At 44.8% G+C, this 455633-nt stretch overlaps 4 protein-coding genes across 4 annotated transcripts; all 4 read left to right on the top strand.

The window, feature by feature from the left end:
- Window positions 1-29868: 29868 nt before the first annotated feature.
- On the top strand, window positions 29869-374661 carry DNER (delta/notch like EGF repeat containing). The gene is given in 15 exon segments (XM_073565181.1): window positions 29869-29995; window positions 29997-30125; window positions 204756-205037; window positions 222207-222301; window positions 226509-226675; window positions 230644-230789; window positions 273318-273471; window positions 273562-273675; window positions 274239-274463; window positions 313685-313807; window positions 364844-364957; window positions 365656-365769; window positions 369877-370008; window positions 370530-370776; window positions 373654-374661. Coding segments are annotated over 15 exon segments (2265 nt in total). The 5' UTR covers window positions 29869-29884; the 3' UTR covers window positions 373766-374661.
- Window positions 46316-46903, top strand: LOC141078553 (histone H2A type 1-like). Its single transcript, XM_073565172.1, has one exon. It carries the CDS (start codon window positions 46416-46418, stop codon window positions 46806-46808), a length of 393 nt encoding a protein of 130 aa, XP_073421273.1. The 5' UTR covers window positions 46316-46415; the 3' UTR covers window positions 46809-46903.
- Window positions 46835-47424, top strand: LOC141078552 (histone H2A type 1-like). The gene has a single exon (XM_073565171.1). The coding sequence runs from the start codon at window positions 46880-46882 to the stop codon at window positions 47342-47344; it is 465 nt and encodes a 154-aa protein (XP_073421272.1). The 5' UTR covers window positions 46835-46879; the 3' UTR covers window positions 47345-47424.
- Window positions 102535-109116, top strand: LOC141078550 (uncharacterized; the record flags this gene model as incomplete). Its single annotated transcript, XM_073565169.1, has 1 exon — window positions 102535-109116. A coding segment is annotated over one exon (1002 nt), but the record flags the coding sequence as incomplete, so codon positions are not given.
- Window positions 374662-455633: the final 80972 nt, after the last annotated feature.

The following is a 455633-nucleotide window of genomic DNA, read 5'->3' as shown; positions in this document are numbered from 1 at the left end:
TATATACACTGCACAGCACCACTTGTCCTGTCCTATATATGTGTAATTATCAGTATCTGTATTAGGGCTCATACTCAACTGCGAGAAAAACATTCTGACCAACGTTAATCTATGAGTCCCCACTCATCTGCAATTTTTTTCTCATATCAGATTGGCACTGCAAGCGTGAGAACTTTCTCGCACTCGCGGTGAAGTCAGTCAGGTGAAAGGAGTTCATTAGATATGGACTCAGCTCAACTTTTTTGTCACGTCACCGCGAGTCACTGAACTGCGCAAGCAACCCTCAGCTGTCAGCTTTAGCAAGGTTGGTTACCAAGAATAGAGGGGTCCCTGTGCCTTTTTTTTATTATTTAAATAAATTTAAAAAAACGGCGTGGGGTCCCCCCATTTCTGATAATGAGCCAAGCTAAAGCAGACAGCTACGGGCTGATATTCTTAGGTTGGTAAAGGGCCATAAATATTGTCCCACCCAGAGTAAAAATAGCAGCTCACAACTACCAATTCTTGGGCTTTGCTCGGCTCTTACTACTTGCCCTGTGGCGATGGCAAGTGGAGTTCATATTTGTACGGTTAATATCACCTTTGTATTGTTCGGTGACATCAAGCCCACAGCTTTGTAATGGAGAGGTGTCTATAAGACACCTCTCCATTACTAATCCTATAGTTGTATTGTAAATAAATAAACACACATCCAGAATAAAGTAATTTATTTGGAATAAAAAACACACTTTTACTTTTTTATTTAAAAATAACAAACACAGTTATACTCACCTAGCGCACAATCCAATGTAGCCATGGTCTCCTGTAAAAGAACAAAAATAAAAAAGAACCATATTCCTGACCTCTCTGTCGTTCTGTCCCATGCCATAATCCATGTCTGGGGATAAACAGTTTTCAACCTGAATGGTGCCACGGTGCGACCATCCAGTCTGAGAACCACTGAGAAATGAGCTGCTGCAAGTGTGAAAGTGACTTGCGGTGAGATCACCGCTAGCACCGTTCAGGGGCCCAGCTGGGGACACAGCCTTAGTGACCTGTGGTAACCTCGATGACATCACCGCTAGTCACTAAGGCTGAACTCTTAGCAGCTCATTCCTTAGTGGTTCTCAGCATGGACGGTGATGACCTTGATGAGATCACGACTAGCACTGTGAGAAAAAGTATCACTGTGCAGCTCTGATCTAATTGGAGTCACCGCAGTTCAGGTACTTGGCTAGTCACTGAGGCGAGCTCTTAGCAGCTCATTCCACAGTGATACTAATGTTACCGCTCATAAGAGCAGCCGGTGTTTTTTCATGCAGATGACACCGCGAGAAACACCAGATGTTCAGGGGCCGAACCCGAACAGTAAAACAGACTTCCAGGTGAAGTCCATGTTTGTAGTCCTTTTGGGTTCGCCCATCTCTACTTGTGTTATCTTTGTCTAATATTTAAATTTGTTTGGTGATTTTAAACATTTGTCTGACAAACATGCACAAGAATAGGAAATCAGGAAGGGGGCAAACACTTTTTCACACCATTGTATATCTATCTACAAGTGCTTCTCACAAAATTAGAATATCATCAAAAAGTTAATTTATTTCAGTTCTTCAATACAAAAAGTTAAACTCATTATATAGAGTCATTATAGACAGAGTGATCTATTTCAAGTGTTTATTTCTGTTAATGTTGATGATTATGGCTTACAGCCAATGAAACCCCAAAAGTCATTATCTCAGTAAATTAGAATACTTTATAACACCAGCTTGAAAAATGATTTTAAAATCCAAAATGTTGGTCTACTGAAATGTATGTTCAGTAAATGCACTCAATACTTGGTCGGGGCTCCTTTTGCATCAATTACTGCATCAATGTGACGTGGCATGGAGGCGATTAGCTTATGGCACTGCTGAGGAGTTATGAAAGCCCAGGTTGCCTTGATAGCAGCCTTCATCTCGTCTGCATTGTTGGGTCTGGTGTCTCTCATCTTCCTCTTGATAATACCCCATAGATTCTCTATGGGGTTAAGGTCATGCGAGTCTGCTGGTCAATCAAGCACAGTGATACTGTTGTTTTTAAACCAGGTATTGGTACTTTTGGCAGTGTGGACAGATGGCAAGTCCTGCTGGAGAATTAAATATCCATCTCCAAAAAGCTTGTCGGCAGAGGGAAGTATGAAGTCATGCATCTGACATGGCTCCCCAAACCATCACTGATTGTGGAAACTTCACACTAGACCTCAAGCAGCTTGGATTGTGTGCTTCTGCACTCTTCCTCCAGACTCTGGGACCTTGATTTCCAAATTAAATGCAAAATTTAATTTCATCTGAAAACAGCACCTTGGACCACAGAGCAACAGTCCAGTTCTTTTTCTCCTTGGCCCAGGTAAGACTCTTTTGAAGTTGTCTATTGGTCATGAGTGGCTTGTCACAAGGAGTCCGACACTTGTAGCCCATGACCTGGACACGTCTGTGTGTGGTGGCTCTTGATGCAATGACTCCAGCAGCAGTCTACTCCTTGTGAATCTCTCTTACATTTTTGAATGGCCTTTTCTTAATCCTTTCAAGGCTGTGGTTATCCCGGTTGCTTGTGCACCTTTTTATACCACACTTTTTCCTTTCACTCAACATTCTGTTAATATACTTGGATACAGCACTCTGAACAGCCCGCTTCTTTAGCAATGACCTTTTGTGACTTACCCTCCTTGTGGAATGAGTCAATGACTGCCTTCTGGACTTCTGTCAAGTCAGCAGTCTTCCCCAAGATTGTGGAGCTACTGAAACAGACTAAGGCTGATTTCACAATAGCGTTATTTTGCGCAGCGCATCGTGCGCGTTCATGCGTCATGCGTACCAATGTTTAACATGGCGTGCGCATGGTCTTGCGTTTGCATGCGTTCGTATGCGTTTTCGTGCGCATGCGTTTTTTCAAGGTGTGCGCCTAAGCATGCCAGGCGCAACCTGTTGCATTTTTGGGTCCGCCGAAAGGCGTAAAAAAACGGATGCACATGGATTGCGACAAAATAACGCATTACAGTCTATGGGAATGCAAGCGTGCGCATGGACATGCGTTCATCTGCGTTTTCATGCGTATGCGTTTTTGGCGTAAAAATGTGTAGACACTGGTTTTAACCCCTAGAGAAAGAATGCGCTAAAAAACACACGCATGCAAAAACGCATGATGCGTTTTTTGCATGCGTTTCTATTGCGCACGATGCACTGCGCAAAAAAACGCTAAGGTGAAATTAGCCTAAGGGACCTTTTTAAACGCTTAGGAAGCCTTTGCAGGTGTTTATTGCTAATTATTCTAATTTACTGAGATAATGACTTTTGGGCTTTTATTGGCTTTAAGCCATAATCATCAACATTAACAGAAAAAAAACACTTGAAATAGATCACTCTGTGTGTAATGACTCTATATAATATATGAGTTTCACTTTTTGTATTGAAGAACTGAAATAAATTAACTTTTTGATGATATTCTAATTTAGTGAGAAGCACCTGTATACACTGCACAGTACCACTTCTCCTGTCCTGTATACTGTGTGTAAATCTCAGCATCTGTATCATTCGGTATATATACACAGGGACGCCATCAGGACATTACTGCCCCTACTGGCATAGGGAGCCCGGCGTGCAGGATGCTGCCGCTTCAGTAATTGATTGTGCGTCCTCAAACACACGTTCAGTTAACACCCGCCAGTCAATCACAGGCAGACAGGTGACATCAGAGCACACATTACCGGCATGTGACAAAACGTCGGTCCACGCCATAGATGAATCCTAGCAGAGGACACCGCTGGACCTCGGCCAGGTAAGGAGAAACTTTTTTTTTTTTGTAAAGCCGCACTATGGAGTGCATTATACTATGAGGTGCATTATACTACTATGGAGTGCATTACTCCACTATGGAGCTGTATTATACTGCTATGGGGGTGCATTACACTACTATGAGGCTGCATTACACTACTATGAGGCTGCATTATACTACTATGGAGGTGCATTATACTACTATGGAGGTGCATTATACTACTATGGGGTGCATTATAATACTATGGGGTGCATTATACTACTATGTGGCTGTATTATACTACTAGAGGCCTGTGCCATACTGCTAGGGGGCTGCATTACGAGAGGCTGCTGATAAGTCTTTGGCTTTACCTAGAAAGAAACGAGATTGGAAGATGAAACTTTACATTTATTCCACATACTCTCCACTGATGTCAACACACTTCTCAGAACGGTTTTCCAAGTTCTGTAAGCCTTGCAAAAGAAGGATTTCAGTTGTGCCTCAAACCAGGAATCCGTATCAGCCATGGCATCAGAAATGGTGTGAAATTTTGTACCCTTGTGGTGTTTCATCAGATTTGGAAATAGATTATAGTCAGAGGGAGCAAGATCTGGTGAATAAGGTGGGTGGTCAACCAGTTGGAAGCCCAGCTCCACCAGTTTTGCCTTGGTCGCATGTGCAGTGTGAGCGGAGACATTGTCTTGCAGGAACAAGATTTTTTTGGACAGCTTGCCGCGCCTTTTGGCCTTCAGAGCTACCTTCAATTGGTCCAGAAGTTCATTGCAATACCTTGCATTGATCCTGGAACCCTTTTGAAGGCAGTCCACTAGCAGCACACCCTCCTTATCCCAGAACACAGACGCCATCACCTTAGTGGCTGATTTTTGCACGCTGAACTTCTTTGGACGAGGAGAACCACTGTGCCCCCACTCTTTTGACTGCTACTTGGTTTCAGGGTCATACAAATAAATCCAGGTCTCGTCCATACTGACCAGTCGATCCAGGAAGTTCTTATCAATCTGGAAATGCTGACAAATGGACCAGGAAGTTTTCACTCACATGCTTTTCTGATCTGTTGTCAAACATTTGGGGACCCACTTTGCAGATAGCTTCTTCATGTCCAAATGTTCAAGGATAATTGCACAAGCACATTCACGGGAAATCACCATGATGTCTGTTATTGCTTTAGCTGAAATTCGCCGATTCTACAGTATGAGGTTGTGCACAGCATCGACGATCTCCGGAATAATCACCACTCTCGGTCGTCCAGGATGTTCCTCAGCGTTGGTGCTGAAGTGGCCTGTTTTAAATTTGGCAACCCAGTTCTTAACTGTAGAATATGAAGGACATTGATCCCCCAATGTCTGCGACATATCTCCATGAATATCCTTCGCAGACTTTCCTTGCAGAAACAAGAACTTTATCACTCCTCTGCTCTCATTTGCTGTGAATATTGCATTAGACTCTGCCATTTTATTTTCCCGCGTGCGTAGAACACTGTTGCCATAAGCTAAAAACACAAAATTTTGAAAACATATATTAGACACATAAGGCTTTCATGTGATATACATTCGTTACCATAGAAACAAAAAAGATCACAAAGCCAAAGACTTATAAGCAGCCCCTCGTATACTAAGATGGGGGTGCATTGTACTGCTATGGGACTGCATTATACTGCTATTGGGCTGCATTATACACTATGGGGCTGCATTATACTACTATGGGGTGCATTATACTGTTATGTGGGTGCATTATATTACAATGGGGCTGCATTATACACTATGGGGCTGCATTATACTGTTATGTGGGTGCATTATATTACTATGGGGCTGCATTATACTACTATGGGGGTACATTATACCGCTATGGTGGTGCACTATACTGCTATGGGGCTGCATTATACACTATGGGGCTGCATTATACTACTATGGGGTGCATTATACTGTTATGTGGGTGCATTATATTACTATAGGGGGTTCATTATACTGCTATAGTGCTGCATTTTATTGCTATGAGGGTGCATATTATCTTTGCGGATACTGTTTTCAGTGTTGGGGAGGAGATACTGTGCTGGGTGACACATTTTTTCTTTATCCGGCATAGTGTAGAGGTTGGGGAATGTGTTCTAGATCAGTGGTCCCCAACCTTTTTTGCACCAGGGACCGGTTTCAAGCAAGACCATTCGTCCATGGCCCGGCAGGGCGGGGATGGAGGTATGGCAGGGGCGGGGCTTTGGTCATAAGGGGGTGGGGCTATTGACACGGTTGTAGTGTAGCAGTGCATACTTATAATTAAATAACATTTATAATGTGACTCAACTCACCATAGGTTTTGAATGAGTGCTCCATCACCCCCTTCTCTCCATCATTGCCTTCACCCCATCACTCCCTTCTCCCCATCATTGCCTTCACCCCATCACTGCCATCTCTCCATCATTGCCTTCACCCCATCACTGCCATCTCTCCATCATTGCCTTCTCCCCATCACTCCCCTCTCCCCATCAATGCCTTCACCCCATCACTGCCATCTCTCCATCATTGCCTTCACCCCATCACTCCCCTCTCCCCATCATTGCCTTCACCCCATCACTGCCATCTCTCCATCATTGCCTTCACCCCATCACTCCCCTCTCCCCATCATTGCCTTCACCCCATCACTGCCATCTCTCCATCATTGCCTTCACCCCATCACTCCCCTCTCCCCATCATTGCCTTCACCCCATCACTCCCTTCTCCCCATCATTGCCTTCACCCCATCACTGCCATCTCTCCATCATTGCCTTCACCCCATCACTCCCCTCTCCCCATCATTGCCTTCACCCCATCACTGCCATCTCTCCATCATTGCCTTCACCCCATCACTCCCCTCTCCCCATCATTGCCTTCACCCCATCACTCCCTTCTCCCCATCATTGCCTTCACCCCATCACTCCCCTCTCCCCATCATTGCCTTCACCCCATCACTCCCCTCTCCCCATCATTGCCTTCACCCCATCACTCCCTTCTCCCCATCATTGCCTTCACCCCATCACTGCCATCTCTCCATCATTGCCTTCACCCCATCACTCCCCTCTCCCCATCATTGCCTGCACCCCATCACTGCCATCTCTCCATCACTCCCCTCATGGTCTTCTCCTCATGTCCCCATCTCCTCCAGGGCCAGGCTACACAAACACACACACACACACACACACACACACACACACACATACATACACACACATTTTACATACACACACAGACACCACCTCTCTCCTCTCACCTGCCCGCCGCCCGCGCTTCCTCGCTCTGACACAGCGGTCGCGCTCTCCTCTCTGTGTCAGTCAGAGACAGGAAGCGCGGGCGGCGGGCAGGAAGCAGGACGGGTCCTTGCAGCTCCGCTCCTGCTATTCCCTCTTGCAGGCAGCGGAGCTGCTTGGATCGCTCCCTGGCCGCCGCTAAGAACTGCTGCGCGCCGCCCCAGCCCCCGCTACGCCACTGACCGCCCCTGGCTCCCCTTGTGTCCGCGGACCGGCAAGGGCACTGCAGCGGCCCGGTGCTGGGCCGCGGACCGGCGGTTGGGGACCCCTGTTCTAGATAACTGTGTTATTTTCTGCAGAGACGAGTCCTGGCTGGAAGAAGTGATGGTGGTGTGCACTAGGTGAAGATGAAAGCGAAGATGAAGGACTTCAACTAGAGACGTCACTGGTGAGTCAGTATGTTACCTGCAGGGTCGGTCTGGCCTGGCGGGGCATCGGGGAAATCCCTGGTGGGCCCTTGGCAGTGGAAAGAAGGAGAGGAGGAGAAAAAGAAGAAAAAAAAAAGTCTGTGGTTTTTAGGGACGTGGGCCCTTTAAAATTGCAAAAATAGAACCAGGGGTGCACACACGCGGCGTTCATTACCCGAACCGCGGTGTCGCACTTCCCAATCATATCTGTCAAGTATTCGCCCGTCATCACCAGTGTATGACGTCAGTGTCATGCGCCGCATACGATGGGCACATATCAGCCGCCAGCCTCTGCTAGGTCGGTGGCCATTTTACTATGTGCACGCCGGACCTGCACAGGAGGAGGAGGACGCCACCTGGGGCTGGGTGCGTAGGAAGGTAAGAGGAATCTTTTTTTCTCTCGCTCTCTCTCACTCTGTCTCTTTCTCTCCATGAAGTCAGGATAAGGGGCCAGGATGGATATATGGGGCAGGAAAAAAGGACCAGGGTGGATATAAGGGGGGCGGCAGGATGGATATATGGGCAGGAGGAAAAAAGGACCAGGATGGATATAAGGGGGCGGCAGAATGGATATATGGGTGGCAGGACAAAAGACCAGGATGCATATATATGAGGGGCCAGGATGCAGGTATATGGGCGACCAGGATGGATATATGGTAGAGCCAGGATATATCAATGGGGGCACGGCAGGATGGATTTGTGGGAGGGGGGACAGGACAATGGAAAAGGATGCATATGTATGGTGGGACAGGATGCAGATATATGGGGGAGATAGTATGCATATATATGGGGGGCAGGACAAGGATGGATATATATGAGGGAGCCAGGATGCATATATATGGGGTCCAGGATGGATATATGGTAGAGCCAAGATGCATAAATATGGGGGTGGCAGGACAAGGGACCAGGATGCATATATATGGGGGGGGGGCAGAATGGATATCTATGGGGGAGCCAGGATGAATATATATGGGGGGCCAGGATAACTATGTGATGGAACCAGGATGCATATATAGTGGGTACATAAAGTATTCAGACCCCTTTACATTTTTTTGTTTTATTGTAGTCATTTGGTAAATTCAAAAAAGTTCATTTTTTTTCTCATTAATGTATACTCTGCACCCCATCTTAACTGAAAAAACCCCAGAAAAGTAGGAATTTTTGTAAATTTATTAAAAAAGAAAAACTGAAATATCACATGGTCATAAGTATTCAGACCCTTTGCTCAGACACTCATATTTAAGAGATGGTTCTACTCCTTCATTGGAGTCTAGCTATGTTTAATTATACTAATAGGACTTGATTTGCAAAGGCAAACACCTGTCTATATAAGACCTCACAGCTCACATGTCAGACATATTACATGCATGTCAGACCAAATAAGAATCATGAGGTCTAAGGAACTGGCCAAGGAGCTCAGAGACGGAATTGTGGCAAGGCATAGATTTGGCTAAGGTTACAAAAGAATTTCTGCAGTACTCAAGGCTCCTAAGAGCACAGTGGCCTCCATAATCCTTCTTAAATAGAAGAAGTTTGGGACCACCAGAATTCTTCCTAGACCTGGCCGTCCAGCCATACTGAGCAATCGTGGGAGAAGAACCTTGGTGAGAGAGGTAAAGAAGAACTACAAGATCACTGTGGCCGAGCTCCACAGATGCAGTAGGGAGATGGGAGAAAGCTCCACAAAGTCAACTATCACTGCAGCCCTCCACTTGTCGGGCCTTTATGGCAGAGTGGCCCCACAGAAGCCTCTGCTCAGTGCAAGACATATGAAAGCCCGCATAGTTTGCTAAAAAACTCATGAATGACTCCCATATATGTGACTATGAGAAATAAGATTCTTTTGTCTGATGAGGTGAAGATAGAACTTTTTGGTGATAATTCTAAGCGGTATGTGTGGAGAAAACCAGGCACTGCTCATCACCTGCCCAATACAATCCCAACAGTGAAACATGGTGGTGGCAGCGTCATGCTATGGGGGTGTTTCTCAGCTGTGGGGACAGGACAACTTGTTGCAATTGAAGGAAACATGAATGCGATCAAGTAGAATCATAGAATCATAGAATCATAGAGTTGGAAGGGACCTCCTGGGCCATCTGGTCCAACCCCCTGCTCAAAGCAGGATTCGCTAAATCATCCCAGACATATCTGTCCAGCCTCTGTTTGAAGACTTACAGAGACGTACAGAGATGTCCTGGATGAAAACCTCTTCCAGAGTGCTCTGGACCTCAGACTTGGCCGAAGGTTCACCTTCCAACAAGACAATGACCCTAAGCACACAGGTAAAATAACAAATGAGTGGCTTCAAAACAACTCTGTGACCATTGATGACTGGCCCAGCCAGAGCCCTGAACTAAACCCAATTAAGCATCTCTGGAGAGACCTGAAAATGGCTGTCCACCATTGTTCCCCATCCAACCTGACAGAACTGGAGAGGATCTGCAAGGAAGAATGGCAGAGGATCCCCAAATCCAGGTGTGAAAAACTTGTTGCATCATTCCCAAGAAGATTCATAGCTGTACTAGCTCAAAAGGGTGCTTCTACTCAATACTGAGCAAAGGGTCTGAATACTTATGGCCATGTGATATTTCAGTTTTTCTTTTTTAATAAATTTGCAAAAATTTCTACATTTCTGTTTTTTTCAGTCAAGATGGGGTGCAGAGTGTACATTAATGAGAAAAAAAATGAACTTTTTTAAATGTGCCTAATGGCTGCAATGAAACAAAGAGTGAACAATTTAAAGGAGTCTGAATACTTTCCGTACCCACTGCATAAGTGGGACCAGGATGGATATATTGGGGGAAGCCAGGATGGATCTATGGGGGAGGCCAGGACAAAGGACCAGGATGGATATATGGGGGTCCAGGAGAGATATATGGGGGGGCAGGACAAGGGACACATGGGGGCCAGTATGGATAGCTGGGGGACAGGATGGATATCTGGTGGTCAGGCTGGGGCATATTATAAAATAAAGGGGGCCAGTCTGGGTGAGATTATTAAATAAAGGGGGCCAGGATGAGGGACTTAATTACTGTTTGGGGGCCAGAATGAGGAATATGCTATATTTGTTTATTGTGACAAGTGGGGAGCATAATTTCTTTAGGGTCCAATTAGGGACATTATTACTACTGTAATACAATTTACTTTTTAGGAAACTGTTTTCCATGGAGGGAACAAAAGGGGGGGTCCTGTGACTGTCCAGGGTGGCACTACGTCTCTTGTTTTCTTCATCTGACGTAGTGTAGAAGTCAGGGAAAAAGTGGAGAAAGTGCTCTGGAAGTGATCAGCTATTAATGACTGTGTGTTATTTTTTGCAGAGATGAGTCCTGGCTGGAAGAAGTGATGGCGGTCTGTGCTCGCTGAAGAAGAAAAGTGAAGAGAAAGGACTTCAACTAGAGATGTCACCGGTGAGTTAGTGTATTACATGTACACTATATACTGTGTACAGAGTTCCTCTGTATAATGTCACTGATGATCACTGTATTACATGAACACTGACACTATATACAGAGCTCCTGTGTATAATGTCACCAGTGATCACTGTATTACCTGTACACTGACAGTATATACAGAGCTCTTGTGTATAATGTCACTGGTGGTAATAGTGTTGTTAGTATTGTGGTTTGTATTCATGATCAAAATTGTAGTATTCAGTCACTATGTGATGTTTATATGTGGTCTGGTCATGGTGTGGTGGTATTTATCCCCTATATGTGGTATTATTCGGTCACTATGAGGTGGTAAGTTGTGGTCTGGTCACGGTATGGCAGTATTTATCCCCTATATGTGGTATTATTTGGTCACTATGTGGTGGAATGTGTAGTCTAGTTATGGTGTGGGGGTATTTCTCCTTGTATGTGGTATTATTTGGTGCCTATATGCTGGTAATATGTAGTATTATTCGGTCACTATGTGATCTGTTCATGGTGTGGTGGTATTTCTTCCCTGCATGGGGTATTATTGGTCTTGGTATAGTGGATTGTTTTGTATATGGCAGTCATCTGTTCTCTCTTATATGAATTAAGAGAAGATTCTTTATTTCTGAGATTAGATACTTGGATCACAGCATCAGAGTTGCAACAGGGATTCTCCTGTGAAAAAAGTAATCACCTCTCCACAGGATTAGTGTTAACATATTGATTGGTGGTGGTGGGAGGGTCTTGACTACTGGGATACAGTCGGCACAATGTGAAATTTTTATCCCCATTAGACTGGAGGAGTATGTCCAACTTGACCACTGATCCATTCATTCACTCTGTGGCTGCGAGCACTGCTCTTGTTTTTTTCTGGAAGCCCCAAAGAGAATTAATGGAGCTGCGGTCAGACATCTGAACTGCTGCTGCATTTTAAAATGGGGATAAGTGTCCTGTCATGGATAAAACTTCCCCATTCTTCCGATTGGTGCAGTTTCAAATGGTCGGACCTAAGCAATCACCTATCCTGTGGAGCCAATGGATCGGTAATAACTTGTTTTAGCCATGGAACCTTTAGAGGGCTTATATACAGCATTCTATAATGCTGCAGATAAGCCCCGATACGACCTGAAAGATAAGAAAAATAAGTTTTATTATACTCACCTGGGGTGGGGTTGGTTTGGTGTGTTCCGGTCCAATGGGCGTCGCAGGTCTGGGTCCGGCGCCTCCCATGTTCTTGCGCCGCTGCCCTCCTGCTTGTTTCATAGCTCCCCGACATCGCGCTCCTGCGCTGGCGTACTTCTCTGCCCTGTTGAGGGCATAGCAAAGTGCTGCAGTGTGCAGGCGCCGGGAAAGGTCAGAGAGACCCAGCACCAGCGCACTGCAGGAATCTGCTCTGCAAGCAGGAGGGCGAAGTCACAAGAAGATGTGAGGCATCGGACCTGGACCTGCGACACCCATCGGACTGGACCGCAGAGGACCGCCCCCCCGGATGAGTATAATAAAACTTATTTTTCTTATCTTTCTGGTTGGATCGGGGACTTATCTACGGTATTATAGAATGCTGTAGATAAGCCCTGAAAGGCGGTGGCCACATCTTATATCAGCCAAAACAGGTGAAGGTTCACTTTAATGTAAAATACTGGAATTGTACATCCCAGTTATGGGGGCGCATAGTAGATGTGCAGGAGCCCCCTGTGTACAGTTGATGCTCCACTATAATGGGGATAACGACTTACAGATATTTGCATATAGCTGCAGGGGGGGACCCTAAACTCCATTCTCCTGGTGAGCCCCAGACACCCTAGTCCGACCCTGGTTACCTGTACACTGACACTATAAATTGTATAATATATACAGAACTCCTATGTATAATGTAACTGAGGATCACTGTATGTACACTGTACACAGAGTTCCTGTGTATATTGTCACCAGTGATCAGTGTATTACCTGTACACCGACACCATATACAGAGCTCCTGTGTGTGTCACTTGTGATCACTGTATATTACCTGTACACCAACACTATGCACTGTACACTATATACAGAGCTTCTGTGCATAATATCACTGGTGATCTCTGTATTACCTGTACACTGACACTATACTGTATACAGAGCTCCTGTTTATAATGTCACTGGTGATCATTGTATTACCTGTACACTATACACTATATACAGAGCTCCTGTGTATAATGTCACTGGTGATCTCTGTATTACCCGCACACTGACACTATATACAGAGCTCCTGTATATAATGTCACCGGTGATCACTGTATTACTTATACACTGACACTATATACAGAGCTCCTGTGTATAATGTCACCGGTGATCACTGTTTTATCTGCCCACAGATACTATATACAGAGCTCCTGTGTATAATGTTACTGGTGATCTCTGTATTACCTGTACACTTATATACAGAGCTCATGTGTATAATGTCACTGGTGATCACTGTATTACGTGTACACTATCACTGTACACTGTGTACTATATACAGAGCTCCTGTGTATAATGACATTCATGGTAAAATTATTATTATTTTTTTTAATGATCACTATTGTAGTATTCGGTCTCTATATGGTTGTAATATGTGGTCCGGCCATGGCGTGGCCGTATTTGTCCCTTGTATTTGATGTACAATACAAAATAATATTGTGGTACCGTGTTAGCCAGAAAAATCGATGTAAATAATTATGTCCCAAAAAAATGAGAAAAGTATTAAAGGAGTGATATCTTTATTGGCTAACCAGAGAGATTTTATTTGCAAGCTTTCAGGGCTCAGAAGGCCCCTTCTTCAGGCTATATTACAAGTTAATTATTGAGAAGAGATGGCAACATTTAAATAGGAATCAAATTAAGGTTTAAAATCCCCATACCCAACACAAATCAGGACTATAAGCTCATGGACTCTTTTTCATGCACATACTCCAATGTGGTGTACATGATACAATGTACAAGATGCAATGAAGGGACATACATCTGGGAAACTAAAGAAAAACTACGAACGAGGATGAATCTGCATAGACATATGATAAAAAATGAGCTGGACCCACCTGTAGAAATATACTCCTCTAGACCTGGACACAGTATGGCAGATCTAAAAGACCTAATATTGAAAGGTCATTTTAATAGTGAAATAATAAAAGAAAGAATAATAATGAAATAATAAAAAAATAATTATTATAATGAAATAATAATGAAAGAAAAATATGGGAGTTCAAATTTATAAATATGTTTCAATCTCTAACAATAGGACTCAATTTAACACCTGGATTCATGACTCATTACATGGACACAATTCACACCTCCACAAGAAGGTCTTCGGATGTCTAATAGAACACTTCCAGTTCACAGCTCTATAAGAAGGTCTTCAGATGTCTACTAGAACACTTCCACCTTATCTGCATGTATAGCAAAAACCTTATTTCATTTCCTTGGCCTATCTCAAGCAAGCATCACCTCATGTCTTTGTGTAATTCCTATTTAAATGTTGCCATCTCTTCTCAGTAATTCACTTGTAATGCAAGCCTGATGAAAGGGCCTTCTGAGCCCTGAAAGCTTGCAAATATAATCACTCTGGTTAGCCAATGAAGGTATCACTCCTTTAATACTTTTCTAATTTTTTCGGAACATAAGTATTTACATTCCTTGTATGTAATATTATTCTGTAACTATGTGGTGGTAATATGTGGACTAGCCATGGTGTGGTGGTATTTCTTCCTTGTTTGTGGTATTATTCGGTAACTATGTGATAATGTGATCTGGTCTTTTGGTGGTGCTATTTGTCCCATGAATGTGGTATTATCGGTCACTACATGGTGGTAATATGTGGTCTGGCCATGGTGTGGTGGTATTTGTCCCTTGTATGTGGTATTATAGGTCACTACGTGGTGGTAATATGTGGTCTGGTCATGGTGTGGTGGTATTTGTCCCTTGTATGTGGTATTATAGGTCACAACATGATGGTAATATGTGGTCCGGCCATGGTGTCGCGGTATTTGTCCCTTGTATGTGGTATTATAGGTCACAACATGATGGTAATATGTGGTCTGGCCATGGTGTCGCGGTATTTGTGCCTTGTATGTGGTATTATTCGGTCACTATGTGATGGTAATATGTGGTCTGGTCACAGTGTGACAGTATTTGCCCCTTGTATGTGGTATTATTGTTCATTTTAAAACATGTATGTGACACATTCCCTTAAAGAAGCATAAATAAAAATATACCTAAAAAAGAGTATTGGATATTTTAGCAAATATTTAATAGGTTAGAGTAGAGTAGGGCTCTGCCAGAAGAGTCTACCTTGTCGTGCTGGTGGCTTTAAAAATATCTTTTAGCCAAAACATAACCTGCCGGCTATATGTGTGATCTGGTTTTAGATGGGAACTGTTCATGTGTGATTGGTGAGGACGTGGTGCAGATGTGCAGTTTTTCTTTCAGTGGGTGGTGGACTGTGGAAAGTTCAAGGGTTGAAGGTGGAGCTGGGGGGGAGACTCAAGGGGGCTCTAAAATTTTGCCAGTATGGGGCCCCAAATTCCTGGTGGCAGCCCTGTATATACACTGCACAGTACCACTTTTCCTGTCCTGTATACTGGGTGTTTGCTCAGTATCTGTATTATTCTGTATATATATATACTGCACAGCACCACTTCTCCTATCCTGTATATTGGGGGTACTTCTCAGTATCTGTATTATTCTATATATTCACTGCTTCAATGAGGGAAGGGTGTTTTAGTAGAACAACTTGTATGCTTTGGGTCACTGTCTTGCTGCATGATCCACATCCTCTTGACACTGTGGTACAGTCACAGAGTCAGATGCCATGACATTTTCCTTTACAATTTGCTGGTAGAATTAAAAATGCATTATTTCAGCAATAATGGTAAGATGTATTGACCGAAATGCAGCAAAACAGGCCCAAATTTTGATATTCCCACCATAGTGTTTTGCAGATGTTGTGAGGTTTGTGTTCTAATGCGGTGTTTTTCTCCCTCGAAATGTAACATTAAGACCATTTATGCCAAAATGCTCTATTTTAGTCTCATCCATTCACAAAATATTATTCTAATAGCCTCCTGGCTTGTCCAGATGATTTTTAACAACCTGCGGATGGGCAGCAATGTTCTGTTTGGAGAGCAATGGCTGTCTCCTTGCAATCCTGCTATGCACACCATTGTTGCTCAGTGTCTTCATGCTTGTGGATTCATAAACATTAGCTAATGTGAGAGAGGCCTTTAGGTGCTTAGAGGTTACCTTGGGATCCTTTGTGACCTTGCGGACTATTATACGCCTTGTCTTGAAGTGATCTTTATTGGTAAACTACTCCTGGGGAAGTTAATAATGGTCTTGAATTTCCTCTGTTTGTACACAATCTAGTGTTATATGAACTCCTAAAGGAAAGGTGCCGCAATGTTATGTAATTTGCAAAAAAAGAGTGAGTAACAAAACATGTTGTTTCAGCAAATGTTGTGCTAACTAGGATTTATGGTTTGTTTGTAATAATGTTTTAATGTAGCCACTGGGCGCTGCCATCTTGATTTGCAGATCTGTGGAGGACTCATACAGTCTGCAAATATGGCCGTCCCTGGACATAGAAGACTGCGGTCGGCTCCCGACCCCACCATGCAGCCTCATTAGCAGTGAACTGGGCACGCCCCTGTGGGCTGCACCATTCACTGCTGTAGGTGTGGCTGGGCGCCATTTTACTGTAGCCCAGTGCTGTCTGCTGAGCTCCACTTTCTGCACTGTGCTTCCTGCTCCAGCTCCACTGTCCTCCTGCTCTGTCTCTGCCTCCTCACTCACTCACAGCCCCAGTGATCTCTGGTAATCTGACACCTTTGCTTTTATGAGAGCTATGGCTGTCTGAGGACATTGACATATACAGCCCATAGTCTAGTGTATAATTGGGGGGAGGCTGGAAGTTTCACCAGTGTGGGCATATCTGTAATACTGTCTCCTGTGATACTGCCTGCTTAGCTGTGTATCTAATCCTCTCCTGTGTGATAGTCTGCTGAGCCGTGTATCTAATCCTCTCCTGTGTGATACTGACTGCTGAACCGTGTATCTAATCCTCTCCTGTGTGATACTGTCTGCTAAGCCGTGTATCTAATCCTATCCTGTGTGATACTGACTGCTGAGCCGTGTATCTAATCCTATCCTGTGTGATACTGACTGCAGAGCCGTGTAGCTAATCCTATTCTGTGTGATACTGACTGCAGAGCCGTGTACCTAATCCTCTCCTGTGTGATACTGTCTGCTGAGCCGTGTATCTAATCCTCTCCTGTGTGATAGTCTGCTGAGCCGTGTATCTAATCCTCTCCTGTGTGATACTGACGTGATACTGACTGCTGAACCATGTATCTAATCCTCTCCTGTGTGATACTGTCTGCTGAGCCGTGTATCTATTCCTATCCTGTGTGACACTGACTGCTGAGCCGTGTATCTAATCCTCTCCTGTGTGATACTGACTGCTGAACCGTGTATCTAATCCTCTCCTGTGTGATACTGTCTGCTGAGCCGTGTATCTAATCCTCTCCTGTGTGATAGTCTGCTGAGCCGTGTATCTAATCCTCTCCTGTGTGATATTGTCTGCTGAGCCGTGTATCTATTCCTATCCTGTGTGACACTGACTGCTGAGCCGTGTATCTAATCCTATCCTGTGTGATACTGTCTGCTGAGCCGTGTATTTAATTCTCTGCCGTGTGATACTGCTCTCCTGAAATACTCTGTGCTGCTGTCACCCTGCTGGTTTTATGTGTGATCTACATGGTGGTATTGTGTGTGAAGTATATGGCGGTATTATTTGTGATCTGCTAAAAGGAGACCCTTTCTAGGGTGGTTCTGGCTGAGCACCTGCACACGGGTCAGGGGTAATAGGTGCAGTCAGGGGAGGGCTGGTGAGGCAGCTGAAGAGAGGGGTCTCATTTTTATTGTTACTGTATGGCTCCATTCCCCCCCAGCCTGCTTCCCAGCGTCACCCCGGACTGCGCCTGTCGCCTCGCTTTCACACATCGCCAGGACAGAATCTGAGGAGGGGAATGGGGTCTTTGCATGCAAAGTCTGGATCAGAACAGGCCATCAATCAGCAGAAATGTTTCCTGGATTTCTGTGCTGCTGTCACCCTGCTCCTCACCCATATATCTCTCTCTGTGCCCCCCATAGACCAGCGCACTGCTCTCCTGGAATACTCTGTGCTGCTGTCACTCTGCTCCCTCTACCATATATCTCTCTCTGTGCCCCCCATAGACCAGCACACTGCTCTCCTGAAATACTCTGCTGCTGTCACCCTGCTCCCAGAATCCTTGCTGCCTGCCATCCTCGAAGATCCCATTCCTCTCCTCAGATCCTGTCCTGGCGATGTGTGAAAGTGAGGCGACAGGGGCCTGATATATGGTGGAAGAAGCAGGGTGACAGCAGCACAGAGTATTTCAGGAGAGCAGTGTGCTGGTCTGTGGGGGGGCGCCCTGTTCGGTGCCAGGGATCGTACATAGAGTGCTGTGTTTTATACACATGGATGGACCGTCTTCTTGTCTGCTCCACAGAAATCCAGGAAACATTTCTGATGATTGGTGACCTGTTCTGATCCAGACTTTACATGCAAAGACAGTCAGTAACTTTGCAGGCCCCATCAAAATGGCTGCTCACTGTGTTCCTATATGTCATCCTCTCTTTTCCCTTAGCAAGCACCCAGTAGGGGAGGAGAGGAGTGACACCACACCCATGTCAGCAGATTCCGCCCATTCAGTGTCCATTTTAGGGCATGATCAAAATCAAATATCATGGACACTATGCCCATAATTACTGCAGGGCAGTAATGTGAGCTAGTTGTACAGTACACTAGGTTTTTGTGCCAAATTTCAGTATCTGCTCCCCCTAGTGTTAACAAGTGGAAATGCCAAACTTTTTAAAATTATTTTTCATATTTTACAAAATTAAAAACAAATGATAATATTTTTTAAGAAAATGTAAACATTAATTCTTTACATTTTTTCAATTGCTGAAAAGTTTTTTTTGGAATGGCACTTTCCCTTTAAGAGATGGTTTCGTAATCTTTTCCACCTGATGCGTATCAAAAACTCTTCTTCTTAAGGCCTCAGAAATCTCCTTGATTCATGCCATGATACACTTCCAAAAACATCTATTGTGAAGATCAGACTTTAACAGATTTCTGTTCTTTAAAGAAAACAGGTTGTCCACTCACACCTGATTATTATCCCATTGATTAACACAAGATAATTTGAAGATGAAATTTGTCAATCGATGGCATCCCATTGATTGACAAGTTTCACATTTAAATTATCTGCTAATCCTAAATATTCACATACAATGCCACTCGCAGACATGTGATATTGCATACCGTAATTTTCCTAATTAAAAAAAATGACTAATATTTTTGATTCACTTATTTTACTTTTCACCACTAACATAACTAATATAAGTTCACTGACCCTATTAATATATTCACCGTCCGCCATCCTAATCTGTTCTCTCTTGGTCCGCTCTGGTCGTCTTCTGCAGGTTGTGATCTGCCGGCTTGCTCCAGTGTTGGCTGGGTGAGTCGGGGAGTCACAAATTAATGTCAGTCGATGAGAGCCAGAAACAAGGCCAGAACTACAGTAGGCTCTTAGAGACTTACATTAAGAGCTTGTGACAGTAACCTCTGACTTTCCCGTCAGTCAGAATTTGCGGTCACAAGATGGTGGATCAGGACCAAAGTGGTGCTGGGAAGAGTTGAAGACGGCGGCTGGTAAGTATATTACTAGAGTCATGTAACTTACATTAGTAGCACCACTCCAGTGCTGGAAAAAAAATCTCTGGAGTGTTACTTTAACCCCTTCACCCCCAAGAGTGGTTTGCACGTTCATGACCGGGCCAATTTTTACAATTCTGACCACTGTACCTTTATGAGGTCATAACTCTGGAACGCTTCTATGGATCCCGGTGATTCTGACATAGTTTTCTCGTGACATATTGTACTTCATGTTAGTGATAAAATTTCATTCAAATAACTTGCGTTTATTTGTGAAAAAAACGGAAATTTGGCAAAAATTTTGAAAATTTCGCAATTTTCCAACTTTGAATTTTTATGCCCTTAAATCACAGAGATACGGCACACAAAAAACTTGATAACTAACATTTCCCACATGTTTACTTTACATCAGCACAATTTTGGAACCAACATTTTTTTTTGTTAGGAAGTTATAAGGGTTAAAAGTTGACCAGCGATTTCTCATTTTTACAACACCATTTTATTTTTAGGACCACATCACATTTGAAGCCACTTTGAGGGGTCTATATAATAGAAAATACCCAAAAGTGACACCATTCTAAAAACTGCACCCCTTAAGGTGCTCAAAACCACATTCAAGAAGTTTATTAACCCTTTAGGTGCGTCACAGGAATTTTTTTGAATATTTAAAAAAAAATGAACATCTAACTTTTTTTCACAAAAAAAATACTTCAGGTTCAATTTTTTTATTTTACCAAGGGTAACAGGAGAAATTGGACTGCAAAAGTTATTGTGCAATTTGTCCTGAGTACGCTGATACCTGATTTGTGGGGGGGAACGACTGTTTCGGCGCATGGCAGAGCTCAGAATGGAAGGAGCGCCGTTTGACTTTTTCAATGCAAAATTGGCTGGAATTCAGATCGGACGCCATGTCACGTTTGGAGAGTCCCTGATGTACCTAAACAGTGGAAACCCCCTACAAGTGACCCCATTTTGGAAACTAGACCCCCCAAGGAACTTATCTAGATATGTGGTGAGAACTTTGAACCCACAAGGGCTTTACAGAAGTTTATAACGTACAGCGGTACAATTAAAAAATCATATTTTTTCCACAAAAATGATCTTTTCACCCCAATTTTTATTTTCCCAAGGGTAACAGGACCCTAAAAGTTATTGTGCAATTTGTCCTGAGTATGCTAATACCCCACATGTGGGGGTAAACCACTATTTGGGCGCATGGCAGAGCTCGGAAGGGAAGCAGCGCCATTTGACGTTTTTGGCTGGAATTGAGATCGGACATCATGTCGCGATTGGAAAACCCCTGATGTACCAAAACAGTGGAAACCCCCCACAAATGACACCATTTTGGAAACTAGACCCCCTAAGGAACTTATCTAGATGTGTGGTGAGAACTTTGAACCCCCAAGGGCTTCACAGAAGTTTATAACATAAAGCCGTACAATTAAAAAATCATATTTTTTCCACAAAAATAATCTTTTCACCCTCAATTCTTATTTTTCCAAGGGTAACAGCACCCTAAAAGTTATTGTGCAATTTGTCCTGAGTACGCTGATACCCCACATGTGGGGGTAAACCACTATTTGGGCGCATGGCAGAGCTCGGAAGGGAAGCAGCGCCATTTGACGTTTTTGGCTGGAATTGAGATCGGGCACCATGTCGCGATTGGAAAACCCCTGATGTACCTAAACAGTGGAAACCCCCCACAAATGACACCATTTTGGAAACTAGACCCCCTAAGGAACTTATCTAGATGTGTGGTGAGCACTTTGAACCCCCCAGTGCTTCACAGAAGTTTATAACGCCCGGGCGTGAAAATAAAAAATTCGTATTTTTTCCACAAACATGATCTTTTAGTCACCATTTTTTTTATTTTCCCAAGGGTAACAGGAGAAATTGGACCCCAAAAGTTGTTGTCCAATTTGTCCTGAGTATGCTGATACCCCATATGTGGGAGAAAACTACTGTATGGGCACACGTCTGGGATCGGAAGGGAAGTAGTGACGTTTTGGAATGCAGACATTGATGGAATGGTCTGCGGGTGTCATGTTGCCTTTGGAGAGCCCCTAATGTACCTAAACAGTGGAAACTCCCCACAAATGACCCCATTTTGAAAACTAGTCCCCCTAAGGAACTTATCTAGATGTGAGGTGAGCACTTTGAACCCCCAAGGGCTTCACAGAAGTTTATAATGCCAGGGCATGAAAATAAAAAAATCATATTTTTTCCACAAACATGATCAATTATTCCCCAATTTTTTTATTTTCCCAAGGGTAACAGGAGAAATTGGACCCCAAAAGTTGTTGTCCAATTTGTCCTGAGTAAGCTGACACCCCATATGTGGGAGAAAACTACTGTATGGACACACGTCAGGGCTCGGAAGGGAAGTAGTGACGTTTTGGAATGCAGACATTGATGGAATGGTCTGCGGGTGTCATGTTGTCTTTGGAGAGCCCCTAATGTACCTAAACAGTGGAAACACCCATAAATGACCCCATTTTGGAAACGAGAACCCCTAAGGAACTTATCTAGATGTGTGGTGAGCACTTTGAACCCCCAAGTGCTTCACAGAAGTTTATAACGCTCGGACGTGAAAATAAAAAAATCATTTTTTTCCACAAAAATGATATTTTTGCCCCCAATTTTTTATTTTCCTAAGGGTAACAGGAGAAATTGGACCCCAAAAATTGTTTTGCAATTTGTCCTGAGTAGGCTGATACCCTACATGTGGGGGTAAAACACTGTTTGGGCGCATGGCAGAGCTTGGAAGGGAAGGAGCACCATATGACTTTTTCAACTCAGAATTGGCTGGAATTGAGATCAGACGCAATGTTGCATTTGGAGAGCCCCTGATGTGCCCAAACAGTGGAAACCCCCAATTCTAACTCCAACCCGAACCCCAACACACCCCTAACCCTAATCTCAGCCCTAACCCAAGCCCTAGCCCTAGCCCTAGCCCTAGCCCTAACCCTAGCCCTAACCCTAACCCTAGCCCTAACCCTAGGCCTAACCCTAGCCCTAATGGAAAAATGGAAATAAATACATTTTTTTAATTTTATTATTTTTCCCTAACTAAGGGGGTGATAACGGGGGGGTTTGATTTACTATTTATGGCGGTTTTTATTTTTGGCAGCTGTCGCACGCTAAAAGACGCTTTTTATTGTAAAAATAGTTTTTGCATCACCACATATTGAGAGCTATAATTTTTCCGTATTTTGACCCACCGAGTCATGTGAGGTCTTATTTTTTGCGGGACGAGTTGACGTTTTTATTGGTATCATTTTCGGGCACGTGACATTTTTTGATCGCTTTTTATTCCGATTTATGGGACGCAGAATGAACAAAAACCAGCGTTTCATGAATTTCTTTTGGGGGAGTGCGTTTACACCGCTCCGCGTGTGGTAAAATTGATAAAGCGGTTTTATTCTTCGGGTCAGTACGGTTACAGCGATACCTCATTTAGGTCGTTTTTTTATGTTTTGTCGGTTTTATGCAATGAAAACTATTTTATATAAAAAATAATTATTTTTGCATCGCTTTATTCTGCGAGCTATAACTTTTTTATTTTTTCGCTGATGATGCTGTGTGGCAGCTCATTTTTTGTGGGACAAGATGAAGTTTTCAGCGGTACCATGGATATTTATATGCGTCTTTTTGATCGCGCGTTATTACACTTTTTGTTTGGCGGTATGATAATAAATCATTATTTTTTGCTTCGTTTTTTATTTTTAATTTTTTAGGGGTTCGCTAAAGGGGTTAACTAATGGGACAGTTTTATAGGGCGGGTCGTTACGGACGCGGCGATACCTAATATGTGTACTTTTATTGTTTTGGTTTTTTTTTATTTTCAAAAAATGAATTTATTGGGGAATATTTTTTTTTTTTTTTACTAATTTATTTGGCGATTTTTTTAAAATTATTTTTACACTTTTTTTTAATTTTTTTTGTACTTTATTACATAGTCCCAGGTGGGACATCACTGTCCTGTGACAGATCGCTGATCTGTCACATCACAGATCACTGTGACAGATCAGCAATCTGTCACAGGCAGTGCACAAGGCTTCCTCATGCCTGCGCTTTGCAGGCACTGAGGAAGCCAGCTTCCTCCAGGCCCCCGAAGGCCCCCGTCACCATCTTGGATCCGGGGGCCTGGAGGAAAGGAGTCCCCCGCAGCAGCGCTGCACATTGCGCTGCCGTGGGGGGCTCAGGGAAGCACGGAGGGAGCCCCCTCCCTGCCGATGCTTCCCTTTAACTCCCGGTACACCGCGATCATGTTTGATCGCGGTGTGCAAGGGGTTAACGTGTCAGGGGCGGTCCGTGACCGCCCCTGACACATAGTGCCGGGTGTCAGCTGTGATAATCAGCTGACACCCGGCCGCGATCAGCGGCGCTCACCACGTGGGCGCCGCTGATCGCGCTAGACGTACTATCCCGTCCATGGGCATAGGGGCCCGGGTCCCATGGACGGGATAGTACGTCTGATGTCAGAAGGGGTTAATCAACCAGTACATGAGCTAGGGGCACCCTTGGTGTGGCAAAACTTTTAATTGCAACTTCCTACTTACTTGTTTCCCTCTTCCTTCCCTCTTCGATTGACAGCTCTGTTTTTCTAGCCATAGAAGGGCAGAAATAGATGGAAACAAGTAGGAGGGAAGGTGCACTTAAAAAATTAGCAACACCACGGTTGCATCGAGCACCTGTACTTGGCTTAAACAGTAATTTTGTGCTGACAGAGTCCCTTTAACCCCTTCGCGCCGTAGCCCTTTTTCGTTTTTGCGTTTCTGTTTTTCGCTCCCCTTCTTCCCAGAGCCATAACTTTTTTATTTTTCCATCAATATGGCCATGTGAGGGCTTGTTTTTTTGTGGAACCAGTTGTACTTTTGAACAATACCATTGGTTTTATCATGTAGTGTACTCGAAAATGGGCTAAAAATTCCTAGTTTGGTCAAATTGCAAAAAAAACTGCAATGCCACAACAGTTTTTTCGATTTTTTTTTTACCATATTCACCAAATGCTGAAACTGACCTGCCATTATGATTCTTCAGGTTATTATGAGTTCAAAAATGCCAAACATGTCTAGGTTCTTTTTTATCTAAGTGGTGAAAAAAAATTCCAAAGTTTGTTAACAAAAATTGCGCCATTTTCCGATACCCATAGCGCTTCCATTTTTCGGGATCTGGGACTGGGTGAGGGCCATTGATCAGTGATTCTCAATCTGGAAGGTCGCATCTTCAAGGTTGAAAACTATTTACATGGATTACGGCATGGGACAGAACGTCGGACAGGTGAGGGATATTGTTTTTTATTTTTGTTTTATTACAGGAGACGAGGGCTTCAATGGACTGGGCATTAGGCGAGCATAACTATGTTTGCTATTTTTAAATAAAAATGGAAAAGTGTGTTTTGTTTTAATTTCATATTAAAAGACTTTATTCTGTATTTTTATTTACAATATAACTATAGGATTAGTAATGGATATGCCTCTTATAGATGCTCCTCCATTACTAAGCCGTGGGCTTCATGCGACCAGACAATAGAAAGATGATATCAACCCTACAGATATGAACCCCACTTACCACTGCCAGAGGGCAAGTGGGAAGCACTGGGCAAAGCGCCAGAATCGGTAAATCTAATAGATGTGCATTTTCTGAGTGGCTGCAGGCAGCTATTTTTAGGCTTGGGGGGGCAATATCAATGGTCCCTTACCAGCTTGAGAATACCAGCCCCACCAGCTGTCTGCTTTAGCAAGGCTGGTTGTCAAAAATGGGGGGATCCCACACAGTTTAAAAAAAAATATTGATTTAAATAGTTAAAAATACAGCGTGGGAACCCCTCTGTTCTTGTTATCCAGCTTTGCTGAAGCTGACAGCTGAGGGTAACAGCCTGCATTTATCAGTTTTGCCTGGTTGGTTATCAAAAATACAGGAGAACCCACGCCTTTTTTATTTATTTATTTAGAGCACAGGCGCCAGATGCTTTCTCTGTTATTAGCGACAGCATGCGTAGGCTGATGGGAGCAGTAGTCCCATCAGCTGCCTGCTCTCGCTGTTATGAGCGGCAGCAGCTGTAGGCTGATGGGAGTAGTAGTCCCATCAGCGACATGCTCTCGCTGTTGAATATAACTCTCATCATTCTCCCCTGCTAGCACTGATCTCAGCGCGAGCAGGGGAGAATGATTAAAGTGGTCTTCAGCACCCAGAGCTGGGGAACAGTACCGCTGCTTCCCAGGTGCCAGCACATGTGGTACTGATGTGGCACACGCTTGCCACAAGTATTACACACACAGACAGTGATTTCTCCGATACTGTTTTTTCCGGTACCGGAAATATCAGGACGTGTGAAAGAATCCTTATATAGTAAGTGATGGGCTATGTTCATAAGGAGCTTTGGAGAATTTTGTTTTTACTCAATCCACTCCAAAATCCTCCTACAAAACCACTATGAAAGACTCTTCCTATTCATTTCTAAGGAAAATACACTTTGCTTATCATATGAGGAGTTTTTTGAGCATTATTTTTTTCCTGAAGAAGTTTTGTAAAACGCCTGGTGGGAAAGAAAAAGTGCATATCATTCCTTTGATGCAAGTCCTGATGACATGTGCTCCAAATTTGGCACCGTATAGACTAAAGGCTGCAAAGAAAATCTTCATGAAGAAAAACGGTTTGAAACCACTTCAGAAAAAGAAAATAAAACTCCTCCAACCAGGGCCGGACTGGCCATCTGGCAATTCTGGTCATGGGCTGCCTTGTCTGCTACGTTGTTAACAGAATCGGTGTTCTCAAGACCTCCATACTGTTAAGAGTTGTGACAGAGCACAAAGTCGCTGACTCCGTCACTTACCCCAGCAGGCCACAGGTATCATTACAAATATTGGTCTAGTAGTAAAACTTGCTTTTCTCCATCCAGCGTATTATTAGTTATATATCTCATCTGGTGCTTGGGACGGAAACACCATGGGCCTGTGTGAATCAAATGCCAGGGCTGAATTTCAGCCCCAGTCCATACCAGCCTCCAACAAACAACCCCCCCCCCCCAAAAAAAAAGGAGTGTTTTCTAAAGTGGTTTCTGCTTGAAAAATTAATTTTTGAATTACTCAAATATTCCATGTGAACACAACCTTATAATCCCCCAAAAAAGTGAATCTTGCTGGCTTGAGAGCGATTGTGCAGGTAGCACCACCACTTCTGTCTTGGGATAATGCCTTTGTGGACCATGCGGTGTAGCGGTATCCCCAGCTGAGGACATGTGTGCATGACACCCACATGTACAGTCATATGTTAAAGTTTGGGCACCCCTATTAATGTTAACCTTTTTTCTTTATAACAATTTTGGTTTTTGCAACAGCTATTTCAGTTTCATATATCTAATAACTGATGGACTCAGTTATATTTCTGGATTCAAATGAGGTTTATTGTACTAACAGAAAATGTGCAATCTGCATTTAAACAAAATTTGACCGGTGCAAAAGTATGGGCACCTCAACATAAAAGTGACATTAATATTTCGTAGATCCTCCTTTTGCAAAAATAACAGCCTCTAGTCGCTTCCTGTAGCTATTAATGAGTTCCTGGATCCTGGATGAAGGTATTTGTGACCATTCCTGTTTACAAAACAATTCCAGTTCAGTTAAGTTTGATGGTCGCCGAGCATGGACAGCCCGCTTCAAATCATCCCACAGATGTTCAATGATATTCAGGTCTGGGGACTGGGATGGCCATTCCAGAACATTGTAATTGTTCCTCTGCATGAATGCCTGAGTAGATTTGGAGCGGTGCTTTGGATCATTGTATTGCTGAAATATCCATCCCCTGCATAACTTCAACTTCGTCACTGATTCTTGCACATTATTGTCAAGAATCTGCTGATACTGAGTTGAATCCATGCGACCCTCAACTTTAACAAGATTCCCGGTGCCGGCATTGGCCACACAGCCCCAAAGCATGATGGATCCTCCACCAAATTTTACTGTGGGTAGCAAGTGTTTTTCTTGGAATGCTGTGTTTTTTAGCCTCCATGCATAACGCCTTTTTGTATGACCAAACAACTCAATCTTTGTTTCATCAGTCCACAGGACCTTCTTCCAAAATGTAACTGGCTTGTCCAAATGTGCTTTTGCATACCTCAGGCAACTCTGTTTGTGGCGTGCTTGCAGAAACGGCTTCTTTCGCATCACTCTCCCATACAGCTTCTCCTTGTGCAAAGTGCGCTGTATTGTTGACCGATGCACAGTGACACCATCTGCAGCAAGATGATGCTGCAGGTCTTTGGAGGTGGTCTGTGGATTGTCCTTGACTGTTCTCACCATTCTTCTTCTCTGCCTTTCTGATATTTTTCTTGGCCTGCCACTTCTGGGGTTAACAAGAACTGTACCTGTGTTCTTCCATTTCCTTACTATGTTCCTCACAGTGGAAACTGACAGGTTAAATCTCTGAGACAACTTTTTGTATCCTTCCCCTGAAAAGCTATGTTGAATAATCTTTGTTTTCAGATCATTTGAGAGTTGTTTTGAGGAGCCCATGATGCCACTCTTCATAGGAGAATCAAATAGGAGAACTACTTGCAAGTGGCCACCTTAAATACCTTTTCTCATGATTTGATACACCTGGCTATGAAGTTCAAAGCTCAATGAGGTTACAAAACCAATTTAGTGCTTCAGGAAGTCAGTAAAAAGTAGTTAGGAGTGTTCAAATCAAGAAAATGATAAGGGTGCCCATACTTTTGCACCGGTCAAATTTTGTTTAAATGCAGATTGCACATTTTCTGTTAGTACAATAAACCTCAATTGAATCCAGAAATATAACTGAGTCCATCAGTTATTAGATATATGAAACTGAAATAGCCGTTGCAAAAACCAAAATTGTTCTAAAGAAAAAAGGTTAACATTAATAGGGGTGCCCAAACTTTAACATATAACTGTATAAAAGCTACAGCCCCCATTTATTATTACTTTGCGCATGTTTGAGTTTTTAGTGTTTTGTGTTTTTTTCTGTTTGTGCTATATTTAGCTTTCCATTTGTACCTTTTTTTAAGTTTACTTTATATACCTCCCTGTTTTTTTTTTTAGTTTGCCACTGTTTAGGGTTTCTAGATGTTCTTGCCTTTTTCATTATTTGCAACTTTTCAAAAAGTTGCTAAATTTGTCTGAAATGTACTCCATCCCTGCTACACAAGTGGTTTTATGTACCTCAGGAGATTTTGTGTCATTTTGTGAAAAGTACCACTTTTTGCACTAATAGGTTACGAAAAAGCCTAAAGGGAACAGACGATTCACACCAAGCCACTGGCAGTCACCAAACCATGGGCAGCCACAATCCACATGCAGCCACCAAACCTTGGACAGCCACCACACCATGGGCAGCCACAATCCATAGGCTGCCACCAGAGCATGGGCAGCATAAATCTGAGCCGGGCTGCAGGATTGCTTCCAGGTATATTCTCGGAAACGCTCCAGCATTGCAGCAAGAATATAGTTTGTGAAGATGACCGGGGACTGTAGGGAGCCATGTGGCTGCTCCGGTGCGGCCCCAGCCGCCTCTCACCACACGGCTCCCGATGACTGACAGGCCTCTCCCTATGTACCCGCCGGGGCATTGCGGTCAGACGTACCTGGAGTCAGACTCGTAGTCGTGCTGCCCGTTGTTTCGGCAGCATGAATTGTCTCACAAGTTCCCCTTAAAGCTCAACAATAAAGGCCATTTTTGATTTTACACTGAATTCATGAACCACGTGCACCATTTTTGAAGAATTTGAAGCAAACGTGGCAATGAAAACCGTTAAACAAGAAAAGTGACTAAAACCCACAACTGATGAATCAGGGCCATAGGTTATGTTCGGGTGTGACTTCTACATAGAATGGACACCACCACGCCGTGTCGGTCCTCTCCCAGCTGGGGTCTGAAGGTTATTGGCAGGGGTGGTGTTGACTTCTGCCTCATCTCACTGGGCAGAGATCAGGATGAACATGGCCTCAGAGACAAAAAAAAAAGGGTGCTGTCCAAAGCAACCAATCAGGTCACAGCATGTATTTTTTTCTAAGTAGGTTACACCATGAGAGCTGTCATCTGATTGGTTGCTATTTGCTTAGCCTACTTGTGGCTATCATGAGGTATAATAACACTGCGCCCATTACGTGTGGTACAGAGCGACCATCCCCACATTCTCTCCGCCCGCCGCCCCCGTTACTGGCCCGCGCCCGCCCCCCTCAGCGCCCCTCCCTTCCCCACTCTCCATCCTGTCAGTCAGCGGGTTGTTATGGTAACAGGAGCCGGCTGGTTGCAGCTCAGTGATCGCAGCATCCAGAGCCGGGAGCGGGTACCAGGAGCCGCGGACACTTCCCGGAGAGCAGCGGAACCAGCAGCCGCCCGTCCCCATGCCTCCCCCGTGCTCTCCCGCTCGTCTCCCCAAGCTTTTCTTTCTTCTTGTCTCCGGTCTTCTCCTGGTCTCTTCGGATCTCCCCGGGGAGCCGTGCGGGGGAGAAGCGTGCGACACTCAGGTAATGGTCGTGCGATAGCTGGAGGGATGGAGAGGAGAGTCCTGTGTGATTGCATGGAACATGGCCGGGCACATGGAGGCGAGACAGCTCCACGAGTCCACACACAGTGTGGGGAGACACGGGGGGAGAAACGAGCGTCGTGTCTGCAGGTCACAGGACAATGTAACGTGGGCGACAGGCAGCGACCTGCCCTGTGTCCTGCGTGTGCCCCAGCTCTCTATAGCTTATCTGTCCATAGCCAGTCATTGATCTCATATCTAGCATCGATGTATCTATCCATTCTTTTATCTATATTCTATCTATCTATAGATCTATCTATCTAGCTATAGATCTATCTATCTATCTATCTATAGATCTATCTATCTATATTCTATCTATCTATCCATTCATTTATCTCAAGTCTATCTATAACTCTATCCTTCCATGTGTACATCCCTTGGTCTCTATCGCTATCTATCTATCTATCTATCTATCTATCTATCATCTTATCTATTCATATCCATTTCTTCATTCCATTCATTGATCTCATATCTAGCACCATTTATCCATTCTTTTATCTATATTCTATCTATCCATCTGTGCGTCTTATTGTCTATTTATAATCTATCCAGTCATTCATTCATATCACTTACCCATTCATTCATCTCAAGTCTATCTATAACTCTATCCTTCCATGTGTACAACCCTGCATCCCTTTGTTTCTCTATCTATCTATCTATCTATCTATCTATCTATCTATGTATCTATCTATCATTTTATCCATTCATATCCATTCATTCATTCATTGATCACATATCTAGCATCAATTTATCTATCCATTCTTTTATCTATCTATCTATCTATCTATCTATCTATCTATCTATCTATCTATCCCATATCTGTCTATATTAATCTGTGATCTATAGAAAGTCAGTGCACCTCTGCCGTTCTTGTGTGCCGGTCACATGGTTTCCATAGGTTGAAGTTGTGACATTGGGTATAATATATGACATTCAGACGATGGTACTTCTCTTCCATTGGGACTGCTGATATTTTCGGTGTAGATGACGTGTACCTCACCTTAGATCATATATCTGTATATATATTTTTGTGTGTAGGACTGTACGGGTTAACATTTCGGCTGGGAGATTGTATCTTTGTGGCACATCACTTTCTATCTATCCGGGCTGTAAAGATGTGTATTGATTTGTAATCTGATATATTGGGATGTATAAATATATATATGGGCTGATGTCACCGTGCAGGTTGCGGTCTCATTTCGCTGAGGTGCGTGTTGAGTCAGCGCTGGTTGTCGTTTCGCCTGTTAATAATGCATTGTTTGCACTGGGGTCGGTGCCAATGCTGAAAATACCAGTCACAAGAACAGTTATTTCGTCACGTGGGTGAGATGTGTGAATGAACGGCTTAGTCATACACCTGTGATTGAATCGCGCCAACTACATCACGGGTCACGTGTCGTTGTTAGCAGATTATTTTAATGGAATTATATAGGTCGTTAGATTATATTATCATTCTCCCTTGGAGACCTGAGTAAATGGTTTTCTGCTAGAATCAATGGGATTTTATATATAGCAGGATGGAGCTTCCTTCCATTATCTGAAGCCAGAAAGCTCGGTCATGGCTCACACGGTATTAGGAGATTGATATGGGGCTTATGTTGGATCCTTACAGCATGCCATAAGATGAGCATTAATATATGGCTTGTCATCATACAGTATATAGGAACCATATGTAACATGGAAGAAGTACTGGGATCAAACCTAAAGGGTCCCCTGCCCTTCACGTTCAGTGAGGGGTAAACATGTGCCCTGCGCTCCCATCCATTGTGATGCTTGTATGGGTGCACAGGCCTCATTGGATAAAAGGGGCTCCACAACAAGAATCAGTAGGGTGCTGGGTATTTTAATGATCCCTGTGCTTTTAGACTTAATCTCATTAAATAGTTAATAAATAGACATTCTGCAAATCAGTTTATTTAAAATGTATGTTGCCTGACCCCTCCCGCACACAAAACTGTCTCTCTTCCTTTTATAAAGCTTGATGTTCAATGACTGTTGTCAGGTTTAATCCCAGAAGGAGTGCAAGGAAGGTGCGTGCGAGGGTAGACAGGAACAGAGAGACATGGACTCTGCTTATGGCAGGCATGCCACAGATGTGGGCCCTTAGTATGGACAGGCAAGCTGAGTTACAGTGGCAGGAGCAATGCATGCTGTGAAGTGATGGGAAAGGAAGTTCCAGCACATACAGTGCTGACAGAATGCTCATAAAGTGTCAACGTCAAGATACAGTTTATGAGTATCAGGAAAGTTGTTGGATTGGTATATGCGCCAAAAGCAGTTTTACCTTGTGGAGATGATGGCAGGAAGTCCTTGAATTTCTGCAAGTTTTGAATTACAGAAGGACAAGTAACGCTTTAAATATCTGTCTTCACTTTATTCCTTATTTTCAGTGCGATTGTCGTTACATTATCCAGTAACCAGTGCTGAATCCTCAGGCTTAAGAGCACATAAGGCTCATGCGGACTGAGGACAGCCATTCATCTTCTCGGCCGTGACGCTCTGATAGGGAACACATTGTTATATTTTGAACCTACCGAAATGTTCTTACAGTACAAAATGTCAACACAAAGTACATGAGTATGTCATAAAATGACTCCATTTGGTAATGACTTAGATATGCATGTACAAGACCATTTTCTGAAGCAATGATCCCGGCGATAAAACAATCCAAATTAGCCCTCCACCAGGAGGAGGAAAACCGGGGCTCTAGTGCCAACGATTGGTGCTGGCTACCCCATAGGTGACTGTTCCACCGCATAGCATACCCTGACAAGGGGCAAGGATCCTTACACTACTGTATGCTGATGGGTGATCTCAGTTTAGCTAAAATAGTAAACCATGTGGCATGGCATGTAAAGGGTTAAACACTGGCTTCTAAGCAGTCCCAATGGGTGACCCATAGAGTCAGCTATCCTTCTCCAGAGGAATGCTAATTTGCATAGATTCGGATTTCTCCTCCGCGGGTTTGATGTAGTATATGACTGTAGAAATCAAGGATCTCAAGTTTTTGGTCATTCTCTTGGAAACCAAAGAATGTTATTGAACCGAAGGCCATTGCCCATGAGGGATCCTGAGGAACCCTGCTGGAAACCGATGTCTGGTTGAGCATCAAGTTTGTGGCAGGTCATAACTCATAACAGCCAAAAGGGCTATACGACTGACTAAAGACACTTGTCATGAAGGGGTGAATGATTCTGAGACGGCAGTAGTCTGTAAGAAAAGAGTCATTTTGTGTTGAACTGTTTACATCATCCGTTTGATTGTTTCTCTTGGAAACAGCAGAACGTTTGTAAATTTGGTGAATAAACCTAATTTACATTAAGGTTTAAATAATTTCAATTTCAGTTGTAGATAACGTGAACTCATTGATAACTACACTCCTCGACATTGAAATTGCAATACCAAGAAGGAAAGGTCATGGAGTTATGGAAATCACAGGATGGATAGATATGGTAATGATATGCTAATGGTGAAATAATGGAAACCAATTCAAAACTCATTATTGAGTATGAGCACCCCACAAAATCCTCACATTTGATCGTCTTGGCTGCTGTCACTGAGGTTATTAATGGTTTTCTGAGGAATGTTCTTCAACCTGAATGTACTTGGGCTCATTATACTGTATGGAGCAATGTATGGGCCCATTACTCTGTATGGAGCATTATATGGGGCCAATATGCTGTATGGAATATTATATGAGGCCCATTATACTGTATGAAGCATTATATGGGGCCAATATGCTGTATGGAATATTATATGGGGCCCATTATACAGTATGGAGCATTATATGGGGCCCATTATACTGTATAGAGCAGTATATGGGGCCCATTATACTGTATGGAGCATTATCTGGGGCCCACTATACTGTATGGAACAATATGTGGGGCCCATTATTCTGTATGGAGCAAAATATGTAGCCCATAATTCTGTATGCTGCAATAAATGGGGGCCATTATACTGTATGGATCAATATGTGGTGCCTATTATTCTGTATGGAACAATATATGGGGCCCATTATACTCTATGGGGCAATATACGGGATCCATAATACTGCATGGATCTGCCGATTTCTGAACTATTGTATAATTTACAATAGATATCACTCATGTAATGTAAGAAGTAAGTGAAATCTTTTGCATTGGCCTTGTACTCTACCTATATTTCTTATCTGTGTATCATGAATCGTGGTATGTATTAAAGGGATCACTGAGAGTCTTTCGCCCGGGGCCCACGAAAACCTGAAGCAGGCCCTGGCAACAGTGGAGTACATGGCTTTATATCAAGGAACGACTAGAAGGACAACATGTCATCAATATGCTACTGTAACAATATAAAGTAACGAGTAATGGGGAGAGAATACAATAGAAAAGTACAAGAAAAGAAAAAAGGAAGAGAGAGACGGTTCAAGAATAAGAAGTAGTAGTGGGCCTGTATTGTAGCCTTATAAAATCAAGGCTTGGGTTGTGACTTGTGGATGAACGGATGTGATGTTTGGTGACCAGATTTTAGTAAATTTGCTGCGAGTAGTTTTTTAATTAAAACCCCATCCAGTCTGGATTTTTACTCTGAAATAGGACAAGGGTTTCTTCCACCGTCTACTTAGCCGCAGAAAATTTATAGCGTGTCACATTTTCCTTGTCGAGGAGTGGATCCATTACTACTCCAAGCTGTTGGTGCATCTGGATCCACTGCATGGGGAAAAGAGCAGCACCTGTATATTGGACCAGAATCAGTAGGGCTAGGACTACCTTACCCAAAACCACAACCCCTCACCTCCCAAAAAAACATTCATTTTGCTCTCATTTAGGCTCAGAAAATATGGCCAAAAATTGACATTGCGCTTTTTTTCAACACAAATTAAAAACTCACAGAAAAAATGCCACATGCGCTATCGGCGTGCCACACAAGTGTTACAGGCGTTTTTGGTCTCGCAACCAGTGCTACCGTATAGCCCGAGCCTAAATCTCCTCAATTATTATTAAGAGGCAGAAAAATTCAATGAGATTTGCAAGTGAGCAGCATAATATTGGGATAGTCCTTGATCAGGAGGTAAAGGAAGTTTTCAAAATTGTTCCACTTTTCTTTCCTTAATTAACCCTTCCTTCCTTTCCTGTAAAATTTTGAAAATTCAATAAAAATTAATAAAAAAAAAAGAAAAAATTTCCACTAAGTCAATGGAAATGGCTGAAAGCAAAATATCCTGATAGTAATGACCATCATAATGGGCTCTCACTGATTTCATTGCGTTTTGTATAATATTGAACAAATTTGTTTTGTTGTTCAACTAAAGACAGATTGTGGCACTTCAGACATGTACAGTTAGGTCCATATATATTTGGACAGAGACAACATTTTTCTAATTTTGGTTCTAGACATTACCACAATGAATTTTAGACAAAACAATTCAGATGCAGTTGAAGTTCAGACTTTCAGCTTTCATTTGAGGGTATCCACATTAAAATTGGATGAAGGGTTTAGGAGTTTCAGCTCCTTAACATGTGCCACCCTGTTTTTAAAGGGACCAAAAGTAATTGGACAGATTAAATAATTGTAAATAAAATGTTCATTTCTAGTACTTGGTTGAAAACCCTTTGTTGGCAATGACTGCCTGAAGTCTTGAACTCATGGACATCACCAGACGCTGTGTTTCCTCCTTTTTGATGCTCTGCCAGGCCTTCACTGCGGTGGTTTTCAGTTGCTGTTTGTTTGTGGGCCTTTCTGTCTGAAGTTTAGTCTTTAACAAGTGAAATGCATGCTCAATTGGGTTGAGATCAGGTGACTGACTTGGCCATTCAAGAATATTCCACTTCTTTGCTTTAATAAACTCCTGGGTTGCTTTGGCTTTATGTTTTGGGTCATTGTCCATCTGAAGTATGAAACGACAACCAATCAGTTTGGCTGCATTTGGCTGGATCTGAGCACACAGTATGGCTCTGAATACCTCAGAATTCATTTGGCTGCTTCTGTCCTGTGTCACATCATCAATAAACACTAGTGACCCAGTGCCACTGGCAGCCATGCATGCCCAAGCCATCACACTGCCTCCGCCGTGTTTTACAGATGATGTGGTATGCTTTGGATCATGAGCTGTACCAAGCCTTCGCCATACTTTTCTCTTTCCATCATTCTGGTAGAGGTTGATCTTGGTTTCATCTGTCCAAAGAATGTTCTTCCAGAACTGTGCTGGCTTTTTTAGATGTTTTTTAGCAAAGTCCAGTCTAGCCTTTTGATTCTTGATGCTTATGAGTGGCTTGCACCGTGCAGTGAACCCTCTGTATTTACTTTCATGCAGTCTTCTCTTTATGGTAGATTTGGATATTGATACGCCTACCTCCTGGAGAGTGTTGTTCACTTGGTTGGCTGTTGTGAAGGGGTTTCTCTTCACCATGGAGATTATTCTGCGATTATCCACCACTGTTGTCTTCCGTGGGCGTCCAGGTCTTTTTGCATTGATGAGATCACCAGTGCTTTCTTTCTTTCTCATGATGTACCAAACTGTCAATGGTGGGACGGCTTTTATGCTATGTTTGATCAAATACAGTATTACTAAGAACTCTGTATGATTTAAATGCACTTTTGCTTTTTACTTATTTAATTATAGCAGGGTTTTTTTCATTTTGTCTTTTGTAGGTTTTGTATGCTTTTTGGCCATGTGAACATGCATTTATATGCTGCATGTGTACCAACTCAAACCAAGCTCAATTTTTGTGTTTTTTCTTTGTATTTTTTCATTCTGTGCAAGCTGGGGTGTGGCCTCCCACTCCTGAGCTGGAAATTGTATTTAAAGGCTTCCTCTGACTGGTGTCCGGTGGTTGGGACCCGGTCCTTGTCTGCCCTTATTCACACAGACGTCAACTTTGACACATGATAAGGTTATTAATACTAGACGGTGTAGGACCGCCCCGACCACAGAGTCACCTTGTCGATGGTGGGACGGCTTTTATGCTATGTTTGATCAACTACAGTATTACTAAGAACTCTGTATGATTTAAATGCACTTTTGCTTTTTACTTATTTAATTATAGCAGGGTTTTTTTCATTTTGTCTTTTGTAGGTTTTGTATGCTTTTTGGCCATGTGAACATGCATTTATATGCTGCATGTGTACCAACTCAAACCAAGCTCAATTTTTGTGTTTTTTCTTTGTATTTTTTCATTCTGTGCAAGCTGGGGTGTGGCCTCCCACTCCTGAGCTGGAAATTGTATTTAAAGGCTTCCTCTGACTGGTGTCCGGTGGTTGGGACCCGGTCCTTGTCTGCCCTTATTCACACAGACGTCAACTTTGACACATGATAAGGTTATTAATACTAGACGGTGTACGACCGCCCCGACCACAGAGTCACCTTGTCGATGGTGGGACGGCTTTTATGCTATGTTTGATCAACTACAGTATTACTAAGAACTCTGTATGATTTAAATGCACTTTTGCTTTTTACTTATTTTATTATAGCAGGGTTTTTTTCATTTTGTCTTTTGTAGGTTTTGTATGCGTTTTGGCCATGTGAACATGCATTTATATGCTTATTTACTCATAAATCATGGTCTCTTTGGAGCAAACTCTAGATAACAACCTTTAGAGTATGTGCACACGTTGCGGATTTGCTGCGGATCCACAAGTGATTTACAGTACAATGTTATTCTATGTGCACATGCTGCGGAAAAATCCTTGCGGAAACGCAGCAGTTTTTTTTTTCGCAGCATGTCAATTCTTTGTGCAGATTCCGCAGCGTTTTTACACCCATTCCATTATAGGAATCCGCAGGTGTAAAAACTCAGGCCAAATATGCACAAAATCCGCAATAAATCTGCAGGAAATCCGCATAAAAAACGCACGGATTTTGACCTGTGGACACTGCCAAGAGATGCAGATTCCACGCAGAAAATTCCGCACAGCAATCCGAAACGTGTGCTCATACCCTTATTATTCTGGCTTCACACAAGTGGTTTGGTTTTGTGTGCAAAATCTTTATTTCGATTAGTGCTTTTCATCCCCTTTTCCATCAGTTTTTTTTATGCCGTATGTCCATTTTTACCAACAGCAGGGTTTTTTCCTGGACTTATTAGCTTGAACGGGCAATTTTGGACTGCAAATTCTATCAAAATGAGGCATGTCTTTTGTTATTGCAGACAATTGGTTTACAAGAAAATGGTCACGAGAACAGCACCCTAGACTATAATGGGTACATAGCACGAACTGGAAGTTTATGCCCATATTCAAAGTAAACAAAGTTTCTCAGATATTGGGGGTACCGAAATAATACATAATCCTATAATTACCACTAAGTCATAGATAATAAAGCACGAAGAATTCATTTTACAAATAATATAACCAGTTTATTAATAAACAATTTAAACACAATAACAAAAGATAAAAAAAACCCACATAAAACCTGATAAAAGGAAAAAAGGGCAGTGCTGTCAAATGTATAAACAGCATGAAAATACACAAAAAAGTCAGACAATATAACAAATCAACAGCAACATGAAATATTTATGGCAACCTTATTTGGTATTGGTATAACCAGTCCCTGAATATATACTACACCAATGCTACAAGAAAATAACCATATCACTGACATGTAGTAACGAACCAGGCAAAAAGACCTCCAGTATTGGTTTCCTTACTATTAAAATATCACATGACTAGAAGCTATAGCCACCATGTGCCATCATGCAAAGAGTACCAGACCGTCCAGTACCCCGACCCATGTTTCGCACACTGCTTCGTCAGGGGTTGCCATATGTATTTTATATTTTCCTTTTATTGGGTTTTATGGTTTTTTATGGCTTTTGTCTTTTGTAATTGTGTTTAAATTATTTATAAATAAAGTGGTTATATTATGTGTAAATCGAATTCTATATAATTATATACATGCTGTATCCTTAACCCCTTCCCCAGATAAAACCTTAGCTTGTAGATCAGCATCTAGGCCTCCTGTGGTGTCACAAGTAAAAAGGACATTATACTGTATGCCGATTGTGTAAGAGGAACTTAGGGTGTACATAAGGGGCTCAGAAATGAACCATGGGTCACATTACCTTTTTTATTTGGTTTTAAGGACAAAGTGATGGTGAATCACAAAACTACAATTTCATGAGATGAATACTAAACACATGACAGAACGTGTCAGTCACTTAGCTTGTGAATGGAAGGGAACCATTTGGCTTATTGAGGCGAAAGAAATAACGAAGAGAAAACATTTTGTAAGCGAAGAAAACATTTTGTAAGCGAAGAAATTTCTAGGATAGTCAAAGGTTGTGGTCTTTGTATGTGAAAAGCCTATTAAACAGCTGCCTGTCGCATAGCTTCTTGTGAATGCACCCATACAGGAACATCAGTACCAGGGGCATGACTTTGTGCATTACCCTCATAGTGTGACATTACTTTATGCATTACATGTACACTGTGACATCACTATCTGCTTTATCCCTGTATGGTATATATATATATATATATATATATATTGCAAGATCAGTACATATGACACATTGTTCTAAAATGTCATAAACATCTGATTGCTTTGCTGGGAGCCCAACAGTCACTGAAAACGAGGTTATGGGCCATGTGTTCATATTCGCTACTTTTTAAACGTCAGTCGAAAAAAACAAGCAGCGAATGCTTTTCTAAGCCATATAATAATAATAATAATAATCTTTATTTTTATATAGCGCTAACATATTCCGCAGCGCTTTACAGTTTGCACACATTATCATCGCTGTCCCCGATGGGGCTCACAATCTAAGTTCCCTATCAGTATGTCTTTGGAATGTGGGAGGAAACTGGAGTACCCGGAGGAAACCCACACATACACGGGGAGAACATACAAACTCCTTGCAGATGTTGTCCTTGGTGGGATCATTTCGTTGTGGCCTTGTACAGCTTTCAATTAAATATCTGTCAGGTATGATAGTGCCATAAATAGGTTTTCGGAAAACCCCTGATCCCAAGCGCAAACTGAGCTTTCCTCCACCTTCGGGGGTCAAGCAACTGAGTCTCCACTGCTGCTCTCCTTGTTTTTTGGGGGTTTTTTTTGCAGCGCTGACATCACAATTTGACAGCACAAAATACATTTTTAGTGCAAGTTGCAACCCAACCCTGGGGCATTTAGCGCAGGAAATGTCCCCTCTTTGTTCCTTCAGGATCACATGTGGTTTTGTAGGGACAGGTGAATCTATCGGAGCTTCCTTCTATCAGCGCGTCACTTATCTGGATACTTTCTTATTGAGCCCCTGCTATGTGCAGCGAGATTCGGAGAACGGAGGTCATTGCAGTTACGGTAACTTCGATGCGATTCCCTTTATCGCGCACTCACGTTTCATTACAAATCTGACAGTGATGTTGCCACTTTCCTGAAAAAAAAAAGTGCCGAGATAGAGCAGCTTCTATCCATGTGCGTTATAGTGCTGCCTGCTAGAGATACATCAGCTATATATTTTTCAGTATCAGTTCAAAGGATTTACAGGTTTTACAATGATCAGAAATGTGCCATTTGATGGAAGCATAAATCTATAAAGATATACATAGCTTTTATTTTCAAGGATGTTTGTTTATTAGACTAAAAAAAGCATAATACCCATTAAAAGTATAAATTTATTCATAAAAAATAAAATTTCCAATTTGGGAAATGTTAATCCTTATTAATAAGATAATTTTTAAGGGCGTTATGTTTTTGTAAGTCCACTTTGATATACCCGTAACCCACCTAATTTTTGTTAGTAAGATGTTCATTTATTACTTTTTTTTTTACTTGTTTTACCTATTGGTTTAGAGAACATATTTGATATGGGTTCGTGTTCACCTTCTGGTTTTGGAACATGTTCGGGTGTGTGGAAGAGTGAAGAAGGGGGCAAGCACTCCAGTTCTGCCATCAGTGTACGCAGATGAGCTGTGTCTGAGGGATGTGAGCACTGATCTGTGTACGAGCAATGGCAGGTAGTGTTACTCGCTACCCTCACCTCCTGCGATTGACCAGCTGCACGGGTTTAATCCGCGAAGGGCAATACAGCGATGAACTTTAACCAGTTTTATTCACAGAACCTTAGTGTGAGATTCAGGGGAGATGAAAGGATGATGATGAGGAAGAATATAGAGGGTAGAGGTAACACGAGAATCTTCTCTTCAGTCCTGATGCACGTGCTGCCAAGATGGCACTGGCCACAAGAAAGGATGTGAGGAAACAAAATAGGAGGAGTTGCAGAGAGAAAGAGGCATTATGGGGAATTGCAGCTTCGGAACTTGAACGCATATGGCCAGTAGATGGCAGCCAAGGACAAGAAGCACTGTAACCATCATATCTATGTATGAGAATGAATGAAGTAAGCCATGTAACATTAGCCAAACGTCCCTGTAGTGGCTGAAAGCCTTTGCACGATTAGCTGAACAACACAATTACCGAGACGGTAGTAGATACACGAAGTGCTACACACCCTAAAACATTTACAAAAATAGACATGGGTGTATAAAAAATGTATAAGCAATCTGTGCATCAAACGTGATCAATTTTATCTTCATTATGTGAGCACACAAGCAGGTACGGACTGGGGCTGAAATTCAGCCCTGGCATTTGAAATCACACAGGCCCATGTTGTCCTCGTCCCCATGAACCAGATGGGATATATTACTAATATTACCCTGGATGGAGGAAAGGAATATATTCTACAAGACCAATATTTCTAATGATACCTGTGGCCTGCTGGGGTAAGTGATGGAGTCAGCCACTTTGTGCTCCATCTCAACTCTTAACAGTATGGGTGTCTTGAGAACACTGATTCTGTTAAGAACGTAGCAGCCAAGCGGCCCATTACCAGACAGGCCCTTCTGGCATTTGCCAGAAATTGCCAGATGGCCAGTCCGGCCCTGCACACAAGAAAAGCCACACCAAAAAACCTGGATCCTTTTATCCAAAAACATACTCCTTAGGAAGCTACCATGAGTGACAATACACTGGGAGCTTCTGCTCTCTCCCATTTGTCATGTACCCGTTTTTGACTATGTCTATCAATCAGGTTGTCTATTTTTTGGGTGGATCCTTGGTACCTTTGAAGGTTTGGTGTGATTTATTGATAATAAGTTCAGGCCATTTCACAAGGCTTTTGGCTGCAGGTATTTCCTATTTGTAGTCATACTTTATTTTGTAGCATTTTTGTATTCTAACATTTATGCATCTTCTGAACTTAGTTGCTTTAAATCCTGGTATCCTTATTATTCGTTTGATTTTCTCCAAACATTTCTTGCCTGGGTTCTTGGCATGAAGATTGTAGATGCATATCTGCTCTTTTTGGGGTAGGAGGCAGTAAAAGTAGCAATGCTTATCATGGCTGCTAGCCTCCCCTTGGTTTACTGTTAAGTGTTTTTATCTTGTTTTCTGTGTGTGACTCGTCTTGTTCGAATATGTATTAAAAATATAATTTGCCATTTATAATGTTGCATACTGTCTATTTTTTCACACAGGCTAATATCTAGAATGTAGTTTCTTACATTTTTCTTCTAAATGTGCAATCGGCCATATAAATTGGATCGAGATGCTCGCAATGCACAGACTGGAGGCGGCTCTCCCAACCCGAACATGACAGCTTCATATTTTACTATGCATCTATCCCGCTTGGGTCAGGACTAGTCCAAGCACTGCGATCCTATCACAGTCCGATTTATGTGGCCGACTGACTGTGCTCTAAGTTGTAGTTAATGGTCCTCCTCTTTCTGATGACCAGTGAGGCTTTTATATAGGAACCTGTACAGGAATTAAAGGGACTCTGTCACCAGGTTATTGCCACCTAAGCCTCAGAACAGCATAATGTAGATTCCAGTAATGCGACACTTACTGGGCTGTTCGCTGTAATTTTTTTTTTCCATAAAACTACTGTTTTATTAGCAGGAGATTACCACTAGAGGGTTAATAAACCTGCTCCAATGTAGTCTTCTATATTACTGAGCTCAATATAACCCCTCCCTCACCACTGATTGGCATCTTTCTGCCTATGCACAGTGTACAAAATAAAGCTGTCAATTAGAGGTGTGGGCGTGGTTACACAGGGCTCAGCATTCAGAGAACTGGTAGACCTGCAGCAGGTAAATCAGTAATTTTATCAAAGTAAGCGATACATCACTGGAATCGGAGTCTCTGTCCCTAGATCATGCTGCTCTCAGGCGGGGTAGTAAAAACCTGGTGACAGATTCCCTTTAACTGTCTGCACTGTATGGGGTGAGTGCCTTCCCTCGGGGGTACTCATTCATTTTACCTTTAAATAACTTAATGTTCAATGCTAAGAAAAGTTAAAAAAAAAAAAAAAAAAAAGATGGAAAAATTAGACTCAAGGTGGTAACCGAAAAACTAGAGTACTTAGGCCGCTGGAAAAAAGGCACTGGATGTGGTGCAATGGATGGAAAAGTGAGTTTTTTCCATCCATGGAGGTAACTAATTGCAGGTTTCAGATACACTGAACTTATACACATACAGTGCAAATCCTACAGAGGAGAATGTGGAGCGCGGGCTGAAAGCGCTAATCTGTGGCTGGACATCCTTAGCGGGTTTGACAAATCAGCCATAATTATTCCATTGCCTTTTCTTTCTTCTATTTCTTGCAGAAAAAAATCCTGCCGGCTTTAGTGAAACAATGACAATTTTGTTACACTGCAGACGACGGCGTTGTGTTCCTGCCCTGGGAACTATCGTGTGTGAAGCATTGTTAGCTGTGTGACATTACCAAGGATGACTGCAGTGCCACCTCTTTCATGCGGCTACTGGCGACTACTACCGAGACCGTAATAGATACACTGAGTACTGCACACCCTATACCAAATGTCCCAGACTCAAAGAAACAGTTCTGAATTCTTGGCAGATTGCCACACAACACATCTGACCTGTAAACTCCGGGTCCGGGAGGATCAAGAGGAACATAGATGTATAAAGTAGGGTCACTGTCATATCTGTGTGGGCACTTTTGGGTCCGACCCACCTACGGTATGTAGACAGTAATATCAGTAACTGCGCTCTGCTTTGCTATTTGATACTGCAGTACTTTAGCTAAAAAGATGGTGTTAAACTTTAGGTGAATGAACCCATTAATTTTGACAGGACTGGCTTACTCTCCACTAAGGCCAGATGTTTGGGGAAAAGAAGGGTTGGACTTGGACATGTTGACTTTTAGCATGCCTGATCGTTTTATTGTAAAGGGAGGTAAGGGAACAGAGGGGTCTGGTAGTAGCTGAGTGTCTTTTCACTGTTAAGATCGCAGTGGAGGAATCTTGCTAACAGCGAAATAAAATGTCTAGCTAGCGTTATCCCGCGTAGGAAAAACTGTCCAGTACTGAAGTAGTTAATGCTATTGTGATAGCAAATTCTGCTGACCTTGATCATTATCTATAGGAGGCCAGGTTGAGCCTATTTATGGAGCTTCGGCTTTATGAGAAGCTGCCCGGTACAGTTAGGTTTCAGTCTCAGATGTGCAAGATGAAAGGCTCCAGACTTGAGGATCTTACACGGGTAGCTGGGGAGCGGAGTACAGTGCACCTCCCCTGGAGATGGGGGATACCGCTGCCTTCTATCCGTGTCAGTGTAGTACAGACATAAAGACTTGATTATACCCTTTCTTTTAAGTCAACTCCAGCGAGGCCTAGAGAAGCAAACTAGCGAGCTCCTGGTATTATTTGCCAAGGCTGATGTTAATTTCACATTTCTTAATCCAGGACCTAGGCCAGCGGCGGGCACAGCTCAGGTATAGACATGGCATCTTTGTTTGGCCTAGACTAGAGAAGTCATAAGCCCCGTCTGATGCTTTATTATCTGTCCACGTTTACTGATGATGTCGCGAATGCTCCTCTTTCAGTCTCTGTCTTTCTCATATCCCCTTTCTCCTTCTCTCGCTTCTTCCCCGGCCTCTATTTTTCTTATTGATTGAATGTCTTCCTCCCACTGTCTCACTCTCTGACATATCTGCTACAAAGCTGCTCCCACCTCCACTTCTTCTCATCTATCGGTCACTTTATCATCTTCTAGCTACAGAGTGTCTACTGGATCATCCATATGTGACTAAAGTCGACATTGCACATAATGTTTTCCATCATTCGGTACATCCAGTAATGAGTTTTCGTAACGATAATTGGTGTATCCTTATTAAATGAAAAGAGCTGCAGAACATGGAGCTGAAATAATTATTCATCCTTTATACACATATTTCGGTACATTTTGGCTCCCAGCTGAGCTTTCCTTATGTGTGAGTTTGAAGCTAAAACATTTAAAGAGAAAGGAAAAAGGAGCAATAACCATTATAGCTGCAGAAACCAGTGTGCTTTTCTGTTACTCTATGTGTGTATGGAAACTTTGGACCAGTCACGAGCAGGATCAGTTCTGTTGGTTCCAAGGCTATGGTCACTGAGGTTTTGCATTGTCCAGGTACAAATTTTGAAGTTCCTGTAATGTTCGGTAACTAATACTGGGCCTTGTAACAGGAGCCAGTCCAATCATCATCAGTAACTGTGATAGAAGTTTGTGCAAACTCCTGTGGGATGACTTATGTAATAACATCATACAAGAAGTTCAGGTGCCTGTGAGTCATCAAAGCCTGATCCATAATGTTACTGTGCTATAAGTCCCAGTGTGTTGGATCTGATATCTAGTAATATAAGCAATAAGAACAAGTATGCGATTGAAAAACTTCTTTAATGGAACACTCGGGAAACTTTTTTTGGCAAATTGGACATAGTTAATGTTGATTTTCAATACTTGATTGAACTTTACAGACACTTAGTATGAAGTTTTCATGTGCTGATCAAAAAAAAATCTTGATTGAGTTACTGTAGAAAATACACTACATGGATAAAAGTATTAGGACACCCCTCATAAAGGGTTTTTCCTTTCAAAGATTATTACTCCATACACTAAAGGAGACAAAATCAAATGATCTGGTGATTATGTAAAGGTTGCAGCAGTGATATTTATAACATCGACAGTACAGCAGCCAATCATTAAGCTCAGGGGCGCTGCTGATGTAGACCCCACGAGCTGCTGAGCTCAGTGACTGGCGGCAGCGTTGTCAACCCGATGACAACACCTGCATCCTGTACATAATCACTGGAGTAGTGGTGAGAGACCGCACTGGACTTCGGCAAAAGTGAGTTAAAGCTCCAAATGTTTGTTGTTGTTTTTTGTTCTTGATCCATGGAAGCAATATTTTCTTAAAATATTATCACCCAGATTCTTCTCGGTTTCTGCTTGTTATCAGCGGTCACCACCATGTCTGGACGCGGCAAACAAGGAGGGAAGGTCCGCGCTAAAGCCAAGACTCGCTCATCCCGGGCAGGACTGCAGTTCCCGGTCGGCCGTGTGCACAGGCTTCTCCGCAAGGGTAACTACGCGGAGCGGGTGGGCGCCGGCGCTCCGGTCTATCTGGCCGCTGTGCTGGAGTATCTGACCGCTGAGATCCTGGAATTGGCCGGTAATGCGGCCCGGGACAATAAGAAGACCCGCATCATCCCCCGACACCTGCAGCTGGCCGTGCGCAATGACGAGGAGCTGAACAGGCTGCTGGGTGGGGTGACCATCGCCCAGGGGGGCGTCCTGCCCAACATCCAGGCCGTGCTGCTGCCCAAGAAGACCGAGAGCAGCAAGTCCGGCAAGCGCAAGTGAGCGCTGCCGCCGATCCCATCTACACAACCGGTAATGATATTATTATTTATGAAAAATATGATATCATTTTTATGTTATTATCTAATAATAATATCACCCAGATTTTTTTTTTCTGTTTCTTCTTCTTATCAGCGATCACCACCATGTCTGGACGCGGCAAACAAGGAGGGAAGGTCCGCGCTAAAGCCAAGACCCGCTCATCCCGGGCAGGACTGCAGTTCCCGGTTGGCCGTGTGCACAGGCTTCTCCGCAAGGGCAACTACTCCGAGAGGGTGGGCGCCGGCGCTCCGGTCTATCTGGCTGCTGTGCTGGAGTATCTGACCGCTGAGATCCTGGAATTGACCGGTAATGCCGCCCGAGACAACAAGAAGACCCGCATCATCCCCCGACACCTGCAGCTGGCCGTGCGCAATGACGAGGAGCTGAACAGGCTGCTGGGTGGGGTGACCATCGCCCAGGGGGGCGTCCTGCCCAACATCCAGGCCGTGCTGCTGCCCAAGAAGACCGAGAGCAGCAAGTCCAGCAAGAGCAAGTGAGCGCTGCCGCCGATCCCACCTACACAACCGTAAATATATTTATATAAATAAACCGTATATATATTATAGCCCAAGAAGACCGAGAGCAGCAAGTCCGGCAAGAGCAAGTGAGCGCTGCCGCCGATCCCACCTACACAACCGTAAATATATTTATATATATAAACCGTATATATATTTATATATATACATATATATATATTTATATATATAAACCGTAAATATATTTATATATATATATATAATTATATATATATTTTATTCAAAAAATCATTTATATCATATGGGTTGTCAGGATAGAGAAGAGAATACAATTAACCTCCGAAGCCTTAGAGAGTGCGGCCCTGGCGCTTGAGCGCGTACACCACGTCCATGGCGGTGACGGTCTTTCTCTTGGCGTGCTCGGTGTAGGTGACGGCGTCACGGATCACGTTCTCCAGGAAGACTTTCAGGACGCCGCGGGTCTCCTCATAGATGAGGCCGGAGATGCGCTTCACTCCTCCCCTGCGAGCGAGACGGCGCATTGATACCATCAATACCATTGATCCGAATTTACTTCATAAGAAAATGGTAGCTCTTGGAGTCCCTCTCAACTTATGCTTGTGGATTTATAACTTCCTGACAGCCAGGATACAGAGTGTAAAAGTTGGACCATTCACTTCGGACACCTTGGTCACAAACATCGGGGCACCTCAGGGGTGTGTTTTGTCCCCGTTACTGTTTTCTCTCTATACGAATGATTGCATCTCTTCAGCAGACTCAGTAAAAATCTTGAAATTTGCCGATGATATGACACTGATTGGTCTCATCAGGGGAAATGCTGAAGACTTGTATCGGAGTGAGGTGGAAAGAATATGTGACTGGTGTAAAGCCAATAATCTTGTACTCAACACTAAAAAAACTGCTGAGATGGTTGTGGATTTTAGGAAAGATCAACATGAGATACTTCCAATCTACATCCATGACGAAGTGGTTCTTAGGGTCACAGAGACCAAATTCCTTGGTGTTATCATCTCTCATGATCTTAAATGGGGGAAAAACGTGGATGCTGTTATAAGAAAAGCACAACAGAGGATGTTCTTCCTGCGTCAGCTGAAAAGATATGGTTTGTCTAAGAATCTGCTGATCTTATTCTTTAATGCTGTCATCAGATCTGTGATTTGTTCCTCTCTGATAGTCTGGTATGGGGGAGCCACTGCGCATGACAAACTCCGCTTACAAAGGACTTTCAGAACAGCAGAGAGAATTATAGGCTCCCCCCTGCCTAAAATCCAGGATCTTTATGATAAGAGTATTCGATCCCACGCATTGAAAATTTCATCCGATCCCTCTCACCCGGGACACTCCTCCAACTACTCCCTTCAGGACGTCGCTTCAGAGTCCCCAAATGCAGTACCAACCGCCATATGAACAGCTTCTATCCACTCTCTGTTCAACAATTAAATCGTCATGTGTAGACTATATACTGTATCTGTCTTGTTAGATGTTACTTGTTGTATCTGTTGTTATATATTATGTTGCCTCTTTGCCACAAAGAATTCCTTGTATATATGTAATATGTACTTGGCGATAATAAATTTGATTGATTGATTGATTGATTGATTAAAGCAAACAACTCATTTAATCATTGAATTCCACTTTTTTTTTATCTAGTCCCATTACTATAGACAAAAATCCAGCTCCTCGTCACACAGTCTGCATCTACAAACATTAGTGAAAGAATCAATTGTTCTAAAGAACTCATACAATTCCGGTAAGAGCCACCATTGTCCCAAGTCAGTTCATGAAATTTCTTCCCTCTTAAATATCCACGATCAACTATGAATGGTATTATTGAAAAGTGGAAGCAATAAGAAAGCATAGCAACCAGGGCTGTGGAGACGGTAAGCCAAGCCTCCGAATCCAAACCTCTTCTGTCACATCAGTACAAAAACTGTGCTTGAGAGCCTCATTGCATGAATTTCCATGGCTGAACAGCTGCATGCAAGCCTTATATCACCAAGCACAAGGCTAAGCGTGAGATGGAGTAGTGTAAAGCAGCCAACAATGACCACTGGAGCATTGTAGACGTATTCTGTAGAGTGACGAATCGCACTTCTTTGTTTGGCATCTGACGGGCGAGTCTGTGTTTGGTGAATACCGGGAGACCGTTACTTCATTGACTACACTTTGCCAACTGTAAAGTTTGGTGCAGGAGGACTTACGCTATGGGGGTGTTTTTCAGAGGTTAGTCTAAGCCCCTTTGTTCGAACTAAGGGAATTCTTAATGCTTAAGCATACAAGACATTTTAGACAACTGTGTGCTTCCAAATTTGTGCATATAGTGTAATGTGGCGGTGCATATAGTGTAATGTGGAGGTGCATATAGTGTAATATGGAGGAGCATATAGTGTAATGTGGAGGAGCATATGGTGTAATGTGGCGGTGCATATAGTGTAATGTGGTGGTGCATATAGTGTAATGTGAAGGTGCATATAGTGTAATGTGGAGGTGCATATAGTGTAATGTGGCGTGCATATAGTGTAATGTGGAGGAGCGTATGGTGTAATGTGGCGGTGTATATAATGTAATGTGGCGGTGCATATAGTGTAATGTGGCGGTGCATATAGTGTAATGTGGCGTGCATATAGTGTAATGTGGAGGTGCATATGGTGTAATGTGGCGGTGCATATAGTGTAATGTGGAGGTGCATATAGTGTAATGTGGCGGTGCATATAGTGTAATGTGGCGGTGCATATAGTGTAATGTGGATGTAGGTAGGTGTGCCGACTGGGGGGGTGGTCCTCTTACCGCCGCGAACAGACTGGGACAGAGACTGAAGTGCATCCAACAGGTCCTCTTTATTGGCCGTCCTCTCGACGACCGCAGCACCACACAGCTGCCGCACAACGAGCTCCGCACACAGGCCCGGGTACCTTTCCCTTTCTTCGGTCTTCCTGAATGACGTCTCTTGCGGCTCTTTCACTGTGGCTGCCCTAGGCCTACCACTACAGCGCTTCACCCGTCCGAGTCCGTCCGTCTCTGATACCTCCAGGGCTCTCTCTGTCCTACGGCTCTCCTGTCAGGGCCACCCCCCTGACTGTCTCTCTCACCAGTCCTTCCTGGATCTTCTTGTCCTGCCTCTCCCTCCAGTCTTCTTCACTCCCGAGCTCCTCTCCCTGGACTCACCTTTTGGAACTCTCTTCTATCGCTTATATATCCCCTCCCTGGGAATTCCCCTCTAGAGCTCCTGTAACCCAGCCCCACATGACTTTGCAGTTTCTTGCCATAAGCTGATGTTAAGCCCTGCTCTCACTGCTCCCTGCTCCCATCTTATGGCCAAACTGCAGTACTACACCTTCCTCCATTTGTGCTGTCCTTGGTCTCCCCCTATTGGAAAAAACCCTGTACTACAATATCCTTCTCCTCTGTCTAGGTGTCTCCCACCTTCATATAAAGTAGTCCATGTCCAGCACCTTGTACATTAACCCTTCCTGCTGCAGACAGGTCCATAGGTCGGTCCACTTCCCCTACATGGAGGTTCATATATTAATGTGGAGGTGCACTTAGTGTAATGTGGAGGTGCACATAGTGTAATGTGGAGGTGCACATAGTGTAATGTGCAGGTGCACATAGTGTAATGTGGAGGTGCGCATAGTGTAATGTGGAGGTGCACATAGTGTAATGTGAAGGTGCATATAGTGTAATGTGGAGGTTCATATGGTGTAATGTGGAGATGCATATAGTGTAATGTGGATGTTCATATATTAATATGGAGGTGCATATAGTGTAATGTGGAGGTGCATATAGTGTAATGTAGAGGTGCATATAGTGTAATGTGGAGTTGAAAATAGTTTAATATGGAGGTGCATATAGTGTAATGTGGAGGTGCATATAGTGTAGTGTGGAGGTGCATATAGTGTAGTGTGGAGGTGCATATAGTGTAATGTGGAGATGCATAATAATAATCTTTATTTATATAGCGCCAACATATTCCGCAGCACTTTACTGTTTAACAGTTTCAAAACACAAGTCATATGTAACATTGTTAACAAAACAATAATTAAAGCAAAATAAGATGACCCTGCTTGTGAGAGCTTACAATCTATGCTTATGGGCATCACGGTGGCTCAGCGGTCCTGGATTCGAATCCCACCAAGGACAACATCTGCAAGGAGTTTGTATGTTCTCCCCGTGTTTGCGTGGGTTTCCTCCAGGCACTCCGGTTTCCTCCCACACTCCAAAGACATACTGATAGAGAATTTAGATTGTGAGCCCCATCGGGGACAGTGACGAATAAATGTGTGCAAACTGTAAAGCGCTGCGGAATATGTTAGCGCTATATAAAAATAAAGATTATTATTATTAGGTGAGGGAGATGCAGAGTACAGGTGAGTAGTTACAATGATGTATATACAATGATGGTCCGGCCATCTTGAGGGAGTGAGGGATAGATGGAGATAGTGAATGGGCTACACAAGCACACTTAGACATAAAATGACTTTGATTAGTGAATGTGATAGGCCGCTCTTAACAAATGCATTTTGAGGGAGCGCCTAAAACTGTGCAAATTGTGGATAGTCCTAATTTCTTGGGGTAGAGCATTCCATAGGATTGGCGCAGCTCTGGAGAAATCTTGGAGTCGGGAGTGGGAGGTGCGGATTAGTGCAGAGGTTAGTCGAAAGTCGTTTGCAGAGCGCAGCGGTCAGTTAGGCCGGTAGAAATGAGGGAGGATATGTAGGGGGGTACTGCACTGTGGAGAGCTTTGTGGGTGAGAACAAGTACCTTGAATTGGATCCTATAATGAATGGGCAGCCAGTGTAACAATTGGCAAAGAGCGTCCGAGTACCGATTAGCCAGATGGATGATCCTGGCCACTGCATTAAGTATGGACTGGAGAGGGGAAAGTCGAGTAACGGGGAGGCCAATTAAAAGAGCGTTGCAGTGGTCCGGGCGGGAGTGGATCAATGCGACAGTGAGGGTTTTTGTTGTTTCCATGGTGAGAAAAGGGCGGATTCTGCAGTTGCGGGCAAGAGATTATATATGGGATGTGAAGGAGAGGTTGGTGTCAAACATAACACCCAGACAGCGCGCCTGCAGCTGCGGTGTTATTATGGTGCAACCCATGGAGAGGGAAATGTCAGATTTAGGGAGGTTAGTAGATGGCGGGAGCAGAAGAAGTTCAATTTGTGAGAGGTTAAGTTTCAGATAGAGAACGGACATGATGTTGGAGACTGCGGACAGACAGTCACTGGCGTTCTTAGTACCGCGGGGGTAAGGTCGGGGGATGACGTATATAGTTGTGTGTCATCAGCATAAAGATGGTAGTGAAAGCCAAATCTGCTGATGGTCTGTTAAATTGGGGCCGTGTAGAGAGAGAAGAGAAAGGGGCCAAGGACTGAGCTCTGAGGTACCCCGACAGCGAGAGGAAGAGGAGATGATGTGGAGCCAGCGAACAAAACACTGAAGGAGCAGTCAGAAAGAAGGAAGAGAACCAGGAGAGAGCGGTGTCTTTAATGCCTTGTGACTGGAGCCTAGAGAGTAGGAGACAGTGGTCAACAGTGTCGAAAGCTGCAGAAAGGTCGAGAAGAATGAGCAGAGAGTGGTCATCGTTACATATTCTTGTCAGAAGGTCGTTGGCTGTTATGAATGGGTCACCGAGGAGGAAAAAACCTAAACATGCTAAGCCCAGAAAAACCAGAGGGGTTGGTAACTATGCAGATTGCAGATCCATGATCCTAACCACACAACTAGCAGCAGCCGTGGAGCGTGCCTAAGATGAACCTAGATGCCTCGTCACGGCCGGAGGACTAAATAAGCCTAAAGCAAGAAAAGGGAAAACTAACTGCCCCAGAGCAGACCCCAAAGGAATAGACAGCCCCCACACATGTATTGACGGTGAAACAAGATGAAAACACAAACACAGGTAGGAAAATAGGCTGAGCAAACGATGGGGCCCAAACTAACTAGAAAGGAGAGGAAAGGAAAGACACTGTCTGCAATCTGCCCAAAACCCTACAAAATAATGTCCAACACTTCTGATAACAAAATTAACCCTGAAGTCACTAGACTTCTCCCACTATATCAGCACTCTGAAATATTCTGAGACAGAGCAAAAAGAGGCCAATCTAATAAGGGACAAAAAGCAAATTGGCAAATACAGACAAATAAGAGTGGAAATTCAGCACAGCCCCAGTCGGGGCTGGCTGACCACACAAAAAACTGAATAGAACAACAAAATCAAGTGTGAACATTAGCAGAGAAACTTAGCTTGAGCTGACTGGAACAGAGCTGAGAACCAAGACCTGACAAGCAGAAGGAATCATCAGCACCAGAGTAGGGCGTCGGCTGTCTTAAATCCAATCTGAGATTCCTGAGGTCCAATCGTCATCCTCATTATCAGGTGGCAAATCTCTACTGATTAAATCAGCCTCACTACCTCCTGTTACCACCAGAGGGAGCCTGACTGGTAGACCAGAAAATGAACTCACAACAGTTGGCCACTTTGATGAGTGCAGTTTCAGTCGAATGTAGGGGACGGAAGCCGGACTGTGAAGGATCTAGGAGGGAGTGAGTGGAGCGGTAACGGGTAAGGCGGGAGTAGACTAGGTGCTCCAAAAGTTTAGAGGTGACGGGGAAATTGGAGACTGGTCTGTAGTTGTTTGTGCAGGATGGGTCGAGAGCGGATTTCTTTAGAAAAGGAGTAACGATAGAGTGTTTGAAGGAGGATGGGAAAATGCCAGAGGAGAAGGAGAGAATAAAGCTTGTATTTAGGTGAGTTGTGACGACTGGAGAGAGAGACTGGAGGAGATGGGAGGGAATGGGGTCAGTAGTGCATGTAGTCGGACGAGAAGAAGAGAGGAATAGATAAAAAGACAGCGCATCAGACAGTGGTGAAAAAAAGCCTTACATTTTATTCTGCCTCCTGTGGTGACGTTTCGGTCCGAAGACCTTTTTCAAGCTGGTTTTGACGTGGGCCTTTACAAATCTGTCTTAAAGACTTTGACGCTTATAGGGTGCGGTTTAACTTTTTGTTTTTTTGTGCTATCAGAGAAGAAGAGAGGAATATGAAGACTTCTTCTTCTGTGATAGGATCAAATGTGGAAAGTGAGCCAGGGGAAGTGCAGGTAGGGATGGGAGCCTCAGCACTTGGTGGTTGGAAGCGGATTTCCTGATGGATATTATCTATTTTCTTTATAAAGTGGGAGGCCAGGTCATCCGCACAAATGTCTGTGATAGGGGCTTGTGCTTTTGGCCTGAGAAAGGAGTGAAAGGTGTCAAAAAGTTTCTTGGGGTTGTTGGCTAGTGAGGAGATCAGGGTGGTGAAGTAGGTCTGTTTGGCGAGGTGAAGGGCAGAGTTATAGATTCTTAGCATAAATTTGAAGTGGATGAAGTTTTCTGGTGTGCGGGTGTTTCTCCATCGGCGTTCAGCACTCATAGAGCATCACTGGAGATGTCGAGTTTGTGATGTGAACCAGGGCTGTTTTACTCTGTGTTTGGAAGTTCTGAGGGTGAGGGGTGCTACTTGGTCAAGGGTGCTTCTAAGAGTGTTGCTGTAGTGATGAACAGCCAGATCAGGACAGGAAAAAGGGGAAATTGGGGACGGGGAACATTGTAGGGTGTCTGAAAGTGTCTGAGGGTTAATGGCATGTAGATTTCTGAATGTGTGATAGGTAGGAGTGTGCTGGGGTGGGCGAGGATTTGTGAGCGTGAAGGAGAAAATGATGTGGTCAGAGAGGGGAAGTGGTGAGTTATTTAGGTAAGAGATTGAGCAGAGCTGGACAAAGACCAGGTCAAGGGTGTTACCGTCTTTGTGGTTCTCAGAGGTTGACAGCTGTGAGAGGCCAAGAGAAGTGGTTAGTGATAGAAGCTGGGATGCAGATGTGGAAGTGGGGCTGTTAATGGGGATGGTGAAGTCTCCCAGGATAAGGGTTGGTAGTTCTGAGGACATGAAGTGTGGCAGCCAGGCTGAGAAGTGGTCAAGAAAGTGGGTGGGTGAGCGTCGGGGCCGGTATATGACCGCTACTCTGAGGGGGAGGGGACAGGAGAGCCTGATGATGTGGACCTCAAAAGAAGGGAATGAGAGTGATGGAACTGGGTGATGACCTGGAAAGTGCATTGTGGGGACAGGAGTATGCTGACTCCACCACCAGGTCTGTTTGTGGATCTCGGGGAATGGGTGAATTGTAAGCCACCATGGGAAATGGCAGCAGGGGAGACGGTGTCAGAATCCTGAATCCAGGTTTTAGTGAGGGCAGGAAAGGAAGCTTGTTACATACAGACCGTGGATTCCAGAGGGCACAATTGAAAGAGGGAGATGAGGGAGTGCAAGTAATATTAATAAGATTATTATGGTTTTGATATGGGGTAGGGTAGGGGTTCAAGTTGGGGGATTGTGGACCGGGGTTGGGGAGATGTCCCCTGAAGTCAGTAGGAACTTAAAGAGCAAGTAGTTCTTTGAAATGTAAGAAGTTTTTTTGTGCGATGTGTTTGGGCAAGATGGGCTGAGGTTTTTCAGGAAGGTGAGAAGTGCATGGGAACTGTACATGGGAGATTAAGTATAGAGGGGCTGATGTGTATGAGTGGTGATGGAGAGGCGATGGGGCGGTGAATGTGGATGGCAAGGGAACACAGGAGGATAGAAATAAGGCACATGGTTAAAAGGGAGATCAAAGTGTGAATTACCTGACTAACTGTCATGGAGTGTCTTTTGCTGGATGCTTAGCTAATGCGATGCTTTGCTAGATGCATGCGACCCCACACATGCGTGCACCCCTTAGAATGATTCTAAATTTATATACCCCACTACAGGGCCAGGAGAGAGGGATTGTGGGAGCTGCTTAGTTATAAATTAGCAACAGCTGCTCAACACATCCTTTTGTGCAAAAGATGATCAAAGACGCAGTCCTGATTCCATCTCTATGCTATAGCACCTCTGCTGAGATAACATCTTACAGAGATCCCCCCCATGGATATACAACAGTAAGTACTGAGAACAATGTAAGGGTACCATTACACCTAGCGATGCACCAGCGATCCCGACCAGCGATATGACGCGGTCAGGATCGCTGGTGCATCGCTAGGTGGTTGCTAGTGAGCTGCCACACAGGCAGATCTCACTAGCGACATCGCTGGGGACGGGGATCGCTACTTACCTGTCAGACGCGGCGATCCTGCGTCCTCCCGCCCGGCTCCACGCGTCGCTCGCCGGCGCCACAGGAAGCGTCGCAGGAAGTGGCCCACGAGAAATGGTCCAGGAGCTTCTCGCGCGATCAGCGATAACCAGCGGGGGAGCCGGTCGGAGGTAAGTATCACATGCAGCGATATCGCTAGCAATATCGCTGCAACGTCACAAAATCGGTGACTTTACAGCGATATTGCTAGCGATATCGCAGTGTGTAACGGGGGCTTAACAGATGAATTATAGCAAAGAAGATGAATGACATGATTACCATTCACACTGTTTGCTAACATTGAATGGAGTGAAATACATGCAGGGTGGTTCAAATCAGAAGTTGAATGACATGAATACCTGCGTGAAGAGAGAAGGTGGATGTTAATTCCTTGTCATGGAGTAACTGTCTTTTGCTGGAGGCTTAGTTATGCGATGCTTTGCTATATGTGTGCGACCCCACACATGCGTGCACCCCTATGCATATAGAGTAATGTGGAGGTGCATATAGTGTAATGTGGAGGTGCATATAGTGAAATGTGGAGGTGCATATAGTGTAATGTGGAGATGCATATAGTGTAATGTGGAGATGCATATAGTGTATCAGTCTCTGGTCACAATAGATAGTACACCCCTGTACCGCCTGTATTTAATGGGTTCTTGCTTTGGATCTTTCATCACACTTACCACTGAGAGAGGCGTACTATTGGAAGCCTATTAGTTTGCATTTTGTAGCTGTTTCTTTCTCTGTGAAATGTCTGTAAGAGTAATTGCACATGACTTATTTTTAATTACAATCTAATGGAAATGGCAATTTAACTAAATCCAGGCGGGAGTCTGAGATGTTACACATCTCCTTGGAATAAGTGTTTTGGGGCTGTCTCTGATTAGTTGTGACAGTGCCGCAGAGTGAAGAGATGTAATTTCCCACCTGTTTTGTGAAAATCTCTCCGATAACACAATGAGGATTATTTTAAACACTGAGCTTTATTCTCTGACTTCATGCACAGAACAGATCTTCATTCTTGGAATATATAAATATGTCACATACGTGAGTAGTTTTCCTTCATTGTAGAGATCGGAATTACTGGAGCTGCTTATTATTTAAGTGTATTGGGGGTATTAATCTTTAGATATACAAAATAGCTGCATCATATTCTGCAAGACCTTACGATTCAGAAGGTACATGTACTTGTGAGTCAACCGGGCACAGGGAGAAGAGTAATGCCATTATGTTGTCTCCCATACTGGTCTGTGCCCCGTACATTGGCCCTTGGTATTTGGTAGTTCCCCCCCTCATTTTTTGTGCCCTCTGCCCCTGGCTTCAGTAAAGTGCAACTCATATCAGTGATGAGCACAGGAGGATCCATTGTCGTTGGCGAAACAGTGTTTTCTCTGTCTCCATGTTTGTAGGAGAGTGGTGTCAGTGTGGCTTCACTACATAGTGGTACTCTGTTTTCAGTCACTAAGTTTTGAGAAAGGTTGTATATTTAAAGGGTGTTCTCATGTTTACAGGTTATCCCCCATCCACAGGGAATCATTGGGGCTCTCACTGGTGTGGCGCCCACCAATCCCAAGAATCAGGGCTCCCAGCTGAGTAGAGCGTAGGTCGATCATACGCACTACTACTCCATTCTTTCTTAATGGGAGTGCCGGAGTTTGCAGAGCGCAACACTATGCTGATCTTTTGGTTCTCCTATTAGAATGAATGGAGCGCCTGTGCGCATGATTGACCTCTCCATTCAACCGGGAGCCCTGGTTATTGGGATTGGTAGGTGCAACAGCGGGTGGGCCCCCAATGATCCCCTGAGGGTAGGTGATAACTCTTCAGAGCCCTGGTTCTCAGGATTGACGGAGGCCATGACTGTCCCAGTGATCAGGAAGTCATCCCCTCATTCTTTGGATTGGAGGTAAATTTCAAACTTGAGAACGCCCATTTAAAGGGATTTTCTGGAATTGTCAGAAATTAGTCTTAAAGGGTAAGAATAGGTCATCAATTTATGGGTGGTCTATACAAACCACCTCCACCATTCAGTTGTTCTCAGCATCGGTGGTGGGTGGATGAAAACAGTTGCGGAGCTGAACAGAAACTTTCTGGACTTTGTTCTGATGAGTGTGGAAGGAAAATTTGTTGTAAAAATGAAAGATTCATTTAACTTAGAAGAATTTCTGGTGCCATGGTTTATATTATGTGTAATCAGCACAGAACATTTTCCATGTGGGTGTTAAATGCAGCAATAATTCAGATCCTGTCTTACTTGTTTACTAAGGATCCTTTTGTGTAATTTTGATTAAATCTCAGAAAGCGTTCATTGCTATAAATATGCCAAAGCTGGAGACATGTAAAAGGCAGCTGATTTACAGGACTGTATGCGTTTGCAGTCGAGTAACTACACTTCTAAAATTATGATCATAGCCGAGGTTAAAAATCTTCTATTGTAATAGATTATTAGCGGAAGAGAAATGAGCCAAGAATACATGCCTATACCACATCATGTCAGACGTCTCTCCCCTGTGATCCAAGTCAAATGCAGATTTCAACCGTTTCCGGCAGCAATATGAGCAAAGTGAAGGCACAGAGTGAGATATGACGCTAATTCATTGCTCAAAAGATGAGCGCAGGTGAGCCATGGATAGCAAATGTTAGGCTGGTTTCACACTTGCGTTTTTTTGCGCTGCTTTTTAGCGCAAAAAAACGCATGCGTTTTTCCCCTATACTTTAACATGGGTGCGCATATGTGCTCTTACATATGCGAACGTACGCGTTTTTTTGCAGTGTGCGCTCGGGCGCACAAAATGCATCCTGTTGCATTTTTTGTGCGTCCGACTTGCCGCCAAAAAACGCATGCGCACGCAATGCGTTTTTTTGCAGCAAAACACCCATTAAAGTCTATGGGTGCGCATACGTGCGCATTGCAATGCGCACGTATGTGCAAAAAACGCATGCGTTTTTTAAAAAAAAAAATGCACCAAAACCCGCAAAAAAACGCTCACAAACGCATGATGCTTTTTTTCATGCGTTTGTGTGCGCAAAAGCGCGCAGCAGAAAAGCGCAAGTGTGAAAGTAGCCTTACCCCAGATAGTACATACAGTATGTCATTGATGGCAGCCAAGGAAAGTATTAGACTAAGCAGAGTTATTTACAGCCTGATGAGACGCATCTGTTACAAGTACAGCAAAGAGTTGTAGGGGAAGTGAACAAGGGGAGGAAACAAATTGGAAATGGGCAAATGCATTATTTAAAGAAGATTTCCACTCAAATACACTTTTATGGCGATGCAATCTGCAACCATGTAGGCAGTTAGTTTAATGGTGTGTGCACACGTTGCAGATTCTGCTGCGGAATTTTCCGCTCGGATTTGTCCAAATCCGCAGGTAAAACCGCAGGTCAAAAGACCTGCGGTTTATCTGCGGATTAGCCTGCGGTTTTCCCCTGCGGTTTGACACCTGTCATGGAGCAGGCGCCAAACCGCTGCGGAATCCGCACAAAGAAGTGACATGCTGCAGATTTAAAACCGCAGCAAATCCGCGCGGAAAATTCCACAAGGTGTGCTCTGCGGTTTTCATTTTCCATTGCTTTTGATGGTACTGTACACTGCAGCAGAAACCACAACGTGTGCACACACCCTTACAGTTCTGCAAACATCTCCAGTCCAGCCAGGATTTCAATACAACCTGGAGTCTCATATCCCGATAGACCTGATTCATTATTGTATTAGCGCCTGGTTTTTTTTGTCAACTTTTTGATGTTTTGTTCCTTTTTCTTTTGTTTTGCACCAAACTCAGTCTTCCATTTGCCCTTTTTAAAGTCTATTTTATATATCTTTACCTGCATTTTTTTTTAGTTTACCACTGTGGGCGAGGTTTAGGTTTTTCCAGACGTTTTCACCTGATTCATCTTTTGCAACTTTTCAAATAGTCACAAAATGCACTCCAGTAACCCCCTGGAATTGCAATTTGTTTTTGTTTGTTTTTTTGCGCAGTTTTGTAAAACATGAAGTTTGATGATAAAAAATGACTTAAAACAAAAAAGCAAAACACAAATGATGAATTGGGCCATTGCCTTTAAGCGGCGGCTTAACGGGAGTCCAATGAGCCACGGTGCAAAATTTGGACCTGGCGCCCCCCACATGTTGGTCATATGTATGGACCCTTGTTGCACACTCTCCCCGATTATGGAGTTATGTCCCACATCTTGGGCTCCTACCTGGTATACCGTATATATGTTCCCCATCCTAGTGTATATGTCCCTCATCCTGGCCCTACCTAGTGTATATATATATATATGTCCTGTTATATATGTAAGGGAGGGACAGGACTGTAGTCGTGTGACCTAAACAATTGCCATATCCATGTCCAGTCCTTCCCCTACAGGAAAATATACTCACCTCTTCTGCATACCTGCATCTCCAGAATCAGCTTCCTCTGGGCACTTCCCAGGCAATGTTCCCTCTCTCAGGCGACCCCCATCAATGGAGACACAGTCCAAATTAACTTTAACACTTTCTTTACTGAGTACTTCACACGCTACATCCACAGTTGGTACATGATGACATTTGCTTGTTTCCTCATCTTTCCCATTCTGGCTGTCACTTCTGTGCAGTACACGCCCGGACTGCACCGTCCTAGACAGCTCCCCAGTTCCTTCCTGGCCTGACCTCGCCATGATGACAATTCCTTCTGCCTGTTTCGCCCCAGACTCGAAATCAGCCACCAGGTTTGGTTGCCTCTGGTAAAGCATCTGGCCCGCCTGTACTGAACTCGTCGAAGCTCCAGCTCCCTTCACTTCAGCTGTCCAGCCGACTCCTGCCCTAAAAGCATCGGCCCAGGCGACAAGTTACCACATCCTTCCATTTCTGTTTTATTTCTGAGGTTTTTTTTTAATTCTGTGGAAGCATGGTTGAAAAGCAATGTCTGACTTTCATTTGTTCATTTTCTTAGATTTTTTATTTATTATTACCTTTGTCAGATTCAAGTTATTTCTGTGACCATTGTGGGTTTTTCTATCATTAAACGAGGGGTACCAACAATTTTGACCACGTGTGTATATAGACCCCATTCTGGTGTATATGTCCCATATACCAGGATGGGTCTAAGGTAAATAGACCCCATCCTGGCATATATGTCCCCCATTCTACAGCTGTTCTTTAGTGCACAGGGAAAAAAATGTTTCCATGTGTGTATAAGAACAAAGCTGCTAATGAAGACATTGGTCACCGGTGCTTGCTGTCCCTACGCATTTCACGGAGAGATGAGGCTGAGCACGTGATCAGGGTGTCCAACGCTGCCCGGGCTTAATGTCCAACGTATACAAAGGGCAAAATACACAGTGATGGCTTTGAAATAGAAAAGTACAGATGCTTTTTGCACATTGGCTGTCCTGTATCACACCTGCATCCTTCCATCGGAGATACATGTTGGGAAATCCTCCACAATGAATACCTACAACAGAAAGCTGACATGTAATTTGAACTGAACCCGAGACTACATTAGATATTTTATCACTAGTTAGCCACGTCGGGTCAGATTTATGAAAATTGTCCATGGCAACCAATCACAGCGCAGCTTTCATTTTTTAAGCGCATTATAAGAAATAAAAGCTGTGATATAATTGGTTGATACTGTAATGTGTATAAACCCTTGTCTGAAAGGTCCCTTGTCTGGGAAGGTTTGCATGTGGTTCCACCGTCAGCTTTTTAAAGTCTGTCATATTCAGCAGTTCATGCGGGTTCCTTCCCTCATAGCTGAAAGCTAGTACTTTATGCAAACCAAGCACTCCTGAGTAATTGACAGTTTGCACCATTATCACAGACACTGCTAGAGGAGCCAGCTTTGGATCTGCAGCATCAGAGGAGCGATATGGCGAGCTTCAAGGACAGTTTGCAAGCTCCATATCAATCAACTTGTAAGCGAGCACTCATTGCTGAGAAGACTGGCCACCACTGACAGACTCCAGAGGTGGCCTGTAACCTTGGCAATGAACAGTAGATAGTAAAATTAAGCTCACCCACCTCCGTATTTTTGAGCGCAGAGAGGATTTAAATATATATATTTCAGAAATTGCTTGTCTTTATAGCACTTTGCAATTTTACACATTTAGGATGATGAGAAAACCCCTTTAAATAGTCCGCTAACATTTCACTATGTAATCAAGTTTCGCATATGGACCAGAAGAGCTGCTGTTGTCTATGCTGAACTTGACCATGGGCACCCACTTTTTGGCCTTCGCAAGGTCAGATTTCATATTGCATAGAAAAGCAACACAGACTTTCCTGTACAGGATAGATTCTGCTGCGGAAATCGCTTGAAAAACCTTTGAAAAAATGTGCAAAAGAATCAACATAAGCAATTCTATGTAATAAAAAGGTTCTCTGTGCATATGCTCAAGCTTTTCAACGTCTTTTAGCCACTTTAGGTTTAAAAAACGCCTAAGGCTAAGTGCGGATTTTCCTCCTGCGGATTTTTCCACGTAGATTTGAAGAAATCCGCAGGTCAAATGACCTGCATTTTTCCTGCGGATTTCTTCCTGTTTTTGTGCGGTTTTCTTGCGTTTTTTGTGCGGTTTTCCACTGCGGTTTTCCCCCTGCGGATTTGGAGAATGGAGCAGGTGGAAAACCGCACAAAAGAAGTGACATGCTGCATTTTTTGTACCGCACAAAAACCACGCGGAATTGATTTACATTGTACCGTAAATCACTTTGCGGATCCGCAGCGTTTCTGCACGATAAAATCCGCTGCGGATCCACAGGAAAAATGTATTAACATGACATTTTCTGCTTTGAAGAAGATTCTCTGTACTCTACAATGCAAGTCAATGAGAAAGCTCAGAAGACGCTGTGGAGACACGAGGGTCAGTGGGTGCTCTCGTCCGCTGGCCCGGCTGTCTTTAGAAAAACCACATGGACCAGGGTTCATCCCACTGAACGCCTATACTCCTTTACTGTAGGCAGAATACTACTCAGGGTGAGGGTAAAACAGTGTTGCAATACTTTATTGACCCACCAGCAGAAAATAACATATCGTTCAGTCCCAGCAAGTACACAAGATTATGCAAATTACAGAGTCTCACCCGTCCGCTGGCTGGCCAGGATTAGAGCAGCTGCGACTTCAGGGCTTCCAGTGGCACCCTGCTTTTAGCGGGCACCCACATACAGGAGGTAACGACAAGTTTTTGGAAGCTGACAGTGCATTGATGTACTTGGCCAGGTGACCTGATTGTCCCAACCTTTCTTCTGCGAATGTCTCCATGGGGCCAGGGGACAGGATGGTCCCAACCTGGCTTCTCCGAACATCTGCATCGGGCCTAGTGACCGTATGGACCCAACTAGGCTTCTCCGAACATCTGCATGAGGCCAGGTGACTGGATGGTCCAAACCTGGATTTCTGAATGTCTCTATGGATTCAGTGATGGTCAATGGATCAGATCTGTATTCCTCCAGCTAGGGTCTCTTAAGCTGGCATCTGGTAGAATCTCAAATCTGTATCCCTCTTGATGGAGCTATGTTGTCCTGGCTGCTGTTCTGTAGAGTCTCTCTGCAGAAGGATAAAGGTCTATTTTCATACCCACATCTGTCCTTCAATCATCATCCACAGGTCAGGAGGAAGGTGGGATTAGATCAACTCTCAATGTCTGAGTATTCAATCATTCTGCATAGTTTGTCCTTCACTATTTACAGGTCAACAAGCTACATGAACTTATACAATGGGTAATCAACATATTAGCAAACATCGATTTCTCAATGACCCTGCGTCCCTGTCCTCCAAGGATAGCAACACAATAAGCAATTCAATAGTCAACATTTAGGCTCATACAATCGCTGTGTGCACGTAGCCCCTGACTGTGGAGCAGCTTACATCAGAGCCTTCCACAAGACATATACTGTAATTCAGAAAATACCCTAGACATAAAGTTTTGAAATAAGACTGAAGAAATGTGAACTGCAACTAATTCATTCCTCAACTAAGGACTATCACAGCATTTAAATGTTAGTAGTGAAAGTAGGAAGAAACTTTCCTACATTCACACACAATGGTTTAAAAGCAAATATGTCAGTAGGTTTTTGACATGTAATCTGACAGCAGCATTAAGAAAGGATAGAGATCCTGATTCCAGCGATGTATCACTTAGTTTACTTGGTGCCACAGTTGTGATAGTCACAGTTTTCTCTGTTGCTGATCTAGCAGAGCTCAGAATGCTGAGTCATGTGTAACCTCACCCATGCTACTGGCTGGCAGCTTTCTGTGTGTATTGTATAATGACAGGTGACAGAAAGCTGCTAATCAGTGCTGGGGGTGCAGTTGTGTAGTAATCGCAGGTACACGGGATGCAGTGACAGCACAGGAGACGGGATGAACTTTAAGATGTAACTTTTATATAAATATAGATGCCTATAGGGGCTATCTCGAGCAACCAAACAAGCTAACAGCAGTTATCCTCGCAGGGATCAAAACAAGAATACACTGGTGATACAAGCACGACTAACCCAGCAAAGACCGGTCACTATAGGGCCGTAGTATTGCCGACTACGGGTCTAGAACGTTAACTACAATGTCAGTTATCCTCCCCGACGTCCGGCAGACCGATGGTCGATGATGCTTCGGCGTATCAGCCGCTGGGCCCAGCCGACGAGGATTTGGCGGAGACTTCGGGCGATCCTACGCCCCGGCGAAGTTGGGGCACAGCAGGCCCCTGAAGAGTTCCTCTGCGTCGCACCTCCCGGCGGAGGTGGGATGGCGTTGCCCGGGGTCCGGACGGCGTAGGCCACAGCTGAGCTGCGGGGGCCGCAGGCGGCAGCACACAGGCAGCAACTGCGGCTTCAAGAATACACTGGTGATACAAGCATGACTAACCCAGCTGGGCCCAGCCGACGAGGATTTGGCGGAGACTTTGGGCGTCCCTACGCCCCGGTGAAGTGGGGGCACAGCAGGCCCCTGAAGAGATCCTCTGTGTCGCACCTCCCGGCGGAGGTGGGACGGCGTTGCCCTGGGTCCGGACGGCGTAGGCCGCAGCCGCGGGCCGGAGCCGAGCTGCGGGTGCCACAAGCGGCAGCAGACAGCCGCAACTGCGGGCTGGAGTGAAGCGGCGGTGGCCGCTGGCGGCAGCGGATGGGCCGCACCCGTGAGCTGGAGTTGGGCGGCGGCTGCTGCGGGTGGGAGTGGACGGACTGCACCTGCGGGGTGGAGTTGGGCATCGGCTGCCGCGGGCGGGCCACACCCACGGTGTGGAGATGGGCGGCGGCTGCACTGGCGGAAGCAGATGGGCCGCACCCGTGGGGTGGAGTCGGGCAGTGGCGGGCGCGGGCGGCAGCGTAAGGCCACACCCATGGGGCGGAGCCAGGCGGTGTCTCTCCGTTGGACGGCTTGGTGCCGTCTCCCTTCTGTTAGCGGTGAGTGTTATGAATGAGTCACCGGAGGAGGAAAAAACAAAAATACAAGCTAAGTCCATAAAACCAGAGAGGTTGGTAGCTAGCAGATTGCAGACCCCTGATCCTATTCACAACAACTAACAGTAGCCGTGGAGTGTTCCTACGGTGGTCCTAGACACCTCGTCACAGCCGGAGAACTAAATAAGCCTAAAGAAAGAAAAGGGGAAATCTAAACTGCCCCAGAGCAGACCCCAAAGCAATAGACAGCCCCCAACATGTATTGACGGTGAAAACAGATGAAAACACAAACACAGACAGAAAGACAGGCAGAGCAAATGATGGGGCCCAACTAACTATATAGGTAAGGACAGAAAAGATGCTGGCTGCAATCCGCAAAAGCCCTACCAAAAATGTCCCAACACGTCTGATAGGAAAAACGGCCCTGAAGTCACTAGACTTCACAATCCCTATATCAGCACTCCGATATATTCTGAAGACAGAGCAAAAGAGAATTAACCGATCAGGGACAAAAATGGAAATTCAGCAAAGCCCCAGCCGAGGCTGGCTAAACGCAAAACTAAGCAAATCAGACAAAATCTCATGGAACAATAACAGAGCAAAAACTTAGCTTTAGAAGACAGGAACTGAACTGGAGGCCAGAGCTCAGAGCAGAGAAATCACCAGCGACCCTACAGGGCGTCGGCTGCCTTATATCCACTCAGAGATTCCGGATGTCCAATCACAATCCACCTGTTCAGGTGACAGGTTTCTCCCATCCAAATCAGTTTCACCACCTCCTTTCACCAGCAGAGGGAGTTCATCGGACATCAAAGGTGAACGAGAAAATGAGCTCATAACAGTACCTCCCCCTTGAGGAGGGGTCACCAAACCCTCATCCATGCCACCAGGCCGATCAGGATGGGCCCGATGAAAAGCACGAACCAATCTTTCGGCATGAATATCGGATGCAGAGACCCAAGAATTATCCTCCTGGCCATAACCCTTCCACTTAACCAAATACTGGAGTGTCCGTCTAGCCAGACGAGAATCCAGTATCTTCTCAACCTCATATTCCAAATTACCTTGAACCAATACAGGGTCAGGAGGTGCCACCAGAGGAACTACTGGCTCAACAAACCTCTTCAACAGAGACTTATGAAACACGTTATGGATCTTAAATGTAACAGGAAGAGCCAATCGAAAAGAGACCAGATTAAGAATCTCCAAAATCTTGTAAGGTCCAATAAATCTAGGTTTAAACTTTGGAGAAGCCACCTTCATAGAGATATTCTTTGATGACAACCAAACCATATCACCCACCTTAAACCGGGGACCAATGGTCCTATGCCTGTTGGAAAACCGCTGGGCCTTTTCCTGGGAGAGAGACAACTTATCCACCACTTGGTCCCAAATCTGGTGCATACTCTCCACCACAGTGTCAACACCTGGGCAGGCAGAAGACTTCACCTGCCCTGAAGAGAATCGAGGATGAAACCCAAAGTTACAAAAAAAAGGTGACATCAAAATGGCAGAACTAGCTCTATTATTTAAAGCAAATTCGGCCAAGGGCAAAAATGAGACCCAATCATCCTGATCAGCAGAGATAAAACATCTCAAATAAGACTCCAAAGTCTGGTTTGTTCTCTCCGTCTGCCCATTGGTCTGAGGGTGAAACGCAGAGGAGAAGGACAACTGAATTCCCAGCTTGGAAGAAAAAGTCCTCCAAAATCTAGAGACAAACTGAACTCCTCTGTCAGACACAATGTTCTCAGGAATCCCATGCAAGCGAACCACCTGTTGCAAAAACAAGGGCACCAACTCGGAGGAAGATGGCAACTTAGGGAGTGGTTCAAAATGGACCATCTTAGAGAATCTATCACAAATCACCCAGATAACAGTCATTCTCTGAGAGACAGGCATATCAGAAATAAAATCCATTGAAATATGGGTCCATGGCCTCCTGGGCACCGGCAAAGGCATCAACAACCCACTAGAGCGAGAACAAGGTTTAGACCGGGAGCAAGTCCCACAGGACTGCACAAAATTCCTGACATCACTAGATAAGGCGGGCCACCAAAAAGACCGACTCACCAAATCTCTAGTACTAAAAATACCTGGATGACCAGCCAATGCGGAGCAATGAACTTCAGACATTACTCTCTTCCTCCACTGGTCAGGAACATACAATTTTCCAATGGGACAACGCTCAGGTTTGTCCTCCTGAAACTCTTCCAGAGCACGTCTCAAATCGGGCGAGATGGCAGAAAGAACTACCCCCTCACCTAAGATGGTAGCAGGCTTGGTCACAATAGGAGAATCAGCAAAGAAACTCCTAGAGAGGGCGTCTGCCTTGACATTCTTAGTGCCCGGAAGAAAAGAGACCACAAAATCAAAATGTGTGAAAAACAAGGCCCACCTAGCCTGTCTAGGATTCAAGCGTTTGGCTGACTCAAGGTAAATCAAATTCTTGTGGTCAGTAAGGACCATGACTTGATGTTTAGCTCCCTCCAACCAATGTCTCCACTCCTCAAATGCCCATTTCATGGCTAACAGTTCCCGATTCCCCACATCATAGTTGCGTTCGGATGGGGAGAACTTTCAGGAAAAGAAAGCACAGGGATTCATTTTAGATGTTACCGGATCTTTTTGGGACAAAACAGCTCCTGCACCAATCTCAGAAGCGTCCACCTCTACCTGAAACGGGAGTGAGACATCAGGTTGCCGCAAAACCGGAGCAGAAGTGAACCTCCTCTTCAGCTCCTGAAAGGAAGAAACAGCCACTGGAGACCAATTCAGCACATCAGCACCCTTCTTAGTCAAATCAGTCAATGGTTTGGCAATACCAGAAAAATTAGCTATAAATTTACGATAAAAATTAGCAAAACCCAAAAACTTCTGGAGGGCCTTCAAAGAAGTGGGCTGAACCCAATCATAAATGGCCTGTACCTTGGCGGGGCCATTTCAATAGTTGACGGAGACAAAATAAATTCCAAAAATGAAATCCTCTGTACACCAAAAAGGCATTTCGATCCCTTAACATACAGGGAATTCTCCCTCAAAATCCGGAACACTGACCGAACATGTTCCACATGAGAGTCCCAATCCCTGGAAAAGATCAAAATATCATCCAGATAGATGATCAAAAATGTATCCACAAAGTCCCGGAAAATATCATTCATGAAGCACTAGAAGACAGAAGGGACATTAGTGAGCCCAAAAGGCATCACCAGGTACTCAAAATGTCCCTCCGGATTATTAAACGCCGTCTTCCATTCATCCCCATGCTTAATGCGAATAAGATTATACGCCCCCCTGAGGTCAAGCTTGGTAAACCAGCAAGCACCTTTAACTCTGGAGAATAGATCAGATATCAGGGGTAACGGATACTGATATTTAACAGTAATTTTGTTGAGGGAACGATAGCTAATACAAGGCCTTAATGAACCATGTTTCTTGGCCACGAAAAAAAAAACCCAGCACCCAAGGTTGAAGAGGATGGTCTAATATGACCCTTCTCCAACGACTCCTTAATATAAGATCGCATAGCCTCGTGCTCGGGTACAGATAAATTGAAAAGTCGACCCTTGGGAAATTTACACCGAGGGCTCAACTCAATTTCACAGTCATAACTCCTATGAGGAGGCAAAGACGCAGACTTATTCTCACTAAATACATCATAAAAATCAGCCAAATAGTCAGGAACATCATGCGACTGGGGAGAGGTGGAGAAAACAGGAGCGTCACTAAGAGCACACCGACAACCCCAACTCACCACAGACACAGATTTCCAATCCAAAACTGGATTATGGATTTGCAACCAGGGAAATCCCAGAACAATGGTATCATGCAAATTATGCAACACCAAAAATCTGCAGTTTTCTTGATGGTCTGGGGTGACCCACATTACCACCTGGGTCCAAAACTGAGGTTTATTCTTCGCCAAAGGAGTAGCATCAATACCCCTCAAAGAGATAGGCGTCCGCAGAGGTGTCATAGGAAACCAACAACGTTTAGCAAAATCCAAGTCCATCAGGTTCAGAGCCGCTCCTGAATCCACAAAAGCCTTAGCGGAAAATGTGGACAGGGAGCAGATCAGAGTAATTGCCAGAAGAAACTTAGGTTGAACACCACCCACAGCAAATGTGTGTGCAAAAGGTTTCTCTCGTTTAGGGCAGACAGAAATAATATGAGAGGCATCTCCACAGAAAAAACACAGCTTATTACGCCTTTTGAACTCCTGACGTTGCGCCCTAGACAAAACTCTATCACATTGCATAGGTTCAGACATTTGTTCAACATGTGGCAACATTTCTCGTGTAATTTTACGTTCACGTAAACGCTGATCAACCTGAATGGCTAATGACATAGAATCGTCAAGACCAGAGGGAACAGGAAATCCCACCATAGTATCTTTTACGGTTTCTGACAAACCATTCCAAAAGAGAGCTGCCAAGGCACCATCATTCCAGGTAGTAAGGACCGCCCACTTTTGGAATTTTTGACAGTATGACTCTGCAGAATCCTGACCCTGGCTCAATGCCAACAGGGCTTTCTCAGCTTGATCAATAGCATTAGGTTCATCATACAACAATCCCAAGGCTTGAAAAGAGATGACAATTTTAACCTGCTGCGCAGAGCTCCCCGTTGAGTTAGGCTTCAAGGCAAGAAATAATTTACAATTATTCTTAAAATTAAAAAATTTAGACCGATCCCCAAAAAACACATCAGGAGTAGGAATCTTTGGTTCAGCAGCATGTGAATGAGCAAGATAGGCGGAAATTCCCCGCACTTCAGCAGCGAGCTGCTCCAAACGATCAGACAATTGCTTAATCTCCATTAAGAAAAAAAAAATCTTCCTACGGCCCCAGAGAAAAAGAGGAAAAAATATACATAAAAAAAAAATTCTGACACTTTTTTTTTTTTTTTTATACAATTCTTTCCTGCTATTGAGTACCCTAGAATCTGCGGGATGGCTGGTGATTCTGTTATGAATGAGTCACCGGAGGAGGAGAAAACAAAAATACAAGCTAAGTCCAGAAAACCAGAGAGGTTGGTAGCTAGCGGATTGCAGACCCCTGATCCTATTCACAACAACTAACAGTAGCCGTGGAGTGTTCCTACGGTGGTCCTAGACACCTCGTCACAGCCGGAGAACTAAATAAGCCTAAAGAAAGAAAAGGGGAAATCTAAACTGCCCCAGAGCAGACCCCAAAGCAATAGACAGCCCCCAACATGTATTGACAGTGAAAACAGATGAAAACACAAACACAGACAGAAAGACAGGCAGAGCAAACGATGGGGCCCAACTAACTAGATAGGAAAGGACAGAAAAGATGCTGGCTGTAATCCGCAAAAACCCTACCAAAAATGTCCCAACACGTCTGACAGGAAAAACGGCCCTGAAGTCACTAGACTTCAAAATCCCTATATCAGCACTCCGATATATTCTGAAGACAGAGCAAAAGAGAATTAACCGATCAGGGACAAAAATGGAAATTCAGCAAAGCCCCAGCCGAGGCTGGCTGAACACAAAACTAAGCAAATCAGACAAAATCTCATGGAACAATAACAGAGCAAAAACTTAGCTTTAGAAGACAGGAACTGAACTGGAGGCCAGAGCTCAGAGCAGAGAAATCACCAGCAACCCTACAGGGCGTCGGCTGCCTTATATCCACTCAGAGATTCCGAATGTCCAATCGCAATCCACCTGTTCAGGTGACAGGTTTCTCCCATCCAAATCAGTTTCACCACTTCCTTTCACCAGCAGAGAGAGTTCATTGGACATCAAAGGTGAACGAGAAAATGTGCTCATAACAGGTGAGTCTCCCTTCAGTCTCACCCGTCGCTGCTCTGCTCTCCTTGCTCTGATTCTGTCTCTCGCTCTGGCTCTCTGGCGCCCTCTAGCTTCCTCACTTCTCTCCTGCTGCGTCGACTCACTCCTGCTGGTGTCCTCAGCCCCTTTTATAGTAGCTCCTCCCCCAACCTTTCTAGAAGTGTCTGCGGTCCATCCCGCAATTGTGTCCCCCGGAAACAGTCTCCCTAGGAACCTTGGTGACGGCCTCCTTGGTTCCGGCACGGTTACACAGCGGGGACTCCTCCTCCTACAGTTGGACCAGAAGGCACAAGAAACCTAGTCCTATAGTGATAACCTCCTGTTGATAAATCATTGATCGTATTGAAACAGTAAAACACAGCCCAGCATGTGACATATTGCTGTAATCAGTGTTTCTTCTACTACATCATGGTGCTCTCAGTTGCAGAAATTATGCTTAGAGGCTAGTTCAGGGGTCTCAAACTCAGATGGGTATAGGGGCTTTTTTTTTCCCCTCAATTGTCCACATACAGTAATATTGTCTTACAATTAGCACCATATATTAATTCTGGCAAACATCTTGTAGTAATGTGCCCCCCACACTGGTCTACATCTTGTAGTAATGCCCCATCCTGGTTCTCTTTTTGTAGTAATGTCCATATCCTGGTCCCCATCTTGTAGTAAAGCGCCATCTTGGTATTCATCTTGTAGTAATGTCCACATCATGGTCTTCATCTTGTAGTAAGATCCTCCATCCTGGCTCTCATCTTGTAGTAAAGTCCCCCATCCTGGTCCCCTTCTTGTAGTAATGTCCCCATACGTGTCACAGTCTTGTAGTAATGTCCTCATCTCAGTGGCGTAGCGTGGGGGGGCGGGGGGGCGGGCCGCCCCAGGCGGCACGTGTGTGGGGGCGGCGCGGCAGCAGCAATTCAATTCCTCTCCTCTGACTGTGGGAGAACAGCGCAGACTCTGCGGAGGCACAGTGCAGGCGCTTTCTACCTTCTATCTACGCCACTGCCTTGCTGGACTCGGACTCGGATCCCTGGCAGCTTTCCGCTCCTGAGCCGGTGCTGGGCGGAGGTGTTGGCCGCTCGGGGCTGGTTGTTCGGTTGGAGCTGCCCGAAGAACACGTGGCGTGTGGCTGAGGTGACGCAGGAGGAGCGGATCCCGGGACACAGGAGCCGGTGAGTGAGGGGGACGGCGGGAAGCGCTGCCCAGCCTGCCCGTGATGTCTGTGAGGGGAGGGAGACACCGCGGTATGTGATTGCCCATTGAATTTCATTCCATCATGTAATGTTATGCTGCTGGGGGCATCTAGGTAATTACTCCCTCTCCCCCATTTACTAATGCTAAAGTTGAGGCTCCCTAATCCTTGGAGTTGGATTGCCTACATCTTCATATAGCTGATATTATGCAAAAGAGTTGGGCTCTGTAGGGAGAGGACATGGGGGGCTGTGCAGGGGAGGACATGGGGGGGCGCTGTGCAGAGGAGGATATGGGGGGGCTCTGTAGGGAGAGGACATGGGGGGCTGTGCAGAGGAGGACATGGGGGGGCTCTGTAGGGGGAGGACATGGGGGGCTGTGCAGGGGAGGACATGAGGGGCTCTGTAGGGGGAGGACATGGGGGGCTGTGCAGGGGAGGACATGGGGGGGCGCTGTGCAGAGGAGGATATGGGGGGCTCTGTAGGGAGAGGACATGGGAGGCTGTGCAGAGGAGGACATGGGGGGCTCTGTAGGGGGAGGACATGGGGGGCTGTGCAGGGGAGGACATGGGGGGGCGCTGTGCAGAGGAGGATATGGGGGGGGCTGTGCAGAGGAGGACATGGGGGGGCTCTGTAGGGAGAGGACATGGGGGACTGTGCAGGGGGGTACATCGGGAGGCTGTGTAGGGGAGGACATGGGAGGCTGTGCTGGGGGTTACATGGGGAGGCTGTGTAGGGGAGGACATGGGGGGCTGTAAGAAGATGAAAGTCTAGAAATTTAGAAATAATAACAGCAGAGTTAGTAGTAGACTAAAAATTAGATCTTTGAGTGTAGTGTGGGCTCTTCGGATTCTTCCGGATTATCAACGACCAAAGGGGCGGCAAATTTTTCGACCGCCCCGGGCGCCACAAACAGTTGCTACGCCACTGCCTCATCTAGTATTAATGTCCACCATCCTGGACCTCTTCTTGTATTATTAGCTCATCCTGGTCCTCATCTTGTAGTAATGTCCCCCATTCTGGTATCCTTCTAGTAGTAATGCCCCTTCATGGTCCCCTTCTTGTAGCAATGTACCCATTTTGTAGTAATGTCCATTCTTGTAATAATGCCCCATCCTAGTGCCCTTGTTGTAGTAATGCCCCATACTAGTCCCCTTCTTGTAGTAATGTGACCTTGTCTTCATCTTGTAATGCTGCCCCATTCTGGCCCCCCTATTGTAGTTATGCCCCCATATTGTGGGTATGTCCCCATTCAGATCCCCATATTGCAGTTATGTCCCCATCCAAGTTTACACATTGTAGTAATGCTCCAAACCAGGTCTCCATATTGTAGTTATGTCCCCATCCAGGTCCCCATATTGTAGTTATGTCCTCACACTGTAGTTATGTCCCCATGTACAGCAAGCAGCCCAGTAAGGAACACATCCCTGGAATCAGGATCTCTGCACATACATCATGCTGCTCTCAGATTACTGTAGGTGGCGCGGTGATAGATTCCCTCTAATATATATCAGTATGCAGTAGCGCCCTCTCCTGTCAGCTGCAGGTAAGCTGTGTGTTCTCTATTACAACTACATTTGTGCAGAGGATTTTGTACAGGAAAAAAGGAGATCTGACCTTGAAATGGTGCAACTGTAATGTTATGTGACGTCTGATGACTCAAGCCGCACATGTTTCTTAGGATGTCGTGTCTGTATAGCAGACCGTTCTGGATAATGAAATAGGACTATTCAGTGTGTTCTGGGCAGTGAATTTGCCTTGCAATATTTCAGCCTAGTGGTCATTTACTGATTATATGCAGATCTGCTGCAGGATTCATTATCTAGCGCCTGTACTATTAAATATTTAGGACCGTATATGTTTCAGTGATTCTTCACAACTTGCTGAGTTGTCAGTACAGAGCTGGGTTGGGGCTGGAAAATATGTGACTTTAATTTTCTACAAGCGTTACACGGACCCTGCAGTGTTCTCTACAGTCTGCAAAATCTGGACTTATATCACATTTTATTAGTGAAAAAAATCACACGCCCTGGATGTAGAAGTGCCTTAATAAGCTGTTTATATGTGTAATAATGTATGACGCTTCATTTGTAGTGAATATTATGGAGCCGCTGCAGCCGTATACACGGGTAACTTGCTTGCGAGTCAGCGCGGGCTGCTACAGTGCATTTTTAGATTTTATTGCTTTTTGCTGCCAAAGTTGGCACAAGATGTGGATTCTCATACAGCTAGTATCGCTTCTGGTTTGCATATCCATTAGGGTATGTACATGCGGCGCCTTTTATTTACATGGGGTGAACCCTCTGAGTTTTTCAAAAGGAAGACTTTTTTTCTTCTGAAGTCTTTTCTTGTGTTTTTGGTTGTTTCATGAGTGCTGGTTCGGCAATTTTACCACCCAATATGTAGTAGCTGTAATAATAAAATTAGTAAATACATCCAATTACATTTTAGTTATGATTCGCTATGTCACTTACCCCATGAACAGGGCATTGCAGAAGCTAAGGTATCCATGGTTATGACCACTCATATAGTGACAGCTAGCTGTTAGGGTATGTGCACACGATCAGGAATGGCTCAGTGTCACTGGCAGGTCACTTGCGTTTTTGATGCGTTTTTTTCATTGCATGTGGTTTTCTTGTCACTTGAAATAAAGCTTATTGAAAGTTGGCTTCAGGGGAGGAAAAAAAGTGATTTCCTGTTTGCAGATATATAAATGCTGCAAGTTGGACATCCGCAGCGTCCAGCTGTTACAGCATAGTGGATGGGATTTCAAGAAATCCCATGCCCACTATGCGTGCATGGACACCCGTGAAGACAGACATGCGGCGCGTCTTTCCAGTCCGCAGCATGTCAATTTATGTAGCAGAGACGCTCAGTCTCCGATGCGTAAATTACCCATTCATTATCATTAGATAACCGCATGATCTTCCTAGTTACATGCGTATTAAATGCGGGAACGCAGCTTACTACGCATGTGTGCTAATTTAAATAGCGGTGAATCTTGTGACACAGCCAGAAGTACATGACACAGGAAGTGGAGGAAAGCACAGAGAAGGTCCCCTCCTTTTTTAATAAATAAATAATTTAAAAAATTAGTGTGGGGTCCCCCTATATTTGTTAACCAGCCAGAGTAAAGCAGACTACTGGGTCTGGTATTTCAGGCTGGTAAGGATCCAATATCCATGAACCTTACCAGCCTGATAATACCAGGCCGCAGCAGTCTACTTACCTTGGATAGTTAGCAAAAATAGTGGGATCCCCTCAAAAAAAAATTATGTGGAGTCCCCCTATTTTTGTTAACCAGCCAAAGAAAAAGCAGACAGCTGTGGCCTGGTATTCTCAGGCTGACAAGGCCCATAGATTTTGGCCCTCACCAGCCTAAAAATAGCAGCCCGCAGTCACCCCACAATTGGCACATCCAAAAATGCGCCAATTTTGGCACTTTACCCGACTCTTCCCACTTGCCCTCTAGCGGTGGCAAGTGGGGTTCATATTTGTAGGGTTGAGGTCGTCACCTTTCTATTCTCCAGTGACATCAAGCCCACGGCTTAGTAATAGAGAAGCGTCTATAAGACACCTATCCATTACTATTCCTATAGTTACATCGTAAATAAAGACACAGCCAGAATAAGGTCTTTTAATTGAAATAATGACACAGACTCCTTTAATAGATCTTGATTAAACCATACTTACTCCATTGCCTATTCCACCAACGTCGTCTCCTGGCAAAGAATTAAAATAAAAAAGCAACAATATCCTTACCTGCCCGCCGAGAAGATATACACACTGTCCCACGATGAGTCCGGTGATCATCTTCAAGTTCTGCTACATCTGGATGCCTTTTGCTGAACAGTGGCATTATGCCACCACTCAGCCTGACATCCAGACACAGCGGAGCTTGAAGATGATCACCGGAGATAACTCGATCCCCGGCGGTCACCTGCACTGCAGTTCTCACGGTCAGCTGATCGTGAGAACTTGGCTAGTGACCGGAGATAACCCCATCCCCGTCGGTCATGTGCATTGCAGTTCTCGCTGTTAACTGATCGATCGCGAGAACTGCAGTGTATGCGAACTTCCAGCTGAAACAAGGTGCGTCATTGTTTAAATTAGTACACAGGCATAGTAAACTGCGTTCCCGCACTTAATACGCATGTGACTAGAAAGATAATGCGGTTTTACCGCATCTAATGATAGTGAATGGGTAATTTACGCAGCAGAGACTGAGCGGCTCCGTTAGATAAATTGACATGCTGTGTTCTGGAAAGACGCGCCACATGTGCGTCTCCTCAAGAAAGCCGGAGGCGTCTGTGCACGTATAGTGGGCATGGGATTTTGTGGGCATGGGACGCTACAGAGGTACGGAGCGTCCAACCCACAGTGTTTTCTGACCGTGGGAACATACCCTTAGTGTAATATTATTATTACACCTATGACATATTGGGATAGGATCTTGGTGATGGGAACACCCCTTTAACCACCTTGCATCTTTTGAAATGGTTAAAGACGCTTAAAAGCCTGAACATATGCACAGCACGTCATTTTTACCTGAAAATGCAAATGTTTACTCTTTTTAAGGGTTTTCTGAGCGCTTTTTCAAGTTCATTTCAGAATAAACCTGTCTAAAAAATAGTGTACTCACAGTATATTCGCTTGTTCTGGATGTCCTTGCAGACTCTTTTCCAGCCATTTACACGTTTTCATGTTTGGGAGTTTACAAAATTTCCTTTTGATGTTTGCAGTGGCACGATGCAACAGATGCCATGAAGCATATTGAGGCCTATTGATCAGTAATGTCTAGCTCTTAGACAGTGCAGACTTACACTAGACAGTCTCAAAGTGTGCCACATTTATAATGGTGGTTCATGCCGTGTAATAATTCTCACTACTTTTTAGATTAATTACTTTGGGAAAGGAAAGTGCGCCACAATTCTGTTGCAATAAACCATACCCATGTACAGTGATGAAAAACCCCTTGTCGGAAAAGTCACAGAAAGTGTCTGAAATAGTTTATATATCTGGTGCAAGTTATGAAAGACAGTTTTTTGGGGGCATAAACTGTTACCAGATTTCTGGCGCATTTTGCTTAATAAATCTCTTTTATTGTATTTTCTTTCTAATCTGTTTTTTTTATTTTCCATTTCTGTTTTTTTATCATCTTTTTTTTTTCCATTTTCCAGTATTTTGAATAAAACATTTTCACTTTCTAGACAACCTCTTTAGATTAGGTGTTGAGGGGAATCATTTTCTCAGGTCCATCAGCTTGTGCTGCTGATGATAAGAAGCTCAGATGTTACTCTCCCCTTCTCCAGCGGCACCTCTCCACCACTGCTACGGTCTTTGTTGACAAGCTACATCTGTGATCTTGTTAGGAACGGCGGAACGCACTAAATAACAATAAATAATAAAGTGCGTTTGTGGCGCCCCTGAGGCTCAGTCGCCACAGAGGTACTGCACCTCCTCCTGAGGTGTGGTATCCCACCATCCAGGTAAGGTGGAGACTCCTGACCACGCTCCAACACCTGCACCCCACACCACAAAGTAGTGTAGCAAAGCACCTTTGGCGGCTCCCTGCTTGGAGTATAGCAAAGCACCCATTGGTGGCTCCCTGCTTGGAACACGAAACGGTGGGTGGAGTTAGATTACATTACAAGGAGCGGGAAGGGTTTAAGTCAGTCGGTCAGTTGGTTCGAGAGTTGGAGAGAAGAAGATCCCTGGAGAGAGGGATAGATGGATGGAAGTTCTGCAGCAGATCCCAGTGACCTGGGTCTGCTGGTACGGGGAAGGAAGAAGGAGAGCAACATAGACTGAAAGCCTGACTCTCCATAGAAAGAAAGATTAGTATGGAACGTGAGGAGTAAAAGGGAACAGAGGACGTGGGTTAGAAGAGAACCCTTCCTAGAAGTTCCAAGTGCAAGGCCGGGGCCCGGTCCCCGAAGTTGTATGGATACTAATGGTCCTGCAACAGACACCGGAGGAATAGAAGTAGTGACCACTTTATTCCCACACAAGACTTGGGGGCACAACAGCAACTGGATAGTGAGCCGTGACTTTGTAGCGAGAAGTCCCCGAAGCAGGCTACAGCTGTCTGCCGTACAAGTAGAGTTCATAAGAACATCGGAGAGGAGGAACTCCAGTGTAACTCAGTACTAGGAGTATTTCATTTAAAGGCGCTATAAGAGGAGGCGTTCAGAAAGGCACATTTTGGCGGAGTGTTGGAAAGGAGTATTCCATCTGGCCTGGAGGTTGACTGAGTCCCTGACCCGGAGGACACGGCACGGAGGCAGGCACCTGTTTGTACAACAGACTGTGAGTAAAGCTTTGGAGCTACATACCCTGGTGTCCTCCACTTATTCCTGCGCCAATCTGCACAGCACTGCTACATCCCTTGCGCCTGACACTACACCATCTACGTGTCACTTCGCCTACTCTGCCCTGGGACTACAGCCCTGCCTGTGGAGGGCTATAACATCACTGCTGCACCACACCATCTGTCCCAGAGGATCTGTCTGCAGCGCCGACTTACATCTTCATTGCCGAAAACCACAGGTGGCTTCACAAATTACACATTGACACTGAACATTTACAATGGGCGCCCAGGGCCACGGTCCGGGTTCCAGCTACCATGACATCTCCCATTGAGGACCATCGGGCCCGGTACCGAGTACCCCACTGCCCTGGGTGTGAGGGCGACCCATTTTTGGAGTCACGAACAGGATGACGAGACCCGACGCCATCGGGTTCTGTGTGCCTAAGACTTAAAAGTTTTGGAAATGTGCAGAAGACCCAATTTAATAGACTGTGAGATGAATGTTAAAAATGGCCGCTGGCGCAGTGAAGAAGGGCGTGAAAACCTGGGTGGTCCTAAGAAAAGAGCACGAACTGTACTGGGCCTCCCCTGTCTGAACTTCTATGCGACAGCAACATGGCCCACCACCCAAGGGGTTCGTATACTGGCTTGGTATGGAGGAGTAGGAAAGAGACGCCGCCCCCAGAAGGAGGAGTGGAAGCCAGTGGCAGGAAAAGAACCCAGGAAGGAGGGAAAATGCCAGAACGCCATATTGGAAGGAGAAGAAAGGAGGCCTGAAGAGCGAAGGGAGGTTGAGCTGAATCTCCCAGGCGCAGCAACTGAAGGCTCCGACCTGGCTTCCACAATGAACCGCCGGCAGCTGGAGGAGGAAATAGCCCAGCTGACAACCCGTCTGCGACTGAGGCAGGAGGCCTTATGGAAGTTGAGCGGGCAGCACGCCCAGGAGGGGCCTACACCACCGGCACCCCCAGACCCGGTACTTTCACTGACGGTACCTGCCACCGCTGCACCGGACTATCCTCAAGCAGCGCAAGTTTATACCTCCACGCTGTCTATACGGCTGGTTGTGGCCTGTCCGGAAGAGTCACCGGAGACCCTGGGAGCTGAAGCCGTGCTCCCACCTGGACCTGATGCGGCTGCGCAGGTCCCACCGGAGGTCCCTGCGGACCCGGAGCCACCATCTGCTCCACCACCGCCGCCACCCGGACGAGCCACTCCTGTGGACATCCCTGCAGCTGCCCACCGTCTCAGGCCTGCACCGGAACACCGCCAGGAGGCCCCAGGTACGTTTGCTGTCCCTGCACCTGGGAAGGCCCTGGGGTGTACGCCCGTGGCAGCGTCAGGACAGGTCGTGCTGGACCTTGACTGGGACGCTGGACCCTGGGGGGGGGAACACCCCCTCAGTGGTGATCACCCCTGCAAAAGTACCCCAGGCAGCAATCCACCCAGCTGCCACCACCTCGACCTATGTCAATCCGTCTGCAGGAAGAAGATGTCAAGAAATTCTTCCGTGGAAGCAGCAGCCAAGAAAACCAGCTTCCAGTACCCCAGGAGGGGACCCCCAATAAAGAAACATTCCATTGACTCTCGTTACCCAGGAGGGTATTTGCACCATTGTGCCTTATTTGTTTATCATGGTTCTTTTTCTGTTTTCCAGTTTTCTTGCCCAGTTGCATTGGCAGCATATTTTCATAATTGAACTGTGGAGATCATGAACACTGAGTGATCCGGACTGTGTTTGTAAATAGTTTGCACCTCTTTAGGTGCCCTTTCTTGGTTTTACATAGACCTTTTGAAGATAAAGACTACCTCACCTGGAGCATAGCTCCAATCAACGGACACTGCAAGAGATCCCGGCTGGGAGCGGTGTCCAGCACTTACTTCAAATCAAAAACTTCAATAATTCTTGTATTTGATAATGTGTCTTATGAAAGTATTAATAGATAGAAAACAGCTTTTATGAAGAATGTAGTTAGTCACAGTAACTTTTATAGGAATGTTTTAATAAAGAGATGAGAAATGAGAATAAAGATTTGAAAGATGTAGGCGATGAACCAGGCATCAGCGGTTATCACTCAAGGTTAATGATGGAAAGAAGATATGAAGAAGTGTGTTGATGCAGAATACTTGATGAGGTAGTGAGTTATAGCCAAAAGCACTTTTCGAATTAGGACTTTAGATAGTTAATTAAGAATTGTTTGCAACGTTCAAGAATGATTGCCTCTCATATTGAGAAGATTAGATAAGAACTGTTAGCAATATAAAAATTTGTATGTTCCTGTATTTGTCAACTTTGTTTCCTTGCAGCCCGCGGACGTGCTGTGTTTAACGGGGGGGGGTGTGGCGCCCCTGAGGCTCAGTCGCCACAGAGGTACTGCACCTCCTTCTGAAGTGTGGTATCCCACCATCCAGGTAAGGTGGAGACTCCTGACCACGCTCCAACACCTGCACACCACACCACAAAGTAGTGTAGCAAAGCACCTTCGGCGGCTCCCTGCTTGGAGTATAGCAAAGCACCCATTGTTGGCTCCCTGCTTGGAACACGAAACATGTTGGGAAGTGGGTGGAGTTAGATTACATTACAAGGAGCGGGAAGAGTTTAAGTCAGTCGGTCAGTTGGTTCGAGAGTTGGAGAGAAGAAGCTTCCTGGAGAGAGGGATAGACGGATGGAAGTGCTGCAGCAGATCCCAGTGACCTGGGTCTGCTGGCACGGGAAAGGAAGAATGAGAGCAACATAGACTGAAAGCCTGAGTCTCCATAGAAAGAAAGATTAGTACGGAACGTGAGGAGTAAAACGGAACAGAGGACGTGGGTTAGAAAAGAACCCTTCCTAGAAGTTCCAAGTGCAAGGCCGGGGCCCGGTCCCAGAGGTTGTATGGATACTAATGGTCCTGCAGCAGACACCGGAGGAATAGAAGTAGTGACCACTTTATTCCCACACAAGACTTGGGGGCACAACAGCAACTGGATAGTGAACCGGGACTTAGTAGCGAGAAGTCCCCGAAGCAGGCTACAGCTGTCTGCCGTACAAGTAGAGTTCATAAGAAGATCGGACAGGAGGAACTCCAGTGTAAGTCAGTACTAGGAGTACTTCATTTAAAGGCGCTATAAGAGGAGGCGTTCAGAAAGGCACATGTTGGAGTGTTGGAAAGGAGTATTCCATCTGGCCTGGAGGTTGACTGAGTCCCTGACCCGGAGGACACGGCACGAAGGCAGGCACCTGTTTGTATAACAGACTGTGATGAAAGCTTTGGAACTACATGCCCTGGTGTCCTCCACTTATTCCTGTGCCAATCTGCCCAGCACTGTTACATCCCTTGCGCCTGACACTACACCATCTACGTGTCACTTCGCCTACTCTGCCCTGTGACTACAGCCCTGCCTGTGGAGGGCTATAACATCACTGCTGCACCACACCATCTGTCCCAGAGGATCTGTCTGCAGCGTTGGCTTACATCTTCATTGCCGAACACCACAGGTGGCTTCACAAATTACACATTGACACTGAACATTTACAATGGGCGCCCAGGGCCACGGGCCGGGTTCCAGCAACCGTGACATCTCCCATTGAGGACCATCGGGCCCGGTACCGAGTACCCCACTGCCCTGGGTGTGAGGGCGATCCATTTTTGGAGTCACGAACAGGATGACGAGACCCGACGCCATCGGGTTCTGTGTGCCTAAGACTTAAAAGTTTTGGAAATGTGCAGAAGACCCAATTTAATAGACTGTGAGATGAATGTTAAAAATGGCCACTGGCGCAGTGAAGAAGGGTGTGATAACCTGGGTGGTCCTAAGAAAAGAGCACGAACTGTACTGGGCCTCCCCTGTCTGAACTTCTATGCGACAGCAACATGGCCCACCCCCCAAGGGGTTCGTATACTGGCTTGGTATGGAGGAGTAGGAAAGAGACGCCGCCCCCAGAAGGAGGAGTGGAAGCCAGTGGCAGGAAAAGAACCCAGGAAGGAGGGAGAATGCCAGAACGCCATATTGGAAGGAGAAGAAAGGAGGCCTGAAGAGCGAAGGGAGGTTGAGCTGAATCTCCCAGGCGCAGCAACTGAAGGCTCCAACCTGGCTTCCACAATGAACCGCCGGCAGCTGGAGGAGGAAATAGCCCAGCTGACAACCCGTCTGCGACTGAGGCAGGAGGCCTTACGGAAGTTGAGCGGGCAGCACGCCCAGGAGGGGCCTACACCACCGGCACCCCCAGACCCGGTACTTTCACTGACGGTACCTGCCACCGCTGCACCGGACTATCCTCAGGCAGCGCAAGTTTATACCTCCACGCTGTCTATACGGCTGGTTGCGGCCTGTCCGGAAGAGTCACCGGAGACCCCGGGAGCTGAAGCCGTGCTCCCGCCTGGACCTGATGCGGCTGCGCAGGTCCCACCGGAGGTCCCTGCGGACCCGGAGCCACCATCTGCTCCACCACCGCCGCCACCCGGACGAGCCACTCCTGTGGACATCCCTGCAGCTGCCCACCGTCTCAGGCCTGCACCGGAACACCACCAGGAGGCCCCAGGTACGTTTGCTGTCCCTGCACCTGGGAAGGCCCTGGGGTGTACGCCCGTGGCAGCGTCAGGACAGGTCGTGCTGGACCTTGTCTGGGACCGGGACGCTGGACCCTGGAGGGGGAACACCCCCTCAGTGGTGATCACCCCTGCAAAAGTACCCCAGGCAGCAATCCACCCAGCTGCCACCACCTCGTCCTATGTCAATCCGTCTGCAGGAAGAAGATGTCAAGAAATTCTTCCGTGGAAGCAGCAGCCAAGAAAACCAGCTTCCAGTACCCCAGGAGGGGACCCCCAATAAAGAAACATTCCATTGACTCTCGTTACCCAGGAGGGTATTTGCACCGTTGTGCCTTATTTGTTTATCATGGTTCTTTTTCTGTTTTCCAGTTTTCTTGCCCAGTTGCATTGGCAGCATATTTTCATAATTGAACTGTGGAGATCATGAACACTGAGTGATCCGGACTGTGTTTGTAAATAGTTTGCACCTCTTTAGGTGCCCTTTCTTGGTTTTACATAGACCTTTTGAAGATAAAGACTGCCTCACCTGGAGCATAGCTCCAATCAACGGACACTGCAAGAGATCCCGGCTGGGAGCGGTGTCCAGCACTTACAAGAATTATTGAAGTTTTTGATTTGAAGTATTTGATAATGTGTCTTATGAAAGTATTAATAGATAGAAAACAGCTTTTATGAAGAATGTAGTTAGTCACAGTAACTTTTATAGGAATGTTTTAATAAAGAGATGAGAAATGAGAATAAAGATTTGAAAGATGTAGGCGATGAACCAGGCATCAGCGGTTATCACTCAAGGTTAATGATGGAAAGTAGAAGATATGAAGAAGTGTGTTGATGCAGAATACTTGAAGAGGTAGTGAGTTATAGCCAAAAGCACTTTTCGAATTAGGACTTTAGATAGTTAATTAAGAATTGTTTGCAACGTTCAAGAATGATTGCCTCTCATATTGAGAAGATTAGATAAGAACTGTTAGCAATATAAAAATTTGTATGTTCCTGTATTTGTCAACTTTGTTTCCTTGCAGCCCGCGGACGTGCTGTGTTTAACGGGGGGGGTGTGGCGCCCCTGAGGCTCAGTCGCCACAGAGGTACTGCACCTCCTTCTGAAGTGTGGTATCCCACCATCCAGGTAAGGTGGAGACTCCTGACCACGCTCCAACACCTGCACACCACACCACAAAGTAGTGTAGCAAAGCACCTTCGGCGGCTCCCTGCTTGGAGTATAGCAAAGCACCCATTGTTGGCTCCCTGCTTGGAACACGAAACATGTTGGGAAGTGGGTGGAGTTAGATTACATTACAAGGAGCGGGAAGAGTTTAAGTCAGTCGGTCAGTTGGTTCGAGAGTTGGAGAGAAGAAGATTCCTGGAGAGAGGGATAGATGGATGGAAGTGCTGCAGCAGATCCCAGTGACCTGGGTCTGCTGGCACGGGAAAGGAAGAAGGAGAGCAACATAGACTGAAAGCCTGAGTCTCCATAGAAAGAAAGATTAGTACGGAACGTGAGGAGTAAAACGGAACAGAGGACGTGGGTTAGAAAAGAACCCTTCCTAGAAGTTCCAAGTGCAAGGCCGGGGCCTGGTCCCAGAGGTTGTATGGATACTAATGGTCCTGCAGCAGACACCGGAGGAATAGAAGTAGTGACCACTTTATTCCCACACAAGACTTGGGGGCACAACAGCAACTGGATAGTGAACCGGGACTTAGTAGCGAGAAGTCCCCGAAGCAGGCTACAGCTGTCTGCCGTACAAGTAGAGTTCATAAGAAGATCGGACAGGAGGAACTCCAGTGTAAGTCAGTACTAGGAGTACTTCATTTAAAGGCGCTATAAGAGGAGGCGTTCAGAAAGGCACATGTTGGCGGAGTGTTGGAAAGGAGTATTCCATCTGGCCTGGAGGTTGACTGAGTCCCTGACCCGGAGGACACGGCACGGAGGCAGGCACCTGTTTGTATAACAGACTGTGAGGAAAGCTTTGGAACTACATGCCCTGGTGTCCTCCACTTATTCCTGTGCCAATCTGCCCAGCACTGCTACATCCCTTGCGCCTGACACTACACCATCTACGTGTCACTTCGCCTACTCTGCCCTGTGACTACAGCCCTGCCTGTGGAGGGCTATAACATCACTGCTGCACCACACCATCTGTCCCAGAGGATCTGTCTGCAGCGTTGGCTTACTTCTTCATTGCCGAACACCACAGGTGGCGTCACGACTTACACATTGACACTGAACATTTACAATGGGCGCCCAGGGCCACGGGCCGGGTTCCAGCTACCGTGACATCTCCCATTGAGGACCATCGGGCCCGGTACCGAGTACCCCACTGCCCTGGGTGTGAGGGCGACCCACGTTCACCTCTCGGGGTCCACCATGCAGTAGGTGTTACACCGCTGCTAGGTAATGACAGACAAGCAATATGGCGGTATAATGCGCACGGGTTAGACTTCACCCGAAGTGTGCAAAGCGGGCTCTGTTCACACACAGAGGCACCGCAACATAAACATACGAAAATGCTGAGCCTGTTAGTGTCACAGACCACAGGAAAATGCACACATGGTATCAGGTCACAGGAGCAGGACCCAAGGCAGAGGAGCTGCGTCCGTCTAGACCTACCGTGTGTGCGGCGTCGCTACCGCGGACGCCAAGGAGGGCTGCAACTGCAGCGCGGCGTAGGGCACGGCCGCTAGTCGACAAGGCTAAGAAGCAGGCGCAATGTCGGACGCTAGAGCAGAGGTGCGGTGTGCACAGTGGCCTAAGGCTTGCCACTGACTGGCGCTGACTACTGCACTAATTCCCTATCCACATGCGCAATATCAGAGGGAAGCGGTTTCAAATGAGTCAGTCACCATTCACATATTTAGATTGAAAAGTCTATACTAGCGCATGGCCGAACGGTCATGCGCGCTTTTTATAGCCATCTCCGAGATGAACCAATGAGATCTGGGCAGGACCTGGGCACATGACTCCCGATCTCCAATGGGAGATCGTCTCGTGAGCATGCCCAGTAGGAGCACAGAGGAACTTAGTCTCTGGAGTGGTCTGCTGCAAAGTAATCTTCTCTGCAGTAGATAGACAGCAGGAGAGCGCAGGATGTGAGGCTCTGGATTCCTGCAGAGCAGACGCAGAAACCAGACGCCTAACAGATCTCATCACTACAGTACACTTGACAACTGAAGACAATCTCTGGACTCATCGGCTCGAGCTGTTTACATCAGCGTCAACACTGAGACCAGTGATTGGCTGCAGTGATCACGTGCACTGCAGCCTGTCAACAAAGACTGGCACAGGGGAGGAGAAGTAACGCTAAGTTTGGTATTTCACATGCGTATAAGTTGACGGATCTAAAAAATACATTTTCAGAAAAAAACCTCATTAATTTACTGTAGTTTTTTCTAGTTTTTCTGTCTGTGCAAGTAAATGCGTCAGCTCCATACACTTGAATGGGGCTGGATATCGTTTCTGTGAAAAACTAATGTTCAGGGCTCCGATACTGTATATCCAAAATAACAGGATTGGGGAGGGCCCTGTGAGTCAGACCCTCACGACTGATCAACTAATGGCACATTTTAGCAATTTACCATAATCGTAAATATTTTTCTTTACTTGGGTCACTTTATTTGATTTGACAGAAACTTCAATTTTTCAAACTGCCCAACCTTGTAAGCCTGGTGCCTGCACCATCTCATTGCAAGCACTGTCCTAGCGGCGGATGTCACAATGATGTATCCCATGCGTCTACCTCTCATCTTGTGCTGGCATCTAATGAGCTGGGAGATGGTTTCAGACAATGAAATAAGCATCTGAAGAATGTACTAATCTTCTATATAAAAAAAAAATAAATGAGTGTCCTGTGGTGAAAATATGCAATGTATCACACCAGAACCCCCTCCGGAGCCGCGCATGTAATGAAAATGAACTGCTGTTTTTACACGTCTCTGACAAATAGATGAACATATGTCATGTGGGAGCCATGGTAGACCAGCACAGGGATATAGATGATAAATTAGTAATGGCCTTCACACTGCCTATGTGGATTATCCTGCCAAGAACTGTAGACATATCTCATGTGGCATATACCGACGGTTCAGGCAAGAATCCAGTGATAATCTTACTGGAAATAATGGTGCAAATTGGGTCACGGGTACCAGCGAGATTCCACAGGGTCAGTGCTGGGCATTATCATTAAAGTGTATGCTATACATAGTTTTTGATGCCAATTACATTTATATATCTGTGTACTATATATGCAGAGTTTGAGGCACCTCTGTTACAAAAACAGGTTTTTGTCATGTAAAGAAAACACATACCAAAAAGAATTTCGGAACTTTTTCCACCCTTAATGTTACCCATAATCTGTACAATTCAATTAAAAAACAAACTGAATTTTTTTTCAGGTTCAAAAAGAAGAAAATAGAGCTAAAATAATGTGGTTGCATAAATATGCACAGCCTTAAACTAATACTTTGTTGAAGTATTCTTTGTATTTATGACAGCATTCAGTGTTCTTGGGTAGGAGTCTATCAGCATAGCACATCTAGAATTGGCAATCTTTGCTTTGTTCCAAATCTGTCAGATTGCAAGGGCAAATTCTGTGTACAGCACCCGATTCAGGTCACCCAAAGATTTTCAATTGGATTCAGTTCTAGGATCTGGCTGGGCCATTCCAAAACTTTGATCTTCTGATGAAGCCATTCTTTTGTTGATTCGGAAGTATGCTTAGGGTCGTTGTCCTGATGAAATGTGAAGCTGCTCTTCATCTTCAGTTTTTAGCAGACGCCTGAAGGTGTTGCAAAATTGACTGATGTTTGGAACTGCTCATAATTCATTCCCCCTGGACTAAAGCCTCCATCATGCTTCACTGTGGATAAGGTGTTCTGAAATTATGGCCCAAAAGTTCAACTTTGATCTTATCAAACCAAAAATATGTTTTCCAAGTTGGTTTTGGTAAACTTGGTATATGTTTTGGAAAACATAGCCTGGTTTGGATGTTTTTCTTTGTATAAAACAGGGTTTTTGTCTTGCCATCTTACCCCACAAGCCAGAAATCTGAAGTGTACCGGAGATTGTTGTCACATGTAGTACTTGCCTGATGTTCCTGCACCTTCACTAATGTTGCTATAGGCATCTTGGCAGCCTCTTGAACCAGTTTTCTTCTTGTCTTTTCATCAATTTTTGAGGGTCATCCCTTCTAGGCAATGTCAATGTTGTGCCAAATTTAAGCCACTTCTTGATGATCGTCTTCACAGTGTTCCATAGTATAGCTAATACATTGGAAATGTTTTTGTACCCTTTTCCTGACTGCTAAATTTCAACAATGAGGTCCCTTTGCTGTGTTGTAAGCTGCTTACAGTCCGTGGCATTTGCAGTAAAATGTCAGGAAAATCCTACTACAACAGCTACACTTTACATGGTGTTAATCAGAATCACTGTAAATGATGGCAGTAGGGTACTGACCACTATTTAGCATACATTTAAAAGCGATCGGCTAATTCTGAACACAACCACATCCCCACGACCGGCTCCTTCTTTGTTGCTTACACTTGTTCCACCTTCTTTGACCTTCTCCATGCATTCATACACACTTCTTCGACGTGAAACACTTTCTCCATACTGTGCACAAAGTGTTCAATAAATATCGGCACCATATACTCCCTCAGACCATAAAAAAAAAAAATCGCTGCATGCTGCTGTTCTAAAGTGGGGCAGTCATTGTTTCTTGCACCGCAGTCACAATTGAGCTGACGTAACATGTTCAAATTTGCACAGCAGATAGCAATCAACAGAAGGTTTAATAGAATCAGAGTGCGGAATTTTTTTGACTCACACGTATATAGGTATATATTTAAATGCTGGAAAAAGAAATCTATGTACCTGCTATAAATAACTGCCCCCTTATACTTCATATTTAGTGAAATGACACATAGCCTCAGGCTATTAACATCACCTTCAGAGAGAGAGAACTATCCGGTAGTAATGGTGTCTGTACGGGTTGGGAGGGGTTGGAGGAGCTAAAATTTTCTGACAGTTTCCCGCTAGGATTAATTGCTTTACCGTGTCAGTTCCAATAGAAAGTAAATGAAAGCGGATGTGTAAATTATTTAGATTTGATGGGATGTTGTAAGTGAGACATATTGTCACGGGGATATCACTTGTTGTCATGGACTGATTTTTTTTTCCCCCCTTCAAAGCCATGTAATTTTACTTATTGCTTTAACCCCTTCACCCCCAAGGGTGGTTTGCACGTTCATGACCGGGCCAATTTTTACAATTCTGACCACTGTACCTTTATGAGGTCATAACTCTCGAACGCTTCCATGGATCCCGGTGATTCTGACATTGTTTTCTCGTGACATATTGTACTTCATGTTAGTGGTAAAATTTCATTCAAATAACTTGCGTTTATTTGTGAGAAAAACGGAAATTTGGCGAAAATTTTGAAAATTTCGCAATTTTCCAACTTTGAATTTTTATGCCCTTAAATCACAGAGATAAGGCACACAAAAAACTTGATAACTAACATTTCCCACATGTTTACTTTACATCAGCACAATTTTGGAACCAAAATTTTTTTTTGTTAGGAAGTTATAAGGGTTAAAAGTTGACCAGCGATTTCTCATTTTTACAACACCATTTTATTTTTAGGACCACATCACATTTGAAGCCACTTTGAGGGGTCTATATGATAGAAAATACACAAAAGTGACACCATTTTAAAAACTGCACCCCTTAAGGTGCTCAAAACCACATTCAAGAAGTTTATTAACCCTTTAGGTGCGTCACAGGAATTTTTTTGAATATTTAAAAAAAAATGAACATCTAACTTTTTTTCATAAAAAAAATACTTCAGGTTCAATTTTTTTTATTTTACCAAGGGTAACAGGAGAAATTGAACTGCAAAAGTTATTGTGCAATTTGTCCTGAGTACGCAGATACCTGATATGTGGGGGGGAACGACTGTTTCGGCGCATGGCAGAGCTCAGAATGGAAGGAGCGCCGTTTGACTTTTTCAATGCAAAATTGGCTGGAATTCAGATTGGACGCCATGTCACGTTTGGAGAGTCCCTGATGTACCTAAACAGTGGAAACCCCCTACAAGTGACCCCATTTTGGAAACTAGACCCCCCAAGGAACTTATCTAGATATGTGGTGAGAACTTTGAACCCACAAGGGCTTTACAGAAGTTTATAACGTACAGCGGTACAATTAAAAAATCATATTTTTTCCACAAAAATGATCTTTTCACCCCAATTTTTATTTTCCCAAGGGTAACAGGACCCTAAAAGTTATTGTGCAATTTGTCCTGAGTACGCTGATACCCCACATGTGGGGGTAAACCACTATTTGGGCGCATGGCAGAGCTCGGAAGGGAAGCAGCGCCATTTGACGTTTTTGGCTGGAATTGAGATCGGACACCATGTCGCGTTTGGAAAACCCCTGATGTACCAAAACAGTGGAAACCCCCCACAAATGACACCATTTTGGAAACTAGACCCCCTAAGGAACTTATCTAGATGTGTGGTGAGAACTTTGAACCCCCATGGGCTTCACAGAAGTTTATAACATAAAGCCATACAATTAAAAAATCATTTTTTAAACAAAAATGATCTTTTCACCCTCAATTCTTATTTTTCCAAGGGTAACAGGACCCTAAAAGTTATTGTGCAATTTGTCCTGAGTACGCTGATACCCCACATGTGGGGGTAAACCACTATTTGGGCGCATGGCAGAGCTCGGAAGGGAAGCAGCGCCATTTGACGTTTTTGGCTGGAATTGAGATCGGACACCATGTCGCGTTTGGAAAACCCCTGATGTACCAAAACAGTGGAAACCCCCCACAAATGACACCATTTTGGAAACTAGACACCCTAAGGAACTTATCTAGATGTGTGGTGAGAACTTTGAACCCCCATGGGCTTCACAGAAGTTTATAACATAAAGCCATACAATTAAAAAATCATATTTTTTCCACAAAAATGATCTTTTCACCCTCAATTCTTATTTTTCCAAGGGTAACAGGACCCTAAAAGTTATTGTGCAATTTGTCCTGAGTACGCTGATACCCCACATGTGGGGGTAAACCACTATTTGGGGGCATGGCAGAGCTCGGAAGGGAAGCAGCGCCATTTGACGTTTTTGGCTGGAATTGAGATCGGACACCATGTCGCGTTTGGAAAACTCCTGATGTACCAAAACAGTGGAACCCCCCACAAATGACACCATTTTGGAAACTAGACCCCCTAAGGAACTTATCTAGATGTGTGGTGAGCACTTTGACCCCCCCAGTGCTTCACAGAAGTTTACAACGCCCGGGCGTGAAAATAAAAAATTCGTATTTTTTCCACAAACATGATTTTTTAGTCACCATTTTTTTATTTTCCCAAGGGTACCAGGAGAAATTGGACCCCAAAAGTTGTTGTCCAATTTGTCCTGAGTATGCTGATACCCCATATGTGGGAGAAAACTACTGTATGGGCACACGTCGGGGCTCGGAAGGGAAGTAGTGACGTTTTGGAATGCAGACTTTGATGGAATGGTCTGCGGGTGTGATATTGCCTTTGGAGAGCCCCTAATGTACCTAAACAGTGGAAACCCCCCACAAATGACACCATTTTGTAAACTAGACCCCCCAAGGAACTTATCTAGATGTGTGGTGAGCACTTTGACCCCCCCAGTGCTTCACAGAAGTTTACAACGCCCGGGCGTGAAAATAAAAAATTCGTATTTTTTCCACAAACATGATCTTTTAGTCACCATTTTTTTATTTTCCCAAGGGTACCAGGAGAAATTGGACCCCAAAAGTTGTTTTCCAATTTGTCCTGAGTACGCTGCTACCCCATATGTGGGAGAAAACTACTGTATGGGCACACGTCAGGGCTCGGAAGGGAAGTAGTGACGTTTTGGAATGCAGACTTTGATGGAATGGTCTGCGGGTGTCATGTTGCCTTTGGAGAGCCCCTAATGTACCTAAACAGTGGAAACCCCCCACAAATGACACCATTTTGTAAACTAGACCCCCCAAGGAACTTATCTAGATGTGTGGTGAGCACTTTGACCCCCCCAGTGCTTCACAGAAGTTTACAACGCCCGGGCGTGAAAATAAAAAATTCGTATTTTTTCCACAAACATGATCTTTTAGTCACCATTTTTTTTATTTTCCCAAGGGTACCAGGAGAAATTGGACCCCAAAAGTTGTTTTCCAATTTGTCCTGAGTACGCTGCTACCCCATATGTGGGAGAAAACTACTGTATGGGCACACGTCAGGGCTCGGAAGGGAAGTAGTGACGTTTTGGAATGCAGACTTTGATGGAATGGTCTGCGGGTGTCATGTTGCCTTTGGAGAGCCCCTAATGTACCTAAACAGTGGAAACCCCCCACAAATGACACCATTTTGTAAACTAGACCCCCCAAGGAACTTATCTAGATGTGTGGTGAGCACTTTGACCCCCCCAGTGCTTCACAGAAGTTTACAACGCCCGGGCGTGAAAATAAAAAATTCGTATTTTTTCCACAAACATGATCTTTTAGTCACCATTTTTTTTATTTTCCCAAGGGTACCAGGAGAAATTGGACCCCAAAAGTTGTTGTCCAATTTGTCCTGAGTACGCTGACACCCCATATGTGGGAGAAAACTACTGTATGGACACACGTCGGGGCTCGGAAGGGAAGCAGTGACGTTTTGGAACGCAGACTTTGATGGAATGGTCTGCGGTTGTCATGTGCGTTTGGAGAGCCCCTGATGTACCTAAACTATTGAAACTCCCCACAAGTGACCCCATTTTGGACACTAGACCCCCCACGGAACTTATCTAGATGTGTGGTGAGCACTTTGAACCCCCAAGTGCTTCACAGAAGTTTATAACACTCGGACGTGAAAATAAAAAAATCATTTTTTTTCCACAAAAATGATATTTTTGCCCCCAATTTTTTATTTTCCTAAGGGTAACAGGAGAAATTGGACCCCAAAAATTGTTTTGCAATTTGTCCTGAGTAGGCTGAAACCCTACATGAGGGGGTAAAACACTGTTTGGGCGCATAGCAGAGCTTGGAAGGGAAGGAGCACCATTTGACTTTTTCAACTCAGAATTGGCTGGAATTGAGATCAGACGCCATGTTGCATTTGGAGAGCCCCTGATGTGCCCAAACAGTGGAAACCCCCAATTCTAACTCCAACCCGAACCCCAACACGCCCCTAACCCTAGCCCTAACCCTAGCCCTAACCCTAGCCCTAACCCTAGCCCTAGCCCTAACCCTAACCCTAGCCCTAACCCTAACCCTAGCCCTAACCCTAACCTAACCCTACCCCAACACACCCCTAGCCCTAACCCTAGCCCTAACCCTAATGGAAAAATGGAAATAAATACATTTTTTTTATTTTATTATTTTTCCCTAACTAAAGGGGTGATAACGGGGGGTTTGATTTACTATTTATGGCGGTTTTTATGTTTGGCGGCTGTCGCACGCTAAAAGACGCTTTTTATTGTAAAAATAGTTTTTGCATCACCACATATTGAGAGCTATAATTTTTCCGTATTTTGACCCACCGAGTCATGTGAGGTCTTATTTTTTGCGGGACGAGTTGACGTTTTTATTGGTACCATTTTCGGGCACGTGAAATTTTTTGATCGCTTTTTATTCCGATTTTTGGGACGCAGAATGAACAAAAACCAGCGTTTCATGAATTTCTTTTGGGGGGGGTGCGTTTACACCGTTCCGCGTGCGGTAAAATTGATAAAGCGCTTTTATTCTTCGGGTCAGTACGGTTACAGCGATACCTCATTTAGGTCGTTTTTTATGTTTTTGTCGGTTTTATGCAATGAAAACTATTTTATATAAAAAATAATTATTTTTGCATCGCTTTATTCTGCGAGTTATAACTTTTTTATTTTTTCACTGATGATGCTGTGAGGCAGCTCGTTTTTTGCGGGACAAGATGACGTTTTCAGCGGTACCATGGATATTTATATGCGTCTTTTTGATCTCGCGTTATTGCACTTTTTGTTTGGCGGTATGATAATAAATCATTATTTTTTGCTTCGTTTTTTATTTTTATTTTTTAAGGGGTTCGCTAAAGGGGTTAACTAATGGGACAGTTTTATAGGGCAGGTCGTTACGGACGCGGCGATACCTAATATGTGTACATTTATTGTTTTTTTTTTTTATTATTTTAAAAAAATGAATTTATTGGGGAATATTTTTTTTTTTTTTACTAATTTATTTGGCGATTTTTTTAAATTTATTTTTACACTTTTTTTTAAATTTTTTTTTACTTTATTACATAGTCCCAGGTGGGACATCACTGTCCTGTGACAGATCGCTGATCTGTCACATCACAGATCACTGTGACAGATCAGCAATCTGTCACAGGCAGTGCACAAGGCTTCCTCATGCCTGCGCTTTGCAGGCACTGAGGAAGCCAGCTTCCCCAGGCCCCCGAAGGCCCCCGTCGCCATCTTGGATTCGGGGGCCTGGAGGATAGGAGTCCCCCGCAGCAGCGCTGCACATTGCGCTGCCGTGGGGGGCTCAGGGAAGCACGGAGGGAGCCCCCTCCCTGCCGATGCTTCCCTTTAACTCCCGGTACACCGCGATCGCGTTTGATCGCGGTGTGCAAGGGGTTAATGTGTCGGGGGCGGTCCGTGACCGCCCCTGACACATTGTGCCGGGTGTCAGCTGTGATAATCAGCTGACACCCGGCCGCGATCAGCGGCGCTCACCACGTGGGCGCCGCTGATCGCGGTAGACGTACTATCCCGTCCCCGGTCATACGGGCCCGGGTACCGTGGACGGGATAGTACGTCTCATGTCAGGAAGGGGTTAATGTTTCAGAAATAAAAATTAAACTTTTTTTTAAGGATGATTAAAGTCTACCTTACTTTTCACACTACAGCCCCTGCTCAGACTAAGGGTATGTGCACACGCTGCAGATTCTGCTGCGTTGTACAGTACCTTTATTTCCTATGGAAATAAAAAAAAGCTGTGCACATGCTGCGGATTTTTCCGGGCGGTTTTGCTGCGGTTTACAATCCGCAGCATGTCAATTGTTTGGTGCAGAAACGCTGCGGTTTTACACCTCATCCATTATGAGGTGTAAAACCGCAGGGCAAAACCGCAGAAAAAACGCAGATAATCCGCAGATAAACCGCAGAAAAACCGCAGCACTTTGTCCTGCGGATTTCCTGCGGTTTTCTCTACAAAATCCGCAGAGACTAAAAACTACGTGTGCACATAGCCTTATGCATGTGCGTGGTGACAACTAACACTTTCTTACTAACCTGGCACATGTATACTAGCAAAAAGCACGATACAGAAGAGAGCGAGTGTGACTGCTGATCACACTGTACATGGTTTTATTTGCTAGTTTGTTGTTTGCTACCATGGAGACACATAAGTCTGCATAGGAGCAGTAGAAAGCAAACCAACAAGATGTTAATTAGGTGTCACGAATGGGTCACATCCTCCTGGGAGATCTGTATATAGAAGATTACTACGTATTATGAATTGCAGATTTTCCTTTTAGCCTGTGTGTTTGTGTTTCATATTAAATGGAAATTGTTTAATTTGGTACTGAAGAGGTTAACGACTCTTTCTATGTGAGTTAGAAACTTGCAGCGCTATCTCGCATCTGTTCCTGACCCAGTAATTTCCTCACCCTATAAAATCTGGCCAGACCTTCTCTTCCTTGCCAGTGCAGAAAAGGATTTCCAGTTTGTCAAGGAGTGCTTCCGGCTGATTCATTAATTACTCCGAATATTTAAAGGAATATCCAGTTTATTATTAGACATAAAAACACAACGCGTTTCGGCTATACATAAAATTAGCCTTCATCAGCTAATTTTATGTATAGCCGAAACGCGTTGTGTTTTTATGTCTAATATTAAACTGGATATTCCTTTAAATATTCGAAGTAATTAATGAATCAGCCGGAAGCGCTCCTTGACAAACTGGAAATCCTTTTCTGCATTCTCTGATGATTCTCCTACAAGGTAGTTCGTTCCACCTGTTTTGAGCTGCATTCCAGCAGATCCAGACGATTACTCCAGTACCCAAACACAGGGTTATACGCTGAGCAACAAGACACCAAAAAGGTGAGAAGAATTTTTTATTTCTATCTGAAATATTTAAAACTCTGCACTTCGATCTGCACCCCTGTTCTTTTTCTGGATATTCCTTGAAATACTCGGAGTAATTAATGAATCAGCCGGAAGCGCTCCTTGACAAACTGGAAATCTTTCTCTGTCTTCCTTGCCAGTGAAATTTTTCCTTCCTAGCTCCTTGGAGTCGCTGTGCTGAGTTGGAGATCATTGTTGCTGCTGGAGATTGTTACATGCTGTTTTTGAGTGTATGCTTTACTCATTGTCCTATTCCCATTTAGTTTGTACATTCTTACCTTTCCTTATATACCTCTCTAGCTTTGGTGAGTATTCTGTGTGATAGTTGCTTTTTGTTTATCCCTGTTTAATTACATTTGTATACACCAGCATATCAGTCCCTGACCCCCTTGGGGGAGGGGACAGCTTAGGGAGTAAAAGGAGAACAGAAAGGCTGGGGCCCAAAACTCCTCCCCTTCAAAGGTACCTTTGGGAGCAGGGATAGTTAGGGTCCCATTTCTTGGGATGATTCAGGGCCACTTCACCGAATCATGTACGGTCACTGGCTCTCCTGGGGCTCTGTTGTGAGTTCATTTTCCCCTTCACCGTCGATGTCTGATGAACTCCCTCTTCTGGTGAAGGAAGGTAGTGAGGCTGATTACCAAACACCTGATCTGGTAGATGATGACTGGGTAACAGGAAATTCTGACTGGATATAAGGCAGCTGACGCCCTTCTGAGTCGCTGGTGATTTCTCTGCTGGATTCTTGGAGACCAGTCTGATTCCTGCTTCCCAGAGATAAGTTTTTGCTCTGCTATTGAACTTATTAGTTTTGTTTTGTTTACCTTGTTTTTTGGAGTTCAGCCATCCCCGGTCGGGGGTATGCTGAGTTCCATTTTTGTTTCTGATCAGTTTGTCTCTTTGCTCTGTCTTCAGAATTTAACTGAGTGCTGATATAGTCTTTTTGAAGTCCTAGCGACTTCAGGGCCTGTTTTTCCTATCAGACGGTTGGGAAATTTTTTGGTAGGGCTTTTTGCGGATTGCAGACAGCAGCTTTTCTGTCCTGTCATTTTTAGTTAGCTTGGGCCCCATCGTTTGCTCAGCCTATCTTTCTATCTGTGTTAGTGTTTTCATCTTGCTTCACCGTCATTATATGTTGGGGGCTGCCTATTGCTTTGGGGTCTGCTCTGGGGCAGTTTAGATTTCCCCTTTCTTTCTTTAGGCCTATTTAGTTCTCCGGCTGTGATCGAGGGGTCTAGGGCATCGTAGGAACCCCCCACGGCTACTGTTAGTTGTTGTGGATAGGATCAGGGGTCTGCAATCCGATAGCTACCAACCTCTCCGGTTTTCTGGACTTAGCTTGTATTTTTGTTTTTTCCTCCTTCGGTGACTCATTCATAACAGGGCTCACATCACATTGTTATATTACGCAATCCCTGTGGTCAATAAGAGCTGGCTGAACTCTCCCCGCCTTCAGACGGATCACATACATCAGCAGCTCTCTCTTCTTCCGGATGTATGGGATTTGCCCAAAGGCGGGGAGAGTGAAGTGGCCGCTTGTTGGCCACATGGACGGCGTTGCAATGTGACACGATCCTCTGAAGAGCCAGCGCCAACATCGGTGGAACGGTCATGGCACTGGTGGTGAGTATAAGTGTTACTATTTTACAACGGTGAAAGATAGGGAGTGATAAATTGTCCGAGTATTGGCTAACTCCTTTAAATGCATTGCACAATAAAAATGGTTGCATGGTTGTACATTTAAAGGGAACCTATCACCAGGTTTATACTGCCACATATAACGGCTGAATAACGTAGTGACAGCGTGAAATCACTTATTTTGCAACATGTAGTAGTTTTAATAAAATCACAGTTTATCTCCTGCATCCATTGCAACTGTGGGCTGGAGACCACCCTGTCATGTGCAAGCTGTGTGGAGCTAATGTGTATCCCTGCCCCTCACCACTGTCAGCTAAGTGAGGCCGTACAGGCCATAGAAGGGAGGACGTCATGACAGGGTTGAGGGGACTATAGGAAGGGTGACATGTAAGGGGTTTTGGGAAGGAAGGGGTTAAAAGGTTTTGGGAAATAGCAAGGGGACGAGGCTTCGGAGTGGTAGGAGGGGTCATGAGGGGGGGAGGTAAGGGGGAGCTATAAGAGGACATCGCCATCTTAGTGGGGCAACCATTTTAGGTGCCCCATCACAGTAGGAACAAGCTGTAATCCTACCTGAAAGTATGGACGTTGAAGCAATCCTTCAGCAGTTGAGAGCGTCTGCGAGCACCAGGGGTGCAGGATGGCTGCAGGCTTCCCTACAAGGCCTGTTGCAGGAAGGGGGGGATCATCCATCCTCAGAGCCAGAGCGATGGGCAACGGCCTCGGAGAGCCAGGCCTCCGGAGCGCCTCAGCCCCGAGGTAACCCCCCGGGTTTGGCGCCGTGTTAGGAGCCCCTCCGGGGACCCTTCAGCTGGTGTCATGAGCCGCAGGCCTAGGGCTCGGGGACCAAGAGCTGGGAGGAATCCTGTGTCGAGGCGGGACATGCATCGGGGGGAGGTGTCGGCTTCCCCCTCTACATTTGCGTCTATGGCCGCTGGGGAACTGGGAGCAGGTGCGGCTGGTGCCCAGCCAGGAACGGGCCCAGCTCGGCTGAATCATCAGGGAGCCCGGGGGCCGGTTTCCACGGCGCCTTCACCCGGGAGCAGGAGAGGTGGATCCGCCCACACAGCAGCTGCGCTCAGGGACGGGAGCGCAGAGTCAGCAGGACCACCCAGCGTGCACACTGCTGCACGGCTGAACGAGGGGACTCCTGCGGTTCAGGCTTCACAGCGCAGAGCGGCTGGTGAGTGGCAGAGTGATACACCCGCCCACCATATGACTGCTGCTGCTAGGAATCAGAGTGACATGCAGAGAGATATGCCTGTGTGGGACAGGGCAGGGGGGGAGGGTGGGGGTGCTGTATATCAGAGGGGTTTTTTGCATGACAGGGGGGATGCTGCAGCTGGGAGGGGGGCGTTAGTTGACATGGCTCCTGGATAGCACACTACACCCCCTGCGCTGTCAGGGGGCCAAGACACATCACGGCAGCGTATGCCCACGGTGGACACAGCGGTCAGTCCCGGCTGGCTGTATGGAGCTCCAGCAGAAGCTATCCCAAGGAGCAGGAGAACATCAAGCACGGACCAAGGACGTCAGGATCCCGGATTGGCGGCCGCTGGGAACACAGCACCCAGGCAGCTAGGTGAGAGGAACTTCGTAACTTACTTGCAGCCGTCATTAGCCTCTGATGTTAATGCGCGTGGGGAATCGTTTGCGGGGGGGTTAGTGCCGGCATGGGGATGTTTTTCCAAGGTCTGAGAGAATTGGTTAGGTCATGGGATGCGGGGAGAGGTCAGGAGGAGCCGTCACCGCTGTCAGCCTGGTTAGGGCCAACAAGGGACAGTGGATTACTGGAGAATAGCGTGTCACTGGGTCCGTTATCGGGGAAGAATGGGCCGCCGGGTTCGTTAAACACATTACCAAGCACAGCGACAAGGGAAGTATTGGTGGGGGACGATTCGGTGGGAAGAGGAACTACTGGCGAAGGGGGTGAGAAAGAGAAAGATGACGCTGTGTGCTTAGATGACGCAGCGAAAGGTGAAGTGTACGTTTGTTTTGAAGGGCCTTTGGGGGCACATTTGAAACAAGAGGTTAGGGAAAAAATATGGAGGGGGGAGTACGTGGAAATTTTTTCGTTGCTCCCACTGGATCGCTTTAATTTAGACAGGGTTCGGAGGGATGACTCAAAAAAAGAGGATGAAGAAAAAAGGAGGTTTTGGCTCATCCCCCGAACATTTTCAAATTGGTTACAGGCATTCGCTATACTAGCTAGTGTGATTGGGGAGAAATCACCGGAGAATTGTTCACCCCTCTTTTGTTATATGGACGCCATCGGGGAGGCTTATATAGTGTATGGGGGTCAGGGTTGGCTTAGGTACAATGAACAATTCCAACAGCGGAAAGCAGTTAGACCTAGTATCCGCTGGGACCATAAGGATATAGCACTGTGGATGAGAGTAACGGCTCCTGTCAGATCAGGGCAGAGATCACAACTTTTTTCCGGGAGCACCGGGGGTTCGGGGCAGTCAGGACACTCGGTGGCATTGCAGAAGGGACTGTGCTTCTCCTTTAACGATGGCGCATGTAAATTCGGGACAAAGTGTAAGTTCAAACATGAATGTTCTTCATGTGGAGGCAGTCATGGGGCGACAAAATGCTTTAGGGGAGGAAAACAAAGCGGGTCTGACGGAGTTGAAAAAAGGGGTGACTCCAGTACGCTTGTCAGAGATGGATCGTTATCTAAATAAGTACCCGGATAAGGAAGCGGCGGTCTTGTTGCGTGATGGATTTAGGGACGGGTTTCGGATCCCCTTTGTTGACGTTGAGGTGAAGCTGTCAACCAAGAATTTAAAGTCGGCCAGAGACTTCCCTGAAGTGGTCACGGAAAAATTGAATAAAGAGGTGGCTTTAGGTAGAATGGCTGGGCCGTTTGAATCCCTGCCAGTAAATAATCTGAGAGTTTCACCATTGGGAGTAGTGCCTAAAAAAGAGCCTAACAAATTCAGGTTGATACATCACCTCTCATTCCCAAAGGGTTTGTCGGTTAACGATGGGATTGACCCGCAAATGTGTTCAGTTTCGTACACATCATTTGATTTGGCATTGACCTGGGTCAGGGAGTGCGGCCAGGGAGCTCAGTTGGCAAAGACGGACATTGAAGCTGCTTTTCGCCTGCTACCAGTTCACCCGGACAGCATGCATTTGTTGGGGTGTTTTTGGAATGGGGGGTTTTACGTCGATCTTTGTTTGCCAATAGGGTGTTCGTTGTCATGTGCGTATTTTGAAACGTTTAGCACATTTTTGGAATGGGCGGTTAGGGAAGTGTCTGGGCTTAACTCCTGTATTCATTACTTGGATGACTTTTTGTTTATGGGTTCAGCGCAGTCGATTGCTTGTTTGGTTTTGCTTCACACTATGGAGAGCGTGGCCAAAAAATTTGGTGTCCCGCTGGTGGCAGAGAAAACGGTGGGCCCGGTCACGTCACTAAGTTTCTTGGGTATAGAGATTGATTCCGTTGCAATGGAATGTAGGATCCCAGAGGATAAAGTTTTGGATATGAGGGCTACGGTAAACCGGATATGTGGTTTGAAAAAGGCAACGAAGAGAGAGGTTCAATCACTACTCGGCAAGCTTAATTTTGCTTCTCGGATTATGCCGATGGGGAGAGCCTTTTGCAGGAGGCTTTCTTTAGCTACAGTTGGGATTACATCGCCGTCGCATTTTGTACTGCTAAAAAGGAGTTGAAAGGCGACCTGAGAGTCTGGGCGCTTTTCTTGGAATCTTACAACGGGAAGTCGATCTGGATTGCGCCAGTGGTGTCGGCTGAATCACTTGGCATGCTTATTTCAACCGGTGATCGAGGTTTTTGCATGTTCTTTCGCGGTATGTGGTTGGTGGAACGGTGGCCATCGGAGTTGTTGGCAAATCAGGTAGTGTGGGAGGTTTTTCCGGTAGTGGTGGCTCTATCACTATGGGGAGAGTTGGTACGTGATAGGAAAATTTGTTTTAATTGCGAGTCTTTGGGAGCAGTAAAAACCTTAAATTCATTGTCATCCTCCGATCAAATCGTGGTAAAAGTTTTGCAGCACTTGGTGGGGGTAGGTCTGAGTTTCAACCTCTGGGTTACAGCTGAGATCCAGCCTAAAGGACAGTACCCTATTCTGGAAGCTCTTTTTTGTTCACAGTGGGATCAATTTCAGGAGCTGGCACCTCAAGCGGAACCCAGGGGGTTGGCGTGCATGGAGGAATTATGGAACCTTCTGTCAGGGCAGTAAGAGAACTGTTTTCCAGGTCGTTGGCAGCGGGAACATGGTCTCACTATTCCAAAACTTGGTGTGTTTGGAAGGATTGGAAGCTGAAGTTAAGCGGGGGCTTGGAGGAGGAGAACAAGTTGCTATTGTTATTGGGTCATAGTTGGGAATCAGGTTGGTCGGTTCCGAAGCTTAATAATTTTTTGTCAGGATTGGCTTTTGGCTTTAAGTTTAGGGGGTTGCGGGATTTAACTAAGTCATTTTTGGTTTTGCAAGCAGTGAAGGGTTGGAGAAGAAATTGGAGGATTTCGGACAAGAGACGTCCGGTATCCTATGAGGTACTGTTAATTTTAGGCGAGCACTTGAGAGAAGTATGTGCATCGCCGGGGGAGGTTATTCTGTTTAAATTGGCCTTTTCTTTGGCATTCTTTGGGGCCTTTCGGTTGGGGGAATTGGTCAGCCCTTCCCGTTTTAAAAAAGGGGGGCTGCTTAGACAGGATGTGGACGTGTTTGGGGATCGGTTAGAAATAATTCTGCATTCTTCTAAGACGGATAGGGGTGGTAGGGGTTGTAAGCTGGTGCTTTTTGAGGTGAGCGGGTCCCCATTATGCCCTGTGAGTTGCATGAGGAATTTTGGAGCAGGAAGGGGATCGATTACGGACCCGTTGTTAGTTCATGAAGATGGCTCATTCCTATCTCGTTTTCCATTTGTAACAATATTCAGGCGGTGTTTGGAAATAGGGGGCATCTCAGCAAGGGAGTACAGTGGTCATTCATTTTGGATTGGGGCGGCTACGGAGGCCGCAAGGAAGGGACTGGGGGAGGACATGGTAAGGAGGATTGGTCGTTGGGAATTGGTGAGGTTTCGGTCATATGTACGCCCTAATTTGGTCTAGTGTTTGTCCGCAAGGTCTACTTAATGTGGTTATGGTGTTTTGTTTTCTTATTTGTTTCAGAGTCGGGACAACTGCTCGTGTGGATCATGGGTCATTCTTTTGTATTCTGGGCAGCGTTGAGAGCTGACGTTGGTCCGGATGGGAGACAGCTTGGTGTGCCAAGGACTTTGGCAATCTTGAGGTGGATCGGTAAACGCGGTATGGTGTGGAAGCAACTATTACCTGAATTTCATAGGTTCGTTTGCCTAGATCGGTCTCCGGATGTGCTGCTGATCCATTTAGGGGGGAATGATTTGGGAAAGCGACAATGTAGGGATTATTGGAGGAAGGATGGGATCCATCTGAATGCGATCGGACTGGATTTATGGTGTTTGGCAATTCAAGAGGGCATCGAGAAAGGTTTAGCAGTGTGGCGGGACACAAATGTTTGAGGGGTCAAAACATTTGTGTTGGTGGCGTGGCGGGAGTGGTCCTGGAGGTTGGTGGTGCCAGGAAATGGCGGTTTGGGGGGGCAGGATCTGTAAGGTCCTGGACTCCCCCTTGGGCGGATTAATGTGGAACGGAACATAATGGTCACATCGAGGAGCAGAAGTGGAAATACGCGGGTATTTCGGGCGGATATTGTCCGGTTGAGTCTATTGGCGTCTCTGAGCTGGTGCTTAGCGGCTAGAGGCAGGACTCATCCTGGGGACAAGGTTTATGGGGTCATTGACCTGTGGCAATTACAATTCTTGGGCCTCGAGGACCGCCCCTCCTTTGGGAACATTGTTTTGTAAATGTTTTGTTAAATGTTAATAAAAGGCTGCTGTGGCCAATTTATCCAATAAAGGTGTGCGAGTCATCATTTATTGGGTCGGCAATCTTAAAGTAGATGGGGAAGGAATCTATAGGAATCGCGAATACCCATTGTCATGTTTCTGTGCACAGTTTTGAGAAAAAGCTGTTAATTAATGAGGGCAGGACGGGGAAAGCCCCAGCTTATGACTACCAGTTTTAGGCTTGCGCTACACATAATAAGGGAACTCACACAATCCAAAATAGTGATAATAATCCCCCTAAGGACACAGAATGATTCCAGCAATATGTATTAAAATCATGATTTATAACAAAAATTATAAAAAGATGACAATACAAGACCACAAACAGGGTGGGAATAAGCCTCCAAAAGGGGATGTGCAAAATAAGGCAGGGTCCTCTACCGGTTAATAGTTAAAAGGAAAAAAGGGATGTACATACCGCACATATGGGGGCATCACAGCATGACAGTTAACAAAGTTTATATTTGAAAGGGCTAATAAATGCTTTTAGTGCAAAAAAATAACTAATCACCATTTATGAACTGGCTGTCATGCAGGTGCACAGTGCTATCCTTGCAAGATTACTAGATATATTACACATTTATATAGTGCAGTACATATACCAATGGATAAGAAAAGGATTACATCACCTTAAATGAACAATGATCAGAAGAGAACCAGGGGAGGACCAGGACAGCTGCACATACCCAAACCTCCATAATAAAGGAAGAACTAGACCGTGCAAACAACTGCTCCCACCTCGATGGCCACTTTCCGCATGATCATGCAGTCATTCTCCTGCCGCGGGAGACCGTAGCTCCATCTGTGCCGCAGCCCCACCACTTCTGCACCATCTAGCCGTATCCTTAGGAATCAGATCTTTACTGCTAGAGAGGGCAGCATAAACTTGGTGACAGATTCCCTTTAGCGTAATTCTATGGGGCTGATTCATCAAAGCTTTTTTACGCCAGAAAACTGGTGGAAAATGTTGTAAATTAGCAAAAGTTTACTACTTTGAGCATTTTTACTCCAGTTTAAATCCTTTTGCGGAGCTGGGGAGGAGGCGGAACGGGGCTTGGTAATGACCGCCCATCCAGTTCATCAAAAATGCCAGCATTTTGTACAGAAGAAACCCTACTCTCGTCTCTGACTGGCATGGCATTTTTGGCGTGACCCCTGGAGGCCCACATCACTCCGAAGATAGGCTGAATTCATTAAGTGGTGTTCGCCTGATGGCGCCTTGTACTCTAGCAAGACTGGCGTAGAGCCATTGTGCAGGAGGCTAGTATTAAGTAATCTGCCGCTATGAATTTAAGAAATATAGGAGTAAATAAAAAATTTACTTCTAGAAAGTAGTATGAAAATAAATGATAGAATAATATTTAGTGAGAAAGAGTGCCACGCGAGACAAGATAGAACAAAAAAAGCCTATACCAAAAGAGGAGACACAAGTGCAGGAGAGAAGGCTATAATCACATTGTTTATCGCCATCGCTTTCTCCATGGGGAGCATTGCTGGAAGACTCTTGTAAAGGTTCAATGGCAGAATGGTACATACAGCCCTCAAGAGAACATATAAGTCTTCATCGCTTCGTGTTAGGATTGTGGCGTGCAGCAGGACATAAATTGTATAAAAAGATTTCATGGAGCTCAACCAAAAAATACACCGTTCTGGTTCTGTGTCAGGTTCTCCCTGGTTTCTAAGTGCTGCCTTTTTAAGCTGGTTCCAAGAACCTCTATACGGCCTGTGATCTATGGGCTTCAGTACAAGCATTTATTACAAGTGGTCACAACCTCATCTCAAGAGCCACTGAAAAATATTCAGCTTTTTGTGAAAATGAAATTTATGAAGAGGGGTTGCAGCCAGTTCAAAGCTGATCTGAGAGGATCCAAAAGTTAGGGGGCCCATATACAATAGATACCAGTCTACCGAATGGTGGAAGTGACGATTGTCTGCCTGGCACCCATCTCTATGACTTCTCCATACACAAGAGTCCTCGTTCACCTTTATGGTGTGACTCCTGGTGGTGCCTTATCTCGTCAACAGCAAAGGAATTGTCAAATCGGACAAATGTCGGATCTTTATCTCCCCTGTCATCTGTTGGGGTCTGTCGACCTCTAGACCCACACAGCTCAAAAATAAATGGTCTATTATAAGGTGGGATAACCTCTCTAAGCAATGATGTTATAGGATTATGTTTTAATCTTTGCAAGTGTGCTAGATTGTAAGGGAAGTACCTCTTGCTGACAGATGTCTACCGATTCCCTGAACATATTCAGAAGTTACAGTGCGTATCCTGAGCACAGTAGATTTTCTTTTTTCGGCAGGTTATTTTTGTCTCAGCTGCAGGGAGTGATGATACATTCTAGTACTTGTACTGTCTCTGAGTGTCTATTACTATCACCATGTACCTTGCCGGATCCTCTAATTGCATGGGCTCTTAACATCTTTCACTTTTTAATATGACTAGTAAAATCGAAATGTTGAACTCTATGATGGATTTGGGGGGTATATCTGCTACGTAGAGTGGTATTCAACTTTTATTGACTAAAGCTGAGCAAGAGGGGTTCAGGTACAGGGAGTGTTGTGAAGTGCTAGCAGTGATCATATGCAGTTGGCTGCTAGGGCCAACATGCGCCTGTTACTCCGGGCAGTGGATTGCCATAGAACCTTTTCGGACGAGTCCGGCTATTGGCCTGGGAACCTCAAAATGGAATTCAGGGCCTTTGGGTGCACTAAGGCTGCGGTGCTGTAGGTAAAATGGACTCAGACTTGCAGAGGTGGAAGGTAATGGAATCCGGGTGCACTGCATTTGGGGGAGAAGAATTCCTAGTGCTAGAGGAGTCAGCAAAAGGGATGATCTACCCAGACCGAGAACTGGGACTAAAGTTATGTCTGGTGTCATGATCCAGGTTTGATCTAACAGTTTTAAATGCACAAGTGAACTTTTTTTCCTTTGGCTGTGTGCCAAAGTGTGGTGTTTGCCCCCGGTGGCCATTATGATTATTACACTGTGGTGTCATTTGTTCTAAGTTGCCCCGGTGGTGGTGAGCGGTATTGCACTCTAGTACCTTAGTTTGTGCACGTAATTATAATGCAGGTGTGAATGCTCTATAAAAGAGTGTCAGGTGTATCAATCACTGTTGGTGATAGTCATTCACAAGGAAGCCTGGGTGAAAGATGGAGCTGAACAAGAGTCCTGGGCAGCCCAGCCAGAGGGGACGAGTGGCAGCTATGGAGTCTGCAAGGAGTGCTGGCATGGATTGGTGGAGTCCAACGATGGGGTCTGCAGGAAGGGCTGGCATGGCGTGGTGGAGTCGCAGTTTATGGTGTCAGCAGGAAGTGCTTGCATGGCTTGGTGGAGTGGCGACTATGGTGAGAGTTGCACTCAGCATGCTGGACTTGGTTGCTGAAAGCTGGACTCAAGCATGCTGGACTTATTGGCAGAAAAGTTGGACTTAAGCATGCTGGACTTTTTGGCAGAAGCTGGACTCATCTTTTGGACTCTCTTTACTGGGCAGCTGCAACTGGTGGTGGACTCTGCTCCAAGGCTGCACTATGGTGATGGGTCCTGTTATGGTGATGGATCCGGTTGAAGGAGAAAATGCACGCAGGTGGTGGGCTCTGTTGCGGGGAGCATAAGCAACAGAGCAAAGCTAAGTGGTGTCCCCCTGTATTGTCATTTTTCCTTATGTGTGTTTAGTGCAGTGGTGGGATTAGTTTCCGCACCGACCAATTCCCTAGTGAGGGTTTAGGTGCAAGGCGAGTCAGGGTTTTGAGTTTCCTGTGCGTCGTCCGGTGCGGAACCGGCATAGGGAACGTTAGGAGTGCAAGGACACTGGCTCAAGGGAGTGCAGGAGGTCTCCACATCCCCATTCCCTATCGCAGGGCCACCGTTATTATTGTTACCCAGGTTTCCCCTTTATTGTTTAAATTTGCCTTACTGGAGGCGGGGTTTCCAGACTTACGTGTATTACCTAAATTCGCCTATTGGAGGCGTTGTATCCAGCTGCACGTGTTATTATTTAAATTTGCCCAACTGGAGGCGGTGTATCCAGGGTCACGTGTGTCATATGGTTTCGCCTTGCGGTACTCGCTGCGTCCATCCACGCGTTGACTGTGACATCTGGTACCTGTGGGAAAGACTGTAACTCGTTGTGCCCTATCCTACATGGTTCATTATAATGACTATAAACTGCTCAGTAAAAGTTTGACTGTTATAAAATATTTGGTGTACCCTGGATTTGGTGGAGTGGAGCTTCTGGAAGATGAAAGCCTGGAGCCAGTGGAGGCCTATATTCCACAAGTAAGTGTGATGCACCCCACTCACAGCAGCACACCGGGACTGTAGGGTGCCAGAGCGTGCAGAAGCAGCAGTTCGCCCGCAAAACCTCGCTCAGGCACCTTACATTCCCAGGGCACTAAGTAAGCCCCAGTGAAGCTTCAACAGGCCATTTTTCTTTATACTGTACCTACTAGAAAAGTATTTGTCACGGAGTGACCAGTCCTCTGTGCCGTGACCCGTAGCACGGCACTAAATCCAGGACAAACAAGGGGAATACCGGGGAGACAGTTACAACGGTGGGTCCCTGCAATAGGGAACGGGGACGTGGAAACCTCCTGCACTCCCCTGAGGCAGTGTCCCTGAACACTCCTAACGTTCCCTATACAGGCTCCTCACCTGTCGCCGAGCAGGATACCTCAATCCCTAACTCGCCCTGCTCCTAACCCTTACTAGTGAACTGGATGGTGCAGATACTAATTCCACAGCTGTACTAATACACACAAGAAAAATACAACAAAACAGGGAAAACACACAACTTAGCTTTGCTCTGCTGCAATTGCTTCATGCAACAGAGTGCGGCACCCGGATACAGCTTCCACCTCAATAGCTGATAATCCCAAGCTCTGGCTGAGCTGCAAGGAACTCCTCTCAATAGCTCCTTTCTCCACTAAAGTTGGTTGGGAATGAACAATATCACCAACAGTGATTGAGAACACCTGATACTCCTTTATAGGTAGGAGCCAGGGTATTCACACCTGCTTGGTAATTTACATGTAATAGCCCCACGGCCACCGGGGGCAAAACCATAACTAAAGCAACTACAGTGTAATAACCCCAGCGGCCACCGGGGGCAAAACTAACCTTAAGCCAAAGGCTTTAAGGAAAAAAAAAGGTTATCTGTGCTAAATCTGTCACAATCCAACATGGATCGTGACAGTATTGCTGGAGTGACCCTTTCAATCAGCGGATTGTCCAGGGTGCAGAGAGTTAATTCTTCACTCATCTGATGTTGATGGTCTATCGCAAGAGCGATCAATTAATTTTGGAGTCGCAAAATGCCCCTTTAATAGTAGAATAAAAGCTGTATCACTAGGTCGTAGCTTGAAGTAGCTTTTTCCCTTTTAGTATTCCGTGTGGCTAAACTCCATCTTGTAACCTTCTAAAGCCTGGTGACCTGGCTTCATCGATTTGATATTTAACATTTCATTGCTTATTATAGTTTGCTTTGTTCCTGTAATGTTTCTGATTTATTTTAACCTATGAAAGATTGACCTTAAACTGTACCAGTCCTTTTACACAAAAATTGTAGAAGACCTTGGTCTTGTTCCCCTGCTTCCCCGCAACCAGGTAAAACTGCTTTTGGTGTACACGCCAGTTTTATATGTTCAGAAACCGTCCCAATTCTTATCTTCTGTAACTTGACATACAGTGGGGCAAAAAAGTATTTAGTCAGTCAGCAATAGTGCAAGTTCCACCACTTAAAAAGATGAGAGGCGTCTGTAATTTACATCATAGGTAGACCTCAACTATGGGAGACAAACTGAGAAAAAAAAAAATCCAGAAAATCACATTGTCTGTTTTTTTTTTCATTTTATTTGCATATTATGGTGGAAAATAAGTATTTGGTCAGAAACAAAATTTCATCTCAATACTTTGTGATATATCCTTTGTTGGCAATGACAGAGGTCAAACGTTTTCTGTAAGTCTTCACAAGGTTGCCACACACTGTTGTTGGTATGTTGGCCCATTCCTCCATGCAGATCTCCTCTAGAGCAGTGATGTTTTTGGCTTTTCGCTTGGCAACACGGACTTTCAACTCCCTCCAAAGGTTTTCTATAGGGTTGAGATCTGGAGACTGGCTAGGCCACTCCAGGACCTTGAAATGCTTCTTACGAAGCCACTCCTTCGTTGCCCTGGCAGTGTGCTTTGGATCATTGTCATGTTGAAAGACCCAGCCACGTTTCATCTTCAATGCCCTTGCTGATGGAAGGAGGTTTGCACTCAAAATCTCACGATACATGGCCCCATTCATTCTTTCATGTACCCGGATCAGTCGTCCTGGCCCCTTTGCAGAGAAACAGCCCCAAAGCATGATGTTTCCACCACCATGCTTTACAGTAGGTATGGTGTTTGATGGATGCAACTCAGTATTCTTTTTCCTCCAAACACGACAAGTTGTGTTTCTACCAAACAGTTCCAGTTTGGTTTCATCAGACCATAGGACATTCTCCCAAAACTCCTCTGGATCATCCAAATGCTCTCTAGCAAACTTCAGACGGGCCCGGACATGTACAGGCTTAAGCAGTGGGACACGTCTGGCACTGCAGGATCTGAGTCCATGGTGGCGTAGTGTGTTACTTATGGTAGGCCTTGTTACATTGGTCCCAGCTCTCTGCAGTTCATTCACTAGGTCCCCCCGCGTGGTTCTGGGATTTTTGCTCACCGTTCTTGTGATCATTCTGACCCCACGGGGTGGGATTTTGCGTGGAGCACCAGATCGAGGGAGATTATCAGTGGTCTTGTATGTCTTCCATTTTCTAATTATTGCTCCCACAGTTGATTTCTTCACTCCAAGCTGGTTGGCTATTGCAGATTCAGTCTTCCCAGCCTGGTGCAGGGCTACAATTTTGTTTCTGGTGTCCTTTGACAGCTCTTTGGTCTTCACCATAGTGGAGTTTGGAGTCAGACTGTTTGAGGGTGTGCACAGGTGTCTTTTTATACTGATAACAAGTTTAAACAGGTGCCATTACTACAGGTAATGAGTGGAGGAAAGAGGAGACTCTTAAAGAAGAAGTTACAGGTCTGTGAGAGCCAGAAATCTTGATTGCTTGTTTCTGACCAAATACTTATTTTCGTCGTTTTCGACCATAATATGCAAATAAAATGAAAAAAAAACAGACAATGTGATTTTCTGGATTTTTTTTTCTCAGTTTGTCTCCCATAGTTGAGGTCTACCTATGATGTAAATTACAGACGCCTCTCATCTTTTTAAGTGGTGGAACTTGCACTATTGCTGACTGACTAAATACTTTTTTGCCCCACTGTATAATCTTTTAGTTTATTGGTTCCCTTTCATTGGTATCTTGCCAGCACTATATTCACTGGATCTTCCTTCCCTTCAATTCCCATCAGCACTACTCCAGCCATTGTCCAATGACTTTCAGTGCACATACCACTTTAAAATGCCCACAAAATCTACCAATTCTCATTTTCTGTAACTCGCCGTCCATTCTCTTTTAGTGTTTTTTTTTTGCTTTATCAGCATTCTACCAGCATTATAGGCGCCAGAACTTCAATTCTCTCACTCCTCAGTATGCATTTTCCTTGCAATTGTGAATTAATTGTCTACCCTAATTTGAAAAGAGAGAAAATTGAAAAGAGAGAAAAAAAAACCCAAATCTTCCTTTCTATAATCCTCCATGTTTCTGCTTAAAGGGAACCTATCACTAGTTTTGTCATATATCAACTAAAACCATCACCTTATTCAGAGTCTGTGCTGCATTCCATAAATGGTTATATAACACACTGAATCCCCCTATATAACCCCCAAAAACCTTTAGAAGTTCTCTTGCGCTATCCTGATGGTCCGGTCTGATAGGCATCCTTTCTCTGCTCTCTATCCCTCATCCTGGCTGCTGGACGCCGTTCTCCTACTTTAATTAACGTGGATGATGCCTCCTGCATCATCCACATAGCTGGGCGAAATCCCACGTCTGCGTATTATGATCTGCCCTACTGCGGGCAGAGCAGAAAATGTCAGTGCGCGTGCACCCGGCACACATCTTTCCGGCTCATGTACCATAACTATTTTGCCGCCATTGCACTGCCCATGTGCACTGATGTTTTTGGCTCTGCCCGCAGTAAGGCAGAGTATAGTGCGGTGCGAGCTGGCAATTTCTCTGCGTGGGATTTCGCCCGGCTATGTGTATGACACAGGAGGCGTCATCAACGTCAATCACAGCAGTAGGAAGGCAAGCAGCAGCCGGGAGGAGGGGTAGAGAGCCCAGAATTGACGCCTCTCGGACCGGACCGACAGGACTAACATTCAGCTCAGGAGAACTTTAAAAGGTTTTTGAGGTGTATAAAGGGTGGGAGACTGGAGGTTATATATCCATTTATGGAATGTAGCACAGCCGTTAAATAAGGTGCTACATAAGTTTGGACACCCTGCATGGTTAGTGTCTAGAAGCACACCCTTTTGAAAGTATCACAGTTTGTAAATGCTTTTTGTAGTCAGCCAAAAGTCTTTCAATTCTTGATTGAGGTATTTTCATCTATTCTTCCTTGGAAAATTCTTCTAGTTCCTGGATCATCTTGCATTCCCGGCAATTTTGTTGTCCAGTCACAGATTTTCAATGATGTTCAAATCAGGGACTGTGAGGTCCATTGTAAAACCTTAAGTTGCGCCTTTTGAGGTCGTCTATTGTGGATTTTGACATGTGTTTAGGATCATTATCCATTTGTATAAGCCATCCTCTTTTCAGCTTCAGCTTTTTTACAGATGGTGTTATGTTTGCATCAAGAATTTGTTGAAATTTCTTTGAATCCATTCTTCCCTCTACACTTGAAATGTTCCCTGTGCCATTGGCCGCAACACAACCCCAAAGCATCATTGATCCACCCCATACATATTGGTTGCCAATATGTTCTTTTCCTGAAATTCTGTGCCCTTATTTTGTGGAACACGCCGCTCCCTTGCATCCCAACTTTCTGCTTACTGGGAGGTGGTCCTCCCTTGATTGATGGTTTAAACCAGCGGCCATTGTCGCAACACTAGCCCAAGCTTTGTACTCTCAGGTGCTCCAATCTGAGGCATTGGAGGAGTACAGGCTTACTGAAGCTGGCCAGACCCAGCGATACGGACAGTTTAAGAGCAGGACTTGCAAGCTCTACAGCACAGAGCTTGCAAGTGCTGCACACTGCACACTGCTTAGGAAACCAAAGATCCCGCCCCGCAATGTGTTTTGATGTATTCACACTTCAGGGCTGGGAATCTGGCGCCTGCGCTCCAAGCAGGTGAGAGAGCATTACATCATCGCCTGATGTAAGTTCCCGGGCAGTGCGCACGGCGCATGCCCGAGAACTGTTGGCAGAGCGCAGGCGCCGGGCAGGTAATACGAACACAGGAGGCGGCGCACAGACGCAAGAGGGAGATGATTGACGGCTCGGAGGCAGTTGACACAGGGGGAGAAAACATACCTCCAGGACAAAATAGAGGTATGGCGGGGAATTTATAAAAGTCAGTGTTTCAGCGTTACTAGGGATCAGAAACATAAGAGCCACCTTCACAGAATGCAGCCTTAGTGCTGCTGAAGGTGGCTCTATTACTTAAAAACGCCCGAAGGGGGGGTGACAGGTTGCCTTTAACATCTTCCTATCTCCAGGAATTTGTGTCCTGTGTGTGCGGCAGTGTTCGGACACTCTGTTCGTAACCTCATATTCCTGTAGAACAAGGCAGACAGATAATATGATGGACGCGTTTCCTCAATCAATCTTCTTCATAATCTGAGAGATCGCTGTAGTCCCTTAACAGGTGTCACTAATTGCAACCACTTGTCAAAATGACATTGTCGGCTTTGTTCAAAGATATCAGCGCTTTCTCCACTGGGTAATAAATACATCTGCTGCCACGTGCTGCCGCTATCTCCAGCACACAGGTATGTATGAAAGTGAATAGAATAAATTCTGCACTGAACTAGGACAGTAACCATCCCGCCTGCTCCCACGTCTCACACTTCTTCCGGATATGTACAATGGCTTTGTTGCATATTGTTTTACCATTCGTCCTATTTCTTTGCTCTCTATGTGGAGCACTGTCAGATCATAAGAGACTCGAATGCTCCTGCTAACATTTAATGGGTCACAAACCACTATCTTCTCTGCTGCATCAGAATAATTACTGTGAATGAGCCAGAGACAGGAGAGAAGGACTCACAGAATTAATTGGACGATATAATGGTTATACCTAATAACAGACATGCTTGACCAGCGTTTCTACTCTATTTAAGTCCCCAGAAACACACAACTTGATCTTCAGTTAATGGAGCAATTATTAATATTAGGGGCCGTCAAGATAATACGGGTGGCCCCGGCAAAATAAATTCTGTTGTCTTTTGGTCTGGACCAGTTTTTAGTTTTACGCTCATGAGTTTTGTAATTGTAGTCAATTAGTTTCCTCTTTATTTTTCTCAAATTTTTCGGTCTTAAGAACATACCGTACTTCTTATTTCTCCTGAGGGCTCCCAGAAAAAGGGGAAACTTCCTAAAGTAGCTCGGAAATCTCCTGTGCTCTGTGAAATATTCCCAAATCCTCCTAGAAAGCCGCTCTTACCAAAGGGACCAAGAAGAAGCATGAACCGTTTGTCTCCAGGAAGGGCTTGTCTGAAAATTAGCAAATGCAGTGACATGTAAAAGTTTGGCCACCCCTGGTCAAGGCTACTGTTACTGTGAACAGTTAAGCAACTTGAAGATGAAAAATCTCTAAGAGGCCTAAAGTTAAAGATGACACATTTCCTTTGTATTTTAAGCAAAGATAATTATACATTTTCATCTTTTACATTTTAAAAATTACAAAAAAGAAAATGGACCAATGCAGAAGTTTGGGCACCCTGCATTATTATTATTACTACCTAGTAGCACACTCTTTTGCAAGTATCACAGGTGGTAAACACTTTTTTGCAGCTAGGCAAGAGTCTTTCAATTCTTATTTGAAAAATTTTCATCCATTCTTGGAAAATTTCCAGTTCTGTGAGATTCCTGGGTTGTTTTGCATGCACTGCTATTTTGAGGTATAGCAAAAGATTTTCTATGATGTTCAGATCAGGAGACTGTGAGGGCCATTGCAAAACCTTCAGCTTCTGCCTTTTGAAGTTCTGTATATACTCGAGTATAAGCCGACCTGAGTACAAGCCGACCCCCTAATTTTGCCACAAAAAATGGGAAAACTTATTGACTCGAGTATAAGCCTAGGGTGGAAAATGCAACAGCTACTGGTAAATTTAAAAAATAAAAATAGATACCAATAAAAGTAAAATTAATTGAGACATCAGTATGTTAAATGTTTTTGAATATCCATATTGAATCAGGAGCCCCACATAATGCTCCATACAGTTCATGATAGCCCCATAAGATGCTCCATAGAATAATATGCCCCATATGCTGCTCCATAAAGGTTATGGCCCCATAAGATGTTCCATAGATTATGCCCCATAAGATGCTCCATAGAATAGGCCCCATATGCTGCCCCCATAAGATGCTCCATAGATTATTCCCCCATATGCTGCCCCCATAAGATGCTCCATAGATTATTCCCATATGCTGCCCCTATAAGATGCTCCATAGATTATACCCCTATATGCTGCCCCCATAAGATGCTCCATAGATTATGCCCCTATATGCTGCCCCTATAAGATGCCCCATAGATTATACCCCTATATGCTGCCCCCATAAGATGCTCCATAGATTATGCCCCCATATGATGCTCCATAGATTATGCCCCTATATGCTGCCCCCATAAGATGCTCCATACATTATGCCCCTATATGCTGCCCCCATAAGATGCTCCATACATTATGCCCCCATATGCTGCTGCTGCATTTTAAAAAAAAAAATGACATACTCACCTCTCCGTCGCTGGGACCAGGTGCCGGTGTCACTGCTGGCACCTGAGATATTCACCTGTCCCCCGGTCCATCGCTGTTTGCTGCTGTCTGGCATGTCATCTGTCAGTGACGTTCAGACTGCAGTGGGCGCGGAGCACACTAACTACGTCACCATGCCCTCTGCTGTCTGAACGTCACTGACAGATGACGTGCCAGACAGCAGCAAGCAGCGATGGACCTGGACAGGTGAGTATCGCTATACTTACCCGTCCTGGCACGATCTCTGCAGCCCCCAGCTTCTCTGCGATCTCCCTTCCTGCCTTCAGCGGTCACGTGGTACCATTCATTACACTCATGAATATGAAAGCAGCAATAATGTAATAAAATTAAGTATATATTTTTCTGTACCAAAGAATCGTAGTTCTTGTGCAGTTTTCAGGAGTCTTAGTGTTTGAAATTGTTCTGTTAGGGTATGTGCACACTTTGGGGATTCTGCTGCGGATCTGCAGCAGATTCTGCTGCGTTGTTCAGTAACATTAAAGTCAATGTAAAGCAAAAAACACAGTGCATATGCTGTGGATTTTTCCGCGTGGATTATCTGCGGATTGAAATCCGCAGCATGTCAATTCTTTGTGCGAAATCCTCAGTGGGTTGACACCTGCTCCATTTTAGAAATCGTGCGGTGGCTTCCATCCTTCCAGCCACACTGGTACATGGACTAGGGGCTCAGCAGAAGGTACCGGAAACCAACCGCTGCCGCCAGTAGACGGACCACCATTATTTCCAGGACCTATGTGGACAAGCGTCGTGTCAGCTGTTGGTGCCATCACCGCTTCACAACACCCACGGCCTGAGGATCATCGGATAGGATAAGTTAACCCCACAAGAACTGTCCCTACTCTCTTCACTGATCTTTAACCCTACCCACAAATTCACCATTGAACTGTTTTATACCCTGTTTAACCCTTTATCTCCCTGCGTGGAGTATCCCACTGTTGATTAAAACTCAGTTAACCCTTACTCTGTTTCCTGTCTGTTACTGCATCCAACAACCTGCTCACAGTAACACACAACAGGAGACTTTGGGTCAATAGATTCGGTTTTACTGTACAGTTCAGTTACATTCGGTTGCGGCATATAGTGTGGAGCAGAGCCTGCTACGGTTGATGAACCCATAAATCAGTGCATTTCAAGGTCCTGCTGCTAGTAGGCCCGAACTGTCCCCAACTCAACAACTTCTGTTGGCACTAGGGTCTCCCTGTCCGCCAACCCATCTTTCCTGAGGACCGCCAAAATTTCCTCTTGCTCTTTCCTGACCGGCCTCTTGCGCTTAGGAAAGAATGAGACATGAAATCCAATGTCTCTTCCGGGCTATAGTCCCCAGAACATCCAGGGATCTACACTAGACTCTTGGTGTGCCCTCCTGCTGTTTGGCAGCTTGGTACTGTTAGGGTCCATCGCAGCTTGCACATAACCTCTACTTGTACCTTGCAATAACTCTGTCTGAGACTAACTGAACTCTACTCCCCCTAGCAGGATGTGCTATTTTATCTAGATATAACCCCTTCCCAGTATGTGGGCTATTCCCAAACCATTTACCTGTTTCTTAACCTTGCATGTACTAAATATATCCCTACAGCCTTCCACTGGTTCCCCTATGGACAACCCTCCCCAATCCCCAGGGATGGCCTTGAGGTAAACCTCCGGGAAACTGAGACACAAACCGGCCATAAGGAAAAAGATACATTTTTATATAAAACATGTAACTATACTATACTTCTATACAATATAGCTCTCTCTTGCCACTGGGTCTTCTTGAGCACTGCTCATGCTCTTACAACAGTACTGCAGCCAATCAGTGAGCTCAGTAGCTCTGCCAAAGTAGACAGCACAAGCCGTTCAGAGCCGCTGACCTCACTGTTGGGCTGTAGTGCTGTCGACGTGACGTCAGCGCTGCAGACAGTAGCAGACACTGGGAGCAGCGACGGAGTGTCATCCCTGTACCTGGAGACTAATTACTCATACGAGTCACTGAAATCTCTAGCATGACTGACCATGATAGTGGCCGCTGTGATAATTGATCATAACATAAAGCGAATGCAGATATCTGTGAGCTGCAGCTGACCAGGATGTCATTGTCCAGAATGAGTAATGGTGCTGTTGCCTGCTGCTTGCCTTACATCTGTTACATCAGAGACTTGTACACATCTATCTCATGGTGGACAGAATTCGTACAAGGTCACTCAGATACAAGGAAGCCTACTCCCATCATCCTCGTCCACGAAGATCAATGTGTCGGGAACACTTCCTTCCCTCCTGCTTTTTTACTATAACTATACAACTATGTTGGAAACCGATTTACCTTGATAATTACCATTGTACACTTTTATAATTAATGTTTTCAAAGCAATGGGTTTATCTGGTGCCAAGCAAGTGCAAAATGTGAATGTGTTTTATAGTACCATCCATAAAGAGAAAACTAATAATAATGGTAATTATATATGTTGGTGTAATGTGTGTTTTATAGAAATAGATTAAATGTTGCCACACGTCTGGGCAGAACATAAAACAGATTAGTTATCAGTGTCGTCACTGTAATGTTGATATAATTACCATTCTTTACATATAATTAATAGTATCAGACCGATATAAAAAAAATTACCATAGAGGAAGTTGAATACAGGCAGTGAATATTTAAGATTGTACCCATTCGGTTGTTACTCTCTGCTCTGTTGACTGGGAACAAGAGAAATGCATGTTTTTCTAAATATGTAAATGAGCTGTTAAGATCCTCCCCAAGAATCTGCTTTCAGAGATTATTTTAAATGAAATAGGGAGTTACCAATGTGATTCATGTAATGACTGACAGACTGCCTTCCTGATCTCACTTCAGAGCTTGAGTGTGGCTCTAAAAAACACAGGACGATAGAGCAGAGCTTTGTCTCACATTTGCACCTGCAATTCTCTCATAGTCCTTCAGTTTCAATCTCACAGATAGCCAGTACATAGCAAAGCTGACAGTAGTGTGAGAAGAGAGCTGCAGCTGTAAATGTGTTTGTAATAAGACAAAGCTAAACTCTGCTGTACTGTGTTAGTTATAATCAGGCACAAGTCATTAGACCGGACAGCCATATGAGAGGACAAATGCAGCTGCAAATGTGTTTGTAATGAGACAAAGTTCAACTGTACTACTCCATCCTCACACTGCCTGTGATATGGAAACTGAAGAAGTGTTGTAGTCAGGTACATCAGAGCTGACATCAGTATGAGATTACAACTGTGTATGTGTTTGTAACGAGACAAAGCTCAGCTCTGCTGCACTGTGTTAGTTTTAATTCCACACAGCTCTGCAGTGAGCTCAGGAGCACAGTCTGTTAATCATGACACCCCTCAATTTGGAAGCAGTGGCAGATTCTTGGGGAAATCTGTGTCCAGCCCATAAATCTTAACGGCTCATTTACACATGAAGAAAAATATGGATTTCTCTGGAATAAAACATTGGATCACGAATATTAAAAATGATGTTATTCAGCTTTCTATGACCTGCAGGTGAATATAGACGGCTTAGGAGGGTTGATCCCACTAACAGATTCCTTTTAATGTATAAGTTGATAGCAGCAATGATTTTTAAACTGGTACATTAATAATATTGTACAAGCACCAGGAACCATAATTCTAACAGCGAGGCTTTAAGTAGATGGAAACAAAAAATCGTCCATGATCGGAACAATGTTTATTCCAGTGGTTTTGTAGAGTTCTGCAGAAGCTTTGTGTTTGATTGATAGCCAGATTTTATTTCAGCCTCGCACCAATGGATTTATGTCAACATCATGATCATCACAACAGTGACTAGCGACCCAAACATACTTTTTACCTTGTCCTTTAAGTTTTGAGATGAATGTTGTTTGAAATGCCGTCCTGCATGGTGTTTATTGCTCTGCACCTTTGTGTTGGCTGTATGCAAATGATTGTACCATTGAGAAAGTGCTGATCTACTTACTGCTCAAGCAAGCGTAGGTGTAAAGCACAAGGGTCCAGAACAACGTGAGCAGCGGAATAATGTGCACTTAGGATTCAACCTTCATTCAAAATGTACTCATATTCCTTTTAGCAATCAACTTTAACCTGTTCCCAACCTAATACATACATAACATATCCAGTGATAAAGTATACAGTGCTCTGAATAATTGAGTACACCCTCTTTGAAAAAGAAGATATTAATCAATATCTCACTGAATATAAGACCAATTTCCAAAATTTGGACAAGACTGAGTTTCATAGAACATTTTTGAACCTATAACATGAAGGTAAGGTTAATAATAATTCATTATAAAATCTTCAGTTTTACTCAATTAGTTGATGCAAATATGAATACACCCCACATCCAAAACTACTACAACCAGCATTTTGTACGACCTCCATGGTTTTTATGGGCACCAACATGTCTTCTAGGCATGGAATGAACAAGTTGGCAACATATTGTAGCATCTCTCTTTTTCCATTCTTCAAGGACGACCTCTTACAGCCTGGACGCTAGATGTAGCTTGTCTCTTTAGAATTCCCCTTAAGTGTTCGATTGGATTCAAATGTTTTGCACTGCAATTTTGGCACATGTTGGCTGATTTTGAGTAGTGTACTATTTGTAGAGGGTTGTATAAAAAGAGTCTATATCACAGATAAATGTGACACAGCGTAGTTTTTTTTGGATACATATTGAGCCAGAATTCTGTAGCATTTAGTTGGATAGGTCCAGTGACGTCTGATGGGCCCCGGTGCAAGATTTGGACCAGGGCCCCCCCCATCCTTATATATATCCTGGCCGCATCCTGGTGTAGGTATCATCCAATCTGCTATATGTCCCTTATACTGAGCCCCATTCTAGTATATGTCCCCTGTTCTGCCGCTGTTCTTTAATGTATACAAGAAACTAAACCATTAAACTCACAAGGGGCAAAGTCATGGGCTCCATAAAAGAAGTATAATGCTCTCCCCATAGTTATCCATGTAGTATATTGCACAGCCTATAGTCATCCATAAAGTATTATGCACCCCATAGTTATTCATAAAGGATAATGCATTCCATAGTTATCCATAAAGTATAATATTCTCCCATAGTCTTCTACAGTTGTGGCCAAAAGTATTATCTTCATTTAATTTGTCTTAAATGAAAAAAACACAAAAAGAATTGTCCTAAAGCCAAATTGGATATAATTCCACACCAAACATAAAAAAGAGGGTGGACAAAAGTATTGGCACTGTTCGAAAAATCATGTGATGCTTCTCTAATTTGTGTAACTAACAGCACCTGTAACTTACCTGTGGCACCTAACAGGTGTTGGCAATAACTAAATCACACTTGCAGCCAGTTGACATGGATTAAAGTTGACTCAACCTCTGTCCTGTGTCCTTGTGTATACCACATTGAGCATGGAGAAAAGAAAAAAGACCAAAGAACTGTCTGAGGACTTGAGAAACCAAATTGTGAGGAAGCATGAGCAACCTCAAGGCTACAAGTCCATCTCCAAAGACCTGAATGTTCCTGTGTCTACCGTGCGCAGTGTCATCAAGAAGTTTAATCCCATGGCACTGTGGCTAACCTCCCTAGATGTGGGTGGAACAGAAAAATTGACAAGAGATTTCAACGCAAGATTGTGTGGATATTGAATAAAGAACCTCGACTAACATCCAAACAAGTTCAAGCTGCCCTGCAGTCCGAGGGTACAACAGTGTCAACCCGTACTATCCGTCGGCGCCTGAATGAAAAGGGACTGTATGGTAGGAGACCCAGGAAGACCTCACTTCTTACCCCGAGACATAAAAAAGCCAGGCTGGAGTTTGCCAAAACTTACCTGAAAAAGCCTAAAACGTTTTGGAAGAATGTTCTCTGGTCAGATGAGACAAAAGTTGAGCTTTTTGGTCAAAGGCATCAACATAGAGTTTACAGGAGAAAAAAAGAGGCATTCAAAGAAAAGAACACGGTCCCTACAGTCAAACATGGCGGAGGTTCCCTGATGTTTTGGGGTTGCTTTGCTGCCTCTGGCACTGGACTGCTTGACCGTGTGCATGGCATTATGAAGTCTGTTTGCAACATAATGTAGGGCCCAGTGTGAGAAAGCTGGGTCTCCCTCAGAGGTCATGGGTCTTCCAGCAGGACAATGACCCAAAACACACTTCAAAAAGCACTAGAAAATGGTTTGAGAGAAAGCACTGGAGACTTCTAAGGTGGCCAGCAATGAGTCCAGACCTGAATCCCATAGAACACCTGTGGAGAGATCTAAAAATGGCAGTTTGGAGAAGGCACCCTTCAAATATCAGGGACCTGGAGCAGTTTGCCAAAGAAGAATGGTCTAAAATTCCAGCAGAGCATTGTAAGAAACTCATTGATGGTTACCGGAAGCGGATGGTCGCAGCTATTTTGGCTAAAGGTTGTGCAACCAAGTATTAGGCTGAGGGTGCCTATACTTTTGTCTGGCCCATTTTTGGAGTTTTGTGTGAAATGATCAATGTTTTGCTTTTTGCTTCATTCTCTTTTGTGTTTTTTCATTTAAGACAAATTAAATGAAGATAATAATACCAAAGAATTTGTGATTGCAATCATTTTCAGGAAGAAACTGAGTATTATCTGACAGAATTGCAGGGGTGTCAATACTTTTGGCCACAACTGTATATAGTATAATGCACCCCATAGTCATCCATAAAGGATAATGCATCCCCTAGTAATTCATAAAGTACAATGCACAGCCCATAGTCATCCATAAAGTATTATGCACCCCATAGTTATTCATAAAGGATAATGCATCCCATAGTCATCCATAAAGTATAATATTCCCCCATAGTCTTCTATATAGTATAATGCACCTCATAGTCATCGATAAAGTGTAATGCACCCCAAAGTCATCCATAAAATATAATGCACCCCAGAATCTCCATAAAGTATAATGCACCCCCATAGTTATCCATAAAGTATAATGCACCCCCATAGTCATCCTTAAAGTATAATGCACCCCTATAGTCATCCATGTACTAGTATGGCCACTGAATTTTTAATCAAATACCTTCCCTTGCGTCCTCTTGTGAAGCCGGCAGCTGAGTTTCGCATGCGGCAGGAGCGTATGACGTCACTGCTATGTGCCCCATCACATGCACGCCGACGTAAACTGCTGGCCTTTGATTGGCTGGCATCGTGCATTGTCGCGTACATACCAGACAGGTCTGTGCGCCGCAATACACTTCAACAGGATGTGCATCTGAGTTTCTGCTGGAGTTGGCTGCTGGGTCCAGTTGCAGCAGCGACTACCATGACCATGGTCTTTACTCCCCTGGATAGGTCTTGTAAAGTACCCACTCAAAATAATCATGCTTACCTGAGGCTTTCTGAAAATATCTGCCTAGTACTATTATTTTATTAGAGGCAACAGAATATAAGTATAGAACATTTTAATTAATTTTACTTTTAAATTTTTCGAAGCCTGTGTATAAATTGTTTTGTAGTATTAAGTGCACAGGGAGATTGTAATTTGTAACCAGCCCTGACTGTAGCAGGTAAAGAGCAGATAAAGGAAATATGACTTTGGTTTCAGCATAACAAAGATAAGTTAAAGAGCACCTTGGATGTGGCACCTTGGGATTGCAACTGGTCTGGCGCTGACTGTGGTGAGGTACAGAGTTTAGTGTATCTGCCCATTCCTGACCTAGGGGCTTCTCTAGGAAGTTTGGACTTCATTAGTTGAATTACCATGTCATGATCCTCAGATAATTATTAGTTGAATTGCTACAGTCATATGTTAAAGTTTGGGCACCCCTATTAATGTTAACCTTTTTTCTTTATAACAATTTTGGTTTTTTGCAACAGCTATTTCAGTTTCATATATCTAATAACTCATGGACTCAGTTATATTTCTGGATTCAAATGAGGGTTATTGTACTAACAGAATATGTGCAATCAGCATTTAAACAAAATTTGACCGGTGCAAAAGTATGGGCACCCTTATCATTTTCTTGATTTGAACACTCCTAACTACTTTTTACTGACTTCCTGAAGCACTAAATTGGTTTTATTACCTCATTGAGCTTTGAACTTCACAGCCAGGTGTATCAAATCATGAGAAAAGGTATTTAAGGTGGCCACTTGCTAGTCGTTCTCCTATTTGATTCTCCTATGAAGAGTGGCATCATGGGCTCCTCAAAACAACTCTCAAATGATCTGAAAACAAAGATTATTTAACATAGCTTTTCAGGGGAAGGATACAAAAAGTTGTCTCAGATATTTAACCTGTCAGTTTCCACTGTGAGGAACATAGTTAGGAAATGGAAGAACACAGGTACAGTTCTTGTTAAGCCCAGAAGTGGCAGGCCAAGAAAAATATCAGAAAGGCAGAGAAGAAGAATGGTGAGAACAGTCAAGGACAATCCACAGACCACCTCCAAAGACCTGCAGCATCATCTTGCTGCAGATGGTGTCACTGTGCATCGGTCAACAATACAGCACACTTTGCACAAGGAGAAGCTGTATGGGAGAGTGATGCGAAAGAAGCCGTTTCTGCAAGCATGCCACAAACAGAGTCGCCTGAGGTATGCAAAAGCACATTTGGACAAGCCAGTTACATTTTGGAAGAAGGTCCTGTGGACTGATGAAACAAAGATTGAGTTGTTTGGTCATACAAAAAGGCGTTAAGCACGGAGGCTAAAAAACACAGCATTCCAAGAAAAACACTTGCTACCCACAGTAAAATTTGGTGGAGGTTCAATCATGCTTTGGGGCTGTGTGGCCAATGTTGGCACCGGGAATCTTGTTAAAGTTGAGGGTCGCATGGATTCAACTCAGTATCAGCAGATTCTTGACAATAATGTGCAAGAATCAGTGACGAAGTTGAAGTTACGCAGGGGATGGATATTTCAACAAGACAATGATCCAAAACACCGCTCCAAATCTACTCAGGCATTCATGCAGAGGAACAATTACAATGTTCTGGAATGGCCATCCCAGTCCCCAGACCTGAATATCATTGAACATCTGTGGGATGATTTGAAGCGGGCTGTCCATGCTCAACGACCATCAAACTTAACTGACCTGGAATTGTTTTGCAAACAGGAATGGTCACAAATACCTTCATCCAGGATCCAGGAACTCATTAATAGCTACAGGAAGCGACTAGAGGCTGTTATTTTTGCAAAAGGAGGATCTACGAAATATTAATGTCACTTTTATGTTGAGGTGCCCATACTTTTGCACCGGTCAAATTTTGATAAAATGCAGATTGCACATTTTCTGTTAGTACAATAAACCTCATTTGAATCCAGAAATATAACTGAGTCCATCAGTTATTAGATATATGAAACTGAAATAGCTGTTGCAAAAAACAAAATTGTTATAAAGAAAAAAGGTTATCATTAATAGGGGTGCCCAAACTTTAACATATGACTGTATATCTTGATCCTCAAGGATGTCATAACTGAAAATTCCTCATGTGTCCGAAACAAAAATTTAACTGGGAGGAACAAGTTCAGGTGAAAATGGAGACATAGTTAATTTCCAGGCCAATGGTCAAACCTAGTATGATAAATAGTATGGAAACAAATCCAACTGGCGGAGGAGGAGATCGACTAGGAGTATCAATGTTGTTGACGACCCTGTGTAAAGACTAGATGGAAAAAGAAGTTGGTATACTCGCCCCTGATCCTCAAGTCTTGTGTCTTCCAAATCTACTTTAATCTGCCTCCATGAAACTCTTCCCCCAATTTGAGGGGGGGGGTTACAAAAGTGAATACCTAAACAGGATGGACACAACGTTATGTGAATTGAGCATTACCAAACATTTAATGTACATCCCTCAATATTGAAATTGCAACACTGAGAAGGAAGTCATGGAATTATGGAAATCACAGGATAGATAGACAAAGTAGTGATAGGCAAATGATGAAAAAATGGAAACAGAATGTTACACCGCTCCGTCATACTCACCCGGCCTCCGCTCCCACGCCGTAGCCGGCCTCCGCTCCCACGCCGCAGCCTCTCTCCACCCGACGGCCACGGCGGTCACCTCTGACGGGTTCGCGGCCGACGCCATCCCTGCATGCAATGCGCATGCGCCATAGGCCACGGCCGCACCTCCCTGCTGCTTCTTGTGCTCCGGCTGTGCCCTGACCCGGAAGCACCTTCGTACCAATGGCAGACCAGATGGGGCTATATCAGGCCGCTTCCCCCTGAGGGAGGCGCCTGATCGTTGTGTTACCTTGCACACTGGGCCCTGCTTCCTCCTGTTCTCTCTACAGTCTCTCGGTGCCGTCCTCAGTGTTTCCTGCAGCAGCCTCGCAGCCTGTCTTCCGTGTTCGCTAACAGTTATTCTCAGTCCTGCTCCAGTGTTCCCGTTTCCTCCGTCTCCTGCCTCCGGTGTTCCTGATCCATCCTGCTCCAGTCCTGCCGTCCTACTCCAGTCCTGCCTCCGGTGTTCCTGTTCCAGTCCTGCCGTCCTACTCCAGTCCTGCCTCCGGTGTTACTGATCCATCCTGCTCCAGTCCTGCCGTCCTACTCCAGTCCTGCCTCCGGTGTTCCAACTCTGTCCTGTCATCTACACTTCAGTTCCTCCATGTTCCAGTCTATAGTCTTACTCCATTCCTTTCTCCTGTGTGCCAGCCCTGTTCTGTCATCTACACTTCAGTCCCACTGTCCTACTCCAGTCCATCCTGAGCCGCCCCCCTCAGTACCGGCTACCGTGGTACTCGAACCCCTGGGCCTGCTCCTAATGGTCCCTGTATAGGGGTCGGTTCCACCTGGCAGCTCGCCCGGGGCCCCTAGGTGCCACGGTCCAGAGGGTCCACTCCTGTAGATTCCGGCTCCTGACCACCCACGCTAACACAGAATTTTCCATATATCTTAATTTATTAAGTATTATGAGCGCCACATGTAAAAATCCCCACACTTACATACAGTAGCTTGGCTGCTATCAATGAGGTTATTAATGATTGTTTGAGGACTGTTCTGCCATGCTGAATGTACTTGGACAAATCATGAGGACCTTGTGAGTAAAGCCATGAAAAGGTCTTCACAAGGGAATGTAACACCAGTCCGACTCCCAGGATTATGGCGTAAGCTGCCTTGATGTACAGTGGCCTCTAGACCTGATTTCAGGTACAATACCAGCTAAACGTTACAATGAATAGGTCATTAAACCAATGGTATAGCTATTTCTCCAAAGTGTCCCAGGAGCCATTTTTCAACACGACAACATCAGGCCGCATGTTGCTCATGCGATTGGGAGCAACCTGTGTGTCTTATTTGTGCCTCTACTGCTCATTGTATTTTCAGACTTGTCTCCCGCTGAGCACATTTGAAACGTGATTGGTTGGCAATTGCAAAGGGAGCTGTCAGCAGTGGATCTTGATGAGTTCCATGTCCAAGTGCTTTCAGTCCTGCAGAACATTAATCAGACAACCATTACTAACCTCATTGATAGGAGCCAAGGTGTGTAAGTGTGGGGATTTCTGCATGTGGAGCTCATACTCGATGCTGAATAAATCGAGATGTTTTGAAAGTATTGTTTCCATTTTATATCATTTGCACATCATTATGTCTATACATCCTGTGATTTTGATAATTACATAACTTTTCCTTCTTGGTGTTGCAATTTCATTGTGGAGAATTAAATAGTAACACGCTAGTTCCCACGAGTCTGGTGCTGATACTTTGCTATTCCTCATTCTAGCCGAAGCTGTACGGCTGCCAGACCTCATCATTATATGTGATTTTCTTTATTTAACAATTGTAAATTGACTTTTCTGTGTTGGGATACAAAGTACTAAAAATCATCATCTGTTCCTGTATATTTGTCCATAGCAGTGACTGAGCCACAGCTAATATCCCTGCTCTATGGGGTTACAAAATCTGAAAAAAAAAATCTTATCTCTCATTACCTTTGTACAGACAAGACAGTTATTGGAGTTTTTAGCAATAACTCATTTTAATTTCTGCACAACGGCTGGCGAGATGCAGCTAGACATATTTCATAGCGCGTTTCATCTACGCTCTCGATGTACTATCAAGGCCGTGAGCACAGTTCATATAAACCATCAAAATTACAAATTGTTTTCATATTGTGTTAAGATTTTAACTTAAAAGACATTAAATAAATATTGACCAGATTATTAGGCAGTAGTTCCAATTTTTATACCGTTTTTTATGTTATCATCCAGATGGGCATTAATCTTGTTTTTGATCCGCTGTGTTAAATTTGCCCAGCAATCGGTATTGGACAATTCACCCCTTGTGGAAACGCCTGTTGTGTTGTGGATTTCTTGCTCATCTGCAGTGGAAAATCCACAGCAGAAAATTTCTATGTGCTAATTTACACTAATGGTGGTGGTGCAGTGTCTTCTTGTCCTGAAAAAGGCTCATACTCACATGCGAGAAACTCGGCCGAGTCTCGCACGTCAATACTCAGCACTGCCGCCGGCACTCGGATCGGAGCATCCAGCTGCATAGAAATACATGCAGCCGCACACTCCAGTCCGAGTGTCGGTGGCAGTGCCGGGTATTGACGTGCGAGACTCATCCGAGTTTCTTGCATGTGAGTATGAGCCCTAAAACACATATTAGCGTCTTATTGGCATTTTCAATTGTTCAATTGACCAGATATAAAGCAGCCAATATAAAAGTAACCACTGAGGGGCTGTACAGAGGTAAAGGAGGAGCATGGTGATTTACTTAATAGCTGTCTACAAATATCTCAAGGGCTGTCACATTGTAGAAGGATCATCTTTATTCTCATTTGCACAAGGAAAGACTAGAAGCAATGGGATGAAACTGAATGGGAGGAGACACAGATTAGATATTAGAAAAAACTTTTTGACAGTTAGAGTGATCAATGAGTGGAACAAGCTGCCACGAGAAGTGGTGAGTTCTCCTTCAATGGATGTCTTCAAACAGAGGCTGGACAGACATCTGACTGGGATGATTTAGCGAATCCTGCTTTGAGCAGGGGGTTGGACCAGATGGCCCAGGAGGTCCCTTCCCACTCTACGATTCTATGATTCTATTTGGGACCATCGGTGCCGACTTGATGATGGATCCAGGGAAAGCGAGTACATTGCGTTTTTTTTTGTTTTGATTTTTTTTTTTAATATAGCTAACTGCAGCCAGGGGAGAAATCTAATTGAACGGTAACATCCCCTTTAATTATATGCTTATGTTGGATATTTGGAGCACGGTATCAGAAAAACAAAACACTACACTACCTGTACATGCAGAGGTGTATCTAAGTATTCCAGCACCAGGGGCAAGAATACAGTTTGGCGCCCCCTCATCTCAAAGCACATAAGTGATTTGCACACTTAGTCATGTGCTGACGAGCTGCCCGTCCTCATTCAATGTTCAGTAAAAAACTGAGAGCAGTAGGAATAAAAGCTAGTTATGACGTTACCATAAGGGCTCATACTCACTTGTGAGAGACACGCACAATTCTCGTGCGAGTCTCTCACATGAAAACCTGGCACTGCCGCCGGCCCTGGGACCGGAGCGTGCGGCTACATGTATTTCTATGCAGCCACATGCTCCGGTCCCAGTGCTGGCGGCTGTGCCAGGTTTTCATGCGAGAGACTCGCACGAGAATCGTGCGAGTCTCTCACAAGTGAGCATGAGCCCTAAGTATAAAAATCGCATATGAATGAAATGGCTGGAACTAGCAAGCAGAGCAGAATACTGTCAATGAGTATATTACATGCTTTTGGGATTAGCATGCTACATTACTTCATCTAATAATGAAAGGGCGTGTCCAGGTTTGAGATGAAAGTCTGCAGTCACTCTAGTTGACAGCAAGCTTCTGAATTCTCAAAGCGCATGCACCGCATGCATTTAGGATTTTCCCTTGCCGGTGGTAAGAGTGGACGGTCATGTGAGCACAAGTATGCAATTTGTATACTTCCTGCTGCATTCCAACTAGACATATCCGGTCTTGGTCAATTAATTCTCATTGAGTGGCCACGGATGTCTAGTTGGCACATGACTGCATGAATGCAAATTTGCATACTTGCAGTTTTGTGACCTCTCACTGCCGGCACCAGAGAATCCTGACAGTAAGGAGATACTGGGAGTTGTTGCTATCAGTCTTCATCAGGCTGCAGACGATACAGGAACCACAGTGCTGATGAGGATTAGTCAGTATCACAAAAAACATTTACATCCAGGTACTTTACAGATGATGTCTCTGATTTGAGGAATTGTCTTTCTTTTCTTCATTTGTGCATATGCTATAATGACTTTTCAAAGCCACAGTTTGTCTCTGTAGACTTCCATTTTCTCTGGTCTTCTGCAGCACATCCCCACACGATACCCTTAAAAATAGCAGTGTCATTATAATGCTCCTAAATAAAAGTGTCTGCCCTATGCTGAGCCACTGAATAACTAATTGCACCTATCTATACTCCTTGCCCAAAATATGACTCACACCCTGTCCCTCTTATGGTATATGCCCTCCACTCTGCCTCCCTCCTTTCCATAGTGGGCACCCTTTTCACTCTGTGTCCCCCCTATAGGGCCAAGTCTCTACACTGTGCACCCTCATCACATTACATCCACTTGGTATACTGTCCCCTCCTGCCTGTGCCCTTATATTCTCCGCCCCGTGCTACCACCCTCGCACTACTCCATCTTTATTCTGTGCCCACTCACACTTTTGTCCCCCACACTGTCTCCTCTCACCATTCCTGTCAATAGTCTCTTCACACATTCCCCCTCCCTCCTCATACTGTTTCCTCTCACATCCCCCTGCTAACCATACTGTCTCCTCACATATATACCCCCTCACTCTCCATGCTGCCTTCTCACACTACTCACTTACTCACTGGCTCCACATACTTTGTCGGCACCCATCTCATCCCCTTCGCTCCTTAAACTGAGTCCGCACCCATCTCAGCACTCACCATACTGTATCTGCTCCCATCGCCTCACTTGCTTCCCATTCTCTGTCCACATATATTCCTTCCTCACTCTTCATACTCTGTCAGCACCCATCCCCCCACTCTCCATACTATGTCTGCACCCATGCTCCCTTATACATGCCCAAAATCTCCCATTTTGCTCCTCATACTGTGTTATCAGTTTATTCCCGCTTCCCCCTCCCCATATTGTGTCTCCACCCATCCCTGCCTCGTTTCCCAAACTGTATCCTCAAATCTTATTTCTTCTCCCCCCCAAACTGTGTCCTCAAATCTTATTTCTTTTCCTATCCCTGTGTCCTCAAATCTCTTTTCTTATCACCCCAAACTGTGTCCTTAAATTTTCTTTCTTCTTTTCTTCTCCCCCCTTTACAATAAATCTTTGGTGTCTTCAGCACTGGAGCACTTACCACCATTGTTGTATGTGCCTCTGACGTCACCAGCATAATCACATGACTCGATCACGCTGCTGGCATCGCCCTGACCCAGCGGTCAGGGCTTCAATGTACTGGGAGCTGGCGTGCTGCACCTTCTCTGAGTCAGCTGTCAGTTTGACAGCCGGCTCGGAGAATGGCCGATTCTCAGTCTGGGTGTCAGCAAAATGCAGCTGCTGGGGAGACACCTTGGACCGCCACATCAAGAGGCCCAACTACACCCCCTGCGGCAGATGCCCTGCTTGCCTTCCCTCTATATTTGCCTCTGTGTACATGTATAGCCGTAAGTGATGTACGGGGAATGCTATGATACGTTGATAAACCTTTTAAATGATTCAAGTGTCTAACAGAACTGCTGAATGCAGCATTGAGGTATCTGACATGTAATTAATCAATGCAGTGAAAAAAAGAGGTAATGAGACAAGGCTGGGCATATTGTCTTTCCACTATAATCATAGAGCTTGTTTTCAAAAAACGAGTTGCAGGTTCAAAAAGTGGCCACATAAACCTTCCAGTTATTGACAGCTTCTCGATTGGTAGGATTGATTTGGCATCAGACTGTGGGTAATAAATGACAAGCAACTAAAGGTCTAATTTATAACAACTGAAATGTGCTTTTAGAATAATATAAGGACTGCTGAGATGGTCAACTCTTCTTCATATTCATTATTGGAATGTGATTGCTCTGTTTCCTGAAATTTTGTTCCTTTAACATATGTTGGTCACTTGTATCATATGTGAGTGAATCTCCTGAAATTAGTTTTGCTCAGATTCGCTCAAAAGTGCCTCGATTGGTGTGAAAAGATGTTTATTTTTCTCTGAAGTCGCTACAGACCCTAAAGTTTAATGGAGGAAATGGTTAAAAAATAATTCACCCATCTATACTTGCCTGTCCTGTGTCCTCACCTGTCCTAAGACCTCACCTCTTCTACATCCTCACTTGTCCTTAGTCCATCACAGTTTCACTATCCTCTGCTTGGGTCATCAGCTTTTCTGATGCTGAGGCCAGTAATTGGACCCCTCATGTGCCCCGAAACACCGGGAGAGAATAGTTGTAAGCCTAAAACAGGTGAGTATAATGTGTCTTATTATTTTTACTATGTCCAGGCCCACAAAAAAATACAGAAAAATGCTGACCAGCTGGTCAAATCAGACAAGATGATTTTCTGGATTTGTTTTCTCATTCTGACTCTCATAGTTGTGGTCTACCTATGATGTCAATTACAGGCTACTCTCATCTTTTTAAGTGGGAGAACTTGCACAATTGGTGGCTGACTAAATACTTTTTTTCCCCATTGTATATTGCATCTAATTATGACTATTTCTGTAGAATTGTGAAAGTAGTTACACCTCCCCAGAAGCCTTTTTTTTGTAGCTAGGCAATTCACACTGTAATCTCGGGGTGTTCTAGTTTGGTGAGCCAGTTCACGTGCACATATGATTTTTTGGTTGTAAATGTAGCAGATGCAGCAAGAAGCTGACCTCCATTTTCTTTGTAAAATATGGGTAGGTATGGATATGGGGTTAGAATGGCCCCCAACTATTTACAATATGTTTAACCAGGTTGCCACAAGCCCTCCCCAAGAAGCCCCGGCATCAGTGAGGTCCGCCTGGCACTGACGCCGGCTCTGATTGTTGCCCTTTTTCTCTATTCTTTTGTGATTGTGCTGGGTCGCCCGTGTCCTAGCAGAGCAGGTGCAGCCAGTTCCTCTCTATTTACTCTGCTGTCGGCACGACATGAGGTGTCCGACATGACGGAGCGTCCCTGCCTGCAGATCTCCATTGTACAATACAGAGAATACTCTGTTTCTGTGGTAACTGCTTTGTCAGCGATGTCTGTGTCTCGAAAGATCTGGACGCTCTCCACTAACCAGACAAAGGCAGCTTAATTTTTCAGCGTTTTTACAGCTTACAGTCTCAGCAGTAACGAGGCATGGCAACAACAATGATCTAGCTGCAAATATATATTCACAAGAAGGGAAGTGGATGCTGCTCATGATTTTTGATATTTTTTTTTGGCTCAAATCCTTTATTTCAATCCCATCAATTACGACATCATTTCTTCCAAACCTCACTAGTTTTCATTCCAGACCGTAAACAAGTCTCAGATGAAATGCAGTCTGCCTGTGCTTATCCCGGCGCGGTAATGCAATCATGTCAACGCCGCTGACATCAGAGCGGCTCCAGATTTATATTTCCGGAGGTGCCCCCGCTATATTTACTCTCTGGTTCCCAAACAAATTACACTCAACCTGCTTAAAATATAAATGGAAATCAACCGGCCAAGGTCAGATGAACCTAATGGGAGCCCTCCTGAAGAAGAACAAGATGGCGTGGGATCCAGTCTCCCATTGATCCTATTGTTTTCCTCAACAGTAGGAACCTGTTAAACAAAGCAATTAAAGGGTATGTGTAAAAAACATGTTTTTCAGGCATATTCCACCTAAAAATAAAACACTTAAGAAATGCTTAAGAGGATGAAAATATGCATTGCAATGTCAAAAACGACTTGCTGTGCTTAGGTTCCATCTTTTGTAAATTCTTTTAACCACTTCTGGCTTTGATTGCTGTGAAGCCCGCTAAAAGAAATGACCTCACCATTATTCAGGCGGCTTACTTTTGTCTTATACAGCTAGGTCCAGGAATATTTGGACAGTGACTGAATCTTTGTGATTTCAGCTCTACAGGCCACTATTTTTTAGTTAAAATTAACAGCTGAGATACAATTGAAGTGTAGACGTTCAGATTTAATTAAAGGGGTTGAACCAAAATATCCTAAGAGACGTTTAGGAATTGCAGCCATTTTTGTACAAAATTTCATTTCAGGGGCTCAAAAGTAATTGGACAGATTAACTTTATCATAAATAAAATGTTCATTATTAACACTTAGTAGAGAATCCTTTGCAGGCAATGACTGGCTAAAAAAAAAAAACCTCAAAAATTGAGCTTGGTTTGAGTTGGTATACATGCAGCATATAAATGCATGTTCACATGTCCGAAAAGCATACAAAACCTACAAAAGACAAAATGAAAAAAACCCCTGCTATAATTAAATAAGTAAAAAGCAAAAGTTTAATTATAATTTAATTATAGCAGGGTTTTTTTCATTTTGTCTTCTGGCAAATGCCAGAAGGGCCTGTCTGGTCGTGGGCTGCCTTATCTGCTACGTTGTTAGCACAATCGGTGTTCTCAAGATGCCAATACTGTTAAGAGTTGTGACGGAGCACAAAGTAGCTGACTCTGTCACTTACCCCAGCAGGCCACGGGTAACTTTAGAAATATTGGTCTTGCAGTAAATCTTGCTTTCCTTCATCCAGGGTAATATTAGTAATATATCCCATCTGGAGCTTGGGGACGGGTACAACATGGACCTGTGTGATTTCAAATGCCAAGACTGAATTTCAGTCCCAGGAAAAAACACTGTGTGCACGACTGTAGTGGTGCCAAGTTAGGTTCCCAAACCATATGTGATAAAATGAAAACCTGGCACTCAATTTAATGCTTAGTGAGTAGATTTATTGCAGTACCAGAAAACGTTTCGGTCGATATTGACCTTCATCAGTTACTACAGTGTGAAAAGAATAAACAAAACAAATAAAGTATATACAATGATCACGGAAAATGCAATCTGGTCTTAGTGAAACATATAATATAATACATGTAATGCAAATACAGAGACCAAAAAATATTCTTAAGTGCTCAGAATGAAAGAGAAAAGGATAAGACATACCGTGCTAGTATGATTGATTATAGTTTAAAGGAGGGCGCTTATTATGAGTTTCACTGGAAAGCCTTAAAAAGAAATGATTGGCGCTGTTAAGGTATATATGTAAAACTCAGTTGAATACTATTATAGTTTGGTACATACCGAAAAATCAGAGTGCTGCTGTAATGCAGAATAGTCTGTAAGATAAATGTCATATTAGTCAGCGGTAAGGTATGCTGTATGTGCAGATGGTGGATAGCGCTATGCATGGAGAGATAGTTACCTTAATGGATGGAATTTCAGTCCCAGTCCGTACCTGGTCACATCTTCATAACCACTAGTGACCCAGTGTCATTGAAAGCCATGCACACCCATGTCATCACACTGCCTCCGCCATGTGTTATAGAGGATGTGCTGTGCTTTGGATCATGAGCCGTGCCAAGCCTTCTCCATACTCTCTTCTTCCCATCATTCTGGTACAGGTTGATCTTAGTTTCATCTGTCTAAAGAATGCTTTTCCAGAACTGGGCAGCTTCTTTATATGTTTTTTAGCAACGACTTTTCTATTTTTAAGGCTGATTAATGGTTTGCCCCTTGTGATGTACCCTCTGTGTTTGCCCTCATGAAGTCTTCCCTTTATGGTAGATTTAGATACTGAAACACTACATTATGGAGAGTGTTATTCCCTCGGGTGGATGTCGTTAAGGGACTTTTTGCAAAAGACTTCAAAGAAGACTTTTCAGGAAAAATTTTTGAAGAGAACCAGTGTGCACGTACCCTAAGGTTATCACTACCTTTTGCTCCTCTAGGTAAGTGCTAGTGTAGACGGCCGTAGTTTCGGTCCAAGTGCAAAACGTAAAAATTTGGCTTTCCTATACTGTTGACAAAACAGTAAGCAGATGTGCTTTGAGGAAATACAGGCAAAAAACACTTGTTTGGCCGCTGTCTGGTGAATTAGGGTCTATGAAAACTTTTACATGTGTATCGGAAGCTTGTTCTATTTCTGTGAAGTAGTGGCCTCCGTCTGGCGAATTGGTGAATACGGAAGCATGTACATGTGATACACCAGGAGTTTTTTCCCAGTGTACACATAGAACGTAGGGCACGGTTGTGTCTTGAAGGATTGGAATACTTTAGTAAAGGAAATTGAATGCCCAATGATCAATATTGGATCTGACTGATAGTAAGGATTAATTCAGAGATATAATTGACCTCTACTTTGCCCTCACCAAAAAGTCAATTTGACCATTTAGGATTGGATTGTGAGCTGAGACAGGGATGGAGAGGACAACTCCTGTTCCTATACTTTCTATTGCTTTCTCTCATTGGATTACACTGATAGAGGAAGGAGAATGGACGACTTCTATCACTCAGCCATTTCTGACTGAGCGCAGTAATTGGAGGGTCTGATTGATTCCAGTACCATTGGGAAAGCTTTAAAATTATGCATTAAATAAGCCTGTCTCCAAAATCTATACATACACATGCCATCCAGAATATCCAATTCTGCACATTTCCAGCTCTAAAACAAAAGCCAAGAACAGACTTGTATTGGCTGATTTACGAAACAAAGGACCAGTGTAAAGGATCACTCTCATTTTACCTAGTTTCCAGTTTCAAAACCTCTAAGTTTGGAGACTGACAATTATTTGGTTTTCACAAACTTTACTTCTTCAGAGTTTTAAAATCTTTTTCTAAGGTTTCTGAAGTACAATTGTTAGCATTTCAGAAGTTTTTATGCATTAAATGTATGTAAAGACTTAATATTTACAGTGTTGTCCCTTATATTTCAAGAGTTCTGCCCTTCTCCCTGGCAGCTGGATATCAGTTTCTGGGCCAAATCCTGACTGATGACAACACATTCTTATCTAATTGATGCTTGGAGTTTATCACAATTTCTGTAATTTTGTTTGTTTATCCACTTTTTGAGAATGCACCTAAAATGTCATTGTTTTGTTCACCTAGCCACTTAATTATTACTTTTGCCTTGTGACATGATGCTCCCATGCTGGTCAGATCATTGTCCAGCCCCCAAATGCTCCTGTATCGTTGGGAGAAGTTGGCTTTAGATGCCATTCTTTATTCATGGCAGTGATTGAAAGCAATATTACTGTGACTCCCCTGGATAAAAAACAACCCCACACATGAATTGTCTCAGGATGCTTTACTGTTGGCATGACACAAGACTCATCGTAGCGCTGACCTTTTGATCTTCGGACAATCATTGTTCCAGATGTCCTAAACCATATAGAAATTGGACTGCAGAGGACTGGAGTAAAGTTATTTTCTCTGAGGCCCCCTCAGGCTATGTGGGACATCTGGAAGAGGTAACCGCAAACTTGAGTCCTGTGTGATGACCTCTCATATGTGGGTTTACTTTTCATTTAGGGTAAAGGACTCACTCACAATTTTGCTTTTAATCACTGCCATGAGTAAAGAATGGAATCTAAACATCTTTCAAGAGTAACTTCTCCCAACGATCCAGGAGCAATTTTAGCGATGAACAATGCCTTTTCCAACGTGATGGAGCATCATGTTACAAGGTAAAACTGATATCTAAGTGGCTCAGTGAAGAAAACAATAATATTTTTGTTCCATGGCCAGGGAACTCCCCAGATCACAATCTCATTGAGAACCTGCAGTAAATCCTCAAAAAGAAGATGGACAAACTGACACCCAAAAATTGTGATAAATTGCACTCACTGATTAGGCCAGGTTCACATTGCGTTTAACCAGCCCGTTCAATGCATAGCATTGAAGGGCTGGTTAAAAGGTATAGCATAACGCGATCACGTTATGCTATACCCGCTAGCGCTGATGATTCATCAGCTCTAGCGGTGACGGAGCCTCAGACGCTGCAGCCCGCGTCCGAGGCTCCATCACTGAATGACGGCGCATCGTGAACGCGTGCCGCTTTACGGCATGCGTCGCAATGCGCCCAACAATGGAGGGCAATGGCAGCGTTAACGGACTGCGTTACACCGCGTTATGCCGCAGTGTAACACAGTCTGTCTAACGGACTGCCTAAACGTAATGTGAACCAAGCCTTAGACAAGAATTGGTTGTCAACGCTCAGTACTTGGCCCAGAAGCTGATATCCAGCTGCCCGGAAGAATTACAGAAGTCTTGAAAAGTAAGGGATAACACTGTAAATATTGAGTTTTTGCAGAAGACTCCCATAGAATCATAGAATGGTAGCGTTAGAAAGGACCTCCTGGGTCTGAAGATCTGTTGTAAACTCTTCTTAAATTCCTACCAATCTGGTCTTGTGCCTATGATGAACCTGCTTCCCAAACATTCACTCTACTCTGACTGTTTGTCTGTCTATAGACCTTTTCTCTTCCACCTTTTTTTCTTTCTTTTCCTTTATTACCTCACTTGACCACTCTCCTCCTTGAATTCTAAAACAATCATAATTCCTATTTTAGAACCACAATGTTTCTCAACCCCATTTAGATCCAGAATGAGGTAGTCATATCTCCTTTTCTTTATATTTCATGTAGTGGTCATATACTGCGCTCCCATTAACTTTAAACATTGCACCTTTTTCAGCCTTTCTGGCTAAGGACTGTCACAATGGTTATTAGCTTTCAATCTAATGTGCATTGGAGTATCTCAATTATTACATAATATGCAAACCAAAGACTGAAGCCGCACTCTGTAGACTCTATGATTCATGGAAACATTGAATATATGAAATGTAAATTGCATTACTGCTATAAAGAATATACTTAAAAATGAACATGCTTAGTGCACAAAGTGGCCAATTCATGTGAGCCCACCAGCCACGACAAGGTGACCTTTCTCTGGTAAGACCCTAAACCTTACATTTATCAAACATGCCTCTTAGGCTAATAACCTACAAATTTAAGGGCCAGGTAGAATCCAGCACTAAATAAAAACAATCGTAGACTTGATGGGAGGAGGAGTGCTCAGCCAAATATGAGACCGTCATACCAAGCACGGATGTTGGGGTAAATACGGATAGGGAATGTAAGATTACAACATGAGCAATCCTTTGGTTTTCATGGGAGATGAGGTGCTTGACAGCAATTTATTTGCCTCTACATATTGAGATCACATGCACCATCAGTCAGACCAAGCCTGTATGTATACGGGGGAACGGGATCAGAAGGATTAGCAGTTGACCAAATGTGTATTCGGCTAAGGTGCATGACCAGCATTGTGGGTGCATTGTTATAAAGGCTATATTAGGAAACTAGAGTGGTCTGTTGTTCATTTATTTCAGTTTTTTATTTGTCCATGAGAGCTTCTTTAAGCCTGCGAGGAAACAGTGCAGCCCGGTGTCTATATGTGCACGTATATCGCCATTGATCGTGTGTTACTTGGTTCCCCTTCTATGTGTATTCTTGTATTGATGGGTTCCTTCAGACACCAATTAGAAAGACACTGGCCTGTATTTATTAGGCCCCAACCGGCATATATCATGCTCCTAATTAAACCAAAGACAATTCTGTTGGAGCAACCTTCTTTTTATACCTTTTTTTTTCTTTTCAGATCTAATTTGCGATGTTTTACTGTCTAGTTATAGTATCAATGTTTTTAAGGATTAACTCAAAGTTTACAGACATTTTGTCATTTTACCGTTACTGCTTTCTGCACAATCCTTCTCCCAATTATATGAGTCAAGTAATTTCTGCAGAGCTGAAAACAAACAAATCGCACTTTTCGGGTAAATTGCTTCTTCTTTTTGGAAACTGAGAAGCGGGTTGAGGCTTTTATTGTAGTATTTCTATGAAGTCCCCTTGTGAAGGTCACACTATTTGCCTGTGTGTTTGGCTGTGTACTTCCCTTGCATTGTAATGCACACACTGATGAAGGGACCTGACAAGCTCTCAATCGCTCCATCTCTCCTGCGATCATTATCCGCCATCATGTTATTTCCCGTCCCTTCTAAAGCAAAATGAAGACCTGCCAATCCCAAAAATTGATATGTGTGAGGGCAGCATTTACACCTGGCATTAACATCTGCACTTCAGTTTTTTCTTTAGAGTATTATATGTGAAGCCAGCAAACCTCAGTGAGACCTTCAGACATCACTTATGTTCTGTAACCACTGGTATCTGCACACCTTATTTAGGTCCTGTCTGTGTACACCCTCACTATTACACTTGTTCCCTGCTCACCGTATGACAAAAAAGGCAAAAATAAAAAAAATTTGGTCAATGCACTGGCTATCCTAATCAGATGGCCATCCTTACAGCATAACACCTGACCCTCAGAAAAATTGGTTATTGGTTATTGTGGCGCCCCTGAGGCTCGGTCGCCACAGAGGTTATGCATCTCCTCCTGAGGTGTGGTGCCTCACCATCCAGGTAAGTTGGAGGCTCCTGACCACGCTCCAACATCTGCATCCCACACAACACAGTAGTTCAGCAAAGCCACATTGCGGCTCCCTGCTTGGAGTGTAGCAGAGCACCTTTGGTGGCTCCCTGCTTGGAACATGAAACGTGCTGGGAGGCGGGTGGAGTTAGAATACATAAAAGAGCGGGAAGGTTTAGGATTACAAGTCAGTCAGTGAGAGGGAGTCACTGAGAGAGGAGTGAGGAGAGAAGATCCCTGGGAGAGGGATGGAGGAAGGAGGTGCTGCAGCAGACCTCAGTGACCTGGGTCTGCTGGCACGGGAAAGGAAATAAGGAGAAAGACATTGAACTGAAACCTGATCTTCCATGAGAAGGAGAGACTAGTACGGAACAAAGGAGTAAAAGGGAACAGAGGACGTGGGTTAGAGGAGAACCCTGCCTAGAAGTTCTAAGTGCAAGGCCGGGGCCCGGTCCCCGAGGTTGTATGGATGCTAATGGTCCTGCAGCAGACACCGGTGGAGTAGTGGGCTGTAAATGCACTACTCCCATCAAAGACTTGGGGGCACAACAGCAACTTGGATAGTGAGTCGGGACTCAGGATTAAGGAGTCCCCGAAGCAGGCTACAGCTGTCTGCCGTACAAGTAGAGTTCTTGGGAACATCTGTCAGGAGGCACTCCAGTGTAACTCAGTACTGGGAGTACTTCACACTTAAAGGCGCTATAAGAGGAGATGTTCAGAAAGGTACATGTTGGCGGAGCGTTGGAAGAGAGCATTCCATCTGACCTGGAGGTTGATTGAGCCTCTGACCCGGAGAACACAGTACGGAGGCAGGCACCCGTGTGTACTACAGACTGTGAGTAAAGCTTTGGAACTACAAGCCCTGGTGTCCTCCATTGATTCTTGCGCCAACACACCCAGCACTGCTACATCTGGGTACCAGCTACTACACCGCTTGTGCCTCTCCTCTACCCCTACATCTACACTGCCCTGGGGCTACAGCTTCACCTGTGGGGAGCTTCACCAACTTGGCTGCAACACACCATCAGCCCCAGAGGATCTGCACGCAGCATCGGCTTAACATCTCACTTGCCGAACACCACAGGTGGCGTCACGAACTATTCCATTAACTATATTCCACCATTCGATCTTCCTCTGTTAATTGGGCGCCCAGGGCCATGGACCGGGTCACCACTGCTGTGACACATCCCGCCGACACCGGCCCGGTACCGAGTACCCCACGGCCCTGGGAGGGCGACCCATTGTCACCAAGGAAAATTTCTGTGTGTGTGAAATATAGCGTGGCATTACTGCAGGGTGCACAAGTAGGTTACCCAAACCAAAGAGCAATAATGAATATAACTTGGCACTCAACTTATACCGTTCATGAAAATAGAAAAGAATTTTATTTGTGCTGTCTGCAAAATGTTTCAGCCTACATGGCCTTCATCAGTCCGACTGCTTTAAATAGTTTGGTAAAGAGATAATGAGGTAAGTAATGTGTCAACTCCTGTTGTAAGGACTGTAATGGTGGGCTATCCAGCTCCCTGTCCAGGCAAAATTCTTTTATTTTTGATCAGGGTGCCTGTATAATTGGCCCTTGTGAGGCTATTGCGTGAAATAAGGATTGTTGTCCGGCTTGCTGCTATGTCAGAGTTCTCTCTGCTCGCTTGTTTTACATGAGTGTGTCAATACAGCAGGTCCTAATGAGGCACTGGTGGTTAGTAGAAGTGGGCATAGGTCCGGACGCAGTTTCCACTGCTTGTCACATAGAAAATTACTAGTCCTTGATACCGAACATTCATCATGCATGGAGCTGAAGAGCCTGTCAGCAATTAGTGCAGCGTTCACCATGTCCGCATTGTCTTCTAATTACCCCCTTGAATACCCATTTATGTGCATATTCATGGCTTACTGTATACATGTACTCTACACTGTGAACTACTGTAGGGGTTCACTCTCTCTGGCAGAGGTTGAGGTAGGCGCAGGCAGCAAGCTCGAATATCAAAAAATAATTTTTTGTAGTCCATAAACTTCCAGGGTAAATAAAACAAACAGCCTTTCTCCAGCATAAAGATAAGGAAAGGAAAACAGAACAGTTCCTATGAAATACCGTAATTAGCTCACCCGTTAAGTTAAGCGTTCAAAAGTCTCTCAAGTCCTGTGAAAGATTAGCACCAAGAGATCTCTTTACCTCGTTCTCACAGACCACCCTGGGGTAGCTCAGCTGCCTTTTAAATGAGCTGCAAAGCCCATATTGGAGGCATGGAATGACCAGTCCCATCCAGTTATTCTGGTCGCTCCTGAAACCTAGACCAAAAAATCCAGGTCCATTAAAACCACTCTAAGCACTATTTTGCTGGAGTCTTCTCTCCGGGATTCACATCACTAAGACCAACCACCTCAGTGACACATACATTGCATCCAGGACCTGTCCAGCTGCATCCTTACACTACATATAGTCATATTTTTCACCTTTTGCACTTAGATAATTCTCCTGTTTATGCAGCATGGCATTGGTAAAGGCGATTTCGAGGATCACAACATTGATGACCCATCTTTAGGCCATCAATGTTTCATTAGATTAGTAGGAGACCACTTCGATCCGCTGTTTGAAGGGTCCATGGTGCTCAACCTTGGGAGAGGACATCATTATCAGATCCATTGAGGTTTTGCTATTGGAGCCCCATCTAATTAGTTGTTTGAAGAGGCCAAAGCGCTGCAGGCCCTTTAAACAGATAATCATGTGAAGTGCCAAGAGTTGGACGGTCACCGATCTGAAATTGATGGCCTATTATAATGGCCCTTCCACATGGGCCAATAATCAGCAAATTATCATTCATAAGAGCGCTTGTTCCTGATCATTAGCTGCTGTAAAGCCATCACTGATCAGCCAGTGAACGAGCATGATGATCATTTGTAATCTGATTGGACTGTTCATTAGGACCATTGTGTGATAGTTATCAGCAGCACATCCTCCCTGTGTAAACTGCGGATGCCCTGCAGACAGTATGTATTATGTATGGGGAAAGAATGATTGTAGCAATGATTATTCTGTCCCCATACAGCTTTTTTTGGTTCATGTAAACAGGCCTTTAAAAGAGCACCAATTAATTTGTATATAGCCTTTCAAAGCTCAATATAAGCAGATATCTGCCCATGTATATGGAAACCACAGGTAGGCCATCAAAAATAAAATTAACCTTTAAGTGCCAGGGTGTAATGTTCTTTGTCTAAAGACAGAGCACCGGGGTAGGCTCCTTTTGCAGTTAGTTCTCACTAGGTGTTTTGTTCTGCAGCAAAACCTGCTCTCTTGGCAGGAAAGAAGCTGCAGAAAAAAGGAGGTTTTGCTTGTTTTTTTCTTGCGGTTTTTGTTACTGTGTTTTTTGTGCGCTTTTTTCCTGCGTTTTAGTCATGATACATTTGTCTCTTGTGAATGCTGATAACGTTTAGTGCAAAAAAAAAAATCTTGTTCTATTTATGGCAGTTTCATACGTCAGGGGCTCCGGTACGTGCAGCGACAGTTTTTTCAAGTACCGGAGACACTGACACATGTAGACCCATTCTAATGAATGGGTCTATTGAGATGTCAGCGGGTTTTCACGGGCTGTGTGTCCGTGTGCAAAACACGGAGACATGTCCGTTTTAACACGGACACATGGCCTGCAACACGTGCTGCACACGGAGACCTATTCACACAGTCCTCCGTGCTCATGGACGGCTATCAGGAAGAAGCGGCTACTGTAAGCGCTGTTCCCGGCGGAGCAGGAGAGCAGAATTACAGCCGCGGTCAGCACCAGCCGCCGGGAACAGCGCTTACTGTAGCGCTTCTTCCCGTGGCGCCATCCGTGTGGTCCTGATATGGAACATGTGCGGCACACGGTTTCCACATGTGTGCCACACAGAGGTACCACGTGTCCACACGGACACAGATATCTCCGGTACCGGTTTTTCCGGTACTGGAATTATCTGGACGTGTGAAACCGCCCTTAATCAGGTTTTGTTACAAAAAACACTGCAAAACCTGATACCTGCATTTTTTGGTGCGGATTTTCAGCGTTTTTTCACCACCCATTACTTTCAATGGGTGAAAAATGCTGAAAAAAAGGCTGAAAGAAGTGACATGCTCTATTGTGCACAAAAACTTATGTGGCGCCCCTGAGGCTCAGTCGCCACAGAGGTACTGCACCTCCTCCTGAGGTGTGGTGCCTCACCATCCAGGTAAGTTGGAGGCTCCTGACCACGCTCCAACATCTGCATCCCACACAACACAGTAGTTCAGCAAAGCCACATTGCGGCTCCCTGCTTGGAGTGTAGCAGAGCACCTTTGGTGGCTCCCTGCTTGGAACATGAAACGTGCTGGGAGGCGGGTGGAGTTAGAATATATTAAAGAGCGGGAAGGGTTAGGATTACAGGTCAGTCAGTCGGAGAGTCACTCAGAGAGGAGTGAGGAGAGAAGATCCCTGGGAGAGGGATGGAGGAAGGAGGTGCTGCAGCAGACCTCAGTGACCTGGGTCTGCTGGCATGGGAAAGGAAAGAAGGAGAAAGACATTGAACTGAAACCTGATCTTCCATGAGAAGGAGAGACTAGTACGGAACGAAGGAGTAAAATGGAACAGAGGACGTGGGTTAGAGGAGAACCCTGCCTAGAAGTTCTAAGCGCAGGGCTGGGGCCCGGTCCCCGAGGTTGTATGGATGCTAATGGTCCTGCAGCAGACACCGGAGGAGTAGTGGGCTGTAAATGCACTACTCCCATCTAAGACTTGGGGGCACAACAGCAACTTGGATAGTCAGACGGGACTCAGGAGTAAGGAGTCCCCGAAGCAGACTACAGCTGTCTGCCGTACAAGTAGAGTTCTTGGGAACATCTTTCAGGAGGCACTGCAGTGTAACTCAGTACTGGGAGTACTTCACACTTAAAGGCGCTATAAGAGGAGACGTTCAGAAAGGTACATGTTGGCGGAGCGTTGGAAGGGAGCATTCCATCTGACCTGGAGGTTGATTCAGCCTCTGACCCGGAGGACACAGTACGGAGGCAGGCACCTGTGTGTACTACAGACTGTGAGTAAAGCTTTGGAACTACAAGCCCTGGTGTCCTCCATTGATTCTTGCGCCAACACACCCAGCACTGCTTCATCTGGGTACCAGCTACTACACCGCTTGTGCCTCTCCTCTACCCCTACATCTACACTGCCCTGGGGCTACAGCTTCACCTGTGGGGAGCTTCACCATCTTGTCTGCAACACACCACCAGCCCTAGAGGATCTGCACGCAGCATCGGCTCAACATCTCACTTGCCGAACACCACAGGTGGCGTCACGAACTATTCCATTAACTACATTCCACCATTCGATCTTCCCCTGTTAATTGGGCGCCCAGGGCCATAGACCGGGTCACCGCTTCTGTGACACATCCCGCCGACACCGGCCCGTTACCGAGTACCCCACGTCCCTGGGAGGGCGACCTGTTGTGAGTTCATTTTCCCCTCCGTCACTGAGGCCTGGTGAACTCCCTATTCTAGTGAAGGAAGGTAGTGAGCCTGATTATCAGGCACCTGGGACTAATGAAGACGATTGGCTGAGTGGAGTCACTGACTGGATTTAAGACAGCCTACGCCCTTTCTGCCCTGCGGGTGATTTCTCTGTGGACTCTTGGACACCAGTCTGATTCCTGCTCTCCTAAAGCTAAGTTTTCTGTTTTGCCTTTTTGCATCTAAGATTTGTTTTTGTTTTTCTTGCTTTTTGGATTCTGCCACTCCCTGCTGGAGTGTGCAGTGTTCCTAGAGCTCTGTCTTCTGAAAGTACCTGAGTGCTGATTTAGTTTTTGAAGCTTAGTTGCTTCAGGGCCATTTTTATATCAGCTTGTTGGCTTTTGTCTCTGTTAGGGTTTTGGCAGATTGCAGACAGCAGCCTTCCTATCCGTTCCTATCTAGGTAGTTTTTGGGCCCCGTCTTTGCTCAGCCTGTCTTTCTGTCTGTGTAAGTGTTTTCATCTTGCTTCACCGTCATTATATGTGGGGGGCTGCCTATTGCTTGGGGGTCTGCTCTGGGGCAGTTAGATTTCCCCTTTCCTTCTTTAGGCCTATGTATCTCTCCGGCTGTGATCGAGGGGTCTAGGTCATCGTAGGAAGCCCCCACGGCTACTGCTAGTTGTGTTGATAGGTTCAGGGGTCTGCAATCTGATAGTTGCCAACTTCTCTGGTTTTCAGGACTAGCTAGCATTTCTGTTTTTGCCTCCTACGGTGACTCAATCATAACAGAATCACCTGCCTAACCGCAGATCTTGGGGTACTCAATAGCAGGAAAGAATTGTGTTTAAAAAAAAAAAAAAAAAAGGTGTGTGTATATTCTTCCCTCTATATCTCTGAGGCCGTAGGGGGAATTTTTTTTTTCTCTCAATGGAGATAAAGCAAGTGTCTGATCGTGTGGAGCAGCTCGCTGCTGAAGTGCGAGGAATTTCTGCCTATCTTGCTCGTTCACATGCTGTTGAACCAAAGATCCCCACACCTGATGTATTTTTTGGGATCGATCTAAATTTTTGAGTTTCAAAAATAATTGTAAATTATTTTTTGCTTTGAAGCCTAACTCGTCAGGGAGCCCCGCACAGCAGGTTAAAATTGTCATCTCTTTGCTGCGCGGCGATCCCCAGGATTGGGCGTTTTCTTTGAATCCAGATGACCCTATTCTGACTAATGTGAACGCATTTTTTCAAGCCTTGGGGTTGCTGTACGACGAACCTAATGCTATTGATCAGGCTGAAAAGACCCTGTTAGCATTGAACCAGGGTCGAGAATCTGCAGAGTTGTACTGTCAAAAGTTCCGAAAGTGGGCGGTCCTTACTACCTGGAATGATAGTGCCTTGGCTGCTCTCTTTCGGAAGGGTTTGTCAGAAGCCGTAAAAGATACTATGGTGGGATTTCCTGTTCCCTCTGGTCTGGACGATTCTATGTCTTTAGCCATTCAGGTTGATCGGCGTTTACGTGAACGCAGGATTACACGAGAGGTGTTGCCACCGGTTGAACAGACGTCTGAACCTATGCAATGTGATAGAGTTTTGTCTAAGGCGCAACGTCAGGAATTCAGAAGGCGTAATAAGCTGTGTTTTTTCTGTGGAGATGCCTCACATGTTATTTCTGTTTGTCCTAAACGTGAGAAACGCTTTGCACACACGTTTTCTGTTGGTGGGGTTCAGCCTAAGTTTCTTTTGGCGATTACTCTGATCTGTTCCCTGTCCACATTTTCCGCCAAGGCTTTTGTGGATTCGGGAGCAGCGCTAAACCTAATGGACTTGGATTTTGCTAAATGTTGTGGATTTCCGTTGACACCTCTGCAGATGCCTATCCCTTTGAGGGGGATTGATGCTACCCCTCTGGCTAAAAATAAACCTCAGTTTTGGACCCAGTTGGTCACCCCAGACCACCAAGAAAATTTCAGATTTTTGGTGTTGCATGGTCTGCATGATGCCGTTGTTCTGGGGTTTCCCTGGTTGCAGATTCATAATCCAGTTTTGGATTGGAAGTCTGTGTCTGTGGTGAGTTGGGGTTGCCGGTGTACCTTTAGTGAGGCTCCGGTTTTTTCCACCTCTCCTCAGTCGCATGAGGTTCCTGACTACTATGATGTATTTAGTGAGAATGAGTCTGCATCCTTGCCTCCTCATAGGAGTTATGACTGTGCAATTGAACTAAACCCGGGGTGTAAATTTCCTAAGGGTCGGCTCTTCAATTTATCTGTACCCGAGCACGAGGCTATGCGGTCCTATATTAAGGAGGCGTTGGAGCAGGGTCATATTAGACCATCCTCTTCACCCTTAGGTGCCTGTTTTTTTTTTTGTGGCCAAGAAGGATGGTTCTTTAAGGCCTTGTATTGATTATCGTGCCCTCAATAAAATTACTATTAAATATCAGTATCCGTTACCCCTGATTTCGGATCTATTCTCTAGAGTCAGAGGTGCTTGCTGGTTTACCAAGCTTGACCTCAGGGGGGCGTATAATCTTATCCGCATTAAGCAGGGGGATGAATGGAAGACGGCGTTTAATACTCCGGAGGGACATTTTGAGTACCTGGTGATGCCTTTTGGGCTCACTAATGCCCCTTCTGTCTTCCAGTGCTTCATGAACGATATTTTCCGAGACTTTGTCGATAAATTTTTGATTATCTATCTGGATGATATTTTGATCTTCTCCAAGGATGGGGATTCTCATGTGGAACATATTCGGACTGTGTTCCGGATCTTGAGAGAGAATTCTCTGTATGTCAAAGGATCAAAATGCCTTTTTGGAGTACAGAGAATTTCTTTTTTGGGATTTATTTTGTCTCCGTCAACTATTGAAATGGACCCGGCCAAGGAACAGGCCATTTATGATTGGGTTCAGCCCACTTCTTTGAAGGCCCTCCAGAAGTTTTTGGGTTTTGCTAATTTTTATCGGAAATTTATAGCAACATTTTCTAGTATTGCCAAACCATTGACTGACCTGACCAGGAAGGGTGCAGATGTGTTGAATTGGTCTCCGGAGGCGGTTGCTTCCTTTCCAAGCTGAAGCGTAGATTTACCTCCGCCCCGGTTCTGCGGCAACCTGATGTCTCACTCCCGTTCCAGGTAGAGGTGGATGCTTCTGAGATTGGTGCAGGAGCGGTGTTGTCCCAAAAGGATCCGGTAACATCTAAAATGAATCCCTGTGCTTTCTTTTCCCGTAAGTTCTCTTCATCTGAACGTAACTATAATGTGGGGAATCGGGAACTGTTGGCCATGAAATGGGCATTTGAGGAGTGGAGACATTGGTTGGAGGGAGCCAAACATCAAGTTGTGGTCCTCACTGACCACAAAAATTTGATTTACCTAGAGTCGGCTAAACGCTTGAACCCTAGACAGGCTAGGTGGGCCTTGTTTTTTACACGTTTTGATTTTGTGGTCTCTTTCCTTCCTGGAACTAAGAATGTCAAGGCTGACGCCCTCTCTAGGAGTTTCTTTGCTGATTCTCCTGTGGTGACCAAGCCTGCCACCATCTTAGGCGAAGGGGTAGTTCTTTCTGCCATCTCGCCCGATTTGAGACTTGCTCTGCAAGAGTTCCAGGAGGACAAACCTGAGCGTTGCCCCAGTGGAAAGTTGTATGTTCCTGACCAGTGGAAGAAGAGAGTGATATCTGAAGTTCATTGCTCTGCATTGGCTGGTCATCCAGGTATTTTTGGTACTAGAGATCTGGTGAGTCGCTCTTTTTGGTGGCCCACCTTGTCTCATGATGTCAGGAATTTTGTGCAGTCCTGTGGGACTTGCTCCCGGTCTAAATCTTGTTCTCGCTCTAGTGGGTTGTTGATGCCTTTGCCGGTCCCCAGGAGGCCATGGACCTATATTTCAATAGATTTCATTTCTGATATGCCGGTCTCTCAAAGAATGACTGTTATTTGGGTGATTTGTGATAGGTTCTCTAAGATGGTTCATCTTGTACCACTCCCTAAGTTGCCATCTTCCTCTGAGTTGGTGCCTCTGTTTTTGCAACAGGTGGTTCGCTTGCACGGAATTCCCGAGAACATTGTATCTGACAGAGGAGTTCAATTTGTGTCTAAATTTTGGAGGACGTTCTGTTCCAAGTTGGGAATTCAGTTGTCCTTCTCCTCTGCTTTTCACCCTCAGACCAATGGGCAGACAGAGAGAACAAACCAGACCTTGGAGTCGTATTTGAGATGTTTTATTTCCGCTGATCAGGATGATTGGGTTTCATTTTTGCCCTTGGCCGAATTTGCTTTAAATAATAGAGCTAGTTCTGCCACTTTGATGTCACCTTTTTTTTGTAACTTTGGTTTTCACCCTCGATTTTCTTTAGGGCAGGTGGAGCCTTCTGCCTGCCCAGGTGTTGACACTGTGGTGGAGAGAATGCACCAGATCTGGGACCAAGTGGTGGATAAGTTATCTCTCTCCCAGTAAAAGGCCCAGCAGTTTTCCAATCGACATAGGACCATTGGTCCCCAGTTTAAGATTGGTGATATGGTGTGGTTATCATCAAAAAATATTGCTATGAAGGTGGCTTCTCCTAAGTTTAAGCCTAGATTTATTGGACCTTACAAGATTTTGGAGATTATTAATCCGGTCTCTTTTCGTTTGGCTCTTCCTGTCACATTTAAGATCCATAATGTGTTCCATAAGTCCTTGTTGAAGAGGTTTGTTGAGCCAGTTGTGCCTGAGGTGGCATCTCCGGACCCTGTATTGGTTGAAGGTAACCTGGAATATGAGGTAGAGAAAATTCTGGATTCCCGTCTGGCTAGACGGAGACTCCAGTATTTGGATAAGTGGAAGGGTTATGGTCAGGAGGATAATTCCTGGGTCTCTGCCTCTGATATTCATGCCAAAAGATTGGTGCGTGCCTTTCATCGGGCTCACCCTGATCGCCCTGGTAGCGTTGTTGGGGGTTCGGTGACCCCTCCTCAAGGGGGGGGGTACTGTTGTGAGTTCATTTTCCCCTCCGTCACTGAGGCCTGGTGAACTCCCTATTCTAGTGAAGGAAGGTAGTGAGCCTGATTATCAGGCACCTGGGACTAATGAAGACGATTGGCTGAGTGGAGTCACTGACTGGATTTAAGGGAGCCTACGCCCTTTCTGCCCTGCGGGTGATTTCTCTGTGGACTCTTGGACACCAGTCTAATTCCTGCTCTCCTAAAGCTAAGTTTTCTGTTTTGCCTTTTTGCATCTAAGATTTGTTTTTGTTTTTCTTGCTTTTTGGATTCTGCCACTCCCTGCTGGAGTGTGCAGTGTTCCTAGAGCTCTGTCTTCTGAATGTACCTGAGTGCTGATTTAGTTTTTGAAGCTTAGTTGCTTCAGGGCCATTTTTATATCAGCTTGTTGGCTTTTGTCTCTGTTAGGGTTTTGGCAGATTGCAGACAGCAGCCTTCCTATCCGTTCCTATCTAGGTAGTTTTTGGGCCCCGTCTTTGCTCAGCCTGTCTTTCTGTCTGTGTAAGTGTTTTCATCTTGCTTCACCGTCATTATATGTGGGGGGCTGCCTATTGCTTGGGGGTCTGCTCTGGGGCAGTTAGATTTCCCCTTTCCTTCTTTAGGCCTATGTATCTCTCCGGCTGTGATCGAGGGGTCTAGGTCATCGTAGGAACCCCCCACGGCTACTGCTAGTTGTGTTGATAGGTTCAGGGGTCTGCAATCTGATAGTTGCCAACTTCTCTGGTTTTTAGGACTAGCTAGCATTTCTGTTTTTGCCTCCTACGGTGACTCAATCATAACAGCGACCCACATGCAAACCACAAAATAGTGAGGACAAAAAAAAATAAGCTGTGAGCATGAGATTTCTGAAATCTCATAGACTTTGCTGGTACGGTAAAAAGCAGCTAAGAATTTGCATTAAAAAATGCATTAAAAAAAGCACGCTGAAAAGACGCCTAGTGTGAACATAGCCTTTCCTTGTATGAGAAAGAGAGGGGTATGGCTGATCTCTGGGGACACAAGAATTTGGTGCAAAATACGTAACAAACTGCATAAAAATTTTATTTTATGCAGTTAATAAAATGAATGATTTAATCCACAAAAAACAATGGCTGACAATATTCAGGCCTCCTTTTCTCTTGGGGCATTAGGCACTTGCATTGCTTTTAAGGTAAACCAGGCCTGAATTATCTAACACAGGCCTGGTGTTGATTTTGTAGATACCGTTGCTGCTTATAATACCCTTTTTATTGAACAGGATGACATTTTTCCATTACGACCCAGCAATATTCAGAATTATAGTGTTCACTCCTGGCTCAAATGTCCAAATTAAAGAATGGGTAGAGAAATCTTGTCTGGTTTCTAGGAAGGAGCATGGAAAATTGTGTCTCGAGCACCCTTGGTAATGGCAGAATAATTGGTTACCTCTCCTTCAAGGCAGTAGGCGTCTCTCTTGTCACAGACTCATCAAGTATTTACTAGTTTCTGCTTTTAAAGAGTCGGGTTGTAAAACTGAAAAAAAAGACGTAAAAGTTTTTAGGTCTTATGATTTACATTTTTATTATGTTCCTCTCGGAGCTGTTATTTTATTCTGGCATTGTAGATTACCTCCTTACAGACTCTATAACATAAGGAATGTCAACAATGCAAAGTGATATCTAAAGCGTTCCGCCTTTGTTACCAGTGTTTGATCAGCAAATGATCCCCGAAACCCAGTGGAGTCGGAATATAATGTGAGTATTGAGGATTTTTGTATCTGTGTAGTGAGGCATTTTATCTCCCTGTGTCAGAGATTTTCTTAAATCATACTTACTCTTTTGGGTAAAATATAGTGATTTTCACCTGCTCTTTAAACAGGGACACCTACAAAGTCGGGGGCCATACATGACTTATACCAATACAGAAATTATTAGTAGGGTAACAGGGACATCAGCCAACATGGCACTATTATATGAGCATTGTCTGGCAATCATGTGTATATATTGTGGTGGTATTGGATGGATTGCAGATTGCCCTTTATTGGGCATTACATGGCCATTTTAATGTAGACAGAATTATCTGAACACCGTATGATAGTTTTGTGTTAGAAGTGTCTAGCTGTATTATATGCACATTGTGTGGGACTTTATTTAGGGATAATATGGCTATGCTTTTTAATCAATTCATGGTTGTAGCCCTTACTGGTTGTAACGCTGGTGGGTATGAACCCACTGCACCACGGTTACCCTGAAGGAGCGTGAGTAAGTGTCTACCGGGTATTCACTAGAACCTCTGTTGGTGAGGATAGGCTGGGCCACCTGCAAACACCAAGTACCACTCCAGAGCAGTCCCCAGGACTGCAGCAGCTGACTGGAAGGTCAGAGACTCAGGTACGGGATACAGGTGGGCGAGAGAAAAGCGAGGTCAGACAGTCCGAGAGCAAGCAGCATACGTTCAATAAAGGTAGCCGAGGTCAGAAGCAAAGAGCTCAGAATAAGCAATAAGCAAGCTGTATCAATACTAGGAGAGATAGAACAAATATCCACACAAGGGAGCTGGAGACAAGCTACTAAGAATCTAAGTTCAGGCGAGGAGTAGAGGGTGGATTCTTCTGATATATCACCTGCTGGTAGGTGATAGGCCGGGAAATCGCATGACTGCAGGATAGGTTGGATACAAATTCCTGCATGGTTCGTCCGCAACCTCACTATGACTGACAACCATCTGAGCTAGGAGATAGCACAAGGCAGCTCAGAGAGATGGTCAGGTACTGGACAGAGCCAAGTGAAACACGCGGTGAGTGGGGCGGCGCTTAGAAGGTGTGCGAGTCTCTAGTGTAACACTGGTATTTTGTAAAGGATAGCATAATCATGTTTCCGAGGATCAAGTGATGTTTTCATGCTCTGGTTATCCTCATCTGTGCCGAGCTTGATATGTATGGCTCTCCACTACAGACACCAGATATCCACATCAAGGGCAAGATCCAAGAACCAGACCTTCCCAAAAACTTATCTGTAATAGATTCCCTTATAAAGGTACATCATATTTTGGCCGTATGATAGTTATTGTAAACTTTTTATATAAAATTTAGCTTAAAGAGAAACTGTCAATAAAATCAACCCTCCTGAGCGGTCTGTATGGGCAAGCAGGTCATAAAAAGTTGAATAAAATTTTATCTTGATATTACCTTATTCCAGAGAAATACAATCTTAATTTGTAAATGATCTGTTAAGATCTACAAGCCAGACATAGATCTCACTGAAAATCTGCCTCCCTGATATTATAAAAAGAGGCGTGAGACATGTAATGACTGACAATCTGCTCTCCGGATCTACATGTCTCACACTGGTATCACTCCCTTTTATTTATAATAATCTCGGGATTCTCAGGGAGATCTGGGTCCTGCCCATAGATCTTAACAGACCATTTACATAAAAATATTGATTTCTCTGGAATAAAACCGCAGATGACAGATATAAAATTTATTTTAACTTATTAACTTTCTGTGACCTGCATGCCAAAGAAGACTTTGGAGGGTTGATCCTAATGACAGATTCTTTTTAACTGCTTTCAATTATTTTTAAATGGAGCCTCATGTTTCTTCAGTATTACTACTTTCCCTAGATCTTCCCCTTTGTTCTGCCACCCAGAAGTATCTATTATTTGGATGGCATCTTGGGAGCCATGTCTGTTAGGCTGGTTTCACATTTGCGTTTTTTAGCGCTGGAAAAAAACGCATACGTGCGCATGCGATTTTTCCCCTATATTTAACATGGGTGCGCATACCTGCACGCTTGTAAGCGCATGTATGCGATTTTCATGCGCTGCGTTTTTTTGGGGTGTGCGTTGGTATTTTCCAGACGCAGCATGTTGCATTTTTTGGCCCTGGAAAAAAATCGCATGCGCACGTATGCGCACGTTTTGCGCTAAAAATGGCCATTATAGCCTATGGATGCGCATACGTGCGCACTGGCATGCGCAGGTATGCGTTTTTTTAGCGCTGCGTTTTTTGGGTGGTGTCCACTTTTTATCCTAGTTAGAATCTTCTAAAGTCAAAAAAAAAAAGTCTATATAAAGGAGGTGCCTGCCAAAACTCTGCCACTACTACACTGACAGATTGAAGAGCAGACAGTCAACCAAGAACCCATTATATCAGCGAAGAATGTGAGTATATTACATTATATGCCTGTCCTTTTAAATTATGTATGTACTAATGATTTTTATTATTTTTACATGCAGTATGTCTTCAGAATCCGAGTATTCCCCATCGCGGCAGGAATTGGCGCAAGCAGACCGTGAGGTGATTATTTTCGTGCATCTGGTAAGTATATCTGCTGCTTCTCCAAATCTCTTACGTTTTTTTCAACTTTCTTAAGACATCGTCATCATCATCTGCGGACGGGACTAGTGAGGGCGAAGAGCAGGAGCAGCGAAGCCAAGTCCCGGTGGTGATACGGAATGTAAGTATCAAATGATTTGTAATGTTCTTTATTTTTTATCTTCTATTTTTACTCTTTTTTTTGTTTCTTTTTTTGTAACTTTTTATTCAATTTAAATTTGATTATTCTAATGAATGTGTTTTGTCTAGGTTCCACAACGGGATGAAGACGTCTACCTGGATAATGAGCAGCTCATCAGCCTGGTCCAGGAGCGTTCGCCGTTGTGGGACAGCCGTGACCGGCTGTACAAGGACAATGTGGTGACCCGGCGGCTATGGAATGAGGTGGCCGCAGCGTTGATGGATGGCTGGGACAGCGCCACAGCATCCTCCAAAAAGGCGTTTAGTGAGTATTTCCCTGCTCTGTATTGTGCCGCAGTGACTGTTGTCCTTGACGGCACTGTTGGGTTTCGTGCTAGGCGTATTCTAGCAGGAAACCCAACAGTGTCATCGGGGTCTACAGTGACTGCTTTGAGTATTGTATTGCTACATTGTGCCGCAGTGACTGTTGTCCTTGACGGCACTGTTGGGTTTCGTGCTAGGTGTATTCTAGCAGGAAACCCAACAGTGTCATCGGGGTCTACAGTGACTGCTTTGAGTATTGTATTGCTACATTGTGCCGCAGTGACTGTTGTCCTTGACGGCACTGTTGGGTTTCGTGCTAGGCGTATTCTAGCAGGAAACCCAACAGTGTCATCGGGGTCTACAGTGACTGCTTTGAGTATTGTATTGCTACATTGTGCCGCAGTGACTGTTGTCCTTGACGGCACTGTTGGGTTTCGTGCTAGGCGTATTCTAGCAGGAAACCCAACAGTGTCATCGGGGTCTACAGTGACTGCTTTGAGTATTGTATTGCTACATTGTGCCGCAGTGACTGTTGTCCTTGACGGCACTGTTGGGTTTCGTGCTAGGTGTATTCTAGCAGGAAACCCAACAGTGTCATCGGGGTCTACAGTGACTGCTTTGAGTATTGTATTGCTACATTGTGCCGCAGTGACTGTTGTCCTTGACGGCACTGTTGGGTTTCGTGCTAGGTGTATTCTAGCAGGAAACCCAACAGTGTCATCGGGGTCTACAGTGACTGCTTTGAGTATTGTATTGCTACATTGTGCCGCAGTGACTGTTGTCCTTGACGGCACTGTTTTTTTTTATCAACAGTGGACAAAGTCCGAACACGTTGGCGTTCGATCAAGGACCGCTTCAACAGTGATGTTCGTGCTGAGGGCCAGGTTCGCAGTGGATCTGCGTCAAGGACCAGAACTAGATACCGTCACTATTACGCGTTGCAATTCCTAAGACCGGTCCTTGCCACAAGATCGTAAGTATTATACATTTTGGGTTTTTATTTTTATTAATCTGTGTTTTTCTAATCCACAGCTGATGCTTCTTGTAAAGGCATGGTAGTAATGATTTTCCTTTCTTCCACAGCACCTGGAGCAGCACCCTGCAACCTGGCCCTGGAGCGGTCCTTCCTCGGACGTCCTTTGACCCGTCCCAGCCATCCGACAGCCAGGAAGCACCTTGCAGGTCAACCACACACACAGCTGGTGACCAGGAAGCTGGGCCATCAGGTGTTCCCCTGTCTCAGGTCTCTGCCACTGGTTATGCGGGCACTACCCGCCAGCGGCAGAGGGCCTTGGACAGGAATGTCTTGCCCGAGTTTATGCATTTGAGCGAGACATTTAATTCCAGCCTCAAGTCACTGTCCGACAGAGTTGAAAGCGGTTTTGCACTCATGGAACGTGGTTTTAACCACTTTGAATACCGCTTCAATTCTGTAGAACAGCGCCTTGACCGTCTGGAGGCCGACCTCAACAGACCAACACACCATTTTTTTAGTAAGATTGAAAAGGGCATGGCGGAACACCTTAGTCCTGATCAACAGCTGAATGTGCTGCAGGCCTGCAACAATGCTTTCTTGCAGGCTATGCAGCATAATCGGTACGGTCAGCAGTCAGTGGTGTCCTTTCCACCTGTGCCACCATTGACTCGCTTCACCTCACTACCTACTTGTGCTGCATACCACTGCACGGACACCTCTATTCAAAGCCAGGACACCCACCGTTACACCACCACAAGTCTGAGTGCAGCTGGTCACTTCACCGACACCACCATGGCAAGCGCTGCTCCTGTCTGGAGCACCACCGCCAATCCCATGCATGCGTGGAGCTCAGCCACCACTAGGCAAACATGGAACAGCCCTGCCGCTACAACAACATGTAGTAGCCCTGCCACCACCACTCTGCAAACCTGGACCATCACTGCCGCCACCAGTCCTCCTGCAAGGACGAGCACTGACAACGAAGAGCAGCAGCAGCCACCTCAGCAGCAGCAGCCACCTCAGCAGCAGCCACCTCAGCAGCAGCCGCCACCTCAGCAGCAGCAGCAACCACCTCAGCAGCAGCCACCTCAGCAGCAGCCGCCACCTCAGCAGCAGCAGCCACCTCAGCAGCAGCCGCCACCTCAGCAGCAGCAGCCGCCACCTCAGCAGCAGCAGCCATACCAGCAGACGGGGGACCTACATTCCATATTTGCCGCTAGTTCAAGGCGAAATCAATCAAGGCGGGCATTGGGCCAAAGTCGGTCCAGGCACACAAGCCTACGGCGACATGCCATTACAACTAATGTACCTGAACAGATTTCCTCTCCTACAAGTGTTCCTAGTTTAATTCCCTTAACTGGACTACCTTCCCCCACAAGTTTTGTTGCCCCTTCCCCTCAAACACCGTCTTCAACTGCAAGTGTTGCATATTCCCTGCACACCCCCAAATTGAAACCATCTGCCCCCAAACGCCGTAAAAAATAATTTTTAGGTTTATTTTTGTGTTAAAAAATAAATTTACATTTGTGGTTCACCATTACTAAGTTTCATTAATGTTGTTTGCGCCGCTCACACACACTGATGGGTAAATACATGTTAAAAACCAACCCAAGGCCTAGTATAGTCATATGTGAAATAACATGGACTAGTATAGTCATTCCAAGGCCTAGTGTAATAACTCTAGTTTTACCAACTAGAATCTGGTTTCATGAAAAACAAACTGTTGAAACTTGTCTAAAAAATAAGTTTCTTTCTAGTTTCACCAGTTTGTTTTTTGTGAAACAAGATGCTAGTTGTTAAAAATCGAGTTATTACAGTAGGCCTTGGTATGACTATACTAGGCCGTGGTATTTCACATATTACTATACTACTAGCCCCAAGGCCTACTATACTCATATTTGAAATACCACGGCCTAGTATAGTCATTCCAAGGCCTAGTGTAATAACTCTAGTTTTACCAACTAGAATCTGGTTTCATGAAAAACAAACTGTTGAAACTTGTCAAGTTTCACCCGTTTGTTTTTTGTGAAACAAGATCCTAGTTGGTAAAAATCGAGTAGGCCTTGTTATGACTATACTAGGCCGTGGTATTTCACATATGACTATACTAGTAGGCCCAAGGCCTACTATACTCATATTTGAAATACCACGGACTAGTATAGTCATTCCAAGGCCTAGTGTAATAACTTGTAAGTTGGAATGGAGCAGATTACATTCATCCACTCAATGCTGACTTGTATTCCCCATGGACTTTCATTGGGGTTGGGTTTTGAGGGTTGTGTTTTGAGAAAATCACATACTTTGTTTTCAACTAGTTGCACAACTTTCTTTTGAAAAAAAATGGTTTCCTGATTCATGGCCTGCAGCTTTGCTCGTTCCAATATATTTCACGCAGACTAGCAATGCTGCATTTTAACTCATATGTGTATTTACCTGCCCAGGTGTGTGAACATCAAAAAATTCAGTTATACATGGGAAGTTTTTTATTAAATTGGAGCTTAAAAAATATAGTGCACTCAGTAATGGTATCAAATAAGGTTTTTTATTACCATAAACAAACAAAAACATTACACCATTTCATCTTGCCAGTGCACCCGTCCTACATCAGAAATAAAGTAGGCCGCAAATTGGTCCCTCATTTGGCCAACTTCAACGGATGACCTGAGAGTGTGCTGAGTGAATTCAGGCAATGGGTTAGGAGCATCATCGTCCAGTTCAAAGGTCGGGTGCTCTTTAGCCATCACAAAGTTATGTAGAACCACACAGGCCTTCACCACCTCATCGACTGTTTCAAGTTTAAGATTAATGGCCGTGCCCAGAATTCGCCATCTGGAAACAAGAATCCCAAAAGCACACTCGACAGTTCTTCTGGCCCTGGTCAGCCTGTAATTAAATATTTTTTTGGTGTGGTCCAAGTCCCGGCTGGAGTAGGGTTTCAGTAAGTTTCCGCACATTTGAAAAGCCTCATCGCCAACCATTACAAAGGGCAGTGGCGGAGCTTCGGTGTGAGGAAGAGGCCGTGGCATAGGGAAATTAAATTGGTTGCCATACAACCTCCGGCCCATGTCTGAGTTTTTAAAAGCCTGTGAGTCATTACCACGGCCAAATGCTCCAATGTCCACTGCTACAAACATACATCGGCATCCGCAATCGCAATGAGTACTATTGAAAAGTACTTTTTGTAATTATAGTACTCAGATCCCGTTCTTTGGGGTTTGATGATCCGTATGTGTTTACCATCAACAGCTCCCAAACAGTTGGGAAAATTGCATACTGTCCAGAATTTGTCAGCAATTTCCATCCACTTTTCAGCGGTGGGCAGGGGCATAAATTCTGGGCAAAGAACATTCCAGAGAGCCCGGCAGGTGTCAGCAACAATTCCAGACAAGGTAGAGATTCCAATACGGTACTGGAAGTGTAGTGAAGATAGGGTTTCTCCAGTCGCCAGGAATCTGTGAACAGACAAAGAAGTAAAATTAATATTTATGTATATTATTTTAAAAAACTATAAAATAAAATATTAGTACATTCACGAAAACTAATTACCCAAGGTTTTGAATACTAAATTTAAAAAAAAACCATCAGACCGCACCCCTTGGTTTTTAAAACATACCGTAATGTCACCAGTAGCCGTTCCTCAGGAGGAATCGCACGACGGAGCTGTGTGTCCTGTCTCCGGATGGATTGTTGGACACGAGCAAGCAAATCCAAGAAACTTTCGTGGGACATCCGGATATAATCTGTAAATTTCTCCGGGTTTGCCTGTAGCTCGCTGTAGAGGGTGTGGTATGCCCCACGGCTCTCCCGGAGTTCAACAATCGGATGTATCCACATACGCCGCCGTCTTCGCTGCCTCTCTCTCTTCCTTTGTTCATGGCAAGCAACTGCATACGCCTGAGCCATCGCGATGTCCAAATCCAAGTTGAAGTGAAAACTCTTCCAGCGCAGATCCATGGTCACGAGAAGAATCAAGCAAATGTGAAGAATACTGTAGACAGGGTCTATATATATTAACATACCACACCCACAATGAAGTCCCATTGGTCTTGTGTGTTGTTGAATGGTTGTTTTTTCTTTTTTGTGGGGTTTTTCCAAAATCTGTAAAAAAACGCAAACGCACAAAAAACGCATACAAACGCGCAAAAACGCTGCGTTTTTTTCCTGCATGCGCATTAAAATGCTGGAAAAAAACGCAGCGTTTGTATGCATTTGTATGCGTTTTTTTAATGCGTTTTTTTGCGGGAAAAACGCGCTGCAAAAAAAAGCAAGTGTGAAACTAGCCTTAGGAAGTTTGGCAAATGATATATTAAATACCCATTGTCAATGATGGTGCATTCAGAGGACATTTATCAATGATAGTGCATTTAATACCAACCAATTTAACATTATAAGGGTATTTTAGAGATCATAGCCTAGAGTGCACCCATTTCCTGATGAAGTCATTAGTTAGGTACATGAGAGTAGCCAAGGTCTTCATCCATTCTCTGTAAGTTAGTAACACTTAGAGCACTTTTGGCAATGTTCATTAGATGGATCTTGTAAATGTCCATTTCATGACAGGTGCTCTAGAAAAGAAGATCGTCCCAGAAATGTAATTTTGCCTTGTGTAAATGCCAGTTTTTTCCTTAAACTGGCGTAATTTTGTTCCCGTGCCTCCGTATTCCTCATATATGGCCCCATTTTCATTGTAATTGTAAACCTAGTATTTTTATTCAACTTTGATTCAAACTATTGTGTGTTGTCATCTTCTTGAGGACCCCGCTCAGTTGGATAAGACATATATATACAGTGTATATATATATATATATATATATATATATCTATATATGTGTGTGTGTATGCACTTTAATATGAAACAAAAACAAAGAATAACAAAAATAAAAACGTATAATGGTAGCGCTGCCAATTAAGAACACATACAGCTAAAGTGTCAGAAACACTGTGGGGATGATTCCTCAAGACTATTGTAGCCCACATCCACGCTATGCCAGTTTTTCTAGAGTACAAGTGGTGATACAGACAAGGCGTGCACTCTGTGGATATGAGGTAGGTGCAAGCTGAACCTGGAACTTAGTCCAGACGGTCTTCCAGTGAAGAGAAAACAGCTGCACTCTGGGAAATTTTGATTTTCAATGCAAAAAAATTTATTGAAGACACCACAGGGACCTCAACGCACTATTCCCCTGTGGTGTCTTCAATACAATTTTTTGCATTGAAAATCAAAATTTCCCAGAGTGCAGCTGTTTTCTCTCCACTTGCTAGAGTGCAAGGCACCAAATTCATTAAAAGGCACATGACACTTAATGGATTCAGTGCATATTGATATTCAGTGGCATGTGCCTCCGAGTGCCGTGCCAAAGATGCTTTGCCAGTCAGGCACTTGAGCAACATTTCTGCCATACAAAATGATGGTAGTTTTGATGAGTTGAATGAGTGGAGTTGACCATGCCCTGTCCTGCACCCGTGCTGCCCTGGCTCTTACCCAGCTTTTTTGGTATGCACTTGTTCAGACTAGTTCTTGGTGTTTCAGTCAGTTTTCTTGTTACTTATATGCAAGGTTTTCTGACGGAACACTCCGCCCTTCAGCATGTGGTGATTTTAATTACATCTAGTCACATTTAGGTTTGACCGACCCATATATGTAGGCTTTGCTGAGACAGGTGCCCACATTCACCCATGCATGCAGATATTAGATTTAGGTAAGTGTTCTCACTGGACAAGGAGGTCAGGGACCCATCAGATTCATGAGATTACCTTGACGATGATGGATGGGCTCACATTACTTGGCCAAATTTTGTGCGAAACGTCTCGTGCTGTTTTCCTAAATTTCAAAGTCATTTTGCTGTTCACGTTTCACGTATTTCACATTGATATGCTTTAACATGATTTAGTGCAACCATTTTCCTATTTTGAAATCTTACCCAGCTCCACCATGCCACAGTTCTCTATCTCTGCCCATTTCAACGGAGCGTGAAAACAGCAAAAATCTGAAATTCATTTTTGGATCTTTGCGTTGTGCAAATAACTAGTGACTATTCGAAGCTTTTACACCACTTTTCTGGCCTAAAAGTTTTGTTAAATCTGGCCCTGAATATTTATTAATATTCAAACAGTAAATGGTATGGAAAGCAATAGGCAACGCGTTTCTCCATCGGAATGATGCCTACCTCAGGCCACGGCAACTGATAGTCACAGAATAGAGGACCATATGCCTGGAACAAAAAATATCAACAATACCAGATTCAGTAGAACATCGGCATTCACGCCAGGTAAGAAAACGTCATGTTTATGGCAAGTGACAGTTCCTCTTTTAGGAGATTGTATGTTTTTGCCATTCTAGCCCACTTCACATCTGCCAGCATACAGCAACGAAAAAAGAGATACAAAAAGCAATTATGCAAAAAAGCGAACAATATGCAAAACAGAGCGATCCCAGAATAGCCTCAAATCTGCGCCTACATCTTTATATTCAGCTTCTATCTCCACGCATTCTGTTTATTGTACGCCACAAATGACTGTTTTACATATATCTCATTATTCCCAGCGTGTGATCCCAACAGCTACATTTATCCTCATCGCTATTGTAGTGGAGATAGCCGCCGTGGACGGTGGACGGAGTTTTATGCCGGGTTCTCCTCTAATTCTTTTCCTTTTTTTCTTCTTGGAATAAGCAGCGGTTTACACTTGACAGTTTTACATCCATAATATTTCATGTCCGTCCTAAACGTCAGCAGCCAGGATTATCTTCAGCTCCATAATTCTAACGGAGGACATTTTAGTTAAATCTCTCTTGTGGCTCCCCATCATTCAGTATATTACTTTCATATTTCTTCTTATCACTGAAGCATGGACTTCCACTGCGTCTTCCTGTAACTCACAGTACGCCGCGGATAGGGAATCCGTTATCCTGCACTGACATATGGCCGGATTCACACGCAGCATCCTCATGCCTGCATTCAGGGCATATTCATTGACATTTTTAATCTTTTTTTATCCATCACAAGTTAAAGTCTAGAGCAAATTTATAACAGTTCACATCAACAGATTTTTTGCATTTGTGCCTCTTATTTATTTATTATAAAAAATGCAGTTTGTGCCGGGTATAGCGTTTATCTGATATTTATCTCATAGGCTTGTAAACAGGAAGCGAGATACAAATGTAACCACACACGCAAACACATTGAAAAAAGCAATGAAAAATGCTTGAAATGTGTGGCTTTTCTAATAACCGGTTAAAAAAGCTGAAATAATTACTGTGAGTAAAGAAGGCCTAAGGATCTAAGGACCCTAGAAGCGGAGATCCCCATATCAAAATAGATCAGCTGAAATAACTATAGGAACCGTGGTAAAGAATGAAATTTACCGTACTCTCGATGTTTGGCCTCATTAAGGCTTTGGTCTGGGTCACACTTGCGAGTGCAATGCCTGAAACTCAAGCGAGTCTCTTGCCTCAATACCCGGAACTGCCGCCGGCACTCGGGACCAGACAGTGCAGCTGCATGCCTTTCTATGCAGCTGAATGCTCCGGACCAAACTGCCGATGGCAGTGCCGGATATTGAGGTAAGAGACTCCCGCAAGTTTCTCACATTGCACTCCCAAGTGTGACCCCGGCCTTTATATGGCTGTGTTCATACTGAGTTAAGCTGGAGTCACACTAAACGTATGAAAAATGGGTCCGAGTCTCCCTGCCGAGAGTCTCACGAGTGTAATGCAGGTACTATCCGATTTTTCACACCTAGCATCCCATATACATCAATTGTGCAAGTTGTCCCACTTAAAAAGATGAGAGAGGCCTGTAATTGACATCATAGGTAGACCACAACTATGAGAGTCAAAATGAGAAAACAAATCCAGAAATTCACCTTGTCTGATTTGGCAAGATTTATTTTTCAAATTATGGTGTAAAATAAGTATTGGGTCATTAACAAAAGTTTATCTCAATATTTTGTTATATATCCTTTGTTGGCAATGACAGAGGTCAAACGTTTTCTGTAAGTGTTCACAAGGTAGGCACACACTGTTGGTGGTATGTTGGCCCATTCCTCCAAGCAGATCTCCTCTAGAGCAGTGATGTTTTGTACCTGTCGCTGATCAACACGGACTTTCAAATCCCTCCAAAGGTTTTCTATGGGGTTGAGATCTGGAGACTGGCTAGGCCACTCCAGGACCTTCATATGCTTCTTACGAAGCCTTTGTTGCCCTGGCAGTGTGCTTGGGATCATTATTATGCTGAAACACCCATCCACGTTTCATCTTCAATGCACTTTCTGATGGAAGGAGGTTTGCACTCAAAATCTCACGATACATGGCCCCATTCATTCTCTCATGTACACGGATCAGTCATCCTGGTCTCTTTGCAGAGAAACAGCCATGATGTTGCCACCCCTATGCTTCACAGTAGGTATGGTGTTCTCTGGATACAATTCAGCATTCTGTCTCCTCCAAACACAGCGAGTTTTGTTTCTACCAAACAGTTCTACTTTGATTTCATCAGACCATATGACATTCTCCCTATACTCTTCTGGATAATCCAAATGCTCTCTAGCAAAATTGAGACAGGCCTGGTCATGTACTGGTTTAAGCAGGGGGACTTGCCTTTCACTGCAGGATCTGAGTCCTCCACTAGGGTGAAGACAGCTCTTTGGTATTCACCAAAGTGGAGTTTGGAGTATGATTGTGGACAGGTGTCTTTTATACTGATAACACGTTCAAACAGGTACCATTACTACAGGAAATGAGTGGAGGACAGAGGAGACTCTTAAAAAAGAAGTTTCCGGTATATATATATAATAGAATAAAAGCCGGCAATTAATGTACCGCGACAGGTCAGAATAGATATACACACACACTGGATAGGTAAATATATAGATGTCAGTGATACACACATATGTATATCTATATATATTACATAGATAGAAGAAAAGCCAGCAATTCAGCAGCCATGTAGTGTAAAATCACAGCAGGAGCCGAAAGCATAGAATAGATGGATTACATACAGTAAATACACATAGAGTAGGTAGATTTACAGATGTCAGTGACAAATACAATTAGTACAGTGTGTGTGCAGCTTACTGTGTACATGTATTTAATTAATAAAAGATTATTTTTCTGAAAAAATTATAGCGTGGGCTCCCGCATAATTTTCTTAGCCAGCAGAGGGAAATCCAACAGCTGGGGGCCAATGTTGCTTCCCAGGGGGGCATGGAGATTCCCAGGCTATTAATATCAGCTCACAACTGTATACTTAGCCTTCACTGGCTATTAAAATGGGGGACCCTAACAAAAAATTGAGTAGGATTCCCCTATAACCAGCAAAGGCTGTGCAGACAGCTGCCGGCTGATATTAATAGCCTAGGAAGGGGCCATGGTTACTGGCTCCCCAGGCTAAAAACATCAGCTCTCAGCCACCCCAGAAAAGGCGCATCTCCAAGATGTGCCATTTCTGGCACTTAGCCTCGCTGTTCCCACTTGCCCTGTAGCAGTGACAAGTAGGGTGATGGTTGGGGAGGGTTGATGTCACCTTTGTATTGTCAGGTGACATCAAGCCCCGAGGTTAGTAATGGAGATGAGTCAATAAGACGCCCCCATTACTAACCCTATAATCATATTGCATAAAAACACACACTAAGAAAAAAGTCCTTTATTTGAAAGAATGACATAGACTCCTAATAAATCTTAATTAAGCCATACTTACGACCTCACCCATTCCACCGACACCATTGACGTTTGCAAAAGAGTTAAAAAAAAACAACAACCCTGGCACAACAACCTCACCAAAAAACTTCGACAAGCATCCAGGGTCGCGGAGCGGCATTGGAAGAAAACACGCCTGCCAGACGACTTCACTGCTTTCAAACAAGCTACACTTGCTTTTAAATCAGCCCTCACCTCTGCTAAACAGACCTATTTCACAAACCTTGTATCTTCATTATCCCACTACACAAAACAACTGTTCAGCACATTCAACTCTCTCCTCCGCCCACCACTGCCACCTCCAAATCCCCTCATCTCTGCTGAGGACTTTGCCACCTATGTCAAAAACAAGATCGACCAAACAAGGCAAACCTTTACAGTTCCACCACCCCAACCGCTCTACATACCAGACCTCTGCCCTTCCCTAATAACCTCCCTCTCCGACATCACTGAAGGAGAGCTTACTCATCTCCTTTCCAAATCACGCCTCACCACCTGTGCACTTGACCCCATCCCTTCCCACCTGCTCCCCAACCTCACTAACATGATCATTCCAGCCTTAACCCATCTCTTCAACCTATCCCTAACTTCTGGTACCTTCCCCTCTGCCTTCAAACATGCCACCATAAAGCCCCCGTTACACATAGCGATATCGCTAGCAATATCACTGTAAAGTCACTGATTTTGTGACGTAGCAGCGATATTGCTAGCGATATCGCTACATGTGATACTTACCTCCGACGGGCTCCCCTGCTGATTAGTGCTGGTCGCGCGAGAAGGTCCTGGATCATTTCTCGTCGGGCGCTTCCTGCTGGGCTTCCTGTGGCGCCGACGAGCGACGTGTGGACGCGGGCGGGAGGACATCAGGATTGCCGCGTCTGACAGGTAAGTAGCGACCCCCGACCCCTGCTATGTCGCTGTGAGATCTGCCTGTGTGGCAGCTCACTAGCGACCACTTAGCGATGCACCAGCGATCCATATTGTTGTCGGGATCGCTGGTGCATCGCTAAGTGTAACGGTACCCTTACACCCATCCTCAAAACATCAAAGCTTGACCCAACTGCTATGCCCAGCTATCGCCCCATATCACTGCTCCCGTTTGCTTCCAAACTCCTTGAACAGCATGTCCATGCTCAACTTTCCTCCCATCTCTCATCTAACTCCCTCCTTGACATCCTGCAATCTGGCTTCCACCCCCACCACTCCACTGAAACTGCCCTGACCAAAATTCCTAATGACTTACTCACAGCCAAAGCTAACAGACAGTTCTCCATCCTCCTCCTTCTTGACCTGTCCTCTGCCTTTGACACAGTTGACCACTGCCTACTGCTACAGATTCTTTCTTCCCTTGGCAGCAAAGACCTTGCCCTGTCCTGGATTGCCTCATACCTTTCTGACCGCACATTCAGCGTTTCCCACTCCCACACTACCTCTTCATCCCGCCCCCTCTCAATTGGAGTCCCCCTAGGCTCTGTCCTGGGGCCCCTACTTTTTTTCCATCTAAACTCTTTCCCCTCCCTATATCTCTGAACTAATCTCCCAATATCTTCCCTCACGTATTCTTCGATCCTCCCAAGACCTCCTACTCTCCTCCACACTTATTGATTCCTCACACAACCGCCTCCAAGATTTCTCCTGAATATCCCCTATCCTCTGGAATGCCATGCCTCAACACGTCTGATTATCCACCGCCCTCGGATCCTTCAAACGGACCTGAAAACCCATCTTTTCAGGAAAGCTTACCGCCTGCATTGACCATTCTGCCGCCTCACCACCGCCTGGGCTGCCGCCTCATCACCACCAGAGCTGCTGCACATCCGACCTTCTGTCTCTTCCCCACTATCCCGTAGAATGTAAGTCCGCAAGGACAGGGTCCTCTCCCCTCTGTACCAGTCTGTCATTGTAAATTTGTTTACTGTTAACGATATCTATAACTTTGTATGTAACCCCCTTCTCATGTACAGCACCATGGAATTAATGGCGCTATATAAATAAATAATAATAAATATTCCTCACCTTTCCGCAGAGATGATGATAATCCATTTGTCCCACAACGGGTCTAGCTCCACGATATCTACATGGCAGGCTGCATGGTTGCATGATGTGACCATACAGTATGTCATCCAGTAGAGACACTGAGCAGTGTGTGCTAGGTGTCTCCCTGTGAACTCGTATTCCCTGTCTGACGGCACCGCAAGCATGAGAGAGTTCTCCTGCTTGCGGTGCCGTCAGACAGGTCCTGGAAGTTCACAATGAACTCACTTTACCTATGTGAAGCCAGTATGAGCGCCGATTTCTCACCGCACTCGCCCTGATGTCATATTCTTTGCAGCTTTTTCAAGCAAGTTCCAAGTGGAATCTGAATATTATATGGCGTGCACTTACCCTGTTTCTTTTTGCTGAGGTTTTGGAGCAGAAACTGAGGGGAAACTCCAGATTGTTGTGGAATTTTGTTTTTGAGGAGGATTTGGAGAGAAAGTTTCTGCACATACCCTTATAGACATCAGCTTATCCACATTGTTATTGAAGCAGAAGACGCTTCAGGACGTTTTTGCGGCACCTCTGCCACGTCTGTTTTTATCATTTTGCCAATAAAACAGTGGCCACTTCCCGTCTTTCGAAGCCTTAGGTGGTTAAAAACAGTTGTAAAAGATGAAATATGAGCACAGCAATATTGTTTTGAAATTGCAGTACAAGGGTTAATTATATTTGTAACTGTTTTGTAGCTTTCTCAAGCAGGTTCCAGGCAGAACCTTCTGAAAAAAGACACCACGTGCTCATACCCTAATTGTAAGTTACCATTCCCCATTGTCAGGAGTGTGCCGGGAAACATCCTATGTCAAGTGGTATGGTATAAACCAGGTTTTGAATTATTTCCACATTTCCTAGAAGAATAACAGAGGGACAGCATACTGAAAATTTCTCTGAAAAGAGGCACCAGAATTGCAACTTTTTAATGTTTTTACACCAGTTTTTCCCAACTCTTCTGCAATGGCCGTAGCTACGGTGGGATGGGGACATGATACCACGGCTTGTCTTATTCATGATGAGCTGTCTCGTTCCCTACTCCCTGACTGGAGTGAGATTTCTGGAGAGGCACATGCTACTCATCAGACACTCCAGATTCATGAATCTAATGGTGAGTCTCCACGGTCCGGATTGTTGGCGCTTTGGACGGAGTGGAAACCCAGCTCCGCCCCCTTCTGTACGCGCGGTGATTCTGGATGTGCTCATTGAACACATCCGTAATCGCCGCAGCGTATCCATAGTGTAGGCTATTTACCTTGCGGAGACTGATTATCTCCGCAAGGTAAACAGACATGCTGCGGTCTAAAAAGACTCACCGCATGTCAGTAATTTCGGGTGTGTCACCCACGTATTAGGACACATAGTGGAGACGGGATTTCATAAAATCCCCTCCACTATGCTGTAGCATCTGGACACTGCGGATTAAACGCTGTGGCTGTACGCAGCGTCCAATCTGCAGCAAATCCGGATGTAATCCTGAACGTGGAAACATACCCTAAAGTGTCTGGCTCCATCAAGCCAATTAATCAAGACTGGTGAGAAAATCGCTTCTCTTGATGTATCGGGGGCCTTTGTGTCCGCAAAAATATCACAGGTATTTGCACTATGTACTTTTTTATTAACCAGATGTCCGACACTGATTTGGTACGAGAGTTAATGATGCAAGTGAATTCAAAGTCACCAGTGCCAACATCTGATGCATTAACTGTGGACACACTTTTAATTGACCTAGAGCGAGACACCGGTGTTTCCACATCAAGTTTATTTTTTCCAGAACTTCGCAATTTTTTTTCTTTGCATACAAGAAAATCAAGAATGAAACACCGGTGGTAGGAACTGACACACCAAACACTGATGAATATGAGGCCTTCAGGTATATTCACACACTGTCAAATACATCTGTTTTTCAAGCAGAAGACGCTTCAAGAATCACTTTTTTGTCTCTGGTATTTTCTCTACTTTTTTAAATCCTGAATTATTTTTGTGAATTTGTTAACATAAATGTATATATATATTTTTTTACATTTACAGCGTTTTTTGGACATACATTTATCAATTAATAAAACATAACCATTTTTAAAGTGAATGCCCTTAAAAAATGTGTTTTTTTAGCCTTCTCATACACTGCAATTGTAAAGTATAGAGTAGCTTCCTAGCGGAAAACGCCTGAAGAATAGACACGTTACTTTTTTACTTTATTGCCATTTTTGGAAGCCTGAAAAAGATGATGAAAAGCCTAAAAATATGTACAGTGACATGTTTTCTTGTTTTTTTTAACACTATTACCGCTATTTCTGGCATCTTATAGTGCAGAAAACAATCAGAAAAAACCCGTAGTGTGAACATAGCCTATGGCTGATGGGAGGAGAGCTCCGCCAAATCCAAGTATTCCTGGTCTGGTTTAATACCTTGGTCAGTCCGGTCTGTACACCAGTTCATTTTTTTTTTTTTTTTAAACCTATACAGAACTATACAGCACGATACAGACCAGCACACTAAAAATGGTTGTGAAGTTCAATCCGGGACTGAGAAGACAAGATGAAAATTGGCTTAGATGGCCATACCCAATGCAAGATAGCACTAATGAAAACATGTTAATTATTTGCAGCGGTTTTCCAGGCAAAATGTGCCTGAAAAGATGTGTTCCTATTCGATATTGTCATCAGAAACTTTGAATTTCTGATTTGAAAACTCAGCAAAAAGACTTAGGCCCTGATTAATCAAGACTGGCTTTTCCTCACAAGCCTTGATGAGGTGAAGTGGTGGAGTTCAAGGTGCCTGATAATCAAGAAGAGCATGTGGGTCGCCCTCGCACACCCAGGGCAGCGGGGGGTACTCGGTACCGGGCCGGTGTCAAGGCGGGAATGTGTCACAGCAGCGGTGACCCGGTCCGTGGCCCTGGGCGCCCAATATCAATGGCGGTGATGTTAATGGTGTTAAAGTTTATATGAATAGTTTGTGATGCCACCTGTGGTGTTTGGCAAGTAAGATGGTAAGCCAACGCTGCATGCAGATCCGCTGGGACTGAAGGTGTGGTGCAGCAGAGATGGTATAGCTCCCCACAGGTGGAGCTGTAGTCCCAGGGCAGTGTAGGTGCAATGGATGAGGAGAGGCACAGAATGGTATGGAGGCTGGTGCCCAGGTGTAGTGGTGCTGGAATAACTGGAGGACACCAGAGTATGCGGTTCCAAAGCTTTACTCACTGTTTGCAGTTCACACAACTGCCTGCCTCTGTACTGTGTTCTCCAGGTCAGGCCTCCAGCCAACCTCCAGGCAGGATAGGATTCTCCCTTCCACACTCCGCCAACATGTACCTTCCTGAAAGACTCCTCCAATGCGCCTTTAGGTGCGAAGCACTCCAGTACATAGTTACTCTGGAATGCCTCTCTCTAGGTGTTCCTAGTCTTTACTTGTATGACAGACAGCTGTAGCCTGCTCGGGGACTCCTCACTGTCCCGGCTCTCTATTCAGTTGCTGTTGTGTCCCAAGTCTATGATGGGAGCCAGGCGTTAGTGGCTCACTACTCCTCCGGTGTCTGTTGCCGGACATAAAGTTCCAATCAACCTCGGGGACCAGGCCCCGGCCTTTGCGATCTCTGGACTGGAAGGGTTCTCTCTCTTTCTCAACCTGCTTCCCACCATCCTTCTATTCTCCTTCATTCCGTTCTGTTCTATCTCTCTTATGGAATCTGTAGTCTTGAGTCTACGTCTCTTTCTCCTCTTCCTTCCCTGAGGAGCTCGTTCCACTAAGACCAGTCATCAGTCTCTCCTGACTGACTGCCTTCCTCCGCCTTGAGCTCCTCTCAGGCTGACCTGCTGTCAGCCTGCTCTCTCTCTGGGACTCACCCCAGATTGACCTTCTGTCAGACTGACCTGAAATCCTACACCTTCCCTCTCTTTTATATCTAACTCCACTCGCCTCCCCAGCACCTCTCGTGTTACGAAGCCAGGGACCACAAAAGGCACCCTATGACCTTTCCAGCATAAAGCATGGATGGGTCCCTGCTGAACTATCCTGTGTGTGGGGTGCAGGTGTTGAAATGCGGAAAGGAGTTCCCAGCCTACCTGGATGGTGGGGCACTACACCTTAGGAGAAGGTGCAGTACCTCTGTGGCGACTGAAGCCTCAGGGGCGCCACACATGTCTCTTAGGAAGTCAGGTGGGATGCAAAGAGGCTTGCTCCTCGCCACACATCTTACTCCAGTTAGGAACTTGAGTAAGATTTATGGCATTAGGTATGCCACCGCTCATCATGAGTTGGGGTCACCACACTCTGTTACACACCAACTCCACACACTTTGTTGGAGCTGGGAATAAATGGCATAAAAACTCTCAAAATCTTTGTGTAGCCTTTCATTGAGCAAACATGTTGCAACTTCTGAAAACTTTCTGGTGTAGAAGCTTTGATGAACTGGGGCCTCAGTGTGCACGTACCCTTGTACAGGGTTCTCAAAAATATCTGCACTGTGCCCTCAAAATAGTAACATGCAATGTGCTAATAATGATGCCATGTAGATCAATAATAATAATGGCGCTTAAATAATAGTGACATAAAATGTCCTCATTACACTGCCACAAAGTGGGCAGCACAGTGGCTCAGTGGTTATTAGTGCAGCCTTGCAGCCCTGGGGTCCTGGGTTCAAATCCCACCAAGGACAACATCTGCAAGGAGTTTGTATGTTCTCCCCGTGTTTGTGTGGGTTTCCTCTGGGTTCTCTGGTTTCCTCCCACACTCCAAAGACATACTGATAGGGAATGTAGATTGTGAGCCCCATCGGGGACAGTGATGATAATGTCTGTAAAGCGCTGTGGAATTAATAGGGCTAGATAAATGAGTAAAAATAATAAAAATAATAATAAGTGACAGCAAAAGAGACGTGTCTTGTTTAAGTAATATTGTCTAGTGGTTAGAATAAATAGTGAAAATGCGAAATGTGAAAGACTAGAAGATGATTGAGTTATACTTTGTATTGCAGGTTTTGGGCACAAAGCAGTCTGCTTAACAAACGGTAAAATATCTAGACTGAATTCTTCAGGGTAGAGTGGCATTGTTAAAATCAAGGTCTGAACGGCGCTGTCTGACATTGATTTGCATGCTATGGTTTGCAGCCGCTCTTTACACTAGGTCATCTGTGTTTGGTATAATGTTGTGACGCCCACACATTACACCTACAGGTGCTGTCATGACCTCCTGTTCTACATCCATAGGCAGTAGGGTATGTGAACATGTCATCTTTTTCAGGCAAATTCTACCTGGAACCCGCCTGAAAAAGCGCTAAAAACAGCATCATAAAGAATGAACATGTGCAGCAATATTGAAACGACTTACTGTGCATATGTTCCATCTTTTTTTACTTCTAACAGCTCAAGGCTTTGAAAACTGTGAAGTGGCTAAAAGAAGTGACCTGACCATGGAAGCCGCTACTGCTTTATATATGAAATGAAATAAAAAGCTGACGGCAAGGCCACTGCAAACAGAGCTCGAAAACACCTCCAGCATTATCCTGAAGTGTCTTCTGCCTCTAAAACCATGCGGGCGCGCTGGTGTCTGAGAGATGCAATGACAATTGCCTTTAATATGGAGTTGGCCACACTTTTGGCACGTAAAACAGCTTCCCCTCATCTGGGAAGGCTTTCTACAAAATTTTGGAGGCGTCAGTGGGAATTTTTGCTCTCTCCTCCAGTAGAACATTTGTGAGGTCAGGCTCTAATGTATGAGAGGGCCAGACTCACAACCTTCACCCTAGTTAAAGGGTTGTCCACATCTCAGACAACCCTCTCTTAGTCACCATAGTTCCCTTATGTAAAATAATAGCAGCTGTATGCCCACCTGCGGTGCCAGTTCCGTACCAGTGATGTTGGCATCTGCTCTCCCGGGGCTCCCATAACACAACAATGCCCTGCAGCCAATCAGCAAATGCTTCCTTCTGGCAAAACCGGCATCCAGAAGAAGTGAGTTGCTTCTGCTCTCTAGCCTCCCCCTGATGTCCTCCTAGAGGCGAGTATTTCATTGCGGCTATTTTACATGGGGAACTATGCCTGTTTGTTATGCAGCCACGAATACGGTAGCTACTGGGACTCGAACATAATATATGAGCTTGCCCAAGATACTCAGATAATATCTGAGCATGCTGTATCTGAGCACACTCCCTGTCACTATTCAGTGATTAAGAGGAGTATCCCAATACTTTTGTCCTTATTGAATATAATCTCATACTAACTGTATTCCGTTTTCACCTTCAGGCCATGGATGATAATGCAACCTTTGAAAAATTGGATCACTAAAAGGAACCTGTCATGTCAAAAAACGTTATTAAATTGCCAATAAGGGGTTTATGTGCAGGTTATTAGTGTTGTAAAGCTGTGCAGCTGCAGCACTGGAAGCCTGGCAATTGGGAGGTGATGAACTCTATTCCTCCTGGCAGCCTCTGGCTTTCATTCATAGAGGTACGGCTTCAGTCACCGCTCAGTACACAGTGAGCAGCGGATGTAACCATACTCCAGCACTGACTGACAGCCAGCTCAGCAAAGCATTAGTGCTGAGTCGGCTGTCAGTCCGTATCGGAGGTGTGGTTACAGCAGCCGCTCACTATACTGAAGCCACGCCTTTTCCAGTTTTTGAGCTTCTCTGGCCTTTGCTGGCTGCAGAATGGGTTAAATGAGAATCTGTCAGGGAGCTCATTCTGAGTCCAGTGAGAGAGTTTTTAACTCTTCTTTGTCTTTTTTACCTCTCAGTTGATTTATAACCTTAGACCACATCATAGTTAAATTTGCAGTCAAACAAGGAGCCTGTCAGAGCTAAATTGTGCAAAATTTGTAATGAAAGCAAATTGCAAAAATTCTTTTTTAGCCATAAATACATGCATTTAAGTGAAAAAGAAACTGACCCGGAAGGTAGACAGCCCCTTTATGTCTTACCAGCTTGGTAGCCGATCTGCGTGGATGAGCAGAATGTCTTTTTGGCTCTGAGTGTAAAGCGAGTATTTGTTGAGTGGTGACATTTTGCTACAGAAATAAGTGTTTCTCGCCTGTCACAGACAATGTATACCAGCGAGACAGAGTTTGAGCGCGGAGGCAGAAACTAGATTTCATTTTCCTCCCTGAGATTAGTCCCTCAATAAATTGCACATTTTATTTGTTTAATCTCCGCTGGAGCTGCTATTTGTCGTGGACCAGTGTAATTGGAATAAGGTCAGAGCTGTCAAATGAAAATACTTAAGATGTATTTAATTGAGCTCCAATTGTGAATGCTTAAATAATATTGCTTCATAAATGATCCTCTAGTAAAGATTCATCTTGCGTCTTTGTGGATAGCTCGCTCCACTGCAGATGGCTGGAGTACATTTTTGTTATAAATCACTGCCACATAGGCGGCAATTGAGATGGAGATAAAGTTCAACTTTCAAATATGCATCCCAAGCGCATCCATCAGTCTCTGCGCTGTAAGGCCCACTGTGCCCTGTGCCTGCAGCCGCCACATGAAGGTTACTGCTAGTGCTGAGTCTAATAGTAATTATGTATGTCTATATGGAGCGAGCTCCCAAAACTGATGGCTGTAGGAAGCCAGAACTATTTTGCTTAGGCCGGCGTTACACTAAAAGTTTGAAAAATCGGTCCGAGACTCCCTGCCGAGAGTCGCACGAGTGTAATGCTAGTGTCATGCGAGTACAATCTGATTTTTCATACCTAGCATCCGATTCACATCTGAATGCAGTGGGATTGCTATCCGATTGCAATGCGATTTTAACATGAGCTTTTACATAGAGAAATTCTCTAAGTCATTTACACATAGTTTTCAAACAAAATATTCTTGAAAACACGCACATTATATATATATATAGATAGATAGATAGATAGATAGATAGATAGATAGATAGATAGATAGATAGATAGATAGATAGATAGATAGCCCTTTCTGATATATGTGCGAGCACGGTCAGAAAATTTCCCACTGTGCTCACGCTGACATCACATAGGTGAAGCGAGTTCATTGGCTGTGAACTCGCAGGACCTGTCTGGCGGCACCACGAGCAGGAGAACTTTCTCACGCTCGCGGTGCCCTCAGACAGGGAATGGGAGTTCACAGGGAGACACTGAGCACACAGTGTCTCTGCTGGATGACAGGCTGTATGGTCGCATCATGCAACCATTCAGCCTGTCATCCGTATCGTTATAAAGGTATGTCTAATTTTAGGAAAAAAAGACATCATGGGAAGGGTTAATTCTCAGGACCTCCCTCTTTTAGCTGAAGGGTAGAGTCTCTAACTAAGAGCAGAAGACTCAAGCCTAGAAATCTAATGCTAAGTAGCTGATTGTCATTCAATCTAAATTTGAAGAACAGGAGAACTTGATGTGACAGCTCCTTTAGTTGCATCTTTTTTTTTTGTTTTTCAGATAGACCAGGTTGAAAATCGACAGTGTATTACAAAGTGGATGAGATTTTAGCAGTATAATTCAATAAATAGGTCTTTATTTTTTTGGCCTGATACTCATTAATGAAGCACACCCATTACAGCTTTTATTACCTAAGCCTGTGTAGAGTGTAGTGTAGGAGCATTAATGTACTCATCGATCTCGTCTTCTCTCGTTTCCAGCGCTGCTCCGTGATGGCTGTTCCTACTACCCGACTCACACCGGGGTTTCTGTGTGAGTCAGAAATCGCTTTTACAGTGCAGTCAGACGGCCGTATAACGCAGACAATGATCACATTGCAGTACTCGGACTGGCCGGCGGTTCTCCCTACCCGAGCTTGACAACTGCATAAAAATACATGCTGTCATGCTTTGGTGAGGAGAGCCGCTGGCCAGTTCGGGCATTGCAATGCGATTGTTGTCTGTGCTGTACGGCCGTCTGACTGTGCCCTTACAGGGTAACTCACTCTGACTCTCTATAGTTTTAAGTTGCAGTAGCGATTTACTGCTCAAATCAGAATGATCCAGAAGAGGACATTGGAAAACGGAAGAGACGGTGATCGATGAGTATAGTAATGCACATAAACTACAATACAGGCACATATACAGGTTTTGCCAATAGAAATGTTTATGGGAGAACTTCTTTAAGGCTGGAGTCAAGACTTTTAGATAGATGCAAGCAAATCAAAAGCATGAATTGTTTTCAATAGTGTTCTGGTACATTTGGTGGCCAGAAGAATGCTGGAACCTACACTGTTCTCGCCATCACTAATCCGTGAGCACTTGAAGGCCTTGAGATGTAAAGAAATGTGAATAAATCCCAATTGTATCATTAATATTAATACTTCATTCCTATATTATTTGTATATTGGCAAGGCCACAGTGATGTTGACGAGCCATGTAGATCTACAGATCTTCTTCACCAGTAGATCACCACAGTGAAAAAAATGTATGATGAGCAAATGTGTCAAAATCAATTTATGATTTGTACATAGCTACAAAAGAACAGAAGGTTTTTTTCCATCGCTGCACAGGTGAGGGCGTGAAAATTCCTCCGAGTTGATAACAATTTCACTTGCCACAGTGTAAGAATAACATAATAAAAAGAGGCAACAAAAGTTTTGCCACATCTTAAATGGAATCTGTCACCAGGTTTTTGCCACTTGATCTGCCAGCAGCAAGATGTAGAAACAAAGGTCCTTGTTCCAGCAATGTGTCACTTACTGGGGTGCTAAGTGTAGGTTGATAAAATCACAGCTTTATCAGCAGGAGATTATCAATAGAGGACTAGTAAACCTGCTGCCTGGTAGTCCAACCCCGCCCCCCCATTGATTGGCAGCTTTCTGCTTATGCACAATGTATACAGAAATGCTGCCAATCAGCGGTGGGGGCGGGGTTATACAGAGCTCAGCATTAGAGAACTGCAGTAGACGAAGCAATTTTTAATCAAAACTGCAGCATGCAGCCCAGTAAGTGACACATTGCTGGAATCAGAGTCTCTGCCCCTACAATTCCTTTTAAGCAAAGCCCCTTTTACGGCTAAGGCTACTTTCACATATCCGTCGGTGGCATTCCGGCGCCATGCGGCAAAAAGATGGAGTGCCGGATCCAGCCGTGAACGGAGGGACCGGAAGTAGATGCGGCGCATCTTACGGCGCCTGACACGGCTATGTTGCAAAGGGGTCACCAGGGAAGAAAAGGATCCAGGAGCCGGTGAACGGGGTATGAAAAAGAGAGAACGTGGTATGAAAGAGAGAGAGAACAGGGTACGAAAGAGAGAGAGAGAGAACGGGGCATGAAAGAGAGAGAGAGAGAACGGGGTATGAAAGAGAGAGAGAACAGGGCATGAAAGAGAGAGAGAGAGAACGGGATATGAAAGAGAGAGAGAGAGACCGGGGTATGAGAGAGAGAGAACGGGTTAAAGAGAGAGAGAGAGATATCCGGGCATGCGCACAGGGTAAAACCGTGCATGCGGTGGCCGGATCAGGTAGAAGTCTGATCCAGCGGCCGGAATGTGCCATTGAGAAACATTGTCCCGCAGAGCCGGAAGGGCCGCATACATCCATGTCCGGCTTTTTTCGCCGGACAAAAAAACGCTGCAGCACCCGTCCTGTCCGGCCGCCGGACAGAGGAATTCAGCCGGATCCGGTAAAAACCGGAACAAACGGAAGCACATGCGGCGCGATCCGGCGCATGTGCTTCTCAATGACAAAAAAACGCATCCGGCGGTAAAAAAAAACGGATCCGTTTTTTTACACACATGCCGGATTGTGCCTGACGGCACAAACCTGATGTGTGAAAGAGGCCTAAGCTGCAAGGTTTTTAAAACACATAATAAATAGGTGTAAAACTAGATGTAAGAATTCACACTGAAGCCTCCACATGGGCGTCTTAGATCACTGCCGGTCAGCTATGTTGCATGGAGTCCGGTGGCCTTTGAGGCGTTTGTGCCATTGCCTACCTGTTAGTGTGATACCGGCATCTCAGTTTGTGGATTCAGAGCTGGTGATATTAAGGAGAACGTCCATTTCTCACAATCACCTTATAGTTTAGAGCCTGCATGTAATACCACTTATCTGGCCAGAAGAACTATCCCTGCTTTTTACTTGTGACTTGTTCAGGGAGATAAGGGAGAGGGAAAGGAGCTCGATTTGTGAGAACCTATGGATATGGAGGATGAGAGGAAAGCCATGAAACAGATTGAGGTAATTTGTTTCAGATACAAGTAGAAATCTCCTTTGGGATCTGCGGCTGGAGGGAGAACAGTGACACAATTTATGTCAGTCATTAGGTAGGAGACGTATATTGGTGCAAGGGGAGCGGATGGGGAAGCTCCGAAATGACAAACGTCTTTCATACAAACTGGTTCTTCTCCTAAACGGGTTTTCTTACTTTTATTCGAGGAATGATCTTAAAATGATTTGCAATATTGCTCCTTACTATTCCTGTCACGGCAAGTAGGGATTTTTCCAAAGCTGATATTTCAGAGAAAAGCCATTTTCAGAGAAATAATACAGTTTTCATGATATCTATGGTGACTTTATAAAGCTATTATTAGCCAGTATTTATCATCAATGAAATTCTGCCTCCTACTGGGATCAGTAAAATACATTACTATATCTAGGGACCTATCAGCGATATACTTATCTTTTCTTACCTAAGTACTAAATACGATAAAAATACGGAACTTCGAGTCCTATTCTCCACAGTTCATCTGTCCAATCATGTATATAACGTGCTGATAACATGCTTCAGTGAATCTAAAATGAAAAATCAGGCAACGTAATATAGTCCTGATTAAAAATGTCCAATTTTGTGCCTATCAGTTCTGTGCAGACCAATGTGTCTCCAAGGTAACAGACTACAAACTCCGACGTCAGATTATGCACACAGTGTGTGACCACGCTAACTGTGTATATTGCATACAGAAGGGGGGCATATCATTGGTGCAGGGCACCAAGAGGTAAGGGGGCCCATTTACATCTCCAGGTGGGATTGTGCATTATGAAGAGCTATTGGACTGTAAAGGCCCATATACTGTTCTTGTACAGGAGCCTCTTCTGTCTGTGTCCGCCTCTGATTACATGCACAGTTGTGCTCAAAAGTTTACATAGCCCAGCAAAATTTTTGCTTTATTAGCCTTTTTTTTCCCAGAGACTATGAATGAAAACACCAAAACTTTTTTTCCACTCATGGTTAGTGGTTGAGTGAAGCCATTTATTGTCAAACTACTGTGTTTTCTATTTTTAAATCATAATGACAACCCAAAACATCCAAATGACCCTGATCAAAAGTTCACATACCCCATTTCTTAAAACCGTGTATTGCCCCATCTAACATCAATGACAGCTTGAAGTCTTTTATGGTAGTTGTGGATGAGATTCTTTATTTTGTCAGATGGTAAAGCGACCCTCTCTTCTTGGCAAAAAGTCTGCAGTTCCTGTAAATTCCTGGGCTGTCTAGCATGAACTGCGCACTTGAGATCTCCCCACAGTGGCTCAATGATATTGAGGTCAGGAGACTGAGATGGCCACTCCAGAACCCTCACTTTGTTCTGCTGTAGCCAATGACAGGTCGACTTGGCCTTGTGTTTTGGATTGTTGTCATGTTGGAGTGTCCAAGTACAACCCATGCGCAGCTTCCGAGCTGATGATTGTAAATTTGCCTCCAGTATTTGCTGATAACGTGCTGCATTCATCTTTCCTTCAACTTTGACCAAGTTTCTTTACAGTAGGAATTGTGTTTCTTTCATCAAAGGCCTTCTTGACCTCTTCCAAATGTGGCCAAAAAGTTCAATTTTGGTCTCATCACTCCAAATTACCTTGTTCCAGAAGTTTTGAGGCTTGTCTCTGTGCTGTTTTGCGTATTGTAGGCAAGATTCTTTGTCGTATTTGTGCAGTAATTGTAACTCGACCATGCAGCCCATTTTTCTTCAAGTGCCTCCTTATTGTGCAGCTTGAAACAGCCACACTGCTAATTTTCAGAGGGTCCAGTATTTCAGTGAATGTTATTTGTGAGTTTTTCTTCGCATCTTGAACAATTTTCAAGTTGTGGACAAATTTTTTGTTGGTCTACCTGACCGTGGTTTTGTTTTTACAGAGCCCCCGATTTTCCATTTGTTAATAGCAGATTGAATGCTGCTGACTAGCATTATCAATTCCTTGGATATCTTTTTGTATCCCTTCCCTGTTTTATACAGTTCAACTACCTTTTTCTGTAGATCCGTTGAGAATTCTTTTGCGTTCCCAAAGACTCACAATCCAGAAATGTCAGTGGCTGGATGAAAGATGCAAGAGTCTGTGTGGATCCCAGAAATTCAGCTTTTATGCACACACACTGATTACAAGCAAACAGGTCACAGGTGAGGATGATACCTTTAGTAGCCATTCAAACCCATTTATGTCAACTTCTGTTGATGTTACTAGGCCAAAATCACCATGGTATGTGAACATTTGATCAGAGTCATTTGGATGTTTTGGGTTGTCATTATGATTTAAAAAGGAGAAAACACAGTAGTTTCATAATAAATAGCTTCACCCAACCACTAACCATGAGTGGAGAAAAAGTATGAGTGTTATCATTCATATTCTCTGAAAAAAAGGCCAAGAAAGCAAAAATTCTGCTGAGTTTTGTACATTATTGAGCACAACTGTATGCTCACTCCTGGGCATCCACCTCCCAGTAGGACCCTGCAGCAATCACCAGTAACTATGCATGTTGCTGATGGAGCAAAAAACACAAGGCGATTTATGCTTTCTCAGGAGAATGGAGTCACAATTTCTTTGTTCCCAAGTACTTGATGTCATTTATATGTTACACATGCCTACCATCATTTCTTTGCCGCAGGTTCCTGTGTTAGAGTTGAGGAAGTATGACGAATGAGTGTAATTAATAGCACATATTAATGGTTAATGAGGAATGCCCTGCCTTATTAGGAGACAGGCTATGTGCGGACGTTGAGTATTTGCTTGCAGAAATGTCTGCAAAGTTTCTGTATCTCTTAGCAGGAAAAACGCTGCACCAAAACATGCTTTTTTGGTGCATTTTTGCCACGTTTTCTTGCATGCGTTTTTGTACAGCAATGAAGGCTTTTTTTTAGCTAAATAAAGATATTTAAAAAGAAAAGTTTTGTGATGTAATTCTTGTTTCAACACCACATTTTCATACTGATGCAGTGGCATCAGGGTAATGGGATTAGGGCTTGGTGTCAGCAGCTGTCATTAACACCTAGACCTAAGTAGGCTTAGTAATGAAAAGGTGTTTGGCTGACATCCTCATTACTAAGTCATTAAGTAAACAAAAACACACACAAACCTACACACACATTGTCACCAGCCTATGTAGGAGCATTAACAGAACGAACATACATAGGCTGTAACCAAACAGCAACTGTTAATTTTAAAGAAAGCAAAATGAAAACATAAAATGGTGGGGGCTCCTGCATAATTTTAATAACCAGCAGATGGAAAGCCGACGGCTGAGGGCTGATGTTAATATTCTGGAATGGAGCCAATAGCCATAAAGGTTTCCAGGCTATTAATATCAGCTGTGCCAAATCTGGCACTGAGCCTCTCTCTTCCCAGTTACCCTGTAGCGGTGGCAAGGGTGGTTTATATTTGTGGGGCTGATGTCACCTTTGTATTGTCAGGTGACATCAAGCCCACAGGTTAGTAATAGAGAGGCATCTATAAGACACCTATCCATTAGTAACCCCATAGTGATATTGTATAAAAAAAAATCCAGAATAAAGTCCTTTATTTGAAATAATGACACAGACTCCTTTAATGAATCTTAATTAAACCATACTCACTGAACACCTAATTCACCAAAGCCAATGTCTCTTGCAACAAAAATAGAATAATAAACCACAATATTCCTCAACTGTCCGCAGAGAAGATAATCCATAATGTCCCACAATGATCCTAAAGACTTTGAGAGCAGTCACTGATGTCACTGCTCTCAAAGACTGCCGGCGATACACTGACAGGAGGTAATCGCTCCCGCAGTGTATCACTGAGCTGCTGTAAGAAGTTCTCACGCAGCAGTGCCATAAGTGAGAGCACCAGAGCTGATCAGCTGGTGAACTCTCTTATGGCAGCTCAGTGATACACTGACAGGAGGTAATCGTTCCTGTAGTGTATCGGCGGCGGCCGGGTAGAGCAGTCACATCTCTTGATGTGACTGTTCTACACTTAAGATTGCCGTGGGACACTCAAGATTACGTGGACAATGGCGGACAGTTGAGTGATGTGGTTTATTATTTTTATTTTTTTCTAGGAGATGAGGGCATCGGGGAGTGAGTGTTAAGGTGTTTTCACAGCGTTTTTCTGCTCGGAAATGGGCCAAAAATGCTATGGAATCCTTATGCAAGCTAATTCAATGACAATCCTGAAGTGTTGTGCACATAATCAGTACATTTCCTTTGAGTACTTGCAGTGGTTTTCACCCATTGACTTCAATTAAGTCAGTCAAATCCATGTCAGCAGACGTGGGCTGATGAGACTACTGCTCCCATCGGGCTGCGTCTGCTTTCACTGATAACAGTGACAGCAGGTGCCGCTGATGGGAGACGTAGTCTCATCAGCTGGCGCCTGTGCTCACAGTTGAAAAAAAAAGTAAAATAATTACATACATTTTCAAATAATAAAAAACCCATTATACTCACCTTAATGCCCAATCCCCGATGCCCTAGAAAAAATAAAAAATAGTAAACCACCATATACTCACCTGTCCTCGTAGTCCACGTAATCCCGAGTGTCTCATGGCGATCTCAAATGTAGAACAGTCACAACGGGAGATTTGACTGCTCTACCCGGCCGCCTGTGATACAGTGCGGGAGCGATTACCTCCTGTCAGTGTATCACCGAGCTGCTGTGAGAGAGTTCACCGGAGTTCATCAGCTGATCAGCTTCGGTACTGTCACTTAAGGAACTACCTCATGGCAACTCAGTGATACACTACGGGAGGGATTAACTCATGTCATTGTGTCATTGTATCGCTGGCTGTCTTTGAGAGCAGTCACATCAGTGACTGCTCTCAAAGTCATCAGGATCATCATGGGGCATTATGGATTATCTTCTCTGCGGATAGGTGAAGAATATTGTGGTTTATTTTATTTGTGTGGCAAGAGACATTGGCTTTGGTGGATTAGGTGTTTGAGTATGGTTTAATTAAAATTCATTAAAGGAGTCTGTGTCATTATTTAAAAAAAATACTTTATTCTGGGTGTGTTTTTTATACAATATCACTATGGGGTTACTAATGGATAGGTGTCTTATGGACGCCTCTCCATTACTAAGCTGTAGGCTTGATGTCACCTGAAAATACAAAAGTGACATCAACCCCACAAATATGAGCCCCACTTGCCACCGCTACAGGGCAAGTGGGAAGAGCGAGGTTAAGCTCCAGATTTGGCTCATCTTATAGATGTGCATTTTAAGGTGCAGCTGAGAGCTGATGTTTTTAGTCTGGGATGGGGCCAATATCCATGGCCACTTCCTAGGCTATTAATATCAGCCCACAGCTGTCTGGCTAGCCTTTGCTGGTTAGATTTTATTGGGAAACCTATTGTCAGTTTTTTGTGGTCCCCCTGTAAGCTAGCCAGTAAAGGCTAAGCAAACAGTTGTGATCTGATATTAATAGCCTGGGAACCTTTATGGCTTTTGGCTCCTCCCCAGAATATTAACAAGAGCCGTCGGCTTTTGCTCTGCTGGTTGTTAAAATTATGTGGGAGCCCACACAATTTTTTTTTCTTAAAAATTAACAGTTGCTGTTTGGTTACAGCCTATGTACGCTCGTTCTTTTAATGCTCCTACATAGGCTGGTGACAATGTGTGTGTAGTTTTGTGTGTGTTTGTTTTTTGTGTGTTTGTGTTTACTTACCGGCTTAGTAATGAGGGTGTCGGGCTGACACCAAGCCCTAATTCCATTAGCCTGATGACACTGCATCAGCATGAAAAAGGTGGTGCTGAACCAAGAAATAACATCACAAAACTTTTTTTAAATATCTACGGTAAAGTTTTTTAAATATCTTTATCTTAAAAAAGCCTTCATTGTTGTACAAAAATGCATTAAAAAATATGCACCAAAAACGTGCATTTTTGCTGCAGTGTTTTTCCTGCCAAGAGATGCAGAAATCTTGCAGAAATTTTTGCAAGCCAATACTCAGCATGCGCACACAGCCTTAGGGTATGAACACACTGCATTTTTGGAATAGTGCTTGAAAAAGCATCCAGAGAGCACTGGAAAGATTCTTCCTATTTATTACTTTTGAAAAACAGCATTGCGGGTCATACTTTCAGGTCTTTCAGCATTTTTTTTAACAGCTTCAGGTAAAAAGAAGTGTCCTGACTATTCTTCAGGCATTTTCCACTAGGATGCCGCTCCATACTTTACAATAGAAGTCAATGTGAAAACTAAAAAAAAAAAAAACACCCTGAAGAAACCCAAGCGTCATTTAGAGCATTCTGTAAGTGTTTTTGTCTTAAATTTTAAGACTTAAAAGATGCTATTCATGGATTTCAAAAGTCTGAGAAAATTATCCCGAAAAGATACTTTAAGAATGCTTAAAAAAAGAGCTTAAAAAAATGTAAATAAAACTCACAAGACAATGTAAAGAAAATGTTTCAAAGAACATTAACGTTACCAAAATGTCAAAAATGCTTCAGGATAATAAAACACCAGCTTCTGCTGGAAAAGCTTCACGTTTTTAACTGCAAGTAAAACGTGGTGTGAACCTGACCAATCTGTGTGCTGCAAGTATCAGGCACGGACTCTGTATGAACCTAGCCAGGTTTGTTTGAGTCTGAAACGCTGCAATGTTTCAGAGAAGAACATGCTTTAAAAGTCTTCTCACTGACTGCTGCCCTGGATTGACAGGTCTCTGCTGAGTTTATACAGCCCTTGCTTCATACATGCTGGCCACGCATTGGGCAGCGTGTATCAGGTGTCAGGCTCTCTTTAAAGGGATTGTCCACTACTAGGACAACGCCTTCTTAAACTAAATGTTTGGCCCCAATGAATTAATAAAGCCTATACTCACCTCCCGTGCCGGCACCGTTCCAGCAGTGATGGCACTTGCGGTCCTGGGGCTGTGATTTGGTTGAATGACACGTGATGCCTGGTGCCCAAACACCACTGACGTCACTGTCTCCGCCTTTGGACAAACTGAACATGAAGAGGAAGTCAGGAATCAGATGCCGCTCTGGCTTCCTCTTTATGTTCAGTTCGTACAAAGGTGGAGACAGTGATGCCAGCGCATCACAACCCTTGGGACATCGAGTGCCGACACAGCGGGAACAGCAACAGCATGGGAGGTGAGTATAGTCTTTATTATTTTATCGGGGGTCAAACATTCAGTTTAAGAAGGGGTTTTCCTAGCAGTGGACAACCCCTTTAAGGGTGTGTTCAAATAGATGTTTCAGGAGTTTTTTTTTCAGAGGGGATCTGTTTCAAAAGTCACCAGAAAAATCACTTGAAAGACTCTATTAATTTCTATTATAATACCATTTTTCTTTTCATATGTTCAGTCTTTTGAATTTTTATTTCACTTGAGGTTTTGAAAAACACTTGGTGGGAGAAAAGAGAGTGCACGTCAGTTCTTTGAAGCGGCTCTTGGTGGAATCCATTGCAAACTAGACACTACTCAATCAAACCAGTGCAAAAAAAAAAATCAGGATAGAAATTTTTGCAAAACACTTTCTTTTTACTGTGAATTTTTACTGAGAAAAATTTTTAACTTAAAAATTGGACACAAATCCGAGAAAAAAAGCAAATTAAGCCCAGGGTACCTCCAGTGTGAAGGCATGTTATACAAGAATAATACAATACAGTCTCTAGGCCTGAGACACCGCATATTCAAATTAGACATTAAATTCCGAAAGGCTAAGAGTCCTATAAACATAGACTTCAAATGCTGATGGTAGCTAACAGAGTTGTTAGCTGCCATCAGCATTTGATGTACAGAAAATCCCATTAAAGGATTAAATTAAGGTTAAACAGTAAAAACATTAAAAACAAAAATACTAATGAATGAATCCCATATATACACAAGAAAAGACATACACACAAGGAAAAGGGGAAGGGATGCAGACTCCATAGAGTAATAGTGGGAGTAGGTTAGTCCTCAGCCATTTCTCTGAGCCCCGAAACAATCCCAGTGGGCCCAAATAGAATCGAAGCTGTCCACTCTCACCCCCATCAAAGCCATCATGTACTCCATTCTGTGAATGTCTGCTATTCTATTCAATAAGTGCTGCTGAAATGGAGGAGAGGGTTGTTTCCAGTTGAGGGCAATCAGACACCTAGCTGCAGTAAGAAATGAAGTAGTAATCTGGCTGACTTTTTCCCCATCCCTTTAGGAGGAACATTAAGTAAATAGATAGCCGGATCAAGTCCCACCTCCACATAAAGGACCTTATTTATCAAGGTTCTCACCTCGTCCCAAAAGCCCACAATCCCGGTACAAGACTAGAAAATGTGGAATTGGGTGCCCACCTCAGAACCACAACGCCAGCACAGATTTTAAGAGTTGAGGATTCAATCTGTAGAGTAAATCAGGGGTAAGATACCAAAACATTAGTATTTAATACTGATTTTCCTTGTAGAGAGTACATACAGTGAGGAAAATAAGTATTTAGTCAGCCACCAATTGTGCAAGTTCTCCCACTTAAAAAAATGAGAGAGGTTTATAATTGACATCATAGGTAGACCACAACTATGAGAGTCAAAATGAAAAAAACAAATCCAGAAAATCACCTTGTCTGATTTGGCAAGATTTATTTTTCAAATTATAGTGGAAAATAAGTATTTGGTCATTCAAAAGTTCATCTCAATATTCTGTTATATATCCTTTGTTGACAATGACAGAGATGAAACATTTTCTGTAAGTCTTCACAAGGTTGGCACACACTGTTGGTGGTGTGTTGGCCCATTCCTCCATGCAGATCTCCTCTAGAGCAGTGATGTTTTGGGACTGTCGCTGGGCAACACGGACTTTCAAATCCCTCCAAAGGTTTTCTATGGGATTGAAATCTGGAGACTGGCTAGGCCTCTCCAGAACCTTCATATGCTTCATACGAAGCCACTTCTTCGTTGCTCTGGCGGTGTGCTTGGGATCATTATCATGCTGAAAGACCCATTCACGTTTCATCTTCAATGCCTTTGCTGATGGAAAGAGGTTTGCACTCAAATTCTCACGAAACATGGCCCCATTCATTCTTTCATGTACATGGATCAGTCGTCCTGATCCCTTTGCAGAGAAACAGCCCCAAAGCATGATGTTACCACCCCCATGCTTCACAGTAGGTATGGTGTTCTTTGGATGCAACTCAGCATTCTGTCTCCTCCAAACACAACAAGTTTTGTTTCTACCAAACAGTTCTACTTTGGTTTCATCAGACCATATGACATTCTTCCAATACTCTTCTGGATAATCCAAACGCTCTCTAGCAAACTTCATGCGGTCCCAGACATGTAGTGTCTTAAACAGTGGGACATGTCTGGCACTGCAGGATCTGAGTCCTGGCGGTGTAGTGTGTTACTGATGGTAGCCTTTGTTATGGTGGTCCCAGCTCTATGCAAGTCATTCACTAGGTCCCCTCGTGTGGTTCTGGGAATTTTGCTCACCATTCTTGGGATCATTTTTACCCCACAGGATGAGACCTTGCATGGACCCCCAGATTGAGGGAGAATATTAGTGGTCTTGTAGGTCTTCCATTTTCTTATTATTGCTCCCACAGTTGATTTCATCACACCAAGCTGCTTGCCTATTGCAGATTTAGTCTTCCTAGCCTGGTGCAGGGCTACAATTTTGTTTCTGGTATACTTTGACAACTCTTTGGTCTTCGCCATAGTGGAGTTTGGAGTGTGACTGTTTGAGATTGTGGACAGGTGTCTTTTACACTGATAACAAGTTCAAACAGGTGCCATTACTACAGGTAATGAGTAGAGGATAAAGAAGCCTCTTAAAGAAGAAGTTACAGGTCTGAGAGAGACAGAAATCTTGCATGTTTTTAGGTGACCAAATACTTATTTTCCACCATAATTTGAAACATAAATCTTGCCAAATCAGACAAGGTGATTTTCTGGATTTGTTTTCTCATTTTGACTCTCATAGTTGTGGTCTACTAATGATGTCCATTACAGGCCTCTCTCATCTTTTTAAGTGGGAGAACTTGCACAATTGTTGGCTGAATAAATACTTTTTTCCCCACTGTATAGAGGATTTGGATGCCTTTTCCCATATGGTCTGCCAACACTGGGGCGGTATACTTCTCCCCAAGATAGATTCCCATCTACACATATAAGGGTGTTTAAGTTGCTGGCCATCCTGAGGAGAATTCAGTATTCGGTAAATATCCAAAATTAATCCCCTGGCCGACGTGCCCTTTCTGTAGATTTAATTATAGAAGGATAGGGAAAATGAAGGGAGGTCAGCTCACCAGTCTCGGTTGCGATCCATAATCCTCCTGCGCACGGAGTCACCTTGATCAGGGGTGTTGACTGAAGCAAAATAAAGGATGGAATCTCCAGCGCTGGACTTCAGTTAAAAATACATCATTTATTGTAAATTCTTAAAATCGAACAGAAAAAGTGTGGATAAGGACATACAGGCAGATGGGGTCTCTGGTGGTCTCCAACCACCAGAGACCACCAGAGACCCCATCTGCCTGTATGTCCTTATCCACACTTTTTCTGTTCGATTTTAAGAATTTACAATAAATGATGTATTTTTAACTGAAGTCCAGCGCTGGAGATTCCATCCTTTATTTTTCTTTCTGTAGATTCTCTCAAAATCAGTAGGCATAGACACTCTCAAACCACCAAAAAGCGAGAAGGCAAAATGTCTGATTTGCAGGTACTGAAAGAATTCTTTGTTAGAAATCGCAAATTGAGACTTGATGATGTCAAATGGAAGAAGCTCCAATGTGTCCCGGTCAACCAAATCCGCAAACCTGAACAATCCCGCAGAAATCCACGGGTGGAGCATTATAGAGTCCAGACTATTTGGCATCAAAGGCTTATATATAAAAGAAATCATAGGTGAATTAGTGGAGGTCAGGGAAAACTTTTTCATGCAAGCAGTCCACACCTCCCCGTGAACTGCTTGGGGCCCAACAAGGATACTGTTATTTTAGTGGATAAAGGTGACCACAATAACGAGTTTGTGTGGACAGGAGCCATCCATAATTTTTCTCTCTCTGTCCCCTTGTTGTAAGCCCATAACGAAGTCCACGAGGGGATCCTACGGAAGTGGGTCTCCCAATAATATTTAACAACATCCGGGATCGAAAGACCCACTTGTGACTTATGGGAGATGAGGACACGCTTAGATATCGTTCCAAATGAACCTCATTATGGACGCTTGTAGGACCTTAAGTTCACTCATGGAAACTTAACCGGTAGAGTTTCAAAGTAATACAGCAGCTTAGGAAGGAGAGACGTTTTGACGGAAGCTCACTCTGATATTGCATCTCCTGCCCCAATTGTCCAGATCCTCCAATTGAACCCTGAGTTCTTTAACAGTTTTTTGCTGCAGAATGGACGACTGATGTAGGTCAGCCAAGTGAGATCTGGTGAGATCATGATCCCCCTCCAAAGAATCAATCTGACTGGACAAGAGCTGCAGGTCTTGACGGATGCAAGCTATTTCAGATCTGCATGCGTCTTTAATTTCGGCCATCAAGGACTGAAAATCGACTTTTGAGGGAAAACGTGAAAGATATTTAATCTCTGATGGTGGGGGGTGATTTCCTATATGGGCCTCATCATCTTCAGGGTTATTCCCTGCGTAATCACTCCACTCCCCCTCCTGGATGACTTTGGCTGATAACTTATGGATGCCCTTTTTATGAGTTATGTGCACTCAGCTATAGTGTGAGCTTTTTAAACACTATTCAAAAAACCCTCAGGGGTTAAATGTTGTACACAGCCTGGAGAGTATCCCACATGAAGTAAATTAAAACATAACCTTTAATGAACCATTAAAAGGACATAACACAAAAACATTACAAAAAAGTGCTCATGTGAACCAGTGCTCAATAAAAAATGGTTTGGTCTCACCATTGGTGTTAGGCTGGTTTCACATTCGCGCTTTTTAAGCGCACGCACGGCCGGAGCTACCCCCGGCCGTGCGTGCGCTTAAAAAGCGCGAATGTGAAACCAGCCTAAGATATAGCATTCCAGCATCAGGGCATCATCATGCCACACAGTTTCCGCATTTGTAGCAGCCTACCGGTTTCCTTGGTAGCCACGTTTCCTGTTTCGGTGGGGCAAAGTGACTGTATACCAAACGATCACTCAGGGTTCGGCACTTCCTATATGTGATTTGGGGACTTTCCCCAATCACATCTCTCAAGTCCTCATCCACTTTAAGAATGCCTCAGTGTTTCTTAATGATCTGTCTCACTGTCGGTGCCCCATTATCAAAAGAACAGATTAGTCTCATTTCTTTTGGTACCCTGTCTTCTCTATTGCGGGGAGTTAACAACGTAGTCCTTGGTTGATGGCTCGCAAATTGATATGCCTCCTTCAACATCCGGTCCGGATACCCCCTGGATAGAAATCTTTGTCTTAGATCCTCTGCCTTGACCTTAAAATCAGCATTATTAGAGCAATTACGTTTTAACCTAAGGTATTGACCCTTAGGAATGCCTCTTTTGAGGGGGTATGGCTGGTGACTCTCTCACCTCAAATGAGTTGGTGGCGGTGGGTTTCCTGTAGACAGCCGTTTCCAAACTGTCATCCCTCGCAGATTTTGTACTCATTACATCCAGAAATGGTAATTGTCTCTCCTGTATATCAGAAGTGAACTTGAGCCCAATGTTGTTACAATTCAGGGACAGCATGAATTCTTGAAATAATTCCTTGGTGCCACTCCACAAGATAAATATATCATCAAAAAAACCTGGCCCACATATCAATGTGGACCGTATATTTCTCATGGACTTCAGAGAACACCAAGTTATCCTCACACCAGCCCAGGAACAAATTTGCATAACTGGGCGCACAAGGGCTGCCCATAGCGGTGCCCCTGAGCTGGTGGAAGACACGCCTATCAAAAAAAAATAGTTATTGTGGAGAACAAAGTCCAGGAGGGTCACCACCAACTCATTATGGGCCTGGAATTAACGCCCTCTTGTGGCAAGGAAGTGTTGAACTCTCCTTATACCACTTTCATGTGGAATGGAGGAATACAGGGCCTCCACATCGATGTCCCTTGCTTCCCCAGCAATACTGCTTCTTCAATGGGGGTCTTAATATATCCGGAGGGAGACACAATGCAACACAGCGCGTTTTTGTGCGCTGGGCGCAGCGCCAGCAAAATCTTACCAGCGCACAGTCAGCGCACGATCAGCGTATCCAACGCTAAATATAAGATACACTGATCGCATGCAGCCTCATGCGATCAGAGGAACTGACCGGAGGGGGTGCGGCCAGGGGCGGGGCTTAGCGGCGGCACTGCGCCCAAGAACGCTAGTGTGAAACTAGCCTAAGTGATCGGACCCAAAGAGTGGTCATAAATGGCTGCACATCCAGTTGGAAGAATGTCTCAAGTGGGGTACCACAGGGCTCTGTCCTGGGCCCTGTATTGTTCAACATCTTTATCAACGATTTAGATGAAGGAATTGAGGGTAAACTGATTAAATTTGCTGATGACACTAAGCTAGGAGGGATAGCTAACACTAGAGAAGAGAGAGAGGATTCAAAAAGATATAAATAAACTGGAGCAGTGGGCAGCAACCAACAATGGTTTTTAACCGGGAAAAATGCAAAGTACTACATCTAGGCAATAAAAATTAAAAAAGCATATACAGAATGGGAGGACTAGGGCTAAGCAACAGCACATGTGAAAAAAACTTGGGTGTACGAATAGATCACAGACTGAATATGAGTCAACAGTGAGATGCAGCAGCAAAAAAGGCAAATGCAATTCTAGGATGTATTAACAGAAGCATACAGTCTAGATCAGTGAAGTCATTATTGCCCTCTACTTCTCTTTGGTCAGACCTCATCTGGAATACTGTATCCAGTTTTAGGCGCCACATTTTAAAAAAGACATCAACAAACTGGAGCTAGTTCAGAAAAGAGCGACCGGAATGGTGACCGGTCTGCAAACCCTGTCTTATGAGGAAAGGTTGCAGGATTTGGGAAGGTTTAGCTTGCAGAAGAGAAGACTGAGAGGAGACTTAATAGCTGTCTACAAATATATCAAGGGCTGTCACATTGTAGAAGGATCATCTTTATTCTCATTTGCACAAGGATAGACTAGAAGCAATGGGATGAAACTGATTGGAAGGAGACTGTGGTGTAATGACCACTGTGTCCGCTATGGGGTGCTGTGTGGATCTCCCAGGAGAGAGGATGAATGGCAGAGTCATGAATGACCATTATGTATCGCAAGGTGGGTGACCTTGAGATGGAGACTGATGTGTGTGTTGATCAGCAGTGATACTGCTGACATGTTGTGTCAATGTGTCAGGGAGAAGTCTCCAGGTAACTGGGGAGACGGGCGACCCCAGTTACCTACAAGCCCACCCAGGTGGTGTGTTTAAGAACGCTATTCCAAAGTGTCTGAATGGTTCAAGGACCTGTGATGAGGTCATAGCCATGTGACCTGGTGGGCGTGGCTACGGACCATATAAGGTGGCCAGGATAGGTCACATGTGGTGAATGCTGGGACCCAGTTGGTCCAGTGTGGAAGGTCCCGCTGAGATCGGGCTTCCTGGCTAACAGCCTGTGAAGTGGCTGTGAGTAATGGCGACGTGTGCCTGTTAGTTCCCTGGAGGGAATGAACGTGTGCAGCATGGTGAAGCAGCATGAAGAAACCCTGACAGGGTGAGATAACTTGGTGGCTAGAAAGCCTGCGCATTGAACAGTGCATAACTTCTATGACTACAGAATAACAGAGCTGAACTCTATAATGGACACTATGCTGACTGTATGCTGTTTCCTGTTGCTTTGATGGTTTATGATGCTGAATAAATTGAAAGGACTATGATTATTTTATGGAAAACCCATGCCAGATCTGGTTTTTGTGGCTGCAAGCAAGTGATCCCCTATGTGAATGACAGAGCTACCTCACAAGACACAGATTAGATATTAGAAAAAACTTTTGACAGTTAGAGTGATCAATGAGTGGAAAAGGCTGCCACGAGAGGTGGTGAGTTCTCCTTCAATAGAAGTCTTCAAACAGAGGCTGGACAGACATCTGTCTGGGATGATTTAGCGAATTCTCCTTTGAGCAGGGGGTTGGACCAGATTGCCCAGGAGGTCCCTCCCAACTCTACGATTCCATGATTCTATGATTTGTGATAAACAAAAAAAAGGTACACATGATGACTGGTATTTCCGCATCAGGAACAGCCGAATCTGTAAAACTGTTATTTATTCAGTATGGCGAATACCGCAAAAAAGAGAAAAAAAACAAAACAAAAATGTAATCACAACGACCCAAGAATCAAGCTGCCTTATGATTATATCACACGTTGAACCCCATAAAAATAATAACTACTCTTGTACTGCTGTCTATTTGTTCATTGTGCCTCCCAAAAATCAGAACAAGGCTCAGGTCACATATATCCTGCACTTTCCACTGAGCGCCTACATCAGGGTTGCACTGTGTAAATTCCCAAAGCAGTGATTTAGACAAAACCCTATACGGAACCACCCACTTATGAGGCCGATGGAGCCACTTTGGACTGGTCTGTGTTCTGGCGGTGTCACATCATTTTAGGTGTCTTCTTAGTGCACAAGTGTGGACGACCACAGTTCTATGGACGCCTAAAAAGATGGAGACCACCGGAGCAGACACCAGACGGAGTACAAAGTGTCTCCATCTGCCTCAAGTTGGGTGGTTCTGTTGGGGGTTTCGTTTGAATCAAATTTTTGTGGCATTTACACAGAAACCCCTATGTAAGTGCTCAGCATAGAACAAAAGAATGTGATCCCAGCCTTATACTGGAAGCGATCAAAAAGTGTTATGTACCCCGAATAAACCCTAATTTATCTCGCACAAAACCAGCCCCCACTCAGGTCCATCATCTGTCACTGGAAATATGGGAGCTTCCCACTTTACTGGTAGAAGAAAGACCCTGGAAAAGATTCCAACATCCCCTCAAGTGAAATCTGTGCTTCCAAATGCCCCCTCCTTCTGAGCCCCACTGTGGCTAAACTGCAGTAAGCGGCCACATGTTTGGCATTATTGTAGCAGGGAGATCACATTTAACAATTTATGGGGTGCATGTCGCCAGAAGCACAAGCTGGGCACAATATATGGGGGTCTTACACTCTGCAGGGTCACAATATATGAGGGCGCTACGATACATGGCGGCATTACACTATAGGGTCAATGTATGGGTACTAGACTGGCATATTTGCAATTCTTCAGAATAAAGCCTGGTGTGGATGTTATAAAATAGTTACTGCAGCCGTAGATTAATTCATTGAGAGGTGCAATTCCTACAATGAGATCACTATGGGGCATTTTCTGCTGTTCTGGCACCTTCGGGGCTTTGCAAATGTCGCCCACAAATTATCCTAGGGCCCCAAAATCCAAATAGCACTTCTGCATTCTCAGTCCTGATGTGTGGCCTAACAGTAGTTTCAGACAACATTTGGGGCATCACCACATTCATGAGAAATTGGGCACTACATTGTGGGGTCTAGTTTCATCTATTAACCCTTGTGTACCTGACAAATTTGCAGCAAATACAAAAATTACATTTTTACTACTAAAATATTATATCTCCACATCCCAATTTTATTAAATTCTATGAGGCGCATGTGCTTTCAAAATTCTAACTACACCCCAAGATGAATTCCCTAGGCAATTAAGTTTCCAATATGGGGTCACTTGTGGGGGTTTCTGCTCAGGGGCTTGGCTAAATGACCCCACAGTCTAGTCAAACGGAATCTGCGTTCTAAAATCCAGGCAGCGCTCCTCCCATCCGATCCCTGCCGTGTGCAACAGTAGTGAATATGTGGGATACTGCCATGTTCAGTAAAAATTGAATAACAAATTATGGGGTCCTTTTTGTCCTGTTACCCCTCATAGAATTATTAATTTGGTGCTAAAACAGTATTGTAGTGGAAAAAATTTATTTTTTTCATATCTAAATGTTATAAAGTTTTGTGAATCACCTGTAGGCAAAAAAAGCTCAGTACATCAATTGTTTGAGGAGCCCAGTTTCCAAAATGGGGGGGTCACTTGGTGGTTTCTGCTGTTTTGACGTGTCAGGGGCTCTGCAAATTCGACATGGCATTCACAATCTATTCCAGACAAAATTGTGCTCTTATCTTTCCGAGCCATGCCGTGTGCCCAAACAGTTTTTGACCACATATGGGGTATCTTCGCGTTTGGAAGAAATTGCGTAACAAATTACAGGGTCCGTTTTTTCCTATTATCCATTGTGAAAATAACACATTTATGACTAAAATAACATTTTAGTAGAAAAAATGTAATTTTCGTTTTCACATCCTCATTTTAAAAAGTTCCATAAAGCAAGAGATCAGCAAGCTCAACATTCCCCTAGATGAATTCCTGGTCGGGTCTAGTTTCCAAAATGGGGTCACTGGTTGGGGGTTTCTGCTGTTTTGGTTCCTCAGGGGCTCTGTAAATGAGACATGATGTCTGCAATTTTTTCTACACAAATTTACATTCCAAATGCCGTTTCTTTCTTCCGAGCCCTGCCGTGTGTCCAAACAGAACTTCTTTATTAGATGTGGAGTATCGCCTCGCTCAAAAGAAAGTGGGTAACAAATTTGTTGTCCACTTTTTCATGTTACCTCTTGCAAAAGTAAAACATTTGGGGTTAAAGCAACATTTTTGTGGAAAAAAATGAAAATTTTCAATACGACGACCTATTGTTATCAAATTCTGTGTAGTACATAAAAAAGTGCATAACAAAGATCGAGACAGATTAGATCATCATTAATTATTTGGGCCTCAGCTATCAGGAAGAGTATCCTCCATCATTGGTTTAACCCAGTGCCCCCACCACTAACACTTATTCAATCCAAAATTATGCTTTTGTTTAAAATGGATTGGCTAGACACACTTACAAAGAAAAAATGACAGGGAAATTCTTTGAAAGTTGGGTGTCGTTCATTCCCACATTACCAGACAACACTAAAGATAGATTGAGGAAACAATTCGAACACACCTCATGGTACTTATTTGAGATACTTCATAATCGGGTTCCAATATCATAGTCATTGACGTTATGTGAGAGTTCAGTTCGCACACAGTGGGGCTGGGAGGGAGTTTTTTTTGTTGTTTTTATTTTTTGGTTAAGTGTTAAATTCACGGTATTTGTTGGATATCATTGCCTGTATGTGTAAAGGTCGGCCAGGGCAGTAGTCGTGGCCGAGTATCTCGGGCATTGTATACCCTGGCCTCCCTCTACAGGAAAACAGTACCTTTTCTCTTGCGTGGTACAATCAGTACTCACGGTGCTGTCAGTGTCTTCTTTGCTGCGCTGACTTGAAGCTGATCTTGGATCCCAATGAATAGAGACACAGTCCAGGGCAACTCTTAACTGAACGAATATATTTACATCAGGACACGGCACATCCACATAGTTTCCAGCATTTCCATCACAACAGAAACGGCACATTACTTCATCTTTCCTTTCACTGTTCCTTGCGTCACTAAGTGTTTCCACGGGACGGAGCGTCTCTGACGACCCCACAGTGTCCTCCCTGTCAAGCGTTACCACGGTGAGGTGTTCTCCCATCCGTTTCGCCCAGACATCAGAGACCCAGCCCACGAGGCTGTCCTCCACATTCTGGAGTGACCTGCCCGTACACTTTTACGGTGACCTTTGTGCCTTTCTCTGCTTCTTCCTTTCCTCTCCTTACTAAAGGGACCTGCTGCTGTAATAATAATAATAATTTTATTTCTATAGCGCCAACATATTCCGCAGCACATTACATTATAGAGGGGACTTGGACAGACAGTAGACATTACAGCATAACAATAAACACAGATCAAAACAGATACCAAGAGGAATGAGGACCCTGCTCGCAAGCTTACAGTCTATAAGGAAAAAGGGGAGACACGAAAGGTGGATGGTAACAATTGCTTTCATTGTTCGGACCAACCATGGGGTGTTCCTGTAATGCTGCTTGAACCAGCCTAAGAATATAACAGTACAGACACAGAGGGCTATTAAATGCATAAAGCATGTGAGAACATGTTGTGAGGAACCTGATTATGGTAAAATGGGCCACACAGGGATAGTTAGGTTAATGCGTTGAGGCGGTAGGCCAGTCTGAACAAATGCATTTTTAAGGCATGCGTAAAACTGTGGGGATTGGGGATTAATCGTATCAACCTGGGTAGTGCATTCCAAAGAATTGGTGCAGCATGTGAAAAGTCTTGGAGACGGGAGTGGGAGGTTCTGGTTATTGAGGATGTTAACCTCAGATCATTAGCAGAACGGAGGGCAGGGTAGGGTAGTCGGCTGAGACGAGGGAGGAGATGTAGTGTGGTGCTGAGCCATAGAGTGCTTTGTGGGTGAGTAATAAGTTTGCACTGGATTCTGGAGTGGGTGGGTAACCAGTGTAATAACTAGCAATGGGTAGAGACATTGGTATAACGATTGGTGAGGAATATGATCCTGGCTGCAGCATTTAAGACAGATTGGAGAGGGGAGATTTTGGTAAGAGGGACGCCGATTAGTAGAGAGTTATAATAGTCCAGACGAGAATGAATAAGAGAAACAGTAAGCGTTTTTGCAGAGTCCAAAGTAAGAAAAGGTTGAATTCTAGAAATGTTTTTGAGGTGCAGATAACAAGAGCGAGCCAGTGAGCGGATGTGGGGGGTGAATGAAAGCTCGGAATCAAGTATGACCCCAAGACAGCGGGCATGTTGCTGGGGACTAATGGTGGAACCACACACAGAGATGGCAATGTCGAGCAAAGGTAGGTCAGTAGAGGGAGGAAACACAAGGAGTTCAGTTTTTGATAGGTTCAATTTCAGATAGAGGGAGGACATGATGTTAGAGACAGCGGTAAGACAATCACTGGTGTTTTCTAAAATGGCAGGTGTGATATCGGGATAAGAAGTGTATAATTGGGTGTCATCAGCATAGAGATGGTACTGTAAACCAAATCTACTGATTGCTTGACCAATAGGGGCGGTGTATACAAAGAGAAGAGGAGGGGGCCTAGGACTGATCCTTGAGGAACCTCAACAGTAAGGGGAAGATAAGAGAAGGAGGAACCAGCAAATGATACAGTGAAGGAGCGGTCAGAGAGATAGGAGAACCAGGAGAGAACGGTGTCTTTGAGGCCGATGGAGTGTAGCATAGTGAGGAGGAGCTGATGATCCACTGTGTCAAATGCTGTGGAGAGATCCAAGAGAGTTAGCAAGGAGTAGTGACCATTAGATTTAGCTGTTAGTAGCTCATTAGAGACGTTAGTGAGGACAGTTTCAGTAGAGTGTAAAGAGCGGAAATCAGATTGAAGAGGGTCGAAAAGAGAGTTATCTGAGAGATAGCGGATAAGACGGGCGTGGACCAGGCATTCCAGGAGTTTAGAGATGAAGGGAAGATTAGAGACAGGTCTATAGTTAGCTGCACAGTTTTGGTCGAGGGATGGTTTTTTAAGTAATGGTTGTATGATGGCATGCTTAAATGAGGAGGGAAAGATACCGGAAGAGAGAGAGAGGTTGAATATTTTGTTAGGTGAGAGGTGACAGCAGGGGAAAGGGACTGGAGGAGATGTGATGGAATGGGGTCACTGGTGCAAGTGGTAGTGCAAGAGGATGCAAGGAGCCTGCTTACTACTTCTTCTGTGACTGGTGCAAAATCAGAGAGTGAGCTAGATGCAGTGGGGGAGGGAGGACAGGGCATGGTATGAGGGGATTGGGAGATAATTTCCTGTCGGATATGGTCAATTTCTTCTTTGTTCTTCCCTGTGTACCCTGGATGGCTGGGCACACGCTTGAACGTTACGGGGTCAATATGGCAGCTTGGGCATATAGGCCACCCGAGCACTAAGGGGTCTGGCCCCTGACTAACTACTACAGGAAGACCTTCCTGACTTATTCCCCAGCTAAACCCTCCTATAGTTAACTCTTATGTGTACTACAGCTATATCTACCAAGTAGTGGACTCAGCGCCCCCATCTAGTGGCCGAATCACAGGCTACACTGTCCCTATCATGTACATGGTGCAACAAAACAGTATATTATACAAGGATAATACAGCAACATGAAATATACACATTAAACACGATATTATGCAACAACAGTATAAATACATATACATATTTAGCAACAACATGGGGGCTTTAAAGGGGTAAAACCTTCAACCCTTTACATATGTACTACTATACATTTAGTAAACAGAGTTTAAAAAAAAAAAAAAAGAAAAAAAGAGGAAAGCAAGAAGTGGCTTATAAGTGAAAGAGAAAGAAGCTTTTTTTCTGATAAGATATAGCCAAAGTTGCATATATTTCCTTGCATTATTGATTCATGAAAGGTTTGTTAAAAGCATAGTTACCTTTTAAATTGTCTGGTGCTGCAGATTTGACATTCGCAGCAAGTCAATTTATGCTACCGAGTGCACATTTTATTCTTTGCAATGAAAAGAGTAAAGTCTGTATGTACACTGTACATGGCAGAAACTGCATCAACATTGGCACAATTCAGTGCAGATAGGGCTGCGGCTGATTCAGAACCTCCACTGAGTGTAATGGGGCTCAGTCAGCGGTCACCTGGCAGTTCTAAAATAGCTATCGCAGGGGTGACTTTTATCCTTCACCCTTTAACCACTGTAAAGGAATCTGGACTGAAGCATTGGCCCATGGGCTGGAAGCTTAAATAGGGTGTGGTGCTTTACAGTTGGCTGGAGCAAAGAGCTGATAACTCCTGCCGGACACCACACATACTCATACAGCCAGACTGGATGGCACTGCAGGTCCCAGCCACCCTAATCTAAATGGCTGGACAGAGTCTGTGCCGTCCATAGCCTCTGGTCCCAAAGTCTCTTCTGTCACCAGCACCACACACAGAATGAATACGGCAGAACCTGTCAACATAAGCATACGTCACAGGAGCAGGTCCTTGAGGAAATGTCACTGAGGAAATTCTACAACCAATGTGTCCCATGTGAACATACCAGAACAATATTTCAAATTGGTTGTGACGGTAAAGTATTCCATGGTATTATTACATAGTATTTATTTACTCTGAGTAGAGTGCTGAAAAGAGAAGGTATCTTCTATTTCACACTCTATTCGACACACCAACATGTTCTCCGGTGAGAAAACTAATTTAATTATATAATTCCGGAGTAGTGTTGTGTTACTTCACTATAAAACAACAAATGCATAACCAATGTCTGTAAATGAGAGTGTTCCAGGGCCATATTAACCCCATAGATTTCAGGTTTCTCCGGCACCTCAATCTTTCACTGATACCCAAATTGTAATAAAGTCTGCAGACCTCTTTTCGCAAGGGACAATCATTCTTAATTTTCTTTTCGGCTGTGAAATCTTCTGCTTGTACACGTTGGCCGCCATTTGGAACGGTTACGCTCACACAATAAAGCTCACGACTATATTCCTCCTGATGGTGTAATAAGGGAGGAGGCAGCCTGGCGTCACAACCCTGACGCTGGTGTGATATCGGTCCGATCTGAGGAATGTATATGTATATGTATTGCTGTGGCACAGGCGCAAGGTGCCTTCAACCATTGGACTCCTATGTTATGACACTGGTAGCAGAGCCTAAGAAAAAAAAAGATGGGCCCCTGGAGTCCTCGGGCTTCATCCTAGTCAGTCTAATTTAGTAGCACAGCCCTGGGGTGTTTGGTCCCTTTTGGGGTGCAGCATGTATCTTATTGATCACAGCTGTCTCAGACAAAGTGTTCTTGTTACACACAGTAATCAAAGGCCTCACTTTATTCTTCCACAAGTAAAACAAACTCTGGTTTAAGTGGACACCAATATAATGTCCAATATTTTAGCTGATACTGAGGGTAAAAAAAACACAACATATTTTCTTTCTAGAAATCTATGTTTTCATAGAGGCCTTTATGTGAGTTCAGGACTGATGAGTAACCATCATTTTAAATTTTATTTAATAAATCATTAGTACACATTAAAGGGAATCTGCAGGTTGTTGCTTCATAATCTGAGGACAGCATGATATAGCAGTTAAAACACAGAATTTAGAGGTGTGTCACGTGTCATGCTGTGTGCTGTTGTTTTCTTAGACTGAAGGTTTTATCATCTTGTAATTATCACTGTCTGACTGCTGAAGATACAGCAGCTCATGCCTGGTAGTCTGACTCCTCCCCCTCCTGCAATAAGCAGCTCTTTGTCTATAGACAATGTATACACAGAGCCTGGTGTGGGCGGGGGCAGCTTTCTCAGCTCTGCTGCATTGCTAAATCTAAAAACTCTGATTGTGTCAGAACAGCTGCACCCAGTAATCTAAGTGATACATTGTTGGATTCAGCTCCTCTTTGCCTACACCATGCTGCTCTCAGATGAGTTAGCAAACACCTGCTGACAGATTACCTTTAAAATAAGATACTTTGTAATATATCTTATCAGGTAAATCTGTTTCTTTCTTCTCCAGGACAGATCCCTCATTCTTACTATTCCCAATTCATGGGTAAAATCTGTATTCAGTGAAGACAGATTGTTACATTACTGAGATGGCAGTTGTTACTAGCGGTGGGTCGTTCGCGACCGATCCTAGACAAAGAGTCGGCTCCCTGTTGAGACGGATGGGAGCCAGCATCCCAGTGAGTGCCAAAAAATTCTCTGAATGGCTCACACTGGGCGTAAAATGATGGTGTTTGGTGCCTGAAACCATGCTTACCTGAACCAAACCCTGCCAACCCATCGGGTTAATTGGCTGGCTGTAAGTAGGCGGGGTTTTGGTCACGGTTGGGTGGGGTTTCAGCTACCTTAATTTCATTTTAAATGTGTCCATCTATATTGAACACTTATCTAATAGGGATCCATTTTTTGGTGAGCAGAGCCAAATGATGCAGATCAACAAAAAGAACCGGACTGCCATTAGTTTTTACTGATAAGACTCTATGAAGAAGGGAGGAGGAGCTCTGCCTCTAGCTCCTCCCTCCTCGCCCTTCCCCCACTACATAGAATTTACAGTTGCCAGCTCCTCTCTCAGTAATGTGACAATCGCTCTTCACTGAATATAAATTTTACCTGGGAATTGAGAATTTTGAGAATGAGTGATCAGTCCTGGCAGAAAAAGAAGCAGATTTCTCTGATGACATATTACAATTTTTTTATTTCAATGTGTACTAATTATGAAATTGATAGTTAAAATTATAGTTATTCTTCAAAGGGGTTGTCTGAAATGGGTAAAATTGCCAAGTGCTTGTAAAAACAAGGTAATTTACCTCTTATCAAATAATTCTCTTCATTCTCAAGAACAGAGGTATCTTTAATTCAGTGGTGTAAAGCTTGTGGCCACCTTTCCAGTCTATCGTTGTACAGCAGAGGTCCCCAACCTCGGGAGCCACATGTGGTTTACAAGTCCACAATGTGTGGCTCACTGCGGTTTGCCAGCTTGGTGCTTTAGCGCGAGGGTTATCAAACAACTATTAAGATCAGGTCTTCGGATGGTGACTATTGTGAGTGGTCCTGCACAGAAGAGCAGATCTAGTGGATGCTCATATACTGGAGTGGAGAATAAATATAGTAAACTAGAGATAGTATGATATTGCTAGTTAGAGGTGTGTTTGACCTGAGTGTGATAGTGTGGTGAATGTGCTTGATGCAAGAATACCAAAACAGGGTAAAATGGGAACCTCTGGAATTAAGTATCCTGCCTATGGGGGCCCGGGGTCCCAGAGTTTTGGCACGAATTCTATTGGGAAGCTTTGGCTGTCATTATATTGGAACTGTGGAGTTCTTGGTGTCACTATGGTATTAGAGGGGTCCCACTGAATGTGGCTTGTGACCATCTATCAGATCTAAATGTGGCTCTCGAGGTAGGAAAGGTTGGGGACCAGTGCAATACAGCTTTCAAGCTCTACTCCATGCTATAGAGATGGCTGTATCTGTGGATTCGTCCTGGGCCCCTGCGCTCCTCCGATACTGCAGAGACCTTTTTTTGCAGCATGGAAGAGCGCACATTTCAGACCAGTGGCCCAGCAATGTCAATGGTCTGAACTGTCAGTCTTCAGGAGAACACCGTCCCCTGAAAGCATGAAACTGGGAGGCAGAGGAGCGGTGCGCCCCTGAAGAATGAAGATGAGCACATCCCTTTATTCCTTGTATTTAATTTATTTCTTTCCAGGAACATATATTGTAAGAGTTTGCAGATCTTACATTTCTTACTAATATTTGCTTTTATTCCTTGCAGTTTATTTCAGACCCCTGTGCGGACAAGCCATGTATCCATGGAAACTGCAGTGTCCTCGGGAATAGTTACTTGTGTATCTGTAGTGATGGATTCACTGGAGTCACCTGCAATACGCCACCTACAGACCCCACCGACACCTCTGTCACCGAAATGCCCCCGCTCCAACAAACCACAAAAGAGCCTACATCCGAAATGCCTCAGTCTCCAGCTGTCATGGCAATGCCAACGTGGAGACCAAAGATTGGTCAGAAGGTGACAACCCTTCTATGGGATGAAGTACAGGTGAGTGATACTCAAGAAGCTAACAAATTCCAAGATCTATGAATTTAACCCCTTCATGACCGGAGGTATTGTTGTTTTTGTTTTTTGCTCCCCTTCTTCCCAGAGCCATAACTTTCTTATTGTTTGGTCACTATGGCCTTGTGAGGGCTTGCTTTTTGCGGGACGAATTGTACTTTTGAACGACACCATTTGTTTTAACATATTATATACTGGAAAACAGGGAAAAAAATTCCAAGTGCAGTGAAATTGCAAAAAAAAAGTGCAATTTCACAATTGTTTTTTGTTTGGCTATTTTACTATGTTCACTAAATGCTAAAACTAACCTTCCATTATGATTCTCCAGGTCATTACGAGTTCATAGACACCAAACATGTCTAGGTTCTTTTTTATATAAGTGGTGAAAAAAATTCCAAAGTTTGTTAAAAAAAATTGCACCATTTTCCGATACCCGTAGAAAGCAACATAAGCAACATGTGGTTACTACTCCTATTCTCCATAGTTCCTTCATGTACACTTATGCACTGCTAGTTGGACGGTATTAGAGGGGATAAGGGGAATGTAATGGCTCAGATGTCAGTTTTTCCATATATTTCCAGTAGGTATAACAGAGGAATGGCACAAATCTTAGTTTTAAGAAGCGATGATTCAACAATGTTGGTTCATGGGGAATAATTCATACAGAGCAAATGGTACCTGGGCTTGGTACATCCATAATCCAATGTTGAATCCCGGTTTGGTGTACATGGGTGCCAGCACTCCATCGAACCCTCCACTTCACAAATGTAGAAAGAAAGAGTGGTACATCCAAAACAATAAAATGATGATATCTTCTTTAGTGCATAGAGAAATGAATAGACGATGAGTGAGGACGTTATACTTATGCCAGAAACGCGTCAGTCGATCAAGACCATGTGAACCGTACGTATTCAAGGTTTTTATATGCAATGAGATACCGACATTTTATTTTTGGACGTGCCACTCGTTCTTTCTACATTCATGAGTAATACAAGCATTTCCTAATGCAGACTAGCTGACAGGTCCTCTTTACTGTACATGTGTATGACCAGATCTAGGCAGGAGCCAGCCAATGATCCCGGGCCACTAAATAAATCACCAGCCGGGCTATATTTCATTTATGAACTGCAGCCTATCTAGAACCTTGTTATTAAGCCTAATGACAGATCTTTCTTAGGACGAGGCTATGGAAAAGATACCTTTCATGTGGAAAGTTCCTTCACCTGAAAGATGAAGAGAAGTAACTAGGAATTGATCACAGACTTTAGTTTCTAAGTCGGAGACTACAGACAAACTGAATCCTATTTCCAAGCTTTTGCAAATTGAATCAATACAATGGTATCCCATGGATAAATTATCCACAGTTAGGAGATTAGTCGGAAAACTGTGTTGTCTCTTTAAGACATTAAAAAAACATTAAAAAATGGCCCTATTGCCCGTAGCAATAAATCTACTTTATTTTTTAACCTATTATTGATCAAATCTGGCCAATGTTACTTTATCTGGCAATAACTCTTAAATGTTTCAACGTATCCCAATTTTACAAAATTTACAATTTTCAAACTTCAGTTTTCAAACTGAATGTTTAGCCCTTTAATCCAGTCACACTCCACAAAATAGTAGATAACTTTTACTTCATGTCCGCTTTATATCGACGCCATTCGTCAAATGTCCTTTTATTTTGTTAGGAAATTTAAAAAAAAAATTCTTCTCTTTTTTTTCAGCAAAATTTAAAATTTTTCAAGGAAATTTACAAAACTTGTTTCTTAGGGTCTTATTCAGTTTTGAAGTGACTTCAGGGTACCTGTACATATTGGCCAAATCATACATATATATCCCTTAAAAATGGTACTTTATTGTTTAAAAAACCACAAATGTGGTATACACCAGAAAAAGCGTGGCTAAAGATGAAAAACAAAAATTAAAGTGTTCAAACAAACAAGCCCATACTAAGGTGACACCTTGGAATCCCTCGTAAAGACTAAGCTGTATCCTGCCTGTCCGCGGAGGTTGGCACCCTAGGGGGGAACGTTGTGGCGCCCCCGCTCAACGATGGCTGTCCCTAGGGGCCCTGATAAGCCCTACCGCCACTAGTGGTCCCTTCTACCCGATGCAAGATATGGGAACCCCTATCTCTAGACAGAGACCAAGCTGCTCTAAAGAGCAGAAAAGGCACTGACTCTAAATAGCTATTTGCACCTTTATGGGACACAAGATATCGCAGCATCGGGCCTCCTGATGAGCCTAATAAGGCGAAACGCGTTGAGGCGTTAACTGGTTGTTGGCAGGTGGCAGAAAATGCAGATGAGTATCGCTGTGGCAGTTCTGCATTTTTTCTGTATTTATACAGCAATGGGATATAGCCTTTATCCGTTCTGTGTGTTATGACTTATTAGAGTCAGTGCCTTTTCTGTATATTAAGAGATCTTCTACATGAGATTGAGGCACTATTCACAAACTGTTTTTTCTATTATGATGTCTCTTGCTCTAATCTGACCACCGATTGCCATATGTGTTCTATGTAATTTTAACCTCTTTGCTTTGGGACACAGGGTCCTCTTTAGAGCAGCTTGGTCTCTGTCTAGAGATAGGGGTTCCCATATCTTGCATCGGGTAGAAGGGACCACTAGTGGCGGTAGGGCTTATCAGGGCCCCTAGGGACAGCCATCGTTGAGCGGGGGCGCCACAACGTTCCCCCCTAGGGTGCCAACCTCCGCGGACAGGCAGGATACAGCTTAGTCTTTACGAGGGATTCCAAGGTGTCACCTTAGTATGGGCTTGTTTGTTTGAACACTTTAATTTTTGTTTTTCATCTTTAGTCACGCTTTTTCTGGTGTATACCACATTTGTGGTTTTTTAAACAATAAAGTACCATTTTTAAGGGATATATATGTATGATTTGACTTTGAGAACCCTTACAACATTGTAATTGAAATTGTTTACCTGTACATATTGGAAAACCTCCAAAAGTGAGACCATTTTTCAAGCAGCAGCACCCCTCAACATCTCCAAAACAGCGGTCGGGTACTTTAACTCTTCAGGTGCTTTTGAGTACTTAACACAAATTGGAATGACAGTAATGAAAAACTATATTTTTCCCACTAACATGTTGCTAACATCTGATCAGGCCACTATAGCCAGCACACTCTTAGGCCAGTACTTGGCCTTGGATTGCCATGGCAACCATCAGAACTACACAATCACGATCTCATGGTTCAATGGGTTTAAAGAGGGAGCACAAACACTTTGTTAACCGTCCAGATGCCAGTCACTATTGACAGCCATGGTTGGTGCCAACAATGATCGTGGCTGATGCAGCAAGATGTCCGCTATAGTGCAGAACGTATAGCTGCAGCATTTTCACCCACTGAGGACCTTATATCTCAGGTCAGTAAGTAGGAATATTGGCGATAATTGAAGGAGTACATTTTAATCAATACATTTTGGAATAACAATAAGTTTGTTAATTTGGTGTGTTTAAATTAAATGTTCCTGTGCTGAGATAATCTTATAAATATTCGCCTGCTGTGCACTGTGTAATGGCTGTGTCTGACTGTACAGAAACATCGTCTATGAGGTAAAACATGTTTAAAAATAATCAGCACATATTAATCTGTTTTACCTCACAGAATAAATTGCAACCGCATTCTGTTCTGCCTGTATACTCTTTTGCTTCCTCCCCTGCCCAGGAGCTGTGATCAGACCATGTTCCTGCACGGTCAGACACAGCCCTTACACAGTACACAGCAGGGGCACATTTATAAGATTATCTCAGCACAGGAACATTTTATTTAATAACATCCAATTGTGGAAATGCTTATTATTCCAAGTTCTATTAATTAAAATGTACTTAGTATGTGGGGAAAACCCCTTTAAGCGGCATGATCATCTTTTTAGCAATTATTACTGGTAGTCATTGTTTACCTTCCTGTGACAAGATTGTACGGTTCCAATGAGCTGCTATGGCATGCAGAGGTCTAGAAATGCCCTCAGGGTATGACAGTATCAGAGGTGTAGCTATGGGTTTGGGTCAGGGGGCGGCAAAACTTCTAAGTAGGCTCCTAACCAGGTAACCCTGATTTCAACTATGGCGGTGCACCCTAATAGTGGATGTAGTAGAATCGCAGCGGATGATCGGACTGTTACTGAAAATAATACAATACAGTTATATGTAGTGACTTACAGGTGACTTTCTTTCGGATGGAGTCGTTCACTTTTCCCATATTTTCCATCTCGCCCATGGCAACTTCTTCCAGCCAGGACTCGCCTGCAGAGATTACAACAAAGACACATCTGACTTGTCATATTTCGAGCACCGTTTCCATCTATTCACAACCTGTATAAACTCCTCATCCTGCTGATACCCCAATGCTGAGCCGCTGCTTCCATATGTGTCCCTATTACTGCACCTGTTGTGTAGTACTGTTGCCCTCTAATTTTCCTACTACTGGAGACCTAGATTCCCCTTTCATTGCACTCATAAAGTACAGTTGTGTTCAAAAGTTTTACATACCCCAGCAGAATTTTTGCTTTCTTGGCCTTTTCAGAGAATATGAATGATAACACCAAAAAGTTTTCTCCACTCACGGTTAGTGGTTGGGTGAAGCCATTTATTGTCAAACTACTGTGTTTTCTCTTTTTAAATCATAATGACAACCCAAAACATCCAAATGACCCTGATCAAAAGTTTACATACCCCATTTCTTAATACCATGTATTGCCCCCTCTAACATCAATGACAGCTTGAAGTCTTTTGTGGTAGTTGTGGATGAAGTTCTTTATTTTTTCAGATGGTAAAGCTGCCCACTCTTCTTGGCAAAAAGCCTCCAGTTCCTGTAAATTCCAGGGCCGTCTAGCATGAACTACGCGCTTGAGATCTCACCAGAGTGGCTCAATGATATTGAGGTCAGGAGATTGAGATGGCCACTTCAGAACCTTCACGTTGTTCTGCTGTAGCCAGTGACAGGTCGACTTGGCCTTGTGTTTTGGATTGTTGTCATGTTGGATTGTCTAAGTACGTCCCATGTGCAGCTTCCGAGCTGATGATTACAAATTTGCCTCCAGTAGTTGCTGATAATGTGCTGCATTCATCTTTCCTTCAACTTTGACCAAGTTTCCTTTGCCTCACACATCCCCAAAACATCAGCAATCCACCTCTGTGCTTTACAGCACGAATGGTGTTGCTTTCATCATAGGCCTTGTTGACCTCTCACCAAATGTAACGTTTATAGTTGTGGCCAAAAAATTCAATTTTGGTCTTATCACTCCAAATTACCTTGTTCCAGAAGTTTTGAGGCTTGTTTCTGTGCTGTTTTGCATATTGTAGGCAAGATACTTTGTGGCATTTGCACAGTAATGACTTTCTTGTGGTAACTCAACCATTCAGCCCATTTTTCTTCAAGTGCCTCTTTATTGTGCATCTAGAAACAGCCACACCACTAGTTTTCAGACAGTCCAGTATTTCAGCTGATGTTATTTGTCGGTTTTTCTTTGCATCCCGAACAATTTTCCTGGCAGTTGTGGACATAATTCTTGTTGGTCTACCTGACCGTGGTTTTGTTTTTGCAGAGCCCCTGATTTTCCATTTGTTAATCACAGTTTGAAGGCTGCTGACTAGCATTATCAGTTCCTTGGATATATTTTTGTATCCCTTACCTGTTTTATACAGCTCAACTACCTTTTTCCGTAGATCCAATGACAATTCTTTTGTTTTCCCCGTGACTCACAATCCAGAAACGTCAGTGACTGGGCGAAAGATGCAAGAGTCTGTCTGGATCCCAGAAACTCACTCAGCTTTTATGCACACACACTGATTACAAGCAAACAGGTCACAGGGGAGGTTATTACCTTTAGTAGCCGCTCAAACCCATTTATGTCAACTTCTGTGCATGTTATCAGGCCAAAATCACCAGGGTATGTAAACTTTTGATCAGATCAGGGTCATTTGGATGTTTTGGGTTGTTATTATGATTTAAAAAGGGAAAACACAGTAGTTTGACAATAAATGGCTTTACCAAACCACTAGCCATGAGTGGAGATAAAGTTTTGGTGTTATTATTCATATTCTCTGATAAAAGCCAAGAAATCAAAAATTCTGCTGGGGTATGTAAACTTTTGAGCACAACTGTATGATGTCAACAAAAGAGCCCTACAAACACTGTAAGATACTCCCACAGTGAATTCCTCCACACGCACAAAATGATGACCCTACTGTACCCCACTCCACAAATCCCCCAGAAAAGTATGGTGACCCCAACACAGTATGATCCCCCAACTGTGACCCCCACACAACACTCCATGCAGTATAATGAGCCTACATCTATATAATGGCCCCACACCTCTCCCCACTGTATAATGGCCCCGATACAGCCGTCCACACAGTATGATGGACCCCACACAAGCCTTGCCACTGTATAATTGCTTGCACACAATATAAAGGTCTCCACATAGCCCTCTAAATATTATAATAGCCCCCACATAGCCTTCCGTATAGTATAATGCAGCCCATAGTCCTCCATGTAGTATAATGCACTCCACATAGTTGTCCATATAGTATAATGCACTCCCCATAGTCCTCCATATAGCATAATGCACCCTTAGTGCTCCATATAGTATAATGCACTCCCCATAGTCCTCCATATAGTATAATGCACTCTCCATAGTCTATACTCTATATAGTATAATCCACTGCCCATTGTCCTCCTACACTGGCATCGGGCCTCCCTGACTCATGGGCCCCATGGCGACCGTGTGGCAGTGCAGGGACACTTAGAGGCTGTTTTCACTGGGCTAGAGGATGCAATTTTGCTAATATTTGGTAGTTTTGTGAGTTTTGTGGTAAAAAACAATATAATCACAACGTGTAAACACACATTTTAAGACTCTCTATCGATTCTGTCAAACACACAAAAGGTGATAGTGAATGAAATTATAAGACTTTTCTAGATGTCATTATCATATTAGATGAATCCCTTCAAGAATTACAGCTTAACAGGTTTTATTTTTTTATTTAGCCACAGTGAGAGGACATTCTGGTGAGATTTTTTGGTCTTGCAAATACCATTTGTGAAAAAGACGCTGATTCTACATGTGAAAGTTAAATGGAGTGTTGTGCTGAAAACGTTGCCTAAAGCAAAGTATAAACATGGTGAATTCATCAATGTATCCTAATGGGCAGTGAATTACTGAAATGCAAATTAAACAAAAATGTACTTTACTAAATATAGCATTCTATTATCAGCAGCCATGTAATTGGAGCACCCCTAGGGCTGTGGGATACTCGTTACTGGGTCGGTACTTAAAGGGGAAGTGTCACAGTAGCGGGGACCCGGTCCATGGCCCTGAGTGTCCATGTAAAATAAGAACTGATGAGGAATAAAGTCTATGTGTAGATAAGTTTGTGATGTCACCTGTGGTACTCGGCAATAAAGGTGTTAGCTGTCGCTTCTTGTACAGACCACTGCGGCAGGTGATGATGCAGCAGAGTTGGTTCAGCTCTCCACAGGCAGAGCTTAACCCCAGGGCAGTGTAAGCGCAGGATGGTGGATAACCGTAGTGCAAGGCTGCATGTGGGTTATCAATAACTGCAGACACAAGAGTTACTGTTCCTTTTACCTTTTACTGAAGGCTTGAGGTGCAGAATGAAGCACTGGTACAGATGGAAATGGAGATCCAGCAGCCTGAAAGCAGATCAGGGTCCCTTGAACCAAGTGTTGTTGGAGGCCTCCTTTCTGCGCTAGTGTCTGAGGTCCCTGCAGCTTGAAGCTATACTCAGTCCTCTGTTCTCTACAGTCCTTAGTAATTGCCCTTATGGCAGGCAGCTTTAGCCTCTTCCTCTGTGGCAGCTCCAGGCTCTCGTATGCTGCTGTGCCTCTAGGGTTTTGATGAGGCCAGGAGGCCTGCAGTCTCCTGCTCTCCAGATTTGGCTACTGAGACTGTCGTTCCCAGACAGCCATGGACTCCGGTATCCAGTATCCAGCGCACTGACCTGGGGTGAGCTTCCTTACAGCTCCTCTTCCCCAGGCTTTTCTTAGCTCTTTCTCCTTTCCTCTCTCTACTTTTGTCTGGGGAGCAGCTCCTTCATGCTTCCTGCTCCTTCTCACTCCCAGACTCAACTAACTAACTCCTCCCCTAGCCCAGAACTTGCTGGTAGCTCCCCTAAAACAGGGTTCAGAGCTCCCCCTTCTGGTCTGGAGTAGGAAAGTGGTGTGTGTAGTGGTTACCTGATCAGGGAACTCCTCTCTGTTTCCAGGCATGTGATCACCCCCCCCAGGAGGGAGGCAATGCCACTGTGGCAACCAGACTGCTGGGGTGCCACATAATAGTATGTCCCTGTGTATTATGCTGCCCAGATAAAGGAGGAGTAAATATCTGCTTTTAAATAATTCATCTACTATTGGAGAACAAAGCTGCTTCTAAAAGGTTCGACTAATATGAGAACACACAGTTGAAACCAGAAGTTTACATACACTATATAATAAGACACATATGCATGTTTTTCTCAATAACTGACATGCAATTGGAATAAACCTTTCCCATTTTAGGTCAATTAGGATTACCATAATTATTACTATTTGCCAAATGCCAGAATCATGAAAGTGAGAGAATGTTTTAAGGCATTTTTTTATTACTTACTGCAAAGACAAAGGTTTACAAACACTAAGATTACTATGCCTTTAAACAATTCTGGACTGCCCATATGATGATATATGTGTGTTTGGAAGCTTTTTTAGCAACATCTGAGTTAATTAGAGACACACCTGTGGATGTATTTTAATGCACACCTGAAACACACTACTTCTTTATGTAGCATCATGTGAAAGTTTCAAGAAATCAGCCAAGATATCAGGAAGAGAATTATGGACTTGCACAAGTCTGGCTCATCCTTGGGTACAATTTTAAGATTATTTTTACTATTATTTATTTATAAAGCACCATTGGTTCCATGGTGCTGTACATGAGAAGGGGTTACACACAAATTACAGATATCACTTACAGTAAACAAACTAACAATCACAGACTGATATAGAGGGGAGAGAGGACCCTTCCCTTGCGGGCATACATTCTACAGGATGGTGGGGAAGGAGACAGTAGGTTGGGGGGGATGCAGATAGATACCTGAAGGTGCCTCGTTCATCTGTACAAATAATTATACGCAAGTACAAACAAGATGGGAATGTCCAGGCATCATACCGCTCAGGGAGGAGATGGGTTCTGTGTCCCAGACATGAACGTGCTTTGGTCTGACCTGTGCATATCAACCCAAGGACAAAAGCCAAAGACCTTGTAAAGATGATGGCAGAGGCTGGTAAGATTGTGTCAATATCCACAGTGAAATGAGTACTGTATCAGCATGGGCTGAAAGTCCACTTTGCCAGGATGAAGCCATTACTCCAAAAGAAACGTAAAAAGCCAGATTAATGTTTGCAAATGCACAGAAGAACAAAGATCTTAATTTTTGGAGACATGTCCTGTGGTCTGATGAAATTTAAATTGAACTTTTTGGTAATAATGACCATCGTTATGCTTTGAGGAAAAGGAGAAGCTTGGAAGTCTAAGAACACCATCCCAACTGTGAAACACAGTGGTGGCAGCATCATGTTGTGGGGTTGTTTTGCCGCAGTAGGGACTGGTGCACTTCACAAAATAGATGGCATCATGATAAACGATTATGTGGCAATACTGAAGCAACATCTCAAGACATCAGCCAGGAAGTTAAAGCCTGGGCTGAAATGGGTCTTCCAAATGGACAATGACCGGAAGCATACTGCCAAAATGGTAACATAGTGACTGAAGGATACAAATTCAATGTTTTGGAGTGGTCATCACAAAGCCCTGATCTCATTCATATCGAAAATGTATGGGCAAAGCTTAAAAGGCAGGTGCGAGCAAAGCGACCTACAAACCTGGATCAGTTACATCAGTTCTGTCAGGAGGACTGGGCCCAAATTCCGACCAACTATTGTGAGAAGCTTGTGGAATGATATCCCAAACGTTTGACTCAAGTCATTCAGTTTAAGGGCAATGGTACCAAATAGTAATGAAATTATTATTATTATTTATTATTATTATAGTGTAATTTATTCCATGGCGCTTTACTTGTGAGGAGGGGTATACATAATACATACAAGTACAGTAATCCTAAACAATACAAGTCACGACTGGTACAGGATGAGAGAGGACCCTGCCCGCGAGGGCTCACAATCTAGAAGGGATGAGTGAGGATACAGTAGGCGAGGGTAGAGCCGGTCGTGCAGCAGTTTTGTGGATCGGTGGTTACTGCAGGTTGTAGACTTGTCGGAAGAGGTAGGTCTTCAGGTTATTTTTGAAGTTTTCCATGGTAGGCGAGAGTCTGATATGTTGTGGTAGAGAGTTCCAGAGTAGGGGGGATGCTACACTACATACATGCTACACATATACTACATTCATACAACATACATACATACTACATAATACATACATACTACATATATACTACATTCATACAACATACATACATACTACATACATGCTACATATATACTACATTCATACAACATACATACATACTACATACATGCTACATATATACTACATTCATACAACACACATACTACATACATATTACATATATACTACATTCATACAACATACATACATACTACATACATACTACATGTATACTACATTCATACAACATACATACATACTACATACATACTACATATATACTACATTCATACAACATACATATATACCACATACATGCTACATATATACTACAGTCATACTACATACATACTACATACATACTACATATATACTACATATGTTGTATGAATGTAGTATATATGTAGTATGTATGTAGTATATATGTATGTTGTATGAATGTAGTATATATGTAGCATGTATGTAGTATGTATGTATGTTGTATGAAAGTAGTATATAAGTAGTATGTATGTAGTATGTATGTAGTATGTTTTTGGTTTTTTTTTACATTCAACACATTAGCCGGATGATGGGACTACTACTGTCCCATCATTGGCTAATGTGTCAATCACTGTCATTGTAGCGGGCATCGCCCGTTGGGACTTGTAGTCCCATCGGATGATGCCTGCACACACACAAGACCCCCGGCAGGCCCGCACAGACCACCGGCAGGCCCGCACAGACCACCGGCAGCCGGCACAGGCCCCCGGCAGCTGGCACAGGCCCCCGAGAGGCCCGTACAGACTACTGGCAGCCGCCGGCACAGGCCCCTGGCAGCCGGCACAGACCACTGGCAGCCGGCACAGGCCCCCGAGAGGCCCGTACAGACCACCGGCAGCCGATACAGGCCCCCGACAGGCCTGTACAGACCCCCGAGAGGCCCGTACAGACCACCGGCAGCCAGCACAGACCACCGGCAGCCGGCACAGACCCCCGACAGTCGGCACAGACCCCCCGCAGTCGGCACAGACCCCACCGCAGTCGGCACAGACCGCGCATCATGATGCGCACAGACCGCGCATCATGATGACATCATTTCAGCAGCCAATCACAACCACAACAGTGGCTCATTGCATTATGGGGACTTCCGATACCGGTATCCGATATTGAAAAAATATCGGTACTTGGTATCGGAATTCCGATACAGCGAATATCGGCCGATACCCGAAATTTGCAGCATCGGAATGCTCAACACTAGTCTTCACCACTCCCACCACATGTTTAATGTCCCCACATGGTGTGGAAAAATTAACCGTTGTTGGGTACACCCGGATTTCCCCATGGATACCGATCACCTCCACTTTCCATCCTTTGGAGTTGTCCCCAGCAACAAAGGACCCATAGACCAAAGTCACTATGCTCCCCAAGTCCAGGAGAGCGTCCGTTTGGCACCCATTGATGAGTACCCGACACAGCTGCGGTTCGCCGCTGACAATGCCTGTAGTGGCGGTACAGACCGGCTGGGCATACATAGACACACGGTGAGTAACCCCGCAGTCCATGGATTCACATATCAGGGGGCAGTTGGCAGCCACATATTCAGGCCCTCGGCACCGCCAACACTTAATCGCTGCCTTGGAGCCGCTTTAGGGGAAACTGGACTTTTGTCACCCTTACTTTGGGTTACCCTCTCATCACAGGCTTGGTCCTGGTTAGCCCCACTAGTGGATTGTGGACTTTTCCCATGCTCCTGTACAAAGTCCTTGGTGGCTGTATATTACTCAATCCAACTTATCAGCTGGTCCAGAGTGCCCAGGTTCCCTTGCCCCACCCAACACTGCATGGCGGCCGATAGAGCCCTCACCAGGCCATCGACCACCACCATTTCTACCATCTGGGTATGAGTCAAAATCTCAGGCTGGAGCCAATCCTTTACCAACTGCAGTAAGTCATATGCCTGAGACCTGGAGGGACGAGACTCCGCAAAGGACCACTGGTACACCCGCTGATCGCCCCTTAACTTAAGGGTCTCTTTTTGACAACGCTGTTCACCACTCACCTTAGGGGTCTCCTCTTTACACCGCTGATGCTCCTGCTGCTGCCACTGCAAAGCCTCTTGCTGCTGCCGCTGGAACTGTAGCGCCTCCTGCTGCTGCTGGCACAGTAGCTCCTTCTGCTGCTGAATAAGGACCACCTGTTTCAAAAGCTCCTCCATTTTTCCAACAGGCCTGCTCACTGACATGCAGCATGCTTTGGGGTATGCCTCAGTTCACACTGCCCACATTCTCCAACCAAATGTAGTGCAGTGGCATCCACGCTGTGCAGTGATAAGGCAGTGACCCAGGAAAGTTCCAAAACAAAAATCTCTTTAATGCTCAACTCTCAAAATTCACAGCACATGATATCCTCCGGATCGCAGCTGGGAAACATATCCTCCAGATTGCAACCAATAAACACTCCAGTCCACCTCTAAGACCGGTTGCCGTGGATGACTGTGTAATGACCGGTACGCCAGTCATTGTTTGAGAATGGGATACAGCGCTGCTATGAACAACTCTGACCACGATATGATACTAGACCATCTTTTCGTTATAACTTGTGCAAAGGATAACAGGATTCTACTTCTGAACAAAATATGGGCCACAACAGCTACAATCCACAGAGTACAAATTATGCAGCCTGAGAGATCCCAAGTGCCAGCTTCACGGAAAGGAACAAGACTATCCCACAACTATGCCACTCCCTCCCTTATCCGGTACAGGGCCTATCCGGGATTCTACCATGACCGTGACACGTGGTCCTCTCAGGTATACAATCTTACACCCGCCTTAATTACAATAGATACCGGATACCCTGTTTTCCCCTTGATATAAGTATATATATTAACATGACTAAACACTTGAACCAACACAATATGTACACAGTGCACTGTCCTCTTTATGAGCGCTCAGAGCGAAGCCCTGGCAGAATATCCTCAAATAACAACTGGACTTATTATTCTGAAGTCAAGCCACTAGATTTAATCAGCTTTCTGTGTCACTAAACTCTCTGCTACAGGTGCAAGTGAAGATTCAGATCAGTCTCAGTAGTATTTCCTGGAGCTCTCCTATGGCATTCACGGTTTTACCAAAGTCTCAATATGCAGGAGCTCACACAGTGTCCATCAGTTCATCAGTAATCTCAGTAACAGGAATGTTCTTGATTATACTGCAAATCCTATCTAACTCTCCCTAACTAACTAAACAGTCGGTGACCGGCCACACATCTCATTTTACTCATGGGAGCCACTCCCTCTGGATCACACCATCCAACTTGGATCAATTCAGGCTATTGATCCTTCTCAGTCTCTCCGGCAGGATCTCTTCTCTAGAATTTTCTTCAGGAGTCCCAGTCTCAACTACTTCCTGTTTCCAGTACATTTTTCTCTTGTTCAAATGGTGACCTCTAGTTGCCGAACTAAGTTATTGCAGCATCATTTCTTGTAACAGAAAACATTAACATGCTACAACTGCACCGTCGTGTACGCTGTGGGTGCCAGGCCTTTCAGCTCCCCTGGCTGTTTGGCTCCACTTGTGTTATGAGTTCATTTTTCCCTTCACCATTGAGGTCTGATGAACTCCCTCTTCTGGTGAAGAAAGGTAGTGAGGCTGATTACCAAGCACCTGAGCTGGGGGAGGATGACTGGGCGACGGGGATCTCTGACTGGATATAAGGCAGCCGACGCCCTTCTGCCTCGCTGGTGATTTCTCTGTGGAATTCTAGGAGACCAGTCTGATTCCTGCTCCTCAAAAGCTAAGTTTTCTGCTTTGCCTTTTTGCATTTGTGTTTTGGTTTTAGTTTGCCTTGCTTTTCTGGATTCTGCCATTCCCTGCTGGGGTGAGCTGAATTCCTTTTTGTCGGTTTGCTCTGTCTTCAGAAAATACCTGAGTACTGACATAGTCTTTTTGAAGCCTAGCGTCTTCAGGGCCTTTTTCCCTGTCAGTCTGTTGGCTCTTATTTTGATAGGGTTTTTCGCGGATTGCAGACAGCAGCCTTCCTATCCTGTCCTATCTAGTTAGCTTGGGCCCCATCATTTGCTCAGTCTATCTTTCTATCTGTGTTAGTGTTTTTTCTTCTTGCTTCACCGTCATTATATGTTGGGGGCTGCCTATTGCTTTGGGGTCTGCTCTGGGGCAGTTTAGATTTCCCTTTCTGTCTTTAGGCTAGGCAGTTATCCGGCTGTGATCGAGGGGTCTAGGGCATCGCAGGAACCCCCCACGGCTACTGCTAGTTGTTGTTGATAGGTTCAGGGGTCTGCAATCCGATAGCTGCCAACTTCTCTGGTTTTCTGGACTTAGCTAGCATTTCTGCTTTTGCCTCCTACGGTGACTCATTCATAACACACTTGCCTGTGTTGTCTCACACAGGTGGGGCTCTATAGAGCCTTCTGCTCTGCACTCTTGCAAAAACCAAACTGACACTGACCCTGACACACCCAAACCCTTTACTGCAGGGTTCTTAGCTGGAATCTGTGGCCATGGGCCACATGGAAAATCCGGGCTGGGGGGAAGAAACGGACTGCACCACTACCATCCTACAGTCCATTTCAGAAATAAAAGACTAGCAGGTTTTCTTAAATCTGCCCTGGACAAATAGCTTGTCCAAGACCTATACTCACTTTTATTCTGCGTTGCAATCACAGCTACGCCTGTGACTGCAATGCACTCCCATGTCAATACGCCTCTGTGCGCATCCTGTGGGGAACACACAGCAACCCTTACATGTGACACTGGTCACTGCCTCACAATATATACACTCTAAACACCTATTTAAGAACACAGGTAGGTATGGTGTTACAAAGGGTTAGTGAAGTGCTGCAATGGACTCAGCACCTTCACAGCCATGTAATTCACTAATCATAAAAATGAGTAACAAAGGACCAGTTCCACATATCAATCCACATAACAGCATGTGGTCAATAACCAAATTTCCACCAGATGCAAAATAAGGACATCCCTGGTCTGGTTCCACAAACAGGATGAAGTGTAGGCGCTTTTGACTTGCCCCCATTCTGATGGTTCCAAGAAGGTTTGATGCCTGATACCTGTTCAAGTACAAGTTTTGGGTGAGACCATTCACATTTTTACACCCTTGCATTTGGTGAAAATTTGGTTATTTACCACTTTCAGTTATATGGATTAATATGTGGGAGCTAAGTACAGGATGTTTTTATTTTAAAATGGGGAATATACTGCATTTCCTTGACAGTAAGACCTACCCCAAAAATAAGCCCTAGCATGATTTTACAGGATTTTTGGAGTATGCTTGAAATATAAGCCCTACTCAAAAAATAAATCCTAGTTACAGTCAGGGTCAACATTTGGAGGGGGAGGGAAAAACTGGTCAATTGCCTAAAGCCCCACTCTCTTAGGGCCCCCAACGTTATATTCCGAGGTTAAAACTGCTTAAGGACCTTTGGTGACAATATGGTTATGAGACGATGATGGCACCAAAAGTTCTATAACAGCTGGAATCTAGAGGGAACGAAAGAGGAGACAGGCTGTTATGTACTGTATGTTCAGTGTGTATATATTTACATGTGTATGTGCAGTGTGTGTGTATACATCTGTATGTGCAGTGTGTGAATATACGTGTGTGTGTGTGTGTGTGTGTGTGTGTGTGTGTGTGTCATGATTATACTGTATTTGAGTAAATGTTGATTTTTTTTGTTCAAGAATAAATGTGGATTGTTGTTCATGGAAAAAAAAAGAGACCTCCCCTGAATATAAACTCTACCCCATCTTACGGAGCAAAAAATAATATAGGACCCTGTCTTATTTTCCAAGAAACACAGTAGTAATTGAGAAGGGGTTATCTGAATAGTGGATGACACATTTCATTTGAAATTCAAAGTACATGCACCTTGAGCGCTCAGCAGCTAAAATGATGAAGAGATTGACATGGTTTACCACTGTTGCTTCTTTTTCTAGCTTTTTTTCTTAATGCTTTATATTACCCAGGAATCCATACTAGATGTAGTTGTGGTATATAGATGGCAATGTAAGATGAAATAAGACAGAAACACATACCATCGCTGTGTTTGCATGCTACACATTCCCAGTCTCCCCACTCTTTGTGGTATCTCCTAATTCAGAAGCAGGAAGTTTATCAAAACTGTCAAATTAGTGAGACAGTGGAGAGCCCTATTTCACCCGAGTTTAGCCTCCCTCTCTTAAATAGTGAAAGGTTTAATTACCAAATTAGAGAAGAATTTTTGTACTCTTAATATATTATTGAGAAGTGATTCTGGCCTGTTTTATTACTCAGCATGTAATAGATCTTCTTTCAACACTCATTATTATTGACCCACATCCACACCCCTAAATATTTTGAGCTAGAAATAATTTACTAGGAATGGCTTTCCAGCCATTATGGCTTCACAGTCTTCCCGTAGGTCCGTGACCCATTTGATGGTGATTTTGTTATATACTGTATTCTTTCCTAGAAGCAATGTCTATAGGGGTTACTAGATTCTTAACACAGCCAGCGATGGGACTTGCTGTTTTTTTCTTTCATACTTTTCATATAACTGCTTGCATAGTTAGGTTTCGGGAGCCTTATAACACAGCTGTAGAAAACTAACATATTATGCTTTGCGTTTTGGGTATATTATGACTACATAGATCGCAGGGACATTCCAATGCATTAAATATTGCCAATTAGTCACTTTTATATTCTAATTTTTTTCTTATTTTCTGTTAATTGTAGGTCAATCCAGATGTTGCATGTGGAAATGCCAGCTCTAACACTTCCTCAGGAGGGCGGCTGGTGACTTTTGAAGTTCCAGAGAACACAACTGTAAAGTAAGAAGTTTGCTATGTATTACATACTTGGGATGCATTTTGGGTAATAATCCTCCCATTCCCAGTGAGTCTGAATTCAGAAGTTTGTGAAACATGATCCTTGTATGGATCATGATGTATGGAGTGACGGTGGGACTCTTGACCCAAACTCAACAGTCTCATAGACGTATATGTGGCTGTTCAGTTCAGGTCAGGAGACCTGCAGCCAGTCCATACATTATGGTCTGTACACAGACCGTGTTTCACAGATGTCTGAATTTGGCCTACGGACATTATCTCTAATTTGTCCATGTCTTAGTGCTGTATCTGAATATTTTATGCTCAACTCCCTAGTATTGAACATTTAAATACCGGCCCATTAAGACGTACTTTGTCATTCTCATATTCTCTACTGATTGAACCCCTGGACCAGTAAACACGCTTCCAATCTCAATGGGAGAGAGATCTGGGTTGCACCTTAACGAGGGATCAGTGGAGGTCTATATTCACCTTGACACATAAATCATCCTTCAGCTTGCGATTTCAAGAGGCCAGCTATAAACTGCTTTCTCAGTGGTATAGGGTCCCAACTCGCCTACACTCTATATTTCCAGATGCTAGTCCCATGTGTTAGAGTTGTGGGGAGGAGGAGGGTGACATACTACATATTTTCTGGACCTGTAAACGCCTTTCTCCTTTCTGGGGAAAAGTACAGCTAGTGATTCATAAATTCACTGCTCTTATCTCAGACCTTGACCCAGCTCTTGCCCTTCTCCATCACAGCAACATCCCTTTAAACACATATAAAAATTTGATACTGAGACATTTGATCACATCTGCAAGAGCATGTATTCCCTTGCTATGGAAAAGTAACACTATCCCCACAATCTCACTTTTGTTCTCCAAAATAAATGAGATTATGTTAATGGAGGAGCTCACCTCCTCAATCAATAACCCATAATAAATTTTATAAAACATGGTTTGGACCCGTGGAAGAGTTTTTGACTCGAAACGGCCATCGTCCGTCTTTGTTCCCCGCATGCCTTTGTTCACATGCCCGAAAAACTGCTGTCCTCACTGAACATGGTAAAATAAAGGACTTTAGTTACACAGCAATCTGGTGAGTGCCGCATTTCTTCTCTTTCCTTGCTGGATTAAAACATTGTTCTTTTGGCTGGAGTTTAAATCTTCCTCTGATTACCTTGACCTTATAGGGAAGAACTAAGTATATACTTCAGGAGCCTCTCTGACGCTACCCTTACCCTTTTACCCATTCATCCCTTCCCCCACTTACCTTTGTCTGTGTGTATTTGTGTTTTTGGCTTTAACTTCTCGTTTTTTCTTTTATCACCCCTCTTTGTTAATTCAATTCATATGAATATGTAATGACTAATATTTAAGTCTGAGTCACCACGCTGGCATTTCCTAAAACACAGTTTACCAATGTGCTACCAGCGACTCTACCTTGGATTGCGTTTACTTCTTTCATTTCGTTTTCAAATGTTTTGGAAATACTGTTTATTGTTATGGTTATGTGGTCATGTTTTACCTACTACTTGTGGCACAACTAGTACCCGATGTTCGCATTTGTATTTGTATTCCCTTTTTAAAACTTAATAAAGATTAATTTATAAAAAAAAAACCTCCCTATTATTGCCAACTATCCCAATACTTTTATCAAATACTGCCTAAAAGTAAATATTCTGATATGCTCCTGTTTATAATTTGATATTTATTAATCTACTAGCTGAAGAGCCCGGCGTTGCCTGGGCATAGTAACTAACTGCTGTCCCGTTCTCACCCTCCGCAGCCCCGCTCTCCACTGGCTGTCCCGCATTCTCCCTCAGCAGCCCTGCTCTCCATCCACGGTCCTGCTCTCACCCTCCGCAGCCCGTCTCCATTGGCCGTCCCGCTCTCTCCCTCAGCAGCCCCACAGCTCAGCTGTCTCCCTCCACAGCCCAGCTCTCCATCCACCATTACGCTCTCTCCTTCCGCATCCCCACTCTCCAATTGCCGGCCCGCATTCTCCCTCCACAGCCCTGCTCTCTCAATCAGCAGCCCCTGTCTGCACTGGCCATCCCGCTGTATCCCTCCACAGCTCCACTGGCCGTCCCACTCTCTCCACTGGCCGTCCCACTCTCCACTCGCCGTCTCTCTCCACAGCCCAGCTCTCCATCCGCGTCCCGCACTTTCCCTCTGCAACCCTGGGCGTGGCTATGTGGAGTGGGCGTGGCTTGACACAGACGCACACACACATACATACACTCAGCATTATACATATAGACGGCCAGCATGTTTTAGGTCAAGAGAAGCTGAACAGATTCATATATAGGTTCGTGGGAAAAGAGTCAGAATAACTTTTATTCTATTACCATAGATCAGTCAGCAGATTTCATTAAATAAACATTATATATTCTTAAATAGATCTCCTAGACCTAATGAGGCTGGAATGCTTACTTCAAAAATCTATGTCAAATAAATGTTTAAACCTTTTTGAAAGTTTCCTTGCCTTGTATTAAAATAAGTCCAGCCATATTTAGCACAAATAAATTCAGATTTGTCAGAAAACCTTCAGTTTTGTTTCAAAATCGACATTTTTTTATGGGAGTCATTTATGCAAACAAGATTTGTTATTTTGCACATCCAAAAACGAAATGTTTCTAAAATTCATTCAAGAACATGTTGCAATAATAAGTACACCGCAATGAAAGTCTTAGGAGCAAAGAGCAAAACTAAAGGTTCAACTACAAAATTATAATGAACAAGATTTTAACCATAGATAAGTCTAATTATTCATTAAAGTGTTGTCTAGCAGAATGTTGACTACAAAAGGGCACTACTTAACAAAACCCCTTTCCATTTTATGCTGTTAGCAATGGCACCACATGGAAGAGAAATGACATTTACTTTTTAGTCAAAATACTGTACAAAAAGTGACAAAGAACTGCAGTCATGTGACACACATGTTCAGGCTGACTACAAAAGTTAATACCTAAACAGGGCATCTTCTCATGAGAAAGGAAGAAAATTGGCATGCAAAACCACTGATTAGTTAAAGAAGTAGAAAGCCAAACCAAGGTGGGTGTTTTCCATGACACATTACGGTATACACTGCAGAGGAATGGCATGCATAGGCAGTGTCAGACTGGAGTGCCAAGGGCCCACCAGTAACATTGACTTTGGGGGCCCACTTTTCACCTCCATACAAATATTACACAACTCTGGTTCACAAATTTACCTATATCTCTATATAATAATAAACTGGGTAGTTTGGTTAATGATTGCGATGCTACTTTTTTCTATACAGAGTGAATCAAGTGAATTATGACAAGTACTGCCCATACAGTAAGGCTTCGGTCCCACCGGGTGATTCCCCTGTTCCCCTATGGGCCAGTTCGAGCCTGTGCACAGGTACCATGAAGGAAGCCTCTCCTAAAGCCCATGCAAAAGAAAAAAACACCTAAAATTTGCCAGTGTCGATGCTGAAAAATATGAAGACTACATTTATTTATGCACACTTATACCATGAAGGCTCAGGACTGCCCCTTTGACACCTAAGCCCAAAATTGAGCAGCGGTTTCAATGAACAAAATCTTTACCACAAAGTCATATATCAGTCTGTCCAGCTGTAACATACACCTAGCAGGATTAACTTTTGCGCCCACGCCCACCTGTCTCTTCATTATTTAGGAGGGTCTTCATCTTGCTGCATCAGATGTCAGAGGTCTCTCCTAGCTTTAATTCCTGGATGATGTGTCCAATGATACCCAGCTGATTCGTTATGATATGCTATTGTTGTTTCTTTTAATTACAACATAGCAATGAAAGAGTTACATCTAGTTTCCCCAAAAAATGCCATCAAGAATTACTGTATAGACCTAATACTGTGAAGCTTCTCGCTGCTCAGTGGTCTTTTTACTGAAGATGTTCATGACAATGCAAGCATTCTCAGCCCTCCGTCACTCCCTCCCGCTGCTTCCTGTGCTTTCCTGCTCCCTGGAGAGGGCCACAGCTAATACCCCTGGGGAAACAACCATTTTTACATTAGGATGCACAAGTATTTTTACCTATGGGAACAGTATTAAAAATATGTTGTCAAAAAAATAGGTCACTATCCTACTTTAAATCTGATAAGAAATGTATCGAGGTTGTCACAAGTCTCACTTACTCAGGTAATCTGACAGTCAAATATGGCAAGGTGACACTTTTCTGTTCTTTTGATCCCTAGAATCTCTCAGGATGCCACTGCTTCCCTGATTCTACTATGGAAAGTGACTGCCGGAGGCTTCAACCAGTGTTCCCTTATAGATGGCAGAAGCGTTACCCTTCTACAGGCGCCTGGTGGCCTTGTGTTCCCTGAAGAAATGTTAGCACTTGGAAACAATTATTTCATCGGTAAGGATGAGCGTTTTTAATTAAGTTGTATTCTACATTAAGCTTCCAAGACTTAAAATGATGCATTATATTATTGAGACTTTTTAATTAAACAGAATCTGTTAGCAGGATTTCACACCCCATACTATTTATATGTGTATGTAGCTCTTCCAAAGATGAGTCAAGTAACACCATGTTGGAGTCCCTGTGGCTGCATGATTTACGGCTGTTAGACAGTTTCAACACGTGGCAATTCCTTAACAAACAGGCAATGCCCACATGTGTTGAGGATGTCTAACAGTCACAAATGATGCAGCCACAGGGACTCGAATATAATATACGAGCACTCCCAGATGATCAGATAACACACGAGTGTGCTTAGATAAGGAGTTATCCAAGCAAGTTTTCTCATCACTATTATGCACAGCTGCAAGCCTATGGATAATCCTACACCTTGAGGTTTGCAGCAGCTTCAAATAAATGTTTGCTGCTTTGTAATGATATTTTTGCAGCTGCTCTCTTAATCTGATGAATTTGGCAGAAACTTTCCTCATTATGCCTTTATCTGCACAAACCCATCTGTACTGTGTATCAGTCACAGATACCTTCACAATACGATGATCATTGTTAAGTTTTTGTGAAATATCTAATGTTTCCTACCTTCTCCAAGGAATTGTACTATTTGACACTTTTTGGCAGCAACGAGAATCTTTTTCTTTCCCCTATTACTTGAAACCTGTGGCCTGCTTTTTGTTCCCAAGAGCTCTGAGACATAAACCATACATAAGTTTAATTGAAAATTACAAAATTACATCTTTATGACATTTAAAACATAGTAACATAGTTAGCAATGCCGAAAAAAGACATTTGTCCATCCAGTTCACCGTATATTCCGTCAGAATAAATCCCCAGATCTACGTCCTTCTAAAGAACCTAATAACTGTAAGATACAATATTGTTACGCTCCAGGAAGACATCCAGGCCTCTCTTAAACCCCTCGACTGAGTTCGCAATCACCACCTCCTCAGGCAGGGAATTCCAGATTCTTACTGCCCTAACAGTAAAGCATCCTCTTCGATGTTGGTGGCAAAACCTTCTATCCTCCAGACGCAGAGAATGCCCCCTTGTGACCTTCACATTCCTTGGTATAAACAGATCCTCGGAGAGATATTTGTATTGTCCCCTTATATACTTATACATGGTTATTAGATCGCCCCTCAGTCTTTTTTCTAGACTAAATAATCCTAATTATCCAATAATAATCCAATTTGCATAATAATTGACAACGTGATGTAAATAGTTTGGGGTGTGAAATCCTGCTGCCAGATTCCCCTTTAGGCTGGTTTCACATTAGCGTTTTTTAGCGCAGCGCATCGTGCGCGTCCATGCGCATGCACCATGCGCCCCTATGTTTAACATGGCAGGCGCATGGTCTAGCGTTTGCACGCGCACGTATGCGTTTTCGTGCGCATGCGTTCTTTTGTAGTGTGCGCCTAGGCTTGCCCGACGCAACCTGTTGCATTTTTGGGTCCGTCCAACGGACGGACATGCGCACGCCTGCGTTAGAAATCGCTTGCGTTTTAACAGTTAACATAGCTACAAACTGGTTAAAACACATACGCCTAAAAAACGCAAACGCATGCAAAACGCATGATGCGTTTTTTGCATGCGTTTGTTGCGCACGAAGCGCAGCGCTAAAAAACGCTAATGTGAAACTAGCCAAAGAGCCTTGTTCATAGTATTACGTTTTAGTAGCTGCTATTATACCTGCTGAATATGGCCCTGTCTTCCAATAATTGAGGGATTACTTTTAAGGGGGCTTACTGTTAAATGGGACACTGTTTAAAGGGACTAAGTTAGGTGATACATGCTACTCATGGAATGGGCAATATTTATCAGGCATTGGCTGCATTAACTCAAGTATGTTTGACTCTGAAATGCTGCGCTATTTACTAGTCTGTCTGGCGGGTCCTTGGCTCCTTTTCTCCACCCATTGCCCTGGATTGACAGGTCTCTGCCTATACGCGCTTGTCGGTAGAGACCTGTCACTCCAGGTCTGTTGGCGGGGAGGAGCCACCGGAGACGCTCCCTGTCCGACTAGTATTCTCTGAAATGTCTTATTGTTTCAGAGTCAAACATACCTGGCTGAGTTAATACAGCCAGTGCCTGATGCATGCATGATTGGACAGTTTGTTTCAGCTGATAGTTCCCTTTAAACACCGTCCCATGGGCATATCATGATCTTGTGACTTTCTATGCTGTTTTTGCCACTTTTTACCTTTGTCACGGCCTATGTCTAATAAATATGTCACACTTCACTTCATTACTTTTTTAAAGAGAATCTGTCACCCCTTTTTTGAGATATCATATAATGATATCATTCAATTGGGTGTCACATAAGGATTCTCTTAGTACTTTTTCTTCCCCCTGACCCCGCACCTTTCATGCATAAATACCTTTTTTATATCGGTTCAGATGTATGTAAACTGCCACTGTCCGGTCCGCTGGGCGGGGCTTATTCACCTGCTCCCCCCCCTCCCTGTCTTGCTCTACGCATTTCTTCTTGTGTAGAGCAAGACAGGGAGGGGGGGAGCAGGTGAATAAGCCCCGCCCAGCGGACCAGACTGCGGCAGTTTACATACATCTGAACCGATATCAAAAAGGTATTTATGCATGAAAGGTGCGGGGTCAGGGGGAAGCAAAAATACTAAGAGAATCCTTATGTGACACACAATTGAATGACATCATTATATGAAATCTCAAAAAAGGGGTGACAGATTCCCTTTAAGGAACCAGCATGTGAAGTAATTAGTGTTAAAGTGAAGCTATCATTTCAGGTAACTTTGCAGAATAAGCTGTCATGTGTGAACATAAGGAATAACAATATTTCTGGCCATTTAATTATTTCATTTTTGAGCAGTTTTCACATTGGACCCTTATCCCCCTTTCATTTAATTTCTATAAAACTGCTGTGAGCAGCGACTGTAATCTGATCCCTCAGTGAGCTGAAAACCTGTCTTCACTGTAAACAGATTTGAACAGTGAATTTAGCTAAGTGTAAAAGGTTGGAAAAATCATTTTTCAGTAAAAAATATACCGTAACATTCACTTATATTGTTGATTTGTAAAATGACACAATTGAAACAGCAGTTAATGTTTCTCCAGGACTCTCTGACCGGATGAACACAGGTTATTGCTCCCTCTGCACATTTTTCACTAGTTTTGCTTATTTGCATGCTGAAAATATAAGAGGTCTTAGTGGTTTCCATTGCTTATGTACAGTGACCTAAAGAAATCCTGAAGCACGGAGATGCAGGCTGTTAAATAGCAGATAAAACCTGTAACAACTTGTGGACTTGTACTTTATAAGGGTACAGATACGCTTTCGATTTTCCTTCCTAACTTGCGGGTATAAAATCCACAGTGAATTACAATAGCAGCGTAGCAAAAAATGAAGTGGGAATATGTCAGATCACCAAATTGGATCCTCCAGGTGCACAGATCTCCGTCATGATCACACTTATGACATATAAGAAGAGTTGTTCCAGCTCCTGAGTAAAATTCAAAAATACTTTATTTAATAAATGCTAAAGCGGCATAACACTAGGCTTGTAGCAACAAGAAGAGAAAAAGCGACGCGTTTCAACCACGATCCTTATCTGAGCAGCATAGCTATGAGATCTTATCAAACGTCCGCCACACGCTACAGAAGAAATGATCAGCGCCAATTCGCCTGCACTGCGGATTTACACCTACAACATGTCAATTTATGCTGCAGATTGTCACCATAATGTCACCCTTTCCAGTGCATAGGGAGAAGTATGCTGTACATTGGCATCAAAATCTGTAACAATGATTGTGTCGCCTTAAAGCAAGGCAATTATAAATGAGACCTCATGGAAACATATGGATAATTGATGTAGACAGCAGCGGCATGATTTTCTCTACAGCTTATATTTAGATAACAGTGGTTTAACATTATGTTCTAGGCTTTGTGAACGATTCTGTGAGTAAGTGCATTGTGGCTTTACGGCTTGTGGTGGTAGTTAAAGTCACTGACTGCATACCGGAAGGAAGAAGCCCCGAGGCCCCTCATTGCTTTGGAAAAGGAGAATGCGTTACCAAGAAGAAAGAGGTGAGTGAATCCATGAATTCTGGAAATGGGTTGTTTTTCCGGATGAGTGATATTACATACTAAATACAGTAGATTCACACACAATGGCTACGTGAAATAATTCAGTTGCTGAAATGATAATGAGAAATATATGCAAGACAATATAAAAAAAACATACAAGATATACAATATATCCAAAGATATTATCAACAGCGAATCAGGCAAAATATCAAAAGACGTACAATAGCAATAAACATGTATCCTACTTAGCCTCCATATCTGGGTGAGTCCAGCTTCCCACGGCCATTAAGGAGCCCAGATTGATGAGAACAGACTCCTTACTCTGTATTTTACAGTCTTCTAGCCCCCTTGATGTGCCTGGGTGGAAAGCTGAAATGGGCATAAATCTTTTTAGAATCAAAACAAGATTTTGTGTTTTGTGGTATGTCCTGAAGTAACTAGTTAGGAATGTTCTGATTCCTAGTAGCTCCTGACTCAAAGGCTAAATCAAAATTGTAGCTAACAATATTAAAAAGGTAGTTCAAACTGAACCATTTTTATATTTTCAGTTTCAACTTTGATTTAGCCTTTCCAGTAAATATATTAGGTGTTCTTATATGCACATAATTAAACTAGCTAATAGCATAATACATTCGTTTAATATTAAAGGGGTATTTTCATGTTATTAAATTGTTTTAGTTAGTTAAAGAGAATAAAAAATAATCAAGTTGAGAGCTTTTCTCTTACATAGTGTATAGCTGGTTTCCAATGGAGCTTGGCCTCTGGACCCTGGCTGAGTGTGTGCAGTAGTTACATTCCAGGAGAGTCCTAAGCTCTCTCCAACCCATTGATTTATACAAAACATTTAGATGCTCACCTCCCTCCCCTTCCCTCTCAGCATCTGCCTATAAGACAGCTGAAAATCAACCAGCCACTCTTTTGCAAAAGTTAAGGGTTGATGCCACAAGAACCTCACTGTTATTTTCTAAATGAAATGTAAGAGCTTTCATGACCGCTAGTCAAATCTAAGATATCGTAGACTACTTGTGTTCCCACCAGTGTAAGTCAGACACACACAAAATGCGCAGATCGGTAGAAAATAAGATCAGCTGTGCAGTAGAGAAAGATGCTATGATGGTCACGTGTGACTGGACACACCGCCTCCAGCAGGGCAAATTTCTCTGACACACGTGACCCTGGATACACCGCCTCCAGTAGGTCGAATTTAAATATTGTAACGTGCAGCTGGATACACTGCCTCCAGCAGGCGAATTTTAGAATTACACATGTATCTAGACACACCGCCTCCAGCAGGGCAAATTTAAATAATAAAGGGAAACACCAGGGAAACCGATACAATGGAGGGCCCTGCGATAGGGAACGGGGACGTGGAGACCTACTGCACTCCCCTGAGTCAGTGTCTCTACACTCCTGACAGTCCCTATACAGGCTCCGCACCTGTCGCCGAGCAGGATACCTAAAAACCATAGCTCGCCCTGCACCTAGCCCTTTCTAGGGAAATGGTCGGTGCAGAAACTAATCCCACCCCTGCACTGAAACACACAAAAGGAAAGGCACAAACAGGGATAACACCACTTAGCTTTGCTCTGTTGCTCTTGCTCCCAGCAACAGAGTCCAGCACCAGAATGCAGCTTTCCTCCTGAATAGCTGCTATATCACCAAGCGTTGTCAGGGCTGCAAGGAACTCGTCACTGTGGATCCTTCCACACCAGGACTCTGACTGTGCTGCAAAGAACTCTTTTAAGCTCCTTCCTCCACCAAGGATGGTTGGAAATGACCAATATCACCAACAGTGAGTGAGAGAACAAGACACTCCTATATAGTTAAGCCAGAGCAATCACACCTGTTAGTGATAATCACGTGCACTAAACTAAAGTAACCAGAGTGCAGTGACCCTAACTACCACTGGGGGCAAAACTAGAACTGAAATCACCACAGTGCAATAACCTTAATGGCCACCGGGTGTAAAACTACTTTTAAGCACACAGCTTAAGGAAAAAAAAAGGTTACTTGTGCATTTATCTGTCATAATCCAACCCGGATCATGACAGATGCTTGCGTCAAAGCTAGCTAGGGAGTGGGAAAGAGACATTATCTCAGTTTAGTGAGCTCCACAGAGCAGCATTCGAACAGTTCAGGTCTCACTTATAGTCAAAGTAGCGTGTTTCATTGAAGGGGACCTGCGTGAGAGTAAAGCCCCCGTCACACATAGCGATCTCGCTAGCGAGATCGCTGCTGAGTCAGAATTTTTGTGACCCAACAGCAATCTCACCAGCGAGATCGCTGTGTGTGACAGCGATCAGCGACCGGCCCCCCTGCCGGTATCGCTGATCGCTGCAGGAAAGGCCAGGACTTTTTTTTTGGTCGCTGGTCTCCCGCTGACCACCACACATCACTGCGTGTGACAGGCGGGAGACCAGCGATCTGCTGGTAACTAATGTACACATCGGGTATCTAGGGATGCACGTCCCTTGGATACCCGATGAGTACGTTAGTTACCAGCTTTCTGCTTCAGCACGCTGGTTACTAACGTGCACAGCTGGTGAAGCTGTCTGTTTGACAGCTCACCAGCGATTACATAGCGATTCACCAGCGATCCTGACACATTGATATCGTTGTCAGGATCGCTGGTGAGTCGCTATGTGTGACTCCAGCCTAAGCTATTACAGAATGGATAGTGTCACACGACTGTAGATCGGGTCAGTTATGCTGTTGGCACTCTGATAAAACTGTTCAGAGTTTGAACCAAGTGTCAGCATAGTGTGATCTGATTCTCTTAGATGAATTTTGCTCTCCATCTTCTACATTTTGCGAGTCTGCGGATGTCATCCGAGTGCAGTCCGTTGTTTTCCACACGCCCATAGACTTGAATGGGTAAGTGGCATCCAATTTCAAAGTGAAATTACAGCATGCTACGATTTCTTTGACTTACAGATTTTGTCAGTGAAAAAAATCAGGTATCAGCACTGCCCCATTGAATAGCATTGGTCAGTGTGTTTTCTGATATAAAATTGTATAGCACTCGTCCGATGTATACGCCCATGTGAGCAAGCCCAAAAGGTGAGGATTATCAAGAAAAACTGACCTTCACATCCAAACACAAATCAGGCCTGAACAGGTGCTTACCTAGAGTCGCCAACTCAAATACAATCAAACAAATAAGGTAGCACTCTGTAGTGCTATAGCATTAAGCATGAAATATGAAAATTGAATTCCATTACTGCACTAGAAATATGAAAAAATGAGAATGCTTAACGCATAAATTGGCCAATTCATGTGTATCTGGCAGCCACGATAAGGCGATTCTCGTTGCCAGGGACCTAATGCCAATCCTGTCTTAGACAGTCTATATCTCTCTGGGAACCTAATGTGAATCCACTCTTAGACTAAAGTATATATCTCTATGGAGGTGTAGGGTCCTTTTGCAATTAAAAACGCCTGAAGCTAAGGGGCGGAGTGTTCAGTCAGAAGGCCAATACATACAACATCAAAAAACTGACCGTCACATCCAAACACAAATTAGATCTCAACAGGCGTTTTTAATTGCAACAGGACCCTACACCTCCACAGAGATATAGACTTTAGTCTAAGAGTGGATTCACATTAGGTTCCCAGAGAGATATAGACTGTGTAAAAGAGGATTGGCATTAGATCCCTGGCAACGAGAATCGCCTTACCGTGGCTGCCAGGTACAAATGAATTGGCCAATTTATGAGCTAAGCATTCTTATTTTTTCATATTTCTAGTGCAGTAATGCGATTCAATTTTCATATTTCATGTTTGCATGCTATGGCGCTACAGAGTGCTGCCTTAGGCTGGTTTCACATTTCCGGATTTTAAATCCGGCGGGCTGCGGCGAAAAGTTGTCAAACCTGATCCGGTAGAAGCCGCAGCCCGCCGGATCATCTGTTTTTGCCGGATATGGTGCAGGAGAGGGAGAGGGAAAGAGAGTCTTCGCGCATGCGCTCTGCAAAAAAGCAGTCCGGCGCTGTCAAAAAACGTTGCATGGAATGTTTTTTTGCAGACGCCGGACAGGCATTTTTTTGCCGTTTCCGGCTAAAGCCGGACACACCGCATGGCCATCAGGCGCAATGTGGCAATAATGTAAGTCTATGGGAAAAAAGCCGGATCCGGTGGCAGCAGGCGCTGGATCCGGTTTTTACATTTTTCGCCGCATCGCGCCTGATGCTTCAACACGGAAATGTGAAAGTAGCCTTAATTATTTGATTCAAAAGGTAAAGATTGACAGAGTCACACCTCAGAGGGAAACTTAAAGCGCATCCACCAACATCTTGAGGTGATAGTTGTGTGATAGGGTGAAGATTATCTACCGATAGGACAAGAGATAGCCACATGAAGAGTCTGAAAGCTGAGTTCTGTGTGTGAAGAAGATTGCCACAACAGAGATGGCTGGGATGAAAAACTGTTACATGGTAGCTGAGTGAGGAGACCTCAACAATACACAACTTGACATACAAGGATGCTACTTTTATGTGAGGTAAACAAGAAAGAAAAATTTGCAACAAACTGTGACAGCGTGAAGGAAGTGCTGCTGGAGAGATTGCCAGCAGGTTTTATCAAGCATTTGTAAAATTTCACCATTGTCAGTCCACTATTTTATGTGTCAATTGTCTAACCCTGTACAAGCTAAATTTATCGCTGTACCGCAAAAAAAAGTGTTCTTACAATACAGTTTTTGGCCATGTGGCACCCTAACAATATAAAACTGGTATTTCATACAGACATTTATTCACTAGAACACGAATGATTTATACATTTTTATTCTATATGTATATAATGTGAACACGGCTTGTACATAGGGCCTGCAGGGCAATTCCTAGTAGTCTACTCACATTGCTCTTGAGGCTGAATGCTTATTCTTGAGAAAAACAAAATCCATTAAATAGAATTATACTTAGAGCTATGGAAATGTCAAATATTCTATTATTTCTTTATTATTTGTAACTGGTGCAGGAAATACGTTAACAGATCAAATTCTAATTATATGTGCAGTTCGCCTTGTCATGTAGATTTTTCATTAGATGCCCTCTCTCTGCTCCTCCATTTACAGCCCGTGTAAACCACCAGAAATATTGTGTTATTCTGTAACCATTGTACTTTGGTGACATCTCTATGTAAAGGATGATGCACATAATAATGACATATGTATGAAATCCTTTCCTTTGGCTCATGGAGTTCCCAGCGATGCCTTATGAGGAGACCACCTCAATAAGACTGAATGCAATAGAGCATTTCACATTTTTTCCTAAAAACCCCAAACCTTAATATGGAGGATTCTTGAAAAATCAAAGGCATTGTATGTACATGAGGTCTTGGGATATTGAAACACATCTGTTTGCTTCTCCTTTACTTCCTGGATTAAGAGAAGTTTAAAAATCAGTAAAATGTCAAGTTATATGTCTTTATACATGATGCAAATACTGTAAATCATACATTACAAGTGATTACACAGTAGAGGTTGATACCTTGAAATCAGATAAGCGAACACATTTTCTTTAGTTAATTGAACACCTACACTTAAAGAAGTTGTCCAAGATGATACCAGCTTTCTAATCCACAGACATCATATATCAGAAGCTGGCTGTATGATTTCAGCCATATATACGCTACTTCATTCTGAAGCTCTGCAGCGTTTGAGAGAAAAACATAGTTTAACCCCTTCATGACAGCCAATACGTCTTTTAACTGACCTGAGATATAAGAGAATAGTCTTCCCATACAGGTGACAATCCAGCAACTGTCGGCTGTCCACTATAGCTGACATCTTGCTGTATCACAAATGCTCAGTGTTGTCAGCGTTCATATCTATTTAACCCCTTAGCTGCTGATGTCAAGAGTGACTACATCAAATAAATGGTTAATAGATTGTGGGGGCTTCCGCTTTAATCTAATTGACACACCAAGATCATGATTGTGTGGTCCTGATGTTTGCCATAGCAGTTCATGTCAAATAGCGGCCTTAGAGTCTCTCCGCTATAGCGGTCACTTCAGAAGTTAGCGACATTTAGATGGTAAACAAACACTTTTTCATTCCTGCTATACCACTTTACATCAATTCATGGAAATCACCTGAAGGGTTAATAAAATACCTGACAGCAGTTTTCAATATGTCAGGGGGTGCTGTTTTTAAAAAGTTATCAATTTTGGGGTTTCCCAATATATAGCACCCCTAAAGTCACTTCAAACATGGATATATTCCTCAAAAAATAACATTTTTAAATTTACTTGAAAATATGAAAAATTACTTTTAAACCTCCTAAAAAGCTAAGAAAATAAATTAGCGGTTTACAAATGGTGCTGATGTAAAGCAGACATGTGGGAAATGTTATTTATTATTGTTTTTGTGTGGTATGACTACCTGGATTAAAGGGATAATCATTCAAAGTTTGAAAATTGCAATTTTTTTTACATTTTTGTCAAGTTTGTGATATTTTTTATAAATAAACAAAAAACATATCAACCTAAATTTACCATTATCATAAATTATAATGTGTCACGAAAAAAACAGTCTCAAAACCTCTGGGATTTGTTGCGTTCCAGAGTTATTACCACATAAAGTGACATTGCTCAGAATTTAAAAAATTGGCCCCATCACTAAGGGGTTAAAAGCTGATGGGGACCGAGGAGTACAGGAGACTAGTCAGACTCCCCATAGTCAGACTCTATGTAGCATAATGTACATCCATAGGCCTCTATACAGTTAAATGGACTCTACATAGGCAGACTCTATGTAGTAAAATGCACTCCCCATAGGCAGACTCTATATTCTATAATTCACTCCCCATAGGCAGACTCTATATAGTATAATGGACTCTCCATAGGCATACTTGATATTGTATAATGTACTCCCCATAGGCAAACTCTATATAGTATAATCAACTCCCCATAGGCCTCGATACAGTATAATGGACTCTCATAGGCAGACATCATATTATATAATGCACTCCCTATAGGCAAATTCTATATCGTATAATGGACTCTCCATAGGCAGACTTTATATAGTATAATGCGCTCCCCACAGGCAGACTCTACAGTTGTGGCCAAAAGTATTGACACCCCTGCAATTTTGTCAGATAATACTCAGTTTCTTCCTGAAAATGATTGCAAACACAAATTCTTTGGTATTATTATCTTCATTTAATTTGTCTTAAATGAAAAAACACAAAAAGAATTGTCCTAAAGCCAAATTGGATATAATTCCACACCAAACATAAAAAAGAGGGTGGACAAAAGTATTGGCACTGTTTGAAAAATCATGTGATGCTTCTCTAATTTGTGTAATTAACAGCACCTGTAACTTACCTGTGGCACCTAACAGGTGTTGGCAATAACTAAATCACACTTGCAGTCAGTTGACATGGATTAAAGTTGACTCAACCTCTGTCCTGTGTCCTTGTGTGTACCACATTGAGCATGGAGAAAAGAAAGGAGACTAAAGAACTGTCTGAGGACTTGAGAAACCAAATTGTGAGGAAGCATGAGCAATCTCAAGGCTACAAGTCCATCTCCAAAGACCTGAATATTCCTGTGTCTACCGTGCGCAGTGTCATCAAGAAGTTTAAAGCCCATGGCACTGTGGCTAACCTCCCTAGATTTGGACGGAAAAGAAAAATTGACAAGAGATTTCAACGCAAGATTGTGCGGATGTTGGATAAAGAACCTCGACTAACATCCAAACAAGTTCAAGCTGCCCTGCAGTCCGAGGGTACAACAGTGTCAACCAGTACTATCCGTCGGCGTCTGAATGAAAAGGGACTGTATGGTAGGAGACCCAGGAAGACCCCACTTCTTACCCCGAGACATAAAAAGCCAGGCTGGAGTTTGCCGAAACTTACTTGAAAAAGCCTAAAACGTTTTGGAAGAATGTTCTCTGGTCAGATGAGACAAAAGTAGAGCTTTTTGGGCAAAGGCATCAACATAGAGTTTACAGGCGAAAAAAAGAGGCATTCAAAGAAAAAAACACGGTCCCTACAGTCAAACATGGCGGAGGTTCCCTGATGTTTTGGGGTTGCTTTGCTGCCTCTGGCACTGGACTGCTTGACCGTGTGCATGGCATTATGAAGTCTGAAGACTACCAACAAATTTTGCAGGATAATGTAGGGCCCAGTGTGAGAAAGCTGAGTCTCCTCAGAGGTCATGGGTCTTCCAGCAGGACAATGACCCAAAACACACTTCAAAAAGCAATATAAAATGGTTTGAGAGAAAGCACTGGAGACTTCTAAGGTGGCCAGCAGTGAGTCCAGACCTGAATCCCATAGAACACCTGTGGAGAGATCAAAAAATGGCAGTTTGGAGAAGGCACCCTTCTAATATCAGGGACCTGGAGCAGTTTGCCAAAGAAGAATGGTCTAAAATTCCAGCAGAGCATTGTAAGAAACTCATTGATGGTTACCGGAAGCGGTTGGTCGCAGTTATTTTGGCTAAAGGTTGTGCAACCAAGTATTAGGCTGAGGGTGCCAGTACTTTTGTCTGGCCCATATTTGGAGTTTTGTGTGAAATGATCAATGTTTTGCTTTTTGCTTCATTCTCTTTTGTGTTTTTTCATTTAAGACAAATTAAATGAAAATAATAATACCAAAGAATTTGTGTTTGCAATCATTTTTAGGAAGAAACTGGGTATTATCTGACAAAATTGTAGGGGTGTCAATACTTTTGGCCACAACTGTATATAGTATAATCAGCTTCCCATAGGCTTTTATACAGTTTAATACACTTCCCATAGGCAGATTCTATATAATATAATTGACTCTCCATAGGCAGACTATATATTGTATAATGCACTCCCCATAGGCCAACTCTATATAGTATAATGGACCCTCCATAGGCAGACTTTATATACTATAATGCACTCCCCATGAGCCTCTATAGTATAATGCATTACACATAGGCCTCCTTACAGTATAATGCACTCCCTATTAAACAAACTACACTAGTCACTTCTCCTCATTCCCCCACTGCTTCGGGCACCCGCATATTTCAGGACTGCGGGCGCCAAGTAATTACATCATCGTGACCCATCAGTGTCTGCGTCATGGACGTCAGAAACTGGGATGGGGAATCATGGTGTCACGCTCAGTGTGGGAAGACTAAGTGCAACACATGGGGAAGAGGGGAAGGAAGCCCAAACGCTAGAGAAAGGGAAAGTGGAGACCCCTAGGCAGATCTAATAGCACCCTGCCTCCCCTACCGTCTCTATATAGGTTCCACACCATTCGCCATGCAGGAACCGAAGCTCTGTATATCCCTAGAGCTAGGCCCTGAATAGGGAAGGGGAGATGAGTACTTGTCAGTCCCCACTGTACAGTAAAGAGGAGAAGGGGGGGAAGCAATTTAGCTTGAGAAGACTCAAAGAGGTAAGACCGGAAGTCCAACAGCACCAGAGAGGAATTAAGCCGACTGCTATAGCGCCAAGCCTTCACAAGGGAAAAAGTGAATATCACCGGCGACTCCCTGAAGCAGACTGAGAGTCTATAAACAACCAGGTCCAGGCGTGTCAATTAGGGTCGGAGGGAAGTTGCTACTGGGTCCAAAAGTCAGAAGGATTAAGAAGGCGTCTGCAATGCCAAACACAGAGTCCTTCTGCAGCCAGATGCAGAGCCACTGTCTGTAGCATCTGATACACCCGTGACACATAGGAGAAGGAGCGTGACGCTTCCTGTCTCATCAGTGCTTTCAACTGTATCAGCATCTAGCCGATACAGTTGAACTTGTGGTGCTTGCAAGGGCACCATAGCGGCCGGATGGCAGTGCAGGGAGTTTGAGTCTCAGCGCCCCCCTCTCCCACCAACCACCTTCGGTAGCTGTGCTACTGGTCTGTAATAAACATATTCCAACTGTGCTAGGGCAGACAGAAAAACAGTTAACATTTTTCTATATTTTACCAGCCACTAAAATGTGTTTCTTGATTTTTTTTTAAAGAAAAATAGTCTTGTTAGCCCTTAGTCTTTGTCTGGTATGCATGTGACAATTTGCTATTCTAAAATAAGGTATATTAATGAACCAGTCAGCAGGATATAAGCCCCGCATCCCAAACTGGTATCCAGGTCAGTGACAGGTTCACAATTAGGATTTCTTTCTTTCAATATACAGATAACTGAATGTCATACGGTAAAGTTACTCTAATTGAATGGCCAAGCAGCTGCTCCTCCTCCTAGACTAATTGCCAGCCCGCAGGACAGGTATTTCAACCCAAACCACCTTCAGTGACAAGCCGTGTACGTGAAGTGAATTATTGGCCTTGGTTGCCATATACATGTATACAGTGGGGAAAAATATTTAATTTTGCAAGTTTTCCCACCTACAAAAAATGGAGAGGTCTGTAATTTTTATTGTAGGTGCAATTCAACTGTAAGAGACAGGAACTAAAAAAAAATGTAGAAAATCACATTGTATGATTTTTGCATAATTAATTTTCATTTTATTGTTTCATTTTATTACATGAAATAAGTATTTGATACAATAGAAAAACAGAACTTGATATTTGGTACAGAAACTTTTGTTTGCAATTACAGAGGTCAGATGTAGTTCTTGACCAAGTATGCACACATTGCGGCAGGGATTTTGGACCACTCCTCCATACAGATCTTCTCCAGATCTTTCAGGTTTTGGGGCTGTAGCTGGGCAACATTAAGTTTCAGCTCCTTCCAAAGATTTTCTATTAGGTCCAGGTCTGGAGACTGGCTAGGCCACTCCAGGACCTTAAAATGCTTCCTATAGAGCCACTCCTTAGATGCACTGGTGTGTGTTTTGGGTCATTGTCATGCTGGAAGACTCAACCATGCACTTACTGAGGGAAGGAGGTTGTTTGCCTAAATCTCGTGATACATGACCCCATTCATCCTCTGTCCTTTTTGCAGAAAAGCACCCCCATTGTGTAATGTTTCCCCCACCATGCTTTATGGTTGGGACGGTGTTCTTGGGGTTGTACTCATCCTTCTTCTTGCTCCAAACACGGCGAGCAGAGTTAATACCAAAAAGTTCTATTTTGGTCTCGTCTGACCACATAATCTTTTCCCTTGCCTTCTGTGGATCATCCAGATGGTCATTGATGAACTTCAAATGAGCCTGGACATGTGCTGGCGTGAGCAGGAGGACCTTGCGTGCCCTGCAAGATTTTAATACTTGACGTCGACATAATAACATTGTAGTGTTTGAAACTGTGGTCCCAGCTCTCTTCAGATCATTGGCTTGGTCCTCTCGTGTAGTTCTGTAAGACAGATCCTAAAGATAGGGCATCATTGTAAAAGTAGTGGACAACCTCTTTAATTATGCGTCCTGGAGTTAGAAAATAGAGCTGCCTTTTTTCTGATATGTTTTTTGTGATGATGTACCCAACTACTGGAACTTCAGAAAAGCAAGCTTGTTTATTCAGGAGAGCAGCTTCTTACTGAATTATTACCGTAACTTGGATCATAGCTTTCAAAGTTATTTTTTTGCGCTATGCCAAATCCGTAATAAGATTATTGTAAACCTGTCACTATCCTGGATTACAGATTGGTGGCAGTTTGGAGAATGGTTTAGTCAGAGTTAATAGTTACTTAGTTAATATTGCAGTGGTCAGTCCGAAGTTTTTGCTCCAGACCTCCAAATTTCCTGCTTATAAGGAACCTGCTACTTCCGATAGTGCTGTTAAGGGTGCTTTCACATTGTGTTTTGTCATACGCTCAGTGGCCCAGCTAAACGGGACTCAGACTTACTGACTTATATGACAGACTTATAGACTTATACAGACTTATATGCCTACTGGAGGTGGACACCAAAATGCAGTCTATTACGTATTTACGTCTGAGTGTCCTCCAATAAGTGTATATGTCAGAAAGTGATGCACAGCAGAGCACACATTTGCTCTGTCGGCATCATTATAGCCTATAGCCCCGTCAGCGCATACTCCCGAATCCCGTTTTGCGGGCAGGCGGGGTTGGACGTAAGCCCCGATGGGGCTACCAAGCATGTGACAAGATGCAATGTTAAAGCACCCCAACCTGCAGATGTAGGGTTAATCTACAAGTAAAATGTGTTATGTGGTTGCTAACATCAATACTAAGAGTGCGGGCACCAGGGGAAATTGAACTTTATTTCTCCTGCTAGCCGCCGGCTTTCAGTCATGCTGGTGTCCCTGGAGCAATTACATTCACAGCACTGAGGGCACCAGCTGTAAGCACACTCCTGCATTAATTGACATCTCACAGTTCATCAGTGTAGAGCCGACTGTCAGTCAGTGCCAGGGCGTGATTACAGCCAGCACTCCCGGTGCTGTGTACAGTGACTGTAATTGCTCCTGCATGACAGAAAGCTGGAGGCTCCCTGGAGGAAAGAAGTTAATTTTCTCCCAGGTACCTCACTTTTATAACTGCGACCAGTCACCTATATATCGCTGTTAACCTGTAGATCATCCCTATATCTGTAGGTTAATAGCGTTATCAGACCTGACAGGTTCCCTTTAAGGCTGGGTTCACACGTAGCGGAACTCTCGCGGAAATTACTGCGAGAATTCCGGAATTCCATGTTCACTATGTTTGACGAGTGTGACCAACCTGTCAATCAGTTGTCCAAGCGATGCTCCAGATCGCTTGGAAAACACTAGCAATTCTGCAAGCTAATTACGCTTGCAAAATGCTAGTTTTTCCGCGGGAAAATCGCGGGAATTTAAAATGCGATTTTCCCGCGGAATGGAATTCCGGAATTCTCGCGGTAATTTCCGTTAGAGTTCCGCTACGTGTGAATCCAGCCTTAAAACATAACACTCTGATTATCTTTTCCACCACTAGGGGATTTTTCTGCATATGGCTTATTGAGTATATTCCAGTATACAGTAAGATCCTAGGGTCCCTCTAGTGGTGGCTGCAGGCAGAAGCTTTATCTGTGTTATACTTTAGTTGCGATAATATAGCGTAATTTTCACTTTCATTGATGCTTTTTATGATTTAACACTGGCCCTGTGAAATCATAAAATGGATATGTGCACAGAAGTGTAATATGGGGACTGTTGCTGGGCAGACCTCTCAACCATCATTTCTGCGCTACCAGTTTACAAGCACAAATAGGATAGGTTTTCCAGCTCAGCAGAAGTTGTTTGAAACCCGGATTAGCTATAGAAAAATATATTTTTGCAACTCGATTAAGTGGTGCAAGTGTCATGCTTGTGTGTGCACTTGAGAGATCAAATGACTGACGTTTAATGAGGTCCATGATCTGTCTCCTTTATCGTCCTAAGTTCTAATTGTAAATCCTGTTAAATGAGAAGTATAATGTCCCTACTAATGCTAATTTATTCAATAATGGCCACATTTTTAATGCATATTGAACAAAGCTGCTGAAGTGGGCAGTGCATAGACTATTAGAGGATAAATTAACGTGCGCTGTAAATATGCTGGAATAGTATGGTCTAGCTAGTAAATTAATCCCATAGAACTCGTAAAATTGCTTACGGTAATACTAAAAAAATTAAATGGCCTCATGTAGAGAAATTTACATTCTATTCAATTTTACAATTGTTTTTATTGGATTTTCAATAAGTAGAAAAATGTATAAGAAGTAATAACACATTAACGCTTGTCAGGTGACATAATTAAATTTAGATTGGGAATCAACGTCCATTGTAATAAAAAGGAGTGGCAAACTCCAAGACAAATGGCAACTGAATACAAAAATGAATGCTCAGGCACCATATGTATGTCTAATGTAGAAACCACAGAGATGATAGTAGTGTAACAGACTCTAAATAACAATTTTTAATGCATTCAGAAAACGATAGGTTAATCAGCAGGTCTGAGAATCAGTTTAAAGTTATCAAAACCAAAGGAGTTTGCAGAAAATATTGCAGCAGAAGGAACTGGATGTTGGCAAACTCCAAGACAAATGGCAACTGAAGACAAGACGGAATGACTTCTCAGACAACACGTGTGTCCAAGTTAGGTTTGTTGCGGTGTATCTTGATGATGTTTTGATATACTCATCTGGTCTCACATCACATCAGGTACATCTCAGCAGGTGTTACAGGTTTTTGCAGGATAATAAACTGTACGTCAAATTAGAAAAGATGTATATTCGCCGTACAAGAGGTTCGGTTCCTGAGTTTCTTACTGTCTGCTGCAGGTTTCCTGATGGATCCTGATAAGGTCTGTGCAGTGCAGTTCTGGAATGGGATCTTCCATAAAATCTGAAACTGTTACAACAACGTTTTTTTTGGGTTTGCTAATTATTATCGGAAGTTTATTGAAAGGTACAGACTTCTCGAGGTGGTCAGACTGCTCCGTCAGGCATTTACTTTGTTGAAGAAGTGCTTTTCTACTGCTCCTGTACTCATTCAAACCAATGTTTCCCAACCATTTATTGCTGAGGTTGTTGCATCTGAGGTGGGGGTCAGGGCTGTGTTGTCTCAAGGGTCATCCCCTGGTAAGTGGCGTCTATGTATCATTTTCTCTAAATAATTATTGGCGGCTGAAAGGAACTATGATGTGGGCAATAGAGAAGTTTTGGCCATCAAGATGGCTTTTGAGGAGTGGCATCACTTTTTGGAGGGGGTAGTCCACCCGGTCAATGTTATCACTGGTCATAAAAATCTGTTATACCTTGAATCCGCTAAACGTCTTAATCGTAGGCAAGCTAGATGGTCTTTGTTCTTTACCAGGTTTAATTTTATTGTCACTTACCATCCTGGGAATAAGAACGTCAAAGCTGATGCTTTATCTTGGAATTTTCCTGGGGGTGGTAGTGTCGACTCTGTCCCTACTTTACAGAAAGGGGTGATCGTCTCATTGTGGTGGATAGGTTTAGTAAAATGGCGCTCTTCATTCCTTTACCTGCTCTCCCTAAGGCTAAGGCTGGTTTCACATTTGCGTTTTTTTTCCGCAGTATTTTAGCGCTAAATAGCGCATGCGTTTTTTTTTCCTATACTTTGCATGGGATGCGCTTATGTGCGCATACACATGCGTTTGTACGCGTTTTTCCGCGCATGCGTTTTTTTGCGGTATGTGCTCGGGCGCACAAAATGCAACCTGTTGCATTTTTTGGGCGTCCGACTTGCCTCAAAAAAACGCATGCGCGCGCAATGCGTTTTTTTACAGCAAGACACCCATTATAAGTCTATGGTGAGCATATGTGCGCATTGGCATGCTTATATGTATGCGTTTTTTTGCACATGCGTTTTTTTTTTACCATTAGTTTAGACAATGGAATTTAGGGGTTTGGGTTAGAGTTAGGGTTAGTTAAGGGGGTTTAGGGTTAGGGTTAGGGTCAGGATCAGGGTTAGGGTTAGGATCAGGGTATGGTTTGGTTAAGGGTTAGGGTCAGGGTTAGGGTTAGGGTCAGGGTTAGGGTTAGGGTTAGGGTTAGGGTCAGGGTTAGGGTTAGGGTTAGGGTCAGGGTCAGGGTTAGGGTTAGGATCAGGGTATGGTTTGGTTAAGGGTTAGGGTTAGGGTCAGGGTTAGGGTTAGGGTTAGGGTCAGGGTCAGGGTCAGGGTCAGGGTTAGGGTCAGGGTCAGGGTTAGGATCAGGGTATGGTTTAGTTAAGGGTTAGGGTTAGGGTCAGGGTTAGGGTCAGGGTTAGGGTTAGGATCAGGGTATGGTTTGGTTAAGGGTTAGGGTTAGGGTCAGGGTTAGGGTTAGGGTCAGGGTTAGGGTTAGGGTTAGGGTCAGGGTTAGGGTTAGGGTCAGGGTTAGGGTTAGGGTCAGGGTCAGGGTTAGGGTTAGGGTCAGGGTCAGGGTTAGGGTCAGGGTTAGGGTCAGGGTCAGGGTTAGGGTTAGGGTTAGTAAAGTCATGGTTTGGGTTAGTGTGAGGGGCCACCTAATGTTGGAAAAAAACGCAAACGCGGTAAAAACGCACTAAAAACGTATACAAACGCATAAAAACGCTGCGTTTTTTTCATGCATGCTCATAAAAATGCTTGAAAAAAACGCAGCATCTGTATGCGTTTGTATGCGTTTTTTCAATGCGTTTTTTTGCGGGAAAAACGCGCTGCAAAAAAAAGCAAGTGTGAAACTAGCCTTAGTCCCTAGCTCAGGTGTACAGTATATCACCGAGATTGTGAAGCTTCACGTGGTTCTCTGTGATGTGGTGTTAGATCCGGGAACCCAGTTTGCATCTAAATTCTTGTCTCCTCTGGGGATGCATTATCCTTTTCTTCTGCGTTCTAGCCTCAAACTGTCAGCTAAATGTCTAAACCATCGTTTGGAAACATACCTCAGGTGTTTTGTGTCAGATAATCAGGAGGATTGGTCATCTTTTTTACCCTTAGCTGAGTTTGCAATTGTCGCAGTGAATCCACTTATAAGTCGACATTTTTTGGTGCATATGGCTTCCATCAACAGTTCTGTACCTTCAGTACAGATGAGTCTTCTGGGGTTCCATCTGTACGGCAAGGGTCTCAGAACAACTTAAAAATCATGGGGGACAGAGACAGTCTCATTGCTGATAGGAAATGGTTGTCAGGTCCAGACCTGGGTATCAATGATTTAGTTTGGCTGTCTTCCAGAATTAAACTGAAAATTCCTTCCTGGAAATCAGGTCCTAGGTTTATTGGTCCTTACAAGGTGGTCGCTGCAATTAAACCTGTGGCTTTTCGTCTTGAGCTTCCTCTAACTTTTAAAATCCACAACGATTTCCACAGGTCATTGCTCAAAAAATATGTAGCGCCTGTGGAGACGTAACCCTTGCCACCGCCACTGGATATTATTGATGATAATTTGAAGTTACAGGTGTCAAGAATTGTGGATTCCCTTATGATTCGCCGCTCTTTGCAATACTTGGTACACTGGAAGGGGTATGGTCCTGAGGAAAGCTTGTCAGAGGTTAATGCCAGTAAACTAGCTTGGTCCTTCTATGCAGCTCATCTATATAAACCCTGTCTTGAGGGTTCAGTGGTCCCTCATAGAAGCTGGGGTACTGTCATGAGGGTGACACATCTCCCTGGGAGACGTGGCGTTAGCAGGTCACATCGGGTAATGAATGAATCTCAGGTCCTCTTTAAAGACAGTGTGTTTTGTGTCCTATTTTAAATGGATTTCCTTTTCATCAGGGCTGAGGGGGTTAAGGACACTTTCCATGCTGAGGGAGCATGCAGCTTTGTTTCTCCCAGACCTCTCTACCATGAAAAGTACCCCTAGGACAGGGATAGTTAGAGTCCCAGTTCCAGGGACAGTTTTAGACCCCTCTCTGTTACTTCAGACCATCACATCATGACATTACGTCTGAACCCCCCACAAAATGGGATTTGGACGTATGTGCCAACGGGGCGGGGCCATAGACTATAATGATGCCGGCAGCGCGAACATGCGCTCTGCTGTCCATCATTTTTTGAGCGTGTACTCCTATTGGAGGTGGACACTCAGACGTAGTAGAAGGCATCTGATTGTCTGCCTCCAGTGGGCGTATACACCCGAAAATGATGCATGGCAGAGTGCACGTTCGCTCTGCCAGGACCATTATAGTCTATGGCCCTGTCTGCACAAACATCCAAATCCTGGGATCAGACGTAAGCCCCGAATGGGCCACCGAACGAATGCCAGAACACAGTGTGAAAGTACCCTAAGTCAATCTTAAAAGGCCTTGATGTTGCTAGTGATGTATGCTGAGCAGCTTGTGAAATCCGACATGGAGCCTGACCCTGGAGTTGAGACAGGTGAGGGGTAACAGCTATCCTTTGGTATCTTTTCTTTGTTTGTGCATGGCAATCTTCTGTTAAATTGTTGTGCTGAGCTGTTTAACCCTTTCATGACCTTGCGATTTTTCATTTCTGCATTTACCTTTTTTGCTCGCCTTCTTCCCAGAGCCATAACTTTTTTATTTTTCTATCAGTATGGCCATGTGAAGGCTTATTTTTTTGCGGGACAATTTGTATTATTGAATGAGACCCACGACTGTTAGACTCACATGACAGCTAGTCACTTCAGCTGTCATGTCCAGGGAAAGATGCGGGCTCAGTGCCAGAGCCCGCATCAAAGGGGGGTAGACCTTGAACGTACCTATACGTCGAAGGTCATAAAGGGGTTAAAATGAATCTGTCCTCAGGTTTTTGCTGTTATCTGAAAGCAGCATGCTATAGAGGCAGAGACCTTGATTCCTGCGATGTGTTCCTTACTGGGCTGCTTGGTGCAGGTTTGATAAAATCACTGTTTTCTCTTCTGCAGATCTAGCAGTTCTCTAATGTTGAGCTCTGAATAAACCCACCCACGCATGTTACTGGCAGCTTTCTGTGTACACTGTACATTGGCAGAAAGTTGCTAATCAGTGGTAGGGGTGGGATTATACAGAGTCAGAGGACTACATGGCACGAGACAACCAGTCCTCTAGTGATAATTTCCTGATGATGCAACAATGATTTTGTTAAAACAACAACACCCAACTCAGTAAGTGACTCATCACTGGAATCAGGGTTTCTGCCCCTACATCATGCTGCTCTCAGACTAAATTGCAAAAACCTGCTTACAGCTTTCCTTTTCATTGTTCTTGCATCATTGTGATTTTGCATGTAGCAGAAAGTTTGGAAATTTTACTAAAAAACCCAATTTGCAATGGCGGTTGAATAATTTTTATTGCAACAGTACATTTCCAAATTTTCCCTTGAGAAGGAATCTTCTGTTGACAAAATAAAAATCAGCTGTACATAGAGATCATTGTGCTAATGAAAGAACTTATTCCATTCCTTGCCTATTCATGTTACAAATTGTAAGGGCGCTACTTCACCTACATCGGCTGCACGAATTATCATTATTTGTTAAGCTGCAATTGTACTTGTAATTCAAAGGGGTTGTCCACTACTCGGACAAACCTTTCTCAATCCCTATGTTTCCACCTTGTAAAATAAGAACATTTATATTCACCTCTGGTGCTGGGGTCGTTCCAGGCTGAGGCCGTTCCAGCGGTGTCGACACTGGCTCCCCTGGGAGATTGCGTGACATTGTTATGTCACGGGATTCCTGCAGCCAATCAACAGCCGCTTCACTCTACTTTCCTTCAGAGTAACCCGCCTTCAGAGGAAGTGAGAGCTGCAGCAGTGCTCCCGTCCTCTGGATGTATGTTATGCTTCTGAAGGAGGGAGTGGAGAGTGAAGCCAGTGCTGATTGGCCACCGGGATTGCATGACATAAAAACATCATGTGATTCCTGGGAGAGCAAAAACATCATGTGATTCCTGGGAGAGCCAGTGTCAACACCACTGGAATGGCGTTGGCACTGGAGGTGAGTATAAAGGCCCCGTCACACATAACGACTCACCAGCGATCGCGACAACGATATCAACGTGTCAGGATCGCTGGTAAGTCGCTATGTGATCGCTGGTGAGCTGTCAGACAGCTTCACCAGTGATCAGCACAGTGACGCCGAGCGCGCGGCGTCGCTGTGTTCGTTAGTTACCAGTGCGCTGATGCAGGAGGCTGGTAACTAATGTACACATCGGGTATCCAAGGAACGTGCGTCCCTTGTATACCCAATGTGTACGTTAGTTACCAGCTCCCTGCATCAGCGCACTGGTAACTAACGTACACATCGGGTTTCTAAGGGACGCACGTCCCTTGGATACCCGATGTGTACGTTAGTTACCATCTGATCGCTGGTCCCCCACCTGTCACACGCAGCGATGCGTGCTGGCCAGCGGGAGACTAGCGACCAAAGAAAAGTCCTAGGCTTTCCTACAGCGATCAGCGATACCGGCAGGGGGGCCGATCGCTGATCGCTGTCACACACAGCGATCTCGCTGGTGAGATCGCCGTTGTGTCACAAAATTTGTGACTCAGCAGCAATCTCGCTAGCGAGATCGCTATGTGTGACGGGGCCTTGAGGCTAAGTTCACACTAGGCGTTTTTGCAGCGTTTTTTTTAATGGTTTTTTTTTTATGCAAATTTTCAGCTGCGTTTTACAGTACTAGCAAAGTCCATGAGATTTCATAAATCTCATGCCCACACATTGTTTTTTTTGTTATCAGGATTTTGTGCTCTGCATGTTTTTTTGTACAATGGAGCATGACACTTCTTTCAGTATTTTTTCAATGTTTTTCACTGATTAAAATGAATGGGTGGTGAAAAAATATGCGGAAAAAAATGCAGGCATCAGGTGTTACTGCGTTTTTTGTGCCAAAACCTGATTTTATGGAATAGGACTTTTTCTTCAACACTAAACTTTATCCGCATGCACAAGAGGCAAATCTAGCATGCCAAAACCACAGCAAAAAAAAAAAAGAAACATAACCTGATTTTTTTCTGCAACTTCTCTCCTGCCAAGAGATCAGGTTTTGATGCTAAAACGCTGAAAAACGTCTAGTGTGAACTTTGTTGTTTTATAAAGGGGAAACCTAGGGATTGACAAGGAGTTATCCGAGTAGTAAACAACCCCTTTAAAACAGTGGTTGGTCCTTGCAGTCTGGCCACTAAAGCTCATGTAATGGCATCCTAGAGGTGGAGTCACATAATGTGAGCCCCCCAAGGAAGTTCCTGCGAAACTCGCGTAGGGGCGCGTGCCTACACATGGACACTAGCACGGGTAAGAGATAAAGTTATCCATGTAATTTACCTATTCCCCTTTTCTCCCTTCTTGTGTTCCTGGCCATGGCAGGGCTAAGTTCATGGGGCATAATACCGTGAGATACTGTATGGACATTGACTAACAGGAATAGGTGCTCACACTATGTCCCCCGTTTTTCGGGTCTTATTCTACACTGTCAGTATGAACATTTTTGGACAACTGTGTGTTATTAATATGTTGATCCTACCTGTGTGTTGTGCTCATGAAGCGGCACGTTTTTTCTATACTGGTGCATTCTGACCCTTGTCGAATAGCTCTGTATTTGTTTGTTACTCTTTTATAATAATTGTGATTGTAGTCTATTTCTTAAATATTTGTACCATTAAAATCATTTTTAAATTGATACTTTTTGGACTTCAATATTATGGTCTATATGCTCCAATTTTGTTTGTTGAATTTTGTAGCCGCTTGTTGTTAATCGTGACCCCCAATGATAGCCGGAAAAGGCCAAGTCTGGTCTGTTCAGTAATCTGACCTCTTTTACCATCCCTGCTAATAAAATCTAATTACAAAATGTAAAACATTTATGGCTGGGTATTCATGGTTACGAATGAATCGCCGAAAATAACACTTGGCATTAATTTAAGATGCATAAAATATTTGCAACATTTCGAGTTATCTCCTTTCCACAATCTTTGTGTGATAGAGATAGCCGTGTCTTGTACTAAGCCATGAAGTAAGGTTATGCAGTGCGCTCTGGTCACTGCTCCTGTAACTTGTACATTTAATATCTTAGGCCTGTTTCACACTTCAGTTTTTTTCCATCAGTCAAGATCCGCTGTTTTCGTAAAAAAACGGATCCGCCATTTTTTTTTTGCGGATCCGTTTTTTTTTCCATTCACTTGCATTACTGGCGGATCTTGACGGATGGCCATCCGTCGGATCTGTTTTTTTGCGGATCTGCCAATTTTTTTGCGTCCGCCGACATGCCCGGACGGAGCTTGTAACGTTTTTTTGGCTGAAGGATCCGCATTTCTGTACTGCGCATGCCAGGAGGAATGATCTCAGCCGGAAATTTAACCCTGAAATCATTTCTGGCGGACGGTAAAAACTCTCTTTCTCTCTCTCTCTCTCTCTCGGATTTTAACTGACGAGAAAAAAAAGAAGTGTGAAACATGCCTTACCGGGCTGCTTCTATTTACTATCAATACGTTTTATTGAAAAAAAGAAATGCAAACACCAAATCTAAGGGTACGTTCACACGCTGCGGATTGGGGTGCGGATTTGGCCGCGCAGATTTTGTAACATCCGCAGGTAAATCTGCAGGTCAAAAGACCTGCGGTTTTACCTGCGGATTGGCCTGCGGTTTTGCCCTGCGGTTTATCATCTTCACAATGGAGGAGATGGTAAACCGCAGCGGAATCTGCAGAAAGAATTGACATGTCAATTCTTTCTGCGGTTTAGAAACCGCAGGAAAACCGCGCGGAAAAATCCGCACCGTCTGCACTGCGGTTTTTAATATCCATAGGATATTATGGTACTGTACTCCGCAGCAGAAACTGCTGCGGATCCGCAGTGGCCAAATCCGCTGCAGAACCGCAGCAGAATCCGCAGCGTGTGCACACACCCTAAAGATCAATAGGTCCATAGACTGAGTGGTCACAACAAAGTGCACCACCCATGGATCAATAAAGTAACTGGTCAGTATACAAAAAGTCAGAGCAACGAACAGCCTGTAATTATAGAGTGTATAACAGATCTATAAGTAGTTAGGTCACTTCTCCATTCATATATTCTTATATTATTCTCACAAATCTATAGTAGGTTTAATAAAGATAAACGGTACTAAGCTTCACATCGTCTTAATAAGAATCTGTCAGAAGTTTTTTGCTATGTAAGAGCTGGAACACCAAAACTCCATACATTGTCTATCGGCCGTTGTTGGGTACTGCCGATCAGCTCCTGTTCTTTGTAGTAGGAGCACTAATTATTAGTATCATGCACTATACTCATATGTCACTTATTAGGCTATGTGTAGCTGTTTCAATAAAATCACTGTTTTATCAGCAGGAGATTATCACTACAGGACTAGGTGTCTCATGCCTTCTAGTCCACTGCTGTGTGTAACCCCGCCCCTACCACTGATTGGCTACTTTTTGTCAGTGCACAGAGAAAGCTGCAAATCAGCATTCTAAACACTGCTAGATCTACAGCAGATAAAACAGTAATTGTACCAAAATGACAGCAAGCAGTCCAGTAAGTGATACATCGCTGGAATCAGGGTCTCAGCCCCTCCATCATGCTGCTCTGAGATTACATATCAAAAAAGTGGTGATAGATTCTCTTTAAAGTATAACTGTAGAAAAATGATTATTTGGTAAGCAATTTTCCAGTTCTCATTATAGTCCCCTCTTATCTTCTCTCTATGTACCACTCTTCTGTCAATCCAGTCACATTAATTATGAAATAAATAATAAAATGAATGCTATATTTATTGGCTGTAAGCCCCGACCATGAATGTATCCATCAATAATGGCATGACTAGCGCAGGACAAGCACTTTCTCCAATGTAGAGGACCTTGTCTCTTTAAATGAGCATGTCGCAGCCCAGCGCCATCTGTGTTTTGCGGATTGTGTAGGTGCCAGTGCCAATGCCAATGTTCAGCAGATAATTAAACATTCATTAGGCTGGAGCCGCTGGGTAAATTTGTCAGCCCTGGTCTGTGCGGCGTGATACAAAGCTGTCCATTATGGCCATGTTTATTTAGTCCTTCTGTGAATTTACATGTCATTTCCCAGCTGATGTTTGATTTCGATAACACATGCTACGGAGGGCACCATACAGACAGCCGAATGCTTCTGCGCTGGGGTCTTTGTTGTAAAAAGCAGTGACGCCACCCCTCGTCCGCTGCACAATCTGCTGGCGAGAATCCCATTTCTATGTCCATGTGCAGACTGATGATGAAGGTAGTACTGCCAGCTCCTCTTTTGCTTCCACATTTCAGTGACTTAAACTGTCTAATTTTCTGCTGCCGAGATGTAGATCCTACGTCGCAGATAGTCAGCATTAACCCTTTGTGGGAACCCTGCTCCAATGAATCACAAATTGATAGCAGTGACAACTCCAGTACGCCCTACAGGAAGATTAATGCACCGACTTATCCGGAATGCGGCTCACACGCGTCTCATGCAGCGGCGCTAATCAGATTAAAGCAACTTTTTATTAACAAGCCGTCCTCGTTATCGTGTGAAAGGTTTATTTATCACCCCGGGGCATTACAGGGCTTTGTTATAGATATTGGGAATGGTTTTCAGAAATTGTAATCTTGCTTGTAATGCTTCTGAGCGTTCAGACAAGACTACGGCGTATCGGTAATAATAGTATTTATCGTGTGTGACATAACAAATAGCAGCACATTGTGCATGGTCTTATCAGAAATATAGGCATGCCTTGTTACCTCCTTATCGATAGCCGCTGCTCGGGTGAGAACGTCGACCTTTACCCCCTTCGTGCAATAGCGTAGATGAAATTCGGTCTACACTGGTAACATCCTAGTTTTCTGATTTGCCTTTGACACTGGCAGTGCCAGATTAATGCATATTTAGTTGCTGCAAGAATCTCAATGTCAGACCCATGAATTATTTATCCCTTGGCCAATCTTCTAAGCCCTTGAAGATAGTGAGCGGGCCCGGGATTGATCTGGGCACTATAACCTGGCTATCCATCAATATTACCATGCAGTGCTCCAATAATCGGCCATATTACAGTCAGATACACCAAGGCCGCACAGCAACCAGCCAAATAGTTGTACACCCCCATTCAGGTCTAGGGCGGTGAAGTGGTCATTGTCTGTATCCCTTGTAGTCTGGGGTAGAGTGGAATAATATTATTCCAAATCTATGCGTATTATCTAGTAGAGTGAGTGAGTTAATGTTTGGATACCTAGCGAAGAACTAAGGTCCCTTTACATGGGCCGATATTTGGCAAATGATTACTCATATTATTCTTGATTATTGGCCCGTGTAAACGTGTCGCTGATCAGCCGAAGAATGAGCAAACGTTTGTTCAGTGGCAGATTGTGTAAGTGGGTGAAGCACAAGAAGGATAAGAAAGGGTTTACCTCCTCTGCTTCATGTCTGGAACCATTTAGCTGCACAGTAGGGTTGCCAGGGGGAAGACTTTTGGACCTGGACCGACTGCATCATGGGCCTGTCAGTAGCAGTGGGGAGGAAACCAGGCAGAGAGCGGGGAAAGCATGCGCGCAGACCTCAGAGCAGCCTGGGCAGAGGTCAGGACAAGACGCAGCCGCAGACCGGGGAAGAGAGAGAACTCCCGTTCAGAAGGCAAAGGCCGGGGGGCCGCAGAGAGAGACTGTAGCCCGTGACTACGTGAAGCTGGAGTCTGCAGTGACAGTTGAGGTGTGTCCTAACCCCCGTGCAGAGACTGTGCCCCGTGCAGAGACAGCAGCCCGTGCAGAGACAGTGACCCATGCAGGGACCATGACCCCCGCGCATAGCCCCGGTACCTGCGGTGCTAGTGCAGAGCCCCTGATTCCTGCTGAGAGACCTAACAAGGGACGAAGTCTTGTTTCCCCTGGGAGAGGCTGTTGTGCGTAAACAAAAGACTCCAAGCAGAGGGGACCCCGTTTACCCTGTACACCCTCTGCTCCCTGCAGTAACCATTGAGACCCCAGCGGAGGATTAAGACCACAGAGTTCACAGGGACTATAGACGACAAGTGCCGCTGTTGTTCGGTGCCTACGTTGGAGAAAACGACCCTGCAAGCAAGTCCCCTTCAGACTGATACGTTCTTTCCAAGAGATACAGTTTATGACTGCTCATACCGTTTGCCTATCTGATAACCTGTTTCACTTTTCCAATACTTACACTGTTATATTACCAGTTTACATCCCTGTAAATAAACCTCCCTTTAACTGTTGGTCCGACTGTTCCGTGGTGACATACTCAGCACCTGCACGTTATTACAACTGGATCATTTATTCGGTCCAATAAATCATTGTTTCTGGCTGCACATGTCCCCGAGTAAATGGGATGTTCTACCAACAAGTTGCATGCTATATGGGGTTCCCTGAAAAATGCCCACAGGAAAAATGCCCACAGGAAAATTGCCAACACAGAAAATTGCCCACGTGGAAAATTGCCCACATGGAAATTTGCCAATTGCAGCAACGAAGTTTAAGATCTATGATTTTTGAGGTGCAAGGTGAGGATGTTCACATATGTGATCAACTTGTGATTTACAGTTGATCTAGTGCAAAACTGCAAAAATGAAGATCTGTGCTTGTAGCAGTCTGTCATTGTTAGGCCTGTTTCACACTTCCGTTTTTTCAAATCCGTCAAAATCCGTTGTTTTCCGTAAAAAAACGGATCCGCCATTTTTTGCAGGATCCGTTTTTTTTGTCCCATAGACTTCCATTACGGTTACCGCGGATCCGTCAAAAAAACGGATCCGTTTGCATCAGTTTCCGTCAAAAAAACGGAAACGGATCCGTTTGGCGGACACAAAAACGGAAGTGTGAAACAGGCCTTAGCAATAGATAGATCTAGTCTGCTCTCATCTCTCACTGATTCTGCCACCAGCCCAAAACAGCAGCACATGCAGAACCAGCAGCAGTGTGATCCAGAGGAGCTATCACTGCTATCAGTACTCACAAAAGTATCACTGTATTATCTGTGGCGTTACATGGGACTGCAGGTCACATCTAATACATTAACATCTCAGTGGGAGCCCACCAAAAGCAGGGTGCTGCTGGCAGAGATAGTCGTTCCTGGAAGCTCAGAAGGCACAGCAGGAAGGTGAGATTCTGTCACTTGAACCACCTTGTGTTCTTGCTGAGAATGTACTGTGTATGTTTTTTCAGTGGTGTAACAGGAGTCCGATGGGCCCCAGTGTGAAATTTGGACCTGCCCCCCCACACACACGTTGGTCAGATGTATGGGCCCCTGTATTGTTATAAATTCTATAAAGACTTATGAATTGCCCCCTTCATTATGTAGTAAAATGTCCCCCATCCTGGTATATATGCCCATCATCCTGGTGAATATGTCCACATTCTGGTATATATGTCCCAATTCTGGTATATATATAGTCCCCATCCTGGTATGTATGGTCCACATGGTCTCCATCCTGGTATATATGCCCACTTCCTGGTATATATGTCCCCATCCTGGTTTACATGGTCCACAATCCTAGTGTTTGTGTCCCCGTTGTGCCGCTAATGCATAATTAAAAACAAAAACATTCTACTCCCCTATCCTCTGCTCCCACGTCACCCAGTGTCTTTTGTAGCCACCGCACAGCACAGCAGCTAACATCGAAGTGTGCGCCATTGTCATGCGCCGCTCCCTGTGGCTTCACATCCGACATCAGAAACACGATGCATGTTATCTGGATCTGCGTCTTCAGTGAGGACAGACATCCAGCAGAAGCAGGCACCTGTACCCCTGTGCCTGCTCGTAGCCTTGATCCCTGCGACCACAGTCGTTACACCTCTGTGTTTTTTTCTGTTGGTGAACCAATAGTCTTACCAATGTGTGTTCCCCTCACCCTGTGTTGTCTGAGTGGTGTTCTACCCATGGGGATCGAGTGTGGGCATTTAGTGGGATGAGCTCTGGTTCTTGCAGGCTCTCGAAAGACAGCCAGGCCAGCAGAAAAGAGCCCCCACTGACAGGTGTCTCCATAGTGATGTCACCGACCAACAGAGGACCCGGAAGTGCCAGAGCAGCGCCGCTCTCCCATTGATTTCAGTGGCAGTGAATCTGGCGCCTGCACTTCCTTCCCTGTCCACTTATGACTACTAAGAGAATAAGACTGAACAGATCCTACGTAGTTATGTATCATACACATATACTGCAGGTGTAGGCAGGCATAGGATGAAAGAAAATGCAGAATGGATTGGAATAAGTGTAATGACAATTTGTAAGAACAGAATCTGTCCTCTGGGACTAGGTATGAGTGAACTGAACCTGTAGAGCCCGGAGCAGTAAGCTGGGCCCAGAGACCTTTGTTGAAATCCATTCTGCATTTTCTTTGCTGCCTGTGTTGTGCTGTATTGTATTTCAATGGAGCCCATGGAAGCCACCGGGCTTTCCTTGTTGACATTATTTCACATGTTCCTTCCAGCGTTTCCCCACCCCCATTGTTTCAAATTGGCAATCGTGTCATTCCTTTTGGTACAACCCCAGTGAACAATGGCTTTCCTGCTGTGCCAGCCAATTGTGTTTTGGTTAGTTAAAACATGTACTTTAATAGATCTATCCCCATATTTTTTAATTTTTTTTTCAATAAAAGTGTATTTTGAGTTCATCTAAAGTATTCTATAGGCCCCTTTACATTTAGCGATGCACCAGCGATCCCGACCAGCGATATGACCCGGTCAGGATCGCTGGTGCATCGCTAAATGATCGCTAGTGAGCTTTCACACCTGAAGATCTCACAGCGATGCAGCAGCGATCTAGCGGTCGTTACTTACCTTTCACACGCAGCGATCCTGACATCCTCCCGCCCGCGTCCACGCGTCGCTCGTCGGCGCCAGCAGGAAGCCCAGCAGGAAGCAGATGATGAGAAATGGAGCTGCCCGATCTCGCGCGATCAGCGATAGCCAGCGGGGGAGCCGGTCGGAGGTAAGTATCACACATAACGATATCGCTAGCGATATCGCTGCTGCGTCACCAAATCGGTGATGCTTTAGTGATATTGTTAGCGATATCGCTATGTGTAAAACCCCCTTAATTCTTCATGTAGTGCAAACAATGGAGTTATTATTATTATTTATTTATATACAGTAGCACCATTGATTCCATGGTGCTGTACATGAGAAGGGGTTACCGTATTTTTCCGACCATAAGACGCACTTTTTTCCCCAAAAATTTTAGGGGAAAGTGGGGGGTGCGTCTTATGGTCGCAATACACGGTACTAACCTTCTGTCTGGTGGCTGGTGGCAGCGGGCGGGGCTCTGCGGTGCGGTGGTGGCAGCGGGCGGCGCTCTGCGGTGCGGTGGTGGCAGCGGGCTCCGCCGGCATTTCTTCGCAGCCCGGAGGCCCCCGCACTTCCCTTGCTGGCCGCCGTCATGTTGCGGTGGCCTCTGGGAGCATGGACGCCAGGAAGATGGCCGTCAGTCCAGGGACGGCGCATGCGCAGCTTCAGATCTCGTCCCGAGATCTCGGGGGACGAGATCTCGTTGCCGAGATTTGAATCTCGTCCCCCGAGATCTCGGGACGAGATCTGATCCCGCACATGCGCCGTCCCCGGACCGGCGTCCATCTTTCCGGCGTCCATCTTTCCGGCGTCCATGCTCCCGGAGGCCACCGCAACATGGCGGCGGCCAGCAAGGGAAGTGCGGGGGCCTCCGGGCTGCGAAGAAATGCCGACGGAGCTGCCGCCCCTGCACCGGAGCACAGCCCGCTGCCACCACCGCACCGCAGAGCGCCGCCCGCTGCCACCACTGCAGAGCCCACCTTCCCCAGCCCCAGCACAGCTGCCCCTGCCTCAGCACAGCTGCCCCAGCACTGCTGCCCCTGCCCCAGCACAGCTGCCCCTGCCCCAGCACAGCTGCCCCTGCCTCAGCACAGCTGCCCCAGCCCTAGCACTGCTGCCCCTACCCCAGCGCAGCTGCCCCAGCACAACCAACCTGCCCCAGCACAGAGCCGCCACCGCACGAGCCTGGACCACTGAATGACCCCTGTGACTACTTCTCCACCTGTGCCGGATCCCTTCCCAGGTAAGCTGAATTCGGACTGTAAGACGGACCCCCATTTGACACATTATTTTTTTCCCTATTTTCCTACTGAAAATTGGGGTGCGTCTTATGGTCCGGTGCGTCTTATAGTCCGAAAAATATGGTACATACAAATTACAGATATCACTTACAGTAAACAAACTAACAATGACAGACTGATACAGAGTGGAGAGAGGACCCTGCCCTTTCGGGCTTACATGCTACAGGATGGTGGGGAAGGAGACAGTAGGTTGGTGGGTTGCAGCAGTTCCGGTGTTGGTTGAGGTGATATCCCGGTAGTGGTGAGAGAGAAGGAGGTAGCGGGGTCATTGCAGGCTGTAGGTTTTCCTGAAGAGGTGGGTTTTCAGGTTCCGTCTGAAGTACCAAATGTGGTTGATAGTCGGACTTGTTGGGGCAAAGAATTCCAGAGAATAGGGGCTATTCGGGAGAAGTCTTGGAGGCGGTTGGGTGAGGAGCGAATAAGTGTGGAGGAGAGAAGGAGGTCTTGGGAGGACCGGAGATTATGTGAGGGAAGGTATCGGGAGATTAGTTCAGAGACATATGGGGGAGACAGGTTATAGATGGCCTTGTAGGTCAGAATTAGTAATTTGAACTGGATACGCTGAGGGAATGGGAGCCAGTGAAGATATTTGCAGAGGGGAGAATTGGAGGAGTAGCGAGGAGAGAGATGAATTAGTCGGGCGGCAGAGTTAAGGATGGACTGGAGAGGTGCGAGGGTGTTAGCAGGGAGACCACAGAAAAGGATGTTGCAGTAGTCGAGGCGGGAGATGATGAGGGCATGCACAAGCATTTTAGTAGATTGAAGGTTGAGGAAAGGACGGATTCTGGAAATATTTTTGAGCTGGAGGTTGAAAGAGCTTGGATGTTTGGTTTGAAGGACAGGGCAGAGACAGGGCAGAGACAAAGGTTACTCCGAGGCAGCGGACTTCTGGTACTGGGGAAAGTGTGATGTCATTAATTGTTATAGCTAGGTCGGGTAAAGAAGATCTGTGAGATGGCGGAAAGATGATGAGTTCAGATTTGTCTACATTGAGTTTGAGGAAGGGAGAGGAGAAGAAGGAGGATATGGCTGATAGACACTCTGGGATTCTGGACAGCAGAGAGGTGACATCTGGGCCAGAGAGGTAGATCTGAGTGTCATCAGCATAAAGGTGGTAGTGGAATCCGTGGGACTTTATGAGTTGCCCCAGACCAAGTGTATAGATTGAGAAGAGTAGGGGTCCTAAAACATAGCCTTGGGGGACTCCAACAGAGAGAGGGTGGGATGAGGAGGTGGTGTGGGAGTAGGAGACGCTGAAAGTGCGGTTGGAAAGGTATGAGGAGATCCAGGATAGGGCAAGGCCTTTGATGCCGAAGGAGGAGAGGATCTGTAGTAGGAGGCAGTGGTCAACTGTGTCAAATGCAGCTGACAGGTCTAGAAGCAGGAGTATAGAGTATTGTCCATTTGATTTGGCTATAAGTAGGTCTTTAGTAATTATGGTCAGGGCTGTCTCAGTGGAGTGATGGGGGCGGAAACCAGATTGTAGATTGTCAAAGAGCAAGTTACATGATAGGTGGGAGGAAAGTTCAGCGTGGACATGCTGTTCCAGGAGTTTGGAAGCGAATGGAAGCAATGATATTGGGCGATAGCTGGACATAGCGGTTGGGTCGAGGGTTGGCTTTTTAAGGATAGGCGTGATTGTGGCATGCTTGAAAGCAGAAGGGAAGGTACTGGACGTTACTGATAGGTTGAAGAGGTGGGTTAGGGATGGGATAAGTGAGGTGGTGAGGTTGGGGAGGAGATGGGATGGGGTCAAGTGCACAGGTTTTGAGGTGCGATTTGGAGAATAGGCGATTAAGCTCCCCTTCAGTGATGTTGGAGAGTGAGGTTATGGGGTTTGGGCATTGGTCTGGTATACAAAGGGGTTGTGGTGGTTGAGTGATGAAGACTTGCCTTGTTTGGTCAATCTTGTTTTTGAAGTGTGTGCAGTGGCGGATTATAATGAGGTCAATTTGGGCAGTTGCCCCGGGCCCAGTGGGGTTAAGGGGCCCACAGCCCAGGCCAGTAAATTGCCCCATTATAATCCGCCACCGCGCAGGGCCGGATTATAGGCAGGGCAGGCGGGGCTTCAGCCCCGGGGCCCCCACCACAAGAGCTTCTAAGGGGGCCCCCACCACATTCCTGCTGGCTGCTGCAATGGCACTCCATCTTCTCCCCACCTAAAAGTGAGTGACCGTGGGGGCGGCATTATGTGCTCTGCTACCAGCAGCATCTACAAGTAGCGTGAACGCTGATGCTGCTGGTAGCGTGCAAAGGCTTGTGATGAGATCACAGGAGGTAAGGTGTCAGGGCCCCGATCATGTGACCCCTGTCTCCTTCCCTCCTGTGACCTCATCACAGGTCCTGTGCGCACAGCACAGAGCACTGAGAGCAGCCATGTATGTGGAGTGCGGCTCTGCGGGTGGAGGTCGGTGCTGGAGGCTCCATTATTCTCTATGTGGAGTGCGGCTCTGCGGGTGGAGGTCGGTGCTGGAGGCCCCATTATTCTCTATGTGGAGTGCGGGTGGAGGTAGGTGCTGGAGGCTCCATTATTCTCTGTGGAGTGGGGCTCTGCGGGTGGAGGTCAGTGCTGGAGGCTCCATTATTCTCTATGTGGAGTGCGGCTCTGCGGGTGGAGGTCGGTGCTGGAGGCCCCATTATTCTCTATGTGGAGTGCGGGTGGAGGTAGGTGCTGGAGGCTCCATTATTCTCTGTGGAGTGGGGCTCTGCGGGTGGAGGTCGGTGCTGGAGGCTCCATTATTCTCTATGTGGAGTGTGGCTCTGCGGGTGGAGGTCGGTGCTGGAGGCTCCATTATTCTCTGTGGAGTGGGGCTCTGCGGGTGGAGGTGGGTGCTGGAGGCTCCATTATTCTCTATGTGGAGTGCGGGTGGAGGTAGAGAATAATGGAGCCTCCAGCACCGACCTCCACCCGCAGAGCCGCACTCCACATAGAGAATAATGGAGCCTCCAGCACCTATGTGGAGTGTGGCTCTGCGGGTGGAGGTCGGTGCTGGAGGCTCCATTATTCTCTATGTGGAGTGCTGCTCTGCGGGTGGAGGTCGGTGCTGGAGGCCCCATTATTCTCTATGTGGAGTGCGGCTCTGCGGGTGGAGGTCGGTGCTGGAGGCCCCATTATTCTCTATGTGGAGTGTGGCTCTGCGGGTGGAGGTCGGTGCTGGAGGCTCCATTATTCTCTGTGGAGTGGGGCTCTGCGGGTGGAGGTGGGTGCTGGAGGCCCCATTATTATCTATGTGGAGTGCGGCTCTGCAGGTGGAGGTAGGTGCTGGAGGCTCCATTATTCTCTATGTGGAGTGCGGCTCTGCGGGTGGAGGTCGGTGCTGGAGGCTCCATTATTCTCTATGTGGAGTGCGGGTGGAGGTAGAGAATAATGGAGCCTCCAGCACCGACCTCCACCCGCAGAGCCGCACTCCACATAGAGAATAATGGAGCCTCCAGCACCTGGGTGGAGGTCGGTGCTGGAGGCTCCATTATTCTCTATGTGGAGTGCGGCTTTGCGGGTGGAGGTCGGTGCTGGAGGCTCCATTATTCTCTATGTGGAGTGTGGCTCTGCGGGTGGAGGTCGGTGCTGGAGGCTCCATTATTCTCTATGTGGAGTGCGGGTGGAGGTAGAGAATAATGGAGCCTCCAGCACCGACCTCCACCCGCAGAGCCGCACTCCACATAGAGAATAATGGAGCCTCCAGCACCTATGTGGAGTGCGGCTCTGCGGGTGGAGGTCGGTGCTGGAGGCTCCATTATTCTCTATGTGGAGTGCGGCTCTGCGGGTGGAGGTCGGTGCTGGAGGCTCCATTATTCTCTATGTGGAGTGCGGCTCTGCGGGTGGAGGTCGGTGCTGGAGGCTCCATTATTCTCTATGTAGAGTGTGGCTCTGCGGGTGGAGGTCGGTGCTGGAGGCTCCATTATTCTCTATGTGGAGTGCTGCTCTGCGGGTGGAGGTCGGTGCTGGAGGCCCCATTATTCTCTATGTGGAGTGCGGCTCTGCGGGTGGAGGTCGGTGCTGGAGGCCCCATTATTCTCTATGTGGAGTGTGGCTCTGCGGGTGGAGGTCGGTGCTGGAGGCTCCATTATTCTCTGTGGAGTGGGGCTCTGCGGGTGGAGGTGGGTGCTGGAGGCCCCATTATTATCTATGTGGAGTGCGGCTCTGCAGGTGGAGGTAGGTGCTGGAGGCTCCATTATTCTCTATGTGGAGTGCGGCTCTGCGGGTGGAGGTCGGTGCTGGAGGCTCCATTATTCTCTATGTGGAGTGCGGGTGGAGGTAGAGAATAATGGAGCCTCCAGCACCGACCTCCACCCGCAGAGCCGCACTCCACATAGAGAATAATGGAGCCTCCAGCACCTGGGTGGAGGTCGGTGCTGGAGGCTCCATTATTCTCTATGTGGAGTGCGGCTCTGCGGGTGGAGGTCGGTGCTGGAGGCTCCATTATTCTCTATGTGGAGTGTGGCTCTGCGGGTGGAGGTCGGTGCTGGAGGCTCCATTATTCTCTATGTGGAGTGCGGGTGGAGGTAGAGAATAATGGAGCCTCCAGCACCGACCTCCACCCGCAGAGCCGCACTCCACATAGAGAATAATGGAGCCTCCAGCACCTATGTGGAGTGCGGCTCTGCGGGTGGAGGTCGGTGCTGGAGGCTCCATTATTCTCTATGTGGAGTGCGGCTCTGCGGGTGGAGGTCGGTGCTGGAGGCTCCATTATTCTCTATGTGGAGTGCGGCTCTGCGGGTGGAGGTCGGTGCTGGAGGCCCCATTATTCTCTATGTGGAGTGCGGCTCTGCGGGTGGAGGTCGGTGCTGGAGGCTCCATTATTCTCTATGTGGAGTGTGGCTCTGCGGGTGGAGGTCGGTGCTGGAGGCTCCATTATTCTCTATGTGGAGTGCGGCTCTGCAGGTGGAGGTAGGTGCTGGAGGCTCCATTATTCTCTATGTGGAGTGCGGCTCTGCGGGTGGAGTTCGGTGCTGGAGGCTCCATTATTTTCTATGTGGAGTGCGGGTGGAGGTAGAGAATAATGGAGCCTCCAGCACCGACCTCCACCCGCAGAGCCGCACTCCACATAGAGAATAATGGAGCCTCCAGCACCTATGTGGAGTGCGGCTCTGCGGGTGGAGGTCGGTGCTGGAGGCTCCATTATTCTCTATGTGGAGTGCGGCTCTGCGGGTGGAGGTCGGTGCTGGAGGCCCCATTATTCTCTATGTGGAGTGCGGCTCTGCGGGTGGAGGTCGGTGCTGGAGGCTCCATTATTCTCTATGTGGAGTGTGGCTCTGCGGGTGGAGGTCGGTGCTGGAGGCTCCATTATTCTCTATGTGGAGTGCGGCTCTGCGGGTGGAGGTCGGTGCTGGAGGCTCCATTATTCTCTATGTGGAGTGCGGCTCTGCGGGTGGAGGTAGGTGCTGGAGGCCCCATTATTATCTATGTGGAGTGCGGCTCTGCAGGTGGAGGTAGGTGCTGGAGGCTCCATTATTCTCTATGTGGAGTGCGGCTCTGCGGGTGGAGGTCGGTGCTGGAGGCCCCATTATTCTCTATGTGGAGTGCGGGTGGAGGTAGAGAATAATGGAGCCTCCAGCACCGACCTCCACCCGCAGAGCCGCACTCCACATAGAGAATAATGGAGCCTCCAGCACCTGTGTGGAGTGCGGCTCTGCGGGTGGAGGTCGGTGCTGGAGGCTCCATTATTCTCTATGTGGAGTGTGGCTCTGCGGGTGGAGGTCGGTGCTGGAGGCCCCATTATTCTCTATGTGGAGTGCGGGTGGAGGTAGAGAATAATGGAGCCTCCAGCACCGACCTCCACCCGCAGAGCCGCACTCCACATAGAGAATAATGGAGCCTCCAGCACCATGTGGAGTGCGGCTCTGCGGGTGGAGGTCGGTGCTGGAGGCTCCATTATTCTCTATGTGGAGTGCGGCTCTGCGGGTGGAGGTCGGTGCTGGAGGCTCCATTATTCTCTATGTGGAGTGTGGCTCTGCGGGTGGAGGTCGGTGCTGGAGGCTCCATTATTCTCTATGTGGAGTGCGGGTGGAGGTAGAGAATAATGGAGCCTCCAGCACCGACCTCCACCCGCAGAGCCGCACTCCACATAGGTGCTGGAGGCTCCATTATTCTCTATGTGGAGTGCGGCTCTGCGGGTGGAGGTAGGTGCTGGAGGCTCCATTATTCTCTATGTGGAGTGCGGCTCTGCGGGTGGAGGTCGGTGCTGGAGGCTCCATTATTCTCTATGTGGAGTGCGGCTCTGCGGGTGGAGGTAGGTGCTGGAGGCTCCATTATTCTCTATGTGGAGTGGGGCTCTGCAGGTGGAGGTCGGTGCTGGAGGCTCCATTATTCTCTATGTGGAGTGCGGCTCTGCGGGTGGAGGTCGGTGCTGGAGGCCCCATTATTCTCTATGTAGAGTGCGGCTCTGCGGGTGGAGGTCGGTGCTGGAGGCTCCATTATTCTCTATGTGGAGTGCGGCTCTGCGGGTGGAGGTCGGTGCTGGAGGCTCCATTATTCTCTATGTGGAGTGTGGCTCTGCGGGTGGAGGTCGGTGCTGGAGGCTCCATTATTCTCTATGTGGAGTGCGGCTCTGCGGGTGGAGGTCGGTGCTGGAGGCTCCATTATTCTCTATGTGGATTGTGGCTCTGCGGGTGGAGGTCGGTGCTGGAGGCTCCATTATTCTCTATGTGGAGTGCGGCTCTGTGGGTGGAGGTCGGTGCTGGAGGCCCCATTATTCTCTATGTAGAGTGTGGCTCTACGATTCATGACCCCCGTCACGTGACGAGGGGGGCCCACAGAGTCTGAACTGCCCCGGGCCCTGGCTACCCTTAATCCACCCCTGAGTGTGTGGCAAAGTCCTCGGCAGAGATGAGGGAGGTTGGAGGAGGCAGAGGTGGGCGGAGGAGGGAGTTAAAAGTTTTGAATAACTGTTTGGGGTTGTAAGATAGGGAAGATACGAGGGTTGTGAAGTAGGCCTGTTTAGCAGAGGTGAGGGCAGATTTGAAATCGAGTGTTGCCTGTTTGAATGTGGTGAAGTCATCTTGCGAATTTGTTTTCTTCCAGCGCCGCTCTGCAATCCTGGACACTGCAAGAGCTTTTTAGTGGTGTTATTGTGCCAGGGTTGTCTGTTGATATGTCGCATTCTGCCATGAACGAGCAGGGCAACCGTGTCAATAGCTGATGCAAGAGTGGCATTGTAGAAGGCAGTGGCACTGTCTGTGTCATGGAGTGAGGATATGGATGCCAGTGGTAGAATAGAGTCAGAGAGCGCGTGGGTGTCTAGGTGTGCAAGGTTTCTGCGGGGGTGTGCGTGTTGCTGGACATGGGTGCCAGGTGAGGAGGACAGGGATGAGAAAGTGAGTAGATGATGGTCAGATAGAGGGAGAGGGGAGTTGGTGAAGTTAGAAAGAGAGCAGAGACGGGTGAAGACCAGGTCTAATGTGTGTCCATCTGTGTGGGTGGCTGAGGAGGACCACTGAGTAAGTCCAAAGGATGAAGTAAGGGACAGGAGTTTGGAGGCTGCTGACTGAAAGGTATCAGTGGGGATGTTGAAGTCACCCATGATGATAGTGGGGGTATCAGTTAAAAGAAAATGAAGAAGCCAGGTAGAGAATTGGTCAATGAAGGCAGTGGTCGGGCCTGGAGGTTGGTATATGACGGCCACTTGGAGGTTGGAGGGAGAGTAGATGCGGACAGAGTGGACTTCGAAAGAGGGGAGGATTAGGGAGGGAAGAGGTGGGATTGGGTTGAAGGTGCAGTTGGAAGAAAGGAGAAAACCCACTCCTCCACCGTGTCTGTTGCCAGGGCGAGGAGTGTGGGTAAAGTGGAGGCCGCCGTAACACAGCACAGCAGGGGAGGCGGTGTCAGATGGTGTCAGCCATGTTTCTGTGAGGCCGAGGAAGGCAAGATTTTGAGAGAGAAAGAGGTCATGAATCACATGGAGCTTATAGCATATGGAGCGGGCATTCCAAAGTGCACCAGGGAGAGGGAGCAGGGGGTTGGGTGTCAATGGCACAGGTTTTAAGTTGGAAAGATTGTGGTAGTTCTTATTAGATAGGGAGCGGTAGGAAAGGGAAGTAGTGGGGGGTGAGAGCTGTGGGGGTCCAGGATTGGGAGATATGTCGCCAGCAGTGAGGAGAAGCAGAGAAAGGGAGAGCAGATGGGAGAAGGAGAGTGGGCAGCTTGTTTTATGTTTCATTAGGACAGATTTGAGGTTGAGGAGCAGTTCAGCAGAGGAAGTCAGGTGGGGAGGAAAGAGGGAAGGGGAGATGATGATTATTTGGTTAGAGGCTGCTGGGGTTTGGGGATAGCGAAGGAGAGTGAGGATTAAAGGAGCAAGCACTGTGAGGGCATATGTAAACATGGTGAAGAAATAAGATAGGTTAAGAGAAGCTAGGTCCAAGTAATAACAATGGCTTACTTTTTCAAGAAGCCAGAGGAACAACAAAGTTATGATTTACTTGGGTTTTGAATATTTTGCATTTCATACTATCAACGCAGTGGTGACTTGGAAATGCCGACTGCATTGCTCTTCAAAGTGCCAATCAATTCTCAAAACAAAAGATGACAACGTAGTTCAAGAACCAACAGAACATTATCATGACTCCTGCCCTCAAAAAGCTTAAGCAAATGTGCTTCTGTGCTGCAGAACATGTCACCTAGAATTCTATATTATTCTCCTGCCCTGCAGAGCATCTCACCTATACCAGTATACTATCCCCCTGTCCTGCAGAGCATCTGACATATCCCCCTGTCCTGCAGAGCATCTCACCTATAATTCTATATTATTGTTCTGCCCTGGAGAGCATCCACATATACTTGCATACTATCCCCCTGCCTGTCCTGCAGAATATTTAACCTACAGATCTATGCTATTCTCTGTCCTGCAGAGCATTTAACCTATAATTGGATCACCCCCAGGGCTGTGGGATACTCAGTACCGGGCCGGTGTCTTAAAGGGATAGGTCGCTGTGGTGGTGATCCGGTCCGTGGCCCTTGGTGTCCATGTAAAATGGGTGAAATGTAGCTGAATAAAGTTTATAGGTAGATGATTCGTGATGCCACCTGTGGTGCTCGGCAAGGAAGGTGTTAAGCAGACATGCGGTGCAGATCCTCTAGGACAGATGGTGGGGCGCAGCAAAGATGTAGTAGCTCTCCACAGGCAGAGCTGTAGTCCCAGGGCAGTAGTAATAGGTGTTGGGGTAGATAGTGTAGTGTTAGGCACAGAGATGTAGCAGTGCTGAGTGTGTTGCAGGAAGAATTCAAAGAACACAACAGAGTGTAGTTTCTTTTACCTTTTCTGAAGGTACAGTCCAGGATCCAGATTACAGATAGTACAGGATTTGGTCAGCCTGGAAGCAACTTGGGAATATCTCTATTCAGATGGGTTGTGTAGTCTCCTTTCTAGCGCTAATCTGAAGTACTTGCAGTTCTGAATTACACTCAAGTTCCTCTTGCTTGCTGTTACTTGAGCTCCACTTGTATGGCAGGCAGCTGTAGCCATCTCTTTCTGCCTCACAAATGTTGCTGCTGTGACTCCGACTCTTAGGTGGGAACAGAGCATTTACAGCCTCTTGTTCCTCCGGTTTCTGCTGCAGGATCATTAGTATCCATACAACCTCGGACACCGGGGTCCGGTCAATACGCTTCAACTGGGAGTGAGCTTAACTCCAGCTCAATCCTTCCCAGCTCGTCTCTCCACGTCCACACTCTTCCCCCTCTCTGAATGATCTGACTAACTTCCCTTTCCTGGCCACAGAAAGCTGCTCCTCAGCAGTTTGGTTCTGAGCTTCCCCTGCTGGCCTGGAGTGGGAACTGTGCTGTGTCCTGGAATTACCAGATAGAGAGATCCTTCATTGCTTCTAAGCATGACATCACACTCCCTAGGAGGGAGGTAATGTGGGTCGCCCTCCCAGGGCTGTGGGGTACTCATTACCGGGCCGGTGTCAGGGGGATGTGTCACAGCAGCGGTGACCCGGTCTGTGGCCCTGGGCGCCCAAGTAATGGGGAATGTAGTTAATGGAATAGTTTGTGACGCCACCAGTGGTGTTCGGCAAGTGAGATGTGAAGTCAACGCTGCATGCAGATCCTCTGGGGCTGGTGGTGTGTTGCAGCCTAGATGGTGTAGCTCCCCACAGGTGAAGCTGTAGCCCCAGGGCAGTGTAGATGTGGTTGGTACAGGGATGTAGCAGTGCTGGAAGGGTAGGAAGCAGACAAGACACAGCGGGGTGCAATTTCTGTATCTTTACTTGGTAACTGCAGTCCAGGGTCCTGATTACAGATGGTAACGGAGCAGGTTAGCCTGGAAGCAACTCAGGGATTCTCTCTCACAGACGGGCTGTGCAGTCTCCTTCCTAGTGCCTTGTGGTGTGAAGCACTCCAGTACTTAGTTACTCTAGAGTTCCTCCTGTCAGATGTTCTCAAGAACCTTACTTGCACGGCAGACAGCTGTAGCCTATCTCGGGGGCTTCTCTGTTCTGAGTCCCGGCTCTCTATCCAAGCTGCTGTTGTGCCTCAAGTCTTAGATGGGAGTAGGGCATTTACAGCCTCCTACCCCTCTGGTATCTGTTGCAGGACCTTTAGTATCCATACAACCTTGGAGACCAGGCTCCAGTTCATGCGCTCTCAAGCTGAGGGAGCTCGCCTTCCGCAGCTCAACCTCCAGCTTCTCCTTACATGTCTGCACACTTCACCCTCCTCAGACTAGCTGACTAACCACTCCTTCCTCTTGTCCCTCAGAGAGCCCTCCTCCCCTTAATGATGGTTCAGAGTTCCCCCTGCTGGCCTGGAGTGGAACTGTGTTGCATGTATGGATTGACTGCAAGAGAGACCCATCATTGCCTCCAAGCCTGGCATTACCCTCCCCTGGAGGAAGGCAAAGCCAGTGTGGCGACCATACTCCTGGGGGTGCCACAAATGCCACTGTGGCAACCATACTCCTGAGGGTGCCACATAATTCTATACTATTCTCTGTCCTGCAGAGCATCTCACCTATAATTCTAGATTTATTCTTCTGCCCTGCAGAGCATCTCACGTATACCAGCATACTATCCCCCTGTCCTGCAGAATATTTAACCAAAAGATCTATGCTATTCTCTGTCCTGCACAGCATCTCACCAATAACTCGCTACTGTTTTCCTGTGGGTATTCATGTCTGTGGGCAATTTTCTGTGGGCATTTTTCACATATCATGTGAACATCCTCACTTTGCACCTCAAATATCATAGATCTGAAGCTTTGTGATGTTGCAATTGGCAATTTTCCGTGTGGGCAATTTTCCGTGTGGGCAATTTTCCGTGTGGGCAATTTTCCGTGTGGGCAATTTTCCGTGTGGGCAATTTTCCGTGTGGGCAATTTTCCATGTAGGTAATTTTCTGTGTGGGCAATTTTCTGTGTGGGCAATTTTCTTGTGGGCAATTTTCCTGTGGGCAATTTTCCTGTGGGCATTTTTCCTGTGGGCATTTTTCTGGTCACCAAAGTTTATGTGTGGGGTCAGGAGGGGTTAAAGGGTTGATGTAGCAGAGCCATGTGTGTATGGGGTGTACTGAGAGGAGCAAAAAGGACTATTCAAAAAGGGCGCATGCGCCGGCAAAAACATGCCAGCGCACGGCCAGCGTACCAAAGGCTAAATCTAGGGTATGCTGATCGCATGCAGCGTCATGCGACCATAGGAGGAGCTTACCAGAGGGGGCTCGGCCGGGGGCAGAGCTTAGCGGCAACCGAGCGCTGCTCTTGGTAACGCTAGTGTGAAAGTAACCTAACAGGTTGCAATGGTTAGATCATGACTACAATGTGTGACCACTGCAGCCAAGCACTAGGCTCTCCTGTGATGCCAATGTAGTGTGAGCAGGTTGCGGGATGCAGTGACAGACAGGAGGTAGAGCAAGGGTTAACAAGTTTAATAACAGAGGAATACTCCCACGCAGGGAGGTTAAGGGATAAACGGGATTAAACAGTTCAAATGGCAAAGGATATTGTGAGTTGTAGAACAACGGTTCAGATAACGGCAGTTCTGATGAGAGTCAGTGGTTCCTAAGTCCATGAAATGTATAGTGCCGACAACGGCTGGCATCGTGTTTATTCCAAAAGGGTCCTGTGGACGTCAATGCCTCGTCTTCTGGCGGCAGCGGTCAGCCTCCGGTACCTTCCGCTGAGCCCTAGTCCATATACTGATGTGGCTGGAGGAGCGTGGGCCACGGCAGTGTCATAGCTTTACGTGGCCCCTGCACGACTCTCCTCACAGTCTCTGTCAGCGGTGACGGTGCTTTGGCGCGGGCCTATGCTGTACGGATGCTCTGGGAATTAAGCACCCACTGGTCCCTGCTGCAGTGTCTCACAAGGGTACGGGCCACAGTCCTGTACGAGCCCAACGTGGCTTGGCAAATAAAAACTGACAAAGTCAGGGTGTAAGTGTCTGTCCCGGTCCCGGTCACACTCATGGGGCACATGTGCTGTACTCACATATGCGGAACATTGACGCCTTGTCCTCTGTTAGTAACCTGGCTCACACTGCACGACTCTTTCTCTCTGGTCCCCGCTCTTGGCGACAGGGCTGCTGCACGGACACTGGCCTGCGTAATGCTGGTGCTCCCAGGATGGAACACTTCGCTCCCTGGCTGAAGCTGAGCACACCTGGCCCTTCACTCTCTGCAGCGGTCCCTCTCTCTGGATTGCTGCTGCGCACAATGCTCCTCTACGCAGCGGTCCTCCTGCAGATGGCGGGGAACCCTCTCACTGCGGCCCATCGCGGCACCGGTACTATCTGATGGGGACCGGGCATAGCGCTCCTCTGACTGCGCACTGCCCCGCGTTGGCACCAAAGCCTGCCGCCGTGCACGCTTTCTCCTTTTATTCCCCCGCCCCCCTCGGACAGGAGGAAGGCCTGTCTCTCTAATGCTTCCCCCAGGGACAGGAGACGCAGCCTCAACAGTTCCGGCACGCAGGTACCCGCGGCCCGGCCCTTACAGTAGTAAGAATTTTGAGCCCAGTGATTAGCTGCAGCGGTCACATGGCTTATCCACACACAGCACTTTTCTTTAAATCTGTTTCTCATCTCACATTCTGAACAGTAGCCCTCTATGTATAGGAGGCAGGCATTTTGTCTCTCCCTCCTCACAGATTCCAGTAATCAGCAGTGTCCTACTTTTTTCCACCAGGTAAGAAGCTGAACCACAAACTGTCCTCGGCCATAATGTGATTTGTTTGCTTGTGTCTTATTTTCTTTTGTCTTATACTTCAATTTCAATATATCTTTAGTTTTCTTTGTATCTGTAACTGTTCCATTTTCTATCCTCAGGACACTTATTCCTGCCATTGTAATGCTGGATACATTGGCTCATACTGTGAGGAATATGATGCCTGCCATAGTCGCCCCTGCCAAAATAATGCCACTTGCAGTGACCTCCCACAGAGGCACAACGGGAACAATGCGACCTGCACCTGCTTGCCTGGTATGTGATCAGCAGCCATATGTATTAGCAGTGCCTGAAATAATGGCACATAATAGAAGGACAGACAGTTTACCAATATTTTCCACTCAGGTTACACTGGGGAATATTGTGAAGCCCTAGTGGATCACTGCTCACCCCAGCCATGTAGAAATGGTGCCACCTGTGTGACAAGTCCCAGTGGGTTCAGCTGCCAGTGTCCCGAGGGTAAGTGTTTATCCTTAAATATCTGGTAGATGAAGCCTCATAACAAGTCTTTAAGTGCCCAGGGGAACCAGCCTTACCCGCTGCGTGCCAGCCTTGGGAGCCTCTCCGATATTGGTTCACCACGATGAATTACACTCTTCAAGTATAGCACTTGTTTTCTTCCCTGAAGGATGGGAACTGTGCAGTTTTATTATACATGTATTGTCCCTCAGCCTGTAAGTAACAATAATGGTCCCTCTGTCCCATGAATAAGCCCTAAGTTGCTGTTGAGGGCCATATAGCCCACCTTATGTTTCCTTGGAGTTATGCCAGTCTGCTCATCTCACATTTTTTTTTTCTCATTCGTGGATTTTATTAGAAGGTTAATGGATTTTAACAATTGCAAACGTTAATGGACCGATTTATTATCAATGTATCATGTTCCTGCCATTGAATGATAATGTATTTTATGTCCTTTCATCTATTTCCATAAATCACTTATTACTCCGTAAGCCTCGGCTTCAATCTTTAATTGATGTGATATGTATGCAAAATGTATGGAATGTGTGATATTTTTTTTGCAGGCTTTTTGGGCTCTTTTTGTGAAGAGAAGGTAGATCCATGCTCCACATCTCCTTGCCTGAACAATGGCAGCTGTTACTCGTCCGGCCTCTCATTCTCCTGCCGCTGCAGTCGAGGCTACATGGGGCCCACATGCGCCCAGCTTGCGGATTTTTGTGCCCTTAGCCCTTGCGCTCATGGGATCTGTCGCAACATTGGGAATAGTTACAAATGTTTATGCATTCCAGGTAAGCTTATTCGGTCCAAGAAATGTTATTATTATTAATGTTATTATTATTGCAGAGTTCGTTGGCTAAGAGAAAAATGTTTCACTTGACAAATTTAAGATTTTTGTTTCTTCTTGTTTCAAGTAGTTCTGTATTTTCTTTTCTGCTTCAGTTCAGGATTACAGTAGATACATAGGTTGAAAAAAAGACCTGGGTCCATCAAGTTCAACCTTTCTCCACCAAGTATACATTTTATCACTAGATTATCTGTAACCCACAATGTTATGTATATTGAGGAAATCATCCAGCCCTTTTTTAAAAACTACTGTATGTAAGTAAAAAACTTGGCACTCAAAATGTATCGTGTTGTAAAAAAGGTTGAATTTATTTTGTATACAGTGATCAGTTAAACGTTTTTGATCTGGGTATAGACCTTCATCAGAAACTGTATGCTGCTTGTTTAGGGAACCATGTGTCCTAGCACAGGGAAAGTTACCAGTGCCGTGGGTCTGATAAACAGACCGGGTAAATGTGGTCAGGTGTAGCGGTTAGCGTTAATAGGATAACCCGTTATATATTGTGATTTTCGCTTGATGAATAAATCATGTGTCCTGGCGCAGAGAATATGGCGAGCTGCGTCGCCTGTGAGAAGCGCTCTTTTTTTAAAAGCTGTTATAGTGTCTGTCATTACTACGTCTTGTGGTCGCGTATTCCACATTATGACTGCTCTAACTGTAAAGAACCCTTTTCTATTTAGCTGCCGGAATCGCTTTTCTTCCTCCCGATGAGTGCCCCCTGGTTCTTAGTATGGTCTTTGGAAGGAATAAGTCATGCACCAGACCTTTGTACTGACCACACATATACATGTAAATGAGATCTCCTCTCAGACATCTTTTGTCTCAGCTAAACAAGTCCCAACTTTTCCAACCTCTCGTCATATGAGAGGCCTTCTCTCCCTTGTAATAATCTAGTTACTCGCCTTTGAACTGACTCTAACTTCTGAATATTCTTTTCAAAATGTGGAGCCCAAAACTGGATCCCACATTCTAGATGTGGCCTCACAAGTGGTTTGTAGAAGGGTAACTGTTGTGAACACTTTTGACCTGGCTTCTGAGTTTGGGCTCCCTCTGGTGGTTGCTGCTGGTAATGGAGCTGGTCTGGCTGACAGAAGTCAATCACCTGAGCAGGATGATTGGAGGTCAGGTGTTACAGACTGGAGTGATTTAAGTGAGCAACTTTCCATCAGCTCTTGCCGGTGATTTGGTTTTCTTCCTGAGCATTTTGGAAGTCTGCTTGCCTCCTGCTTCGTCCTGTACCTTTCAGATAAGTTATTTGTCTGCCTGAATCTTTTTTGCATTTGCTTTTCTCTGATTTCTGCCTTGCTGGTGTGAGTCCTGCCTGATTCCCTGCTGGGACCTGTGCTGGACTTTGTTTCTTTTGCCATAGCTTATGTCAGTCTTGCAGTATTTCTAATCCCCTGTTATATCAGTATCTTTTGTTTGCGTCCAGTTACATCAGAGTTCTGATTTAGTGGGGGAGAGGTCGTGTGGCCTCAGTATTTTTGCATATCAGACGTGTTGGAATTTTTCTTAGGGTTTTTTGCGTGATTGCAGGCAGTATCTTTTCCTGTCCTATTCTATCTAGACAGTTTGGGCCCCATCATTTGCTTACTTTATTTTCTGCCTGTGTTTGTGCCTCATCTTGTCTCACTGGTAATATATGTTCAGGGGCTATCTATTCCTTTGGGGGTCTACTCCGGGGCAATTTAGCCTTCCACTTTCTCTCTTTAGGCTTAGTTAATTCTTTGGCTGTGCCGAGGCGTTTAGGGCATCGTAGGTACGTCCCACGGCTAATTCTAGTTGTGTTGTCAGTTTAGGGGTCTGCAATCCGCTAAGTTACCAACCTCTCTGGTTATCTGGTTGCCTCGCCTATTCCCCTGTTATCATCCTCGGTTACCTAATCATAACTGGTAACAATACGTTGGGATCTTTGGATTTTCTCTCTCTTTTTATCCAACTAAAAATCTTGAACACATTACCATTGGCGCTATATACAATAGAGCCTCCCCCAGCTGCCTGGTTTGGTGGACAACTTCCACTTGTTGTCTAAAACAGTAATAATAAAAGATAAAAATATACCGTATTTCTCGGACAATAAGACGCACCGGACCATAAGAAGCACCCCTAATTTTCAGAAGGAAAATTCTGAAAAAAATTAATGTGCTAAATGGGGGTCTGTATTACAGTCCGAATTCAGCTTATTGGGGGGATTGGCAGCACTGGTGGAGCGAGCGCGGTCACAGGGGGTGTTTGGTGGTCCGGTGATATGACTCCCATCCCAAACTGATGCGGCTGGTTCGGCGCTGACTTGGTTAGGGGGCATTTTGTGAAAGCCCAGAGGCCCCCACACATCCATTGCTGCGATTCGGTGGCTTCCGGGAAAATGGCCGCCAGGGGTGGTGCATGCTCAGATTGAGATCTTGGCAACAAGATATTATTGCTGATCTTGACCTCTTGATATTGACTCAGCTTCCTAACTAGCCTCTGCCAGCCTGCACCACTGACCAGTACCCACTCAGTTGACTTACTCCAGGTGCTCTGCATAAGTCTACTAGATCCCTGTATAGGGATTCAAAAGTAATGGCCAGAGTACTCCTGCCAGATGGAGTGCTTCATGTAAAACCTGTCTGTGGAAGACCTTTTAAGAGCTATCAATCTTACACTTGCAATGTTCTCTTTCAGTATAGCTGGCTATAAAAGCTGTGATCGATCTAATGCTGGTCCTGACACAGTTATTTAAGGATCTTGAAGAGCAAATTCAACATTATGAAAACTTTTAAGAGCCTCCTGCCTTTCATGGAAAGTTCTTAATTATGGTTTGGATCCTTGAAAACTTGGGAAAAGCTGGGAAAATCCATGCAATTATGTAAATTTCATAAGTTTCATTCTGTAGGTTTGTAGAACTAAACAATGGGCCACCATGTAGTCAACTACAACAAAGTTCAGAAGTGTACTGTGATAGGGAAAATCAAATTAACTTTTAATAGATCCAACCACCTCACTCTTTGACCTGAAGTAAATGGTAGATTATCTAGAAAGACAGTTCTGATGTTCATCTCCGCATTGGGTACCTGCTTACTGGCGTACTCTTTATAAAGACATATAGATAATTTGAGTGTATTTGACCTTTCCCTGCAAAGTTGTGCTTTTTATCTTATAAAAACTATAAATTGACCATTTGGTAAGTTTACAAGAGAGGAAAACTACTTTTGAAAGCCCTCAAACACTGGTATTTGCTTTTGATCAGAACAGCAGGAAGCTAGAAGCATTGGGATTTCTGTCTGATTTTTGTCCGTCAAATAGAACAAGTCCTCAGTCTTTTGGTCTCACTGGCAGGCGTTCTGACCTTGAGTGACCTTTTGTTCTCATTGAGCTTGTGAAAGTGACAGAATTTTACTGTATTTATGACAGCATAATTCAGTACATATATGGTAATGGGAAACCATTCACAAAACAGAGTCCTGCAAAGGTAGCAATTATTTTATAGTGCCCTGTAGATTATATGAGTAAGTTTGTTAGAATTTGCGTTATAAAATAGCCTAATTTGGGGAAAAAAATATCAAGGAAATGAGATAATGGACAAAATTCATCAAGACTGGCCTAGCGAAAGCCACTGTTATGACTACACAATCACATGCACACGGGTAGCATACAAACCAAGGGGACAAATACCTGAACCTGACAGATCCCTGTTCTGACTGTGGTAAAAGCCCTACTCTGATCCTGGTCTATCACTACCTGATCGTGGAGGTTTACACCCTAAGATAATGTGGCGCCCCTGAGGCTTCAGTCGCCACAGAGGTACTGCATCTTCTCCTAAGGTGTAGTGCCCCACAATCCATGTAGGCTGGGAACTCCTTTCCGCATTCCTACACCTGCACCCCACACACAGGATAGTTCAGCAGGGACCCATCCATGCTTTATGCTGGAAAGGTCATAGGGTGCCTTTTGTGGTCCCTGGCTTCGTAACACGAGAGGTGCTGGGGAGGCGGGTGGAGTTAGATATAAAAGAGAGGGAAGGTGTAGGATTTTAAGTCAGTCTAGGGTGAGTCCCAGAGAGAGAGCAGGCTGACAGCAGGTCAGCCTGAGAGGAGCTCAAGGCGGAGGAAGGCAGTCAGTCAGGAGAGGCTGAGGACTGGTCTTGGTAGAACGAGCACCTCAGGGAAGGAAGAGAAGGAGAAAGAGACGTAGACTGAAGACTACAGATTCCATAAGAGAGATAGAACAGATCGGAACGAAGGAGAACAGAAGGACGGTGGGAAGCAGGTTGAGAAAGAGAGAGAACCCTTCCAGTCCAGAGAGCGCAAAGGCCGGGGCCCGGTCCCCGAGGTTGATTGGATCTTTATGTCCGGCAACAGACACCGGAGGAGTAGTGAGCCGCTAACGCCTTGCTCCCATCATAGACTTGGGACACAACAGCAACTGAATAGAGAGCCGGGACGCAGTGAGGAGTCCCCGAAGGAGACTACAGCTGTCTGTCATTCAAGTAAAGACTAGGAACACCTAGAGAGAGGCATTCCAGGGTAACTAAGTACTGGAGTGCTTCACACCTAAAGGCGCATTGGAGGAGTCGTTCAGTAAGGTACATGTTGGCGGAGTATGGAAGGGAGAATCCTATCCTGCCTGGAGGTTGGCTGGAGCCCTGACCTGGAGAACACAGTACGGAGGCAGGCAGTTGAGTGAACTGCAAACAGTGAGTAAAGCTTTGGAACCGCAAACTCTGGTGTCCTCCAGTTATTCCCGCACCACTACACCTGGGTACCAGCATCCATACCATTCTGCGCCTCTCCTCATCCATTGCACCTACACTGCCCTGGGACTACAGCTCCACCTGTGGGGAGCTATACCATCTCTGCTGCACCACACCATCAGTCCCAGCGGATCTGCATGCAGCACTGGCTCAACATCTTACTTGCCAAACACCACGGGTGGCGTCACAAACTGCCTAATAAACTTTAACACCATTAACATCTCCGCCATTGATATTGGGCGCCCAGGGCCACGGACCGGGTCACCGCTGCTTTGACACATTCCCGCCTCGACACCGGCCCGGTACCGAGTACCCCGCTGCCCTGGGTGTGCGAGGGCGACCCAATAACACTATGGCGCCCCTACTTTACTGCTCATAGTATAGTTATGCCTGTGTAACAGCTCACTTATGAAAATAGATTATACACTAAAAACTGCAACTCACCCTGCCTGTTCCTGTATAGACTAGATATCCTGACTCCACAGTCCCTAGTGGTACCTGCAGGTTCAGAGAGAGACATAACCACAGACTAGAAGATGGCAACTCTGGCATAAACTGCCTAAAATCACAAAGAGTTCCTCCTAAAGAACCGAAGGGTAGAGCAGAGTGTGAATTACATACAATGAGAGAAGTGTGCTGAAGAAAGAATAGAATTCCAAAGTGAGTAAAGTAAATAACAAAATACCAAACAAAGAATAAAGCAAGAATGGTTAACATATACACTGCCTTCTTCCTAATGATAAACATAAGATAGGTGCAAAGTATAGCAAAGAAACAGCAAAGCAAAAATGCTGGATTCTCACAAACTGACTCCAAACATCAATAAAACGACAGAACATCCAAATGAGTCTATCACCAGCAGGAATTGCCAATGGGGACAGAATATAAAGCTGCACCCAAAAGGTGATAGGCACATATATGAGTTAACTGTGTTAAGCTAAGCAGACTGCAGCCAGGAAAGCAGAACCCAAAAAAGAGGTGTGTCTCCTCTGGCTCGGGAGAAAGAGAAGCATGATACAGAACACAAACTCATGGGATCGAATACCAGGAGCATGACAGTTGCTTAATGAATTTGGTGTCTTTTGTAAGTGTGTGTTCTGCACCAGAAATGCTACTGCAGTCGAGTCCCGTAGTAACTTTTCTGGAGTAGAAAACACCAGCAGATTTGATTTATTCAGCAAGGGCATAGCTTTACCCCTGCCCCGGCTCCACACCAGCTTCACTCATGTTGCAGAGATAATCCAAAATGGCGTGAAAATGCCAAAAGACACAAAATGTTTGTGAAACTCCTCGTTTCGCAATGCCGTCATCATTCCAGCAGTGTCAACACTTGGGCTTATCGTGTAGTTGTTATGACAGGTTAGCCCTGCACCCAATCAGCACTTGTGTCACTGTTCCTGCCTTCAGACATATTGAACATCAAGAGGAAGACAGATGTCACGAAGTGACTTGGCCCAGTGTGACGCGACCCGACGATCGGTCGGTCACTAAAACAACCAAGACAGACAAGGGGACACCAGGGACACAATTACAACGGTGGGCCCTGCAAATAGGGAACGGGGAAATGCACACCTCCTGCACTCTCCTAAGGAAGTGCCCTGAACTCTCCTCATGTTCCCCATACAGGTTCTTTCAACCTGTCGCCAACCAGGATACCTCAGTCCCTCACTTGTCCTGCATCTATCCCTTACTAGGAAACTGGCAAGTGCGGACACTAGTCCCACCGCTGTACTAATAAAACACAAGGGAAAATAACGGACAGGGATTACAAACAACTTAGCTTTCTCTGCTGCCAATGCTCCGAGTCAGCAGAGTACGGCACCCGAACTCAGCTTTCAGCAGAAACACCACTGCTCCAGATAGACTGCAAAAAGCACTGCTCCAGATAGCTCCTCTCTTCTCAAAGTTTGGTTTGCAAAGGACCTGCTATTACCAACAGTCAGTTGGTGTACCAGGTGACCTTATATAGGAAGGCGGGAGTGGACTCCCCCAGCAGACTAAACATGTAGTAACACCAGCGGCCACCGTGGGCAAAAGCTGATATTAACCCCCGAGGGCCAGAAAGGAAAAAAGTTTATATCAGAGAATCCAGAATCTGACAGATCCAAAAATGGATCGTGACAACAGAGCTGCGACTGCTCTATGACATTAGCTTTGTCCGAAGGCGTGGACAGAGACCCCAGCGCTGATTAATTGCAGGGCACATGTGTCATAACAACCGCAAGTGATGATACCACTGGGTGGAGTCACAGTGGGTGCAGCATAGAGCAGTGGGATCTAGGGAGGCACTTCCTGGTTAGAGTTCAGTGCAGAGGAGATGCAGGAATGAGTAGAAACAGTGTGACAACCGTGAGGGTGAAGTTGCTAAGACAGGAAGGGACCCCAGGCTGAGTGTCGTGCAGGCAGTCACCAGTTTAGACAGAACCGTTCTGAGGAAGATCTGAAGTTTACGGCGGGGACTGGGGGCAGCTGAGATGGCGAGCCCCTTACCCTTTAACTTGAAGCTGGACCATGTGAATGGCAGAAAGCTCGTGGGCATGGACGGGACAGAGGTTGTCCAAGAAGCAAGGCAGGGATTGCCAGAAGCAAGGCAGGGATTGCCAGAAGCGAGGCAGGGATTGCCAGAGGGAACTGAGGTTGTGGGAAAGGCAATGAAAGCATGAGAGATGCCACTCTGTGTACACTGTGCTGCATTTGTGATGGATAACCTACTTCCAAGAAAAGTTGAACTGTTGAAAAAGGACATTGTCTCTGTAATGGTTTGTTGGACTCATGGAGCCAAGGGGGCTCTGACAGTAAATGTGAGCGTACTGCTGTGCATGCTGCACATGCATCAGAAGGGATACTGTATTTCAAATTATGGGGCGCCAGGGTGTGGAAACACTACAGCCCAATGCCACTACTACCACCCTGGCCGCCTTACAGATGAACAATGCTTTTTTCAGCATGATGAAGACCATGTCACAAGGCAAAAGTGATAACTGTGAATATTGAGTCTTTCCATAAACTTGATGGATTTGATATTCAAAGCCAGTGTCAGGAATGGAGAGATCAAAAAGAGTGGGTAAATAGGCTGTTTGGGTAATGAGAGGCAGAATACAGAGATAGGCTGGCATCACACTAGAGAGAAATACGGACGAATGAGAGGCTTTAAAAACATGGATTGCACACGGACCAATGATTCTCTATGGGGTAGCTCCCATCAGCCGTATATTTCTGGAGTATATTTTACGGACCGTGCCAATCGCAGCCTGCTGCGATTGTCAGCGTACTACGCCCGTAGTACGCCAATGAAAGTCTATGGGTGCGCAAAAAAAACGCATTACACACGGACCAGATGTGTGACTTGCGAGAAATACGCACCCGGTGTCCAGTAAAATCACACTGACAGGTTTAGTAAAGAAACGAAAGAATAGCTATATACACATAGAGAATATATATATATATATATATATATATATATATATTTATATTTCATAGAGTTCAACATAGCAGAATAGCCGCTAATTCAATTGCCGGCTTCTGTAAAATCATTCTAAAACCTGACATGAAATGACACATGGTTTACATACAGTAAACCATTTCAATTCATGGTTTTTTTTATGTCTTTCACTAGTAATTAGATCAGGGTTTGTGTGTAAAATTTGGGAGGTGTAGGTGTTAATTTAAGGGGTTAATTCATTGACAAAAATTGCATGGGCTCCCGCGGTAATTTGTCAACCAGAGAGGTAAAGCAGGTGAATGAGGGCAGATTTTTATAGCCTTGAGAGGGACCATTGTTTTTGGCCCCCATGGCTACAAAAATCTGCCCCAGAAAAGGGGCATCTATAAGATGCGCCTTTTCTGGCACTTATCTTCTCTATTCCCATTGTCCTGTAGCGGTGGCGAATGGGTTAATAACAAAGGGTTAATGTTACCATTCGATTGCAAGGTGACATTAAGCCGATTAATAATGGAGAGGTGTCAATAAGACACCGATCCATTATTAACCCTAGACTATGAAAGGGTTAAAAACCACACACAGACATTAATTAAAAAGTCTTTTAATGAAATAGACACCAAGTTTTTGACAAATTTTTATTACTCTGCTATTCCAAAATTATACCATGATCTGCAAAAAATAAAACATAAAAAATCAACAATATCCTTACCTCTCCGCCATTTAGTCATGTCCCACGCTGTAATCCTTCATAAGGGGTTAAATAGTTTACAATGAGGACCAGTGGTAATGCGACCAGCCCCACTGTAAACTACTACAGAATGAGTTAGTTCAGCTCTGCGCAGCCTCACTGGCTGCCTGGAGATGAACTAATTAGCGTAGGAAAGTTTCTAACTTTTTTCCCACACTCATCAGTTCACCTCAGGTCAGTCGGGGACTCCCGCTGATGTCACTGAAGCTGCGGGGAGTCCCCTGGCTGACCTGAGGTGAACTAATGAGCGTGGGAAAAAATGCAGAAACTTTCCCACGGTAATGATTTTACAAAAGCCGGCAATTGATTTTGCGGCTATTCTGCTATGTAGAAATATATGAAATATAAATATATATATACATGTGTCTCTATAACATAAGTGTATATATATATATATATATATATATATATATATATATATACAGTTGTGGCCAAAAGTATTGACACCCCTGCAATTCTGTCAGATAATACTCAGTTTCTTCCTGAAAATGATTGCAAACACAAATTCTTTGGTATTATTATCTTCATTTAATTTGTCTTAAATGAAAAAACACAAAAGAGAATAAAGCAAAAGGCAAAACCGTGATCATTTCACACAAAACTCCAAAAATGGTCCAGACAAAAGTATTGGCACCCTCAGCCTAATACTTGGTTGCACAACCTTTAGCCAAAATAACTGCGACCAACCGCTTCCGGTAACTATCAATGAGTTTCTTACAATGCTCTGCTGGAATTTTAGACCATGATTCTTTGGCAAAATGTTCCAGGTCCCTGATATTAGAAGGGTGACTTCTCCAAACTGCCATTTTTAGATCTCTCCACAGGTGTTCTATGGGATTCAGGTCTGGACTCATTGCTGGCCACCTTAGAAGTCTCCAGTGCTTTCTCTCAAACCATTTTCTAGTGCTTTTTAAAGTGTATTTTGGGTCATTGTCCTGCTGGAAGACCCATGACCTCTGAGGGAGACCCAGCTTTCTCACACTGGGCCCTACATTATGCTGCAAAATTTGTTGGTAGTCTTCAGACTTCATAGTGCCATGTACACGGTCAAGTAGTCCAGTGCCAGAGGCATCAAAGCAACCCCAAAACACCAGGGAACCTCCGCCATGTTTGACTGTAGGGACCGTGTTTTTTTCTTTGAATGCCTCTTTTTTTTCTCCTGTAAACTCTATGTTGATGCCTTTGCCCAAAAAGCTCTACTTTTGTCTCATCTGACCAGAGAACATTCTTCCAAAACGTTTTAGGCTTTTTCAGGTAAGTTTTGGCAAACTCCAGCCTGGCTTTTTTATGTCTCAGGGTAAGAAGTGGGGTCTTCCTGGGTCTCCTACCATACAGTCCCTTTTCATTCAGACGCCGACGGATAGTACGGGTTGACACTGTGGTACCCTGCCCCTGCAGGGCAGCTTGAACTTGTTTGAATGTTAGTCGAGGTTCTTTATCCAACATCCGCACAATCTTGCGTTGAAATCTCTTGTCAATTTTTCTTTTCCGTCCACATCTAGGGAGGTTAGCCACAGTGCCATGGGCTTTAAACTTCTTGATGACACTGTGCACGGTAGACACAGGAACATTCAGGTCTTTGGAGATGGACTTGTAGCCTTGAGATTGCTCATGCTTCCTCACAATTTGGTTTGTTAAGTCCTCAGACAGTTCTTTGGTCTTCTTTCTTTTCTCCATGCTCAATGTGGTACACACAAGGACACAGGACAAAGGTTGAGTCAACTTTAATCCATGTCAACTGGCTGCAAGTGTGATTTAGTTATTGCCAACACCTGTTAGGTGCCACAGGTAAGTTACAGGTACTGTTAATTACACAAATTAGAGAAGCATCACATGATTTTTCGAACAGTGCCAATACTTTTGTCCACCCTCTTTTTTTATGTTTTGGTATGGAATTATATCCAATTTGGCTTTAGGACAATTCTTTTTGTGTTTTTTCATTTAAGACAAATTAAATGAAGATAATAATACCAAAGAAATTGTGTTTGCAATCATTTTCAGGAAGAAACTATTATCTGACAGAATTACAGGGGTGTCAATACTTTTGGCCAGAACTGTATATATGCACTCTATGTGTCTATATCTATTCTTTCATTTGTGTTTGAAAACCTGTCATTGGGCTACATTATATGTCCATTTTGCAAGCCTGCGAGAAAAAAACGGTATACGTATCACATACGGATTACTTACGGATGCTTTATGGGCACCCAAGAACCAATTATTTATTTAAATAATTAAAAAAACAGTGTGGGGACCCCTCTATTCTTGAGAACCAACCTTGATGAAGCTGACAGCTGAGGGCTGCAGCCCCCAGCTATAAGTTTCATCTGGTTGGTTCATAAACTGAGGGAGACCCCATGTCGGGTTTTCATTCATTCTTCTCTCCTGCTCGCTATTGCCGCAGAGCAGGAGAGCAGAATGACAGTCGGGTTCAGCACCAGCCACCGGGAATAGCGCTTACGGTAGCGCTTCTTCCCCGGCGGCCCTCCATGAGCACGGAGGACAGTGTGAACTGTTCTCCGTGTGCACGTGTTCAACATTTTTGCGGACCGTGCGCTCCCATGGACACTGACATGTCTCCGTGTTTTTCTCACGGACCGTGTGTCCGTGAAAACACGCTGACATGTGCAGAGACACATTCATTTTAATGTGTCTACGTGTGTCAGTGTCTTCGGTACTTGAAGAAACTGTCACAACACGTACTGGAGCTAATGACGTGTGAAACCGGCCTGACGGAGCTTATAACAAAAAACGTATCAGAAAGGGCATAACCCTTTTAGTCTGCTTGCTTTTACTCAAGATATTACTTTGCTGTCACTGAATAAGAACATTCCTATTTAGGTCTAGTTGTGGGAAACCTGTACATGGCTGATCTGCTCTCAGCAGGAAAGTGGGGACCATTGTATGCATCCTAGATAATGCTCTCGAATAGATCTAGTACATTTCGCTCAGTGCACATCTTCTAATCAGGCATTCGAACGATCAGTTTCCCGAACGGCCGTCATATCATGTCGCCAGTCGGTCTGTCTAAATGTTCTCTAAGGGTATGTTACTGACATCTCTGCATCAAAAAAGTGTCTTTTCGAAGGAAAAAACGCTGAAAAACATAACATAGGCACATAATTCTACGTTTTTCCTGTTTTTCCCCCATTTATTAGAATGGGTGAGAATTAACATGCTGCAGATCTGAAACGGTTTAAAATCTTCAAGAAAAAAATTAGCAATGTGTGCATGAGACTTCAGAAATCGCCTTCACTTTGGTTTGAAAGTAAAATGTTGCGTTTTGTGCAGTAAAAACGCACGTAAAAAAATGGCTAAGAAGCAAGGAGTGAACAGTCACGTCCCCTTTCAGCGCAAACATGGCTGGAATGGTGCCTCTGTGGGCCATAATCCACTGTTCTTATTTTACTTGGGCTCCTGAATTTCTTAGGCAAGGGTTGTCCATCAGGCGCTGAAGCTGTCCAAACCCATTCATCCAGACAGATTCAGAGCAGCATTTACAAGCTCTATAGCAAAGAGCTTGCAAACATTGCGCTCCTCACCGGCTACCTTTCATAGAATGCAACAGGGAACAAATAACCTAGGACACAAACAGTAAAATCTAAAATTAAAAATCTCTAAGTTCTTGAGAATCAAGTGGATTTTGAACCCCCTTAGTGACCAGGCCAAACTTTTTGAAATGTGGCGTGTCACTTTATGTGGTAATAACTCTGGATTATTCCAATATATCCCAGTGATTCTGAGTTTGTTTTTAAATGACACATTATACTTTATAATAGCAGTAAATTTAAATTGATACATTTATAGAAATGTAACAAAAATGTATAAAAAAATAGCACTTTTCAAACTTCGAGTGTTTATACTTTTAATCCATATAGTTGCACTACACAATATAGGTACAGTACAGTAGGTACAGTAGTACAAAAAAAATTTACCTTAAGTCTACCTTTATCCCCACCATTACTAAAATATCCTTTTATTTTCATAGGATGTTAGAAGGTTTAAATATTTAGCAGTGATGTTTCATGTTTTCAAGCAAATTTACTAAACTTGTATATTTTTTTAAGGGATCTATTGAGTTTTGAAGTGAATTTGGGGGACCTATGAATTGGAAATCCCTCAAAAGTGACACCATTTTAAAAACAGCGCCCCTCAACAAAATGCGAAACTGCTGTCAGGTAGTTGGTTAACCCTTCAGGTGCTTTTATGAAATTAACGCAAAGTGGAATGAAAAATATTATTTTACCACAAAAATTTAGCTAACTTCTGAATAGACCACTATAGCCGGCAGACTCTAAGGCCATTGATTGGCCTTGGATTGCCATGGCAGCTATCAGTACCATCATAATCAATCAATCATGATCTTGGTGGGACGATGGGGTTAAACTCTCTGCTAAACATCTAAATTCCATTATCCATATCTAAGGGATTAAACAGAAATGATCGGTGCCAACACCTATAATGGCTGATACCGCAGAGCATCAACTATAGTGTACTGATGACAGATGCTGCATTTTCACCCATGGCGGAATGCTATCCTCTTATATGTCATATCAGTAGGAACATATTGGTGGTCAGTAATGGGTAAATTGCAGAGTTGTGCAGAACACTTTGCAATTTTACCCTTTTAAAGATGCACGCCCATCAAAGTTTTTATCCTCTTAATATATTGCGACCATCAAATTATGATCCACCTCTTCATTGTAGTTCTAGCGATGACCCATGCAGGTTAAAGAGATTTCCTGTTTCCACATAGCGCTTAGAAGGATTCAGCTAGTCAGTTATTAATCACGTAAAGTCATAGACCTAATGGAAAAGAGAAGAACTAGCAGGGTTGGAAGGCAAAATGAGCAATTGGAAGTACACAGTGCTGTATAATATGATGATTGCAATATATTAAGAGGGTAAAAACTTTGATGAGAGGAATGCTAACAGGCCAAAATTTAACGTGAAGTGATAGGCTGATGATATGCCTACTAACATTTAGTATCTCAAATTTGGGACATTCCAGCCAAACCTCAAATAACGCCCCCCACAAACATTTTGGGTGGGATTTTCCTAAATCTCGGCTTCTTGTCATCTGATGCTCGAGACTGCTCCTACAAAATCAGCACTGTTGGCATCATGCATGTGCTTGGATGGGGAGAGGGTTTTCTAGTGGTGCCACTGAATGACTTGCGCCATTTTTGGTTTTAGTGTTGTTAGCAGTTTTGTTTCCAGTCATGATGCTGAGAGAGAAAAAAAAAGCTTTTGCATTAGTGATAATAAAGGAATCTAACTTCTGGGTTTCAAATATATAAGAACAAATCTGCCGTATTTCACACAGCACTGCTGTAGTAGAGGAAGAAAGGATCCTGGAGGAGTTCTGGAAAGCGTTTAGGATGATAATGGCAATATAATGATGGAGGCACTGAGCAGACTAATAATATATTGTGCTTCCTATTAGTTAATGTCCGCTTGGCCATGAATACAACATTTCTGAATGTGTCATTGACGTGAAAGGAATGTCCCTGGGATAATTTACCGTTGCGGCACTGTATTGCCTTTCTTTTACCCCTGCCGTGGCGGCCGATTGTGTTTGTGAGTCACTTATACAGCGCTTTGGTATAAAAGGTTCCTCCATTAGCACCCACACTGGGTCAGGGTCTTTGTACTGGTCTGAAGATTTACTCATGAGAGGACTTTTAAGCAGACTGGATTAGCATGGGGGGGATCAATCGCAGTCTGGGGGCACCTAACATGTCACCCCCCAATGATATCTTGTAATTGGAAGATTTCTATTCAGTTAATCACATAAAAAGGAAAACAGCCTATGAGCTATCCGGTGAAAATTGTTAATTAGTAGCAGGGGATCCAATACCGAGTTTGTGATGGCAGGAATTTGCTTTTTCCAATTAAGACTCTTGCAACCGAAAAAAAAAAAAGGAAAATTATGTTCTGAAGTCGGATAAAAGAATTTGTTGTGTACCATCTAGTGGACATGTGATATTTTATGACGATACATAAATGGTATGGGCATCTTGTATAAAGTGTGTAGGTTGTGGGAAATCAGGTGAGTCTGCCCATAATGTTGCACATACTTGTACCATCAGAACAGACACAACAAGCATATTGTTAGAAAGATGCAGATTGCAGAGTTACTATTTCAGTCTTTGAGTTTGTAAATTTTCTGACTCAGTGGTTTAAATTTAGTACAACTTATTCATTAGATTTCTACCATTATTTAAACTTGGCACATCAGTATGTACCCCACTCTCCATGATCATCAAGTTGGACACTTTCCGCTTAGACCCAAAGCTCTGCTGGTTTATTGTGTCCCATTTAAGACTTTTTATTATCTGTGTATAGTAATCCTTTTAGTCTGATCCATCAATGAGGGGACAAACAATGAGATTAATGAAAATGCCTGATTCATCAGACGTCAGTCACCAGTTATATCCATCCAACCCCTTCAGCCACGACTGGGCCAGTTTTGTTTGTTCTTTCACTGCATTCTACATTATTCTTTCTGGTCTCTTTGGCTAAATTTGGGACAGTGAAGCCTATATGAACACAGATGTGAACAGAACCTTCCACATGCCAAGAAAAAACTTACGGTAAATGTATTGTACTAAGTATGTGCTGTCCTCTATTGATAGGAAAGGGCATGGCTTATTGATCTCTGGGGTTCTGGCGGTTGAAACTACCACAGATCGTAAGAAAAGAGCTCTGCACAGCCTCGTCTGGAGGTTAAGCGTGGGCTCTTTTGTTCCATTCTTTCTTTATGTGTCTGCTGGAGATAGTCGTGTTCTGTGCTTGGCAATTTCCGGTAGATCCTTTTAGAGTGAATAGAGCAGAGGTGTCCTCAGGATCAGTGGCGGTCCCAGTGGTTGCACACCTAGCAATCAATACGTTAAACCCTATCCAATCAAAAGATGACACTCATAAATGTGTCAATTAGTCCTCACATAACCACCATCATTTAAAATTCATTTAACTATAAACCAAAAAGAACATCCAGACACACACAATAATACATTTTCCCTCCTTATATCAAAAATATACTATACTATTTTCTGTTTAAATGCTAGAGACAAGTCTGCATAATTTCTGTTTCTAAATTGATTGTGTATTTTCTTAATCTAATCTCCTCTTTTGCAGTACAATCTTACATACAGTAGAACTTGGTGTCTGCCGGAGACCAGAAAGTAGCTCAAAAAGGAGCTTGCCACTTCAAAGTGACCATCACAATGTTCACAGTAACAGAACGTGCATAAGATCCTGTATAATCCACTTTAGTTTCTACAGTATATACTAATTACAGTTATATCCAGAAATATTTGGACAGTGACCGAATCTTTGTGATTTCAGCTCTGCAGGCCACTAACTTAGATTTAAAATGAAACGACTGAGGTGCAATTGTTGTGTAGACTTTCAGGTTTAATTAATGAGGTTGAACAAAAATATCCTGTGAAACATTTAGGAATTGCAGCCATTTTTCTACAAAGCCTCCTCATTTCAGGGGCTCAAAAATAACTGGACAGATTAGCTTTACCATAAATAAAATGTTAATTTTTAATACTTTGTAGAGGATCGCTGCCTGAAGTCTGGAAGCCATGGATGTCATCAAATGATGGGTTTCCTCCTTTGTGATGCTTTGCCGGCCTTTACTGCAACTGACTTCAGTTGTTTGTTTTACTCACTTATATAGCGCCATTGATTCCACAGCACTTTACAGACATTATAAACACTGTCCCCATTGGGGCTCACAATCTAGATTCCCTATCAGTATGTCTTTGGAGTGTGGGAGGAAACTGGAGAACTCGGAGGCAACCCACACAAACAGCGGGAGAACATACAAACTCCTTGCATATATTGTAATTGATTTGAACCCAGGGCTGCAAAGCCACGGTATTAACCACTGATCCACCGTGATTCCCATAGTTGTTGCTTATCTGTGAGTTTTAAAGCCTTAAGTTTTGTCTTAAGCATGTGAATTGCATTTTCGATGGGGTTGAGATTGGGAAATTGACTCGTCCATTGCAGAGCTGCCTTTGCAGTATGTTTTGGGTCATTGTCCATCTGTGCTTTGAAGTGCCGTCCAATCAACCTTGCTGCATTTGGTTGAATCTGAGCAGAGAGTATCACAATGTTTTGTTTTCAGTGTTTTATTTATTAACATAAAACGTAGTAAATGACAACAGATTATGAAATACTTATGTTAAGAAAAGCTAATATTCCACTTCGGTGATCCGCATAATAAACACATCCTCACTTGAAACACAGAAGAACTTCTATTGTCAAGGAAAAGGAAGCAATATTATATATGACACAACATTTTAATTACCGATAGTACTAAATTTTAAAGAAGAGAGAAGAGGAAAAAAATTGGGAAAGGTTAAGTTCATCTAGTAATATGAGATTGGGGGAAAAGGAGGGACGAGGTGAGGGGGTATTATAGGTCCATAGGTAATTTTGCTAAGTCTTGAGATTATTGTTTCAAAAATAAGCTAAATTTATCAGAAACTCTAAGAGTCCAGGGTTTCCAGACACGTAGAAAAGAAGAAAGGTTATGTGTGGAGAGCGCTGCTAACTCTTCTATATGGTATAGTTGATCAATCTTCAAGATCAGCTGATGTTTGCTTGGGATATCAGATGAGCGCCATAACGTAGGTATGAGGAGCTTACCAGCCGCTCGGATAAAGGAGGCTAATTTAGAAAAGTCCTTTTTGTCTTGGGCTATAGGGAGATTCAAGAAAATATGTTCAGGTTTTGGGGTAAAACTGGAATGTAACACTTCATTTAATTTAAGGTTCACCACATCCCAGAATTTTTGTATACTTTGGCAAGACCACCATACATGAAGGTATGAGCCTCTCTCTTGTTATGGACGGCGGAACGCACCAAATATAAATAATAGGAGGTGCGTTCGCTGCCCGGGGTACACCGTGCGGTAGATGTAAAGACCGCTGCTGGATAATAGCAGACTCGCTATGAGGCGGAGCACTACACTCGGGTTAGCGTCACCCGAGGTGCTAGGACAATCTCTTGTTACAGGCACAGAGATGCCCTAGAGGAAATTAGGCGTAGTCGCCGGGCCTGTTAACCTCACAGGACCTGCCGGCGTGTGGCGTCGCAGCCGCGAACACCAAAAGGTGCTGCAGACTGCAGCGCGGCTGTAAACTGTAGCTGCTTAACGACAGTGCAGGGGAACCGGTCACCGTCGGACGCTAGTGTATGGCGTGGTAAGCTCAGTGGCGCATAGCTAGCCACTACCTGGCGCTGACTAAAACCAACACTCTGTCACCATTCGTAATATCAGAGGGTAGGGGTTTCAAAAAAGTCAGTCACCAGACACATACATCCATCACCATTCACACATAGCATTATTAGTCTACACTAGCGCATGGCCTAGCCGCCATGTGGGCCTTTTATAGCCATGCGCTTCCGGGACCTTCCAGTACTCTGGGAAGGACCAATCAGATCCGATGCAGGACCTGAGCATGTGACCCCTGCTCTCCACTGAGAGGTCATCTTGCAGGCATGCCCAGTAGCACGGCGAGAGGACTTAGCCCCTGGAGCGGTTCCCTGCAAAGCAGGTTGCGCTACCATTGCTGCACTAGAGGTTGCAGGAACATCCAGACTCACAGAGTGAGTCTGAGCAGGACGCCTGGATCGCCGGGATTGCTGAGCAGGTCCCTGAGCGGTCGGAGGGGAATGGGAGACCGCTGGATGTACAGCTCTGGATTCCTGTTGTGCAGTCTCAGAAATCTGACGCCTAACATTACCCCCCCTCCTAGGGCCCCCCCCCCTCTGAGTCCCACTGCGCTCAAAGGCAGCGATCAGAAGTGGAGCATGGATATTCTCCACTGGCTCCCAGGTCCGAGCCTCCGGTCCATGACCCTTCCAATCCACCAAATAACATTTTTTGCCACGGACAATCTTGCGTCCCACAATAGCGTTAACCTCGAACTCGTCAGACGACAAGTCTGATGACCCGGCAGATGACTCGGAGAACCGGGCAATATGAACTGGCTTGAGGAGGGACACATGGAAAACGTCCGAAATGGCTAAGTGTGGAGGAAGAGCCAGGCGGTAGACCACCGAGCTGAGACGCTCGAGAACCTTAAAAGGTCCAATGTATCGTGGCGCGAACTTGGGGGACTCGACTCACAGCTTGATGTTTTGAGTAGAGAGCCACACCATGTTGCCGGGGGAGAAGCTTGGAGCGGGTCGCCGATGCGTGTCGGCGGACGCCCTCATCCTTTCTTTAGAGGCCCGGATAGCATCCTGAGTGCGATCCCAAATGTTGCGAGCCTCCACTGCCCAGCCTGCCACCCTGGAGTCAGCGGAGGACACTGGTATCGGGACAGGGACGCACGGATGTTGGCCGTAGTTTAAGAGAAAGGGTGTCTGACCCGTGGAATCAGCCACTGCATTGTTCAGGGCAAACTCAGCCCATGGTAGCAAGGATTCCCAGTCATCCTGCCTGGCAGAGACAAAATGTCGGAGGTACGTGACCAAGGTCTGATTGGCTCTCTCAACCAAGCCGTTCGTCTCGGGATGATAAGCGGAGGACAGGTTTAGCTCGATGCTGAGTAGACTGCAGAGCTCCCTCCAAAACCGAGACGCAAACTGGGGACCTCGATCACTAACAATTTTGTCCGGCATGCCATGTATGCGGAATGCGTGTTTTATGAACAGTGTGGCAAGACCACGAGCGGAAGGCAAGCGTGCGAGTGGCTCCAAATGCACCATTTTAGAAAAATGGTCGGTGACCACCCAGATGACTGTACTGCCAACGGATTTGGGCAAGCCAACCACAAAGTCCATGCCAACCACCTCCCAAGGTCTATCCGCCACTGGCAGAGGATACAATAGCCCTGCCGACCTCTGTCTAGAGGGTCTGTTCCGTGCACACGAGACGCAAGCTTGTACGTATTCCTTAACATCTCAAGCCATATGCGGCCACCAATACGACCTAGCCAGGAGTTCTATGGTCCGTTTGTTGCCAAAGTGACCACCCACCCTGGAGGCGTGTGCCCAGGCGAGAACCTCCGGCCGTAGCTGAGGAGGCACCAAGGTCTTGCCCGGTGGCACTGACTCCAGAGCAACTGGAGCCACGGTCGTAAAGCTCTCCGGCGGGAGAATTAGCCGAGGCTCAGCCTCTCCTTCCGCTGAAACTACCAAGCGCGAGAGAGCATCCGCACGGACGTTCTACTCACCTGACAGGTAGTGCAAGGTGAAGCAGAAGCGGGAAAAGAAGAGCGACCACCTAGACTGATGCTGAGCCATCTGTAAATAGACCAGATTTTTATTGTCTGTATACACCTGGAAGGGAAACCGAGCTCCCTCCAGGAGATGTCTCCACTCGGAAAAGGCCAATTTCATCGCTAGCAGCTCCATGTCGCCGATGGAGTAATTCTTCTCCGCCGGTGAGAAGGTCTAAGAGAAGAAAAAGCAGGGATGCTTCCGACCTTGAGCATCCTTCGGAAAAAGGACTGCTCCTGCACCGACGGAAGAGGCATCTACCTCCACAATAAACGGTTTATCCACACCGGGACGATGTAAGATGGGAGCTCCAGCAAAATGAGATTTTATAGAGGAAAAGGCCTTGGAGACCTGTTCAGACCAAGCGTTGGGGTTAGCTCCTTTCTTAGTGAGAGCAACTAAAGGAGCTACCAGTGTGGAAAAGTGAGGTATAAACTGGCGGTAATAATTCACGAACCCCAAAAAGCGCTGCACCGCTTTGAGTGAATGGGGTTCCTGCCAGTCCATTACCTCTTGTAGTTTGGCCGGATCCATAGCCAACCCCTGGGCCGAGATGATGTAGCCCAGGAACGGCAAAGACTCCTGCTCAAACTGGCACTTCTCCATCTTGGCGTAGAGAGAATTCGCCCGCAGACGGTCGAAGACCCTGCAGACGTCTCTCCGGTGAGTGGTCAGATCTGGCGAGAAGATGAGTATGTCATCCAGATAGACCACCACCAAGGTAGAAAGCATGTCGCGGAAGACGTCGTTGACGAAATCCTGGAAGACAGCAGGCGCATTACAAAGGCCGAAGCGCATGACTAGATATTCGTAGTGGCCATCCCTGGTATTAAAAGCTGTCTTCCACTCGTCTCCTTCGCGAATGCGGATCAGGTTGTATGCCACCGTAGATCTAATTTTGTAAAAATCTGGGCCCCTCGCAACCTGTCAAATAACTCAGAGATCAACGGGAGAGGGTATTTGTTTTTGACCGTTATAGCGTAGAGACCTTTGTAGTCAATACAGGGGCGTAACTCTCCGTTCTTCTTCTGTACGAAGAAGAACCCTGCACTGGCCGGCGACACCGATTTTCTCATAAAACCTCTAGCCACATTCTCCTGGATATATTGAGACATAGCCTCCGTCTCAGGGAGTGATAGCGGATACACACAGCCTCTAGGAGGTTCTGTGCCTGGCAGGAGATCTATCGGGCAATCGTAAGGACGGTGCGGCGGGAGCGTCTCCGCAGATTTTTTGTAAAAGACGTCCGCGTACTGGTGGTAGGGCTTAGGGAGCGCGGAGAGATCCGCAGGCACTTCAGTGGAAGCCACCTGAACACTGCCCCTCAGACATCTTCCCTCACAGTCCTTGCTCCAACCCAGTATATTCCCTGAAGCTCAATCAATATGAGGGGAATGGCAACGGAGCCAGGGAACCCCGAGAAGCACCTGGTCGATGCCATTTGGCAAAATGAGCAGGGACAGAATCTCACGATGAGAGGGTGAGATAGAAAGCCCGAGTGGAGCTGTCTGATGGGTCACCTGAGAGGGTAAAGGTGCACCATTAACCACCCTGATGGTCAGAGGTTGGGGCAGTAATTCCAGGGGAATAGCGTGTTTCTGGGCGAATGTTGAGGACATAAAGTTTCCCTCGGCCCCGGAATCCACGGTAACCTCTGCCTCCCAGGTGGAGGACCCACTGTCTAAGGTGCCCCGGAATACCGGTTTGGGTGAAAAGGGTTTCATATTGGACTGACCACCACCTACGGCCACCGGACGTGGATGTTTTTTCGCCCGCAGAGGACACGTGCTAGCCGAGTGACCAAACTGTCGGCACTGATAGCAATGTACAGAGCTTCGCATCGGACATGGCTTGGGACCTGTGTGAGGCACCTCCATAGGTTCGGAGGATGGGAGCTCCTGTGCGGGGTATCTTAGCGGCTCGGTGAACTTGGGAGCCAAGTTAACCCTACGTCTGGATTGTGCACGTTCCAGCCCACGCTCCGTAAACCGGAGGTCAATGCGGGTGGAGACGGCAATCAGTTCCTCCAGACTTGTGGGAACCTCTCTGGTAGCTAGAGCATCTTTGACGTGCTCAGCTAACCCACTCCAAAACACCGGGACTAACGCTTTGTCCGGCCACTCTAATTCGGAAGCCAGTGTCCGGAACCGGACGGCATAATGGCTAACCGAGAGCGAGCCCTGTGTTAGAGATAATAATTGAAGTGAGGTATCGTGCGTGATCCATGGTCCCAAAAAGACCTGCTTCAGGGCCGTGAGAAACCGAGCGGCACCCTGAACCACGGGATCATCACGTTCCCACAATGGCGTAGCCCACTGTAATGCCCTGCCAGACAATAGTGAGACAATAAAGCCCACCTTAGCCCGCTCTGTAGGGAACCGTGCAGCCAGTAACTGAAGCTGAATAGAGCACTGGCTCACGAATCCCCTACAGGTGGCGCTGTCTCCCGAAAACTTGTCGGGGAGCAGGAGGTGAGAAATTGTCCGCGTGGGCAAAAGTGCGGGCACGCGTGAGACAGCCTCTGCGACCGTCTGGGCAGGAGCTAGCGCAGCATTCGCAGCTGAGTTGGTGCTCTCAATAGCCGCCAACCTGCTCTCCAGCTGCCGAATGTAGCGCTGCACCTGCTGCAGATTTGCCATTACCAGCCAGACCCTGGTGCTAGTGTTATGTTATGGACGGCGGAACGCACCAAATATAAATAATAGGAGGTGCGTTCGCCGCCCGGGGTCCACCGTGCGGTAGATGTAAAGACGTAAAGACCGCTGCTGGATAATAGCAGACTCGCTATGAGGCGGAGCACTACACTCGGGTTAGCATCACCCGAGGTGCTAGGACAATCTCTTGTTACAGGCACAGAGATGCCCTAGAGGAAATTAGGCATAGTCGCTGGGCCTGTTAACCTCACAGCCGCGAACGCCAAAAGGTGCTGCAGACTGCAGTGCGGCTGTAAACTGTAGCCGCTTAACGATAGTGCCGGGGAACCGGTCACCGTCGGACGCTAGTGTATGGCGTGGTAAGCTCAGTGGCGCATAGCTAGCCACTACCTGGCGCTGACTAAAACCAACACTCTGTCACCATTCGTAATATCTGAGGGTAGGGGTTTCAGATAAGTCAGTCACCAGACACATACATCCATCACCATTCACACATAGCATTATTAGTCTAGACTAGCGCATGGCCGAGCCACCATGTGGGCCTTTTATAGCCATGCACTTCCGGGACCTTCCAGTTCTCTGGGAAGGACCAATCAGATCCGACGCAGGACCTGAGCATGTGACCCCTGCTCTCCACTGAGAAGTCATCTTGCAGGCATGCCCAGTAGCACGGCGAGAGGACTTAGCCTCTGGAGCGGTTCCCTGCAAAGCAGGTTGCGCTACCATTGCTGCACCAGAGGTGGCAGCAACATCCAGACTCACAGAGCGAGTCTGAGCAGGACGCTTGCATCGCTGGGATTGCTGAGCAGGTCCCTGAGCGGTCGGAGGGGAATGGGAGACCGCTGGATGTACGGCTCTGGATTCCTGTTGTGCAGTCTCAGAAATCTGACGCCTAACATTTCTCCTCCAACACACATCTGACATAGTGGGGAACCATTTATGCAATTGGGAGGGAGACGTGTACCAGAAAGTAACTGTTTTATAACTATTTTTTTGTGCTCTAACGCATTGTGAGGGGCCGTGTGAGTATTAAGTTTAACTTGGGGTTCAGTAAAAGTAAGGCCCAAATCTTTTTCCCACTCTAACAAAAAAAAAACTTTTTAAAGAAGATTATCGTGTTAGTAAGGTGTTGTATAGTGTTGAGAGTACTTTTTTCTGATGTACTCTTCAGGATTCATCCAGCTGCTTCTGTCTTCAGCCGCATGATCAATAAACACACTGATGACTCAGCACTATTGGAAGCCATGCATGCCCATGTCATCATACTGCCTCCAACCTGTTTTACAGAGGATGTGCTGTGTTTTGGATCATGAGCCCGTTCCTCGCTTTACCCATACTCTCTTCTGCCCATCATTCTGGTACAGTTGATCTTAGTTTCATCTGTCCCAAGAATGCTTTTTACGAACTGGGCTGGCTTCTTTAGATATTTTATGGCAATGTCTAATGTAGCCGTTCCATTTTTAAGGCTGACTAATGGTTTGCACCTGGTTGGTGAACCCCCTCTGTATTTGCTGTCAGAAATTCTTCTCTTTATAGTAGACTTCGATACTGAAACACCTACTTCATGGAGAGTGTTTTTCTCTTGGGTGGATGTAGTGAAGGGGTTTTTCTTCACCATGGAAAAGGTTCTGCCATCATAAACCACTGTTGTCTTTTGTTTCTGTCCATTCCTTTTTGAGTTCCCAAGCTCACCTTTTGCCCTATTTTTTATTTTTTTTGCAGAATGCACAAAACTGTTGGTTTGACCACTCCTAACATTTCTACTATCTGTCTGATGGATTTCATCTTTTTTTGATGGTCTGATTCACTTCTATTGAGAGATTCTTTAACCGCATGTTGTGAGTTCACAGCAACAGCTTCCAAATGCCACACCTGAAATCAGCTCCAGACCTTTTGCATGCTTAATTGATGATGGATTCACGAGGAAATATCTCATGCAACCCATTAAATAGCTTTTGAGATGTTTGTCCAAGTACTTTTGTTCCCTTTAAAAAAGAGGCAGCTACATAATAAGGAGCTGTAATTCCTAAACTCTTACTTCAATTAGAATGTGAATGCCTTCAAATTAAAACTGAGAGTCTGCACTTTAAGCCCATATTAATTATATAACTGTATCTTGAATATGTTTTGGTAAAAGGCTAAAACTTGTGTCTCTGTCCAAATAATTCTGAACCTAACTGTGCATTAGCATGTACAGTAAAAGTTTGGGCAACCCTAGTCAAAATTACTGTTATTGTGACCAGTTAAGCAAGTTGAAGATGAAATGATCTCTAATAAATAAATGGATAATGATCCTAAACACATGTCAAAATCCATAATATACTACCTCAAAAGATGCAAGCTGAAGGTTATACAATGGCCCTCACAGTCCCCTGATCTGAACATCATTGAAAATCTGTGGCTACACCTCAAAATAGCAGTGCATGCAAGACGGCCCAGGAATCTCACAGAACTGGAAGAATTTTCCAAGGAAAAATGGATGAAAATCCCTCAATCAAGAATTGAAAGACTCTTGTCTGGTTACAAAAAGCATTTACAAGCTGTGATATTTTCAAAAAGAGGTGCTACTAGGCATTAACCATACAGGGTACCCAAACTTTTATACTTGCCCATTTTTCCTTTTAATAGTTTTTAAAATGTAAAAGATGAAAAAAATTTTTTGCCTAAAATACAAAGGAAATGTGTCATCTTTAACTTCAGGCCTTCTATAGTCATTTAATCTTCAGCTTAATTTTTCACAATAACAGAAATTTTGACCAAGTGTGCTCAAACTTTTACATGCAACTGTATATGATGACAGGTTGGACACAGAAACCCCACCTGCAGTGCTAAGCAAGGGCTGTCCACTACTCACTTTATATTTCACTGTGCCCATGCCTGGTGCTAGCACTTTCTAATCATTTTTTGTATGAGACATAGAGCAAAAAGTAAGACCATGATTAATCTTTATACAGCTACTGTATTTTTCGGACCTTAAAACACACCGGACCATAAGACGCACCCCAAATTTTCAGAAGGAAAATAGGGGAAAAAAAATAATGTGTCAAAAGGGGGTCCGTCTTACAGTCCGAATTCAGCTTACCGGGGGGGGGTTATCGGCACAGGTGGAGGAGTGGTCACAGGGGAGCATGGTCACAGGGGTTGGTCGGTGGTCCAGGCTGGTGCGGTGGCCTCCAGTAAATCCCATCCCAGGCTAGTGCGGCAGTGGTACTCTGGGGTTCCCGGATTTTGCGACCGGTTTGGCTGTGGTGCGGTGGGGCTCCGCCGGCATTTCGCAACAGGTGAGGTGGTGATGCTCTGTGATGCGACGGCGCTCCACCGGCATTATGCGACAGGTGCTGCAGTGATGCTCTGTGGTGTGGCGGGGCTCTGCCAGCATGTGGTGAAAGCCCGGAGGCTCCTGCAGATCCATTGCTGCGATGCAGTGGCCTCCAGGGAAATGGTCGCAAGGGGTGGGGCATGCTCAGATTGAGATCTTGGCAACGAGACCTCAATTTGCTGCGATGCAGTGGCCTCCGAGAAAATGGCCGCCTGTGCGGCACATGCTCAGACTCAAATCTCGGCAACGAGATCTCATCCCGAGATCTCAGGATGAGCATGTGCCGCCCCCGGCGGCCATTTTCCTGGAGGCCACCACATCGCAGCAATGGATCTGCGGGGGCCTCCGGGCTTTCACCAAATGCAGGCGCACCCCCTGCACCACAGAGCACCACTGCCGCACCACAGAGCACCACTGCCACACCACAGAGCATCACCACCACACCACAGAGCATCACCGCCACACCAGCACCAGCCTGAGAAGAGAGGCTGCATCGCCCTGCAGCATTGGACCGGGACCACCACCACAGTATTTTGTAAGCATATTCCGACTATAAGACCCACCCCCATTTTCCCCCCAAATTTTGGGGGTAAAAATATTCGTCTTATAGTCCGAAAAATAGGGTAATTGCTAAGAGACTTCAGTTTGCTTGTTCAAACTGTGCTCTGTCATATGCTGCTAGTAGAGGCAACTTTGCCTGTTCAACATCTGAGGAGCACGAGGTCAGTGAAGTTGTCCTGTTCCAACTTCAGAGCAGCACATGCAAGAGCATGGTCCCAGCCTAGGAAACTAGCTACTCTCATACACTGCAGAGGTAAGCCAGTTATCTATGCAACAAGCAGTAATTACAAAAGTAAAAATTACTCCATTAATAAGAATGGAGAGGATTTTTATGATTTTCTAATAAGTTGTAAATTGCAAAGTTACTTGTTTTTGCTAGCACTTTCCAGTTTTAACCTTTTAAGAAGATGAGCTATACCCTTTAGAAAGAACATGAAATCATGAAAAAGAGATTTGGAAAGGGATGTCAGTACTAAAAATGCAACCGGATAGTGACTTTGAATGATAAATAGGGCTGTCTGGGGCTAACATATCTATCTTTAATTTAGGTCATCAATGACAGTTTGATGGGGTTTCAACTCTTGACACCCCCACTAATAAGCTGTTATTTGCTCTGATAGATATAATGTGGCGCCGGGCAGTAGCCGTGGGCGAGGTATTCGTCTCTTACGCTTCTGCACGTTACATGAAGATGGAGGTCCTGGCTGGGGGTGTGGCTGTAGGGTCTCTATGCCCTTGCAAGGCTCATGTAATCGATGATGCTGGTTTGGCAGGACCAGATGTTTGACAGTTCAATGAGTGAGACCACCAGTCAAAAATAAACCTTTTACTCAATGTTAACAGGAAAGGGATTATATACAAGATATATTGAGTACATATTCCTTTCCACACATAGATTCCTTCCTCTTTACTCTTGTATCTTCACCTTTCTTCTTTACTTCACCACAGCCCAGCTCAGTACTACAGTCCTGTTTGTAAGAGTCCTATGCTCAACTCGTGTCCTTTTCCCCTTAGGGGAGCTACTTTGCCACTATGATCTTTACTTATCTCTTCTTTCTCTGATGTTCTGAAACTCCTTCCTGGGGAACTCTCTTCATCTTATGTACTGTGTCCCATCTAGGCCCGTTACCTCTTGAAGTTATTAACTCTGTGCCACAGTGCTAGGCATTGTCTCCTCGGACCCATCTCCGATCGATCACTCTGTACTTTCAGTCACTTCTCTCTCCACTGGATCACGCTATGCGTCCTCTTGGTCTCCTCTCACTTTAGGGACAACCACATCATGCAGCTCTAGGTCTGCTCTAGCTGTAAGCTAAGCCATGTCTAACTCCTGGCAGGAAACTCCCTCTCTGTCCCTTCAGTTTCTTATTCACACATTGTTAGGGTTTGCGGATCGCACTAAGCATAAATATAAGAAAGTGTGATCGCAACCTGGAGTCCACCGTGCAGAGATGGTAAACTGCTGCTCGGTAATGGCGGACACTAGCTAAACACAGGCGGGATAACCGCTGTCCCGATGTGTACAGAAGCTCACTCTGTTACTGCACAGAGCCGCTGAAACCAACACCGGAGCCTGTTAACTTCACAAGGCTCGGAAGGGTAAGCGCTAGTACAGAGACACAGAACTCTGCCCTAAGGACGTGGGAAGAGTCCCTCTAGTCTCACTAGCGGTCGACACCGCTACTGCAATGTCGGGACTACGAGGCTAGGATAAACCGCACAAAGGCATGCAGTGCCGCACTAGTGGACGCCACTAACCAGCCAAATCTTAAGGCTGGAAAGCGCACTAACTGCGCACAGCGCCGCACTGACGGGCGCTGCGGGACAAACGGTTCAGTTCGGGATTCCTCCTGTGCAGAGGGAGAAACCCGACACCTAACACACATGCATTGGAAATGCTCTTTTATCTATAAAGAATCCTATGGAGAAAATAATATGAAGCAAAAAAACAAGTACCCCCAAAATCACACTAGAAGTGTAAAAAAGGGAAAACATGGATTTAATATTTTCTATTTGACTTCTATGTAACATCTGGACATGGTAGTTTGTGGGACTGACCTACAAACTGGTGAGAGGGAACGCTCGAACTTTCTGTTTAATAACAGTTTATTTGTGGTTTCCAAGGATTCCCATCATGCCACTTCTGCAAAACCTACAGTACAAGTACAACATTTAATTTACATATAGAAAAATAATATTTTAGCTAAATAACATAAAGCCCATGGGAGAAATTGAATTGCTTTTTGAAAAGCTGAATTTGTTTCCTACATACTGTATATCCAGACATTACATACAAAACGCAGGTGCACTCTTAAAAAAAATAAAAATATGCTGAGACACACAAAAAATGATTTCTCATCGTCTACATTGTTTGAAGTCAGAGATTGACCTAAGTCATCTCCTGTCATGTCATAGGCTTGGGCTGTTGCCTTTTTCTTGCCTCTTGCCAATGCTTTACACTATAGCTTTGTTTTGTCTGTTTGTTTGTGGTTCTTTTAAATGCTATTCCCATGTGTTTCTGTAACTCCTATTCACTTTTGTGGGTCATGTAGGCCGCATATTTCAGTGGTGCTGGTCTATTTCCATAGTTCTGCCTCCTGTGGCCGTCTGTTATGAATGGGTCACCGAGGAGAAAAAAGCAAAACAAGCTAAGCCACAGAAAACCAGAGAGGTTGGTAACTATGCAGATTACAGATCCCTGATCCTACCACACAGCTAGCAGCAGCCGTGGAGCGTACCTACGATGTTCCTAGACGCTTCGTCACAGCCGGAGGACTAAATAAGCCTGAAGTATGAAAAGGGGAAAACTAACTGCCGGGCTGGCTGACCACACAATAAACTGAATAGACCAACAAAATCAAGTGTGAACATTAGCAGAAAAACTTAGCTTTAGATGACTGGAACAGAGCTGAAAACCAAGAGCTGACAAGCCAGAAGGAATCACCAGCAACTGAATAGGGCGTCGGCTGTCTTAAATCCAATCTGAGACTCCTGAGGTCCAATCGTCATCCTCTTTCTCAGATGGCAGATCTCCATCGATGAAATCAGCCTCACTACCTCCTGTTACCACCAGAGGGAGTCTGGAAGGAGAACTCACAACTGGTGAACCAGAGAATGAACTCACAACAGCCGATGCCTAGACTCACAGCTCAGTTGTGGACCGATGAGAATAACTGATAGATACCTGTCCCGGGTCTTGGCTCTGCTCCCTTCATCCCAGTCCGCTAAACTTTCTTGTACCTCATGTCGGGCTTTGCAAGCTTGCTTCAATGTGATTTACCTAGGCCTATATAAGGTCTACGAAGACACACACCTGGTATTGTCTCTTGTTTCTTGGTGCACCACGACCTGTTTCCGGTCTTCCAGGACCTCTGCTACCTGTCTGCAGTCTCCCAGACTTCTCCGGTGTCCCAGACATCTCCGGTCTGTCTGTGGCTTCCAGTATCTCTGCTACCTGTTTCCAGACTTCCAAGACCTCAGCTACGTATCCACCTTTGGATTCCAGGAGGTCTCCTGTCCATCTGCGTCTTCTAGGACCTCTTCTACCTGCCTGCGGTCTTCCAGGACCTCTGCTGCCTGTTACTGGTCTTCCAGAACCTCTGCTACCTGTTTTCTGTGTGCCTTATTTGCCTTTTGCACTGACACCCATGGCCTTTGTGCCCACCAAGACCTTGGACTTAGAGGATCCACCTCACCTAGTGAGAATAACAATAACTATGTAAGATAAATTGGATTTCCAGAACAGGAAGTATGGAGTGAATAAAAAAGTTAAAGGGTGTATAGTATACTAGAACGTACGGATGTCAGGGAAGGGGCTTCTATTCTGGTGAACTTAAGCTGCCATTATATTGCATGTTTTCAGAGGGGGAGAGCCCTAGTGATCTATTCATCACTGCCACGACTGCATTCAGAAAGGTAGGACCATTGTTTTCCTTAACTCAGGACAAATATTGAGTGATATGCCTTGCAACTAAATACCTTGGCCAAGAGAACTGGCCTGTGCTGCCCCCTTTTGACCATTATCACCTAAGACACATTGTTTGCTCTTTTGTAGTTCTTCCCCTGCTAAAAAGGGTTGGCTGACAACATTTTAAACGTAAATTTGGGACAAAGCGCTGCTAGTAAAAATGTAGGCCTGAATTTTAGACAGCATGGTCCTGGGTTTTGCTGATGGACCCATTAGCCTTACTCCACACCACATTACAATAGCCATGCCCTTTGTATGAACCGTCGTACAATTGGGATGCTTTCTTATTCCGGTTTATAATGGTGTGCTCATGTTTTTCCGCTATTGAGAGTTACATATTGTTTGAGTTTACAAATCCATTACCAAAAGTAGGCTCTAATAGATGGCGGTGCACTTTACAAGGGCAGGTTTTACTGTATTGCACAAATATTCCACTACAATGCAGCTAAAAATAAAAGATTGAAAGTTGAAGTCCCCGAGACGCAAATCAAATGTTAAAATTAAATAAAATATAATAATTGCTATGTAAAATAATAATGAACAAAAAAAGTTGCAGAATTAAAAAAATATATATTTTTAGAATAAGCAGTTTTATAAACATATATGGCAGAAAATAATAGATCATATGCACATTTTTATTAGGCTATGTTCACACGTTGCGGTTTTTTTTTTCAACTTTTTTCATGCGATTTTTTTATTCAAATTTTCACCTGCATTTTACAGTACCAGCAAAGTCTATGAGATTTCAGAAATCTAATACACGCACCTTGGTTTTTTTGTCCTCCAGTATTTTGTGGAAAACCTTGGGTTTTGCAGAAAGGAGTGTGTCTCTTCTTTCTGCGTTTTCTCAGTGTTTTTTCAGCGTATTTCACCCATTGAGAGCAATGGGTGGTGCAATAAAACACTGAAAAAATCGGGTCCATTGAAACACCACCTGTGCATGAAACGGCTGTCCGTCCTTCCATCTCCCACTATGCCACTTTGGATGTCTGTATGAATTGAATAAAGGACTTCATTTCACCAAAGGAAACAGTGAGTGCTGCCTTTCTACATTTTTTCATGTTTATATACTACTTGTTGGCTACTGCGCCACAAACATCAAAAGTTTCCCGAACAGCTGTTATTGGTTTTCACAACAGTTCATCCAGTGGTGCCTACATATTCCTCACCTGTTCTGAATCAGGGTACTTACAGTGGGGCAAAAAAGTATTTAGTCAGTCAGCAATAGTGCAAGTTCCACCACTTAAAAAGATGAGAGGCGTCTGTAATTTACATCATAGGTAGACCTCAACTATGGGAGACAAACTGAGAAAAAAAAATCCAGAAAATCACATTGTCTGTTTTTTTTCATTTTATTTGCATATTATGGTGGAAAATAAGTATTTGGTCAGAAACAAGCAATCAAGATTTCTGTCTCTCACAGACCTGTAACTTCTTCTTTAAGAGTGTCCTCTTTCCTCCACTCATTACCTGTAGTGATGGCACCTGTTTAAACTTGTTATCAGTATAAAAAGACACCTGTGCACACCCTCAAACAGTCTGACTCCAAACTCCACTATGGTGAAGACCAAAGCGCTGTCAAAGGACACCAGAAACAAAATTGTAGCCCTGCACCAGGCTGGGAAGACTGAATCTGCAATAGCCAACCAGCTTGGAGTGAAGAAATCAACTGTGGGAGCAATAATTAGAAAATGGAAGACATACAAGACCACTGATAATCTCCCTCGATCTGGTGCTCCACGCAAAATCCCACCCCGTGGGGTCAGAATGATCACAAGAACGGTGAGCAAAAATCCCAGAACCACGCGGGGGGACCTAGTGAATGAACTGCAGAGAGCTGGGACCAATGTAACAAGGCCTACCATAAGTAACACACTACGCCACCATGGACTCAGATCCTGCAGTGCCAGACGTGTCCCACTGCTTAAGCCTGTACATGTCCGGGCCCGTCTGAAGTTTGCTAGAGAGCATTTGGATGATCCAGAGGAGTTTTGGGAGAATGTCCTATGGTCTGATGAAACCAAACTGGAACTGTTTGGTAGAAACACAACTTGTCGTGTTTGGAGGAAAAAGAATACTGAGTTGCATCCATCAAACACCATACCTACTGTAAAGCATGGTGGTGGAAACATCATGCTTTGGGGCTGTTTCTCTGCAAAGGGGCCAGGACAACTGATCCGGGTACATGAAAGAATGAATGGGGCCATGTATCGTGAGATTTTGAGTGCAAACCTCCTTCCATCAGCAAGGGCATTGAAGATGAAACGTGGCTGGGTCTTTCAACATGACAATGATCCAAAGCACACCGCCAGGGCAATGAAGGAGTGGCTTCGTAAGAAGCATTTCAAGGTCCTGGAGTGGCCTAGCCAGTCTCCAGATCTCAACCCTATAGAAAACCTTTGGAGGGAGTTGAAAGTCTGTGTTGCCAAGCGAAAAGCCAAAAACATCACTGCTCTAGAGGAGATCTGCATGGAGGAATGGGCCAACATACCAACAACAGTGTGTGGCAACCTTGTGAAGACTTACAGAAAACGTTTGACCTCTGTCATTGCCAACAAAGGATATATCACAAAGTATTGAGATGAAATTTTGTTTCTGACCAAATACTTATTTTCCACCATAATATGCAAATAAAATGAAAAAAAAAACAGACAATGTGATTTTCTGGATTTTTTTTTCTCAGTTTGTCTCCCATAGTTGAGGTCTACCTATGATGTAAATTACAGACGCCTCTCATCTTTTTAAGTGGTGGAACTTGCACTATTGCTGACTGACTAAATACTTTTTTGCCCCACTGTATATATGAATGTACACATGTTGGTGGTTTGGAGGGCATGTGGCGCCTGTCAAGTCCCTTTATCCTTAGGATTGACCATTAGCGCTGTAATTGTTCACTGCATGCTTTTTAGGAATTAAAATATTTTCCAATTTTGGCATAAAAAAAGAAAAATTATTCAAGGGTAAAATGTGATATATAAATAAAATAACCTTTATTCACCCGTTGACTATGCTGCCACCCACTCTCCAGCTCCACACTGGCCTTTGTTTTCTGGGCTATGACATCATGTCGGCACTGGAGTGGCAGGAATTTTACAGGAAAGTAAAGGTTCTTTTTTCATTTTAGCATGAGTGTTTAAAAAAACATAGAAGTGTTTTCAGCGGTTATAGTCTAGTCTCTGTTGGAAGAAGATCTTCTGTGGTTTTATGCCCATGAAAGCCCTTCCTGTAGCCTGGCACCACATGTCACTAGGAGACAGGGTTTCATAGAATTCAGATCATCACCTCTGCTATAAAGTTTGGTTTTCATTAGTTGCTTTGAAGTACAGTGACCATATGATAACACTGAGCTGCCTCCTAAGTACAAACCGGAAGTGTTGTCATGGAGGCCTAGAACACAAGCTCTTTTCACTGGACAGCAGTTAGTTCATCCTCTGAAAAAAATAAGAGACTAAGAGCGTAACAATTATTTTCATTTTTATTTCATAAGTCAAAAGTACACATGAAAATAAGAAACTTGGTAATTTATCTTATCAGATAAATTTTCTTCTTTCTCCTCCTGAAGTGGTTATTTATTGTAAAAATTCTCTTTTTATGGGAAAAATGTGCCTTACGTTAATATAGATTTTCCTTTTATTGAGCTAGGAGTGGGCAATTGTTGCTTATAAAGTTATATCGAGAACTGCAACCGTGGTTTCAGGAGAACTTGCAGTAGAATGTCTGTGTCTGCCTCTAGCTCCTCCCTGCTCTCGATAGATTTTTATAAGCACCAACTGCCATCTCTTATATCAGTAATGAGAAAATCTGTCTTCACGGAATACAGATCTTACCCATTGTCACGAGGGTGTCACGTCCCCCTGGTAGACCTGGAATTACACAGTCATGTTGGGTAATGAATCGCAGGTCTTCTTTAGAGATGGTGTGATTTGTGTCCCATACTAAATGGATTCCTCTGGTGCTGAAGAGGTTAGCAACCCCTCCTATACTGGTCAGAAACATGCAGCTCCATTTCAGCTGCTTCTCATCTGGTCATTTTCTCTTCCTATAAAATCTGGTCAGACATTCTTGTCCCTGCTGGTGAAAGATTTGTCTTCCTGTGCTGTGTGCTAAAGCTAAGTGGTTGGAGTAGCGTTGTTGTAGTACGTGTGTGTTTATCTCCTGGTCCCATTTAGTTTATTCCTCCCTGTCCCTGTCTTCCTCCTTATTGTTGGTTAGTGCTTTTGTATGATAGAAGTTTTCTGTTATCCCTGTTTTGTCTTTGTGTCTTGTTTAAATTACATTTCTGTCCCATGCCTCATGGGATGGGGAGGAGATAGATCAGGCTTTAACGGTAGCATAGTAAGGTCGGAAACTCGGCCTCTCTTCCTTGAAGAGTACCCCCAGGAAAAGGATAGTTAGGGTCCCAGTTCCAGGGACAGTTTTGGGCCCCTCTTCCTTACCAAAGACCGTTGCAGCGTGTGACCCATGAGTTCAAAATAAATGATCAGTCCAGAAGGAGAAAGAAGCAGATTTCTCTGATGAGAAATTTTACAAAGTTTCTTATTTTCATGTGTACTATTGATTGACGTAGGGAAAATTAAAATATTGCTTACTTTTTAGGTATTTTTTTTTTTATAATGGTTCCCGCATGGCTTAATATATGTGATTCTATTTCAAACCTTACATTTAGAAATGAGAAGTACTGTAATAAATCTGAATATTAAGATGTACAGTAACTTACTGATAACATGTCAGAACTAAGCATTGATTTATGGGGTGTAAATAGAATTTATATAACACCAAAAATAGGTATCAGCCCCTTTAGATTTATTTTCATGATCTTTTTTCATATCTCATTTCTATACAAATCCTTCATTACCTACCTAGCAACCATACCTTAATAAATTATAATCCTCAACAGCACTTGGTTGGTAAAGGACAATTATAGATTCATGCTAGAATTGTACAATTATATCCTTGTTTCGTCTTTTCTTTTTTTCCTTCACTTTTTTTCAAAAGGTTCAATGATTAAAACCAGACATTAAATAAAAAAAAAAAGTCATAGGAAAAATGATGACTGGGTAATGGTGATGGGGACAAGTCACCTCTTGTAATCAGAATATAGGTGTGTAGCAGAGCTATCCAGCATGTGGATGATTAATCCTCAGTGTTGAGCGAAACAGGTTGGTCAGATTCAAAAGTCGCCGACTTTCGCCAAAGTCGGGTTTCGCACGGCGAAACCCGACCATAACGTGACGTCGGCCATGCGGTCGGCGATCCGAGCGCCAAAATCGGATTTCACAGAATGCTTGCACGTGACTTTTTTTTTCAGCCAATGAGCAAGGATGTACACTGTGGGCAACGAGATGACGTGCAGCGTCGAGAGAGAGAGATTTCACACACTTTAAAAAAGCTGTCCGGCATGTAGGTGTGTTTACTGTCCTCCACTCCCTGCCGACTTTGCTTCCCCATAGACTTGCATTGGGTTTCGTGTTTCAGTCGGACCTTCGACTTTTCACGATAGTCGGCCTATTTCGTTCAACTCGACTTTTGAGAAAGTCGGGTTTCATGAAATCCGACTCGACCCTAAAAAAGGCAAAGTCGCTGATCTCTAATCCTCAGTAGTGAATGACGCTGTTAGACTAATGTAAAACAATATAACATCAATCAGATTTAGTCAATGTGATGTTCCACTTGAAAAAGGTTAAGTTCCTAATTAAGTTCCTGCAACAAAGTCTCATCAGCCAAACATATAATGTTGAAAAGAGTGAGAGGAACATGTATGTGCAGCGGGTCTGTGCAAAGCAGCTGTCAGTCAAAGTGCTGAGAAGTCATTATGGCCGTGTGCACTGTGTAGTGAACAGTGACTATTATAGTCCCCTGCACCGCCCTGATGACTGGAGGTGATCAGCAACAGAAAAAATATAACTTCATATTCTCTCTGTAGCCTCCATTCCAGTAAGCCAACTATTTAGGATTTAAAGGCAATCTGTAAGTAGGATCAACCCTCCTAAGCCGTCTGTATGGGCATGTAGGTCATAGGAAACTGAATAAAATGACACCTTGATTTCTGAGATCCGATGTTTTATTCTCAAGATATCTACATTTTTCTTAATATGTAAATGAGCTTTTAAGATCTTTGTGTCACACTCAGATCTCTCTAAGAATCTTCCTCTAGAGATTACTATTAATCAAAGGGGGGCGTTACTAGTGTGAGACATGTAATGACTAACAGTCTGCTCTCCTGATCACACTGGTAATGCCTTCCTTTCATTTAAAATAGTCTCTGGAGGCAGAGGCTCAGGGAGATCTGTATCCAGCCCATAGATCTTAACAGCTCATTTACATACAGCTCTGGCAAAAATTAAGAGACCACTGCAAAATTTTCAGTTTGTCTAATTTTTTTCTTTATAGGTATATTTTTGAGTAAAATGTAAATTGCTCTTTTATTCTATAAACTACTGACAACATGTCTCCAAATTTCCAAGCACTAAATTTTGTATTTATTTTCAGAAAATGAGAAATGGTCAAAACAACAAAAAATGCAGTGCTTGCTGACCTCAAATAATGCTAAGAAAACAAGTATAATCATTTAGAGACAGCAATACTAATGTTTTAACTCAGGAAGAGTTCAGAAATCAATATTTTGTGGACTAACCATGATTTTTAATCACCGCTTTCATGCGTCTTGGCATGCTTTCCACCAGTCTTTCACACTGCTTTTGGGTGACTTTATGCCACTCCTGGTACAAAAATTTAAGCAGTTCTTTGTTTGATGGCTTGTGACTATCCATCTTCCTCTTGATTACATTCCAGAGGTTTTCAATGGGGTTCAGGTCTGGAGATTGGGCTGCCCATGACAGGGATTTGATGTGGTGGTCTTTCATCCACACAGTGATTGACCTAGCTGTGTGGCATGGTGCATTGTCCTGCTGGAAGAAAACAGTCCTCAGAGTTGGGGAACATTGCCTGAGCAGAAGGAATCAACTGTTTTTCCAGGATAACCTTGTATGCGGCTTGATTCATACATCCTTCGCAAAGATTAACCTGCCCAATTCCAGCCTTGCTGAAGCATCTCCAGATCATCACCGATCCTCCACCAAATTTCACAGTGGGTGCAAGACCCTGTGGCTTGTATGCCTCTCCAGGTCTCTGTCTAACCATTAGATGACCAGGTGTTGGGCAAAGCTGAAAATTAGACTCAGAGAAGATTACCTTACTCCAGTCCTCTATGGTCCAATCCTTATGGTCTTTGGCAAACTTCAGCCTGGCTCTTCTTTGCTTTTCATTGATGAAAGGCTTTTTTCTACCTTTACATGACTTGAGCCCTGCCTCTAGGAGCCTGTTATGAGCTGTTCTTGCCATGCACTTCACCCCAGTTGCCATTTGCCATTCCTTTTGTAGGTCACTTGATGTCATCATGCGGTTGCTGAGTGACATTCGATTAAGATGACGGTCATCCCGGTCAGTGGAGAGTCGTTTTCACCCTCTGCCGGTTTGTAGCTTTGTTGTCCCCAATGTCTACTGCTTGACCTTGTTGTAATTGACTGCTGTCTTAGAAATTTTAAGGATGGAGGCAACATGACGCTCACTGTATCCCTCTGCTAGTAAAGCCAGAATTGAGCCCTTCTTTTCCTCACTCAAGACTTTTATTTTCAAATCCTTTGGCATGGATAAAAGTGATTTTTTTTTCACTCCTATTACTTTTGGGATATGGGATATTACTAGCACTTGTTTTGCCATCCAGCTTGTCCTATTGCAAGAGGATTGTGAACACCACAGCAGGGTTTTTTATACTTTCGTTAAATAAGATTTGGTTCAGGTGGTCACTTAGTCAGAAGCACATTAAGTAGAATGAGGTGTGCTCTGGTTGGAATTCATCTGGCACTGGAATGGAATGGCTGTCAGACATGTAGAGAAGCTGATTTTTATAAAACTGTGCATGGTCTCTTAATTTTTGCCAGAGCTGTATATAAAAAAACATGGATTTCTCAAAAATAAATTATCGAATCGCAGATATCAAGGTATCATTTTATTACATTTTCCATGATCTGCATGCCCATATAGAAAGCAAGAAGGGTTGCTCCTACTGACAAATTCCCTTTTTGCACTATTTACCTGCAGATTATCCCTATGCGTGTAGGAAAATGGCATTTCTGGATACAGGTTTCTTTTAAAGAGTCAGGCATGGCTTATAGGTTAGCAGCCTCCAATAGGAGGCAATAGAGAGCCAGCTTTCTACTACTTGCAGGGGGATCATTTACAGATAAAAAGTTTTGTTCTTCAAGGTATTAAGAGCTTTCAGGCTGTAGGATACCTGTCTTTGACCCACAGAACAACAAAACCAAACGGTATGAAATGGGGAGCAGAAATCACCTATGACTAAGTGTAGATTTGGCTTCACATAGGGCTTCATAGCTTTTGCATGTGATGAGTTATATGCTTATGTTTATTGTAATCTTTGGTAACTCCGGACTGTTTCGCTGACTTCTTACCTGGTCATTTTGTCATTGCAGGCTACCACGGATTGTACTGTGAGGTGGAATACAACGAGTGCCTGTCAGCCCCATGTCAGAACGGAGCATCTTGTAAAGATCTAGTCAACGACTACCAGTGTATCTGTCCATCAGAAAATGAAGGTACAGTATGTGATCACTGCCATGATATTATCTTGATAGTAATACAGAAAATAGTTATCTGCCTCTCAAACTCCCATATCAATGGAAATTGGGAAACGAAACATCAAGACAGAATGATCTTACATATATGTCAGTTATAATGCAGGCGAAAAAACACGACCTCCTCCCAAGGTCAGCTAATTACATGGTTTACTGTTTAGTTTTCCTTTGTGGATGCCACTTACCATAATACTACAATTTGACATTTCTCCATGTTCCATCATTACAAGGCAGTCCAACAATTTCACAAATTTTCTGGTTATCCGGGACTTATACATTGATGGCCTACTTTTTTGGAGTGGGTGCGCCATCTAGCACCCCCTAACAAACAGCTGTTCCCGGTGTCAGTGGCCACCGACAGCACTCAACAGGAGGGTGGATGTGCCGTACCCGGTTATGGCCACTATGCAGTTGGTGGAACTGTGCTGTTCCACTCCGCAACTGAGCACTTCTGGCTGCCTCCGCATCAGGAGCGCCTGATCGGCAGGAGCTGATGGGTGTCACACCTCCACCGATTCAACATACCATCAGTGTAAAAGTCCAATACAACCCCTTTAAGAAGCAAATTCACATTCGTTATTGTTTTGTGCAGTCTGTATCTCCACCCACACATTCATAACTATATTATGTGATGTGAGACAAGACTTCCACTATGAATTAATTCTATAATTTTATGTTTTTCTGTTTTTGTGAAATAAGAAGTGGGTCACCAAAGGTAACGGGTGGGAGTCCTCCTAATGTATATACAGTGCATAGTAATTTGACTTAATTTTGATGAAAATATCACCAGGGTACATAGAAAATTTATAAATCATTTGTGCATTTGTGGCTTAAAAGGATGGAAAGCAGCCACATACATGAGGGAAGGCAGGAATGCAAGGAATCCGCCTAGTAGAGGACAACCGTACATATTCATGTAGAATAGGCGCCTGCTGCCTGCTCTGTGGATCTTGGCCCTGTCTGAGTTTTCCTGTTGGAGAGTCACAGTCGTGTCAGTGATGGTTGTCCTCCTAGTATTGGCATCTTATTAATGAACATTAACTCAAAGTATGGGTCCTGTAAACCACAAGCTAGCTTTTAGAAAACAGTCACAATATTATTTTTAATAAATGTGTACACAAAGTATTGACAGAAAAGCAGCACTCACCCGTTCCTCTATGCTAAAAGTCCTTTATTGTATTCATGTGGACATCTTCTTAGGAGTGCTACTCTTCTGTCCATACTTTGAGAGCACATTTTGCACTTTCAGCTCTTCACCACCCATCAAGATCCTAGAAGTAGTTGTATTTTATCAGATTTATCATCAGAAAATGTGAAAAAGTTGGTGCTCCTTCGTTTCTTCTACGTGGTCCTTTTTTTTTTCTCTAAATAGTTGTAATGTCTTAAAGGGAACCCTATAAACTCAACTATTTATAAAAAGTATATTGTGACTGTCAGCTACAAAAAAGATATTTCCAGATGATGTAGTGGTAGTCTGCAGGTAAACAGCTTCTATATCATATTTAACTGTAAAAGAGGCTACAGGGAAAAAATGAAGTTATATTCTCCCTGCAGCCACTAGCTTCCAGTCATAAAGGTGGCTGTAACAGTCACAGCACACTCACTGCATACTGAGCAATAGTGTTGAGCGATACCGTCCGATACTTAAAAGTATCGTATCGGATGGTATCGGCCGATCTAAAAAAAATATCGGGTATCGCCGATTCCGATACCGGAAGTCCCATTCAAGTCTATGGGACTTCCGGTATCGGAATAAGAAAAACCCTATTTTTGCCTTGTACAGCCTCTCTGGGGTCTGTACGGGCCTTTCGGGGGGCTGTGCCGGCCTGCCGGGGGGTCTGTGCAGGCTCCGGTGGTCTGTGCCGGCCTACCGGGGGGGCTGTGCCGGCCTGCCGGGGAGCTGTGCAGTCTCCGGTGGTCTGTGCCGGCCTGCCGGGGGGGCTGTGCCGGCCTGCCGGTGGTCTGTGCGGCCTGCCGGGGGGGCTGTGCCGGCCTGCCGGTGGGCTGTGCAGGCTCCGGGGGTCTGTGCAGGCATCGTCCGATGGGACTACAAGTCCCATCGGGCGATGCCTGCTACCATGACAGTGATAGACACATTTGCCAATGATGGGACAGTAGTAGTCCCATCATCTGGCTAATGTGTTGAATGTAAAAAAAAAAAAAAAATTTACATGCTACATACATACAACATGCATACTACATATATACTACATGTAACATACATACTACATATATACTACATGCAACATGCATACTACATACATGCTACATACTACATGCATGCTACATACATGCTACATACTACATACATACTACATACATAATACATGCATGCAACATACATACAACATATATACTACATGCATGCAACATGCATACTACATATATACTATATATACTACATGTAACATACATACTACATATATACTACATGCTACATACATGCTACATACTACATACATGCTACATACTACATACATAATACATATATACTACATGCATGCAACATACATACAACATATATACTACATGCATACTACATATATACTATATATACTACATGTAACATACATACTACATATATACTACATGCTACATACATGCTACATACATACTACATACATGCTACATACATACTACATACATAATACATATATACTACATGCATGCAACATACATACAACATATATACTACATGCATGCAACATGCATACTACATATATACTATAAATACTACATGTAACATACATATTACATATATACTACATGCTACATACATGCAACATACACACTACATGCTACATACATGCAACATACATGCTACATACATACACACTACATGCTACATACATGCAACATACATACTACATACATGCTACATACTAACTACATACATGCTACATACATACTACATACATACTACATATATGCAACATGCATACTACATATATACTGCATATATACTACATGCATGCAACATACATATATACTACATACAATACATACATATAGACATACAGTACATATAACATAGAGTACATACTCACCGTCACTTGTCACTTTGATCCCCGAAGCCATTGTCCCCTTGAGGAATAAATATCAAAATAAAAAAACACCAATATACTTACCCCGATCCGCAGAAGTCCACGAGGGTCCCACGTCCATCTTGCGTGGAGAACAGCAGCATCAGCTGATGCTAACGTTCTCTACCAGCTCCAGGAATACAATGACGGAAGGTAGGTATCCTACCGCACTGTATTCCTCCACCACTGTAAAAAAAAAGTCCCTAGTCTCACTTTATGCCATTGCTGTGTGGGAATTTCCCACGCAGCAATGGCATAAAGTGAGACTAGGGACTTTTTTTTTTTTTTAAAGTGGTGGAGGAATACAGTGCGGAAGGATACCTACCTTCCGTCATTGTATTCCTGGAGCTGGTAGAGAACGGAAACCTGAATTTTGGACTTCTGATTCCGGTATCCGATACGAAAAAAGTATCGGTACTCGGTATCGGAATTCCGATACGGCAAATATCAGCCGATACCCGATACTTGCGGTATCGGAAAGCTCAACACTACTGAGCAATGGTCATTCACCGTACACCTCGACTGACAGCCTGCTCTGTACACACACATTGCACTCAGTCGAGGAGCAGTGGTTATGATAGCAGGGTGCTCACCGTATAGTTAGCACTTACTGTTACATCTCTGATTGGAAGCAAGCGGCTGCAGAGACAACAGAATATTGTCTTCTCCCTGTAGCTGCGCTTCCCATAAACCAGCCTAACATGACTTACACGTGTCTTACCTGCAGGTTACCAGTATAGCTGAAATAGCATTTTTGTTCATGACAGGTTGCTTTGAAGTAAACTCCCTGACTATAAATGTAGCACATATAACATGTCAAGTCATTCTGTGAAATCCCTGATGGAGCAGTTCTAACTTCAATTAAATGTTTCATTCTATGGCTCCGTGATATTGAAAGAAATACACAGGCATGTGGTTTCCAAAAATCGATGAAGATGGTCGTACCATGCATAAATGTAGGTGTTTCTCCCATAATAGCAAAAAGCAGGATATATAACTGCATAATAAGTAAGGACACCCTCCCCCCCCTCCCCCGCATCCAGCTTAGTCACACCCCTCAGCAGTTCTTTGTTTCAGTGAGTTCTCTTGAGAATCACCACACACTGAGATTTTGGCAGGTCTGAAGACATTAACCCCTTCAATACTCTAACATCCCTGATCTCCTAGATTTGCCCAGGTGAATTGTAAGCGCCATTATTGTGAAGCCGTGAGCTACAAAACTCAGTTTGCCAAATACCACCGCACCATGACCAGACACCATATTACCACCACATAGAGACCTATAATACCACATATAAGTTACAAATACTGCCACACCATGTCCAGACCACATATTACCACCACATAGTGACCAAATAATAGCACATACAAGGAACAAATACCGCCACACCATGGCCGGACAACATATTACCACCACATAGTGACTGAATACTACAATAACGATCATTAATAAAAAAAACCACAATACTAATATCCCCATAAGTGCCATTATACACAGGAGATCTGTACTTAGTATGCAGTGTCTGTGTACAGGTAAACAGTGATTACCGGTGACATTATACACAGGAGCTCTGTATACAGTATCAGTGTACGGCTAATACAGTGATCACCAGCGACATTATACACAGGACCTCTGTATATAGTGTATAGTGTACAGGTAATACAGTGATCACCAGTGACATTATACACAGGAGCTCTGTATACAGTATCAGTGTACAGGTAATACAGTGATCAAGTGACATTATACACACGAGCGCTGTATATATTATACAGGTTATACTGTGATCAATGACATTATACACAGGAACTCTGTATATAGTGTCAGTGTAAAGGTAATACAGTGATCACTGCTGACATTATACACAGGACTGCTGTATATAGTATACAGTGTATAGTGTCAGTGTACAAGTACAGTTGTGGCCACAAGTATTGACAGCCCTGCAATTTTGTCAGATAATACTCAGTTTCTTCCTGAAAATTATTGCAAACACAAATTCTTTGTTGTTATTACCTTCATTTAATTTGTCTTAAATGAAAAAACACAAAAAGAATTGTCCTAAAGCCAAATTGGATATAATTCCACACCAAACATAAAAAAGAGGGTGGACAAAAGTATTGGCACTGTTCAAAAAATCATGTGATGCTTCTCTAATTTGTGTAATTAACAGCACCTGTAACTTACCTGTGGCACTTAACAGGTGTTGGCCATAACTAAATCACACTTGCAGCCAGTTGACATGGATTAAAGTTGACTCAACCTCTGTCCTGTGTCCTTGTGTGTACCACATTGAGCATGGAGAAAATAAAGAAGACCAAAGAACTGTCTGAGGACTTGAGAAACCAAATTGTGAGGAAGCATGAGCAATCTCAAGGCTACAAGTCCATCTCCAAAGACCTGAATGTTCCTGTGTCTACCGTGCGCAGTGTCATCAAGAAGTTTAAAGCCCATGGCACTGTGGCTAACCTCCCTAGATGTGGACGGAAAAGAAAAATTGACAAGAGATTTCAACGCAAGATTGTGCGGCTGTTGGATAAAGAACCTCGACTAACATCCAAACAAATTCCAGCTGCCCTGTAGTCCGAGGGTACAACAGTGTCACCCGTACTATCCGTCGGCGTCTGAATGAAAAGGGACTGTATGGTAGGAGACCCAGGAAGACCTCACTTCTTACCCCGAGACATAAAAAAGCCAGGCTGGAGTTTGCCAAAACTTACCTGAAAAAGCCTAAAACGTTTTGGAAGAATGTTCTCTGGTCAGATGAGACAAAAGTAGAGCTTTTTGGGCAAAGGCATCAACATAGAGTTTACAGGAGAAAAAAAGAGGCATTCAAAGAAAAAAACACGGTCCCTACAGTAAAACATGGCGGAGGTTCCCTGATGTTTTGGGGTTGCTTTGCTGCCTCTGGCACTGGACTGCTTGACCGTGTGCATGGCATTATGAAGTCAGAAGACTACCAACAAATTTTGCAGCATAATGTAGGGCCCAGTGTGAGAAAGCTGGGTCTCCCTCAGAGGTCATGGGTCTTCCAGCAGGACAATGACCCAAAACACACTTCAAAAAGCACTAGAAAATGGTTTGAGAGAAAGCACTGGAGACTTCTAAGGTGGCCAGCAATGAGTCCAGACCTGAATCCCATAGAACACCTGTGGAGAGATCTAAAAATGGCAGTTTGGAGAAGGCACCCTTCTAATATCAGGGACCTGGAGCAGTTTGCCAAAGAAGAATGGTCTAAAATTCCAGCAGAGCATTGTAAGAAACTCATTGATGGTTACCGGAAGCGGTTGGTCGCAGTTATTTTGGCTAAAGGTTGTGCAACCAAGTATTAGGCTGAGGGTGCCAATACTTTTGTCTGGCCCATTTTTGGAGTTTTGTGTGAAATGATCAATGTTTTGCTTTTTGCTTCATTCTCTTTTGTGTTTTTTCATTTAAGACAAATTAAATGAAGATAATAATACCAAAGAATTTGTGATTGCAATCATTTTCAGGAAGAAACTGAGTATTATCTGTCAAAATTGCAGGGGTGTCAATACTTTTGGCCAAAACTGTAACACACTGAATCACCGGTGATGTCTCTAGGTGAAGTCCTTCATCTTTGCTTTTCATCTTCATCCAGCCAGGGCTCCTCTCTGCAGGAAATAACACAGTTATTTAGAGCACCGCTTGCAGAACACGTTACTTAATTTTTTCCCAACTTCTAAACTACACCACATAAAGAAATAAAAGCGACATAATGTCGCTATGCACAGTAACAGGACTGCTTCCCCCATTTAAAACAGTATCCTCAAAATATAAAATAAATACATCATTGCTGTAATAATATCCCCCATCCTGGCCTCCGTGTGTCTCATTACTGGCTCCAGCCATATGTATCCATTCTGCCCCCATGTGATGTCCCATCCTGCCCCATCTGTCCCGTGATTCTGCCCCATCTGTCCTGTGATCCTGCACCATCTGTCTCCATTGTATCCATCCTGCACCATGTGTCCCCATCCTGCCCCATGATCCTGCACCATGTGTCTCCATCCTGCCCCATGATCCTGCCCAATCTGTCTCCATCCTGCCCCATCTGTCCCCATCCTGCCCCATGTCTCCATCTTGCCCCATGATCCTGCACCATGTGTCTCCATCCTGCCCCATGATCCTGCCCAATCTGTCTCCATCCTGCCCCATCTGTCCCCATCCTGCCCCATGATCCTGCCCCATCTGTCTCTATCCTACCCCATGATCCTGCCCCTGTGTCTCCCATCCTGCCCCTGTGTCTCCCATCCTGCCCCTGTGTCTCCCATCCTGCCCCCGTGTCTCCCACCCTGCCCCCATGTCTCCCATCCTGCCCCCTTGTCTCCATCCTGCCCCCGTGTCTCCTATCCTGTCCCCGTATCTCCCTTCCTGCCACTGTGCCTCCAATCCTGCCCCCCGTCTCCCATCCTGCCCCCGTGTCTCCCATCATGCCACCGTGTCCCCATCCTGCCACCGTGTCTCCCATCCTGCCCCAGTGCCGCTTTCAATAAGAATAAAAAAGCTTTCTCCTTACCTGGCTGCGCTCCTGCGGCGATGCTCCCTCCATGCAGTACAAGCACGCACTCACTGCGAATGACAATGACATCATACGCCGGCGATGTGTGGGCTGACGTCAGCTGCCAGCCTCTGATTGACTGGCAGGTTTTAACTATTGCTTGCGCGGCAATAGAGTTTAACTGAACCTGTGTCTCAGACGCAGGTTCAGTTACTGCATCGGCAGAATCCCACCGCTAGGGCCCGCTGAGCAGAGGAGAGGGGGCCTGCTGCGGGCCCTCTCTGCTCACCGAGCCCCATACGCCAGTCAGGGGAGTAATGCTCTGATGGCGGCCATGTTCCCAAGCACGTAACCCATAAAATAAATGAATCAGCCAGCCATCTATCCTCTGTTACATCCATCACTGCAGACCTCCAAATCGCCTCCAGCAAAATGACTATTACGAGCTTCCAAAATAGGTTTTCATAGTCGAGCAGCTGCACACAAGAGTAAGATTATGCCTGGAAATAGTTTCAACTGGAGACATGAGAGTGAACAGCCACTGTTCTTTAGGCTGCATTCACACCATAAGTATATGGTGAAGTTTTCATGTTGCTTATTTTCTGCACCTATTAAGTAAATTAGGTTACTTGTGTTTTTTCGATGTATTTTTATTGCGTTTTTGACCCTGCGGTTTTTGTTTCTATTTTGTGTCATGTTTTAAACCAATCTACTTTGTTGTTGAAACTTCTTGGTATTTGGCTTTGACAACACTTTTTTGATAGTCATGTGTGGAGTGTGCAGCAATATGTTATATGTGATGTGACCTCTAGGGGTCTCACTACTTTGATGTGTGTACTATAGAGTTTAAGAACTTGTTGGTTAGTTGTTGTTAGCAGACATCTTGTAATGGAGGAATGCTTCACAAGTCTCATGTAATAAACAAGCCTGGAGATATCAAAGGAGTGTGATCCTTGACAGGAAACAAATAACAGAACATGGTGGCAGCTGGGCACAGACCCTGCAAATCCTCAGAGCTTGTGTGAGGCTGGGACTGTACAGAGGATCACAGAGAATCACAGCACCTGTAAGTACAGATTCCTTTTTCACAAGACATCAGGAGGATGGTGAAAATGTGGACAGATATCTGACAGAGCTGAGGAGGCTGGCAACAACATGTGGTTTTGGAGAGATCACGGACAGTCTAACCAAAGACAGAATGGAGTGTGGCATAAGAGACAGTCATCTCAATGAAAGATTACTGACAGAGGAAGACATGACTTTAGAGAAATGCATGCAAATCTGCAGGGCTGCTGAGCTGTCAAAACACAGCCTGAAGATGATGGCAGGCACCAGTGATAATGATGATGATAAGGTACATGCAGTATCTATGAAAGGAAAGACAAGACCAAGCTCCCCTATAAGCACTGACCACTGCAAGTATTGTGGGATAAGACATGAGAGAGACAAAACCAAGTGTTCAGCATATGGTGAAACCTGCAGATTGTGTGGAAAGAAGAATCATTTCTCAGCTGTCTTCAGGCAAGGAACAGGCAAACAGTACAGACAGCTCCACACTGTGACACCAGACACTGACAGTGCAGAGGACATTACATGACTACAACTGCAGCCTGCAGCAGAGAAAGTCAATGTAGTCAGGCAGTCAGTAGGCAAGGATGCCAAGCAGCTTTATGCAACATTCTTGTTGGATGAGAAGCCCACTAGATTTCAGCTGGATTGTGGAGCAAGCTGCAATGTAATTCCATCTGCTGCTGAACAAACAGGTTTCTATTGCGCCAACTGACAAGGTACTGGTGATGTACAACAAAAGTGTTCTGAAACCGATGGGGGCATGTAAGCTCAAAATACGGAACCCATGTAACAGAAAGAGTTATAGAGTTGAATTTACCGTGTTGCGTGATGGTAACCATGTACCATTATTGGGAGTAAAATCAGTTCAGGCAATGGACTTAATAAAAGTACAGTCACAGAATATTATGTCTGTTGACATTTCACAGGATATACCAAATCCCAAGCTAAACACAGAGCACAACTTGGATATTCAGAAAATAAAAGCGAAGTATGCTGATTTATTTGAAGGTGATGGGTGCTTTGAAGGTCAATATAGGCTAGAAATTGACAACACCGTGCAGCCTATCAGATTACCTACAAGGAGAGTGCCTGTAGCTTTAATGCAACCGCTGAAAGTAGAGCTGCAAGATTTACAGAGAAGAGGCATGATAGCACCAGTCCATAAGAGCACAGATTGGATCAGCAGTTTGGTCACAGTGCAGAAACCATCTGGCAAGTTAAGAATATGCATTGATCCTAAGCCACTCAACAAGGCGCTGAAAATAAATCACTACCCAATGCCGACATTAGATGATGTTCTACCAGATCTATCAAAAGCTAAAATATTTTCTGTATGTGATGTGAAAAATGGATTTTGGCATGTGGCACTGACTGAAGAATCAAGTTTATTGACAACATTTTCTTCACCATTTGGACGCTTTAAATGGCTAAGAATGCCCATGGGACTAAAACCTGCTCCAGAGGTGTTCCAGCAGACATTAATGCAGGCTTTGGAAGGACTTCCTGGAGTGAAGACAATAGCAGATGATATACTAATAGTGGGAGAAGGTGAAGATATGAAATCTGCAATCAAGGATCATGATCAGAAGATGATACAATTTTTGGACAGATGCAGAGCAAAACACATAAAGCTGAACTTGGACAAATTCAAACTGAAAATGACAGAAGTGGCCTATATTGGACATCGTCTGACTTCAAACGGTGTAAAAGTGGATCCTGAAAAGGTGAGAGCAATACAAGATTTGCCTACCCCTACTGATGTTTGTGGCGTTCAACAATTTTTGGGCATGGTAATTTATCTCTCGAAATTTTGCAGTCATCTGTCAGACATGTGTGAGCCACTGAGACAGCTAACCCACAAAGATGTGCTCTGGGAATGGACGGAAATCCAGGAGACTGCTTTCCAATCAGTAAAGAAAGCTATTGCAGATGCAGCAACCCTAAAGTATTTCGATCCAGATCAAGAAGTAGTGGTACAATGTGATGCTTCAGAAAAAGGCCTTGGAGCTACATTAATGCAGAACAAACAGCCACTCACATTTGCAAGCAGAGTCCTTACAACAACAGAGCAGGGATATGCTCAGATTGAGAAGGAACTACTGGCTGTGGTATTTGGGTTGGAGAAGTTTCACCAATACACCTATGGTTGACGGGTAAGAGTACAGTCGGATCACAAACCTTTGGAGAGCATTACAAAGAAACCACTACGGAAAGCCCCAAAGAGACTACAGCGTATGCCGTTACGACTTCAGAAATATGATTTTGACATTTGGTACTGTCCAGGAAAAGACTTACTGATTGCAGATACGCTAAGCAGAGTTTACCTTCCTATCACAAATGATGAGGAGAAAGACATTGAAACCATCAATATGTGTAACTATATAGCAGTGTCAAAAGAAAAGTTGAAGAAAATCCAGACTTTCACAGAGAAGGATAAAAGTCTCCGGAGTTTAAAGACTGTCATCTTGCAGGGCTGGCCAAAATACAAGCAGCATGCTCCAAGGGAAGTCTCACCATTCTTTCACATAAGAGATGAATTGTCAGTGCAGCAAGGAATCATCTTTAAAGGAGACAGGGCGGTTATACCAGAAGTTCTCAGAAGAGACATACTGAAAACATTGCACTCTTCCCACTTTGGCATGGAAGGATGTCTACGTCGAGCGCGAAAATCTGTCTGTTGGCCAGGTATGAATGACCACATTAAAAATTATATAGCACAATGTGAAATATGTGCATCCTGCAGTGATAAACAACCAAAGGAGACATTGCAACCACATGAAATTCCACATAGGCCATGGTCAAAATATGAACGGATTTGTTCACATGGAATGACAAAGGCTACCTGATTACAGTGGACTATTTCTCTAACTTTTGGGAGGTTGATTTGTTGCAGGACACAAGGGCGGGAACAGTGATTAAAAAACTCAAGGCCCATTTTGCCAGGTATGGCATTCCAGATGTCGTTTTCTCAGACAATGCGGCGCAGTTTACTTCGGAAGAGTTCAAAACCTTCAGCAAGAAATGGGAATTTGAACACCAGACGTCTTCTCCCAGATATCCTCAGAGTAATGGGAAAGCAGAATCAGCAGTAAAAACTGCCAAAAGACTCATACAGAAAGCAAAACAAGCAGGTACTGATGTATATCTGTCTATACTGGATCACAGAAACACACCCACTCAAGGCCTAGACAGCAGTCCGGCACAGAGGCTCATGAGTAGGAGTACAAAGACACTCTTACCAACTGCTAGTCATCTGTTAAAGCCAAAGTTGCTGGGAAACATCAAAGCTAAATTACAGAAGAATCAAGATAGGCAAGCTTTCTATTACAATAAATCTGCAAAGGATCTGCCTGAGCTCCAGAGAAATGACAACATTCGGCTGCAGCCAAGCAGCTCGTTTGACAAACACTGGCAAAAGGCAAAAGTTGTCCAGAAACTAGAATTTCGTAGGACCGAGGTCCTAACAGAGGAAGGAAGAAGACTAAGGAGAAATCGGAGATACCTGAGGAAATCGCAAGAAAGAGATGATTCATGGCCTTTTGAGCAGTATCCTGACACCCAAGACAACGAGGCAGCAAGTACCAACAGTGACAGCTGACCATCAGGGTGAGGATTCTGGTCAGGGACAGATAATATCAGAAGGCATATTACCAGAATCAGAAGAACTACCAGATGTAGGCAGTGACACATTTTATGTTACTAGAGCTGGCAGAATTATCAGAAAGCCGGCGCACCTCAAGGATTATATCTAACTGGACTTATTATGTTATAGCTCTAACTTTGTCATGGTATACATTGTTTATTAATTTTATTGTTCTTCCAGTTAAAAGAGAAAGGATGTAGCAATATGTTATATGTTAATGTGGCCTCTAGGGGGTCTCACTACTTTGATGTGTGTACTATAGAGTGTAAGAACTTGTTGGTTAGTTGTTGTTAGACATCTTGTAATGGAGGAATGCTTCACAAGTCTCATGTAATAAACAAGCCTGGAGATATCCAAGGAGTGTGATCCATGACAGGAAACAAATAACAGAACAGATTGCATGCATTTTTGATGCAGAAAACGCACTAGAGAGGCATTTGCGTTTTTTACCTGTGGATTTTTCACATGTAATGCACGTCTATGGGAAAAAATTGCACATAAAACTCAGCATACGTGCAACTGACATTGACATGTTGTGGATTTCAAACACACACCACAGGACAGTTTGCGTTGAGTTAAAAAAAAAAAAGCACAGCGGGCGTGGAATTTCTATAAACCCTATTAACTTTGCTGTAACTGTAAGGTTAAGTTCCGGAGATGAGTTTCTGGTGAGGTTTCTACGCTGCATATTTTAGAAAAAATGTAAGTAGCCTAATTTACTAAATGGAGGCAGAAATGGTGTAGAACAGAAGCAACATCAAAAACTCACCTAAAGCTCATCATGGGAACATAGCCTAAGACACTGCATTTTTCAAAAATACAGAGCGTCAACGACTCATCATGGGCGCACAGACTTAAGGAAGTAGAAATGTACAGAGATTAATTATGTCTGGTCAATTGGATATATGCATAGTGAATAATGTAATAATTGGTGAAGGAGGGTTAATGGTATGGGACTGTTTTATGAAGTGACCTGACAGCTGATACATGCTGGCCATCCATGGGCAGCATGTACGAGTATCTGGTGCTGGCTGTATGATCTCAGCCAGGTATGTTTGACTCTGAAACGTTGTGGCATTTCAGAGAAAACGTACTTTAATAGCCGCTGGGGGACTAGTCGGACAGGCGGGTCCCCGGGGGCATCTCCATGCCCGCTGCCAATGACTGACAGGTCTCTCCATATATACACACACAGGAAGAGGCCCGTCACTGAAGGGGAGCGGGCGGGGAGAAGCCACTGGTAACTTGCCTCTTAGGGCTCATACCCGTTTGCAAGCAAAAAAAGCGGTCCGATTTCCGGACTGAAAAAACGGACGAGTGCCATGCGAGTGTCATGTGAGTGTAATGCGATTTCCGTGAGATTTTTCCATATGACAAGCGTATAACATGCGCATGCCATCCGTATGCAATGCGATTTTAACATGAGGTTTTACATACAGCAGTTCTCTCTATGTAAAAACTCATGTTAAAATAGCATTGTAAAAAAAAACTACACATGGTTTAAAAAACAAGTAATCCTCAAAACATACACTCACTGGCCACTTTATTAGGTACACCATGCTAGTAAGGGGTTGGACCCCCTTTTGCCTTCAGAACTGCCTCAATACTTCGTGGCAGAGATTCAACAAGGTGCTGGAAGCATTCCTCAGAGATTTTGGACCATATTGACATGATGGCATCACACAGTTGGCGCAGATTTGTCGGCTGCACATCCCTGATGCGAATCTCCCGTTCCACCACATCCCAAAGATGCTCTATTGGATTGAGATCTGGTGACTGAGGAGGCCATTTGAGTACAGTAAACTCATTGTCATGTTCAAGAAACCAATCTGAGATGATTCGAGCTTTATGACATGGCGCATTATCCTGCTGAAAGTAGCCATCAGATGTTGGGTACATTGTGGTCATAAAGGGATGGACATGGTCAGCAACAATACTCAGGTAGGCTGTGGCGTTGCAACGATGCTCAATTGGTACCAAGGGGCCCAAAGAGTGCCCAGAAAAAATTCCCCACACCATGACACCACCACCACCAGCCTGAACCGTTGATACAAGGCAGGATGGATCCATGCTTTCATGTTGTTTACGCCAAATTCTGACCCTACCATCCGAATGTCGCAGCAGAAATCGAGACTCATCAGACCAGGCAACGTTTTTCCAATCTTCTACTGTCCAATTTCGATGAGCTTGTGCAAATTGTAGCCTCAGTTTCCTGTTCTTAGCTGAGAGGAGTGGTACCCAGTGTGGTCTTCTGCTGCTGTAGCCCATCTGCCTCAAAGTTCGACGCACTGTGCGTTCAGAGATGCTCTTCTGCCTACCTTGGTTGTAACGGGTGGCAATTTGAGTCACTGTTGCCTTTCTATCAGCTCGAACCAGTCTGCCCATTCTCCTCTGACCTCTGGCATCAGCATGGCATTTCCGGCCACAGAACTGCCGCTCACTGGATTTTTTTTCTTTTTCGGACCATTCTCTGTAAACCCTAGAGATGGTTGTGCGTGAAAATCCCAGTAGATCAGCAGTTTCTGAAATTCTCAGACCAGCCCTTCTGGCACCAACAATCATGCCACGTTCAAAGGCACTCAAATCACCTTTCTTCCCCATACTGATGCTCGGTTTGAACTGCAGGAGATTGTCTTGACCATGTCTACATGCCTAAATGCACTGAGTTGCCGCCATGTGATTGGCTGATTAGAAATTAAGTCTTAACACACAGTTGGACAGGTGTACCTAATAAAGTGGCCAGTGAGTGTATATCTATATATATATAGATAGATAGATAGATAAAATAGGCAAAGTATAGAATAGATGTGTATAATATTATTATTATTATTATACATTTATATAGTGCCATTTATTCCATGGCGTTTTACATATGAAGAGGGGAAATATAGACAAATACAATAAACATGTGTAAGACAAGGGACACACAAGTACAGAAGGAGCGAGGACCCTGCCCACGAGGGATCACAGTCTACAGTATATACAGCTGTGGCCAAAAGTATTGACACCCCTGCAATTCTGTCAGATAATACTCAGTTTCTTCCTGAAAATGATTGCAAAAACAAATTCTTTGGTATTATCTTCATTTAATTTGTCTTAAATGAAAAAACACAAAAGAGAATGAAGCAAAAAGCAAAACATTGATCATTTCACACAAAACTCCAAAAATGGGCTAGACAAAAGTATTGGCACCCTCAGCCTAATACTTGGTTGCACAACCATCAATGAGTTTCTTACAATGCTCTGCTGGAATTTTAGACCATTCTTCTTTGGCAAACTGCTCCAGGTCCCTGATATTTGAAGGGTGCCTTCTCCAAACTGCCATTTTTAGATCTCTCCACAGGTGTTCTATGGGATTCAGGTCTGGACTCATTGCTGGCCACCTTTAGAAGTCTCCAGTGCTTTCTCTCAAACCATTTTCTAGTGCTTTTTGAAGTGTGTTTTGGGTCATTGTCCTGCTGGAAGACCCATGACCTCTGAGGGAGACCCAGATTTCTCACACTGGGCCCTACATTATGCTGCAAAATTTATTGGTAGTCTTCTGACTTCATATGCCATGCACACGGTCAAGCAGTCCAGTGCCAAAGGCAGCAAAGCAACCCCAAAACATCAGGGAACCTCCACCATGTTTGACTGTAGGGACCGTGTTCTTTTCTTTGAATGCCTCTTTTTTTCTCCTGTAAACTCTATGTTGATGCCTTTGCCCAAAAAGCTCTACTTTTGTCTCATCTGACCAGAGAACATTCTTCAAAAACGTTTTAGGCTTTTTCAGGTAAGTTTTGGCAAACTCCAGCCTGGCTTTTTTATGTCTCGGGGTAAGAAGTGGGGTCTTCCTGGGTCTCCTACCATACAGTCCCTTTTCATTCAGACGCCGACGGATAGTACGAGTTGACACTGTTGTACCCTCGGACTGCAGAGCAGCTTGAACTTGTTGGGATGTTAGTCGAGGTTCTTTATCCAACATCCGCACAATCTTGCGTTGAAATCTCTTGTCAATTTTTCTTTTCCGTCCATATCTAGGGAGGTTAGCCACAGTGCCATGGGCTTTAAACTTCTTGATGACACTGCGCACGGTAGACACAGGAACATTCAGGTCTTTGGAGATGGACTTGAGATTGCTCATGCTTCCTCACAATTTGGTTTCTCAAGTCCTCAGACAGTCTTCTTTGGTCTTCTTTCTTTTCTCCATTTCAAATGTGGTACACACAAGGACACAGGACAGAGGTTGAGTCAACTTTAATCCATGTCAACTGGCTGCAGGTGTGATTTAGTTATTGCCAACACCTGTTAGGTGCCACAGGTAAGTTACAGGTGCTGTTAATTGCACAAATTAGAGAAGCATCACATGATTTTTCAAACAGTGCCAATACTTTTGTCCACCCTCTTTTTTATGTTTGGTGTGGAATTATATCCAATTTGGCTTTAAGACAATTCTTTTTGTGTTTTTTTATTTAAGACAAATTAAATGAAGATAATAATACCAAAGAATTTGTGTTTGCAATCATTTTCAGGAAGAAATTGAGTATTATCTGACAGAATTGCAGGGGTGTCAATACTTTTGGCCACAACTGTGTATATACAGTCATATGTTAAAGTTTGGGCACCCCTATTAATGTTAACCTTTATTCTTTATAACAATTTTGGTTTTTGCAACAGCTATTTCAGTTTCATATATCTAATAACTGATGGACTCAGTTATATTTCTGGATTCAAATGAGGTTTATTGTACTAACAGAAAATGTGCAATCTGCATTTAAACAAAATTTGACCGGTGCAAAAGTATGGGCACCCTTACCATTTTCTTGCTTTGAACACTCCTAACTACTTTTTACTGACTTCCTGAAGCAAGCACTAAATTGGTTTTGTAACCTCATTGAGCCTTGAACTTCATAGCCAGGTGGATCAAATCATGAGAAAAGGTATTTAAGGTGGCCACTTGCAAGTAGTTCTCCTATTTGATTCTCCTATGAAAAGTGGCATCATGGGCTCCTCAAAACAACTCTCAAATGATCTGAAAACAAAGATTATTCAACATAGCTTTTCAGGGGAAGGATACAAAAAGTTGTCTCAGAGATTTAACCTGTCAGTTTCCACTGTGAGGAACATAGTAAGGAAATGGAAGAACACAGGTACAGTTCTTGTTTAGCCCAGAAGTGGCAGGCCAAGAAAAATATCAGAAAGGCCGAGAAGAAAAATGGTGAGAAAAGTCAAGGACAATCCACAGACCACCTCCAAAGACCTGCAGCATCATCTTGCTGCAGATGGTGTCACTGTGCATCGGTCAACAATACAGCGCACTTTGCACAAGGAGAAGCTGTATGGGAGAGTGATGCGAAAGAAGCCGTTTCTGCAAGCACGTCACAAACAGAGTCGCCTGAGGTATGCAAAAGCACATTTGGACAAGCCAGTCACATTTTGGAAGAAGGTCCTGTGGACAGATGAAACAAAGATTGAGTTGTTTGGTCATACAAAAAGGCGTTATGCATGGAGGCTAAAAAACACAGCATTCCAAGAAAAACGCTTGCTACCCACAGTAAAATTTGGTGGAGGTTCCATCATGCTTTGGGGCTGTGTGGCCAATGCCGGCACCAGGAATCTTGTTAAAGTTGAGGGTCGCATGGATTCAACTCAGTATCAGCAGATTCTTGACAATAATGTGCAAGAATCAGTGACGAAGTTGAAGTTACGCAGGGGATGGATATTTCAGCAAGACAATGATCCAAAACACCGCTCCAAATCTTCTCAGGCTTTCATGCAGAGGAACAATTACAATGTTCTGGAATGGCCATCCCAGTCCCCAGACCTGAATATCATTGAATATCTGTGGGATGATTTGAAGCGGGCTGTCCATGCTCGGCGACCATCAAACTTAACTGACCTGGAATTGTTTTGTAAACAGGAATGGTCACAAATACCTTCATCCAGGATCCAGGAACTCATTAATAGCTACAGGAAGCGACTAGAGGCTGTTATTTTTGCAAAAGGAGGATCCACGAAATATTAATGTCACTTTTATGTTGAGGTGCCCATACTTTTGCACCGGTCAAATTTTGTTAAAATGCAGATTGCACATTTTCTGTTAGTACAATAAACCTCATTTGAATCCAGAAATATAACTGAGTCCATCAGTTATTAGATATATGAAACTGAAATAGCTGTTGCAAAAACCAAAATTGGTATAAAGAAAAAAGGTTAACATTAATAGGGGTGCCCAAACTTTAACATATGACTGTATATATATATATATATATACACTCACTGGCCACTTTATTAGGTACACCTGTCCAACTGTGTGTTAAGACTTAATTTCTAATCAGCCAATCACATGGCGGCAACTCAGTGCATTTAAGCATGTAGACATGGTCAAGACAATCTCCTGCAGTTCAAACCGAGCATCAGTATGGGGAAGAAAGGTGATTTGAGTGCCTTTGAACGTGGCATGATTGTTGGTGCCCGAAGGGCTGGTCTGAGTATTTCAGAAACTGCTGATCTACTGGGATTTTCACGCACAACCATCTCTAGGGTTTACAGAGAATGGTCCGAAAAAGAAAAAAAATCCAGTGAGCGGCAGTTCTGTGGCCGGAAATGCCTTGTTGATGCCAGAGGTCAGAAGAGAATGGGCAGACTGGTTCGAGCTGATAGAAAGGCAACAGTGACTCAAATTGCCACCCGTTACAACCAAGGTAGGCAGAAGAGCATCTCTGAATGCACAGTGCGTCGAACTTTGAGGCAGATGGGCTACAGCAGCAGAAGACCACACCGGGTACCACTCCTCTCAGCTAAGAACAGGAAACTGAGGCTACAATTTGCACAAGCTCATCGAAATTGGACAGTAGAAGATTGGAAAAACGCCTGGTCTGATGAGTCTCGATTTCTGCTGCGACATTCGGATGGTAGGGTCAGAATTTGGCGTAAACAACATGAAAGCATGGATCCATCCTGCCTTGTATCAACGGTTCAGGCTGGTGGTGGTGGTGTCATGGTGTGGGGAATTTTTTCTTGGCACTCTTTGGGCCCCTTGGTACCAATTGAGCATCGTTGCAACGCCACAGCCTACCTGAGTATTGTTGCTGACCATGTCCATCCCTTTATGACCACAATGTACCCAACATCTGATGGCTACTTTCAGCAGGATAATGCGCCATGTCATAAAGCTCGAATCATCTCAGATTGGTTTCTTGAACATGACAATGAGTTCACTGTACTCAAATGGCCTCCTCAGTCACCAGATCTCAATCCAATAGAGCATCTTTGGGATGTGGTGGAACGGGAGATTCGCATCAGGGATGTGCAGCCGACAAATCTGCGCCAACTGTGTGATGCCATCATGTCAATATGGTCCAAAATCTCTGAGGAATGCTTCCAGCACCTTGTTGAATCTCTGCCACGAAGAATTGAGGCAGTTCTGAAGGCAAAAGGGGGTCCAACCCGTTACTAGCATGGTGTACCTAATAAAGTGGCCAGTGAGTGTATATATATATATACAGTTTATATATACGTCATTGACATATATATATATATATATATATATATATATATATATATATATATATATATATATATATATATATATGTGTATGACTGCTCAGATCCAGTGCACAATTTAGGGCATTGTGAAAATATAGGGACCAAAATAAGTCAACAAAGACCTTGAACAATGAGTCGTATTTTCGCTGCAGCGTCTTAGTTCCAGCAAAGTGGATGGGATTTATAGGGATCTGATGCCCACTGTTCTTTTTTTGTAGCATAAACTGATCTGTGGTTCGTGTTTCAAATCTGAAACATGTCAATTTCTCTTGCGGGTACACTGAGTTTTCTGTGGGGATTTTCCCAATAGAATTGCATTAGATGCACAAAATCTTCAGGTAAAAAACTAAAAACACATGTAATCCGCAGATAACTGTATGTATAAAGTTTTGTCAAAGCCAAATTCCAGGCAAAGACTAAAACCATAAAGTCAAAAATGCTATAAAAATGCGTGTAAAAAAAGAAACGAAAACAACGCCAATAACCTAATTTACATAATAGGTGCAGAAATTCAGCAACATCAGAAACTCACCACATGCTCATCATGGGGATGTATCCTTAGCGTTGCCTTTAACAGCATCCTAAAAAAATGGAAATAATCATTATTCAGTTGGTAAAATCTATTCTAGAGTTTGTTCCATCGCTGCAGTTACCTGGGCACTAAGCTTTCCGGAAGGCACTATGGGAGCAGGGCATGTATCAGAGGATAACAGGTGGCAGATCTGCCATTCAGGACTGTAGAAAAGCTTGGTGGCAATCTCTGCGAGAGCTGTGATACTGTTTTGTCACATAAGATGGGTCTTCGTTTTATGCCGCAAACATATGGAGACTCAGCAAACAATGGTAATGATCGTGGAATTGGATCATAAACAGCAGATGTGGAATTAGATCTAGAGTTTCAGAATGCAGATTTATGATGAGGAGGGAAGGTAGAGTCACCCATCAGATGACTACTGAGATGTGGAGCAGCCCCCAGGAGAAAGCGTCATACTCAGGTTGTCTTTTTGATGGATGAACGGACTGACTGGTAACTTGCTGGTTGTTCTCTTGTTCCTCAGCTCTTGTGCTCATTAGTAGTATTATAAATGCATTGCTTCCCTGCTAGAGGGCAGTCCCTTACATGTAGATCGATCAGACGGATCGGCTGACAGCCTAATTGGCGCAGCATCGAGTGGTTGCTTGTCTCACTTTATTAGAAGGATGCAAGACAGTGTAAGACAACGGCAAAAAGACCAAATGGGCAGTGCTATTCCCAGGCTGTCCATCGTACGTTGTTGTTTTGTTTGTTTGTTTTTAAACACAGATTAATTTGGAGTTTTCCATAGAGAGATTTCCATATCACTCTATTATGGGAAAAAGTAACTCCTGTGCTTACAATTGTTCAATAATCCCTGAATGTAGCAGTTAAAATAGGAAATTAATAATCAGATATTTTTAAGTTACTCAATGCATTCCTATGGGCATTGATTTCACAGTGATTTTTTTCTTGCACATAAAAGATTTAGGTGTAGTCCTAGCCTAAAAAAATGAGCAAAGAAATACCACCTCCTCATCTGACCAGACCATTCTAAAGCTTCTCTTCATTAGGCCGTGTTCCCACATGGAGAAACGCTGATTATTCTGCTGCATTTTTTCGATGTTTTCCGCAGATATCTGCACCAAAATACATAATGTTGTTATTTTTTTTAAATAAAAACCGCATGTCACTATTACTATTAAAAACTCTGCACGTAGAAATGCAATAGCGATTTTCCATGTGTTTTTCAGGTCCCTTATATAGAAGTCTATAGGGAAAAAATGCACCAAAAAACGCCCAGTTCTGCAGCGCCTTTAGACACAGTGAACATGAGTCTCCATGAAATCAAATCTACTTTGCTGGAACGGTTACACCGCAGAAGACAATGCAGCGCTTGTTACATGGGAACATGGCGTTATTCCCCAAAGACAAATCTGTGTTGCTTATTTTAAGGCCGGGTTCACATCATGTTTTATCCACTCAGTGGCTCATGTCTGAAGCCCTGAAAAATGGGAATAAGGTGTATGCGCTGACCTGGCCATTGGCTTTAAAGACAGAATCACTTTGGGCTCTCTCATTCATAATTTTCAGCAGAATCGGCCTATTTTTTTGTGGACACCAAGATGTGATCTACTGCCTTTTGGTGCCCTCGACAAATAGGCGGAAAAGGCCGAAAATTATGTTTGGCAGAGCAGAAAGTGACTCAGTGCACATATATCACTACTCGTAGATGTGGAGAACAGCTTTTCCCTACTGGCATGTCCTATACTCGGGGTGACCAGAGTATCAGACTAATGGAAATCTCACATGTCCAGTCCATTCCTCAGACTGAAAGAATATGGGATCGGCTGGGCTGCGGCACGGTGATAGTAGTGAGAGCGCCCTTACCCTGTTCAGAGTGTAGCTAGGGTGCGGTGGGATTAGCATAACACATTGACCCTTGTGACCCTGTACTGGGAAGATGGAGGTCCCCAGCATAACCTGTTATGTATATGGGTCGCCCTCCCAGGGCTGTGGGGTACTCGGTACCGGGCCGGTGTCAGCGGGATGTGTCACAGCAGCGGTGACCCAGTCCGTGGCCCTTGGCGCCCAAGTAATGGGGGAATGGAAATGGTGGAATGTAGTTAATGGAATAGTTTGTGACGCCACCTGTGGTGTTCAGCAAGGGAGGTGTTAAGCCGACGCTGCATGCAGATCTGCTGGGACTGATGGTAGGGTGCAGCAGAGATGTAAAAGCTCCCCACAGGTGAAGCTGTAGTCCCAGGGCAGTGTAGATGTGGTTGGCGCGGGGATGTAGCAGTGCCGGAAGGGTAGGAAGCAGACCGAGACACAGCGGGGTGCAGTTTCTGTACCTTTACTTGATAAATGCAGTCCAGGGTCCTGATTACAGATGGTAACGGAGAAGGTTAGCTTGGAAGCAGCTCAGGATTTTCTCTCAGCAGATGGGCTGTGCAGTCTCCTTCCTAGCGCCTATTTGGATGAAGTACTCCTAGTACTGAATTACACTGGAGTTCATCCTACTTCTCTTATTGTCTCTTAGAACTACCTCGTATGGCAGACAGCTGTAACCGTATTCCTCTCTTGGCGCACTCCGTGCTGTTGTGCCTCTGAGTCTTAGATGAGAGCAGGGCATTTACAGCCTCCTACTCCTCTGGTATCTGTTGCAGGACCGTTAATATCCGTACAACCGTGGAGACCAGGCTCCAGTTCATGCGCTCTCGCTGTGAGGGAGCTCTCCTTCCTTAGCGCAACCTCCAGCTTCTCTCCACACGTCTGCACACGTGGACCTCCTCACACTAACTGACCACTCCTTCCTCTTGGCCCTCAGAGAGCACGCCTCCCTTCAATTCTGGTTCAGAGTCCCCCCTGCTGGCCTGGAGTGGAACTGTGTTGCATGCATAGGTTAACTGCGAGAGTGACCCTTCATTGCCTCCAAGCCTGACATCACCCTCCCTGGAGGAAGGCAATGTCACTGTGGCGGCCATACTCCTGGGGGCGCCACATATACATTATATAACATTCTTTACAAGTAATGTACTGCCATCCATAACCACTACGAAGGGGCCTCGGTGTTGTGCAGAAGAGAAAGTCAAGCACTGTTCCTCCGACCCCTTGTACATTTGTTCCACACTCCGTAAACAAGACTTTATTTTTGAAAACCCATCTTTTTTCCTTATTGTGAAGTTAAAGGGGGCCAGTGCCCCACAAATTGTGCCAGAATATATACTGAAGGTGTCAGTAGCAGAATCCCATCCACATGCACACACCCATGAACCTTTATGTAAGGTGTTTAGGGGCTTGGAATTAAATGTCAGCCAAATCCCCCCCTATACACCGGCTCTCGGGCTCATACCAGACCTGTCTTCTGAATCTTTTCAACGCTAGGTCGTCAAAATGACTATATCCTGAAAAGGCTGCTCCAGTCTCCGGTTATTTTCTGCTAGAGATTTTCTGTGTGTTGTCCATGTTCTTGTTTAATTATCAAATCCCTGCAGTTTTTCTCATGGGGTGGTTTTATATTGAATATCTCTGAGCTTCAAGTAAACACGTCTAAAAAAAAATGGGTCTGAGAGCCTGCAGGTATATTTAGCAGCAGTGACATATTTTCTTCAGGTGGTTTCTGCTGCCAGATATTTGAACAGGGTTGAGAGCTTTGATATATCTGTTTGATGTTTATTTGTAGTCATTTCATTATGTAGATTAATGCAAAGATATAAAGGAGACAAAGAATCCGACTGAGAGCCAGGAGACATATCTAGGCTGCAGGAGCTGAAGCATTACCATAAGAAGGATAGAGGAGATATTTATATGCTGGCGTGCTTTATTTGCCTGCATTTATTTACCTTAGAAACTTAAATCTCAGTTTACAAACTATCCGGGTGAACACCAGTGAATCTGTACTGTGGTTTTGACTGCTCACATTTATCGTTCCATCGAAAATTGTTATACATATCTACTTGTGGAGAACACGCCATGACATAGCCATGAAGGAAAACAACATCAAGGCTCCAAATTACATAAGGGTGATGCCTAAAACATAGAGTTGGTAATATCATTTCCAAAGAAAAACTCCAATTTTTTTTTCTAATTCACACACCTTTATTATAGCGTAAGAAAGTTTGCATGTATCTAACATGTAAACATGTAAAATGTTTATTACATTTTGTTCCAAAATGATTCTTATTGTTAGGCGTCGGATTCCTGCAGCAACACAACAGGAGTCCAGAGCCTCACATGCTGCTCTGCAGCAAGCCATTCCTGAGGCTGTCCCTCTTTCCGCTCTACTGAGCATGCTCACAAGACGATCTCCCATTGGAGGTCGGGAGTCACGTGCTCAGGTCCTTCTCCAGATCTGATTGGTACATCACAGAGATCTGGAAGGTCCCGGCACCGCACGGCTATAAAAGGCCGCTCGGCCATGCGCTAGTATAGACTCTTCTTGCTAGATGTGTGAATGGTGATGGATGTATGATTCTGATGACTGACTTATTAAGATCCTCCCTCTGATATTACGCATGTGGATAGGGAACTATAGAAAGAGTCAGCGCCAGTCAATGGCAAGCCATAGGCCACTGTGCACACCGTCCGGTGGTGTCACGTCTCTCACGGCACTATCGCATAGCGGCTGTGTCTGCCGCCGCGCTGCATTCAGCAACACTTACCGGCGTCCGCAGTTGCGACGCCGCACGCACGGTAGGTCTAGACGGACACCGTCCCCTGTCTTGGACCCTGTCCTGTGACCTGATACCGTGCGTGCAATTTCGCTGAGACCTGTGAGTCTAACAGGCTCAGTGTTTGTTTGTTACAGTGCCTCTGTGAGTTAACAGAGTCCGCTCTGTGCACATCGGGTGACGTTGAACCCGCGCGCATTATACCGCCATATAGCGCGTCTGCCATTGTCTAGCAGCGGTTTTAACACCTACTGCACAATGGACCCCGAGCGGCGAACGCACTTTATTATTTGTTTATTTATTGCGTTCCGCCCTTCCTAACACTTATATTATGAAAAGACCGCTAAGCGAAAGCCTCTGAGGGGAGGACCACCTGCTGACAATGACCAACCTTACATTTAACAGCAGTCTAGCTATTAGCTTCATTTTAAAACCAAAGCTAAAGGTGACCCTGACCTGAACATGTCTCCCAGCACACAAGAGGAACCAATACACACAACCTACCTCTTATTGAAGTATAAGGCAACACCAGATGATATGGAGGATGTCCGCTGAATAAACATTACAACTAGAGTTGAGCGAAACGAGTCGAAAAAATTCAAAAGTCGCCGACTTTTGGCAAAGTCGGGTTTCATGAAACGAAACCCGACCCTAGGATGAGGTCGGCCACGAGGTCGGCGACTTACGCGCCAAAGTCGCGTTTCAAAAGTTTGTTTTGCGCTCTTTTTCAGCCAATCAGGATCCACGGACACTGTGGGCAACGTGATGACATAGGCACGGGTCACCACCATCTTTCAGAAGGGCATGCAAGTGATTGGCTTGCTTTGGTGGGCGTCACAGGGGGTATAAAAGGGCGTGCACGCCGACCGCCATCTTACTTCTGCCGATCTTAGCATAGGGAGAGGTTGCTGCTGATTCTGTAGGGAGAGCGTTAGGCAGGGAAGAAGACAAAAAAACTGCTTCTGCTGCTAGCGATTTGGCCTGCACAACACACCAGTCACTGTGTGTGCAGTGCAAGGGGAGGCTATATAGTGGTGTATCAGTGGTGTTGGTTGTTGGGCTGCCTTCTAAGGCTTCCTGACATTCCTGCATTGCTGTTTACCCACTGCTCCACAAACTGCTTTTTTAAAAGCAATCCCAATTTTTTTTTTTTGTCCTGCTGAGAAGACAAAAAAACTGCTTCTGCTGCTAGCAATTTGGCCTGCACAACACACCAGTCACTGTGTGTGCAGTGCAAGGGGAGGCTATATAGTGGTGTATCAGTGGTGTTGGTTGTTGGGCTGCCTTCTAAGGCTTCTTGACATTCCTGCATTGCTGTTTACCCACTGCTCCGCAAACTGCTTTTTTAAAAGCAATCCAATCTCCCTTATCCTCTAGTCACTTTTGTCACAGCTGTGCCATCGAGCCTGTCACATAGCGCTCAGATATTTATTGGGCCTCACACAATCCAAAAGTGTCCATCCAGTGTCCAAAAGTGTGTGCAGAGATTCAAAATCTCCCTTATCCTCTAGTCACTTTGGTCACAGCTGTGCCATCGAGCCTGTCACATAGCGCTCAGATATCAGTGGGCCTCACACAATCCAAAAGTGTCCAGTGTCCAAAAGTGTGTGCAGAGATTCAAAATCTCCCTTATCCTCTAGTCACTTTGGTCACAGCTGTGCCATCGAGCCTGTCACATAGCGCTCAGATATCAGTGGGCCTCACACAATCCAAAAGTGTCCATCCAGTGTCCAAAAGTGTGTGCAGAGATTCAAAATCTCCCTTATCCTCTAGTCACTTTGGTCACAGCTGTGCCATCGAGCCTGTCACATAGCGCTCAGATATTCATTGGGCCTCACACAATCCAAAAGTGTCCAGTGTCCAAAAGTGTGTGCAGAGATTCAAAATCTCCCTTATCCTCTAGTCACTTTGGTCACAGCTGTGCCATCGAGCCTGTCACATAGCGCTCAGATATCAGTGGGCCTCACACAATCCAAAAGTGTCCATCCAGTGTCCAAAAGTGTGTGCAGAGATTCAAAATCTCCCTTATCCTCTAGTCACTTTGGTCACAGCTGTGCCATCGAGCCTGTCACATAGCGCTCAGATATCAGTGGGCCTCACACAATCCAAAAGTGTCCATCCAGTGTCCAAAAGTGTGTGCAGAGATTCAAAATCTCCCTTATCCTCTAGTCACTTTGGTCACAGCTGTGCCATCGAGCCTGTCACATAGCGCTCAGATATCAGTGGGCCTCACACAATCCAAAAGTGTCCAGTGTCCAAAAGTGTGTGCAGAGATTCAAAATCTCCCTTATCCTCTAGTCACTTTGGTCACAGCTGTGCCATCGAGCCTGTCACATAGCGCTCAGATATCAGTGGGCCTCACACAATCCAAAAGTGTCCAGTGTCCAAAAGTGTGTGCAGAGATTCAAAATCTCCCTTATCCTCTAGTCACTTTGGTCACAGCTGTGCCATCGAGCCTGTCACATAGCGCTCAGATATCAGTGGGCCTCACACAATCCAAAAGTGTCCATCCAGTGTCCAAAAGTGTGTGCAGAGATTCAAAATCTCCCTTATCCTCTAGTCACTTTGGTCACAGCTGTGCCATCGAGCCTGTCACATAGCGCTCAGATATTCATTGGGCCTCACACAATCCAAAAGTGTCCAGTGTCCAAAAGTGTGTGCAGAGATTCAAAATCTCCCTTATCCTCTAGTCACTTTGGTCACAGCTGTGCCATCGAGCCTGTCACATAGCGCTCAGATATCAGTGGGCCTCACACAATCCAAAAGTGTCCATCCAGTGTCCAAAAGTGTGTGCAGAGATTCAAAATCTCCCTTATCCTCTAGTCACTTTGGTCACAGCTGTGCCATCGAGCCTGTCACATAGCGCTCAGATATCAGTGGGCCTCACACAATCCAAAAGTGTCCATCCAGTGTCCAAAAGTGTGTGCAGAGATTCAAAATCTCCCTTATCCTCTAGTCACTTTGGTCACAGCTGTGCCATCGAGCCTGTCACATAGCGCTCAGATATCAGTGGGCCTCACACAATCCAAAAGTGTCCAGTGTCCAAAAGTGTGTGCAGAGATTCAAAATCTCCCTTATCCTCTAGTCACTTTGGTCACAACTGTGCCATCGAGCCTGTCACATAGCGCTCAGATATCAGTGGGCCTCACACAATCCAAAAGTGTCCATCCAGTGTCCAAAAGTGTGTGCAGAGATTCAAAATCTCCCTTATCCTCTAGTCACTTTTGTCACAGCTGTGCCATCGAGCCTGTCACATAGCGCTCAGATATTCATTGGGCCTCACACAATCCAAAAGTGTCCAGTGTCCAAAAGTGTGTGCAGAGATTCAAAATCTCCCTTATCCTCTAGTCACTTTGGTCACAGCTGTGCCATCGAGCCTGTCACATAGCGCTCAGATATCAGTGGGCCTCACACAATCCAAAAGTGTCCAGTGTCCAAAAGTGTGTGCAGAGATTCAAAATCTCCCTTATCCTCTAGTCACTTTGGTCACAGCTGTGCCATCGAGCCTGTCACATAGCGCTCAGATATCAGTGGGCCTCACACAATCCAAAAGTGTCCACAAGTGTCTGCAGAAATTCAAAATCTCCCCTGTCCTATAGACACCTTGTACCTTGTTTTACATTACTATATAGTTTGTTGGATTTTGTCTACATTTCTACCAAAAATGAGGAAGGCTGGTGGAAGAGGCCGTGGAATTGGGCGGGGGTTGGCAGCTGGTAATGATGGTGTTGGTGGTGGATCTGATGGTAGTGGCAAGAGCAAAATAGGACCGAATGCAGGAGGTGCTGACGCTGCGTCATCGTCTGGCTACATAAGGCCTCGAACGCTTAGTTTTCTAGGAGTTGGCAAACCGCTTTTAAAGCCAGAGCATCAGGAAAAAGTTTTGTCTTACATTGCTGACTCAGCCTCCAGCTCTATCGCCTCCTCTTCTTCAGTTGTAAAAAGTAAAAGCACTGAGTCGTCATTGGAGGCTCATGTTCATGAACCACACCTTTCCTTGTGTCCTTCACCCCAACCAAGATTGAAGGATGACGCAGGCCATACTACTGATTACTCCATGGAGCTGTTTTCACATACCATGCCTGGATTATCAAGTGAAATGGTGAATTACCCAGGCCAAGATGAATCTGACATGGAGTGCACTGATGCACAGCCGCTGATGGATGATTCTGCTGGTACATTCACTCAGAGCACTACATTGTCCTCGCAGTGTACAGAGCCAGATTCTGACCCTGATGAGACTCAGGTGCCCCTTCCCGCACACTATACCACCATACACGGTGACACAGAGGAAGGTGCACATGACATAGAAGAGGAGGTGATGGATGACCCAGTTGTTGACCCAGATTGGCATCCATTGGGGGAAGAGGGTGCTGCTTCCAATAGCTCAGATGAGGAGCATCCACAGCAGACATCGACATCGCAACAGCTGTTATCTGGCAGGCCCGGAGCACTCCAAAGACAGGTTCCAAACATCAAAAGAGTTGCTGGACAGCTTGTCCAGAGGGTCAAAAGATCACAGCGTGCTAGGCCGCAAAATGTCTGCCAAAGTAGGAAGAGTGCAGTGTGGCACTTTTTTGACCAAAATCCTCATGATCAGGCCAAGGTTATCTGTAAGAAGTGCGCAAAGACCTTTAGCCGAGGGAAAAATCTGAAAAATTTGAATACCAGTTGCATGCTTAGACATTTAACCAGCATGCACTTGCAAGCGTGGACACAACACCAAACCTCAAGTGCCACATGTGCAACTGATCACAACGAAGGTAGTCAGCAACGCTACATTGTTTCCCCCACTGTAAGCCCAGCGGTTAGCACAGCAGCAAATGTTGAGGTGTCGTTGCAAGACCACAGCAGTCAGGGAATCCCACTGTTATATCAACGAAAGACTGATTCTAGGCCATCAGAAAGAACACCAACTCCATCACCATCATCAACCCTCTCTCAGTCCTCCCTGTCCACCGCTACTTCCACCATATGCAGCTCTCAAGTCCAGCTCACCCTCCCAGACACTATGAGTAGGTCAAGAAAGTACTCAGTCTCTCATCCGCGTACACTAGGTTTGAACGCCCACATTGCCAAACTAATCTCGTTTGAGATGATGCCCTTTCGGTTGGTGGAAAGCACAGCTTTCCACGAACTCATGGCCTATGCAGTACCACGCTATGACCTACCCAGTCGCCACTTCTTCTCTCGCAAAGCCATCCCAGCCCTCCACCATCATGTGAAAGACCGCATTGTCCATGCACTCAAGCAGTCAGTGAGCGGAAAGGTGCACCTCACAACTGATGCATGGTCCAGTCGGCATGGCCAGGGCCGTTACGTGTCCATCACTGCGCACTGGGTTAATGTGGTGGATGCAGGGTCCACAGGGGACAGCGGTGGTGGGACAGTGCTGCCTAGCCCACGGTATAGGAAACAGTTGGCTGTAGGCGTTCGACCCTCCTCCTCCTCCTCCAGAAGCGAAAGCTCGTCCACAGAGCGCAGTCGTACGAGCACTCCATCTGCAGCTGCCACTGTTGCACACGATGTGTCCCCCTATCGAGCAGCTAGTGGAAAGCGTCAGCAGGCTGTGTTGCAGATGATGTGTTTGGGCGACAGACACACCGCCGAGGTGCTGGCCGAGTACTTGAAGCGACAAACTGAGTCATGGCTGGGCAGTGTACATCTTGAGGCAGGCAAGGTAGTTAGTGATAACGGCCGTAATTTTGTGGCAGCCATAGCCCTTTCAAAACTCAGCCACATACCTTGCTTGGCTCACACCTTGAACCTGGTGGTGCAGAGCTTCCTCAAAAATTATCCGGAGTTAACAGCCCTGCTCCAGAAGGTGCGAAGACTGTGCGCGCACATCCGCCGGTCGCCTGTACACTCCGTTCGTATGCAGAAGCTGCAGCGATTGCTCCACCTTCCCAACCACCGCCTCATTATCGACATTGCAACAAGGTGGAACTCCACCCTGCACATGGTGGAGCGGCTGTGCGAGCAGAGGCAGGCCATAATGCATTTGTGGGAGGATACACGGCCAGGCACTTTGAGAGCAGACATGGAGTTGACAGGTGTGCAGTGGTCGAAGCTGAAAGACCTTTGTAAAGTCCTTCAGTGTTTTGAGGAATGCACACGGCTGGTAAGCGCAGACGACGCCATCCTAAGCATGAGCATCCCACTTATGCGTCTGCTCATGCAAACTTTGATGCACCTTAAGGAGCAGGCGTCTGCAGCCAATGTTGATGAGGAGGAAGAGGAGGAGGGAATCCTTGATGACATTCAGCCATTGTCAGCTCAGGGACCTCTCCTGGACGAGGTGGAGGAAGAAGAGGAGGAGGAGGATGATGATGGGGATGATTACTTAGGGGAGGAGGATGCATCTCGTGGGGCAAGTGAAAATGTTGGCGTGGCAAGGTCTGGTACAGGGTTTGTGCGTGACTGGAGGGATGTGGATTTGCCAGAAAGTGCTCCTCCACCCAGCACTCGCAGTGCATCATTGACACCGGGAACATTGGCCCACATGTCAGATTATGCCTTGCGGATCCTAAAAACGGACCCCCGCATTGCCAAAATGATGAACGATGACGACTACTGGTTGGCCAGCATCCTGGATCCACGCTATAAAGGCAAATTACAAAACATCATGCCACAGGAGAACCTTGACCTAATATTGGCTAATAAACAAGCAACTCTGGTAAATCGGTTGCTTGAGGCATTTCCAGCACACAGCAGCGGTGATGGTTCTCACACGAGCCGTACGGGCCGGGGGCAGCTTGGCAGAGGTGTTCGTGGTGCACACAGCAGAAGTGGCGTTGGAGACAGGGGTTTCATGACAATGTTGTGGACTGATTTTTCAAATACCGCTCACACAACTGGTAATACTGCATCGATGGAAAGTGACAGGAGACAGCAGTTGTCAACTATGGTTACAAACTACTTTTCCTCCCATATCGATGTTCTCCCACACAGGTCATTCCCCTTTGACTATTGGGCCGCTAAACTGGACACCTGGCCTGAATTGGCCCAATATGCCTTACAGGAGCTCGCTTGCCCAGCTGCAAGTGTGCAATCGGAAAGAGTCTTCAGTGCAGCTGGATCAATCCTGACAGAAAAAAGGACTCGTCTGTTAACCCAAAATGTGGATGATCTAACCTTCATTAAAATGAACCACGCATGGGTTTCCAAGGATTTTGTCCCACCTTCCCCTGATGACACATAGGGTGACAGAAAAATGGCTTGCTTTGGTCCACCTCTTCCTGGTACTTCACCTATTTCGCCTTTTGCATCAGCTGAATGTCCAACATCAACATATGCCACTTTCTAAAACTCCCTAACTGTGCTGCCTCCCCCCCCATGGCCGGGGTCACCACCTAGCGCACGACACCGTGCGAGTGCCGTTGCCCTGGACAGGTGGGTAGGCCGACTCTTGGGCGCGGGCACTGGCACAGGGTCCCTCATAGTGCAATCAAGTGTCTCTGATGGTGGTGGTGCACACCCGCCGTCAGACACACCGCTGTACTATGAGGGGCCCAGTGCCAGTACCGACGCCCACGAGTGGGCCCCCCTTGCTTGGGCAGGGCCCCAGCATTTGCAATCTTTACCTCTCCCTGCTCCTCCGCTGTGTAATCTGGGCCGTCAAATCCATACTGTGCCTGACACCGTCTGAGCCTGCCTCCTGATGTATAGACATATATTTTGAATGTGTACGCTATCCATACATGTTATCCGGGGATACGGTACCCTTTCTAACCTTTGTGCAATCACGTGCAATCCATACTGGGCCTAACACCGTCTGAGCCTGCCTCCTGAGACATATATTTTGAATGTGTACGCTATCCATACATGTTATCCGGGGATACGGTACCCTTTCTAACCTTTGTGCAATCACGTGCAATCCATACTGGGCCTAACACCGTCTGAGCCTGCCTCCTGAGACATATATTTTTAATGTGTACGCTATCCATACATGTTATCCGGGGAAACGGTACCCTTTCTAACCTTTGTGCAATCACGTGCAATCCATACTGGGCCTAACACCGTCTGAGCCTGCCTCCTGAGACATATATTTTGAATGTGTACGCTATCCATACATGTTATCCGGGGATACGGTACCCTTTCTAACCTTTGTGCAATCACGTGCAAACCATACTGGGCCTAACACCGTGTGAGCCTGCCTCCTGATGTATAGACATATATTTTGAATGTGTACGCTATCCATACATGTTATCTGGGGATACGGTACCCTTTCTAACCTTTGTGCAATCACGTGCAATCCATACTGGGCCTAACACCGTCTGAGCCTGCCTCCTGAGACATATATTTTGAATGTGTACGCTATCCATACATGTTATCCGGGGATACGGTACCCTTTCTAACCTTTGTGCAATCACGTGCAATCCATACTGGGCCTAACACCGTCTGAGCCTGCCTCCTGAGACATATATTTTGAATGTGTACGCTATCCATACATGTTATCTGGGGATACGGTACCCTTTCTAACCTTTGTGCTATCACGTGCAATCCATATTGGGCCTAACACCGTCTGAGCCTGCCTCCTGAGACATATATTTTGAATGTGTACGCTATCCATACATGTTATCCGGGGATACGGTACCCTTTCTAACCTTTGTGCAATCACGTGCAATCCATACTGGGCCTAACACCGTCTGAGCCTGCCTCCTGAGACATATATTTTAAATGTGTACGCTATCCATACATGTTATCTGGGGATACGGTACCCTTTCTAACCTTTGTGCAATCACGTGCAATCCATACTGGGCCTAACACCGTCTGAGAATGATAGATGGGGCCCACCATACACTGGAACATTCCAAAGGTGGACATCAGACACTGGAGCAGCATTTACAGGGCCCATTATACACTAGAGCATTAGAAATGGGGCCCATTATGTTTGGAGCATTATTTGGGCCCATAAGACAGTAGAGCTTCATCCATGGGGACCAACATATACTGTAGCATTATGTGGAGCTCATCATATACTGTTTCAAACATTATATGGGACCAATGATTCTGTATGGAGAAATAGATGGGTCTCGTCATGAGATGTAAAAAGTGAGGTATTTTTCATTGTACTATACCGCTATTTCTCTGCCGTATCGGAGCATGATGAGTTGTGGTATGTGTTAAAGGGGCGCTCTTTCGCCCAGGGCACATGAAAACCTGGAGCCAGCCCTCCCCCCCACAGTCTGTAGCCAAATAACCCCCATTTTTCAGTGCGTAACTTGTATTATGAAGTTAATTAAGGTTGACAAGCTTAAGTAAGAAGAATTGATGCTTTTGGCATTCAAATGGGCACTGTTGGTGTGTTTCCCGTCCTCCTCTCACTGCCGACTTTTATTCCCCATTGACTTACATTGGGTTTCGTGTTTCGGGACGACCCCGACTTTTCCTTATAATCGGACGATCTTGCTCGACCCGACTTTTGGAAAAGTCGGGTTTCACGAAACGAAACGCGACCCTAAAAAACCAAAAGTCGCTCAACTCTAATTACAATGCATACACTTTCATGAAGGCCACAGGCCTAGATGTGGACAGAAAATAAAAATTGACAAGATTTCAACGCAAGATTGTGCGGATGTTGGATAAAGAACCTCGACTAACATCCAAACAAGTTCCAGCTGCCCTGCAGTCCGAGAGTACAACAGTGTCAACCCGTACTATCCGTCAGCGTCTGAATGAAAAGGGACTGTATGGTAGGAGACCCAGGAAGACCCCATTTCTTACCCCGAGGCATAAAAAAGCCAGGCTGGAGTTTGCCAAAACTTACCTGAAAAAGCCTAAAACTGTGTGAGTTCATTTTCCCCTTCACCATTGAGGTCTGATGAACTCCCTCTTCTGGTGAAGGAAGGTAGTGAGGCTGATTACAAAGCACCTGAGCAGAATGATGATGACTGGGTGACTGGAATTGCTGACTGGCTATAAGGCAGCCTACGCCCTTCTGCCTTGCGGGTGATTTCTCTGAGGGATTCTTGGAGACCAGTCTGATTGCTGCTACTCAAAAGCTAAGTTTTCTGCTCTGCTTTTTGCATTTGTGTTTTGGTTTTGTTTTGCCTTGTTTTTCTGGATTTCTGCCTATCCCTGCTGGGTGAGCTGAATTCCTTTTTGCTCTGTCTTCAGAAAATGCCTGAGTACTGATATAGTCTTTTTGAAGCCTAGCGTCTTCAGGGCTTTTTTCCCTATCAGTCTGCTGACTCTTGTTTTGAGAGGGTTTTGGCGGATTGCAGACAGCAGCTTTTCTTTCCTGTCCTATTTAGTTAGCTTGGGCCCCATCATTTGCTCAGCCTATCTTTCTATCTGTGTGAGTGTTTTTTTATCTTGTTTCACCGTCATTATATGTTGGGGGCTGCCTATTGCTTTGGGGTCTGCTCTGGGGCAGTTTAGATTTCCATTTCTGTCTTTAGGCTATGTAGTTCTCCGGCTGTGATCGAGGGGTCTAGGGCACCGTAGGAACCCCCCACGGCTACTGCTAGTTGTTGTTGTTAGGTTCAGGGGTCTGCAATCCGATAGCTGCCAACTTCTCTGGTTTTCTGGATTTAGCTAGTATTTCTGTTTTTGCCTCCTACGGTGACTTATTCATAACATAAAACGTTTTGGAAGAATGTTCTCTGGTCAGATGAGACAAAAGTAGAGCTTTTTGGGCAAAGGCATCAACATAGAGTTTACAGGAGAAAAAAGAGGCATTCAAAGAAAAGAACACAGTCCCTACAGTCAAACATGGCGGAGGTTCCCTGATGTTTTGGGGTTGCTTTGCTGCCTCTGGCACTGGACTGCTTGACTGTGTGCATGGCATTATGAAGTCTGAAGACTACCAACAAATTTTGCAGCATAATGTAGGGCCCAGTGTGAGAAAGCTGGGTCTCCCTCAGAGGTCATGGGTCTTCCAGCAGGACAATGACCCAAAACACACTTCAAAAAGCACTACAAAATGGTTTGAGAGAAAGCACTGGAGACTTCTAAGGTGGCCAGCAATGAGTCCAGACCTGAATCCCATAGAACACCTGTGGAGAGATCTAAAAATGGCAGTTTGGAGAAGGCACTCTTCTAATATCAGGGACCTGGAGCAGTTTGTCAAAGAAGAATGGTCTAAAATTCCAGCAGAGCATTGTAAGAAACTCATTGATGGTTACCGGAAGCGGTTGGTCGCAGTTATTTTGGCTAAAGGTTGTGCAACCAAGTATTAGGCTGAGGGTGCCAATACTTTTGTATGGCCCATTTTTGGAGTTTTGTGTGAAATGATCAATGTTTTGCTTTTTGCTTCATTCTCTTTTGTGTTTTTTCATTTAAGACAAATTAAATGAAGATAATAATACCAAAGAATTTGCGTTTGCAATCATTTTCAGGAAGAAACTGAGTATTATCTGACAGAATTGCAGGGGTGTCAATACTTTTGGCCACAACTGTGTATATATATATATATTTGTAAACTGATGTGCCATCTTTAACTTGTGAGGCCACCTAGCTCGTGATTCTAGTCAGTTGATGTTTGTAGACAAATGGGAATTAAATACTGTAAGGTAGCACTGTTATTCAAGTAGGGGATACTCGCTTAGCAGCCACAAAACCAGATCCGGCACAGGTTTTCCATAAACAATCATAGTCCATGCGGTTTATTTAGTATCATAAACCCACAGCAGCAACGTAAACTTCATAACATCAGTATAGCGTCCATGACAGAGTTCAGCTCTGTAATCCCTGTGGTCACAGAGGTTATGCATACACAGGCTCTTCAGCCTCAGTTATCTCACCCACGTCAGGGTTTCCTCATAGTTCCATCATCACGCTGCAGACGTCCATTCCCTCCAGGGAATCATCAGGCACGTGCAGCCATTCAACACAGCGTTCCTTGCTGTCAGGAAGACAGCCCCCATCTCTCCCAAACGGGGCCTTCCAAAACGGACCAACCAGGTCCCTGCATTCACCTCTGTGACCTACCCTGGCCACCTTATATGGTCCGTAGCCACGCCCACCGGGTCACATGGCTTTGACCTCATCACAGGTCCTACAAGCATTCATACATTCTTTAGTATGGCGTTCTAGTCACACCCCTGGGTGGATTTGTAGGTAACTGGTCCCAACACATTGAAACAGCACCTCAGCAGTATCACTGCTGATCAACTCACACATAAGTCTCCATCTCAATGCCACCCACCTTGAGATACATAACGGTTATTCAGTATTCTGCCATTCATCCCTTCTCCTGGGACATCCATACAGCGCCCCGTAGCGGCCTCAGTGGTTGCTACACCACATACCTCCCCCCTCTTTTCAAACTTGTGGGGTTGAACATACCATTACACAAGGATCTCGCGACTGGACACTCACTACACCTTGCCCCACAGGTCGAGAGAACCATCTCCATCTGTCATACGGCCTCATTCCTACGTTAGGCCTCCCCCGCCCCCAGCGGTCAGAATATCGGCCCTGATCTTTGGCCCTCCAGTCACAGCCTGTCTGCGACATCAGACACTGTTTAGTCACCACATTCCTCTCCCTGTTTGTTCCATTCCCCGACCAGCTCCCCCTGTCAGTAAGGTCATAAGTCTTAGTTAAGCCTACTGTCTGGCCTGAGTCTGACTCATTCAGCATCTCACAGGATCTACGGTCTTTCAACTTCGTCCTGCCAGTCGAACTACCACTTGCTGACATTCTTCGGCCATCTGCTATGTCACCTCTTGGAGGAACCCTTCGGGTCCTTACATCTTGGGTTGAAGGCAGCTGCCACCTGGTGTACCATACCTCTTTATTGATCCGCCGATGGTCCAGCCTTAACTACTCAATCTCTTGCAGGTACCCCACTCGAAACTCCAAGAGCATCCGAAAGTTTCTCAGGATTTCCACGGAGCCAACCACCAGGACGGGGATCCTACCCTCTTCACTGGATACCTGGTCTTCATCATCAGGAGGGATCCTTACCCTTACCACACCGGAGATATTTACAAGGTCTTTCATTACCTTCCCGAATCTTCCAATGATTCTCCCAATCAGACCTTTGGGAACCAGAACTACATCTTTCCACAAACCCAGCCGATCCATAGCCTCCCTTGCTAACTATAGGCGTCGAGCAGCTTTCATATTACTCCGCCTAACCAGCTGTTTGGCGTGAAGACATTGCAGATGCATTTCTTTCAAGACAGCCACTCGGTTTGATGTATCTTCTCTGGCTGATATTATCACCAACTGCTGAGTCTCAGGCGCCCAGTGCACCTTATATGCTTTGACCGCCTCTTTGAAAGCCTCATGCACAACTTCCTCAGCACAGGCTTCTTGCATGTCTTCTGGTACCTCAATCACAAACTTGAAGGTTTTGGCCTTGCTCTCTTCCAGGCCAGGAGGCTCTGGCTTTACCACGGACACTTCCCTCACTACAGTTGACCCGACCGGGTTACTGTCTTCTTCAGCTCTTTGCTCCAGCAGAAAACCTCTTACAGTTTCTTTGAGCTCCAAGACTTCTTTCTCGAGCTCCTCGACCCTGTTCTCGGCCAGATGTCTCAGGACTCTTTCTCGTTTGACATGTTCTTCCATCTCTTCCCTAAGTGTCTTATTCACGTTTTGCCACGTTGACAGGTGACCTCTGAGCTCAAAGACTTCCTTCTCTAGCCCTTCTATTCTGTGCTCCCTTTCTCTCTCAGAGCCCCCGTCACCCCCAGAGTCTGAGACACTTCGGCCTGTCGAGTAATCCTTCCAGATACCCACTACCCGTGTGAATACTTCATCTTATCAATCAGGTCACCATCAGTCCTGTCACGAAATGTCAGATGGGTCCGTTGGGCAGACGTACCCCTTCGTCCAGTCACATCTACCTCTGACCTGTCCACGTCAGGAGCCGTCACCGTCTCAATATCTGTTAGCGCAACAGTAGAAACGTCCCCAACCTCCTGCCACACATCATCAAACAGAACAAAGTCCCGGCCCCTCTCTAAGGCATAGACTAAGTCAGGGGGTATCCCTCCCCCTTGGCACTCACCACTTATGGACCCCTCAAACATTACTCTGTCTACCGCATAGTTCACCGTGACCCCATGTTTACAGCGAACCTGGACCATTTTCTCGGTCAGACCGAAAGTGAGAGGAGATCCTGTCAGTCACCTAACACTTTGAGTCCAGCTGACCCGAGACTCCTTCTCGGTGCAGCATTACGGTACACACCTGTGGCCCGTCATTATCCGGAAAGAATATTCCACATTCAGAAGACAACATACACGAACATTGCTGTTCCTCTTTTAACACACTGGCCCCTTTCTGGACCACCACCCCAATTTGGGTCACCGCCCCCCCTCTGGGACTCCACCCCTTTTTGGGCTACCACCCCGATTTGGGCCACGGCCCCCTTTCGGGATCTCCCCATGTCGTTATACCGGTCTTCTCAGACCACAGTTCACACCACACAGTTTATGTCTATTACGATACCACACAAGTCCCGGTTGGCACCACCACAGCTCCTGCTGTCACCGATCTTCGACACCACCAGCGGCCGTTCACACACAGCCGCTGGTGTCACCTTCGTAACCCCGCCGAGTTACAGGAAGCCGCTTGTCCCCTTCGTAACCCCGCCGAGTTACAGGAAGCCGCTTGTCACCTTCTTGACTCCCACTGAGCCACTGCAGGCTGAGTTGAGAAAAGAAAAAAAAAACACGCCACACAAAACTCACGTGTCCTGTCTGTGTGCACAGGGCGCACCGGGTGCTATTCAGGGAGCCGACCCTCCTCCCAGGGTTTCCCAACACACCGGCCTCACCAGGTCCAGGGGCTCGACGGGTGCTATTCAGGACATCCGTCTCCGCCTGAGACTGTCCAACACTTACGCCTCACCAGGTCCAAGGTCATACCACGTGCTCCAGGGATCCGACTCTTCTCCTAGAAACTCCCAACACTGACCCTTCAGGACCTTGCTCACTGAACCCTCTAGGTACACAGTCTCTCTCACTGACCCAGGTCAGTACAACACGAACACCTGTCCTTACCTGTGTCGGCCACACAGGTCCTTGGGTAACTCATATCCACAGAGGCACCCTAGCAATCACCAGTCTCTTTCTCTGACCCCGGTCAGTACAACACGGCTTTCACGACCGTCACCTGCTGGCCGCGCAGGTTCTCGGACCCCTCTACCGCAGAGGTGTCCTATAAGTCTCTTCCACTGACCTGCTGTCAGTATATCACACGGCTTTCACAACCGTCAGCCCTCCTAGCTCAGCGTTGCCAGCACTGCACCATGTGCTTTGGAAACCGATGTCCTTAGCAACCGAATTTTGCAGTCCTCTTCCGTTGCTCCTAGCAACAAGTCTACAACACTGCCCATAGCATTCTCCACCAATTGTAAGGTAGCGCTGTTATTCAAGTAGGGGATACTCGCTTAGCAGCCACAAAACCAGATCCGGCACAGGTTTTCCATAAACAATCATAGTCCATGCGGTTTATTTAGTATCATAAACCCACAGCAGCAACATAAACTTCATAACATCAGCATAGCGTCCATGACAGAGTTCAGCTCTGTAATCCCTGTGGTCACAAAGGTTATGCATACACAGGCTCTTCAGCCTCAGTTATCTCACCCACGTCAGGGTTTCTCATAGTTCCTTCATCACGCTGCAAATTTCCATTCCCTCCAGGGAATCATCAGACACGTGCAGCCATTCAACACAGCGTTCCTTGCTGTCAGGAAGACAGCCCCCGTCTCTCCCAAACGGGACCTTCCAAAACGGACCAGCCAGGTCCATGCATTCACCTCTGTGACCTACCCTGACCACCTTATATGGTCCGTAGCCACGCCCACCGGGTCACATGGCTATAACCTCATCACAGGTCCTACAAGCATTCATACATTCTTTAGTATGGCGTTCTAGACACCCCCCTGGGTGGATTTGTAGGTAACTGGTCCCAACACATTGAAACAGCACCTCAGCAGTATCACTGCTGATCATCTCACACATACAGTCATATATAAAAGTTTGGGCACCCCTATTAATGTTAACCTTTTTTCTTTATAACAATTTTGGTTTTTGCAACAGCTATTTCAGTTTCATATATCTAATAACTGATGGACGCAGTTATATTTCTGGATTCAAATGAGGTTTATTGTACTAACAGAAAATGTGCAATCTACATTTAAACAAAATTTGACCGGTGCAAAAGTATGGGCACCCTTATCATTTTCTTGATTTGAACACTCCTAACTACTTTTTACTGACTTCCTGAAGCACTAAATTGGTTTTGTAACCTCATTGAGCTTTGAACTTCATAGCCAGGTGTATCAAATCATGAGAAAAGGTGTTTAAGGCGGCCACTTGCAAGTAGTTCTCCTATTTGATTCTCCTATGAAGAGTGGCATCATGGGCTCCTCAAAACAACTCTCAAATGATCTGAAAACAACATAGCTTTTCAGGGGAAGGATACAAAAAGTTGTCTCAGAGATTTAACCTGTCAGTTTCCACTGTGAGGAACATAGTAAGGAAATGGAAGAACACAGGTACAGTTCTTGTTTAGCCCAGAAGTGGCAGGCCAAGAAAAATATCAGAAAGACAGAGAAGAAGAATGGTGGGAACAGTCAAGGACAATCCACAGACCACCTCCAAAGACCTGCAGCATCATCTTGCTGCAGATGGTGTCACTGTGCATCGGTCAACAATACATCGCACTTTGCACAAGGAGAAGCTGTATGGGAGAGTGATGTGAAAGAAGCCGTTTCTGCAAGCACGCCACAAACAGAGTCGCCTGAGGTATGCAAAAGCACATTTGGACAAGCCAGTTACATTTTGGAAGAAGGTCCTGTGGACTGATGAAACAAAGATTGAGTTGTTTGGTCATACAAAAAGGCGTTATGCATGCGCTGTATTGTTGACCGATGCACAGTGACACCATCTGCAGCAAGATGATGCTGCAGGTCTTTGGAGATGGTCTGTGGATTGTCCTTGACTGTTCTCACCATTCTTCTTCTCTGCCTTTCTGATATTTTTCTTGGCCTGCCACTTCTGGGCTTAACAAGAACTGTACCTGTGTTCTTCCATTTCCTTACTATGTTCCTCACAGTGGAAACTGACAGGTTAAATCTCTGAGACAACTTTTTGTATCCTTCCCCTGAAAAGCTATGTTGAATAATCTTTGTTTTCAGATCATTTGAGAGTTGTTTTGAGGAGCCCATGATGCCACTCTTCATAGGAGAATCAAATAGGAGAACTACTTGGAAGTGGCCACCTTAAATACCTTTTCTCATGATTTGATACACCTGGCTATGAAGTTCAAAGCTCAATGAGGTTACAAAACCAATTTAGTGCTTCAGGAAGTCAGTAAAAAATAGTTGGGAGTGTTCAAATCAAGAAAATGGTAAGGGTGCCCATACTTTTGCACTGGTCAAATTTTGTTTAAATGCAGATTGCACATTTTCTGTTAGTACAATAAACCTCATTTGAATCCAGAAATATAACTGAGTCCATCAGTTATTAGATATATGAAACTGAAATAGCTGTTGCAAAAAACAAAATTGTTATAAAGAAAAAAGGTTAACATTAATAGGGGTGCCCAAACTTTTACATATGACTGTAAGTCTCCATCTCAAGGCCACCCACCTTGAGATACATAACGGTTATTCAGTATTCTGCCATTCATCCCTTCTCCTGGGACATCCATACAGCGCCCCCTAGCTGCCACAGTGGTCACTACACCACATTACATATATTCTATACAGTCATGGTTCCCTTGTTGGCACCATGGAAACTGTTCCAGAAAGTGAAGTGTTTCTCCCAAAAAACTGTTGCAATTACACATATTTTGTTATACACATGATTATTTCTTTTGTGTGTATCGGAACAACACAAAAAATATAGAATAAAATGCAAATTGGACATAATTTCACACAAAACCCCCAAAATGGGCCAGACATAATTGTTGGCACCTTTCCTTGCCATTTATTGTCAAACTACTGTGTTTTCTCTTTTTAAATCATAATGACAACCCAAAACATCCAAATGACCCTGATCAAAAGTTTACATACCCTGGTGATGTTGGCCTGATAACATGCACAGAAGTTGACACAAAGGGGCTTGAATGGCTACTAAAGGTAACATCCTCACCTGTGACCTGTGACGAATGCCAGGAAGATTGTTCACGATGCTAAGAAAAACCCACAACTAAAATCCGCTGAAATACTGGACTCTCTGAAAACTAGTGGTGTGGCTGTTTCAATATACTGTGGTGTAGTGACCACTGTGTCCACTAGGGGATGCCGTATGGATGTCCCAGGAGAATGGACGAATGGCAAGATACTGAATGACTGTTATGTATCTCAAGGTGGGTGGCCTTGAGATGGAGATTTATGTGTGTGTTAATCAGCAGTGATACTGCTGAGGTGCTGGTTCAATGTGTCAGGGACTAGTTACCTAGGAGGTCGCATAGGATAGTGGGTTGTTCCAACTAGGGCTACCTATAAAGGCTGTAATAATTGGTGCTTCCTTCATTCCACCTGAGGAAGACGGCTGTGACCGTAGAAACGTGTTGTGGGTATTGGAGGAATGATTAAAGCTGAGTTTTTTTACCCTTTTCTGGTTTCTGCCTCTCCTTTAGCGCTCCTATAGACCGCTTTTTTTGTTGTTGCTTCAAATTGGATTTTCGTCTCTGAGGATCAGCGGCAGGAGCAGCTTGGAGGGCAGTTGCTTGTGGGAGAACCTGCATTTGCTGGGCGGTGCTGGGAAGCTTCGGGATCCTTGGTGTTCACTTACGGCTGGGATTGGTCTCAACTTCACATCCGGAAGCCGGTGAGAGATGGACTGACCAGGAGAGCGGAGGTTGCTGACAGCCACGTACAGTGCCTATCTGGGTTGCAAGGACAGGCTCCCCAACTACCATTCACGTTCACACCGTGGTTGTGCAAGGGTGGCACAACCATGTAAGGTGAGCACCCTGTCGATTCAGTTAGGGAATTAATTTAAACACAGATACACTCATTGAGTCTCTCTTTGCATTTTATTTTTCATGCAAATGCCACAAAGTATCTCACCTACAATACGCAAAACAGCACAGAGACAAGCCTCAAAACTTCTGGAACAAGGTAATATGAAGTGATGAGACCAAAATTGAACTTTTTGGCCACAACCATAAATTTTACCTTTGGAGAGAAGTCAACAAGGACTTTGATGAAAGAAACATCATTCCTACTGTAAGCACGGAGGTGGATCACGAATGTTTTGAGGATGTGTGAGCTACAAAGGCATAGGAAACTTGGTCAAAGTTGAAGGAAAGATGAATGCAGCATGTTATCAGCAAATACTGGAGGTAAATTTGCAATAATCAGCCCGGAAGCTGGGCATGGGACGTACTTGAACGTTCCAGCATGACAACGATCCAAAGCACAAGGCGAAGTCGACCTGTGATTGGCTACAGCAGAACAAAGTGAAGGTTCTGGAGTGCCCATTTCTGTTTCCTGACCTCAATATCATTGAGCCACTCTGGGGAGATCTCAAGCATGCAGTTCATGCTAGACAGCCCAAGAATTTACAGGAATTTAAGGCTTTTTGTCAGAAAGAGTGGGCAGCTTTACCATCTGACAAAATAAGAACAATATTCAGAATTGAGAGTACTTGTATTGAAAGGTAACTTCACATCTCAGAGAGACAGAAAAGTTTGGGAGTACAAGCTTATGATGACCTTTGACACTTTCAGCGCAGAAATGAATGTGTCGCATGGATTTATGTCTTTTTACATCAATTAAGGAATTTGCTCCTAAGACCTTGTGGGGGCATCACATTACCAGACCCCAATCAGAGGACAATAAAACCTTCACTGCTTATCTATGAACTGCTCTAATATTTATGGCCATAACTGTCTATCACTCCCCATAATAATAGCTCTGCTTCACGTCACTTGTCTTATCTATTGCATTTTTTCTGTGCTGTGTTGTGCATAAATATGTGATTCTTCAGATTTTGTATTAGTCAATGCCTGATGAAGAGACCTGAGTAGTCTCGAAAGTTTACAATGTGTTACCATCTTTTCATTTAGCCATTAAAAGGTATCAACCACTGAGGACTCTCAATCCTGAATATTTTTCTATCTACTGGCTAACACGGTACAAAGATATACATCTTTCCTGTATCACAATGAAGAACCACATCCACAACTACCACAACAGACTTCAAGCTGTCATTGATGTTAGAGGGGGCAATGCTTGGTATTAAGAAATGGGGTATGTGAACTTTTGATCGGGGTCATTTGGCTTTCTTCTGGCGACTCAACCATGCAGCCCATTTTTCTTCAAGTGCCTCCTTATTGTGCATCTTGAAACAGCCACACTGCTACTTTTCAGAGAGTCCAATATTTCAGCTGATGCTATTTGTGGGTTTTTCTTTGCATCCCTGACAATTTTCCTGGCATTTGTGCATTTTTCACAGGTGAGGATGTTACCTTTAGTAGCTATTTAAACCCATTTGTGTCAGCCTCTGTGCATATTATCAGGCTAAAATCACCAGGGTATGTTTTTGGTTGTGATTATGATTTAAAAAGAGAAGACACAGTAGTTTGACAATAAATGACTTCACCAAACAACAAACCATGAGTGGAGAAAAAGTTGTGTTATCATTCATATTCTCTGAGAAAAGGCCAAGAAAGCAAATGTTCTGCCGGGGTATGTAAACTTTTGAGTACAACTGTATATAGGGGCTCATACTGTAAACAAGAGGCTATGTGTGGGTTAACACTGTAGGCAGAAGGCTATTTGTGGGCTCATACTGCATATAGGGCCCCACGCCTTTCAAAGTGCCCGAGGTCCTGTCTACTCTTAATCCACCCCTGGTCACAAAGTCCATGTTCACAGATCTTTATGTTCATTGTCTACGGTGCGTAATATAATCAAGAAGTTTATAACCCATGGCACTATAGCTAATCTCCTTGGATGTACTGTAGATGGCAGAGAAAGATTGATGAAAGTTTGCAATGCAGGATAGTGGAGACGTTGGATAAGCTGCCCCAATCAAGTTCCAAAGAAATTCAAGTCATCCTGCAGGCTCAGGGTGCATCAGTGTCAGTGCAAACTATCCTTCAACATTTAAATGAAATTCTATGACAGGAGACTCAGGAGGACCCCACTGTTGACACAGAGACATAACAAATCTAGATTGCAGTTTTCCAAAATGTACATGAGTAAGCCAAAATCATTCTGGGAAAGCACCTTTTGGGAAAGCACATTATTCTACTGATTACCAAAATGAGGCCTACGAAGAAAACAACACAGTATCTACCGTCAAATATGGTGGATATTCAAAGATGTTTTTGGGTTGCTTTACTGCCTCTGGCACTGGGTGTCTTAATTGTATGCAAGGCATCATGAAATCTGAAGATTACCAATGGATTTTTGGTCTCAATGTAATGCCCAGTGTCAGAAAGCTGGGTTTGCGTCCTAGGCCATGGGTCTTCCAGCAGGACAATGACCCCAAACATACTTCAAAAAGCCCCCAGAAATGCATGGAAACAAAGGGCTGGAGAGTTCTGAAGTGGCCAACAATGAGTCCATATCTAAATCCTGTTGAATACCTTTGGAGAGATTTTAAAATTGTTGGGAGAAGGCGCCCTTCAAATATGAGACCTGGAGCAGTTTATAAAAGAGTGGTCCAAAATTCCAGTTGAGAGGTGTAAGAAACTTGTTGATGGTTATAGGAAGTGATTGATTGCAGTTATTTATGTCAAAGGGTAGTGCAACCAAATATTAGGTTGAGGGAGCCAACAATTTTGTCCAGCCCCTTTTGAGGACTTTGTGTGAAATTATGTCCAATTTGCCTTTTTTCCCTCAATTTTTGTGTTGTTCCAATACACACAAAGGGAATAAAGATGTGTATAACAAAACGTATAATTACAATTATTTTCTAGGAGAAATACTTCATTTTCTGGACAATTTCAAGGGTGCCAACACTTTCGGCCATGACTGTGTTACTTACTCCTGAAATCCATTGACATTTATTGTAGCCAAACAGGGTTGTTGTGCAAGCCGTTCAAAGACCTTTTCATGGCCGGGCTTAAACAAGCCAACTAACATTCTGTGCCATGAAATATAATTTTATCATCAGCACGTGTCCTGTTTACAAAGAACATTGATTGACAATGATTTTTAAATTTGCGTTAAAAACATATTAGGGAGAATGTTTTATGGCATATCAGCCTGTCTAAATAATCCTTAAGTTCACAGTTCATAGTTTCAGATTTCTGCGAGAAATGTTTCCAAATAATAGTGAGCTGACAAATCTTCAAAAGATCAAAAATGTCAAAAGTCCCCTTTTTGGCAAATCCTAAAGTAATTCCTTGCTGTGTATCCCATGTGGCATAGCACAGTTATCCCATAATGTGCAAATAAAGCTTAATTGGATTGTGAGATTGCCAAATAATGCAGTCTCAATACTTAGAAGTCAACAAAACTCTGAACTGAGTACTTGCCTAAAGTTTTGACTTGCGAAAGACCTTGTAATATTCTGTAAAGACAGGGATGATTCAGAACTCATCCAAAAACTAAGCTGAGTGGCCAAGAAATCTCAAGATGGTGAACAGAGAACCTTGCCTGTAAACATGTATTCTCATTCTTAGCTTTATAGCTCTCCAGATCAAATCCAACAGCAAGCTTTTAGCACATCTGAAAACCTTTTTATCTAATCACACAGCTACAAAAAAACGAATAAAATATAAATGACGTAAACACGTATTGTAACCACCTGGGAAAAGGGTAGATAGTTTTGGGTTGTAACCTTCCCTTCATCCATCAAAATTTTTAAACTGGCCAAAGAAAAGACAGGTATTTAATCCAGGTTCTACCACTTTTAATTCCCCACATTTAATCATTACTCCCCTACCCACTGGCATTAAAAGTTGTTAAGATGGCAAAGAAAAATTTCCAAGTGTATTGACCAATTGGGGCACATATGCCAAATCTTTGTGGGTGTCATAAATATGCAACTTTTGGGATCTGCATATTTTTCATAGGATCACCTAGATGTTCAGGTGGATTCTTTAAGCCATATGTCAGGGTGAGCAGCACGGGCCAGAGGTGATGATGCTGAAGTCTGGATTCGCTGGACAGCACTTGGAACAGTGAGGCCCATTCGAGCAGGATGGCAAGTATATAAGCCGAACTGGAAGCACTAGATGCAGAAGAGACAAATTAGTAGACATAGGAAAAACAGATATGCGTAGGCAATCTGGAGTCTTGTTGCAGGAATGTGGTAACACAGAAACAGCAGAGTTGTGAGTGCAGACAGCACCAGGATAGCCAAGACAAATTGGTTACTAACTTGACAGAGCAGAGTTGAAGATACAGACAGCACTAAGATAGCTGTGACAAGACGATGCTAAGGTACTGTGTTTCAGCAGATTTTAAGGTGTAAACACCACAAGAAATGTTAGACTAAGCTTGTAGTAGTAGCTGGTTGCAGGATAGCAGTCTGAAGCAGCTGAACAGCCTTTTTACCTGCCTTTCAACAGGACCAAATAGAAAGTGGGGTATAACTCCAGAAAAACACCTGGCAGCGAAGTGCAACACTACCTGAATACTCAGAGGGTGAACAGCTGTCTGAGCTGGCCTTACAAGGCTTTTGATCATGAAATCAGAGGTGCTTGCAAGGTTACCATTATTACAGTGGGAGCCGCCCACAGGGAAAACAGGCAAAGATGGACAGGTAACAATATTGGGAAACACTGTCCTCTCACTCTGAGGGTCTGAACCCATTGGATCTCTTCCCCTTCCCAATGAAGCCAACAGCTCAATAACCCAAGTGAATAAGAGGCAAAGGTGGCATGTCACCCTTAAAAGGCAGAGCTGTTTTCACAATGATACAATAATGAATTTGCTTTTTAATCATATATTTATTTACATTTATTTCTAAAAGAATTTAGCGTATGCCATGGTAAGGAATGGGTCTAATACTACACAGAAACTTCATGTTGAAGCTGGCGTTTTCAGGAACGGAGTGATTGATTCCCATCATCATGCTCATTTTATTTCAGAATTGCAACAGATTTATCAACCCTTACGTTGCATAGGGTGAAAGCCATGGCAAAAATTCAAAGCATGAATTATGCTGTACATTTTTGCCAATTTCAGCTGCAGATTTTCTATGCAGCGCATACAGTGCCTTGCGAGAGTATTCGGCCCCCTTGAACTTTTCAACCTTTTCCTACATATCATGCTTCAAACATAAAGATACAAAATGTAAATTTTTGGCGAAGAATCAACAACAAGTGGAACACAATTGTAAAGTTGAACGAAATTTATTGGTTATTTTAAATTTTTGTGGAAATACAAAAACTGAAAAGTGGGGCGTACAATATTATTCGGCCCCTTTAACTTAATACTTTGTTGCGCCACCTTTTGCTGCGATTACAGATGCAAGTCGCTTGGGGTATGTCTCTATCAGTTTTGTACATCGAGACATCGAGAGACTGAAATTCTTGCCCATTGTTTCTTGGCAAACAGCTTGAGCTCAGTGAGGTTTGATGGAGATCGTTTGTGAACAGCAGTTTTCAGCTCTTTCCACAGATTCTCGATTGGATTCAGGTCTGGACTTTGACTTGGCCATTCTAACACCTGGATACATTTATTTGTGAACCATTGTAGATTTTGCTTTATGTTTGGGATCATTGTCTTGTTGGAAGACAAATCTCCGTCCCAGTCTCAGGTCTTTTGCAAACTCCAACAGGTTTTCTTCAAGAATGGTCCTTATTGAGATGAAAGTTTAGAGGGGCGGCCGGGTCTTGGTAGATTTGCATTGATATGATACTCCTTCCATTTCAATATGATCGCTTGCACAGTGCTCCTTGGGGTGTTTAAAGTTTTGGAAATCATTTTGTATCCAAATCCAGCTTTAAACTTCTCCACAACAATATCACGGACCTGCCTGTTGTGTTCCTTGGTCTTCATGATGCTCTCTGTGCTTCAAACAGAACCCTGAGACTATCACAGAGCAGGTGCATTTATACGGAGACTTGATTACACACAGGTGGATTATATTTATCATCATTAGTCATTTAGGACAACATTGGATCATTCAGAGATCCACAATGAACTTCTAGAGTGAGTTTGCTGCACTGATAGTAAAGGGGCCGAATAATATTGCACGCCCTACTTTTCAGTTTTTGTATTGCCAAAAAAATAAAATAACCAATAAATTTCGTTCAGCTTCACAATTGTGTCCCACTTGTTGTTAATTCTTCACCAAAAATTTACATTTGGTATCTTTATGTTTGAAGCATGATATCTGGGAAAAGGTTGAAAAGTTCCAGGGGGCCGAATACTTTTGCAAGGCACTGTAGATGGGGCTTTGTAAAACATAATCCACAGTCTGGAAAATCCACACCAAATCCGACCCATGTGGACCAACCCTTACAAAGTATGTACCCAGATGACTAAGAAAACCCAGCAACAACAGAGACTACTGCCCAGGTCCTGGATCACTGTTTTACTACTTCATATTGTAGGTCTAAATATCCATCCACATTTTCCACCTTTCTACCCCACTGATGAAGAACTACCATTGTGAATGCTTAATTATCTAGATTACCTTCTGGCTACAAACCATGTATGAAATACACATAAGAACTGCGGCTTCACGTATACTAACCAGTGGTTGCAATGGTCATCAATCATCCTAATACAGAAGTGGATATTTTTAGTTCTGTGTGGGTGATATACCAGTGTGAAGAAAATGTTTATCGTTCTGGCAACACCACGCACAATGTATTATGAAAATGATACATGTTAATGTCACATAGTGGAGTAGGGGGCAGTAATTTCAGCTGATGATGTCAACTGGTTGTTAGGCAGGCGAAGTCACTTTCTGCAGAAAATGTATAACAGCAAAACTACAAGGACAAAAATAATCATAAATATATGCACTAAATCCACAAAACTGATAGTTATGCTACCTTCACTTTATACAATACTGCCAAAGACCCTACAAATGTTATTAAAGCTTTGTAGTGTTATACATTCTTTCTGATTGTCTCGTAGGTCGCCATTGTGAGCTGTATAAAGACCCATGTGTGAATATCAGCTGTCAAAATGGAGGAACTTGTGAAAGCGAAGGCTTAAATGCTACATGTGCCTGTGTGTCTGGATTTATGGGTGAGAAATCACAGCCATGGAGTTATTTGGGCAGGTTTCTGCAGATAGTGAGAGCCGATAGACTATATAAGGCTAGGTTCACATTTGCGGATGGCCGAGCTGCAGACTTCCTCCGTGAAGCTCCGCCCACTGCCGCACCACCTTTGGTCAGCTCTGCCTATGTTTGCATGCGGCCTGCGTACCTATCTTTAACATTGGGTACGCAGGTCATGCGGATGTATGCGGATGCCTCCGCATGCGTTGTTTTGACGATGCAGCGACCCGTGTCGAACACATGTTGGAATTTGATGCGGTCGCCGCATCGTCAAAACATACATCCGCACGACCTAGAAGTCCTCCGCAGCTTGGCCATCCGTAAATGTGAACCTAGCCTAACAAGTCGATCGGCATTCAATTAGGGCATTTTTCCATTGCCGGCCAACATTCAGGCCTCATACAGTTTGCAGTAGCTCATCTCCTGTTCACATGGGGAGGTGTGTTGGCCACAACAATGATTTTTATGCCTTCATAAACTATCCAATCAACTGATAAAAGAACATTTTGCCCAGTCTTCGGGTGATCATTGCCCGGGCCAATCATCAGTAACGTTCTTATAAATACTTGTTTTCCCAATTATAAAACAACCTTTTGTAATTTATTCTTATTATTTTATTTTAGCTTTAAGGTTTTATACATTCAAATGATTGATTGTCTTGTAGGCCGCCATTGTGAGCTGTATAAAGACCCGTGTGTGAACATCAGCTGTCATAATGGAGGAACTTGTGAAAGCGAAGGCTTCAACGCTACCTGTGTCTGTGCATCTGGATTTATAGGTTAGTGCTTATAACTATAGGAACTCTAACAATTATTTTGTGTTCTTATTATAGATTTCAGATGTTCAGTACTGTGCAAAAGTTTTAGAGAGGAGTGAAAAAAATGTTGGAAAGTAAGAATGCTTCCAAAAATAGAAGTGTTAATAGTTTATTTTTATCAATTAACAAAATGTGAAGTTAATTACGGTATTTATTATGCTTTGCTTATGTCATAGTCCGCAACACTTTACAGACATCATCACTGTCCCATTTGGGGCTCACAATCAAAATCCCCTATCAATATGTCTTTGGAGTGTGAGAGTAAGGCCGGGGTCACACTTGTGAGAAACTCACACGAGTCTTGTTTCTCAATACCTGGCACTGCCGCCAGCTCTCGGGACTGAAGTGTGCGGCTGCATGTCTTTCTATGCAGCTGAGCGCTCCGGTCCAAGTGCCGGTTATTGAGACGTGAGACTCGTGCGAGTTTCTCGCAAATTTGACCCCGGCCTAAACCAGAGAACGTGGAGGAAACCCACAGAAACACGGGGAGAACATACAAACTCCTTGCAGATGTTGTCCTTGGTGGGATTTGAACCCAGGATCCCAGCGCTGCAAAGCTACAGTGCTAACCACTGACCCACCCTGCTGCCCTGTGAAATGAATGAACAAAAGAGAAATCTAAATCAATTATTATTTGTTGTGACCGCCCTCTACTTTCATAATAGCATCAATTTTTCTAGGTACAGGTATGCACTTTGCTCCGAACATCTTGGAGAACTAACCATAGATCTTCTGTGGATGTAGTTTATGCAAATCCTTCTGCCTTTCCATGTAATCACAGACAGACGGATCTGTGGGGTTCATATCATCACTTCCAGGTCCTCTTGAACTTTTTTATGGTGAAAACATTTTTTTAAACTTTTTTAGGCCTCTTTCACATGTACGTGTCTTTGCCATGGCTCTTCCCGATGCCCTGGTACATTGCCAATCGGGGTAATGGGGCTTGCGATTGATGTTACCTGTGAAGTGTCCAAACAACTGAATTCAAGCCCTGGTGCTGGTAATGGAGAAATGTCTATCAGACACCTCCATTACTTATCCAGTAATAAAAAGGAAAAACACACACAAAAAATACTTTATATAAAAAAAACTCTCCCTGACACTCTACCTGGTTCATCACTTTATAAAAAAAAATCCCATCCAGGTCCGACATAGTCCATTGAATTGGATGTAGTCCAGGCAAATGGAAACTTAAAAAGAACATACACACAAAACACAAAAAAATAAAACAAAGCCGCTTTCTCTCGTTCATCACTATAAAAAAAAAGTTACCATGCAGGCCCGACGTAGTCCATCGAATCCGACATAGTCCACGTGAATCCAGTGAATGCTCTATACAATGCCTGTGGATATTCATTCTGAGGCTCCATAGGCTTTGCCATCAGCCACTTCCAGGTCACGCAGCGCGGTGTGAGACCCAGTGATTCTGAAGAGCGGTGATGTCAGTAACGTTACCGTCATTCACAGTCGCCAGGTCACGCAGAGTGTTAGCATTACTGATGTCACCTCTTTTCTGAGTCGCCGAATCTTGTTCAGCTCTGTGTGACCTTGAAGTGGCTGTTGGCAAAGCCTATGGAGCCTCAGAACGAGGTCCATAGGCTATGTACAGAGGATTCAATGTATTTTGCTGGATTCGCTTGGAATACGTCAGACCAGCGTGGCAACTTTTTTTTTTAATAAAGTGGTGAACCAGACAAAATGTCAGGGAGTGTTTATTTAAATGAAGTATTTTTTGTGTGCTTTATTTCTATTACTGGGTTTGTGATGGGGGGTCTCATAGACATCTCTCCATTGCTAACACCAGGGCTTGATGTCAGCTGTGTTTTTGGACAATTCACAGCTGACATCATCCCAAAGCACCATTACTCCGATTACCACCACACCAGGGCATTAGGAAGAGTCTAGGCGAAGCGCTAGAATTGGAGCATCAGGACAGAACAGAAGCATACAGCCTAAATCACGTGAAGTCATTATTGTCCTCTACTCTTTGGTCAGACCTCATCTGGAATACTGTGTCCAGTTTTTGGCACCACAATTTAAAAAGACATCAACAAACTGGAGCAAGTTCAGAGAAGAGCGAACAGAACGGTGGCCCTTCTGCAAACCATGTTCTATGAGGAACGGGTACAGGATTTGGGAATGTTTAGCTTGCAAAAAAGAAGACTCAGAGGAGACTTAATAGCTGTCTACAAATATCTCAAGGGCTGTCACATTGTAGAAGGATCATCTTTATTCTCATTTGCACAAGGAAAGACTAGAAGCAATGGGATGAAACTGAATGGGAGGAGACACAGATCAGATATTAGAATTTTTTTTTTGACAGTTATTATGATCAATGAGTGGAACAGGCTGCCACTAGAGATGGTGAGTTCTCCTTCAATAGAAGTCTTCAAACAGAGGTTGGACAGACATCTGACTGGGATGATTTAGTGAATCCTAGTTAAACAGATGACCCAGGAAGTCCCTTCCAACACTACCATTCTATGATTCTATTTTTAGGCTGGAAAGGGCCCAGTAACCAGGAACCTTCCCAGCCTGATAATATCAGCTCTCAGTTGTCTGCTTTACCTTTGCTGGTTACCAAAAATGGAGGGGGGGCCCGTATAATTTTTTTCCATTCATTTATTGATTTATTTACTAGGTTAAAAGAAGTACAGTAAGTTCCCACGTGCAAGGCACAAATTATATATCTCACAGATATCTATTTATCTATTTATCTATATATCTGTCTTGGCACATCTTTCACACTGAAACATCTGTAATTTCTATTCTGCATACTATTCTGGTACGTGTCACATGGACGGCACACAGATGTCACACAAGTTTTTTAAGCGGACATGTGAAGGGGGCCTTATATAGAGTTATTATATGCTGCAGACCAAGTTCTTTATGAATATGCCACTGGCATGTGGGAGGAAACCAGAGTACCAAGAGCACACCGAAATGCCAATTGAATGGTGTCCCATGCAAACCAGCAGCACTAACCACTGAGATGGGGTTGTGGGGTGGTGCTGCCCTTATCTGCCTGTATTTCTTAGTATTGAGGAAATTTCTGGAGCAAATTCCCAACTCCACTTACAAAACTGCATCCCTAACCTTGCAAAGAACTTCCACCATACTTTAAACATATGTTATCATATTGTGCTTTGCTCCAGCCCTTTAGTGAATAAACTGTCTTCTGTTACAGCCAAATATTTCTAAATCTAAATAAAAAGTCCAGGGCACATGCAGACATTTTCTGCACCCAAGTTCCTATGTTTTCAGGCATAGTTGAGTCACACTGCTTTGTTTCCATGTCAAATGTTTTGCTTTTTGGCTGCAATTCTTCCATGAAAACCACTTCTGGCCAGACTTTTTCTAACAGTAGAGGGGAGTCACTAGTTGTTGCCAGCTCCATGGTGATGTAACTGATGGATATCTTATGATAGCTATCGGAAGTATGATGTCTTTCATGTGTTGCATTGTTTCCTTGGCCGACCACTGTATCTACGGTCCTCAATGTTGCCATGTTTCAGAGCTTCTTAAAAAATGCTTGAAAATCAGATTTTGAAACCTCAGACTCCATTGAAATCTTTGCGGTGACCTTGCTGATGCAGTATAATTGCCTTATGTATTGTTGCTCTGCCTAGCTTTGCCGTCATGTATAACCTGTGACATAAAACTGTCGGCAGTAGCAGAGTAGCAGAATTCGGCTGTTCCTAGCTTGGTTTGAAGCCTCCTACACAGATGTTTCTGTTTGCCTTAATGACTGTGTTTCAAATATGAAAATGATTATCATTTTCACCGGTTTGGTATAACTCATTGCTCACACACCTGACTATAATCCTACAGAATCCCTGACTTTGGTAAGTGTACCTTGAAGAACTGATACTGTCTTGAAGGCGGTGTGGTCCTACCAAATATTGATTGGATTTAGATTTCTGTTTTGTTCATTCACTTTTCATCTTGATAATAGCTAAAAATATCCTTTGAATTATTTTTAAAGAATTATTATGTGCAGCATTTCATATAAATGTAAGCCATGCACAACATGTGTCTTCAATGCTATATGCGTGTTCTTTTTTTCAGGGGAGGAGTGTGAGATTGATGTAAATGAGTGTGACAGTAATCCATGTCACCATGCTGGTACCTGTGTAGACCAACCCAATGGCTACATCTGTCACTGTCCTCATGGCTGGGTGGGAGCCAGCTGTGAGATCCGTAAGTAGGAAGTCTTTATTGCCAAGTAATTGGTCACAACCTTTTCTATAGCTTTAAAAACAATGACACATTAAAAACAGGGGAACCGGTTAATGGGTTTTGCAGAAATGTTCAAAATTTGTCAGGGTAAAGGGATCATTATAAGAAATAAGTGTTACCACCACAATTCCCACCGCTCCAGTGCCATTGATTAGCTGTAGTGGTCAGGAGACTGATAATCTCATTGAAAGTAATGATATCTCATCCATCAGTCACCTGAATCTGCAGCCAGTCAGTGGTCACATGACTGTTGGACGGGACGTCATTACTTGTAGTCCCATTGGAGATCACTGGGATCGAAGTGGTAAGTAGTGCTATTTTCATTGCTTTATAATAATCTCTTTTCCCTGACCTATTTTTAAAAATATTAAAAATTCACACCCACAGTCACTTAAATAATCTATATGAACATTCCCCAAAACAACGTATAAAACAACATATCACAATGTAATGAAGTCGTATGTGTTATTTCTTGATCACAGACCTACAGTGGAAAGCTGGCCATATGGCAGAGAGTCTGACAAACATGCCTCGCCATTCCCTGTACATCATCATAGGGGCCCTGTGCGTGGCCTTCGTTCTGATGTTGATCATACTGATTGTGGGCATCTGTAGAATTAGCCGAATTGAGTACCAAGGATCAGCTCGACCTGCCTATGAGGAGTTCTACAACTGCAGGAGCATTGACAGTGAATTCAGCAGTGCCATTGCATCAATTCGGCATGCACGGTGAGGAAGAGGAGCTGGATGTTGGCCGATATTCGTGTTTATATGTATTGTAGTCAGTATGCTACTGCTAGATAGGTATGTCTACTGGAGCAATGACAGTGCTGTCTGGGGTCTTAAGACTGTGTGTAGTCAGACAAGCTTGGAGGTCAGAGGTTAATAGGGAAGGTCAGGGGTTAATGGGGAAGGTCAGACTTCACATTGACGGGATCGCAAGAGTTGTAAACAGATAAATTACTAGACGAGGGAGGAAAGATGTATATCTTTGTACCCTGTTAGCCAGTAGATAGAAAAATATTCAGAATTGAGAGTCCTCAGTGGTTGATGCCTTTTAATGGCTAACTGAAAGGATAGTAACAGATTGCAAGCTTTCGAGACTACTCAGATCTTTCATTATTCCTGTGATGTGTTGTGTATAAATATGTGATTCTTCAGATTTTGTATTAGTCAATGCCTGATGAAGAGACCTGAGTAGTCTCTAAAGCTTGCAATGTGTCACCATCTTTTCAGTTAGCCATTAAAAGGTATCAACCACTGAGGACTCTCAATTCTGAACGAAGGAGTACACTGAATAGCGCCAGCACAGGAAACAATGGTGTAGCTATATTCTAAAACAGGAAAAAAGGCTATTGTAATATGAGAGAGAAACAAAAAAGGGTCCAGGTTCTTTTAAGAAGTTTAGGAAAATAAAAAGAGTAAAGTAACAGTAACTTTCTAAAATTCAGCACAATTGACACAATATTGACATATACTGGACCAAAATCTGGTAGTAGATATCCCGATTCAGTAGCAAGTTGATATATTTGGCTGATTAAAGTAAAGAAGAAAGTGTTTTTGTCTATACACAGCAAAGCTTCACATATTAAGACACAGAGAAATCATAAAGCTCTGTGGCAAAAAGAATGTCTTTTTGAGCACTCTGCCAAATATTCGGAGCCTTTAAAGTACATTTTTGCAATTCTTCAGTTTTTATTACATTCCCAATCTGTTTTTCTAACAGGATAAATGATATAATTCCATCTGAGTGCAGTCACCTTTGGGCATTAATGAATATGGATCTGTACAGATAGATCAACTCAGTGAGATCTGTATCAATCTGTATGCAATGAGCTCCCCATATGGTGGCAGTGGTATCATGGCAGGTGAAGAAGGCAATGTAATGCCCGGCCCCCTATCCCATAAGTCATACAGCAGATGCGCAGCATCTTTGACAGGTGCACAACTCACGTCACCCATTAGGTTCACTGGTGTTTTTTCAACCAAGTCACTATGTATGAGGTTTATTGAATTTCAAGCTTCTCCTTTGCACCATAGCTGGTATTTCTCTTCCAAATGTGTCTAGTGGCATTCATGGCTTGCAGTGTCCAACGTCACTGTCATACATTCGTAGCATCGGTCTTCAATTTTAGTCACTGACGGAAAAAGGCACAACTTCTGCGGCTAGGCAGTACCAGTATAGGGATTCACAGGGTCCTTCGTGTTGCCTGGTGTTTGAATGGACATGGTATCAAAGGTCTGTAATATAAACCTTTGTGTTTTTATTCTTATATGTCTTTCACCTGCATCAGATCTATTTGGTGTAGTTTTATATATATTTAATAGACATTATTTTTTAAGGGAATACATGTTTCACTTTAATAATATCCATTTAAGCCTTAAAGTGCTTCTTTAAAAGCTCCGTGCTGTAGCTCGAAACACATAAGAAGGGTATGCTGTCTGTGGTTTTTTAACGTTTAAGATATCATTCATATTCCATACAATGTGGTATCTTGCATAAAACACAGACAGTATACCCTTCTTATGTGTTTCGAGCTACAGCACGGAGCTTTTAAAGAAGCACCCCTCCCATCAAAATTTGTATCCTCTTAATATATTTCAATCATCATATTATATAGCACTGTGTACTTACAAGTGCTAATTTTTCCCTTCTAGCCAGCTAGAAGAGACCATTAGGTCTATGACATCACATGATTATAAACTGACTGGCTGAATCCTTCTAAGCTCTATGTAGAAACATGAAGTCAATTTTCCCTGTACGAGTCATAAGTCACTGCAAATGTCACCGCCAGAGGTAGGAGGGAGCAGCTGGGTGAGGAGTTGAAGAGGAGAATTTTAAATACAGGGACAAGAGACTTCCTGTTTCTACATAGAAAATAGAAGAATTAACTGAGTAGAAAGGCAAAATGAGCAATTGTACGTACAAAGTGCTATATAATATGATGACTGCAGTATATTAGGATGATAAAATCTTTGATGCGAGTGCTTCTTTAATCACAGACTTTGAGGTTGATTCATTAAAGGGAATCTGTCAATAGGATCCACCCCCTAAGCTGTCTATATGGACATGCAGGTCATATAAAGGTGAATAAAATTATACTTTGATATCTGCAATCTGATGTCATATTCCAGAGAAATCCATGTTTTTCTTATAAGTAAATGAGCTGTTAAGATCTATGGGCCGGACACTGATCACCCTGTAGATCTGCCTCCAGAGATTATTATAAATGAAAGGAACCAGTGTGAGATATATACAGTAGGGGCACAGACTGTCTGTCATTACATGTCTCACACTGGTAACACCCCCTATCATTTACAATAATCTCTGGAGGCAGATTCTCAGGGAGATCTATGTCCGGCCCAGAGATCTTACCAGCTCATTTACAAAATAAGAAAAATGTGGATTTGCCTTGGAATGAGACAACACATCGCGGATATCAAGGAATGGTTTTATTCAGCTTCCTATGAGCTACATGCCCTTATAGATGGCTTAGGAGGGTGGATCCTATTGACAGATTCCCTGTAAGACTGATTTTCAATATCAGGCATTGCCTTCTAATTTTCTCCTATGACCTATTAATAATCCTTTTTTTTTTCTTTCAGATTCGGGAAAAAGTCACGCCCGGCCATGTACGATGCAACTCCAGTAACATACGAAGATTACAGCCCTGACGACAAACCTCTTGTGACGCTGATTAAAACAAAGGATTTGTAGTCTGCCCCCTGCTCTTGTTAACGTAGATTTCAGAAGAGCCGTTCAATCATCTTTTAAAGGATGAATTACTAAAACTGACTAATTATTTTTAAGAAAAATGAATCTGAGACCTGATTCTCTGTCGCGGGATTCATTCATTCCATGCATTCTTTGGGGCATAGGTCAACACAGCTGTGAACTAACCCGTTTTCTGCAAGAGGGGCCCTTCCGGCTTCCCTGGCAATGAACGGGTTAAACCGACACTTAAAGGTTTAACTTAAAAAAAAAATCCTTGCAAAATCCTACTTGTGTTAGCAATGTTACAGTCTGAACAGTATGCAGGCATTATCTGTAGAGTTAGGAGACGTATATAACGCATAATTTATCCGTTGATCGCCATATAGAGAGTCTAAAATGTTTGTGTTGTGAATCGAAGTAAATAAAACCCAGTTGTAAAACTTTCTAACCAGAACTAACTAGACATGTTCTCTGTTTTATTTTAATTTTTTTAATTAATTTGTTTATGATTATTATTTCACCCTTTTTCTTTTTCTGCATGGTTTGATGGTTTGCTAGCAATAACCCTGCCTTGTTTTTTTTATTTTTAGAACTGCTCTTGAGTCAAAGTCGAGGTCCATTCAACTGTTGTGTTGGTAAAACAAGCTCTTGTACAGATGATAAGAAGCAGATTAGATCTAGGCCCAGCTCTTATTTTTCTCAGACACAGCCAGGTTTTTCTATATTGTGAGTACGGCTTCCTATTCTAGACATTGCTGATTTACTTCTGGAGAATCTGCTTCTTAGCTCGTGGATTGCATTGTGCTGTATAATTCATATGTGATCAGCGATTATTTTATAGACTTTTTCAGCTTTGTTCTTGGAAACTTCAAGTATTCAGAATAAATGTTATGAAATGACTTTGTTGTCTTTTTTCATGGTGTGACTACCATTACAGACATTTACCCATAAAGTGTGTGTGTATGGAGGGAATTAGCATATGTGTAGCGATATATTAGGGATGATAGCATCTATATATATATAAACGCCTTATCGTGTCTGTCTGTAACCGAAATCGCGGGCTGTAGATTGGTCGCGGCCGCCAGGCCCCCGCCAGGCCGCAACCAATCAGCAACAGGTGCAGCTGTTTGTAACGGTAAGCTGCGCCTGCCGCTGATTGGTCGCGGCCGCCAGCGGCAGGCGCAGGCCTTAATCTGTAAAAAAGAGAATTAAAATAAAAAAAAGTTATTCTCACCTTCTGACGGCCTCCTGTCTTCTTTCCACGCGCCCGGCCTCACGTTCCCAGTAATGCTTTGCGGCATAGACCGCTGATGAGAGAGCGAGAAAGAAGACCGACGTCACTCTCGCGAGAGTGAGAAAGAAGACCGACGTCATCAGCGGTCTAAGCCGCAAAGCATTACTGGGAACGCGATGCCGGGCGCGTTGGAGAGAGAAGGAAAATAGTCTGAGGGCCGCCGGAAGGTGAGTATGTTTGTGTTTTTGTTTTCATTACCCATGGCCACCTTCCGACGGCCTCCAATGTCCTTTCCATGCTCCCGGTCTCGCGTTCCCAGTAATGCTTTGCGGCTTATACCGCTGATAACGTCGCACTCTCGCGAGAGTGACGTCATCGCGGGTCTAAGCCGTAAAGCATTACTGGGAACGCGAGGCCGGGAGCGTGGAAAGAAGACAGGAGGCCGTCGGAAGGTGAGAATAATTTTTTTTTATTTTTTAATATTATTTTTGTACAGGGCCGCGGCAGTGATTGGTCGCGGCTACAGGGCCGCGTTGCTGATAGGTCGCGGACAGAGGACCGCGATGCTAATTGGTCGTGGCTACACGGAAAAGGGGGTGAGGGGACCATGCATACCAGGAAAGGGGGGTGAGGGGACCATGCATACCTGGATAAGGGGTGAGGGGACCATGCATACCAGGATTGGGGGGTGAGAGGACCATGCATACCAGGATAGGGGGTTGAGGGGACCATGCATACCAGGATTGGGGGGTGAGGGGACCATGCATACCAAGAAAGGGGGGTGAGGGGACCATGCATACCAGGATTGAGGGGTGAGGATACCATGCATACCAGGATTGGGGGGTGAGGGGACCATACATACCAGGAAAGGGGGGTGACGGTGAGCATACATACCAGGATTGGGGTGTGAGAGGACCATGCATACCAAGAAAGGGGGGTGAGGGGACCATGCATACCAGGATAGGGGGGTGAGAGGACCATGCATACAAGGACTAGGGGGTGAGGGGACCATGCATACCCCAAAAGGGTAAGAGGACCATGCATACCAGGATTGGGGGGTGAGGGGACCATGCATATCAGGAAAAGGGGGTGAGGGGACCATGCATACCAGGAAAGGGGGGTGAGGATACCATGCATACCAGGATTGGGTGTGAGGGGACCATACATAACAGGAAAGGGGGGTGACGGTGAGCATACATACCAGGATTGGGGTGTGAGAGGACCATGCATACCAAGAAAGGGGGGTGAGGGGACCATGCATACCAGGATAGGGGGGGAGGGGACCATGCATACCAGGATTGGGGTTGAGAGGACCATGCATACCAGGACTGGGGGGTGAGGGGACCATGCATACCCTGAAAGGAGGGTAAGATGACCATGCATACCAGGATTGGGGGGTGAGGGGACCATGCATATCAGGAAAGGGGGGTGTGGGGACCATGCATACCAGGATAGGGGGGTGAGGGGACCATGCATACCTGGAAAGGGGGGTGAGGATACCATGCATACCAGGATTGGGGTGTGACGGGACCATACATACCAGGAAAGGGGGGTGATGGTGAGCATACATACCAGGATTGGGGTGTGAGAGGACCATGCATACCAGCAAAGGGGGTGAGGGGACCATGCATACCAAGAAAGGGGGTGAGGGGACCATGCATACCAGGATAGGGGTGTGAGGGGACCATGCATACCATGATTGGGGGTGAGAGGACCATGCATACCAGGATTGGGGGGTGAGGGGACCATGCATACCCCGAAAGGGGGGTAAGAGGACCATGCATACCAGGAAATAGGGGTGAGAGGACCATGCATACCAGGATTGGGGGGTGAGAGGACCATGCATTCCAGGATTGGGGGGTGAGGGGACCATGCATACCCCGAAAGGGGAGTAAGAAGACCATGCATACCAGGAAAGAGAGGTGAGAGGACCATGCATACCAGGATTCGGGGGTGAGAGGACCATGCATTCCAGGATTGGGGGGTCAGGGGACCATGCATACCAGGATAGGGGGTTGAGGGGTAGCATGTATATTAGGATTGGGGGTGAGAGAACCATACATATCAGAATTGGGGGGTGCATTATTGCATTATTATTAAATCTTCAAAAATAAACTGCATATATATTCTAGAATACCCGATGCGTTAGAATTGTGCCACCATCTAGTAAAATATATAAAGAGGCAGAGTGATAGATATTAAGGCTCCCATACACATTAAAGGGAATCTGTCAACAGGTTTTTACAATATAATATGAGAACAGCATAATATAGAGGCAGAGAGTCTGATTCCAGGGATGTATCATTTTTACGCTGTGTGCTGTGGTTTCAGCAATCAGAGTTTTCTCAGCAGGAGATTATGACTACCAGAGCACATGTCTCCTCACAGTGTACACAGGAAGCTGTCAGTCAGGGGTGTGGGTGGGGTTATACACAGCCCAGAAGTCTTACTTCTGCTACATCTACATCAAACTTTTGGCAGCAGATTAAGCTCTGTACTGTCCAGCCAATCAACAGTGTATATATTTATTCAGGAACAAAGATAACACAGCTTACAACTGGTATTTCGTATAGCTTAGGATTTTGTCTGTCAGTTGGCAAAGTGAAAGTAATGTGTGCTCCAGCTATACACACAGTGAACAGGAATTTCCTGGTTCTTTTTGCAGTGCTTTACTTGCAATATAAGATGTGCTAACACTATTGCTGGAGATGGAAACTCATATATGTACTATTAGGGTATGTTTCCACGGGCACAAACCGGCAGCGCTTTGGATGCAGCACATGTCCGCTCCTCTGGCTTTTGTATGTGCGGTGATTCCGCATGTGTTCACTGAACCGTGCACAATCACCGCATCCTATACATTGTATGGGTGACTTTATCTTGCGGAGACGGAACATCTCAGCAAGATAAATAGACATACTGAGGTCTGGAAAGGCGACTCGTGTCCAGTTACGCAGGGAAGCTGGAGGCGTCCCTGCATGCATAGTGGAGATGGGATTTCATGAAATCCCGTCCACTATGCTGTTACATCTGGCCACTGCGGGTTGGACGCAGCTTCCAACCCGCAGCGCTTACTGACCGTGGAAATATACCCTTAGGCTGAGTTCACACGTCACGGTGTTTTCGCAGCGGTTTTAAATGTGCGATTTTGCCGCGAAAAATAGGCATCCCATGCAATCTTATGGGATTCCACAATGCTGTGCTAATGCTGTGTTTTTTCCGCGGTGGAATCGCTTCGCAGTAAAAAACGCAGCATGCGCATTAATTTAGCGGAATCGCGGCAATCCCGCACCCATAGGATTGCATTGTTCCGCTTACTTCCCGCATGTGGCTGTTCCCACCATGCGAAAAGTAAGCAGAACATTTGCAGATGGTACCCACGGTCCAGAGGAGAGGAGACTGTCCTCCGAGCTGTGGGTACCATATCCCTGTAAAAAATAGAATTAAAATAAAAAATATTGTTATTCTCACCTTCCGGCGTCCCGCGCAGCCTTCCCGCCTCTCTCCACGCTCCCGGTCCCAGTAATCCTTCTCGGTCATTCGTGATGACGTCGTGGGAGCGCGACGTCTCGCGGTCATTCGCGCAAAGGTTTACTGGGACCGGGAGCGTGGAGAGAGGCGGGAAGGCTGCGCGGGACGCCGTAAGGTGAGAATAACAATATTTTTTATTTTTATAATTATTTTTTACATCCTATCTTTTACTACTGAGGCTGCATAGGCAGCCTCAGTAGTAAAAAGTTGGTCACACTTGTCAAACACTGTTTGACGAGTGTGACCAACCTGTCAATCAGTTCTCCAAGCGATGCTACAGATCGCTTGGAGAACGCTAGCATTCTGCAAGCTAATTACACTTGCAAATCGCTAGTTTTTCCGCGGGAAAATCGCAGGAATTTAAAATGCGATTTTCCCGCGGAATGGAATTCCGGAATTCTCACGGTAACTTCTGCGAGAGTTCCGCTACGTGTGCACATAGCCTTAAACTGAATCCGTCAGCAGGATTTTGCTAAGTAAACTACAGATATTATCTGGTTGGCAGTGTTAAACTAATTAAAATGAAACCTGGGGTGAAGAAATCCATCTTGTGGCTCTTGTGTAATCAGTGTTAGAATTTTGCAGCTAATTATTTGCCCGTGCTCCGGGGCGGGACTGTAGGGAGAGTCTTATCTTCCTGCTCAAAACCAGAGAAACCAAGGAAACGCCTTACCACAGGCCGCCCCAAAGCACAAGCATTTCATTAACTGAAAACTTCACACTGATTACATAGGAACCACAAAATGGATTTCTTAACCCCAGGTATAATTTTAATAAGTGTAAAAATGCCAACATGACAATGCATGTAGGTTACTTAACAAAATCCTGTTGACATGTTCTCATTAAACAGTAGTTAGTAGTTGATGCAATATATAAAATAATAAGCATTATTCCAACACCACAACTACTTATCCTGTTTGTCCCATATTGGTTCTGAATTTGGCTTCTGGAAGTGGCTTTATCATAACAGCTATCAGCTGGTCAATCTCGCAGTAAATAAATTAATTAGTCTATAAAATCACACAGATGATGATGTATAACATAAATGTGTTTGGTCCTCGCATTGAGCCCACTGCATGCAAGTTTAATGCATCCTTGGTTGTCTTCATAAATCACCATCAGTTGAGTTGATGGCTTACCAAGGTAGCCTAAAAATTGGTTTAACCAAATTACCTCTTGACATGCTTGAGCTGCATACTCACACATACTCTGCTTCTGTAGAAGACAAGGCTACAGACACCTGTTTTCTACTAGAGCAAGAAATTGAACTTTCTCCAAGCTTGAACAATTAGGGGCTTGTCGATTTACGATCACTTAAGTCAACAGCCAAGTCTGCATCCACATAGCTTGTGAGTTGCAGATTTCCTTTTGCAGATATCTTGAGCCTCTTTCAAATATCGAAGAGCTCTTTTAATAACATTCCAGTCCTTTTGGCGCGCTTTTTCCACATATCTGCAGAGAATTTCAGTTGTTACTGTGATATCCGGTCAAATCATAGTTGCTATATATAGAAGTGACCCCACTGCCTGTCTGTATTTCTCATTGTTGGGTAACGGATAATTTTTTCCTTCCAACTTTAAGTAGGATGGTTTCATTGGGGTTGATATCCCTTTGGCTTCTGACATTCGAAACTGATTCAGAGTTGAGTTGATTTTTACATTTCCATTTTTAGCTCCCATCTTCTTCTCTTTGGATCAGGATTCCTGAGATAATATGTCAGATTTCCAAGGTCTTTAGTTTCAAAATGCTGATTCAGAGTTTTATTCATCTTTGCAAATTCTGTTTCCTCTTGATGGGCCATATAAGAGAATATATATCCACTTTACGCCTGTACATGTTGTGTATAAACACAAATCTGCTTGACCTCTTTTAAATCCATCTTCCAATAAGACTTTGTTCATGTTCGTGTTTCATGCTCTTGTTCATTGCTTAAGACCATAGAGAGATTGTTTTAATTTTTTAATGTGATTATCTTTACTCTCTTTGATATAACCATCAGGTTAAGTCATGTACAAGTCCTGCTCAATGTCACTATTTAACCCCTTAATGACCGCCGAATTCACGGTGCTGTGGAAAAAGTGTATAGGGCCCCCAGAGTCGGAATTTTTCCGGAGTCTCGGCTTCCGAGGGTAGCCGAGACCCCAGAGAACATGATTCGGGTCGGTTATTACCGACCCCGATGTTGTGATCGCCGTTATTAACAGCATAACGGCGACCGCAAAAAAAAAACAAAGTCCAATTTTCCATTTAATTTCTCTCTCCTCTGATGTGATCGCACATCAGAGGAGAGAGAAATAGGGTCCCCGATCCCCATCCCCAGTACCTTCGTTGTCCCTGCATGGCCCCCTGAAGTCCCCCTTGCCTCCGGCTTCTTCTCAGAGATCCGCCAGCCGGCACCTAGCAACAATAGTGAGATTTTTCCTATTGGTTCATTTTGGTCACTGTCATAGACCCTATCACAGTGATGAAAATAAAAAAAATAGTAAATCAAACCCCCTTTATCACCCCCTTAGTTAGAGAAAAAATAATAAAATAAAGAAAATGTATTTATTTCCATTTTCCCATTAGGGTTAGAGTTGGGCTAAAGTTAGAGCTAAAGTTAGGGTTTAGGATTAGGGTTAGGGGTGTGTTAAGGTTAGGTTTGTGGTTAGGGTTGGGATTATGGTTAGAGTTGTGGTTAGGGTTATTGTTAGGGTTGGGATTATGATAAGGGGTGTGTTGGGGTTAGGGTTGTGATTAGGGTTATGGTTGAGATTAGGGGTGTATTGGGGTTAGGGTTGTGCTTAGGGTTATGGTTAGGGTTGGGATTAGCATTGGGGGTGTGTTGGGGTTAGGGTTGGAGTTAGAATTGGGGGTGTTTCCACTGTTTAGGTACAACAGGTGGTCTCCAAACACGACATTGGCGCCACCGATTCCAGACAATTTTGTGTTCCAAAAGTCAAACGGTGCTTCCTCCCTTCTGAGCTCTGCTGTGCGCCCAAAAAGTGGTTTACCCCCACATATGTGGCATTAGAGTACTCAGGACAAACAAGTTTGAGGGTCTAATTTCTCCTGTTACCCTTGGGAAAATAAAAAATTGGGGACTAAAAAATTTTTTTTGTGGAAAAAAATGATTTTTTATTTTTACGGCTCTGTGTTATAAACTTCTGTGAAGCACTTGGGGGTACAAAGTGCTCACCACATATCTAGATAAGCTCCTTGGGGGGTCTAGTTTCCAAAATGTGGTCACTTGGGAGTTTCTACTGTTTAGGCACATCAGGGGCTCTACAAATGCAACATAACGCCCGCAGACCATTCCATCAAAGTCTGCATTTCAAAACGTCACTACTTCCCTTCCGAGCCCCGATGTGTGCCCAAACAGTGGTCCCCCACCCACATATGGGGTACCAGCGTACTCAGGACAAACTGGACAACAACTTTTGGGGTCCAATTTCTCCCTTATGAAAATTAAAAATTGAGAGCTAAAAAATTTTTGTGGAAAAAAAATATTTTTTATTTTCACGGCTCTGCATTATAAACGTTAGTGAAACACTTGGGGGTTCTCATAACACATCTAGATAAGTTCCATGGAGGGTATAGTTTCCAAAATGAGGTCACTCGTGGGGGGTTTCTACTGTTTAGGCACATCAGGGGCTCTGCAAACGCAACATGACTCCCGCAGACCATTCCATCAAAGTCTGCATTCCAAAACGGCTCTACTCCCCTTCCGAGCTCTGGCATGCGCCCAAACAGTGGTCCCCCCCATATATGGGGTATCGGCGTACTCAGGACAAATTGCACAACAACATTGGGGGTCTAATTTCTCCTGTTACCCAGGTGAAAAAAAAAATTTGGGGGCGAAAAGATCATTTTTGTGGAAAAAATATGATTTTTTATTTTCACAGCTCTACGGTATAAGCTTCTGTGAAGCATTTGAGGGTTCATAGTGGTCATCACCCATCTAGATAAGTTCCTTAAAGTAATGGCTGTGCGTGGGGCTCCGGGCTTTCACAAAATGCCGGCGGAGCTCCCCCACACCACAGAGCACCGTAGCCATTTTTGCCCTCACTGGCACACATCGGAACACACCCTCAACCCAGCCTGCAGCAACGCGCCACTCTTGCCTGCTCCAGCAGCGACCCTGGGACCACACATCGCAGCCACCACCCCCGGTAAGCAATAAGACGCATGGATTATAAGAGGCACCACAATTTTATTAAAAAAAAATTCCTATTTTTCTCCTCAAAATTTGGAGTGCGTCTTATAATCCGCATAATACGGTATATATACAGTATTTTTGTTTTTTGCCTAAAATACAAAGGAAATGTGTTGTCTTTAACTTTAGGCCTTTTAGAGATCATTTCATCCTCAACTTGCTTAACTGTTCACATTAACAGACATTTTGACCAGGGGTGCCCAAACTTTTACATGTCACTGAAAATGTAACTTCATTTCCATGTCTTGAGAGTTTCTTCACAGATAACAAATTGATTTCAAGACTAGGGACATTGGACATGTTCTTTAGTGGGATCTTTCTCCTATACAGTGGGGAAAAAAAGTATTTAGTCAGTCAGCAATAGTGCAAGTTCCACCACTTAAAAAGATGAGAGGCGTCTGTAATTTACATCATAGGTAGACCTCAACTATGGGAGACAAACTGAGAAAAAAAACTCCAGAAAATCACATTGTCTGTTTTTTTTTCATTTTATTTGCATATTATGGTGGAAAATAAGTATTTGGTCAGAAACAAAATTTCATCTCAATACTTTGTGATATATCCTTTGTTGGCAATGACAGAGGTCAAACGTTTTCTGTAAGTCTTCACAAGGTTGCCACACACTGTTGTTGGTATGTTGGCCCATTCCTCCATGCAGATCTCCTCTAGAGCAGTGATGTTTTTGGCTTTTCGCTTGGCAACACGGACTTTCAACTCCCTCCAAAGGTTTTCTATAGGGTTGAGATCTGGAGACTGGCTAGGCCACTCCAGGACCTTGAAATGCTTCTTACGAAGCCACTCCTTCGTTGCCCTGGCGGTGTGCTTTGGATCATTGTCATGTTGAAAGACCCAGCCACGTTTCATCTTCAATGCCCTTGCTGATGGAAGGAGGTTTGCACTCAAAATCTCACGATACATGGCCCCATTCATTCTTTCATGTACCCGGATCAGTCATCCTGGCCCCTTTGCAGAGAAACAGCCCAAAAGCATGATGTTTCCACCACCATGCTTTACAGTAGGTATGGTGTTTGATGGATGCAACTCAGTATTCTTTTTCCTCCAAACACGACAAGTTGTGTTTCTACCAAACAGTTCCAGTTTGGTTTCATCAGACCATAGGACATTCTCCCAAAACTCCTCTGGATCATCCAAATGCTCTCTAGCAAACTTCAGACGGGCCCGGACATGTACAGGCTTAAGCAGTGGGACACGTCTGGCACTGCAGGATCTGAGTCCATGGTGGCGTAGTGTGTTACTTATGGTAGGCCTTGTTACATTGGTCCCAGCTCTCTGCAGTTCATTCACTAGGTCCCCCCGCGTGGTTCTGGGATTTTTGCTCACCGTTCTTGTGATCATTCTGACCCCACGGGGTGGGATTTTGCGTGGAGCACCAGATCGAGGGAGATTATCAGTGGTCTTGTATGTCTTCCATTTTCTAATTATTGCTCCCACAGTTGATTTCTTCACTCCAAGCTGGTTGGCTATTGCAGATTCAGTCTTCCCAGCCTGGTGCAGGGCTACAATTTTGTTTCTGGTGTCCTTTGACAGCTCTTTGGTCTTCACCATAGTGGAGTTTGGAGTCAGACTGTTTGAGGGTGTGCACAGGTGTCTTTTTATACTGATAACAAGTTTAAACAGGTGCCATTACTACAGGTAATGAGTGGAGGAAAGAGGAGACTCTTAAAGAAGAAGTTACAGGTCTGTGAGAGCCAGAAATCTTGTTTGCTTGTTTCTGACCAAATACTTATTTTCCACCATAATATGCAAATAAAATGAAAAAAAACAGACAATGTGATTTTCTGGATTTTTTTTTCTCAGTTTGTCTCCCATAGTTGAGGTCTACCTATGATGTAAATTACAGACGCCTCTCATCTTTTTAAGTGGTGGAACTTGCACTATTGCTGACTGACTAAATACTTTTTTTCCCCACTGTATGTGGTGGAGACTTGACAATAAATGTAACCATCTCATATTCCCTTTCAATTCATATACTGACTATAGCCAAGATCACTTTTTCTTACTTTTTTCAAGGTTAGAGAAGAACCTTCTGTCATTAGTCATATGACTAGTTGCCGCAGAGTCCATACACCATGCATGCTTTGATGTACTTACGCAGTTTCAGTATTTGAAGTGTCATATTCTTCAGTAATGGCACTTTTAACCCTTTGGTGATGTTTTGCTTTTTCAGCTGATTCATTCTAGCTTTATAGACTCTGCAGCTAGCCTACAGGTGCTCTGATTTCTTGCAGACTAAACACTCATGTCTTTGAATTGTAATGCAGCAACATGGAAATGCTTTACATCTTCCTCAATGCCCCGCAGAGTATATCTTGTGTATATAGAAAGGAGAAGAGTCGGCTCACCACTTCAGAAGTCCAGCACACAGATGCCTGCCGTGCCGTAGGGAGGAGCAGAAAGAAATAGAATTAATCCAGCGTCTGAATCTTCCATAAAATAAGAAACGGTGTCTTCACAGGATGCCGACATAAGATGCCAGAGATTTGTGGCAACAGTATGTAATGATTAAGGATTTCAATCTATTTATTTCTTATGTAATCCTGCCTGTCTTTGCTCTCATTTAGCTTTGACTGATACAGTTTTATCATTAAATAGAGCTTATCGATGACATTTATCCTTTCATGCACTTTCTGCAGCTGCTCCCACATTTCTTTTGCAGTTTCACATTTGCATACATGCACAAGCTGATCATCATCTATACTAAGGAAGATCGTGCTTTGTGCTTTTTGATTCTTCTTTCCCCAGTCTTCTGGTACTAGGTCAGGTCTAGACTCCTGTGTGTATTTCCACATCCCTTCTCTTATCAGCAGCATCTTTACCTTGAATTTCCAGGATTGGTAGTTCTGGTTAGTCAGACTCGGCACTGAGAACTTCAGAGTTGTTGCTGGTGGCCATCTTTGTTTTTTCTTCTTAATACACTGTTGTCCTCTCTCCTCTGGGCTGTTCTCTGTGTCTTTGGGTTTCTGAGTCCCTGGGTGTCTAGGCCCATAACCTCTTGGCAGCGTATTAATCTCTGTACTGTTCAGACGTTCAGTACAAAGATAGCAGATTACAACTAGTATTTCTATACCTTACAGGAGAATCCTAGCATCTTATCTGTCAGCTTGCAGAGTGAAAGTAAAATGTGCTCCAAACACCATAGTGAACATGAACTTCTTTTTAACAAAAAAAAAAAAAAAAAGTGCTTTACTGGCAAAATAACACTATTGCTGGGGACAGAAACTCATGCACTATGAAACAGCAGTAGATAGTAGTTGATGCAAAGCATACAATAATAAGCATTATTCCAACACATGCAAAACAGGAATTCTATCAAAACTACACCTAGCTGCCCAGTAAGCGATATATTGCGGGAATCAGGCTCTCTGCCCCTACATCGTGTTGCTATCACATTCCATAGCAAAAACTTCTGACAGATTCCCATTATCGTCCACAAAAAACACGTCTATGGGGGCCTTCTGCCTGCATTACCTCCAACAGATGATTTTGAGGAGCAGAAGGTTATGGCCTGTTGAATTTCAATGGCTGATCGTTTTGCTTGTCATAAAAGGTAAGAGTACTCTGGAGCTCTCCTGTGTATGAGGTAGTCTGGAGAGATATCTGCCGAACCATTGGTGGTCCGATAGACTTCTAATGTGTGTAGCCAGCGTTAGATAGATACGTGGTATATTCAGAACCATGATTCACCAGTCTCCTTGATTCCTCTTCCTCGATTTTCTCAGGAGCCTTATATATTGGATGACACTTGCCTTTAAAAATGTAAAAAAAAGCTTATACACTTACCACCCTCTTAAATTAAATTGCCAACTGATGTGAAAAAAAGCATGCACATATGAATGGACGCTCTCTGCCAGCAACACCATAGGTGCAAAGACAAGTTATGAAATAAACATAATCACCCAGATTTTCAGACCTGCAAGATTGCGGCCGTCATAATGTAGTAATAAAGGGAGTATAGATATCCATTTAATCTGCTCCTGTGCCTGGACTCCAGTCTGGCTAAAGGCAAGCCCGGACGCCTGCCCCAAAGGGGCTACAGGGAGGGCGCACATGACTAAGGAGGGATGCTAGGCCTGAGGGTTAGTGAAGGGTAAGGTGTAGTGCTTTTGTGTTTGTGGGGAAGGTGTGGGTTGGAGCTATGGGGCTTATGGTGCAATGTGAGTTGGCAGGGAGTGGTCAGTAGTGCTTTGTGCTTGTGGGGAAGGTGTGGGTTGGAGCTATGGGGCTTATTGTGCAATGTGAGTTGGCAGGGAGTGGTCAGTAGTGGGATGGATATATAGGGCAGAACTGTGGGGGGATGGTCATTCCTTACCTTGCAGACGTCCGGAATCGTCCCGCCCTAATTTTAGGATCTTCTGGAGATCGACATGGTGAAGAGAAGAAGAGGTTTGACGTTGTCGCAGCAGTCGGCGGAAAGGAGGGAGGTATTTGAAGTCGGTGGATTGCACAAAGAGCGGGGGGGTGAACCCAGTGCAGGAGCGGGTTACCCCTGGTGGTGCAATGGTATACTTGGTTAAGGTGGGTCCCAGCTGTGCTGGGTCACAGCGGGACATGTTAACGTGGGACCCTGCTGTGCTCGGTCACAGCGGGGCATGTTAACGTGGGTCCCTGCTGGGCTGGGTCCCAGCAGGACATTGGTTGGGCAACACTCGGCTGGGTGTCCTCGAGCCGGTGTGGTGCGGCTGAGGGCACGTGGTGGAGCTGGTGTTGCAATCATGTACAATGGGTTTTGCAACACTCGGCTGGGTGTCCTCGAGCCGGTGTGGTGCGGCTGAGGGCACGTGGTGGAGCTGGTGTTGCAATCATGTACAATGGACTCTTCATTTACCCCCCCTCCTTTTGCTGGTGGTTATGTTTATGGAATATTTCTACGTTTATGGATAAAATGTTATTGCTTGTTTGGTGTTAATAAACGGGGCTGCTGTGGCCTTTTACATCCAATGTCACGCAGTCGTGTCTTATTTAAGTTAAGAAGGGGTAAGTGTGGGTTTTGGGAGGGGTCATTACAGTGAAGCCGTCAGTCAGACTTTCCTAAGTCAAGTGTATTGTAATGAAAAAGAAAGATCTGACCCTGAATAATAAACACTACGCGACGTTTGCGCCTCCACTTGTCAACCACCGAACGTGCATTTAATCCAGGTATGTGTGTAATTGCTATAACTAAGACCGACCCTGGTGTTCAGACCGCGTCAGGGCACATGGCATTTTGCATTTGATCCTAGAAAAGATTTAAATGGATTCTGATGAAGGTTTGAAAGATTTCACTCCAAGAGCGGGACAGATCTTTTCGTTATGGCTGTCATGAACAAGCACGCAGAGAATATGTTCACACAATAATTGGCAGAAATGGTCGGAACTGGCTGCCAGTTTCTATCTAATATGTGGGTAGATGGCTCTACCAAGATTGCATATGAATAATCTTTTTTTTTCCAAGGGAGCACATACAGTGGGGCAAAAAAGTATTTAGTCAGTCACCAATAGTGCAAGTTCCACCACTTAAAAAGATGAGCGGCGTCTGTAATTTACATCATTACCTGTAGTAATGGCACCTGTTTAAACTTGTTATCAGTATTAAAAGACACCTGTGCACACCCTCAAACAGTCTGACTCCAAACACCACTATGGTGAAGACCAAAGAGCTGTCAAAGGACACCAGAAACAAAATTGTAGCCCTGCACCAGGCTGGGAAGACTGAATCTGCAATAGCCAACCAGCTTGGAGTGAAGAAATCAACTGTGGGAGCAATAATTAGAAAATGGAAGACATACAAGACCACTGATAATCTCCCTCGATCTGGTGCTCCACGCAAAATCCCACCCCGTGGGGTCAGAATGATCACAAGAACGGTGAGCAAAAATCCCAGAACCACGCGGGGGGACCTAGTGAATGAACTGCAGAGAGCTGGGACCAATGTAACAAGGCCTACCATAAGTAACACACTACGCCACCATGGACTCAGATCCTGCAGTGCCAGACGTGTCCCACTGCTTAAGCCTGTACATGTCCGGGCCCGTCTGAAGTTTGCTAGAGAGCATTTGGATGATCCAGAGGAGTTTTGGGAGAATGTCCTATGGTCTGATGAAACCAAACTGGAACTGTTTGGTAGAAACACAACTTGTGTTTGGAGGAAAAAGAATACTGAGTTGCATCCATCAAACACCATACCTACTGTAAAGCATGGTGGTGGAAACATCATGCTTTGGGGCTGTTTCTCTGCAAAGGGGCCAGGACGACTGATCCGGGTACATGAAAGAATGAATGGGGCCATGTATCGTGAGATTTTGAGTGCAAGCCTTCCATCAGCAAGGGCATTGAAGATGAAACGTGGCTGGGTCTTTCAACATGACAATGATCCAAAGTACACCGCCAGGGCAATGAAGGAGTGGCTTCGTAAGAAGCATTTCAAGGTCCTGGAGTGGCCTAGCCAGTCTCCAGATCTCAACCCTATAGAAAACCTTTGGAGGGAGTTGAAAGTCCGTGTTGCCAAGCGAAAAGCCAAAAACATCACTGCTCTAGAGGAGATCTGCATGGAGGAATGGGCCAACATACCAACAACAGTGTGTGGCAACCTTGTGAAGACTTACAGAAAACATTTGACCTCTGTCATTGCCAACAAAGGATATATCACAAAGTATTGAGATGAAATTTTGTTTCTGACCAAATACTTATTTTCCACCATAATATGCAAATAAAATGAAAAAAAAAACCAGACAATGTGATTTTCTGGATTTTTTTTTCTCAGTTTGTCTCCCATAGTTGAGGTCTACCTATGATGTAAATTACAGACGCCTCTCATCTTTTTAAGTGGTGGAACTTGCACTATTGCTGACTGACTAAATACTTTTTTGCCCCACTGTATATAACTTATGCTTCAACTTTGATAAAGCATGTTGCTGTAAAAATATTCTAGCAGTCACATTTGAGCAATAGAAGATATAGATGGTCCACGCCAGTAAATAAGTTTAAAAAAACATCCACCATAGATTTTGCAATAAATTTGCTAATTTAAAGGAAACCTGTCACCAGTAAAAATGCTATTAAGTTGCAGATATGGGGTCAATATGCAGGTTGATAGCGTTATCAACCTGCCCCGCGTCCGCACTTAGTAGAGCGCTGCGGGGAGAAAATAAACTTTATTTCCCCCCAGTAGCATTCCAGTTTCAGTCATGGGGGCGGTGCTGGCCGTGGATTCCGCCACCACAGTGAGAATTCAGATCAGTGGCTGTGACCGGGCTCCCGGCCCTGACTGACAGCCAGCCCCAATGCTGAGGAAGTGTCAGTCACGGCTGGGGACTCGGTTACAGCCGCTGCTCTATTCTCATGCCCCCGTGACTGAATCCAGAAAACTGCCGGGGGAATAAAGATCACATTCTCCACGCAGCGTTTGGCTAAGTGCAAGGTTAGTAACGCTATTAACCTGCAGATTAACCCCATATCTGCAGGTTAAAAGCGTTTTTCTGGTGATAGGTTCTCTTTAATCCCGCAAATGACAAAGAATGAAATCTGTGGTGAAAATCAGTGGCGTAACTAGAGTCCTATGTGCCCGGGGGAAACATTTGGGCCTATCTTCTCCTCAACAGCATGTTGCTCTAGTGCATGGGCCTCTGTGTCATTACCAGAGCCTATAAAGATGTGCTCATCTGTCCACCTCGGGGAGAGGGGGGCAATTAATTTCCCTGAGGGGCCACATGAGAGACAGTGTGTGTTGAGGAGGGCCGAATCAATACGCTGAAATTAATTCTGTTCAATACTGATATTAATTTATTATTTTTTGTTAATTTTAATTTTATTGCTTCTTTGCATTCTTCTTTTCAAAACCATATGATTTACTGCTTGTTATAAAGTTTATATAAAGCAGTAAATTCTACTGTGCCTGTTGTTCAGCCCTTGAACCACAATCAACATTTCCCTCAAAAACAGTATGATGTCCCCACAGCCCCCATACACAATATGACCCCCTCATAGTCCCAATACAGTATGATAGTCACACACCTCCTCACACTGTATGCTGGATCCCACATCACCCACACACAATATGATGCCCCCCAGTACAGTATGTTTGCCCCCACAGCCTTCCACAAAGTATTATCCACAGCACAGTATGATTGATTCCACAGCTAACCAAATAGTATGGTGGCCCTCACAGACCCCTAAAACATTTCGGCCCAGACACAAAATGATGACTCCCGTGCAAAATTATTGTCATGGTCACGCGTGTCTGGACGCAGATGTTACCGCAAGGCGAACCCATAACACATGTGACCCTGGATACAGCGCCTCCAGTGGGGCGAATTTAAATAATAATACGTGCAGATGGATACACCGCCTCCACCTGGCGAATTTAGGTATTACACGTTAATATAAATTCTGGAAACTCCGCCTCCAGTACGGCGAATTTAAATAATAAGGGGGACCTGGGAAACATTAACAATGGTGGGCCCTGCGATAGGGAATGGGGACGAGGAGACCTCCTAAGCTCCCCTGAGCCAGCGTCCCTGCACTCCTCACATTCCCTATACAGGCTCCGCACCTGTCGCCGCACGCGAACCTTAAACCCTTGCTCGCCCTGACCCTAAACCCTCACTAGGGAATTGGGCGGTGCGGAGACTAATCCCACCACTGCACTAATAACACACATGAGGGAAAGAGACAATACAGGGGGACACCACTTAGCTTTATGCTCTGTGCTTATGCTCCTGCAACAGAGCCCTCCACCTACGTGCGTCTTCTCCTCCACCCGGATCCATCACCATAACAGGATCCTTCACCATAGTGCAGCCTTGGAGCAGAGTCCACCACCAGTTCTGCTGCTTAGTAACAGAGTCCCAAAGAGGAGTTCAGCTTCTGCCACGAAGTCAAGCATGCTTGAGTCCAGCTCAGCAGCCAAGTCCCACATGGTGAGTGCCACTCTCCATAGTCGCCACTCCACCAGTCCATGCAGACACTTCCCGCTGACACCATCACTGCGACCCCACCACGCCATGCCAGCCCTTCGTCCAGACACCATAGCTGACACACTTCCCCCCTGGCTAAGCTGCACAGGACTCCTCCTCAGCACCATCCTTCCACCAGGCTCTCACCAACTCAGAATCAAAGAATGAATCAATCAGTATCACCAGCAGTGATTGCACACCCTGAGACTCATTTATAGAGCCCCACACCTGAATCATAATTACAGAGAACTTTAAACTGAAAACCTGAGGTGCGATACCACTAACCACCACCGGGGACAGTCAAGTCACCTTGGCAACTTGCCAAAAGGAAAAAAAAAGTTCACTCTGTGCTTTTAAAACTGTCAGATCACTTCAGATCATGACAGTACCCCCTCCTTAATGAGGGGCCTCTGGACCCTCAAGACCACTCCTCATTAGGGAAACACCTACAGCGGGGACGCCCAGATCCTGAGTTCACCCCACCACTACCTGACACTTCAGGTTTATGACAAACACACCGCTGGTATTGGCAATACAGTTCATTTTGGAGGCACCACTCATCTCCACAGCGCCGACCTGGGGAACGAGTTTATGCATGTGTATGTTTGTTATGAGCTGATCAGGCTCCACAACACACTTCCACAAGATGTTTTTAGGTGGCACCCATACACGCTCGTTCACACACAGGTCCGGACCTAAACGTTCATAGCACACATTGTTAGTCACAATTGGTGAACTCATTCTGAACTAGACAGCAGAGGCGTCCCCCTGCATCACCACACTCACACCCCCGCTATTCACCAAGGGGTCACCACCCTCCAACCCTCTTCACCATGAGGTCTGCACCTCCCAGGGTTGGTTAATGGTGAGGGTTGAGATTTGTCCCTACTCCCCCGCAGCACACCTGCTGCTCACACCAGGAGAGGGAATGGATATGGAGGAAATATACACTCACTGGTCGCCTCCACACGACCAGGAGGGGACGGCATTAAAGATTTGGCGTGAGCCCCGCGGACTCTACACCAGTCTGCTCATCACTGGAACGTACCCCTTCACCTCGGGGAACACCAAGCAGCTCCGTGGGGCACCATTCCTCCCACCTGCCTGGGTATGCCCGCGTGCATGAGCAAGTCCCGCTCCCCAGCAGCGACTCTAGGGGCTTTTAGCCAGATCACAGCCGCTTTTTTTTTTTTTTTTTTTTCTTGGTTGTCTGAGCAGAGGCCCCAGACCCTGATAACTGCTGCTGCAGCGGCTCTAACACACCATGCCGCTCCTCACTCACCTCAGTGAGGCCCGGCAGCAATTACTCACAGGTCTCCACATGGCCAAGGCTCACCAGAAAAAAAACCTGTAGGGCTGGTGATAATGTCATGGTCACGCGTGTCTGGACGCAGATGTTACCGCAAGGCGAACCCATAACACACGTGACCCTGGATACAGCGCCTCCAGTGGGGCAAATTTAAATAATAATACGTGCAGATGGATACACCGCCTCCACCTGGCGAATTTAGGTATTACACGTTAATATAAATTCTGGAAACTCCGCCTCCAGTACGGCGAATTTAAATAATAAGGGGGACCTGGGAAACATTAACAATGGTGGGCCCTGCGATAGGGAATGGGGACGAGGAGACCTCCTAAGCTCCCCTAAGCCAGCGTCCCTGCACTCCTCACATTCCCTATACAGGCTCCGCACCTGTCGCCGCACACGAACCTTAAACCCTTGCTCGCCCTGACCCTAAACCCTCACTAGGGAATTGGGCGGTGCGGAGACTAATCCCACCACTGCACTAATAACACACATGAGGGAAAGAGACAATACAGGGGGACACCACTTAGCTTTATGCTCTGTGCTTATGCTCCTGCAACAGAGCCCTCCACCTGCGTGCGTCTTCTCCTCCACCTGGATCCATCACCATAACAGGATCCTTCACCATAGTGCAGCCTTGGAGCAGAGTCCACCACCAGTTCTGCTGCTTAGTAACAGAGTCCCAAAGAGGAGTTCAGCTTCTGCCACGAAGTCAAGCATGCTTGAGTCCAGCTCAGCAGCCAAGTCCCACATGGTGAGTGCCACTCTCCATAGTCGCCACTCCACCAGTCCATGCAGACACTTCCCGCTGACACCATCACTGCGACCCCACCACGCCATGCCAGCCCTTCGTCCAGACACCATAGCTGACACACTTCCCCCCTGGCTAAGCTGCACAGGACTCCTCCTCAGCACCATCCTTCCACCAGGCTCTCACCAACTCAGAATCAAAGAATGAATCAATCAGTATCACCAGCAGTGATTGCACACCCTGAGACTCATTTATAGAGCCCCACACCTGAATCATAATTACAGAGAACTTTAAACTGAAAACCTAAGGTGCGATTCCACTAACCACCACCGGGGACAGTCAGGCCACCTTGGCAACTTGCCAAAAGGAAAAAAGTTCACTCTGTGCTTTTAAAACTGTCAGATCACTTCAGATCATGACAATTATGAGCCCCCACAGCCCAAGATATGATTATGTCCCCACATATTCCCCCACAAGTGAATTACAATAAAAAACATTACTCATCTTGCTCCATTCTTTCAGTGTGCTGCTCCATTCTTTGCTTTCTGCGGGCTGAGACTCCAGAGTAAGCAAGACTTTTGCCGTATTTACACCAATTTCACCCAGCTCCGCCAAAATAGTTGATGCATGAGGTAGGCTGGGGGTGAGGCGATGTGTGGCGATGTGGCGATGCCTGCTCATCTAAGTCATGATGAGCTGGGGTGTACCTTATGCCACACATCCTACTACAGTCTTCGACTGGCGAGGTGTACACCACTTTTAAGATGCGCGTGATTCATTAAGAGGTGTGCGCCTCTTAATTAGAGATGAGAGACTTTGTTCGGATTCGGTTTCCGAATCTGAATTTGCCATATTCGTGCCATATTGGTACCCTATTCATGCCGAATGTTTGTCTTGTGATCGGTTCCGAACATATTCGGTAATTTCTACTCCCATTGACTCTAATGACGTTCGGTTGTGTTCGACGAATATTGCAAAAATAATATTCACTGCCGATGGTATTCGGAACCGAATCCAAACAAATTCGCTAAATTCTACTCTTAATGGATCAGGAGTCTCTGACTTCAAAAACCCCTCATCAAGACTGGCCTGAACAACACCGATCTTGATAAATCCGGGTCATGGTGTGAAAATAACCAACGTTCTGTAACTAAACAAAGCCCAATATACCAAGACCATTGTGACCAATAATATCACTATACAAGAGACAAATAATACAGCCACATAACTGCAATGAGGTAACATAATTTTGGTGCCTGAGATGGCCTTATATCAGCTGCTGGTGGTGGCATGTGTAGGTATTGCGGTATAAGGAGCTAGTGGCTCTCGGCACCACAGAGGACGCCCATCCATTTGAAAATAGTGTTGGCTGTCAGCAGTCTGCCCGGCAGAGGATGTGACCATGATCGTTAGACCCTTGGCAAGAAGCTGAGGTCTGTAGAGATCAATTTCTGTGCAAATTACGCATACACTTATTTAGGCCGTGTGTGGGTGAGATTTGGTAAAGACTGGAACTTGAAAATTCAGATGGAAAATCTGCAGTGTATCCACTCCGTAAGAACTTAAAGAAAATCATAAAAATTACTTGGTTAGATATAATTCTTCTCAACAGCAGGAGAAGCAACTTTTTTTCTTTTTCTAAAATTACTTTTTTCTTGTGCTTTGACTGAGCTACGAGCAGCAGAGTTTTGTGGCTTGGAGAAGAAGCTGTACTTCACCACAATTGTTGTATTGGAAGGTTAAAGATCTGAATGTGGGCTTTGGGCATTTAAATAGTTTCCCAAATTCTAACTGTATGAAAGCACTAATAAAAAGTACATTAAAAAAAAAAGCATCCGCATCTTAGATGTATTTAAAGTCTATGGCCCCGATTCATCAAGGCTTTTACATTTTGAATTACAGTTCATTTTCAAACAATGTAGTAAAAAAAACAAAACAGAAAAATAACCACATGCTTGTAATGGTGATACCAAAGATTAGTTAGTTTTACTGCTTAAAAAAACAGCTTTAAAAAATTATTTGTTTTTTTGAGAGCGATAATTTTTTTATCTTTCATTTATGGGAGTTGTATGATGTCTTATTTTTTCTGGGATGAGCTGTAGTTTTTATTGGCACCATTTTGTGGTACATTATACATTCTGATCTCTTTTTAATCTATTTTTGGGGTAGTAGAAGTGTTTAAAAAAAAAACAATTGTGCCATTTTGATTTTTTAATCTTTTCAGATTTCACAGTGTGTGATAACTATTAAAGTATTTTATTAGGTCAGCAATTACGAATGCAGCTAGATCTAATATGTAGGTAATATGTCTATTTACTATTAGAACAAAGGGTGTGATTTGAACTTTTACATTTTTTCTGATTTTTATTGACTTATACTATTACAGTCGATTGTAAAATTGTCAATCTGCTGTGTAGCCCAAACACAGACTGGACTTCACATGTGAATAAACATGGTACACCACAATGACATCATGAGGGATGATGGTGATGGTTCATTAAAGTAATCCCCCTAGTATCCAAACTCCTAAATATCACAGATCGCTACAGTTATACTCGAGTGCTGGCCACAGCCAACAGCCTCAACATATGGTGAAGGCTCAGCAAATGAGCCTTCTCCATACTGCTTTTGTACATGTCCACCAATGGTGCCAAGGTGCTTAGCAGACTTGAGAACTGGAGTTGAGAACTATGACCCTAGGGGACAAAAGAGGCAGAACCTGATTACTAAATAAATTGCAAAATTTTGTCCAGTTCTCGCCTCTGTAATCAAGATAACAAATCTCTTCAATCGTGTATTTAGTTTGTATTTACTTATGTTACATCGCTGCTATTAACCATGGCCCTGCTGGAGGATAGCAGTCTGCATATACTTCAGTACTCCTGAGTTTAAATGTTGCCCTGCTGGAAGACATATCATTGAATTCTTATGATACTGCTTCCCTGTCAGAAGATACCAGTTTCTTATACAATTGGTATTCTCGTATGTAGGCGCACACCAGGCGCTACTTGATTTGTGCTACTTGCTCCACTCATTTATCTGTCGTCCTGCATGCCCTGGTCATTGCTGATCTAGGCTGCACCCTCTCATCCAGTCCTTGTTGCTCAGCAAGACCTGTCTCTTAGAGCAGTGTTCCCTAATTCCAGTCCTAAAGAGCCACCAACAGGTCATGTTTTCAGGATTTCCTTAGTATTGCCCAGGTTATAATTGCAGTACCTGCAAAGGCAATAATTCCATCACCTGTGCAATACAAAGGATATCCTGAAAACATGACTTGTTGGTGGCTCTTGAGGACTGTAGTTGGGGAACACTGTCTTAGAGAATCCACCTCACCAGGTGAGTCTATAATGCTACGCACATGGTATAATTAAGAAGATTTCCCTAGTGTGTAATCAGTGGCGTAATGAGAATGGTGGAAGGCCATACAATTGCTGTGGAGCATGTGAGATAAGGGGCTCTGGTACTGAGCAGCTCTGCCCCCTGCCTGGGGTCAATCCACTTCAACCAACATTTAATGTATACAGTGGGGCAAAAAAGTATTTAGTCAGTCAGCAATTGTGCAAGTTCCACCACTTAAAAAGATGAGAGGCGTCTGTAATTTACATCATAGGTAGACCTCAACTATGGGAGACAAACTGAGAAAAAAAAATCCAGAAAATCACATTGTCTGTTTTTTTTTTCATTTTATTTGCATATTATGGTGGAAAATAAGTATTTGGTCAGAAACAAAATTTCATCTCAATACTTTGTGATATATCCTTTGTTGGCAATGACAGAGGTCAAACGTTTTCTGTAAGTCTTCACAAGGTTGCCACACACTGTTGTTGGTATGTTGGCCCATTCCTCCATGCAGATCTCCTCTAGAGCAGTGATGTTTTTGGCTTTTCGCTTGGCAACACGGACTTTCAACTCCCTCCAAAGGTTTTCTATAGGGTTGAGATCTGGAGACTGGCTAGGCCACTCCAGGACCTTGAAATGCTTCTTACAAAGCCACTCCTTCGTTGCCCTGGTGGTGTGCTTTGGATCATTGTCATGTTGAAAGACCCAGCCACGTTTCATCTTCAATGCCCTTGCTGATGGAAGGAGGTTTGCACTCAAAATCTCACGATACATGGCCCCATTCATTCTTTCATGTACCCAGATCAGTCGTCCTGGCCCCTTTGCAGAGAAAGAGCCCCAAAGCATGATGTTTCCACCACCATGCTTTACAGTAGGTATGGTGTTTTATGGATGCAACTCAGTATTCTTTTTCCTCCAAACACGACAAGTTGTGTTTCTACCAAACAGTTCCAGTTTGGTTTCATCAGACCATAGGACATTCTCCCAAAACTCCTCTGGATCATCCAAATGCTCTCTAGCAAACTTCAGACGGGCCCGGACATGTACAGGCTTAAGCAGTGGGACACGTCTGGCACTGCAGGATCTGAGTCCATGGTGGCGTAGTGTGTTACTTATGGTAGGCCATGTTACATTGGTCCCAGCTCTCTGCAGTTCATTCACTAGGTCCCCCCGCGTGGTTCTGGGATTTTTGCTCACCGTTCTTGTGATCATTCTGACCCCACGGTGTGGGATTTTGCGTGGAGCACCAGATCGAGGGAGATTATCAGTGGTCTTGTATGTCTTCCATTTTCTAATTATTGCTCCCACAGTTGATTTCTTCACTCCAAGCTGGTTGGCTATTGCAGATTCAGTCTTCCCAGCCTGGTGCAGGGCTACAATTTTGTTTCTGGTGTCCTTTGACAGCTCTTTGGTCTTCACCATAGTGGAGTTTGGAGTCAGACTGTTTGAGGGTGTGCACAGGTGTCTTTTTATACTGATAACAAGTTTAAACAGGTGCCATTACTACAGGTAATGAGTGGAGGAAAGAGGAGACTCTTAAAGAAGAAGTTACAGGTCTGTGAGAGCCAGAAATCTTGTTTGCTTGTTTCTGACCAAATACTTATTTTCCACCATAATATGCAAATAAAATGAAAAAAAAACAGACAATGTGATTTTCTGGATTTTTTTTTCTCAGTTTGTCTCCCATAGTTGAGGTCTACCTATGATGTAAATTACAGACGCCTCTCATCTTTTTAAGTGGTGGAACTTGCACTATTGCTGACTGACTAAATACTTTTTTGCCCCACTGTATGTAGAGCAGAATTCGGATGGATTTATATGGAGCGCGATCTTTCACGCTCCATCTCTAGCTGGCGCCAGATGTTTAATACAGCAGACACCCGCTGTTGTTGAAATTGTAGCTAGCTCTGATTATGGCAATGTAATCCTTTAGATGCTGTGACAGCGACCATGGCTTTTATTGAATTGGATCATGGGAACAGAATGAATTTTTAATGATAGTGGGTGCCCATTTCACGGGCTCCATATCAAATCCTTTCTAAAAGGCCACAAATGGAGATTGACTGCCATTAAACGACCCATTGTCTATAACCTATAGTAATTTTAAAGGAATATTCAGCTTTTACAGGATACATATGAAGTCCTTTTGCTGCAAGGAGGAATATTTATTTGAGTCACGTACATGTACATACTGAATGCTCATGTAGTGGATAAGAAATGTCAATTATGGATTCTCTGATAATACTGCAGCAAGCAAAAAAATAAGTGGCGGTGTCAATACCAATAGTTTTTGTACTCTGAGTAAAAATTGGGGGGTAATAGTTACCAGTGTGCTCCTGTTACAGTGGGGAAAAAAGTATTTATTCAGCCACCAACTGTACAAGTCCGTGTTGCCCAGCGAGAGACCAAAACATCAGTGCTCAAGAGGATATCTGCATGGAGGAATGGGCCAACATATCACCAACAGTGTGTGGCAACCTTGTGAAGACTTACAGAAAACGTTTGACCTCTGTCATTGCCAACAAAAGATATATAGCAAAATATTGAGATGAACTTTTGTTAATTGATGTCAATTACAGGCCTCTCTCATCTTTTTAAGTGGGAGAACTTGCACAATTGGTGGCTGACTAAATACTTTTTTCCCCACTGTACAATGCTGAAGTTGATTTCTTATTCCTCCAGTTACTGATTTGCAAAATTTTCTTTTTTGATTTTTACATGTTTAATAACACTCAGAAATTATGTGAAAACACCAAAAAGCAGATACGAAAAAGTAGCACAAAAATCGTCATCAAAGTGGTGTGAGGCAGTAATGGGAATCATATACAAGGGTCGTTACGTGTCCCCCAGGATGTGTATGGAAACATTCTGAACCCGCTGTAGAGTGTTGTGGTCACAGTCACAGCAGCTGTGGTTATGTAAGGTGGCCAGGGTGGTAGTCGTGGCAACGAGCTATAGTGTTCCCACACCCTGGCGCCCCACAGATGAAACATAATGTCCCTTCTGCTGTATGTGCAGCGTGTGCAACAGAGCACTCACATTTACTGTCAGAGTCCCCTTTTTCCATGGACCTCACAACATCTCCGGAGACAGTGTCTATTCTTAACAGGTTAACTTTACTGAACAGTAGGGTTTTCAGGACAAATGCGGTATAGTGTATAAAGAGTGACATTTCTTCAGCTTTCCCTGTCTTCCCGGCAACCTCTGTTCCTTCTTGCAATCCCTGCCTCGCTTCTGGCAATCCCTGCTTCGTTGGAAAATCTCTGTCCTGTCTTAGCAATCTGCTCTTCCAGGACAATCTCTGTCCTGTCTCAGCAATCTCTGCTCTTCCCGGAAAATCCCTGTCCCGTCTGTGCTTTTAGGCCCATCAGCTTCCTACCATTCACCTGGTCTGGCTTCGAATTAAAGGGTAACAGGCTCGCCGTCTCACCTAGTCCCTGCTGTAAGCTTCGGGTCCTCCTCGGAACGGTCCTGTTTAAGCTGGTGACCGCCTGCTTGACACTCAGCCTGGGTCCTTTCTTGCCAAAGCAACCTTATCCCCATGGCTGTCAGACTGTCACCACTCACTGCTGCATCTGCTCTACACTTCTTGCCCTGGGCAAGGCTGCCCGGGCTCTGTTCACTAACCAGAAAGTGTCTACACTATATCCCCACTGTTCTGCACTACACTACTCTGTAACTCCTCCCAATCTGGAAAACCCCTATGCTGGCTACACCTAGGCTAATACTCTTATTCCCAATCTCTAGTATGCCCCCCATATTCTAATCCCACTATTGTCCTATAATACTACAGTGGGTACGGAAAGTATTCAGACCCCTTAAAATTTTTCACTCTTTGTTTCATTGCAACCATTTGGTAAATTAAAAAAAAGTTCATTTTTTTCTCATTAATGTACACTCTGCACCCCAGCTTGACTGAAAAAAAAGAAATGTAGAAATTGATCATGCGATATTTCAGTTTTTCTTTTTTAATAAATAATTTAATTAATAAATTTGCAAACATTTCTACATTTCTGTTTTTTTCAGTCAAGATGGGGTGCAGAGTGTACATTAAAGAGAAAAAAATGAACTTTTTTGAATTGACCAAATGGCTGCAATGAAACAAAGAGTGAAAAATGTAAAGGCGTCTGAATACTTTCTGTACCCACTATATGCGGCCATATGCAGCATGCTACAATTATTTTTCTCAGCCTGAGTCCAGCTGATGAGCGCTGACTTGTTGAACAACATTGGTGCGAACACACTACGATCTTTTATTGCAATGCACTCGGCGGATCCCGAGACAGGCACACGGCTCTTTTGGGTTCCTCTCCTGCAGTGTTGGGCAGGATGTGCTGCTTTTTTCCCGCCCAGAGTCCTGTGCCCCTCTTCAGTTCCCCCATACGGCTACAGTTCCGCCCCTGAGAAACCATGGCTGGAACAATTCACTTTACATTTGTAGCTCCAAACTAACATGGCGCATAGTAAGCAGAGGCTGCTCTAATATCAGAGCAACCAATCAGATTTTAAAGGGAACCTGACATCAGAACATTGCCCAGTAAGCTAATCTCAGGCTTCTGCGGGGAATCATCATCACAATGTTTGCTGCTAATGGTTGTGCTATAGATATCAAGAAAAAACTTGTTCTGTGAGTGGAAACCCGCTACCTTGATACATCAGGGCGGTCTGATGCCAGCTGAGTCACAATGTAAAGAGGCGTTCTTTCTCTTTGACTGATCGCTCCAGCGAGGTGACATCAGCATTGAAGTCTTTGAAATCCAGTGAAAAAAACTTGCAGTCAGCTCTTACATTACTGCAACCGATCAGTCTTTTTAGCTCTTCTAATAAAGCAACCTATCAAACTGTAGCTGTTATGTCCCATGAATGAGACATTTTACAGACTGTCTTGTACATTTACATACTGTATTGCAGTCTCTCATATTGTTTACTGTTGCTATGTGTTCCTGTGTTTTGCATAGCTGAAATCCTCCATTTCCATGACATTTGTCTCCTGTCTCACTCTTCTGGGTGTGATGTCACTTCCTTCGTTTTCCCCCTGTGTCTCAGTCTCCATCTTGGCTTCATTAGAGGCACATATGCTTTCAGCCTGTCTGAAGGAAGGATTTTTACCTGCTGCTGTTTGTATGCCTTCAACAAGAATTCTTAAAGAAATTAAAGTCTCTTCTGGATTCTTCATAACATGTGTGCCGGCAGCTGAGTTGAGCTATCTGCGACCGTCGCCAATTGTAAGTAAGGTGAAGAGATCCAGCATCTCACAGAGCCATGTTTGCAGCCACAGGCCCCGGGGACAGAATAGTAGCTCTTTTACAAGGCCAAGAAATCAGACCTATAGCTGTTATAATAGAACAACAAATCAGATTTTAGCTCTTAAAATACAAAATAGCAAAGCCACTAAGGTAGACTCAAGGTCTCCAAAAATTCATTTTTAGACAGCAGAAAAAAAGGCAGCAACACTTACCTGCCCAGGTCTAAGAACAAATGCACTGCAGGGTGCAGCCCGCCCATAAAGAAAGATGTTAGCAACACAGGTGCAAAATACCAGATTAACAGCCACTCTCCACATACCCATTCCTGGAGGGGGTGACTGCCCAGTATAAAATTGCACAATAAAGGCCTGCATAGGGCACTGTTCACACAAGGGTCTGGCTCACAGCCTATTAGTCACGCCCCTACTATTTGACTAGGCGGGCTGGCCAGCACACCCTCAATGCATCCCAGTGTGAACATCCCTCATACGAAACCAAACGTGTTTGGGCTCGGCTGCACCCTGAAAATTAATATAGTGCAAAAAGTACACAATTAGTGAGGTATTAGCTGATATTTTGGCCAAAATACTTGAGCCCGTAAACTGCGCCAAAGTTCCCCACGCTTACGGGTCCCTACACTAAACTAAATAGCAAAGCCACTAAAGAAGACTCAAGGTCTCCAAAAATTCATTTTTAAACAGCAGAAAAAAAGGCAGCAACACTTAGTAGGGGCGTGACTAATAGGCTGTGAGCCAGAGACTGTGTAGTTCCCTTGTGTGAACAGTGCCCTATGCGGGCCTTTATTGTGCAATTTTATACTGGGCAGTCACCCCCTCCAGGAATGGGTATGTGGAGAGTGGCTGTTAATCTGGTATTTTGCACCTGTGTTGCTAACATCTTGCTTTATAGGCTGGCTGCACCCTGCAGTGCATTTGTTCTTAGACCTGGGCAGGTAAGTGTTGCTGCCTTTTTTTCTGCTGTTTAAAAATGAATTTTTGGAGACCTTGAGTCTTCCTTAGTGGCTTTGCTATTTAGTTTAGTGTAGGGACCCGTAAGCGTGAGGAACTTTGGCGCAGTTTAGGGGCTCAAGTATTTTGGCCAAAATATCAGCTAATACCTCACTAATTGTGTACTTTTTGCACTATATTAATTTTCAGGGTGCAGCCGAGCCCAAACACGTTTGGTTTCGTATGAGGGGTGCTCACACTGAGATGCATTGAGGGTGTGCTGGCCAGCCCGCCTAGTCGAATAGTAGGGGCGTGACTAATAGGCTGTGAGCCAGACACTGTGTAGTTCCCTTGTGTGAACAGCGCCCTATGCAGGCCTTTATTGTAGCTCTTAAAATACAACAACCAATCAGAACTGATAAACATACTACCCAGGCCCATTTCCTTAAACATAGGAAGGGCAGCACTTCACAGAATATTCAAACATATTGATCATGTGGCTGCTAAGCCACCCAAGCAATCAAGAAGTGTCCACTTAAAAAGACGTAAAACAATGATGTTTTTATTGAAATACACTATAATAAAATAAAATAAATGTTGGTCAGAGCAATGTGTTCGGCATTGTTTGCTGATGATATTGTCCTGTTTATGAGTAGGCCCAAAACACAACTGAGTGAAATCATAGCACAAATTGAGGGGTTCGGGAAACTGGCAGGATTCAGACTTAACAAAAATAAATGTGAAATACTCTTTTTGGGAGAAAAAAGTGCGGAGAGAGATAGAGGCTCAATATGTGTCATTTCTATTACCAGAAGCACAATTAAATACTTGGGAGTGTTGGTGGGGAGGGATCCAAAAGCTTTATATTCCTTAAATTATTCCCCACTAATCGAACATATAGAGAAAGAACTGCAGGGATGGGCTAATCTTCCGCTGACTCTTTTGGGAAGAAATCATCTGATAAAAATGATGAGCTTCTCTAGGCTCCTTTACCCCATGCAGACAATCCCATTACTTCTCAAACATACAGACGTAAAAAGATTGACAAAGGCATTCTCTCACTTTTTGTGGGAGGGAAAGAGACCGAGGATTAGCGCTAATAAGATAATGCTACCAACGGAGAGGGGGGTGATCCAACTACCAAATATTAGAGGCTATAACCTGGCTTGCATTTTGAGAAATGCAGTTGACTGATTTAGACAAACAAGTAGACACTCTGACTGGACTTTAGAAGCCGAATTCTGTAGGCCATGGGACCTGAGATCAATATTACATACATCCACACCAAATTTACCACCCAATATTAAACACTCATTGATATGTAGGGACACAGTAATGACCTGGAAGGCGGTTAGAAAAAAGTTTGGGCTAGCATGGAATATTTCAAAATTCATTAACATCTGGGCAAGCCCAGATTTCCCACAAGGGAGGGAAAATGAACTGTTTAGAGAGTGGAGGGAGAAGGGGATAAGGACTTTAAGGGACTTGATGCATGATACAGAGCAGAGATGGACGATGTGTGGGGAAATTAGAGAGAAATATGACTTGCGCCCATTCCAGACTCTCCAGTATGAACAGTTAAAGCAAGGGATAATGAGGAAATTACTCAACGTAAACAATGAATATGAGGTAAACCACTTGGACACGATTTTATTAAAGGACATTCATGAGATTACCATATCGGGTCTCTATAGGGACTTGAGAGAAGCATTAGTTCCCAACATACCAGGGAAAATTTTAGAGGGATGGGCAAAGCAGTTGGGAGACCAAGAAGGGGAAGAAAAAATCTTGAAAGGGTGGATGGAGAGGAGGAAGAAGATAGTAAACGAAATCTGGAGAGACACTCAATACAGACTTATACATAGGGCCATATATGGTTTCAATTTTTTGAATATTAGACAACAAGGCAAACTGGTGAAATGTCCGAAATGTGGTACGGAAAGAACGGACTTATACCATTGGCAGTGCGGAAAAATTGAGGGATTTTGGAAGCAAGTTCAGGGGTTGGTTCGAACAATCTGGAATAGAAACTTGGAGCTGGAACCAATGGCTTGGCTATTCCATTATCATCATCATCAGGAGGGAGGGGACAAAGGAGGGGGTACAATGCCATCTCTCTTCCACGATATAGTCATGATAAGTAAAAGGGCAATTCTCCAGAAATGGTTGGTGAGAGAAATTCCTTTGAGAGAAGAGGTTATAAGCCAGCTGAAAAAAACGCTCATGCTGGAGAAAGTGGTGGTGGAGAGGAGCAAGGAAAGGTCGACAGCAATTTTTTTCAGTAAAGGGAGAAAGTTCATAAGTGGTATATGCTCAGAAGAAGAAATAAGGCAAATAATGTTAACATTTGTATCTACTGAATAGTATATGAAGAAAGATCTGTTAAGATCCCTAGGTAAGCTGAAATTATAGGGGGAGGTTCCGAGGCCGAGTCGCATGGGGAGTGGGAGGGAACGGGGGGGAGTGAGGGATAGGGTTGTTAAGTAAGTTTGGATTTGAGACATAAGAAACTGTTTAAGTATGGGAGAAGGAAAACAGGAAGGAAGAATATATAAGGAGGAGGAGGTGAAAAAGGCAAATTGGAAGGATTATGTGAATGCATTGAGATTCCTTGATAACTATTACGACGTTTGATATATTTTTGTATGCTAATACTTATCCTTTTTATTCTATAATTTGTATATTTTATGTAAGAAAATCAATAAAAAGTTGGTTTAAAAAAATAAATGTTGGTGCCTCAAACCAGACAAAAATAAAAAGCAAACAGAGTTCAGACCAATTTGAGGAACATGAAAAAATTAATATTATTCAGGAAAACAAATTATGGTCATACAAAAATATACACCTCTATCTCTTAATAAGTGCTTGACATGAAAAACAGTTTGCATAAATATAATTCAGTGCACTCACTGCGTTCATTTAAAAGATAGAGCACTCTAATGAGATCCAACACTGGAAAATAAACCTAAGCAAAGTGCATATATACCGTATTTTTCGCTTTATAAGACGCTCCGGATTATAAGACGCACCCCAAATTTTGAGGAGAAAAATAGGAAAAAAACTTTATTTTTAATAAAATGGTGGTGCATCTTATAATCCATGCGTCTTATTGCTTTCCAGGGGTGGTGATGGAGGAGGCCGGAGTGGAACATTGCTGCTGGGATGAGGGGGTGTTTTGATGTGCAGCGTGCCGCTGCCGGTGTCTGTTACTGCCGCCGCCCTCTGTCCCCTGATGCTTGCCACCACCGCCACGCTCTGTCCCCCGGTGCCTGCTTGCCACCACCGCCGCACTCTGTCCCCCAGTGCTTGCCACCACCGCCACGCTGTCCCCCAGTGCCTGCTTGCCACCACCGCCGCGCTCTCCCCCGGTTCTTACCGCCACCACCGCGCTCTGTCCCCCCGGTGTTTGCCGCCATCGCCGCGCTCTGTCCCGTTCTGAGGGTACTTGCCGCGGCACTCTGTGCCCTGATGCTGCCGCTGCGCTGTCCGCCACCGCCGCGCTCCTGTCCCCCGGTGGTTTCTTCCGCCCCACCGCCGCCGCCGCGCTCTGTCCCGTTCAGCGTGGGGGGTCTCTGTCACTCCATGCCTGCTTTCTTCCTGGAAAATGGCCGCCGCGCATGCGCAGACGGACATCTCGGCACTGAAATCTCGGGAGATGAGATTTCAGCGCTGAAATCTCATCTCCCGAGATTTCAGTGCCGAGATGTCCGTCTGCGCATGCGCGGCGGCCATTTTCCAGGAAGAAAGCAGGCATGGAGCGACAGAGACCCCCCACGCTGAACGGCACAGAGCGCGGCGGCGGCGGTGGGGCGGAAGAAACCACCGGGGGACAGGAGCGCGGCGGTGGCGGACAGCGCAGCGGCAGCATCAGGGCACAGAGTGCCGCGGCAAGTACCCTCAGTGGCAGCGCAAATGTATATCCTCTTTGTAAGACGCACCCCCTTTTTCCCCTCAATTTTGGGGGAAAAAAAGTGCGTCTTACAAAGCGGAAAATACGGTATGTGGGAAAAAATTCCACTCTAAATAAGAGTATGGCATGAGAAGCAACCCACTTCAATCTAGTTTAATGCACTTACTGCGTTTTTTTAGGAAATATTTTTTTTACAATCCAGTGTTGAAAAAATACTCCCAAACAAGGTGCATACCTATATAATAAAGTGCCGCATTCGTGCAGATACCATACCAATGATGGCTATTCGTACAACAGTCTGTTAAATCCCACTGCCAATTCGACCTTATAAATTCAATGGAGTCCTGTTCCTTATAAATTCCTGGCGCCCCCAGGAAGAAGCACTTGCGGTGCCAAATGCGCGTCGGGCTCCGTGAGTTCGGCCTGTCATTTGACATCCTATTTGCGGGGAACACCTTTCAGGTAATAAGTATTATTTATGGGTCTATGTGCTTGAATTTGTGCAGAACATATGGGTTATTCCTCTGTCTAGATATATGAATATCATTAGGAGCGGCACTCCATTGAATTTATAAGGTCGAATTGGCAGTGGGATTTAATAGACTGTGGTACGAATAGCCAACATTGGTATGGTATCTGCACGAATGCGGCACTTTATTATATAGACAGAGGTCTGTCTGGACCTCGGTCTGGCTGTCATTCCAAGGATGTCTTCTAAGGATAATATCGGAAATAATGCCTGAAAAATAACTCCCTGCTATAGATGCTTCATTATTATTACTATGCTTCACAGCTACTATCAATCTGACAATCGATCTGCTTCATCCACAGGTATGTGTTCTGGCTGCTGCAATACCATCATCACCCATCTTTCCTGAACCCCTAATCACCCTGTATCTCTCTATCACTGGTATGTGTTCTGGCTGCTTTCTCATTTTATTTCCTTAATTGTAACACACAATTTGGCCTCATCTGTCCATTCGAATCTATCTCCTTTTACATTTTCTCTCCTGACGTCTAATTAATCGTCTATTGTGTCTGTCCAGTCTCCCTTGCTGCTCCTCCCTTTCTGATCACACCTGGGCCCTTTCATGTGCTGTTAAGTTACTATAAATTCAGACTCAGAGGTCTGACAGTCTGGACCTCGGTCTGGCTGTCATTCCAAGTATGACTTCTAAGGATAATATCTGAAATAATGCCTGAAATGAGCCTGAAGTGACCAGAAGGTACGACTAACCACTGCGTTTAGATGTACTAAATTTCTTTTGCCTTCTAAATTACTCTCACCATGCTGACATATGCTCTAACAGTTTTGGCTCCATTAATCCTCACTCTCCTTTGCTATCCGCAAACCCCAGCACCCGCTAACCAACTAGTAATCTCTCCTTCCCTCTTGCCTCCCCACTTGACCTCCTCTGCTGAACTGCTCCTCAACCTCAGAGCTCTCCTAAATACAAAACAAGCTACCCACCCTCCTTCTCCCACATGCTCTCCCTCTCTCTTCTTCTCCTCACTGATGGCGACATATCTCCCAGCCCTGGACCCCCACAGCTCATACCTCCCATTATTACCCCCTTCTATCGTTCCAAAACAAACACCAGAAATCTTTCCCACCTCAAATCCGTGCCCATCACAACCACCACCCTCCTCCCACTCTCTGGATCACTCTGGAATGCCCGCTCCGTCTGCAATAAACTCCATGTGATTCACGACCTCTATACCTCTCGTAATTTTTCCTTCCTTGGCCTCACAGAAACATGGCTGACACCCTCCGACACGCCTCCTGTTATGAATGAGTCACCGAAGGAGGAAAAAAAAAAAATACAAGCTAAGTCCAGAAAACCGGAGAGGTTGGTAGCTATCGGATTGCAAACCCCTGATCCTATCCACAACAACTAACAGTAGCCGTGGGGGGTTCCTACGATGCCCTAGACCCCTCGATAACAGCCGGAGAACTAAATAGGCCTAAAGAAAGAAAGGGGAAATCTAAACTGCCCCAGAGCAGACCCCAAAGCAATAGGCAGCCCCCAACATATAATGACGGCGAAGCAAGATGAAAACACTAACACAGATAGAAAGATAGGTTGAGCAAACAATGGGGCCCAAGCTAACTAAAAAGGACAGGATAGAAAAGCTGCTGTCTGCAATCCGTAAAAAACCCTACCAAAAAATGTCCCAACCGTCTGATAGGAAAAACAGGCCCTGAAGTCGCTAGGACTTCAAAAAGACTATATCAGCACTCAGGTAAATTCTGAAGACAGAGCAAAGAGACAAACTGATCAGAGACAAAAATGGAACTCAGCACACCCCCGACCGGGGATGGCTGAACTCCAAAAAACAAGGTAAACAAAACAAAACTAATAAGTTCAATAGCAGAGCAAAAACTTATCTTTAGGAAGCAGGAATCAGACTGGTCTCCAAGAATCCAGCAGAGAAATCACCAGCGACGCAGAAGGGCGTCGGCTGCCTTATATCCAGTCAGAATTTCCTGTTACCCAGTCATCATCTACCAGATCAGGTGTTTGGTAATCAGCCTCACTACCTTCCTTCACCAGAAGAGGGAGTTCATCAGACATCGACGGTGAAGGGGAAAATGAACTCACAACAGCCTCCCCTGCTGCGTTTAGTTACAGCAGCCTCCACTTCACCCACACTCCTCACTCTGGCAACAGACATGGTGGAGGAGTGGGCCTTCTCCTTTCTTCCAACTGTACCTTCAACCCAATCCCACCTCTTCCATCCCTTGTCCTCCCCTCTTTTGAAGTCCACTCTGTCCGCAACTATTCTCCCTTCAACCTCCAAGTGGCCATCATATACCGACCTCCGGGCCCCACTACTGCCTTCATTGACCAATTTTCTACCTGGCTCCTTAACTTCCTCTCTGCTGACATTCCCACCATCATCATGGGTAACTTCAACGTCCCCGTTGACACCCACCAGTCAGCTGCCTCCAAACTCCTGTCCCTTACTTCATCTTTTGGACTTACTCAGTGGTCCTCCTCAGCCACCCACACAGATGGGCACACATTAGACCTGGTCTTCACCCGCCTCTGCTCTCTTTCTAACTTCACCACCTCCCTTCTTCCTCTATCTGACCACCATCTACTCACTTTCTCATCCCTGTCCTCCTCACCTGTCACCCATGTCCAGCAACATGCACCCCCCGCAGAAACCTCGCACATCTAGACACTTGCACACTCTCTGACTATCCTACCACTGTCCTCCATAGCTTCACTCCACGACACAGACACTAACACCACTTTCTACAATGCCACTGCACTCTTGCATCAGCCATGGACTCGGTCGCTCCTGTCATGCATAACAGAGTGAGATGAATCAATAGACAACTCTGGCACAATAACATCACTAAAAAGCTTCGGCAAGCATCCAGAATTGCAGAACGGCGCTGGAAGAAAACGTAATTGCAAGACGACTTCACTGCACTCAAACAAGCAACACTTGCATTCAAATCTGCCCTCACCTCTGCTAAACAGGCCTACTTTACATCCCTTGTATCTTCCTTATCCCACAACCCCAAACAGTAGTTCAATACTTTTAACTCCCTCCTCCGCCCACCACTGCCCCCTCCGACTTCCCTAATCTCTGCCAAGGACTTTGCCACACACTTCAAAAACAAGATAGACCAAACACGGCAAGTATTTATTACTCAACCACCACAACCTCTTTGCATACCAGACCAATGCCCAAACCCCATAACAGCCTTATCTAACATCACTGAAGGGGAGCTTGCTCATCTTCTCTCCAAATCACACCTCACCACTTGTGCACTTGACCCGATCCCATCCCACCTCCTCCTCATCATCACCACCACTCTTATCCCATCCATAACCCACCTCTTCAACCTATCACTAACTTCTGGTACCTTTCCTTCTGCTTTCAAACATGCCACAATCACACCTATCCTTAAAAAGCCAACCCTCGATCCAACAGCCACGTCCAGCTATCGCCCAATATCGCTGATCCAATTCGCTTCTAAACTCCTGGAGCAGCATGTCCACCATGAACTTTCCTCCTACCTCTCATCTAACTTGCTCTTTGACAATCTACAATCTGGCTTCCGCCCCCATCATTCCACTGAGACAGCCCTGACCAAAATTACCAATGACCTACTTACAGCCAAAGCTAACGGACAATACTCTATACTCTTCCTTCTAGACCTGTCCTCTGCTTTCGACACAGCTGACCACTGCCTCCTACTATAGATCCTCTCCTCTTTTGGCATCAAAGACCTCGCCCTATCCTGGATCTCCTAATACCTTTCCAACCACACATTCAGCGTCTCCCACTCCCACACTACCTCCTCATCCCACTCTCTCTTTGTTGGAGTCCCCCAAGGCTCTGTTCTAGGACCCCTACTCTTCTCAATCTATACACTTGGCCTGGGGCAACTCATAAAGTCCCATGGATTCCAGTACCATCTTTATGCCGATGATACTCAGCTCTACCTCTCTGGCCCAGACATCACCTCTCTGCTCTCCAAAATCCCAGAGTGTCTATCAGCCATATCCTCCTTCTTCTCCTCTCGCTTCCTCAAACTCAATGTGGACAAATCTGAACTAATCATCTTTCCCCCATCCCACATATCTTACTTACCCGACCTTTCTATAACAATTGACGACATCACGCTTTCCCCCGTAACGGAGGTCCGCTGCCTCGGAGTAACCCTTGACTCTGCCCTGTCCTTCAAACCGCACATCCAAGCTCTCTCCACCTCCTGTCGCCTCCAGCTCAAAAATATCTCCAGAATCCGTCCCATTCCTCAACCCTCAATCTACTAACCTACTTGTGCATGCCCTCATCATCATCTGCCTCGACTACTGCAACATCCTTTTCTGTGGCCTCCCTGCTAACACCCTTGCACCTCTTCAGTCCATCCTCAACTCTGCCGCCCGACTAATTCATCTTTCTCCTCGCTACTCCTCCACTTCTCCCCTCTGCAAATCTCTTCACTGGCTCCCATTCCTTCAGCATATCCAATTCAAATTACTAATACTGACCAACAAGGCCATCTACAACCTGTCTCCTCCATACATCACTGAACTTATCTCCCGATACTTCCCCTTACATAATCTCCGGTCCTCCCAAGACCTTCTTCTCTCCTCCACACTTATTCGCTCCTCACCCAACCGCCTTCTCCCGAATAGCCCCCATCCTCTGGAATTCCCTGCCCCAACACGTCCGGCTATCATCCACACTCGGATCCTTCAGATGGAACCTGAAAACCCACCTCTTCAGGAAAGCCTATAGCCTGCAATGACCCCCGCAGCCTTCTCACCACTACTGGAGCTACCACCTCATAATCACTGGAGCTGCTGCAACCCCCCCAACCTACTGTCTCCTTCCCCACCATCCTGTAGCATGTAAGCCCTAAAGGGCAGGGTCCTCTCTCCCCTCTATATCAGTCTGTGATTGTTAGTTTGTTTACTGTAAGTGATATCTGTAATTTGTATGTAACCCCTTCTTATGTACAGCACCATGAAATCAATGGTGCTATATAAATAAATAATAATATAGGTATGCACCTTGCTTGGGAGTATTTTTTCAACACTGGATTGTAAAAAAAATTTTTTCTAAAAAAACGCAGTAAGTGCATTGAACTAGATTGAAGTGGGTTGCTTCTCATGCCATACTCTTATTTAGAGTGGAATTATTTCCTACATATATATGCACTTTGTTTAGGTTTATTTTCCAGTGTTGGATCTCATTAGAGTGCTCTATCTTTTAAATGAATGCAGTGAGTGCACTGAATTATATTTATGCAAATTGTTTTTCATGTCAAGCTCTTATTAAGAGATAGAGGTGTATATTTTTGTACGACCATAATTTGTTTTCCTGAATAATATTAATTTTTTTCATGTTCCTCAAATTGGTCTGAACTCTGTTTGTTTTTTCTTTTTGTCTGGTTTGAGGCACCAACATTTATTTTATTTTATTATAGTGTATTTCAATAAAAACATCATTGTTTTACGTCTTTTTGAGTGGACACTTCTGAAGTCCCTGGCCCTGGCCCTCCCCTGGCCCTGAAGTCGCTAGGACTTCAAAAAGACTATATCAGCACTCAGGTAAATTCTGAAGACAGAGCAAAGAGACAAACTGATCAGAGACAAAAATGGAACTCAGCACACCCCCGACCGGGGATGGCTGAACTCCAAAAAACAAGGTAAACAAAACAAAACTAATAAGTTCAATAGCAGAGCAAAAACTTATCTTTGGGAAGCAGGAATCAGACTGGTCTCCAAGAATCCAGCAGAGAAATCACCAGCGACTCAGAAGGGCATCGGCTGCCTTATATCCAGTCAGAATTTCCTGTTACCCAGTCATCATCTACCAGATCAGGTGTTTGGTAATCAGCCTCACTACCTTCCTTCACCAGAAGAGGGAGTTCATCAGACATCGACGGTGAAGGGGAAAATGAACTCACAACAGTACCTCCCCCTTGAGGAGGGGTCACCGAAACCTCATCCACGCCACCAGGGCAATGAGGATGGGCCCGATGAAAGGCCCGAACCAATCTTTCGGCATGAATATCGGATGCAGGGACCCAAGAATTATCCTCCTGGCCATAACCCTTCCATTTAACCAAATACTGGAGTCTCCGTCTAGCCAGGCGAGAATCCAGTATCTTCTCAACCTCATATTCCACATTACCTTCAACCAATACCGGGTCAGGAGGTGCCACCACAGAAACTACTGGCTCAACAAACCTCTTTAACAGAGACTTATGAAACACGTTATAGATCTTAAATGTAACAGGAAGAGCCAATCGAAAAGAGACTGGATTAAGAATCTCCAAAATCTTGTAAGGTCCAATAAATCTAGGTTTAAACTTTGGAGAAGCCACCTTCATAGCGATATTCTTTGATGACAACCAAACCATATTACCAACCTTAAACTGGGGACCAATGGTCCTATGCCGGTTGGAAAACCGCTAGGCCTTTTCCTGGGAGAGAGACAACTTATCCACCACTTGGTCCCAGATCTGGTGCATTCTCTCCACCACAGTGTCAACACCTGGGCAGGCAGAAGGCTCCACCTGCCCTGAAGAGAATCGAGGATGAAACCCAAAGTTACAAAAAAAAGGTGACATCAAAGTGGCAGAACTAGCTCTATTATTTAAAGCAAATTCGGCCAAGGGCAAAAATGAAACCCAATCATCCTGATCAGCAGAAATAAAACATCTCAAATACGACTCCAAAGTCTGGTTTGTTCTCTCCGTCTGCCCATTGGTCTGAAGGTAAAACGCAGAGGAGAAGAACAACTGAATTCCCAGCTTGGAACAGAAAGTCCTCCAAAATCTAGACACAAACTGAACTCCTCTGTCAGACACAATGTTCTCAGGAATCCTGTGCAAGCGAACCACCTGTTGCAAAAACAAGGGCACCAACTCTGGGGAAGATGGCAATTTAGGGAGTGGTACAAGGGACCATCTTAGAGAATCTATCACAAATCACCCAAATAACAGTCATTCTCTGAGAGACAGGCATATCAGAGATAAAATCCATTGAAATATGGGTCCATGGCCTCCTGGGCACCGGCAAAGGCATCAACAACCCACTAGAGCGAGAACAAGGTTTAGACCGAGAGCAAGTCCCACAGGACTGCACAAAATTCCTGACATCACGAGACAAGGCGGGCCACCAAAAAGACCGACTCACCAAATCTCTAGTACCAAAAATACCTGGATGACCAGCCAATGCAGAGCAATGAACTTCAGACATCACTCTCTTCCTCCACTGGTCAGGAACATACAATTTTCCAATGGGACAACGCTCAGGTTTGTCCTCCTGAAACTCTTCCAGAGCACGTCTCAAATCGGGCGAGATGGCAGAAAGAACTACCCCCTCACCTAAGATGGTAGTAGGCTTGGTCACAACAGGAGAATCAGCAAAGAAACTCCTAGAGAGGGCGTCTGCCTTGACATTCTTAGTGCCCGGAAGAAAAGAGACCACAAAATCAAAACGTGTGAAAAACAAGGCCCACCTAGCCTGTCTAGGATTCAAGCGTTTGGCCGACTCCAGGTAAATCAAATTCTTGTGGTCAGTAAGGACCACGACTTGATGTTTAGCTCCCTCCAACCAATGTCTCCACTCCTCAACTGCCCATTTCATGGCTAACAGTTCCCGATTCCCCACATCATAGTTACGTTCGGATGGGGAGAACTTTCGGGAAAAGAAAGCACAGGGATTCATTTTAGATGTTACAGGATTTTTTGGGGACAAAACAGCTCCTGCACCAATCTCAGAAGCGTCCACCTCTACCTGAAACGGGAGTGAGACATCAGGTTGCCGCAAAACCGGAGCAGAAGTGAACCTTCGCTTCAGCACCTGAAAGGAAGAATCAGCCTCCGGAGACCAATTCAGCACATCAGCACCCTTCTTAGTCAAATCAGTCAATGGTTTGGCAATACCAGAAAAATTAGCTATAAATTTACGATAAAAATTAGCAAAACCCAAAAACTTCTGGAGGGCCTTCAAAGAAGTGGGCTGAACCCAATCATAAATGGCCTGTACCTTGGCCGGGTCCATTTCAATAGTTGACGGAGACAAAATAAATCCCAAAAATGAAATCCTCTGTACACCAAAAAGGCATTTCGATCCCTTGACATACAGGGAATTCTCCCTCAAAATCCGGAACACAGTCCGAACATGTTCCACATGAGAGTCCCAATCCTTGGAAAAGATCAAAATATCATCCAGATAGATGATCAAAAATTTATCCACCAAGTCTCGGAAAATATCATTCATGAAGCACTGGAAGACAGAAGGGGCATTAGTGAGCCCAAAAGGCATCACCAGGTACTCAAAATGTCCCTCCGGAGTATTAAACGCCATCTTCCATTCATCCCCATGCTTAATGCGAATAAGATTATATGCCCCCCTGAGGTCAAGCTTTGTAAACCAGCAAGCACCTTTAACTCTGGAGAATTGATCAGAAATCAGGGGTAACGGATACTGATATTTAATAGTAATTTTGTTGAGGGAACGATAGTCAATACAAGGCCTTAATGACCCATCTTTCTTAGCCACGAAAAAAACCCCAGCACCTAAGGGTGAAGAGGATGGTCTAATATGACCCTTCTCCAATGACTCCATAATATAGGATCACAAAGCCTCGTGCTCGGGTACAGATAAATTGAAAAGTCGACCCTTGGAAAATTTACACCCAGGGCTCAGCTCAATTGCACAGTCATAACTCCTATGAGGAGGCAAAGACGCAGACTCATTCTCACTAAATACATCATAATAATCAGCCAAATAGTCAGGAACATCATGCGACTGGGGAGAGGTGGAGAAAACAGGAGCATCACTAAGGGCACACCGACAACCCCAACTCACCACAGACACAGATTTCCAATCCAAAACTGGATTATGGATTTGCAACCAGGGAAACCCCAGAACAATGGTATCATGCAAATTATGCAACACCAAAAATCTGCAATTCTCTTGATGGTCTGGGGCGACCCGCATTACCACCTGGGTCCAAAACTGAGGTTTATTCTTCGCCAAAGGAGTAGCATCAATACCCCTCAAAGGGATAGGCGTCTGCAGAGGTGTCATAGGAAATCCACAACGTTTAGCAAAATCCAAGTCCATCAGGTTCAGAGCTGCTCCCGAATCCACAAAAGCCTTAGCGGAAAATGTGGACAGGGAGCAGATCAGAGTAATTGCCAGAAGAAACTTAGGTTGAACACCACCCACAGCAAATGTGTGTGCAAAACGTTTCTCTCGTCTAGGGCAGACAGAAATAATATGCGAGGCATCACCACAGAAGAAACACAGCTTATTACGCCTTCTGAACGCCTGACGTTGCGCCCTAGACAAAACTCTATCACATTGCATAGGTTCAGACATTTGTTCAACAGGTGGCAACACCTCTCGTGCGGTTTTGCGTTCACGCAAACGCCGATCAACCTGAATGGCTAATGACATAGAATCGTCAAGACCAGAGGGAACAGGAAATCCCACCATAGTATCTTTTACGGTTTCTGACAAACCCTTCCGAAAGAGAGCTGCCAAGGCACCATCATTCCAGGTAGTAAGGACCGCCCACTTTCTGAATTTTTGACAGTACAACTCTGCAGAATCCCGACCCTGGCTCAATGCCAACAGGGCCTTTTCAGCCTGATCAATAGCATTAGGTTCATCATACAACAACCCCAAGGCTTGAAAAAATGCGTTCACATTAGTAAGAATAGGATCATCAGGTTTCAAAGAAAACGCCCAATCCTGGGGATCGCCGCGCAGCAAAGAGATGACAATTTTAACCTGCTGCGCGGAGCTCCCCGACGAGTTAGGCTTCAAGGCAAAAAATAATTTACAATTATTCTTAAAATTCAAAAATTTAGACCGATCCCCAAAAAACACATCAGGAGTAGGGATCTTTGGTTCAGCAGCATGTGAATGAGCAAGATATGCGGAAATTCCCCGCACTTCAGCAGTGAGCTGCTCCACACGATCAGACAATTGCTTCATCTCCATTGAGAAAGAAAAAAAAATTCCCCCTACGGCCTCAGAGACATAGAGGAAAAAATATACACAAAAAAAAAATTCTGACAAACACTTTTTTTTTAATACAATTCTTTCCTGCTATTGAGTACCCTAGGATCTGCTGTATGGCTGGTGATTCTGTTATGAATGAGTCACCGAAGGAGGAAAAAACAAAAATACAAGCTAAGTCCAGAAAACGGGAGAGGTTGGTAGCTATCGGATTGCAGACCCCTGATCCTATCCACAACAACTAACAGTAGCCGTGGGGGGTTCCTACGATGCCCTAGACCCCTCGATAACAGCCGGAGAACTAAATAGGCCTAAAGAAAGAAAGGGGAAATCTAAACTGCCCCAGAGCAGACCCCAAAGCAATAGGCAGCCCCCAACATATAATGACGGCGAAGCAAGATGAAAACACTAACACAGATAGAAAGATAGGTTGAGCAAACAATGGGGCCCAAGCTAACTAAAAAGGACAGGATAGAAAAGCTGCTGTCTGCAATCCGTAAAAAACCCTACCAAAAAATGTCCCAACCGTCTGATAGGAAAAACAGGCCCTGAAGTCGCTAGGACTTCAAAAAGACTATATCAGCACTCAGGTAAATTCTGAAGACAGAGCAAAGAGACAAACTGATCAGAGACAAAAATGGAACTCAGCACACCCCCGACCGGGGATGGCTGAACTCCAAAAAACAAGGTAAACAAAACAAAACTAATAAGTTCAATAGCAGAGCAAAAACTTATCTTTAGGAAGCAGGAATCAGACTGGTCTCCAAGAATCCAGCAGAGAAATCACCAGCGACGCAGAAGGGCGTCGGCTGCCTTATATCCAGTCAGAATTTCCTGTTACCCAGTCATCATCTACCAGATCAGGTGTTTGGTAATCAGCCTCACTACCTTCCTTCACCAGAAGAGGGAGTTCATCAGACATCGACGGTGAAGGGGAAAATGAACTCACAACAGCCTCCCCTGCTGCGTTTAGTTACAGCAGCCTCCACTTCACCCACACTCCTCACTCTGGCAACAGACATGGTGGAGGAGTGGGCCTTCTCCTTTCTTCCAACTGTACCTTCAACCCAATCCCACCTCTTCCCTCCCTTGTCCTCCCCTCTTTTGAAGTCCACTCTGTCCGCAACTATTCTCCCTTCAACCTCCAAGTGGCCATCATATACCGACCTCCGGGCACCACTACTACCTTCATTGACCAATTTTCTACCTGGCTCCTTAACTTCCTCTCTGCTGACATTCCCACCATCATCATGGGTAACTTCAACGTCCCCGTTGACACCCACCAGTCAGCTGCCTCCAAACTCCTGTCCCTTACTTCATCTTTTGGACTTACTCAGTGGTCCTCCTCAGCCACCCACACAGATGGGCACACATTAGACCTGGTCTTCACCCGCCTCTGCTCTCTTTCTAACTTCACCACCTCCCTTCTTCCTCTATCTGACCACCATCTACTCACTTTCTCATCCCTGTCCTCCTCACCTGTCACCCATGTCCAGCAACATGCACCCCCCGCAGAAACCTCGCACATCTAGACACTTGCACACTCTCTGACTATCCTACCACTGTCCTCCATAGCTTCACTCCACGACACAGACACTAACACCACTTTCTACAATGCCACTGCACTCTTGCATCAGCCATGGACTCGGTCGCTCCTGTCATGCATAACAGAGTGAGATGAATCAATAGACAACCCTGGCACAATAACATCACTAAAAAGCTTCAGCAAGCATCCAGAATTGCAGAACGGCGCTGGAAGAAAACGTAATTGCAAGATGACTTCACTGCACTCAAACAAGCAACACTTGCATTCAAATCTGCCCTCACCTCTGCTAAACAGGCCTACTTTACATCCCTTGTATCTTCCTTATCCCACAACCCCAAACAGTAGTTCAATACTTTTAACTCTGTTCTAGGACCCCTACTCTTCTCAATCTATACACTTGGCCTGGGGCAACTCATAAAGTCCCATGGATTCCAGTACCATCTTTATGCCGATGATACTCAGCTCTACCTCTCTGGCCCAGACATCACCTCTCTGCTCTCCAAAATCCCAGAGTGTCTATCAGCCATATCCTCCTTCTTCTCCTCTCGCTTCCTCAAACTCAATGTGGACAAATCTGAACTAATCATCTTTCCCCCATCCCACATATCTTCCTTACCCGACCTTTCTATAACAATTGACGACATCACACTTTCCCCCGTAACGGAGGTCCGCTGCCTCGGAGTAACCCTTGACTCTGCCCTGTCCTTCAAACCGCACATCCAAGCTCTCTCCACCTCCTGTCGCCTCCAGCTCAAAAATATCTCCAGAATCCGTCCCATTCCTCAACCCTCAATCTACTAACCTACTTGTGCATGCCCTCATCATCATCTGCCTCGACTACTGCAACATCCTTTTCTGTGGCCTCCCTGCTAACACCCTTGCACCTCTTCAGTCCATCCTCAACTCTGCCGCCCGACTAATTCATCTTTCTCCTCGCTACTCCTCCACTTCTCCCCTCTGCAAATCTCTTCACTGGCTCCCATTCCTTCAGCATATCCAATTCAAATTACTAATACTGACCAACAAGGCCATCTACAACCTGTCTCCTCCATACATCACTGAACTTATCTCCCGATACTTCCCCTTACATAATCTCCGGTCCGCCCAAGACCTCCTTCTCTTCTCCACACTTATTCGCTCCTCACCCAACCGCCTTCTCCCGAATAGCCCCCATCCTCTGGAATTCCCTGCCCCAACACGTCCGGCTAACATCCACACTCGGATCCTTCAGACGGAACCTGAAAACCCACCTCTTCAGGAAAGCCTATAGCCTGCAATGACCCCCGCAGCCTTCTCACCACTACTGGAGCTACCACCTCATAATCACTGGAGCTGCTGCAACCCCCCCAACCTACTGTCTCCTTCCCCACCATCCTGTAGCATGTAAGCCCTAAAGGGCAGGGTCCTCTCTCCCCTCTATATCAGTCTGTGATTGTTAGTTTGTTTACTGTAAGTGATATCTGTAATTTGTATGTAACCCCTTCTTATGTACAGCACCATGAAATCAATGGTGCTATATAAATAAATAATAATAATAATATAGGTATGCACCTTGCTTGGGAGTATTTTTTCAACACTGGATTGTAAAAAAAAAATTTTCTAAAAAAACGCAGTAAGTGCATTGAACTAGATTGAAGTGGGTTGCTTCTCATGCCATACTCTTATTTAGAGTGGAATTATTTCCTACATATATATGCACTTTGTTTAGGTTTATTTTCCAGTGTTGGATCTCATTAGAGTGCTCTATCTTTTAAATGAACGCAGTGAGTGCACTGAATTATATTTATGCAAATTGTTTTTCATGTCAAGCTCTTATTAAGAGATAGAGGTGTATATTTTTGTACGACCATAATTTGTTTTCCTGAATAATATTAATTTTTTTCATGTTCCTCAAATTGGTCTGAACTCTGTTTGTTTTTTCTTTTTGTCTGGTTTGAGGCACCAACATTTATTTTATTTTATTATAGTGTATTTCAATAAAAACATCATTGTTTTACGTCTTTTTGAGTGGACACTTCTTGATCGCTTGGGTGGCCTAGCAACCACATGATCAATATGTTTGAACCAATCAGAACTGTAGTTCTTACAATAGAACAACCAATCAGAACTGTAAGTCTAAAACAGTATAACCAATCAGACTGTACCTGTTATAATATAGCAACCAATCAGACTGTAACACATAAAACAACCAATCAGACTGTAGGCGTCCACGGTCAGGAAACACTGTGCGTTTGACGCTGTGTACAGCCGCAGTGTCAAACACGCAGCGTCCAGATCAGGGGCGGACATTGACAGCTTGGGGCCCCTGTGCAAGAAATGTGTCTGGGCCCCTCTCCTTTTATGGCAACAAAGCTACATATATATAGCCACACACACATAAATGTATATATTACATAGTCTCCTTTATTATATATATATTACTGTCTCTTTTACAGAGCCCTCTCTTGTTATGTACAGTACCGTCCCTTACATACTGGATTATATACAGCCCTGTTTTTTATTACATACCGTCCTGTCTTGTTAGCTGTATAATGCAATGATGGCTGATGGAGCATGGGAAATCTTCCTTTCTAGGAGCTGATGGACTGGTAGTCTGGTCACCGGCTCCTCTATTAGCAGTCATTTTATATCTAAAAAGAAAGGGGACTATGTAATAAAAGAGGGCGCTGTGAATAACAAAATGAACAAGAATACACTATGTAAGAGACAGCACTATACATAACAACAGAGGAAGCTATATAATAAGGAACGCACCATATATAACTAGAGAGGATGGTACGTAATAAGGGACGGTGTTATACATAATAAAAGAGGAAACTATGTAACTAAGGATGGTGTTATACAGAATTAGTGAGTACAGTATATGCTAAGGGACTGTCTTACACATAATAAGTATGTACACTATATGCTAAGGGACTGTTTTATACATAATAAGTACGTACACTATATACTAAGGGACTGTGTTAGACATAGTAAGTGAGTACACAATATACTAAGGGACTGTGTTGGACATAATAAGCAATAATGTCTTCCTCCACCTCCCCCTGTTCCTAAGGCCATTATAAGTCGCACTTCCTCCCATTCCAATCTCCCACACCTCTCATTGTCCTGCTCCCCCCGCATCCCATTTCTGTCCTCTCCCCCACCCCATCATTGCCCTCTTCACCACCTCCATCATTGCCTTCTCCCCCACCACTATCTTTGCTTTCTCCCCCACCACTCCCATCATTGCCCATTCCACCACCTCCATCATTTCCTCCTCCCCCACCACCCGCATTATTGCACTTTCCATCACCACCATCATTGCATTCTCCCTCACCACCCCATCATCATTTCTTTTTCCCCTACCACCCCATCATTTCCCTCTCCATCACCCATATCATTGCCATTTCCACCACCTCCATCATTGCCTTCTCCCCTACCACTCCATGATTTCCCTCTCCATCACCCCCATCATTGCCTTCTCCCCATCACCCCCATCATTGCCTTCTCCCCATCACCCCCATCATTGCCTTCTCTTCATCACCCCCATCATTGCCTTTTCCCCATCACTCTCACCATTGCCTTCTCCATCACTCCATCATTGCTTTCTCACCATCACCCCCATCATTGCCTTCTCCCCATCACCCCCATCATTACCTTCTCCCCATCACTGCCTTCTCCCCATCACTCCCATCATTGCCTTCTCCATCACCCCCATCATTGCCTTCTCCCCAGCACTCCAATCATTGCCTTCTCCATCACCCCCATTATTGCCTTCACCCATCACTCCCATCATTGCCTTCTCCATCACCCCATCATTGCCTTCTCTCCATCACCCTCATCATTGCCTTCTCCCCATCACCCCCATGATTGCCTTCTCCCCATCACCCCCATCATTGCCTTCTCTATCACCCCCATCACTCCCGTCTCCTCCACCTACACACACAGATGTAATAACCTGCAGGAACGCGGGATGCAGTCATGAACGTGGAGGCAGAGCAAGGGTTAAACAGGTTTATTTACAGGGAGATGTGCTCCACGCAAGGAGTGAGGTATTGTAAGGTGACGGCGAGGAATGGGGCAGAACTGGGAAGTCGGCAGGGTAGATGAGGGACGAGCAAGAGTTCAGTAATAAAGAGGTTAAACTTATCAGACTGTAGTCTTTTGTTGTGAGGGAGTACAGGGTTCCAACAGTGGCACTGGCAACAGCGGCACGGGTCATCTCGTCGCAGTCTCTGACAGGCGGGAATCCAACGGTGGCACCGACAACAGCGGCACAAGCAGTCTCTCAAGTCTCTGTCCACGATAAAGAAACAGCCTCCGGGGAAAACAACAGGATGCTGAGCGGTGAGCGGGGGTCCTGCTCTCACCACTCTTAGTCACAAGTCCACACTCAGAACGTGTCACCGCAGGGACAGTGCCGCGCTCCTCGGTCAGTCCAGCTACTACTCTCAGGGGCTCAGATCTGTCACCACTGCACACACTGGCCTGCACGCACTAGCGACTGTCTCAGGCTTGTCAAGGGAGTCATGGAGGCTGGCGGGTCCACGTTTACACAGAGGACCGCATACTGTCAGTCTGTCTCAATCCTCAGCAGGAGGTCTCTTTTAAGTATACGGTTACTCTTGGGCAGAGCGGGTGCGGTACTCACTGTCTCCTAGTGTACGGCACCTGGCTTAGCTCCGAATGCTCTTCTCTGCTGGCACAGCTCCGCACACTCTGCTCTGCTGGCACAGCTCCGCACACTCCGCTCTGCTGGCACGGCTAATTCCCCCAGCACCACAGCTCCTATTCCGGGCAGCAGCACGGTCTGTCACAGGGCCAGCACTCTCTGGAGGGGGAAGCAGAGCGCGCTCTCCTCTGCTCTGCATGCTGCACTTAATTGGCACCAACTCCTGCTGCAGTGCACGCTGTGTCAGCGTGCTCTCTCTGGGCTCTCCCCGCCCCATCTGTCAGCAGGAAACTCAGTCTCTACTCTCCTTCCCTCCTGCAGCAGGTGAAGGTCCACCTCCCTCAGGCTTCCCCCCCAAAAACAGAGGATGCAGCCCCTTCAGTTCTGCACCAGGCATGCAAGTACCCACGATCTCCTTACACAGACACACACACAGCACCATTGACCTCTCTGGATATTCCCCCGCAACGCTATGCATGCAAGCACATGCACACAGACCACCACTCATCTCTACACATGCACACACACACACACATACAAAACACACACATACATCCATACAAAACACACAAACACACACAGCACCTGTCACCTGTCCGCAGCATCGCCGGCTGCTTCCTCGTTCTGGCACAGACGGACGCTGAATGATGACGTCATCCAGCGACATCATCCAGCGGCGCTGCTGTCTGCGTCAGAGACAGGGAGCGCGGGTGCCGGGCAGGAAGCAGGACGGATCCTTGCAGCTCCGCTCCTGCTATTTTCTTTTAGCAACCGAAATCCCATAAATACAAGAAGGTGAGGAGACAAGGGACAACCCAGCTCCAACACCTTAAGCGCCAGCTCAAAACAGATATTGAATCGAGGAGAAAAAAAGGAGCACGCAATCAATCAAATATAGAAAAATACAAAATTTTTATTAATTACTGAATTACAAGAAAGCAGGTAACAAAGAAGTGTTCATGAATAAATGTGGACAATAAGTCCCATGGAGCACCCTCTCACACTCCCCCAGATGGAGAACCAGGTAAGCATCAATACTGGGAAACATATCTTAATCCTAACAAGGTGCAAAACTAGCACCTAAAGGGTGAATCACTACAGCAGCGGTCACAAAATGTAATAAAGCAAGTGCCAAGTAATGATAAAAATAGCAATGTGCCCAATGTTAGTTGACCCTAAAGCTGTAGATAAAGACCCATATAAAGACTTACCGGGAAGGGGAGGGAGAGGGAGTGCAGCAGTGAGGCCTCCGACGCGCGTTTCGCGGCGTCCCCCGCCGCTTTATCAAGGAGGAAAGTAGTAAGAAAGAGCCCCTGTAGGGCCTTCAAATAGCCCCTGACCCCGGTCACATGACCGGCGTTCACCAATAGTAGTGGCGCTTGTGGCGCATGCGCAGTGGCGTCTGCAGGTCCTAGACTGTGTTAAGGCGTCACACATACTGCGCACGCGCCGGAAAAACCGGGCAGAGCGCACCATGCTTAACAGACGCCGACCACAGAATGGAGCCACACACAACACAGCGATGCGTACGGCCATAAATGGATAGAAGGGCAGCGGATCAGAAAAAAGAAATATATGTAACACTGGATCGAAAAGATCAAATAAGGGGACAATATAATATAACTGATTAACTCCATGTCACAATTCAATCCCATATACATCTAGGATAAAAAGCCGCATACAATGTAATAGATATACATCAAAAAGCTCAAATGTTAATTTTATAATTAAACACCTCAGATCATGTATAAAAATACAATGAAATAAGAAATACACAAAATAGGAGTATGAACCACTACATAGCAGGTTCATTACAACATATACACAATAGAGGGGCAAAGAGCCATAAATACAAATATAACACGGATATAACGTGCGGCCCAGTAGCAAAAATGTACAAACATCCAAGGGTGTGCTTGATTGAAGAGATGGTACATCCGATCCGTTATATATGGCTAATTTGAGACCAGACAGGGACACGTTGAAAAATAACTGAAGAAATAGAAAAAAATATATATTAAATAAAAACAATAAATAAAAATAAGAAAAAACATGTTTAAAAACAACCACTGCTGGGCAGCATGGAAAATATGAAGTCATGCGAGAACAGCAGGAAAGGAAGAAGATATATGTGAAACATATATCACACGTATCTCTACTACCCAGACCTAGGCGTAAAAGGAGGAAAAGGAATGTCACGTAAACAAAGGGGAAGGAGGGAGGGAGGATAGGGGAGGGGAAAAAAAGGAAGAAAAGGGAAGGGAGGTAGAGGATAGAAAATGGAAAAAGGGGGCCGTCAGATTAAACCCAAGATGACAAAAATGGAGTAAAGCTCAAGAACTCATTTAGTCCTCTAGGACTCATAGTGTCCAATCGGACAATCCATTTCACCTCCATTTGCCCAAGTACCTTTTTATAGTCCCCATCCCTTATACCCATATGTAACACATCAATCCCCCTAATTTTCAACAGCCCCGCATCACAATTATGATGCGCCCGAAAATGTCGGGGAATAGTTTTAAGTTCCGTGGGATCAAGTGCAGTCCTGGCCGCGTCAATGTCCCGCACATGCTCACGTACTCGCACCCTCAGCTCCCTCGTGGTTAAACCCACATAGATTTTAGGGCACGGACAAGTGGCATAGTAGATGACATTTGACGTGCCACATGATATCCGTTGTTTGATTTTAAATTCCCTCATACCATCCGAGGAGCTGAAGGTGGAGCAACGCAGGACATTGACGCAGGCCAGACAATGACCGCATGAAAACGATCCACAGACCGGACCATTCGACCCGAAGAAATTTTTGGGGGTGGGCACATAGTGGCTCCGAACCAGGAGGTCGCTTAGATTACTGGAGCGATGGGGTGTCATGGAAGGGGAATGCCCCAGGGCGGTCCTCAGGGCCGGTTCTGTCTCCAAGACGGGCCAATGCTTTTGTAGAATGGCGCGCATATTGCGCCATTCGTGATTATACGTTGAGATGAAGCGTATAGGTCCGTCTCCATCCTGTCGAATGTTCTTCTTAGTTGACCGTAGGAGACCACTACGAGGGGTACGTCTCGCCCTATTGTAGCCCATCTTAACACACCTACGACTATAGCCTCTCTTGAAAAAACTATCACTCAAATCAAGGGCTTGCCTCTCGAATCGATCGTCGGTGGAGCAGATGCATCGCATGCGAAGGAACTGTCCGACCGGGATGGCCCTCACCGTGGCCGGATCATGGGCCGAAGATGCATGCAGTAAAGAGTTCACAGAGGTGGGCTTTCTAAAGACGTCCGTCTGGATGCGCCGGTCGGCGTCTAACTCCAGACGGACGTCCAAGAAGTCAACACCCCTGTCATCATACTTATATGTCAAATGGATGTTACAATTGTTGTCATTCAAAGACCTCATGAAGTTCCCGAGCTGGTCGACAGTACCGTCCCACAAAAAATAATGTCATCTATGAAGCGGTACCAGCACAGCACATGGGAAACTCCCTGCGGGCCCCCGTCTCCAAACAGGTTCCTCTCCCAGGCGCCCAGGAAGAGGTTGGCATACGAGGGCGCACAGGCCGCCCCCATGGCCATGCCCCGCCTCTGTAAATAAAACTGATCCTTGAAAACAAAAAAATTGTGGGTCAAGATAAAGTCAACCAGCTCGAGAACCAGCTCACATAGAGGGCCATCCAGGCCGGAGGCCCCCAAGAACAAGCGGACAGCATCAACACCCACCGAATGGTCGATACAAGTATAAAGGCTTTCAACATCTGCAGTGACAAAGATGGTAGAAGGTTCCACAAGGATGCCATCGACCCGTGCCAGGACGTCCGTCGTGTCACGGATATAAGATGGAAGTGTTTCCACCAATGGTTTTAAATAAAAGTCTATAAATCGGCATGCAGGCTCACATATACTGCCAATTCCTGACACGATAGGACGCCCCGGGGGGTCGAGGGCGTCCTTGTGGACCTTAGGTAGGAGGTAGAATGTGGGGGTTCTGGGGAATCTCACCACCAAACCGTCCAGGACCTTTTTGGTAATAACTCCATTTTTGAATGCCCTCTCCAAGATTAATCTGAGCTCGTGTGAAAAATGAACCCCAGGATCTGAGGGCAGTTTTTGGTATGTTACTGGGTCCCTCAGTTGACGGAAGGTTTCTTTTTCATATTTACAATTAGGCCACACCACTACATTCCCCCCCTTATCAGCTGGCTTAAATACCACATCCCCCAATACCTGTAATTGGGAGATCGCCAAGCGTTGCTTTTGGGTTAGATTGTCCAATCTCCGCCGTGAGGACAGCTTCTTGAAGTCCTCACTCACTAATTTAGTGAAAATGTCCACAGAAGGACTGAGCGACAAGGGGGGGAACCTAGTGGATTTAGGCCATACCGAAGGAGGAAACTTACTTGTAGATGGACCATTCTGTTCAGCAAGCAAATCCTCCCAAGTCACGGATTGCCTCCCTCTCAGTAACACTCAGGGACCCAGGAACATGACATACGGTATGGAGTTTTTTCAAAATCAACTTTCTAGAAAAAAGTTGGAGGTCTTTTAAAGCTGTAAAATAATTGAATGAGTTAGTAGGTGAGAATGTTAACCCTTTCCCCAGAACCTCCAATTGTACATCCGTAAGAACATGATTAGAGAGGTTTAGTACCTGTAAATCACCCCGAGAGCTGCCCCGGGGGACCCCCGATCCTGACACTTTGTTTTTGGTAAACTGACGAGTTTCAATTCTCTTGGTGGGAGCCACTTTAGAGCCAAGGTTCACCCCAGTATCCCTCAATCCCAGATCATCCTCTTGAATAGAAATATTAGAGCGCAATGAGGTGGATCTTGACCGTGAGTATGATGTATTCCTATATCTTGGACGAGATCGACCAGTCGTATCCCGCCATCTATAGACCCTAGATAGTTGTTTATCTTGAATATCCCTTCTAAATTTTTTTGCCTTGTTTGCTTGGATGTCCTGAGCCCATTTTTGTAAATCCAAATCAATTTGGTCATTCAATTTTTTTAGGGCATCACTGGACATCTCTTTATGTAGCATAGACTGTAATTCATCAATTTCTTTTTCAATAGCAATGAGGGAGTCCTGATCCATTTGTTTTAATAAGGTCATAAAACCTTTTGAGCAATTATTAATTAATTCCTCCCATTTATTTTTGAAGGTCTCGTCTAGGACCGGAAATGAGGGAAAGACCTGAATCCTAAGCCCCCTAGGGACCAAATCTTTCTGGATATATTGATCTAAAAATTCATGGTTCCACCATATCCTGGTGCGTTTACGTAACAATTCCTTAAAACGAACAATAGCCTCCTGTAAATCCTTGTTGGAAGTCCCGCACTCCCCGTCCACATCATTCTGAAACACATCATTAAGTTGTGCTCGCCACGTAAGGTCGCGTGAGCGAAAGTCCATAATATAAATAGGGACCACTGTGAAAAACACAGAAACAATTATTAGCAACCGAAATCCCATAAATACAAGAAGGTGAGGAGACAAGGGACAACCCAGCTCCAACACCTTAAGCGCCAGCTCAAAACAGATATTGAATCGAGGAGAAAAAAAGGAGCACGCAATCAATCAAATATAGAAAAATACAAAATTTTTATTAATTACTGAATTACAAGAAAGCAGGTAACAAAGAAGTGTTCATGAATAAATGTGGACAATAAGTCCCATGGAGCACCCTCTCACACTCCCCCAGATGGAGAACCAGGTAAGCATCAATACTGGGAAACATATCTTAATCCTAACAAGGTGCAAAACTAGCACCTAAAGGGTGAATCACTACAGCAGCGGTCACAAAATGTAATAAAGCAAGTGCCAAGTAATGATAAAAATAGCAATGTGCCCAATGTTAGTTGACCCTAAAGCTGTAGATAAAGACCCGTATAAAGACTTACCGGGAAGGGGAGGGAGAGGGAGTGCAGCAGTGAGGCCTCCAACGCGCGTTTCGCGGCGTCCCCCGCCGCTTTATCAAGGAGGAAAGTAGTAAGAAAGAGCCCCTGTAGGGCCTTCAAATAGCCCCTGACCCCGGTCACATGACCGGCGTTCACCAATAGTAGTGGCGCTTGCGGCGCATGCGCAGTGGCATCTGCAGGTCCTAGACTGTGGTAAGGCGTCACACATACTGCGCACGCGCCGGAAAAACCGGGCAGAGCGCACCATGCTTAACAGACACCGACCACAGAATGGAGCCACACACAACACAGCGATGCGTACGGCCATAAATGGATAGAAGGACAGCGGATCAGAAAAAAGAAATATATGTAACACTGGATCGAAAAGATCAAATAAGGGGACAATATAATATAACTGATTAACTCCATGTCACAATTCAATCCCACATACATCTAGGATAAAAAGCCGCATACAATGTAATAGATATACATCAAAAAGCTCAAATGTTAATTTTATAATTAAACACCTCAGATCATGTATAAAAATACAATGAAATAAGAAATACACAAAATAGGAGTATGAACCGCTACATAGCAGGTTCATTACAACATATACACAATAGAGGGGCAAAGAGCCATAAATACAAATATAACACGGATATAACGTGCGGCCCAGTAGCAAAAATGTACAAACATCCAAGGGTGTGCTTGATTGAAGAGATGGTACATCCGATCCGTTATATATGGCTAATTTGAGACCAGACAGGGACACGTTGAAAAATAACTGAAGAAATAGAAAAAAATATATATTACATAAAAACAATAAATAAAAATAAGAAAAAACATGTTTAAAAACAACCACTGCTGGGCAGCATGGAAAATATGAAGTCATGCGAGAACAGCAGGAAAGGAAGAAGATATATGTGAAACATATATCACACGTATCTCTACTACCCAGACCTAGGCGTAAAAGGAGGAAAAGGAATGTCACGTAAACAAAGGGGAAGGAGGGAGGGAGGATAGGGGAGGGGAAAAAAAGGAAGAAAAGGGAAGGGAGGTAGAGGATAGAAAATGGAAAAAGGGGGCCGTCAGATTAAACACAAGATTACAAAAATGGAGTAAAGCTCAAGAACTCATTTAGTCCTCTAGGACTCATAGTGTCCAATCGGACAATCCATTTCACCTCCATTTGCCCAAGTACCTTTTTATAGTCCCCATCCCTTATACCCATATGTAACACATCAATCCCCCTAATTTTCAACAGCTCCGCATCACAATTATGATGCGCCCGAAAATGTCGGGGAATAGTTTTAAGTTCCGTGGGATCAAGTGCAGTCCTGGCCGCGTCAATGTCCCGCACATGCTCACGTACTCGCACCCTCAGCTCCCTCGTGGTTAAACCCACATAGATTTTAGGGCACGGACAAGTGGCATAGTAGATGACATTTGACGTGCCACATGATATCCGTTGTTTGATTTTAAATTCCCTCATACCATCCGAGGAGCTGAAGGTGGAGCAACGCAGGACATTGACGCAGGCCAGACAATGACCGCATGAAAACGATCCACAGACCGGACCATTCGACCCGAAGAAATTTTTGGGGGTGGGCACATAGTGGCTCCGAACCAGGAGGTCGCTTAGATTACTGGAGCGACGGGGTGTCATGGAAGGGGAATGCCCCAGGGCGGTCCTCAGGGCCGGTTCTGTCTCCAAGACGGGCCAATGCTTTTGCTTTTGCATATTGCGCCATTCGTGATTATACGTTGAGATGAAGCGTATAGGTCCGTCTCCATCCTGTCGAATGTTCTTCTTAGTTGACCGTAGGAGACCACTACGAGGGGTACGTCTCGCCCTATTGTAGCCCATCTTAACACACCTACGACTATAGCCTCTCTTGAAAAAACGATCACTCAGATCAAGGGCTTGCCTCTCGTATCGATCGTCGGTGGAGCAGATGCGTCGCATATATTTTTCTATATTTGATTGATTGCGTGCTCCTTTTTTTCTCCTCGATGCTATTTTCTTTTGCAGGCAGCGGACTTGCTGGGATCACTCCTTGCCCACCGCACATGAAGGCAATCTGGCCAGGGGCCCCCCAGAGCCTTGGGCCCGGAGAAACCAGCCAGATTGCCCTCATTATTAGCCGCCCTGCAGGGGCCCCCTGGAAACTCTGGGCCCCGATGCAGCCGCACCGGTTGAACAGGCGGTATGTCCGCCCATGTTCCAGGAGTAACAGCATAGTGTAGGGGATTTCATGAAATCCCGTCTCCACTATGCATTAAAAGACGCAGGTGGCAGACTCGTGTAAACGGACATGTGGCGCGTCTTTCCAGAACACAGCATGTCTGCTTACAATGCGGCGACACTCCTACGCCGCACCATAAATTTCCAGTAGGCTAACTATCATTAGATACAGTAAAACCGCATCTAATGATTAGTCACATGCGTAATAACTGCATAAACGCAACTTACTACACATGTCTACTAATTTACATAAAGTTCTTACCTGTCCCGCCGCCGGAAGTCCATGTCCACTGCAGTTCTCGCGATAACTTAGCTTATCGTGAGAACTGCTGTGTTACGCGAGAACTGCCATGCACATGACCGAGGGTTATCTCCGGTCACTAGGCTAGTTCTCACGGTCAGCTGACAACGAGAGCTGAAGTGTATGTTATCGCCAGGGATTTCCGGTGGTCATCTACAAGTTCTGCTATATCTGGATGTCATGCATCCAGATGTAGCAGAGCTGGACTCGTCGTGGGACACTTGTGATTAAGGACTACATCGGACATGGAGTATTTGTGTTGGTTTGTTATTTCATATTTTTTCAGGAGATCTATGGCTTTGCTTGGATTTGGGCGTGCAATAAAAATATGGAAAACTGTGTACTGTTTTATTTCATTAAAATACTTTTTTATGGCTGTGCCATTTTTTAACCCTTTAACTATAGGATTAATAATGGATAGGTGTCTTATTGACGTCTCTCCATTATTAACCGGGCTTAATGTCACCTTACAATCAAAGTGTAACGACTCCTGGAGTGGACCCTCTGGGCCGTGATACCAACCCACCCTGGGTGAGCTGACCTAGTGAGGACCACCCCCTACACAGGGAGTGTCAGGAGCAGACCCAGGGGAATTAAGTACCACGTCTGCTGGTACCAGGTGGCTGGCTCGAAGGAAGCGAGAGAGACCGTGTGTAGCAGGGTGAATACGGGGGGACGCTGTGTACAGGAAGGCGCAGAGCGCGTGCTCGGAAGCATGCAGGGTACGAGAGAGCGCAGAATGCGTACTGGGAAGCACGCCTGGGTACAAGAGAGTGCAGAGTGCGTACTAGTAAGCACGCCTGGGTACAAAAGAGTGCGGAGCGTGTACTTGGAAGCACACCTGGGTACAAGAGAGTGCAGAGTGCGTACTGGGAAGCACGCCAAGGGTACACACAGGGACCTGAGCAAAAAGAGTGACCATGCAGGAACCTAGCTGGCCTAGTAGGGAAGCAAAGTGATAATCAGGCGTCTCCTCTAGCAGGAAGCAGCCTGATATACTAGTGGCTGCTGTAGGTCAGGAAAGACTTCCAGGTCAAGAGCTTCATTAGGAATAAGAGGCCAGAGACGCGCGCGGCCTAAGCCGAGGACGGAGCGCGCGCGAGTCACCGGGTCCAGAGACCAACCGTGAAACCAGAAGCGAGGACACCGAGCGGCGCTCCCCTCATCCAGAAACCGGCCAGGATGCCGAAGCAAAGTATGTCGATGCGGCACGGCCCGTGGTGTAACACAAAGGTGACATTAACCCCTTATTACCCCATATGCCACGGCTACACACAGGGCAAGACTGGGACAAAAAAGCAGCCCTGCCACACAAACCCCACCAGCCCACAAATTATGACACTCATCAGCCCCGATCAGTGAATTTTTGCTATACTTTGTCGTCCCCTCATCGCTACGTTTCCTAGGATCATGGGGGTCCCAGCGGTCAGATCCACAACAAACAGAAAGTCATCCCCTATCCAAAAGATAGGGGAAAACTTCCGAATTTGGATAACCCTCCATACAGTATTATGGGCACCACATAGTCCTCCATACAGTATTATGGGCACCACATAGTCCTCCATACATTGTTATTGGTACCACATAGTCCTCTTTATAGAGGACTATATGGTGCCCATAATACTGTAAAGAGGACTATGTGGTACCAATAACAATGTATGGAGGACTAGTTGTGCACATAATACTGTATGGAGGACTATGTGGTTCCCATAATACTGTATGGAGGACTATGTGGTGCCCATAATACTATGAAGGACTATGTTGTGCCCATAATACTGTATGGAGGACTATGTGGTGCCCATAATACTCTATGGAGGACTATATGGTGCCCATAATACTGTATGGAGGTCTATGAGGTGCCTATAATACTATATGGAGGACTATGTGGGGCCCATAATACTGTATGGAGGACTATATGGTGCCTATAATACTCTATAGAGGACCTTATGGTGCCCATAATACTGTAGAGTATTATAGGCACCATACAGTCCTCCATACAGTATTATGGGCCCCACATAGTCCTCCATATAGTATTATAGGCACCTCACAGACCTCCATACAGTATTATGGGCACCGTATAGTCCTTCATAGAGTATTATGGGCACGACATAGTCATTCATAGTATTATGGGCACAACATAGTCCTACATACAGTATTATGGGCATCACATAGTCCTCCATACAGTATTATGGGCACCACATAGTCCTCCATACAGTATTATGGGCAACACATAATGCTCCATACAGTATAATGGCCCCATATATTGCTCCATACAGTACAATGGACCCCACATATTCCTCCATACGGTACAATGAGCCCATATAATGCTCCATACAATATTATGGGCCCCATACATTACTGCATACAGTTTTATGGGCCCCATATAATGGTCCATACAGTATAATGGGCCCTCATACTGTATATTACTTCAAACAGTATAATGGGCCCCATATATTACTTCATACAGTATAATGGGCCCCATATAATACTTCTCCCTGTCCCCACTGCTCTGGTCTCCTCCGTGTATTCTGATCCTCTGCACTGCTTGGCACAGACGATTCGCTGTAGTGATGTCATTGCACCCTATGCACTAAGACGTTACAGAGCTCAGACGCAGAGGGGGAATGCTGAGAGGGGGAGCATCAGCAGATGGCTCCCTCACTCATCATTGTTTTCAACTGTGTCGGCGCTGGCACCAGAGCCCCGCTACTTACGAGCCCCATAGCATGCCAAGTCCCCAATGGCACTTGCCCACTTTTGCCGGCTGGTGATATCAGCCTTGATATGTGTCATAATTGAACACCACCAATTATTAAGCAGTGGGTGAAATGCTTTTAGGACACACATCCTTAAATCAAACGCATTTATAAAATAGAATTAGACTTACCGGTAATTCGGTTTCTAGGAACCTTCCCCGACAGCTACATTAGAGGATGTCTTCCCCGCCCTAATAGGGGACAGGAACAGGAAGAGGTTAAATACCCCTCCCCTTCCTGCAACTATCAGTGTTTTCCTGGACACCAGTATGAATAGTTACCACCAAAGTGCAGGAATCATCCAATAAGAATACAGTATCAGATAGGGAGGGAAATTAGTGCTGTCATGGAAGGTTCTTAGAAACCGAATTACCTGCAAGTCTAATTCTATTTTCTCTAGTCACCTTCCACGACAGCTACATCGGAGAAATACCAACAGCTAATTTCTCTAGGTGGGGAATCACGGCCTGCAGCACTCTTCTACCAAATGTTAAATCCCCATTGAAATTTAGCCTGTAACGCCTGGTGAACGTGTGGATGGACGACCAGGGGCGGTTCTGCATATCCGCTCTGACGAAGCATTCCCCTTTTTTGCTCATGATGTTGCTATCGCATGGGTAGAATGTGCCCTCAGTGAGGCGGGTGGAGCCAGCTTCTGTGATGCGTAAGTCAGGCAGATAGATTGTGTGATCCAATTCGCGATCGTGTTCTTTGACGCATTCCTGCCTTATTTCGTCCTGAGAACTGGATGAATAAATTCTGGTGAATCCGCTAGGCTTCACTCTATTGTCGGTAGACACGACCACTCTGCAAATGTCGAGAGTGTGAAAGGTCTCTTCCTTAGGGTTGGAAGAGCTTGGGCCGAATGAGGACAGTACAATGTCCTTATTCCTATGAAATTTTGAGTAGAAAGGCATGATCTAATCTCAAGATAATATTATCTGTAATGATTGCAAGGTAAGCTTCTTGAATTGACAGGGCCTGCAATTCTCCTATACGTCTAGCCGCAGTAATTGCGACTAAGAGGACGGTTAAAGGGTTAGGTTTCCATGGTCAAGGAATCTAGGGGCTCAAATGGATCTTAGGTTTGAGTATGGTGTTGAGATCCCAAGGAGGCCCCTGACTGCGGAGTATAGGACGAATCCCGGCTGCCGAAGCCATAAACCGTAGGATCCAGCGGTGGCTGGCCAGGTCAAGATCAAAAAAAGGTGCTAAGAGCTGATATTTATACTTTTAGTGTGCCGGGGATAAGGCTCTGTTCCAGACCTTTTGTAAACGTCTAGGGTCTGTGCTGCACTGAGATGGAAGTGATCAGGGGTGCCTGCAGAGCACCAGGGCATAAACCTTTCACAGACCTTGGCATAGATGGCCTTGGTTATTGGTTTTTGGCTTTCCTGAAGGGTTTGGATTACCCTATCCGAGAGCCATTTGGCTCTTAGGAATTCAGCCCCAATAACCATGCTGCCAGGTTCCCTTTGCCTACATCCGGGTGTAGCAGAGGACCTTGGTGAAGGAGGTCGCCCTTTCTGGGGCAGAAGCCAGGACCTTCCTGGGCCATGGCAGGTAGGGCACTGTACCACTTCTTCCGGGCCACAGCGGGGCGATTAGTATTGTGGGAACTCGGTCCGTCTGGATTTCCTGAGATGTTTTTGCCCGCATCGGTATGGGTGGGCAGGTATATGCGAGGTTGGAATCCCACCATTGGGTGAAGGGCACCTATTCCTTGCACTCCGTCCATATGGTTGAGGGAGACGAATACCCCTGTCTTCGCATTTTGCCTGTTGGTGACTAGGTCCACCTCCTCCTCATCTTGAGGCTAGGGACACGAATACCGTCTGGTTCAGGCGCCACTCCTCCGGATGAACGTCTTCTCGATTGAGGAAATCTGCCTGGGTGTTGTCTGATCCTTTCAGACACACTGACCAGGAGAAGATCCTTGCTGCTATTGCCTCCAGGCCGGCGTACAGCGTACCGCCTTGGCTGGAGATAGGCCACTGTGGTCATGTTGTCCGAATAGATGCAGACGTGGCGATTTTGTATTAGCGATGATGACGTCTTTTAGCGCTTTCCCTACCGCCTTCAGTTCTCTCAGATTTGAGGAACTGGTGCTGATGCTCGGCAGCCATCGCCCCTGAAAATAGGATCTCTCTACTACTGCGCCCCAGCCTCGTTGGCTGGCATCTGAGCGGAGTGTTTTCAGGGGAAGCTGAATCCGGCTGACTCCTTCTGAAGATTTCGGTAGTTCAACCACCACCTCAGGGCCGGTTTAACCTGACCAGGGAGGGGGAATCCTTCAGGACAATGGAATTTGTAGCCGCGTAGGCCAGGCAGATCCTGGAATGTAAAAGCACATGGCTTTGTAGAATTTGGGTGTGGGCCTGAGCTCAAGAAACCGCCTGGGTGCATGTGGTCCGAGATCCTAGAGCATACATTGACTCTGAGGCTCAGTGCCCGCTAGTCCTGAACCAGGTTCTTGGTGGACAAGGTCGACCTGACAAACCATAGGTAGGAAGGATGCCTTTCCCCTTGAGTCCGAGAGAACTCCCAGAAGCCTCCTTCTCGTGGAGGGATAGACCAGGTTCGGTATCCAACCCAGGGATCTTAATATCCTCGGGGTCTTTCCAACGTCCATCTTCTCTGACATGAGATAGATAGTATGGAGAAGAGGAAGTCGTCCAGATATGGGATAACGCCTATCCCCTGGCGCCAGATGAAAATCACTGCTTCCGCCATGATCTTGGAGAGATACGTGGTCGGATGGATTGGCACATGGTAATATGCACCCTTCAGCTCTACCGTTGCCATTACCCAGCTCTGTCCGATGAGCGGGACTGCCCCTGATTGACTCCATTTTGAATTGCCTGTACCGGACCGATTCGTTTAATGGCTTCAGGTTTATGATGATTCAGTTCTTCTCTGATGGCTTCCTCACCAGGAAGGGACGTGCGTAATGGCGGTGTCCTTCCCCGCTTTAGCACCCGCGCGTTCTACCGGAGCAGATCTTTGGTAAAGAGCTCTGAAGGTGTGGAGGCTGTAGGGAGGTTACCCCTAAGCATTACGGGGAAGGACTCTCGAACCCAATTTTTAGTCCATCACATATAGTACCATGGACCCACTGATTTGTGGAGATGGACTGCAAGCGGGTGAAAAAGCGCGAGAGACGACCCCCAACCGGGCGTCATTGCTTATCTGGGGTCTGTTGATGGTTAGGGACAAGGATGTTCCTGCCCTTGCCCCCCCTATACTCTTCCTGAGTATGTCAACAGGACCAGGGATTCCCCGCCAGTCTCTCATGCCGGTACTGGCCCAGCCTCCAACTTCTTAGTGGCTGTGATCTGATGAGGGCATGCAAATTCAGCTTAGATTAGCTGTTGACAGAGGTTTGGCCACGGGAAGGACGAAAAATCCGTCTCCTAGGATTTCTATGTTTCGGAAGAGATCCTTTCGTCCGAAGCTGTGTCCAGGATGTTATCCAGGACAGGCTTGAACCCAGTGACCCTGGAAGGGGATGACGCACCATTTGGAGATAAGTCGCCTCCTTTAGGATTTTAACCAGGGCACTCCTCTAGAGGAGTTAGAAAGGTCGGCCGCTTTTGCGGCTACCCAGACTTGGTGAGAGCAGTCACGCTCAGCCTAGAAGAGCCGGTGCATTAAAGAATTACCCGAGACCTGCGAATTACAGGCTGCTCTTCCTGGTCCCGGCCTCTCAAGTTGTTTAGCGACCGCCAGCGGAAGCATCGGCTAGGAACCTCGTTGCTTTCTGCAGTAGGGGTAGGGCGTCAGGTATCTTTCCCCCTAAGGTGCCCTGAGTCTGTGTGTAATCACGGAGACAGGGCATGTGAAAGCCATATTAGCTTCTAGCAGATTTGTAGAGGTGTCCCAGGACTTCCTTGATAAGCTCTCAAATATATATATATATTTTTCCTCGATCCATTGGATCTTTGAGCTGGGAGGAGCCCTCAAAGGGATAGGCTTTTTTTTTCTATATGGAGGCCTCCTTTATGGAGGATCAGATTCTGTACGTTCTCGTGTACAGGACACCTTCTTCGGGCTTCAGCCCAACATCTCGTCCTGTACCGTGTATGTAACTTCTTCCTCCTCCACCCCCAGGGCCGGACTGGGACTAAAATTCAGCCCTGGCATTTGAAGTTACACAGGCCCACTAGTCACATGGTGACTATATAATATCTTTGTAGTCTTGTAGTTTACAAGAAGTGAGAGGAGATTAACACAACTATATAACATGTAGTCACAGCTGTGCCCAGTATTTCAGCTCAGTCCTATTTATTGCTTTTAGGTACAGTACTCCTCCCAAATCTCTGTCCCCTTTTGTATGCATGATTACAGAATTCCTGGCAGAACTGCTCTCTATTGGGCAACCAGACCCCCTGGTCATAGCCGCCCCTATCATACCTCCCAACTTTTGAAGAAGGGAAAGATGGACAAAGACCGCGGCGCGCATAGCGCGCCGCTGCAAATTTTGGCCACGCCCAGCCACACCCATTTCACAACTAGTCACACCCATGTCCACACCTAATCGCACCCATTTAGCAATGCTGATCACACTGACTGGTACTGAGGGCACAGTGGCTGGCATTATGGGCACACTGACTGGCACTAAGGAAGAGAGAAAACAGAGAGAGAGAGAAAAAAGAAAACAGAGAGCGAGAAAGAAAGGGGAAAGAAAGAACAGTGAGAGACAAAGAAAGAACAGTGAGAGACAGAGAAAGAACAGTGAGAGAAAGAAAGAGGGGAAAGAAAGAAAGAACAGAGAAAGAACAGAGAGAGAAAGAAAGAAGTAAAGAAAAGAAAGAAAGAACAGAGAGAAAGAGAGGAAAGAAAAAGAAAGAAAGAGGGGAAGAAAGAACAGAGAGAGAAAAAAGAAAGATTAGAGAGAGAAAGAAAGAACAGAGAGAGAAAGAAAGAACAGAGAGAGAAAGAAAATGAGGGAAAGACAGAACAGAGAATGAAAGAACAGAGAAAGAAAGAAAAAGAGAGAAAGAAATAAAGAAAGATTCTACAAAGATACTATAGCAGCCCGGCTCCCATTGTAGTGCCCACCTGAGCCTCCCGATGCAGGACCTATCATGATCCGCTCACATGGCCGGCATCCCCGATTCCAAGGCGATCCTGCTGTCTGCGCTGTCGGAGGAGGACACGGTGATGGATCTGAAGCATTCCTGGTTCCGTCACAATCTCCTCATGAAATTCTCATTTCCGGTCAGCTTCCAGCACATCACTTCAGGTGGAACGTCATGTGTGTGTTTTAAAATGCTCCTCGGGGCTCGCCGTGTACTCCTGTGTCCGTGGGAAAAGCCCGCTTTGTATGCTTTGTACACACTTGGCTCCACTCCGTACATCCCGTACACATATGGCTCCACTCCATACACACGGCTCCACTCCGTCCACCTCGTACACGCGCGGCTCCTCTCCGTACACCTCGTACACGCGCGGCTCCGCTCCGTACACCTCGTACACGCGCGGCTCCGCTCCGTACACCTCGTACACACGGCTCCTCTCCGTACACGTCGTACACACACACGGCTCCGCTCCGTACATCTCGTACACACGGCTCCTCTCCGTACACCTCGTACACACGGCTCCTCTCCGTACACCTCGTACACACGGCTCCTCTCCGTACACCTCGTACACACGGCTCCTCTCCGTACACCTCGTACACGCGCGGCTCCTCTCCGTACACCTCGTACACGCGCGGCTCCTCTCCGTACACCTCGTACACACGCGGCTCCTCTCCGTACACCTCGTACATGCGCGGCTCCTCTCCGTACACCTCGTACACACGGCTCCGCTCCGTACACCTCGTACACTCGGCTCCGCTCCGTACACCTCGTACACTCACGGCTCCGCTCCGTACACCTTATACACACTGCTCCGCTCCGTACACTTCGTACACACTGCTCCGCACCGTACACCTCGTACACACTGCTCCGCTCACCTCGTACACACGGCTCCGCTCCGTACACCTCATACACTCGGCTCCGCTCTGTACACCTCGTACACACACAGCTCTGCTACATCCACACTGTAAATCCTGACCCCACACATACATACCTCAACCAGCACCATGACAACAGCAAAGCAGAGTCTTGCAGACGGTAGAGGCAAGGCTGAGCGCACAGGACCTGTGATGAGGTCACAGGAGGGGCGGAGTCAGGGGTGACATGATCAGGGGTCTGGACAAAGGCTCCTGATCATGTGACCCCCCTGACTCCTCCCCTCCTGTGACCTCATCACAGGTCCTGCGAACAGAGCGAGCAGGCAAGCGAGTGCGACGCTGTGAGTGGCTGCGGGGGGAGGGGGTCTCATGCTAAGGCGAGGATGGGGTGCGTGGGGGGGGCGTGGCGGCTTATCTCCCTGCAGTGCGGGAGGAACTTGAAACTATCACCGCCGTGCAGGAGCAACAGTGGCCGCAGCAGCTGGCAAGCGGCCAGATGATCGGGCGCTGCCGCCCGCGGCCCACGTGACAGCGGCCCAGCGGGAAAATGCCCGGTTAGTTATATTGCCAATCCGGGCCTGTCCACCCCTATGGTGCTCTGAACCATACTGATACTGATTTGCTCACCCACATTCTCGGAACCAAGTGATATTTCTTGTTCCCTGGTTTTAGGGGTGGACGTGGAAGAGGAACCCTCAATCTCCCGAGCGTCCTCTGAATCCGAGGACTGAATTTCGTCTGAGTCTGATTCTATCAGAGCTTTCTTCCTCCTCCTAAAGGGAGGCGGTCTGGGAGAAGGGAGCCATGGAGGAATAAACCTCCTGAATTATGAGGGATTTGATGCTATCCAGGAGAGAGGGCTGCTCAGCGCGAAGGACCTCTCTGTACAGGACAGGCAGAGATTTCCCCGTATGTCGAGGGAGTCTGGCAGCACACATTTTACACTTGTGGCTGGTTCTCATAGGGTCAGAGACCTTTTCTCCCCCTATTAGAGAGAGAGAGAGAGGTATGCTACGCCATTTTAGTAAATAATGCTGGATAGCCAGGGCCGATGCCTGCTACTTACAGTAGAAGGGGGTACGCTGGGCTCTGCCGACGCAGAGGGAGAGGGCTTGTCACCGTCCATGCCGTCTACAGTCAGAGAGGTGTCTTACCTGGTGATCTCCTCACCCAGACCTTGAAGATCGAGGGTCCAGCGTTGTTTGTGCACCTCAGGACCCTTTGGCCCAATGGGGGGGAACCACATGAGGATGCCCCAGAATGTGACCGCCAGTCCAAGGAGTAACACGCCCCCCGACGCACGCGTGCGCTCCACCGTGGAACGCATAGGGACATATCGGAAGTGAAGCGCACCCCTAAGCGACGCGCGCCCCAGTGGAAAGCCCAGTATCGCCCGAAGTGGAGGAACGCCACCCCTGGCCAGCGCGAGCCCCCGGGAACCGGCAGCACGGAGGAGGAGGAAGCCGGGGAGCTATCTGGAGGACCCCGGCACGCACATCACAGCCTTGCTTTACCCCCAAAGGAGGCGCAGGAGAGGCTGGAGAGTCCAGAGTCCCACAATGCAGGCGGAGACGGGAGCAGCCACCGGAGGAGGAGAGCAAGGCACCCGACCTTGGCTGCCCGGCATCTGACAGGTATCCCAGCTGATACTGGGCGTGGGTTGCTCCCGATCGCCGGCCACGGCAGCACCATCGTAGACCTCTTCATGCCCCATAGGGGACAGGAAAACACTGGTAGTTGCAGAAAGGGGAGGGGTATTTAACCTCTTCCTGTTCCTGTCCCCTATTAGGGCGGGGAAGACATCCTCCGATGTAGCTGTCGTGGAAGGTGACTAGAGAAAAAGAAAATAATCAGCACACCGATTAAATGATTAAATAAGAGAAAAGTGGAGGACTCTTTATTAGCTCATGTGGTAATATTTCAATTCCATAGCAGAGAAATGATCTGTTATAGATCCAAAACTGTGTCACATGGGCTAATAAAGAGTCCGCAACTTTGCACAATTCATCGGAGCGCTTTTTATTTTCATAGATACACACACTTAGAGCAGATACTTATATTTACGCCATGTATACAGGACAGGAGGAGTATACACAAAGTACACAGCTCTACACTATATACTATGGTAAGGAATATAGAGTGGAGCTGTGTATATACTATATAGTGTAGAGATGGGCCAGTGTATATAGTGTGTATTCCACACTATATACTATATACACAGCAACATACTATATGAACAGCTCTACACTATATACACACAACTCTACATTATAATTGACAGTATTATACTATATTATGTTACATACTGCTGAATATACTGTATATCACAGTGAGACTACTGTATATACATATGTATATACGGGTGCTGGGGCTGATGTATATACGGGTGCTGGAGCAGATGTATATACTGGTGCTGGGGCTGATGTATTTACGGGTGCTGGGGCTGGTGTATATACGGGTGCTGGGGCTGGTGTATATACAGGTGCTGCGGCTGATGTATGTACAGGTGCTGGGGCTGATTTATATATGGTGCGGGGGGCTGATGTATATACGGGTGCTAGGGCTGGTGTATATATGGGTGCTGGGGCTGATGTATATACAGGTGCTGGGGCTGATGTATATACAGGTGCTGGGGCTGGTGTATATATAAGTGCTGACTAGAGGCTGATCCGTGATGTATATACATACAGCCCATATATACATCAGCCTCAAGTCAGCACCAGTATATACATCACCCCCAACAGCACCGGTATATACATCAGCCCCAGCACCTGTATATTATACAGGTGCTGATGTATATACTGGTGCTGAGACTTACGTATATACTGTTGCTGAGGCTTACGTATAGATAGGTGCTGACTTGAGGCTGATGTATATACAGTGTACAGTGTATATACATCAGCCATTTTGGGCACAGTGGCTGGTACTGAGGAAAAGAAAAAAAGAACAGAAAGAGAAAACAGAGAAAGAGAAAGAACAGAGAGAGAGAGAAAGAAAAAAAGAAAGATTATAGAGAGAAAGAAGGAAAGAACAGAGAGAGAAAGAAACAGAGAGATAAAGAAATCTTCTATAAAGATACCATATGCAGGACATATCATGATCCACTCACATGGCCGGCATCCCCGATTCCAAGGCAATCCCGGTGTCCGCACTGTTGGAGGAGGACACGGTGATCTGAAGCATTCCCTGAAGTGCCTTCATGGTTCCGTCACAATCTCCTCCCGAAATTACCTCATTTCCGGTCAGCTTCTAGCACGTCACTTCCGGTAGAAGTACGTCACGTGTGAGTTTTAAAGTGCTCCTTGAGGTTCTGCCGTGTTCTACTGTGTCCGCGGGAAAAGTAAGCTCCCAGCTGGGGCAGCCTCTCTCTCTCTCAAAATCGGGACTGTTCCATTGGATACGGGACGGTTGGGAGGTATGAATGCTCCCCACCATACACCTCGTACACGCATGGCTCCGCACGCCTCATACACACACGGTTCAGCTTTGTAGGCCTCGTACACACACGGCACCGCTCCGTACACCTCGCGCACACATGGCTCCACTCAGTACACACATGGCTCCGCTCCGTAAAACTCGTACACATGCGACTCTGCTCTGTACATCTTGTACACACATGGCTCCACTCCGTAAACCTTGTACACATGCGGCTTTGCTCCATACACCTCGTACACATGCGGCTCTGCTCCATACACACGCAGCTCCACTCCGCTCCGTACACCCCGCACACACGCAGCTTCATTCTGTACACACGCAGCTTCATTTCGTACACATCTGTATCTGCTCCGCTCCGTAAACACAAGGCTCAGATCCATACACTTTGTACACACAGGGCTCCGTTCCATACACCTCGTACACACACGGCTCCGCTCCGTAGACCTTGTACATACCTCCGCTCCGTGCACCTCGTACACACACACGTCCGCTCCGTACACCTCCGGCTCCGCTCACCTCGTACACACCCGGCTCTGCTCCACTTCGTACACCTCGTACACATCCGGCTCCGCTCCGTACACCTCATGCACCTCCGGCTCCGCTGCGTACACCTCGCTCACACCCGGCTCTGCTTCACTCCGCACATCTCGTACACACACGCCTCTGCTCCGTACACCTCGTACACACACGGCTCCGCTCCGTACACCTCGTACACATCCGGCTCTGCTCCTTACACCTCGTACACACACGGCTCTGCTCCTTACACCTCGTACACACACGACTCTGCTCCTTACACCTCGTACACACACGGTTCCGCTCTGTACACCTCGTACACATCCGGCTTTGCTCCTTACACCTCGTACACACACAGCTCCTCTCCGTACACTTCGTACACACACGGCTCCGCTCCGTGCACCTCGTACACACACGGCTTCGCTCCGTCCACCTCATCCACGCTCTGCTCCGTACACCTCGTACACACATGGCTCCGCTCCGTACACCTCGTACACACACGGCTCCGCTCCGTACATATCGTACACACCACACACGGCTCCGCTCCGTTCACATCGTACACACACGGCTCCGCTCCGTACACCTCGTACACACACACACAGCTCTGCTACATCCACCCTGTAAACCCCTCCTGACCCCACACATACTTCCCTCAACCAGCACCATGACAACCTGCACAGCAGACTCCTGCAGACACCAAGAGGCAGGGATGTGTCCACAGGACCTGTGATGAGGTCACAGGAGGGGAGGAGTCAGGGTTCACATGATCAGGGGTCTGGACAGAGGATCCTGATCATGGGACCCCCTGACTCCTCCCCTCCTGTGACCTCATCACAGGTCCTGTTCGCAGAGAAGAGAGCAGCCAAGCGACGCTGTGAGTGGCTGCGGAGGGGGTCTCTGGAGGGCGAGGATGGGGTGTGGGGGGGGCGTGGCGGCTTATCTCCCTGCTATAACCGCCGTGCCCGCAGAGGGCCGGCGGCATGAAGGACAGCCAGGGCAGTGGCCGCATCAGCTGGCAAGAGGACAGATGAGCGGGCGCTGCCCACATGACAGCGGCCCAGCGGGAAAATGCCCGGTTGGGCACATTATCAATCCGGGCCTGGCTACACAGCAGTGGGAAGAGAGAGGCTAAGCGTCGGAATTAGCGCATCTTTCTGGGGCGGCTGAGAGCTGGTGTTTGTAGCCAAGGGGAGAGTCCAATATCCATGGACCTTCTCTAGGCTATGAATATCAGCCTGCAGCTGTCTGCATAACATTTCTGCTATAAATTATAGGGCAGTGATGGCGAACCTTTTAGAGACCGAGTGCCCAAACTGCAGTCTAAAACCCACTTATGTATTGCAAAGTGCCAACACGGCAATTTAACCGGAATACTGAGGTTTTAGATTAGAAAAACAACTCCTACATTAGCGCGCTATAGCAAAGAGCTTTTAAGCCCTGCACGCCAAGCCAAAGATACTAGCCACCGACTGCAGTGGATGTCTGTTTTTGAGAATGGAGAGGATTTTTATTCAAAAGTAAAATTGCCACATATGATGCTCCATACTGTATAATGGCCACACAGTTCTCCATACAGTATAATGGCCCCACATGATGCTGCATACAGTATAATGGCCCCACATGTTCCTGTATACAGTATAATGGGCCCACATGATGATGCATACAGTATAGAATCATAGAATCGTAGAGTTGGAAGGGACCTCCTGGGCCATCTGGTCCAACCCCCTGCTCAAAGCAGGATTCGCTAAATCATCCCAGACAGATATCTGTCCAGCCTCTGTTTGAAGACTTCTATTGAAGGAGAACTCACCACTTCTCGTGGCAGCCTGTTCCACTCATTGATCACTCTAAGGCCGGGGTCACACTGGCGAGGAATACGGCCGAGTGAGAGGCGCTAAAAGCACGCATTACACACGGACACATTATTCTCTATGGGTTTGCTCCCAACAGCCGTATATTTCTCGGGCGTATTCTACGGTCCGTGCCAATGCAGCATACTACGCCCGTAGTACGCCAATGCAATCTATGGGTGCGCAAAAAATACGGATTACACACGGACCACACGTGACTTGCGAGAAATACGCACCCGGTGTCTTTTACAAAAGCCAGCAAATGAATTAGCGGCTATTCTGCTATGAAGAACTCTGTGAAATATAAATATATATATATGTTTATCTCAATCACTTGTGTGTATATATATATATATGCATTCTATGTGTCTATATCTATTCTTTGGTTTCTGTTATAAAACCTGTCATAGGGCTCCATTATATGTCCATTTTGCAAGCCAGCGAGAAAATCTCAGCATACGGATGCCATACGGATTACATACGGATGCTTATATGCGCAAAATACGCGACCACACCTTGATTACGGATGACATACGGAGCACTGTTTAGGGGCCATTCTTCCGTATTACGCATGTAAAATACTGACCGGATTTTGCGTCGGTTAGTGTGACCCCGGCCTAACCGTCAAAAGGTTTTTTCTAATATCTAATCTGTGTCTCCTCCCATTCAGTTTCATCTCATTGCTTCTAGTCTTTCCTTCTGCAAATGAGAATAAAGATGATCCTTCTGCAATGTGACAGCCCTTGAGATATTTGTAGACAGTTATTAAGTCTCCTCTCAGTCTTCTCTTTTGCAAACTAAACATTCCCAAATCCTGCAACCTTTCCTCATAAGACAGGGTTTGCAGACCGGTCACCATTCTGGTCGCTCTTTTCTGAACTTGCTCCACTTTGTTGATGTCTTTTTTAAAATGTGGCGCCCAAAACTGGACACAATATTTCAGATGAGGTCAATGGGACAACATGATGCTGCATACAGTATAATGGCCCCACATGATGCTGCATACAGTATAATGGCCCCACATGATGATGCATACAATATAATGGCCCCACATGATGCTGCATACAATATAATGGGCCCACATGATGATGCATACAGTATAATGGCCCCACACGATGCTGCATACAGTATAATGGCCCCACACGATGATGCATACAGTATAATGGCTCCACATGATGCTGCATACAGTATAATGGCCCCACATGATGCTGCATACAGTATAATGGCCCCACATGATGCTGCATACAGTATAATGGCCCCACATGATGATGCATACAATATAATGGCCCCACATGATGCTGCATACAGTATAATGGGCCCACATGATGATGCATACAGTATAATGGCTCCACATGATGCTGCATACAGTAAAATGGCTCCACATGATGCTGCATACAGTATAATGGCCCACATGATGCTGCATACAGTATAATGGGCCCACATGATGATGCATACAGTATAATGGGCCCACATGATGCTGCATACAGTATAATGGCCCCACATGATGATGCATACAGTATAATGGGCCCACATGATGCTGCATACAGTATAATGGACCCACATGATGATGCATACAGTATAATGGCCCCACATTATGATGCATGCAGTATAATGGTGCCACATGATGATGCATACAGTATAATGGCCTCACATGGTGCTGCATACAATATAATGGCCCCACATGATGCTGCATACAGTATAATGGGCCCACATGATGATGCATACAGTATAATGGCCCCACATAATGATGCATACATTATAATGGCTCCACATGATGCTGCATAGAGTATTATGGCCTCACATGATGCTGCATACAATATAATGGCCCCACACGATGCTGCATACAGTATAATGGCTCCACATGATGCTGCATACAGTATAATGGCCCCACACGATGCTGCATACAGTATAATGGCTTCACATGATGCTGCATACAATATAATGGCTCCACACGATGCTGCATACAGTATAATGGCTCCACATGATGCTGCATACAGTATAATGGCCCCACATAATGATGCATACAGTATAATGGCTCCACATGATGCTGCATACAGTATAATGGCCCCACATAATGATGCATACAGTATAATGGCTCCACATGATGATGCATACAATATAATGGCCCCACATGATGCTGCATACAGTATAATGGCCCCACATAATGATGCATACAGTATAATGGCTCCAAATGATGCTGCATACAGTAAAATGGCTCCACATGATGCTGCATACAGTATAATGGCCCCACATGATGCTGCATACAGTATAATGTGCCCACATGATGATGCATACAGTATAATGGGCCCACATGATGCTGCATACAGTATAATGGCCCCACATGATGATGCATACAGTATAATGGGCCCACATGATGCTGCATACAGTATAATGGACCCACATGATGATGCATACAGTATAATGGCCCCACATTATGATGCATACAGTATAATGGCCTCACATGGTGCTGCATACAATATAATGGCCCCACATGATGCTGCATACAATATAATGGGCCCACATGATGATGCATACAGTATAATGGCCCCACATAATGATGCATACAGTATAATGGCTCCACATGATGCTGCATAGAGTATTATGGCCTCACATGATGCTGCATACAGTATAATGGCCCCACATGATGCTGCATACAGTATAATGTGCCCACATGATGATGCATACAGTATAATGGGCCCACATGATGCTGCATACAGTATAATGGCCCCACATGATGATGCATACAGTATAATGGGCCCACATGATGCTGCATACAGTATAATGGACCCACATGATGCTGCATACAGTATAATGGTGCCACATGATGATGCATACAGTATAATGGCCTCACATGGTGCTACATACAATATAATGGCCCCACATGATGCTGCATACAATATAATGGGCCCACATGATGATGCATACAGTATAATGGCCCCACATAATGATGCATACAGTATAATGGCTCCACATGATGCTGCATAGAGTATTATGGCCTCACATGATGCTGCATACAATATAATGGCCCCACACGATGCTGCATACAGTATAATGGCTCCACATGATGCTGCATACAGTATAATGGCCCCACACGATGCTGCATACAGTATAATGGCTTCACATGATGCTGCATACAATATAATGGCTCCACACGATGCTGCATACAGTATAATGGCTCCACATGATGCTGCATACTACAGTATAATGGCCCCACATAATGATGCATACAGTATAATGGCTCCACATGATGCTGCATACAGTATAATGGCCCCACATAATGATGCATACAGTATAATGGCTCCACATGATGATGCATACAATATAATGGCCCCACATGATGCTGCATACAGTATAATGGCCCCACATAATGATGCATACAGTATAATGGCTCCACATGATGCTGCATACAGTAAAATGGCTCCACATGATGCTGCATACAGTATAATGGCCCCACGTGATGCTGCATACAGTATAATGGGCCCACATGATGATGCATACAGTATAATGGGCCCACATGATGCTGAATACAGTATAATGGCCCCACATGATGATGCATACAGTATAATGGGCCCACATGATGCTGCATACAGTATAATGGACCCACATGATGATGCATACAGTATAATGGCCCCACATTATGATGCATGCAGTATAATGGTGCCACATGATGATGCATACAGTATAATGGCCTCACATGGTGCTGCATACAATATAATGGCCCCACATGATGATGCATACAGTATAATGGGCCCACATGATGCTGCATACAGTATAATGGACCCACATGATGATGCATACCGTATAATGGCCCCACATGATGCTGCATACAGTATAATGGCCCCACGTGATGCTGCATACAGTATAATGGCCCCACATTATGATGCATGCAGTATAATGGCCCCACATGATGATGCATACAGTATAATGGCCTCACATGGTGCTGCATACAATATAATGGCCCCACATGATGCTGCATACAGTATAATGGGCCCACATGATGATGCATACAGTATAATGGCCCCACATAATGATGCATACAGTATAATGGCTCCACATGATGCTGCATACAGTATAATGGGCCCACATGATGCTGCATACAGTATAATGGACCCACATGATGATGCATACAGTATAATGGCCCCACATTATGATGCATGCAGTATAATGGTGCCACATGATGATGCATACAGTATAATGGCCTCACATGGTGCTGCATACAATATAATGGCCCCACATTATGATGCATGCAGTATAATGGTGCCACATGATGATGCATACAGTATAATGGCCTCACATGGTGCTGCATACAGTATAATGGCCCCACATGATGATGCATACAGTATAATGGGCCCACATGATGCTGCATACAGTATAATGGACCCACATGATGATGCATACAGTATAATGGCCCCACATTATGATGCATGCAGTATAATGGTGCCACATGATGATGCATACAGTATAATGGCCTCACATGGTGCTGCATACAATATAATGGCCCCACATGATGCTGCATACAGTATAATGGGCCCACATGATGATGCATACAGTATAATGGCCCCACATAATGATGCATACAGTATAATGGCTCCACATGATGCTGCATAGAGTATTATGGCCTCACATGATGCTGCATACAATATAATGGCCCCACACGATGCTGCATACAGTATAATGGCTCCACATGATGCTGCATACAGTATAATGGGCCCACACGATGCTGCATACAATATAATGGCTCCACACGATGCTGCATACAGTATAATGGCTTTACATGATGCTGCATACAGTATAATGGCTCCACATGATGCTGCATACAGTATAATGGTTCCACATGATGCTGCATACAGTATAATGGCCCCACACGATGCTGCATACAATATAATGGCTCCACACGATGCTGCATACAGTATAATGGCCCCACATCATGATGCATTCAGTATAATGGCCCCACATCATGATGCATACAGTATAATGGCTCCACATGATGCTGCATACAGTATAATGGCTCCACATGATGCTGCATACAGGATAATGGCCCCACATGATGCTGCATACAGTATAATGGCCCCACATCATGATGCATACAGTATAATGGCCCCACATCATGATGCATACAGTATAACAGCCCCACATGATGATGCATACTGTATAACGGCCCCATATACTGCTCCATACTGTATAATGGCCTTGCGTTTTAAAAAAAACCTAGTCACCTCTGCCCATTCCAACGCTGATCTGGTCTCTTCATCTATCAGTCCTACCTGTGGGCACGCGCGCCATCTAGACAATAGCGCTGCCACCACTCTCCTCAGCCTGCGCAAGATCCCTGTCCTGAGCATGTGCGCAGACTGATGGAACGATGCGCAGCCTGATGGAAGAGTTAGGAGCAGAGGAGAGGGGCCGCGGCGCCGGCGCTAGTGATGAGGGTCCGGGAGATTACGAGCGGGCTGTGGAGAGTGGCGGCGGTGCTAGTTTTGAGGAGATGGCGCACGTGCCCACTGGGAGGGCTCTGTGTGCCCCCTCTGGCACGCGTGCCATAGGTTCGCCACCACTGTTATAGGGGGACCCCACGTCATTTTATTTGGGGGGGCCCCCCTATTTTAATAGCCAGATAGATATAGATTAAAAAAAATACAGATCAGCACAATAGTAAGACCAATGAGTCCGGCTGCAAAAAAGCCCCCCTAGGCAAGTACCAAACCTTGTATCCAGAGATCCAAAAAATAGGAGCAGCACACTGTAATAAGTGAAACAGAGCTATTTTATTTGAGCCCATAATGGCGACGTTTCGGTCCTGAGTGCAGACCCTTCTCAAGCTTGACTGAAACGTCGCCATTATGGGCTCAAATAAAATAGCTCTGTTTCACTTATTACAGTGTGCTGCTCCTATTTTTTGGATCTCTGGATACAAGGTTTGGTACTTGCCTAGGGGGGCTTTTTTGCAGCCGGACTCATTGGTCTTACTATTATGCTGATCTGTATTTTTTTGGATATATATAGATCTATCTCTCTGCCTATCTGTGTGTGTAATGGAGTGTGGATTGGACAAATGTTAAAGAGGAGGTTGGACAGAAATGACATCACAAATCTTTTTTTTCTTTTGTTACATAACATATCTTTATTTAGCTTACAAAAAACAATACAAATCCGCATGAAAAAACGCAGGTGACCTCAGATACAGATTTGGTGCAGATTTCACCTGCGTCAAAACCTGAGGCTATGTGCCCACGTTGCGTGTTAAAACGCACACTAAAAACCGGACTCCTTCCCAGAAATCGCGCGTTTCTTTCCGCGCAATTTTATCGCGATTCTGTTCGCGATTTTGCCGCGATTTTCTCAAGCACTTTCCAAGCGATTTGAAGCATCGCTTGGAAAGTGATTGACAGGTTGGTCACACTTGTCAAACATAGTGTTTGACAAGTGTGAGCAGCTTTTTACTATTGAGGCCGCCTATGCGGCCTCAATAGTAATAGATAAAATGTTAAAAATGATAAAAAAATAAAAAATCGGGGTATATTTACCTTCCGACGTCCCGCGCTGCATTCCCGGGCCTCAGCGCTCCCAGTAATGCCTTGCGAGACCTGTGATGACATTGGTCTCACGTTGCTATAGCGATCTCGCGAGACCGCTAGAGTCACGCGAGACTACGTCATCACAGGACCTTGCCGCAAAGCATTACTGGGAACGCTGAGGCCCGGGAATGCAGCGCGGGACGTCGGAAGGTAAATATACCCCGATTTTTTTTTTTTTTTTTTTACAGGGGTATGGTACCCAGGGCCTGGAGGACAGTCTCCTCTCCTCCACACCGTGGGTACCAACCGCACATGAGACGCTTAACTTCCCGCATGGTGGGCATAGCCACATGTGGGAAGTAAGCGATTCTCATGCATTCCTATGGGTGCGGAATCGCGGCAATTCTTTGCGATTCCGCACAAAAGAATGACCATGCTGCGATTTTTTCCGAAATGCGATTCCGCCGCGGAAAAAAGCGCAGCATTAGCACAGCATGTGCGGAATGCCATAGGAATGCATGGGGGGCGTCATATACAAGATTTTTAAACGTTTTCAAAGCGTTTTCGCGCCGAAAATCGCGGCAAAAACGCTTAAAAATTGCATCGTGGGCACACAGCCTGAGCCATCCTGACTGTGTACACATACCCTAACACTTATAACAGCTCAACCAATCAGACTGTAGCTCTTATAACTGAGTCTCCACTATGGCTGTAACGGTTATAATAATTCAACCAATCAGACAGTAGCTCTCATAATAGCACAGCCAATCGGACTTTAGCTCTTATAGCAGACCACCCAATCAAAATGAATCTCTTATATTGGGGCAACCAATTGGACTTTGGCACTTAGATCTCTGTCAGCTGGAAAAGTAAAGGCAGTGACACAGGGGTGGGATTCAGCGGGTTCTCCCCGGTTCGGTGGAACCGGTTGTTAAAAAAGCAGCCGGTTCCCCGAATCGGGGAGATTCACAGCCGTGATCCGGTACTTTGATGTTCCTGCAGCAGCCGACAAGGAGCAGGAGCAGAGGAGGACTCTTGCTCTGCTTCCTAGTCCCGCCCGCCGCGCCGGATACCGCGCACTGATACGTGCAGCCGGCCAGCCGCAGGGACTGAGCACACCCCGCCGGACCCCAGCGGCCCCCGCGCACTGATACTAACCAGGACGAACCGCGCGCCGCTACCCAGTGTGAGCTGCACGTGGTCTGCGGCCTGCCTTCCTAGTCACCCCGGGCCCGGCCTGCCATCTTCATCATCCTGGACTGGTCACACCGGTGCTGCTGTGTCAGGTCAGTATGTGCTGCTGCTGCTGCCTAATGGGGACCTGCTGTGCTGCCTAATGGGGACATGTGCTGGCTGCATATTGGGGAACTGTCCTGCCTAATGGGGACATGTGCTGCATATTGGGGACGTGTGCTGCATATTGGGGACGTGTGCTGCATATTGGGGACGTGTGCTGCATATTGGGGACGTGTGCTGCCTAATGGGGACGTGTGCTGCCTAATGGGGACAGGTGCTGCATATTGGGGACGTGTGCTGCCTAATGGGGATGTGTGCTGCCTAATGGGGACGTGTGCTGCCTAATGGGGACGTGTGCTGCATATTGGGGACGTGTGCTGCCTAATGGGGATGTGTGCTGCCTAATGGGGACGTGTGCTGCATATTGGGGACGTGTGCTGCCTAATGGGGATGTGTGCTGCCTAATGGGGACGTGTGCTGCCTAATGGGGACGTGTGCTGCATATTGGGGACGTGTGCTGCCTAATGGGGACGTGTGCTGCCTAATGGGGACGTGTGCTGCCTAATGGGGACGTGTGCTGCCTAATGGGGACAGGTGCTGCATATTGGGGACGTGTGCTGCCTAATGGGGACGTGTGCTGCCTAATGGGGATGTGTGCTGCCTAATGGGGACGTGTGCTGCCTAATGGGGACGTGTGCTGCATATTGGGGATGTGTGCTGCCTAATGGGGACGTGTGCTGCCTAATGGGGACGTGTGCTGCCTAATGGGGATGTGTGCTGCATATTGGGGACGTGTGCTGCCTAATGGGGACGTGTGCTGCATATTGGGGACCTGTGCTGCATACTGGGGACCTGTTCTGCCTAATGGGGACGTGTGCTGCCTAATGGGGACGTGTGCTGCATATTGGGGACCTGTGCTGCCTAATGGGGACGTGTGCTGCATATTGGGGACCTGTGCTGCATACTGGGGACCTGTGCTGCCTAATGGGGACGTGTGCTGCCTAATGGGGACGTGTGCTGCATATTGGGGACGTGTG

This window comes from Dendrobates tinctorius, unplaced genomic scaffold (assembly GCF_039654945.1).
Source record: "Dendrobates tinctorius isolate UK_male_01 unplaced genomic scaffold, ASM3965494v1 ptg000572l, whole genome shotgun sequence".
In the NCBI taxonomy this organism is placed as follows: Eukaryota; Metazoa; Chordata; class Amphibia; order Anura; family Dendrobatidae; genus Dendrobates; species Dendrobates tinctorius.
This window is presented reverse-complemented; position numbering and strand designations above follow the sequence as displayed.

Coding starts and splice junctions, on each gene's coding strand:
- LOC141078553 (XM_073565172.1), top strand. CDS start 46,416: ATGTCTGGACGCGGCAAACAAGGAGGGAAGGTCCGCGCTAAAGCCAAG.
- LOC141078552 (XM_073565171.1), top strand. CDS start 46,880: ATGTTATTATCTAATAATAATATCACCCAGATTTTTTTTTTCTGTTTC.